At 41.1% G+C, this 576,716-nt stretch overlaps 1 protein-coding gene and 1 long non-coding RNA gene across 18 annotated transcripts; both read right to left on the bottom strand.

Moving 5' to 3' along the window:
- Positions 1–204,340: 204,340 nt before the first annotated feature.
- On the bottom strand, positions 204,341–215,595 carry LOC308040440. Its single transcript, XR_013922126.1, has 3 exons — positions 215,366–215,595; positions 207,179–207,361; positions 204,341–204,496 (listed from the first exon to the last, which is right to left on the bottom strand). It is a non-coding gene; the product is annotated as an uncharacterized lncRNA (long non-coding RNA).
- Positions 215,596–315,323: 99,728 nt separating this feature from the next.
- On the bottom strand, positions 315,324–541,468 carry ADGRL3 (adhesion G protein-coupled receptor L3; the record flags this gene model as incomplete). 17 transcript variants are annotated; one of them, XM_080343264.1, is made up of 24 exons in its annotated part: positions 540,884–541,468; positions 504,289–504,502; positions 459,067–459,176; positions 432,532–432,546; positions 430,107–430,907; positions 411,763–411,843; positions 388,592–388,897; positions 386,181–386,284; positions 379,057–379,242; positions 375,498–375,536; positions 366,067–366,250; positions 365,169–365,291; positions 363,613–363,821; positions 362,745–362,921; positions 355,838–356,047; positions 355,105–355,325; positions 349,699–349,765; positions 348,287–348,378; positions 338,757–338,783; positions 336,575–336,743; positions 334,805–334,930; positions 332,990–333,086; positions 317,833–317,850; positions 315,324–316,135 (listed from the first exon to the last, which is right to left on the bottom strand). In XM_080343264.1, the coding sequence occupies exons 1-24, from the start codon at positions 540,936–540,938 to the stop codon at positions 315,324–315,326; spliced, it is 4,443 nt and encodes a 1,480-aa protein (XP_080199390.1). In that variant the 5' UTR covers positions 540,939–541,468. The 17 variants fall into 17 exon arrangements, with proteins under 17 accessions (XP_080199390.1, XP_080199380.1, XP_080199389.1 ...); XM_080343254.1 differs by lacking the exon at positions 317,833–317,850 and adding an exon at positions 320,843–320,971 and having other exon boundaries at positions 388,592–388,882; XM_080343263.1 differs by lacking the exon at positions 338,757–338,783 and adding an exon at positions 320,843–320,971 and having other exon boundaries at positions 388,592–388,882.
- Between the last annotated feature and the right edge of the window lie 35,248 nt (positions 541,469–576,716).

Here is a 576,716-nt window from a genome sequence, read left to right as displayed (position 1 = left end):
CGACACTGTGGTAATGCCCATGCCACATCATTTGCTCTCTCACAAGGATCTGCCAACACGGCTCCAGCAGCGCTGGCTCCGATCAGCTGACCTCATGGACTGAATGCTTTTATTTATGATAATTTAAAAAAGGTTACAGTGTTGGCTGCTGAAGAACCATAAATAGTGGTACACTGATAGAGAAAATAAGACTGGGTAAGTGAAGAGAAACAAGGATTCTAAACAGCCTGGATATAACCTTCTTTATTCCAAATGGCACTTTTGCCCATTAAGCATGATTTTAAATCATGCCTGCTTGCCACCCTAATATACAACATCTGAACTACTAAAATGATGCTTTCAGTACAGAGTTTATTGAGCAAGGGCCTGATCCAAAGCTGCTTAATGTAAGGGAATTTTCTTCATGACTGGAAAAAATGAAGCCATGAAACATGGACAACTACTAAAAGCAGACAGAAGACTAAGGGGAGATATAACAACAGTAATCAAGTACATAAAAGGTTGCAGAAAAAAAGAAAGGGAGTAATCTGTTCTCCACTTCCAGGGTGGTGAGGATAAAAATCACAGGTTTAAGTCACAACAAGAAACACTCTTACTTCACAAGAAAAAAAAAAAATGTTTCATGCCCATTTTTCTAAAGTGCAGCAACTAGCTACAAGATGAGAAACCCACAAATCCTCCCACCAAAGCCTAAGGAAAGGTAAAAGGGATGAGAAAATATCTACTGTATTTTCTTAGCCCTACACCTTTCACTCTGACTTTGATCTTGGCAGTTATTAGCATTAGTGCCCAGGTAGCCAAAAAGGCCACCAGCATACTGGCTTGTATCAGGAATAGTGTGGCCAGCAGGACTAGGGCAGTAGCCATTCCCCTGTACTGGGCACTGGTGAGACCAAACCTCAGATCCTGGGGTCAAGTTTTGGGCACCTCACCTTGGGGCTTAAAATGGCAGGAAGACTGTTGGCAGGATCACCCCACTGATATCTGTATTTCTAATTATTAGACTGTATTTTAAGGAATTATAGAACTCATAATTCATATTAACAGAGCAACCATTAAAGATCAACCAACCTTGTAAGCATATAATCTCTGCATAAGCAGACCTTGTAACCATAGAATCTTTGTACTTAGTAATCATACCCTATTCTTAAAATTGATGTAGATTTACGACATATTATTTTAAAACACATAACTGAGAAATATGCGAATGGTAACTGAGAAGTAACTGAGAATCATGTGAATGTTGCTTAGCATTGCTTAAAAGATAGCTTGTGTTAGAATAGATGTGGAATATGCTAATGGTTGTCAAGAACTGTAAGGAATATGTAATTTTTTCTGTCAAAGCCATGTATAACCAACTGGTTGGCAGTGGACCTATGGAGGGACACCCCCAGTCCAGCCCCAGTGCTGCATAAGAAATGTTTTCTTTAAAACCTTAAAATGTGGTCTTAAGAGTCCATTTCTTTGCCAATTTTATGGTATCATCACTACAAGAAAGACCTTGAGATGCTGGAGCGAGTTAAGAGAAGGGAACGGAGCTGGTGAGGGGTCTGGAGCACAATCATGGTGGGGAGCAGATGAGGGACCTGCGGGGTTCAGCTGAAGAAAAGGAGGCTGAGGGGAGACCTTACTGTTCTCTGCAACTGCCTGAAAGGAGGTTGGAGCATGGAAGATGTTGGCCTCTTCTGCCAAGTAGCAAGTGATAGGACAAGAGGAAATGCCTCAAGTTGCACCAGAAGAGGTTTAGATTGAATATTAGCAACAATTTATTCCTCGAAAGCATTGTCAGGCATTGGAACAGGCTGCTCAGGGCATTGGTAGAGTCACCATCCTGGAGGGGTTTCAAAGATGCGGAGATGAAGTTCTTGGGGACATGGATCAAAAGTTGTGAGGAATAAACTACTCCTAACAAAAACCACAATAATTTGCCCTGGCCAATTCAACAAAGCTTTGGTATAACTGAGTATGGGGATTACTCTCACCTCTCAAGAAGAACAAAATGTGGTTGCAAAAATACAGCATTAGCTCCTTGCAGTGGGAGCTCCATGGCCTCTCCAGACTTTCAAGCAATTCCCTTCCACAATTGCCAAGGTCTCCACAGTCTAGTCATGTTCTCCTCCCCAAGACAAGCAGGATTCTTGCTCTCCCACTGTGTTCCTTGCTGCTTCCTAGACACCTTCTGTGGCTCAGATTCTTGGCTAGTACATTAGATATCTCCTTGGAAAAGCCATGAGCTTCAAACGGACACTGTCTAATGACACATTAAAAATCACAGTAACATATTCCAAGAGATTAAGGAGCTTAATCCTGACTGGAAATGAGACAAACACCACACAATGCCACTTCTGAAAACAGTACTTAAATCTTACACAGTACAGGCACCCTTGCAAATCATATTTGAGATTTAAAGAAAGAGACAAAGTGCCATTCTCTAGGAAATTTCATGTCTCCTTTTACAGATGCACTTCCTATTTGAGTACCATTCATATGTATTTCAGGAAGAGTTGATAAAGAGTTAATCTGCATGTTAACACATAGTTAATCAGTTATTATGCAGTTCAGTCATTCTGAAGGTTGCTTGTAAGTTTGGCTTGCAGCTCTTCTACCACCTTCAACTGATGAGCTAATAACCTCTGTAATATAGCCCCCCACTGCTGCAGCCACCTATGCCTTCAATCTATCATTTTTTGCCTTTTCTAAACTCTAGACCCTTAATATAAAGAATGACCATTTTATGTTTGCTTGCCTGAATAGATATGAGCACTCAGCCACATCATTAAAATAATTTCACTGCTAAGCCATACTTAATATTCCAAACAGGTAGAGCAGAATTTAAATTAGGGGGAAAAGAGATGGTGATTCCTTATTAAAAAGCCTTGAGATGTGACAGGAAAAAAGAAAATGGATTTGTACAAAATAAGCCCATAAAAATATGAACTTTTTGAGCTTTGACTAAATTTCAGTTCTCTTTAATTTTAATTATAATTTTGCATTATCCTTGCAATTTTTGTGTTCTGCTGGCCACAGAGGCAGAAATACTGAAATACCCTCACTGACATTCTGGGTATTTTGAAGCCAATGCCAAAGTTTAAACGAAGTCAAGTTTCTACTCCTCAAGAAAGGACATGCTTGCTACAATCCTAAATTGGCTTAGATCAACGAGAACAGGAAATTAAGGCAACTGAGAGCAAAAGGTGAAGAAGGTGGTTATATTAACAACCCTAAACAAATATATGCATATATACCTTTTTATGGTGAGTGCTCAGGTCCTGGAGTCATTGTATGGGAGAGGGGAAAAATCCCTTCTGGTGGGAAACTCTGTTCTGGCTATAGTCGCTTCTCCCCTTCTGTGACCCACCCCTTACAGCTGGAGAAGTGCCGAGCCTGGGGGGAAAAAAAAAAAAAATAAAGACAAAAGATCCAATTCTGAGAAGGTGTGAGACACAGGAGCTCTGGCTGGGGAATCCTTGAACTCTAAGCATTCCAGTCTCCAAAAGGAGATTTGACAAACCTTTCTAGAGCATCTCCGCTTTACCTTTCAGTTTACCATGGGCTCTTCTCTGATGGCAAGATTTGATTCTTTTGCAAAACACAAAGCTGTGAAATTGCAGAAATTAACTCTATGCAACATGATCTTCTTGCCTCCTTTTCCACACAGCTGTGAAAATAATGGTGTATTCATGGTATTTTACTTGATGTGTGAAATTTCCAGCACGTAGATACTAATCAAAGCATTCTGTGCTATTTACCCTCTCAAAAGAATTTTGAGCCTCTTGCTTTTAATACATAGAAACTATAATTTTAGAAGGTGAGGAGTGAAACTTCTCTTCACACTTGAGTGGACAACTGAAGGTGATTAAGTGTTGGGAAGCACAGCAATGCAGAAGTGTTTTATGCCCAGGTCTAGCATGGCCATTCTGTGCCTCAGCTGATTTAAGGAAAGATAATTTGAAGCAGAAGTGTAAATATTTTTGGAAACATGCAATTCTTGCCAACAATTTATTTTGCTAGTCCAGAAAATTCTGTTAACACAGCTGCAGAAGATGCAATGCCATTTCTCTAGATTTCAAACCTCCTGAGCAACCAATTATGTTGATTGAAAATTGGTGATTTCCTTCACCAATCTCCTGTCAATCAGAATAACATCGCAGCACAGAGTCCTAATGAGGATTCATCAGGGTGGATGCACGAGTATTATGAGGTCTTCTTTTGGATTACTTTCCACTATTCTGTAGGGTAAGAGGCTTGACTGTTTTGTTTAAATAAAAGCCTAGATCGTAAGAGCAAATTATATTTGGGTGATGTACAGGAATTGCACCTACAGGAACAGTTACTTGAGGATAGGATCTTCTCCAAAGGGTGTATCTCTTAGATGTAATCCTTTTTACAGAACAGTCCTGTAAAACTGAAAACAAAATAATTTCATAGGACTTCTGAATCGCATGATGGTCTTTAATAGAATTAAATGCTACCACTAGAATTTCAAAGGCAATAGAAACACCTCAGCACAGAAACACGTGAGATTGTTTGGTTTGTGTTATTTTAAAGAGTACCGTAACAAATGTAATTAAAATCTTGTGTATTTCCTCTCTGTCTTCAGGGACCCAGGTTTAATAAAAAAAAACTAAGCCACATTTAACTTCGGATAAAATGGAAACTACCAAAATGTCTGTTCAGTTTCTACCTGAATTCATCACTGCTCTTTGAAATACCATTGCTGACAGCTATTTCTTTTTCTCAAAAGATGGGGCAAATAACTTGACGTGTTGCTGGAACTGGGCAGCAGTTCCCAGGCATCCTTATGGCAGCAGCTCAAGTTAATTCTGTGCTTGTCACTGGACCTTGCAAAATTGGATGTCAGATGAAGCAAGTTACAGGCATTTTACTGCTGGAGATGGTGTCTTGCAGCAATGTGAGAGGAGACACACTGGGGATCACCCCGCATCTGCTTTCTGTCTCCTAAGTAGCCTGCTGCACTTTCTTTTTATTTTGCTTCTCATCCTTAATTAACTTTGCAATCTCTTTTTTATTAAATGTATCTGTTTCCTGTGGAAGCTGCTTAACAAAATACAACTTCTGAAGTCAAAGGCATAATCTAAGCAGCAGATGACAGGTATGAAAAGTACCCAGATGAGTATGCACACGCTGACAGCAAATTAAAAAAATATTAAAGAAGATATTTACTATCCCTTGGATGGCAGGCATTGCAAATACCAGTACTGGTAGCAGTACTAACCTCTGATTGAGAAGGCAGCTCATTTGCCTCATTTTCAAAATGCATCCATCAATTTTTTAATCAATACTAGAAGTTAAGGTGAAGGTATGGATGTATATCAGTGCAGGTATTAATATATCAACATTAAATAATTTTCAGCATGATAGAAATAATATTGCCATAGAGCCAGCCCCTCCTTTGGTTAGCATGGCAAATTTTGAAAGGAAGAATTTCAAGCCTTAGTAAGAAAAGAGAATCTATGAGACAGCGGAGGAAGAAAACTGAAGGTGGGGGGGGAGGTGGAAGAAAATAGAACCAAAAAAAAAGAAAAAAATTAAAATCTCTCTCTGGGTAGAAAGAGTACCATAATCATGCATTTCCTAACTATATGAACACCTCCCCAGGATCAAAGAGTACATATGCTTCCCCCCTCCCCGAGCTGGATCAGTTTGAGTACATGACCTTAAAATGGTGAGACTCCTTCCACCCAACAGTCCCAAAGCTCCATGGATTCACAGAGGCTCTCACTGCAATATTACACTGTTAATTAATAGTGAAAATTTAGGCTGAAGATCTCACTTCATTGCATTCAGTAAGAATCAAGTCATAGATGTCTCTTCATCTGCTTTTCATCTCTAGGAATCACAGAATCACAGAATGTTAGGAATTGGAAGGGACCTCAAAAGATCATCTAGTCCAATTTTTACCACATTCAGTGACTTAATGGATGATCTGGCTTCTAACTGCATTTGACAACAGCAGAGCACCCTGGAGATACACTTGCTTGTCATAATATATAAAGCTTCTTCCAAAAACCATTGTTCGTGGCTTTACACCGTTCACTGCAGACCTTGAAGGAAGACTCTTTTCTTGTCTCATTGCTCCCAGGATGACACTTGAAAGCCAGCAAATGAAATATTGGAAAGCAGTTGCAGAGTTCTGTTATGTATTTGTTTTTCTCTAAGAAACAGCATGGAAAATGGCTTCACAGAAAGTTGCTTCAGAGCAGGATTATGAATGCTATTTGCAGAATACCTTAGGCATTAATATTTGACTTGTACAGGTACACTTACTAGAAAAAATATACACATCTCTTGTACAATATTAATCAATGCAGTATCCCAAGATACAAAGCTGCAGAGTCAGACACCTCTGTGAAATACTGGTTCCAGCGAAATGAAGCTCAGCTAGTAACTTCAACTGATATCAGAAATGTATCCTGAACGGCTCCAGTGCCTAGGCGTCAGGCACCCGAGCCAGCTCAAACCATTCACAAGCAGGTCTGCCAATAAAAAGCATTCGCAGTTTCCTTTTAGGGAAATGAAGGCTTTTCTCTTTGGCCACTTGGGTTTTCATCAGGCTTGAGTTTCTGATCACATGATTAGAAAACGCAAAAAGAAAACTTCTAAGGAGGTAATTTTTTGGAAGTGAAATAAAAGCAACAGCCCTTTCTCCAGTATTTGCACACACATTAAATACTTGCAAAATGGGAGGTGTTGGCTCTTTCTGTGATTTCACTACTGTAAATATGCAGAAATTAAGACACCCTATTCAGCAGCACCATAAAGCTTTTGACTGCTCTTAAGGACACAAGAAACTTCCTTCCAAAGGGTCTATGAGTGAATGATATATATAGATTTAACTTTTATATATGGTAGCAGGAAAGCTGAATGGCCTTTTCATTTCATACCTGTGGAAATACGAGATGAGGTCAAGCTAGTTTATGTATTTTCTAAATGTACTTAACTCAGGCATCTCAAGGATGCAGAATTCCACTCTTCTTTAGGATTTGTAAGAGCATCTCCTGTTAATCCCCAGTATTACAGCACACTCCTCCTTCTGTGACTGCAACCATTAATAGTGCATGAAAGTACTGGTTAGAAATGGTCAGGGGAACTGATGTTACTTGGTGATCTTATCTCCTGAACGTTGCTTTACTTTCAATGCCCAACTTACCATCTCTGCTTTTTCATGTTTTCACTTCTATTCATATATGGTGTATACAGATGCACATTTATATACATAAAAGTTCTGATACTTTTAAAATATAAACTGAACTCTCCTCGCAACCCCAAACACCGTTACCTGGGACCACACTGATGTTGATGTTGGACCAGCCAAACCTGCAGGTGACACTCAAGAATTTCAGATGTGTCATGTCCCTGTCCAGTGACAGGCAGTGTCACAGTCCTCCTCGTCTTCTGCTGGTTAATTAAAACCCCAAGATATGGAAGGAAGGACACAAGCAGGAAACCAACATCTATCAATGCACTCCTTTTGTATTTGTGAAAGCTTTCTCACTTAGTTGTAAACTTGTAATTTTAAAAAATGTTGTTATAAACGATGCAACATACATAAGCACAGTCATTTAGAAAACAAATCTGTAATTCACAGAATGTCCTGAGTTGGAAGGGACCCATAATGATCACCGAGTCCAGCTCCTCTCCCTAGATATGACAACCCCACAGTTCACACCATGTGTCTGAGTGTGTTGTCCAGTCTCTTCTTGAACACTGTCAGGCTTGGGGCTGTGACACCTCCCTGGGGAGCCTGTTCCAGAGCTCCACCACCCTCTGGGTGAAGAACCTGTTCCTAATGTCCAACCTAAATCTTCCCTGGCACATCTTCCTGCCATTCCCTCAGGTTCTGTCATTGGTCGCTAAAGAGAAGAGATCAGCACCTGCTCTTCCTCCTCCCCTTGTGAGGAAGCTGTAGCCGCCATGAGGTCTCTCCTCAGTCTCCTCCAGGCTGAACAAACCAAGTGACTTTAGCCACTCCTCATACAGCTTCCTCTCCAAACCCTTCACCAACTTTGTAGCCCTCTTCTGGACACCCTCCAGTAGCTTAATATCCTTTTCATCCTGTGACACCCAGAACTGCACACAGTGCTCCAGGTGAGGCCGTACCAGTGCCGAGCAGAGCAGGACAATCACCTCCCTGTCTGGCTGGCAATGTTGTGCTTGATGCACCCCAGGACACGGTTGGGCCTCTTGGCTGCCAGGGACACTACTGGCTCATGTTCAACTTGCCATCGACCAGAACCCCCAGATCCCTCTCTGCAGAGCTGCTTTCCAGCATCTCATCCACAAGTCTGTATGTACAGCCAGGGTTGCCATGTCCCCATGTGCAAAATCTGGCAGTTATTTCTACTCTTGGTATTTATCCTTCATGTTTTACTTAGATTTGCTTAGAAGTTGTAAGAAAACTGCGAAGCAAACCTTTTAAAAAGTTTGATAAATACCTTTCCAAGGAAAAAAAAATAAAAATGCCTGTACAGAAAACTTCAAGCCAGTAAACAAGCCAGAGGGCCATAGGAACGCTCCATCTCCAGCACACTGTTCCTACCTCTGCCACAATTCCATGGTTTCCATACGCAGAAACACATACCTGAGGTAAACATTGATGTATACAACACACAAACGGCATAAACACCTATCAACCAAAACAGAGATGTTCCGCCTCTCTCATATTTGCTTTCTCTTGTGCATACATTTAGAGTGAGCACTGGTGTATGTGTACAGTATGTACAACAGGGTGACATTTGCTGTTAATAGCATGAGCCTCTTGTTCTCATTTTGCTTACCTGTCACCACTTCTTAATCACACAACTGATGCGATTATAGCCTGAGAAAACTGCCAAATGCTTAATAATTTGCAGACTTCTCCTCCTTTGCTGCAGCTTTGGAATGAAAGTGGCACAGAAGCAGCTTCAACCCTCCTGATGTGGCCAACTTCTTGAATAATGGCTCAAAAATCAACACCAACTAAAAAAGTGTTTAATTCAAACTTTTGGCATGTGTCCTTCTTTGTTCCTTTGCCCATCTCAAGTAGCATCTTAAGAAAATGAGTAAACAAATTAGACGGAAATTTAAGGCACAAACTCACTTCTTTCATACAATGAATTCACAGATGATAAAAAGACTTATTTCATGTTAAAATAGTTTGAGAATCTGAGTAATGTTCAAATAGGAAGGAACACAGGTCAGAGTGGTTACTGCATTGTATTCACCTCTGGAGCTTCAAGATATTGCCCAGTATAACTGAGATCAGTGATGCCAACAACAGCATAAATACAGGATAAATAAATATAGGGAAGATTTATCAGACAGTCGGCCAGTGCTAAACCTATATTTGGCCTTTTGGACATACTTTGCTTCTTATGCTGGTAGTGTTTTGGGGAATCTGAGTAAAAGCCAACAAGCAACTATACAGTTTCCTCCTTATTAATAAACCTGACTCTGATATGTATATTATTTTTTTCCCTTTCCTATTCTGATGACACCTGAATGCAGGCATGGGTATAAATCAAAGGGAAATGTGCCATTCATCAAGGAGCAAGGATGAATAGGCATTCCCAGGTAAAACAGTTCAGTTTTATTTGGAGCTGCTTCAGCAAAACAGTTATAGTTTCTCATGTCAGCAAATACTGGTGCTTATGGAAGGCTTATGAACTGACCAGAATATTTTCAGGTTTGTTATTCAGAAGTATTAGAAACTATAACATTACTATTATTTTTATTTCAAGGAATTATTTCCACAATATCCATTGTTTTGTTGAGATGTGTGTCAAACAACTGGAAGTTACACATTTTTTTTATTTCTTGATTGAATGAGCATTTCATACTCAGTTCAAATATATATATATATATATATATATATATATATATGCATACATATAATGTTATTTTTCAAATTAATCTTTGCAACTGCATCTGAAATACACTTTTTGTCTCCTCTCCAACAGAGACGCCAGACTATGGTTACAATATAATTTTTCCTGGCACTTCACATTTAAAGCTTTCCAAACAAACTTCAATAAAGCCATTTTTTATGAGGTAGTTTATTTTGCAAGAAATTTCATATCTAGTTGTATATCTTTCTGAGACAGGCCAAAATATCTGAAGCCTCAAACAGATCTTTTAAAATAAACTCAGTGATAAAGTCTGTAATTCAATAAATATTTTGGCCTGTAGACATTTTCTTCACAGATTCTCTCTGTCATTGGAAGATTATATTCAGAAAACTTAAAAGATGCGTGGCATTTCAAAGAATCTTTAAAAATATATTTATTTTAACTGCATTAAGGCAAGAAATGAGCTCATGGCAACCAGCAAATTCACCATCCCCTACAACAAACAACTATAGGAGTGTGGGGTACGGACAGAAAAATCACATACCCTACAGGTAAGCAGGATATTAGATTTGCTGGGTTATAAGTAAGCCATCAACCAGCTTATGGCTACACTATTTATGAGTTGTGCTGTCTTTCAAGATACAACTCACGTTTTGTTTAATGCCACATGACATGTTCAATTTAAATCAAGATCTGGCAGATAAAAATGCTCTCCCTAATAACTGACTCAAGCATTTAATATTTTTTGGGCTTCTTATTTTGAGTACAGGGAATTCAAAGGCAGTTCAGAATATTGTTCATTTTGTACACCTAAGATTTCTATACCTACAGTAGAAAAAAATCATATTGTAAATCCCTCAAGATGACCTATCAGCTCTGCAAGCAGCCACAGGGAGGATTTATTTTTAAAACAGGGATGGTTATTGGTGACATCCATGTTCTTTCTATGGAAAAACACTGAGGGATGTGTTTACTTGTACTGGGAAAGACGGATATGAAACTATTATTTGCTGCTTTACTGTTGGTGAGATGGGGCAACCAGGGAAATGACTATGCAACAGAAACGAGGTACTCCTCCTTCCGTACAGCACAATGGGATATTACAACAAGCTGAAGAACAAGTGGATTAAAAAAGGGATTTCACCAAATTCCTGGAGTTCAGGTCTCTCAAGTGCTACTAAATGCAGCAACCCGGTTGCGACCCCTGATCTAGGCCACCTCCGAGCCAGCAACTGCCAGAAACCCGGAAGCCATCTAAGTCACGGGGCATCCAAAACATGTTATTTTTGCTACAAACTCTCTCCTCGAGCATCTACAAGGGGCCCTTGCTGTGGAGACAGTTCTAGATGAGACAGGTTTTTGGACTGATCTGACACAGCTGCTGCATATCCCTGTGTTACATCCTCAGCCGCCGGCCAAAACTCCGCTCCAGAGCTGGTTCCCACCAATGTTTGCAGGAGGCATGATTTTGGGTCTGCCAAACGTTGCAAAAATGCCAATTCTATACTTTAAACTAGGTCATAAAAATCAATCTTCAGACAGAATTAGCAGGACACTTGAACCCAGTGCACCACAGAGGAGATTTTGGTGGGATCCTGTGGTACTGAGAACCAGAGATGAGAAGGTCCCACTTTCCATTTAAACTACTTACACCTGCCTTAAACACTTTCCATAATAAAAATGGAAATGGCCTTAGTCCCTCGCAAACCATCTTTATACTGGTTGCTTTAGTTACTAATGGCAAGAAGCCCCTGAAATACATGGCCTATATGTGCTCAAGCATCAAGAAACTGTCCAGGTGGCTTGCAGCAAAACTCAGTGATGCCACATCAAACCTGAAACATGCAGCAAGACATGAATCTCTGGATAAAATTCTGTGGCCTTCAAGTCATCTGTTGAAATTACCATAACACTCCCAACTGGCTTCAGCCAGTTACACTTTGAATTCAAAGTTGACAATACCCAGAAATCTTTTGCTTTCTTTTTTTAAATAATCATACAAATCTCAAAGTTTTACACACCACGTGTCTATCAGCCCTCTGCTAGTGTTGGACAGGATAGGTAAGAAATATTTTAGCGTGAATTCAATTACTGACTCTTTTTACCCAGGCAAAATAAAAATCTTTTTATAACGCTATGAAATGCAGCCACATGCAATGGGTAATGAGCAAGCTCTTGCACTTAAGGGAGTGTGGTTCAAAAAAAGAAAAAAGCAAAAACAATGAAAACAACCCCCACACCATCCCCCAAAAAAGGAAGAATAAAATTAAATTAAAACTAGGGAAAGCAAGAGTGCTAAACTGTTACCAGCCCTAGAGCTGACAGCTTGCCTTAGACATGAAAGGAGATTGCAAGCACTTCCTTGAAGGAATAAGACATTATTACAAACACATCAAAAACACAATCTGCCAGAAAAGTGAAAACAAAGGTAATCAAAAATAGTCTAAGAAATGCATCCTTTTCTAAAAGCAGCCATGAAGTAAGTTCATTGGTAACCTGTTCCAATATATCTAGCCGACAGTTAGTGGAATACATTCACAAGAGAATCACATCCACAAAAGAATATGGGCAAGAAGAGGTGAAACTGTAAATCAGTGCCAGTACATTGACTTTGGGGGAACACCACTATTTATCATGACAAGGTCTGACCCCAAAAGGTCCATAACAGTCTCCCCTGTAATCCTGTCTCCATAATAATGAAAAAGATCAAGTATTGTCTATAGAAAACGTGTGTCCTTCAGCCCTTTCTGTTATTCTTCCATGCAGGTCAGAAAGGCTCAGCCACTAACAATTCCATGTAAGCTGGTAGTTACCATATATTTTTGTGACACGAAAACTAAAAAGATGACAAGATATCCATAACTGAGAGGTGCTCTCACATGAAAGGCACTCCTAGTTCCTGGTGAAACAGCAATCGAGCCAATCTTGTGACCAAATTTGTCAGTGTCACTTCTCCAATAAAAAACCAGCAGTGGCACAGTTCATTTTACAGCACAACTGATCATTCCATAGGAACGCTTCCTACAGAGCTGATAGCACCAGAGACAACTTCTCCAAACTTTTCCAAGAGAAAGGGTAGCATCAGCAATATCTCTTGAGAAGGGGACCAAACAAGTTTGCCAATAAATTGTACAAGCTGAAGGAAAAATCCAGATACTCAACAAGTTTTGGCCAAGTCAGTCATTATGTTGGAGTTGGTCAGCATCTGCATCCAATTCCTACGTCTGCTGTGAACATCCTTTGTGACTTTGGCTAATCTCTCTCTATGTCTGTGTATGACAATATGCCACTTGCAAAAACAGGGAAGAAAGAGAAAATTGTTTTCTGTCTGGAATATCCAACTGTACCTTCTCTGCCGCAAACTATCCCTGACCCAGCAACATTCAACACAGAGCGCACGGCAGGGCTTTGATGCTGGTAATGGTCCACAGATGGCATTTTAATACCAAAAAAAATGAATAAAATAACATTTTACAAAGTGTCTTTTTGTGGCTGAGTATAAAACTTACAAATGCAGTAGACAAACTCTCGGTGTTCTTTAAATACATCTGTAGAATTACTTTGAAGTAGGATAGAATGGTTTATTATTTCAAAGTGGTGCAGCCTTAAACACTGGCAAAGTATTCCCTATACTTCCCTCCATTCTCTAACAATGGCAATGAATGTCATAAATCTCATTTTAAATCTAGTGGTATGCACACATAAAAAGTGTTGCATTTATTCTGAGCCCACAAAAGGTTACTCAGATTAAATCTCAGGCTAAATATATTTATATGCAGTGACAGAGCCTTATTCTACATTAAAATCACTCTGACAGTTTATGAATTCAAGGCTTCACCAATGTAAATAAAAGAAAGTCTTGTTATTATAAAAAATTGAATTACAAAGTTGAGCAACGATGGAAGAAAGCTCTGAGATAAATTAAAGACTTGATAAAATTTTCTCTCATCCTGAATGAACAGTACAGTGACAGTAGTGAGACTGCAAGTCACTTCATGCGGCTACATTTTCTAAGATTTTTTTTTAAATGAATTATCCTTTGAGAGTCACAGTCAAGCACACACACAGAAGAAAAGATGATATGAAAGAAGGTGGTGACGGGGGGTTGCTTTTCAGTACTGCTGCTCTTCGTTTTGTCCCTGTGATTCCCATCAAACAAAGGAACCCCACAGTTCAGATCTCTGGGCTCTGACAGGCGCCAGCATGAGCCCAACAAGCCCATCTAACAACAGCAGCAGTCGAGGCAGCTCCATTTCTCTCTGCCCTATTCAGTCTCACAATCCGGGCTTCTGTTCTAACCACAGAATCATCTTGGTTGGAGGTCAAGTCCAACTGTTAACCCAACCCTGGCACTAACCCACATCCCATGAAAAACCTGATCTCTGTGTCTGTTCAGCCCCTCCAGCGTTAGTGACTCCACTGCCCTGCGAAACCTGTTCCAATGCCTGAAAAGCCTTTCAGGAAGAAATTTTTCCTAATATCCAACCTAAACCCATCCAGCACCTTCTTCAAGTGAGACTGATGCAAGGTTTTCAGCCTCCGGCTCTGCTTTACTCCACTCTCAGTAGGAATCTCCCTCCTATTCCCACTGGAAAAGCATTAGACTCATGTAGGACAAAGCAAAGATCATTGTGTTCCCCAGAGCTTGGGCTAATCTGTATCTGGTCCTTCCCAAAAAACTCACACCTCTACCCAGGTGAACAGAACTCTCCAGTCCAGAACAGAGTATTTATCTCTCCTGCACTTTGGGAAGAGAAGAAAAGGTGCAACAGAAAACAGATTTCAAAAAGGTTTGGGTTGGAAGGGGCCTCAAAACTCAGCCAGTCCAAAACTCTGCCATGAGCAGAGACACCTTCCACTAGACCGGGTTGCTCAAAGACCCATCCAGTCTGGCCTTGAACACCCCCAGGGATGGGGCAGCTACAACTTCTCCAAATTTCATTTAGAAAATAAATCAGCAAAAGACTATATAGTAGCAGGTAGCCCAGTGGCTAATTCATTCTTGCCCCTATGATCGCCTTGTTCCAGGTGAATGCCTAACCTACAATTTTTTTGGCTTCAACTAATCTTTAATTATTTATACAAAATTAACCTCTAATGAGAAATAATGACTAGGGCATAAGTCCAGTCAGGTAATTGGAAGGCAACAGCTTGAACCAGGATCTCTTAAACCACAACCGAACCAATCAAACCAATTTTTCACTGAAAAAAAAAACCCAAACAAATTCCTACTGAAAAAGCCAATAAAACCAACATGCTTCTGGAAAAGAAACCCAGAGTTGGCATGAGGGAGTTGGACTTCCTTCTTTTCAGTCTATATAGTGCATCAACTCCAGGTTGAGGGATTCAGGCAAGTAGGTAGGCTGAACAGCAGAATTGTCTGTGAAAGGCAACTGAAGGGATATGTGAAGAACAGAGGAGAAAGTAGAGAAAAAGTAGACAGGAAAAGCATGGGGGGAGAAATAAGACAAAAAGAAAGACAAAGCACAGCAAGAACAAGGCAAAAAGGGGCAGATAAAGGGAGAGACGAGCACAACAGAAAATCCATCTTGCCAGCAACAAACGTTTCTTATCAGTGAGAGGCAAGTGGTACCTCTGCAAAATCCAATTTCAAATGTCAGGAAAGAAGTGACAGGGAAGGAATGAATCACCTACAGAACGGTACAAGGTCCTTAATGTTTGAAAACCAACACTCAAAGGTGCAGAGAAGTCTGAAGGACATAGGGATTTGAAAGGAAGGTGGTCATTAGGAATAGGAAAGTTTTCATCACTCAAGGCAAGATTCCACTAAGGTATAATCTTAAGTAGATTAAGCAGCCTTGTAGCTCCATTCTACCTCTCCAGGTCATCCAGCTGCAATCTAAGTGACATTTGCTGAGATTTCTGCATGCCAGAGACAACCAGTGACATCAGGCTACATGAAGACAAGTCTCAGCTTGCTGGTCTGGAACAAGCCAACATGTATTTGTCCTGTTTGGTCAATATTGACAGGTACATCTACTTGGGTAGTGTGATATTCCAGGGGTTCTGGAGACTCTCTGGGGCATTTGGACCTCCTGGTCCCCAGTGCTACAGGAATTGTACACTAGCAAGGAACTTCTTGGAATCCCTACCAAGGCTCCTCTCACAGTGCATTAGTAACATATTCCCATTTTGAGTTCATAATCTGTACATGACCTCTGAAAGGAGAAAAATCTCATAGTTAAGTTCTAAATAAGACCTTAAAAACGTTATTTAAGTGCTTCCCTAAGGCTAGAATTCCCCAATGATTAAGAGCAACCATTTCAATATTTCCTCTTATTGTGATTTCTTGCGCACAATGAATTGTTGCTACCTGAAAAGGGCTGAGCATTATTATGGAGAAGAGAGAGAGACAGTCTAACAACAGTCACTTTGTTACAGTTATCCAAGGCAGGTCTGCTTTAGAGAACTCTTTACACTAAAAAAATAATGAAAAGAAAATCAGAAAATATCAGCAAACACAAGAATCAGTGGCATACAGCAACCGTATATAGATCCACCAAATAATGAAGAGGACCTCAAGACAATACTTACCCAACAGAGAGTTTTCTTTTCAGGAAATAACTTATACAAGACTGCAATTTTCCATCTCATATTTGACTCTTGCTGAGAAGAAGGTGGCATGTGGAATGGAAGGTTTTATAATCACTGCCTACACATCTCAAATTATAATAGCAATGGTGTTTGCTTTAATTTTCCTCAACTGTTTTGCTTTGGAAATACAGTGAAACACCAGAGAAATGTGTGTGTGGCAAAAATCCATGTCCCTGCAGTACAGCTCGCCAAATGGCAGCAACCGGCCATCAGCCTTTCAGAATGAACACACGTACCATGTGCAAGAGGCTCAGCTCTGCTGCCCTCATTTTTGGAAGATGCCTTAAAAAAGGGACAGCATGACTTGGAACACGCTCTTTGTCCTGTCTATGGTATGGAATAGAAGACGGGATTTTGACTGTGGGCAAATTCTGTGCAACATGAAAAAACTCCTGGCAGCTAGAGAGACACCAGCAAGGCAGTTTTACAAAGATTACAGCCCTTTAATTGCCAGGCCATCATATAACATGATTTCTCTATGTTATTTAAAGCATACACAAAAAATGACTAACAGTTTTTCAAGATCCTAATTAAATAGTATTTGTTCCTTTCAAAGCTTCCTTGAAAAGACAGGAATACTTTATGTGGGGATGGCTGTAACTATGGGATTGTGTTATTTGTGTTTGGTTTTTTGTTGTGGTTTTCTTTTCTTTTCTTTTTCTCTTTTATTTTCTTCTTTTCTCAGGAACCAAGTTGTCATACTTGCCTTACTGAATCCAAACTAGGATTTCAAATAATTATGCTTTCACTAAAGACCCAAGGCTCTAACCTTTGTGAGTCTTGATGAAGAAAGAATATGCTTTTCTGCTAAACTGATATGCGTTAATTATTTTCTGGAGTTTTAATTGGAAATAAATAAAAACACTAAAATGAAAAAAATTATTTGAGTTGCCCAAAGATTTGAAATGTTAGAATTAGTTTTAAAGAGTTGGTAGTAGCACCCTGAGTGAGACTGGAACTACGAGTGACTTTAGTCTGTGAGTCATCACCTATTTTGATTGAATCTCTCCTACTCAAAGCGACCATATTGTTTGCAACTTATGTGCAATGGGACTAAAGCTCTTCAGTTGCACTGGAACAATTTACACCAGTGAGAACAGTCACTATTTACTGTGTATATAAGATATAGCAGCAAAAGTGCCCACATTTGAAATGAGACAGAAGACTGGGGATGCTCTCAGGAAACACAGACCCAGCTAACAGATTTGCTGTCCTGTTTTTCAATCTCCAAGCCTGCAAAGAGGTGACAGAAACCATAAAAATGTGTGACAGATTACCAAGAAAACAAAGCGTCTGCTTTGCTGTGTGCCATAACATAATATACAGGTTATTTTCAAAGGTGTAATTTTTATATAGACCGAATAAACTTATTTAAAACCACTTCCCATCACTAGCAATGACTTAAATCTTCAGTCTCCATATCCATACTGATGCCTTCTATAGTCCAAATCCAAGGCATCATTTCTCTAAATGTGTCCTGGCCCACTTACGAAGTCAAAGAAACTTGGCCCAGGAACTGCTGCTGCTTTGCCAACAGCAGTAACTACTTTTTAGCACGACCACAGTCCCGTGGCTGTAAGTTTCAGATTTCCCCAGCTGGAGAGTCGCTAAACATTACTCTAATCCCCAGAGAGTGCCTGCAAGAACTGATATTTGAACACTTTGAAACAGACTGTTTCTCTTTATCCACTTCTAAAGCTTTTGGAATATACACACAAAAAAATCTAGGTCTGGCAATCAGTGACTGATGAAAGCATTTTGCCTCTGGCTAACCCAGTTTATAAAAAAGATAGTTACTCTGTGATCCCAACTACTTCCATGGATTGTTACACCAGCATTTTATTTTCTTCCACACTTCTAGAATTATACTCCAGGCTACTGATAAAGATAACTTCTCCCCCTCCTTATTGACCAATCACTGGAGCAAATGGCTCTCTAATAATTTTGAAGACTCCTCCTGTCATGGCAAATGGTGTCATAAAGAGCTGTCTCATGACTTCTGTTTTTTTTTCCTAGTGGGATGTGAAAATATAATCTAGAAGGGTGATTAAATCTTCTCTCTTCCTAGATAGCTTAGAGCACCACTGTAAAGAGAGATAACTCTAAAATGGGTATCTGTCTACCCTTACAGAGTAACAAAAGCAGTACTACTTTGCATAAGGCTTCCCATTTCAGTCGTCAGTTTTTAAGAATCTTGCTTTTAAGAAGCGAAACTCTAAATGTTCCTATTTCTACATTTGGAGCAACTTTAAAATAGAATAAGCATTCTGCAAATAGTATTTTACAGGCAAAATTCAATGTGAATGTCAGGGACACTTTGAATGTAAAGGAGCAAAAATATAATAGTTGTCTTTACATGGAGAGAGGGGAGCAGAGAGACGTAATCAAAATCTGAGGCAGCTGGAATGATGCATAAATTGTTCAGATAATTTCAGCTTTTTTGCTTGGAATATATTAAAGACGTAGATTTTTTCTACTCAGGGGTAAGGGGGTCGGTGCTTTTAAGGAGAGGAGTTGGCTTTGCTTTCCTCAAATTAGGGATTTTCTTCATTTTGCATTACACAAAAACTGGAAGAGTTTGCAGGTTTTGAGAACTGGAAGACCAAAAAACTTGTGAGAAAAACACTTCCATAGCTCAATAGCGTTTCATTACAATTTTTGTTTGCAGGGGGGAGCCACTAAAACTCCACTGTCAGAAATATGTTGACTTCATGGAGTGAATGCTCGAGGAAAAGTAATCAAACATTTATAACATATGGGAAACATAAAAACTTGAAAGAAAAAATAATGAGACAGACCTTGGGTGGACAATAGCAAGAGTCTAGACTTAATATATAGAGAACAGAAATACTACCCATAAAACCTCCATGCTCTAAATTAGAGACAAAGTTTTCAGTTTTCTGAAGAAAAATAGAATGCTTTTTTGTGTTTGTTTTTTTAAAGAATTCCAATGCTTTCTGCAATGTGCTTTCTCAAAACACAATTATTTCAACAGGAAATTTCCTACCAGCTGAAGTGTGATTAAAGAAAAGCACTGTTTCACATCAACAAACCATTAGGAAAGACTACGAAACCAGCAGTTACGAACACTTTGCTTTAAAACTAGTGGGTCCTACCACACCCTTGAACCCAGTAAGAACTGCAAGACCCCCAGTAAACCATTGGATGACCTGTCACGAGGCACATGTAACACTGCACAGAAAAAGAAATTGAGTAGAACAATCCTGCCCTGGAGGGGAGATGGACAAGGCCGCCTATAAATCCTTTTTCTCTGTAACTTCTGTAATTAAGCAGAACACATTGTTCATTCTTATGATTCAAACATAATCCTGCCATTGTCTTGACTGTACAGAATTTTCAGACTCTAACTGTTTTAATGACAATGCACCAAAGAAAGCTTTTGCTTTGCTTTCACAGGCAAATCCAGAATCCACATCAGGAGGGAAATAATCCAGTGGAATATGAGGGATTTTGGCCTTACATTTATATTTCCAATTCTAGCATATTCCTTTCTTTGAATTTTAACAGCTTTAGAGCTGGAGCTAAGATGGGGTGAGAAATAAAGAAAAACAAAACAAACAAACAAACAAACCCCAACAACAACAAACCACAAAACCAAACCCACACCACATTTTGCATTGCAAAGAGATGCAGCAACCCTTATGATACAACACAGCCTCACTAGCCCAAATGTATAGGGATGCTTGTCTGCAACTATAAAGTAAGCACACAAAAAAAAAGACAACACCACCGTGCCTTCTGCTAATGCGTATAGCACCATAATCTGTGGTCAGAAGAGCAACTCCTTTTCTATTAAAACAAAACAAAACAAACAAAACAACAACATGCTTTTCTATACTCTAGTGGAAGTATCAAAAAAAGGATTTTGCTTTACATTTTTACTTCTTGCTACACCAGAGACAGTAATTTTTTTCCTTACTGAGAACCAAGAGTTCTAACCTTTGGGCAATCACATTTTATTGCCTCTAATATTTTTTAACCTGCTTAAGTGTAGAAAACTAAACCATTACAGGCCACATGAAAGTGGTTTGCAGGCCACACTTGGGCCATGGACCAGGAATTCTCCATCCTCACTGGCTTCCAATGCAGATGAGGACTTGCCCTGATGGAAAACAATGTCTTGTTTCTAAAGTTCTTCAGCAGAAAGTGAAAGATGTGACATTTTGAGAACACAGCCAAGGAGTCTGCTCACTGCCATGCAGTAGCTGCACAAGCAGCGTAAATAAAATGCATGGGGCTATCTTCTGCTGTGAAAGTTGGCTTATTCTGATCAATAAACTATCACAGATACAATGCACAGAAAAATTTTCTCCTAAGGCAATATCACAAAGCAATAGGCTCTTTTAAGATCTCATCCCAGATTCTCCACGTGAATGCAGTCTGAAAGCAAACACTGACACCACTAGAAATGCTCCAGACACTTAGTGATCTTGCCACTTGAAAGATAAATGCAAAGAATTCCTGTTCAGAGAGTCCTAAGGTGCTTAAGTGTTATCAGGGAACCTCCAGCTTTAGGCATTTGGCTTGAGAAAGCTGCAAGTCATTTTTGGAAGCCCAGAGGAAGCAACAAACTTTGGGAGGAGATGCGCTCCTGTTGTGATTGCTCTGCAGCAAAAATAATTATTACACCAACCAAGGTTTCTCTTGGGATTGTCCATGCACAGCAGCAGAATCATAGAACCATAGAATCACTTAGGCTGGAAAAAACTTTTAAGATCATCAAGTCCAACCATTAACCTTACACAATTAAACCATGCCCCCAAGCACCACAACTATGCGTCTTTTAAATACTTCCAGGGATGGTGACTCCACTACTGCTCTGGGCAGCCTGCTCCAATGCCTGACAATCCTTTCAGCAAAGAAATTTTTCCTCATATCCAATCTAAACCTCATCTGGCACAACTTGAGGTCATTTCCTCCTGACAAAATTAAAAGCAGGGTTCCCGCTGCATTTGCGAGGCTTCAGGAAAGTACACAAAATTTAGCATCACCTGTCACTTGAGAAGTGACAGTAATTCACATAATACACAACCACTGTGCAAAATTATGTGCTGAGTTGCTTCCATTGCTCTTTCACTAATCTGCAATATGCAGAAACTATGAATTTAATGAGCTTTATAATTATTTTGTTCTCTAAAATCCTTACTTTTCAGTAATGACATTATTTCAAAGGATAATTTTTATGCCGTGTCCCTAGACAATCATATCAATTCTCTGAAAGATATACCTGAAGTAAAATAGTAGAATCAAGCAAGAGAAGGAGAGGTTGATTTATCTCAAGGACTTTGCACCTCAAAGAGTCACTAAAATATTAAACATCCCTATCAATAACAGGTGGACCATGTTATAAGCTTCCTCACAACTGGAGTTCTTAGGAATGAAATGACATCTTCTTGAAAGGGTGTCAAGAATTTAATTTAGTTCTTTTTATAGAGGGGACCATCAATCTAGCTTAACATTTATTGGGGAGAAAATAATTGTCTGTTCTTTTTGGCAATGGTACTTCATTATGCAGTAGGATAAATAACTACAGTTCAAAGCAAAATAAGATGAAAATGTCCCTGTACTTTTTCCTGGGGTTTCATTTCTTCTTGTTTAATTCCATGATGGAAAAAAAATTTGAATTAAATTAAGCTTGATTAAATGCACATCTTAAAGGGAAAGCAGAGAAACTATTTTCCTTCTCAAAGTTGTTATATCCCTATTGATCTTCCACACATTGACATTATTATCTGATTGTGAAGATATACGCATTTATCAAAAGCTCGAGCCATCTGTCTCAATTCTATCTAATTTCATTACATATTCATAATTTATCTAGTCTGAATATGTTACATGGGACCCTATCGATGAGCAATTCTACACTTATTATCACTTCACACTGTGTTTGGATGGACACAAGGCTGTCAACTTCCATTAATCTACTTTCGATGCAAAAATCATCATCTTGGGATAACTCTTAGAGCTCCTGAATCATCAAGCAGAATTGCTATAATTATTTATCTACTTCAAATGAATTTACTTTGACTGTATTCAATTCCAGGTTGCAAACTCTCTATGTGAATGCTGTAGTGAGCAAAATACCAAGCAAGAGAATGTGCTCAAACCAATGGCTACTGCACAATACTTAAAATATAAATTAGTTTTGCGAACATGAATATTCACACTAGAAATTTCATTTTAAGAATCAGGCTCATCCTCTCTGGCAACACAAAGGTTATCATTTGTCCATCAAAAGGATATATATCAAAACATGTCTTAAACTGCACATTATGCACACTTGAAATTTCTGAAGCATCCGTCGGGATGGTAAGAGACAGGATTTTATTTTCAATGGCTAACTATCAGCTCAGCTGCTTTTCAGAAATTGCATTTCATTGCTATTTACCCATCAGTTAAATGAGGATAAGAGCACTCACCTTCATCTGCAGATCACTCTGATCTCTACAGACAAAAAGTTCTATATTACAATTCAACCCCAGTAACAACCAGCTCAGTTAAACAAGTGACAGTAACTGATTAACTCACAAGGGGGGAAAAAGGGGCTGCAGGTAACAAATGCACCTCGTCGCTAAGCTCAGTTTAGCGCACTGAGACGGAGCCTAAATTCCCCAGGACAGTGGCCACACTTATTCAGCATATTCTAGCCAAGTATTTAACCTAAAGATCTGGTTCAAGTTTACCACACCTGGGCCTGTGCAGAAGCACACGCTGTTTTTAAAGTGTTCTTCCCCTACCGAAGTCACAGATTTCGGCAATGGACCCTCCTGTAAATATAACCTTTATCAGTCAGAATTAGGATGGGAACATGTACCTCTTTGCCAAGCCTTCCTGTTAATTCTGATAATTACAGTGAATACTTCCTAAAAGTAAGCCACATACACAAATCTGTCCCCAAAATAAGGGCTGGAAACAAATTAGAACATCTCCCTGTCATTTCATGGGTATCCATATTGTCACTCGATTTATGTGCTAATGCTACACTATTACCTATTACCATAGTTGTTAAAACCTTACTTTTCATGCTAATGAAAATGATGAAAGACATTGTCTTGACATTAATACTGTAATAAGAACCATATTAATGTGACAGACAATTGCTCCTCTGTGACAGACTATGAAATCCTGCGCAAGAGTTGGGGAAGGATCATTTACATTTCTGCTCATCCCTCTCTCCCCACAGGGACGCAAGGGAATGATGCTCAATATTGGAGGAGCCTAGGTGACAGGCCACAAGAGAGCTCAGTGTCCTGGTTTTGTTACAAGTTTCTCTTTTTAGTGAATTTGCGTGTCAGCTAAAGCCTTCATATTAGCTGCATTTTCCTGTAGAACCAGACACATGTTTTGGTAAACCTAGCAATGGAATGAAAACTTACTGATAAGCACAGATGGACATCTCACGAGAGGGGCAACGAGAAACAAGTGACCAAGAAACTGACCAACTGTGTATAACATTCCATTCACATGAATACTTCATATAAAAGTGGGAGGTCACGAGGATCTCGTCCCTTGTCCCTTTTCCTTATGGGCGACATTAGGAGAGGATCTTGCTAGTCGTCCCTGCAAACCGAGGCCTAGTGAGAGGCTGAATCCAGCTCCGGTTGGCTGCAGAGTCCAATCCAGGACTTCGGGCACCGGCTCTGCAGTTGCTGAGACTTTCAAGATTGGTTTTGTATATTTTGTATTTTTTCTCTATTCTTATTGGTAGCATTAGTAAAACATCTTTAATTTTTCCAACTCTCTTCTCTCTGTCCTTCTTTCCTTCCCGATCACCTGTTCTTAGTGGGAAGTGGGGAGACAGAAGGGCAAAAAGGGGAAGGGGGGGGGGGGGGGGGGGGGCGTGGAGAGGAGGTTAACAATACATCTGCAAGGGTTTTATTGTCACCCCACAATCTAAATCCTCAACACTCAGCTGCTCCTATGTCCCCTCCCTTCCCAGAAAAAAAAAAAAAACCCAAACCCACCCACAGATATCCAACACCTCACAAAACTAAAGAAACTAATACATCCAGGCTTGATTGTGTTTAATTTCCACTAGCAAAACACCTTCCTTACAGCAATATTTCTTTTCTTTTTACGGCTGTTCTCCTTGCAAAGAGAAAGAAAATAACAATCATATAGATAATTTATTATCAAAATTCTCATTTTCTGATAACATGCGGATGAAGATTGGTTTCCCCATTTTTACCAATGTAAGCACTGTATCTGGTAGAAGGACTCTCCGGAGGTTGCTTGTCTTTTCACTTCTTTGCGGCCTCTCTTATTATCCTCCTCTTGCTTTATTACCTTTGTACATAAATTAGTGTACTTTTTCTACACTTTTAATGTCCATGTATCTGTTCTTCAGCCTTCCTTGGCCCAATCAGTAGCTAGAACTCATCTGTAATTTGTCTTGAAAGGTAGATTTACTATTTTTTTCAGTGAGCAAAGTAACTTCAGGGGGGAAGGGGGGTTCTCTTGGCTGTTTCTGATCCTTGAAAAACTAAATCAAGTGAAATTTCCAAGGCTGCTTGTGGCATCACCTTTCACTCTACAGTTTACCACATTTTGCTTCACTAGCAGTTCAAAAGTTCACTATCCTACATCTGATGCCTTCTGCTGCCTACAAATGCCTTCAGTACAGCAAGAAGTTAAAAACTTTCCATGATTACAGCACACAGGAACTCACAGACCCCATAAAAATCAGCACTTGCATGCTTAAGCTGAAACAGCATCACAAAAAATTCCCAAATGCTCATATGCTTTTCTAGCATATGATTAAAGTTGAGGCTTTGCTGGTTTTAGCCTACCCTTACAAAACAGGTTTGTATTTTTGAGCTTTGCAAAAAAGTTGCATTGCCTGTGTTAAATATTGTATATTTGTACGGCACCTTTGTTTCTCGTCTTTTCTTAGGTACAGAAGATATTGTCTTTTATGCCATCTGTTTGCCTTCCCTATGGGATGCTGTGAAGTCAGTGAGCTTTGATAAAGCGATGAAGAAAGGACCTTCGCATGACTGCGGGGTTAGTTTTGGATTCGTGACTTCTGCACTGGGGAAACAGAGCCCTGACAATGATTTATTTGTCAGTGCACTACAATGACAGCTGAATCAGCCAAGGATCAAGTAAGAAATAAAAAGGGCAGATGGAAAATACTTGAGTTTGAAATTGTTCTGAAAATTTCTAATAAAAAAATCAATTACAAAACAAAAAAACGCCAGATAGTGTCTAAGGCTATGTATACCGGCCTGCAGAAAGGAGCAAAGTCATTTATCTTCAAGGTAGTGATCACAGACAAAAATAAGAGTGCCTTCCCCCCTCCTCCCCTTGAAAATCCCAGGTAAACTGGGTTGCTAATTTGATTTCAGCATTTTCAAGTAAACCCTTCACTTCTTGCTCCAACAGGTTTGCAAAACCAATTTTCAAACAGCTTCCAAGGCTCCCTTTCTCAGAAAAGTCCCGTGTCACGGGTTGAAAAATCACAGCCAACAGCAGACTGCTTCAGCATCTCCTTTCTCTTATCCTTCAGGAGCAGGGCTGAATGCTGATAAAGAAATTTTGGTCTGGTGCCAGTAAGTCAGCTGAATTTAGCATAAATGAGGACAAAATAACTAACCTGTCCTGGTATCTAATGAGTAAGCTATGATAGTGCCACTGGAGTACCTTCCTGATGCTTAAGAACGTATGACAATCCCTAGTTCCAATACAAAGTATGCCGATGCTCATGGCATATTAGGAAAAAACTGGAATTGGAAAGCTATTCTAAATGCATCCAAACAAAAGTTTTATTAAAAAGGCACATAGATCACTGATGCCATGTCTTATTTTATATTTTAAAGTCAAGAACTTACTAGGTGCTTGACACTAACTTAAATCATTGTCGTCTTTACTTTCAATCAAAAGACACATATAATGTGTAACAATGTAGCATTTGCTCTTCTGCTGACAAGGAGAAAAAAGGCTTCATTTCTCATTATCAGTGGTTCTTAAACTACAAATCAAAACATCAACAGGCACGAGTCATTGCTTATTCTTGCGAAGCACAGGAGTTAAAGGCAGAAATGCAAAAGTATTTAAGGAGTATTTGCCTTGAAAAATGGTTGCATAAAAATCAGGATCTTCTGATTCAGAGGAGTTCACTTTGTGTATTCAGACACACCTGCTCATTTTCTTATGGACTTTTCAACAGTATTCTCTGAACTATTGGCACAGCTCCCCTGGAACGAACTAGAGTCTGTTCTTTCCTGGAATCACATGAACACCTTTTTTTTTTTTTTTTTCTATCCATCCCTCTGCTGCTAAATATAACTATTTCAAAATTACAAGTCAGGCTGCAAAATTAAGTGACTGTTCACACACACAAAATTGTAAAGGAATAGGACCATGATAAATTTGCAGGAGATGGGAACGCTGCTCTCAGAGCAGTGTAGATCCAAAGAGGTTCTGATCTGCTGATCCTGAAAACCGTATTCATGTACGTGGCACCAAGCAAGTACCTTTCAATGTAAAGCAAACCTGCTCCTGTGATATGGCCTGTAAAAAGAGAAGCATAGAATCGTAGAAAGTTACTCATTTGAGCTAGGAAAACTTTCCAAAGCAAAGGATTTGGTCTGGTATTTCTCACCTACAACATTTTCAACCCTAAATGATGCTGCAGAGACAATCAGGTCCGAGCTCAGTCTCCTGCTGAAATATAATCATATATATCCTATATATAAAGATGTCAAGGCAATAATGATTTTATAAGCCACTAAAATCAACACAGCCAGGAGCCTACCTTTAATAAAAGTTTTTTCCTGCGAATATAAATACTGCAAATGAAACCTTTTTTTAATGTCAAAACTGTTTATATAAAAGGTAAAATTACTGTGTTTATATTCAAGTCATGCCAGAATAATGTATTTGACTAAAATAGTTAAGAGTAAATTTTTACATCACAAAATGTGTCACATGACAGACAGAACCATGAGCTTTCTTCCCTTTCATATGTATGAACTTCAGAAGGGGAGCTAAAAAGAAAGCAATCTGAACAGATGTGATGTTGATGGGACTCTGCTCTTCCTAGAATTTCATGTTGTGCTATCATAAACCAGCTGTGAGACTAAAGAAACAGCCTTCATGAAATTCCTTCAGCATGTTTGTGTTTAGCATGTGGTATGTACAGTTCTTGTGTTGCATTTTTTTTTCCTCCTTTAAATAGCAAACTCTTTATAGCACACAAAACCCCTAAGAGACACAAAGATTTGAAGAACAGTCAGAAATAGCTTCTGCCCAAACATTCCATGAGAAAGCCACAATTTCAGTCACCTTCACATAAAAATGGGAAAATAACAATGATTTCATTGTGGAGACCTGTCTTGTTTGCTTCAAATGAGTTAGGTGGAGAGAAACAGAAACAGACTTTGCAAAAACTCAGAATATTAAAACCTCTGTTAAATTATTTGCTCTATCAAACAAGATGATGTCCCAGAAGAAATTCTGTGAGAACTATAAGGAACTACATGGAATTCTCCGTCTTAACATATAATTAAACTTAATGGGAAATGTTTAATTAAATTAAGAAAGGTGAGAAAATTCCCTCAGGCTACAAGAACTCTGATTGCAGTGCTGCAATAAGCCTAAACAAGGCTTAACATACTGTAGGGCACACCGGGCCAAAGCCTCTGGACTATTTTCTACACGTTGCAGAATACTGGTAATTAGAAAAAGGAAGTGTTACATCCACTCATGCCAGGTTCATATGGGGAGTCTCATCAAGTAATCACTGAAGGGCACAAGTTTCAGGAAAAGACCAACTTACATCATTAATATCTGGATTTGGACTTTGGGAGCCTCGATTTTCTGGGTAATCTTATTTACAGGGAGCAAGCTTATAATTACTATGAACAACATGGGTCCAAAAGAACAGTTACTTCATAACACTCAGGCTCATCTCTAAGATTGGGCTATATTTAAACTTTATGACCTCCTGTAATTTCTGGAGAAACCCATGGAGACCGTATGTACATTAGAGGTAAAAATGCCCAATAACCACATGATGGAAATGGAATTGTGAAATATTTATACAAGATAGAAAATCAAAAGGAATTATTAAAATACCCATAAAACAAAGCAAGCAGATTATAAACAGGGGGATATATAACAAAATCAATAGTAAACAGAAAATATATGGATAAAAAGATCTGACCAAAAATTCCTCTAAGGCAACAGATCCACTTGGATCAAAGGAAAAGTGTCCTCTGATTTAAGCTTATGTAGCTCCATTAACACTACATCTTTTTGTAGGAAAGCTCTGCTCATCTTCCTCCTGCAATCTCTTGAGGGTTTGGTTTTTTGGCTGTTACCCCTAAAGAGTCTGCTAGAAGTGCATCACAATTCTGGGAACTACTTTTTTTTCTCTACAGGAACCTATTTAGCTTCAGTGCCTCAATACTCAACACCTAACTCAAATGGACAAACCTCCAAAATTATGAGTTCCCATCAATCCCTGTTGTATGGATAAACAGGGGCTAAGCATGTGGAATATCTGAAGGCAGAAAAAAAGAAATTAAATACTTTTAAATAATCTAATGCTTCCTCCTTTTACCACCTCCTTTGCTGTCTTCCTACCTACTTGTTTATTTTCTTTAGCACAGTATGTAAAAGAAAGAGATGTTAAGGCATTCAGGTTTCAAAATGACTTCATTTTAAAGATGGTGTTTGCAAGGGGAAAAGATACCTGTCATATTTTAACAAGACTTTGCAACACATATTCCTAGCTAAATCCTTACACTGAAGGGTGATTTGACTGCAGAATAAGCAGGTACAATTATTTTGTAACAATAAAAAGGGGGAAAATCAGATTTAAGGCCTGCCTCCAGCAAAAAGATCCTGAAGTAGCACAATTTTCTACCAAATTACAGTTGGAGTGCAAGCTGTGCAACTCAGAACAGGTTCACTTTCTAGTTTTTAAATAAAAACGTAATTATTTGCATTCTTCACACAGACAGAGGCTCTACCCTTCAATCTTTTGTCCTCAATCCTATGCCACAAACAGGAGGAGAAATTAGTACATCCCTTGAACTTAGGAATATACACTATCAAGAGCCAGAAGGGACATCTAGGACAACTGTAGCTTGTTATGAATAATTCCTGCACCAATACTTGGGTGACAAACCCTGTTCACCTCCAGAAGCTCCCTTCTAATTAGAAACCTCCAGGAGAGGAAAAGAAATAAAATAACAAAAAAATATTAACAAGCACATTGGGTGCCATAATAATTCTCGAGACCTCTGGGGCATTGCAGTGGCTGGAGAACCTCATTTAAGATCATCTGCCCTGCCTTAGTGAGCTTAGAATATAGAATATAATGATTTTTATTTGTAAGAGACCCTCAAGATTGAGTTCAACTGTTAACCAACACTGGTACTAACTCATGTCCCTAAGAATTTCATCTACACTTAAAACATACTCACTGTTCCAACTATAGCCAAGGAGGGGAACTGGTGTTGCCTTTCGTCAAATAAATATGGAAACCCATAAGTCAGGGTAAAGTCAAGTCTAAACCTCTCCTCATTAAAATGCTCTTTTATTACCATTAATAGGGATCATATTTATGTGTGTGAGGATCTTGCTTGAGGGCAGCATGACTCCTGAGAGCTACTGAAAAGACGGGAGAAAGAAGCAGCAGCATCTTTGTAAGAAGAGAGCTTTGCGTCTTGCCTCATAAAACCTTGGGCTTTACTTGACAGTATTTCTCGTTTGTACAGCTTTAAGCCTAACTGTCTGTCAGAAAATCATATAAATCTGATTTCCCCTGTCAGAGCTATTTAAGACAGAACAGCCAGTGCCACCAGCATCTCATTATAGACCCTAAGACAGCTAATGCTGGTTTTGCACAGCATGTGAGAAAATGGTGACAAGCAGACGGGGCAGGAACAGCCACACTCAGCACAGAGGGGAGTGGACCTCTGACTGCTTCACCTGGAACCACGAAGGGCAAGGGTGAGCACGGCTGAAAGTTTTGATTCAACCAAACAGCTGGCTGTTCATTTCTTTCCATATCCTCTCACCCAAAAGAATGTACAGGGCTCCAGATTCACCCGTTTGTCCCAGGATGGTCTGGTTAACTCTCCCATCTCATCTCCCAGGAGGTTTGAAGAATCATTGTAGTCTCTAGCAGGAAACAGCCCCATTCATTTCTCTCCTCAAGAGAGGAAAAGAAAACCAAGACAAGATCTAGAGATGGGCCAGTGGGGAATTTTCCATTTGTCTCACCAAAACAAACAACACTTGTTTTCATTCAGGTTTAAGTGATTTTTTTTTCCCCATGACATCTTAGTTAGGTCCCATTGCACATATGCATTTTGACAGCCTTTAATTAAAGAACCATATGTTACATTTCTACAAACTATTCGCTTACACAAGCCCCACAAATTGAAACGTCTTGATATAAAGCTGATTGAGGGACCTACATAAGCAGAATTATTAGCTTTGACTGAAAGATTTTTGACTGATGGATCTGTTTGGGTTTTTTTTGTGATTTGCCTTGTCAGAGGGACCATTACTTTTGAGAAGAGTCCTTTAAACAAATCAGTAAGTAATGAGAATTGCAACACTAGTAACAATACAATTAAAGTTTCTTCCTAGGAATAAAAACAACATTCTTTTTTATCACATGCTGTGTTTTTCTCACATAGTTTTCCATCTTTGAGTAATGACTTGGGTAGAAAATAAAACTGCTAATTTGCTACGCTTGAGTTTTCACTCTCTCAACTGCTGTGCTTTAAGCTGTGTCTGATGAAACCTGTATTTTGCATATGCCACAGAAGTACCACAAGGTATTACTGCATTGACTTCTGAGAGCTTTAAAGTGCTCAAAAATTGCTCAGGTTGACCAATGACAAGCCATACTGCATGAATTCTCCACATGCTGGCAGAGCAGCTACTAAAACCAATTAGGTCATTATTCAATTTCTCAATTTTTCTTTAAAATGAAAGAAAAATACAAATCTTGGAAGTTTCCCATATGATCCCAATAAAACCAGTCCTTTCAGCATACAGATGCAGTGAAATTATTAATGAAACAAGGCCTATCAACGAGATCTTTGCATTAAAACAAGGATCAATAATATCAAGATAGCATGTAGTTGGGAAAACATCCTGGGCATTTCATCTCAAGACTGCTCTAACTCATTCTGAACAGGTTCTTGGACTCATTTTAGGCTGTATTTAATCCTGTAATTCCTAGTGCATTCTCATACAATAGCAAAAACTTGATTGTTATCTGTGTCTTATTTCCCCATCTTAATTTACGTCTAAAAATAACAACTTCAGAGCCGTAGCAGCTCAAATATTTCCCTATTAGCAAAAAGCTAATTCCTGAGCTCATTCCAGGGGCAATTAAGACAGAAAAGCAATTAAGGTTTCAGAAATCCCTGACAGTAGGAAAGGTTCAACCTAATATCCACAAGGAAACAAAAACAAAAATATATTTTAGGGTTTCAAGTAAGAATAGGAGGGCTTGGGAAGAAGAGCATGAGAGAAACGAGTGGGTTTTATGTGAGAAATTTCAGCCGGATTCTAGCAAGACTCTGAGCAGAGGTGGGGAGCAGAAAGCAGGAAAGTCCTTGGGCAAAAGAAGTAATTTTTTTCTGAATGTCCAGATTGCATGGTAATCAAGCTTCAACCTTGTGTAAACTTCCTCACCAGTCAGCCTGAAGTAAGTTTGAAGGCTGGATTTACCTAAACCTTCTTTTTCTTGCCTTCTGCAGTAGGTCCCAGTGAGATGGAGAACTCTTCATAATGAACACTTGACCCTCCACAAATACACAGGGAAAAAATGTCTCTTGACCCAAATTAATCAGCAGTTCAGGAAAAACAAGAGTTTGGGTGGGAAGAGAAGAATACATGCAAGAGAATTGTTGTTGGCGGTTTTTTGTTTAAAATAAGAAATCCACAAAAAGTTACCCCAAATCCTCTCCTAAGTCTTCCTCTCAGGGAAACTGTGGTTTTCCACACCTACCATCGTCCATAACACATTTAGCAGTGAAGTACCTCATGTGAATGAGGATATTTGAACGCCTCCTGGACACACACGGGTGACCGAGAAGTAGGGCTCATGTTGTCACTTCTTGCTCAAGTCAAGTTGCATAGAAATTACCTGAATGAAGATACCAGCCTGCCTGGTAAGGATAATGAAGCTGATGAATAATGATACATCTTCTGTGATAGTAATTTCCTTCACTGAACAGATATGACAGTACAGCGAGGTTATTATGCATTATTTTTAGTACTAGAAATCAATAGCACTATTGTCCTTTTCAGTTCAATTGATTTAGATAAAGCTCGATGTGCAGGGAGAATAACGAGGAGCCCTGCCTCACATTAAATGGAAACAAAAATCATGTTTTTAGCACGGTGTGTTTTATGATAAGGCGATTGTTCTGTGAACAGCTTCTTATTTCAGTGTTTTGGATCTTCAAATAAAGTGTGTGCTCAAGACAGATGGAGGTTTTTCAGGAAATATACTTCCCCAGCAGAAAAATGCCAAATTCTTTTCTGAGGAGAGCTGCTGCCAACATGATTCTCAAGGGCCTGCAGTGAGTGGATGGGCACTGAACTCATGAGGGAGGAAGACCCCACTGAAAAATAACTGTGTGATCTGGGAATCTGTCTAAGCCTGAGTTCCATGTCCCTTGTTCTAACAGGGGCTTGAGCCCATCAGTCGAACAAGTCCCTCAGTCTGTCCTAGTACTGGTTACTCTTGGTGAAAAACTCTGTAAAGCCCTTGTTTTATTTTACTCTATAATGGAGTTTTTGATACAGCCTTTTAAACGTCAAACATTTTTGCAAAGCAGAAATACTACTTTCTCCTAATCAAAGGAAGCAGCAAGACAAATTTTCCTTACAGAGCTTGGTCAGAGGACTTTGGTTTTTATCTGCTGATGCAATCAGCTAAAAAGCTCACCAGTTCCAGACACCACAAAAATAAATGCAAGTTACCTCCTTTTCTGAATAAAACTTTTTACTGTAACTCTGGATGACAAATTGTCTGATCACACCCTGCCTTTCCCAACTGCTAGAAGATCTACCTGCCTCCTGCTCAGGCTCTGCCCCTACCGTCCTTTCAAACTGCACCAGTGTTGCACAGAAATCTGCTGCTCTGCACAGAAAATAAACCTTAGCAGCATGAAACAAACTTCATATATTAAAAAAACCAAACAAACAAACAACACAAAAAGAAAAAAAGGGGGAACCTTCTAGTGATGATTACATTATATGGCTCCTGTTTCACTAAATATATTTGCTAAATTAATACCAAAAAAATATACCTTCTGTTTGATATTCCATTAGAGCTGCGGCCAATTTCCCAGCTTCTCCACCTGAGTATTTGAAGAGCCAGGGGAGGTGACCTGACACCCAAGGACACGTAGAAGGGTGGTAACACATGCAGAACCTCTGTTAGAAGCCAGCCAGATGTGTTCACCCTTAGTGAGACCCCACATCACTTAAACAGGATCTCCCAGCAGCATCCATGGACCTGTTTTGTCCAGGCAATTCCGTGATCCATTGGGGTAGCAGGAGATGGCTCTGGTCCATAAGCCTTGGAGACACACAGAAGGTTGGGCTCAAGGAAGAACTTGCACAACTGATGTTCCAGGGAGATAGTGGCAACTTGCAAAATAAGCCTCTCCTACGCACAAAACACATCCGAATAAACTCATGCTTCTAAAAACAAAGGGGAGCACTGTAAGCTTTGAATTACATGTGTTCATCAGCCAACTGCAGCACACCCTGGTGACCTCCAGCTCTCCTCAGCAGGAAGCCAGGCGCTACACTACAGCCACACAACATCTTGGCAAGGTGCTTTCAGTTTTCAGGTCAAGAAGCTTTGAGTTTTGTTGCACAGATTCAGAAAATAGGTAACTGATGCTTTTGAAAGCACAACACAAAACCCAAGTTCTTCAGTAAAAGAAAAGCTGCTTTGCAGTAGTCATTCTCTTCAACACCATCAGTTCTACTAAAGCTTTTCTCAGACACCTAACACACCACTGAAGGGCAATTTCATAGCAATTTTAAGTCACAGAGACACTGTATCTGAAACACTGCTATATTCTTTCTGGCATCATCCTAATTAAGACCACTTCTTCCCTCCCAAGAGGCAGCCTTGACTATGGGTACCACTAGATGCTTTGAAACAAGGGAAAAAAAAAAGCAGCAGCATTCCCGTGGCACTGAATAGCAGACATCATACTCCTTTCCTTCCAACACCTTTCTCCTTTTGCTTAGAAAGCAGCAAATAATCCTCCTTTGCTAAACTATTATGCTTTAAACAACTTTCATACTAAGTACGTAGGACAGGCAAAATAAAAAAGGGGGAATGGAAAAAAGAAGAAAGATGAGACCATTTATTGATCTATTGTTTGGAAACACCAGCCTTAAACCAGAAAGTCTGTTTTTCTCCATTGGAGCCTGAAAACACACACTTCTGGTAGCTATAAAGCTTTCAAGTAATGAGGCTTCAGGCTGCACTACTAATAAAAATTCATTAAATGGTCTATTTAATATCGCAGAAAAAATGCATAAGCATTGAAATGAAGTTTAACAAAAAAATCTAAGCCACTTAGTTACTTAAAGTCTGCTAAGGCTTTAATAGAGCTTGAGCTTATTCACTCCAAGTTGTGGAAAAGCTACAAACTATGCTGTTAAGAGCAGGAATTAAAAACTTCTTCCATTAGACAGCAGGTACCTATTCGAATTTTCCAATCCTGTGAACATATGATTTATTGTTGGAGTGATGGATTCAAAATCTGGACTGGAGAGTGACTGCTGTACAAAAAATCCACTTCAGATAAATAACTTCAAATTCTAAATATTGGAAAAGGTTCTAATAGGTACAGATTAGCTCACAAGCTGAGCACATCAATGGCAAAATGCTATTGTAAACAGGCAAATGTCTAAGACGGAAAACATAGACATTTCTATACGGTATCAAACATTATCCTTCCGCCTTGCTCCACATTCGCATCTACTTTTAGGTACCATACTTCAAAAGAAAGCTACTTACCAATATCAAGGAACTGAGAATAAGTTATGAAAATTATCATATGGAAAACTTGTGTTGAAAAATACAACACGTCCCTGTCAGTGAGATCATCTGCACAGGTATTTTGGTACAAACCTGAAAGTTATGTTGGCACATGCATTTTCCATAACTATAAAAAGCAATCATTCAAAATTTCAATGTTTTTACATATACGCGCTCATTTAAAAAAAAAAAAAAAAAAAAAAAAAGGCACTAAATGCAAAGTCCATGCTGCAAAAACCTGTTCCATTGACTTGTTAAAATGAATTTTCTTTAAGAGGATGAGTAAGCAAAGAGGCATTTAAATTAACACATCACTGAGCTAAGACACTACAATTTTACCAAGTGAATTAAAGATGGGACAATGTGATGATCACATTAAGGTCATGATTCAGGTCAAACAGGTAAATCAAGAACTTCAAGTCTTGAAATCAACAATAGATCAGGATGTAACATCAAACATCACAATCTACAGTAAAAATAAACCTTTTTTTTCAAACCTTCCTTTGGAAGAGGACACGAAAAAACCAATTTATTTGTAGTTTGAAGCCTCAGCCCCACTTTCAAGCAGTAAGTCCACTGATGTGATGGAGCAAAGGTACACATGGGCGACAGTAGCTTTCTACGATCAGATCTGCAAGTTCTGGTCATGGTTGAATCTCCTGTTTCCAATCAGTTCACAACCAGCTATGGCTGTGTAGTTACCAGACAAATCAAATGCTATACACCCCCTGGGAGGAAGGACCAGAATCAGTGGTGTGGGCTATTCCCCTCTGAGATCTGTAATAAATTTCTTACATTATAATCTGTTGTGAAAAATATTCTGGTTGTCAAGCTCCATACACTGGAGGCATTCAAAGTGGCTTGCAACTGAGTCCCCATCGGATGATAACACTGTCCAAATTTCTCATAGTTTCACACTTTTGCTCTATAGCTGTGTGCCTGTTACAGCTCCCTGCTACAAAAATTATTTTTAATGGAAAAGATCTGACAAACTTCATGCCTCCTTGACAAAATTTTTATTGGACTGAATACTGGAATATTACTGACATAGCTATGAGCTGAGGAATTGCTTTGGGAGGAGGGAGATTTTATTACTATCCTTATATCTCTGAAACGAAATGCCCCCAGAGTAGGGGGAGGATCTTGGATGCTGCTATCAGAGAACGAACAGTATGATCCCTTGGGGCTTACCACCACACTCCTACTATCAAGAAGAAGAAAAATCACAATTTTTCTCCAAAAGTTTAACACGCACCCAAATCTCATACCCCTTTATCACTATAAACCAGAATATTGTATGTTTTATTCACAGACTTATTAACAAACCTGAAGTAACAAACAAAACCACATTAGTAGTATAAGTCTGACCTTCAGAAGTTCTGACTTGCTCCTGCTGACTTCCAAGAAGCAGGACCTTTACTTTGTTTCACCACAAAAATTTTAATGCTGAAATCTAACATTCAGAAGCAGGCTGAAGGTGTTAGGATTTATAGAAGTATTTAATGGCTTAAAAATGCAGACAGTAGCAGAATTTAAAAAAATGTTTAAGTACGTAATATTATGAAAATCCTCTGAAAATCTGACTAGCTGGATATCTGTATCTTGAAGTGCTTAATGCTGAATTGACCAAAGCTCATAGTCCCCCAATACTCCTTTACAAATACTGCTGAAAATCTAGCCTTAAGTCATTGGCCTTAAGCCAATGACTTTTTAAAAGACTGAGTGAGTTTGGCTCACTGAGAAGGATTTATATGCCTATAAGACATGTAGATACTCTCCTGTCTTAAATCTGGTCGTTGATGTACACATTTCTGTCTCCCTGCTTTTTTATGGTGGTACTTTTCATCAAGTCATACAGTATGGTATGAAAATTCCAATGCCACTTTGTGCGGGGGGGCAGATAAACTTTTAGAATAGCTTTTTGATAAAGCCAGATTGACAATAATTGAAATTATGTACTTAATCAAAATATTGCATAAGGCAACATACTGTATAGAGGCCTCTTACTGTTTCCTAAATATATGTTGACCTAGTAGAAATCAACATCTATGGAAGTAAAGGTCGATTAGAATTTATAAGCAGAATGTACAACTGTGAGCTGTCCCTCAAGGGGCTTCTCAGTTGTATGAAGTAATTGGAGGAAGATTTTCTATTCTCAACATGGACTGGAACCATTAAGAAATGTCACTGGATAGACCAAAAGGATCTTTCGAGGTCCCTTCCAATCCCTAACTTTCTGTGATTCTCTGGTCAGGAAGAAAAACCAAGGCTAGCAAAAAACTCAGCAGCAATATAAAAAAGCAAGGGAAGAACAGCAATTCAATGGAATTTATGTTTTCATTTATTATCGTAGTACCTTTCTCTACTCAGAGGGAGACTGAAAATAAATGACACGCTCAAATGAAATACTGAATGGATCAGATTTTTGTGTTGTGAATATAAAATCATGTCTGCTTTCAAGTACTCTGGGAGACCGAAAGCTTTAGATGATATTCCGTATTTTCATTTTCACATGAAGAGCCTGCTGCAACAGCAACAGGATGTACACATTGGAAATCAGAGAAGACAGTTCTAGGACAATTTATTTTAGATCACTTGTCCCACTCCTCACCCATAAGCCTACAGCTAGTCTACTGGCAGAGAAGTTAACCCCATTAGAGAGTTCTGTACTGATAGCTTTAACCTACAAAACCCATGTCTTAATTCACAGATGGATCAAAAACTGCTTAAAAGCAGGGAAGTAACTATATAGATTCCAACCAAGCATTCCACCCAGGATCCCATCTCTGACAACAGCCTGCAATGCTGCTTAGGAACGCAGACTGTGTTTAAGTGAGTTGTTTCTCCTAAAAATGGCCACACACAGTTTAAAACTCTCTTCAGCAGAAGGTTATGTAACAACCTCAATGTTTACTGGTCACAGATTGACATAGCCCCTATAAATTTATCCTGTAATCCCCTTGCTGTCATTTCTCTCCCCAGCTAGGGAGTCCTAATCAAATTAGTCCCTTTTCAGTGAATTCAGCACAGTATAGAGTCTTTCACCACATGGTCAGCTGGGTTAATACATTAATAGCAGTTATTTGCAAGTGTTTCACAGGCTAAAGCCCACCTCACCAAAATCACAGTCTGACTGCTGAAGAATTAATGGGTTGACTGGTGTGGAGAGGTGACTTCTGCAGATCCCTGACAAAGGGCTATCTCCCTTGTGACTGAGGGAGGAATTTTGGTGACAGCAGGGCACCCTGTGAAGCGGGAAAGGTCTCCCACTCATTTCACATGGCTTTATTAATATTTTGTGACCCACATCACAGAAACCATGGTTTCCCTCCTCCTCTACTGCTTGGCTGACCTGAGCCACTTATGGCTCTCTTTCTGCCGCAGAGTAACAACCCTTGCCCTTTTCACAGTTCAAGTCCTGCTGTTGACCTAACCAGGGTCAGTTACAAAAGCTGTCTCAAGCAGGCTGGATTACAGCCCTCCAAGCCCTCTGCAAAAGCCATTTGCTGGGCAACTTGATAGGTTTCCAGAGATAAATAGCAATTATTGTGATAATTTGTGTGTGCGTAGCTAAGTTGCTGGCTGTGACCAGCTTCATTTGCTGCTGCTGAACAATCACTTTTGAAGCTGTGCAGAGTATTGATGCTGCTGGAAGGTCAACTACATGCCATCGTGCCACCAACTCCTGGGTCAGCATTGTGCTGCAATACCAAAGGGACTGTCACAGCACCAACAATTGACATGGGCTTTCAAATTCAGTCTCCCAGTATAAATTAGCTTTGGACTGCTATTTTATGACTGCTGCTGAGACAATCTGGAGGATCTGTCCCCTTCTGTCATGAACTGCTCTGTGTGAAAAGCACAGGAAACATTAACAATCCCTGAAACATCACCTGTTAGCGAACAAGAACTATGGACTTCTTGGTTAATGTCTCATAACCCTGTCAGTCGTGCTTACAGATGAACAGGTTCAGAAGTCACTATGCTCCTTAAACACCTACTGTTTTCAGGGAAAAAAGTCTTGTTTCACTACCTGTGAAGCCCCACATCGACTTCCAGGTAACTTTAAAACCCTTCTCTGCAACCCTTTCCACCACCCCCTACCGCCCCCTCCAAAAAAAAAAAGCTTCTTAAAGATTTCTTAATACACATGCCTATTCCTTAAATGTATAATCATTTATCACACCCAGCTGCACTTAAAGGTCTAAATAAATGCAGAGGGGAACTAGGCAGAGAAGTAACACTTGTGAACCATTCTTGAGGTATACAGACTTCACTGACTTGGAAGTAAACATCTGGTTGCTCTGTCCTGATGTATAGACAGCTGTGACCATTGTCTAGATGTGGGAATACAGACTGTGGGCAAAACAGTCACAAAAAAATAAATTTACCTATCCTTGGGTCTGAAAACTGTTATTCAGAACTACTTTGTTAATAAATGCAGAACCCAGGGAGAGTTGAAGGCCTTTTTATTGTTACTTATGATGTGGGTCGTATTTCACAGAAGGAACATGCAGAAAATGGTGAGTGATGGTGCAGATTAACTCTTACCTACCCCACACCACAGCGGAAAGGTGCTTTCCGAGATTCTCATTTCAGAAGGCACCCGCAGGGACCAACTGAGTTTACTGTCTCATTGTGACCCTAAGATGCTGTGACTGATTCAACCAAATTAAAGAGAAAATGCTATGCCCACTGTCTCCCAGCCCTTTCCTAGCAACAAACCATCGGCACTCAGCTTTTCTTCCTTTTCTTCCTTTTCTTCCCATCCTTGCAGCCAACAACCTGTAAAGTCCTCCTAGCGTTTCACATTAATCTGTATTTAGCTATCTTTGAAAGTAACAGCTATTTGTGTACCCAACCACTACACTTTTCACTGAAGTAGGCATGCCTGAAGTTTTCGTAACATGATAACTCAAAATCCACCCTTGTATTTCTATCAGATAACACTGACCAGAAAGCAAACCTACTATTTGGATATACTTCATGTGTTTGTGCTTATAAAGGCTACACAGACCTACCTGTTAAATTATTTTTCCATTCTTTCTGTCAAGTACGCAAGATTTCCCTTTTACTTAGTAAACAAGCTGCATTACAATCAGCATGGAACATGCATACACTGGTTTTATAGCTTTGGTGATTTACCTTCAAATCTTTTGTTACTGTATTAAAGTATCACTGAAGATAAAATGATTAATATTTGTGTTTGGTATGGTTGCTTTGTCTAAATTAAGGAACAGCTTGTTGATTACAATTTCTAACTCTGCAAGTGAAACTTCACACTCTTGCAAATACATCACCTTTTATGAAAATACATATCATTCTCATACTGTACACACATTAACCAGACATTTGAGAACAAAAATTCACTGTCCAGTGGTAACTGAGAAAACCATCCAAACTAAGACTATATTTCTAATACACTAACACATGGTATCAGTTATATTAAAGCTCACTGAAACCATGTATATGTGCAATTATTGAAATTAAAGTTTTTTTAGAAATATTCCAAATTGTCAGTGGTATGGACTACATGCCCTAGATTACATGACAAAGCCAGAAAGCATGGAAGGGAGATGGCTTTATCTGTAAATATGTGTATGTACATTTGATTCAATCCCACCAGTTTGTAAAATCTCTTGTACTGATAGCAAGGAGAAGAATCCAGGACTGTATACATCTGTTTGGCTTGTATGACTATTTGCAGAAAAGAAAAAAAAAGAAAAAACAACCACCACCACCACACAGAAGAGTGGTCAAATTCATTTCGTATTTGGGTGGCTAGATAATGTACATTTAAAAGTCTTTATTCTAAATCCTTTAGTTCTATGGATGAAATACATTGTTTAGACTGTAATTAGATTGGAATTGCACACCCTATTCCCCTGACTATTCACTCAAAGCCAGCATTTGCTGTGGTTACATTCCCATTCTTTTTCTGCTCTGTCTGTACAGATACTCCTGGCAAGTGAATTTCCTGGCAGAGATGTTAATGGAAGCAGTAAGTTGCAATTTAACATTGGAGAACACAAACAGAAAGCAGATTTTAAAACTCACCAACACAACTATGCAGATCAGAAACTGGCTTTTAAGAATTACTTTCACTATAGTCTGGCCTTAAAGTTCTGAGGAGCATCCTTTCCTTTAAGGATCTTCTGAAGTCCTTTTGAAATCTCTGTTTTAATATTTTCATAAACTGGAACCTCCATCTGGAGAGAGAAACAATACCTTGTTGTAAGTGATGTGTCTAACAGAAATGAATCAGCACAGCTTGCATTTTGATTGCCAATTACTTGCAATCAACTGCTCAGAAAAACTCACTGATCAAGAAAATACTCTGAGAAATATTCATTAAAAATACTTGTGAACAGCTTCAAATGTATACAGGAAAAAGTATGTATGAACAAGTTCAATTTAATATAAGAAAGAAAACAAATGTTGCCATATAGGGCATGAGGTAAAATGTCAGGTACTTTATTCATTTCTTTTCTATCAATTATTTACTTAGCTCTTATACAAACTATACAACCTAAAAATTCAGTTTGCTGTTCTGAATTGCTAATGGTACAATTAATACCACTGGTTAGTTTTGGAACATGATACGATGTTTTATTTTAATCCATCTATACTCACCACCAAAAAACTGCATTAAGTCTACTACAACTACTACTCAGAACTGAACGTATCGTAAATACTGAAGGAAAAATTAAGCCCATAAAAAGAGCAGCAAGTAATAGAAGGAAGCAAGATAAATATTCAAATCCATTCCCATTTTGTGCACAGTTCTGAATAACTACGAGTGCAGAAAGAACCAAAAATGCTAAAATGACCATAAAAAAAAAATAACTCTGACCCTAAAAATCTGGCTCTCAATCGAGCTGAAAGAATACACTGACTCAGCATGTTTGTTATGCGAGGATATTTAAAGGGTTCAAAGACAGAAGCATTCCAAGTTCCAGGGAAAGCTGAGAGGCTTTGCAAACCTAATTCTCATTTGGGTCCTAAAATCTTTCCCTGCTTCTTGAGAAGCTAGGTAAAATATTAAATACAAATTAAAAGTTAAAGTGTCCCGTTGTTCCAGATACCTGTTTTTTGAAAAGCATTTTTAAAGAAATTAGAAGTTTTTAAGGGAAATTTCCTATTTTAAAATAATTGTTTCTAGTATTGAAGGATAATCAAGTGGAAAATACTGCTGATTCCAAATGTTGCCATCATTTGCTAAATGCAGCAGGTCATGGCATATTTCAGTCTCTCATCATGCTGAAACCACAGACAAATACAAGGGACATTTTACCGCAAAAGACCTGCACTGCTGCTCCTAGTGACTTTCTGCTGTTGTCTTACAGTTTGGTGCCATTTATCCTCCCACTGTTTCCTTCCTAAGAGGAAAATTTCAGTTGTATTAAGTAGCTGACAAAGCTTTAACTTCTTTTAAGGAGGAAAATGAAATCAGGAAGAAGGAGAATTGGATAATGGCTGTATTATTCATTAGAATGCATACCTAATTTATAAAGTGCTGCTAGTATGCCATTTAAAAATGCTATAACTCCAATTAAGCCCATTTAAGTAAAAGAATTACTCTACTGTGTCTGAATATTAATTTCATTATCTGTTTTACATATCAGAAAGTAAAAACATTCCTAACTCATACAGTCATTTTACCATAATTACTCACAAAACTTTCCAAGGTGTAAGGGTCCTTCCAAACAGTATTATTCTTAAATCCCGCAACCCGATTTCTTAAATACTGAGCAGCACCTTGAGATAAAAATATCACAAGAGATTAAATCTCCATCAAGATGTCTGTCTGGAGAGGTTGGAATTTTTAGCCACGTGTATTAGCTCCCCAAGACCCAGAATTCTCTGCAAAAATCAACCCCTACATTGGAAATCCATAAAATCAGGTAATAGGTTTTAAGAACTACAGCATTTAAAACCCTTTAAAAAATGAAACAGAGAATAGTAAATAAATAAAAACTTGATTCCAGTCAGGTTAGGCAATCTCAGTTCAAGACAAAAAATAGCATTCACACTGGGAACCAAGTTTGGACAAAGGGTAACCTGTGTGGTTTTGAACTCAGTTTAAGGAAAGTGGAACCTAAGCGGTCCATTAAACTAAGATTTATTTCTGCCTTTAACCAGAATACACAGAATATCATCCCATTACTCCTCATCAGAGGGTGCATCAACCTGTGCAGGATGAAGCCAAGTATCAAGGACACAGAAGAACTAAAGGAGAATTACAGAAGGAGTGATAAGTAATACAGCAAGTAGCTCTTTGTTTAGTTAATGACTTCAACTGCCGTACATCACATTCAACTCAAGTAGGAACTCAAGCAGCTGCTCTTTGTGTCACTACTAGTATTTACACACTTGAAGCATTTCCACCTCTTTTTCCAATCCATTAATTCCTTTCTAAGTCACATGCAAGTAATTATCTTTTACTTTTTCCATTTCTTAGCCCTAATGCAGGCCATTTCTCCTTCTTAGCTAGCAATAGATTAAAAAAGCTATCAAGTACAATTACGATGACATTTTGGAAAGCTCGGAGCTTACTCTACCGAATATATCACAACAGCGAAGTGTGACATCCAGCAAGCAAGAGCAAAAAGAAGCTAAAGAGAAGATTGATGCAGGAGGATTTAGTTGTGCAAAGAGTTTGTGATCCCATCACCTGCATCTTTCGTTTAACAGAGAAGATGTGTATTTGAGTCTGCTTTGCTTTTCGTGATGAATAAAGGAACAAGGATGTGCAACATTCTTTGAATTTTGGTGCCTTGAAAGATGCCCTTGGTGCTTCACACTCTGCTATGGAAAAGAGACAGACAAAGGAAGGGAGAAGGGCAAAGACTTACCCCTGCCCCCCCCACCAGACCATAAAGACAGACTCTATACAAGCCCAGCTCTAAATGGGAAGAAATTAAGGAGCAAAGAGAGAAGAACTGAACACATGCCACATTTTTCTAGATCTTCTAGTACATACGACGGCTCAGCTGTCAGGTCAGCTTTGTATTAACATCTTCCCCTCCGAATCACTTGCCCCTGCACAAGGCCCTGATACGTGCCTGGATTTCTGCGATTAAGATTTTTTTCTCGCAGTTCTAACCTTCCCTTGTCATAAATCCTTTTGCTTAATTTTCTTTCTTGTCCCCTTCAATCACAGCAATTCTTTTATTACTTAGGTAGGCAATGATGACAAAGGAAATTTTCAAAATTGGAGGCACTGTTAACTATATCGCAGCAGCACAGACCAGAATACAAGCTGAAAAATGTGAGACTCCAGCGTTTAAGACAGTAGTCAGATGTCTATTAATATATGCACCTACGTACCTGTCACCGAGGCATCCCGAAATTACTTTAAGAGACAACAGTGTAATAAACAATTCTAAGAGTCAGAGATGTTTGTTCATTTACACTTCTTAAAAGGAAATGCTCAGGGGTTATTGTGCAACATGGGAAGCCCCTGCCCTTTGTTTTGCAATTGCCTTAAATGTTCAATCCTCTAAAGGTGGGAGGGAGGCAGGGGTAGGTGAGAAGATAGGAGATTAACCGCCTGACAACAGAGGACACATGCGCAAAGAACGAGTGACGTGGCCCTCTGAGCAAGGAGCCCAGGACCCTATAAAAGGCCGGAAGAAGGTTTTTCCCGTGCGCGCCACTGGAGAAGTGAATCTCACGGTCGCCCAGCGCTGTTTTTGCTTATTGTGCTGAAATCCATCGGGAATAAATTTCTGTTATTCAAGTTAATTTTGAGTCAAAATTTATTACAATTTGGTGCCGTGACTCAGATGAAGGATATTCGGTGGCAACCCCTCTAAAGGAGGCACCCCGCTTCCTTTTTTTTTTTTCAGCGGCCCTTGTGGGCCTCTTGTCACCGGATCCTTCACCGATGAACATTCTAAATTGCAATAAGCAAAATAAATGCCGGTAGCCCCTTAAACTTTGTGCACGAAGACCCGAGCGAAGACGCAGGACGCGTGAGTATAGGCCGGTTATCCACTCAGTGGGGGCTGGGATTCCTGAGATACAGCGGAGGGTATCTCAGAAGATGGGACAGAAGAAAAGTAGGCATTCTATTCCCATGGGAGGGCAATCGCAGGAAAATCTTCCCCCAATTCCTCCAGATAGTCTGTTAGGATTAATGATTAGGTATTGGGATAATTACCCCTCTAGGCGGGGTAAAAGCAAAACGAAAATGATACATTATTGTATGGAAGTTTGGGGTGGTAAAGAGATCCGTAGAGACCACCTATATTGGCCAGTTTTCGGAACATTTATGTTAATTCAAAGGAGCCTTTTAGTTCAGAAGAAAGCGAATATGTGATATTATGGATAAGATCAGAGACTAGGGTTAATCTATACCCGTTAAAAGAAAAGGGGGTGATAAACATGGCCGTCAGAGAAATAAGCGGCATGAGGAAGAGATCCCGATGACACCCCCACCTTATGTACCACCACCGCCACCCCCGGTACCAGTTCCTAGCCCAGTCCCTAGTGCACCCCCTTCGGCACCAAACCCAGAGGGTTTGGATGATAACCAGTCCACGGGGCCTGTCAGAGTAGCAAGACTAGACAACAGCAACAGCAAACACCAGTGCAACTATATCCGCTGCAAGAGATCGCAATGGGAGGGCCTCAGGCAGGAATGGGATAGGTGGCGGTACCTCTTAATTCCGGGGATGTTAGAGATTTTAAAAAGGAAATGGGGAGTTTGCTAGAAGACCCGTTGGGGGTAGCAGATCGGGTTGACCAGTTTTTAGGGCCCAACATATACACATGGGACAAGCTGCAATCGATAATAGGAATACTGTTCACTGCAGAAGAGAGGGGAATGATCCGTAGGGCTGGTATGCGGATTTGGGATGAACAGCATCAGCAAGGTCCTGCAGCCGAAACAAAATGGCCGCTGCATAGACCTGACTGGAACAATCAGGATCCATTACATAGGGGTCATATGCAAGACCTACGGACTATATTAGTCCAAGGCATTAGAGAGTCTGTTCCAAAGGGTCAGAACATTGGCAAGGTATTTAGTGAACACCAAAAGAAAGATGAAACACCTACAGAGTGGTTGGAACGGCTCAGGAAAAACTTACAATTGTATTCGGGGTTAGACCCTAGTACCCCTGTGGGAGAGGCGCTGTTAAAAAAACAATTTGTAGCTAGATCTTGGATAGATATTAGGAAAAGCTAGAAAAATTAGGAGATTGGCAAAATCGTGGGTTAGATGAACTATTGAGGGAAGCTCAGAAAGTGTATGTTAGGAGAGAGGATGAGAAAGAGCGGAGGACTGTACGAATGATGGTTGCAGCAGTCAGAGAAGGTACAGCCCAACAGCAATAGAAATCCAGAGACCGAAGAGCACAGCATAAGGTGCCTAGTCCTAAGGCGAGACCCCTTAATGACGAGACTGCAATAGAACGGGGTGAGCCGATGGAATGCTTTTACTGTGGAAAGAAAGGGCACATGAAGCGGAACTGTAGGAAGAAAATGGTGGATGAGAAAATGTTCAAAGCGGAATAGGGGTGTCAGGGGCTCTTTTTGCTGGGGATCCAAAAAGGAATGGAGCCCTTGATAAAACTAAAAGTGGGTCCTCAGCAACAAGAAATTGAATTTCTTGTAGATGCTGGAGCAGAACGATCTACCATACAAACTTTACCCAAGGGATGCGAGATATCTTCCGACACTATGCAAGTAATTGGCGCAAAGGGAGAGCCATTTCAGGTCCCTGTTATAAAAGGAGTAGTTATTGAAACAGATTTAAAAATAGGAGTGGGAAATTTACTTTTAGTTCCTGAAGCTGAATATAATCTCTTGGGACAGGATTTAATAATTGAATTGGGTGTTAATTTAGAAGTAACGGGGAAAGAAATTCGGATAAGATTATGTCCTCTCAGGGTGGAAGATGAAAATAAAATTAATCCTGATGTATGGTATACAGAAGACTCAGTAGGGAAGCTGGACATAACACACTTTAAAGTTAAAATTTCTAGTCCAGAAATACCCATTTGTGTAAAACAATATCCAGTATCCGAAGAGGGCCGAAGGGGATTAAAACCAGAAATAGAAAGATTACTAGGGTCCAAAACAACTTTAATTAAACTGGTGAGAAACAGAGTTTTAGCACTCCAAAAGTGACTTGAATACAGGTTCGGATATCAGTTGAGGAAAATTATTAAGGGGCAGCAACTAATACAACAGGAGGTCCACAGTGTGCATGCACATGGCTTCACCAAAAACAATACTGGAGCCGTCCCTGAGTCCGGGAAGAGCACACACTTGCCTGAACACGGTGTGGGATTATTTTAAAGGGATACACATACTCGTATTGAGTACGGAAAGTGTAGGCTCGTGATTCTACGAGGGTAAATTTATAATACACTTGCAATCCTGCGAGGAGAAATACACATGCAAATGTGCACGGAATATTACACGTGCTTATGTGGAACCACGGAAGGAAAATACACTCGCGATTCTGCAATGGTTAGTTTATACATGTGCTCATATTGAACACAGAAAGTACACATGCAAATGTGCACAGAAAGTAGATACACTCGCAATCCTGCGAGAGTTAATTTTACACGTGCTTGTATTAAGCACAGAAAGTACACGTGCAAATGTGCACGGAAAGTTACATGTGCTTATGTGGACACACGGGAGGAAAATAAACCCGCGATTATGCAAGGATTAATTTTACACATGCTCATATTGAGCACGAAAAGTACGTGTGCAAATGCGCATGAAAAGTAAATACACTCGCAATCCTGCGAGGAGAGATTTTACTCACACCCGTGGTGGAAAGGCAGGAGCAGTCTCCATCCCAGGCGGGGCGGGTCTCGGCGGCAGCATCTGACTCATGCTCCAAGAGATCCACGACAAAAAAGGCCGAGTCTCAACGAGAGTCACGTTTTTTATTGGCTGATCAGATCTGACTGTAGGCATTCCAGAAGCTTCTCTGCACCCCCACACTGGCTGTGAGGTGCCCCTGAAACTTCCAAACATCCCCCACACTGGCACCCCTTCTCCTTTCTCTTAAGGGCCCTGGCCAGGGGGCTCTTAAGGCCAAGCGAAAGAAGCTGTTAGCCTCAAGTAGCAGAGAGAGAGGGAGATGTGTCTACTCCTTCCATGAGGAAGGAGAGAGGGGAAGAGAGGTGGGGGTTGCATTCTGCCACAGTACCAAAAACCACAGTGGGTACCTTGAATAATGAATTAGAAAGATTCTGCCCATACTGCAAAACTTCTGAGGATTTCTATTCATTCCCCAGATATTGCAGGCCAAGACACGTGAAAGGTAGGGATGGCTAAAACATGCAGGGAGGGCGGGGGGGAAACCTTAACAAGAAATATTAAAGTCATTATAACTCATGTTTTAGAAGCGCAGGATGAACAGTTAAGGTCACTCAAGCTGTTAAGAAACGTGATTGTTTCACATTTGTGCCAAGAAAAGTTTAAACTAAGCAACACTGCTTTGTACATTATTAAAGAGAGGTTGAGAATCAGATACCCACATTCATCTTGTGATGAATGGATTATAAATAGACTTTTAAGACAGCAATAAAATCATTCATTACACTTTTTAAATGAAAAGTTAGAGTGAAAAAAAGCAGCCAATGTAATAATTGCTATGAATAGCCACAGCTGGCAAGCAGCTGGATTTTAAATGGGCTTTCTTTCCCAAATGCCAAAAGCACTAACTCATTGCTGTGACTCCACCGGCGTGAATTACAACTTTTGCAAACACTGTCTATCAGCATGATATACACAGACCCTATGTGTTCTGTGCAGAGCACGCTGTATTAATCTGTGGGATGACAAAAGTATGATGTGCATCAGCAGAGCTATCCTTACAAGCACAGTATTGACAAAACTTTGTAGCCAAAAGAAGTCCATTTCTGAAATGGCCCAGTGGGAAACAGAAGTTTCTGAAAGAGGGGGTGACCTCTAGTAAAATTAAAACCCTGCATCTGCACTCTGGGAAAAATACCTTATTTGTGAAGACTGATTCTCCAGAAACATATTCAGTAGTCGTGCATACAAGGCCAGATTTCCAGACAACCCAAGAGAATGCAATCAACAAAAAACAGCAAAGCTACTGTGATTTATGCTGAGGTTTTCTCCCCTTGCGTTAAACTTCTTCCTATATTTACCACTATTTATCTGTGCCTGTAAAAGTGAGTGGTACTCAAAATGTATCACTTTACTGTCTTAATTGCAGAAAAGAAGCTGTGAGTGTCGCTGGCAACACTCAAGGTTGTAAGAGCAGTTATGGTGTCTCCAAGAGCTGAGTTCTGCAACAGAATTGATTGTTTTTAGCACCTCCTGACCTAGGGGGTCTTCAGGGTCATCGGCCATTACAAACATCACAATAATGTTGCTGTAGTGGGCTAAGGGTACAAGAATATGGTAAATTTTACAGTTACAGATAAAAATATCTATGTCTATAGTTTCCAAAAAGCTCCCCTGTTCTTTTCAGCTACAAAGGACAAGAGATTCAGCTGGCCCTGCATCACATCAGTGTAAAGACCAGAGGAAAACTTGCAGCTCCTTGCAGTCCTGGTTTCTGTGAATCTTTGAGATCCCAACATGGAATACAGCTTTATCATTCAACATGAAAAAGGATTAATAAAGAATATGATTACATCAACCAGAGCAGAGCCTGGGCATCTGTGTTCCACAGCAAACACCAGCAAGAGACTGCCTTAAAAAGCTCTATTTAACAAACAGAGCATGCAGACACATTCATACTGTGGCAGCACAGCATTTTCAGGAAGGCTGCCAAATATAAAGCTATCTTGGAGGAAAAACATCCCCCAAGCAAAAAGGAATAAAATGGGCACTCAGACTTATAATTGGCATCTTCTGAAATTATAGTCTGAGTTCACACTTTGGCCAAAACCCTGGAAAAATCCTTCTGATTGCTACAGGCTGTCCTAAAAACATTCCTTTTGGTTTTGTCAGTGAAACCTGCTAACTAGAATAGGGTAATGGTCCATCTTGCTAAAATGTCATTCATTTATCACAATTAAACTCAACTGGTAAACTTTGCCCCAAACCTACTGATCAAAATTACTGTGAGTTCAATAAAGAATACTATCCCTACAGGTATTAACCACACAGGGAAGCAGACAGTGTACTCTGCGTGCTGGGAACAAAAGGAGGCTTTCATTCCCAATGCATCTTTCTAGAAGCTTCTGGAAGCATCATTTTCCTTCAAGATTAACTCCAACGTGGCTCATGCTCTTCCCTGGCCACGTTCCCCAGAAAACACTCTTCTGGGATCTTCTATTCCATCTTCCTGAGTCACAGGTGCTTATATTAGCCCCATAAATTTCTCTAGTTGTTTCAAAAGTCATGTAAAGATTCAAGAATTCATGTGGAGGTAAGAGTTCCATGGGAACCCAGGCAAGATAATCCATATGATACACAAGAATCATGGCAGGGGAAGGAGTGTTATTTTTATGCAACTGTATTTGTAGCCCCCCAGTTCCAAAGAAAATCTTGGAAGTGTTACCGTAGAGGCTATTCCACTAACTTTAAAAGAACTCATACATCCTCTATAGCAAAATATTACCCTTCGCTGATTTTTTTAATTATTTGGACTCTCGGACCTCAATTATTCCAGTTTTTCAGTTCCTGCAGTTTCTAGCATGGTCCACTGAATATATACCAAGCAAAGAGAGCCTTTATTCCTAATATTGCTTCTTAATTCTACTCATCCAGGTTTATACCCTATGGTATACGTTAGTAAGAACAGAGAAACCAATTCAAAGCTGAAATTACATCAAAAGCCATATACAGTCACAGGATAGACAGAAATAAGAGACCCCAATGAATTTTATTTCTCCTGTCAAAATTTTTTCAAACTTAACTTGCTTTAGAGATTTAAACATTAATCACGATCTGCAATTCTGTAAGACAGAGTTCGGGCAAAAGATCTAATGTGTGTTTCAGGATAAGATTTTTTTCCTGTTAATCACTGAATACCTTATAATCTCCATATATCTTACAGCAGGGAGATCAACAAGGAACACAGGAAAAGGTATTTTCTCAGTTATGAGAAGAAATGCTACATCCAGAGCATTGGCAGTGTAGTTATGTCAGTTAAGGAGATAGATGGTGCAGTGAAGCTTTCGATAGGCTGGCAGTTTTAATTTCTTACTTTGCTGCAGATTCCTACCCCAAAAGAACTCTCTGCAGGGCCTGAGCTCTTCAAAACTCCGCTTGGACCACTGGGTCATTGGGGCCAAGTAACTATGACGGGACTCCGGCTGGCTGGAGACTCAGCATGGTCCTCCTACAAACCCTCATCCTTTTTAAAAGTATGAAAGTATCCTAAATAAAGCCCCTGTACGCAAAATTATGTTCAAGGAAAGGATGATCCATAAGTGAGCAATATTAGATACGTTACTTAATACAGTACATAACTGTTTGGGACAACAACCCTTGAGCACAAAATTAAGGGTATTTCAGCATTACATAGATTGCAGAGCCTTTCTTCACCTAGAGCCTCGAAATAACAGATTATTCTATACTAGGAGGAGGGGACAAACAATACAAATGCTGCCAAGCATCCAACACCTCAAACAGCAGGTTTAGGAAGTCAGACTCCCTGGGCTTCCTACATGGTCAGTAAAGAAAGATTTCTGCAGAAAGTAATACAGTGCATGTTTCCCAAGGCTCCCTTTACAGTCAATGGAAAAAGATTAGCCTAATTTGTGTGCAAGAAAACTAAATTAGGTGTGCTAGATTGGGATGCAAGAATCTCCTTCTGCAGCACAACACACAAGTAAGCATTTTGGCACACACTTATGGGAAGACAAATAATGTTCAAATATTTCCAGAAATATGGAACAAGGTCCAAGTGAGAGGTATCAAAAATAAAGAGGAACTGTGACTTTCAAGATTTGGTTTATTTGCTTGCCTTTCCCTGGGTAATACTCCCCAGTCTACCTTTTTAGATAGCTAAACAGAGTGCAATTATCTGCCTGTCCTTTAAGCTTTATGAGGATTACCTCTAATACCTCATACTAAGATAAAGGTAGAGATGACCATGGAGAAAACATTTGTCTTTTCTGTTGCAAGCTTGTTCACTCTGAATATAAAATCATTAAAGCATGCACAGTTGAGCCCAGCTTTCAACAGCCAACCTGTAAGACAACTGCCCAGTAGTTTTTAGTGTATTCGGCCTTCCTTAATACTGTAGATTTGGAAAGGCAAACCATGTTATCACTGTGCTCACCTACATCTGCTATCTGTGAGAATCAAGATTCAATCACCTGCAATGCACAGTTGCTCCACTTGGCTGTATCAGTTACATTTCATCACCTCACAATTTCAACTATTTTTAGGCAGAGATTTCACCCCAAAATGAGGACATGGATGTACCCAAATGGGACAGTCAGCTCCTCATTTTAAAGGGAATTAATAGACCAAATGAGAACAGAATCTATTTCCAAACTCAAAAGACAGCCTATAATTTGTTGGGGCATTGCTCCTACAGGCTCATGAACAAATTAAAAATGTTTGTTTTCAAGAAGACAGGTTAAATTTGAATGCAGAGTCCCCACAGGACTCCTGAAAGGAGACAGGCAATAAATACCATTTAGCATGTCCCACCAGAGTGGCGTCACTATGTGAGATGCAGTGCAGACCAGACAACGGTTAGACTCAATGATCTTATGGTTGGACTCCATCTTAATGGTCTCTTCCAACCCAAATGATTCTATGATCTAGCTCTGGACCACGTCAGTCAGCTGTGGCACACAACCTGAACAAAACATGCAACAAAATCACCCAAGTAAAATTAGGGAGAAGAAATAAAACTTAGGATGCAAAAATCCCAAATGCCAATTAAAGTCTTTACTCAGTTCTAACTTAAAGCCTGTTGATCAATCTGGGGATTGAGATTACAAAGAAATGGTAGGTAGAACTTTGGTTTAATAAACAAACAAACAAAGGGGAAGCCTGGCCTGGAAAAGAAGCACTGCACCAAGGAGACCTCAGCTATGATCAGAACTTCACTAATGGCAGGAACATGACCTCTCTCCCATCCAATTCTCTGCCTGGTTTTTTGTTGTCTTCATTTGATCTCCGAGGCTGCTCTTTTTCTAGATAAATACAGCAATTGGCACTGAGGAGCCCTGTTTCATTGCAGACTGCAGATCCTACCATAATAATAAACTGATTATGTTCATATTAATGAGAAACTGGCTGTTTTATTGCGTGTAATCAGTGCACTAAGGGCCATGGCCCATTCCTGCTGTGATCTACTTTGAATTAACAAAGCAGATATACTCAGCTTCCAATGCAAGAGCTCCAAACGTGACAAAGTAAAAGTATTATTTTGTTAATGTAATCAAGAAACTGCATGGGAAACAAGGGAAACATCAATTATGCAAATTAGTGACTATTTATGCTACATTGCTAAATGAGATGCTGCATATAGCGGAGATTTCTGGAATTGGGTAGACTGAATACATGTGAGAGAGTAAAGCCCCAGCAGCTTCTGCCAACAGCAATGGCACTTTAGAAACCAAAACAAAAGTTCAGAATCAAAGCAGAGGAAAATCATTCCTGCAGTTAGTTTAACACCTTCCTTTAAAAAAAAAAAAACAAACAAAAAACAAACAAACCCTCCCCCATACCACAACACACAAAAAACACCACAAACTTCACAAATAGCACAAAGAGAAGATGTAATGCTTATATATTTTCTTATTCTTTTAGAGTGGTTCATGGCTTTAGGCATAGCAAGAAGTTACCTGCACTTTTTCAGATCAAAGATCTAAAGACACCATGTTGGAGGATACAATTTATATGCAAGTGGCTTAAGAGGAGTCCACAACATGGGCAGGTTCTATTATTCTGTCCTTTCTCTCGACATCTGCAAACTTTCCAAATGCATTCAGAAAACAGAGGTAGCTACATTGCACACAAAAATCCATTACAGTCTTCTCCTGCCTTTGAGAGCGTGATGAGCTTTGCAGAATTCAATTAAAGTTTATAGATCACTTTACCAGGAGGGCAATTTTGATGTAATCATAGACAAAAATCAGATAGGAAGGTTGTCATAATGGCATCAAAGTCTGCAGAGACAACACAGCTAAAGCAGGGCTCTTTACTGTGTGTTCCAGGTCTAAAATACATTTCAAGCTACCCCTGAAGGCCTCTGCTTTAACCTACAAGCCAGATAAAGCCAACCTCAAAGGCAGGAAGAAGCATTCTACCCGGATCCCACTGTTTTAGATGCTTTGTCATAAACAAAAGGCAAGCAGAGACAGAATTCCACTGCAGTTTCTCCCATGGGGTTCTTTGAATGAGCATCAGGATTCTGAGGTTAAAGATTTTACTTAAAAGAGTACAAATTAAAACCTAACAATTCACTGCGACTTGTGTTAAATCTCATTAAAAATATGAGGTTGCCCTTTGTCCCCACTACCTTCCTTCTGAGTCACTGCCAGAAGAAATAACCCTCAACATTTTTTTCCTCTACATGAAGGTGTAAAAACATCTACAGAGCTCTGTTCAGGGACTCCTGCAGACCCAAGGATTGCAGCCACATGCAAATAATATATACAATTAAACACTCCACAGTGTTCCAAGAGAGGCTAAAACACCATGGTGGTTTCCTGACTGCTTTCAAAAGCAAAGGCTCAGAGTTCTTTCAATAAAAGAGACTCTACTTCATATCACATAATGCATGGTTGTTTCCCTCTGTGCATCACTTAACATAACTGCATCTGCTCATCTTTGCCCAGCCACTGAGTCTCAGAAGGTCCTTCCATAATTCCCAGCCAGCCTTCATCTTTACTCTTGTGAATACTGTTTACTGATGGCACTAATTCACACCCTTAATACTAATTTGCCTTTTTCCAGCTCATTTATTAATATATTGGAGAATGACTAGATTAATGAGTGTCAGCGTGAATCCCAACACAATCCCTCTGGAACTCAAAACATCTTCCCTTTTCATTGCCTTTCACCATAAAGTCAAAAAGAAATAAAAAATAAGTTTCAAAAGATATGTTTGAGATGGATATGTGAAACTGCAATTTCATAATTGAAATCTGGAAAAAAAAAAAAGCTGATTCATAAATTCTGCTGCACTTGCTTACTCTAAGGAAATTGAGTTCAATTGTCCTCTTACTGACACTACTCCGAAGTGTCAAGTAGCTCTATTAAAGCCAATGGAGCTATACTGAAATATATCCTCTGGGAACAAATTAGATCTGCAATTTTCATAGCATGCAAATTTCCAATCTATTTTTACATGATTAATGGTATTTTCAGCATCTGCATCTTCTAAAACTACTATCTTCACACTGGCTATAATTACTCTTTCACAAACATCTTTTAGGCAGGTTTTTCACTGACAGCTCATGAGTGTGAGAGGCTATGTATCACAGGCTCCATGGAATGTAAATTCCTGAATGTTTAAACTCTGAAAATCATATACTGGGGGGAAAAAACCAACCAACCAACCAAACAAACATGCCTTAAATTAATGAAAAAGCAGCAGCAGTTCTCTTAAGATTCTTTTCCAGCCCATCAGTGTCAGTTTTTTAATATTTTAAAAGGAAAACCAGAATATCTCAAGTTAAACCTCAAAACTGTATTTAACAGAAAATGCTCTGGATATTTATAGCTGGCTATTCCCATTTAATTTAGCAGCCTATATTAATTTGCTTTCTCTTACATCAAATTTTTTTGTTGTTGGGAAGGAAAAGAGAAAGTTAATCTTGGCATTACTGCTAGCAGATACTGGCGAGGGGAACAGTCATCATAACTGTATCTCTGAAGATGGAAATAATATTCAACACAGCCATGCAAATCCAAACAGCAAATTAAAGTTTACTGGCCACCTACTGCACAGCCAGGGCCTACACTTAGTTGTCATTACATGCTTATGTTGTACAATTTGCAATCTTAGTAAAGCACCGCGGAAAGGAATTTGGCGTTTGTTTGTTTTAATTAGAAAAACACTCTTTAAACAGGCTGCATAATCTTGACTATAGATTGCACCACTCCCTTGAAAAAGATCCAAGAGTAAATGACAAAGAACCATTAAATATTTTTGTTTTTCTTTTTCCTCTAAAAGAAATACGTTCACAGTAATTCCTCCCCCATCATTTATATTCTTTATCCCATCAGACAGCTAATATCCACACTAATCCTTTAGGCAAAAAAAAAAAAAACCAAAAAAAAGGGGCAGAAGGGTCTGTGTCTAACAGTATCTTCACACATCTTTCCCGTTATTTCTTCCCCTCTCCAAAGACAGCAGAAGAAAAATAACTATGCCTGAGATTAATTCTTATCACCAGCCCCGCAGGGCTCTCATGTTAGAGGCTTCTGAAGCTGTTTCTTCTGGCTCTTCCACCTGCAGACACTGAAGGTGTCAACAAGGAAAAAAATAACCTAAAGCTTTATTCACCCAACAGCAATTAAATATGAAATGACAACACCTGCCTTTACATGTAGCACCTGGCAGCAGGGGCTGCGACTAAAGCAGGATAGACCTTTGCTTTCCAGATCCTAATTGCTCTCTGCAAGCCCTTCAAAGCCTGAGCAATAACTTGTATAATATCTTAGCCCTTTCTTTCTAGCAGTATTTCTCTGCCTCTGGGGTTCCCACAACAAACACGGGTGAAAAAGATGTTCTCTCTTACAGGTAGGCAAAAACAGCGAAATATCTGCAACCATTCAAGACCAAGAGAGACGTAGTCATGCTTCACATATTAGACTAAAATGATAATTAAAAAAAAAAAAAAGGCAGAAAGCATCTAAGAGAGTTAACAATTCGAGGTAAGAGCTAAAAAAGGTAAAAATCACATGCATACATAGTCAATTCACTATAATAAGCCATTACAGCCAAGCATTTCCTAATCAGATAATTAGGCTCTAATGCTACTAAGTTACACAGCCAGCTAGCATAATTAAAAGATACCACTGAAACAGAACCATTATCACAGGATAAGGGTCTTTTATCTGATTTTTACTTTACTATAGAAAGCCTGAGCCAAAACTGTATGTCTGAGGGAAACATGCAGGTTCCATTTAAACACTAGGTACATTTCCACAGAAGATCAGAGGTTATTCTCAAAGCGCAAGATGAAAACAATCTATCCAAGCAATACAGGAACAGTTTAAAACATTATTATAATTGTGCTACTCTGCTGCTGGCTGAATTTAACATCTAACTCTGCTCTCCCAAGAGCTGGTGCCTACACTTGGGCTCACAGTGCTGGGCTGGGGCTCAGGATGACTTAAAATTATATTTCCTTTTTCTGAACAGGGAAAGTATAGGTATTTTCAGGTTTCACTACAAATGTCCCTCTCAGAGGTTGTTTCCTGGTGCATCAGGACAACCCACTTATGTCTGACTGAAGAAATGAGAAGAAAAACCCCTGAAAAACCAAACATGACAGCCTGTATGTTTTACAGAAAGATTTTTTTGAAAGCCAAATCCTGCAGGTGCCTCAGGCAAACTGAATGCAAGTCTATAATTACAAGTCATGTAGGAGTCCCAGTATCTTTCCCTCAGTAGAATTATATTGAGGTATATTTACATTGCCCTAGAACTGAATCACGTCCAGTTGTCACCTGTGATTGTGCAATTGAAAGCTGTGGTACTTTGTGCAAAAGGAAAGAAAAGGGACTTCAATAAATATGTAGTGCTCAAAAGGAACCACAAAAGCTATGAAGCCTCACTGAAGAGAGGGGAACCTGAGAAAAATCATCACCCTTTAGTACTTTCAAGAGACTCAGCAGTGACAACTAGGTTTAGAAAACCAAAGGAGGTAGAGCTGAGCTGGACTATTTTGTCACCTGTGTGGCCAAAACAATAAAAAGCAAAGATTTCCATCAAAGAAACATTTGCATGGGAACCACAGCAAGAGATGGGATCAAAGTTGAAGCAACTTAAAAACTGCAAACATTTAAACTTAGACCAAAATAAAACAAATAAATTAAGCCACACAAGATGGTACTCAATAACCTTCACATTAGCTTTTGATGTAGGGTCTTTAAAGATGAAGGATTCAAAGAGCAAGATAGGTCACACAAACCCTGACACATACAAAGAGCTTCTTCAGAAGGCTGTCTGGATGGAGGAGCTCTCAGAAGTCACTAAACTTGGCTGTCTTACCTTCCTGATAAAAGTCTAGTTAAACCTGGAAACCACAAGGGCACCAGGGCAATCTGATTTTTCACTGTGTGAGGAAAAAATATAAGCAGTACTTACCTTTCTTGCATAACACAGAGGCCTTAGGAATGGTGGGAATGAGCATGAGGATGTAAGACAAGTGCCCAATCCCTTGTCCAGATCATGTTTCCTCTGACTAATACAAAAGTGACTGCAAACAGCATCACTTACTAGCAACACAGGACAGCATATGCGCTCCCATCAGCTTCATTGTCACTTATTACACATTCTGGTGTTGAATGCAGGGAAAGCAGTGCCTCACCTTGCAAAAGCTGACATTTTTCTTGCTAGAAATGGCTAGTTTAGGGAGCTGGAGCTGAACACAAGCCTCAGAGGCCTGGTGGCTTTTTGGCCAGGTGAGTAATGCAGATGCACATCTTCCAGAAAATATCCAACCACAGCTCAAAGATTAAATGCAGAGATTCCAGGGAAAAGGAAGCAACTAAGCAGAAGAAGAATGTAGAGATGTGCTCTGCTTTCCTCCTACAGCCTCCCACCTGCAAAGGGGTTTTTAACCACTTCCCCCCTTTCACCTTTCTCATCACTGACCTCAGGAAAAAAAAAAAAAAGAAAAAGCAGCAGCAGCAATGAGAGGGTGGAGCAGCCCTCCCTTCCATTATCCCTTAACACAGCGATTTTCTGAACCTTTATTTCCTGTACAGGTTCCCTCATTTTGCAGCCTGCCGCACGCAGCGATGGTTTTTACATTTTTCCATACTGCCAGAGTGGTGGCATTTACTTCAGCTTTCTAATTACCTCTTTCTGCTAAGCAGTGCTCTCTAAGCCTTAAATGGTATAACCTTCACTGAATAAAAAGCTCTTTGAAGTCCAGCTCCTAACTTCTCCTAAAGGGTTTTGCAAAACGATGTTATGAGTAGCCAGAGCACAAAGCTACCACTGCTAGCAGAGTTCTGATACTGATCTTCTCTGTCTAGTTAAATTTGTGAATAAGAGACTGTAAACTTAAGACTTCAGTGGGTGGAAATCAGTCCCCTGCATATTGCACCTTGCTCTCAGTAAACCTGGGCTGAGGCACTCAATGCAAATCATCTCTCTAGCTGCTGAACTAACTTTAATATATTGACTACAGTGCAGGCTTCCTCAGATTTGTAAATACAGATTTGTTATGCTTTGTTTTACTGTATGCTTCGGCAAGAGCGTGTCCACACACCTGCCAAATAATTACCACCACTCCCTCTCGGAGAAACACAGAGATTAATTTTCTTGCATCCAAAAGGATCAGAAGAGCCTGCATGACTGATTACCCTCTGTGCATTCAAATCTCTATTTCTCTTGCTCTGTATTTACATATAAATAAACAGCCGTAAAACCTCAAGGCAGCAGGATCTTTTATCTACAGGGAGATTTTGCTGCCCCATGTCATCCGAGCCTAAAGTTCCTAGTAAAATGAGCTGTTTTGTTCTCACAAATCCAACTGCATTATTCATAGGGGGGTACATGACCCATACAACTCATAGGAAACGATTTTCAGGTCAGAGACCAGGAAAAGCCGTAAGAGTGATTCTGTGTTTTGTTTTGAGCTTTGACTGGCTCTAGCAAAGAGTTAAACCTGATTTCTAAGCCCCGTCCAGACTTCCTTTGCAGCAGAGCGGGAGAATGTGCTGCATGACAAACAAACTTTCTCTGCAGGCTGCCCTGTTAGTAACACGCAGACTGTGAACTCCGCAGCGTGCTCTCCTGCGGAACTCCCATACTGATTCTCCAGTGCCTAATTAAAGTAGCCAGGCTCCTGCTGTCCTCTCCTTGGCCATGGAGGCATCAATTTGCATGTAATTCTCCTGCACCTCCATTACAAGTTCTCAGGTATGTTTTAGGCACATTTTATTTTACAATCCCTGCCCTTCAGCTAACTTTGGTTCTAAGCGTGAAGCAAATTTAAATGCTTGTTGAGGGAGCAGAGAAGCAAACAGCCTGTCCAGCCTCATACCCTTGGGAAATTGCTTTTAATTATGGCTGAAGGACCTGCCACCCTTCGGTAGGCATAGCTGCTCTCCCTTCAAACCTGCTGTCTTCTGCTTGGGCAGCAGTCTAGGGCTCTGCTGTACCTTCGACTTTCATAGAATTGTTCTGTTTGGAAAAGACTCTCAAGATCATCGAGTCCAACCATTCTACAGGCAGCTGAGAGCAGCCTCACAATCACAGGCCCTGGTTGTGGTGGGGGATTTTAACTTCCCTGATGTCTGCTGGAAGGGATACTCAGCCAGCCAGCCAGCCACAGCCCAGGAGGTTCCTCCAGTGCATTGACAATAACTTTCTTATGCAAATGGTGGAGGTGCCAACCAGGAGAGGTGCACTGCTGGACCTCATCCTCACTAACAAGGAGGGTCTCATTGAAGCAGTAAAGGTTGAGGGCTGCCTTGGTTGCAGCAACCATGAAATGGTGGAGTTCAGGATCTTGTGCGACAGGAACAGAGTAGCAAGCAGAACTGCAACCCTGGACTTCAGCATGGCAAACTTTGGCCTTTGCAGGCAATTGCTAGGGGAAATCTCATGGGCAAGGCTGCTTGAAGGTAAAGGGACCGAAGATAGTTGGTTAGTGTTTAGGGACTCTTTCTACCGGGCACAAGATCAGAGCATCCCGACACGTAAAAGTCAAGGAAGGGAGCCAGGAGACCTGCGTGGTTAAACAGGGAACTGCTGGGTAAGCTCAAGTGGAAGAGGAGAGTTTATAGATCATGGAAGGAGGGGCTGGCCACTTGGGAAGAATGTAAGGCTGTTGTCAGGGGATGTAGGGAGGCAACTAGGAAAGCTAAGGCCTTGTTAGAATTAAAGCTGGCACGAGGGGTCAAGGACAACAGAAAGAGCTTTTTCAAATACATGGCAGATAAAACTAACACCAAAGGCAATGTAGGCCCACTGATGAAGAAGGTGGGTGCCCTGGTGACAGAAGATACAGAGAAGGCAGAGTTACTGAATGCCTTCTTTGTCTCTGTCTACTCTGCTGGAGGCTGTCCTGAGGAGCCCTGTACCCCTGAGGGCCCAGAGGAAGTTAGGATGGTGCAAGAATTTGCCTTGGTTAACAAGGACTGGGTTAAGGAACAATTAGGCAATCTGAACATCCACAAATCCATGGGCCCAGATGGGATGCACCCGCGGGTGCTGAGGGAGCTGGCTGAAGTCATTGCTGGACCACTCTCCATCATCTTTGCCAAGTCTTGGGAGACAGGAGAGGTCCCTAAGGACTGGAGGAAAACTAACGTCACCCCAGTCTTCAAAAAAAGCAAGAAGGAAGACCCGGGTAATTATAGACCGGTCAGCCTCACCTCTATCCCTGGGAAAGTAATGGAACGACTTATCCTTGGTGCCATCTCAAGGCATATCAAGGATAAGAGGGCCATTAGGGGCAGTCAACATGGCTTCACCAAGGGGAAGTCATGCTTGACCAACCTCATAGCCTTTTATGAAGATATAACGAGGTGGATAGATGATGGCAGGGTGGTGGATGTGGACTACCTTGACTTCAGTAAAGCATTTGACACAGTCTCCCACAGCATTCTCACAGCTAAACTGAGGGAGTGCGGTCTGGACGATCGGGTAGTGAGATGGACTACGAACTGGCTGAAGGAAAGAAGCCAGAGAGTCATGGTCAATGGGGCAGAGTCCGGTTGGAGGCCTGTATCTAGTGGAGTGCTTCAAGGGTGGGTGCTGGGGCCAGTGCTGTTCAATATACTCATCAATGACTTGGATGAGGCACTAGAGTGTACTATCAGCAAGTTTGCTGATGACACCAGGCTGGGAGGAGTGGCTGACACGCCAGAAGGCTGTGCTGCCATCCAGCGGGACCTGGACAGGCTGGAGAGCTGGGCAGGGGAAAATTTAATGAAATATAACAAGGGCAAATGTAGAGTATTGCATCTGGGCAGGAAAAACCCCAGGTTCCAGTATAAGTTGGGGAATGATCCATTAGAGAGCAGTGTAGGGGAGAGGGACCTGGGGATCCTGGTGGTTGGCAGGATGACCATGAGCCAGCACTGTGCCCTTGTGGCCAAGAGGGCCAATGGCATCCTGGGGTGTATTAGAAGGGGGGTGGTTAGTAGGTAGAGAGAGGTTCTCCTTCCCCTCTACTCTGCCCTGGTGAGACCACACCTGGAATATTGTGTCCAGTTCTGGGCTCCTCAGTTCAAGAAGGACAGGGAACTGCTGTAGGGGGTCCAGCATAGGGCAACAAAGATGATGAAGGGAGTGGAGCACCTCCATTACGAGGAAAGACTGAGGGAGCTGGGTCTCTTTAGTTTGGAGAAGAGGAGAATGAGGGGTGACCTTATTAATGTTTATAAATATATGAAGGGTGAGTGTCACGAGGATGGAGCCAGGCTCTTCTTGGTGACAAACAATGGTAGGACAAGGGATAATGGGTTTAAACTGGAACATAAGAGGTTCCACTTAAACTTGAGAAGAAACTTCTTCTCAGTGAGGGTAACAGAACACTGGAACAGGCTGCCCAGGGAGGTTGTAGAGTCTCCTACTCTAGAGACATTCAAAACCCGCCTGGACATGTTCCTGTGTAACCTCATCTAGGTGTTCCTGCTCCGGCAGGGGGATTGGACTAGATGATCTTTTGAGGTCCCTTCCAGTCCCTAGCATTCTATGATTCTATGAACCATTAACCCAACTCCGGCACTAACCTGTGTCCCTAAGAACCTCAATCCCAAACCTGTTCAACCTCTCCACGGATGGTGACTCCACCACTGCCCTGGGCAGCCTGTTCCAATCCCTGACAACCCTTTCCAAGAAGAAACTGGTCCCAGTATCCAATCTAAACCTCCCCTGGCACAACTTGAGGCCATTTGTTCTTGTCCTATCACTTGTTACTTGGGAGAAAAAAACCAACACTCTCTATATCTATAATACTGGGTGACAGCACAACCAAGCATTCATTGAAGGCTGGATCAGATGGTGACAGCAAAATGCTGCCAGTGCTTTTTGGGAAACAGTGCGGCTCATGCTTTTTAAAAGGATACAAGCCCACATCTGATTTGTCTCCTACAGCTTCAGGCATGAAACTGCATGTATAGAATCACAGAATTGTTTGGAAAAGACCTTTAAGATTGTTGAGTTCATCCATTAACCTAGCAGAAGTCAACTTAAGGCATTTTCAAACAGAAGAGCTCATAGTTATAGCAACCTGTTTTTCACTGAAATGCTGTTTCTGTGCCCACGAGTTAAGATTGGCAATTGCCAAGAAAGGATTGCTCAAAAAGCTTTTTAAAAGCCCCTATTTTTCAAGTTTTCCCCTATCATGCAAGTCCTTACCTTCCCATCCCCATTAACTATGAAAAGTTCACCAGTGGGTATCTGAATAATCACTTCCAAAGCAAACAAACCAGAGTACCAAGGGGTTTAATGGAGTTACCTGAGATTGGAAGGATGTGCCTCTGACTCTAAGGCTCAGTGCTGCCCAGCTGCTTTAATTGCAGCCTCTGGAAAAATTCCCTTTGATTTTAATGGGAACTAGCACAACACTGATGCTGGGCAAATCTCATCCTAGATGTTGTACTACAGCAATTACAAATCTGAGATCTGCAAATCTAATATGAGAGAGACTGCTCTACAAAATACAGGCTGACACGTGTTTATAATACTAAATACGAAGTATTAGTATTATACTTACAATCCAGGAATTTCTAAGTTATATGACACAAAATCATTATTTAGAAGTCACACAGCAATTTGACACAGGTAGAAGGGAGGCCAGTGTCCACCTAATGATCTCAAACAGCATGAACAAGACTTGATGAATAGGAATCATTAGGTTATTATTTACACAACAGTTCTGAAAGCACCAAGGGACTCTACCAAGTCAATGAAGAGTGCAGACTGTAACACATGGAAAGGGGAAGTAAGGAGTTTTAAGAATAAATTTAAATTATCCGTGGAAATCTCCATCCTGCTGCATGCAGAGAGCACCAATTACTACTATTTTACATGCACGCAACACATGCATTCCTGTCCTGAAAACAAACATGACACCCTAAAACTTTCCCATCTTCCTCACTTAATACCTTACTCTAACACCTCAAAATTGTGGGCACACTCACTTGAGTTGCTGCATGAGAATTCAGCCTTCAAAAGAGAGATTTAGCCTCTAAGATTATCTCAGACTCTCTAATAAGCAATTTAGGAAATGGAACAGCAAAGGACAGACAGACTCCCAATCCCTTCACCCATGCTACTTGCACTAATGACATCAGTAATGCAGCAATAACAGCAAGAGAGGTATAACCTGGCCAGTACAGGGGTGAATTTTAATTCCAGGTGAAGTCTGAATCTTTGCAGCCTTAACACAACTGCCATTCTGATTTCTCATAAATAGTCAAGCACTTTCTTTCTGAGAAATGTATCAAAGACACTAAAACAAGGTGCTGGAACAGTTAACTGCCAGCGCCCAAGAAAACAGTATTTTTACAGTGTATATAAAAGTCTTCTGGGGAATAGGTTGGGCATAAAAAAAAAAATCAGCTGGATCATTAGGAGCCAATGATTTAACTGAGAAAGCAATATAAGTCTTCAAGTTGGCAACAGAAAGACATAAACTGAGTTGGAGGAATTATTTAATGACTCACAGACCAATAAGGAAGGTATTTCATTGCACTGAAAGATACTTTGCATCATAGGCAAACTGCAATTTATAAAATACGAGTTGTTAGGGTACTTCTACACCTGCAGCTAATTCCTGTCACATCAGTGCCATTGGTTCTTTAAAAATCTCAAGAAAAATCAGCAATGAACAAGTCAGAAGAGACATGAAGGACATGCAGGCTCTACCTAGTGCATCAAACTCAGTATGTTTAATTGAGACAAAACAACAAAAGCTAGGCTTTCTTAAGCAGCTGCAGAAATTAGACTCTTGGCCAGCTCCCATGGTCTTTCAAGGAGAAACTTAAGCCCAAATGTCACTATGAGCCTTGGAGAACACCACCCCTGAAAGGATTAGGATTGTTGGAAAAATAATAAAATGCTCCTAAAAAACTTAAGGGGAAAAAGCAAACTATTCTGTCTGCAAAACATGTTTGAGTCATACTCTTTCAGCCATGTAAACATTTAATGAGTTCTGTGAAATCTTCGTTTGTCATCTCAGAGCTAACAGAAAGGTATAGTCTTGGTAACTGAATTATGGTTTAGATTCTCTCAAATCTGTGTTAAAATGGGAAACACATGAGCATCAGAAAGACCAATAAGATGCATAAGTATCTAGGGCGCAAAAATCATTATCAAAATATCATTAGCAATAAGCATGTGACAAATACCAGATCTTGGAAGATCTGATAGGAGCATCCCTGTTGTTCATGAAAGGTGCTGACAAGTCTCAACAGAAAGGCTAATTTCTGACATGGTCCCTCATGTTAAATGATTTCAGTTTCGTGTTTAGTTAGTACTTGCTCTTCCTAGAACTAAGCCTTCTGATTTTTTCCTGAAGCTGAAATATCTTACACTTCACAACAATTACTTACTAATGTTTGAAAAAAATAATTTTCTTGCTTAAAAATCTCAAAACAATTAAAATATTTTGAAGTTAACCTATACAACGACAGTAAAACTCCATCTTCTGCTGGAAAACGTATTTAAGAAATGAAACGCACTGCTTCTGTTACCCAGTGTTATTTGATTTCTATTTGGAAAATTAATACATCACTGCTGCCTCAGTAAGGCATGTGTTACTAGTATCATATATTAGGATTCAGTTTACGGTTCCAAAATTCCTTATCAAGAGCAGGCCATACTGTAGTAGATTGTGCTAAAATACAGAATTGTACATAATTCAAGTTAAGATTTTATTATCTGTTTGCCACAGGTTATCTTTTTTGTTCATTTGTTTCGGCTGGGGAAGGACTAGTATTCTTTTGCTTTAGAAAAACAGTGCAGAAAAATCAAAACACCATTACTTTAGTCAATTCCTTCGGTGTAGCTATTACAGCTATCAAATATTTGCAATCCTGCAAAGAAAGATCAAGCCTTGCAGGAGCAAGATTGTTGTTGCTGCTACATATTGATGCAGCTCTACTAGTGATTCTTAGTAACGAGGTGGCAAAACGGGCTTGGAGCTTTCCAAGTGACTAGGCTGAAAGAAGCACATACCGAAACATTTTTTATATAATAGTACCTAGAGATCCCAGTACAAACCCTCCCCGCCCCCGCCAACCAACCAGCCAAACAAAAAAACAAACCCACCAAAACAAAACAGAAAACCACACACACAGACAAACCCGAACAAGTACCCAATATAGCCACAAAACAAAAAATAAAGCCATATCCCCAGCTTCCCAAGGCAGCTCTTATTCAAGCTGTTTCAGGACTAAACAAAAGATTGCATAAATTAATAACCTTTTAGAGACTTAATGGAAAAACAGAATAGTGCCCCATGAGGGAAGATTTATTAGGTTATGTCTAGATTATATTACTGATTGCTGGGGAGAAATTAATTGTGATGGGAACCTTCCTTCTGTCCTTCCTTCTGCAACCATATACTGACAACAACTATTTCTGCAGCTTTCTCCAGAGTTGGATCTCCAGGTCTGAGAATAAGGTGAGTTCCAGAAAAGAGTTGCTGAAAACAGAAAGAAAATGTAATAATTCAACATAATGAAATTCTGTTCTGGAGCAGATCATAAAATAGAAACAAGAAGGGTATGGCCCTTGAGAGAACACAAGTAGGAGACATGGGACCTCAACTGGAACTACATTTGCTGGACTCTTTTTATCTCTAGGTATCTTTAAAAATCCCACTCTCAGTGTCTACCATAAAGTTCACTACTGATCAAAACCAAAGACTTCCAGGTAACTTGAGAGAAGAGCATACAGGAAGAAAAATGGAATATAAACAGTGACAGGACATGAAAAGCACATAGGACACGCAAATCTAAGAAAGGATGTTTTTTTCCAAATATATTCTTTTCTACATAAAAACTGAAAAAGAAATTGAGTATTTGTGCTAAGCAACTGAGCAAGTGTGAAAGTGTGAAATTGTTACCATCCTAACAAAAAGGGTAGCTACAGGGCAGAAATTTATGCTGCCTACAGCAGAATATATTGCATTTGTGGTGTTTTAGAAGGAGGAATGAGCTTTCAGATTGGTTGAAAGCTGATTCTGCTGGAGCCTGAGAAAGTATATATAGCAAATTATCTTCCAAAATGCAGTATTTACAAGTTCATATATTAGCTTGACTAGAAAGAGTAAATGATAGAAAATTGCAAACAAGAGCTAGGGGAGAAAAGGCTTGTTTTGATTCATCAATTCCGAGCACCCTCAAACTTGCAACCCAAAATTGATGCAGACATACCAGTCATGTAAGCAGCAAACAAAAACAATCCATGGAGATTCCACAAGGAAATCTGAATACACAAGTGAACATTTTGCAGTTTTCTTAAGCCTTCAGGTTAGTGACAAAATTTAATCCCTTAATTAAATTTGATTAGGTGTTACAGTTAATTTGGAAAAAAAATAATTTCAGTATCCTCCTGGAAGCATAAAATTTAACAACAACAACAACAACAAGTAAGCAGAAGCTCCCTAAGATCTTTTAAATGATCGGCAAAATAGATTTTCCTGTTCACACTAATTCGAATCATAAAACAAACGCCAGGACTTTCCACTGAGAAGCTGCAAAAAATTTTAATAGGGAGAAGAGTGGCCACATATTCTTCCTTCTTCCCTTGGTTTTATTGTCCAGGTAAGGATTCCTTGCCAAAAGTCCAAAATCCTGAATTAATTGCTTGTGATTCAACAGAGTTTCAGGGACTGATGAACATTTCAAATCACAGAGATTTCTGGGAGAAAATTCTGTTAAATAGCTCTTCAATGTTGATAAATAAAATTTGTGGATATCTCTTACCAATAATATCAAAATCCATTTCAATAGTTTTGGCTGCAGCAAAGACCAAGAGCTGAACCGCTAGCCCACACATTTCCCCATCTTTCTTTTGCTATTGCATTGTCCTCACAACTAATGCAAAAATTAATGGCATAATAGCCCAAGTTGTCCCTTTTAAGCACCATCTCAAAATAGCACAGTGACATGCCTCAGAGATTTAGCGATTAGATTATGACTAGAGAATATGGTATAAGTTTGGGGAGTTTTGCAGACATTATTATTTCTTTTATGACAGCAGTTAAAGAGCCAAAATCATGCACTGTGAGACGTGAGATGGTGATTATACAGAGAGAAGGAAAAAGAAAAATCCCCACCCAGAGAGTTTACATTCTAAATGACAGGCAGGTATACTAATTATTAGGTTGCCTGACATTTAATCAACTGCTGAACAATTTACATGCTTGACAGAAATATCTCTCTATTTACGTATGAGCAGGTTTCTAGCAGCAAAAACGTAAAGCCCTATAAACCAATTATTATTCCCATTACCTCATCCTGAGTGACTCTCTGGGATGATAAAACCCATCTTATTTGGACTTATTGCTGAGAAATAGACTTCTAAGGCATAAAGTTCTCCAGATGGATGCTTTCTGGGAATCAGTTGCATAAGAGATTTAATCCACCCAAAAGTCTGTATACTTAAATACACGATGAACATAAACTCATTGCTAATCCAAAGTGACAGGTACTAATAGGGTACTTACTGGATTAATAGCTAGCATGCTATGTTGCTAGGACCATGCTGTTTATTTCAATAGTGTGCCAAAACCGCTGCTGAAAAAATCAATCCCTTAGGCACATTTAATTCAAGTGGACAAAAATGCATGATTGTACATCTGAGCAGGTAATTGAACCTGTAAGTTTATCTTTGAGATGCCATATTCCTCCACATTCTTGAGAAAAGAGCCATAAACCAATTTTGGAAGAACTTTCAAAGGGCTACACATGGGAGTTTTGCTAGTGTTCATTGCACTACCTTTTGGCAAAGTGAACTTTTCAGCTTTATAGCACTGTCTCCCCAGGTCTTAATTAATACCACACACAGGTGGCATGCAGGATAACCACAGTAAATCACACCAAGGGTTATGGGTCTGTGAAGAACTGTTATTAAAGATCGTTACATCATAAAACAATAGGCTAGAAGGATGAAACTATCACATGCTACCCATTTCAGTGACGGGTTTTCATGTCTGCAATCTTTCCTTCTACAAAAGGAATCAAACGTATTTAGACAGAGGCCCAACCAACTGAAAAAAATGGAAAGTCAGACAAAAAAATGCATGAAAATACTATTTCTTGATAATGCTTTCTGTGACTGGAGGTGCTGCAAACAGCATACCTGAGGAACAGATGATTCCCCCCTCATACTCTTAGAATATTTTTACAGGAATAAATGAGCTTTCCCATATTCTCAAAGCAGCATGCTCTTGGGAAGATGCAAGGATTAGACTCTGTAGGCTGCCCTGTGCCCTGGCAGGCTGCTCTAATCAGGTCTGCAAGTCCTTGGAAAAATGGGGAAGAAGGGGGGTGGGGAAGAAGGGGGGTGGGGAAGAAGGGGGGTGGGGAAGAAGGGGGGTGGGGAAGAAGGGGGGTGGGGAAGAAGGGGGGTGGGGAAGAAGGGGGGTGGGGAAGAAGGGGGGTGGGGAAGAAGGGGGGTGGGGAAGAAGGGGGGTGGGGAAGAAGGGGGGTGGGGAAGAAGGGGGGTGGGGAAGAAGGGAAAAGATTTGTCCTTGAAACCAAACTCAGACTTCCCACACAGTGGTAATTCCTATTCCTGCACACTCTGAGCAGTACTGAGGCAGTAACACCAAAGGATGCATAGAAGACTGAAACAAAGAAATGCTGATGATAGTAACAACAGCCAAACTCCAACCTCAAAAGCTATCCTTGTAAGTAGATGCAATATTCATAGCAACATACCAAAGATTAATCAACCTCAGTTTTCTGTATGTGGCAGTGACGGGCAGAAGATACACAAGAGGACACTAGCACGAGCACAAGATTTTTGGTGGTCCTTCCTACCATTTACCTTCCCACTTTCCAGCTATCAGCCACCCATGAACTTCCCAAGCCAGAGGTTGTACCTATGTCTAAAAGTACTCAATGGATTTTTCTACTGTTAATTTGTTTAATCATTCATAACATTTTAATTTGCATTGAAGAAACTGAAATGAAAGAAGGAAAAGCCACATCTACACTGAGATTGCCTCTACTTCTGGTGACAACTTGTACAACCATTGTATTCCAATGTCAATGGTACCTTTCTAAATTAATATACTTAGAGCTCACACAGTCTTCTGGAGTGACACAAATTGATATAGCTAAACAAGGCACATCCTAAATATAGACAAGATATATTTGATTTGCCAAGAGTCACACTGGAGATTTACAGTAGATTAAGGAATTAAACATTTTTTGCTTAATTACCAGTATGCTGCATTAAACTGTCAAATCATGTCTCCTTTTTACACGTAATTGAGAAGTGAGGTGCATGATCATACTGTAACAAAAATGAGCATGAAGATGAAAACCTCTTGACTTTGGGCTTGAATTCCTCTGGACAGTTTTTTGTTTTCATTTTAAACTAGACACTGCATACACTAGGAAAAAACTTGGTGAATATCTGCCAACTTCATAATATGGAAGCAAACAATTTTCTGATAAAACAGAGATGGTAACTAAATAGGCAGAAAGGTTTTAAGACCGTCTCATTGGAGTTCAGGTATGAGGCAAGAGGAAAGCAAGCTCACATCCTCAACCAGAAAAAAAAGCAATTCCTCATTATACAGGGGCATACTGATGTAAAGGTATTATAAAACACAGTTGAGGTTTCTGTCAGCAGACGTTAGCGTACCAAAAAGCAAAAGCAGAGATGTTCATGAAAGCTTTTATATCAGCTGGCCATACAGCTGATCAAAAGTAGCAAAAGTGCTAGTAAAAAGGAAAAATACACTTTCAAAAACCTCAAAGACATAAAACCTCTTTGACTGTGAGGGGAAAACTGTCTATGAGTTCAGATTTTTAGCAGGCACTATATTTTGCTCATCATCCCGGAAGAAAACCATTCAGCAATTTGTATGCTAAGACTTTGGAGCAGAAAGAAACACACCCACATACTGTGAAGCAGGTTTTAGGAGAACTGCACCCAGGTATTTACAATCAAAGGATGTCCAAGTCTGGAAGCAAACTCCAGCAGCTTCAAGTACTAGATGTGAAATCCCATTTCTGCTATAAATTTCAGTCTTGAGTGTCTCTCTACAATGAAGACAGTGATCATCTAAACCAGCGCTCCGTCTCCAGAAGCTGAGGTGTTGAAAGGCACATTTCCTTGATCTGAAAGCTAAATACGGCTGTTTTTTCAAGAAATTTTGCATTTTCATGTGTAAAACAAGAGTCCCCCAAACCAATATGTCATTGGTTTTCAGAATGTATATTATTTCAAGGTAAAATGATAACAAATTGCAACCAAAGACTTGAAAATTTTTAATTTTCTGCTGCCCCAGGTTCTGGTGCATGGACAGACCTACTTGACTGCCAATCCACCTACGGACATTCATCACAAAAACTTTGAAAGGAAAAAATAATCTGCAGTTTGAATAGGCATCTATTTTTGCAAATCCAATCTTGCTGCAGCTGTTTTGCAAGACTCTTTCTATTTTCTACCCTTGCTCCCTAAATGAGCGCATAAAATATATTCCTTTGCCTGTCTCACTGATATGCCATCTTGTATTTAAATAAACACATAAGAAACACATACATCTTCTTTGTACAAATCCAAACTCATCCCCTCTCTCCCAAAAAGCTATTATCAATGATCATCTACTCATACAAAGATTACACTCTAATTAGGAAGAGCTGAATAGGTTTCTAAAAAAACTTTGTCCAAACTGCCAATTAAACACAGCCTGAGTTTATTATGATTTTCACAAAACCAGGGCAAATTGGTTTCATCAGCATTGTTCACTCTCACAATCCTTTTTCTGGTTTGAGTTTTGGCCAAGGATGAGAAACAAAAGCAGCAAAAACACTGTAAAGGGGCAAAATGCTGCTCTTGCTGAATTTATAACACAGAAGTGTTCATTATCTTAGTTACTCTCATACTACCAGGTCATACTGACCTCCTCTCTAATTCTAATTTTGGGAAAGCTCTGGGTTAAAGCAAGCACCAGCTGATAGCTCCTCCCCTCAGGCTGTGTCTAGAAAAAACTGGTAATGGACCAGAAACTGGACTGATGCAAAACACATTGAACTCTGGCATACTGAAAGAGCAAACATTAATTAGATCACAACAGCTTAAATATTTCCAGACTGTACATTTGTTTATAATTGGATTTATTGCAGGCAGTTTGTTAAGGAAAAATTCAATTGCTGAGTGTTCAGGGATCCTTGGATGGTAAATGGTGATTATCTATTTCCCTTCATTGTTGTCTCTTACACTATGTTTGTATTGTCTTCAAAATTAAATACCTCTAATAAAATACCTGTTTCTGGGGAAAAAAACAAAACAAAACAAAAAACCCAAACTCAGGTTATTATAAGTGTCTGTAAAACAGCCTGGAAATCACAGCTGCATGATTCCTATACACATGTTTAGGGGTCCAGCTTCCCATCAGAACATATACCTGAAAGCATCCAAGAAACTCGTTAACAGTCATTCTGGTGTCTGTTTCACCCCTTTGGCTGAAAACTGGAAGGAATCATAGAATCTCCAGATGTTTTCTTTAATAGGAAAGTTTATTTGTTTGCAGGGAAATCCAAGAGCACTTGTCCCACTTGCTAAAAAACAGGTGGTTTTTTTGTTTGTGTGTCTCATGAAACATCTTTCCTACCACCAACCTTATATAGACTCTCTGCAAGTCCACCAGCAACAATGAATTTAGATAGTCCTTGAAGTAATTGTTACGTTTTTTTAAATTGCCATGCCACCGTTGGAAATCTTACCAAGGTCATCTTCGTTAAATTATCTATGCGACTGACAAGAAAAACAGAAACAGCTAAGTATGATAACTCAAACTGTGTAAACAGCTCAATGCACTTAAAACGCTTAAAGCCATGGGCTTCAGGATCTCAGAAGGCAGAAAAACTACAGTCTGCAGAGAGAGACCCAGAACAATAGAAAATGGCAGGTGACACCAATGTCATTATAAAAACTGTTAGGTTGGATGCAACAGTTTCATTAGCATAACTCTTACTGACACTGTCCTCCAAAACAGTCAGTCACTCCAGTAAGGTTTGTATACAATTTTCTAAGCTGGCTTAATTGTTTGCAGTTTGATTCATTCCCAAGTTCTACATCATTTTGACTGTCTTTCTAACAGTTCCCTTCTGTAACAGTACACCATACTGAGACAAAAGCAGAAAAAAAAATACAATGCAGAGATTAACTGATTTTTTTTTTTTTTTCTCCCCAGTACTGTGCCTGCATTTCCTTGGAGTACAAGCAACAAGATGCTTGCAAGCACTAAAGAGATGCCAATGTACTACAGAACACTAACATGTTATACCTGTACAGAATTTTGTTTTCTGATATTGTAAACTATGTACAAACTAGCACTGTTAATTAAATTAATCTTATTTTCTGCTGATTTGACCCTTACTGCTCAGTGGGGACACCCAATGTACTTTTAAGAGAAAAAGTTTCCACTAGTAGGTTTCTAGGTCCTTGACAAGGAATTTAAGCCTACCTGAATCAGATGTCCAGTGAATTTTTTAACCGAGGCTAACTGCTCATGTTCACTCCTGCTGAGATATGGATCCCATTTAAGATGGGGATCAGCCCGATCATTGAGTCACCAGGGTTGCTTGGAAGAAGCCTCCCTTGCGCTTCTCACTGCCCATCAAGGTTTGATTTCCCTCCCTCTCCCCACTTTTTTTTTTTTTTTTGCCTCCCTCTTAAGGCTACTTACAATCAAAAAATAACCAAGCAAAATTCCATTACTATGGTCTAACTAAAAAAAATGAGGGGGGGGGGGGGGGGAAGGGGGGCAGGGAATAAAGGGAATGGGAAGCCTAAGCCCTTGGCAAGACTGAAAACATTTCCAACCCAAATTTCTGAACAGTAACTGGCAGCAAAGACAACATATTCAGTGACATTCAGAAAACAACAAGGATTCAACTTCACAAACCAACCAGCTTTGCACTCTACTATCTAAAATCTGTTGAAGCCAGTGGGATCTAGGTGGATTACTGGAAGATGGTCAAACAGAACATGAGATTAGAGTTTGTTTTTTTTATAGATCCATAAACACACAGAGACTTCTCCATGGAGCAGGCATGGCCTACAAAGGAGGGACAAGAGATTTAGCCAGGCCAGTTAGCGCTGTCCCAAATAGTATTAAGACACAACTAGGAGATTATCAGGACCTGTTCCCATTTCATAGATTGGATTAGGCCTTCAAATCTGCAGAGAGAAGGATTTAGAAAAATAGATGTGATCTGAGCCATGCCACTCTGCTTTACCCTTATGGCTAGGGAATATAACACAGCCTGGTTTATTTAACAGCAGGGACATCAAATCAGGCCCAGAAACCATGCTGGGACATTTTGCTGCCTCTGCCCATGTCCCCTAACCCCACAATCTCAGCTCTGCAGCCAGCCCTAACTCATCTCTTCACCTCACACTTACAATGAATGGTCTCACCAGCACACACTGGAACTGTAGGGCCCAGGATGACTTCTGACCCATGTGCATTTTTCTTCAGGGAGATACTGGAGCATAAGCATCATTCGACAAGAGCAGCCTTTCATTTCCACAAAGAGGCATTTAGCTGGGCTTGGCAGAAGGAGCTAAGCCTCCAGGAAGACATTAGCCTGACAACAAACACTGGTGACTGGCTTTGTGTGTATGAATGTGTGTGTTTGGCAGGCTCTGGATGCTAAATAAATATGGGTTATTAATAAAGCACTAGCTGGAGATAGAAAATAAGACTGAACGCTTCATCTTCCCAGAGCTGTTTCAGGATCTTAGGGGAGAAATAAAAACAAAGACAATGGAAAATGGAGAGCCATAGGGGAAGGCCTGGGCAGGAAGGGAATCCAATAAAGAAGAAAACAGCAACAAGGAGGAGGTAGTAAATTTGGTTGGCTGTAAAAGAGGCTCAAGCAAACAAAGGCTACAAAATAGCACTGTTATAAACGACATGCCAACCATGTCTTGCCCCCCTGAGATTCAAACCAGGATGTGAAAAACCTTGGACAAGAGCACATGCAAGAGACACAGAAGGAAGAGACGAGCAAATAATCTGAAAGTGAAAAAAGGCAAGAAAGTCAGACATAACCTTTTCCAAGCCACATACTAAACATTCCTTGGAACTACATTTTTGTATCCTTCCTCTAAAAATGAATGCCACGCATCACTTCTGTGGCAGTACTGCAGTGTCATATAGTGACATCATAACCCAATTTTGCAAATGCCTTAGGAAAGCAGCAATCTTTAAAACTCAGACTACATGTACTTTAGCTTAACAAGTCTTTATATTTTTTTTATTTCCCAGTTAACAGAGGGGCTACTTTTCTGGATCAAATGGCAAACTGCTACATCTAAAATACATACATGTAATTAATTTATTTTTGCCAAGCAACAAAGCGCCTCAATTAGGTCTCCTGGGCCTAGTTCTCTTCTATTTGTGCCACAATATTCCTAAAGCTGTCATAACACTAATAAAAGCTACAGCTTAGAGTTACTGTCACATTTTTGACCATGGCTATAGAGTGCTTCCAATTTAGATGCCTGGACGTCATGGTCCAATTCTCTAAGCCGATATCCCAGGAAGCAGTTTAATTTTCAGACAGTCCATCCACAGTTCCACTGTTTTTAATCACATGCTTGCTCACACCAGAGATTCAGAATTTGGATAATTCACATTAAGTAGGAAAAAGCAAGCAGATTTTACAGAAGTATGTGACTTTGTATGTCTTTTGATAAATACACCAACTCAAAAATATACTGATACAGCCAGCACTCATGACCTATGGCCAGCTAATTAACTGGAGGTCATTTGTATCTCCAACTAGTTGTGTATATTATGAATCGCTCAGAAATGAGTCTTATGCAACAGCACTGTTTTGAAGGTGACATTAAAAGCCTGAAATCAAGGCATTGCTGCACACAGTGTGAAGACAACAATGACAATTCTGCTTTGTTTTATTATTCAAAAAAAGAATTTCCAAGAAAATCACAATTAGAGACTAAAATACTATTAGAGATGTCTAGCATACACAAAGCTCAAACCAGCAAACACTAAACGAGGGGCTCTGCAAAAAGAACTGTTTAGCTGCAAAGCTGGTTTCAGTCTTTCAGGAAAAACATTTGATTTATCTTTTCCAAAAAACCCAAAACTCTTGTTGATTAAACTTTACACTCACTTTATTCCTTTGTCCCACAAAAAGACAATTTCTCTCTTCAGTGGAGAAGGGAAGAGTAGCTCAAAGCCCACAGAGCTGCACCAAATCTTCCTCTTTTCTCAATTAACCATCACTGTATTTCAACACCAGTATATATAGTCCCTTTCAAGCCCCTCTAGAATTTCAGCTGGTGTTTGCGTAACAGCTTTGAGTTTCTCCCTAAGGTCATCTGCATTTCCTAAAGGAAGAAACAAGTGATTGCAGCAGCTCCCAGCACCACACCAGCAGAAAAGTGATTATTCATATGAGTTTAGACTGCTCCAGTAATGAAGAATTTGCAAGATAAAGGTTCCAAAGGGAAGAACTGTGCAGGCCACAAGTCACATGCAGCCATTCTCAATTACTCTCACACCTGAGGACATGTCACCAAAATCTGTTTTCACTTCAGGCATTGAATGTTACTTACATTCTGTGCTTGACAAATGTTTCCTGCAGCTCAGAGATGGGAGAAGTACTTCATTTTTTTAAAAAGTTTTTTTTTTGAAAGTTCATCTGATTACCAGCAGAGGCATGCAGAGTGCCACAGAGTGACATGCAAGGAAAAAATTAAGATTGTTGATGGATCCACTGAGATACCCTTCTTCCAGGTATTCCATCCCAAATTTCAGAAACCTTGGAGCAGATGCTGCCTGCAGTTCAGAACAAATCTTCAGATGATTCATAGCTGAGGATTTCAAGTTGCCACTGCTTGTGACCATATTGCTCAGAGGGGCTTGTCAGCTTGCTGAAGGCAATAAATAGCTGCCTAAACCCAGCTCACTCATATAGTTTATACTTTGATTTCATGAAACATGAGACTCTATACCAAACAGAACCCAAATAGAAAAAAATTTTGACTGCACTTTAACAAAAGTCTTTTTCCCGCTGGAATTGAAAGTGTATACACACAGGTGATAAAACTTGACAGTTGCCCAAAAGGGTTCCCTGACATGACAGGGTTGATTCATTTCTCAAATCCATGCTAACTATCATGCTGTGGCCTAACAGTCTTCTTGACCAGCAGTATAGCTTCCTCATAACACCTCCTGACATTAAAAATATCTGTTTATTTCTCACCACTCTTGCAGAGATAGTGAAGTCTCTCCAAGCATCTGGTTCCTCTCTATTGATGGGAATATTCATCTTATGAAATGTATCTTAAAGAACCAGGGTTGGACATGAGAGGCAGAGGAACAGCAGCATCTCAAAAATGTAACTCCTGGAAAGAGGAGCATAGGCTGTATATAGGCTCTGCATGAAGCTATCTCTCGGAGCAAAGAACATCTTCGAAACACAAAGACCATCTGTTGAAACTCAGGCATAAGGTAATGCAGACACAAAGGCCAGGATTTCCTACCAGCACTGGAAAAAGTCACCTTCTCTGTATTAAAATTATGACTGTGGCTTGTCGAGGTTCTTCTCCCAAACTCCCAAACATACCAATACGGCTCAATTAAGTCTATATCTGGGTGCCACCTACTCTTCTGCTCTGACATGAGGAAAGTGCTGCTTTAAACATCTGTTTGAGCTTGGGACAGCAAAAGACTCTCAAAAACAGTCCACTGGATCCCTGCCATAGCAGTTTACCCATGGGAATGGTCACCGAAATGGCAGGACGCAAAAGTACCCTTCAAGAGACCTTTCAGACACTGCGCCTGCACACTATTATCAGAAGGATGATACCAGTAAGCACTGGGCCAACAAACACACACCATGGAACAAAGGCTCAGCAGAGAGACTGCCAGGCATACCCACTCTCAAATCAATACTCTTTCTTTATACAAGAGATTATCTAATCTGAAAAAAGTGCATTTGCCGTGTGGCCTTCCTATCTCAGTCTCCGGGCTTATATCTGCATTATCTGATGAAGTGACTGTTAAATAACCCAAGCTGACAGTACAGGCTTAGGAAAATTCTTTATCTTCATCTGGAAGTGTTGAAGTAATCTCCAAACATGAATTCCAATAATGAAGGGCACATGCACAATATAAATCCACTGTTCAAGGCACAAGATCCCTGCACTACATCAGGCCGACTTACATCTGATAAATACCATGGGAAAATGCTTCAGAGGAAGATGCAGCAAACTCACTCTTATGTATTGCCTCTTCTTAGTGCTTCTTAAAGCAGCAACAAAATTCATTTCAGTCTATGCTACCAATGAGGGAAAGCAAAGGGCATTTGCATCACAGGATTTTTTATTTTTCCTGCGGTTTGCAAGCAGGAAAATAAGTTATATCTTCTGAACCACCCATTATCAACTGCTTTCTCCACCTACGGAGAGTGTGTCTCTAAACATGTCTTCTTCCAGCACAATCAGGGAGAGCAAAAATCCCCAAACCCTCTCCAAGAATATGAAAAATATCTTCAGAACACAAATCAAAATAGTCCTATTACCCATACAAATGCAAAGTCTTTTGAAAGAGCATGAAGTAATATGACAGTATTAAAATATTAATGGAGCACTAATCTGGTAAACAGTTTCCTAAGATGAAAAGAGCATTCATGGAAATAAAAGAAAATAAAGAAAATATTCTCCTTATTGCTATGTAACAAAAGGAACTTGAAGCACAAATCAAACAACTGCTTTTGGAAAATTTGTTTCACATCTAGCCCTAAGTCCCTGCCCACAAAGACATAGGGAAGCATTTGTTCTGTTTGTAAAATCAGAGTGAGGTTTTTATCTGCACATTTTGGCAATGGGCTCTTATTGTATAGCGATTTCCATGTGTTTATCACATCTAAACAAAAGCAAAGCCGTATGGTACCAACTGGTTCTGTTTACATTATGATTTAGCCGTGACATTTATTTTTTTTGAGAGGATGTTTGTCAGGGGCAACCAAATGCTTTTCAAAATATCTTTCATTCTTTGACACTGAAATCAAAAGCTCTGCCAGTACAAAAGGTAACAATCTGGATTCATTAGAAAGGAACAAGGTCAGAACAGCATGAAAAGAATGCTGGATAATATAGATGGAACTGGCAGTAATACCAACATTTAAACTTGTCTGACATGTCTCATTATATGACCTTGCTTTCAGTTACTTACAGCTTTGCCAAATTAACTAGTTTACCAGCAATTGCATTTGATAGGTGTGTACCTCAGGCTGGGGTTTGTTCTGGTTTGTTTTTTCAGGGGGAGTGGAGCTTCAGAAAACAAAAAGTTCCATTGTTTTTGAAAACTGGAAACAGATTACAGAAAACAAATTTGTTTCTCCCTTTTAAAAATAAATAAGCAAATCAGATTCAAACAACTTTTTCACAGAGTAGCAATAATGTTGTGGAACTGGACCTCACAATTTTGCAGGGGTCATTTTGAAGAGATGAATTTTTCATTTCACAGGAAAAAGAGTCCTGTGATGCAATGTGCTTGGTTAAGTCTTCTAGGAAATCAGCAGCTGAGTAGCAGCATACTGTGAAACAGATGAACTGGCAGTGGGATTAACTCATGAGAAGTACAGGAGGTTGTTTGAGGGCAGAGCTGGAACCAGGACAGGCTATAGCAAGGGACTGGGACCTGAAGAGAGGAAGAGAAGACATTTGCAGGGACTAAAGCAAGATGAGAATCTCCAGGAAATCTGGTGTGCAATCAGCTGTTTAGACTCAACAGAGCAGAAAAATGGGTGAACTGAACAACACTCTCAGGGTAATAAGGAGAAATCAAGGGACAGGAGTAAAGACTGCTGTGAAAAAAATGCACTAGTTTGCAAGGATTGCTTGGAAGAATTCCCAACTTCTCCAGAACCCGGAATTTGGTCTGCTTTTCCAGAGTCTCCCCGTTCCTCAGCTCTGACAGGTCTGTGCTGCTCATCCAGCATGCAATGTCTGTGTGACACTGCACTGTAGAATTTCAGCTATTTTATAGTGCTACAAAAAAATCATAATAAACAAATCTGAGGAAATGACACACAAGCACGCTTTCGAGCTTTCCCCAGCGAATATACTTATTTCTGAAATCATATTTCTCAGCAAGACACTGATTCTCAGAACTAACAAGCATGTAACTATGATTGTCCAGTCCTTGAAGAGCCAAGTCTTAAAGTAAAAGCAGACAAGCATTTCTGCACTCTGCAGCTTGTATCTGGGCAGTGACAACAGGGGGTATGCTTGGGAAACGTGGCTGTGTCAAAGCTAGAATTACTGCCAAGCAAGAAAAAGAACAATAAAAATCAGGCATAAGACAAGGAGGATTGCCTCAGTTACTGCAGACAACGTTGGCACGGATGCTTCACCCCAGAGAGTCCTCAAAACATATTCCTTGTATAAATCCACGTGACACAGGCTAGAGAACATACCACCCACTACCCTACAATAAACTCGAGATACCCATCAAAACAGATCACAGAAACTATAAAACACTTTTTGCAGAAAGCCAGCAAAACTAAATATATCACCTATTTCCTAGGGCCAGACAACATGAAAATACCCAGGTGATCCTTTAATCATCTCAGGCTGACAAGGGATCCAAGGAGCAGTTGAGAGGCTGAATCAGGTGCCATGTGCGGAGAAGTGCAAAGTGCTGCCGAGCTTTCTTCCAGCTCTCACCCAGCTGGGATGGCTGCAGCATCAAGAGGTACTTGCCCCAAGCTGAGCACACCCAGATGTGGAAACAAGTAGTGTCAATCAGACACAGCTGCAAATGAACTCCCTAGCTCTGCTCTGCCCACATCCCTAGCAAAAATTTCTGGAAAGAAGTGTTTGCAATTTTTTTTTTTTTTTAACACCTATTGGCATGGTTGTCCTTGCAGCAGCCATTGAACTACACGAGGAAATAAACTCAACCAAACCTCGGTTCATCAGGTCTCACAGCTTCTCTGAGAAAGCATTTTCCAGTTTGAAAGGGGGAGATCCTGTCACTGGAAACAAAATACAAATTTTTTGTCTTTTGAAGGGCAGCACACACTAAGACAGTTCTCAGCACCACACATGAAAGCTGAATTCATCATTGCCGGTGCTGGGAACTATGCAAACATTTAGGGTTCTTCATTTCTACCAAGCAAAAATACTTAATTATGGCAGCAGAGGTAATGAAGAAAAGAAAGCCCATTATCAGAAGGCTGAAATTTACTCAACTGGGGTCCACACCTGCACTGGAAATCTTCCAGAGATCTGCAAACTGAGATGGCTAAAAAATCAAGTCTAGAAAAAACACCAGTGTAGAAAAAAAAAACTGAGACAAATATCTCCTAAAGTTATTCATAAAGCCCTGTTCTAGTAGGCTGAGCAGCCAAACTGATCTGGGTGATACAGAAGTATTTTGCATCTAAAACAGGCTTTATGTAACAAGAAAATAACATACCTGTAAGAGCAGCTGATGGAGAAACCAACTTGGGTTCCTCCTTGTTGCTGCTCCAAAGAAAAAGAGCCCACCAAGATCATGTTGTTTTGCCTGGTTCCAACTTCAGGGAGCTTTCTCAGGAGGTTATTACATCCACAACAGTGCCAGATGCAAAACATGCTTCATGTCTGGGAGCTTGGAGACAACGAGAAGGTCCTGAAAGGCAAAAGTGCCAGCCTGTGAGCTGGACTACAAATCTCTGCTGTATCATTGAGTAAAACCCAGAAAGCCAGCTCAAATGTCAATCAAGATTTTTTTTCCCTTAACTTTTCAATTTATGGTCAACTAATGAGTTGAACACTTTCCCATAGAATTCTTGCAGTTTGCAGAAATAGTAATATTCAACATCACATTAAATAAGAACAGTCTCCAGAAAACAGCAGAACAAACTTAATCATTAACATTTGTTTACTCATTTATTTTCCTTTAAAAATCACCTTCCAAGGAGAATATTTGCAATAGCTTTATGCAGGATGAATTATTTCTACCTTCTAAGACAAAATCAAGCACTACATAGCTCAGATTCCTGTTTGGCTGAGGAGGTTCCATTTGAACATCAGGAAACACTTTTTCACTGAGAGGGTGACTGAGCATTGGCACCGGTTGTCCAGAGAAGTTATGGTGTCTCCATCCTTGGAGATACTCAAAAGCCATCTGGACAGTGTTTTGGGAAACCAGGGGTCCCTTCCAACCTCAACCACTCCATGATACCATTAGAATACTTATTTTCATGTTTATTTTCCACAAAAGATAGAATTTAGCTTAGTAATTTCACTCACAACATAGGAAAATACAAGAAGGGGATCTGTGGAACTGAACCTCTACTTGATTATGGTCTTCTCTACAAAGTTAACCAGAAATTCCATTTTGGGTTTCATTATATCTGATATTTTTACACCCTGATTTTTAGACTATTTAACTCTGTATTTCAGGCTACTTAACACTGAGGTGCTATTATTCCCAGGCCTAAGAGTAAAAAAAAATGGGAAAAAAATGAGTAAGATATGAATAGGCAAAGCCTGAGAACAATCATGGTCATGGGGATCCCATGTTTAAATAAGAACCAAAACAGCTCAACCAAGGCAGCATCAGTAAATATGGATGTCCTGTTTGACAGTGCATTCCTACACAAATCAATACACATGATGAAAAATTTCATTTTGGAACAAATCTGATGCAGAGATGGGGGGGGAAAAAAAATCTCAGTTAAGTATAGCTTAGGAAGATTACATTTTCTAGGCTAAAAGTAATGTCATTTTAAGCTAAATATCACCTAACTAGCTTCTGTAGGCTCTACTACCACCCCTCCTTTCATATTTGAGGTTATAAATAGCTTGATTTGTAGAAGAAAATGCAGCATTCTATAAAGACATACAATTAAGCACCTGGTAATATAGTTTAAATCCAATGGAAAAAGTAAAAAAAAAAAAAGGCAATAAAGGCTTTCAACTTAAAAAAGAAATTAACAAAATGGACTGGTGAAGTCAACGGGATTGATGAGCACAAGGACTGAAATCTGTAGGACTAGGGTGCAGCATTGAGCAGATTAAAGCACATGAAAAGTAAGTAGTGAGCCTACAAAATAAGAAAAGGGTTTGATAAAGTGTGGGGCTTATGTGAATATTGCCAAGACTCAAGACACTCTGGATCTTGAAAAGGTATTGAAGAATTAGCAGAAGTATATCAAGCTGTAGAATTCCTAAATTTCTTTATCAAATGTGTTCCTTAGTCAGATGCATAAATGTTTATCTAACTAATGCAGAATGGTCAACTTAAAGAATAAATTTTCTCTTGGCCTTTTTCTCCTCTGTATAGGGTGCAGAAACATCTTCCCATAAGACAAACACTGTGTATTGCTTGGGACGTCAAAATCACTAACGTGGCAAAAAGATGGGAGATATACTGCAGATGAGAATTATTAGTAGAGCGGGGCCAAAAAAATCACAGTACAGATGTATAAGGTTGCCTCCTACACTTCCAAATTATCTGACTCAAATATGCCAGGCTCTAAAATTAAGCCCTTTAAGGAGATTATGAAGATGGGAACTCCACTCAAACCCTTGCCCTCCTTCAGAAACTTAATTAAATGGATAAAACTTCCTTTCCTCTCAACTGCAAGAGCAATATTTGGGAATTTTTGACTGTTAGTTCAACATTTAAAAAACCTTTAAAACATTTTTAAAGTAGATAAGTATTTATTATCATAAAATCATTGATAACTGTATAACATGGCTGCATTTTTCTACCATGGTTGAAGAGAGGCAATTTTTAATTAAAATGGACATGTAAGAAACCTCCCTGTTTTTATATTCAGAAAACTTGACATTAAGAAAAGAAAGCTGAAGAAGTCTCGTATACATGAAAGTCAAGCCAGCAAGCAAAACTTTCTGATCCAATTTGGATTATATTCTATGAACGTCATAATTTTCTTTTGTGAAAACAGGTTACTTTTCTCCCTGGTGTTTGGAAGACTCACAGAGGACACATTTTTACTTTTTCTTTTTTTAATGAACAGCGTTCAGCATAGCTTTAGGGCTTCTGGTAAGGAATAGACCATGACTTAACATTCCATAGAGGCTCCTCTACTTTGAAACTCTCCATGGTTTTTAACTTTCATATAATTAATGTTCCTTCATTTCAAGCCAGTCACTAATGTGAAAGATGATATGTGAAATTAGGTAGCCCGTTGAAAGGACTGTTTTTTTCTTATCTCTCCTAGGATATCAAGACTAAATTCACAGTCAAATGTTCTGTCCTTCATAATTTGGTAAAGACTATTTAGACTTACAATTCTGGTAGAATTATGTAGTACAGCTAAGCTTGATGCTACGTTTTGTGCTTATGTTCTGCTTTCCAAAACAAACGTACAAATACAGAAACACACATTGAAAAAAATTTTCAGCAAAGCACAAAAGATCACTTCAGTTTTACACAATTATACAAAAATAAGGTTTTTCAGTTCAGTGAAAAATAAGTATTTTCCATCAAGCACCCCTTTTGTTACTTGTTGTTCTCATCAGCGTGGCGTACCTGAGTGACAGGGAAAATATATCTTTCCTGGAGACTTAAGCACACTGATGGTTGAGTCCATTAATTGCAATGATGCATATTACAGGAATTTCAACAAAAATTAGTGAATTAGTTTGTATCAAATATTTATCTCCTTTGTTGTTTTGAAAGATTGCATATTGGATCTGCCTTGGTATTAATGATTAAACTACCTTTATAAAAAGTGACAAGACACACAAATTATTTAGGAAAATAAATTTCACTTTCAGGAATGACTTCAAACTACCTTCCAAGGGTAAATTTAAGGATGGAAATGTGAGTAAACTTCTTATAACTTTTTTTTTTTTTTTTCCCCCCCAAAGATGCAAAGAGAGTCAAAATACAAAAAAGTTTGCGAGTTGAAGACCAATTTTTAGACATCCATGAAAGGCTCAAAAACTGTTGTTTGGCTTCTTCATTTCTCTACAGGCAAACACTACAGGTAAGCAAAGGCTGGAAGAAACTGTAAAGCACCAAAGGTTGTTAAATACACACAAAATGTTCCTGCAAAGGGAACAATCTTTTCACCCCATCCATCACAAACTGAGTAATTCTGGGGAAACACAAATAGTCGGCTAGAAAGAAGCTGTCTCAGAATGCCCACTCTGGTTTGCTGGGCCTTATTTGAATGGCTGGCTAATTAGAACAAGATTATATATGGTATTTTCTAGTTTTAGTACTGTTTTCTGTCATATGCAACATTTCAGTACTAATCACTCCATTACGACAACTTTCCTGATTGCACATGTTATTGCAGTTCCACTGTTCTTCTGTTGATCAGTAATTTTTCTGAACTCCTGTACCGCAAATAAAGCAGGAAAGTGTCCATGAAACATGACCAACATTATTATCCATCTTTTCTTTGACAAATGTTCATTTTTCTGCTAACACAATCTGTCTAAGGTTAGGAAATGAAGGCATGAGTTTCAACCTACAGTCCCCACTTGATTAAGCTTGATTTGTGATGGCGAGCTCTTAGTTTGGAATAAACACAGGGCTTATTCCAGGATTACTGCTTCCTTCTGCATCTGTTCTTTGCATTAGCCAGGGACCAAATGCCTACATCTGAGCATGCGGCGATTCTATTTGCCAGTTCAGACAACACTTGCTTCGTTAACCTCATCTCCTTCACACTTCATTTTACTAATGAGCACCCAGCCCTTCCCAAGGACTGCAGAGTTTTGAAATATTAGTACACAAATGAGTAGTACTGGCATACATATAACATTTTGCAGAACACAGGGCATAAATTCTGGCATGCTAATAAACATATAGCATAATTTTAGCTAGATGGCATATGGGCACTTCAAACTCTACTTTTCAGCAATGGTAGTGCTATACACAATTATATGATTGAGGTAATATTTTTCTAGACACTGAAAAATCCAGAAGACCAAGGAGTAATTCAAGCAATGCTCTGAATCACAAGACAGACATAGGGGTCATTCTTTCACACATTACATTTACTTTCACTATGTAAAAGATTTTCACACACAAAAAAAATTCTTTTTAAATGTTCAAAGTCTCTAAAAAATAAGGTTTGCTTATTTAGAAAGTATGAGTAAGGCATCAGGATCCAAACTGGAACCCTGAGGGATTTACTCAGATTGTACATAATTTTCTAGAAAGGTTGCTGTAGGCCAGCTCCAAGCTCCTTTTTGCTCACTACCTTATTTATATCCTAAGAATCCTTCTTTTGAAGCCCAGAAGGGCAGTGAGCTTCCTCTGCTGACCATGCAAAGGTAATAATGCTACCTAAATATGACCCCCAGCTTCCAGACCTCGGTCTTCTTTCTCACTTGGTTACGAGAAAAAGGGATATAGTGAAAAATCAGGAGTTCCACATAACATCCAATGCAGTATCTAAAGGTAATTCTTCATTGCTTTGCTAGCTCTTAAAATGTTTTTTCAGTGAATGAACTGCTACAGTTACAATTCAGATATAATCTGTTCAGTAGCATCAAGTTTTTACTCCACTAGAGAGATATTAAAACCACTGTTTTTTACTTCCAGCTTTTATTTTTTCCTTACACAAAAGCATGCCTGGAGAAACAATCCAGATCACTGCATCCTCTTTTAAGGGTGCAGACTTCTCAGAAGTCTGGTAGCATTTGTTGTTTAAGGGTCATTCCTTTACATACAACAGGTATTAATCACCTACTTCATCATGCTCAGAAAAATCACAGCTGGGTAAGCCCTCAGCTGCTAAAGCTCTTCTATAACAAGATGTTAATTACTTCACTGAGGGGCAAAAGCTGAATTATTACAGATTTGTAACCATGTTTGACACTTCAGAACAGAATTTGTAGAATTCCTTTCAATCATCTAGGAGCCATGCTGCATCATTCACAAGGGGGTACCATAGTACAAAGGCATAATCCTAGTTACATCATGTTGTAAAGCATGCAGAAGAAAAGCAACACAGAAACATTCGGGACAGTCTTCAAGGTTCCTTTCCTCCCTCTCCAAAAAAAAAAAAAAAAACCCAACATATAAAATCTAGATACACGTTTCAGATTATACTCTCCACAGATGTAAATCAGCTTGTTTTCACTGACTTTTGAGGACATTTTGCCAGTTTACATCCACTCCACATCTCAGGCAAATACACGTATAAAATGCTGTTTGTATTTGCTATTGTACAATGTTCTCCCTTCACCTATATAAACATCCTATAAGCAAACAGCCCAGGAAATTACCTCATTCCAAAAATGTAATTATTTCTGCTGCTTTTGCAGTAATCTCGTAACAGTTCTACTAGAGGTCAAGCAGCAGTAACCTGTTATTAGCCAGTGGGCCTCATCGGAGGATGGTTCTGTGCACTTATTCCATATATAAATCCCAACAAATGAGCTCTGGATAGAGCTGTAGCAACTTCCTTACTTCATTTACTAAAACCTCAACATTGTCTTCTTCAAACTCGCTTGTCAACATAAGGAGATTAGAGTTATAAGGCCAAAAACAGGAAAAAAAAAAAAAAAAAAAAGGCACAGCAGGTAAGATTAAGTTGCTCTTTGGATTCCAAGTGAAGAATTTCCATGCAAAGCATGCATCTCAAGATCGGGGGAAAAAAATAAAAAAAAAATAACATATGTCCTTACTGGCCATACTACCTGTATTTTTGCACCAGTGTTCTGCTGCACACACTGAAGATCCTCAGGTTGGTTCCTCAACCAACCACAAAACTTAAGGCATGGCCAACATGGTAAACAGTGCACGTTCCAAGTGCTGTGGAAAACGCAAAGAATACAGCTGTGCTATATCCAGGCAGCTTAGCAGTGCCAGAAATACATACTTTTACATTGCATGCTTGCTAATCGCATTTGCAGAACCTGTAATGATTTTTGTCATCTTCAATGTTAAACTGCCTATGTGTAATCTTATTTTAATTTGCTGTTTTGCCACCTCTAAAGGCTTCTGTTCTTCCATATGGGAAACTTATACTTTAAAATGATGACTGGAGACAAAATACAGATATCACTCCACACGGACAGGGTTGCATTATTTCCTGTTCTCTGCGGCCAGAGCTGCGCAAGTTCAGCCCTTTAAAGGAGTCCTTAGTATGAAAAGAAGGCAGGTTTTCTCTTTGCATACTGAATTAAGTCCAGCGAATGGGGCCAAATAATACTGAAAGCCTAGAAAGCAGCACTGACCAAATGCTTTGTCTTCTAGTCTAAAGGAGGGTTTCTGTCATTCCTTGGAGAGACTAATGAACCTCATTGTTCGGAAACCTTACTTGACATTTTCTTTAATTCTCTTTCAGCCTATTTCTCTGAGTTACTTTGCCTCAGCACAGCCCCAAAACAAATTCTTGACCTTTCCTCCACATTGAACTCTTGAATTTCATTTTAGAAACACTTTTTTCCCAGAGTAAAGTTGACCTCTGGCAAAGATACACTCATACACACAAAATCAACCCTAAAACCGAAACACAAGTCATTTCAGGCGAAAGCACAGCATAAGTCTGACTGCAGCTTGAGATTGCCAAACCTCCGTCCTCACCACCAGCTCAGAATCCGCAAGGAACCATGTTCCTTCCTTGCCTGAGGTCCTGGTAGCACACTGGGGTGTCTCACTGTGCAGGGCGATTTGCACGTGAAAACAAGTGTAATTCACCTGCACAGCAACTTCCATTGCAAGAGACAGCTGAATAACCTGTGTGAGACTGCAATAAGATACACATACACATCCTCTGAAAACAACAGTATTTAACCATACAAAATATTTTGTTTGAGAAAATAGTTAGACGGAAAAAGCTACCATGAACAGAAGAGCCTGTAGCTCTTCCAGGTTATTTATTTAGCAAAAAGGGGATCATGACATCTGAATGGACAGTACTGGATTGGAATAGCTGTGTCATCCCAGTTAGCATGGGAAGAACAAACATCTACAAAATTAGTCAGTCCCTTCCATTTTACAGGTTCCTTTTCCTCAAGTCTTTTGTCCTTTCTTTGTAAAGCACAATTTATCAGGTTTGTTTCACACCAAATAGAGCATTATAAGCTATAACATGAGACAGCAAGTGTAGCACGACTTCCGAACATGATCTTTCTCATACAAGTTCAATTTATAATGCATATACAATTCACAAAGTTTTATGGAACTTATTCTTCACAAAGCAAAGGTGACAAGCATTACTGTTCTTAGCAACTCTGTTATTTTTAAAGGATGTATTTCCTATGATAGATATATTCCACCTTAACAGAACACTGTACAAGTTCCACTTTTGCCAAGATATACATGTGTTCATCACTTACAAAAAAAAAGTTCTTTAAAAAAATACTTCATGCCCTAATACTCTCAACTTTAATTATCATTTTACAATAGATGGACACTGTCTTTTTATCATGTATTTAACAGCAGTGCCTACTAAAAGGCATCCTTGTCACAAGTCTCCTAAAAAGTACTGATAATACAAACAGCAAAAAACTTCATACTTCACATCTGGTGCTATTCCTTGGTCCCACACCCAGACACAGCACCTTTGAGACAGTCTCTGAAAGTTCCCTCCTAATGAGCTCTCTCATTTCTGTTTAAAAGCTAAACACTAGACTGGTGGATTTTTTGGATTAGTTTGTGTGGGATTTTTTTTCCAAGAACAAATGGCCACTGCAAGATGATGCCTTCAAGTGTGCATTATTGAGCATTACTGCAAGATAAAGCTCTGGCTGATCATCATCTGAAGAAGATTCTGTGCTTTACATGGGCTATATCAAGTCTTCTCCACATCCAGCAGAATAGTTGCTTCAGATAGTTATTAACTGAGTCTAAAAATGCTGTCATGCTACTATTCCCCCCTGTATCCCACAGAGGTTCTCTTTACCATGGTATTTCTTCTCTCACAGACGCTTTGATGTATGAATCTCACAGCTACTCTGACTAGACAAACTGAGCAGCTGATACAATGCCTTTACAAGGATTTCTCCCTACTCTCAAAGACTATTTTAAATCAGAAATACACATATTGATAGCTAGCTTCCTGCACTGCATGCTTTCCTTAGCACATCACTTCACTTCCAAATAATTACCATCTCTCTAATTTCTATAGACCTCATACCTAAAGACAGACAGTGTCCCATTTTTAAAATGTTTCACCAGGTTTCTAAAATAGCTGTTAGATCAGCACCTTCAATTATAACAGATACTCCTATCTGTCCTGGCTACTTCCTTGTCTTCTCGGGAAGGCCACATATATTTGCACTCAGTCTGGTAGTGTTTCCACATCCTGATAAATGGAGACTTCAACTTTTTGAACTCTTTTTCTGCTATTCCCTCTCAGTCTTACCAACTTGTGTCCTAGTTTTGTCTAGAATAATAGTTTCTTAACTTCTGCCTGAAAGGATGTTTCTCCCATCAACATCTCCCCTCAACACATCTATGTTTCTTAGCTTACCCCCACATTTGGTTTTAAAACTCCTTTAGACTTGTTTTTTTCCCCTCAATTTCAAGCACTGCCTGGCTGGTTTCAAATCTGCTTTCTCCCCATACAACCTCCACCCATTCCAATTTTTATCCGGTTTTTGAATGGATATTATGTCGTTCCCCTATACTGTTCTCTTTTCAGCCATGACCTGAGATTCCCCAACTCCATCCCTGCATGTGACACTGGTGACATGTCAGAGAATGCTATCACAGACTCTCGTCTCAAATCTACTATCTCAGACCATACACACATGAGGAGAGTGCAGCATGGCAGAGTGGAGAGCCTGCCCTGCCTGCGCTGAGAGCCAGGCCTGGCAGCAGGCCTACCCTGCTCTGCATCAGACTTGGGCCTAGCTAAGCCTGAGTGTGCTGCCCAGTGGTTTGGCAAAGCCAGGAAGTCTGGTATGGCTTCCTCAGGAGGGGGAGTGCTTCTTGACAGCCGGTCACCCCCCAGTCTCCATGCTGCTGTGTGTCCAAATGCCAGGCAGGGCAGGGACACCTGGGTTGTCCCCATGCTGACAGCCGAGGCCTATCCACAGCTAGTGCTCCTCAGTGTCAGGGCTGAGAAACAGAGCTCCAGGTTGATAGTGTTGGTCCTGAAAGTACTGTGTTACCTTAAACAAACCCCACAAAACAGTAATCATCAAATGCTGTGCTGGTGTAGAAGCTTAGCCATGGGTTCTGTTCACTGACGGTAGATCAGCTCTTGATTTGGAGCTGTAGGCTGGATTTCAGTTTTCTCCCCTAAATGGGAGTTTCCAGTGCTTTGGCTCCTGTGTTTTTTGGTTCACACTGTCTGGTTGCACCAGAGGAGGTTTAGATTGGATACCAGGAACAATTTCTTCCTGGAAAGGGCTGTCAAGCATTGGAACAGGCTGCCCAGGGCAGTGGTGGAGTCACCATCCCTGGAGATGTTGAACAGACACTGAGATGATAGTCTCAGGGACATGGGTTAGTGCCAAGGTTGGGTTAATGGTTGGACTCAATGATCTTGAAGGTCTCTTCCAACTAAAATGATTCTATGATTCTACAAGTAGCAGCTCCACTACAATATGACATAAAGGCCATGTCTGTCATGCTCACACATGTACCAGGTTAGTCCTTGCACAGCTCACACTGGCATCAAACACCCTGATTACTGCAGCCCTTATAGATAAATTCCCAGTTCAATAACCTATTTCCTTCCAAGAGCTGAGACCTGTATGTCCCTGGGCATGTGTGCATATTACTTGGGGATATCAGGCCATCATCCCCAGCACTCAGTAGCTTCACTGGAACTGGGTAGATAGAAAAACCACAGTTTATCCCTGTCATCTTTAATGAGATGTCTCTGTCAGGTCCTGCTACTTCTCCACATGCCACCAGGCCTGATTCCTCCCTCTACAGGGTTCTTTTCCTGCACTGGTGCTGCCCTTGCTAAGACCTTCACTTTGAAGGGATGTCACATGGCCTTGAAAATAGAACTGAAGTGAAAATTTCACATACATTTGTGGTCTCCATAGCAACAGAGTAATCAAATCTGTGCTCCCTGCTGCATTTCAAAAGGACATAAATATTGCTTGAATAATACAGGGTTGTAGAGGCAACAACCACACATCTGTTTACTTTGAAATCAATAGCCCCTTTACCTTCTTTATTCAAAATAGTCTTGCCAATGGTGATACCAAAAACTAGACCCCCTTCAGCTTTGCTGCTTTGGTTTAACAACGGCTCTATTCAGTCTCTCAGGCATGACTGCAATTCCCCTGCAAAGTGTAACATGCCCAAGTAATACCAGCCACTTTTAAATCTGCAGGGTCTCTCCAAAGAATAGAGATCTTTTGAAGTCTAGCACATCTCCACTAATATTTTCATTTTATAAAAACTATAAAAATAATAAATTAAATTTGGAATCACATAATGGATCAGTTAATGTAAGATCAACTTCAGAGGGGGGTGTGGGGTTGGGTTCTTAGGACAGATAAACATTTTTTTCACCAGAGAGGTGTTCAATGAAATTTTAACCTGATCTTCTTTATCCACTAAAAGAGTAGAATTAACTGGTCTGCAGTAAGATGGTGCATAACAAAAAAATACACACTATTATGGAGCCTGGGATACCAGCTAACATGGTGGATGGAATCAGATCATACAGGGCCTAAAGAAAAGGAACTATTTTGGTCATATTTGAATAGGCCTCAGATGGTAAATGCACTTGATCTAATTTTCCCAAAGGGGGCACTCAGTTTTCAAAAATTTGGGATCATTGTCTTTATGGTTTCTCAGGCTGGCCAATCAAAAAAATACATTAATCCAAAATCAGTAGTCCCTCCAGCAATGAAGATTTTAAACACCAAAGCCATGTCAACAGTAACAGAGCAGGCATAGCATACAAATAAACTGGTGATTTAAACATTAACAGACACAAAAAGTCTTTGCATATAAGCAGGAACACTTCTAAAATTACCCCTTTCAGACTTCAGTAGCAACACTGCAGCATCCTGATAATCTCTCCTTCCCAAAATCACAGTCGCCTACTTCACATCACTGCAATTAGCACCAGCACTAGATGTTCATTTATACCTTCAGAGGTACAGGTTTGTAAACTGAACACTACTGTGTTGCTACTCATGTAATTTTAACACCCTCAAAGAGTTTCTAGTTTCCTCCTCCCTATCTTGAAATCTACTGATAGTTTTAATCCAAGAATATTGCACCCAGAGCACTAGAAGAAATGTAAGTCTTAGTGTCATTTAGTGGAGTGACCCAAGTTGCTTAAGGTGGGTGTTTGTCACCTTAACACAACCTAGGTGCCAAGGACACCTACACACAATTGACAAACATAACACCAAACCTATGGGGAACCTGCACCTTTCTGGGTAATAAAGCCTGTTCATATAACATAAACTATCTTTGTTACATACCTCAAACGCTCCTCTAGAATCTTTGGTAATCATAAAAGTGAGTCATATTAATTTTTCCAGTGACAAATAAGAAACTAAAACCTTAGTATAAAGCCAGGAACACATTTTGCAGCAGAACACATTAGGATTTCCAAGTTTCTCACCAGCTGTGTCGTAGTGTGCTCCAGCACTTCTGAATGTTTTAGGTTAACCTACTCCTTTCTGTTCTACTCTATTAAAAGTGTAGGAACTTGACCAATGTCCATATGTTTACATTCCAAAATCCATTCAAAACTAGGATTTTTGTCCTTTCCCATTAAGTAATTCCTGGAAAGGTATTGCCAGTATGCCTTGAAGACCATCAAATTCCAGTGATGAGATAGTTCTAGAGTCGAATACACTTCTCCAAAAAAACACAAGCTCTTCTATCAGCAAGAGGTCTCTAGAACAAGCACTTCAGATTAGCTTTACTGGAAACACATGACATACATTTCTCAAACCAACATGTAAAACGACAAACATTTTAACAACAGCTTTAGGAGAATAGAGCAAATCTTCCTGACCTTACAAAATCAGCAACTGCAGCTTTACAACAATGCCAAGTACATCATATATCAAAGAGAAGTTTCTAGAACTCTTTGCAAACAGACATGACAAGACTCCCCTGTGCTTTGCTTTCAGAGATGTGACTGAGGCAGACATTCAGGTGACCCTTAGGACATCTCTGTATGCACAGCATTCACCTCCACTGCCTCAAACTGAAAGAGTTCTCAGAAGAGTCCCAAGAAAGTCACAGATAAGACGATGTTCATAGAAATGACCATTTCCAACTTAAAAGGAAAGACAAAATTACATGACATGATAAACCACAGCACTCTTTGAAAGGTAGGAATGCCAGACAGCTACAGGAAAGATTTAGTGTAACAGTCTTTCAGTGCAAATAACAGATGATATTATGGAAGTGAAAATGTAAGCTGAATATTACAGTTGAAAACTAATGCCATGCAACGATTTCACAAAGGAAACAAGTTTCCCAGCAGGCATGCCTAAAATTAGACCAGATCAAACTTTACAAAGGATCAGCTCTTCAAACAAGCTCAGCTCCCAGCTGATCTCCTGGAAAGCCAGAAAAGTGAAATCTGAAAGTTCTGTCACTTTATTTACTCAGGATTCTCAGTAGAAACTGCAGTGTAGAGACCTGTCCTAAAAACACACATTATCCAGCCCACATAGAACTTCTCCACCCACTAATACACCCAAACACTATCAAAAATGAAACAGTCTGTGAGTTGTGTGAAGGCCTTTTTTTTTTTTTCCCCTGTCAAGGTGTTGACTAAAGTTGGTTAAGAAGAATTGAAATGAGTGTGATAGAGAAAAAATAGCTGCTATTGTTTTAGATTTGCTTTACAAAAAGCTGTTCAGCCTGAACATGATAAAGAATAATTAAAAAATTCAATTGCACTCTACCAAAAGCCTCCTTTGTTTAATATTTTCTCTTGCCAGTCCACAACCTAGTTACCCCTATAATAACTCTGTTTATCATTAATTCTGTTAAGATTTTTTGCCCAACAACTTTGTGAGGAAATGAGTTTCACATACCATCCTCCTGGGGCAATGACAAGCCCATGAAAAGACAAAAATCCAGCTGTGATAGTCATTTAGGTGGCCTTTTGACCTTGGAAGAAGCTGAGACTGAGCAATTTCAGAATTCACCAGGCCTGAAGGAGGCTTTTTACAAAGATGCTTTCATGCATAATCAACCCTGTGATGCTGGACCATGGAAAGGTTGTAACAGCTTGCTACTTTGCATTTATTAGGAGCACCTTTATCATACGCGTACCAAACAACAAACAAACAAAAAAAGCAGCCAGATAGGCCAGACTTTCTGCACAAAAATAAGTTAGCCATTTCAAATAACAAACAAAAGAAACAATTAAAAGGCTTTGGCAATAAAAGCTTAACAGATGATTCACTGACAAACCACTACAATTACAAAACATATTTTCAGCATAATATGGTTAGCATAATGTACTCTGGCTGCATTAATGTATTATCAAGGTGGCTGTAAATCACTTCATCAATTATTGAACCGCAATAAAATATTTATAAATGGGCCCTTAATATCAAATGTAACTGTTATATTTTTAAACCATGGCAAATATAAGGGAATGTACTTATCTTTTTATTAACAGAAACTTGTGGAGTGTTAAAAAATGGCTTTGCCTTACCTCATGCTTTGCTTGCTTTGTATCTTCAGTAGTTCTGGCTTAATGGAACAATACAGCTGAACAGTAACAGTTTTGCCATAGTCTGTGCAATAAAATGACGCATTTATGAGAGCATTTGGTTATTGTCATGAATTAGAGCCACCATGGATGAAGAGTCTACCTAGTTTAAGAGGTTTCTTCTGCAAAAACTACTGTGCCTAAGTACATGGGCTGCAATTGTCAGGTGATCTTCTATGAGCTAGTTACAGTAAGAATTGGTTTGAAACCATTGCAACTTTCATTTAATTTTGGGGTAAGCAGCAGAACAAAAAATTTTCAATGAAACGTGTACAGAAATATTAGATTCCAACTTAATCAGAAGTATCCAAGGAAGTAAGAAGTTAGGCAAATATCACCCTGAAAAGACCGAGGAAATTCAGGGTTCAGCATAATGTACATTAAGGTTCAGCTTACCTAATCAGTACCTGGGGTGAAATCCGGACTTCAATTCCAAAACATTTGGCCAAAACTCTGTCTCTCAAAAAGCCTTTTCAAAGGTTCTGCTCAAATTCCGGTGAAAATGGAAATCATATTCGAAGTCTCAAGAGTCAGCACCACTGTCTAGCTACAGTAAAAACTATTATCAAGTGAAAATGATAGTAGTAACAGTTAATCAGGCGTCTCCTGAGTACCTGAATGGAAACCACATACCTGCTTTTTAATTTCATGAGGTTAAAATTTTGAGGCCATTCTTTCATACCAAAATTGGAAGTAGTCAGGCTATTATATCCCCATTGATGCTGCTGATAACAGGACAAAAAAATGAACTAGATTACTGAATAGTATTCACTCAAGAAAGAACCAACTGCATTTTTTTAGTAGGAATCTGCTGGTGTTTTCAGCATGGGGGCTGTGACAGGGCATTACTCATCTTGCTCTCAGACCAAGAAATATATCTGAGTTGATCAAGAGGGTATGGAAGAAAATAGGACTCATCCACCAAGTGATACAGTAGGTCCCAAGAACTGTTATACATATACAGGTCTGACAAACCCCCACAGTAACTGATGAACAAGTTTTTCCTTCAACGCCTCTGGCCAAATTGATACTTGTTATAATATTAGAAAAGCAGTTTAAGGGAGATAAGCAAAGGAAGAATAGCGCATACATTTATGGCCACTTAATTTGGTGCCTTGAGTACTTGGGCTGACCCAATTTTTTTTTTTTTTTTTTTTTCCAGTGGACGACAGCATCTTTTTCAGAATACCCTCCTCATCCTGATCAAAAGATGTGGGTGATAGGAACTGTGTTCCTAGGTAAGTTATTCCTTTGCACATACCATTTCTAACTCTATATAGCTTTGGCATCCAGCCACTGAACTCTTAACATATTTAGACAGCATTTACAAAACATGCAGTAATGAATTTGCTCCCACTGAAATTAATCCTGAGCTGGTATTATGGTTCCTCACATACCTGTGGTGCAGGTACACATAATAAATTACATACTCCCCAACATTTTTGTTTATTTTATTTTTTTATAGCCCTCTAGTCTGAGATAGACTTACTTTTCTGATAGAGTATTATTGTATCACCAGCATCACAGAAGTAACTGCCTGCAATTTCCTAAGTGGGACAAAGGGTTGTTTTATTTTCCTTTAGCCACTTCTGCAACCTTTGTTAAAGAACTCATTGCAGAAACACTTCTGAATGAATGACAGCACCTAATGGTATTCTTCTTATAGCAGCGATACACAAGTGAGACTATTTTACTTAATTTTTCTGCAATGGTAGAACACCCTTGCCACAAAGTTATGCTAACTCAGACTGCTCTTGTCTTCCCTAGTTATTACAATGACACTTAAAATGCAGATCTTAAATAGACCCAGCAACTATCTGGGGTTTACCTAAAAATGGCTACATGATACTTACGCTACACAGCAAAGATTCTGCATCCTTTACATTGCAGAACAGTCTCTACCATACTAGACAATAATTAAGTTGGGAAATGGGCCTTATGTACTTAATGGAAGTACAGGAAGAAAACAATGATCAAGCTTGGTATTAAAATGATCCCAGCCTAATAGCTTTTCAGATTTTTCTGGTTTTACCTTTTTCTTACCAGCTAAAACAAACAAACAAACAAAAAATGTACCAAAAATTGTTTTGAAAATTAAAAGTTACTGCCTTGCCTGACATTTAGAGAAAAACACCAACAAAATGCATAAGTTTAAAAATAAGTCCTCTGGAAACTGCTGGTATTCTAAACCAGCTTTAATTCAAAAGCAGGGGGTAGTGCCAAGGTCACCCTACATTCTCTGTAAGACTTGTGCAAAGTCATTTGGAAATAGACAACAACCAATGAGGAAAGTGTGTGGCAGTGCAACCAAGTACAAATGCTCTGCTGTACCCAAAATGATCCTGCCACAGTGAAGCTTAAATCCAATATTTCAGCCAAAATTAAAAAAAAAATAAAAAAAATATATATATATAAAAAGATGCTGTTAAAAACAAAGCATTCCAGTTCCTTAACAACGCATTTTCAAGAGACAAAACATATATCATACTTCTCATACTTTAAATATCTCAGTATTTTTTTACGTTTGTAAACACAAAGCATTTTAGAGTTCTAATATCAAAGGCACACTCTTCTTACTCAGTGCAATCCCATTTATTGTACACAAGTCTTGTCCCAAGTCTAGACTAACTGCCCAAAAGTTAGGAACTCCCTGTGCCATCTTTAGAAGCCTTGGGTTAGAAAGACTCTATGAGCCTTTAAAAAGGAAATTCAATCATATTTACAAGTTACTACATAATGTGAAAGAAGCTTTAAATTTCTCACCCTTCTTTTTCAACCTCTCAGAATATCAGCATTTCCCCATTAACAAGTTTTTATCCAGTTCATCTCACCTCCTGCTATTGACACATTCCTCCTGCTTCATTACATACCTCTGCTGCTTTCATATTTTATAAGATAAGGACCCAAAACAACATCTTACAGAGGGACAAAAGTTGTATTTCCATGAATAAAGAAAAAAAAAAAAGTATCTATACCGTGCCAATGGCCCATACAAACAAGAGGCTGTCCACTTTATGTGTTAACCAACCTAAATCTCTCTCCCCAAGTAGCATTTTTGGGTTTTTACTATTGTTTATGTACATGTACAATATGACATTCATTAAAAATACAGTATGACTTGTTCAGCAACTGATAGCAATGCCATGGGATAGATCAAATGCTCAGATATTCAGAGCTTGAGATGGAATGCAAATAGACCTGAGCTCGTAATGTTGTTGCCTGTCGCCTATCTTCTACCTGCTGCTGAAGACTTCATAGGCATAATGTTGCATGTACCTCAATCTGTAGAAATTAAGCACTTACCTAAATTCAATGAAGCTGATTAAAAGCATACATTAAAAAAGCACATTCAAAATATTCACTGTTTCTTGTGGGTTACACTCATAGAATTTATTTCCTGCTGTCCCTAAGCTGACTGATCCCTGCACCAAGTCTTACTGAATGTCTGAAAAGCCGAATAAAGTGCTTTTATAAACTTGGCTTTATGCCTTGAACTATCACCAGCATTTGGAAATCAGAGAAGCCATAATATAAGTAAATGCACACTAGAAGTCCTGTCATATTCAAATACTTCATTATGAAGCTTCCCAGTACATTTCAAAAGCTTCAGATTTCAAGAAAAGACTGCTCCGAATTCCTCCAGCCACCCGTCAGCAATGCCACTACTCTAACGGGTTAGATGTGTTCCAAATACACAATGTGCAGCTGCCAACAATGAAAATAGTTAAATTGGCTTATGAAGAAAGGAGCTTAGAGAACATGCAGCTTTGGTTTAGTGTTAAAAACAGGTCTGGACGAATACAGAATTCTTCACATAAAACAGCACACTACTGGAAAGGAAGCAAACAGCCAACACACCATGAGGAATCATACTCCATTTTCCTTGCTTGGATTGTGTCTTGCAGTTGGAGAGAAGCCTTGTGCAATAAAGATAATTGTCCACCAGCAAAGAAATAAAACATATTACAGGCAGCCTCCACTAACACTAAACAAATAACTGTTGACTTCCCTTTCTCTCACCACACAAAACCAGAATGTAATTTGGCTACTCATTTGTGAATTCAAAGAAGGTGGGACTGAATAGAAAGTCACGGACATATTAATGTATCAAGCTTTGAAATCTCAAGCTGCTTTTGGTTTTAAAAAGCTGTGAACTCTGAGTACAGGTTATTAGAAGCAGTGACAGCTCAAGTGGATGCAAATTTAACCCATTGTCATTGCAGAGTCATTTTCTCACACTCTGTCTCCATGCTCAACTTTTACACCACAATCTGCCCCAGATTAAGGCACAGTGTCACTTGTATTAATAAGCATACCATCCTGAACACATGCAGGTCAGCTTGAGACAGCACAAACAGAAGAATCTGTGCATCTTAGGGATGGGATGTTATCAGAGGTCACAAAAGGCCAGTCCAAGGAAACCCCTTCCAGAAGAGAATGCAGGAAAACATGATATTCAACGCACAGGGGTGGTGGGGTGGGGCGGGGGGGGGTGCGCACAGAAATCCTCTTGTAAAAGCCTTGTAGACTATTTTTAAGTATTTCAGTAAATGCTCACTGTAATACAGTCATTGGCATTATCAACATTTGTTCTTATCAGGCAAAGGACATAAATAGAAAGAGAAAGAAAATAAAATCTGGCCTCCCCTTAGAACATTTTTACTAAACTATTGTTTTAAGATATTTGAAAAAGTTTTATTGGAACTTTTTTTGTAATAACACTGAAATTCCAGAGACAAGTACTTTAAAAAAAAGCTGACAAACTTTGATAGGAGGCGAGTTTGGACATTAAGAAGGAAGGCTACTTAGAAGCAACCAAAATGAAACCAGCAGCTTTCCACGGCAACATGAGAATAAAAGAAGAGGCTACAGGCAACTAGGTGTTGCTAATGCATAAAGAAAATTTCTTGCCACACCTTAAAGCTACACTCCCAAGGGGAGGAAAAAAAAAAAAAAAAAAATCATCAATGCTGAGAGAAATCATCTTTAAATTCTTTCAAAGTGTATATAACAAAGCAAAAGAAAGCTTAATCAAGGAAGGAAAAATACCAGGGATGATTCTGGTAGGACTAGACCCCAAGCACTCATCCTCTTTTAAGTATATTATTTCTTTCTTAAGTAAAATTGGAATCTAATTAAAAAAAAAAAAAAAAGCTCCAGAGATTTTTGCTTCACTTGCAAAACTCTTTAAACTGTTCCATGATCTCAGAGCAAATTTATTTTAACACATATTCGAAATGCAGAAGTTATGATTATGCAAAGGGTATTTATTTCTGAATACTTTCCGGAACTGTGTTGCTGTGAAAACAAATAGCAAACAAGAAACTATCCTATTGTTCTGCTACAAACCATGAGCTAGATTCTTATTTAAGATAAACAGACACATTTACAAAGGCAATGGAGCTGAATCAATTTACGCTGCCTCATACTCTGTTTCTTATATACACTTTAATCATGTGTAATTTAAACAGCATGCTTTGAAGTGGCACTTTGGAGGAAAACATGTTTCTGTGGTAAAGCCAGATTTGCCAAGGCAGTCATATTCCTGACTAACACTCTTTTGAAAGAGGTGCTGAGGTCTCCCAGATGATGTCAAGGATGTAAACTGACATTTATCAATCAGGCCAAACCTTTTCCCAAAACATTGCAGAGACCCAAGGAACTCAGTGTGTTAGGGACTTGGTTTTACAAATTTTTCAGCAGCAAGGGTTGCAGATGCTATAAATCGGAAATACGTGCAACAAAGGACTTATACAGGGAAAAACCAGAAAACTCAGCAATCAGATGGACAAAATTAACTTGTACAAGCTGAACAAACACAACAGGACTTTTCACAGCTACTTTAGCTTCACCAGATAAGTGGTGAAAATGTAGATATTCACTGTGTTTTAATGCACAGGGTTTCAAGAACACAACTATAAACACAGCACAGCGTTCCTTCATTTTGGGGTACCCTAAACAAACAACATTTCCTTTTGGGGAATCTTTTCACTGGGAGAAGAAAGTTACAATATACCAGCAGAACGTGTGAAGTTGAAAAATAAATATTATTTGTTTACTGCAGTAAGAAACAGCATTAATCTCTTCTAACTCATAGTATCAAAAGACAAAATTCATAATTCATAAATTCTCATAAAAAATTATCATCCCATGATAGCTGTTAGCTTATAGATGCCAAGCCTTATTGCTCAAAACCCTCCTGAAATGACATTAAGTTGGTATTTAGATTCAAATCTGTTCTGTTTCGCATGCAGTGTTTTATACATTAAATAACCAGACTTGCTGACAGTCTTCTCCCAAGGGTGGTCTTTACTCTTCACAGAATATCGCACCTTTCTTTTTTATATAAATACTATGTAATTTTTACTTCTGCTGTCAATGGACATTCTGTTCTTAGTTGGAGCTGGTATGTGATATATACCCAAATCATTCCTGTTAGATCAATCAGTATTTTATTTACAAAGAAAATATGCCTTATTTACATTGTAGTGAAAGTATTGGGACCCTCTTGAATTGAGGTATTTTCTATCCTGTATCTGGACAGCAAGGATATTTCTGAAAGGGTGCTTTTGTTTTGGGAAAACCTGTTTTGCAAAAAAGGTATTGAGAGAGAAGGAGGGGGGAAGTAAAAGGGAAAAAGAAGGGGGGGGAAAAAGAGCTATTTCCCAGAGTAGCAGGTAGCCCAGCTGATGACACACTCCCTTCTGTAAGGCAGTAGGAAAACTCCTATGAATCATGTTCTCTGACAGCATAACTTCGCTTTCCACACCCCACACAATTACCTTACTTCTTCCCAAAGACTCAGTAGTTTTGGCTTCAAACACTATTCAAAGTTTGAGAAACCTTTCCCATCATTTTCAAAACTGGTACTTTTTGGTTTCAATTCAAAACCATATCATTAGGAAATTCCCTGTCAGTTGCAATCCTACCACTTAGTGGTCTGAGGAAGGCATGATGTAGATATTATTGAGATCAGTTCTGTGAGATTAGAGAGTCCTCTTACTCCCTGGTTTCTTCTTCCCATAAAGGTCCTTTGACTCCAACCTGGTCACTTCCAGTCTTTTCTTATAAGATGGAGTTCTTTGCATCTCTCACTACCATGCATTTTCTCCAGCCCTCAGTCCATTTTTTATGGTTGTTTCCTGCATCTTCTCCAATTTTGCACCAATTTTCATATTATATATTTAAGCACCTAAATAAGAACTTAAAAGCCTACCATCTAGGCATCTTTCACTAGAGAAAATGAACAAGGTCTATCTTCAGGTGATTATAATTAATATAGAACCTCAAATTAAGCGTTCCAACACATAGAGCAGTCCGTTTCTCACCCTAAAAATACATCCTGCTACATTTTCCAACATTCACTCACTGCTTTCATTGTATTACTAGCTTGCACAGGAGCTTTTGACAACCTCTTTTAGACACAGCTTTGAGTAATGTGAATGATGATCCAGTTCTTCCACATTTTAACTTGGTTGGATTTTAAGTGCTTTTCTGTTTTTCTCAAAGGTACATTGACACAGAGGCACCCAAAAAGTCAGTTTAGGCAGAAGAACAAACTATACTTGCCTTCCTCAACTCATGCCTGCCTGTTCCACAGCCCTAGTTAAATTCTGTAGCCTGGTCTCCAAGAACTGACCTATCAGTAAATAATGAATGACAAGGAATGGGTGGAGGATGTTTTTGTTGCTGATATTCTACAGTAAACCAAGCAGGCAGCATCTTACAGTAGCCAACTGTCAATCCCACTGGCTCTGCTCCCAGATCCCAGCCAGAACAGCAAGAGGAGCTTGTGGGGGGAGGCAACATCATTTCACTTGCAAAAATCCTGGCCAAAATTTTTCTTTGCTTTAAGTTCCTACTTCTGCTTCTCCACTACACACAATATGTTTTCCTTCTCAGTACTTTGATAAAAGACTCTTATCCTGATGGGAGTTTCAGATTTGCCAGTAGAAGGGAATATTAATCCAGGCAGTTCTGTTATTCCAGTTGGCTGCCCTGACTTCGCTATGTTCTGTGAAGACTGTGCAAGATCTTGGGAAGTGATCTAACAGCAGCTTGTCTGTGGAAGCAGTAATCTCTTTACAAATTTTGATCATCAGGGTGCCAAATATTTTTAGGCAATTCTGAACAATCCTTGTACCAACAGGTAAAAGAAGCACTGTTCAGTAGAAAATATAATTTGCAAGGCATATAAGCCTGAGAGCAGAGATTAAGGCTTGGGAGGGAAGGGCACAAGCCTCTGCAAGATGTTGCATGGAAGGCACCAGAATTGCAAGGACTGTTTGTGTAAGCAGTCTGTGCAAAGGTCCCATGAAAAGGGAGGACACTCAGACCTGTGCTTGTCACATCAAACTTCAGCTGCTTAATTAAAAACACTTAAATGAGACTCAATGCAGAGAAAGAGAGGAAAAGGTGTGCTGAATCACTCTCTGGAGAGGCCAGAGATTTGAATTGCTTTCCATGTCCTGTTTCTCTGTTAATAATAGATGAGAGGAGTGATGCGGAAGCATTCCCACTGCTATAATAGCTAAAGCACTCCCAGTTAAGTGTGCAGCAATGGATGGGATAAGGCTCAGCTCACTGCCCAATCCTCCACAGGCACCCCAGTAAGGGATAATGCACTGCTACACTCTGCTTACCTCAAAGCACCTACGTCAAATTTATCACATTGGCGCAAAGGACTTAAGCAGCAGGGTCTACATAGCTCAAAAGTATCAATCTTAGAGCTCAGGGGAAAAATAAAGGATCAAGATATTCATGGAAAGACTTACATTCTCAGACTAACCACAGTATATGATAGCGGCTCAACATATTTTTCTTTTCCACAACTCAAGAGCTGAGACGCAGGGAAGTATTCCATTAAGTCAATCCCTTCTCATTTTCTCCACTGCTGCAGTAAATAACTGTGAAAAATTAAGTACAAATGATAAAAATTCCTCTTTGGGGTTAATTCTAGGGAAGGCCATATCTCCTTATGAAAAGGGAGCTTCTCTGACATCTGCAGCCAGCAGTCTTAGCATCCGTTTCTCTCATCCACAAGGTAAAGAACCCTGTAAACTTCAGTTGCAAATAAGCTTCACTGTTTATGCCCTATCTTTAAGCCTAGAGCAAAATGCAGGCCACAGCATCATGGTGAAGCGACCTTAAAATTCATCTTACACTGCAGCAGAATAGGCATGATATCTCAGGGCAAAGCCAAGATTCCTCTGCCCTCAACTTCTAAAAAGTTCACTGTGGTAAATGGAATAGAAGGGAAAAAGGAATGCAGAAATTTGTGGGGAAGCTGGGAGAAAGAATTGGTCTGTCAGTAGGTTTGAGGTGGACTCCCCCAAAATACCACAAAAAAAATGGGGGAAATATTTTGAGTGGGCTGGGCTTGGATTGAGAGTATTTCAAACTTCCTTCACAGAAGATAAAGTCTTCAGACAATTGTTTATTCATCAAGCATTTTCCTGAATGGCAAAACCAGGGATTTTTAAATCCCCCTCAAGCTGAGGAAGAATTGACTAGCTCCCCAATCACATATCAAGTGCTCTGTACATGAAACCCTAAGGGAAGTCAAAAAGATTCTATGAGAAAAGTGTGAAGCAATGGCAGTTATTGAAGTAGGTCAGTCCTGGACATTAGTCCCAGCTCTACTTCCCTGAAGGCTTTAAGGGAAAAAAACCGAACAAAAACCTGCCACTAGAAGAGGCAACACCTTTGGTGCTTGCATATAGCAGGAAGCTTTTCCTAATGACATTTTAGAGGCTCTGATCCCTAAATTGCCATGAAGTTTTGCTTTCAGCACCTGAACATATTAGGAGACTATTTCTGTGACATAAAGCACCTCAAGTCTCTGTGAAGGACATCAGGACTCCAGAGTACCTGGTGTCAAAATCACTTTTCCAAATAGAGCACAGGCTTCTAAATCACCCTAGGCAAAGTTTTAGCCACTATATATGTTCTCTGTACCAAGTCCTTAGCAAAGGTTTCAATCAGCAGAAACCAAAGTTCAATGAAGGGCTGAACCAAAGGCCTTTAAATAGTCAATTCAGTGCCACAAAAAATGACATTTATTGAACTCCTATTTCCATCCAAGCAATCCCATGGTGCTTGAATCTTAATCCATTCCTCAACAGCTGATTGGAGCAAACAAAATATCTTAATAAAACAGAAATATCAGTTATCAAATTTGCTGTCAAACTTGCTGGCAGACAGTGCAGCCACAATAAAGGAGAGGGCTATGTGCAAGTACACTAGAAATTTGCTTCAGCCAAGCCAGTTGTAAGCAGGTTTCTCTAATGAGACTTCATCAGAGATACATACACAGGGGTTTTTTTCACCTTCACAGAAGACAATTTCAGAGCAGTAAGGTAGTCTTTGATCCCCTTTTTTCTCACTGTAAAACCCCATTTTTAACAGGCAAGCTTACAGACTCCTAGATCATTTTCTAGTGAGAACTGCCCAGTGCTTTCAGTTTCCTACCAAGATGTAAGCAAAACAATGGACACCGTCTATAGCATCTATTTCTCCAGATGACTCTGAAATTACTCAAAAAAATGTAATACATACCAGCCATGGCACAAAAAGATAAATCACAGTAATGTAGGGGGTTCTGCTGCAGCATTCAGCTGCCTCTCAACTGCAGCACACCTGCATTATCCATTGTACAGAGGCACTGCACATCCATCATGTATGTTCTTTATCCTGTACTTGCCAGTCAGCTTCAGGGTCAATTCACAGGTTACTCATGCAGCCCCATCAGAAGCACAGACCCATAAAAGTGTCAGACTGGGAGAGACTTCTAGAGATGTCTTTCTGTCTCTTTCACTGAGGTATAACAAGCTAAATTCATATAAATTTCAGTTCCTCTTTACCTATCACACTCTCAAAAACTTCCAGGGATGGTGTACTCCCATTCAGCACCACCAACGCTGTTAACAAGACAACGGCACCCAGAAACTCAGCTCTAGAAAAGTAACATACTCTACTAGCTTTGAAAGAAATACAGGCCAAAACACAGTCTCTGCATCGCTGCTGCTTGAGGCACACACCATATACAGAATATGATTATATACAGTAAATCTGTGGATTATCATCTAAAATGAGTAAGGCAGGATTTAGTTGTGCACCAGCAGCACCAGCTAACCCTGTAACAGACGTGGTCCTTCCTCTTCAGCATGTGCTCCCAAATCACAGTGTACCAAAGGAAGCATTCCTTGCATGTAAATAATCAAATGTCCCTGCCCAGATTAATCATTTCATATAAAGACAGCCTTCTGAGATAACCCCTCCCACTGAAGGCCAAAACTTTGTCTCTTTGGGGCTGCCTATGCAAATTAGTTTTTTGAAACTTTGTTCTTCTGAATGATCTAGCAAAGCCTCATCTTCTCTTGTGCTGCTCAATGCCCACAAAAGAATCCTCAAGAGAGCAACAACCTGGACAGGAGACTGTACTCAGGTATCAAAAGGATGCCGTAAGACCTTCCCCTGCTTCCTGATACAACATGTATTATTCCAGAACCAGAGAGGAACCAACCCCAGAAGCAACTACCAGTTTAGACAAAGTCAACAGAAGTAACTGCTTGACCAACATGCAAAATGGCAAATACCCATCTTTCTCAGTTGTGCAGCAAGAGCAGAAGGTAATGATCCCATCTCAGGAATGCAAACGGCAGTTATCCATTTAACACTAGTGACAGAGCCGACTCTCAAATTTTAAAGGCAGTATGGGATGCACAGCCCTTTTGTGTATCATTAACAACCTGGAAGCTATTCATCTACTTAACTGCAACAGTAGTTTTGTGTCTGAGGACAGGATGACAATCATCAATATTTGACAAGCACAAACCTCTAACTCTTCTGTTTTGGAGTTAAATGGAAGTGTTAAATATTGACAGGCAACTTTTGAGCTATCTCCTTCTTCAACTAAGAGAACTCTTCTTCCACCATCCAACCTCCTGCCTCCTGTTTCTTATAATGAAAGAACACCCCTGTACTAATCTAGCGTGAGATCAATATCTCAGCAATCATTCTCAGAAATATTCTTGCTTGCCAAAAAACAAACAAGAACCACAAAAAAACCCACACAAAACAAAAAACACCACCACAAAACCCACAAAAACAACTAAAAGCAAAGACACCAGGAAAACCATGAAAATTCTGCATAGCTATGAACTAAGATTAAAATAAGTAAGCAGTTCTAACAGGGGAAGAACAAGTTAGGATTTGATTTTCTGAGAAACATGCAGTTTTCATATGAGATTGAGAAAGTTTTCATATCAAACATAAGAGAAGAAACAAAATGGAGATCTGAAGCTATATTGCAAAAGTCAGCAGTAGAACCGGGATCCAGATCTTAATGCAACACTAACAAAAGTCCTCCCTTTGCCAATACCCATCACAGAACCACAAGAGGTGATACAACTGTGATTTTTATCTTTTTTTCTTTTAAAGTAATGAACATCTGACTTCTAACTTGCTTGAAAGAATCATTACTTCTGCATTTATTATCCTATTATTATTTTACTGCATCACACGGCTGCACACATAATTAAGAATTTGAATAATGAATAGATATTAGCATTATGTAAATCATCATAATTTTCCATTAATGGGAACTGGCGGTAACTGCCTGTGAATCACAAGCACTAGAAGTCAGACAGTCTTATACATTTTTAAACTTGAAACTATATGCCTGTTAGAAATTACAACCAAAGCCACTCTTCTGACTACTCTTAGATTGTTCCCAACTCAATCTGTTGCACATCTGTTAGCAAAACTTCATGTCCAAGGCCTCTAAGAGAATATGGAATATATTAGTATCTTGAATTAAGACAGCATGGAATGCTCAAATCATGATTATCCCAACCGAAATTAAATTCTCCAAGTTAATGTTATGTCTATTCAAATTACATATAGCTAAGGTCAGCTCTGAAAAACAATTGCCATCTCACTACTTACTGCTCTCATCCATCTTTTTTTAATAAACTCATTACTGAGCTATAACTGGGGAGGATCACTTAGGCACGGACTGGAAAGCACTGCTTTTCTTAATTCTTCTTGCACTTCTTGCTTTATTTCCAGTGAGGTTTGGGCCTTGGTCCACTGACACCACAAAGTAGTTCAACAAACAGGCAAGACAATAAAGTCAGTTCTGAACACTACATTCTACATAAACACATTTTAACACTGATTTAATGACAGATACTGAATCAGCAGCAGAAATTAATGGGGCACCCTTCTACATCACTGCTACATTTGCAGCTGCCCATATGCTGGCTATATTAATGATAAATGAGGTCTTTAATCTACATTTCTCATAACACAGCCTCTCTTCACATGTTATGCAAAGAGACCTGAGAAATCGAGAGCTAACAAAATTAGATCACCGAAGAGGATTTAGAGAACTGGGTCTAGAACTGAGATCTAGGCACTTAATCTACTCTGTTTCTTCAGATTTTCTCATCACAACAAAAAATAGGAGCTCTCCTACTGTGTTGGGACTTCTCTGGCTATGGAGAAATCTGTTGGAAGAAGTTCCATGTGCCATCTACATGTGCACGTAGACCCTGCAGTGGCCACTCTGAGTTCCTCCATGTCCCTTGGAACATTTTGTCCTTGCCAAATCTCCTTTAACAAACATTCTCCCCAGTATTCAGCCTAGTTTTCCAGATCAAAAAAGAGAAGCTAGATCTTTCCCAAGATGTACATTTCTTGTATGTGAAATTATGAAATTAATTTACTAAGAAACAAACAAACAAACCTGCGAGGGTGAAAACTCATGGACTCCACACAATCCAATATGAATTCAAGCAAAGCCATTTATTACAGAAACAAGCCTCCTTATATATGCAGTTATTTCCTGATCACGCATCCACGCTCCAAGCATGCATTAGCTGATTGGATATTGTCCATGTTCACGAGCTGTCCACGCACCCAAGTCTCACTGCTAATAGGTCTGTTGATTTACGTCTTGTTGAGGCCCTGTTATTGTAGAACTGCCTCACTCCCAGAGCAGGTCCTGTTTTCAGCTTTCGACCTGGCCTTGAAATTCCTTTGAGCCTGAATAGTTTAGAAATAAATCTCCATCTAACAGAAACCCACTCACACAACAGCCTCAAAAAAATCCCTCAAATCTCCCACAATTCCCCCTTTTTGTTTTTGAACCAGCCAGGCCTTGTTTACAATGCGCTGAATCACCTTTGAAATACACTGCAGCATACAACATATGATTAACAATTATTACAGTTACATATAATATAGCTAAGCCTTACATAATAAGATCAAACAACTACCCACCTATTTCCAAGCTTTTAAACCATTTGTCAAACCTTAATTCTACTACGACAATCTTATTTACATGCTAGTTAAGTTTGTCTAAAGTACTATGAATAGATTCAGAAGGATCAGACAAGTTAATACATCTTTCTCTTAAATTCCTCACAACCATGTCCTTACGATAACAACAAAAATCTATAGCAACATGATTTTGAAGTGTAACATGCCTAATACCATCAACATCTACTATTAATTGAGTTAGTATCTCAGAAGTTAGATTAGCCTGTTTAAAAGACCAATAGCTTAACTTTGATATGTCTCCTAAAGCTTTACCAGCTGCTAGACTAGGGAGAAAGAGTGCAGTAGATACTATGGTAGGAATGTCTCCTAATTTTACCTCATTTTTGCATTGACTAAGTGTAATATCACCCTTTTGACTTTCCTGCTGTTTGTTCAAATTGCCATTCTCCACAGAAGGTACACCACCTGCTTGCTAATAGGCTTCTAGACCACCAGGTCTGTGAGCATCTATAACACTGAATTAGGATCCATGGTTTACATCTGAAACAATCCTCACAACTTATCTCCATCCTGTCCGTCTACATCTGTTCAGTCTTTGTTGTCTTTATTCAGTCATGGCTTAACCCATTTCGCAGGAATCCACTTCGATCCTTGGCCTGTAATGACACAAATGTAACATTTTTCCCCAGGTTATCAATTGATGTGGCCTTTTCCATTGACCATTAACTAGTGATTTGACCATAACTAACATAGGTTCTTTCTGATTTAGCATGGTTTTGGGTCATACTTGCAAAGCATTTCATCACAGGGCAAATTTAGGCTGCACCACATAGATATAAGTGATTCATCACATACAATGCTTTTGACAATTGGTTTTGTGGTGTTTTCCCTACTTCTCCCCCCTTTTTGTTTAAAAAGACGAAAACAAACCAGTTCAGAATCAGATACGTGCGTTGGACCTTGACTACATACTCAGAATCACAAACCAAATTTAGAGGTTCCTCCTTAAAAAGCTTTAAGTAATGTAAAGCTGCCCCAAGTTCTGCTAATTGGGTTGAACCTTCAATAATTTTTACAGAATAATGCCAATTGTTATCTTCATGCCAGACCACTACAGCTTTATGAGACTTCCCAGAACCATCAACAAGAACTGTGCAAGTATGTAGGATCAGACCAGAAACAAGTATGGTCTGTGACCTGATATTAAAGACTTGCAGGTTCTGCATCAATTTACATTTAGGCATGTCAAAACCTGTGCTGTTAAGAAAATCAGCTAGTGCGATTTACAAGGATGTAGATTGCAAATAAAAAAATCAAAATTAAATTTCACAATATGATCATAGCCTATTAAGAATTAAATTAGTTCCCTGCATTTCTTGATAAGAGTAACAATCGGTATATCAGTCTGTTAGCATTCTCATCATACTGTACCACAACAGCCACAGGTTGTTTCTATGTTGTAGCTATGAACAGACAAATCTGCAAGTCCAATCGAATGCAGTCAGCCTGTAAGGTTGTCATAAATTTATTCCTCAAAGTTTCTAACTCCATTTTGGCTGACATATTTATTGGATATTGTTTTCCCTTACTGGATCAAAGTCCTGTTTCAGATGAGTGTAGTATTTGCTTTATCGAAACATTGGCTGTTAACACTAGTGGAAATACAGCATTCAAAATTACCTTGGAGATTTTTCACCTGCAGCAAGCAGATCTGCACCATCCAAGCAGATTCTTGTAGGACATGCAGCTAAACAGAATTCTCAGAAAACGTTATTTGAGCTTACAATTTACTTAACAAATCTTGATCCAAGAGAGGTATAGGACTCTGTGGCAAGTACAAGAATTCATGTATTTAAACTTTGTTCCAAATTTGGCATTCCATTGGTCTCAAAAAACAGCCTTTCTTTTGTTCTCTCCTGTCGAGGGTTAAGATTGTGGGGTGACAATAAAACCCTGGCAGATGTATTGTTAACCCCCTCTCCCCCCCCCACTTCTCTCTTTTTGCCCCTCCCTCTCCTCCCTTCCCACTCAGGACAGATGATCAGGAGGGAAAGAAGGACAGAGAGAAGAGAGTTGGAAGAATTAACAATGTTTTACTAATGCTACTAATAAGAATAGAGAAAATAATACAAAATATACAAAACCAATCTTGAAAGTCTCAGCAACTGCAGAGCTGGCAACCAAAGTCCTGGATTAGACTCTGCAGCCAACTGGAGCTGGATTCAGTCTCTCACTAGGCCTTAGTTCACAGGGACGACTAGCAAGGTCCTCTCCTAATGTCGGCCATAAGCAGAAGGGAAAAAGCAAAGGCAAAAGAGACGAGATCCTCATGATCTCCCACTTTTATATGAAGTATTCACGCGAATGGAATGTTATACACAGTTGGTCAGTTTCTTGGTCACTTGTTTCTCGTCGCCCCTCTCACGAGATGTCCATCCATGTTTATCAATAAGTTTGCATTCCATTGCTAGGTTTACCAAAACATGTGTCTGGTTCTCCAGGAAAATGCAGTTAATATGAAGGCTTTAGCTGACAGGCAAATTCACTAAAAGAGAAACTTGTTTTTAACAAAACCAGGACATCTCCCATGACCTCAAAAACTAGCATGGTGAATTTACTGAGAAGTCTCTTACAACCAGTTACCACAGAATAAGTCTATTAAAATAAAAAAAAATTTGGTTTAATTTCCCAGCTTCATTAGAACTATGGATCCACTGGCAATGCCTTTACATTTCAACCTTCAGACTCCTTCATGCAGTATTACAGTTTTCTAGTAGTAACATTGCTGGGGGGGAATAAAATCTCCCTCTTGTCCCCATCTGAGATGGCAGGATCTCCAGCCCAGCATGAAAACAAATCAGTTCAAACTCCACATCAAACCAACCTGGCTCTTCTCCACACCCAAATTAGTACCACTCTGACCCAGAGAAGCACTGAGCACTCTGACCCCCAAAAGCTGACCAGTGTGAAAAGACTGACTTCAGCAAGGAGGTAAAATGATGAACTCTCTCCCCAGATGTGCCAAAACCTAGGAGACAAGACTGAAGCAAAAAGAAACAGCACCAACAACCCCTGATTCAAAGCCAAGAAGCAACACAGTGCCACAACAAGGATGGATGACAATGCTCCAGGAAAGAAAAAAAAAAAAAAAAAAAAGAAAAAAAAAGAGAGAGAGAGTGGGGGGAGTAAAGCCCCCCGTTTCTCTGCTTAGCAGCAGGCAAACAGGTTTTCCTTTTTTTTTTTTTTTTTTTTCATTTCTTTTTTTCTTTATTTCTCTTCTTGCTGGAGTTCAGATATAGCCAAGGCCATGCAGCTGGTGTAATCGCTGGTACGAAGTGGAAGGCTCTGGCAAACTCCTCAGTTACAATGAGCTGAGTTTATCTTGCAGCTTGACACAGGCCCAAAATCCATGTTCAGGCACGGGCCTGGGATATTTTCCTTTTTGTTCTCCCATCTCATTCCAACCATAATACACTTTATATGCAATTCCAATTAGCTCAACAGTCATTACATTCCTCAGCCCCATATATCTTTTACAATTTACAGATGTCAAAACCCACTACATTAAACATCAATCCATTATTCCATTTTCCTCAATCCAAATCAGTTCAAATCAGTTCATATTCTAGCAACTTTTAAATACAACCTCATACAATACCAAATTCACAAAGTTCACATCCATCATAGCATTTAGGTGTTTGCCTGTTTTTTGGGGGTTTTTTGTTTGTTTGTTTTCTAATTCAAAGCAGAGTTTAACAATTCAAATTCTTTCCTGGCCTCAAAATTACTAGATAACAATATAGGCAATTACTCTAATGTGTAAGGATGCACCCCAAGGGGGAGAAAGGTGGAATTTTAGCAGTGGAACCGGTTCCCATTTTGTAATTATCTCCCCAAACAAAATTATTTTGGTACCAAATATAAATATGCAAATTAAAATACTGAGCTCAGATATTAAAACCAAACACCAAGTTCAAATATGCAGATAGATCAGAGTTACATTTATTCAAGACAATATCTCGATTTTTGCATTGCACCTTTGAACTGCTTACTGCTCAGCCAGGCAGAGGTGCCGCTGGGTCTCCCTGACAAAACAGGTCAGTGCGCGCTGGAGCCCAATTGGCACCCACTCCCCCGCCGCCACAGCAAGCTGGACTGGGCAAGGCTTTTATTAGTGTCTCATCTGATGCTCTACAACTGTTATTCCAAAACAGGGATTCTTTACTTGATGTGCATACAACAAAGCCAAATCCAGCACATCGAGATGACACAGCCTGTCACAGAGTTGCACAAGTCTGGATGTTGGAATAAATCTAGTATTCTAGAAAGAAAAGTAACAGCTATTACACACAAAATTTTACCATCACAGTCATGCAGTAAAGAACTAAATTACTCATGATCTTCTGTAGTATCACAAAACGCACATTTTGAGTCCATGGATTCTCATTATTTAACAGTCTGTGAACTCACTGTACCATATAACAGACAAAGACCTATTAAACTGTAATATTCTTAAACAGATACCTACAAAGAAAACAGGATAATAAGGAAAACATCTTGCAGACTTCAGGAAGTTTACTGTGACCTGTGTGTTATCAGTTAACTCTCTCTCCGCTTGTCGAAGTTTAAACCGTTCTGCCTGTAAAACTGTCTGAAATGTTTTGTCCTGGTCTTCTCGCCTTAAAGACAACATTAACTGCAACAAAGTGTTATACTTCGAGATTCTATTCTCCAGACACTTTTCCCAATCATTTAACTTATACAGTAGTCACCATTAATTACAATATTTCACAAGATCTTCCTTTCTCATATTTCCAAGTGCTTTCCTATGTTTTAGAACACTTCCCAATACTGATTTCTTATGAACACAACTGAAAATAGTCATTCCTGACCCCATCTCATAAGTAAAACCATGAGAAGAGGAAGGGGGGAAAGCACAGGGTTTCTTGCAGCGCGAGTGGGAAAAGTGGGGAGAAAGTTTTACGGTGTACTTATACCACAAAGAAACAATTCTAACAACCAGTAAAACAATTAACTCACATTCCTGACAAGCTGCTTGATTTTCAGAGAGGCAATACACAGAAGCATGTAATATGTACTGTAAAACTCGCAGATAACACATTGATAGCAAACATTAGCATTCTCTACTGCTAATTTCAACACCAGTGCTTCCAAAACTTCTAAGTTTTCAACCTGCTTATTGATAGACTCTTGAAGATGGTCAATAAATTGCATGTAATTCTCATTGGGACCCTGATCAATAGTTGTAAATTATTTGGCTGCTCTGTTGGTTTCAGGCACCTTTATCATAGCTTAATATGCAAGATCTGTTGACTGCCTTGGGATTTCAGAAACCAACAGCGCCTGTAATTGTAGCGTGCCAATTAGTGTCTCTTCCAAGAGTTGTGGGATACCTGCCCCTTTCAACGATTCCCCATCGTTCAGTCCTAAATGATCTATAGTGTTACATTGCATAGGTCTAATTTTGCTTGAGTCTTTCATGGTTTTTATCTGATCTCGGGGCAACACGTACACATACTCTTTTTCCCTTTAACTTTTCCAAAAAAAAAAAAAAAATGCTGCAGACCCTCATCCTCATCCGAGTCATCAGATGTAGAATGAGATAAGGACTAAGCAAAACAAGTTGATTCAATGTGAATCATGCTAAGCCATTTATTACAGAAACAAGTCTCCTTATATACGTAACTATATTCTAATCACGTGTCCACACTCCAAGCATGGATTCGTTAAATGAGTATCGTGGGCTGTCTGTGCGCTGGAGTCTCACTGATGATACGTCTGATGATTCATGCCACGCCAGGACCCCAGTGATTGAGGAACGCCCCTCTTTCTCACAGCAGACTCTGTTCTTGAAGCGGCCTTGAAATACCTTTGAGCCTGACTAATTCAGCAACAGATCTTTATCTATCAAGACCCATCCACACTTCCCCCTTTCTTTTCCTCAATTAGTCAGGCCCCTTAAATCGCACGGTGCATCGTTTTTGAAATATACTGCAACATAGAACACGTGATTAACAACATAATTACAATTACATATAATGCAGTTAAACCTTACTTAACAAGATCAAACAACTACCTGCGTATTCTTAAAACCTTAATTCTATCATAACAACGTTATTATCACACTATTGTAATAGATTCAAAATAACCAGACCAGTTAATACAATATATTCTCTTAAATTCCTAAAAGATTTATAACTGCGCAGTTTATAGGGTAACATACTTAATAGCATCAATATATACTAATAATTGAATTAATATCTTAAAAGTTATCTCAACCTATTTAAAAGATCAATAGCTTAATCTTAATATCCCTTCTAAAACTTTATCAGTTGCTAAACTTAGATTACTATGGTAGAGATATCTCATAATTTTACCTTATCTATGCATTAACTATCTAATCATAATATCACCCTTTTGGATCTCCTGCTGATTGTTCAAATTGCCATTCTCCACAGAAGGTACACCACCTGCTTGCTAATAGGCTTCTAGACCACCAGGTCTGCGAGCATCTATAACACTGAATTAGGATCCATGGTTTACATCTAAAACAGTCCTCACAACTTATCTCCCTCCTGTCCATCTGCATCCGTTGAATCTTTGTTGAATCCACTTCAATCCTCGGCCTGTAATGACACAAACATAACCTTTTCCCCAGGTTATCAATTGATGTGGCCTTTTTAATTGACTAGTGATTTGACCATAACTAATGTAGGTTCTTTCTGATTTAGCATGGTTTTGGGTCATACTTGCATTTCATCACATACAATGCTTTTGACAATTGGTTTTGTGGTGTTTCCCCCACCCTCCCACCATTTTTTTTTTTTTTTTTGTAACACAAACAAACAAACAAAAAAAGTTCAGAACCAGATATGTGCGTTGGATCTTGACTATGTACTCAAAACCACAAATCAAATTTAGAGGTTCCTCCTTAAAAAGCTCTAAGTAATTTAAAGCTGTGCCAAGTTCTGCTAATTGAGTTGAACCTTCAATAATTTTTACAGAATGACACCAATTGTTATCTTCACACCAAACCACTACAGCTTTATGAGACTTCTCAGAAACATCAACAAAAACTTTGCAAGTATGTAGGATCAGACCAAATACAAGTATGGCCTATGACGTGATGTTAAAGGCTTGCAGGTTCTGCTGCAATTTACATTTAGGCATGCCAAAAGCTGTGCTGTTAAGAAAACCAGCTAGTGCAATTTATAAAGACATAGATTACAAATAAAAAAAAAAATCAGAATTAAATTTCACAAATGGTACATATATGACAAAAGGATCATGGCCTATTAAGACTTAAATTCATTCCCTGCATTTTCTTGATCAGAGTGACAATTGGTATATAACAGTCGGTATATCAGTTTGCTAGCAATCTCATCATACTGTCCCACTGTTGAGGGTTAAGATTGCGAGGTGACAATAAAACCCTGGCAGATGTATTGTTAACCCCCTCTCCCTCCCCCACTTCCCCCTTTTTGCCTCTCCCTCTCCTCCCTTTCCACTAAGGACAGGCGATCGGGAGGAAAAGAAGGACAGAGAGAAGAGAGTTGGAAAAAATTAAAGATGTTTTACTAATGCTACTAATAAGAATAGAGAAAATAATACAAAATATACAAAACCAATCTTGAAAGTCTCAGCAACTGCAGAGCCGACACCCAAAGTCCTGGATTAGACTCCACAGCTAGCCGGAGCTGGATTCAGTCTCTCACTAAGCCTCAGTTCGCAGGGACCACTAGCAAGGTCCTCTCCTAATGTCGGCCATAAGCAAAAGGGAAAAAGGGAAAAGGGGGCGAGATCCTCGCGATCTCCCACTTTTATATGAAGTATTCACGTGAATGGAATGTTATACACAGTTCGTCAGTTTCTTGGTCACTTGTTTCTCGTCACCCCTCTCGCGAGATGTCCATCTGTGCTTATCAATAAGTTTGCATTCCATTGCTAGGTTTACCAAAACATGTGTCTGGGTCTCCAGGAAAATGCAGTTAATATGAAGGCTTTAGCTGACAGGCAAAATTCACTGAAAGAGAAACTTGTTTTTAACAAAACCAGGACACCCACAATAGCCACAGGTTGTTTCTATGTTGTAGCTATAAACAGACAAATCTGCAAGTCCAATCGAATGCAGTCAGCCTGTAAGGTTGTCATAAATTTATTCCTCAAAGTTTCTAACTCCATTTTGGCTGACATATTTATTGGATATTGTTTTCCCTTACCGGATCGAAGTCCTGTTTCAGATCTATCAGTGTAGTGTTTGCTTTATCGTAACATTGGCTGTTAAACTAGTGGAAATACAGCATTTGAAATTTCCTTGGAGATTTCTCACTTGCAGCAAGCAGATCTGCACCATCCCAGCAGCTTCTTGTAGGCCATGCAACTAAACAGAATTCTCAAAAAACGTTATTTGAACTTACTATTTACTTAACAAATCCTAACCTAAGAGAGGTATAGGACTTTCTGGCAAGTATAAGAATTCATGTATTAAAACTTTGTTCCAAATTTGGCATTCCACTGGTCTCAAAAAATGGCCTTTCTTTCGTTCTCTCCCATGACCTCAAAAACTAGCACGGTGAATTTAAGAAGTCTCTTACAACTAATTACCACAGAATAAGTCTATCAACAAATTTTTGGTTTAATTTTCCAGTTTCATTAGAACTATGAATCTGCTAAGGATGCCTTTAAACTTCACCCTCAGACTGCTCCATTCAGTATTACAGCGCTGCAGTGGTAGGGAGAGAGAACCCCTCCTTTCACTGCTTTAAAAGCAGGCAGCCAGGTTTTTCCTTTTTTTTTTTTTTTTTTGTTTTGTTTTTTTTGTTTGTTTGTTTGTGGGGTTTTGGGTTTTTGTTGTTGTTTTGTTTTTTTTTTCCTCTTCTTACTGCAGTTCAGATATAACCAAGGTCACGCAGCTGGCATATCTCTGTTATAATGAGCTGCACACAGGCCTGGGATGTTTTTGTCTTTTTTTTTCCCATTTCATTCCAGCCATAATACACTTTATATGCAATTTCAAGTAGCTCAGCAATAGTTACATTCCTTAGCTCCATTTACCTTTTACAATTTAGAGATGTCAAAAAACAGTATAAACCAGTATAATAAACATAAATCCATTATTCTATTTTCCTAAATCTAAATCAGTTAATATTCTAGCAACTTTTAAATACAACCTCTTCTAAATTCACATCTATCATAGCATTTTAACAATTTAAATGCTTTTCTATCAATATAAGCAATTACTATAATGTGTAAGGATGCATCCTAAGGGGGAGAAAGGTGGAATTTTAGCAATGGAACCAGTTCCCATTTTGTAATTATCTCCCCAAACAAGATTCTTTTGGTACCAAATACGAATATGCAAACTAAAATACTGAGCTCAGATATGAAAACCAAATACCCAGTTCAAATATGTAGATGGATCACAGTCACACTAATTTAAGACAATATCTCAATTTTTGCATTGCACCTTTGAACCACTTACTGCTCGGCCAGGTAGCGGTGCCGCTGGGTCTCCCTGACAAAATGGGTCAGTGCGCGCTGGACCCCCAGATCGGCACCGAGCTGGACTGGGCAAGGCCTTTTTTTGTTTTGTTTTGTTTTTAGTGTCTCACCTGGTGCGCTACAGCTGTTATTCCAAAACCAGGATTCTTTACATGATGTGCATACGGAAAAATCAAATCCAGCATACCGAGAAGCGACACAGCCTGTCACGGAGTTGCGCAAGTCTGAACGCTAGAATAAAGCTAGCATGTTAGAGAGAAAAACAACAGCCACTACACGCAAAATCCCACGATCACATTCACGCAGTAAAGAACTAAATTACTCATGATCTTCTGAATTATCACAAAATGCACATTTTGAGTCAACGGATTCTCATGATTTAACAGACTGTGAACTTATTGTACCATATAGCACAAACCTACTAAAATTGCAACATACTTAAACAGATACCCATAAAGAAAACAGGTTAATAAGGAAAGCATCTTGCAGACTTTAAGAAGTTTTCTGTGACCTGTGTGTTATCAGTTAACTCTCTCTCAGCTTGTTGAAGTTCAAAGCACCCTGCCTGTAAAACTGTCTGAAGTGATTATTGATCTCTTGTAGGGATTTATTTTGTCCTGATCTTCTGGCCTCAAAAACAACATTAATTGCAACAAGATTCTATTTTCCGGACACTTTTCCCAATCATTTAACTTATACTGCAGCCACCATTAATTACAACATTTTACAAGATCTTCCTTCCTTATAATTCTGAGTGCTTTCCTAAGTTTTAAAACACCTCCCAATACTGATTTTTTAGGAACACAACTGAAAACAATTATTCCTGACCCCATCTTGCAAGTAAAAACCTTGAGAAGCGGGGGGGAGGGGGAGGAAGGCACAGGGCTGCTTGCAGCGAGAATGGGAAAAGTGGGAGAAGGTTTTACAGTGCACTTAAAAACAACTAGTAAAACAATTAACTCACATTCCTGACAAGCTGCTTGATTTTCAGAGAGGCAATACACAGGAGCACATAATAGGTACTGGAAAACTTGCAAATAACACATTGATAGCAAACATTAGCATTCTCTACTGCTAATCTTAACACTAGTGCTTCCTTAGCTTCTAAATTTTCGGCCTGCTTACTGATGGCGTCTTGAAGATGGTCAATAAATTGCATGTAATTCTCATTGGGACCCTGATTAATAGTTGCAAATGATTTGGCTGCTTTGTTGGATTCAGGCACCTCTCTCATAGTTTGATATGCAAGATCTGTTGACTGTCTCAGGATTTCAGATTTACGACTTTAGCATTCTCAGCTTCCAACAGTTCTTTTCACAAATTATCTGACTCCAGTTCCTTGGACTGCTTGGTCTCCTTAGGGTTGTGTGATGGTATGGGAGGCCATCCACTCGGTAATTTTCCTCCCCCCGCCCCAGACCGCTGCACCAGTGCCACCGGCACAACAGGGGATGGAGTGGGGAGGGGGTCAAAAGACACGACCCGGGTAAACTTCACAGTCATTTTTAGGTTTGTTATCAGGCTGCAACACTGGAAAAACTCTGGCAACGGTAGCCCGCTCAGCCTTAAAGTCTTTTAAGGTGGAAATTTTAAGCTTCCATTTAGTCGCTAGTGATTTAGTTTCTTTATCATCTCCATTGCTGACCTTATTCCATAATTTCTGCCCTTTATCGTCCCAAAGTTAACGTTTAAAAGCCTTCTCGTTTTCTCCCGGGTAGCCATTAATTCTATATCGAATTAATAGTCCACATATGTTACTTTCTTCTTATTTAAGTCCTCTCATAGAGAGAATAGGCAGGAGGAGTTTAACTATGGCTTCTTCCTCAGAGGATATATTTTGCCCCATAACTTCACTCTTCCCTCCTCTCGCTCCCAGCCGCTCACCATTTACGGTGACTTCTTCAACAAAATGCGGAACGTCCGTACGCCTCCACCCGGTTTTCAGTCCAGCTGATCCACCTCCGGCTGGGCCGCTCTAGGCTTTTCCCCATCTTCCGTGGTACGCCGTTCAGAGTATCACGTCGGGGTCACCATTTGTAGAACGAGATAAGGACTAAGCAAAACAAGTTGATTCAATGTGAATCATGCTAAGCCATTTATTATAGAAACAAGTCTCCTTATATACGTAACTATATTCTAATCACGTGTCCACGCTCCAAGCATGGATTCGTTAAATGAGTATCGTGGGCTGTCTGTGCGCTGGAGTCTCACTGATGATACGTCTGATGATTCATGCCACGCCAGGACCCCAGTGATTGAGGAACGCCCCTCTTTCTCACAGCAGACTGTTCTTGAAGTGGCCTTGAAATACCTTTGAGCCTGACTAATTCAGCAACAGATCTTTATCTATCAAGACCCATCCACAATCAGATAACACGGACTTGAATGGTGCTGAAGAATCATTAGTAACAGGGGCATTCAGAACAGTGCACATTCTCACCAATACTTTCTAGCATCATAATTATTCATATAACCTGAGTCCCCAGGAGCACCTCCTTTCCTGTCACGATCAGCATGATTGCATTGCCGACTGCTGGATTCACTCACTATTAGCTGATCTAATCTGTCACACAGTTCTGTTGTCCAGTTCTTATCCAGTGACTCCTTCTGCTCCCTCATGGAAGTTGGAGGGTTAAAAGACGGTAAAGGCAGATACAAATTGGTAAAAGGACAGATAGTGCACTTGTTTATGACCTCAGCATCCTCAGCTTTCAAAGGTTCTTTGGGCAAATTGTCTGACTCCAGTCCTCTGGACTTGCTGTTCTCACCAGGGTTGGGCAATGGTACAGGAGGCCACCCGTTCGGCATTTTTTCTCCCCCTGCCCTGGACCGCTGAAACATCAGGGGTGCCGAAGGCACAGCAGGGGATGGAATAGGGAGGGTATCAAAGACACAAACCGGATAAACTTCACAGCAACTTTCAGGATACTTATCAGGCTGCAACACTGCAAAAATTCTGACAGCAGCAGACCTTTCAGCCTTAAGATCTTTTAAGGTGGTAATTATAAGCTTCCATATAGTTGCTAATGATTTGGCTTCTTTATGTCCATTGCTGACTTTATCCCATAATTTCTGCCCTGTGTTGTCCCAAAGTTCAAGTTTAAGTTTTGCATCACTAATGCTCATAACAGTCTTTTCAGGTTTTAATTGCTTCACTGTAGTAATTATCAGTTTCCAGGCGGTTACGAGGCCGAGAATATATTTTTCACTGTGACTGATTGCCTTCCACAACACTGTTCCCACTTTTTCCCAAGTCTCTATTTGAAAAACTCCTAACAGGTCAGCAGGAAACCCATTGCCTCTGCACCAAATTAATAGTCTTTTGAGGTTACTCTCCTCATACTTCACCCTTGTCTTAGAGAGAATATGCGAGAGGATACACAGTATTTCTTCTTCTTTAAAAATATTCTGCCCCATCTCCTCTCGCCCCCAGCTGCTCACCTCTTTGGGTGTCCGTTGCAACACTATCGGATCCTTTATCTCTCCTCTGTCGCTTCTGTAGCGATCAATCAGGAGTCGCGCAGCCCACAGACTGCGTCCCGGTCACAGTCCAGCCAAGCTGTTCCAGCTGGGGCTCACTCCCCACAGCAATTGTCCACCTTCCATAAACTCTCCTTATGGATCACGTCGGGGTCACCACTTGCAAGGGTGAAAATTCATGGAATCCACACAATTCAATATGAATTCAAGCAAAGCCATTTATTACAGAAACAAGCCTCCTTATATAGGCAGTTATTTCCTGATCACGTGTCCACGCTCCAAGCATGCATTAGCTGATTGGATATTGTCCATGTTCATGAGCTGTCCACGCACCCGAGTCTCACTGCTAATAGGTCTGTTGATTTACGTCTTGTTGAGGCCCTGTTATTGTAGAACTGCCTCACTCCCAGAGCAGGTCCTGTTTTCAGCTTTTGAGCTGGCCTTGAAATTCCTTTGAGCCTGGATAGTTCAGAAATAAATCTCCATCTAACAGAAACCCATCCACACAACAGCCTCAAGAAAATCCCTCAAATCTCCCAAACAAACAAATCACACGATCAAGAGGTAGACTAGTAGGATTTAGAAAACAGTGAAAGATACATTCCCCCAAATAGTTCCTCAGCCACCAGCTGATTTTGGTTTGGTGTTCTTCCTGACGTGGAGTCATTTCCTCAACTCAGTGAAAATCAAAGGATGTCTTTTTCAAATGCTCATCCAGTCTTCCCAACCCTTGCAAACTTCTTGCATCCACAACATCCTTTGGCACTGCATAAAGCCACTTCTCTTATTTGAATCTAGTGCCACTACCAGCTCCACTTGACAGACCACTTCTTTCAGTTAAAGAAACAATGAGGAGCATCTGTATCCACCCTTAAACTGATCAGGATTACACATCTCTCCTATATATTCCACAAAATTTTCCAGAAATACTTTGTAAGCCATTCCTTATTCAGAATTCCATCCATCTCTCATTTCTGCTGTCTTTCTCTGTAACTTTCCTAGCTCTCCAAAATTGTTTCTGAGATTAGGGGACAAAACCAGCGTGTGTTTCTCAAGGTGTAGCACAATCCTGTGTTGTTCTCAACTTCTTTCCTCATAATACCCAACTTCTCCTGCCACTTGTCAGCTGAGTTGATGTTTTCAAACAGTTATCTTTCATACCTACAAGACTGTTGCTTGATAGCAATGGTTCACTCAGAGGCCATCATTGCATATATGGCATTGATTTTTCACAGTGTGTCATTTTGGTCTTGTCAACACTGAATTTTATCTGTCATTTTAATGCTCATTCACTCAGTTTTATAAGATCATTCTGTAGACCTACAGTCAAGCCTTTGTCCTTGCAAACCCAAATAACTGCATATATCAACCAGCTTCATCACTTTAAGGCTCTACCATTTTTTCAAAGTTGTTTCTGAACACACTGAGCATCACAAGATCTAGCAAAATGTCCAAAAATTGCTAACCTTTCCCCAAAAGAACAGAGACTTTTCTGATTTACCTTGCTTACACATACATGCACACAGAGTACATGTCAAGGATTAACACCAAATTGACTGCGATGACACTGCCAACTTTCCATATGTTAGGCCCACAAGGTTTTTTTCTCAGATCTGGGATAGAATGTTTAAAAAAAAAAAAAAAAGGCAGGGCAAAATTTTGAATTAAGCCCATGAGCACTGATAAAACAGTACTGAATGCTGTCTGTATTACTTGCTTATACAGAAACTGTGCCCATCAGCCCAGTAACCAGTGCTTCTACTGGCAGTATTACAAGTTGGCTTTACACCTCTGTTGGATGGACTTGACTAAATGACATCAGAAAAAAAAAACAAAAAAACAAAAAAAAAAAACCCAAAACAAAACAAAAAAAACCCACAACACACTCAGAGAAATTATCAGGTTGAGCTAATGAAAGGCAGACGTTAGACATTGGCTCTCAATTCAGACCGCTGGTTTTCCTGGCAGATCTCCCATACATGATACACAACAAAACACCAAAGGGAAGTTATTTGATCACGCTCCAAATGTTACTGAGGGCTGACTGCCAATAATATGCTAATACTAATCAGGAATACCAAAACAAACATTTGCAAAATGTCATTCAATGAGCCAGTACTCCATAAGCCCCTGCTGATAGTTGGGAGCTTAAGAGTTAAAAACAGGCCTTTCCAAAGCACAGTTTAGCTTGTCATGCTTCAGGTGTTACTGCCATGTGAGTTTCAGCAGGCAAGAGAAGCAGACAAGTCATGATCAATAACTTTAGATGCTTTCTAAAACAACCACAAGAATCTACTGATGCTTTCCAAACATAAAAAAACCACTTGAATTATTGAAACAAGGACAGTATGGTTGAAGGACAATCTGTAGGCTGTCATGTTTCCCAGATTCCACCCTGACAGGCTTATTATCCCTTTTGTAAAACGCTTCTAGCTTTTGCCCTTAAAGGCAGTGGGAGTGAACACTGCCTGTTTAACCCATAATTTCCCTTTCCCAGCTCATAAATACCCACTAGTGATGGGAGAACCTATCTGCCCTGTATTGATCACTCCAGAAAGAAAATCAAAACTAGTCTCTGCTGGTCCAGAAGAACAAGTGCCCTCCAGGGATGGGGCAGCTCTGCCCGTTTCATTTCAGAAACAGACTTTTCCTGACTGATTTTTTCTGAACAGGATTTCTACTAAGGTATTGCAGTCCTTACCCGTCTGCAAACTTAGGAAGTGAGAAAAAAAAATGCGCCTTGAGTTTCCACGAAACACAAGTGGCTGAAATGTCACTGAATCCTTGCCAGAATACAGCTCCGCAGTGGCCAGTCGTTTGCAAACAGTCCCCTTGGGATCAGCCAGTGCCCTTGGCATGGAAGAGAGGATCAGCCCTCTCCAAAGCAAATTTGAAGGCCTCTTCAGCTCCAGAGAAGAACTAAAAGCTCATTTTCAGAATGGTCAGACACACACAGGCAGTTTGGAAAATTCCACTTCTCCTGCAAAGAGCTACAGGATCTTCCCAAGGGTCTTCTGAGGGAAGAGCTCTCAGAAGCACCAGTAACATCACTTAAAGGGTTCCAGAACTTCTGCTTTTGGACATGGGAGGAACCCGGGATAACAGAAATGGCAAAAGCAATGGTAGGAAAACTGTCATCAGCCCCACAAGATGCATTACTGAGTCTAGGGAGGCTCACACTTCCAACATGTGACCTTTTCACACATACAAGCAAGGCCTCAAAAACAACAGCACTCAGCAGAGAGCGAGTGAAAGAGGTCAAAACTCCACAAATGTTGAGGTCTCTGAAGCAGCAGGAGAGTTGTTAAATGTAAATGCTCCAGCAATATCAACAAGCAAGCTCAGATACTATTTTTTTTATATAAATAAAGAAAGCTTGCAAGCTTGCACTGGCATTCAGCTGACACATTAGCAATATTGAATGGGACTAATAATTTTCAGTATGAATTTTTATTATTCCCTCTGAGTCATGGGGAGAATAAATACGAGGTTTCTTCTCACTTAATGATTTTCAAAATGAGGCTCTGAAGGTAAAGTCAGAAAATAAAATCTGTTTAGATATCTCATTTAGTTTGCACTAGCATACTGCTTTTAATCCTCACTCCTGGATAAGGATTTCTGTGAGCTAAGAAGTCATCAGCTTGGGGATGGAAATGGCCTGTCCCACATGTCATCTATTTGGTAGGAAATGGGCAGGCAACAAAACACAAGGAAACAAACTTGTCAGCAACATTTGCTAGATTAAGCACACCAAGAGGAACACTTACACTACTTTAAAGTGCTTAGTTAAAAGCCCTGAATAAGTACAGTGAGAAAGGTAACAGTATTTAAGTGGTTCAGAGCAATGAAATTGGATGTAACTAGACCAGAAATTAACTGATGCAGAGAATTTTCCTTCTACTGACCAGGTTCTACAAAACTACTAAAAAGAGCTTATGTCCCGTTTGTAACAGAAATTGTATTAACTTCCTAGTTTTAAAGGTATGTACCATGACTTTAGGTGAGGTCTACACCTAGGTAAGAAAATTCTTAGTGAAGTTGCAATACATGTACAGAGGGTTTGGTTTTTTTTTTTTCTAACTGGGCTGACAGAAGCAAATGAACAGGTCATGTATTCAATCTCTTAGACAACACAGGATCATGTCATTTAGTATAAAGGTTGGAAACAGTGACCTGGTTAAGGGCTCAGTGTCTTTCTAAAGGTGATGAAAGCAAAACACCATTTATTTTTAATTACTATTAGAATGGTATTTGATTCTTCTCCAAGCACAGCATTTTCCCTGCACCTGCTTAGCTCTAGCAAAAAGATATCACTGCCTTTGAGCAGAAGTCTAGTGATCTGGAAACTCTTCTGCAGAAAACAGGCTGAGAAACTTCACAGAGCTGCCACCAAAGAAGAGCCTATCATCACCTTCTTGAAGGTCTGAATTCTGCTGGGTGATCCATGCACACGAAATGCAGCCAAAAGGTGTTCCAGTCATTTAAACCAGAGTTTTCCCAGCTCTGACCTATGGCAGCTGTACATGAGAGGGGGGCAAGTGGCTAAGGGGCCACTGCCAGGTTCCCACATCCCAGTTGGGTGCTCTACCATAGAAAAACAAATCCAGGCCTCCTAACGCAGGGACTTGCAGTCATCCAAGGCAGATGAACTCTGACAAGAAATACCAACAAAACACTCTTATTTAAGAGAGCCAGCTGCTTCAAGGACTCACACAGGTTGGGTATGTCCCAGGCTCAGTTCCCTGTTATGCTCGATTCAGAATTTGCATCTCCCTAATCCCAGGCCAGCCTATCAGGGTGTCTGATATTCTGCAGGTGCCTGAAGTTTGACAGCCCTCAACTTCAGAAAACTTTGTCCCTCAAAAACATCAACAAAGTACTGAAACAAAGTATCATTTGTAGTAAAGCAATAATTTTCTATTTCACTAAAAAAACAACCCAGGCTGCTCAATCTGTGAGATTATCTTCAACTGTTGCTTACATTGCCTGGAGAAAGATCCCTTTCTGTATTCTTCTCATGGGACACCAGATTGTGACTTTGACCTCAAAACTTTGCAGTAAAACACAGGGATTTAATCTGGATGCACAGATGTAAGCAATATGTACAGAGCTCTGCCTGAAACAAGATCAGGTGATGCTTAAAATTACTTTCTCTAAGTTTATGCATTGACAAAGAGGCAATTAACTGCATTATACTGAATTTGAGCCACAATGCTGATAAAAACCACATCGCCTTTTGAAAAGGGCCATTTTCTCTTTGCTCTCAGCATTCTCAAGAAGAAAACCTTATATGCAGATTCTAGTCCAGATTCCACCTAAAACCAGTTGTCACTTGCTACACTTTTTACTTAATATTTTGTTTAAGCCTGGCATTCTTAAGGCAGCCTGTAATTTTTTGAGAAGTGCAATGTTTGAAATCTCACAGAACCTTTCCATCCATGAGCTTGAAGCAGGGGACATTTCACGTCCCATGACACATGGAAGCACAACCTTATCTGGATAGCTACTGCCTCTGTGACTATTTGCTTATGTTCAGACAAGATTATTTCCCTGATCTTGTCACGTAAATACATGAAATAAGCAGAGACAACAGCTCACATAAAAATTGCAGTCAAGCTGCAGGATTTTCTTCACTTCCGCTCTCACTCTTCACTCTCTTCTAGGTCCTTTTATTCCCCCTGCATTTCTTCTCTTTCTTACCACTCTCCTTTTTCCTTTGTGCATTAAGGGTATGGCCTGTCCAAACAAGGTGGAAGCTTTTGCAGCATTGCTATGAACAAACAGCTAAAAACAGTGAAAAGCAAAGCCCTAAACATCCCAGAACAAGATACTACATGCTCACTGGATCTTTGTTTGAATGATTGACGATGAGCTTTGCCCATTTCTATAGTACCAAGGTTACCGGCAACAGTCAACATCAGATGCAGAAACACAGTCTGTTTACTTTGCTGTTGTTATCTTAGTGCTTCAAGAGGCATTTATTTCTAATTCCTTTCAAGGAAACATGATCATACTTCAAGAACAAGAACTCTCATGGCTTTAGTCTATTTCACCTATTTTGTGCTCTTTTTCAATCTTTCAATTCTAACAAAGGCTTCAAAAGGATTCTTCCCCTCAACCATTCCTAAGTAAAAAAAAAAAAAAAGTGAGCAAGCAATATTGGCTGAATATGCCTTATTTAACCCTTTACATTTCAAACACTGTAATCATTTTTTTCAGCTTTTGCTGTTGTATTTATGAATTAAAGGTAGCAACTATTTTTAATGGGTGTTGCTGCCCATGCACTGAGTTTAGCTATCTGCACAACACCTGTATGTCTGACTCACTGATTCCATGGAAACAAATTTACTAGCAAACCACAGGCTGGCATTGCTGTGTTCATGGATATTGATGGAAAGTGAGGAAGATGAGACCTGTCACGAGGTGCCAAGAGCCTAGTGAAAAGCCTCTCAGGAGACTGTAGAGTTTGTCTGGAAAAGCAGGAGGCAAGTGAAACCTACTGCAACCAGTTTTCCACTGGAACTGCAAAACACAACTGCTAGTTCCAGGTACCCCAGTTCTAGATATTGTTTCTTGCTAGAAGTTTCCCTCAGTCCCACATGGTTTGAGTCAGAGATGCACAGCTCCTGGGGCCTTTATAGCAAAAAAGTTTTTTCCCATACTATGCACAGTCTCTTCCCAACCCCAAAAGACAGAGCTTGGTATATTTTACAGGCAGCAGAGCATTTGCTTTACTTTTAAAGTACATGAAGATATGCAGCTCCTGCCAGTTTTACATAATAAGTTTAGCATCTATTCTAATATAAGATAAATATCATTCATGCTGTACTAACATGCTGCAGTGATGTAGAACTGTCCAACCTGAAGCAACTCATGCTACTACTTCAAAACTCTCCAAGGCAGCTCAAGTATACTTGGTAAGTGCACAGCAGTTTGTTAAGCATGGGCAATCTTTGCTGAAGTAGCTCTCGCCCTGCATTTTATTAAGATATACTTGTCAGTTAAGAAAGAAGAAAGGGGTGCTATGCCTTTTTTAAAGCTCATAAGGAAAAGATGCTAAATAACAACAGCTCAGAAAGTTCTGTATCTCTACTAGCCAAGTCTGTGATCAATTTATTGGCAAAAAGTTTTCTCACTGATGGTGTGAGGAAGGCTCTCATGTGACTCAGTCAATGGACTCTACACCAGCAGCACTTACAAATTTTGAGTTAGCTCCTCCCTCAAATTCTCCCCATTCCCACCTAAGAGCTATCATAGGGACTGGTCACATTCAGAAGCCATGAGTAAGCCTCACATAACAATAAATGTTACATAAAATGAAGTTGTTTATTTACTTCCATGGGAATCACAGGTTTAGAGTAGGGCAAAATTTAACACACATCTTTACAAGTGGGAGAGAGCAGGCAAACACGTTCTTAATGGTTCCGTTATGTGTGTACCAGGCCAGGCAGCAGCAGATCACACTTCCAGAGAAAAGGAAACACGCAGTAATAGAGAAGGGAGGAAGAAGTCAAAAGTCTGTGCTGAGAAAGGATCAATAATCTGCAAGAGAAGATGAGCAATTGAACAAATGCCTACTTTAGAGCAGATATTCAAAGAAACACCTTCTGGGTGAGATGTATTAGCCAGGAAAGTGCTATGAGAGAGAGTGGGGCAGCAGGTAGAGAACCTGAAAACTGAGAGTCCTGGAGGAGCAAGTAAGACCCTAAAACCATGAACATGTTTTTAGCCTAAAGGGCAAAAGCCATACTATCACTATAAAAACAAACAAAAAAACCCTCAAAATAACCCCCCGCTCAAAAAAATAAAACCAAAAACCCCCACACCCAAACACACACACCCTACCCGCCCCTCACAAACCAAGGTCTTCTAAACTCCAGACAGATACCCAATATGTAAAAGGCAAAGCAATTCACAATTTTCACAAGTGTTAGCTGTGAAGGTAAACTTATTCATTCATTTTTAACTCACCCTTCTAATCCATGAGAAGATTAAAAACTGTTCAGGCATGACCAACATTTTAACTGATGTCCATTAGCTTGAATTAACAACATCCTTTCTTTGCCACAGCACCAGCCTGTCAAGGCTGCTAATCCCAACAATTCACAGGACAGGAAAGCAAGTCCAAGGCCAACATCTGAAAATCTTACCTGATCCAAATACATACAAAATCGTTCATTGTGATTAAGGTAATCCAGCACCTTTCATACTGCACTCAACTCTTATGATGCCCCCTGCTACTCATTTTTAGTACAACCTGGGAATGTTCCCTCCTTAGTTCACATAAACCGCGGACTACATCTTGAGCTAGCATAATTAAAATGAATTAAGTTAATATGTTAAAATATTGACAAAATGCTTAGAAATGTGTTTGAGCAAAAGATGAACGGAAAATAATTTTGATGAATTTGAGAGACAAACTTAAGAAAAACTAAATAAAATAAAGAAATAACTTAAGAATTCCAAGTCTTTTCATTTCAAACACGCTTTCATTTTTTTATATCTCTTTAAACAATTTAATTTTAGGTCATCTTAAGACAAAACGCCATTTTTTCTGAAAACAATACCCCTCTCCCCTTTCATCCAATTCACAGCTTATTTTTTGATGGGTACAGATGTAACAATAAAAGAAACTGTCTGGGTTTTTTTTTACCCCACTATCAGTAGGAAGAGAAGGGCACTTGAGCTTTCTTTAGTTAAACAGCAGCTATGTAAAAAATATTCACAACATAAAATATATTTATTTGCAACACATGATGAAGTATTAATCAGACTTCAAGAGGAAAATGCAGAGCTGAGCCCAGGTCAAAAGCACAGATACCACTAGAAAGTATATCCTAGAAGAATGATTGCTTTCTCCCTTCAAACTACTGATTTTTGATCACCTTTGACCAGGTAGCCTTCAGGTGATTATCACTGGATTCACAGCAAATGAACCCATCATGTTCTCTTCAATTTCCAATCCTATTTTCTACCTATGGGCCTTCCCAAAGTGATTGCTGGCTCTAAATACTACAGCGCTTGAGTTTAATGGCACTCTAGGTTAACAAAACTCTTCATGGTCATTAAGAGAAAATGATTGAATCAATTCAGGAACTCAACAGTATTCAGTTCAACTGATATTAACCCTCAAAAATACATGAGCCAAAGTCCATTTAGGAAAAAGGAAGGTAAAAAAAGGATAATAAGAAATAGGCACAATTAAGTTTTAATTGAACTAAGCATCTTAAGAAGAAAACACTCTAATGAAGCACTTAATGACTACTTAAAAATATTTTAACAAGTGGTGACTTCAGAGAGAATTTAAAAGATAATTTCCCATCAAAAAGCCTTATGCAAAGTCATACTTCTACCCATTAAGTCTAAGAGTTCACATTGAGGAACTCTGCATAGCCACATCATAGAGGAAGGACACACATGCTTTCTAAGCAGAAATGTCATTCTGCATTTAATAGGTTTATACACAAACAGGATTACTTTCAGAGGAGCATAAAATTGTCAGACCTAACACATCAAGCCCAGTTCTTTATAAGCATCCACATAATACAACCTAACGGACCCACAATCAAAAAATCGGTGCCCTCCTTCCTGTCCAAACCTCACAAGCCAGAAAAAGCTCTCTTTAACATGATACATAAAAATTTTAAGCCCTTCAGTATGAAACACACCAAGACCTCAAAATTTAGAATGTGGCACAGACAGAAGAAAGCCTGGGAATCCCTAAAATCCTTTTCATACCATGGACTTTGTCAGACAGAAATAATAAACTAATTGAAGAAATGAACCAGGCTCCATGTTACAGAGAAACCTTCCATCTGATTTAAATGTGAGCTTACAGCACCCTACAGCTTTATAAGCTTGCATAAGAGCACTAGGGTGGATGGGTGTTCCCTCTTTTCCAGGTGGTATCAATATGTAATTATTCCCAGGAAGGTGGGGGAAGGGAAACAAAAACTACAGGGCTTTAGTAATACTTCATATAGGAAGCTGCAGCACACTCAAAATAATCAGTCCATTTGTGCAAATCAACTTTTCATTTTCACCGGAGTCCTGGGTAGCAATATGCTATTTATTACCTCTTCCAATACATCTTTTGTTTTCTCCCATTCCTGCAGTAGCTTAAAAAGGTAAAATGAACCAAGGTCAAAGGTCTACCCACACCTACTTGGTCCACTGGTTTAAAAAACATAATATCTGTTTCCATAGCAACGGCACAAACAGGAGAAATCTGCCCAAGCCTGGCCTTTTTGCCGCATTGCAAGCTATTCTTTTTTGTGCTCCTCCTTCAAATCAGACAATCCCACTGATCCTCAAGTATAAAAGGTTCCCCTCCTTTGGACTTTTTTAGGAAGAGTCCAAGTCTTCTTAATAACCACAAGGCTTGGAGTTTTGTCATGTGTGTGGTAAGCTCAGCTCTGCTTAGGCAAGCATCCAAGAATCAGGACTGCAGGAATCATAAAGTTGGCCCTCAGCTCATGTGTTTGCATTAGAATTATATTACTTCACAGTATGAGAAATGCTGCTCAGCAATTCAGCTTTTCATCTAAGCTAGTCATGTACTAAAATGGCAATTCTTATACCTAATTCTCAGCAAGATAATTCCTTTACAGATGTTTTCATCGCAAACTGATTTCCCTTGTGTTTCACTGTAGTTACAGTCAGCACTGTTAATTTATTTTTCCTTCTACAAGGCAATAAACTGTTGCACATTTTCCCTGAAAGGGAGAGGTATTACTGATTTATGTCGCATTACAGGAGCGGCTGATACCAACCATTGTTACAGATAAGCAAAGTCTACTGCAGAATCTTGATGGAATCAACATGATGAGCTGCAAAGTATCACTAGCTTAGCAGGTGACAATAACATCCTCTGCCTTAACATTTCTCTTCACTATCTTCAGAGCAATTTACTTGCACTATATAACTACTTAGGCTGTATCTTTAGAGAAATCATGATGCTTAATGTTTCACAATTGCCAGCTATCTGGAATTCAAATGGAAATTATCCAGGTTAAAGCACCTATTTCACAGCAGGGCTCCACGAGAAGCAGGATTTGGCATGGTCACAGCATGTGCATGCCAAGAAGGACACATACAGCATTGGCACAGAGGAAGCACCCAAGAAGGAAATACAACAGCTCCAGGTAAAATATCCTCCAATAAGCATGGCAGAAGGCTAGTAAAGAATGCTGCAAACAGAGAGTGGAAGAGACTACTTTCCTATGTCACACTGCTCTTAGGCCAAGTTTAAGAAAGAACAGAACAAATGGACCCGACTTATGGGGACAGGGACCTCACCTGCATTAAGGAGGGAGTTTGAAATAGTTCAGCAGATTCCTGGTTAGGACTGAGACAACATTTTCCTTAGTTTCCAGGAGACAGCAAGCCTTAGAACAGATGAAAATATCTGCACAGGCTGTTTTTTGCAGTTCCTTCTCTGTCAGGCTTTGCTCTTTCCCTTATTGTGGAGATTTCACAGCACTGGTTCAGCAATGTTGCAGTTGCAGCTCTCTTGGGCAAGCCTGCACATTGCCTGCTGAGCAGCAACACAGAAGCAGCTTGCTGTGCCTTGCTTTGCAGATACTAAAACCACATAGGGTGGGGAAGATGTGAGTTAGATTCCATTATTAGACCAGTTACTAATGTTTAAAAGTATTTATTTGAAAATAAGTCAGAAAGACGATATAAGAGGGTGATCACAAGGGTACTGGGGTATGACAATTACGGGATGCAATACACAGCTGATCCTCAGTTGGTCAGTTCTAGTCACCTGTTCCATCCACCCCTCCTCAAACACACCCCTCTCACAACAGAATGTGGGAAAACTTATCAGTCTTTCTTGGCTACCATAGTAATAAATATAAACATGAGCTTCCTCATCATTCCGTTGGTGGTCTTATCATCGCCAAGTACAGCATCCTAGGAAAAATATTCAGGCTAAAACTCAGAAAAGTACAGCCACCTAGAAGAACTTAGCTGAAAGAAAAATCACTAAAAGAGAACTGGTCTTGTTTTTAACAAAACCAGGACAGGAGTATACAATCACAGTATATGTTGCTACTACCACAAATAACTTTGCAGCCCATAGGACGTATTAAACAAGATCTGAGAGAGGTTGCAGAGAGAAACAGATTTTCAAGGTCTGTGATGAAAGGCGTGCCTGAAAAAAAAAAAAAAAAACAACAAAACAAAACAGGACTAAGCTCCCAGCTTCCACTTAAGAAATGTGACAAGTGACATTCCTTGAAGTTGTACTCCACCCCAGACCAAGGGCACTATGAACAGAAAAATCTGGCTCCTCAGTGAGGATTTTGTGTTACCAGCCATGTCACAAAACAGTATTGAAGGAAAGAGGGAAGCAATGTCTATAAATGTCTCTGGTTAAAAAGGAAAGTGAAAATAGAAAAGAATAAGGTAAGTGAGCAAGCTTGGAGATTTAGTGGTAGAAAAGGGCAGAAGTTCTGTATTCTCTACCAAGACCATACTGGGATATCTCCAAACTCTTTGCTATGGAAGTTGGGACACGAAGAGAATGTACTATGTATGTACCACATCCATCACTGCATGTTATCATTTCTATGTAAACTCTTATGGGAATGGCTTGTCCACCGAATACGTTAGAGAGGTAAAATTTTGTGCAAAAGAAGTAAACAAGTTCTTCTAAATGCCCATGAATTGCATTTACACTGACTTTTCATTGCAATTAAACATTTGCCCAAATAATTTATTTTCTCTAGAACTCAGAGCTCATTAAATTTTTATGACCCCACAGCTGAGTCAAGTGAGGAAGTTTTACAGAGCAGTATTAAATAGGAACACAGTTACTAGTAGTCTGGGAGAAAATTTGATCAATAAGAAGTTCAGAGACTGGGAAGATTCCCTCTGTTCCTTTCCACTGTTCATTATTCACCTGATACACCACCAGTTTTTACTGCTACTTCCCCAGCAGTGTTATTTCTACCTGTTCAACGTACCATTTAAGCCTCTCTCAGTACTTTCACAGCTCTGACTGCTGTACATATTTTCTAAGAGTATCCAGTAAAAATAAACAAAAACCAAGTCTACACTCCTTCTGCTACTGTAGGTGCTGGTGAAACCAGGTATGGAAGTCAACTATCAGCCTCAATAATTCATAACCAGGTAAAGGAAAAATTACATTTTCCACTAAGTAATACAGTTTCTCTTCGAACGATAGTATTTTTTCCTACAAAAAAAAGCTTGCGGGACGATCTGGGAGGATACGTTCTCTGCACAAAACCTCATGATCCTCCCACTTTGGAGACTGGGGTGTTACACAGTCTATCTGGAGCATTCTAGAAGAACAAATTTTTCCACTTCCATTTGAAACATCCTTTGACTTCCTCAAAAGGTGCAGCTCTTTCTTCTTCCTCTCAAAAGTTTTTTCTCACATGTACAGCCTTATTGGCTCATATGAAAGTTAAAAGCATTAATTTCACGTTTCTCATAAAGCTCTCCCCAAAAATTCAACGCATCTTAGGTCTTATCGTGGCTTGAACATACTAGCCTGTTCTGATGAACAAAACAAGATCCATAGCAAGCTCTGAAGCTAAAAACAGTGAAAAGACTCTTCCTAGTGCTTTACTAACCATAGCACACTTAAAAAAAACCCAATCAAACTAAAACTCCAATAACAACACAACCCAAAAAAGCTACAAAACATCCTCCTACACCACTGAACTCTCATCTTGCACACACACATTTGCTCAACACAGTCCCTGAGGAGATGCTAGCTCCATACTGCCTTGATAGCATGGCATGAAGCCAAAGAAAATAAAAGCTGCCTCTTGGCCAAGCTAATTACACCAGGTTTAGTGCTATGCTGAGGTGGTTATGCTGACTTGGTGATAGGTTTGTCAAATCTAACTCCTTATTTCTGCTTCACAACTTGTGCACAGAGAAGACATGTCCAGTACCTGCCAACACACACTCGGTCATACCAGTTTGATTTCACTGCTGATGAAATACCTCATTGTTCATTCAAGTGGGTGCAAAAAATAAGTGGATGTCCAGGCACAGTTCACAGAACAGCTCCAAGTATGTCTTCTAAGCTGGAACTAGCCACTTTTGACCAAAATACACTGGCAGACATACTCCTGTGCTGACTTCAGTGAAATGACTACATAAAGGAGATGTATAGATCCCAGGACTCCTGCATCTCAGCTCTCTCCCCGCTTCCTCTTGCTCTAGTGAGATTATTATTTCCTGATGGTTTATAACAGAAACAAATTTCCCCACTGCATAACTAGGAGAGTACAGTCACATGCAGAGACACAATCTAACCTGCAGCATTACACATCTCCACATACAGCTGGGGAAATTTCAGTAATAGCTCAAGGCACAGCTTGGAAAAAACACTGTGCACAATGGAGGAGAATCTTATGATCTTTAGTATTTGTGCTGAAGACCAAGCTCCTGGAATTCAGTTACATGGGAACCTGAGCTTTTCCCAAAAAGGAAATAATGAGTCTGCCCTAACTGCAGGGAAATGCTTGAAGACACTTTCTAAAACTTGAATGTCAGCAGGGAGATAAATAAATAAAGTGGTTTGGTGGGGGATGAGTTTGCAGCTGGTTAGTGCTTTAGGTCAGAGCACCTCACCAATGCACAGGAGTTTGTCTAGCAGCATCGTCCTGGTGACAGAAAATACAGAGAAGGCAGAGTTACTGAATGCCTTCTTTGTCTCTGTCTACACTGCCAGAGGCTGTCCTGAGGAGCCCCATACCCCTGAGGCCACAGAGGAAGTCAGGACAATGGAGGAACTTGCCTCGGTTGATGAGGACTGGGTTAGGGAGCAGTTAGGCAATCTAGACATCCATACATCCATGGGTCCAGATGGGATGCACCAGCGGGTGCTGAGGGAGCTGGCTGAGGTCATTGCTAGGCTACTCTCCATCATCTTTGACAAGTCTTGGGAAACGGGAGAGGTGCCTGAGGACGGGAGGAAAGCAAATGTCACTCCAGTCTTCAAAAAGGGCAAGAAGAAAGACCCAGGTAACTATAGACCAGTCAGCCTCACCTCCATCCCTGAGAAAGTGATGGAACAACTTATCCTTGGTGCCATGTCAAGGCATATCAAGGATAAGAGGGTTATTAGGGGCAGTCAACATGGTTTCTCCAAGGGGAAGTCATGCTTGACCAAACTCACAGCCTTTTATGAGGATGTAACCAGGTGGAGAGATGATGTCAAAGCAGTGGATGGGGTCTGTCTTGACCTCAGTAAAGCATTTGACAAAGTCTCCCACAGCATCCTCACAGCTAAACTGAGGAAGTATGGACTGGATGACCGGGTAGTGAGGTGGACTGTGAACTGGATGAAAGAAAGAAGCCAGAGAGTCGTGGTCAATGGGACAGAGTCTAGTTGGAGGCCTGTATCTAGTGGAGTGCCTCAAAGGTCAGTACTGGGACCGGTACTATTCAATGTATTCATCAACGATTTGGACGAGGGAATAGACTGTACTATCAGCAAGTTTGCTGATGACACCAAGCTGGAAGGAGTGGCTGACATGCCAGAAAGCTGTGCTGCCATCCAGCGAGACCTGGACAGGCTGCAGAGTTGGGCAGGGAAAAATTTAATGAAATAGAACAAGGGCAAGTGTAGAGTCTTGCAACTGGGCAGGAACAACCCCAGGTTCCAGTATAAGTTGGGGAATGACCTATTAGAGAGCAGTGTGGGGGAAAGGGACCTTGGGGTCCTGGTGGACAGCAGTCTGACCATGAGCCAGCACTGTGCCCTTGTGGCCAGAAAGGCCAATGGCATCCTGGGGATTATTAGAAGGGGAGTGGTTAGTAGGTTGAGAGGTTCTCCTCCCCCTCTACTCTGCCCTGGTGAGACCACACCTGGAATATTGTGTCCGGTTCTGGGCCTCTCAGTTCAAGAAGGACAGGGAACTGCTGGAGAGAGTGCAGTGCCGAGCCACAAAGATGATTAAGGGCGTGGAGCATCTCCCTTATGAGGAAAGGCTGAGGGAGCTGGGTCTCCTTAGCTTGGAGGAGATAGAGGTGTGATGCCATTAATGTCTATAAATATGTAAAGGGTGAGTGTCATGAGGATGGAGCCAAGCTCTTCTCAGTGACAACCAATGATAAGACAAGGGGCAATGGGTACAAACTGGAACACAGGAGGTGCCACTTAAATATGAGAAGAAACTTCTTCTCAATGAGGGTGACAGAGCACTGGAACAGGCTGCCCAGGGAGGTTGTGGAGTCTCCTACTCTGAGGACATTCAAAACCTGCCTGGACACATTTCTGTGCAACCTCATCTGGGTGTTCCTGCTCCGGCAGCGGGATTGGACTAGATGTACTTTTGAGGTCACTTCTAATCCCGAACATTTTCTGATTACTTGATCATCTCATAGGGGCTTTTTTAGAGAGCTGGTAAGTTATAGTCTAAAAGCAATTACAGATGTGCAACATGCTGCCTGTAATTTTACTACCCTCTCTTTTTCAGTCCTCCTTTAACTGTGAAAAAACTCTTGGCTACTCAGTGGGCTGGAGTTCATGATTTACTGCCCATGTTTGGCACTTACTGGATCCTTCCTCGGTTCAAGCACTTTAGAACATTTATAGAGACAGCAGGTGCCAGCAGCTGGAATTTCAGAACCATTTTAGTCAAGACAGCCCAGCTGCATTTAGTCTGGCAGTTAACAGAGGTCCATTCTTCTGACTTCATTCACCAAACTGATAAAAAATGGCATGAATTTTCAGAAATATCTAGTTAACCAATTTCACTGAAGCATGGATTTAAGCTACTAAAGAAATTATTTCATTTGCCAATGTAAAATAAGGTGTTTTTTTCTCTTATTAGGAATGTAAAAAACTATTACAACTTAAATAACTGTTGCCCCAAGATCATGCTTTTTTAAAGCACAGAAAATAAAGAAAAACAGAAATTAATTCTGTCTCAATCAGCTTTGCTTCAGAAGAATCCCTAGTTTTGATACAGAACTAAGTTTTAACCTAAAAGCTCCTCAACACTACACAGTGCTACCTCATATCCATTATTGTGCATCAAAGAGACTGAGAATTATACTTGGAATTGACAAGGAAGAGTTAAAAATATGCACCATTTTCTGAGAAAAAGTACAGACTTTCTTTGGAGAATAAAGTATAATTGCCAGAGATTGAAAAATTGTGTAAGAACCACTGTTGATGATTCATACCAGTAGAACGTGCTGCTAAATAAACTCTGACCTTGATACTCAAGAGACCCACTTAGAACATCCTGCAAGACAATGATATATTTCTCTGCTCTAACCTTTGTGAGTAGTCTGCCTCTTCAGCTCCTTGAAACAAGCTAGTTCCAATTAAAGAGGAGAAGTGGAACTGTTTTGTACATTTGTTTTAGTGACAGGATACACAAGGTTATGATGTCATAATGCCCAGAATGTCAGGCAGGAAAAGCTAGGTATGGGCTTTCTTCAAATTTCCAATATGTATTATTGCAACACTGCAGAAAATATTTCCTTCTTTATGAAAATAAGCAGAGCTGTTAGACAGAGGGAGAGAAAACACAATAGAAGCTAAAACTTAGAGCTGAAAAGAGGCAGTTGTGTCTACTTCCCTGGTCAGTGCTCATTGTGCAGAGACAGGCACGTTATTTCACATCCTGAAGTTGAGCTGCAATGTGGAGAGAATAATACAAACTTTCTCAAAGTCCTAGTTTGTTAGGTGTTACATTCTGTATGTGGCATTCACATATAACACAGTTTGGGTTTATCCTGCCACAGGGGTAACTGCCAGGAAAGGAGCAGACAACAGAGAAGACCACCACGAGATGGCAGAGTCTTCAAGGACAACTATTTCAATGAGAAAACTGAAGTTCCTCCTGGAAAAGGCAATTCTTACCTGGGAATATAGAGACTGCAATTTAGGGAACAATTTAGTTGAATCATTTATGTCTTTTTCTTTTAAAGACTGTCCACCATGGAACACACAGCCAGGAGGAGCCTGAAGACCCCACTCAACATGGCACCTGACAAGCCAACAACCTTCCCAGCATTTTTTGTACAGACCTTCAGTACAAAATACCAAAAGCCACAACACAGACAACATTCCTGAAGAAATGAGCAGGAACAGTGCAGGGTGGCACCTATGCCCTGCAATTGGTAAGCAAGTCTATAAAAGTCTTATTAGATATATTTAAGGTCTTCTGTGCCTTGTATGTATCTGGGAGAATCACATAAGAGAGATGAGCCTTTGCAATGGGAGAAAAAGTGAAGAGTTTTAGAGTCATTTCTTAATCTCTGGATCTGTGTAGGAGGGAGAAAGGTGAGGGTATTAACTTGGCACTCTCATATGTAAACTCCATCTCTGCTCAACAGAAACTCCATCCTCTTAGTAAGAAGCTGTGACACATGGCCTTTATCGCAGAGCTTCAGGCAGTCTGGGCTCAGGACTTGCTCAGTGTTGAGCAGGACGCCCACACAGTAAGTAGAGAATAAATGCAACATACTCATGGAAATGAACAGCTAAAAGTGTGCCATGGCACATGTGCTTGAGGAGATGAAACACCAAGGGAGGCAGGAACAAGAGAAGAAGCGACAGTGATGGAAGCAGATGGGATGTGTGGGATGTTTCATAAGGTAACATGAGAGACATTAACATGTTTGAAAGCAAAGGGAAAAGACAGTGAGTGAAGTAGAGAAGCAGTGAGGGGAGGTAGAAAACAGCAGGGCTGGTGAGGAGGGGGAACAAGTAGAGCCATGGGATTTGCTTTCATCCTAATGTATGCTGAAAGGAAGTCTCAAAACATTTAGTTTTCCCTGGGAGGGAAACTCTATTCTCCAATCACATCCAAAAGGAAAAGTAAGCCTGATGAGCAGTCAGTTCTGAACCCTCCTGGTGTGCAAGGCAATTTGCTTCAGGCTCACTTCCCTTTGTTTTTAAAGCCTGAGTGGCGTCCAGCTACAACTATCAAATAATGATGACAGAAATCAAACCATAAATGAAAGAAAGAAAGAAAAATCCCTTGCATCATGGCATTTCCTGTATGAGTCATTGCTGCCTGCAAATGAGGACTTCTTGCCATATTCCCAATGTGCAGCAAGTCATCAGCATTTCTTGTTCTTGCCTCAGTTGCAATCAAACTCAAACAGGAAAAAACTCAGCTCTGAGAAGAAGTGATTAACTTAAAACTTCTCTTTGGTTACCACGCTATTTATTTCTAAAATCAGTACTTGCTATTTTAAAAGAAACAACAATTTCAGGTATTTGTGATGGATTCCACAGCTACTCTATTTGTTCAAGTGAATTAAGTTATACTCCTTTTCCTGCAAGCATTCAGTGATGACAAAGACTATTCAGAAAACTTCGACTGCTTGTTTTACATACCAAAATGCAGTATACATAGACAATAATGAGCAGTAAATAAAAAAATTCTTCCTGGCTCCAACTTTAATTCCATAGAAAAAGTAATTTTAGATGGTTGAATGCTCAATTTCTCTCCTCCATGCTACAAGTTTTGTGCTTGTTAAAGACACTGCAGGAAGTTTCATTATTACCTGAAGTTGGTAAATGCAACTTCAACTACTTCGTTTCCGTAGAAGAGAACGGTCACACTGACGTCTTAGAACCCAAAGGCTGTTACTACAAACGCTAATTGTTGCAGGCTGTTCTCTCCTGTTTGCCAGGTATGCTGCTGCCATTCTCAGAAGATTCGAATTAAATCACCTGATTTGTCACTTGCCCTCCTCAAAACAGACTTATATACACTTCTGATGGTTTAAAAGCTCTTGTAGCAAGTTTGCACAGTGACTTTTATATCTTTAAAAAGAAACTTGCACTTGAGGAGGAATATATATAATGTGAAGGAACCTATTATTAAGTTCAGGCTTTTGGGTAATCTACACACTTAAAGGGGTCATACATTTTCCATTTTGCTTTTGCAGAAGCTTCAAATCTTACAAGCTCAAAGGTTTTTCACTCACCTGGATAAAAGGGAAAAGACTGCCTTATGCTTCAAATCAGAACCAAGTCAACAACCAAAGACTTGTCTAGCTCTTAGGAAGCCATGTCCTGTTGAAACTCCATGTTCAGTTTAAGATGCAATGTTTCAAGGTGCCCTTTTTTCAACAGAATATACATAATGTTTCTGTTTTCATAAAACCTTGCCACTTCAGTATACATAATCTTACATAATTTGGGCCTGATCCAGCAAAATTAATAGTTCTTCCCACTTTGGAAAAGATGCAGTAAAATCTAAAAGAGAAAATTACCTACTTTCAAACCAAAAATGCAATGGCAAATGTTTTAGGTGTAGCCCAAATGGTTTAATGGGGAAATGAGAATAATATAATAACAGGAAAATGAGAATAATAAAAAATAATCTCCTGGGAAAACAGTGAGTACACCTAAGGAGCATGGGGAAAAGGTTGAAGATGCATGTCCTCTAGAAGAATTTCAACTACATTGCCGGTGGGCCTTCAAAACCACAGATCTGACCAATCTAAACCAAAGGACCTCATCAATTGCATCACCTTGGTACAATGATGATAACATACACCACCACACACAAATCTATTTCACATTAAATAAATGCAACAAAGTAGTACAGTTTGTTCCAAACTTCAGCCTTAACTCCACTTCCAAATTAAAGAGCTCTGTAGGCCAGAATCTTTGAAGGATGGACTCTATTTGTATTTTCAAGAAGGTGCCACAGAATATCATTAGCTACATCCAGACCAGCTGGTTCCAAAGCTTCCCAAGGATAGAATCATAGAACCTGTCTTATATTGCCACTGCAGAATTAAAAATATACTCAGTGCATCTGGCTAAGGTGCAAACATCCCAGCAGCAACTTTAACATATACTCACAATAAACACCTCACCTGCCTAGTATAAGAAATGAGTTGGAAATAAAGGCTAAATGCACTAATACATATACAGCAGGTTAAAAAAAAAATAAATCATCCAGTATTAAAAAGTGGAGCCAAAACTGTATTTCAGGTCGTATCTGTATATCTATGAAAAGCAAGCAAGTTTGCTAACACAAACCCATCAGGCTGCAAAAGTAGAAAGGACTTCAGATAATTGGTAAGATACAAACTCACTCCTACTTGGACGAAAACACAATTACAGTGTCCTACCCAAAAGCAGCAGATCTGAGAGCCATTGTGACACCATGGACATATTTTAAAGGCAAGACTTTTCTCATATCCTTCCACTGATATAACAAAAAGCATTCCAATAGATAATCTATCACTTCACAATAAAAATGTAACATCTTTGAAGCAGTGCATATCTTAGTATCTTCTGTTTTGGGGGAATATAACAGAGTGCTGGACCTCTTAGTTAATTTAATACAACATAAAAACTATTACACTCACAACAAGAATCTACAGAGATGAAATAATGAGGCACAATGCAGTGAATTACAGGCATTATATTAACAGTGTTGACATTATTGGTGGTAATACCATAACATGCAATTTGAAACATCGTCCCCTAGTTTATCTCAACAGAGAAATGAGTCTAATAAAAGCAAATCAGCTCTCGCTGGACCTGAAAGTATTTTTCATTTCCCAAAGGAGCACTTCAATCCTTCAAATCTTTTCTTCAAGGATGGATTAAAATTATTGTTAGGAAAGCTGGCCAAAACAGCATTGGCAGTCTAGGAAATGTGAAGGGCCTGGGGTTGGGAGGCAGAGATAGTGGGTTTCTGTTTCTTTTTAAATTTGGTTTCAGTCCAAATCGAACTCAAACTTCTCCTTTTGTTTGTTTTTTGTTCATTTGAGGGCGTTGTGTTTTCTCTTGGTTTTGTTTGGTTTTGGAGGGGGTGTTTGTTTTTGTTTGGAGTTTGTTTTATTGTTTGGGGTTTTTTTGTTTGAAATAAGGAAAAAGGTACATTTGGAAAAGGAAGAGAAAGTTAGAAGCTGATGCAGCATGGTCTGGTGGATTTCCTTTGTCAGGCACATTCTCATTTTTCCTGACTAAAAACATTTTTACTCATTACAGAAAGAACAGAGAAGACTTCATAATTATTCATTAGATACAAACACAGAATAAATTGATCTTTGCACATCATATCACTTCAGACTTTAAATACACAGAGATGTGATTAAATCAATATTCTCAAAGCAGACAACAATCTCTAATAGCTGGCTTTAATAATAATAATTTTCAAACCCACTGTGCTTTGAACACAGAAATGAATTAGCCACAGCAAAGCCAAGTTCTCACAGGAAGAAGGTGAGCATTAGTGTATCACAGTCTTTTTTCAGCTGTGGAAATGGAGGCCAAGGCATTACTGGTACCATTTACAAAAGGAAGAGGCACTTAAACAGCACGATCCCCCTGGCTTTTGGTCTACCCCTAACAAGACTAAATGTCTAGTTCACTTCTGAAACAGCATTTTAGAAAACTAAATCATTTTACAGTCCGATTTCTGTAAGGATGTTTGAAATTCCTCAAGATACAGGTAGTCATCTGGAAGGTAAATTACAGTTTCCTTAGGTGCCCTGGCCCACAGCATTTAGATATCTCCTGGAAAATGCTGTTGCTCCTCGTGGTCAGGCTCTCTCTTGCCAATGCAAAGAGATACATAGAGCATAAGAGCTGAATTCCTTTCTCCCCCAGAAGTTCCCTTCCTCTTGACTCTAAAGGCATCTTTGGTGAGAAAACAGCTAAAAGCATCACATCCACTCCACACCTAGCAACATAAACAAATCCAAGCGGTGTGCAGTATTCAAGGTTTGAAAAAGGAGACGACAAGGAAAATGTCTTGCCCGAGGTTGCACAGCAATTCAGTTTAACAGTTAAGAATACAAGAGGGGACTATAATTCTCAGGTGATGTCTACGCCAGCACACCATACCTCTCAAATATCTGTAGAGCCAAATAACAATTCCAGGACGGAAACAGCATTACCAGAAAATTTATTTGAAACTTTCTTCAAAATCAACAAAAGGAAGAATGATAAATGTCACAAAAGGCTGAGAAGATTCCAAAACTGAGCATCTTTACTATAGACCACAGCGTAAAAAAACCCTGCACCCAACAGAACATAACCCAAGAAACACATCTAAAAAGGTTTTTACTGTAACACAGAAAATCAAGCATTTGTTTTCTTGCTCTGTCAGACAAGAGAGGTGCACTTTTGCAGCACAGTTTCCTCAGAAGAATACTGGGTTAGAATACACAGGACCCGAGCTCTCTTCCCAGCTTTGGTCTCAGAATAACGATTGTCTTGGGGTGACACATTTTCTTTGTCTCCCTTTCCTCTAGTATAGGCCTCTGTATTATTACAATTATTAATATTTAAGCAGGGGATTTCCAGGGGGCTTATGATCAAGTACAGCATCAGTTTACCAGCATCATGGAGCCATAACACCAGAAAACCACAACATCAGAAAAACAAGAGGAAGGGTTTGCTCCTGTGCTCAACCAGTTGCATCCAGTCAGGCAGCAGCGGGACACACAAATGTCTGCACTAAACTCCTTTTTTTAAAGTGCCAGCAACACTCCCAAGGTTTTAAGGGCAACTTCCTGTGTTAATGGTGACATTGGTATGATCCTGCCGAGACTCAGCATGTACTGAAATTACAATACAGAGCATTGCCAGCCAGTTCAGAATTCAGGCAGAAATACCAGTGGCATTACTATGAGCTAATAGTTTAATTGTTTTGCTCAATAATTAACCCCAGCTTTCTGAGTTCACAGGTTCTTGGACAGGATTGTCTTGGATTGTCTTTCTCCCCAGAGATGAGCATTTGGAGAATTAGATGTGAGGCAGGGTTCAGCTGTGCCAAAAGGGGAGCAGGCGGGGGGAAATGAGGAGTATCTATGGGGAATACTTGCCCTGTGGAACTGAAGCCAAACAATTCAGCTGCATGAGGAGAGGCTGGGGTTTGCAGCAAGCAGTGGCAGACAAGAATAAGCAGTAGCATCACACTTTCAAGAAGTCTGAATTATCAGTCATAAAACATATTCTCTAAAATATCCACCTTGTAAGTCCAGTTTGATTCTGCATATATTTGATTTTGTGATTCTTAATGGTGCAGATAAAGTTTCCAATGCATCCTAAAACTATAAATGCATTCCCTGGCTTTACAGCTGAAATTGAGATGTTCTGCTGCCTGGTAGTAAATGAAAGCAGCAAATGTTCTGTAATCTCTGCAGCAGTAAAAGATCTCACTGAAGGAACCTGCTGCTATGTCAGGGACTTTTGCAATAATCACATTTAGGAAGGGAATGTGACACCACTTGTTCGATGTGATTGAGCTATTGCAAAGACTCGTGCTAGCTAATTAATCACCAGGATTGCTGAAGGGGAAGAATCCTTTCCAGATAGATTTATAGGCATAGCTGGAACAAGCCTTTCCTTGTGTGTGAAAGGAGTCAGTTGTGAGGCTGGCACTGGTGATCAGCCATGGACTAACAGTGAAACATTATTCTTCCTGAGCTGGAAAGACCACCCTAACCTTTAATAATCAGTTAAACTGCTGTGAATTTCCTCTGCAAAAGCTGAAAGACTGAAAATCATTAACAAGTACCAGGCTCTGACCTATAGTGACAGCTGGAATAATCTATTCAATATTTAAAATACTTTAAAATTCACTGGTAGTTTTAGAGATCCTGATTTTTTTGTCCTTAAGCAACATGAACAGAAATATGCAGATTGTCAGCTCCCTATTATTAATGTAAATGAGATCTGTTGTTACCAAGAACAATTAGCTGTGATGAAAACCTTCCAAAGCACTCTTCAAGTCCTGAGGCTCTGATCCTATAAAGCTGGATTCACACACATAATGGTAAGCTTACAAACAGTGCTTCTGCATGCCGTAGGACACTGATAATCCAATTTCCCTTGCATTCCTATAGGGCAAATATACCCCTCTTTTCCTCAGACCCCTGGAATCCCAGTAGGTACAAGGATTTACACTGCAAAAGTGGAGTGTACTTCCATCAATGCAGCACCAACAATGCAGGGAAAATACTATATCAAAGGAAAAGAGAAATACAGAAATTAGAAGCAACCAAGCAATGGGACAGGAGTCTGAAAAGATCTTATGTATGCTCAGCAAACCGTACAGACACAGCCTTTAAGAATCCTTGGCTGGCTAGAACATATTCCAGCATCTTACAAAGTCAGAAGGAAGTCTTCCTATTGAATTTAGTGGACAGCAGATTCAACTTTGAATTTCGTTGACTAATTATTCCATACTCAGGGAGATGTCTAATACAGCTGAGTCACTGGATCAAAACAGCCTGCCACAATGAGTAAGTGTTGATAAAGATGCAAATGCCAAAGCTTTCCGATAAGGGCTCTGACAGAAATGTCTATATCATGATCCTAGGGAGACAGTTTTGATTAGTCCAGCTACACACACAGATTCTCAGCACCTCAGCCATCCTCCTCCTTGGCTGCTGTTGCATTCACAGAATTCCTCTGCACCTCCCTTCTGGCAGTTCTACTTTCAGACCACAGGATTTGGATTTATTTTGTACAGCTAAATTTCCCATAACAGCCCAAACTGGAACATTTCTCTTTCCAGATGCCCATTACTACTTTAAAACAGTCTGTTCAGGTTTTGATTAAGGTAATAAGATGGCTGATTTTCAAGAAACACAACAGCATTTTCTCAAAGAGGCTGACCTTGCCTTGAGGCACAGCAATTGTAATTTCTTGATTAAACAGCAGCACAAATATGTCAGGGTTTATAGTCTTTTGTTGAATTTTAAATGAACTTTCACATTGGATATGGGGAGAAGGAAGGTACCTATTCTATTGCTTCTTCCTCTTTCTTCTTATATCCAGGTACACTCACACACTGAGATGGCCACTCAAGTGGAAAGATGTTATTCAGGTTATTGATCTCACTCAGATGAAGCAGGATCTCCTGATCCCACATAAATCAATCACTTCATCAGCTCCTAGCAACGGGAGGGAGAGGGGATGGTGAGGGCTGTGCTCCTCAATTTCAATCACAGTATCTCTCTGGGTACAAGGGGATTATTTTGCAGAGTTAGCTGCAATGGAAGATACCACACAGGATCAAATCCTTGAACCACTTATATGCAAGAGATGAATAGATGGGAAGAGTTTGTGTTCTACCTCCTTAATCCTACTCCAGCAAAAGGCAACTGTTTTAAAGATGATCCACTTTTTTGGGGAGAGAGGGGGAATATCTGTGTTGCAACACACCAAAAAGGAGACTGATTTAATGGAGCATTCCATTCAGTTTCCATCTAAAAAAATGTCATGTAAGAAAGTGCATCTCCCCAAGAATAAACTGTGAAATACATTTAAAATGCATTTGAGAATGGTTACAATCACATTTCTGAGACTCCTATCGGTGGCAGCTATCAGGATGAAATAGCATCAGTGACATGAACAGCATGACAGCATTATGTAAGAGATTATGAAGTAGTTTCAAACCTGCTTTGATACAGCATTAACAATCAGTGGGAAAAAAACTTTGTTTAGTATTTCAACAGCATGTTTAAAAGTTAAACATTTTTTCCTCTGATGGTGCAAAAGCCTGAGTAGTACAGAGACAGAAAAAGAAGAGAGACACATGTCCAGTTTTTGCCTACCATGTAGCACTGTCACAGCAACCTTGTCCAAAAATATCCTTGCATTCTGACAAGATGACCAGCATCAGCAGGAGACCTGACTTGAACTCAAGGCATGCTTCCCATTCTCAATTCTTCTGTTTTTCAAGTGCTCCACATTTTCAAAGTGAAAGCACAGAAGTACTCCGAAAATGCAGACAGACTTACAGAGGAATAATGATGCTCAAATAAAAAGGCTTCACACAGTTTCCTACAAACCCTACGTGTGATGACAACATTCATTCTGGCCTTACTGTTGATGGCCTCATCCAATGTATGACTGATTAAGAGTATCCCCAAGGCATCTTTCAATGAACAGAACTTTTTTCCTCACCACTTCTTTGGACTCATTAACCTCATTCTAGAGGTTAAGTACATATTTTTCCAGTATTTTAGCCATTGGAATTGCGACAACTAAAACTGAGAACTACCTGCTGTAGAAAAGGTCATAGGTCTAGATCCTGGGCAGGAAGGGAATTAAGGAACAGCACTGCAAAAATTTCACTGTCATTTGCTCAGGGAAACCCAGTCCCATCTTTTCAAGAATCTTTGTCATACTTTATTCTTGCATTCTATTAATCAAAATAATCAGTCACAAAATCATCATTGTATCGTTGTGCAATTAGCTAAGTTTAGATAATTGGGGTAATGACTACTATATTATCTAGGTATTCTTAACTACAAGGAGATATGTGAACAGTCAATTTCCTTCTGAAAGTTTTATACATTTCTAACAGGTAGTTTATGCAGTTTTTGATGGCACACTAAATCATCCAGTATTTAACTGTGGCAATAAGATTGATTCAGCTTTGCAGTGGGAGTAGAACAACTGAATACACACAAGACTGTCACCAAAAGCTGAAAAATGCATAAGTTAAGATAAAATGCTGCTGTGCTAGACCTTAAAAGATTATGGATTCTTCTCCTATAAAACTGAACTCTAGTAGGGAAAAGCAACTCCCTAAATCAAGCTATCTAGGCATGCCCGGGGTTCTGAAGTGCTCCTGGTTTTGGTTTTGTTTTTGCCTTTTGGTCCCTCTTGTCCCTCCACCAGCTGTCCATTTTGAGATAATTTCTATTTTCTGCAAACTGAGCTTCTTTTAACCACATCCCAGGCAATGCACATGTAAGTATAAGATATGGCACTTTCCAAAAAAAAACCCACAAACCACAACACACCACCAAACACCCTCTTCCCCCCACAAACTACCAGGGCATAGATATTAAGCTACATAGCTAGCACTCCTACTCACTCCTACTGATTTCACTAGGAGCTCTGTACTGTAAAGCCTGCCCTCCTCCACTAGCACATTATGAATTTCTCTCCTAGGGAGCACAATTGAAAACGTTAGTCAACCCCCACTAGATAAAACTTTCACATTCTAGGTTTAGAGAATGCACAGAGAGAATCTCTAATTATTTATGAATTTATGTTTCTTTTATTTCTAATCCTTTGATTTCTGAGAATCATCAGCTAGATTTCCTGGCACAATACTTATAAATACTTCATGATAGTATATGGATGTAAAAATTCTATTTGAAGTTTTGATGAGAGTCTGTGATGAAATGTTGACGCTTTGTTTTTCCTCATCTGGGGACATTGATGCCACAGTAATTTTCAGAGGATAAAACTTCTGCATTTACAGATTGCTTACCTGTTTCCTCATTATTTCTCATTCACTTTCTCAGCTGCCATCTCCCAGAAGAAAAGCTTAAGCTAAATCAGAAAGAGAGGGGACTTCCCTATGAACCAGCACATCCTCTTACTGAGTTGCATACATAGAAAATGGGCTTCTCAAGTAGTAATATCAAAAGCATTGGCAGCAATGAACTGTAGTAAAAGGAAATGTCATCTCAAATCAAGCAGAGTGATGACAGGGATTTCAGGCAAAAACCCCCCTCCATTTTATTTCAGCTTCTCAAACATCACCACAACAATTTCGAGGCAGAGACTAAAGTGTATCTATAACTATCTTTCATCCCACAGCTGGAGCTTTTATTACCATTGTCACTAAACTTAGAAGTTCATATTTACATTCTAGTGAGAGCTTGTGATTTCTTTACAATGTTGGCATTTTCCATATTTCCAATCCAAATTCCATAAAACATGAAGACAGAAAGAGATAGTGTACAACCAGCTACAGAAACTTCCAAGCAGTCCACATGAGGTCCACAAAAAGGAGACTGAAGTTGCCAGAGTTCAAATGCTCACGGAAAAAATGATGACAAGAAACAGCCTTGCTCATCTTGTGAATCATTATCTCCTTCTGCTACTTCTCTGAAATGATCCACCTCAAATGTGTTTTTTAGGTTAACTCAAGAAAACATACCTGTCATTTTTAAACTAAAATAATAAAAACAGTTCCTCCTTCGAAGACTTCATTAGCATGCATTATATCAATTTCCAGCACAGTAGTGGTGCTGACATTTTTAGGTTTTCATGATTATGAATGTCAAGCTCAGAAAGAAGTAAAAACTACAATGAGATTATTCCTTTCGAAAACATTCTTTAAAAATAAAAGAGAGATAAATTCTAATGAGAATGGTGATACAGCAGCCAAATCTTCATCAGACTAAGAAGCATTACACAGAATGGAAAAGGGAAAGCCATATAAAAAGACCTTTAAAACCATACAGCCAGTTGCAATCCATGCTGTGGCTGGTGAATTTATGTGATGATTGCTTTCTGTCTGAGTCAGGAAAACTACACATTCAATCCCATATGCCTAAAGGATGGAAAAATCAGATGCACTTCTCCTTATAAAATACTTGATTCATTGGACCTTTACATAATTTCACTGCCCTGAAAGTGCAGAGGATATCCAGGGAAGTGTCATTCAAGGTATTTTCCATTACCCCATTTTTAAAAGGACCTTAAATGGGATTATGCAAATTATGTGAATATGTGCACGCATCAATGTATGGACACAAATCTCTGCCACTTCCGAAGGCACACACAGTTTCACATTTATTTCACAAAGAACACACAAACACTACTGTCAAAGTCATCACCACTGTAAATGAGCTTTTTTCCATTTGATTATTAACAAAAAAAAAAAAAGAAATGGTAATGGAGCACATGCTACTTTCATCCCTTTTAGAAATACCTTTTACTTGATGCATTATGTTTTGATATATCCTAGTCAAAGTAAGCAGAGGCTGGCAAGTACATACGGCAATTTGATTAATGACAAAATATGATTTATATGCTTCATTTTAGTACATTGGGTCATTCTGATTTTTTTTAATATATTCCTACAGACGTGAATGAGCACCACATTAAATCCTGCCTTGGACAAAGATCTCCCATTGAGATTCAAACGACTGGACATTTTCATTTAATGAGGATTGCTTAAGGGATTCGGGTGAGATTTTTTTTTTTTTTTCTTTTTTGAAGGCAGCCCAAGAGCCATCTAAATTCCATCAAAGCCATGGAGGCAGAACCATAGTGTCTCTGCATTTCTTTCTCCTTATAGGAGGTACTAATAGCAGAAAAATAAATACATGATCGATCCATCACCCCTCTTCATGCCTCAACCACTTTCAGCAACTGCTTATACTACACTCATGTAGGAACCTGTCTGGATTGCATCAAATGCTTCTTTCTTCCATTGACTGTCTGTAATGCTGGGGATCAACCGAATACAAGCCATGATTTAGAGTAATGTAACTTTTTCGCCATGAGATCCTATCTAGAATATTTTAATTATTTCATTTTTAACAAGTCTGAAAAACTAAATGACAAGAAAGTTGTTTTCCAGTCCTTAAAACAGTAATATAGAAATAAATCCTTTGAGCCTTCTGTTGGCCCTAATACTGCTGCTTCTCATGTCAAACAATGAACAGTATTAGCCAATTACTGAGAACTTTGAAAATGCAGCTCAGTAATGACTACTTGATTCATCCAGTTTCTTTCCCATTATGAGTGTTTCAGAAATAATGTGAGAAAGTGAGCTGAAGAGAGTATAAAAACACCATCAAAATATTTGTTGGAATTCTGAAAGTTTTTTAACAAGCCTTTATAAACAGGGAGCAGAGGGAGACAACAGGCCAAAACTGCAACTGCACCATTTCATTTATATATTTCCTTCAATAAATATGTGTTTCGGTCAATTGCAGATATGTCTATTTAAAAAATATATGATGTCACAATATCCTTGGATTATCCCTGCAAAAGCTTTTTGTTTTAGATTTTAGGCAATGTTTAGGCCTATCTGACACTAAAGACAACTTAGTTCATTAAGCATAATTATAAGGGATTGGAATCAGAGATTAGTTTATTGCTTAAGTGTACACAGTAATTATTGCCAATGTTAAGAAGGATATTTAATCACTAAGAGGTATTACTGCTGGTGGCACTGGCACCAGCACCAGTTTACCATACTGCTGGTGGCACTGGCACCGGCACCAGTTTACCAAAATTGTGTCTTTAGGGTTCATCAGCACCACACAGACATACAGGGTTTTTTTCATGCTATTTCTTTCTACATTTTTTTACTTTCCACTGCTTTGTGGACGAGCAGAAGAAAGAAAGGAGCAGCACTGGTTTTCTCATTTTGCTGGGGAATATTAGTAAACTCCACTAAGATGCATGCAAGTCTCAAAACACAGCAGTTTGGTTTTTTTTTTTCAATACTTCCCTCCCCAAAATGCTAGGTAGTCAAAGAAATACAGTCTTCTTTCCAATTCATGTTTTTTGGGGATGTTGGGCAAACAAGTGGCTACTGTGTTATTTTGCAGTGGGTATCACCTCTCAGGACTCCAAATTTCACCTTCATTCAAAACAAACAAACAGACAAACAAACAGACAGACATCTTCTCGCCTTTCCTCTGTCATAATAGAAAGTAGAAATTCAAAATAAGTCCTTCCAGACCCTAGAACTTCCTAAGTGTTTACAGTTTTAAGAAAACCATTATGACTATGCTTTCTCTCTCAAAAAAGAAAAACCTACCAATCCTGAAAGCCATTATGTATGCTAATATTCTAATACAAAACAGAAAGTGCATCATTATTATATAATCACAAGGGAACAGAAATGCAGAATTAAAGGTGTGGCTATTTGTGAGGTGTGTTTTCATGGCAGATAATGCCGCAGCTCACTATTCCTGTAATATATTGCAGGAGTAGTTCAAAAACAAGAACAATACTTGAACTGAACAGTTCATCATAAACTCATTTGGCTGGTAACAAACTGTTTGTCTGGAATGGGTTATACCAAATGATGGCAAGCCACTTTACAGGCAAAGGTATTATAGAGCTCTTACAGATAGCTTTCTGTATGAATAACTGAGAGGTGGCGTAGTTGCTTAATAATAATAATAAAAAAATCCAAATGTGGAAAAGGAAAATAATTTGCAACTGAGTAGTATTTAATATTTATGAAATATTAAAAATAATATTTTTCATTTGGATGTACATAAAGAGTTTAATGCTAAACTAAATTGTATTTTCCTTAAGACTCTTACACTGCTTCTGAAAGCTTTGCTCTGTCTCAATACTTTTTTAAATTACAAAAAAAACCCAAACCAAAACAACAAGGATATTTATTTTCTGAATTTTTTCCTACATTTTACCTTACCAGATTAGCTCTCTAGTCACCTCAGAAAATATCCCTTTCCCTCTATGGAAAAATAAATACTCCATCTTTGCTCTGGCAGGGACCATTAGCATGGTTTTCCCAAAAATCTAGAATAAGCTTGGAAGATAATGCAAAGCCTTTGGCAATTCTTTTACGTACTCTGTCTCCAGCCAGCACCGGCCCTCCTTCCTTGCACTTTTGCTAAACTTGAACCAATATCAAACCTAAGTTCCTGACTATACAAATGATATGTCTTTGGCAAACATGTTTTTTTTATTTAGTCTGTAAATTTTTAATTAGAGTTTTCTGCTGTTGCCTAGTTTTCTCACCTTCTGTAGGTGGATGAATTAACTAGTCAAACTGCTTCTATCAGGAAGCAAAATCAGTCAATACTGTGACCTGTCATTCCAGTGTTGAGCTGGACACCTCAGCTGAGGACAATGCTCAAGTCAAGGCTTGGGAAGGCAAAATTATTCATAAAGGGGGAGGAAATTTCAAGATATTTGATAACCATTTGCACATGAAGTTTTGCACAGGTCCTGGCAACTTAGAAATGTGCTTGACTAATTATCTTCACTTGCCAACGTTTAAAGAGAAAGTGTAGAAGTATGCACATAAAGTGTGTAGATTTTCTATAAATGCACATACTTGGCTATAAAAATGCTCTCTTTGTCTCCCTCCTTAAGAATAAAGGTGATAGCATCATCCAATCAAAGGAAGAAGCAAGAGCAGTTCAAGGGGAGAATTATTTTTATTATAATTTTCCAGAGGGAATTAAGCAATTTTCTGTATTATGATAGAATCAGTGTATTGTAGATTGAACCTGCAGATAATGTCAAAGCAGAAGAGGTGCTTTCAGATTTGTGTGCCTGCTGAATCTCAAACACAAAAGGCTGCCGAACTGCTGTTCACTCTGCAGTTTTCTCATCCATGTGCACATTATTGGACTTTACCGTGGCTGCAATGAGCACTTAGGCTCAGCTGCTAAGTGAAAATACCCTGTGGACCTCACATGATTCAGGACTTGGCAACGACTACCCCTCCCATCGTTGCACGTGTGATGGCAAAAGAACAGGAAGGAAATGAGATACCAGCCATAGTAAAAGAATTTGTTGAGCATGGGTACATGCTCTGCTGTTTAAAATATAAAAAGTTCTTTTTTATTATTGCTGTCCTATAACCTAATCCTGAATATGATTACTTCATACAGAAAAGAAGTTGTCGGGGAAGTGACATGAAAATAAGGGCAACACAGAATAGCTAGGAAAAGCAAGAGAGCTCATAACCTTCAAATCCTGCTTTCCTGCATTCAATTAGCATATACATTTTAACATGTCTCCTGCAACGTTCAGGAAAATGACACGGTGCCCTTCTAGATATATTTTATTGAAAGCAGTGGATTCAGTGCTAGATTTAATAAAATAAGTATTAAAGATGACATTTTACTTTTCAAGTTTGAATGAATTTTTAGAACAGCAGATGTGAGTAAGAAAGAGGATGGTTCTGAGCTACTCAAGCAGCAAGCTATTGCCTAAATCTAATATACAAGTAAATTGGGTAACACTGCAGAAATACTTTGCCTCCTAGTTCCCTGCCAGAGCTCCCGTATTTCCTACTGGTCTCCCAGTGTTTTTAGGGAGCAAATGCAGCAGGCCTTTAAAGTTTCTAGTCTCGAGGGCACTAACTAGGACACAATCAGTTTTGTAGAGCTGGAAACAACATTGCATCTTACACCCAGGAGGCTTAAAATAAATAAAATAAAAATCAAGTAGTCCCAGCCTTGGAGTTAAGTACTGCCCCAAGACTCAGATGATAAAGTCACAACTGTGGATCCACAATGACACTTCAAAATTCCAGTCATTAATTATCCTGATCATTCAAAATGAAGCTGCACTTTCAAACTTTTCGTCACTGTATGTTGCTGTGCCTTTGCTTGATAGCTGGACACCTGTAACTAGACATTGAAGATGCATTCCAGTAGCAGCCATAACAGCAGCGAAGCACAACATAACCACTGTAAGATTGTACATTGCTCCTGAAGTATTCGGGATTCACGGAAGCTAAGCTGCATACAGACTGCAAGAATTTCAACTTCTTCTGTATTATTTGCTACTTCTTTAGCCTTAATGTGATCTATGGATTTTATCAGTAATGATTTTAGGTTGGTTTGATGAAAATGTCATACAGGCAGAGCCAAGGACCTACCCCTCCAGGTTCCTACTACGCACACATGTACAGCTACAATGATTCTAGATTTACTATTAGTTTGTTTAATATGGGTGATACTGATTTTGCTTATTTCTGCTTCTTAAGTAAAATGTCATCCAATACGAGCTTTGTACTGCTACATCTCTTCTGCAAAATGGATATAAAAGTACTTTCCTGCTTCGTAGAGATATGGGAATCTGTACTGAAGCACTTTGATACTGTGACATTAACAGGCAACAAAGAAATGCAGATATCTGTTTTTAAACCACATCCATCAGCTTTCTCACAGGAAAGTAAGCATTGAAAAACACTTTCTGCTTTAGCACAAGACTTTACTGGAGGTAAAGCAGAGTGAAGAGATGGGTATTTCAGAAAAAGTTGGCCCCAAAGGCTTCTGTGAAGAAAGAGAGACCAAGGAAAACTGAAGGTAGGTTCACTGTCACAAAAGTGGGCAAAGACCTTGTCTTCTCAGAGGGAAGTGAGTACAAACACTGAGGGAGAAATACTAAACACGTGGAGGGCTGAGGCTTAAAACCACGTGTGAATGCAGCAGTCCTGTACTAAGCATCAGTGGAAATTTTTCAGGCTGGAAACACAACTGTTCTTCTGAGCCTGGACTCTTGGAATCGTATTTTCCGGTATGCCCTGGCTTGCCCAACTGAGGAAAAATAATTACCAACGCAAATCCCTCAGTGCTGCTGCCTCCTGAAATCAAGTATTTATATTGGAACCTTCAGAGAATATCCTTAAGCAAATGCATAGTCCAAAGCTGTATGGATGAAGTTTTAAACATGCTCAGCACCTCGCAGCTCCCTTTGTTTTCCATGGGGAACCTCTTCTCTATTGTTCTCAGTGAGGGCAGTTATAAGGCTTTCAAAAGCCTAGCCTATAATCTCAAAACTCCTTCAACTTGCAGGATCAAAAATAACTTTCACAATGCATAGCTTTACAACCAAAAGAAGTGTAATTTACACGAATGCTGGGTAAATATTCATTTATTTATTTTAAGTCTTATTGACTCGTAAGCAAATAAGGATCTCGCTACCCATGTTAATGTGCAGCTTTAGTGCCCAGAAATAAACTACAATAAAAGGAAGACAGTACACACTCTAATTAAAAAGAAAAGTTTAACAAAATAAACTTTTTTTCTGCAATGCAGTACATAGGCTGCAGAAGTCCTTTTAAGCACTGCAATTGTTCACCAAAAGCAGTGCTCACCATGAAAAGCCAGGTGCATTTCTAACATTGGAAGGAACTGTGCAGCATCCTGTCCCTGTAATAAAGTCACACCAAAAGGTTCTTGCAGTCTCTCAGAGGGGCAAGGTTATGAAGTTATGCAGCAGGTTAGCAGTAAAACTGGGAAGAAAATACAAGCTGCCCTTTTGTGCTTCTGTTAGTGCTCTGTCCACAAACAATAAACAAATAAATAATGAGCAATAATAATGAAATGACATTTTAATTCTCTGAAACAATCTTGTCCTTGAAGACTCAAGAAAGGCAGAGACGCAGGACTGAGAAGCACCTTAAAAGATTGCCTAAGCCACACCCCATCCTCTGTGAAAGCATGTCCAGACTTTTCTTACCACTGCTTGACACTCTGCAAAATATGCAGACAGCCCAAACTCTTACTAGTCTTGTTGTTAAAAAGCTTCAGCTTATTACATAAATATTGGCTCTGTCTGAATTTTTTGTTTCTACTTGGTTCCCCCTCCAAATTCCAATATATTTAGTTTGAAAGCAATTTTATATCTAAAACTTTCAAGCTAGAAAACATTATAAAACAATAAAATCGAGATTGGAAGAGGAGACAATTATTTCAAAAATCCAGTGCATAATATGCAAGGTCTGTGAATAAGCATGCTAATCCTTTCCTGCATTTATTTTGCAAGAACTCAGCACCAGCCTATGCAAATGGACTATAACTATTCTTGTACTCTACCAAGAGCTCAGGTGTCAATATCTTTTGGAAAATCCACAGAGCAAGTAGCTGTGATTTTTCTAACTTGACATGTTCCTGTTTGCTAAGGATTTTTTTTTTAATTGGAAATTTTGCTGGTGTGGGAGAAATGCTTTAATCAGGCATCAGTCTACAACTTAAAGATGTAAAGTAGGAAAAAATGAATTGTGAAACTAAAACACTTCTACACGATAAATTCCCAACTAGGTCCATTCAGGAAGAATTATAAGGAAAGATTTATATGTTTAACTACCTTTTTTAAAATTAAGTAATATGTCTTATGAACATCTTGCTTTTCATTATCACCTAGTAAAATAATCTACAGCATATTGTCTGCACATTGTCTCTTATCTTGTTAGGTGAACAAGGAGCACTATGATTTTAAAGACAGTTTTTAGGTGAGTTTCCAAAAAAAATATATATTCATTGCCCTTGTAACTAGGTCTGTAAAAGACAGGTACATATTGTACCATATTGCATAAGACCATCTTGCTTTGGGCTAGAAATCAGTACTTGACATGCAGAGTTCCTCTTCTATAACCAGACTAGTTTTTTAAACCACATTGCAACAGAAGCCTTGCAGAGTGACATACGGCAAGAAGGGCACAGTCAATCCTAGATGCTTTGAAAAATTCCACCAGCAACTCCCATATCTTCATCAATCATAAGGCAACATTCAGGATCTGCTGCTTTCCTTAGTTGTTTTGAAGTGTCTCTGCCATCACTAACAAAAAGTTAAGATTTTTCTGTGACTGGTGAGACATAACTTCACCTTTCCCTGCAGTGTTTCGGCTCAAGAAAACCCCTTCACCAACCTGCCAGGCAACGTAAAAACAGGAAAATGCATTTTATTTTGTTTTCCAGCTTAGACACAGCCTGAATGCTTGTTTGACACATGGAGGGGCTAGAATATTCAATATGCTCCAACAGCATTTCGGATTTTGGGATGAAATAATCTGATTACCATAAAAACAAAAGAGCTGTAGAGCTCCTCAGGCTGTGATCCTGATAAGAGAGCTGCTCCTCTAAGGAAGCCAGACTGATGTCATAAATTGGATTTCTCCAATTCAGATTTCTTGAGAAACAAATTTGATTTTTCCTTCTCATGCAAGATGAGATCATGGGAGTGACCTGAAGCTGAAAAACAATAAAATAGTCATTTGTTGACAGAAACCCAGCATAGCTGAAGAAAATGTAGAAGTGCCAGGTACTAGGGCTATTATGACCTTTTCATGCTCTTTTAGGGCCATTACACATAATACGAGGAAATAACAGAATATAGAAAACATGGCAGAAGGGAATACACATCAGGTGAAGACTTCCACTGGATTTACAGCCATTACAGTTCATCAGAACAGCACAGAGATTACACACAGCTCAGAACTAATATATGGAATACCCAGTGATGTTTAGAAGGAAATTTTCAATCTAGCACACAGCGCAACATTCTTTAGCTAGCAAATCTATGGATTTAAACAAATATTAAGGTACAATACCAAAGCATTTGTATGTGACTTCGGACTCTACTTTGAAGTTTTACAGCCAGTTTTCAAAGATATTGTCATCATTTAATTGCAGGGCAACAATATACCGTGGCAGATGCTTGTTAAACCCGTCCCCTTGCCCCACTTCAGCACCCCCTCCCCACTAGGGAAAGGCAATAAGAGGGCAAAGAGAGGCAAAGAGAGACAGGACTTGCAAGTTGGAAAAAGCTTAAAATGTTTTACTAATGCTACTAATAAAATAGAAAAAATAATACAAAATATACAAAACCAATCTTGAATTTCCCGGCTCTGCACTGCCCCAGCAGTTGTAGGGCAGGCAGCCGGAAGTCCTGGGTTGGACCGTACAGCAAACCAGAACTGGATTCAAGGATGCAGGGTCCATCACTAGGCCCCAGGTCACAGGGACAGCAGACAGAGTCCTCTCCAGATATTGGCCATGGCTGAAGAGAGAGCGAGACCCTTTGATATGGTGTCATGACATGGAAGGGATGGAATACTTGGCCAGTTTTAGTCACCTGTTCAGTTCACTCCTCCTTGCCCCTCTCACTTACGGGACATGCATTCTTATCACCAACCTTGCATTCCGTTGCTATGTCCACCAAAACATGTATCCAACTTCAGAAAAGTGTAGTTACTTAGAAGAACTTAGCTGAAAGGAGAACTCACTAAAAGAGAAACTGGTCTTGTTTTTAACAAAATCAGGACAGATATATAAATACACAACCCCCATCCCTACTTCAGTAATTTTTCAAAAGTTTACCTTGAGCGAATTAAGTGAAGTCTAGGTCTTGTGATTCTCTGATGCCCCAATCTTTCCAAAGCATTTGAGTCATTGAGGAACCTGGGTAATTTAAGATACATGTACTTTGGCAGAACTAGCAGGCTTACAGAACTTAAATTCCATTTGAATATCCCACCATCTCTACACTGTAATCTGTTTTGATCACTATCAACAGTTTTCTATGGTTAAATTGCCGTGTTAAAAAGCAGCAAACAAACTAGCTTTGTGGACAAGGCACTGCACGTATCAGTCATTCAAACTGCTGTGCTAATGTTTCTGCCAAATCTGTGTAACTCATCTCAGCATAAAAGTCTCTCTGTTGGTATGGCCTAGGTGACCAGCACCAGGAAATCATAAATATTTGGGAAGATATACATACAGACACCCAGAGGCTGAAGTTAATCCTGATGAGGTTTGACACATTGACACAGCAGCTAGCTGAGAATATTTTTCCTGCCATTTGTCTATTTGTTCATAAGAAATACAGCAGCAGCTCTGTTTGCAGATGTGCTTAATTTATTTAGATTTCTTCACTTGCAATAGACTTACAGAAAGTTCTTATTTGGAATTATGAGCAGATGAAATAATTCAGCATGGAATAAGCAGTAAATAGTGCTCAATTCTCAGGTGACATATAAAAGCAAAAGGAGAGAGCAAACAAGTTCTCAGGAAACTAAGCAAATGCATTATTCAGTTACCTGTTATTTAATTCACCCACTATTATTCTTCACCTCTCCCCAGTAACTGCTGTGACAAACAGTTCTCTTTGATATACTAACACATGCTTCAGACAGGGAACCACATGACTGCACTTTATTACCCAAATACCTCCTGCTACATATAGAAGAGGTAAACTTTTCAGAAGTTCATAAACTGCTAAGAAACCCCAGTTTCCAGCTGAACATTATTAGGAGTTAAGGACTCAAATGTATGGTAAGATTTGGGTTGTTAACGCCACTCTCTACCTCTCACTCAGATGAACTGTGGGCTCACACATTCAAAAGCCTTTGAAAATGGGATTAAGTGTCAACTCCCACTGACACTTAAAAATAGGTCCAGGCTCAGAGAATCCAAGATTGAGCAGGGCAATAATTCTTCAATATTATCTTTCTCAGTTCTCCTAGGTTGGGTACTGAAGTAAGAATCCATTCCTTAGTTATAGCTTTCCAAATTGTGTGTTGCCAGTAGGCAGATCTTGCAAAAGAATCACAGCATGAAGTATCTTCTGTTATTCTCTGCGATCGGCATATCTCCTAAAATAATCTGAAAAGTGTATGAGCAGAGTGCTACTTGCCAGCTTTATTTGGTGCGAAATTTAATTGACAAATTGCTTGATTCCAATTACCTCATTTAATTCAGATATTATGGGAGATGAGAAAGCTTCTCTCAAATACCACATCTTCAGTAACTTTTTCCCGCTTTTGGACAATAAAATACTCCGTTTGATACAGTGAATAAAACAAAACAGCACAACAAACAGGTCTTCCCTTGCTTTTCTCTGCCTTCCATTATCTACTCCTCCATTCTCATTTCAGCACAGAGGCTACAGGGGTTGTGGTCTCACTGAGCGAGAAAAGCATCAATCAGATGCCAGAACATACTACCTGTTTGTATGATCAGAAAGGTTCAGCCAGTTCACCAGGATGTCAAGCTTCGGCCAAACTGAGTCTTTCCTAAAACTGCTCTCAGGAAATAAACTGTAATTTGGCAGGGATTATCTAACTTCAGCCAATTGGAAGTCAGCTACCCAGTCTAGACCAGTCAAACAAGCCTCCCATTAGGGACCAAGAAAGGCATTGCCAAAAGGCAATAAATTTCACCCACTTTAGATGTATCTTGCACATCTAAATGATATGCCTAATACTGGGAGAGCTCAGTTTCACTCTTGGCCACTGAAAATGCTCTTGAAGGTTCCCACAGTATCAACTGGGACAATCTGGATTATTCTGCTGTCACCACAGCAGAAAATTGATGGGCCTCTTCCGAGGGCAAAGAAGAAAGAAGCATCTCTTCACATGCACTGCATCCTTCTGCAAGCTGTTCTTCAAGACACCTTGCTGTGACTCTGGGACATAGACTGGGAGGAAATGCCCTCTGCATTGCTCCACTTATCCTGAAAGTTGTTAAAATACCCCACTACTTTAACTGTGCCTAAAATCAGTGGTACCGCTTGCATTAATCATGTTTTTTCATGTGCTTTCACATTTGCAGAGTCAGCTCACATCAGGAATGCCATGGGAGTTCGCTAAGTCTTGTTCCAGTCTCATTGCCAAGTTCCCAGTGCATCACAATATCAAACCTAATGACTTAATCTTATTTGAATCTTAACTCTAAAATGTGCTGCATTTCATTCAGAAAACTCAGCTCTTCCATAGTAGCTTTCCCCTGTGCCACAAGCATGGGATGCAGCTCTGCAACACCTCCAACCACTCCATCCACCTTTCTCTTCCCCACACCCATTAATCAAACCAGAGAAAGAGAATCTTGGAAAAAGATCTCCCAAAAATGAAGACACATGTCAGTAAGCATGCCTGTGCTGAAGGAGGCCTTGAGGAACTCTGTGTCCAATTAAAACTTCTGTTGTAATCACTTGCCTATAAAATACACAGTGGGAGAGACCATCACATGCTACCAAAATCTGCTCTGCTATGTTTCATAGAGAAAAATGTAGTTTCACAAAAAAGCATCACGGATTCCAGACTTGGCAGGTTCATTTTACAACAAGCATAGGCAACTGTCCACATCAAAGATGCAGGTCCACATGAAAGGCAAAACAGATGGCACTAAGAGACACAAAAATATTCTCCTTAAATCCTAATCAGAAACTTTCCCAGACCAAATCAGTTCTCTTCATACTTTGATTGTGACAGTAGAATCAAAGTCTGGGTTTGGTCTCATTATTTTAATGCAAGTAATCATAACAGTAAAGCATTAACTACTGTACACACGTATACACTGACAGTCTGGACACCACTGAAAGGCAGGAAAAGCTGGCTTCAGGGGAGAAGATGAGTATTTGCATCAGCTTCAGCTGGGCCAAGGTTGCAATCAAATATTGAACAGGTTGCATCTCAGAATACAAGCCTTGTCATAAACACATTCGGCTTGGATTTGGGTACTTCAGAAGCACTTCCCTGTACTCAGAATATCTAAAATGAGTAGGAATAAATACAGGATGGCTATAAAGCTACTATATAATGCAGCAATATAAAGCAGGTCTGGCCCAGTAACATTTACACAAAACTTAGTAATTTTTTTAAAGGACAGGCAGCCAAGAAATTCACATAGCATAATCTTGTACACTGATTTTGAAGAGGGACAAGAAAGAAGGATAAAAACCTAGCTCTGGCTCTGAACCATGTAAACTGGAGCCCTAAACCCAGCCTCACACAGTGCCAAGAAGCATCCCAACTCCTAAGCTATTTGATGTTCAGGCATCAAAGAGAACAGATTTTCCACCACAATCTGGGGAATGGTGCCAAACCAATGATGATATTTCTACCATTTCCAAAAAATCAAAATTTTGGATTGAACAAACTTTGTCTGAGCCACCTCAGAAATAAACAAAATTAAAAAGGAATCTTTAAGAGCAGTTTACAATTCTGCATTAAGAAGTCTGATCTCTTCTGAGCAGTTCCACTACTTCTGAAATGGGTCAATTCTCTTGCCAGAGCAAGATGCTATTGTTTTAATTCTTTTTGAGCAACTGTCTAATCAGGTCACAAATAAACACCAAACACACACAAAAAAGAATTTTAGACACCTCTGTATCTCTCAGTTTTTAAGGTAAACTATAGAGAAAACTCATTCTTTTCTATGCACCTAGAGATCCATGCCTTGCCAGTGGACCTGCCCAAAAGCAAGCAATGATGCTTTTGTATGTGCTTCAAAAAGCATTATGAAGGGATTGGATTTCAAACACATGGGGGAAAACCACCAGAAACGCTGAACCAATTAAACATTAAGTATCTGATGTTGAAATGGCCCTCCTGAGACTGGTAGCAGGGCTTTGGGCTCAATTGTCAGCCATGAATCCACAGCTTCATTAGAAGTAAACCTGAAAGAAAAATTAATCTTTTCACCTCCTCCACTGACATAATAAAAGCTTTTCAGCTCCTAGTTTCCATCTAAGTATGTACAGTTAGAGGTGGTTTTCTTTCCTAATTATCCTTGTAAAACACTTTTGCAGGATGATTTCTTTGCTATTGTCTGGCATTTGAATAGCACTTTTCCATTCCTTTTCATCTGTTCAGTCTATATTATTAGATTAGATGAATATCTTTATGGACTATTGTCTGAAGCTATTTCTTCATCTCTAGCTTTTCTCAGCACTTTCAGGCATAATCCATAACAAAGTATAGGGTAAGGGAGCTATTGATTATAGCATTATGACCACCAATGCCATCTCCATAAAGAAGAGATGTTAACACAACAAACTGACCAAAGGTCAAAATTGACAGTACTGGCTCTGTGGTGCCTAAGAGTACACCTCTATGAAAGGGCTGTTGAGCAAATGGCATTCACCTGCAGATTTAACAGTTGCACTGCTTTGGAAATTAATAGAAAAATCTTAAGAAGCAGCTTAAAAAAAACCCCAAAACAAACAAATGAACAAAAGGTTCAAATGAAGACATCATGAAGAATATGAAACATCCAAAGAAGGGGTATAAGGTACCCACCTCACTTTGGCCTTTTGTTCTTGGATCCTATTGCAGGAAGCTGAATGTGTACTGTCATTATCCACCCAAAAATATTCCTCTAAAATCTGAAGGAGTATGGATATCTTGGGAAAAGAAGGAAGTTCTGCAAGGACTTGCTCCTTGATTTTACTCCTCAGAGCGGATAAGATTATGCAACCTTTTATATACCCAAAGCACAACTACTTTCACATCAGCTTTCACAACTACTGACCACTTAGCATTATAATCCAGGCTACTAGGCACATTGAATTAACAAAAATCTGCTGGAAAATATTACATTTCAGCTTTTTATTTATTGTGCTAAATCCAAATGCATGCAAACCTTTGTAGCAACAGCTCTCAACCTAGCAGCGGTGCATCAACGAGCTTCTGGTTTCAACAAGGCTCACTGTATTTTCAACAAATAAATGTGGAGTCCACATCCATAAATAAATGTCAAGTTACGCTATCCACTGATAGTAGCTGAGGTCAATGCTCACCCAGAGGGCAGCTAATGGGCCAGAAGGCTCTTTCTGGTTTAGGGGTATGCTTACCTTGCTCCCCATGCAAATTAACTCTACAGCTACGTCAGTGTGTGAACTTACCAAGAGGTGGCACTGGAATGACACGCTTTGGAAAGATCCAAGCAAACTTCTGCCCCAGGGAAAGGTGGTGAAAATCGATTTGCATATGGAAAACCTCGGGAAGTGCCAGCCCATGGTTCACCTGCTTCCATATATGACTGAAGGCAGCATATCTACGCACACAAAACATGTATATCAAATAACAAAGAGTCCTTTTGGGTTTGATTGTAAACATGAGGAAACACTACGAAGCACCAAGTTAGCTTAGACCACATCATTTTCACACAATTAATCATCAGAAGGCCCACTTTGCTATTTTTTTAAACACTGCTGATAATGAACTGAAAAGAAAAAAGCAACTAGCAATACATTCAAACTTAGTTTAAAGCTGTTGTTAACCTTATGACTCTATATAAATCTGTGACAATTTCTAAAATCACCACGACAAGAAAGCTTGCTTTTAGTGAACTTAAATCTAATACACAGGGATCCACATTTCCCATGGAGAAATTTTAGCAATCTACAAAGAGTAGAGGAAAGAAGAAAAATTGCAAAAGACAGTATAAGACGAATACTTACATTACTACATATGGCAGGGCATCGTACTTGTATTGTGCAGCAATATGTGTGTATTTACACACATAACAATGCACAAAATTATCAATACGTTATTTAAATTAACTCTTAGACACTTCCCAATAAAACATTCCAATAGCATCTGTAACAATATGGATCAGCAGTCACGAGTTAACTTATTGGAAATTTGTACTGTGTGGGAAGCTTCAGAGCCAAGTTTGTCTTCTGGTTGGTAAAACAGTTCTCATTTTACTCTTCCGCCATCCATCCTTCCACAGCTTCTCCAAAGTAACAAAAACAGTTTCTGGTTACCCTGGTTTTGTTTGTTTCTACCCACTCTAACAAAACAATTTATCGCTACTTATTTAAGCTGAGAGAATTTATACACACACTTTAGTTCACTGTAAATGAACAAGCTGCCACAGTTAATGAATCTAGTCATAAGTAAATCTACATGTGTACATCTGCATGACTGGAGTCTAAAATAAGGTCACTCAGACAAAAAAAAAAGGCTATATACAATCTAATCACATGTAATAGCTTCTACATATACAATATCTGATGTATTTGAATAGTTTATTTCTGAATAAGGTTTTTGAGTGCTGACTTCTGTGCAGTGGCCCAGTCAGTTTTTCCACAGATGTATAGCAAGAAAGAAGTAAAAATTTCTCATTAGGTGGGTCATTCAGTTTCCTCACAAAGAAAAAACTGTAGCAGCATTCACACATGTTTACCTAATAAAGGGCAACTATGGAGTCTTTAAGTGGCTGCATAGTTTTTGCACTTCATCATAAACAAGTAGTAATTCAATTACTAGATAACGTAATTGTGAATACTAATATATGATAATTGCAATGGCAGATTTTTGAGTTGACACAAGTTCATTATAATCTACAACAAAATCGCAATTTTCTGTGTGCCAAAGTACACTTAAGTCTGTTCTACCATCATTGGGCAGTGATAGCTTTGTTGCTACATTTATTGGCCTGGGGAGGGAGGTTTCTTTGGATTTTTTCTTCCAATGGACATCACAACGGAAAGAAAAATTAAGGTCCAGTGCAAAAAGATTAAATGCTTCATAAGTATCTGTATGGCAAGCAAATGAAAACACATTTCTTTTGCCATTATTAAGGCCAAAAAAATCTGAGGAACAGGCTGAACTCAACAATTTGTTCCAACAAAATGTCTGTCACATTTCAATTACCTGTGTAATCAAATCATAAATGAAAATCACACAGCATTCCAAATACCTCTAATGTTCTAAGTCAAAATATATTTTTTATAGAGAGAAGTAACTCACATTGTTATGCTTCAAACTGATTACCACAAACTGTACCTATAATTAGATGTAACTAATGCAATTTAAGGAAGAGAAAACTAATATTTGAAACTAAATACTGTGAGTAATCTTGTTGCCTTCCAGAAAGTTACCAAGCAGAAAATGTACTGTCTTGCTAATTTATTATTATTAGAAACTTCAGACTCTTAATCTATTCCGAGGACACAGCTACATTTTTAAAGTAATATTTCTCAGTTGTATTTCAAAGCAACAGACTTTGTGGATTTTTGCTGAAGTAAGAAGCACAGAACTCCTCTGCTGTTACTATAAAAGGATAAAGCACAAGACAGAGAGTAGGAGCCAGGTGCAGAACGCTGCATTATAGCTAACCAACATTACCTCACTTTTATGGTACTCAAATGCTTGATTGGTAATGGAAACCAAAAAAAACACCCCAACAAAGCAACACATCACACTCCCATATAAAACCTTTGTGGAGGTTCCAGTGAGAGATTATATATATCCAAAGCAGCATCCCTTTCTTAGGATCCCCAACTAATTGTTGTAATATGCAGATGACAGGATACACAAATGTGCAGGCAATAATCTGCAACAACTCCCTCTGCCAAGCCTTTGGGATTCTTCTGTCGCATTCTCAGACGATCACTTACAGAATTAGGCCTTTACCGTCACAGCTTTTCTTTTCTACGGTGGGTACAATGGGTTCCACTACCTTCACACTCACTTCATGGTATGGTCTCATTCACTGAATAGGTTAAGATCAGCAATAGTACTTAGATTCAGAAGACTCAAAAAGCACAGTAATATGCTATCATCGCACAACAAGAAACCCTTATAATGAAGGCACAGAAAGAGATCTGTCCTCTGGAACTAAGCTTCTCCAGCTCAGGAACTTTGCAAGCCACCAGTACAAGCATCAGGACAACTTGCTGTGTTGTTATGCTCCCTGCGAGGTGGTGGGTCTAAGGTACTGTGGTTTCCAAGGCGATCTGTGAGCTGAAGGCCTCAAACGAACAAGCAGGCATCATCAAAATTTACCCTATGCATCTCAGTTTTCAAGGCCTGACATACAAGCCCACTATACAACACTTCATATTGAGTGTGACTCACCCATCTATAAGCAACCCACTTCTATAAAAGCCACTGAACGGCACCTTCTGGCAAATATGGTACCAGCATGACTAACTGAAACTCTTGACATCACACTGAAGTACCCTGATGCCTGTTTTCATCACTGCTTCTAACAGCAGCAGCATTCTGAGCAGTACATTCACAATCTTCATTTCACAATCAGTACCGCACGCAGCTCTCTTCCCACACAATGAGAAATGGAAGAGGAAATCCTGTTACAAAGATGACCATCACACAAACAGCACTCAGCTCTTGTAAAGGCACAGAACTCACGTTAAGAGCCAGTTCTACAATATCAAGAGAAAAAACTGGTTTTCCACACAGAGGTCCGCACTGAGAACCATAGGTGAGACATACAGATTCACCCCGCATGCTGTAAATTTAACCTTAGCACTGGGCAAAACACTCCAAAAAGATGCTTGCTCCTACTTTGTGTGCGCACAGGAACCAAGAGTTTCAACAATTTAACCTCGGTTAACACGTCCTCATTTGGGGGAGGTGGTGTCCTCCCCCAAAATCTCTCTTGTCCTACCACGAGAGTAACCTGGCATCACACATTGATATATGGAATATAATCAGAACACTGTGCAATAAGAAAACATAATTTCCTTATTATGTAAGTGAGGTACAGAGGGAGAGCAGTGGAAGTGTCCTCTGGGAGAAAGTAAGTAAACCGGTATCAGAGAAGGAAAAACTACTGAGGATTGTTATTGCTTCAATATTTCATCTGGTGATGTTATCATTGAAGTTCTTAGGAACGATGACTTCTCAGACTTTAATGTACTTTGCTCATCAGGTGAACAAATTGACCTTGACCTAACTGAAGGTCACCACTCAGAAAATCCCACCCAAAACCAGAGATTGCAATTAGGGATTATATGCAAAGAAGAAAAGACAGATGTAGATAAATTAGCATTATGCTTTCATAGCTCCCATGTTGATATTCTACAACTGATGTTGAGTTTTAGTAGATACATCCTTGGTTTGTTAATAGCAGCAGTCATAAAAGTCCTAATGAAGCCCCATGTGTGCCCTGACAACACAAACTAAGATCTGGTATTCTTGTTTCAGCACCCTGGAAAAATCACGGCTTTCCTGTATGCTCCAATTTTTAATTGTCATTTTGCTGGGGGAGAGGGGTTAGATTCCTAGTTTGCTTCCCCTTGTCACTACCCTTCACTTCCAGTATTCTGACATCACGAACTGTCAAGAGTTAACATGTAAAAGCTCTCAAACCTGATTGTCAAAATACTGAAACAATTTCCTTGTGTTTATCTTCTTTGCTCTCTGAGCAATTGCAATAAAACTGCTTCCAAATTCAGTGTTTGTGTTTAAGAACCTGTAGTATTAGCTACAGAGGCTCAGACTGCAATCCCAGTGATATCGCATACCATGAAGCAAGCATAAAAGAAATCCAGAGCTTTCAATATCCAACTTTTTACTATTTAACTCAGGAACAAACACTTTTTGGTCTCACTCCCTCTTGGAGATAGTTCATTAAAAAAGCATCAGAAATTGCTTGTTCTCTTTGTGATGGATTTTGTGCTCATGAGAAGTGACAGATAATGCTGGTAGTTGCTGTTTAGTCTCCGAGATGTTAAGTCTGCTTATGAAGCCATCCCAATTCCCAGTTCACCCATCAAGTTCATAAATTGGGCAGCAGCAAATCACGTTAAACATTGCCACAAAACACGATCTCTGACCTCTTGACACTGGAAAGTTCTTCTCCATCCTGTTGCCACAGGGTTTTACATAGGCCTCCCTTACGGACCATTATCAGAAGATACGCAGGGCACTAAATTGCCTGTGACATAAAAACATACTGACATACAACAGTGGCCTGCCAACACACACGGCTGCTGAGGAAAATGCGATGCCTTTATCTCGTTCCACCGGAAGTGCTGACAATTCTGTACAACTACCTCCAGTGGAAATATCAGCTTCAGAAAGTAGAAATGATGGCTGAATTTCACAAGACTTTTAATGGAATTAGATACTGCAGTGGCATTAATCATCATCACAGGCTCACAGTGTAGTAACCGACAGCAGAGTACGACCATATCCTCATGCCTAGCATCTTCCTTCTAACCTACTGCAGACCTGAAATCCCACATCTTCCTTCTCTGACAAGTCTAGCTGGTTTCAGAATATGTAATGTGGCTGTGTGAATTCCAAAGAGATACCTGTACACAGTCAACCTCAAAGTCACCTTGCTGAAGCCTGAACTAATTCTTATCCATGATGAAAAAGCAAAGATTTGAATATTTTATATGCACAGACACCCATTTCCATGGAAAAAAAAATGAGGTGGAAAACAGTACCTCATTTTAGTTTCATAAATCAATATGGCAGACCAGTTCACAGCCATGATAGCCTCAAGTATTCTTATAATAAACAACATCCATTGAAGGTCAGATAAGTAGAAGACAGAAGGGGAAAGGAAATGCTTCTGGTTTTGACTAACCAAAATATGTGTGCATTTGGTTTAGATCAACTAGCTCACCCATCCTCTGGAAGCAGTGACAGCTGAAATAAAGTACTTCTTAACTACTTGTTAAGATGAGGAAAAAGAAAATGCCCAGCCAGGTGCTGCAAAGAACCCACCTGCCTCTCAATCCCACTGCAAGTGAGTGTTTAATCAGTCATATAGAGCAGACATTATCTTGAGGACCAGAAACCTTTCTCACCAGGCCCTGAAAAACTATACCTTGCAACTAGTAGGTCAGCACTTGGACAGGAGCACACCTTGCAATGAAATGGAGTACACTGGACAAACCTAGCCATCTACAGCTAGGTATGTGACACAGCTTGTTACTCAGCCTGCCCGTGACATAGACTCCCAGCACTAGGATAAAAAAGTAGCTTAAGAACTGTCCAAATCACCTGAACAAACAGAAGTTTAGAGATGCATTAGGAATGACAACTCAACCAGGTAACATTCACATACTGTATGATTTATGTTCAATTGCAGCAGGGCTTCAATAGTAGCAGGCCCTAAGCCACAGCATCAGGTGCGAACCTTGCAAAATGCACTTAGATGTTACTGCCTCCTGAAGAGATGTAAGAATTAAATCAGTTAATGTTTCTATGGTAGTTTGGAGGTGGAACAGTTTCTGCACGCACCTCCTCTCCTAACTCATCAAATCCAGTCTTCTAACCCTGTAAACACAGTGGGATACAATCATAACTATTAAGTGATTTAGCTGAATCTCAAAGCAATTAAGCAATGCCATTGCCCCCATCATACACACACATACTCACTGGGAAGCTGTTCCAGAATGACTGCCCTCCCTCTCCTATACCAAAATCTCTATCAGTTTCTGGTCTAAACTAAATTTGCAGTCAGTCATGGCCTTTCCTCCCCTCCCCCCATCAGGGGCTGTCATAGGACTTGAGTAGTTAACTTATTTTCCTAACATGTTTAGACACAAGCCTATTTTGTCTCCAGTTCACAATATTGTTGATTAGTAAGCCACCTTTCCTAGTTCCCTTCAACATTTTGCCCCAGTTCTGGAGTCCACCTTCCTTGATCAAGAAACCAGAATTGTGCACAGCCACACATCTGCCACATCACTCCCTTTTCCCACAGTACTTCTAGTAACCATGCCATTTATTAAAGAACAAAATGGTACACTGGGAAAAAAAGAAAGAGTCTTCAATTGTGGAGCACACTGTACAATTCCTAGGGATCTCTGATGATCCTTCTCTCCATCAGCCTTTCCCATATACACTTCCACTAGCACAAAGTACCTAGTGAATACAATACGACCTTGGGTGTATTACTTCGGGACAAAACTATTTTGATAGGCTTGGTTAAGGCTTTGGGATTGGAAGCAGGGGAAATGGCTGGGAGTCACCTCCTGAAAAGGGACAAAACTTTTCTACACAATCATTTTGAAAAGTTTCCTCTGAAAGCCCTTGTATGTGGAAGCTCCCACTGAACTACACAGTGTACACATGAGCTCAGACCTACACAAGAGGACAACTACTGTGCTTTTTTTTTTTTTTTTGCATAGTAAGTCAAGAAATGGGTAAGTACATGTAGGATGGGTTAGCACCAGAAACATAAATCAGAGCACAGATAGATACAAGTTACCTAACTACGCAGAGGAGCAGTTTATTACCTTCCTATTAGAAAACTATTGTCATCTGCAATCACAGAATGTTTGGGATTGGAAGTGACCTCAAAAGATCATCTAGTCCAATCCTCCTGCCGGAGCAGGAACACCTTGATGAGGCTACACAGGAATGTGTCCAGGCAGGTTTTGAATGCCTCCAGAGAAGGAGACTCCACAACCTTCCTGAGCAGCCTGTTCCAGTGTTCTGTCACCCTCACTGAGAAGAAGTTTCTTCTCAAATTTAAGTGGAACCTCCTGTGTTCCAGTTTGTACCCTTGTCCTATCATTGGTTGTCACAGAGAAGAGCCTGGCTCCACCCTCGTGACACTCACCCTTTACATATTTATAGACATTAATGAGGTCACCCCTCAGTCTCCTCTTCTCCAAGCTAAAGAGACCCAGCTCCCTCAGCCTTTCTTCATAAGGGAGATGCTCCACTCCCTTCATCATCTTCGTGGCTCTGCACTGGACCCTCTCCAGCAGTTCCCTGTCCTTCTTGAACTGAGGGGCCCAGAACTGGACACAATATTCCAGATGGGGTCTCACCAGGGCAGAGTAGAGGGGAAGGAGAACCTCTCTCGACCTACTAACCACCCCCTTCTAATTCACCCCAGTATGCCATTGGCCTTTCTGGCCACAAGGGCACGGTGCTGGCTCACGGATAACCTAAGTTCCCATGACAGCATATAAATCTTCACTACTCCCTTCCATCTGTACCTGAGAAAAACTCATAAGAAGGCTTGACTGGTTTTGTTGGGTTTTTTCAATTTGTTTGCTGTATTTTTCATCTGTCAAAATTAAAAAGGAAGTGTGAAATGCTATTTTTTATCCTTTGCAGCTCTTTAACGCTAGAGAACACCCACAAGGTAGTTCTCATCCACTGACAGCACAGCAATTTTTTTATCCAGTGTCTCACAGAGACTACAAGCTGCATCCTATTTACTCTGTACAGGCACAGGTTCATGGGCCCTGCACTTTGTCTTTAAAGCATGCACTACATTTGTCCAGAACTACGGAGTGTGCAACCTCACACATCTAACAGCCCATCTATAAGCTACACGCTGCGGTGTACTGCTGTGTTTTCTCAGCCAGGATCGTTTTGATGAATACAGTAAAAGTGACTAGCAAGATTGCTACATGTCCAAACAGGATGCATAACATTCCAACTCATACCTCATCCATAAGGGGAATCACAGAGCTGGATGGGAAGTAGGCAAGTCACCACTCTCACCTCCTATGTGGCAAACAGCATTTAATTTGCTTGTTCATATTTTATTGTGTAGTTCAATCTAATAAACACGTTTTGCCTTTTTTTTTTTCCAGAAATGTCCCGTGCATCTAATTTTACTTTTTATAAAAGGAGGGTCTGTGCCTTCCCTAAGGGTGCCTGAGAACACTGCAGAGTGAGGGTGATGAGAGACTGGAAGATCAAGGGGAGAGAAGGCTTGACTGTGGCATGCAGTACAATTTAATTTAAGCCCTGGATATGATGAAAAGCAAAATGATTTTGTAAGAAATATAGAAGGGACTGCTTGGATTATGTGCAGTGCAGAGCAACTGAAACCTGCTAAATTAAGTGGGACAGAAAGAAACTCACTGAGCAGTATGGAAGTTTGTTTTTAAGATTCCCACTTAAAGGCTGTTTTACTCAGCAGATGTGAGCATTCCTTCTTTAAAGGCTTACCTTGTCTCAGTGCACTGTTCTGTCCTTCTAGCAAAACAAAGTCACAATGACCAGCAGTCTTTGCAAAGTATTTTAATATGCTCTTTGTTTAAAAACAAAACCACCACACACCACCAAACAGAGAAGGCCAAATGACATCATAATACATGGCAGGCTCTGTCTCTGCTTGTTTGTAGCATACTCAACTCCTCTAGCAGAGTTCCACTGCCATGTGGCCAATGTACTTTCAGTGTTTAAAGTTAAGAAGCTTTTCCTAGTATCAAACTAAGATCTCTCTTGCTTCCAATTAGATTAATTACTTCTTGGCTTAATCTCAAAGAGAGGTGAAAAGACAATTGTTCATTGCCCTTCTCTTGTGAGTACTTTATACACTGGAAGAGATCTCATTTTTAGATTGAACAAGCAGTTCCTTTTCTTAAAGGTAACATTCAGTAACATTTACAGCTTATCAGTCTTGGCAAAAATGATAAGAAGTCACCATGGGACTCTAAGACAAATCTACACCTTTCTGCAGTGCTCACAGGAATTCCTAAACCGATAATCCAACAAAGCTCTCATTTTTGTCAAGCAGAGTAGACTAACAACTACCTCTCCTGCCTAAGATAATTCACTCCTGTTAACACACCCCAGACAGGATCCAGAGCTACCAGACAAGTTACCTAACCACTTCTTCCATCTGCCATATGTCCATCCAATGCATGGAAGCAGATGGAAATGTGTTCACTAATCTGTTCTCTACACACAGTTCACTTAGCTGTCTGAGACAAAACCAGGGCTTCACAGCCCTCATGTTTGCAATTTAATTAGCCCCCTACACATTCAGCCCCTTCTTCCTCATTGCAACAATTTCTCCACAGGCTCCATTTAAAGAACAGTCAAGGTAGCTGTGTGAAATAGCTGACAGTCATGCTGGAGACAGGCTAGCTCCATTTATTCTGCTGAGGGCAAGGAAACTGGCTAGGAAGCTGTCAAGTGTTGAAAAACCATCCACAACTGTTTCTCCTTAGCCTGAAGAACGCATTCGTCATTTCATCTAGGTTTTTAAAACCAATGAGATTTTTCAATATATCAACAACACACATACACATTCTTTATTTAAAGATAAAACATATAATTTGACCTTTTGAACAAAATGTTACCAGCTTCCAGTGACAAACTAGATTCAGTAATCCAGAAGTCTCTGCCCTGTCACCCTTCGGAGCTAGATGAGCTGCAGGAAAACAGCTCTGCCCCAAGTCCAGTCCAATCTTACATTACTCCACTCAGAATTTAGCAATTGGAGCCTTGTCAGAGCGTGAACCACCATGCTCCCAGTTTCACCACAGCCTAAAGGAAGGATGCTCTAGAAGCAGGGGCTGTTACAGACCAAAGTATTACTTTTTCCCAGCCACAACCTTCTCAAGCTTCCACCTCACAGAAGAAACATTACAGAGAGCTGGAACCTAACTCTACAGCAAACCTTGGCCCAGGATCCTGCAAGGCTGAACAACTTTATCTGTCCAAATTCACTCACATCTTTCTGTACCAGCTATGACTCCCACCAGCAACAGCCTTTCACGCATCTGCCCTTGTGACAGTCCCGTGAAGCAACTGAGTGCTATTAGCCCTTTCTTATTCTGCGGTAATAAGACAAAAGATAAAGGACGCATTCACATGAAAAACTGTTAGGATAAAGCAGGAACGGAAAATTAACCTTTAAATCCAATGTGGAATGGGAGGTGACATAGAAACCAAATGTTGTCATAGGCTGTACCTTCTCTGAAGCAGATTTAACACAGAGTCATTCACTCCTCAGCTCCTCACACATCACTATTTGACAGTTTCCCATGCAGGCCCAAGCAATGTGCCTACACAGTCATAAGAAATCCATGGGAAAGCAAGGGCAAATGCCAGTATCCCAAGGAAAGGCTATAACCACTAGGCCACTTAGGCGCGGAATGACCTTACAACCCTTGAGTTTATAAAGAAGGTATGTATTTATTTACGATGCCGAACACACGGGGAATCATTTCACCTAATACGTGTGTAAAATTACAGTAGCTGTGAACTTGGTTAAATGCAGTAAAGTGTTACATATTCATGAAAGTTTTAGGAAAGCTTATACATATTCATAACCTGTCCCAGAGAAGGCGGTTCTTACTACAATGAGTTCCGGGAGACCATTTCCATAGTCTCCACCTCTGGCTCCTCCTGGTTGCAGCTGTGCAGTGATCGTGAACCTGGGTCCTCTTTCTCTGTACACCGACACCTTTGGTCCAGTGTGATGAGTTGGTTAGGTCTCAGAGTGCTGAGTTGGTTAAAACTGGCGTTTCTTGTCAGCTGACAAGCATATGGCTGGTGCTCTGACAGAAATGGCATCTTCTGGGCTGCGACGGGAGCTTACATTCTTTGGTGTGGTGACCCCGCTCACTGCAGTTGTAGCATTTGTCTTCCCTTTTGGGTTTCTTCTTGCTGAGGTAGTAAGTGCCGCCCGGGCCAGTCACCCAGAAGGACCAAAAGGACCAAAGGGACCAAAAGGTTACCCAGAATGTCCAGAAGGACCAAAACATGTCAAGGTGGACATAACCTAATTTATTTGATAGAATTTCAGAAAGGTTTTGGTTAATTACTACAAATTTAAAGCTCTCTACAGCAGAAGTGGGCAATGTAATATATATATTCTGACTGTCTTGATTCCAAAGCACCAATTTAAAGCGTCCCCCCATGTTTTTATTCAGATCTTGCTCATGCCAGTTTTCATGCCACCCGTGTGCTAAGGTTATGACTGTAAGAAACACCATTTTCCAGGTTGTGCCTGGGTTACACTCTATGGTGCTTTGCAGACTTTCTTCACTCTAGAATGATGGATCCAGGTGTTCCATTCTTTAATCTTGATAGCAGTGAAGGATGTCAGGAGGACTTGAAATGGACCTTGCTATTGTGGTTCCGAAGTCCTTTTCTGCAAGAGACTTCACATAACATAACCTCCCAATTGGATGTTATGTACTGGCCCATCCAGACCCCTACTCCAAGTTCCAAACACGTTTCCCAATTTTGTTAAGTTGTTTACCCAATACTACCACATAACAAGTCATAATTTCACCCCCTTCTTGTGCAGACATCCCCTTCTGTGCACTACAGGGTCTCCCATACAGGATTTCAAAAGGATTTAGCCCTCCCTTTGCTCTTGGCCTTGTTCATATGCAAGAGGGCCAAAGGCGAAGATTGAGACCGGGCCAAATTCACCTCCTGCCCCAATTTTACAATTTGTTGCTTAATTAGATGGTTCATTTCATTTTTTTATTTCTTTCTACCTGACCACTGGATTAAGAATGATAAGGGGTATGTAGCTGCCAGTCTATTCCCAAGTACTGACTGATTTGCTGTACAATCTTTGAAATAAAATGTGGCCCTTTATCAGAGAATATATCAGCTGGAACTCTAAACCTTGGTATTATTTCTTGTACTAAAGTTTTAGTTACCTCCCAAACTTTTGCTGTTCTGCTAGGGAGTGCTTCTGGCCAACCTGAAAAGGTATCTGTTATTACCAACCAATATCAGCACCCTCCTTTTCTTGGGAGTTCCGAAAAATCAATTTGCCATTATTGCCCAGGTCCATTTCCTTTCCCAACTTCACAGTATCACAGTATGTTTGGAATTGGAAGGGACCTCAGAAGATCATCTAGTCCAATCCCCCTGCTGGAGCAGGAACACCTAGGTGAGGTTGCATAGGAACATGTCCAGCCGGGTTTTGAATGTCTCAGGGGAAGGAGACACAACCCCCCTGGGCAGCCCGTTCCAGTGCTCTGTCACCCTCACTGAGAAGAAGTTTTTTCTCAAATTTAAGTGGAACCTCTTGTATTCCAGCTTGATCCCATTACCCCTTGTCCTAGCATTGTTTGCCACCGAGAAGAGCCTGGCTCCATCCTCATGGCACTCACCTTTTATATACTTATAGACATTAATAAGGTCCCCCCTTAGCCTCCTCTTCTTCAAACTAAAGAGACCCAGCTCCCTCAGCCTTTCTTCATAACGGAGATACTCCACTCCCTTCATCATCTTTGTTGCCCTATGCTGAACTCTCTCCAGCAGTTCCCTGTCCTTCTCGAACTGAGCAGCCCAGAACTGGACACAATACTCCAGATGGGGTCGCACCAGGGCAGAGTAGAGGGGAAGGAGAACCTCTCTTGATCTACTAACCACCCACCTTCTAATCCACCCCAGGATGCCATTGGCCTTCCTGGCCACAAGGGCACAGTGCTGGCTCATGGTCATCCTCATGTCCACCAGGACCCCAAGGTCCCTTTCCCCTACACTGCTTTCTAATAGGTCATTCCCCAGCCTATACTGGAACCTGGGGTTGTTCCTGCCCAAATGCAGGACTCTACACTTTCCCTTGTTAAATTTCATCAGGTTATTCCCCACCCAACTCTCCAGCCTGTCCAGATCCCGCTGGATGGCAGCACAGCCTTCTGGCGTGTCAGCCACTTCTCCCAGCTTAGTGTCATCAGCGAACTTGCTGATAGTACACTCAATTCCCTCGTCTAAATCGTTAATGAATATATTGAATAATATTGGCCCCAGTACTGACCCCTGAGGCACTCCACTAGATACTGGCCTCCAACTAGACTCCGCACCATTGACTACCACTCTCTGGCTTCTCTCCTTAAGCCAGTTTGCAACGCACCTCACCTCCTCAACTTAGCAACTAGGATGCTATGGGAGACTGTGTCAAATGCTTTGCTGAAGTCAAGGTAGACTACATCCACTGCTCTGCCATCATCCATCCACCTTGTTACATTCTCATAAAAGGCTATGAGATTGGTCAAGCATGACTTACCCTTAGTAAAGCCACGCTGACTGCCCCTAATAATCCTCTTATCCTTGATATGCCTTGAGATGGCACCAAGGACAAGCTGTTCCATTACTTTCCCAGGGACAGAGGTGAGGCTGACCAGTCTATAATTATCCGGGTCCTCCTTCTTACCCTTTTTAAACAATGGAGTGACATTTGCTTTCCTTCAGTCCTCGGGCACCTCTCTCGTTTCCCAAGACTTGGCAAGGATGATGGAGAGCAGTCTAGAAATGACTTCAGCCAGCTCCCTCAGCACCCGCGGGTGCATCTCATCTGAATCCATGGATTTATGGATGTCCAGACTACTTAATTGCTCCCTAACCCAGTCCTCTTCGACTAAAGCAAACTCCTCCATTGACCTGGCTTCATGTGGGGTCTCAAGGGTACAGGGCTCCCCAGAACAGCCTCCAGCAGAGTAGACAGAGACAAAGAAGGCATTCAGTAATTCTGCCTCCTCTGTATCTTCTGCCACCAGGGCACCCACCCCATTCATCAGTGGGCCTACATTGCTTCTGGTGTTAGTTTTATCTGCTATGTATTTGAAAAAGCTCTTTTTGCTGTCCTTGACCCCTTTCACCAGGTTTAATTCTAAGGAGGCCTTGGCTATCCTAGCTGCCTTCCTACATCCTCTAACAGCAGCCTTATATTCCTCCCAAGTGGCCAGCCCCTGCTTCCATGACCTGTAAACTCACCTCTTCTGCTTGAGCATACCCAACAGATCCCTATTCAACCACGCAGGCCTCCTGGCTCCCTTCCTTGACTTCCTGTGTGTGGGGATGCTCCGATCCTGAGCTTGGAAGAAGCAATCCCTGAAGGCCACCCAGCTATCTTGGGCCCCTTTACCTTCAAGCAGTCATGCCCATGGGATTTCCCCCAGCAATTGCTTGAAAAGGCCAAAGTTAGCCCTGCTAAAGTCCAGGGTTGCAATTCTACTTATTGCCCTGGTCCTACCACATAAGATGCTGAACTCCACCATCTCATGGTCACTGCAACCCAAGCAGCCCTCAGCCTTTACCGCTTCAACCAGACCCTCCTTGTTAGTGAGGATGAGGTTGAGCAGTGCTCCTCTCCTGGTCGGCTCCTCCACCATTTGCATGATAAAGTTATCGTCAATGCACTGGAGGAACCTCCTGGACTGTGGCTGCCTGGCTGAATGGTCCTTCCAGCAAACATCAGGGAAGTTAAAATCACCCACAACAACCAGGGCCTGAGAGTGTGAGGCCACTCTCAGCTCCCCATAGAAGGCCTCACACAGTATCACAGTATGTTTGGGATTGGAAGGGACCTCAGAAGATCATCTAGTCCAATCCCCCTGCTGGAGCAGGAACACCTAGGTGAGGGTGCACAGGAACATGTCCAGGTGGGTTTTGAATGTCTCCAGAGGAAACTCCACAACCTCCCTGGGCAGCCTGTTCCAGTGTTCTATCACCCTCACTGAGAAGACGTTTCTCAAATTTAAGTGTAATCTCTTGTGTTCCAGCTTGATCCCATTACCCCTTGTCCTAGCATTGTTTGCCATTGAGAAGAACCTGGCTCCAACCTCGTGGCACTCACCCTTTATATATTTATAAACATTAATCAGGTCACCCCTCAGTCTCCTCTTCTCCAAGCTAAAGAGACCCAGCTCCCTCAGCCTTTCTTCATAAGGGAGGTGCTCCACTCCCTTAATCATCTTTGTTGCCAAACTTCCTCACCCTGATCTGGTGGCCTGTAATAGACACCTCCAACAGTATCACCCCTGCCAGCCTGCCCCTTGATCCTGACCCATACTCGCTCCTCATCTGCTCCTGGACAGAATTTAGTACATCGTAGCTGCTCTCTCACAGAGAGAGCAACTCCACCACCACGCCTAGCTGGCCTGTCTTTCCTGAAAAGGACATAGCCATCCATGACCACATTCCAGTCATGTGAACTGTCCCACCATGTCTCTGTAATTGCTACTAGATCGTAACCTTCTGATCGAACACAGGATTCTAACTCCTCCTGCTTATTCCCCATGCTGCGTGCATTGGTGTACAGGCATTTCAGGGAGCATGCCGAGCACACCGATTTCTCCCTAGAGGTACAGGAGGCCACCTGGTCCTCATCGGTTCTAGAATGCTGCCCCACTGCAACAAGCCCAGCTACAATCCCATCCCCCTTCAAACCTAGTTTAAAGCTCTCCAAATGAGCCCAGCTAATTCCTGTCCCAGTCTCCTTTTGCCCCTGCGAGATAAGCCTTTCCCACGTATCACTGTCTGGACTGGAGTCTTATAAAACCAATCATTATCAAAAAATCCAAAGCCCTGCCTGTAGCACCAGCCTTGGAGCCTATCATTTACAGTCTGAATTTTTCTGTTCCATCCCACATCGTCATTCAAAGATGGAAGGACTGAAGAGAAGATCACTTGAGCCCCAGAGTCCTTCACCATCCTTCCCAAGGCCTTGAAATCTTTCTTCATTCCCCTCAGACTACAGGAAGCAGCTTCCTCCCCATCTGTCTGGAAGACCAGCAGCGGGTAGTAGTCTGTTGGGTGCACCAGTCTGGGGAGCTCTCTAGCGATATCCTTGATCCGGGCACCAGGTAGACTGCAAACTTCCTGATGATGAGGGACAACCCTGCATATTGGGCCCTATGTTCCTCTCAGGAGGGAATTTCCTATTACAATTACCCTTCTTTCCTTCTTATTGGAGGCAGTCTTGAGTAGTGGAGTCAACTGCCTCTTCCTAAGTGACCTTGTAGGCAGGTCTGGCACCACCTCCTCACCTACCTCTTCTTCAAGATCCAGGGCCTCAAACCTATTATGTAGGGGCACCTGGGGAAGCAAAGTAGGCAGGGAGGGGGGCTGCCCGTGACGCCGAACTGGAATACGCTTCCATCCCTCATCATCTTTTTGGTCCCCTACCTCTGCCTGACAGTGATGGGGTAGGAGCTGTTTCAGCACTTCCCCCTCTGCCCAAGGGGGCAGGGGGTCCGTCTCCTTTTGCGGGGTACCTCCCTGGGGCCTTACCGACTGGCACGTCAGGGTGTTACTCCACCAGTCGATCTCCCTTTCGCACTCCCTAATGGTCCTCAATCTCTCGACCTCCTCCTTAAGTTTCACCACCATGCTGAGCAGATCTTGCACCTGCTCACACCTCACGCAGGTGGAATGCTGCCCTCCCTCCCCGGGTAGCAGCAGGCACTGGCACTCCCTGCAGCCAGAGACCTGAACAGCCACCATTCAGGGCAAAACCTCAGTCTGCGTTGCCACAGTCTTTTTGAGATAAGCTCTCCTTCTGGAGGCGACCATGGTCGTCAGCAGTGTGGGACGCCGGCAAAGGTAAGAGTGTTCCAGCTGAGGATTAGTCTGGAGGCAAAGATCAAATTGCTGTGTCACCTATCTTACAGTAGTGTACAAATTTGTAGTTACTAATTTTTATCAAATGTTTATATAATGCTTCTGCTACTAAAGGCCAAACTAAATAGGAGGTAACAATAAGTTTTCTCTTGTGGGGTGTGAGCCCACCCTTCCTCATTATATGATTCCTCTAAATCTATAATAAGTTTCTGGTCTTCCTTAGTATATTCTGGCTTACCTTCTAAAATCACCTGCCCATCGGGGACTAGGGCACTTTCCACTTTTACCTTTTGCTTAGGCACCAGTTTCGCCTCTCTGTCCACCAGCTCATTTTCTTTTTCCAATTCCAAGCTCACTTTCTAGTGCGCCTTGATATGCATGATTGCCACCTTCTTAGGAAGTTGAGCTGCCAATATTTCTTCTGCATGTTTGATATGTTTGCCTTGAGAGTTCAAGAGTCCTTCTTCTTTCCAAATTGTTCTGTGCGCATGCAGGACCTTGAAAGCATACTTAGAGTCCATATAAATGTTCACAGTTTTACCTTCAGCTAGTTCCAGAGCACAAGTAAGGGCGATCATTTCTGCCTTTTGTGCTGAAGTACTTTTAGACAGAGGTCCAGATTCCATCACTTCATGGCTAGTAGTTATAGCATAACCAGCATGCCTTTTACCGTTCAGGATATTGCTGCTTTCGTCCGTAAAACAGTTCTCAGTGTTCTCCATTGTCCTTTAGATCTGGTCAGCTGGAGTATGTTGCTTCGATAGTTTCCAGCCAATTATGATGAACTGTTTTTCCAATGTTATCACTGAGGAAAGAAGCTGGATTGACAATGTTAGTGACGATGATTTAGCTTGATATTTGAGAAATCTTTGTGGGGAAAGCCCATGTCTCCCTTTTTCTTTTAGAACTGTAGACACCGTGTAGGATACTAGCACAGTTATTTTCTGACCCATGGTAAATTTCCAGGCTTCCTGTATGTTCAGTACCACTGTTGCAACTGCCCGCAGGCATCCAGGCCACCCTTTTGCAGTTGCATCTAATTGTTTGGAGAAATAGGCCACTGCTCATCGGTACCGGCCAAGATCCTGTGCCAGTATACCCAAAGCTATTCCCTGCTTCTCATGAGAGAATAGAAAAAATGGTTTACTCACATCTGGGAGTCCTAAAGCAGGCGCTGTCATTAAAGCCTCACCAAGTTCTTCAAAGGCTTGTGTAGTTCCTTTATTCCATTGCAGGTGTTCATCTGTGACTGCTAGTACATACAATGGCTTGACAAACAATCCATAATTATAAATCCACAACCAGCACCACCTTGTCATGCCCAAAAAGGGTCCATAATTCTCTTACAGTTTGAGGCTTTGGAGTTTGGCATACAGCCTCCTTTCGAGCCTGTCCCAGGGTCCTCTGCCCTACACTAATTTCATAGCCCAAATAAGTTACTTGTTGCTGTATCATCTGGGCTTTCTTCTGTGATACCCATACCCTTGGAGCCCTCAAAAGTTCAATAAACTTACAGTTCAGGTTATGCGTGTCTTCTGTGTCCTGGTAGTGATGATCCACATATTGTTGCATCTGTCCTTCATCAGATTGGGCTTCCCAAGATTCAAGATCTTTAGCGAGCTGATTTCCAAATACTGTCAGGCTGTTTTTAAATTCTTGTGGCAACACTGTCCATGTGAGCTGGGTTTTACATAAATATTGTGTGGCTGGCTTCACAGAGAGAGAGGCAAAAAGGCATCTTTTAAATCTAAAACAGTAAACCAAATCAAATTAGAGTTAATACAGTCAGAAAGGTGTTTGCTACCACTGGGCAGAGGTCCTTTGTTATTCTGTTTATAACCTGATTTGTATTAATTTCTCTGTTACTGGCCGAATTCCTTCCCTGTCCTCCCTTTTCTAAGGGCATTGTTTTATCCTTACCGGCTTTTCTCCTTCTTTGATTTTTACCTTGATGGGTACAGCATTTTTGCCCTTCTAGGTACATCAGTAGTCTAGATCCTGGGATACACTTGGTTCACTACTTCTTCATTAATCTTGCCTTCTGTGGGAACAGTTGCTAAAAGCAAGCCCATTATTTTCATATATTGCTGATCACTTACCTCCAGAGTAATTTCTCCTTTTTTGAATCCGATTACTGCATCCATTTGTTCCAACAAATTTCTCCCAAAAAGGTTTCAAGGAATTGGACATATATAGAAATTTATCAATACCTACTTGTCTACCCAATTTGTATTTCAAAGGTTCACAAAAATAAGCCCTTTCACTTTGGCCAGTGACTCCCTTTACCGCAAGTTTCTATAACTTCTCTAGGGGAGCTCGCACCATTTCAGGTGTCAGGCTACCCCGAGAGGCATATGGCTTGTCCTCCCCCAACTCCTTCCCCCCTCTGCTGCTTCTAGCAGCGTTTTTTTTCTCTATATTTTTTCTTTCTCTCCTTGCTGCAGTTTAGACACGGGCAAGGCCACACGGACGGGGGAGGTTGACTTTATCTTACAGCTTAGAACAGGCTTATGATTTATGCTACAACACAGGCCTGGGATATTTTGCTTTCTTGTTTTTCCATTTAATTCCAGTCATAATACACTTCATATGCAATTCCAATTAGCTCAGCGATAGTTACCTTCCCCAGTCCCATTTACCTTTTGCAGATGTCAGAAAAACAACATATTAAACATAAGTCCATTATTTCTATTTTCCAATTCAGTTCATATTCTAGCCACTTACAAACCACTTTTAAATACAATCACATAACATTTAGTTTGTTCTTTTTCCATATCTCCGACTAGCACATAAATTCAATACGGATCAGAGTTTAACAACTTTAATCCTTTCCTGGTCTCAAAATTATTAGATAACAATAAAAGCAAATTACCTTAAAGTACTGTATCTCATCCTATTTTCCAAGTTCTGCAGAACAACATTTAATTGCCACTAATTGATATAGCCCCACATTCAAACCACAAGTGAATACAATATTGTTTCAAACTTTCTTTTATCAGTTTTCCCCACTAAGTTACTCTAATGTGTAAGGATGCATCCTAAGAACAGCAAGATGGTATTTTAGTATTTTAACAGAAGTGGTTCCCATTTTGTTATTATGTCCCTGATTTTGGAGGGTGAAAAACATATCTGCATATACTTTCTTACATCGTGCGCACTGTAATTTTAACTCATATGTCACGTGACTTAAATCAAGGTGTTTTAAGCTCATCTTCTGCTTTATACAGATCACATGCTAAAGCATACCACCATAAACAGCAATTACTGTAAGTAGCACACACATAGCTCACACAAACACAGCTGGTTGGTCTTACGATTTACGAGTTAATTTACGATTTAGAATGGAACGCACGGAATGCCCGGGCACTTATAAAAAATAACACGCAGTTATAGAACAATTATTCCCTTTTCACTATTACCTTTTTCAGCAGCTGAAAAAAAAGATTTCTGCATTACCCTTCACTCTTGCTAAATTAGTCCTTAGCAAAAGTCCATCCTGGCTCTCGGAATTGAGACACAGAAATCGCGGAGTTGGTCAATCTACCCCCAAGATCGCTAGCAGCTGTACCCACAAACAGACAGCAATTTCCCCCATTTCCCAGGTACCTCTTCCCACTGTGGAACTCTGGCCACGCATGAGACGTCTCTCCATGCCTTACTCACTCGCCACCAAATGCAGTTAAATGCATTTAAATTAAATTTATTACAACATACCTTATCCACTATTGTGACCAGAGGTCTTTCGTCTGCTCCTGCAATGAACAACAGGGACTGGAGATATTTCCGAAAAAAATCTTCGGGGCGCGCCTAAGACATCCCTTCCCAATTGTTCAAAAAGGCAAGCAGAATACCCTCCTTGCCTGGCTTACCAAAATGAGGCGCGGAATGACCTTACAACCTTTGGGGTTATAAAGAAGGTATGTATTTATTTCTGATGCCGGACACACGGGGAATCATTTCACCTAATACGTGTGTAAAATTACAGTAGCTGTGAACTTGGTTAAATGCAGTAAAGTGTTACATATTCATGAAAGTTTTAGGAAAGTCTATACATATTCATAACTTGTCTGTCCCCGAGAAGCCGGTTCTTATTACAATGAGTTCTGGGAGACTATTTCCATAGTCTCCACCTCTGGCTCCTCCTGGTTGCAGCTGTGCAGTGATCGTGAACCTGGGTCCTCTTTCTCTGTACACCATCACCTTTGGTCCAGTGTGATGAGTTGGTAATGTCTCAGAGTGCTGAGTTGGTTAAAACTGGCGTTTCTCCTGTCCTGTGCCCAAGTTTCGCTAATCTAGTTCACCCAAGGATGCACCAAGGATGCACCCAAGGATTATTATTTTTGCAAGGCATCAGTGAAGTCCTGGTTTTCATACAATAAGTTACACAGAGTTAAGAAAGGCTAGGCAATAGTGATGTGGGGTAGGGTTAGTTCTTTAAGTGTTAATTAGTTAATTGTCAGTTCCCTGTATCACCACCTTACAGTGCAGCTCAAGGTTATGCCAATTTACTCAACATGCAGAAGGTTCACACCCTGGAAGTTTATTTGTAAGTCAATTCCAAGAGCAAGGCTGCCTCTTGACCAGGATACTCTCTGTGTGCTGCTCTAGGCAGCTGAATATGGCTCAAGTGACAGCAGTTTCACCTCCTGAAGCCTCTTATTTCCACTGTAAATAAAATTCACAGATAGAAGGCTTGTAGTTATAGATACATTTACGAGGCTTAATTTATATGGATGGGAGTAGAAAGATCAGACATCATGTGCTGTGCAAACTCCTTAAGAGGGAAAGGTAAATCAAGGCTTAAATTTGATAGACTGTACTTAAGGGAAGCTAACTGTGGACATGGGCCTGCTCCTACTACATAAAGTAGATGGAATGCTATTTCTGTGTGGACTAGTCCAGAGGAATGAACAAATTATGATCAAGTTCAACATAGGATCTCCAAGTATCATAGCCTATAACTTGCTAATTACTAGTACTGGTAGCAAAGCTTAGAGAACTGGATTTGAAGGACTGTACACAAAAGTCCTAAGTACTCATGGGTGTGTTTCTGTTGCTAATCCATTTATGTACTTGTGCTTTGTGTCAGGTTGTGCCTAAATACACAAGAAAGCCTGCTGCAGGAGCTCTTGGTATCAGATGGACTGGAATCAGATCCACCTCCACATAGAACAGATCTCATTGCCACTGTGGGATCTAAAAGGAGGCAAGTTAGTATTTTCAACACTTGCTCAAGTCAACAGACAATGGAACAAGAGTCCTGTTCATTTTACAGCCTTTAGACCCCTGAATATCACCTCACTAAGAATGATTTTTTTGCATCACTTCAGCAGTGCTTTGGTTTTAACTAAATTGAGAATGAATGGAAGATATTTCATATACAGAAATTCACTGACCAACACAACTGCCATGCAGAAATCTGTCCAGGGAAAGCATAATTATCACCACAACAAATCCTACACAAGGTTTCCAAAGGCATTACTGTAATAATAAGGTTATAATAATGAACAATGATAATTACATCTAACAGAGTACACCAACATAGAATCATGCCTTGATCTACCCAGTGCCACCAGTCTCAGGGCATTGTTACCAACAGGACATGACCACATGGACAAACGCTGGTCCATCGTAAAGCACTTGAATTCTTTAGTTCACAGCAGACGCAGAATATCAATCATTATTTCATCCATAATTCTTCTAACATAAGAGGTTTTATTATTGCTTGTCAATATATGTGGTTGTCTCGCAGGTAGGAGTGTAGAACAGGTAGGTTGGATATCTAATCTGACCTATTTCAGCAGTGATTAGACTGTTTTCTTCACGCTCTGAGTTTCTGGAAGTACGATAACAGAAAGAACCAGTGCCTTCTAGTTCTCATAGATAAAGGATGATGAAGTATGTGTAGGGGTGCAGAGAGGAAACAGCAAGAGAAAAAGGAAAAAAAAATCCTGCCTGTGCAAAGGCAAACTTAAACATCAGCAAGTCATCAAGCAGAGTCCTTCATAACCTATCATTTCTGATCGCCGATTGCTCTTAAGTTACATGGCACATAGTACACTTGATAACAAATTATCTCCCTTCATCTCCTTGCCAGGAGAAGAAAGATGTCACTAAATCAGTGTGTAGTAAAATAAAAAGCACACACTGCAATAACAAATCAGTAAAATTATATGTTGAAAAACTTACAGGACTATTGAAAACACATTATTAGATTTGAATAACTCTGTGCCTGATGCATGGATGGAGCAGTATGCATTCCCAAAGGGTATGTGCATACCGTATCAAAAAACAGAGGAAGAGCTGGGAATGAAGAAAGAAAACAAACCTGTCATTCCCACACCTGGTATGGGAGTGTCCAGCATTCAATCTCACTGTCACTCTATGGTCAAGCAGACAGGACTACTGGGGTTATTTGCTGCTTGTAGCTGCAACCAGTACCAGCTCTTAAGCTCTTCTCTGTCAACCCAGTCAGGGCATTTTTAGCTACTGTTTTCAATAAAAGCTAAAGATCTTAAGGGCCATCTGCTGCCTGGCCTGACTGTTCAGAAAGTTTACAATAGAGTAATTCTCCACTGTAATTTCAACATAGGCATTTTTAAGTCTCCCCATAAATGAACCCATGTTCATCAGAGACATTGTAGAGTGCTGAGCCAAGTTCTTCTTGTCATTCCCATTAAAAGCTGCAGCTCTGGGAGTTAAAAACAGTGACCTGGGTTATTAGCCATTCTGCATCACAGCATAAACTGAACTCCTTTAAATGAACATGATTTGCCAAATGCTTAGGAAGCTGGGTTTCTTTTTCACTTAAAGAGCATCCGTCACTATCAAAGACAGGTTAATAGTACAGGTAGCTGGTGGAAAAATGGAGGAAGAAGGTCAGAAAGCCCAGGGCTTCCCACTCGCCACAGTGTAAGATTCCCTGCTGCTGCTTCAGCACTTTTTCTCTGGTTGTTCAGAACATCAGTGCCCAAGCAGACCTGAGTAGGGAGTTCAGACAGCATAACACCCAGCAATGCAGATGGCCAGCACATAATGCCAAATACAAAACTGTGACTCAAATTAGCTGGGCTAGTATCACAAATTGTCAATGCCAAGCTCAATGCATAGCCTATCAGAACACTCATTTTCAACACAGCAATTATTTTTCTCTTAAAGATATGTTGCTGGTTTCAATTTGCATTTTAAATGCAAATGGAGTGCACTTTATATTCACTATTGAACTGTTTCGTAAAATAAAACATGTCAACTCCCAAGGCAGACCCATGTGTCCTGTGAGGGATTCCAAAAAGGGATCTCTCTGCCCTTCTCTTTTAGGGCTAGAGTTGATGATATCACACAGATAACATTAGCTATCCATTATGTGCTCGATACCTGCATGTAATCAAGGTGCCTGTTCTTTAAAAACATCAACTTTAATTTCAATTATACTACTGTTTTCATTGAAGAGGTATCATGGGAAGCAGAAGCAAATGAGGATCCTACTGTTGTAAAAACACACTCCGGGAAAAGTTCTTTTCACCCAGGAGTTCTCAAAGGAAACATCAAACCAATTTTAAGTGGAAAAAGATCAACAGAACTGGCAGAAGTAGGAAGATAATTAAACAGCATCAACTAGCACCAGATCCACCTTCCTCCAACTACAAAGGCTCCGCAGCTCCATGTCACACTGTCACATAATGAGCAGCCAGCCATTGCTGGAAGGCTGAGCATTTGGGATTGACACCAAAACATCTCATACATTTGAAATATAAGAATTTCTAGGGCAATGTAATGAACTGCAGCCCTGGCAAATGCATCATGGAAAACTGTTTTAGAGATCTATATTGAGACGCCGCTCAAGTTGCTATTGATAAAATCTGACAGAACACTTGATAAAGCAGTTTGTCAAGTTTTATCAATACTCACATGTAATTGTAAATTTAAGCTTTCAAAAGCCTGAAAAAAAGATAAGCGCTGCGTTTCTTAAAACTTGCACTACCAGCTCAGCCCAAGTACAAGAGCAAGAGAAGGACTGTTGCTTATTTTTGTTTGGTGGGCCATCTTGGATTTTAGGAGGGTACTAGACAGCAGCTAATAGCTTGAGGTTTTGTTAAGGTTTTGTTTTGGTTTTGAAAAAAAAAATCTCATAAATCAAGGCATTACCTCCGACTGTTTTTATACGAAGCTGTTATACACACTTAACAGTTACCAGAAAACTTTGACTTATCTTGAAAAATACAGACACACTCTCATATCCTTTCAAAATGTCCTGTAATTCCTGAATCACTTTCCTCCCACCTATTTCAGGGTTGATTATGCCATAGGTTTATGCCAAGGTCATCTGTTTACATACAATGTAGATTTTAGGGCATTTTAGTGGAGTTTAGGCATGGAAACCATCTCTTGCCTTTCAATTTGCAAACTAAATTTTACTCTTGAAAAAAAGTCTACATTTTTTTCACAGCTGAGAAGCTGAGACAACATGGTTGCTACATAAATACTTTATGCTGTCAGGTACATAGAACTGTTATTATGGGAGAATTGTGCTTCAGTAGTTTTCAATCTGGACTTCATTCAGCACAAAGCATCTTGTCATTATGTCTATTTTGTGTTTGACATACCCAGAAACTGTTTACTTAAGTGCCCCCAGAAATGTAAACAAAACCATGAAATACATCAATAATTACTGTGCCTCACTTGTGGCAAATGATTCTCCTGAATTAAAACCTATCTGAATGAGGAAATCTTGTATAATAGAAAAACATCCAGTAGGGATTAAAAGATGTCCGGCATCAGAGATTCATGAAAGCATTTGATAAGTCATGCTGTGTCTCATTACTCCTGTAGTAGGGTTCTCACTCCATTTCTCTCACACAATCCTGTAAAAAGCGTCAGTGCTCGGCACTTTCATTCCAGTCTGCCATAGTGAGACAGTACAGCTGGAGATGTGATGGCGTGCTGACTAAGCACTGAACACATCATGCCAAACTTTAAATGCTCAATTATTTCCACACAGCCACTGCTACATCGATTAATGGAAACTAGGGGTCTGCTCAGGACACCTTGGATGGAAAGCATAAAAGTAATCTTTTAGCTGAGACCATAACAGATTCCTATGCGAAATCAATCAGGGAATATCTGTAATTCATTCTTACTAACAGGTTACATAGGAATTTGAAGAGCTGTGGAAGCAATAGTCTGCTGGACAGGGCATTATACTTTATCTAAAACATGTTGGTTCATTGAACTTAGGAAGAACCTCTTGATTTTCACACATCGAACAATACCTTTGAGCATATGCACTTTTGCTTCCTAGAGCTCTCTGACAGAGGAATTGTACTGTATACAGATGCACAGGAGCATCCTACAGTTGCTTCCTGAGAGCTTAAGAGCTACTAATTATTATAAACGATGGTCTTGCAATCACATGACTCCAAGAGTCCAAGAGATACAACCTCTATTCAGCCATGCAAATCTATATATCTATTTCATGCAGGTGGAGTAGTTTCCCTCACAAGCATGTTTGAGTTTATGGTAGACATATTAGGTGTGATAGCTCTCCACATGAACCTCAGAGCAACTGAATGTTCAGCTCTTATAACTGGCCAAGACCAAAGAATGCCAGGACACATCTAAAAAGGTGCATGTTCACCCAGACAGACAGAACCTTATGTAGAACATGCCACTTCCCAAATGTAGCTGGCAGTCCTGGTTGTAGACTACTGATCCAGTAGAACAGCCTCATTTACCACCTTCCTTTCCTGAGAAAACATCTCTCTCATCTTTTCCTGCACTCAAGCCCTCCTTTCCCCTTTTCCTTACTTCCTTGAAATTAACCCACTCAGTCCATAAGCTGACTTGTTTGCACAAGCAGTTGCTGGTCCACAACTTAATTTTCCTTTGTGAAATCTGCTACAAAGTAGCTAAAGCTGAGGACAAGGAGAACAAAAAAAAAAAAAAAAAAAAGCGCTCTGGGGAAAAAATCTTTATCTCCATGAAAGCAGCATTAAGAACAACTTCCATTCTAGTCCAGAAGTCTCCCCTACAGAGCTGAAAGGATATGTATTGCATTATGCTGTACATATGAATAAATGAATGAATGAATGAAAACACAGATGACTGCAATACCACCTTTAACACTAATACTTGGATCAAAGTTTAAAAGCAATTCTTCTGAGAGAACAAGAAAATCCAAGGATCCCTGTGTGAATACATGATTCTCTATGACATTCACAGAAGTAAACTGAGCAACTCACCAGGTCTAGCTTCAAGGAACAGTTTAGCTGAACAACCTTTCCGAACAGAAAAGCATCAGTTAACTCTCAGATTCAGCTGTGAAGCACCTGTCTGTATCTATATACTGTTAAAGGCAGCAAACTTTTCAGTCACAGGCAACATTTTAATATTTTCATTGCTGCCACCAGTTAACCAGGTTGCCCAGAGAGGTGGTGGATGCCCCATCCCTTGAGACATGCCAGGCCAGGCTGGACGGGGCTCTGAGCAACCTGATCTGGGTGAAGATGTCCCTGCTCATGGCAGGGGGTTGGGCTGGATGAGCTTGAAAGGTCCCTTCCCACCCAAACCAACCTAAGATTCTATGAATTTAAACCAGCATGGTAAACAGCAAGCTGCTATGCAGCAAGAAAGGAAAAGTATACCTCAAAACAGTCAGCAAACTGCACAGCACTTACACTGAAGTCTCATTACACTGAATATTCTTACAGCTTAGGATGGACGACCATTGCTCTGTGGAAGAGGAATGGATTTAAGCATATGTATTAAAAAATTTGTTAAAATTCAGCCTGACCCGCTGAGATGTATAAACAGCTTCTGCCGCATTTAATCCATTTAAAACATGTCTGACACCATCGCTGCTGTTAACTCTGATCTTCAGTTCTATCCCTTAGCTGAAGTGGCTGAGGAAAAAATTGTGGTCCTACACATCTATTAAATATATATATATATATATACATATAATATAAACCTGACTCTAGTAAGAAAGAGTAAGTATGGGAAAGACCTGCTGACCTACAGAGTGGAACAGGGGGGAGGCCTGGGAGGTTAGAAACCAGCCTTGATGCTCCTGCTATGTGCACGCGACTCCAGCACCACTCAGCTGATTATTACACAAAATCCTTCTATAATGGGATTACTTTATATCCTTCTCTTTTCCCAAGTACTCTCATTAAGGAATCTCAATACCCTTGTAAAACCAGAGCAGAACCTGTTTTCTGTCACAGAGGCCACAGTCCAGAGAAGGATTTGATTTCTGTTGTGTCTATGTTACCTCTTAGACTTTGCTTTGTATTACTTCAGATATTTTAATTGAGCTTGTAATTAGCCCCCACCTCTCTACCTTTATGTACCTTTTCCCAGTTTCCTTTTCAATGTGCTACATTCTAACAACATTAACATTCTCCTCTGAAACCTCTTGAGATCCTAGCAGTAATTTCACGCACTAGTAATGTTTTACTGAAAATAAACAGACCTAAAACATTGGTAGCCTGGGAATAATCCAAAGTCACATATGTCCTGATATACCGCCAAAGTGCTAAGTGACTTTCGTAATTACGTCACTCATTAACATATCCCCAGACTGCCCAGTTTCCCTCTGGGTGATGGAAAACATACCTGTTCAACTAAGCAGACTGAAAAGGTGTGACGGACAAAAGCAATGAAACCTAATGGGATAGAACACAGGTGCCATAAAGGCTTAGGTTCAGTGGAGTGTTTTTGTTGCAAGGGCTGATGATCAAATTCCAGGTCTGCAGCAGAAAGCTGCTATATATTCTGGCACAGCTCTAATATTGTAAGTTTTAAAGCATTCAAGGCACCTCTTGCATTCCTACTAATTACACGCCAACCCCTGCCAAACCATTATGGACAGAGGCACACAAGACTCCACTGCTGCCCAAAATTAGGGAACTACTGCCCTCAAAAGCACTATGCCTCCACATCCACTTCCCTCCTCCACAGGCAGCATGGAAACCTTGGCCACATGTCAGGAAATGGCCAAATGTCAGAATAATATATTTTTAAAAAAAACAAAACAAACAACCCACCCACACAACACACTAGAGCTTTAATTCCCCAAGCACTGAGATATATTCAGAAGAATGAGACCATCTACTTCCTTGTTACATACAGCAAATCTTTTTGAGCCAGCAAATCACTTCCAGTAATCCCTTACAGCATACATGCCCAGTGGTTCCTCTCCAAATAGTAAAACTTGGCACGTCTGCACAAAAAGGGAAAGTTAACTTTTTAGCATCAAGACTATCCTCCTTATTGCAACAGGAACTTCAAGGTGTCAGTCTACTGAAATAGTGAAACAGATTGCTCCCGGGATGTGGAATCTCAGTTACTAGTGGGTTTTTAGGAACTTTCCAAACAAATGGGCATGAGACAAAAAACAAAACAAACAAACGTCAAAAAATCACAAATACATCTTTCTCAGGTCAGAGGAGTGAAGTACCTGGGCACTGAGATTCATTTTTACAAAATTTAAAAAATACGGACAATAGGAAACGGACAATATATATTTCCCCCAAAATTCTACTTTGCTTTCCTAAAACTCAAATATAAGACATCTCAGTCTGAAGGGTTCATATCCTGAGGATTAACTTTCTAGTTTAATGGAGAAAAAGAAGCTACTCCAAAGTTCAGTTCATTCGCTGCCTTCTAAAACACACACATTGAACCAGCCACTGGCACTTATCTCTGCCCAAAGACTTCTAGCAAATCTGGTTCACTGGTTTAGACCAAAATGTAATTCTAAGCATGATGAATCCTTCTAAAAAACTGGCTGAGTCAACAGGCAACTGGAAACCACTTATAACGCTAATAGGCATATCTTCAACAAAATCACCATTTTCTTAAAATATTTTAATTCAATTCTATTTCTTTGGTCTTAAACACAACTGAATTAGCTTGTCTACATTTTAGTGAGTGGCTGTTTTTCTGTATTTGTTACTGAACTAAAATGGGGAGAGAGAGTTTGTGGTTTTCATCTAGGTTTTATTTTTCCTTTGTTTTTAATGGCATGTTGAAATCCACAGAAGAACAATCACTTGCTTTCATTATATTTCAGTCTTTGATTGCACCACTACAGAGGAGCAATCTTATTTTGAAATTACTTTTTAAATGGGAATAAGTCAATCTCATAATTTATTGAATTCTCAAACTCCAGCTACAATGGCAAAAACTGTACATAAGCTACATCAAGATAACAAATTACAGTAAGTAATATAAAACCACAAAAATGTCATTATACTGTTTCAACAGCTGTTCTTGTCAGGGCAACGGAAAGTGCCCAGACAAATCTGAAAACTACACTGAGTTTTGTCACATTCAGCCTAAGAACCACCTTGAATGACAGAGCCAGAGATCTCTGGTCCAGGCTTTGGGCTCAAGATGTGACAGAGGATAAGTGCTTCACGAAAAGCTGTTAAAATAATCCTCACTTCCTAGCCTTTGCAGATTAATACTCATGCTCATTCCTTTGTCAGAAACTGTATTTTCTTTCTCCTTCTAGACTTCTCAGTATCATTAAGTACTACCATTTTGGGTATTAAGGTCCCATCATTTCAGCACTAAAGACTGGGGCACATGTGAGCTCCCTGTCCTTGCTGGACTATGGGTGTAGATGAAGCAGAAGCAAAGATACACAATAGTTTATATCATGTACTTGAAGAGAATGAGAGATAACACCACCACAGACAGATAAATTACGGCACAACAGAGAATGGGTTGGGGTAGGACTCCAAAAAGATGGCAACTCATCTCTCTCACAGAATTCGCTATGACCCTGAGCAAACCACTTATCTTCTTTCTCCTCTCTTTATCACAGCAACTTAAAATGCACCTTCTTTAGGAAAGAACCACAACTATTTACTCTGCATATTGAGTAAGAGATCCTCATCTTAATTTGATCCTCAAGGCACTACTGCAATTATAAACAACAATAGGCAGGGGAAATGATCAAATAATTAATGTGAAAAAACACTGAGATGCATCTTATAAATTATGCAAGTCGTTGCAATTATTAATAACTTATAACTTCCTGGATTATTGAAACTAAGCCAATAATAAAATTCTGGGGGTTTTTTTTGTTGTTGTTTTTGTTTTTGTTTTTTTTTTTTTTTACTTCTTCCTTCCTTTACCATCACCCAGTAAGACAGAAGACTACATTGGCACATTTAACCTGCATGAGGACACCACCACTGCTAAGTGTTGCCTTTGGACATAAAGCCTTGCAAGGGAATTTTTCCATTACAATGATTTGCAAAGTCATAATAATATTTCTATGTCCATATTAAATTTTATAGAGGGGTTTCTTTTATTACCAAATATAAATTTGAGGCCTCTATTACCTGCCACACTATCTTAAAATAATTCCAAGGTTATGCTGTCATCGCATAACTCTGGAAATTTGTAACCCTAATTCAAGCACTGGAAATATAACACATAATGTACAGCAAAAGAAACAATGTAATGCCAAGAACCATTTTCTACTACAATAAGCTGGGTAGTGGCTGAGCAGAAAATTCATTTTTCATATTGAACACATCAGTAGTCCATAAGTGAAGATCATACCTCTGTCAAGTGCTTGAATGATAATGTGTCTTGTGAAGCCATTTCTGAAGTGTCAGAAGACAACAACAACAGTTTTCTGAAGGCCTGAAGTCAATTGTTTGGCTATCTGGAAACAGATGTACCAGAGAAGCCTGGTTTTGCTCACGTTCACTTTGTACTCAGTGTAACCCACCTTGGCTCCGGGTCCTCCACTCTCTGCTTTATTTACGAGAACAAAGACAATGTGTTCCTAAAAGATGCCACTTTCACATCGATATAGAATAATAGAAGAAAGCAGTAATCAATCTCCTTAGTTGCCAGATATTAAGAACAGCAGGGAACTTATTTGCACTGTGTATAACCAAGACTGTTAAAAGGCCAAGAAATTCATGCAAAATATTCCAGAGACATTGTCTGGCAAGCTGTTTGTTAAAGTAGTAAGTATTTCACAGCCTGGTGCTTCATCTTTCCATACAACAGAGAGAAACAAGGGCTCAGACTTCTCTTGTAAAGCAGTCTGGCACACGCTGATGAAAAACACCATATGTGAAATATTATCATTGCTGTATCATACAGAAACATAATTTCACTTAGTAGGAAGATAGCATGGCATGCAGACACAAGAGAGAATCTGTTAGCAAGCACCAGGTTCTGTCAGTAACATACATGCATAATAGCAATAGACTACAAAGGTCTAAATAGACTCCAATAAAGCAGGAGCTTTATTGAATGCACCGATCTACGAATGCGACACACTTTGCACTATGGAACAGTACTATGTGCATCATGGTAAGAGCTGTGTGTGCAAATGTAAAGGAGATGGCTCTTATATATAGGTTTTTCCAAGACAGAAACAATTAAAAATATACATACAGGTCAAAATCTGTGGTAACTCACAGTTTTACAGGAATTGCCCAGTTAAAATTGTTAGTTGCTACACTGGGGATGGTTCCACTGTTCTTAGCAGCCCAGGTTCCACTGTTCTTAGCAGCCCAGGTTTCACAGTGGTACATAAAACATGTTCAAAAGAGACCTCAGAGAACAGTGTCTCTGCCTCTGTCCCAAGGCAGAAAAAAATGCGATTAGGTAGCTTTTCATCATCATGCAGGAACTCAAACTGCAGGAGCAGGAGCACCAAGCTCTCACCACCCATGAAAACACAAAGAGATTGCAACAAACAGAACACAGGAAACTAAGCACAGATCAACAGCTTGTGGAAAAAAGTTCTGCTAAAGGAGATAGGTGAGCAGAACCTAGTCCTAGCAGTAAGAGAAGCTGCAGTCTCACATCAGAAAGAGCACTCTTTCACGAATTACACAGGACAAGGCTCTACACTCATACCACTGTTTCCTGTAGAGTCAAACACCTAACAGAGGGTAGCTAACAACAACAAAACCCACAGCAAACACTGGGGAGAGACTTGTCAGCAAGTGTAATGCTAGTTGTATTGAAAACTAGTAACACCAGGAAAAATTTCAAATTTATTCCCCAAGCTTTGCTTCAGAATCTGTGACTTTGCTGTACTGATGTGGGTGGGCTATAAATATCCACCCAAGACATCGTACACAGCAATACTACCCTTTCCCAGCATGAAGTCACTGACTCAGGACACTAAATTTGCACATTTATCATACTGGGCAACCAGCAAGTTTTGTGTGATCTTTAAGAGTGTGTCTCTCATTTCCTGAGAATCCAGGCTGAACCACCCTGTCAAAGAGCAGCAAGTACTTGAAACTGCTGCTTATGTCTAGAAACTGCAGTTTGACACCACAGAAGAAACCAAGAATTTACACAGCCAACTAACTGAATCGAGACAATAAATGGACATTTATACTGATTCTAGCTTGTCCCCCTCTGTGACTACATCTCACCTACAGGATGAAGCTGAAAACAGTGAGGTACACAGTGATGATTTCATTAACAGAATATTCCGTATTACTGTAGGAAGCAACACTTGAAATATCGACTGGAAAATCCTTACTCCTTACCTTCAGATCAAGATACACTGTGCAGCAGAAAACGTACAGGGACTGATTCTGAGTGTGAAGAATAACCAACAGTAAACAGCTACCAATTCTGCAAGGACTTCCACCCTCTGCTTGGGCTGAGACGGATTCTATATGGAAAAATACACAAAACATGATTGTGTAGCTAAATCCCTATCAGAAGATATATGCAGAAAGGGACAAATGATGAACATAAACCTGTCCACAATCAGAAAGCTTTATAATTATTCAGTATTTTATTTAGGAAGTTGGGTTTTTTTGTTTTTTTCTCTTCCTTAAATGGGTCCTCAGTTTATAAAACACACAGCTCATTCTTTGTATAGGCAGACAAAAATCACATGTATCCAATAAGACAGATCAACTGGTAGGAAGAAATGTACTCAGTATACGTAAGTACCACATACCCACAGGGATGAAAGGGACTTCAAGTAGTTACAAGGCCAACTCCCACCTCAAGGCAAGCTCAGTTTTGCCTGTGTCATTCCTGATCTTTGTTTGGCTGACCTCAGGTTAGAGATCAGCCATGGAGGCTTCAAGTCCTGAACAGAAAGTCTAATCCACTGTCCTTTTCTGTTGAAAAGCTTTTCTTTAACTTTTTCTTCCAGAAATTTAAGCCTACAAATTTCTGTGCCATCCTCTACAAACATGGATTATAGTTGGAGGTTTTCCTCCTCTTTTTAAACAGAAGCTGTCATGAAGACACCCTGTTATAAATGAAGACAAGTCTTTGAGGCAATTAATTAATTTTATTGAGCAAGCGAATTTAAAGCAAGCAGTAATTAGGCAAAACAGCGCTGGGTGACCGGGGGAAGCTCAGTTCCACCAACGGCACAAAACTCAACTTTTCGTATGTGCTTATATATGTTATACACTTGTTCACGTGCTAGGACACCCTGACGAGTTAGCTCCTGGTTGGCTAGTCGACAGTGAAAGATGTTGCTGGGTGTCGCTTGGTGTTTCTGCCTCTGGAGTTCTGTTATCTGTTACACCATCTGGGAGCTCTGTTATCTGTTGCACCATCCGGCCATTGGCTTGGTTGGGGCCCGGCATCCGGCCATTGGCTTAACTACTATTTTTTACAAAATATAATGAAACTTGCACAAATGCAATTACTTCTTACAACGATATGCATAATGCATATTATATGATTGAACCCTACTCGATTTGTTCAACAACCTTGACCATTATTTATTACAATTCCTCCCTTTCCTTTGACCATCTATTTGTTGATCAAATCGAGTTACCGCTTCTTGGGCTAGTAAGATCATTTCAGCTTCTTCATCAGTATCATATCTTTGTAGCAGCATAAGGTGTACCTGCTCTACACGGCTTTTAACTAGTCCAATAAGTCGATTTAGGATACATCACATCTTCTTGATGATATAATATCCTTGGAATAACGGTAACTGACATGCAATACTCTCGGGAACTGTTAAACACTTTTAAAGACATACATGGAGTAAGTCCCGTCCTGGAACATATCCATTTTGTTCCATTCGGGGGAATAATATATCTTGTGGTTTCATTAAGGCTCGGTATGATCTTACCACAAAGTGACCTCTTGGAATTTGGTACTTTACCTATACAAGTCCCTATCCCAGTTACATGTTGCATAGTTATCCCTCTTTTCTGCTTTTCCCAAAGACACTGAATAGACGCAGACTCCTTGCTTGTGGTATACAGACGATTATCCCCTATAGCTTCATAAAAGGGTGGATTAACGTTATAACACAACCAGCAACCAGTGGTTAGGTTGAGTTGAGTATAGTTTAGGGTTTGATAAGTAGCCCGGATAATTTCCCATAGAAGATTCAAAGATTCTGAGGCTTCAGTATTCAGAGATTTCAAGGCTTCAGTGACAGTTTCCTCTCTTACTATTATATTCTCATTTTCTACTGTCTTTGTTTCCCTACCTAGAGGGGGAGGGGATTTTGCTACTGGATTGGGACCTATTGCTCGAAAGGTCGGTTTAACTTCTTCCTTCTTTATGATAAACATGCCTCCTCTGTCATCACCCGGCTGATAATACCGCATTCCCCAGGTTTTTCCAACAAGCCATCCATTATGTTCAGGATTTGTTATGTTCATGACTATGTATTTACAGTTGCCATCGGGTTCTAGTTTCCCATGGCAAGCCAATTGCATCCCGCCCCCGAGTCACTTAGAGGAAATGCATCCTGGAGGTCCCCATTCAACCTTTAAAAACTTATCCACATTGGCCTGAGGAATCTGCCAATTTGAGGCAATTGTTTCACACCCCCAGTAAGCGCAATAATAGTGTCCTGGGGTATTACAAAATGAGGGCCCTGTGCTAGGGCACATATAAAACCCCATTTCGTTAAGGCATGGCTTAACCTGAACTAATTGGCATAAGGTTGGAGTAAAAGAGGGTGACCCTGATGTGGTTTGTTGTTGTATTATCGTTTGGTCCTCCCATTGATAGAGGGTCCATTTAAAAGGTTGATGGGAACTCCCTTGGTTTATTGCTATTATTACCAGTAAGGTAAGGAGGATTAGGGAGAGTGACCCAGCCCTTAGTTGGCTGAAAATCAGCCAGTGGAGGTTCATTTTGTTGAGGGTTGTTCTGCTTAATGGAGCTGCTTTATTTTAGAAGTTTTCGGAGGCACTTGCCAATCCCCACAAGGATACCCCTCTGCCTTGCCCTGGGCCTACTCTGTTGCTTCAGAGTAGCCGGGTAAGTTATCTTCTCGGCAGCAGTTGTAGTCTTCAGGGAATTGCCTCCTGAATTCTCTTCTTGTTCTGTCACAACCCACTTTCTAATACTCAACCCAATAGGGCTATTTTCGAATACAAGGTTTTGGCCACTGTCCCGAATCCTCACAGGGTTTGGAACACTTCCTGTATCTTTTCTTACCAAAACGCTTCTTACAATTCCTCTTGGTTATTTCCCAAATGTCTGGACTTACAGTCCAAACAGAGGGTACCTGAATAGTTTTATTACACCCTATATCCCTAAGTTCTTCCTCTAATTGTGCAACAGTTTTGTACCAATCTCTTCTACAGTATTCGTAACTAGGATCCGTGCTATGTTCTCGTCCAGTGATTATTAATATCCTAATGGTATCTAAGGTTTTTCCCCATCACTCATTACACCATCGTTCAACATAAGGAAACTTTTTCCACTGCTGTATCCCGCACCCGTTACACGTGCGACATACCCACGGATTGCATTGCTTACATACAGGACATGCGATGTGCGACTTCTATAATTCCTTACAATTGTCCATAAAAAGCCTGGTATCCAGGGCTATGCGTCACGTGTCTGTTTCCTCTTGAAGGTCAGCTTCAACTCATCCGGTTTCCCGGCGACTTCCCAGTCTGTGTGCAGAATAGGACCCTTTACTCGACTAGCGTGTGTCCAACCTCTTTCCGCGGTGCAGACTGCAGTATCTGTGGTGAGTAAAACAAGGAAAGGTCCCTCCCAGCGAGGGGTTAACGATGATTCCTTCCATGTTTTTATGAGTACTTGATTTCCTGGTTTAATACTATGTATTGCTATATCTAAAGGTGGTCTTTGAACCACCAGGCCTCGCTTTAACAGTTCTTGCCTCCTTTTCATGAGCTCTATAAGGTATTCTTGTAACATCTTTTCTTCCACTTTAGGGTGTTCTATTGGTTTCTCCAAATCATAGGGCACTCCATATAACATTTCAAAGGAGGAAAGTCCTTTATCAGCCCTCGGTTGTGTCCTTATATTCAAGAGGGCTAAGGGGAGGCACTTCACCCAGCTCATTTTGGTCTCTATCATTAATTTGGTTAGGTGCTTTTTAATTTCTCCGTTCATTCTTTCAACTTTCCCTGAACTCTGGGGGTGCCAAGGAGTGTGATACTCCCATTTGGTTCCTAGAGCTTCTAACGTTTCTCTAATTATTTTGGAAGTAAAATGGGGCCCTCTGTCCGAATCGATAACTGACATGATCCCATATCTAGGTATGATATGCTCTAATAATATTTTTACTACCGTCCTTGCAGTGGCCTGAGCTACCGGAAAGGCTTCGACAAAGTGAGTTAGGTGATCAACCAAAACTAGGAGATACTAATATCTGCCTACCTTTGGTAACTCCGTAAAGTCTACCTGAATCCTTTCGATTGGCTTCTTGGCTAGTTGCCTCCTCCCAGGGACTCTTTCCCTAAGGCGCTGTTTATTTATCTTTTGACATGTTAAACATTCTCCAAGGATTCTTTTTGCTAGATCATACACTCCCAGGGCCATATATTTATTAGCGAATTGATCTACCAGAGCCTGTACTCCCCAAAGGGTTTGTCTATGAAACTCTCTCAAGACTCGCCAAGCTACTCCTTTCGGGAGAATTTCCCTCTCGTCAGGTAGCCACCACTTTCCTTCTTGTTCAACTACTCCCATTTGCTCCAATTTTTCCTTTTTCTGATTTGTAAATATCATAGCATACTTAGTTTGTACAGGATCCTGTTCGATTGCTTTTATTACCAGTAACGCAGCTTTCTTAGCTTCCTCGTCTGCTAAATTGTTCCCTCTTATTTGCGTGGAGGTTCCCTTTCGATGGCCCTTTACATAAACTACCGCAATTTGTTTGGGCCCTCTTAATGCCTCCAAAGTTTGCTTTATTAAGGTCTCATGTATTAATCCTTTACCTTGACAATTCATTAGGCCCCTCTCTTCCCAAATTTTTCCGAACGTATGAACTACCCCAAATGCATATTTAGAATCCGTAAATATTGTTCCTCTCTTATCTTTTAACAACTGTAATGCCCTCAATACTGCGAATAGTTCGCAGGCTTGTGCTGACCAACTTATGTTAAGGGGACCCGATTCTTTAATTGTCCAACTGTTCCCGTCTATTATAGCGTATCCTGACTTCCTTTTCCTGTACACTACCCGCGATGATCCATCTACGAACAATTTTTCTCCACATAACAACTCCTCTTCCTCTAAATACTCCCTTATCTTGGTTTGATATTCTATTACCCTGATACAATCATGGGAAGGAGATTCACTCGGTTCCCCATAGAAAAATTGGGCTGGATTCTGTAAATTAGTGGTTTCAAGCTCTAACTTAGTAGAGTGCAATAGGATTCCTTCATATTTCAGTAACCTAGCATTCGTAATCCATTTGTCAGCTTTCTGCTGTAATACCCCTCGTATATTATGAGGTGTGTATACCTTTAATTCTCCTCCCATAGTTATTTTCCCGACTTCTTCGACTAAGAGAGCAGTAGCAACTATGGCCTGTAAACAGGTAGGCCAGCCGCGACTAACTGGATCTAATAATTTGGAATAATATCCTACAGGTTTCTTTTTACTTGCCAATCTTCCAATTTTTCTAACTTCTTTCTAATATCCGGCCATGACTTCGCCACAAACTGAGTTTTTTAAAAGAGCTTGCCCAACCGGTGTCGTAGGGTCTATCCCGGAGTAAAGCTGCAAGCTCTTTCTTAATCTTTCTAACCATTCTGTGGGAGTCTCATCTTTCTTTTGTTGTTCATTAAAGGCTTTATTTATGTTCTGCCCTCGAGGGACCGATTCCTTAATCCCTTGTACGATTATAGTGCGGAGATCTCCCATATGGCCCCTGTGTTCCGGGTTTTGATTATCCCAATTAGGGCGCTGCTGGTTTCCCCAGACATACATACAATAATATACCATTTTCTCTTTACTCTTGTTTCTCGTGCAAAATGCACCTTCCCAATTTTTGAGCATAAGGCCCAATGGGGAATCTCGGGGAATATCCGGTGACCTCTCCTTGGGTCCCTTCCCCATGAGATCAGAGGGCTTGCTCTTCCTCTGTCCCATCTTCTGGAGTGCCTTCTTTCACACACACACACACGCACCCCTCGGTCGTGGCTCACGCCCTGGCGGGCAATGAGAACCGCACTACTAGAGAATCCCGCCCTGCCTTACGGCAGGGTCCACACTCGCTTCGCTTCCTCCCCAGAAAGGGGGGGGGGGGAGGGGGGCGCGTCTCGTTCAAGCACACTCCAGGAAACCCACCCCAACCGAATGGAATTGCTTTCTATACTTACCCTCCCTGGGGTCTTCATCCGGTTCTTCGTGCACAAAGTTTTACGGGGCTTGATTCTTTTGCCTAATTACCTGAATTTAGGGTTCGGAGGTTAAGGTTTCGGGGCGATCCTTCGTCCACTCCAGGGCCGTCTGAAACTGGGACGAGGCGCCTCCCTGAAGTTTAGAAGTTCCTCCGAGAAATCCTTAATCCGAGTCACGGCACCAAAATTTGTTATAAATGAAGACAAGTCTTTGAGCCAATTAATTAATTTTATTGAGCAAGCGAATTTAAAGCAAGCAGTAATTAGGCAAAACAGCGCTGGGTGACCGGGGGAAGCTCAGTTCCACCAACAGCACAAAACTCAACTTTTCGTATGTGCTTATATATGTTATACACTTGTTCACGTGCTGGGACACCCTGATGAGTTAGCTCCTGGTTGGCTAGTCGACAGTGAAAGATGTTGCTGGGTGTCGCTTGGTGTTTCTGCCTCTGGGCGCTCTGTTATCTGTTGCACCATTCCGGCCCTCTGTTATCTGTTGCACCATCCGGCCATTGGCTTGGTTGGGGCCCGGCATCCGGCCATTGGCTTAACTACTATTTTTTACAAAATATAATGAAACTTGCACAAACGCAATTACTTCTTACAACGATATGCATAATATGATTGAACCCTACTCGATTTGTTCAACAACCTTGACCATTATTTATTACACACCCCGAAGTTAGTTTTAGGAGGACAACAAGGTCCAAAACAAACTTTTATTCTGGTCCAAAAGGTGCAGCAAATGAACCGGTAAGAAACAGGGTTTATGCAATCAGTAACATAAATACAGGTCCAAATATCAGTTGAGGAAATTATTGGGGTGCAGCAAATAATAACAATGGAGATCCACAGTGTGCGTACATGTGGCTCACAAAAAAACAATGCCAGAGCCGTCCCTGACTCCAGGAAAATACACTCACTTTGTCTAGTGAGGAAAACACCTGCAAGTCCTGCGAGGAAAACGCTTGCTTATATTAAAGCAAGGAATTATTTAATACATTCGCTTATCTGGCTAGGAAATACACTTGCTTATTTTAGCAAGGAATTATTAAGTTATCACTCACTCACACGGTGTGGTGAGGCACTGCCAATCCAAGGAGGTTACCTTAGGTGGTGTTCCGGCCTAAAGGGGAGGGTCACTTGGCTGCATTTGGCCTGCTGCTCCGAGAGGACACACACAAAGAGATGCCTCGGCAGGATCCCCGTTTTTTGTAGTCTTGTCAGATCTGGCTGTCAGATCTGCAGAAGCTTCTCTGCACCTCCACTCTGGCTATGGGGTGCCTCGAAACTTCTTGGCACCCCCTCCTAACTCTGGCTGTGGGCACCCAGAAACTTCCCAGCACCTGGGTGCCTCTGCACCCTCCTCCTCTCTCTTAACAACCCTGGCCAATGGGCTCTGCGGTCAAACAAAAGAAGCTATTAACTGCCCCATTGTAGGAGAGTGAGGAGGTGCTGGGGAAGAGGGGGATGTGCCTGCACCTCCGACACTGAAGGAAAGGCGGGGGGGGGGGGGGGGGGGGGGGGGGGGGGAGGGAAGAGAGGGGTGTGCAACTGCCACAGCAGCTTATTTCAAATATGTTGATATACTTTCTGCTGATCATCACTAACCTTAAAATGGAGAAATATGAACAGATATGGCAATACATCTTCCTAGAATCCCAGTGCAAGATTAAGAGGTCATTGAAATAATAGTGTTGGTTTGGGGAGAGAAAAAAAAAAAAAACAAAACCAACATCCCCCACGCTAATTATTTACAACTACAATATTTTTGTTATTGTTAACAGAGACATTTGTCCATCAGGGTTTTGTTTCTTACAGTTACTGATACTTACTTTCTGGTCAGCAGAAACTCAATCATGAAATTAATTTACTTAAGACAAAGATAAATTTATTCTAGGAATAAAACAGAGTCATTCTATGTTAAAAACATACCACAACTAAAAGTTTTTGTTCTGATTTCAGCAACAAACACACCAAAAAAGACAAAACATCTTTAGATATTTGAAGAGATCTTTAAATCTCAAAAGCCAAATTTTCATCAGAAATAAGCAGAGCCAGTCAACTTCCTCATTTGAAGGAATAAAAAGCCTTCAAAAAATCTGAAGAGAAACAGAAGATCATAATCCCACTGCCTGCTTTGACTTCACTACATTTTGTCCACGCAGAGTTTCAGCCACACCTCCAGGGCTTTCGGCAAATGACCTGTGACCCTGTGGTCCCTAGGGTGTGTCCACCTGTCATAGCAGAGGCCAAATTGTGCATTCCCTCCCTGCGCTCTCCAGAGCCCGATAGTGACCCTCCACCTTCCCAGCAGCCTGAAGCCTTCTAGCCTTCTCTTAAAGTAAGACAAGTGTCAACTCCTTTTTAAGGGACTAAGTCATGCATGCAAGAAAAAGTAAATCTATGTACACATTTGTATAAGCAAGCTCTGACTCAAGGTTAAGGGAAATGAAGAGTGTGATTTGCTGGGAAGTTTACTGCAGATCTGAACAGAAAGAGAGTTAAGCCAGTGCTCTCTACATCACAAAATTCAGCAGTGATAATTGCAAAACAGAGCATCGCTAAAGCCAAAAAAGCTCAGTGAAGATTAAGGAAACAATTTTTAAAGGAAAATCTATCTGCACTGTCAATTCTCCAAAGGATCTAATAAACCTGAAGGCAAACAAGCAGTCAAAATCCTGTCCCACTGGAAGAGTTAGGGCAGCAGATTCTGAGAATCTGTCACATATGGTGTTGTAAAACAGCTAGCAGTATGTCTCAGAGTTGACTTACGTCTACACAGAAATGGCAGCAGGGCTTGCTCAGCAAAGTTTTTGCTCTTGAATTATCATAAAAATTCTCCTGTTCCAACTCAGTAGTCTGGAGCATTCCTTGTTCAGATGAGTTACTTTCTCCAAAAAGTACATGCCTGGCCTGTTTAGCACAATCCCACTCCTCTTGGTGCCAAAACAATAATATCCTCATACTAAAGGGAGAAAGATCCCGAAAGACAAGCATTTCAGTTTCCAAGTAACTGCTTGGAAATGCATTTGCATATGTAGCATAAGCTTTAACACACATATACTTATCCTCAATAAGTAAAGAAAGTTTGCTTTTACAAAATAAACAGTGGAAAAGCACAATCTTGCATCAAGGGGCAGCTCTATTACTGCTGGCTCAGGATCACAAGGAGCAGACCATGAGACCCAGCTCTCCAGAATCTTTACTGTCCTGATGGCCCAAGGCTATACCACACTGTGTATGTTACATGTATACATGTAAACCTCTTTGGGACAAGAGCCCTTATTACTACAGCCATACAGGTGCTCAACTGAATAACGATATTTCAGCATCTCAAACAATAGAATAACATGCGTCCAACATGAGAACTGTGAGCTCTTGTGAAAATCTGCACTCAAACTTTTAAGAATGGCCAGCATCAGCTGGTCCCAAATAGCCAGGTCCAGTCAGTCACTAACAGAGGAAGCATTCATACCAAAAAGCACACTACCTGCTGAATAGAAGGGCTCTAGCAATTTACTGCCACAGGAAATGCAGTACTTAAGTCAAGGGTACTTATTTATAGCCTACTTGATTTTAAAAAATTAAACAACAGAACTTCTGTTTCTTTCCTAACATGACTTTTGACCTATCTTGCACCTGTCTTTTAAATTGATAGAGACCTTTCGATACGACACCAAAATGAGGCTGGGGGAACTGAAGATTAGCTTACAGTAAGTGGAAATTCAAGATTAGCTCTCAGTTGAAAATACTGTGGGATTGCAGTTCACAGTTCTACATTTGGCTCGCAAACATACTCTGGAAATATAAGACCTTAAATAACAGACGATAGTACAAACTTAGTAGATGCCACATGGTGAGATACAAAGCTGTCAAGGAAAGAAGACGTTGTACAAAGTAAATAAAAATGTAGTACCAAAAATTGACGATATTTATTTCATACCCCGATAGGCTTTGGTTTCATTCCCAAATGTTGCTACACCAATAAATTCTCCTTCCCTAGGAAGTCACAGCAACACAAAGGATAGAGGAAATGACGCATAAACAATCTGTGTGTTGACAAGAAGGCAATTTTGTAATATGTTGTTATTTATGGCCAACACTTAAGCAGATGGAAGATGCATCAAAATAGGAGTTTCATTCAGAACATGCAAGCCAGGGAGAAAGTCTCTGCAGGAGCAGTGCACCATGGGAAAATACAAGGCAATTAACAGCTAGAACTGCATCACAATATTGCTTTTAACTTAAAAAGAAACACATGGTAACACACCAGAAATGAGGAAAAGGTGCAGCACAGATGGCAAAAACAAAGTTGGGCCCTTGCTCTGTGCACTGAGTAAACTGGCATTTGTTAGTCCACCACCTCCATTAGACATCCCAGGGGCTGCCTCCCTGTGCTGCTTTGACTGAAAATGGGTTCGTTTCCTTTGTGCAGTTTGAAACTTTTTCATAGCTAGCATGCTCATTATTTGAACTTAATTTGAGAACAAGCAGGTAACACCCCAGGACAGAGCTAATGTTTTTAATTGCTCTGGTCTGAGAGCCAAGGACATTCTGAGCACCCTGCTTAGAGGTGTCGAGGAAGGGGGGCAGAGATGGGACAGAGCTTGACTGACATACAGACTGATCAATGAGAGTGTTCCATCCCATTAGCTTCATGCTAATTATTTAAGAGTGGGGCCTTCTGATTTGGGTTCTTCCACTACCTGTGTGGCTTCTCGGGCACTTGCTCTTGTGCACGTTGTTTTCCTTCTTGCTTGCTTGCTCTTGCTATTGAAGCCAGGGGAGTCCTGAGTACTTGATGTTTAGTCAGGGTTTTGCCATTTGGCAGAGGCCTCTGGGCTTTTATGCTCCTTCCCTCTCCTCTCCTCCCCTCCCCTTTCCCCTCCCTTTTCCCCTCCCTTTTCCCTTTTCCCTTTTCCCTTTTCCCTTTTCCCTTTTCCCCTTTCCCCTTTCCCCTTTCCCCTTTCCCTTTTCCCTTTCCCTTCCCTGTGATTGGCTTTAGGACCAGGTGTGGCTTGCTGGGACTGACTGCTCAGTTGTGGACAGAGCTCATGAGGAATTGCCTTGAGTATCTTTTACTTCTATTGTTTTATATATATATATATTTACTAGTAGTGTATTAGTATTTTGTTATTTTATTAAACTATGTTTATCTTAATCTAAGTTTCTCCCTTCCCTTCTGATTCTCTCCCCTGTTGGAGGCGGTGGGGGACGGTTGAGCGAGTGGCTATCGTGGTTGTATTGCTAGCTTGGGTTAAACCATGACATTCCCTCATCATACAGAGGGAAGAACAGGCTGGCCTAACAGTCCAGTGCACAATTTCCACCTATAACTCCGCATGGCACAGCACATGGCTCCCAACAAACACACTCATTTTAGCTGCATTGCTTTCCATCGTATCAGTTCATACATGAAAGGGGAAAATACATTAGCAAGGGAAAAATATTTATGCCTCCTTCTCTCCTTCCCACTATTTCATTTGATTCTAAATCAATTTGGAAGCCCTGCTGGCATCAGGGCCCTGAAGTGCTGACAGCTTCAGGGAGCTTCTAATATCAGAAAATTCAACTCTGTATTTTTCTCTCAATCGGTGGGGACCCTTACACATACTATGGGACACAAGAAGGAGCAAAGCAGTTTTACAATAGCAATCTTTCTCTAATAACTGATTTAACTTTCCAATCAAAATGGAATTGTGAGAATTTCCCACCCACTCGTGAGGTATCCACATGCAACGCTAGAATTACAACCTTCTCAGCCTCCCCACACACCCGCTGGCATCCAGCTCCTTGTGTCACACAACTGCATTTACCAAGCATTAGGTTTGTAACTTGGTTTCAGAACCAGTTATATGCTCTGTATGTGCCTTTCTGTCTTCTTTGGCTAACTCTGATAGCAGCAGAAATGGTCAAACAAGCCACTTAAAAATTGAGTATTTTGAGATTTCTTCTCGAAATTTTTCTCTCTCTGAAAAGTATTTGCTTTTTGGTTTCGGTGAAATGCATTATTTCCCCTCTCCCTCCACTGTTTTACCTAACAATACTTTCTCCAGTTTTTGATAGACTTTGAAAAGGTGAAGTTTCTACTTTGAAAAAAAAAAAAAAGCTGGAACTAAAATTTCTGCATTCAGATCAATGAGATTTTCTTTGGAGAAGGATCAATGTTTCCTTTTCTTTCCCTACAGCTCTTCACAACTCTGCATAGCTAAACTGCAGATTAGGCTTGAAAGAGTTATGACTTTTCCTTTTTAAAAATGCAAGTAGGCCATTTTTAGGTCTGAAGCCTGCACAGATACAGACGTATCTCATGGTTAAATGCACAAGTTATAATGACCGAGTTAAATGAACAAATTACAGTGTTATGGTAACAACAAGAGTAGAAATTACAGATAAAACAGCTTGTTAGACTGGGTCAGTTAGAAGGTTTGCCAGATTTGATTTGGCAGTGAACACACTGATAACCACCCAAAGGCGATTTATAGCCACACAGTAGCCACACAGTCACAGCAGTACTGGTGATGTCAGAGAAATATTTTGCACAAAAGCCTCATTAAAGAAAGCTGCCCAATGGTGTAGCAGGGCACATCACCAATTATTGTTTATGAAAAAAGAAGTTATGTAAAAGAAGTTAGCATAGAATATATAAAGAAACAAGATTAAGGTTGGTGGGTTTTTTTTCAAAAATCCCTTTTCTCTGGGATGAACATCATTAAAAGCCTTGATTTGCTCAGCATAAAGGTTAACCTGTTTTTAAAACCATGAAAATGGTTCCGCCCCCGCCTTTTGTCAACAGCAGCCCCTCAGGGCAATGATCAGCAGCTGCCGCAGAGAAGCTTCTGGCAGCCACCTGAAGCAGTCTCCCTCTCCCGCTGCCCCCCCTCCTCCCCCCCCCGCCAAGTAAAAAGTAAATCATAAAAATACTTAATTAATAAATCATTAAATCCTCACACACATCCCTCCCAGAAACAATGTTTTTACACAACAACTCACTCTCCTTGGAGTACCACATGCGTGATTTTTTTTTGTTCTTGCACTTCACATCAAGATGCGAGCAGGCAAAAACAACAACAAAAAAGTCTCCCTGGCTACCCAAATTTCAGCCAGTTTGTAAAGGCACATGGGAAATATTAAATATGGGCTGCCCTGTAGTCATTTGTAAAGCATTTCTGGCTAAAGCCAACAGGTTAGTGGCTTTGCTTTGAACCCCCACACATTGAAACAACTGCCATTTCTGTAGAGCGGAACAAGAAGATACTTAGGCCACATCTTGCAACAGTGGAGATGTAAAAAACAATTTAAAAAAAAAAAAAAAAAGAAGAAAAAAAGAGACTTCTGCCCACTCTATTGAGCCTCTCCTTCAAATAAAAGACATGAAATACCTAGTCCTGAAGCTGGCAGAGAAGAAAAACTACCTTATTTTGATGCAAACAAGTTGTTTTCACCACGAACCTTTTAAAACATTCCCACCTCCTTCTCACAATGTAAGAATTGGTCAGAACACTATCAAAATATTTACCAAAGCTTTTCAGATGCCAAAGGAGAAAAAGACAGGAGATGATCTCTTTGCTCTGCCCATGCACCCAGCAACTCTTCTTGCATCAGGCCTGGTTTCTCCCCTCCCGTCCTCTCTGTATTGCTCATCACACCTACTGTCCTGATTTTTCACGTTTAAAATGCATATGTCAATCTTCCGAGGCCAAAGCCAAGGGCCATGACATAGCAGAAGCAACTGGCATCAATCCCACAGTGTCACAGCACTGCAGTGATTTACACGAGTCGTGCCACTGGCATGCTCTGCCTTCTCCCAAGCGCAGCACAACTTATATGACCATAAAACAATAAATAACAATAATAAAAGTGCTCTGTGCACATTCTAACTTGAATAATTGCTTTCTGTCTCTCTTCATTCCCCTCAGACTCTCAGCAGGACACAGCTACTCCCAGTACTTGCTTTGCCAACCCAAAGAAAACCAGGCCCTATAAAGTGATACATCCCCAGAGACAACAGGAATGTATTTACACAGTGTTATAAATGAAGACAAGTCTTTGAGCCAATTAATTAATTTTATTGAGCAAGCGAATTTAAAGCAAGCAGTAATTAGGCAAAACAGCGCTGGGTGACCGGGGGAAGCTCAGTTCCGCCACGGCACAAAACTCAACTTTTCGTATGTGCTTATATATGTTATACACTTGTTCACGCGCTGGGACACCCTGACGAGTTAGCTCCTGGTTGGCTAGTCGACAGTGAAAGATGTTGCTGGGTGTCGCTTGGTGTTTCTGCCTCTGGAGTTCTGTTATCTGTTACACCATCTGGGAGCTCTGTTATCTGTTGCACCATCCGGCCACTCTGTTATCTGTTGCACCATCCGGCCATTGGCTTGGTTGGGGTCCGGCATCTGGCCGTTGGCTTGGTTGGGGCCCGGCATCCGGCCATTGGCTTAACTACTATTTTTTACAAAATATAATGAAACTTGCACAAACGCAATTACTTCTTACAACGATATGCATAATATGATTGAACCCTGCTCGATTTGTTCAACAACCCTGACCATTATTTATTACAATTCCCCCCTTTCCTTTCGAGCATCTATTTGTTGATCAAATCGAGTTACCGCTTCTTGGGCTAGTAAGATCATTTCAGCTTCTTCATCAGTACCATATCTTTGTAGCAGTATAAGGTGTACCTGCTCTACACGGCTTTTAACTAGTCCTATAAGTCGATTTAGGATACATCACATCTTCTTGATGATATAATATCCTTGGAATAATGGTAACTGACATGCAATACTCTCAGGAACTGTTAAACACCTTTAAAGACATACATGGAGTAAGTCCCGTCCTGGAACATATCCATTTTGTTCCATTCGGGGGAATAATATATCTTGTGGTTTCATTAAGGCTCGGTATGATCTTATCACAAAGTGACCTCTTGGAATTTGGTACTTTACCTATACAAGTCCCTATCCCAGTCACATGTTGCATAGTTATCCCTCTTTTCTGCTTTTCCCAAAGACACTGAATAGACGCAGACTCCTTGCTTGTGGTATACAGACGATTATCCCCTATAGCTTCATAAAAAGGTGGATTAACGTTATAACACAACCAGCAACCAGTGGTTAGGTTGGGTTGAGTATAGTTTAGGGTTTGATAAGTAGCCCGGATAATTTCCCACAGAGGATTCAAAGATTCTGAGGCTTCAGTATTCAGAGATTTCAAGGCTTCAGTGACAGTTTCCTCTCTTACTATTATATTCTCATTTTCTACTGTAAGCGCAATAATAGTGTCCTGGGGTATTACAAAATGAGGGCCCTGTGCTAGGGCACATATAAAACCCCATTTCGTTAAGGCATGGCTTAACCTGAACTAATTGGCATAAGGTTGGAGTAAAAGAGGGTGACCCTGATGTGGTTTGTTGTTGTATTATCGTTTGGTCCTCCCATCGATAGAGGGTCCATTTAAAAGGTTGATGGGAACTCCCTTGGTTTATTGCTATTATTACCAGTAAGGTAAGGAGGATTAGGGAGAGTGACCCAGCCCTTAGTTGGCTGAAAATCAGCCAGTGGAGGTTCATTTTGTTGAGGGTTGTTCTGCTTAATGGAGCTGCTTTATTTTAGAAGTTTTCGGAGGCACTTGCCAATCCCCACAAGGATACCCCTCTGCCTTGCCCTGGGCCTACTCTGTTGCTTCAGAGTAGCCGGGTAAGTTATCTTCTCGGCAGCAGTTGTAGTCTTCAGGGAACTGCCTCCTGAATTCCCTTCTTGTTCTGTCACAACCCACTTTCTAATACTCAACCCAATAGGGCTATTTTCGAATACAAGGTTTTGGCCACTGTCCCGAATCCTCACAGGGTTTGGAACACTTCCTGTATCTTTTCTTACCAAAACGCTTCTTACAATTCCTCTTGGTTATTTCCCAAATGTCTGGACTTACAGTCCAAACAGAGGGTACCTGAATAGTTTTATTACACCCTATATCCCTAAGTTCTTCCTCTAATTGTGCAACAGTTTTGTACCAATCTCTTCTACAGTATTCGTAACTAGGATCCGTGCTATGTTCTCGTCCAGTGATTATTAATATCCTAATGGTATCTAAGGTTTTTCCCCATCACTCATTACACCATCATTCAACATAAGGAAACTTTTTCCACTGCTGTATCCCGCACCCGTTACACACACGACATACCCATGGATTGCATTGCTTACATACAGGACATGCGATGTGCGACTTCTATAATTCTTTACAATTGTCCATAAAAAGCCTGGTATCCAGGGCTATGCGTCACGTGTCTGTTTCCTCTTGAAGGTCAGCTTTAACTCATCCGATTTCCCGGCGACTTCCCAGTCTGTGTGCAGAATAGGACCCTTTACTCGACTAGGTGTGTCCAACCTCTTTCCGCGGTGCAGACTGCAGTATCTGTGGTGAGTAAAACAAGGAAAGGTCCCTCCCAGCAAGGGGTTAATGATGATTCCTTCCATGTTTTTATGAGTACTTGATCTCCTGGTTTAATACTATGTATTGCTATATCTAAAGGTGGTCTTTGAACCACTAGGCCTCGCTTTAACAGTTCTTGCCTCCATTTCATGAGCTCTATAAGGTATTCTTGTAACATCTTTTCTTCCACTTTAGGGTGTTCTATTGGTTTCTTCAAATCATAGGGCACTCCATATAACATTTCAAAGGAGGAAAGTCCTTTATCAGCCCTCGGTTGTGTCCTTATGTTCAAGAGGGCTAAGGGGAGGCACTTCACCCAGCTCATTTTGGACACCCTGACGAGTTAGCTCCTGGTTGGCTAGTCGACAGTGAAAGATGTTGCTGGGTGTCGCTTGGTGTTTCTGCCTCTGGAGTTCTGTTATCTGTTACACCATCTGGGAGCTCTGTTATCTGTTGCACCATCCAGCCACTCTGTTATCTGTTGCACCATCCAGCCATTGGCTTGGTTGGGGTCCGGCATCCGGCCGTTGGCTTGGTTGGGGCCCGGCATCCGGCCATTGGCTTAACTACTATTTTTTACAAAATATAATGAAACTTGCACAAACGCAATTACTTCTTACAACGATATGCATAATATGATTGAACCCTACTCGATTTGTTCAACAACCTTGACCATTATTTATTACACACAGCAAAAAAAGCAGCACCTTGGCAGCAAACCTCCCTGTCCTGCCTGGAGAGATACAGCAGGAAAACAATAGCAGCGAGGTGGGCTTTGGCACATTAGCCAGGTGCAGATTTACGAGGGAAACTGGGAAGGTTTTCAATGCTTGCTCTAAATCACAGAATCGCAGAACATTAGGGATTGGAAAGGACCTCGAAAGATCACCTAGTCCAATCCCCCTGCCAAAGCAGGAACACCTAAATGAGGTTACACAGGAATCTCTTGCTCCTTCACTGCAGTGTCATAAGCTCATATGCCCACAGAGCAGAACCAGTTTGTTGTCTCTTACACCAGGAAGTGCCTTGCTGGCAAGCTGCACCATGGCAGCTGTCTTAGGCAACCAAAATACACATTTGTACCCTGGCTGATGGTATCCTTGCTGGTGTCCTCACACCTGTCAGTGCAGGATAACACATTTGCTCGGTCCTGCTTAGTCACACCCATTTTGTTAAAGAGAATTAAAACATAACCACCAAAAGAGTCTGTGGAGAGTTTTGGGCCGTATGCTGTGAACAAGCCAGGGCTTGTTGTGGCTGTGGTGCACTAGGACCATGCGGAGATATACAGAAGCTGGTCTGCCCTCGACCCAGGCTGCAGGAGGGCACCGTCGTCATCGTCGCTGCGCATGTGGACAGTGCCCTGCAGCTAATCACCATCGTGGGATGGGAAGAATGACTGCATGTGTAACCAATCGTAGCCTGTGCTTGCCGCATGGCCTTTTGGGTATAGAGTATATAAGGGTTGGAAAAACGTGGTCTCGGGGACATTGATATTCAGTGTTGTTAAGAGTTCATTAAAGGGTATTGATGGTAAATTCATATTGAATTAGATTCTTTACTCTCGCGGCCCGCCCGTCGTGCTCAAAGAGGTCCTGCCGGCAGTTTTGCATTCTCCACGTCGTCTCACGACAAGAGTCCAGTCAGAGAAAGCACTGCCAGCCCTGTTCTGCACCAAGTGCCTCACCGCACAGTTTCATCCCTGTTATAGATGGTGATGGAGGAGCCTGCTAGTTTACTGCCCCTTGGGTGTTTGGTCAAGACCATCTAGGATCATGAGGACAGAAGTGGTATCTGTAGCTCTAGAGGTTTAGGGTCAGCCTAGGACCCTCACAGTTCCTCAGTCGTCCTCTAATCCTTCCCCTTCTTGTTCGGAACTAGCCTATGCTGCCCGACCCAATCTCCCGCATAAAAGTGTACAGGGACATAATGAAACGAAAGAATAAGTAAAGAGCCCTGGCCTACAGAAGAGAAACAAGAAAGTCTAAAGATTCAAGAAGATAAATATTGCAGAAGAAAAGGAAATGGGTAAGAAATGGCACAAGGACAGAAATTGGGAAAGCCATGTACAGATTTATACTTACATGGAGTGGGGAGATGCAAGGTGGATTGTCAAAAATCTCTCTGCACTGGTCTGGCTCTTCTGTTTCTCTTAGTGACAATACTTTTACTGATATCAACAAGTAGGTCAATGATAAATAGTTCAGGAACTCCTCACAGTGAATGTGCAACACAGATTAAAATCAGAGTGCAGAACTGGAGGAAAGGGGGCTGGGGAAGAGAAAAGAGGAAGAACAGGTCCCCATTGTGTTAGCAGGCACATATCCCTGTGTGATTATACCAGCTCAGTGATGTGCTGTTAACTTTCTCTCAGAATGGAAAGTTTCTATCTATGCAACCATGACAACAGCACACAAATACAAATTATCTGCACAGTAAAATACGCACTTTAAGAGATGAATTAAGGCAAAAAAAAATCTCCTATAAGGTTCACAGCATGGATCTCTTCAGTCACTGGATCACCAGTATGAACTTGACCACAACTATGGGTTTGATTTTCATTTGTGGAGAACATGTAACCATTTTTGGCATGTCTAAAACAAGCAAACAAACATAAAAAGCTATGCAACAATACTAAGCTGTTGTTTCTATCTGAAGTTGGAAAACTATTGATGGTTTTAGTATTGCCATTATAGCTTCAGACTGGTATAGGCCTTAACATCTGGAATTACTGCATTTTTCTATTCACCATCATCTGCTGCCAAAAAAAAAGACAAAAAACGACTAATGCTGTTCAGCTTCACTGGAACCCTGTCGGAGAAAACAAAAGCCACCTTTGGCAGGGTAGCCACACCACCAGCAACTGGGACAGTGCAGTTTTCCCCTCAGGCTACGGAAAGACATCTGTGAAGTCTCAGCACAGCCTGGCAGCCTTCAAGGGCCCTAAACAAATCACTGATGTATTCACCTCAGAGAGGGTTTCTTCTAGCACTCTCTGTATGAACAGCTTTGCTACTCTGTCTGTAGTGAGTTATTATTACTGATCTTTATAGTGCTTTAGCATCTAGGAGCTCCAGGCAAGATCAGTGTCTGTCATGGAGGTACCCCAAAGGCAGGCGGCAACAAGTTCTGAAGAGATTTCATCCTAACCAGAGCTGTTTAACAGAAACCAACTACAAATGGGGATTATCCAAAATTATTCATGACTCTGATAACATTACACAACACATGTTCAGATACTGGTTAATTCAATTACTAAACAATCGACTCAAACTCAAGGGGATCTGTGGGAAACTGCAGCGGGTCTGTGGAATCCTTGACAGAAAATATGAGAGTAGAGATCAGCCTTGAGATATTAAGATTTACCCTTGTGAAGGATGGGAGTAAAGGAGTATCCGGAGAGAGGAGAGATATACCCATGAGAGAGAAGGGGATAGAAGAATAACACGGATGATAGCAAGTTCAACCAATGAGATGTTAGTGCTGTAACTTGTAACCAATAGTGAAAAGACACATGAACTGGCAGAATTGTATAAAAATGCACTTGTAGCAATAAATGGTATCTATTACTTTCATCTTGAAAGAATTTGGTCCATGTCGCTTGTCTGTCTCAACCGTGACAGGGATCAGATCCCTAAACTCTGGAGTAATGATTTCAAATGCGCAGATTGCTTACCAGGTCAGTAAAGTGTCTCAGTCCCTGGAGAATGCTCCTTAGATGGCCAGTCTAAGGAGGAGAGTCTTCAACTCTTGACCCGCTGCCCTGAGGAGACCAAATCAAAGGGTGTCTCTGGTGGCTCCATTCATACCCTAGTTGAATCTGAGCTGTGGTCACTTTTGGTAGTTGGCCAGAAACTTCTCTAACCCAAGGCATCTCACTGGTCAAAAGCCCTGTCTGTTGACCAAGGAGCATATGCATGACCACAGCGGTCCATCAGCCTAGAAGTTTCTGTTGCTCTCAGGGTGGCAAGGGGGAGAGTGCATCTGCACAGTGTCCCAATTAATTTTTGCACAGCACTCTGAGACAGAATTCCAGCTGAAAACCTCGCTGGCTGAAAGCTGACCCATTTTAGTGGAGCTAGGATACAATTATGACCCAAGCAGAGACACAAAGCCAACCAGCACCATAAGCCTCTAGGAGAGCTTGGCATAGAGCAACAGGATTTGCACTCTGATGCATAGCCTGGCACATCACCTTTCTCCATAAGATGTAGCTGGCATGTCAATAGACTGACCCCTGCGATAGCAGCTTTGCAGAAGGGCAGCATTGGGCAACACAGGTAATTCTCATGTGCACAGAAACACAGTCAGGTAGCTGATACCATCTGCCCCTGACAGCCTTTCACACTGCGAGTGCTTCCCAGCAGGGCAGCTCCAATATCACCACACATCCTCTCTATTATCTCCGTTTCTCTGAAAGCTGACAGAGCTGACATCTCATTTGAAAGCCCAGGGATAGGAGCAGTCTATGGCCGCCTTAGAGGCATAAAATATTGCTCCCATTCTAAGCAGAGCCTGCCTGTACTAGGCAACATGTAGAGGCTCATGCATCTGCTTGTTTAACAGAACACTTATTTTAGCCACCGAGCCTGTAACTTTTATAGCCAAAGGCTGTAGATTTGAGACCTGCTGTCTTTCAGCCACCACGGGGTGCTTTACATTCTAGTATCTCTGTAAAGTAAATTACCATGGCTTCCAGGATCCTATATTGCTGCTTTTAAATATCACCATGTCAACTAAAACCTCTATAAGGAGCTATTGTGCTTCTCAGGGATTGGAAGTCCATGTTTTATGGCACTAATTACATGTTGTTTTTCCTGCCACTGGTACACAGTGCAGTGCAAACCAGAAATGGCGCAAAATTATGCTTGTGCTTTGTCAAGTCACTGTGAGTATTTCTCATGCCTTGTCATTCTTCCAGAGAAACAACGGGACATCCTTCTCTGTATAGTATAGCTGGCACATAGTGATTGTTTCTGACTACGTGAAGGGTAGGTTGTTGTTACTATGACAATACAGTGAAAAAAGGGTGAGTCCTGAGCCCGTGTAAGCCCTCCTCACTCATCCCCCAATCATTTCATGTTTGAGGCACAAGTTTACTCAAAAAGGATCACTTCTTATAAAGCAAGAGAGGGGCTGAAGGGATGTATGGGGCATTACTTGCAAGAGCAGAAGATTAAAGTTTGGGAGCTCAAGGAGGGATTTTTCAAAACAGCTCAGCTTCAGTGTAACTCTGCTTTTAACACAGCAGTGATAAGGCTCCCATTGTCTACAAAGTGGGAAAGTGCTTTTTCACTTGGTAAAAGAGGATCAGGAGCACATGATTTAAAAATGCCCTGCAGTTTTGAAGTCGTTTGGTACCAGGAAAATGTGTTTTACTACTTCTTACACAGCCAGCAGGTCAGGAAATACAGAGTTAAGAGGGGTGTCTTGTTTTAATCATGAAAGCTCAGAGCCTCGCTGGAACAAGACAAGACACTGAGCTGACCTCGACTACTGAAACATCATAAATCCTGTGAGCCAGCGACCCTAATGGATGACTGTGGCAGTTTACAGCAGCTTGTCTTCTTTTTTGTCTAAGCTTTTTCCAGGCTAACGCCTGTTGGTGTGCTCCAGAAAAAAACACTCGGTATGGGAACAGGGTGTGACATTTTGTGCTTTGCCATCCACTTGGGTAAAGACAGACAAAATGAAAAGCTTGGCAAGAAATATCCCTACCCTCTATGTCCTCATGGAGTCTATTTCTACAGCCCAACAACTTCCTGGGCAGAACAAAATTGACTCATGGTTGAGTCTCTAGGGAAAAAAAAAAAAAAAAAAAGGTAGAACTACTTGGAAAGAACAGGAGAGGACTGTGAGCAACAAGGAGCTACAAGTGACTTTATACTGTAGCCAGCTGCAGGGATTGTGAAAGACTTTTAATGGCAGTGAAGACCAAACAGAAATTGGTAGGAACGATCTTCTTCTATTGCCAGCTCTGCATCCTACTACACAAAGATTGGAAACCTTGATCATCATGAAAAGAGGTAGTAACTGGAGGAGCTTCTGCTCCTGGAAAAGCTCCAAGTAGCTGACTTGGGTGAAAAAAAAAGGAAGTCCATTAGTTTTGAGATGTTAATTAATCTAGCCAGTTTCTATTGAAGATCAAAGACAAAATTCTGGTCCAGAAAGGCTTGTGGACAAGAAGGCTCACCAGAGCAAAGGAACTACAAAATAGAGGTGATCCTTTTTAAGCCACAAACTTGAGGAGTGTGGTGGGGAGAAACCCAAACCATAAGCCCAGTTAGCACCTGGAGAAGGTACACTTTTTGCTCACTATACTTTCTGCATTTGCTTTCCTGGTGGCAAGCAAGCAAGAAAGCACAAAGCTGTACTTCAAGTATTACATCCCTTCAACAACGTTGGGTCTTGGCAGCTCTGCTGGATCTCTAGCACACAGAGACGACAGATTCACCGCGTCACGTATTTTCAAAGGAATTTTTCCCTCCTATACTGACAATTATGCAGGAAGCTCAAGCACAACCTTCATATATTCTGCAGAGACCTTTACTTACAGGTTTCTAGGATTACTTACAAGTTTCTAGGATATATCCAGCTACTATATTGTAGCATCCAAACATAATTAAGACAATTAAGTGCTCCTTTGCCCTCTCACTTATACAATATCACTTTAAGTACTTAAAATAACATTGTACCCAAGCTCTTAAAGCGATGCTCCATCCTTAACCAGGAGGTGTCCATATTCCTAGTCTCATCTATGCAAACCTCTCATTCTTACCCTAAACACAGCTCTGCTTGGCTTTTCCCACTGAATTAATTTGGCCTTGTACACATGTGAAACTGTTTCTGTTTGGAAACAAAACCAAAACACACAAACCCGCCCAAATAAACACCTTTATGAACAGCCAGAACAGCTGTGCTCCCCACAGACAATGGAGGTTCCCATGAAGAAAGCAATTTAACCATGGCACTTATATTGAAATGCTGTGGTCTTTCAAAAAAGTCTACAGGTCAGGCTTGAGCCTGAAAAGTAAGTGTGGTAGACAGATAAATGAAATTGAAATAGTGAAGAGCTCAACAATAACAGATGGGCTGAGCTCTCTGGAGGCAATTTGAGAGAAATAATCTGGTTGAACTAATGAAGACATCCTGGAGATGCAGACAAAACTAGAGTCAATCAATACTTCTCTTTCTTTTTCTAAAATGAAGAAATTCAATTAAGATTCTCATACATTTAAAAAAAAAAAAAAGCACAAAAAAAAGCTGTTCTGGTGGTTGTGAGGGTTTTTTTGTTTGTTTGTTTGTTTTTAATAAAATATCTTCATCTCAATGCAACATTGTAGCTACTGTAATTCTGAAAAGTGTTTGAGGAAATGTTTGTAAGGTCTCAACAGACTGGAGGCAAAATTGATTTGAGAAAATGACAAATGGCCATTAATCCAGGAAATTTTGGCCCTTTAATGAAATGAGTGAAAGGGCAGCTCAGGAAAAGATGATCAAAGGCAGATCCTTTCTTAGCAACTACAAATGTGGAGAAAAGAAGAGCAAACAAGTGTCTGATTGCCTTTTACAATGAGATTATTATTCTGTGTGACAGTGACATATGACTGAGGTCTTTTAATCACTGCCTGGTCATTGCCCATCACGGGAATTCTAACCAAGGTGTTAGTGTAATTTAATATTAATCTAGATATGCCCTCCTACTTGCTGTCTGTTTTGACTCTCAGTCTCAGCAGAGCAATGGGAGGATGATATTTGTCAGCTTTTGGCCATTTCCCGGGGCTAGTGAGTGAATGCTGACCCCTCGCCGCCTTGAAATTTCTGGTAGAGCAGCAATTTACACTTTCCTCATTGAGCAACCGATGTGCAAAGCTCATCCTTCACCCCTTGCTTTTTTTAATTGTGTATTTGCCATAAGCTGGTTTGTGAAAATGTGAATCCTGAGCCATGCCTACACCCCAAGGTTCAGGCCTAAATTTGATGTATATAGTCCCAGCTTCTGGAGTCATAGGATTATACTGCTGTTTCTGTTGGACTTTGAGGAGATACAGTAAGTTCCCAGCTCTCATGTCTATGCTGGAAACCTTAAAATAAAATAGCATGCATGTAAGTTAATTATTTCTTCCCAAGATTGCAGACAGCCTGAAACCATAACTCTGACAGTAGAGTTCCCTCTATTTTTAATGACATCTCAAAACAATAACGGGGATGTGATGAAGACAGAGAAGGAGGAGACAAGGCAGTTTCTTATCTTTAGTAGCTGAGATGGAAATAATAATCTAGGCAAGTAAGAGATCACACCTAAGCCAGTGGAAGTAAAGCTGGATACCAGGCATGCTGTGAGCTGATGCCAAAGTGGCAGGTGGATTTCCAAGCCACCAACAGTGTGGTCCAAAATAAAATGCAAATACTCAGACTTCATGTGTTTCTTGATCCACCTCTGTCCTGTAGTGGAAGTGAGAGAGAAACATAATGGACGCTGTCCCCTGTTACTGGCATTTGACATTTTGTGATAAAAGCTCCCTCTATCAGCTGCTTGAAGGCGCTGAATACTAGAAAAAAGAGCCCTCCCCTCTGAAAACCTGCAAAATGATCCTCATAAAATCAGTAATGAGATCTAGTAGTAAAATAACACACACTCATCTCCTACATACACATAAAACACAGCCCTCCATTGACACAATGGATGCTGAATTCATTCCCTACTCTGGCTTGAAGACTGAACTTAAAGCATTACCTGTCCCACTTCTTGGGATAGTGCTCCTCATGTATTAATGCTTTCAAAGCATCAACCCAGAATGTAAAAAAACTGTGCAAGAAACACAGTACAGATGATTCAAGGTGCAGAACACAGAAATTATGAGATTGTGGATACTGCTTAATTAGGATTACTGTCAGCAGTGGTTCCCAAGGAGGAATTTCCTATCTTAATTGAAAAATATCAAATGTACTAGTGGAAAGCAGTGTTTTTCTACCATGAAAACTGACAGCAGCTCCCTTGTTTTACCTGACGGTTCACCTTTGCCTCCTAGGATAATTTTGCTATTTTGCATGTGTAGTGATAGTTTAACTGCTGAGCACAAAGTTGCCATATAGGTTTGCTAAGTACTCACAACATAAAATAGTATATGTATGTAATATATATATAATAGTACAAAAAAAATATGCTAGAACCCTATTGATAATGTACCATAAACAAATTACTTTTCCCTAGAGAGTGGAAAGTAATTATTCTGGGAAGGGCCACTGTTAACTCAGAGATCACAGTCACATTGCAGCATTTAGAACCAGATTTTCTGTTGTCTTATTTTTCTCACTGAAATCAAGATCATGTTATCTTAATTCAGAATTAATAATTTTTTCCCCACTGATGATGTTTTAACATACCAGCTGCATGCACTGAAGTAGAACTCGCAAATGTAATTGTTACATGCCTCTACAATGTTAAAAGCTACAATCAAACAAACAAAAAATGGCTTTAACTTGTTGCCCTCACATAAAGTAGAATGCATTAGAATTGGACTTCAGTATCTCTGGATAGCTGTTATTGAAGCCACCCAGGGAAGTGAGAGATCAAAATCCAGCAGTTTTGGAAGCCAAAATGAATTTTAGAAGCATGAGGCTGAGTTTAGACCCAGCTCAGGGTTTTATGAGGGTCACCCACTTGTGGAGAAACTCAATTTTAGACGCAGTGAGATGGCTCTTTTCCATATTGACACCAGGGCATGTGTTTCTAATCTTGACTTTCTGCTGGAGCCATTTTTGTGCCTGTTATTCCCATGTGCATGGGACAGCTTGATGGAAAATAGTGGTATGTGAACATCACCTGCTACTGGGATGCTGGTTTTATCCTCCCTCTGGTCTTACAGTAATTTTCCCTTTGTTTTTAGGTCTAGCTCAGGTAACAAATATAACTGAAGTTCTACTTTTTAATCAAGAGTTCTACTTTTTAATCATGTCCAGCTCTCAGCAACTGCTATTATTTCTAGTTGCATTTATTGTTCTAACTAGATTTATTCATATTTTCTAATAAACTGGAAATAAAGGTTTCTTATGTTTCCTTGTAAAACTCCTAAGAGGTTCAGCTTGAGTCTCTGTAAAATGCATAAAATGATAAAATAGTTAATCTCTGGGTGCAGCAGCCAACATGGTGTGAAATTCAACTCCATAATGGCAATGAGGTAATTCCATAACATTCCTGCTCTTTACGTAGATAAGCTTTTTAGCCATAGTTCTGTTCTAGTGATGCCAAAATAATGTTGTTCTAATTCTGTTAATGGAATAGCTAACTTTTCTCATTGAGTTTTATTATTGTTAACAGAAATACCACCGCTGGGTTTTGAGCAGTATGATCTGGGAACCACTGCAAGAGCCATTAAAATTTCCCCTTCCTGATGAAACACTGTTAATGCTTTACTTTTGGAAGAAATTCACCCAATGAGGGGTGGCAGGAATGAAATAAATAAACCACATGTAACAAAACAAGTTGACTAAAATTAATGAATTAAAAGTAGAAGGTGGAAGGAAAAAGAAAAACCAACCACTTGATGTGATTTTGAGCAAGTCTGAAGTTTCGTGGCAGAGCTGTGAGCAAAGGCAGGCAGGGACAAGCATGGAGGCTGAGAACGCTGCTGCGTTTTCAGTTGTGTTCTGTTCCCAAAGACTACAGCTCATCTTTTTGGTGTGCCTGGAAGATCCAGAGTCTCATCCCCAAACCAGCACAATTTCCTCTTGGAATACAAAATAAGTATTTTCAATAATGTGAAAATGAAACTAATTTCAGGTAATTTCAACTCAAAATCAAACAAACAGAGTCCTTAAGGAAATGGGTACCTCTAGCAGAGCTCTTTGCCTAGAGTTGTCCAAATAACAAGGCTCATCAGGCCTCCCACTGAAATTCTTGTTTGTGGATGTACAACTTGGAATAAACAGTTTTGCAAGCAGCAGAACTGATGAAACTGTGTTTCCTATTATTTTCTTCCCTCCTCTCAGGCTGCCCTGCAATATAAATATGTTAAGCTCCCTTCCACACCCCTGTTATAATGCCAAGTTATTTGGAAAAGGTGATGATTCAGCTAGAGCATTGCCCCTACTGAAGGCTTCACCTGATCTTACTGGTCATCAGCAGGTGTCATGTGAATCAGCTGTGTGTTCCTCTCCTTTACTTTAGAGAATGAACCAGGCAGCTGTGAGCTTTATTGAAAGCTGGGAGTGCTGGACTCAAAACTTCTTTCCCTTTCCCATGCAGGAAATTCAGCAATAGTATTGGATGAGATGGACAGGATGACTTCAGAAGTGTAACTAGATTACAAGCCTCAAAGACATTTGTACTTATCCCAGTGTCAGGAGAAAATACTGAATGGCCCTTACTCTGCTGTATAACACAGTAAAAGATCTGCACTAATCCTGAGACCAATGTTCACATAAGCAAAAAGCTCCTCAGTCTGTAAAACATGCAACTCTGCTGCCTAACCAGCTCTGTGCCTGCTGTGGAATTTCAGATGATGGGGCTGTCAGGGTTTGCTCAGGGCCACACCACCACATTCTGGTCAACCACAACTTGTAAATGTAATTGCATTGCTTTATTTATTCTTTTTTTAATAGCAACTCACCTAAGTGACTCCCATCCAACTGGCAGGTGCATACATCTCATGCTTCATTCAGTTCAGGGTGGTTCAGTTCAATCAGCATTCTTGAAGGTTGCACTCTTACATGCAACCTTCCAGAAGCAGGCTGGCCAGAACCTAAGAGATGAAACCGTGATAATAAATGCCAGTCTTTTTGAAAGAGCTCCAAAAAGTCTGACCAGCAAGACAGAAGGCAGCAAAGAACTGAGGAATCAAACCTCATAAAAGATATTAAATCCACAGTGATGTAGCTAGCAATCATCTTACTGAAACAAATACTATTTTACACAGACCTCAACAACCAAGGGACCCAAGGAAAGGTTCCTCCTAGCTGAGTGGGCATTTCCTAGGACTTGTTGGTTTCATTACCTCATCAGTATCCTTAGCTTTTGGCAAAGTAGTGCTAAAAGCTCCCCATTTAAAGCAGGCCACAGTAAACACAGATCTACCATATATCCAAAGCTTGTATAAATTTACTGTGGGCAAAAGTTCAACAAAAGCTTATTAAAGACGTACCCGTGGCTTCCAAATTAAGCCCATTTTCTCTAATTAGGCTCCTTTTTTCTCAGTTTTCCTTTTCCTCCACTCTTAAAAAAATACAGTAAAATAAAATAAAAAAACAACAGCAGTACTATGAAGGCCATAAAATCCATGTGCTTTTACTGAGAAGGGATTTGACACATCAAAATGTTGCTGGAAGAGAAGCAGAAACCTCTACTGCAACTGCAAAGTGGACAAGGGAAACCAAGCATTTCGGTTGACTTGGATGTGGTTGTGAGAAGCCTTACGTAATCTCTGTCTGGTTATACTCTGAAAGAGTCTGTCCTCTCCTTGGGAGTTAATTCCCAGCATAATTGTTCATTGTTTACAGGACTGTTTCTGTTACCCCTTCCCACTGACAGAGCAAACACTAATTTCATCTTTTCATCTGTTACAAGTCTTACTGAAAGCAACCAGCTCAGAACAAGTTTGTAGCAAATGCTGTCCTTGTCATTAGATTATTAGCGCAAAGACCAGGGACAGGCAATTTGTTCGTTAATGTTAAGCAACTAGTTTGTAACAGAGTCTAGTCTGTAACACAGGAGGTCTATGCTAATTATTTTAATAAGTAGCTTAGAAGGAGTGAATAGCTCTGGTAATTAGCAGCGGGCTACAGAGCAAAGAACATGGTGCTCATGCATCCTATGCTGGACTCAGCCTGAAATCTTGGCTCTCCCAAAGCCCAGTTCATCTAGCCTGGCTTTAAGCTCTCTCTACAGCATCAGGAGAGCTCTGTAGAGAGCTGAAGGTGAAAATCCTCAGTTAATTTTGCATGCATCTGGTCTCAAGAGCACCTTGGCTCTTTCACATCTCAATCACAGAGACATGGGCTATCTGCTGTGACTTCCTTTGGGAGCAAGAAGCATAAATCGGACAGAAACCCACAGCCTCGGCCAAGCAGCGGAACTAATCCTGACCTTATTTTCAACCACTTATCCTAGAAGGCAGCGAGATCCAGGGATCAGAGAGCTGGTGAGTGAGGGGAAGCAATTCTTTCTTTCTCGTAAAAGGTGGACATTCAAAGTCAAAGAGTCTGCAGTTCCTAAATGGGCAGCCCCATTTTCATATCCAGATTAAAAGGCCTGATAATAAATGCTTCAGACCTAAACAGTTGCCTGAGTTCTTAGGGACATGGTTTAGAGGCAGAGTTAGGTTATGGATGGACTCTATCCTGAGGGTCTCTTCCAATCAAAATGATTCTAAGATCTGCTGAGTGAGCCACTCATCTCACAGGAGTACTCCCTAGCCTGTCCCAGCTAAACTCAGAACTGTAATCAAGCCTGATTTCAGTAAGCCACCCTTTCTCAATCATATTTCTTTTGCTTGAGGCAGGTCAGAGGATACAGTGATCTCCAAATGGGCAAAGACATTCAACTGCGTAGACTGTGCTCCCTGTACAGCATCTGCAGTCTGAGGAGGCTCCCCAAGACATCCTCATTCAGCTTACAACACAGAGAAAACAGTCCTGAACCCAGGCTTAATTGCAAGAGGGGAAACATAAAGCCAACCACAAGCACAGGTTAACTGAATCACAACTTACAGCCTGCAGGGTTGAGGCTGGAGAACCAGGGAGACCCCCTCTGCTCCTAACACACGTTGATCTATTCCATGCATGCTGAAAATCTTCAGGTTTTTATTCAGTACCAAACAGTGCTGTCATTTAGGTAGTACTACATATCTACCCCCTCCCCATCTCTTCTCAAAGACATGAATGCAAAGAAAATAGCTTTGAAAAACAAAATCAGTCAAACCCAAACTGAACTTAATTGAGCAAGCCTGGAAAATCTTCAGTAACCAGCTCTCCATAAAGGTCTCATGCAGAGGCAACATGCATGTAATACAATGTTTTGAGTTGGCTTGTTTGTTTAGCAGAGCTATTATCAAATTACTTTTAAACATTTATGCTGAAAATGAGTCTTTTCTCTATTTGTTGTCTGCAAAATATGGTAACTGTTTCATGCAGATATCGTGATTTGTACCTGCATCCAAAGCTAACAATGCTGACCCAAAAATAATTCAGTGACTCAAAAATAATTAATAGGACAGTAACAATCAATTATTTCAAAATAGCTGGAGAAATTAAGGACTAACAAATCACAGAAATGATGGCTCAAGTAGGGTTTAAGTGATCACCTAGTAGTTACTAAGCCTAATTTGAATACAGGAAGAATATCATGTTTCATCAGCTTCCATCTTCAGATTTAAGAGCTTCCCAAGTCCTCATTTATACCTAAAGTGTCACTGGCACATACATTAAAGCTGACAAAATCCATTTACTGCAGCAAAGTATTCATCTGCTTATTTTTCCCAATCACATTAATTTTCCTCAATGTTCTTTATCAAAAAGAAACAAACAAGCAGTTTGTGTTAATTAGTCTGAAGTTCTTCCACAATCATTTGTGTACATTTGGAGACTGCACTTGTTAACATTGCTGGCATTCAGTCCAACTGTTCTTTAAAATCCCCAGCATGTTTCATCCTCTGGACACTGCTCTTCCATATCTCACTTAAAAAAAAAAAAAAACAAAAAAAACCAAACAAACAAAACACAACAAAACTAAACCTGTAAACCAACCTGTCCTCCACAGATGCATTTCCTAAAAGGATGCTCTATATTTTCTGAAACATGCAGCTATCCAAAGTTTAAATAGTAATTAAAATTAAAAATAAATGAGAGCTTTGTCTGAAACAGGCCAGTTTGTACAGACTTCCTTGGGGAAAGACAGGAGGGAGTGGGAGTCAGACAGAAAAAGCAATCGCGTACCAGCCTCATAACCTTAACACACAGGCTTTACAAAGTCTTTTTCAGAATCCATCTCTCCAGGGAAAGATTATTTTCCTGCCATACCCCTACACAGCCATTTACTCTTCAGTGAGTCTGTCAGCCCAGCCCATCCCAGCAGACATCCTAAGGAAAGCAAAGAAACCTTAAAAGAGTGTTGATTCATCACCAAGTCTCAATCCCCTCAACTAGAACAACCCCAGCACCTTACAACAGCTGAAATACTGGACCACATCCCTCACTGGCGTTAATTAGTTGCCTTCAGTTGATTTATGCTTGCTGTCATCTGCTCCACTGTAGTTGTATTTTCAGTGCTGTGGAGAACACACTTCTGGTAAAAACCTTTGGAAATTCCCTGCAGTAATGCAACCCATTTTTCTTTTGCCCATTATAGCTGCAGGTATAAACCCCAAAGAGCAACCCGATAGGCTTGAAAATGGGTAATTGTTGGAGTTTTTCACCCTTAAAGACCTGTAAAGTAGGTTAAATTAACTTTTTTTTTTTGTTTGTTTTTACCACCAAGTGGTTATCCTTCTGTGTGGGTAAAAAGCCTACAAGGGATTTAAACAGTGGGCATCTGTACCACCTGTACCTCATACCATGCATTGCTTTGAGCACCAACCTTGGATCACATGACATGCTGTCATATTAACTGTGCCCATCAATCCTGATGGCTCAAGGCAGTGGTGGTGCGTTCCCATTGTTTCTATCATCTCTGTGTCTCCTCCGTCATCACAGATCCTGGTTCTCAAAAATAGTACAGACCAGTATATTACATTCACAATGGGGAAGAAAAAAAAAGCCAAAACCCAACAAAGAACCCCAACAAACCAAAACGATCTTAGATCTTTCATTCTCTCTTAAAATACATGTTGGGCTTTTTTCCCCCTCTGCCTTTATGCAAAGTTATTTTCTTCCTGCTGTCTCAGGAACTGACAAACATTATGTTCAGTGGATCTATCTCCAGGTCTGAAGATAAGCACCAGTAGAACTGCTCATAAAATCAGCACCCTGAAGAAATGAGATCATTTCACAGGTGCTATTTGTTTCCTGTTATACTCAGGAATTTACAGTGGCTGCTGGCCACTATAAATACTGAACTGTCAAGAGGTGTTTCTCATATATTTTACCGCAATATTCACTGCCATGTTTTTGTCTTAAGAGTAATTTGAATTGTTGTAATTGATTTGGGGAGGCTTCATTCCCAATTAACTGTTGTTATCATAAAATGATGCCATCCTTGTTTGCAAACCAGAGAGCTGAGAAATGAAATTCAGAACAAGGTAATAGCAGGAGGGTGGAGAAGAGCTTTACTTATCAGGAAGGCTGGGAAGACAATTAGCCATGGCATTGATTAGCACTGCCCACATTAGAGGTGTGATCAGATATGCCCTATCTTCCCACGCTTGTGGTCAGCATCCTGCAATAAGGATTTTAAGATTTTTTTTTTAAAAGGGCATTGAATAATAGAATCATAGAATAGTTTAGGTTGGAAGGGACCTTCAAAGCTCATCCAGTCCAACCCCCTGCCATGAGCAGGGACATCTTCACCCAGATCAGGTTGCTCAGAGCCCCGTCCAGCCTGGCCAGGGGTGTCTCAAGGGATGGGGCACCCACCTCCTCTCTGGGCAACTCGGGCCAGTGTTTTACTACCCTAAAATTAGCACATTCCGGCTGCCCCTAACAAGTCACGATTTTTGGAGGCTGAAGGCCAGGAGCAGACACTGAAATGCGAGCTGGAAGCGAGAGCATCTCTCACCATTACTCTGTCAGGCCAACGCATTTACCTTTGTTGATTGGAATACATACCGTTTTATCTCTGCTTGCTTATTTTCACCAGACCACTAAGTGCTTCACATTTCTTAGCTGGAATCCTTTTCAGTTGTTAACCTTGATTTTGGGAGGGGTCTGAAACCAGGAGCTACATGAATTCTTCAAGAAAACATGAATTCCAAGTCTTATTTTGGAGATGCCTTTTGAGAAAATTGCTGTACAAGTCAGAAGGTCTCCAGCAGCCGAGGCTTGAGATGAAAAGACCGTATTGACGGTGCTCTCAAACACTCCCATGCTTTTACAATACTGTTGCAGCCACTACAAAGCATGTTTTATTAGTCTTGCCTTGGTATATCTACCTTGATCAGATAATAAAAAATGCAAGAGCACCTATGTGTATCACTTGAATAACTGAAGTAAGTGTTATTCCTGATCGGAGCCAGCCCAGCGAGAGCCGGAGCCGGCGGGGTTCAGCCGACCACGAGGTTCAGCCGAGATTAGGAAGCTCAGAGGGAAACGTACAGGGACAGCGTGATTCCCGGCGCGTCCCCATCCCCAAAGCGCCAGCAGCCATTGCGAGAGAGCGGCTGACGTGGCGGGGGGCGTTCCCACGGTGACGGTGACCACACCCCCTCCCCTTACCCTGAAAAGTCTTTTGGGAGGCACTAGGCGCAGGGAGGAGCATACAGCTTGTGTAGCGGGTGAGGCTCCCCCATACTGTGCTGCTGCAGCAGCGGGTGTGGCAGCTTGTGCAACAGGGTGCAGAGAGCACTTGTTGGTTGTCAGCCCCTCTAACTTATTGCCAGCATCCCAGACTACTGACGACCATGGTCGCCTCTAGGAGGAGAGCTTGTCCCAAACAGACGGTGGCAACGCAGACTGAGGTTCTGTCCCGAACGGTGGCTGTTCAGGTCTCTGGCTGCAGGGAGTGCCAGAGCCTGCTGCTGCCGGGGGAGGGAGGCCAGCACTCCACCTGTGTGAGGTGTGAGCAGGTGCAAGATCTGCTCGACATGGTTGTGAAGCTTAAGGAGAAGGTTGAGACGCTGAGGACCATCAGGGAGTGCGAAAGGGGGATCGACTGGTGGAGTAACACCCTGACGTGCCAGTCGGAAAGGTCCCAGGGAGGTACCCCCCAAAAGGAAATGGACCTCCTGTCCTCTCGGACAGAGGCGGAAGTCCTGACACGGCCCCACCCTTGTTGCTGTCGGGCAGAGGTAGGGGACCTAAAAGACGATGAGGGATGGAAGTGTATTCCGGTTCGGCGTCATGGGCAGCCCCCCTCCCTACCTGCTTTGCCTCCCCAGGTGCCCCTCCGTAATAGGTTTGAGGCCCTGGATCTTGAAGAAGAGGTAGGTGAGGAGCCGGTGCCAAGCCTGCCTACAAGAACACATAGGAAGAGGCGGTTGACTCCACAACTTAAGACTGCCTCTGACAAGAAAGAAAGAAGGGTGATAGTAATAGGAAATTCCCTTCTGAAAGGAACAGAGGGCCCAATATGCAGAGTTGACCCTCATCTTAGGGAAGTTTGCAGTCTACCTGGAGCCTGGATCAAGGTTATTGCTAGAGAGCTCCCAAGACTGGTGCACCCAACAGACTACTACCCGCTGCTGGTCTTCCAGACAGATGGGGAGGAAGGTGCTTCCCGTAGTCTGAGGGGAATGAAGAATGATTTCAAGGTCTTGGGAAGGATGGTGAAAGACTCAGGGGCTCAAGTGATCTTCTCTTCACTCCTTCCATCTTCAAGAGACAATGTGGGATGGAATAGGAAAATTCAGTCTCTAAATGGTTGGCTCCAAGAGTGGTGCTACAGGCAGGGCTTTGGATTTTTTGATAATGGTTGGTTCTATAAGACACCAGTCCGGACAGTGTCACGCGGGAAAGGTTTATCTCGTAGGGGCAAAAGAATGCTGGGGCAGGAATTAGCTGGGCTCATTTGGAGAGCTTTAAACTAGGCTCGAAGGGGGATGGGGTTGTAGCTGGGCTTGTCCCAGTGGGGCAGCATTCTAAAACTGATGAGGACCAGGTGGCCTCCTATGCCCCTAGGGAGAAATTGGTGTGCTCTGCTCGCTCCCTGAAATGCCTCTACACCAATGCGCGCAGCATGGGGAATAAGCAGGAGGAGTTAGAATCCTGTGTTCGGTCAGGAGATTATGATCTGGTGGCAATTACAGAAACATGGTGGGACAGTTCACATGACTGGAATGTGGTCATGGATGGCTATGACCTTTTCAGAAAAGACAGGCCAGCCAGGCGTGGTGGTGGAGTTGCTCTCTATGTGAGAGAGCAACTACAATGTACTAAATTCTGCCCAGGAGTGGATGATGAGCAAATTGAGAGTGTATGGGTCAGGATCAAGGGGCAGGCTGGCAGGGGTGACACTGTTGTGGGCGTCTGTTACAGGCCACCAGATCAGGCTGAGGAAGTTGATGAGGCCTTCTATGGGCAGCTGGGAGTGGCCTCACAGTCATAGGTCCTGGTTGTTGTGGGTGATTTTAACTTCCCTGATGTTTGCTGGAAGGACCATTCAGCCAGGCAGCCACAGTCCAGGAGGTTCCTCCAGTGCATTGATGATAACTTCCTCATGCAGATGGTGGAGGAGCCGACCAGGAGAGGTGCACTGCTGGATCTCATCCTCACTAACAAGGAGGGTCTGGTTGAAGCAGTAAAGGTTGAGGGTTGCCTGGGTTGCAGTGACCACGAGATGGTGGAGTTCAGGATCTTGTGTGGCAGGAACAGAATAGCAAGTAGAATTGCAACCCTGGACTTTAGCAGGGCTAACTTTGGCCTTTTCAAGCAACTGCTGGATTGCATTCAGAGATTGCTTCTTCCATGCTCAGGATCAGAGCATCCCCACACGTAGGAAGTCAAGGAAGGGAGCCAGGAGGCCTGCGTGGTTGAATAGGGATCTGTTGGGTATGCTCAAGCAGAAGAGGAGAGTTTACAGGTCATGGAAGCAGGGGCTGGCCACTTGGGAAGAATATAAGGCTGCTGTTAGAGGATGTAGGAAGGCAGCTAGGATAGCCAAGGCCTCCTTAGAATTACAGCTGGCAAGAGGGGTCAAGGACAGCAAAAAGAACTTTTTCAAATACATAGCGGATAAAACTAATACCAGAGGCAATGTAGGCCCACTGAGGAATGGGATGGGTGCCCTGGTGGCAGAAGATACAGAGGAGGCAGAATTACTGAATGCCTTCTTTGTCTCTGTCTCTGTCTACTCTGCCGGAGGCTGTCCTGGGAAGCCCTGTACCCCTGAGACCCCGGATGAAGCCAGGTCAATGGAGGAGTTTGCTTTAGTTGATGAATACTGGGTTAAGGACCAATTAAATAGTCTGGACATCCATAAATCCATGGGTCCAGACGGGATGCACCCGCGAGTGCTGAGGGAGCTGGCTGAAGTCATTGCTGGACCGCTCTCCATCATCTTTGCCAAGTCTTGGGAAATGGGAGAGGTGCCCGAGGATTGGAGGAAAGCAAATGTCACTCCAGTCTTCAAAAAGGGCAAGAAGGAGGACCCAGGTAATTATAGACCGGTCAGCCTCACCTTTGTCCCTGGGAAAGTAATGGAACAACTTATCCTTGGTGCCATCTCAAGGCATATCAAGGATAAGAGGGTTATTAGGGGCAGTCAGCATGGCTTTACCAAGGGTAGGTCATGCTTGACCAACCTTATAGCCTTTTATGAGAATGTAACAGGGTGGATGGATGATGGCAGAGCTGTAGATGTGGTCTACCTTGACTTCAGTAAAGCCTTTGACACAGTCTCCCACAGCCTCCTAGTTGCTAAGTTGAGGAGGTGTGGTCTAGACAATAGAGTAGTGAGGTGGGTTACAAACTGGCTTAAGGAGAGAAGCCAGAGAGTGGTAGTCAATGGTGCGGAGTCTAGTTGGAGGCCAGTATCTAGTGGAGTGCCTCAGGGGTCAGTACTGGGGCCAGTATTATTCAATATATTCATTAACGATTTAGACGAGGGAATAGAATGTACTATCAGCAAGTTTGCTGATGACACTAAGCTGGGAGGAGTGGCTGACACGCCAGAAGGCTGTGCTGCCATCCAGCGAGACCTCCACAGGCTGGAGTGTTGGGTGGTGTATAACCTAATGAAATTTAACAAGGAAAAGTGTAGAGTCCTGCATCTGGGCAGGAACAACCCCAGGTTCCAGTATAGGTTGGGAAATTACATATTAAAGAGCAGTGTAGGGGAAAGGGACCTGGGGGTCCTGGTGGACAACAGGATGACCATGAGCCAGCAGTGTGCCCTTGTGGCCAGGAAGGCCAATGGCATCCTGGGGTGTATTAGAAGGGGGGTGGTTAGTAGATCGAGAGAGGTCCTCCTTCCCCTCTAGTCTGCCCTGGTGAGACCACATCTGGAATATTGTGTCCAGTTCTGGGCCTCTCAGCTCAAGAAGGACAGGGAACTGCTGGAGAGGGTCCAGTGTAGGGCAACAAAGATGATTAAGGGAGTGGAGCACCTCCCTTATGAGGAAAGGCTGAGGGAGCTGGGTCTCTTTAGTTTGGAGAAGAGGAGGCTGAGGGGTGATCTTATTAATGTTTATAAATATATAAAGGGTGAGTGCCATGAGGATGGAGCCAGGCTCTTCTCGGTGGCAAACAATGATAGGACAAGGGGTAATGGGATCAAGCTGGAACACAAGAGGTTCCACTTAAATTTGAGAAAAAACTTCTTCTCAGTAAGGGTGACAGAGCACTGGAACAGGCTGCCCAGGGAGGTTGTGGAGTCTCCTTCTCTGGAGACATTCAAGACCCACCTGGACATGTTCCTATGCGACCTCACCTAGGCGTTCCTGCTCCAGCAGGGGGATTGGACTAGATGATCTTTTGAGGTCCCTTCCAATCCCAAACATACTGTGATACTGTGATAAACAGCAGCTGGTTTGCCCTGATATTTTTTTTTTTTTTTTTTTTTTTTTTAAATAGAGAAAGCAGGCAGTGAAAACTAATGAAACCATAAAATGTGTGTATTCAGCCATGACTTTGGTACGGTTTTTGGCACCCCATGGTTTGGATGCTGCAGGTTGTGATCCTCTTCTGCAGAAAAGGTTCTAAGCCACTTTTTATGATGCACCGAGGTCAGGAGTCCCAACACCACTTCCACCCCCACCCCAGAGTCATTAAAGGTGGCATAACTGGACTGAGCCCTAAATAAATTAGCCAAAAATGCAATTTCCAGAAGGGAAAATAGAAGTATTTTGAAAATAAAGTTTTTCTATATATAAGCTGAAATATTTCTGTTTTCCACTAGAATATTCTAACAGATTTCCTCAGGGGGAAAAAAAATCTCTGCTTTAAAAAAAAAACTAAAAACAACAACAACAAAAAAAACACCCCAAAAAACATACACTTTTTCAATCAGTCCTAGTAAGTAGCTCTGGGCACAACCATCCCTTACCTAGAATGAATGATGTTGTTGAACATGTTTTTCCTTTAGTTTTAAACAGGTAAGTTGAGATAATGGTAAGCTTTCCCCAAATCACAGCCTCCATGTCATTATCTGTTTTTTTCCTTTTATGGAGATGTCCATGCAAGGAAAAGATGGTTGTTGTTATCTGAAATACAAAGGGACTTACAAGGAAGACATAGTAACATTAAGAAACTATTTGAGCAATGTTTAGTAAGGAGCATAAATGATGCTTTTCTGTTCCTGGGTTTCAAAAACCAGCACACTTGTGAAGTAAGTAAGTGTGGACACACTTGTTCTGTTCCAGACCTGAAAAAATCCTGCTTAATTAAATAAGAGGAAACCATTTTGTCTTCAGCAAGAGGTTGATCCTTCCTCTCTGTTACTCTTTCTTATTTCCTTTTACCTCTCCAGTTCCTTAATGAGAGATGGGCAGGCTGGTGTCCAATGGCAATGCTGAGGAGATCTATATGCTGCTATTAACACTAATTGGCAGCATGCCTCTGATGGACAAGCTATTATCTTCCTAAGCTTTCCTTGTCTCACTTTGAATACTTTATCCAGCTGTTAAAGTCAAGGTCCCAGTCTATTGTTTTCTCCCACAGAGGGTGATTTATTTGATAATACGGTTTCAAATACAATTTCTTCCTAAATTATCCTATCCATTCCATTATTCCTTTTCCATTATCTTGAATCTCCAAAAGACTAGGTAAAAAAAAAAAATTAGGTGCCGAATTCACTGTAAGTTTAGAAACTCAGACTGACATCTCTAAATCCCTTTGATGAGATTCTGTGATGTCTGTCTTTCCAATTAACTTGGAGTGCTGCAGTAGTGATAGAAAGATCTGGTCAGTATTTGTCTTCCAGATGTCCTGTAAATACAAGTATCTGTATTTCATCTACGCTTACTCGTTGTTGCAGTAGCAATGCATTTATCTGATAAAGGTCATGCTTACTTCCTTTCCATGCCACAAAGACATGCTCTGTATGTGCAGAGAGTGTCATGATGAAACACATATTAAACCAGACTGGAACAGGTACTAGTCAAAATCCTCTTGGGAAGAGCAGTTATGTTTATATTATCAGGACAGCCAAGATTCGAATGCTGTGATACTGTCATAGCAATTCAAAGCTAAGCCACTTCATAAATATTAAATTCCTAAGGAAATGGAAATTCATGGTGTACTGTTTTCAGAACATTACTTCCACCTGTCACTTAGATCCTGAACAGTCTCTGAATGGCAAAGGACTTTTCCAACATGAAGATGTGGGTGTCAGGATTTTCCTTGTAGCTCTGCATAAGAAGATCAATTTTTGTTGCTCTTGTTTTCTCCTGGAAGAGATGTGAACTGCTGTCCTCTCAGCACCATCTTCTGTTCACAAGATGACATCTGGGTTGCTGTTCTATTCTTGCGTATCTTAATTAACATCTAGCACCCAGGTACTAGGAAAAGTAGGCAAGAAACATCTCCCTAGTGTCCAAGAAACATAAATTTGAGGCCAACACTGCCTGTTGACCAAAACTATTATTTGACAACAAGGCCAAAAAGCAAATAAATTTTGTCTGGCTGACATAATAGCAAGGAACCCCTGGGTGTAGCTAGTTTGTTCCTTCCCATATACTCACCCTGAAGGACTGAGGCTGTTCAGCTATGTAGTTCTGAGTGAAACTGTTTCTTTGTTACTGCCTCAAAAGTTGTGAAATAATGCTTTACTATATCTTCTGTAGGGTGAAAGCCCTTCTCAACTTCCAGGTGACATCTTGCAGATAGCTAAGAAGAGATTCATGTGTTCAACATCTCGTAATAACTTGAAATCTTTGCTTTGTTTCAAACTCGCCACTTTCTCAAGAGCAAGGTCATTGTACTGAAACAGAAGAGAGCAAAGCTCCAAGCAATCAAGCGGAGTACAAGCAGATTCAGAAGAAATGAAATTAATCAATACAGTGCCCTCTTGGTCAAAGGTTTACGAAGAGAGAAGGGAGCTGCACGATGCACCCACCTCCTTTTAATTGGCTTGGAGCTAGTTCCTACCACGCTTAAGCAGATGTGGTGTCAATAGAAGTCATGCAAAGGCAGAAACTTTTAATTATTTTATAATAGCCTGCTTCGTCTTGGGAAGTTGTGGTTAGGATTTGAAGGGGGAGATTTAAAAAAAAAAAAAATAAAAGAAAAGAAGAGACAGAGAGGCAGAGAGAACAGGCTAATACTTGCTAGAATCAATCTCTGAATTTGTTTCCAAAACTTTTGTGCCCAGGACTTATTAACGGAAGAGATAAGTTCTTCTGCAGCACATCAGAAGTAGTAAAAAATTCTGCAAATATTTTGCAACTGCAAGTATTTGTGACAGATGCATTGTGTGATCACATATTTAAAACCTTTTCTGAACTCAAAAAATGGCATCTCTCTAGAGAGAGAAGAAAAGGTGCACCATACAACCTACCACAAAGCACAAAACAAAAAAAAAACAACAAAAAGACCAAAAAAAAAAAAAAAAACAACCACACAAAAACCACCAAACACACACAATAACAATAAAAACAAGAAAGCAACAACAAGAAGTTGCGAGTCAGAAAGGAAACCCTCTGCAAGGGGGGTCCTTCGATACAAAGCAGAAATATTTTTGTAAACCACATCTATTGAATTTTCTCCTTTAAAATGTCACAGTTGTAGCTCCATATCTAACAAAGTTGAAACGGAATAAAAAAAAATAAAAGCCCCAAGGTGTGTCTGGGGTCTGATCCTTTAAAGCCGTGCTGCAGGAAAACCCATCTGATGGATATGTCCGTTATGGGACTGATCACAAGCTCGTGATATGGTTGCGCGGCAAGTATGGAATGTTGAAACAGCTGCTTCATCCAACAATTAACATCCCTAGCCCTTTGCATGGACCAAAATGTGCCACGAATGCATAATTAAATATTGTGAAAAGCTGGAAAGATCTTTCACTCTGCCATCATGTTAAAAGTGCTTCCTAAAGCTGATTCAGCATTTCTCAAATATTTTATCAACCCAGCTTCCCTGGCACTGTGAAATTAAGCCACAACTGATACCCTCTGGTAAAACCTAGCTTGGAGTCCTATGTTGTGCTAGCACCTACAACCAATAGACTTTAAAATACACTTACTGTTGGCATAACTCGCCTCCCACTGATGTTGCAGGGTACTTTATCATCAAGTCAAAAAAAAAATTAATGAGTCTAGTGCACTGAGCTTGGACAAATCCCATCCTACCTTTGTTTTCAGGCTTATGAAGCAAGAGAGAGATCAGAGGAAATATTTGTCGCTAATCAAATATTGATTTACCGCAATAAAAAGTCTTGCTAATTATGACTATCTGCCTGACATGGCTTTGCAGGGCTCTTCTTGGTACCTGCGCCTGTTGGGATTTAGTTTAGCATATCAAAGTGTCTGTCAGCATCGTTATTTCTTCAGAGCACTAAAATTATTAGTTGTACAGTAACTCCCCTTCAGCACAAGTGTGTAGAGCTGCTGAAAATCATTCTAGCAAAACATTTCTCAACAAAAAAAAGAGATGAATTTGTATTGGAAGGGAGAATAACAGAGGGGAAAACAAAAAAAAAAAACACAACAGGAAAAGAAAACCTGGTGGCTAGAACTTAACTAATCTGGTAGAATTAATGAGCACTTGCTATAAAAAGCCTGTGTGAATTTTTTCTTAGGCCCAGATGGTTCTCAGATGGTCCAGAGGTACATCCAGCCATGGTTGAGCCCAGGCTCATAACTCACACATATATTCTGAGCACAAGTATCTTTTCAAAGGTGACCTTGGCCTGAAACCAAGAATTAGGGTGCTGCTTGCTACAAAACATACTTACAACCATCCTGAAAGCTTAACTGCTTCATACTATAAATAACTGGTTCCTTTTTCCCTCTGTGGCTATCTGTGCATTTCTTTAAGCTCAGTTTAAAATAAATACAGATTAAAACAATGCTTTGGAAGGTGCCAAACTGTACATAAGGGAAAGGCATGCGCAAGGGAGCAAGCTAATCCTGAAAGTCTGACAGGCTCACAGAATGTTTTTCTTAGCTTAATCATAACTTTCAAAGCACACTGATTGCAACAACAAGCAGAGGATGACACAGAAAAATGCTCAGGTTTTTGGCTGCTGGGACTCAGTTAGACAAATATGACAGTTAGAAGGAAGAGGGGAATGCATCTTTGTCTATCATATGGACTTTCTAACCCAGAGAGAAGTCAGTATGTTGACCAAGGAGTCTGAGCAAGAAGGATGGCCCAAAAGGTAGGCTGATGGTCAGGAATATTCAAATGCTGACAGGCAAGGAGCAAGGCAAACATACACTCAGAAGCAAGTCTAGGTGGAAAGAAACCATGGAGGATAAAATATAATTGAGTCCAAACTAAGAGACAGGTAAGCCAGTCACAGAGAGAACAAGCCTTCAGCAGCAGAAGGCAAGAATGATGAGGGATCTACAGAAATGCAGCTCAAACCAAGAGACATTGCTCCCAGCTCTTGACTTGCCTCACACTTCTAATGGACATAGAAGATTACATTTTCAGCTCCCAGGTTCCTTGCTTTCTCAAGCCTTAGGGTTTCGTAGATCAGGGCACAAGCAGGTGGCTTCTCGCAGCCTTTGGACAGAACATCTGTTGTCCATGACAGCAAAGGAATTGACCCATCCAGGCCAGGCTGCATTGCTGTGGTTGAATTTCAATCCACAGAATGATGTTGCTGTTCTTCTCGGGTTTGCCTGCAGGCAAACACACCACGAGGCACTCTTCCCATAGCCTTTCTGGTCTGGAAGAGCTGAGCAGCATCCAGCAGCTGTTGCTCCCTACTCACCTCCCTTGCCTTCTTCCATTGGCTTTTCTTCCAGCTCTAGAAATCAGTGAGGCTATTTTCTTGTGCTCCACACATGTGGCTTTGCATTTTGTTGGGCAGCGAACCATGCTGGCACTCATATTTAGTTTCTTTTATTCAAAAACAAAAGCTGTTTTTATCTCTCACCTCTCATTTCCATGTTAGGTACATCTCCGTTTTTCTGAGTTGTGCTTACTTTATGGCCTGCTGCTCTGTCAGGAAGTTGGCAGGTGTTTGCTGTGTTTGTATGAGGAATATTTATTTTATCTTTCATATGGTTTTATCTATCATTGGGGTTTAGCCAGGAAACTCAGATTATAGTAACGGTGCACACTACGTAACTCTAATTAAAAGTCATACAGGTGTGTGGGATACCTGCAAAGGTGTCTTGTCCCCATGAACGCAAAGGGAAGATTTTCACAAGTGCTAGGTCTGGATTTCTCAGCAAGTTTGAGGAGCAAATAGGCAATGAAGGTACTTGCTTCAAACAACAGAGCCCATCAGGGTGGAGGAGAAGGCTTTGGAGAGGAAGCAAGGGAAGCAGGAATATTTATGTCTTCAGAAAAAAAAACCACTCAGAGTGATATCACACAGAGATGGCCACAGCTGGAAAACATTCTGTTGCTTTCTAAAATCTGAAAATCATCGTAGAGTTATATTTCATAATCATGCACACCTTACCTTTTTAACATTGCTGGGAAGACTGTTTAAATATCTTAGCGCAGAGGGAGCGTTTGCAATAATCCCATCTTCTGAAGAGACACAGCTCACAGAGCTCAGGATGGGTTTTGCTGCCAACTCTCCTTTTAGCAAATGAATTTCCATCTGTGAGGGAGCAGGGGCTGTGATGGAGAGATTTCAGAGAGTGATAATAAGACACTTCTCCATCAGAATGACAACTAAATAAAATTTTGTATAAACCTGAGCTGTCTAACTTAACAAATACCAGCTCCTCAGTTTTGTTAACTAGTTTGTCACACTTACGCACACACATGGTGCTTTGTGTATATATATATGTATAAGTATATATATTTACATTTTAAATTACTGAGAACAAAAATAGTACCTTAAATTCCAGAGTCTGCAATCAGTACCTTGTACAGTAATGTTTCCCACCAGTTACCTCTACTGATTTAATACTCAGTTGTACCATCTATGTGTTTATGGAAGAATGTATGTGAAGTATTGTACACTAGATTTAGATAAGACTATGAATATAAAGCTGACCAGACAATAAGTCTCTTTCTGTTTCATTGCAGCTCTGGCAGCTTTGAACCACAGTGTGGAACATAACCGAACTCCACTCGATACTTTTGCAAAAACTGAATTCCATAGGTTTTTGGGTTTGATTTTTTTTCCTCTTGCCTGAAATAAAATTTAAGTTTTTCCTGCATGCAGCCTTATGGCCACAGCATTAATCTCAGCTGCACAAAGTCTTCTTTCTGTTCCTTAGTCTGAATACAGGCAATTTTTTACCCTGGATGACTGCGACTCAGAGGGCAAGAGTCTGGATCTGCATTTTTAAAACATTTTTTGTTTTAGATCCAAGACTAGCATGCTAAATCCCAGGAGTTTAAGAAAACAGAAAGCTGTGGAAACTTCACTAAAAGCAATACATAGCCCCCAAAAGTTATGGTGTGACATGACATCATATTCTGGCTGACACTGACTCAATTATAAATATTCCTACTGGTCCCCATATGGTTTAGCTGAAGGCACCTCCTATAAGCATCAATATTCAGTCAAAAGCAACAATGGTCTAAAAGCTGCCAAAGTTTATTGGGGAAAAGGCACCATGTTCTGCCTTAAAATAAGTTATGCAGAAGGAAAAATACAGCTCAGGGCTTTTATCATTTACAGAGGGGAGTTCTTAGTGTGCTGGAACAGGGAGCAGAGCTTGGAGGAACATGGTTTTACAAAGTCAGAGTAAATTAGAAGGGAAACAGATAAAATCCCCTTATAATTCACTGTTAAAGAATAATCATACAGCATCTGCCTTCCTGTCTATAGCTGCATTGTAATGACACTCAGTTGCTCAAACATACATGGCCTATCTTCTCCAACCTCTCAAGCTGACCCTTCTGCTTCAGTTAAGTAGTTTTCCATTGACTTTTTCTGTTCTTCTTCAATGCTGCAGCAGTTTTTGATGATATTGGCTGTTATGGGACTTGCAAAACACGCATCTTGTTTAATATGAAGACAACCTGATTTTTCTGGTATCCTTCCTTTTGCACTAATCCTTAAATTGTGGAGCATTTTTGAAAGGACTCAGATGCTCCCTTAATGGAGATGGATTTCTCTGGAGTTCAATTCTGCACCTGTAAAAATTAGAAGCACGGGCACAGGAGAAAAGACACTAATGAACCTGTACCATTTTTTAAATTTGCCCTCTCATTTACGTACAAAGAGATGAGGCAATATTGTTGAAACATTTTTAAACTTTCACCTATTCAAAACTTCATACTTTAATCTCATTTTTCATGTCTGGGAAGCACCAGTAACCCTTCCTCTTAATTAAACCCTCATTTTACCTCATGTGTTTATTTATTTTATGTATCTGGTTTCTTTTCAATATCACCTGTTATGAGGAAGGTTGTTACAACAGCTTATTAGGAAGCCTCTGTGCTGCATCTGTGATTTAAGGCTGCTGCCTAGTTCTTTGCTAATCACTAGCGCTTGGCATTTATCTTTGGTTTTGTGTAGCATCACCAGCATCTGATTGGATGGCATTCCACAATAGGGTGAAGCAGGGTAAATAAATCTTCAAAGGACTTTTTATATTAGCTAACACAAAAATATTTAAAGTGTTGACAAGCAGGAACCCAAAGATTTTGATTCAAAAATGTGAGGGGACCATTAAGGAGATGCTTAAACATACGTACCTGTTTAAATGCCCTTCTGAACCTGGGCCTAAATATTTGCAGATTGAATCTGACCTGATTAGTATCAATAACCATGTTAAATATCTACTGAGCCCATAATAAGCTCCTCCTTAACAGTGTGGCAAGGGAGTGGCATACACTCACTCCTTATTCAAACACTTATGAAATTATTTTGATTCCAGAACGAATTAGCTGGACTGTATCTTAATCATTGGTACTAGTATCATACAGATATAAGCAAGCTATCATATCATTCCCTACCAGCCTGATATATTTCAATTTAAAAGCAACTTAATAATTGCAGCATCAATTAGTTAAAATGTAAGTAGGAAAAAACATTGGATGGAGACACCTTAATTTAAATATAATCCATTAAGTAAAAACTGCTATTCTAATTAGTGATAATGTAGCACAATTAGGAAATAAAATTTCATTAGTATGTTGGAATTTAAACTTAATTAGTAACTGCATTCTAATTAGTAAATGTAATGCGTTTGGTGTGGTGTTTTGTCAGGGAGAAGTACATGTACAGTAGAGAGGAGCAGGAGAGGTTCAGTCTCACCAGGAAAACTTGATGTGAAGCACAATTCTCCATCACCTTTGGGCAATCTCTTCCTGTGGTTCATTATTTCTAGGGCCCAGATGGAGCATTTGCTCTTAACTTCTCCAGTTTTCTCTTTCCAGGTCTGGATCAGCAGGGCAAATTTTGATAAACTGGGGAAAAATAATTGTGGAAGCCAGGGGGATTAGAGAGCTCAGGGGTTTGAATTAGGGAAGCATCTTTGCATCAAAGGCACTAAATCTGCCAGAGGTCAGCACGTTTATGAAGGGGAGGAAATTGGAGGAAAGAGCTCGAGCCCTGGCTAGATCAATAGCTTTCTCAAGAAAGATATCACAATATTTCTTCTAAGAGGAAAAGGGAAGGAAAGAAAGGCATTAGCTGTTTTATTCATAGAACTAACCACAATAATTTCAGCATCTCTTTACTGGAAAATAGTTCATTTAAACCTCTTGTTATGTACAAATACTTAGCACCATTCTCCACTGTATTACTCTGCATTTATTGACACTGAATTTTGTCTGCTATTTTATCAGCCACTCACTCAGCATCCTCAACACTTCACTGACAATTTTAGTTTTATGTTTCTAGAACAGGCATATAACTACCAGAGAATTTTGTTGCTTCCCTATCAACCCTTTTGCAATCACCTGTGGCTATGCAGACCATACCAGGTCATAGTACTAATCACTACTGGATGTCCACTTACTCTTCCCTTCAGTACTTGTCTTTTAACAGAGGAAAAAACCCTTGTATTAGCAATAAATTAATTACAAGTGATTAATAGATAGGAATAGTATATTTATTATAATTAACCTTTTCACTTTTTCCATGATAGCTTTAGAAAACTTTGGTGAAAGACTCTGTCAAAAGATTTTTGAAATCCAGTGCTCCATATTGATTGGATTATCCTTGTTAATATATATATATATTGCTATAGATATATTTATCCAAATGTCTACTCATTCAATTCTTAATTCCAGTTTACACCAGATGTTCTCAGACTTCACATCAAAAATATACATTACATTTGCCATCTTCCATTCTCCTGGTACCAAGGGCTATTTAAGGAGTACAAGCAAGATACTTTCATATTTGAATTCCTTTACACTTCTTGTGTGCATATTAGTTAGCTTTTCCAACTGGTTACTATTCATTTTGTCTATTTACTTGGAAACCTCTTCTATCAGTAATTGAATTTGAGATAAATTGTCAGAAAAGCACCCCAGAAAGAGATGTTACAATGTGGGAAAGCTCCCTCAGTTCCATCAGAATGAATTTTTTAATGGCTTTTTATTATGAAGCCTGTTCTTGTCTGAGTGTCCCCAACTGTGCTGCAATCATTTATTATACCAATGGGGCAGATGGCAACATCCCCATTTCTGATACATTTGGGGGGCAGAAAGTATTCTTTAAATATTCTTTTGCATTTAGCAAATGCAGATTTTTTGTTTTCCTCCTGCTCCTCTTATTAGGGTTTAGCATTTAATTTTTCAGAATTTGGGGCTAGGGTGTATGTGTGGTAAGGGGGATGTACCTGGGTTTTCTGAAACAGAATTTCTGTCTTTTCTTAGTGGCTTCCTTTACTACACTGTTTGATTGTAATTTTTTTCTGATAGGTAATACACATTTACTCTGAGCTTCTAGTGTATTATTCTTAAAGGATTCAAGCTATAATCCAAGAATTTGACTCTTTTGAATGCTCCTTTTGTGTATTTATAGAATCACAGTGTGTCCTGAGTTGGGACCCAAAAGGATCATTGAGTCCAACTCCTTACTCCTGTTTGGCTTGCCTAGACAGCTAGAGAATAAACTTTTTCATTCTTCTTTATTCTTCTTTAATTCCCCCTTTTGCAGTTAAAAATTAAACCGTTTTCCCATTCCTGGATGCAAAGGTGGAGAAGCAAAACAGTGTGTATGCTCCCACTGCTCGATGCCTTTGCAACCAGGTTACACAAATATCAATCAGGTTTTTTATTAGGATGACTGGGCTGGCTTTGAAGCGAGGATAGGGACTACTTAACCATAAATGGTTCCCTGCAATGCTGTTTTTCTGCAATTTTACAAAATATATATGAGCGTAATAAACACCAGGGAGAAAGAAAAACCCCTTAAGCTCAGGATTAAGGCTGATACAAGAACAAATGTATTTAAGTCATGACTCAATTAAGACTGGCATTTAGAAGATGGGCCCTGTCTGTCAATGACAGATTTCCAGCCAGAACAGTAGGCGAGGAAAATATTCACTTCTTTTGATAGGGAGATCTCTAAATCTATGGGAAAGATAACAAGACTTGCTTTCTGTGATAGCAAATTTAGTCCTTGCGAACTGAAAAAGATCATCTTAGGAAGTTTTTGTGCTGAATCTGCCACTCAATTTCGTTTGGTGTTCCTGGCTCACCAGTTAGAAGAACAATTGACTTCCTCCTCTCCACCAAACTCGTATTTCTATAGATTTCTCTCGTACATCCCTCCAGACACCTTTTTTTACCACACCAAAGAGCCTTAGGCCATCTAAGCAGCCCTTATGGAAAGCAATGCAGTACTGCTTATAATCCTTATTGCCTCACTTTGGACCTTGCCCAGCTCTGCTCGATCATTTTTGAGTTCAACAAACTGGAATTGCACGCTGCGCTCAAGATGTAAAAACACCACACATTTAAACAGCAACCTGGGGGTATTTTCTCTTTCCCTAACAATTTTTAGCATAACCGCTAATGAGGACTGAGCAGATGCTGAAGCTCCAAGACCTCTTTCCTAACTTGCAGCAGTCACTTTAGAGCCCATAACTACACGTGCAAACATTTACCCCTAGCAGGGCTGTTGTTTCCAGTGTGTATTTTACACTCTGGGTGAAAAAAATTTTTTAAAAAAATAAATAAATAAATTAAAAGGCTTTGAGTCACCCCAACTGGCAAAAAGTCATGTGCAGCACATACTTCACTGCGCAATATGTACCAGAAGCCACTCGCAAACAGACAGATGCATCCACCCGGCGCTCCAAACATCTTATCAACCTGGATTCTGGATATTCCCTATTGCAAAGCCCTCTCAGGTTTCTATTCAAGAAAGTCAAGCAAGCATCTGCTTAGTACCACTCTTGTTAGCTAAATATTTAAGCACATTGCTACCATTACACACCTTAAAAATCCTTTTATCTTCAGCAGGATTTCAGCATTTGCTTGAATTTCAATATAAATGTCAATATTTTGCCGAGTGGAAATGCCTTCTCAAACAAAGCTTTTATTGAGCGAATTAATCAAACAAACCCAGATTTCCTAATCTGAGGCTTTCACCTACTGGAAATGGGTTGAGCATACTCATGGCTTAAATGAACAAGACACTGCAATTGCCCCTCAGAATTATTTTATGCCAGCAAGTGCAAATGCTGTTTTATTTTGTCCTACACCTTCTCAGCCTCATCCGAGTGAAACTTGACTAAACAAGAGACACAGGTTGGCGGGGGGGGGAGAGTCTCTCAAAAATAAAGGCAGTAGCGGCAAACCACAGGTACACCCAATGCGAAATGTGAATCAAGATAAAACATCAGTCTCTCTTCAGAAAAGGTGCTCTGACCTTGGCTTAATACCACGGGAGCCCCTTGAGGTGTGTGCACATCAGTTTAACTGCATTTATTGTTTTGAAAAAAAGTAATTATTGAGTTTCCGATTGTCTCTGCTAAGTCAGTTTAAAGCCTGAATGCTGCCCTGCCTTTTGTTGGGAGAAGCAAGAGTCATTTGCTCTGACAGCTTGTGTTTTACCAGGGAACTATTTCTTCTGGGTCTTCTTACGGTGCCCAAAACATGAAAACCTTTTACAAGCTTTGAGTCACTGACTAAAAAAAGGTAAAAATTGCCATCCAAAGACCTAATAGATAATATGCAGGTCCCTGCCAAGCTGCTAAAGCTTATTCTGTAAACTGCCTTGGAAAGCAGGGGCACAGGTACACGGACTTGCTTAGAGTCACCTTGTAAATCAGTGTTGGAAGAACATTACCAGCTTCTTCTGGGGTATATAAATTGCATTTCTCCTCTATCTGCATGAGCTAAAATGACAGTTTGTTTTAGACAAGAGACCCAAAATTAGCACAGTATTCACAGGAAAGGGCTCATATCATTAGGGCCTAGTGGATAAGTACCATTTGTTCCTAGAAAATGATGGTCATGTCCTCTAAACACCCTTCGCTGTGATATATTTTCATTAAGCATCCTGAAGAGCCCACGATGAAGAGTCAGCCTGCATTCCTGCTGCACAAAACACTGTGAGAACACCTCACCTCATTTCAGCTGTCAAAAAAATAACTACCTAGTCCCAGCATGCTGGGTACGCTGAGCTGGGAGGAGATTTGGAGCTCAGGCAAGGTTTTACTGCCCCTGGAGCTACCTGCCTCTGTGCAGGAGGCCATTCATCCTATCCTAATATAGGCACACAAACCAGGGATTTGCATCATGCTCCAGTAACACTCCTCCCTCCTCCTCAGCTCTTGATGATTCTCAAGGGAGCCCAGATACCCAGCACTGATCAACCCCCGGGGCCAGGTGGCTAAAATGATTCCAGATAAATCCCACACAATGAGCTTTTTTCTGCCTCAAGCAGTCAACTGTCTAAACCAGGCAGATCAGAAGAAAGCTTTGCGGCTGTCAGGTCTGCTCCTCTGTGCAAGACATATGCCATCCTTACTTACAGACAGGGATTGCAGTAATTGCATTTCAGACAAGGTTTTCTATCCTTGTCCCTGCCAAGCCACACAGGGATGTTATGATGGAGCGTGGCTTTGGCATGTTCTGGGCAGAGTATATTTGACATTTTAATTGATGCCCTTTGTTAATTAAGAAGGATAAATGATGACAGAAAGAGGGGAGGACATCTTATAAAGAATGAATAACAACCTTATTCAAAAGCAGGTAATGAGGTACTGAGTTAAAACTATGTAAGAGCTTGCAAAAATGTCTTAATGTTTTTCAGAAATTAGGTGCTGCCTGTCTTGTATTTTCCTTATCACAGAAACGTCAGGGAACAAAATTCATCAGTGACTTAGAACACGTGCTCTTTACTCAAGGATTTTCTAGCTGAAAAGGGCACACAGCCCCAGGTTCAGCCAACAGCTGGTCTCCTGCTGCAGCGTGAATTAGCGCTCACTGTTCCCTTTCTCCCTGCTTGCTGCCAGCATAGGTACCACCAAGGCAGAGGATGCAGCTGTGCCATCTCCCCTGCCCAGGATGGATGCCAGCTTTGCACGGAGAAACACTGGGCAGCGGCAAGGAAAAAGAAAGCAGAGTTGGTAGCATGCTGCTCAACGCTGATCCCTCTTTCAGACACACCAGCAGCTGTGTTTGGGGTTTGTTTTCCCTAAATGGTGTCTGTGTGCTACGCAAAGCCCCTTTACAGAGAAGAACAGAGCAGCATCTGGTAGCCAGGAGGGTGGGTCTGCAGAAATGAAGACCTGAAAAAGCCTCGCATCGAGCTCCTCTCTGTGCAGATGCACATTTGAGCACAGACCAGATGGAAGAACAACGAGAGGATGGAAAAAGCAATTTGCACCAGCTGATGTGGGGAGAAATGTTGTCCCATGCCAAATCCACCACCCCTCTGGGCAACCTGGGTCAGTAGTGTACCACCCTCAGTGTAAAAACTTTCCTCCTCATGTCAATCCTGAATCACCCTGAAGCTCAGCAGTAAAGCTGCATTTTTTTAAGGAATCAATAGAGCATCCAAAAGATGCTAAATCCCTGTTCTGGCTCTTCTGGGGACTCTGCATCACAACTTCAGCCCACCTGCCATCCACATGCAGGTATACTGCAAAACTGCAAAGAAAAGTTCATTTACAACTACCATTTATTAAGAAAAAAAAGCAAAAAACTTTGAGGAGCTGATTAATCCCAGCTCCAGACTGGTGCAGGCTGGCTGTTTGTGTGTATTGGTTGCTTTCTGTTGTTTTTGTGGGGTTTTTGTTTTGTTTTTTTGTTTTGTTTTTTTTTGTTTGTTTGTTTGGTTTGGTTTGGTTTGTTTTTTCCTATTTGTTTTAGGTTGTTTACTCAAAGTATTCATTTTCTTTTACCTTGTTGTTTTCCACTCCTGGCATCTGTTCATTTGTTTAAGTATGAGCCTCCTCATTTTCCATTTCTGTTTCCTCTCACTACAGTGGAGCATCTGCGTTGCACTTTAAAAAAATAAAAAATAATCTTATACCATGGAGCAGAAAGTTTTCATACAGCATGAGCAAAGAACAACTACTGTCTGCATAATCCCTTTCATTATTACCTTTTTTTTAGGTTCCAGTTTGACAACAATTTTGGATGCCCTTGACAAACATTCTTGGGCAAAAAAAGTGGGACAACAACTTTACACCAAACTATCAGCCCTCCCTGAAAAATCAAGGAAACAAGATTCCTCGCATCCCTGTGCCTCCTCTCCTGTGCAGCAATCTCAGCTCTTGACGCTGAGAAAACTCATCTGACCAAGTGACATTTAGAGGTGTCTGGTTGGTTAAAGGAAACACATTGGATCTGGGGAAAATATATCAAGACTGCAGAAAGGGGTGACATCAGGCCAAGTGTCTTCTTGCTGGCAAACGACCGCGGTCAAGAGCAATTTATGAATGTAAATGAGTCACATAAAATTTCACAATAACATTGGGGAGTTTTGCACGAGTGATTAAACGGAGCAGTGGGTAGATGCACCTCTGTGTCCTGGTTTTGTTAAAAACAAGTTTTCTCTTTTAGTGAACTTCTCTGTCAGCTAAAGTCTTCTTATAACTGCATTTTCCTCAAAAGCTAGATACATGTTTTGGTAGACATAGCAATGGAATGCAAGGTCACTGATAAGGATGGATGTACATCCCATGAGAGGGGCAAGGAGAAGTAGTGAACTGAAACTGACCAACTAAGTGTTCCATCCCATTCATGTGATACTTCATATAAAAGTGGGAGATCACGAGGATCTCATCCCTTTTCCTTATGGCCAACATAGGAGAGCACCTTGTGAGTCATCCCTCTCACTGAGGGCTAGTGACAGACTGAATCCAGTTCCGGTTGGCTGTAGACTCCAGTCCAGGACTTCTGGGTGCCAGCCCTACATCTGCTGGAGCTGTTGCCGGGACTTTCAAGATTGGTTTTGTATATTTTGTATTATTTTCTCTATTTTATTAGTAGCATTAGTAAAACATTTTTAATTTTTCCAGCTCTCTTCTCTCAGTCCTTCTTTCCCTCCCAATTGCCTGTCCTTAGTGGGAAGGGGGGAGAGGGAGGAGTTAAAGGGGGTCAACAATACATCTGTCATGGTTTTATTGCCACCCTGCAATCAAAACCTCAACACTCTGTCAGCTTTTCAAACAACTGCCTGACTTGCCTCTGGGTCCAGTTTACATCTAAGACCTGACCCTGACCTAACTCCATCACAAGTGGCTCAGTATTGCACATGCCATGTCCCCAGCTCTGCCTGACCCTCCCAGCTTATCTATTTTGTTCTGTATCTGCTGCTTTCAAGGAGTTTTGAACAGCAACTCATTTGAGATTTCCCCCACACAGAAGCCCGTTTTGGCCCTTCAGTTTGCAGCAGCCTGAAAAAGCATGAGCTCAAGCATGAGCTTTTTCACCCTTTCTCCCTATGTTATCACCATCTCAGAAGTCTTAAAACAAAAACAAAACAAACAAAAACCCCACCCCACACACCACCATTGCTTGGACATCACGTCACTGGGAAACTCTAGTGCCTATGTATGAGCATTCAGAGACAGCATCTGGGTTTAGTTGTAGGATGGGGTGATGCTTTTTGAATAAAAATAAACAGCAGCAGATCCTCTGTGTCTGTTCCTGCCATTTCTTCCCCATCTCGCCAGACAGGGAAGACTTCCTACAACACAAGATAATACTTGCTACATAAAAGTACTGTTCCTCTAATTAGTAGAGATATTTAAAGCAGTGAGTAAAGCTTTTCCCCCCCTGTCCTATTCTGCTGTAAAGATAGGATATCATTTAGATCATCACTTAATTAAATACTAGAAACGAGGACACTTCGGAATTGAATAGTTCTTTTCTCCAACAGTTCTTTCTAGTGTTCAAATATTGGTCAGAAAAAAAATAAAATCCAGCCTTGTCAGTGTCATCTGGTACTTAATTTGTTTTTATTTAGTTCAGTATGAACTTTGAAGGAAAAATTAATTCATTGCCCCCCAGTGTGGATAGCTTGCAATGAGTAATTGTGCAGAAAGAGAAAACAACCCAAAGTCTTTGTAAAGCCCAACATCTGATCTCGGTGTCATCTATCATCCTTCACAAAACTCTAGCTGATACAGGAAGTACATCTTTTTTATGTTAGCATTGAAAAGCAAACTGAAAGTAGGATTTTCAAAGGCACTTTTTGCTGCTCTCTCCTGAAACCACCAGTAAAAATCTTCAATCCCTTCCCAGAGACCGGGGCATGCCAAGCATATCTGAGCCTCCCACATACATAAAAAAATCAGTAAGTGCTTAGTTGTATCGTCTTGATTGTGTCAGGTCAACACTGTGAAGATCCAAAGGTAATTTTGAGCAACCCAGTCCACTGGGGTTGCTCCTCCCTCTTTAGCACACAGCTCTTCTCATGGGGCCATCCTTGTGCTTTTTTAGACAGCAGGCACAGGCATGAGCCAGATCTGTTTAAAAGTGATAACAAATAACAAGACTTGTTTTTACACCAGGAACAGAGGGCTTGATACATGCCTGGTGCATCAGGAAAAGACATGAGGCAGGGCAGAAAAGACAAGGACTATCTCAGACATGATAGTGCCCAGCAATAGGATGAGAGGCAATGGGCACAGACAAACATAGGAAGTTCCATTTGAACATGAGGAGAAACTTCTTTCCTTTAAGGGTGCCAGAGCACTGAACAGGCTGCCTAGGGATGGTGTGGAGTCTCCTTCTCTGGAGACATTCAAAACCCACCTGGGTTCCTGTGCAATTTGCTCTGGTGAACCTTCTTTAGCAGGTGGGTTGGACTAGATGATCTCCAGAGGTCCTTTCCATATCCAACCAGCCTGTGATCCTAGCAAGCTGAAAATTTGGTTTTAGAAAGTGGCTGCTGTTCAAGTGCTAAAGCCATGTTAGTGAAAACAAGGCAGGTCAAGACTTCTGCACAACAGCAGATAGTGTCTGTACAATATCTTGTTTTACTTGTCTGTTTATCATACAGCAGCTAGCATGCTCTGGGGATAGCACTTTTCCTAGTGAGGGGAAGGACGGGGAAAAGTAGGGCACAAAAGGACGCTGCAGAATCAGCAAAGAGTTAACACACAAGGAGATAGCAGTCTCTTCATTAGCACCAAATAAGAGCAGTTTTGAAGCATGTGAAACACTTTGAGCCTTTTTTGCTGCACTACCTGTTTTGTCCAGCTAAATCCTCATATTAATCATCTTTACTCCTTATGAGTAATTCCCTTAGGGAAAAAAATCTACTGAGCATGTTAAATTTATTAAAACTATCATAGTTTATTAGGAGCCTGTACCCAATGTCTTCTGCCTTATGCACCTGATGGTGGGGAAAGAAAAATCAGTGGTAATTGCAAAATGGCTTATCTTATATCTTTATCTCCCAGTGTTTTTTGTGGGTACTAGTGCACCAGTGATGCCTCATGTACAGCAGCTGCAGTGTGCCAACACATCCTATTTCCCCAGAGAAGGTTAAAAAGAGTCGCAGATGTGGTTACAGCTGGTTTAAGGAGGACAAGGATGTGAGAGAAGAATTATTACATGAAATCTCTGAACCACTTTCCCATTATCTAACTTACATAAGCCTGTTCCTAATTTTTAATACAGATTTACCAGGTAGCCTAGGCAGGCATCGGCACTTGGTCAACTCTGTACTACATCTCCCAAGAGAGCAGACAATATTTTCTTCCTTCATTACCCTGTGTAAATAACCAGAGGGAAGCAGAGAACAAGGCTGGCACCACAGGGAGACAAGGAGCACCTGATACACCACATGGCAGAAGGATTTTTTACTCCAGGAGTTTTCAAGATGCTAATCTCAGACAACAGCACAAGGAAATACTGGAATAGTTTTGACCAAGTTTGTGTTGTGTTCTGAAGCTGCACCAAAAAATAAGATTTTTAAGGATAGGAGAATTCATTTGTCTGGTCTGAATTATCAGTCTCTGTGAATTCTTATAGTTGCCAGAAAGTCCTATACCTCTCTTAGGTTAAGATTTGTTAAGTAAATTGTAAGCTCAAATAATGTTTTCTGAGAATTCTGTTTAGTTGCATGGCCTACAAGAAGCTGCTTGGATGGTGCAGATCTGCTTGCTGCAAGCGAGAAATCGCCAAGAAAATTTTGAATGCTGTATTTCCAGTAGTATTAACAGCCAATGTTTCGATAAAGCAAATACTACACTGATAGATCTGAAACAGGACTTCGATCCAGTAAGGGAAACAACATCCAAAAAATATGACAGCCAGAATGCAGTTAGAAACTTTGAGGAATAAATTTATGAAAACCTTACAGGCTGACTGCATTCGATTGGACTTGCAGATTTGTCTATGAAACAACCTGTGGCTATTGTGGGACAGTATGATGAGATTGCTAGCAAACTGATATACCGACTGTTATATACCAATTGTCGCTCTAATCAAGAAAACGCGGGGAATGAATTTAAGTCTTAATAGGCCATGATCCTTTTGTCATATCTGTACCATTTGTGAAATTTAATTCTGATTTTTTTTATTTGTAATCTATGTCTTTGTAAATTCCACTAGCTGTTTTTCTTAACAGCACAGCTTTTGGCATGCATAAATGTAAATTGCTGCAGAACCTGCAAGTCTTTAACATCAGGTCATAGGCCATACTTGTATTTGGTCTGATCCTACATACTTGCAAAGTTTTTGTTGATGGTTCTGGGAAGTCTCATAAAGCTGTAGTGGGTGTGAAGATAACAATTGGCATCATTCTGTAAAAATTATTGAAGGTTCAACCCAATTAGCAGAACTTGGCACAGCTTTAAATTACTTAGAGCTTTTTAAGGAGGAACCTCTAAATTTGATTTGTGATTTTGAGTACATAGTCAAGATCCAATGCATGTATCTGGTTCTAAACTTTTTTTGTTTGGTTGGTTGTTGGGGGGGGAAGTAGGGGAAACACCACAAAACCAATTGTCAAAAGCATTGTATGTGATGAAATACTTTGCAAGTATGACCCAAAAACCATGCTAAATCAGAAAGAACCTACATTAGTTATGGTCAAATCACTAGTCAATTAAAAAGGCCACATCAATTGATAACCTGGGGAAAAGGTTATGTTTGTGTCATTACAGGCTGAGGATTGAAGTGGATTCAACAAAGATTCAACGGATGCAGACGGACAGGAGAGAGATAAGTTGTGAGGACTGTTTCAGATATAAACCGTGGATCCTAATTCAGTGTTATAGATGCTCACAGACCTGGTGGTGTACCTTCTGTGAAGAATGGCAATTTGAACAATCAGCAGAAGATCCAAAAGGGTGATATTATGATTAGATAGTTAATGCATAGATAAGGTAAAATTATGAGATATCCCTACCATAGTAATCTAAGTTTAGCAACTGATAAAGTTTTAGAAGGGATATTAAGGTTAAGCTATTGATCTTTTAAATAGGTTAAGATAACTTTTAAGATATTAATAGTATATGCTGATGGTATTAAGTATGTTACCCTATAAACTGCACAGTTATAAATCTTTTAGGAATTTAAGAGAAAATACTGTATTAACTTGTCTGGTTATTTTGAATCTATTAAAATAGTGTGTTAATAAAGTTGTCATAGTAAGCAGGTAGTTGTTTGATCTTATTAAGTAAGGTTTAACTGCATTATATGTAATTGTAATTATGTTGTTAATCACATGTTCTATGTTGCAGTATATTTAAAAAATTATTCACTGTGCAGTTAAAGAGGCCTGACTAATTCAAGAACAGAAAGGGGGAACTGTGAAGGGGTTTTGATAGATAAAGATTTGTTGCTGAGTTAGTCTGGGTCAAAGGAATCTCAAGGCTGCTTAGAGAAGCTGAGAACAGAATCTGCTGTGAGAAAGAGGGGCATTCCACAATCAGCAGGGTCCTGGTGTGGCGTGAATCATCGGACGTATCATCAGTGAGACTCCAGCGCATGGACAGCCCATGATACTCACTTAGCGAATCCATGCTTGGAGCGTGGATGCGTGATTAGAATATAGTTGCGTATATAAGGAGGCTTGTTTCTGTAATAAATGGCTTTGCGTGATTCACATTGAATCAGAATGCTGAGTCCTTTATCGTTCCAACAAGTTTCTGCCTCAGCTTCCTCATTTACATAAGGAATACCAAAATATTTTTTTTTTTTCCCCGATGTCAGTAATGGAGATTATTCATGTGTATAAATGGCTGTCAAGTCATGGACAGAGACTGAATAAGATTACAAATTCCAAGTCAGGGTTGAAGCCTAGAAAACCCACCTGAGATGTCAGTAGAGGAGCTGTGCTAATCCATCAGTAACACAAATCCACTTTGCAAGGATGTCAGCTGCTGCACCAGCCCCTGGGTTGAAGCAAGTTCTGCCTACTTTGCCCAAAGGACAGTAACTTCTACAGGCTGCAACGTCCCAAAGCCACCAGGTTTTGTCTACCACCTCATGCAGGCACTATTAGGGCTCTCTCAGGCTTGGTTCGCATGTGACAGAGGTGCAGGAAAGTTGAGCACAGCCAAGTTTTCCACCCTAAACCAGAGATGATTACCCCTGCAAAACTCCTTTGCAAGCTTCATGTGCTCTATCCAGGCAAACACTTTGATCGGCACTGGCTAGTGAGTCCCCGCTGAATAAGCTTATTTCTCCTTGAAGGGTTTCCCAGCCTAACTCAACTCCTGTGGCTAAACTGGCAAAACCCACTGAAGTGTAAACAGGCCATCTAGGTGTTCAGAACCCTGTTCCTGGGTAATTGGTTCCCGTAATGATGCACATACAATCATAAAATACAAGAAAGCTTCCCCCTTGGATTTGCTCAGAGTACATACAGCTTTTCACCTGTGATGAATAATAGAAACCTCTTCCTTTTATTTTTCCGCCTCCCCTGAATTAACCACACAGGTAAAAAGAGGGAATCTGTCTGAGTGTCACGGCTAAAGGATAGAAATCACATGGAGACAGAGAGAGAGCAGGGCCATGCAGAAATGCCATATAGATAAAGTTCTGGCACTATCAAATATTCAGGGAAAGCAGGCTCGTGGGGATACAAAACTAATAATAATGAACCCACCAACATCCCAGCAGCTCCAGCGTCTTGGCATGCTTCAGTTAGCTGTCAGCCCAGCATGTTAGACCCAAACAAGCTGCCTGGGGGGCTTCAGCTTGGAGCTACAGCAAAGAAGGAGAAAGTAAAGTTTTAAGGGATTTCCTTCCATCCAGATGTTTTTAAATAGAAGAGCAGACAATGTCAGACCTTCAGGGAGACCTGGCAACCTGCAGATTCTGCTAAATTAAAAGGTAAGAGACCAGAATCTTGCAACACCAGCATCAATTTTTACTCTTGTACCTTGAACACAAACCTTGGGTTTTTTCCAGCCTCCAAGGAGCATGTTCATGGGGTACTTTTTGCCATGTGTTAACAAATTACTGACTTCAGACATGAAAGGAGACATCTTCTTAGAAGCCAGCTATTCAGCCATAGCAAATCACATTTCTTGACGGGTTTTAGCCTTGAATTTTCATTCCGTGATTTAAAAAAAAAAGGACCAGCACTACAGATCGCTGGAAGAATGAACTATGCAAGATGGGATGATTTTTCCCGAAGAACTATGATCTATTTAGAAATCACAGGTATGTTGAGTTGAAATGATTCAAATTATGTCAATGTGACTACTTGGGAAAGCTAAATGAACACAAGACTTTGCATCATCTGTGCTTTATTTTTAAGAGGTTAAAGCTGAAAGGGGAAAAAATGGCAACGTTGTCTATCTTGAAAAACAGTGGCAGTATCCTGATTTTCATATTTTTTGCTTCTCTTTGAACTGCTTTTCTTTCTCCAACATACTTCAAATCTCACAAAAGATGTAACTGCCCAAAGGTGAGATGGTAAAGGAAGAGGCAAAAGAAGAGTCATATAAAGACTGAGGGCACAAAGAGCTGGACAATATCTTTATAAACCACCTGGTCCTCACTAAAACCAGGGTTGGAAGCTTTAAGAAAGGGCTTAAATGCTGCAGAAAGCAACTTAGGTCACTGCTTTTCTCCTATACTTTTAACCACCTCCCCTGTGCTTAGCCCATTAATGCTATGTCTAATCTAATATTCCAGACATTTGAACAGGTTCAGCTGCTAATAAAAAAACAAACCAAAAATCTCCCCACAAAACCAGAAACTGAACACAATATCAAAATAAAGCAACAGAGATAAAAGCAGAAAAGTTTTGTTTTGTTTTTTTTCCTCTGGTACATCCTCACTGAAGAACAGCATCCACCACCTTATCGGAAGCAGTCTCTATCTTTGGGCCAGCACATCAGCCATCATGTTATAATAACATCACATTAGAAATTCTTATTTTGTGCAAGCCAACTTGCCTTTTACCCCCTGCACTGACGTCTCCCAGCACACCGCATGGCCTCTGGAAACATGACACACTTGAGTTCTAATTCAATCCACCCTTCTGCTCACTTTGGTGTTCTTTGCTCAATGTCACAGCAAGAATGACCTTGCTGATGTGACCTCCCTGATGACCTTGCTACATGTTTAGAATTAATTTCTCTCAGGAGGATTACAGCCAATATTATTACCAAATGCATTTCCTAAGTATTGAATAAGCACTGGTTCAAAAAAAATCTGTGATTTATTTTCTCCCTAGAGAGCAGGTATTTGTAAGTAGCAGATTACTCACACGCTGCAACTGGAAAGCAAAACATATTAGCCATTAATACAGTGTCTTGCATGACTCAACACCATCAGGGTCACAAAAGTTGCCGCAGGACTCAATATACCAAGCAAAATTAAGACTAGGAGTGTGGGATTTAAACACCACTTGAACGCCTTTGAACAAGCACTTCGCAGACAGAGGTCCTGCCCTACAATAGGTGCTCCAGCACCAACACTGAAGATGAAGGGTAACGTGCACCTATGAGGAAAGCTTTGTGGACATTTCAGAGGAATGGAAGCCTTTTGATGGGATAACTTTCAGAATAAATTTCAATTTTTCTTTTTTAAACCTCCATTATTTCAGAGGAAAAAAGGAGACTTTTTTTCCCCAGACAAAATCATCGTGTTGTTCTTCTCCCTACACTTTCTATATTATTATCCTTCAAATTGCCTCAAATCTGTCAGATAGTAGCTACTGTTCAGATTGTCCTTATGAAAAAGCAACTTTTCCCAGGAAAACCCGCTTCTGGAGAAGATATCTTTGACCAGCTCTGAAGCAATAAAGCAAATGCCCACGGTCTGACCCAATATAACTTATAAATCACACTTCCTATTACAAAGTGGAGAAAAGAGTCTCACAGGCCTCATTCAGTTCATCAGCAGTTTGGCTTTACCCTCCCTCACCAAGCCATCCTGTGGAAGGAGTAAAGGGATATTCCTTAATTAAAAAAATACTGGCTTGTCAACCCAAGCCACGAGTGCTTGCAAGTGGCATCTTTGCAAGCACAGATTGAGCCATAAGATGACTGCAAAACTTTGTCTCGCCTTGCTTGTCAACAGGAAGGTCTCCTTCAGGTGCAGCATCTATGTAAAGAGGCCTGTGACCCTTCAACCATCGCATGGCTCTCTTCAAAACCAGTTGTTGTGCTCAGTTTTTAGGGTTTTTTGGGGTTTTCTCTCCCCTACCATGCTCCCTTTAATGCAACATTAGGTCACATCTGAGGCTCTTTCGTAGAGGCCTTCAAGGAACCATTCTGTGCACAGCACATCTTCTTCCACAGGGTGCCTTTATGCAAAGGTAACGCTGGAAGAAAAGTGCATTTTAAGGTGCCTGCCAGCCAGTTTGGTGGCACAAGTCGAGCCTCCATCCCTCATTAGCTCCAGAGATGATGCAGGTGGATGGTTTCAGAGCATAGGGACAAACAGGCCACCCGGAAACCAAGGAGCTCAGCAGAGCTGGGAATGGCCATGCTAACAAGGCTTGGCAAGGCCCTACTCACAGATGATTTGAAGATCAATTCCTAATTGCCAGTGCAAGTGTGACCTCAATTGCTTCTCAGACAAAAAACTTGAGATATTGTGCAAGAAAAAGTGCTTTCACTGAGAAACTACCAGTGAAGTTTTTCATCTCTTCAGGGACAGAGCCCTCTTTTCAGGGGTAAAGCAAATCTGCAAGCGTTCTGCCACTGCTCTTTATTCACCCAAACCCAGCACTTACACATTTACTAGACGAACAATGTAATCTACAAATGTTGATAAAACATTTCACAAGCGACAGAAAGGAGAGTGATACAGATAAAAAATAAAAAGTGGTTTTCCTTACCCCATTGTAGCTTTTAGAATTGTGTTAAAGGGGGTGCGTGCAGGGCTGGTGGTAACTGGGGGGTATGAGAGGAAGCCTGAATATTGGTGAGATCTCCCCATGGATATCCCAGTTGTTCCAGCAGCCAAACTTTCACTCAAGGAAAGCGTTTCTGACTACCAAAATACTTCAGTATAAAATACCAACTTTCTCTGTCTGTTGTGAGGCTGAAATAAAGATGCTAAGAGACATAGGAACTTTCTGCCCTCCTCCAGCATAACAGCCTGCAAAGTTTCTAAAATCTAACTAGTAACAGTGAAGTGTCAACAGCCTTAACCGTTTTCAGTACCATTTGCTGAGGCAGAACATTCCACTCTCTCGCTTACAGCTTGCAGTTGCTGCAGTTTCCTTTGGTGCACTGTGCGTTCAAAAGAATGTCACATTACAATTAACTGTGGGGTTCTGGACTACGAAAAAAAGTGCTTGGATGGCAGGGATAAGCAAGCTATTCACCTTCAAATCATACTGGTGAAGCCGATTATAGTAACACAAACTGAAAAAAACCCAAAAAACAACACAAAGCTTGTTCTTCCCCTTTCCTGACCCAAAAAGCCCACACTGCTTGATGCTGTCTTTCTTTTGATAGCGATGAACTCTGATTCTGGCTCACAGCTACATTTGTGAGGTTTTTCTACATTCATTTTAGAAAACTTTGTGTGGCAATGAAAGCAGCTCCTCAAAGGGTTATTTTTCCCTTTGCTTTAACTAACTGAGTATATTTGCTAGTTCACAATGTCTTGGATTATCACACTAAATGGCTGCAGCTTATCAGAAGCTCACAAGTTTAAGTGTTCCTCCTAGTGTAACTTGCAAAGTAAGGGGAATTTGGGATCCTTAAGCACAAAAACAGTTTACAGAATCACAGAATGTTAGGGATTGGAAGTGACCTCAAAAGATCATCTAGTCCAATCCCCCTGCCAGAGCAGGAACACCTAGATGAGGTTACACAAGAAGGCGTTCAGGCGGGTTTTTTAATTTCTCCAGAGTAGGAGACTCCAGAATCAACCTGGGCAACCTGTTCCAGTGTTCCATCACCCTCATAGTGAAGAAGTTTCTTCTCAAATTTAAGTGGAACCTCCTCTGTTCCAGTTTATACCCATTGCCCCTTGTCTAATCATTGGTTGTATCGCAGAATCACAAAATGTCAGGGATTGGAAGGGACCTCGAAAGATCATCTAGTCCAATCCACCTGCTGGAGCAGGAACACCTAGATGAGGTTACACAGGAAGGTGTCCAGGCAGGTCTTGAGTGCCTCCAGAGTAGGACATTCTACAACCTCCCTGGGCAGCCTGTTCCAGTGTTCTGTCAGCCTCACTGAGAAGAAGTTTCTTCTCAAATTTAAGTGGAACCTCTTGAGTTCCAGTTTGAAGCCATTACCCCTTGTCATATCATTGGCTGTCACCAAGAAGAGCCTGGTTCCATCCGCCTGACACACACCTTTTATATATTTGTAAACATTAATGAGGTCACCCCTCAGTCTCCTCTTCTCCGAGCTAAAGAGACCCAGCTCCCTCAGCCTTTCCTCATAAGGGAGATGCTCCACGCCTGTAATCATCTTTGTGGCTCGGCACTGCACTCTCTCCATCAGTTCCCTGTCCTTCTGGAACTGAGGGGCCCAGAACTGGACACAATATTCAAGATGTGGTCTCACCAGGGCAGAGTAGAGGGGCAGGAGAACCTCTCTCGACCTACTAACAACCCCCCTTCTAATCCACCCCAGGATACCATTGGCCTTCCTGGCCACAAGGGCACAGTGCTGGCTCATGGTCTTCCTGCTGTTCACCAGAACCCCCAGGTCCCTTTCCCCTACACTGCTCTCTAATAGGTCATTCCCCAACTTATACTGGAACCTGGCGTTGTTCCTACCCAGATGCAAGACTCTACACTTGCCCTTGTTCTATTTGATTAAATTTTTCCCTGCCCAGCTCTCCAGCCTGTCCAGGTCTCGCTGGATGGCAGCACAGCCTTCTGGCATGTCAGCCACTCCTCCCAGCTTGGTGTCATCAGCAAACTTGCTGATAGTACACTCTATTCCCTCATCCAAATAATTGATGAATATATTGAATAATACAGGCCCCAGTACTGACCCTTGAGACACTCCACTAGATATAGGCCTCAACTAGACTCCACCCCATTCACAACTCTCTGGCTTCTTCCCTTCAGCCAATTCACAGTCCACCTCACTACCCATTCATTCAGACCGCACTCCCTCAATTTAGCTGTGAGGATGCTGTGGGACACTGTGTCAAATGCCTTACTCAAGTCAAGGTAGACCACGTCCACTGCTCTGCCATCATCCGTCCATCTTGTTATGTCCTCATAAAAGTCAATGAGGTTGGTTAAGCACAACTTCCCCTTTGGAGAAGCCATGTTGACTGCCCCTAATGACCCTCTTATCCCCAATATGCCTTGAGATGGTGTATGGGGATATAGCGGAAGATTTGGCGAGGAGATTAGTTAAATGTAAATACGCTCAAGTGACTTGCACCTGTCTGTAGAAAAAGCACATACATCACACTAACTGTTTTACTAGCCTTGTGTGCTTGATGAGTAGAACCTCTGTTTTAGATAACATAGGCCTGTGAGAAACTCTAGGCACCTTATCACTATGTCTGAGATTCCTGCTCTGCTGTGAGAAAGAGCGGGAGGCTGTGCCTGTCTGAAGCCTTGAAATACAGGCGAGCTCAGCAGGCCCAGTGATCTTTCAGCAGGGCTGAACTGACCAGCGCCTGCGTCCCCGCTTGTGTCACCTCTGCCTGGGAGCTCAGGTGTGGCTTCGGAGATCCCCCAGTAGAGAGGTAACTAAAATAAAATTTGCTCTTTGCAATGTATTCATGGCCTCTGGCTCTTCTTGCAACGTGCCTGCATATGTGTACACATTTGGCGTTAGTCGGCAGTTGCTAGAACCAGCCATGCTGTGGTTTGCAAAAAAAAACAGGGACAGGGGAGGCCTCACGGGTGACTCCCCAAATTCCAGGATGGCCCCGTACAGAGCGCTGGGCTCCCGTGAGGCCTCCCCTGCCTGAATTCGCTCCGCCGGAGGCATGGCCTCAGCTTGATGATGGGGCGGTGATAACCCCCCAAGTAATTGAAGCAGCTATGCTAAAGTTTCCATGGAGAGCAGCATCAACTTCTTCTCACAAATTAGCAGGGAGATTGGGATGGTTATTTGTTACCGGTCTTAAAGGTTTTGATCGTGACTTTGTTGCATTGAAGAGTAAAATAAGAGAATTGGAAAAGGAGGTTGAGATTTTACAGGATGCAAAGGCGATCGCACAAGAAGTAATTACTGTTCAAGCAGAGCGGTGCTATGAGCTGCAAGATAATGTAGACTGGTTGCTAGCATGTATTGCTAAGGAACAAAAGGAAAAATATGCCAAAAGTGAGTTTTTGTGTTCTCAGGTTTGTGCTTTTACCACAAAACACTCTTGGAATCCCAAGGAATGGGATGGCAATACTTGTAGTGAATCCTAAGACTCCAATATTGAGTCTGAATTTAATCCTGACTTAAATGGCAGGGAAGTGGCGGGAGCACAACCCCCCATACAAATGATGCTGCATCAGGAACAAGCAGATGAGGGGGGGCAGATCGCACATACTCACTCTCCAAAGGAGTTAACGGCATTTTCAGAGATCTCTCAGCAGACAAGCGGGGAAGGAATTTCGGCACAGATTTTGCCAGCTTGAGATAGTGGAGCTCTGTCTATCCATTTATTAGCAGATGAAAAAGATTTCTTAAGCCGTATAGCCTATGACGATCAGATACAACAACAATATGCTCAGCTGCAAACTGTCAGAGGTCCAGACAGGCAAGATATTATTGCACCTATGCTGTATCAATGTTTGTGTGCAGCAGTTTTAACAGCATATGCTGAACCTGTTGAATTTGTGTTGTCCCGTGGAAATTGGTGCACAATGGAGGAAAGTATTGATTTAGCGCAGCAGATGGGGGTGGTGTATGCATTGATTATGGGATCCGATTCAGACAGGGTAGCAGTGATAAGTGCTACAGGTAATGCAGGCACTCTAGCAAATGCCTTGAGGGGAACTGGGGCTGTAATTTCAGGACCCTCTGTTTAGGTGGTGGATAATGGAAATCTGGCAAAACTGAAAAGAGTTACAGCACAGGTGATGAGAACACTAATGTGGAATGATTTAGTACAAGCTGGTATCCCACAATCAGAAATAAGCGGGATCATACCATCACAAATTTTTTGCTGCTTGCAAAAGTTAATGCTTATGCAGAAAAGCCAACCAGCCCTAGGCCCCCCGCCAACACTGCACTCACCCTCCACCCCACCTGCCACCTCAGTGCAAGACCAGTTTGCCTTTGCCTGGCAACAAAAGCAATAAACATGCCAAGTATTGTCTCAGAGATACAAACACAGTCCCTCCGTTTGCCACCAAATGATAGTAGCTGATATAGCACTATGGTCGGGTACTATTACTGATTGCCATGATACTGATAATCTGTTAATTATGGCACTGTTGCAATAAGAAACTGAAGCAGCTGCTGAATTTTTGAAGGTGCATTTGCAGGACCAAGGCTGGGCAATTACTCTGATGAAAACACAGGGCCCTTGTGTTACTGTACTATTTTTAGAAATAGTTTGGCATAGGCAGCTTAGAGAAACACCAGATGAAGTACAGCACACAGTCCAGCAGTTTTCTGTACTAGCTGCAATAAAACAATTACATGTGTTTTTAGGATTTTCAGGGCATTGGAGAATTTTCATCCCTACATCTTCTGTGGAGGAGGATTCCCCTTGTGAAGGGTTAATAGCAGAGCACAATAAAGTTGATTCATTTGAGTCTCAAAACAGTAAGAAAGCAGATAATGTGACCTCTGCTGAGCTGCATGCTCAAGCTCTAAATGTGCATATAGCTTGTGGACATGGCTCAGCTTATGCTGCACACACATGGCACATTGGTCTCAATCAAACCCCTTTGCTGTTATATACTTGTAAAACATGCTTGCATCATTGTGCTGCTTGTACACAGCTACATTTAAGAGCATGGGGAAAGGTAAAACAGAGTCAGTGGGCCTTGAATACCTGTCAGGTTGATTATATTGGCCTCGTATCCCCATCTAGGGGGTGGCAATATGTATACACTTCTGTGGATACAGTGTCAGCACTAACTACAGAGGAAATGAAATTATTCACACCAATGGATTGTGAAGTGGGACTGCAGCCTATTGATCTACATGTAAAAATTCATATGACTCCAGAAAATGCTGTATGTTTTTGTACCCTGATTTCTCCTCTTATGTTACATCCTTTACTAATATCAGATTCTCGAGTTCTTGTATTTCAGGTAGCTTCAGTGAACACCTGTGTTTTATCTAGAGGAGACACCACTGGAACAATGTTATTGGTGTCACAGACTCAACATCCAACAATCTGAAAAAGTGCAGGCCACGACTTTCCAGTCTGTGTAGGCAATTAGCCCACAACAGGTTGTTAAACCCAGGGTGATACCAGCTGAAGGAGCTGGAGCAGCAGCATATGTATAACTGGAAGGTGACAACCCCCATAGCTGTGTTACAGAATTGTGCTATGCTAAGAGATTTTAACATTAATGTTTCTTATTGTTATTTCTCTGACTAGGTAGTAGCTGCAAATGCTGCTTTGATTTTGAAGTCATGTGTTGCTTCAACACAGATGATGAACTAGCCAGCGTGGAAGACAACATCTTGCATCTTTGGAACTAATGCCTGGCTGAATGACTTATTTAATTCCTTGACAAGATTAATGGGACACCTGATTATTGTAGAAATATGTTTTTTCCTTTTTCTGTATGTGTTTATTGTGTGCCCCTGTAAATTGCTCTGTGCTACACCTCACAAGCCCAAATGAACAATTCTGGCTTTGTTGGCCCCAGCAGAAGCAAGTCACATGAGCAAGGGGATGGAATATATGGGCATATAGCAAAAGATTTGGTGAGGAGGTTAGTTGAATGTAAATACGCTCAAGTGACTTGCACCTGTCTGTAGAAAAAGCACATACATCACACTAATTGTTTTACTGGCCTTGTGTGCTTGATGAGTAGAACCTCTGCGTTCGATAACATAGGCCTGTGAGAAACTCTAGGCACCTTATCACTATGTCTGAAATTCCTGCTCTGCTGTGAGAAAGAGCGGGAGGCTGCGCCTGTCTGAAGCCTTGAAATACAGGCGAGCTCAGCAGGCCCAGTGATCTTTCAGCAGGGCTGAACTGACCAGCGCCTGCATCTCCGCTTGTGTCACCTCGCCTGAGAGGTCAGGTGTGGCTTCGGAGATCCCCCAGTAGAGAGGTAACTAAAATAAAACTTGCTCTTTGCAATGTATTCGTGGCCTCTGGCTCTTCTTGCAACGTGCCTGCGTATGTGTACACAGATGGCACCAAGGATAAGTCGTTCCATCAGTTTCCCAGGGATGGAGGTGAGGCTGGCCAGTCTATTGTTACCCGGGTCCTCCTTCTTGCCATTTTTGAAGACTGGAGTAACATTTCTTTCCTCTAGTCCTCAGGCACCTCTCCCATTTCCCAAGACTTGGCAAAGATGATGGAAAGCAGTCCAGCAATGACCTCAGCCAGCTCCCTCTGCACTCGCGGTTGCATCCCATCTGGACCCATGGATATATGGATGTCCAGATTGCCTAACTGCTCCCTAACCCAGTCCTCATCAACTGAGGCAAACTCCTCCATTGTCCTGCCTTCCTCTGGGGCCTCAGCAGTACGGGGCTCCTAAGGACAGCAGAAGAGCTTGGCTCCATCCTCATGACATTCACCCTTTACGTATTTATAAACATTCACGAGGTCACCCCTCAGTCTCCCCCAAGCTGAAGAAGCCAGCTCCCTCAGCCTTTCCTCATAAGGGAGATGCTCCACGCCCTTAATGATCTTCATTGCCCTGTGCTAGACTCTCTCCAGCAGTTCCCTGTCCTTCTTGAACTGAGGGGCCCAGAACTGGACACAATATTCCAGGTGTGGTCTCACCAGGGCAGAGTAGAGGGGCAGGAGAACATCTCTCAACCTGCTAACCAACCCCCTTCTAATTGACCCCAGGATGCCATTGGCCTTTCCGGCCACAAGGCCACAGTGCTGGCTCATGGTCAGACTGCTGTCCACCAGGATCCCCAGGTCCCTTTCCCCTACACTATTCTCTAATAGGTCATTCCCCAACTTATACTGGAACCTGGGGTTGTTCCTGCCCAGTTGCAAGACTCTACACTTGCCCTTGTTCTGTTTCAGTAAATTTTTCCCTGCCCAACTTTCCACCCTGTCCAGGTCTCGCTGGATGGCAGCACAGCTTTCTGGCGTGTGAGCCACTCCTCCCAGCTTTGTGTTATCAGCAAACTTGATGACAGTGCACTCTATTCTCTCATCTAAGTTGCTGATGAATGTATTGAATAGTACTGGTCCCAGTATCGACCCTTGAGGCACTCCACTAGATACAGGCCTCCAACTAGATTCTGTCCCATTGACCATGACTCTCTGGCTTCTTTCCTTCATCCACTTCACAGTCCACCTCACTACCCGGTCATCCGGTCCACACCTCCTCAGTTTAGCTGTGAGGATGCTGTGGGAGACTGTGTCAAATGCTTTACTGAAGTCAAGGTAGACCCCATCCACTGCTTTACCATCATCTCTCCACCTGCTCATGTCCTCAAAAAAGTCTATGAGGTTGTTCAAGCACAACTTCCCCTTGGTGAAGCCATGTTAACTGCCTCTAATGACCCTCTTATCCTTGATATGCCTTGAGATGGCACCAAGGATAAGTTGTTCCATCACTTTCCCAGGGATGGATGTGAGGCTGACCAGTCTATAGTTACCCAGGTCCTCCTCCTTGCCCTTTTTGAAGACTGGAGTGACATTTGCTTTCCTCAAGTCCTCAGGCACCTCTCCTGTTTCCCAAGACTTGGCAAAAATGATAGAGTGGCCTAGCAGTGACCTCAGCCAGCTCTCTCAACACCCACAGGTGCATCCCACCAGACCCATGGATTTATGGATGTCCAGATTGCCTAATTGCTCCCTCACCCAGTCCTCATCAACTGAGGCAAACTCATTGTCCTGCCTTCCTCTGGGGCCTCAGGGGTACGGGGCTTCTCAGGACAGGCAGAGTAGACAGAGACAAAGAAGGCATTCAGTAACTCTGCCTCGTCTGTATCTTCTGTCATCAGGGCACCCACTCCATTCATCAGTGGGCCTATATTGCCTCTAGTGTTAGTTTTATCTGCCATGTATTTGAAAAAGCTCTTTCCGTTGTCCTTGACCCCTCTCACCTGGTTTAATTCTAAGGATGCCTTAGCTTTCCTAGTTGCCTCCCTACATCCTCTGACAGCAGCCTTATATTCTTCCCAAATGGCCAGCCCCTCCTTCCACGTTTAATAAACAGTTCAAGTGTTTGCTTGAAAGTTTAGCAAGATGAATTTCCTCGCTGACTGTTAATGCAGAGCAAGCAGGTTTTGCTTGCTGATTACTCATTCCTTCCCACCCCCTCCCTTTTTTTTTTTTTTTTTCTTTTTTTGACACCCCACCAGTAGATAGTTATGAGGACAGGAGAGCGAAGCACACTTCGCAGGTATCTCAGAGAGATACCTGAATTCTTGTCACAATACTGTCTGACCTCATTAACATCCATCTTTAACACCCAATTTATTCCCTCATTCAGAAGTCATGTAAGGGAAGGCACATTTCTCCATGCATTCACTGGGAGCTACATATTATTGCAAGAATTTCTAGTCAGTTGTAAGTACCACTGCCTAAAACGTAGTCCAGTTTTAATAAGGAAACAAGTAAAAACTCAGCATATTAAAGACAAAAGGAACATGGATCAGACACAATCTGTGTCAAGCATGTAAGATGGCTCATGTAGCCCCATCTCATAATCATAACTGTATAATCTGATTGCCCGAGTCCAATTATTTTAAATACTCCTAGCAATCAATAGTGATTCATCCCTCTAAACCTATTTGACCCCTTTCCTCGGTGAGGCACTATTACACACATAACAGTCCTCCATTAACCTTTCACACAGGTAGGAGTTAGCAAGGAAATCTGACATACAAATGATAGAAAGTTCACAAGTGGCATCCTGGAGGGTGAAAAAAAAAAAAAAAAGAAAAATTCCATCTCTAGAATGAACCCAACACTGCAGCCCTTTTAGGGAACAGAAATTCGCCTGACAAGGTGGATATTAAAAGATGAGAGAGGCTTTATTGATCTTTCATTTCTCCCTACTGCGCCATTGTTAATTGCAAATGTTAAGAGGAGAAGTATTCAAAGCAAGCAAAGCTTTTCAATATTAACCTCAATAAATGAATTAAGCAGCAATACTTTGCATAAAATTGGAGATCACTAATGGGTCAAAAAATGCAATTTGTACTTGCTCTGGGCAATCAAGACTCTCAAATGACAGACCTCTGCAACTTACTGCAAGCCTGGTAATTGCTACCCATTACTGCAATAATCAGAGTCTGACCCCAGGGATGAGTAATACCAAAATTCTCTTGAATTTCGGGGGCACCGGAACAGCAGCCTCCACCACCTTCGAAAAACTCAGCCAAAAACTCAGCCTACGCATTTGAACGAGGCGAAGTAATTTAAACCACTTCCAGAAGAGCAGGGGGTTAAATTCATCCCAAGGCTATTCAGCTGAAATAATGATAAATCTATAGCTGTGTTAATTAACTGCAAGAGATTCTTTTCCTATTAGCAGTTAAGAAACCATGACCATTCACAGGCAGCTGTATCTCAGGAGTAAAGGTACTGAAAGTTCCCAGCCTAGTCTCTGAATTGCTCCTTAGCATCTCAAAACTCAAATGAGAGAGAAAAAGAGAAATTCTGTTCTCGCAGGGGCAGGCATCAAGAGCAGCTGCACAAAGGTCAAGAAAATGAAACTGGGGGAGAAAGAAATGCAAAGCCTGGAATAGAAAATACAATCTTATTCCCCTACCTCAGTGCAAGTTGCTTTTGCAGCATCCAGAATTTATCATACCTGATCCAAAGGTGCCAAGAGCCTGCCTTTAAAAAAATTCAGCTTCTGAAGGCAGAAATACCCAGAACTTGTGAAAATACTTAAAAAAAAAAAAAAAAAAGAAAAAAAAAAAGTAATTCCTGGGAAAAAGAGGAAGAGCAAACCTACAAAAGCATATTGCAAGGTCAAGGAAAATAGAAAGTTTTTTCTGATAAGTTTAGTGGTAACACCTGGAAAATCACAGAATCATTTGGGTTGGAAAAGACCTTTGAGTTCAGCCATTAACCCAACCCTAGCACTAACCCATATCCCTAAGAACCTCATCTCCGTATCTGTTAAACCCCTCCGGGGATGGTGACTCCACCGCTGTCCTGGGCAGCCTGTTCTAATGCCCAACAACCCTTTCCAGGAAGAAATTATTCCCAATATTCAATCTAAACCTCCTCCAGTGCAACTTGAGGCCATTTCCTCTTGTCCTGCCGCTTGTTACTTGGGAGAAGACACCTGGGTATTGGTGCACCCAGGGTTAGAAAGACTCAGCAACACGGTTCATTCAAGGTTATTTCCAGAACAAAAATCCCTCACCAAAGAGCAGACAAGGGCTCTCAGTCCCAGGAAGTCTCCTCAGAAGGTACTTGGTCTCAGGGGATGGCTTTGCCCACAGACCCACTGCATTAAGGAGGCCACTGCAGCATGGCTGCCTTTTTGTAGCCAGGGACATCTGCCTGCAGCCATTATGAGCTGCTCCGGAAGCATCCCTGGGCCTGGGCATCTCATTGGCTGAGGCCTCTGTCTGTTACCGGGGGTCCTGCCCCTCCTGTCCCCCATCCGGGGAGGTGACCGTGAGGAGTCGCCGTGCCCGGGAGGACAGGGACAGTGGGGACAACAGGTGCTGAAGAAATATCCGCGGCCCCATTGACAGCTCCAGATCTATTCAGGGGGGCCTATAACTGGCCCACCACATATGCTGTTTAGATTTGGTCAAGGATAAGAAGTGAAATAAATGAAGACTGGATTTTTTTTCCTGGGCGTCGCTATAAAGGAAAGCTTTGGAAAAGCAATAAAAATGTTTTCATAGCACCTACAGCTCATGTGTCCCAAGTATTAAAAGGTCACAACAGGACAAAGGCATATTATAGCACAGAGTCAGTAGGGTCAGGTCTATGAAGATAAACCCTATGAGAAATGCTAACCTCTAAATCAAGAAAAAATTAGCAGCAGCTACCGTGTATTGGAGCGTATCCCTCAAATTCTGATTTGATCTAACATGTGTTGCAACTTGATCCAAGTCACTTTCCTCACCTTACACATGGGTTAGATCCTTCCATTTCTGCCCTAAAACCAGCTCGACAGGTCAGATGCCTGTGTATGTGCAATGAGTTTGCTCTGTCCTTTCCTCAGCATAAAATATGTTTATCCCTGCATCACCTCAGTAAAAATGAAAGCTATTAGTCCCTCTTTGCACAGGCGAGAAATCAATGCCAAAAAAAAAAAAAAAAAAAAGATAAAAGGGCAGCCTCTCAAATATTTTTAAACTAATGTGAGTTAGGTATCTAAATAACTGGGTGAATTTATACATTAGAGAGTCATCTGTTGTCACACACTGATTCCTACTGCTGTGCTTCATTTCTAATATACAGATTTAAAGGTCTGCCTCCCCCCTTGCTTTACTCTCTTGGGTTTCTTTTTTTTTGTTTGGTTGGGGTTTTGTTTTTGTTTGTTTTTTTTGTTGTTTTGGTTTTGGTTTTTTTTTGAATCTTGCAGTCTTGGAGTTGCTTTGCACCTTGTGTCCTAGGAGCCATCTCACAGATCCTTTAGCCCAGAGACAACATCTCCATTTCCACCTGCTGCTTGTAGCAATGAGTCTACAAAGAGCATGATTCTGCCTTTTAGCTGATGCTGTTCAATTCCTGGAGCGACTGGCTGATACCACAGGAGGTTTGGGACCTCCTGGAATAGCTCGTAGCATCTCCAAGAGGTCCAGGAGAAGGAACACAATAAACCTCTGGCAGATCAGGGCTAGGCTAGACTTTTTACTCTGTGCCAACACAAGTGATTCAGAGGTTCTCTATCTCACCTTATAATACCACAGGTTTTTTTCTTCCTTGAAGCTGTTGTTTAAAACATGCAATGCTGCACTTAAAATATGCACTAGTACGTTGTGCTTGCAGCCACAGCAATAAAACCAATAGTGCCCTCAAATCTAAAAGTTTCTTGCCGGCAGTATTTTAAAAACACAAGAGCAGGGTACCAATACTGGAATTGTCCTGTGAAATAATTACATATTTTGTAACTTTTGTCTTCCTCTGATACTGATCTTGTGGGCTTCAATATACTGGAGTTCTCTACAATTCAGTGACAGGAATTTATGAGCATCATTTCTATCCAGCTCCAACCTGCAAGCCAGGGGCAACCTACATTTGAGATGGTCATTGGTAAGCTTTGGCCAAGGAGATAGTCTTGCTGATGTTCAGAAAAGGTGTTATTCACTGCAGTAAGCTATGTGCGAAAACAAAGAGCTGTTTTACAGCTGCCTTTCTCAGAGCTGTTTTGTGTATATGAATAACTCCCCCACTATTTTTTAATCTCCAGTTTCATCTTCTGCTATTGAATTCTGTCCCTGTCAGTCAGTTATGAGTTAAGGAAAAAAAAAAGCCTTTCAAAATTGTGTTTTGTCTTTCAAGATTAACCCTTTTACAATGGGACAAGGATGACGGGAAGTCTCAGGGGAAGAAGAACTGAAAGTTAAAAAAAAAAAAATTAGCTTGTGCTAAATTGAGACCTGACAGCTTCTCTTCCATGCCAAAGATGGGAAAAGTTCTCATTAAGTCTCACAGCTCTTTGGAAACCTGTGTGGCACAGATGATTCACGAAGGGCTGCAAGGGAATGCAATTGCCTTGGCACAAGAGAATGCTCAGCATGTGGAGAAATCATGACAAAAGCACACTGAAACCTTCCTAGAATCGTCTGGTAAGTGTAATAAATCCCTTCTGCAAGATCTGTGTTCCTCCCTCCCCACCTCTCTGTAACGGTCTTTCGTGCTCCCTTTTCAACACAGCTTCTCTTGGAAAGGACAGTGATTCATTGTGCACAGGCAAGAACAAAGTTGCCTTAGGAAACTGTTCTTTCACACACATTTCTGGTATTTTATTTCTCCCAGTTCTGCATGTTTGTTTGCATTTTGCGGCTTCCAAGGTTTTCAGAGGGCTGCATTCATAGTTTATTTTTATCTTGTTTCCATGGCTCATAAAGAAAGGCAAACTACCTAATCCTGCCAGGTAATGCGGAAACTTTTTTTTTTTTTTTAGGCATTTTGCTTCAAAACTGTTTTGTTCTTGTCTTGTGCTGTGCCCTTCATCCCACAACCAAACTGGTTTCCAGCTCATAGGCAGTCAGACTCAAGGATGGGGCAGCAATGCACTAGGAAGTCCCAGGGTTTACACTCCTTATTCCTTGCTTTTTGCAGCCTGCAATGCTGTGCAACAGCAACAGGGCAAAGCTATCTAGGGCATTTCACCTCCAGTTTGTTTCCATCTCTAACAACTTACTGCGGCGATGAGGAACGATGCACACCAGGATGCAGACAAAGATGTACACAGAGGCAGAGATCGTGTTCAGGAAGGAGCACAGAGCCAGCCAGAGCAGCGAGCTGAGCCAGGCTGAGGCCCTCTTTATTAGCCATTGACAGTTTATAGGTTTTACAGATAGGGGCCTAGACTAAGAAGTTAAACAAGATGTTTTTTCAATAATGCAAACACACCACACTTGTGTCTGTTTCAATCACATTCCCACTCATTAACAGACCAGGCCAAACAACATTCACACATCACATGTACTTGGGGTTGGTTATTCCGCCGGAGATACCATTCTCATGAGTCTGGGCTATCACTCTTTACAATTATGAAAAACTTACTTCAGCACAACCAGCCCAAGGCCTTATATATTTTGACTGGTTGCTGTGATGTAATTATGTTAGTATTATTTCTTCTTGGACCATCCAGATAGTCATGTTAGCATTGATCTTCCTTTATCATCCAGGTGGCTGGAACCACACATCTTGCTTTCCCACAACTTACCCCCTCCTAACCTTCATACGTGTGGCTCTACATGGGCACCAGCTGATGGGAACCATTCCTTATTTGCATCAGAGTGAAGGAAAAGAGGATCAAGCTCAAAATCCAAAAGGTGCTTTTGAGGTCTTCCACAATTTATTAAGTGCATAGCAATTTTATTAGTAAGTCAGTCACACCAGCTTCTGATTAAGTGGTTGTTTTAGTCTGTTTTGGCCCGCCTAAATATGTCATATAATTAGGAAAATGATAAACTGAAGTGCAGACACAGGTGTCTCTGCTTGTTATTTATCTGTGCTTCATGACATTTAGATGGGAAACAGCAAATATGTGAGTAATGCAGCCTCTGACAGCCCCAGCCTTGCCACAGAAGAAAATATTCTCAAAAACAACACACAGTAATCAGTCTCACCTGCTGCAGAGGCTTTTCTTCTGTTCTAGAGATCTGATGCCCCAAGGAAGGCACCTCCACTTCTTTCATTGTGTCTCATGATGGAGATAAACCTGATGATACAAGTCTTTTCCTCATAACGAAACACAGTTTCTTGGGTCCTTACCAGCATCTGCCCATGGGGTGGCAATGCTACACTTGGGCAACAGAGCTGTGGAGCCAAAAATCAAACTAGTTTTAATTGAACTGTACTAACTACAACAGAGAGCTGCCTGGAAGAGATCATTTCTGGACCGCACAGCCCCACCAGTCCCTTTCTGTTTTCTTCTCAGACTCTTACATCACCGAAAAAAAAGCTTAATTCCTTTGAAAAAGGGGACAGAATTGCCCTCTATGCTGCATTTTAAAGGGCAAATGAAGGTGCAAGAAGCACCAGCAGACACTCTAGAGTGCCCCTGACATGGCCAGTGCAACCTCTCCCAGATCAAGGATACTCTACTCACTTCAGGATGAGACCAGCTCTCCCTAGTAGCCCTGGCTCCTGGGAGAAGACATTCAGCCTTTGCTTTTGTCTACTTAACACGTTCCTTGCTGGCATCTGCGTATCCATTGGTCTCTCCTTTCACTCCATCTTCTACTTAGTGCTTTGAAAAAGAAAACAGTCATTCAGATGCACAAGCTCATATATTGCAACTCCCCTACATGGTTGTTGTCGTAGGGCTACAAAGGGTGACACAGTGAAGCTGAGGATCTCAGAGATTCATATTCAGCCAGCTTGAACTATACAAACTGCCTTTGAGGTCCCACAAACACTCTCCCCAGGGGCATCTTTCTTCTCTAGAGCAGCACCAAGATTCTTCCCGAGCTTCTCTACAGCCTGTGAAGCTGAACCTCTTTGGGGAACTGCTCTCCATCAACATCTCTCCCTTCCCTTGCTCATTCCTCTTTAGAAGCTGGTTGAGAGGACAGTAAGACTCAATTTGGGAACAGGAAGACCTAGTTTCTTGGTCGCAAGTCTTGCAGTGTCTGGGAAGGGACAACTCTTCTGTCTGGGCAGCTTTGTCCTCCTCAGCACTGGCAGCTCCCGTACCCTCTTCTCTGACCCCTTGCCTCGCCATTGCTGACACCAGCCTTGGCTTCTCTGTGATTTCTTTCCACATCTGTCTCCATATCGGTGGAGCCACTTCACAATGAACAATTCGATAGCTTATACCCACAAAAATTTCCAATTTTGTTTTAGAGAAAAACATTAAAGAAAACTTCAATCCAATTGTAAAGGTAATTTTATTTGTATAAATGGAGAAAACATTCAAAATAGCACCTGGGACCTCCAGTAACTGTATAACACTTCGAGTGAGAATTGCTTGGTTTCCACACTGTGCCATAGCATGAAATAGTTCAAACCACATCTGTGAAAAAGATCAGAGCCTCAGAAACAGCTGTTGAGTGGACTGCAGGGAGAACATTTGTTCAGCAAAGAACAGACCAAACCTTTGAAAACCAAGCCTTGATGTTTTTGATCGGCATTGCAAATATGACTGTAATCGGAAGCTGTCAGCTCTCAGGTAACAGTGGCAAATTGAGGTGATGAACCAAGGTAAGAAAGGAGGGTGATAAATGGAGACACATGTTGCTGCCTGCAGGCAGACACAGTCACTGTGAAGGCTGTAATCCAGAGCGCTATTTATAACAACACTCATTTGGAAAAATGCCTAAAACTATGACAGGTAGCTTTAGGTTCAAATAAATAAATAAATAAGTAAATAGAGGGTATAGATTTTCTCATTGAGTTTTCTTGAAGCTGCTTTCCTTCTCCTCCACCCTCCACTCCCACTGCATTTTCCCTGCGATGCCTTGCTCCAGGGCATAACACAGGCCCTACATTTTCTCTTTGCAATATTAACAGTAACTGCAAACAGAATTATGTCTCATTTTATTCTAAATTGGTTTTAAATACATGGTCGCACATGTGTAGAAGCACATGTCCCGGGCTAGTGTATATCTTATCAAGATCCTGGTCTTCTGAACAAAGATATGAGGGTTTTGCAGAAATAAAAAAATGTGAGGAATGAAGCAATAGAGTTGGACTTTATTAAGGAAACTGATTGCCTGGGCAGGAATGCTCTCCTCCTTTTAGGCTGTGACCCAATGTGATGTACAGCCTCCTTTTTTATGGCTGGAAAAGCCTCTCAACAGTGCGAGGCCATAATATTTACAGAGGAAAGCTAGGCAAAAGAAATTTATAACACAATAAAGCACTGATTTCAGGGTTTATTTTATTGGCAACAATAACTACTAATCACTTAATTTGCTATTTTGTATTACAAGACCTACATTCACCAGCCACTGTCATCTCCTCCTTAAGGTCAGGGATGCAACTCTCATTTTATATGCTGGTGCTCTGACACACTTCTCCCCATTTACACCAATTATGACTAATTAAGAGTTTATATCATAGAAAGACCCGATAAAATGCACTTTAAAGTCATCCCAGAGCTTATGCCAGCAGTAAAATAAAAGCCTTTCTTCCAGGCCATGTTTTAAATTCAGACTGAAGAGTTTTTCCTGCAATATATTACTATACTGGGCATATTCTTGGGCTCCTCCAGCTCTTTCAGCCTTAAAAAATCATGAGAAACTCTCCTTGTGCTTATATCCTCCCCTTCCCTGAAGAAAAAGCCACATAGGTCTCAAATCCAGAATGTTCTTCCTTCTCCTAATTTGAGGAAGCAAATTGCCTCCTTGCTAATTTTACTATTTCTTATCTTTTGACCTCTGGGCTAGATGTACCACACAGAAGTTTCAACAAGATATTTTGCTTGTGTGTTGTAGGTACATAATGCTGAAGGCAGCTCATCATAAACACCCTCCGTTACTGCTTTTTATCACTATATGCCAATTTCCTGTTTAATTTAAAATATATCTTCCTTAGCATGTTTTGCTTTAAAGAGGAAATAAACTTCCCATTATAGAGCATACTGGCAGCAAAATAAATCCATAAATAAATTAAAATAAAGGCAAACCATCCTCTCGAATGCATAAAACTGCAATAACTTCTACCATTACTGTTTTAAACATCAAAAGTTACACCAGTTTCTGACAGCTTTCCTTGATTTACTGACAATATTTAAGTAGTGCATATTTTATAGCAATTGCTGCTACCAAGCTGAGTTTCAATGTGTTCAGCCTGCTTGAACATGATGTGCGAGGATAGTACAGCCTATGTAAGCTCGGTTTGACAATCCTAGGCACATTTTCCACCACTGGTCTCATCACGTTCACTGCCCATGATACAGCCAAGGCCAAGCACAGGTTAAAAACAAAGTAAGTAAGTTGACCCATCTCTGACCAGATCCACAGCAAGTTATCCCATTTTTTCCTTGCTGGACTGACACACAAAGCAAGAGGTCATATTCCCAATGAAGAAAACAATGTATGGGATCCATAATAGCAGTAAAATCCTCTCTGACTTACTTGAGATGGGATGTCCAACCTGTAGGCACTTTGGAGGCTGCTGACGTGTTCCACATCTCACTGAAGTCACTATGAAGATTTTCATAATCTTCAGTGATGTCTCCATCAAGCTACAATACAGAAGAGAGGCGCTGATGAAGGAAAATATAGCAAAACCAGTGACTCAAGAGGTATAATCTCTACAGCTCCCACCCCATGAACCTGCTGCACCGAGGGCAGCTGATATACAGGTTTTGTGGATGGGTATAAGCCATGTCATTTTTTTTTCTTTTGAATTTTTGTTGTTTGTTTTTATTTATTTCAGTCCTGAAGGATATTTAATTAGCAGTCTCCAATTACTAATTAGAATTACTAGTTGTCATGGAATTACAGAATGGTTTGGGTTGGAAGGGACCTTCCAAGCTCATCCAGTCCAACCACCTGCCATGAGCAGGGTCATCTTCACCCAAATCAGGTTGCTCAGAGACCCGTCCAGCCTGGCCTGGGATGTCTCCAGGGATGGGGCATCCACCACTTCTCTGGGCAACCACCCTCAGTGTGAAAAAATTTCTTCCTCTTATAAAAAATCCTCATAGAGAAGGTGCTCAGAAACCAGGGATGGCAGCATTAAAAAACAAACCAACAAACAACACACACCAAAAACCCCCAAACCAAACACCCAAGCCAGAAAAACAAAGCCTCAGATTCCTCCCATGTTTCAGTATTTTATTGGAGCAGAACTCACACACATCCTTTCCCCAGTGCCTTGCAAAGCAATTCATTCTCCTTTGGAAGAGTTCCTTTGTCCTGCAGAACATGAAGCAAGGATCTATCCCTCTGTCTATTCCTAATGAAACAGCCAGAAACAGCTTTTCAAGTGCCTTTAAATGCTATTTTATAAGCATCATTACAACACGTGCAGAAAGTTGCCCATCTCGACATGGGTAAATGTACCTTTGCAAGAGCAGCCAGGAGCCTCGCCAGCTCTCTGGTGCTTCTCGCAGCTTCTCCAGCCCTCCTCTGCCACCTCCCGTGGAGCACCTGCTGGGAAATACCATTAATGGAGCAGCCCCACAGCAACTCACTGCACAAGAGCAGTGCCTCAGCACCAGGCACATCTATGATCAGCTGCAAACATCCCCTTCCAGTCTGACTTTTTTCTCTGGAAGGGAGAGTTATCTGATCTTGCTGTGCATACCCTTCCCTTTCCACCCAATGAGTGCTTTTTAACCTCTCCAGCAATTTTTATCTAAACACAACAGATGGATCTCTCACGGGCACTTAGATCCTCCATGTGCATGACAGAATTGTAGGTAGGGAAAAAATTTCTTTTTATCTCCCTCCTTCATCCCTGGGGAAGCATCTAATGAGCTTTATTAAGCATCAGCATATCTGCACACGAAAAAGTTGGTGGAAACCAGGCTTCTTTACTTCCACCATGCATGAAAAAGTCTGGTTTGAAATACGTATTGCAGTGGTCTGGCTTGGCCAGCTTCCTCTTGGAGAGACTATAAAACTCAGCAGATGAAGTGTGTGTCACAGGTCCTATGGATTATAAAGATGTTCTTCCTCCATGGATGGAGACCCATGGTTTTGTACACAGACTTCGTCTTGATTTTCTCCATGAGGAACTGAGAGGTTGGGAATTGTGGTGTGATGACAACCAAGATGCTTCTAAGAAATCCCTGATGTAATGCATGACTTTATTTTTCTTGAGCCAACAAAGGGCTTCACCTGGATAAAACGCTGATTTGGCCTGATGGACTGTCTATGTACACTTAAATATAAGTGGGATCCAAGGTGGTTGTTCTGTACACAAGAAGTTTCTGTGCACATTAGAAGCTCCCATGTTGCCTGCATCAGTAATGTGTCTGTGATGATGGAAAATAAGTTAGCTAGTCATACACGAGATATCCAAATACTGGAATCTGGAGATGACTGGAGTGCAAAGTTGGTTTTATCTAAAGCCTGTTGTAGGCAGATGCTCTGCAGATTTCAATGAATAGTTTGCATTTTGGTTCTTTTCAAATGCAGCTCTGTAAACAGTGAATAGTCCCATTGTAAATTACTAGCTTGCTGTATTTATAGACAGCCAGATGTTATTTAGCCATGGTAGGATTTAACAAGCAGTCTAAGAACTGTGGGCTTGCTTTTTTTTCATTTGTTTTCAAATTTCTCAGCAGTAAAGTCTTCCTATGGTCATTTATTGGCTTTTGCAAAGCTCTTTATAGCAGGTTGGGGTCTCTTGTTTGTTGGTTTTTCTTTTGCCCCCTCTAAGAGGTCCTGCACAAATATGTTTGTGGCATTTTGTCCCTGCCCTGAACCTTATGTACTTTAAAAAAACCTGCTGCTTTTTCTCAGTCAGCATCTGGCTGGGTACACGCAGAAATACAGCCCCCTCTTTCCACAACCTAACACTGATTTCTTCCCTTCGCCCAAGTAATGTTCCAGCAGATATTAGTGAGATGCTGACAAGGCTGCCTTTCTTTTTGGTATTGGATTGAGTACGGCAGCAATCCATACTTTGATTCTGTGATGTACGTAGCTCACACTATTGGCATGTCAGCCTGAATTTAAAGAAAATACATGATCACATCTCCTAGGAGATCTTGAAGCACAAGCTACAGACTGCAAGCCATCTGTCCCCAGATCAGGAAGAAAACCGATGACAGGAGCCGTGTTTGCCCTGCTGCCTTCAGCATCTCATTTTGCAGCCTATATTTTATCATAGAATCATAGTTTGGGTTGAAGGGACCTTCCAAGCTCATCCAGTCCAACCCCCTGGCATGAGCAGGGACATCTTCACCCAGATCAGGTTGCTCAGAGCCTCGTCCAGCCTGGCCGGGGGTGTCTCCAGGGATGAGGCATCTACCACCTTTCTGGGCAACCTGGGCCAGTGTCTCACCACCCTCAGTGTAAAAAACAAAACAAACAAATAAATAAAAACCTCAAACCAACCAACCAACAACAACAACAAAAAAAAACCAAAAAACCCAACCAAACAAACAAAAAAACCCACACCAAAACCCAAACCAACAAACAAAAATTCTTACCTTTTTCCTCTCTTCCTTCAAACCGTGGCATTTGGGCCTTTTGTTCACTCCTTCTTCAGTAGGTAGAGTACATGGCTGCCTCCTCTACCCTATGGGAGAAGAAGGGTGTCCAACAGTGGCCAGACACTTTGGTTCAAAAGGTGCCCAAATCTGTTTAACAATGTGCTTGCCATACCAGTGAGGGCACTGGAAAATAGTTCTGAAAGTAAAGGGGAGCAAAGCAAGGAAATGTTGTGAATTTGGAGCTGAGGAGCTTGCTGTCCAGTTCAGCAGAACAGTATTTTCCTTGCCAGGCAGCAAGTCACCATCTGACAGCTTCATAATGGCATCTATTAGCTGGTTCGTGTTCCTTATTCCTCCCCTCCTCCCTGTTTATGCTCAGCGGATTTTGCCGTGCAGAGGAGTGGCAGGCAGATGAACCTGTTGTTGTTAAGAGACCAGTTTCCAATCTCAAAACCCACCCTTCATGCACCTACATCTGTACTTAGATGTAAAAATGGCCCTTGACACCCACTAAAAAAGTTAAGTGCCAACAGACTTTCTGAATCACTGATCAGCATGCAGGTGTTTAATTGCTGAATTAAGAACCTGATCTTGAAAACTGAGCTCTGAGTGTCTGTATTTCTATAACCAACTTTAATGCTGCCTTCAAAGTTTCTCCATGGGGAAACAGTCTGGCTACAAAGGGCAACTCCCACAGTTTCTAAACACTCAGCCCTATTGCTGTGTCTCTTACCCAGCACCAAATACCCATCCCATTTTTCCCAGGTTAATTGAAAGCGATAGCAGCTCCAAGTTCTCCTAACACATGCAATATATAGAAAGTCTTCCTCCACCAGACCACTACTATGATAGTGTCCATATTTGGCTCTATTTGATATTCTTTTCAGACATTCTCCTTCATTTTCAATTTTTTTTTTTTTTTTTTTTTTTTTTTTTTATAAATGTCCTTTCAGTGCCACTGTATCACACTTTACTGTTTTGTACAATTGTCTTTGTAAGGAACAGTCAATAAATCCATGCTGCTATTACAGATAATTCTTCCCATCCTCTACGGCTCCTAGTCAAGGTACCAAAGGATTTCCTTACCTCCAAAACTTGGCTTATCCTTTCAGCAAGCCACAGCTCCCTCTTTTTGCTCTTTTCTTCTCAGCTGAAGTCTGCACTCCATTTCTGAAATGACTCCCTGAGATGTCCTGAATGGAAAAATGATGAGCTGGCTGACCAGGAGGTGGCAGTTGTATTGACTCTGTTGCTACTTTTTTTCTAGCAACTTTTCTACTAAGTATACAACACCTCTTTATGTAACTCATTTTTTTTCTGCACAGTGCTCCTTGTTCAAGTTGAGCTCAGTCTTACCTTGTACCCATTTAACTTTTCAGAAAGTTTCAGAGCAAGGATATAATCTATTCCCTTTATTCCTTACACAGATACATCCATCTCAGCCACTGTCTGAGTCTTCACCAAGCTGCTCTAATTCAACCTTCTGGGTTCTCTGGACCTTTGATGTGCTGTCAGAGCAATGGGGAAACCACAGCTAATCTGAATTTGGGAAGGGATTTCATATCAAATTCAGCTGAAATAAATCAAATGGAAAAAAAGATGGCATCAAATGCACCTGGTAGAGAGATCATGGGAGGTTAATTGGCAACTTTTCCCTTTGATCATGAGCCAAGCATCACTGAACCTAAAAGCCAGATGTTTGGTTTGCTGCCTCAGAATGAGGCAAGGGGTACACATAGTCATTAAAAAATAAATAAGTCATGATTTTTTAAATGCTACCTGTAATGCAAGAACTTTTAAAACTTTCTTTGTAAAAGTCTACTCAAAGGCTTTTGAAATCAAGCAGGCCACAGACGAGGTGAATTTAATAGGTGACTGGGGTTGTACTTGACTTTTCTACATCAAAGTTCTCTTTAGATAATAAAACATTGACTACTTTCATTCTCTTTGGTTCATTTTTTTTTTTTTTAAACTTAACTATTCTTGTCAGTAAGAAACTTTTTAAAGCACATGTGGTAGCACACACCTAATCATATTCTGAGGACAGACTCGCAGAAAGAACAATCTGCATTGTGGCCCACCAGTAACATTTCTTTCCTTTAAATGACTCTCATGATGCTCAGCTGTGGTTTGCAGCTCTTTTTACACTTGACAGACAGTTCAGTCATTAGCACAGTGACTTGCATTCCTCTGTAGAAAAAAGAAAATATGTTTATTAGTGTAGGATATGACCTAAAATACTGCTGCATGTATAATCAGATAAAGTCCAATGAAGCAACCTGACAGTTTGTGAAATCAAGGCAGGCCAGACTTGCAACCAGAAAAAACAAAAAACCAAACCAAATAAAAAACAAAAAAACCCCACAACACAACAACAAAACCAACCAAACAAACAAAACAACACCTTGTGATTTTGATAACCGATTGTAAATAAACCTGTGCAGTGCATCTCTGAAATAGAAAATTATAAGTCTTTCAATCAGATACTTACAAAGCAGCTCATATTAGACTGCTCATTCTCCATAAAATGTCTCCTAGAGCTTTTTAGGGGTCTGAAAACATGTAACTTTGGGCCTTTTCATGATTTCCAGCACCAAAAAGCTCAGACAACTCCTGGACAAGTCTGAATTGCAAGCTGAGCTTCTGGTGCTCATCTGAACTGCAGCACCTGAACACTTTTTGTATTTTTGACATCAAGGAAGGCTTAGAAGCTGAGGCACAATACCTTTATATAGGCACTTACTGCAGGGACCAGTTTGTAAAAATTGATACGAACTGGAGAAAAAATAATAATATTTGGATGTAAAAGTAAAAAAAAAACTTACTGATATAAAGAAAGAACAATAGGGTTCTTCCCTCACTCTAAAGAAAGTGCATCATTAACATGTGAATCATACCAAATTGCAACTATTTTGCTGGATCAGGTGCTCTATATCCTCATAAAACCAGCATAACTGTGGCTTCACATTCCCCAGCTGATTCAAGGGAAATACAATTCTATATATGGCCAGGAGAACCTGCAGCACACAGATTTTGGCCCAGATCAGTGAAGTTACCACCACACTGACCTGCCAAGGCTCACTATATTCAGAGATGGATGGATGATTCGGATTTCCAGCAGCATGAACCTGCTTTGATTAAATATCTTACATTTTACATGTCTGAAGTTTGTGTGCTGTTATTCTCACCTTTTGGGAGATACAGTCCCTCGCAAGTAGGAATTGTCTGGGGAAAAAAAAAAAAAGAAAAAAAATTGAAATGCTAAAGGTAAGTGGAGAGGGTGGCACAGAAAGGTAAAATGCCTTCTCCAAGGCATCCAAGAAATGGGTAATTCTGCCAAGTTTTTGCCCATCTTCTCTACTGCCTCATGCTGCCTTTCAGCATGAACCAGCCATCTGGCTTTCCCTTGGCTTGTGCTTCATTGTGCCAGTGGAGCTCAGCTCCACGGCGTGCACGGAGCTATATTTAGGCGGAAATTACTTCATCCCCATCTGGCTGAATGGGCAGGGAAAGGGTTTTTTCCTCACCCTCAAATGCTCTTGGACCCTCGTCCCTCTCCAGCTTCTTCCTGATCTATGCAGGATGAGCACACAAGGCTCTGCCCACTCTCACACCTCACTCCTAACAGGGCTTGGAGTGTTGCTTCCAGGGGGAGAGGATAACAAAGCAGTCTCCTACCAAGCCAAGCACAATGCAAACAAAAGAAACCCTGTAGAAGGCAAGAGTGCATTAGCAAGCCTGAGAGACTTCACAATGCAATGCCTTTTCTTTTGTCTTGTCCTCTTCTTCTTACAGGAAAATAGCAATCGGAGAGGATTCTCCTGCAAGTTTTGTGCTGTCTTTGCTGACAGCTGTGTGATGTCTCAATTTTGAAACCCAGAGACTGCATCAATCAACATCTGAAAGGCTTTTTATCCCCTTATATGTAGCGATCTCTTTACTTTGAAAAAGATACGCAATCAGAAAGGCAGCTGTCAGCAGGCAGCTCATGTGCTGAATTAGGGTCAGTGGCCCATGTCCTTGCCCTTCCTGCTGGTGGAAGGGACATGCAGGGCCTGACCATGATGCACCCTTGGCACCCTACCAGGGCCCAGAGACAGGGTCTTACCCTGTAGAGAGTGAATGGCTGTATTTATAGGCGCTAGACGTGAAATAAGAGGTATTTCATGATCAGGGAAAGAGCAATGTGATAGTAAAGGTGAGGATCATCCTTGCTTGGGATTCCAGAGGTTACCTCACTTGAGTATGGGGCCAGAAAGGACTGAGACTATTCCCCACCCTCTGCCTCTGCTTTCCTCCTCACTCAGAGGTGGTTTTCCCCTATTTACTTGGACTAAAATGCTCTGGGACAGGTAAATGTCTGCATGCCCTTTGCTCAGAGATGCAGACAGATGACCAGCACCCTAGTGCGAGCAGCACCCAACCCCTTCCTTGCCTTGTGGGAAGCAGGGAAGGCCATGCTTCAACACAAATAACAAGAAAATAAGAAAAATTCTCCCTGGTTCTCCCTATTTTTTGTGCAGACTCTGGCCATCAAAACCTATTAACATGAAGTATGTTAGCATCCAAAGTCACAGCATCCCAGACTACACAGATGGCCAGTGGTCTCACTGCTCTGATTTGACCTTGTACAATATCTGCCAAAGAATAGTCAAGTTCCTTTTCCCTTCATGCTTACATAGCAAAACAATGAGTACAAAGGGGTATTGTCCTTTTTTTTTTTTTTTTTAAAAGCAAGCTGATTGTCCTTTTCTCTCTCCTGTAAATTTCTCAAACTCATCTCACTGCAAAATTAAGGTATAGTGACGACCAGTCAGGACTGAAAATGTACTTTTTTTTGAGAGAGAGGCAAGCAGTGTATAAACACATTTCTCTTGGAAATCCAGCCAGAGATGAGTTTAATGAGAATGCACTCCAGGAATGCACTGCTGAAGGGTGAACCAGCACTAGAACCACTTCACCACCCTTAGACTTTCTGCTGGGGGGGTGATGCTAACACACAGCTCCTCACATGTGTTGTCTGCTCTCAAATGACAATATGAGGATCACCTCCTAATTGTAATATTAGCTAGATGCTCAAAGCACCAGAGAAGATGAGTAGCAAACTCTGAGTAACCAATAGTCAAGGGTGACTGTCATGGAAAACCACATCTGAAGATGCTTGGGAGTGAAAGCTGACGGTCTAAAGCACTAATTTAATTATTTAATCAAGTTGAAAGCAGCTTACAGCATTTTTTTTCTCTACAATTATGCAAGCAAATTTATATATATATGTGTGTATATATATATAAAAGATATTTAGGTTACTAGTGGATTATTATTTTTATGTGTATATATATATATATATATATACTTTCAGTCATACCCACCTGTTATCACAGAATACCATTACAGAAAGCATATGGGGGTTAAACGGCATTTGAAAGCTAACTAGTAAAACCCCACTTTGACAGTGATTTTCATCAAGCTCCAAATTGATTGACAAGTTGTTCATTGCACACTCAGACATATCTGTCTTTCAGAAAAGAGAAGCAAGTGCAAGGCAGTCTCTGCTGATTTTTATCTCCAGACCCTTTTCTTCCCCAAAACTGTATTGCACTCAAAGAATCCAACATGAAGAAAAGTAATAAAATACTACTCCTGATGGCTTGTATAAAGAAAAAACCTTTTAAAAGGTTCAAATCGTGATTATAGAACTGAAATATTGCTAGCCCACAAGTGGTTAGGAAAAAAATATATAAATTACAGTTTTATGTTTTACAACAATTATATTTTAGCTCTTATACCAGCTTGCAATCCTGACAGATTTACTGCAGATTCAAATTAACATACCATAGCTGAATCTTACTGTTGTCATAACTTTTATTCAGACAGTCATATTTCCAAAGGCAGTGACTATACTTTTTACTGTTGGATAATTTTTGCTAAGTAAAATAAATAACCAGTTAGGTTCAGGCTTTTGTCCATAATTTGGCTGAGAATGTTACCACTCAGCAGCAAAAATTAAATTGCTCTTGCAACAAGGAAATCGTACTGTCATGTATTTTTGCTCTTTGGGGGCACGCAGGTGCACTTGACTCCAAAGGTAAAGGCAAAATGCAGAGTGACCACTATTATATGCTATGGAGTTTTCATATTTAAACACATGTCTGTTTAGTTTCCTCTGAGCTTTTTAGGGTCTCATGTAGCTGAAATAAGCTCTGTTCCTTATTTGCTTTTTGCTGTTTTGCCTTTCCTGACAAGCGACTTTGGCTTAAGGATTTAGGTGCTCTTAATCTACAGACTAATACTCAGAGTTCGAGATAATTCCCATAATAAAGATTCACTTTAATAGGTACCAAGATGTGGTTGGGTGACAAAGCCCATTTACTCTTAAAAAGGAAACAAAACCAAAAATTCCAGCTTTGAATTAGCAAATCTGAAGACAGCAAATTCCAGGTGACTTTCAAGTCTCACCATTCAGGCACTCAGAAACCAAAATACTCAAAATTATCGGTTGTTCAGCACGATTGATTTGTTATGGATGGAGAGAGATGGCTTTGGGTTTTTGGGTCAGGTTCAAATGCATTCAGCTTCTTCATAAAAATAAAATAGTGCTATCATCATTTGACAGATAGTAATTCCAAGACTGCAATTAAAATGGGCACTTCCTCAGCTCTGAAGTCTTGCACTGTCTTCACCGCTAAGAAGCTTCATGTCATTACCTTGGACCAATGCTGACAAAGGGAAATTTATTATTAAATCCAAAAGATGAGTTCATTACATCCTTGTTGCTTTGTTGATAGTTTATACACTAGTTACTGTCCACATACATCAGCCAATCTTTACCATTTGTCAATTTGTCAATTTGGATGTCCCATATATCAGTACAGATGGGAGGAAAAAGTTGTTTTGCCCAATGTCCCTTGCTTACATAAAAAGTTCATAGTGAATTTGACGTTTCAAATCACACACTTGACAATTTTAGTGCCGTCAGTGATAAGGGAAAAAGCTCAAATGAAACCATCGTCCTTTGTTGTCAAAGACAAGGGTATCTCGTGCCTCGAATGCCATCACAGGCAGGAAATTGCCTGCCCTGGTTTCAAAAAGAGATTTCTGGAAGGAGGAGGGAATGACTTTGTGACAGACTGCACTCTTTTTGAAAATTGTCTGTCAATCAAGGAAACCAAATCTGCGATTAGATGTTAACTCTTTCAAGTTGACCTAATGCTGTCTGCACAGCATATTTAGGTGCTTTCTTTAGGATAAAGTTATTTGGCAGAGAGTAGCTTAGTCTGGTTACCAAAGTTTTTTTTGGCCAGTGCCACCAATTTGCCAAAAAACTCCTGGACTGCTTTAATTCCACCCACTTATCTCTCACTCCACATGTGTTCATTCCCCTCAATGCTCAAATATCCCTTTGATTGGATTCAGAAGCCTGGAAAGAGGCAACAAGGGTGTTCATGGCTTGCAGCAGATGTACAGAAGTGTGGGGTGCAGAAACCAACTGGTGAGGGCAAAGCACAACAGCATGAGCCTGGACAACAGAAATAGCTGAGTACTCATATCTTCTATTAAAAATGCAAAAAGGATCCCAGCACAGGGGACAAGTAAAGAATAAATTTAAGCACTAAAGCTGGAAGCTTTGGAGTTCCAGAAAAGGGAATAGGGAAGTTCACAGCAGCCCTTCCATCTCCCCCACAGGAGATCATTCATGACTGACCAAACTTTGTACCAGGAAAGTTAGAAATTAGATTTTACTTTTTCCTCCTAAATTGCACAGGTTAAGGTTAGGAAACACTAAAATAAAAGGCAGCATAAGAAAGCAGCATTTCATGTAATGCAAAGAGTTAAGATTTTGGCTACCATAAGACACTAACAAAGTAAAAGCAAAATCAGTGGCTCCTGGGATCAGACACTTGTGTGGCCCTCCAGAGATGCAACAGTAAATACCAGAGGCCTGTATAATCTCCTGCTTCAGGATTTAAAGTAATCTCTGTGATAAAATTAATATAAAGATGACATTATCCAGTTTCTGCCCACTTCTCTTCTTCCCAGGGCAGCTGGGTAAACCATTCAGGAGACTTTGAAACCTCTGGGAGATAGCTCACTAAATCTTTTCACAGCATGGTCTGGGGCTGATTGGAAGTTTGATTTCAGCCCCTGCATCATTTAGCTGCTTTCACAGTTTTTATCTCAGTTGGTCTCCACTCTGAGGCCACATCTGGCAATATCAACAACTGTTCTCTACTCATGGAAATGCAATGAATACCAGGGATTGCCAAGAAGGTTCATATTAAATCTAACAGCTTCATAGTAGTCAATAACTTCCCTGCCAGCTCAGGGTATTTTATTAAAGACCATACTAAAGAATTTTCTTTAATATTACATTATTGAATACCATAGGTGGGCCACCCTTTGGAAGAAGAGACCATCACCTCTTCTGTCTTCATAGTTAAATGAATACAGATATATGCAGGAGAAATATCCAATCTGAACCTTCCCTGGTGCAACAAGTGACCCCAGCTCTTTACTCCCTTACTGGGGGAACTATCCGAGATGTTTCCCTCCAAGGGGTTTTGAGGAACACAGACAAACTATGGGGCCAGGAAATTATTTTCCCCAAGGGTCTCAGCTTTCCCTCCAACAAGCATACAGGAGCAAACACCTGCAAATTATTTTATGGGTCACACAAACACCATGATACATCACAGCATGTCCACAAACAAAACAACTGCTCACTGCAAACCCAGGACAAAGAAGCCACAACTTAAATCTCTGCATGTTTTGCGAGAAGCAGACCAAGAGTTCAGGCTCTGACCCCACCACAAGCAGGAGCAGATGCTGCCGCTCCTTAACCTCACTCACCAACATCAAAGCTCAACCAACATATAAAATATCCAGGGGAGACAAGCACTTACCCCCATAGACAAGGGGACAACTGGTGCTATAAGCCACTTCCCAGCATCACTGGGCAGGGGCAGGGTTGCGTTTTAAATGGGTGCTGTGGGTGGGGGCCCAGGTGAGGCTGGAATAGGCAATGAATGCCATGGGGTCCCATTTTCTACACATGGTGCAGCTTGGTACAGCTTGGTCATTTCAGTTTGAAGCCAAAGTACAACAGGAGAAGCTGCAGAAGCCAAAGTTTCAGGACAGAGCAGCAGAATTGCTGATGAGGTCTAGGGCATCACCTTTGCTCTGCCCATGTCTCAAAGCAGACACCTTGCTGCAGGCTGGCACCAATGTGTGTGGTTCCTCCTGTCAACAATGAGATTATTTCCATTTATAAAATCATTGCTTCTGATTTTTGCTGATGGCCAGAGATGACAAGTCCATTTCCTTCAGCCTGACATGGAAAGCACATAGGAATAGGCAGCAGCAAATACACCCATGGAAATTAGAGTCAGACACAGGATACAAATGATAAAGAGACAAAAAACAAAACAAAACAAAACAAAAAACAACGATTCAACAAGATGTTTTTCTTGTGTGTTGTATGTACATAACCCCATAGGCTGAAGGCAGCTCATCATAAACACCCTCAGTTACTGCTTTTTATCACTATATTCCAATTTTCTGTTTAATTTAAAATATATCTTCCTTAGCATGCTTTCCTTTAAAGATGAAATTAATTTCACATAATAGAGCACACTGGCAGCAAAATATCCCTGGAGGGATTCAAAAGACGCATAGATGAGGTTCTTAGGGACATAGTTTAGTGCCAGAGTTAGGTTATGGTTGGACTCTATGATCTTGAGGGTCTTTTCCAACCAAAATGATTCTATGAAAGGCAAATGTTTGCTCTAACCAGCTGGGGTCATTCATTTGAAATGGCTGCAGAGCCCATGGGAGTGAGCAGAGCAAAACCAGAGCAAACCAGCAAATTACCCTAATGAGTAGACTTTCCAAAGCACCTGACAAGCCCAGCTGCTGTGGTGGGTCTGCCCTGCTTTTGGTGGAGTAGGACACCTGGTTCATCTCGCGCTAGTTTTGCTGTCTTTGGATCACTGCTTCTCCCTACTCGACCAGTTATGAACACTGTAAGAAAAACAATCATCCATCTAGAGGCAGTTGCCTGCATTTATTTATCAAGATCAGGAATGCTGCAGATAACGGGTCATTAAAAATTACACTTTTCAAGCCACAGATACCATGAGCCTGACTGGCAAAGAATGAGCTTTCAGACAAGTAAGAAGGTTTAGGAGGGTCAATGATGTTATAATTGGCTTAGATCCTCACCCTCTCATACACCAGCTTTATTAAAACCCTATACCTGGAGACAACAGCTTCAGCACAATCATTTTTAAAACAGGGCTGCACAATTTGGGGATTGCCAACACACGATAATCCTTACCAACAAACTTGAGATTATCAAGCCCTTGAGCCAATCAGATTATAAGGCAAAAGGTCATCTTGGAGAGAAGATAGAGGGGACAAAAGCATTCCTCTTCTGCCAAACTCAGCTCAAGCCTTTGCAAAGCGTGATTGACTTGCAAAATAAAACACCGCTGGTCTGGAAGGAGCCAGTCTACCCATAGTTACATGAGGTCCAGGGTTGAAACATTCCTGTTGGTACTTGGATGGGGTTTCCCTTGCTGGGAAATGTCTTTGCAGCTCCAGCAATATCACAAAGCAACTCCCTGTTACGAGCAGTTGCTCTGGGGAAGGAGAGAGAAACCCCTCTTAAATCTTTCTCAAAGCGATTTTCTGTGATATAATTTGTGCTTTCTCCACATCTGTTTTCAAGCTAGTGAAAGGGAAAACCATGTCTATAATGAAACCATCCAGTGACCCCAAAGCCCAGGAGCTGTTCCCCAGCACAGACCCAAAGCCCTTTCTTTGACAAGACCTCCAGGACTAGTGTTCCTCCTTGTTTTCCTATCGCCTATCACCTGGTTTTGCTGGGGGATATCTTTTTCCCTCGGGGTACTGAACCAAGCATCCTTGCTCAGTGGGATCTTGCAAGAAAGCATTGCTATTGATTTGCTCTGCAACTCAGTTTGCATATGTCAAGGTCAACCTTTAGGTATTTCAGATAAGAGGGTAGCCAGCTTGCTTGAAGGACAGCATCCAGAATAGCAACAGAACGAGCGTGCAGCACCTGGTGATCATCAGCAGCATTTTTTGCCTCTCACCATTGCTCTCACACCTCATCTTTGTGTGACAGGACTACATGTGAAAGAATCATAGACTCATTTTGGTTGGAAGAGACCCTTAAGATCACCGAGTTAAACCATGGAGCTCTTAAATCCCAGCCTTGTTGCTGCTCCTTGCTTGCCATTTGGCTCCGAGTGAGATATTAATAACTTAAGATATTCAGTTTTGAAGGTACTGTGAGGACTAATCAGATGCATGTTTTATCAACAATGACTTCTGCACACAGTATTATGTGTTTCAGCATAACACCGAGCTTGGAGAGCAAGAGCAACACAGCCCTTATGATACATCCAAGGACCCCTGAGGACCCTGTGGTGGTGGCTTCTGAGACAGCTGAGGATCATGCCACCTCCCAGATGAATCTTCTGCTTGGAAACAAACTCTAGGATGGATCTGGAGAGTTTGCCACATTGTTTTTAGTCATAAGATTGCCCACACCTGCCTCATTTCTTGCAGGTTGTTTTAATATCGGGAGGAAAAAAAAAAAAAAAAAAAAAGTAGAAATTTACCAGCTTTTTGTCCCTAGAAAGTGTGAAAATTTATTCAGATCTTGTCCCTATTTCATTCAGCCTGAATACACACACACGCCTTAAAAATCAGCACAGTGAGGATAAAACCCTCCATTATGGGGCAAGCAGTGCATTTTGATTAAGCATGCATTTGTAAAATAAATTTTCCATAATAAACACTGGCCTTTTTACCATATATTTTATAATCTGTCAGTTACATCTTACATGTATGTGCAATAGCCACATATTCAAAAAGAGAAAAATGCATTTTTTACCCACATTTAGCCTGAAGCAGCCTCATAATTTATTCCCTTGGTTTGATGCTGCTGCGATTGAGCACTGGAGGAAGGGAAGCCTCCAAGCAGGGATCATGGGAACATCAAAGGAATTGGCACTCACAAGGAGCTCAGAAAGTCTTGGGCTTGTGGTCTCATTTTGACTCCTATCAATGCCAAGTGTAAAATAATAGTCTGATTCAGAGCTAAATGCCATCTAGATTTCCCACCAAGTTCATTAATTCTCTTATTTTATTGTGGTGGGAAGTGTTAAATACCTCACGCTAGAATCATGGTTTCACGTGGATCTGTATTCCAATTATGCAGCATCCTTTTCCAATTCAAGATGTTGTACTGATTTGTCTGAGGGCAAGGAGGATTAACTTTCCCCCACCCCCAAGTTAAAAAGAGCAATTTATTCTTTCTTTACCCAGTCGTTCCAATTGCAGTTGTTTTTGTCAAGCTGCTTCTTATCAGAGCGGGTGCATTAGCAAAGAGACTGGTTCCTCACCAAGGAATATGTGAATATTTGACTTACTTTTTCCACTCAGATCCACTCTCTGCAATATTTGAGGACTATCAGCAATGATGAATTCCAAAGTGACACCTGCTAGAGACAGTTAAGCTCATTATTTGCAAGTTTTTCTGGTTCTGCTGAAGTTTTGGCAACCAGCCCATAAAGAACGACTCCGAGCTGTGTTTCCACAATAAAACGTTTCTAGGAATGACACAAACTGCTTTTTCTAGCCAATGCAAAAAGACATTTGCCTCCCTGTCACCACAAAAAAAAAAAAAAAAGAAAAAAAAAAATTTAAGCAGCTGCTCAGCACTGCTTTCTGAAGGCACTTGTCTCACCGACCAGCGGAATTTAATAATGTCCAGATTTAATCCCATGGACCAGAACAGGCATGGAGGAACTGAAGATATTCTGGGTTGAAACATTTAAAAAGGACATAATGAGCAGATTTGAAAGGACTGTGGCAAATTATGCTTTGAAGTTTGATGCTGGAATCACTTTTGTAAGAAGTCCAGAAAAGAGTTGAGTTCTTTCATCAGTCCTTTTATAATTATTATTTTAAGCTTATTCTATAGGAGATATGTTCTCCCTGTTCCCTGTCTTACTGTTTTGTCCTGTCACTTTGGGGGAAAAAACTAAATTAAAATGATAAAATCTGCATGGGAAGGGAGTAGTAAACAGGTTCCAGATGTCAGACTGGAGAGCTGTGTGTAGAAAAATCAGCTGAGTAACAAATTATTATGAGTGAAGTAGTGATCAGGGTAACACTTTATTTTAGCAATATGAGATTAAAATGAGGGATTTTTTGATTGCTTCTTCTCTTCCTCCTTTTGATCTCAGCCATATATAGGTGGGGAGATTGACTTTGCAATAACTTATTTTTCCTATGAGCTTGTGTTCCACCTGCAGATAATGGGTCTCTGAACATTTTCCCCCAAGGAAATAATGAATTCCGCTTTCAAAGTTATCACAGCAGTAGGTGGCACTGCTGGGACTGAAACCTGAAGGGGAAAAAACAAAATGCAAATTTTGCTCTCAGAAACAACAGTCAGGATTCTATTTGCTGTAAGATATCCTCCACATACAGGCTATTCTAATAACTGTGTATTAATTAGAAAGTGTTTCCATAATTGCCCTTTTAATGAATGGAGTTTCTAAAAGCTTTGCACATACTCTGACATGGAAGAGACTGCAAGGAAACAGGCAGGCTGCTAGCAATAAAATTTTGATTTGTTTATTATTTATCATAACATAAACCTTATAGTTAAGCTTTTCCAGAGCATTTATCTGGCTTATAAGGTAACGAAGGACCTTTCTGTTGTGGTGAACCCTTGATTTATAGGCTGCAAAATAGCCTTGCTCTTATGTAACAGGATTACAGCGAGTTCTTTTCTAGGTCTAATCTCTATTAGATATTGTTATAAAATGCTGTTACGTGTTCTTTAAGGCATGAACATGTGTAATACTCAGCTGGACTGGAACTGTTAATTGAATGTGCTGGAATTATTTGAGAATACATAGGTTCCCATGATCAACACCAGCAGAAATTGAGGTGGCTTTTTGTTATTGCTCATCCCCACCATTTGATTTTGTATCTAAATATTTTAAGCCTGATCCTTAAAACAAGTCCCTTCTAGTTGCTTGACTGCAAACCTGCAAGGTCTATTTTCATCTTTTTTGAGGCTTATAGCTAAGGAAGCTTTGAAACTGCAGCTGCCATCAAGGAAATTGCTCTAGCACATCTTGCTTCAAGGACACTCTTCCGTTCTTTTGATTTTTTTTTTAGTGGGATTTTAGGCTTTGGGGCAGTCAACCAAGACCTCTATTTGCACATAAAACCTCAAGGGCATACACCTGCTTTGCAAAACCATACCTCAAAGCAGAAGAAAGTACAATTGTATTTGTGGCACAATTGTCTAGCTAAGCATCTGGATGTGCTAGTTCTTGGTAAGCGTAGAAGAAAAGGGGAAAAAGATTAAAAATCTGGGAAGATGCATTTCCTCAAATATTAAACAAAAAAAATAAAAAATTGTGCAGAATATTTCTTCCACAGCACAACCCTGCCCGCCTTCACAGCTGCAACATGTGTGAAAACAAAAAAACTCCACTATTTAGGGCAAAATACTCCAAAATAAGATAATGTCGAGGGTTAAGATTGCGGGGTGACAATAAAACTCTGGCAGATGTATTGTTAACCCCCTCTCCCCCTCACTTCCCCCTTTTGCCCCTCCCTCTCCCCCCTTCCACTCAGGACAGGCGATCGGGAGGGAAAGAAGGACAGAGAGAAGAGAGTTGGAAAAATTAAAGATGTTTTACTAATGCTACTAATAAGAATAGAGAAAATAATACAAAATATACAAAACCAATCTTGAAAGTCTCAGCAACTGCAGAGCCGGCACCCAAAGTCCTGGACTGGACTCTGCAGCCAACCAGAGCTGCATTCAGTCTCTCACTAGGCCTCAGTTTGTGGGGACGACTAGCAAGGTCCTCTCCTAATGTCGGCCATAGGGAAAAGGAAAAGGAACAAGATCCTCGTGATCTCCCACTTTTATATGAAGTATTCACGTGAATGGAATGTTATACACAGTTCGTCAGTTTCTTGGTCACTTGTTTCTCGTCGCCCCTCTCGCGAGATGTCCATCCATGCTTATCAATAAGTTTGCATTCCATTGCTAGGTTTACCAAAACATGTTTCTGGTTCTCCAGGAAAATGCAGTTAATATGAAGGCTTTAGCCACAGGCAAAATTCACTGAAAGAGAAACTTGTTTTTAACAAAACCAGGACAGATAAGCTTGTAGAATATGCACTAGAACAAAAGTCAATAAAACCAGTGTGCTTGCATTTGACTTTTTTAGGAGCTGCTTGCAAAACTCACTGGATAAGAAACGGGAAAATGCTGTTGGAGGGACGAATCTGGGACTAATCAGGGTTTTTGCTGGGTAGCCCACATGCACTTCCATCTTGCTCAAACAACGACAACCACCAAATAAATAAATAAAAACAAACAAAAAAGTCACACACACAAAATCACTAAATATAATTCTGAGCACACACTGGTAATTTTGTCATCGTGCCAGCACATGATTAAAAACAACACCACCACAACAACAAACCCACCACCAGAAATTACCTTTGGAAATAACTTCGCATTTCCTCTTCACTCCTTCAGTCCTTCCTCTTTTCATCTCCTTTCACTTTGTTTTGGTTCAAAAGCAACAACAGAAACTCAGAGGTGAGAGAAAAGACATTTTTGTGACAGGATTCTGGAATATGCAGCGGCCTGGGGAAAAGCACTTCTTGCCAGTCTCATTTGTATTCAATAACTCCATAGGTTTTTCCTTTTTTTATGTACACATTTACATGTACAAACACACGGGTGGTGCCAGAATATTTTTTTTCCTGCATTTACAGTGCATTTCTCACTTTGCCTTTGTCACCCTTGTTGTTTTTTAAATAATAATAATAATTATCCTGGCTTTTCATTTGATAAGCAGATCATGCCAGGCATGCAAAGATGAAGGCAGCTTGTTTCCTGTGATCTTAAAAATCAAAATTTCTGTGTTCTGCCCTTGAATTGTGTTGCATATAGGAAAAAAAAAAAAAAAAAAAAGAGTAGTGTTTTTGCCTTGTTTGGGTTTTGGTTTCTCCCCCCACCTCTCTCCAAAGGAATAAAGGGACCAAAGCATTAAAGGCAGTTGAGTATTGTGGAGAGGTATGATTGTGGTTCTCCAAGAACAAAGCCTTTCTTGTAAAAGATTTTCACATGTTTTACCTACTTCCATCCACCTCCTGCTCTTCTGGCTAACCTGTAATTTCAGAGCAATATCTTAGGCAGCAAGAGCTTCACTAAATGTCATTGCTTTTGTTCAGAAGGGATAAACTGAACTGAGACATGGAGCAATGCACAGGGTTGCTGGCTGTGGAGACACAATCGCATTTTTATACCTTGTCGGTATAAAGGCTGTAGGCCTTTCAGCACCAGGACCCTGGACAACCTTTGACAAGCAAATGGGCATTTCAGGAGACTCCAGCAGCACCTGATTTTCTCCTGTGAATGATTAGGTGTTGTTCAGGGGTTAACTTTTGTTATCTCATTTCATTAAGAAGTAAAAATACACTCAAATGCTGCAGGCTCATGCCCTTTCCTTCTTAAGAGGCTGTGGTGGGGACAGCAGGAAAGCATCTTCCACCACCTGAATCATCTAGGAAAGGAAATAAAAAACAATAATTTTTCTCAGTTCCTCATGTGACACCTTCACTTCTCATTTCTTTGTCTCCAGTGGCTGAGTCCTGTGCTCATTTGCCAAAAGGGATCTTTAGAAGATCCTCACAACTCCTACAACTAGTGTCTCCTCAGTTCCCAGGGCAATTTCTTCAGCTGATGGATTCAGGGCACATTGCGATGGTTGTTAACTCTGCACAGACCCCCCTCAGAGATGTTGAGGAGTTTGAGGGGTCTCTCCTCATCTCTTCCACTACTAAAAAGGAGGCTGTATGACATTTGTGTGAGAGCAGAGGGCAAGAGACCAGCAGGTTAGCACCTGCAGCTTGCATTCATCAAACTAGCTTTACAATAAGAAATTAACCCAGTGAAAGCAGAGAACTGAAAATACTCTTTGAGAGCTAAATCCCTCTCAGCTCAAAACTTCAGATATCAGATTTTCCCTTCTACCCTTTGCCCCTACACCCATCATGGGTCTAATTGAGAAGTTACTTCATGTCCCCAGCTGAGTCCAGGTCCCATTGCACAGGCTCTAGTGCTGGTGAGAGCCACCTCAGTGCAATAAAATTCACACTGTCACACGCAAAAGTCTATATATAATACAAATGCTGAAGTAAGCCTAAGGATGAGCTATATGGCCCCTTTTCAAGGGCAATTGAGATCAGCTAATTTTGAACCCAGCTCAGGACAGCATTGAGCAGGTGGGGAACCTCTCACCACTGGGTATTGGGGTGGTAGTCCCCTCACAACATGCTCCTAACTGGGATAGGAGCTGCAGCCCTCGCAAGGTCTTGCCACTCCATCCACCTGCTGGTGCAGGCACCCCGACAGCCTTGTTCTTCGGGGTAAATCAGAAAATAACGAAAGTAAAACTGACAGCGATAGTAACTTTGTTGGAACGGTGCATTACTAGCAGTGTTATTGCACTCGCTTACTTTATTAGAGCGTATACACAGCATGCAATAATGCAATTAGATTTCACAACGTGCAATAATGATTTTTACACAATGCGCCAACTGCACATTAGGGAACGGAATTGGGTCCTGTTACGGAGTCAGCACAAATATTGGGCTCATACTTCACACCTGACAGTGTGTACGCTGGGCTTCAAGCCTCGGCTTTAATCCAGAGCCAGAGAATAGTCTAGGGAAGGCATTTTTATCTCCTGTGGCATCACAGGCACAAGATCAAGGAGGGAAGATGAGCCACTGTGGAGCTGGGGACTAAATAGGGCCCAGTACTAAGGAGGCAAAAGGAAGAGTGATCTTAAAAACCCTTTTTGACCAATAAATATCCTTTCCCTGGAGCAATTGCACTCCTGATCCAGACACATTCACTGTGCCCAAGCACAGCCGCTAATGTGCAAATTTGGTGATGCAGAATCCAGCACAATTTACCCCTTAGCATGGAAAAGGGCAAAGCATCCACCAACTCGTGCATCCAGCCATGCAGCAAAGAGCTGCGGCAGAAACACAGCCCTTGGCTCAAGCACCTCCAAAGCTTGGCTTAATCCTGCCCAGCCTGCAGCACCACCACTCACTCTGGAAAAGCTGATTGTGACAACAAACATTTCACAACTTCAGAATAAATTTTTATTTTGCTTTCCATCCAAGCAGGCTTGTTTTAAATGCCACTTGCTCCATCTCCACTGTTAATGAGCATGAGTTGACCCATTTATTCTCTGCTGCACTTTACGCAGCAAACTGTGGCTTCACTGCAATGGTACAGAATATTAAAGCCACCATTTCATCAGCAAGATTTTCTGCTTGTGATCCTGTTAATATTTTCCCTGAGCAATTTTTCCTCCCTCATCTTGCTGGAATAGAGAATTGCTCTTCTGCAGGTCTATTCTCTCTGCTGTTCCCTCAGCTTGAGTGAAATATGTAAGAGATTACTCAGATTTTGAACTCTCAGTGTATGTTTCTAATACAAAGTCTCTGGATGTCTGGGGACCTAAGATAGATATTTAATTTTAGATGAGAAATACTGGTGACATCATGCTGTTTGATTTCTTTGCAGGATGGCTGTACCACCAGCACACGGGGAAGCTGTTCAGCCATAACAGCCTCATCGCATTTAAGCGGCCGCTTTAATATTCAGCGGTGGTGCAGAGCAGCGGGCAGCACCAGTCCTCCCACACGGTGCTTAGCAGGAGCTTTTAACCCTGGTGAACCCATACGATAACATGTATATAAGGGTAAAGGAACTTGCAAGGTAAAATCAGGTCTTCTAAGACTTTTTTTTTTTTTTTTTTTTTTTTAGCAGCTGCTGCACCCTGAACAGCAAAACTCTAAGCAGAGGATGTCAGAGTGAGGGTCAGCTACCCTTATGTTTGTTGTACATTTTGATTTATTCTCCACCCAAAACCACCCCCTGGAGAGGTTGAATTTGTTCTCGCCATCAGTGACTTCAGCCTCCCACAGCAGCAGATGCCAGCAAACGCATCCAAGCAGAAGGAAGCATGCACACAACAGCTCCATTTTGGCTTTACAAGCTAAAAAAACCCAGATGTGCCTTCATTTTATTTTGAAACATGACAACTAAAAGCTCACATGCATGAAGGGAAGCCTGAGAAAACAAAGCAGACTCCTGCAGCAACACCTTTTATTTGAGACTGTTTTGGTGACATTACGGTGACAGATTTTCAGCCTGTCCTACAATTATATACCTTCCTACACAGCAGGCGTTATCCAAAAAGATCTAGGAGAGATAGTAGCATGGATAAGCAGGGCATAAGGCAGGAAATAAAACCTAATTGCTGAGACATGATGCAAACTGCAGCACATCAGCAGAAGCAGTTGGCACATGGGGTGACTTACCAAGGGGGCCAACAGCTTCTTCATTCCTCAAACACCAACCTTGAAACACCTTCCTAAAGGCAAGTCTCCAGTTCAGTTAAGAGTTACAAATTTTCTGCAGGCACCATCAGTTTCACTGCTTTGGTCTGCCTGGAGAAAACCATCCTCATCACTCTCCTGAGCTTGCTAAAGGGTCTCTAAGCAACACCACAACATTAGGGACCAGAGTTAACACCCAGTTAAGCACAGAGCTGATTAAAGCAGCTCCTAACCTTCCCCTACACCCCTACCTTTAAGCAAATGTTACCCTTTGGCAAAAGCCGTCTTTATACATGCTTGTGTTGTTGGTTTGTGTGTGTTTTTGTGTGTGTGTGTGTTTGTGTGTGTTTTTGTGTGTGTGTGTTTTTGTTTGTTTGTGTGTGTGTGTGTGTTTTTGTGTGTGTGTTTTTGTGTGTGTGTGTGTTTTTGTTTGTTTGTGTGTGTTTTTGTTTGTTTGTGTGTGTGTGTGTGTGTGTGTGTGTGTGTGTGTGTGTGTGTGTGTGTGTGTGTGTGTGTGTGTGTGTGTGTGTGTGTGTGTGTGTGTGTGTGTGTGTGTGTGTGTGTGTGTGTGTGTGTCTTGTGTTTTGTTTTTAAGCCCTTGTCAGGTGCATCTTGTAATTGCCCTAAATTAACAACAAACACACCCCCAGGTGATGGAAATCACAATTAAAAGAGACGGGAGCTAGATGAGGAGATGGTTTGGTACATCAGATCAAAATCAGCTCATGGTGTTTAACATCTGTCCTAAAACCTGAAAGCCACAAAGTGGGTTCTTATACAAACTGCCTCTCAGATAAATAGCTCATAAAGCATCTCTGACTTCTTAGCTTGTACTGATGTTTTTTATTATTTTTGTATCACTCTTGGTAAAAAAAAAAAAAAAAACCAAAACCCAACGTAAGGCCTCTTGCAGTCACAGGCTGTCCAAGAAAATTGACTGTGCCCCAAGAAACGGTATTAGTCCTGGGTGAGATGAGTTTGCTAGGACTCAGCCACACTGACCATGACAGCATCACTTGACCCCACACCTCAACCTAAGAAGGTTCATATTTTTAAAAAATAAACTGTAACCCATAAATCCCCTCACTCTTGAATGTGTGAATTTGCAATATGGGAGATGGGTGCGATGGTCACCAGATGTATGTCCCCCAGGCATCCCCCATGTTCTTGCAGCTGTAGCCCACGGTGCTGACATGCACTGCTATTTCCCAGGCATATCTATGACTATTATAATTTTTTTACTTAAAAAAAAAAAAAAACAATCACAATTACGTGAAGTATGGCTGAAGACTCAGGAGGGGTGTTTCTTCTGTTCCTCAGGGAGCTGACAATTACTTCTGGCCCTGCAACACGAACCTGTAGATGCCAGGCTTTTTTTTTAAACTTTTATTGAAGCCCATTGTAGGTCATCTTACGGGAGTCCATGGGTTAATCACGTGCTGGGTAATGAAGTATTGCCTTTAATGACATTTAAGATTTCACTTCTTCATCTCACTGTATCACCTATGGTGAACTCCAGCCCTCAATTCATCTTCTCTGGTCACTACTTATTATTTTATATGCCTCTAACTTGTCACTGCTTATGTACCTCCGCACTAAAAATATTTCTAAATGGCTCCTAACGGGCAAGTCTTCTCTTTCATGCAGTAAATCCTGTTGGTTGGAGGGTAAAGTGGCCCAAAGCAAACCTGTTGCTGGGATTAAGCCTCCTTGGAGTGTTATTCCCTTAAAACCCGCCTTGTAGCCCAGCAACTTCCCAGGGTCAAACTTGCAGTGATGCCTCTAAGTATTTATGGCGAATATGACACACTACCACTCAAATCTCCTCTATTAGGGTTGTATTTTTTTTTTTAATGTGAAGTATTGCAGCAAATAATTGCAGTTACCAGAAAGCACATACAAGAGAGCTTCTTGATTGCCAGGAGACGAAGACACTTTGGAAATTTTGGATTTTGCTATAGATGAAAGCCTATAAATTTTAAAATAGAACTCATGTTAGTGTTTACAATTTCCATTTGCTAACAAATTCTGCTAAACAAAATTGGTGGCTGATTAAGTAAACATTTATACATAAATAAAACAGTGAAGATCTCTTCAGTTACTGAGATGCAGCCAGTTCAGTCTCTTGTAAATAATACAGTGATGAATTCTGGCATTACAGTGCATGATAAAGCTACCTGGCCTCAAAGTCTTAAGCAAACTAATCCATAAGCATGAAGCCATCAGTTCATTTTAGTCACACCGGCGTGATAGAAATGTCACTAAAATCAATGCCTGAAAGACATAACAGAGAAACAAGTCCTCGTGCGGTACATCTAACAGGGATGCAAACCTACAGCACAGAACTTCATGCCCAATACAGTTATAAAAGTTGCTTGAGTAAGCCATTTTTCATAGAAAAGGGTAGGCCTGCAATGGGCAGGCACGGATGAAGAAAAATCTGGTGCGTTATTAATTTCAGACGATGATGGGTTATTTTTTTTTCATTATGTACACTTTATTAATGCTCTTCATGATAACTTTTCATACCGCTTTATCACCAGGAGTACAGTAATTCCAAGGTATTCAGTTTCATTCCATGTAAGGAAGTCCAGTTAAGATATGGAAAGGAGGTGAAACGTCAATCACTAGTGACTTGGGGCCAGATTAAATCAAAATTAAATGTCCTGGGGGGTTCGGTGAGTATCTGCCTCACCCTCCTTGCTGGCTCATGTTGGTGAGCTGTGTGCTATCAGTACGGCGGGATTCATCATTTTTATTAGGATTTGGGGTCAGTTTGCTTCATCTTTATAACCACGACCATTAGTTACCAGGTATCAGCATCTTCAGCTTTGCAGGGAGAGCGAGAGAGAGAGACAGACAGGGAAAGAGAGAGAGAGAGAGAGAGAGTGAAGGTTGTCATAAATGCCTCCAAGAATAACTCTTCTAGACATAACAGCAAAGGTTTAGAGTGCGGGATGGTGGGGTTATCTGGAGAATGAAACTAATATTGAGGGCTCTAATGAAAAAAACCCAAACCCAGGCGATTTCTGTTTTCCTGTTACCTAGTGAAAAAACAGGGGATTTCTGCTTTCCTGCAATTGCAGCTTTTGCAGCCACTGGCATTTCTTTGCAAGAGTTTTGAGGCTTTGCTCCCAGAATTATGCTAAATTTGTGCAATAAGTGGTTTATGCTATGTGGCTTTTTAATGGGGAGGAGACACTTCCACCGTGGCCCTTCTTCCTTGCAAAAAATTGGATATAAGGAAAAATTTCTTCATGGAAAAGGTTGTAAAGCACTGGAACAGGCAGCCCAGGGCAGTAGTGGAGTCACCATCCTTGGGAGTGTTTAAAAGATGGATAGATGAGGCTCTTAGGGACATGGTTTAGTGCCACATTTAGGTTATGGTTGGACTCGATGATCCTGAGATTCTCTTCCAACCAAAATGATTCTAAAATGCCAGGCTGAAAGGAGACTTCTATGTCTAGAGAAAGCTATTCTGGGTCATTTTCAGAAATAGCTTTTTCTTCCCAAGACTTTTTTCGTAATTCCTTTTTTCCCCCCCCCCCCCCCAAATTTCCCTCCAGTGATTAGGTGTATACAGGTAAGCACAACACAGATGTATATCCTCTCTTCACCTCTCATGGACACAGCTACATGGATACGGTCTTCCATGTGTTTGCACACTGAATCCCTTCATCAAACAGTTGGCCCAACACCACTAAGAAGTCTTCAGTTTATTTTTTTTCTTTTAATTAATGTTAAAAGCCTCAGGGGAACTGCACTTATATGGGGTTTGTGTCCCGCATTGGTGATTTCTGGCCATTCCATCCCACCGCCCCCCCCACCCCCACCTGCACTGAACAGCCCAAGTTCGTAGCTGAGTTATTTACACCAGTGGAGACCATGGGCCGAGTGAGTCCACCCCATTTACAGGAACGAAGGAGACAACATCTGCTGAGTCCTCTGCCAGATGTGTCCGTCATCTTTCGGCTACGAGACCCCACGCCAGCCTCCGGTGGGCAGACATCATGGTTTCCCATATCCCCAGCTGAGCTGATTGAGAAACGCTATCTTCAAGTTAATAAGGCTCTTTTTTTTTCTCCAAAAAATATCTCTATTTACACAATAAAATCTGGGCAGCTTTCCCCTGGACACTTTTGCCGAGTGGAGCTGCTGCTGGTCTCTGCTCAGAAGCTTCGCTCGACAGTACTCTGATGGCAAGTTCAGCTGCTTCTGGCATAAGGATGGTTTATTTCTCCGTGTTTTCATTCCCTTGTCATCAGTCTGCACAGCCACGTCTGTATTTACAATATGGACCTGGACGCAGTGGTTTTGCCTTTACACAGCCCAGCTTGCAAGCATGGAAAGGTGGGGTTGAGCACACTCAGCCATCTTTAAAGTATTTTCAAGCTGCATAGCCAACATTTGGAGCAGACAATACTTCTTTGTCATTAAAAAAGACTCTTTTTTTCACCCGTTCTGCTTGTCTTGGCAAACAAAAAAGCGACTGACCAGGAGGCGAGGGCACTTCCCCAGGCGCTGCCAGGCAGTGGGAAGATCAGTAAGGCTGTTTTCTCCTTGGGTTTGCTGATGATTTCGGCTAAGGCTGAGTTTCTCTGGCCTCTCCCATTGCACGATGCTGGGGAGGAATGGGTAAACTGAGACACAGTGGAGCTGAGGTGGGCTCACCCTGTGGCCGGCTTGCCAGCACTAGATGACACTGTCTTCCATGGTGACTCTCCTGAAGACCGGCTCCTGCTTGGGCGTCCTGCTGCTTTCTGTGGAAAACAAGGGGAGAGCAGGTAAAGCCCCAAAGCAGGACCCAGCAGCAGAAATCAGATTTTTCAAGAACATTTTCAAACAGAACATGGGATGCCAGGGCTTGCCTTGAAGGGGAAGGCTCATTCTGAGCAGGTGAACATATTTATGGTCCAGCATCCCATCAAGAACCTCCTCCCACCCTTTTTGCTGGAGCCACTGGTACAGATTTGTCTTTTTTAGGTCCCCACAAGTCAATTATTTCTTAAATGGCATCAGGACCTGCTGCCCACCGCTTTCCAGATGAAGTTGATGCCAAGTTGCCTCTTTGCTCAAGCTCAGCTCAAGCAAGGAGAGCCCAGCGCTGAGCTGCAACCACCAGCTTGTACCAGCCCAAGAGGGCTCATTTGAACAAATTGCGTTTTTGTTTTTGTTTTTTTTTTCTGGGTCCCCCTCTTCCCTTAATAAATAGTCAGGAGAAATGACTGCAGAATAAACTGATTTTGTTTTGCTAGCAGACATTATCTGAAGGGCCCTTCACAGCCTGAGTGCATTACAGCTGCCTCAATAATCATTGCAGCACCAGGGAGGAAAAATCCTCCCTTTACACATGCAGGTTGGGACGAGCTATTTGGAGTGAACACGTACAGATTTATTCAAAACTAATAGCCAGGGAGAGGTTAAGATATGCTAGACACACTGAAGAAGAATTGAAGAGTTGTCCCAGGGCCATCTTCTAAGCATAAATCATTCTAGCCCATCTCTCACCCACCCAAGGGCCAGCAAATCCCCAGCAGCTAAAAATGCCTAGGTGCACAGTGTGTCTTGGGGTTAAAAAAAAACCAAAAACAATTCAAAATTCCACCTATTTAATTGGAAGCGCTCTTCCTGGCTGTTAACAACAGCAGCTTAAGCACTGAGAAGCACTGAGGCCTTTTTTATCTGTATGGGTGAATGGCAGTGATGGCAAGGCACTTACACCGAAAGCAGCTCATCCATTTTCATCAGGGAGGGACCTCTTAAAAAATGGGGCTGCTGAGGTCCTTGGTGGCAAATGATAAAACTTCTATCCTGTTTTTTAAGGCGAAGTAAGCAGTACCCAGCCGGAGCTGCAGCAAAACCTCAAACTGGTCTCAAATCGGGGGCTTGTCCTGTACGAGTTTGGCAGCTGAGAAACAACTTTTGGCACACTGCAGCCGAAGGATGAAGGCCTGCCAGGTTTTTTTCCCACCCTCGTGCAGCTTTTGTGCAACCAAGGGCCAAGGTGCTGCAGCTGCCCAGAAATCATCCACCTGCCTCACAAGTTGCTTTTCAATGCTTATCCCCAAAAACCACCTGAATTAAACCTCACAAGAGATGCCTCACAGAACAGTGGGAGAAAGACTTGAAAATGGTTTTATGATAGCCATAATTTATCCCTTCAAGCATCCTGCTGCTGGAAATAACCTTTCCAAAGCTGTAATGCAAGATGTACTCGATTATAAGCAGCAGTTGGAGAGTCGTCTGTACAAGTACTTCCATGTGCAGAAGCCAAGGAAGTTGTGCAGGAGCCGGGCTTGTGACTTTTAAAGTTGTTGTTTGGGGTTTTTTATGCAACGCCATCAAAATATGAAGCATTTGCTTCCAGCACATAGTAACTGCTCTGTATACTGACTTGTTTTTTTTTTTTTTTTTTTAATTTATTGTGATTTTTCCTCGGATTTTGACATGGGTACAGCATGTTTAAGGAGCAGAAATATAAGGAAATACATGGAGGATGAAGAAATAAAAAAGACAGCAAGTCGTCAGGATGGTTTTATTTGTTGCTGCTGGCATTTTGATGAAGACTATCATCATCTGTCTGGTGTACCAAATACAATAGACAGTAAGCACCTGTAAAAAGCTGTGGAAAAGGAAGATTTCTCTGCTATCCTGGCTAGTTTCAATATCACAGCATTGAACAGACCATCACTCCTTCACAAAGCCCTTGGAAGAGCAAAACCGTCCCTACAATGCCCATAACGTGGCAGCTGCCGCCTTCCCTGAGAGCATTAATCACCGATTTTATCTGGTTTCAGCTTTGCACCACAGGACGTTCTCAGCACCATTACCAGAGCACCTGTGATGACATGGCATTTATATAATGTTCCTGAGTGCAGACTATTTAAACCCAAAAATATCCATTAAATAAAATTTGCATAGAATCTGGCTGAATGCAGCAGGTAGCTAAAAATAAAGGACTTTTCTTTCTCAGTGTAAGGAGATCAGAGTGTGAGAGATGACCAAGCCAGTGCTCTTATGTTCTCCTGAGACAGCTTTTTAATAACACGAGCAACGCCTTAGAAGTTTTGTCACTCTCCCTCCTATCCCAGGAGCATTTTAGGCACCGAGGACTTAACGCTGACTTGGGTTTCACGTGATGCAGTCCGCACCGAAGTCACCACTATGTTGTCGCATTGACTTCTATCTACCGAGCTACTTATCAACAAGCAGAACCCTTTGCCATGCCCACAATCACAGTAAGAACCTGTTTCCAAGGGGGAAAAAAGCACAATTAAACCCCACCCTGCTCCCCAATTCCAACTAAATGACAGTCTTAACCATTTTTGGCTTAATTAATAATATCTATTTCTCCTGTTTTGTGAGTTGGCTGTTTCCAAAGCTATAAGAAGCACCAACAGCGAATCCTGCGGTGCCAGAACAGCCTGGGGACGGAAATAATCAGCTTGGAAACAAACTGTTTTTTGCAATCAAAGTGCTAATAGGAAGGGTAGGCTTGAGCACGAAGGGTTGGAGAAGGGGAGAAAAAAACCCCCTGTCCACTGATAAAGCCAAAATACACAGAAGAGCTGGAGGAGAATGACCATTTGGAGTAAAAGTCAAGCATATTTTAGTAGGACACGATTATCCCATAGCAAATCCGGCACTGGTTTGCTCTTGCCAACCTGGTAAATGTCGTGCTGATCATCTGCCTCCCATTCTACTGGGACTATATTTGCTATGGTGTATCTCACCCTCTGCATGAATTTAATCCCACCGTATACCTGGAAAACTATGTTTTTCTAGTCTAATACAACAAAAGAGTTTTTACTTTAAGTATTTTAAGCCTCGGCAGCCTCCGTTGGGCTGCTACATGGATCACTGTGACCACAGGGTCTGAAATGCTCACCCTACCTGCATGCACAGGTTGCACTGCAAAAAATTGTTATTGAGTGTGGTATTGAGAGTTTTGCTGTCAACTATTCTATTCTATTCTATTCTATTCTATTCTATTCTATTCTATTCTATTCTATTCTATTCTAATTTTATTCTATTCTATTCATTTCTATATCCTGTTGATGAATACCAACTGCTACCAAGGCATTTGAATCACAGAATCATAGAATAATTTGGGTTGGAAGGGCCCTTCCAAGCTCATCCGGTCCAACCCCCTGCCATGAGCAGGGACATCTTCACCCAGATCAGGTTGCTCAGAGCCCCGTCCAGCCTGGCCTGGGATGACTCCAGGGATGGGGGCATGCACCACCTCTCTGGGTAACATGAGCCAGTGTTTTATCAATTTTTTACAAATTATCATGGACTGGCCACCGTTGATGGGAAGGGCGAGGTAGCTGAGGGTGGTGATGGTGCTTTGGATACGCCTGGAGAAAGAAAATAAAGAGACAGCAAACAACGACTGAAGACGCCTAACGGGGACTTGTTTTTACTCTTTGACATGCTACCAGCAGTTTTTAATCTCAGAAGAACCAAAATAATAATAATAAAAATTTTTTAAAAATCATTACAATGATTAAAATGTACGGCACATGAAATACTCAAATCATCCGCATGTCATCAGCTCGTTCGTACAGCAGGCACGAAACAGACCTAGAATCACCTGCAAAAGCCATTGGCTGTTGTTGTTCTTACCCCTAAACAAGTATCCACGAGTGACTGACAGCTCTAGTCAGCCACAGCTGATTAAACCCGTGCTTAAACTGCTCAGCCCAGGCCTTTGACATCACTCACCCATGCCCTAATGGAGGGGGGACTCGGACTGAAGAGAGGAACAACGAAATAAAAAGCGAGATTAATTGTACAGTACATACATACAGTTACCTTCTAAATTGTGATCAGTTTGTTTATTGGTTGGCAAACAAGCTTCACTTTTACAACAAATATTAGTAATGAGGTCATTTGACTTGAGACCATACAAAGAGGATCATAAATTAAAAAAATTAAAAAAAAGGCAAAAAAAAAAGAAATTATACTCCGTGCTGCTAATTTACCTCTGGAAAGCCTATGTTACTTAAAAATCCTGTCAAATAAATAAATTTCCTGTTAAGAAAAATGACAAACAGAAGACTTTTTTTCGTTTTGTTTTGTTTTAAAATCACTGCAAAGTACTTTTTAGCTCGCTATGCATCAATTGATTTTCTTCTGAACTGCTGCAGTACAAGTGCCTAAACCAGGGACCAGACAGAGCCGTGAAGGCTCTTCATTCCTCCAGGGAAATGGTTGTCTCCTGCTGAAGACCCAATATTAAAAAAACAAAAACCAAACCTCTCGGCTTCTGGATGCAACCCTGTGGCCCGGCTCAGCAAAGATGCCAGCTGAAGAGGGATATTCAGTGAGGAAATAAAAAGACTCCCTTGGTTGAAAGGAAAACGGTGATGGTGTTTCTAAAAATAGTCTGTAGAAAGCGATATTTTTTTTTCCTTTTTCTTTTTGCCCAGTGAGACTTTTTTACTGGGATGGGGGAGGATGGATGGGGAGGGGCAGGGGAAGAGGCAAGAGAAAGTTTCAGAAAAAAAAAAAAAAGAGTTGGAGTTCTGAAAAACCTTGTTCCTACTGGTAGACAAACTTACAAGACCAGCACAACAGAAAAAAGTTCGATTTTTTTTTTTTTTTTCCCCACTACATTAACAGGGACGCAAGTTCTGGAGGAACAGAAAGCAGACCATATGTGCAATGCTAGTATCTGTACATTACATAGAAATTGTTTGCTTTTCTTTTTCTGCCACTAGTTTTTCTCATCCGTTAATACAGCAAAATGTAAAATATGCCTTTAGCACAGAATTCTAGGATTCCCTTCCACCTCATTAAATTTTGTGTGCTCCCGCAGCCAAGGGGAGGCATGAGTGATCGAAACCCATGATGTGATCCGGATTGCTAAGAAAAGAGTTTTGCTACCTTGGTTTTTGTGCAGCGCTCCCACCTAGATGCGTCATTGCTACTAGTTTCAAATGCACATTTTTGGCCTTTTATTATATCTTCTTTTGCCTTTTGTGTGTGTGTGTGTGTGTGTGTGTTTGTTTATTTTCCCTCTTAAATCAGGTCCTTGGCATTAAGAGCAACATAGCATCAAGGATTGTTTTAAAACAACGCGGCATAACTTGAAAAGGCCACAAAGTGTGCCGTTATCTATCTCTTTCATTAACATAATGAAGTCTGTCTGAAGGGAGGGAGGATGGGGGACAAAAGAGATGGGGGCTGCAGTTACTGTCCTCTCCGGGCCAGCCTAAAAATTCCAGTAAAAAAAGTCCGAGAGTTTCCTTTCAAACAGTGTGAAGATTTAGGAGTACACACAATATTACCACTGCTTGGATTAACTCAGACCAGTAAACTGAGCATTACGGAGGGGCTTTTCGCTGTCTCTTTGCTGAATTTTTGCTGCATCTTCTATAGACTAGTGACCAAGTGAGCGGGTCCTTTCACGTTGGTGTCTGGGGGGGTTCCCTCTTTGTTTGGTGGGACTATGAAACCGTCGCTGCTGCCTCGACCCAGCTGGTAGTAAGTGTGTAGCTGATGGACGTGGTTCCTGGATCCGAGGTTGGGCATGCTTTTGTAGTACACGTCATCGGCGTCACCACCCCCGCTTTTGGTCAGTGGGGGGTCAGTCTGGGTGCTGGCAGTGACACATTCGGTCACAGGCATGCCGGCCAGTGCAGGCATACTGGTGTAGAGAGAATCCCTGTTGGGCGACTGGAGGTCGTCTGTGTGCTCGTTGGTCAGCAAAGGGAAAAAGCTCTCGCTGTTGTCTTGCGGGATGCGCCGCCGGCCATAGAGGTGCGGCTGATGGTTGTCTGCCGAGTACACCCGGGGGGGCAGGAGCGGGGCGTCTGACTCCTCGTGGATGAGCTCCAGGCCTAGGCTCTCCTCATGGGTGAAGGAGGTGGCGTCGTCCAGGACGATGGCATCGTCCTCACTCCTGCTGCCACCACCCACGCTGTTGACGAGTTTGTTCATCAGGTTGTGGCTCTGCTCGCTGGAGCACTCGTGGTTGTTCAGGTAGGAAGGGATGTAGTTGGAGGTGAGTTCCTTCAGGATCTTTTTCTCCAGGGCGTTCTCGGTGTGGTTGTACCCGCGGTCAAGGATTTGCACGCAGTTGCTGAGGTACTCGCCGCTGGCGATGCTGTAGCTGTTGCCGTGATTACCATTCAGTGGTAGAGTATCCGTGACACTTGTATCCCTGGCATTGTTCAGAAGCCCCTCTGAAAAACATCACACAAGAGAGGGTGACTTGTACAAACGGGACACTCACGCAGGACCTTGCACACTCAAACCCCCTTCCTATGCTGGGGCTTGGCAGGCAGGAGAGCGGTCGTGGCCAAAAGAGAAGGGTGCAGCTCCAGCTCACCGCTTTAGGGTCTTCCCACCGAAAAAAAAAAAAAGGAAAACGCTGTCAAGTACATGACTTGATGCGACAATAGCAGGTGGGAAGGAGTAACGTCTCCTGGCTGGTACCTCCTAAGGCTCTATGTATTCCTGAGGGAACTGAGTAATAGGTGAGCCTGGGCTGGTCCAAATATCCCTGGCTTCAGGTGCTCTGGAAGAAAAGAGCAATTCCTTGGAACTGAGGGCAAAATATTTGCAGCCTGGGTTGACCATTTGCCCAAACTTCACTTGGGAGTGTACCCTTCCTAGGAGAAAAAAAATAAATCTGCTCTCCCCTTGTGCTGGGCAGGCTGTAAGGAAAGGCGTAAGGCCTGAAGGATGAGATGTAGAGATTAGCAAGGCTGAGGTACAAAGTGCTTCCTGGCCCAGGGATTTTTGGGACAAGGCTAAACACCCTACCTCTCTCCGCATGAGGGCATGGCCAAAATTAGTTACTTGATACTGGCCAGGTGGGGATGAGGAAGTGCTTTGAGAGCAAGGGAGAAGAAAAACCAGGCAGATTAAGCTGCCATACTTTTTTGGGGTGTGCAAATGTGAGGATGTAGGAAATAATGTATCTACTTTTCATCTAAGGGCTTCAGGTGTTGCCGAAAACCAGCAAGCACCTCCCGGCAAGGCACGGCGGGTGAGAGGAGCCATTAGCCAACAACTGGTGATGAAGTGTTGCTCATACCATGCTTGGTACATGGCACGTGTACCTTCTGAAAATACATGATTTGGTCTATATCTGCATGGAATAGTTGCTGCATGGCAATGGTTGGCAAGAGCTACCACAGCATTTCTTCTTGCTTTTTGACGAAATAACCCAAATGTGTTGGTCACCTTTTAGGTTTCTGAAGCTAGGGTGCTGCCATATCCTGGGTTTCCCAACAAATGAGAGAAATGTGCCAAAACCACCCAACCAGCCATTGCAGACATAGAACAAAGCCATCGATTTTCATGTTGGAAGCCTTCCAACCGAGCCACAATGCTTGGGGGAGAAATGAAAAGGGAGTGTTTTAAGGCGGGGGGACCATATGTAATGGGTAACAGCGACAAGAGCATCTGTCTGATGGTGACATCAAGGGACCTATGCATTAGGGCACCGAGCGCCCCTCCTGCCGCCAATGCATAGAGCTGAGGGAAATCAAATGGAGGCATCGCAGGTGGAAAACAGAGTGGGGTTTGCAATGAAACACACCACATAAAAATGCCATGACCTCGCAAATAAAAATGTGAAAAAAAAAAAATCTTACACACAGTTATATGAGAAACTATGCTGGGTAAATAACACCACAAAAACGGGAAATAAACAAAGAAAGCATCATCTAATCTCATCTATATATATATGTACACACATATATATATACACACACGCATACACATATATACACATATGTATATTCATACTCTTTCAATTTCAAAATTGTGAGATGGATTTCCTTTATTAACTATGTCATCTATATGTGACGCAATAAAAGTGAACTAAAAAAAAATTACATTTGATATGCAATGTTTAGCTTTACTCCCATACTTGTCTCTCTGTAGGGCTCTAAACGACAGCATGAAGAAAAGGAAAGAAAAAACAACAAGTAAGCATACAGCGACAGTAGGAGAAACATGAGTAAAAAGCAAATTGATGATATGCAGAAAAGAGAGTTAACCGAAATAATTTCCACTTCCCAGAATACATGAATTTGTTACATGGTTTATTTCAGGTTAAAAATATTGACATTTTAGACAGAAAAAACATTTTACACGCAATATCCAATAGACTACAGTTTCATAAAAAAAAAAAATTATCACATTTAAAATGTTTTCCAATGCCATTATAAAATGTTCATTGTGCAACACAAATCCAGAAATAACGCCTGGAAATTTCAGAAAAGTCTAAATCTGGTAATGGTCATGCTTGAAAGGACAGGCACTGTCAACGTCACTTCCAAAGGCTTAAAATGAATTGCTTTACTTAAGTTATAATAACCCCTGGCAGTTGAAACCAAAATCCGTTTCCTTCCTAAAAATGTTTTGCCATCCGTCCTTTGCGACAGTGCTTTGTAAGAGTGCGACTTCGCACATCACGAGGCTGCCTGAGTTTCACAAACTTTGGTAAAGAAGCTTTGCTTTTCTGCTCTTTTTTTTTTTTTTTTTTTTAACCAAACACTACATGGGCTTTGTGACAAAAACGTAGGAGGAATAGGAGGAATGGTATGTCAAGTAATGGCACTGCTAGATGAAGCTATTGATTGAGAAGGAAGGGTTAAAAAAAAGGTTTAACAAATGCAAAGATGAGATTCTTAGGGACATGTTTTAGTGCCAGTGTTGGATTAACACTTGGACTCGATGATCTTGAAGGTCTCTTCCAACCAAAACGGTTCTCTGATTTGGCTTGAGCCAAGAGGGTATTTTAAAATACAAAAGTGGGGAGAGGGAAAGGAACAGGTAGACCAGCTCAGGCCCCAGGCTTCTTAGAGCATTCTGTCCCTGTCAATGGCCAGTGCCAGAACTGGTAGATGAAGGTACAAAAAAAATTAATGGGGAAGGAGTGAGCTGGATGACATTGGCTAGCGATGCCCTCACCGCATGTTTACCCCAGCCGAGGCGCTCCCGGTGATGGCGACACCATTGACTTTTACAATGCACTATTCTGGCTCAGCATCCCAACGTCCCAAAGAGCCACCAAGGCCATCAGGCTGGGTTGGCTTTGCTAACCTTCCTTTCTGCTGCAGGATCTCCTAATATTCTCATTTTTTTAATCGTCTAGGGATGATTTCCAGTTTGTAAAGCAATAGCTATACCACTTTGACAGTCAGTAACTAACTTGCAGCATCCTGAAAAGAACTGGGTGGGTTCTGCTCCCCTGAAGTCAATGGCAAAACCCCAGTGGCTTAAATGGATCAATACTGGTCCCACTGGTCTCCGGCATCTCCCACAGATGAAGCCAGTGTAGGATTCTCCATTTTCCATCTGGCTATAGCGCTTGCAAATCAATCAAAACCACTATTTTTGTGGAATAGAATGCTGTTAAGCTCAGGTCACTGTATCAGAATCTAGCCTTAAGAAGCAGAAGGACGCAAGACTATTAAAATGCTTGTAAAACCTTTTTCTGTCACATTTCCACCCAAATCACTTTGGTTTGGTTGAGGCACCCATACCTGAACATGTTCTCTTAAACCAGATGCTGACCCAGAAGTACCCGCTGCCACCTGATTTAAAAGCTCTCCAAATCTCAATATTATCATGCAAGAAACCATACTGGGTGTCAAAGCTCATTTTGACATTTGTGATATGCTAAAGTTCTTAAAATTCTAAGAGTTTCATATTTAACAGTAGCCCCTTTTGAAAAAGCGTTAGTGGAAACAAATCGCACGAAGTTTAGGAAATTAATGAAGAGCAAAAAGGTCAAACATGCGTGCTTTGAATGAAAATGCCCTAGTGATACAGTGCAATATCTATTGTAAAAATACACTGCCATATAGCACGATGGGGGTTTCACTGCTTGCATTATAGCCATGATTATATCCCCTCCCTGACAGATCCTTTACTGGGAGGGATGCCCCCACTGGGAGCTTGTGCTTGAATGCAGCATCACTCTGCAATGGTTCAGCCACCTTTCAAGCAAGCAAAAAAAAAAAGTTTTTAAATCCCATCTGCACCCCTCAGCTCCTCCTAGGGACCAGCTTAAACATCAGCTGACAAACAGGGTCCTGTCCCCTCACCCAGATAAACATGTTGGTGACAACAGACTGATTCCTACAATGAAAATCTCCCTTAGGTACAACTGACTTTACCTCTTTATTTTCCATTGCCAAAAGGAGAATATGAAAGAGCTTCTCTACACCTTGTTCTTTTTTTTTTTTTTTTGCACATAGAAAATGCATTAATGCAAACGGCAAAATATTTCTTACAATATCTAAGCTCTGCTCTTTGAAGCTGACCTATGCTCCTCACTTCAGCATTCATTTTTCTTAGGGATCAAAGGCAGTTTTGCTTTATTTTGCACCCCCCTTTTTTTCCCCCCTGCTGACCACATTTTTCTATGCCATTTAAAACGAGAGCAGCTTCAGTGGCCAAGGCCATTTCAGCTTCACTTACCTTCAAGGGTGTTCCTGCTTCTGAAATAAATGGTTTAACAAGGAAATGTGCTGACAACAAAGACAGGGATGGATACATCTGACAAAATATACGCATGAGACAAAAACAATACAAAAGCAAAGAGATTGAAAAAAAAATCCAAATCAAACCCACTATGAACGCTATGAGTGGAACTGATGAGGGTCTGTCAAAGCAAACTTGATTGTTCATGGAAAAAAAGCCTTCAGAAAATGGAAAGATGCACTGAAATAAAAGGAAGGAGAGGGGATCTTTTTTTTTTTTGTGCCCAGTTCAGAAAAATCCCAAAGTGTGTGTGCATGGGGAGGGGAACAAAACAAAAATTAAAAAAAAAAAAAAAAAAAAAAAGGAAGAAAAAAAATAAATGGGCCAAAATAAGCCACAGAAAATGGAATTCTCACTAGCAAAAATAGAGAGAAACTCCAGCACACCTTGTGCGTTGTACATGCTGACGGAAGGGTTGTTATAGACCGCTGATTCCCCGAGTAATGTATTATAAGGGTTGTTAGTGCCATGAGGACGAAGCAGAGCATTGGTTATAAGATGATTAGCCATGGCTCCTGGAGCAGCCCAATAGAAAGACAGAGAAAAACAAACAAACAAACAAACAAACAAAAAAGGTCAATCAGGCAAATGTGGTATTAAAAAAAAGGGAAAAAAGAACATTCAGAATGACAACAGTTGAAATAGTCCTGATTACGAGCAGCCAGCTAATTAGACTCAGAAAACTGTATGCCACTAAAGCAGCACAGATGTTACTGACAACGCACAAACCCAAACCGATGCAAAAGAAAATGGATCAGTAAGCAGGTAAGCTACATTTACGGTGGTTCCTCAGTCGCTTGGGGTGTAAGCAAGGCTCTGCCCACATGCTTGCTACAAGGAAAGAAAAGAAGATGGCAGCCTACACAATGCAGGGGAAGGAAAACTCTCTGGAAAGTGCCAAATGAATTAAATTAAAAAATAAATATATATATATATATATATATAAAATGACTAACAGAAAAGAAACCAGCACATTCAAGTCCCACTATGGGCTAGGATCTCTTCTACTAGTGCTTTGCAACACGTCTAAAATGCAGAATTCAAAAGAATGGATGGAAAAGGCAGCCTCTCTGAAGGCTCTCGGCACTGTCTCACATCTAAGAGGGTGAGTTCTGCTTTGGTTACGGCTCTTTTGTATTGCCTGGTGCCACCGCCAAGCACATCCACACCCACCCAAACCCACTCTTGAAGGTTACAGCACTGCAGTTCCAACCGGTGTTTACATCGGAAGTGAGAGTGGCTTCAGAAACACATGTTTCCAGATTCTCCATTTGCCCCACAAATACTTTTTCCCCCATTCCCAGTCCTCTTTGCTGTCGTTTCCCAGCACCCAGACAGTGGTTGTCCTCTCCCTTGGGTTTGTTCCTTAGAGTCTTAGACTTCTGCTTTACATGACTATCACGGCTCGGCAGGTGGCCGCCAAGACCTACACCTTGTCTTCCTATCGCAGGCATCAACCCATGAAGCTTACCTGACTGTCACCAACATCTCCTGGCTCGAACCCAAACCAGCATCCAAAAAGCCAAGCCCAATTCCAGCCAACCTTGCTGGGATGTTGAAGATATATATGCCTCAAGTGCAACTGGCTAGTACAAATCCCCTCAGCGGTGAGCTCTCTGAAAGCTCACATCCACTAATTATTTTTAAAAAAGCAAATATTGGCCAAAGCCAAGGCTAGGTGGAGGTCTCTGGAGCTGCCTTCTGTGGCGCTAGGCCTGGCTCCATTTCCCAGGATGGTGTTTCTCTGTGTCTCTGCAGGGAAAGGAAGGAGCAGCCTGGTTTCCTTCGTCCTTGTCACCTCCCTCATCCCCCTTATCCTTCCCAGCCCCAAGTGGACGGCATTAGCATGTCACTTCATGGGCCTTTGGAGCGCAGGGACAAAGTGGAAGGTGGCACTTATAAGAGGGCTGCATGCCAGGGAGGCTCCTGAACACATGCAGCGGGGAAAAAAAACAACTTGTCTTCTCTCACCTGATATCTTTGGCTATGCTGATGGCAAGCAACATGAGCTGCTGTATTTGGAAATAAGGAAATAAAGCTGCCTCCTGTAAGAACATTATAAGGAACATTATATGAATGCTTAACTAAACAACCTTGAATGTAACTAATAGGTAAATCCTTGCTTTCTGGTAATGTATTTTCCATCAATCTGGCATGAGACAGTAGGAAACACTTCTCATGCTAGTTTTATACCAGTGTGAATACTAAGCTCATTAGAATGGTTTCTGCTTTCGTAGAATCATTTAGGTTGGAAAAGACCTTTAAGATCAACCAGTCCAAACTGTTAATCCAACACTGCTAAGTCCACCACTATGCCATGTCTCTAAGTGCCACATCTCTGCGTCTGTTCAATCCCTCCAGGGATGGTGACTCCACCACTGCCCCGGGCAGCCTGTTCAAGCGCGTGACAACCCTTTCCAGGAGGAAATTGTTCCCAATATCCAATCTAAACCTCCCTTGGCAGAACTTGAGGCTGTTTCCTTTCATCGTGTCACTTCTTAAGTGGGAAAAGACACCAACACTCTCCTCACTATATCTTTTAGTCATGCTGGGTCATAAAGGATTCAAAAAGGGACTCACTTTTATACAGGTAACAGGAATAGGCAGAGTTAATACGATATAATCCTCCCATTTCAGATTTAACCCAATCTCCAAGTCAGTGCCTATGAGATTTGATATGGAGGAGAAGAATATACCTGCTGCACAGTTCTGAATGCTTTTGCTTGAGGCACTTTAAAATGGTAACTGCTAGAAAGAGCATCTTACTCAAGATATCCCCACTCTCATCTTGTCTAGCAATGCCTGGCATGCAGGAACAAGCTGATCCTGCCACAGCCGGGCAGGTCAAGCTTTTCTGCATGGAGGGATGCTCTCGCTGTGTGAGAAGGGACAGATCTGTGCCAGCATATAACGCTTCATTTGCCTGCATTCAGCAGGGCGATGGGCTCTGAAGCGAGCTGAATTCACACAAACCTGGCTCTTCCTGGGTCCACAAACCAACTTCTAAATGCATGACTCTGGCTAGAAACTTCGCAAAAGCTGAAAATACAGAGTAAGTCATTTTTGGTCTCGGGGGTATATAGAAGAGGATGCTTGGTATAAAAAAACCGCCACCCATTCCTGTATGCAAAAATACAGCATCCTCTGCTCTCCTCTCCCTTGATTTCTGTGAGTGTTAGGATTTTTTCAATTTGCTGATCAAAATGCCACTTTTGATGGCATTGCTGAGTAATTCTCCTGATGCAAATCTGAAAAAAAAAAAAAAGCTATCACTTTCAGATACTTTTCAACACTTTCACAAACCCAGCCGTGCTCAAGTGCTCTGCAGCAGGTACCCAACATGGCAGGCTGGCCGTGACAAACTTCACCCTCTCTGCAGGTCACAGTAAATATAACCTTTGTCATCTTAAAACCAAAATGATATACACCTTGTATTTGCTAATTTAGGGTCTTGTTTCTCCCGGGCTGCTTTAGTGCTCCTCAAAGGATGCTGAGAGAAAAGGATGGCATTCAGGCTCCAGATAAAATAATAATACACCAAACAAATTCCCATTATTGGGTTTCTCCTTCCCAGGAGGGAGAGATAAAAAGGTAGCACCAGCCATACATTTAAGTATCATCCTGCCTTTTTCATAACATTTTATCATTGCTATAGCAACCAATCGGGTTGTTATGAAGAGTGGATTAGGTCTGCAGATGAGGGACGAGCAGAAGGAGCAGGTGGACTACCAAACTATGAACCTGTTTTGCATGAAAATGGCCTTGGTAATAAACAGCCAGCAGAAACTTAACAAAGCAAGCATGGGATGGAAGTGGCACGCACTCAGAAAATATCATGATGGAAAGCAAAGAGGTTTATTCTGCAGCCCCGTGTGCTTTCATCATCTGTGGCATGACAGCGATTTCTCCCAACAAGTCACACTGTCCTGTATCATTCTCGCTTCCCTACATTTCGGTGATAATGCTCCCTATGCAAATCCTTCCTCTGACATCTTCTGAAGCACCTGAGCCCAGCACACAGCCACTACTCGTTATTTGCTTTATTTTGGGTGATAGCCTTCAACTCAGCTGTGCTGAAATGCCTTCAGTTCTGCTAGTTGAAGATGCCCTACCGAAAGCAAATGCAACCTGCTTCCAAAACCTTATCTTGCTGTGTCCATGTGGGATCATGAATGTGGGGTTGGGAAAAAAGACGGGGCTTCAAACCCACATGTTCAGCTGAGCATCTCCTTGTTCAATGAGATAAGATGATCAAAACCAGCAAATATATTTAACAGCAGGATAGTCATCTTTGAAAAAATATCCCCTACGATTACACAGGTACAACTACAGCCCCAAGTCTCCTTGTTTCCCCTGATATTTGACCAAAGTCCAGTACAAAACAAAGCTGTCAGGCCAGCTCTGATATCCAAAATGACATTCAAATTAAGGTTTTGGGCAATGCCAGTGCTTGTTTTGAGTTTTCTTGATGCTGGAAACTGCTGGGTAACTTGCAGATGTTTGTGTCCCTCTCATAGCATCGGGGACCATTGTGATCCAAGGACTGAAGATCCAGCCTTTGTTAAAGGATATGAAAGTGTTTAACAGTCTAAGAGGAGGCACAGCCTGTGCTCAGAGAGTAGGGAAAGATTTGGAGGGTTGTGCATTTGGCTTGCAAACTGAGAAAACCTGCTAAGGGAAGCCAACCAGGACAAGGAAGAGGAAAATCACACAGTTTTTACCGTCACTGCAACAACACACAGAGGATTCAGATCACTGTGTTTATCTCCATTGTGTGCCTGTGAAAGCAGGTATCATTTTAATGACCACACAACTAAACGGTACATTTTTCTTCCCTAAGACAGAAATTGATGTCCTTGATGCAGAATAACACTGAATGTAGAAATAATGTTTTGGAAGAGCTTGGTGTTATGATTGTAGAGGAAAACTGCACCATGTTAAACGCAAGTATGATTTACGCACTTGCTGAAAGCAAAGGTTGAAAATGCTGATAACAAGCACGTGTGGCCAGACTCCAGATTGTATCATTCAGGAACAAAGATTCAATTAAGTTTTTGCGGGCAGCTGGCTGACAAAGCCCCACAAAGGCATTTAAGCTGACGTGAATCATCTATATCGTCTACTCAACAACAGTTTTGCTAAGGAGAACAGATCAGTTGACAAATTTCATCAGATGAACTAGTGAATCAACAAAATGCTTCAAAAATGTCCATACAAAAATCAGTTTTCAACTTTTGTTCAAAAAAAGTGGTTTCTCTGAAAGCTGGCTGGGACTTTTCCTTATGATGTCACTATTTCATAAGAGTAGAAACAGAAATAAATAGCTTAGAAAAAGCACATCTTGAGTCATAACAAAATGTTTCATTTCCTCTGACCCAGCGGTTCCAAAATGTAGTTTTTCTTGGGCTTTTTTTGGGGTTTGTTTTCAGAAGACAGAAACAAAAGCATGTACCACTATGTCTGTACATCACTTAGCATTAACTTACTTATTCCGCTTTACTCCTGGGGAAAGCAAATAGATTCCAAGTAGGTTTGCACAAGTCAAAGCTCTCGTCTTCATTGTGACTTTCCCTACTGGCATTCAGTAGCGTCCTTTTCTGCGTTACAGGCAACGTTTTTGAGTATTTAAAGAATCCTGGTCTTCCACGTGCTCCCTTGCAATTTATTCCAACAGCTGATGCAATTATGAAAAGTGAAATAATACATATTTGCTGGAGGACAACAGGTATTTTCAATATTTTTCCTGGTTCCCTCCAACAAACGCTCTGCTGTTTAGATTTATTGAGCTGTGTTCTTATAATAGCCAACAGGATTCAGCTAATAAACTTCAATAAACCTCCCTATTAAATTTCTCTCAAATAGGTTTGTTGTCACTTGCAGCATCTAATCTATTCATTGAGATGCTATTAATACTGACTGCAGCGAAATGGAGTTTCAGCAAATGAGGTTGTTAAGCTCTGGGCCATCTTCTGCCAAATGAAACATTCGGTGTTCTTATGCTGAGAAAGGGGTGGGGATAGTATTTCTTTGTCCCTTTTTTACACTCATTTTCTTCCGCAATATTTTTCAGATGACAAACTGGATTATAATCTGGAGGTCACATTCAATACACACAGCTCGTGTGTTTATAAATATATACTATTTATAAATAACTCCCTGCTCATCGATGCCTTCTCAACTACCTGGAACAGAAATGCTGTCCCAGGACAGGACATTTTTTACCCCTTTGACCCCTTCCAAGGGTTTATACCTCTCTGTACCTTGACTATACAAATGTGCATTATCCCCTGTTGCTCCTGTTTAAGCTTATTTCTTCCTAGCCCTGAGCTGTTACCAAAGACAGGTGAAAATGGGACCACACTTATCGAAATCTGTACAAGCAGCCACACTTTTTTCTTCCATCTTCCCAGTCACCATATTAAGATTGCTCTGCAGCAATACTCAGCTGGATCTAATACTCCCCAAAGCCTGCTCTGATTTCAGAAATTGCCTTGCCCTTACTTTTCTTCGTTAAATCTGATCCACCTAATGACTGAACTTCCAATTATATGGCTGCCAATCCAAAAATCAAAGCCAGCTCATAATATCTCCCAAAGGAAGAATGCCACGTCAGTCACTGAAATCACCGCAACAAATCTCAGCTCGCTCAGTCTCAGGCAGCACAGAGGCAAAATAAATGAGAAGGCAATCGACAGTGGCGTTGATTTTGCACTTAGGCGGAAATAGGAGTTCAATTCCCAAAGTTTTAATCCTCAATAAAGAAAATCATAATTTTCCTGGCATAAAATGTATGGCTGATTGAAAAAAGAAAAAAGAGGGGAGTGAAAAAAGGGAGAGCAGAGGCAATTCGCTAGTCCAAAAGGACGATGAGTTTCCTTTACAAACAAAAAATATCTGGAATTTCTCCCTACTTCATATGTAATTATCAGGATTGTTCATTTTGAGGTCAGATGCTGACATTTAGCCAAACCACCAGGCGCTTAAGAAGGCCATGGAGATTTCTATCTTGCAAACAGCAATCCCTCCTAGCTGACTCGCTGCAACTGCATGTGGACTTCTCCATCCAAATAATCCAAATACATCACAAGGGGACCCACCTAGGGTATCCATGGGGTTGGGGGCTCTCAGGGGACAACATGTGTGGTCTGTAAGGGTTACAAGAGGGAAGAGAAGCAGCAGAGGGGCACAGGGGATGAAACCAGAGAGCTTCATGGCAAAAACGCCAGTGGTGGCGAGATGGAGAGGTAAAGGAACAGCCGGGACCAAAAAGGAATAGAAACTGAAATTGCTGGGACCAAAAAGGAATAGAAACTGAAATTTTAATTAAGCACACACACCTCTCAGCACTTTGCAAAAAAATGGAAAAGTGGGAAACTCTGGGGAAAAGTGTTGTGCCTTATATTTAAAGCAAGGACAATGAAGAAATGAGATATACACATCCGCAGATGATGGTCCCTGAATGGTCAGAGGGACCGCTGCCCCTACCAGGGCCACACCAGAATCAACCTTGAGAAGTTCCCTGCATTTATCTCCAAGAAACCCTGATTATGACTGGAAACAGAGCACAAAACATCTAAAGCATCTCCTAGGAGACCTCTGATTGAGCCAGACTCACCTCTTGCTCTACATATCATGCAGTGATGGTACTCATAGAGTAAAGTGTCTGTGGGAGATAGATGCTTTTCTTTAGCCAAATCATTTTTGCTCACCCCACCCCCCCACCACACCAACAAAACAAAATAAATTCTTTTATATTCAAGAATACTCTGATGAGTTTCTTCTACCTGTAGGTGCATTTGTGAACCAGGAAAACAACTGCAGGCACCTTGGATACCCTGGGATTCTGTGGCACTGAACCTGCCTATCCCAGTGCCACAATAGGAATAAAAAGAAAAAAAAAGAAGCAATCTGGCAAACTTGAAAATGCGTTTAGAAATTACACAGGTCCACCACTAACTCTGCCTGCTGACATGTACATTCATACAGCCACAACTGGAAAAGAAAAAAAAACCCAGACTGTAAAACCATTGCTCTGAAAGATGTGAGATGGAAACTTCGCAGGAGAAACGGGGGCACTGTTTCCTGCCAACTGCAAACAGAAAACAAACAGGAAGAAATCAGAGAAAAGTGTTTATGCTCTAGTATCTCTGAGCCACAAGAAGAACCACAGGTACTACTCAGAGTGGGTTTGAAGCATTTAGGCAGATGGTGAGGGATCAGTTGATGGTGCCCTCTGAATATCCTACCGAGATGAGCCGAGGTGTTCCCACCTCTCCCAGAGCTTGCCTGCATGGTATTTGCTTTACAGGCAACGTAAATTCAGCAGGAATCCAGTGGTCACACTGGTCACATCAATCCATCAAGGAGTGAACGAGCATCTTGAGAAAGATTGACACACAATAGGAGCATTTCCACAGTCCAAATTTCCCCCTGCTTTCTGCTGTCTCTGGGCACAGACAACAAAGGGTCAGCATTGCAAATGGGTTGTAATAAGCCCAGGGTAATCTTGATTTTCCTTTTTCAATTTTACTCTTTTTTTTCTTTCTTTCTTCTTTTTCTCCCTGCCCCACCATCTTCTGCCTGTCTCTCTTTTCCCACAGCTCTCATCTTCTGGAGTGATGGTTTCCTATCAAAGGCAGAATTCCCCTTCTATTTTGTTTTCTACATAACTGCTTCTTAAAAATGCAAGCTAATATGGCCACCTGAAGATAATTTAAAACTTCACCCACCCTCCCCGCAACACAAACAGTCATCCCCGCTGAGTTAACAGTGTGGAGATGATTTCAGCCTGGAAATCACAGCTTAATTGTATTTTTGGGTGGGTGGGAGGAATTTGATGGGAGATTTCATTTAGGAAACAATCAGGTCTCAGTTGGGTTAGAAATCAGGATATTAATGTTCTTCATTTTAATTTTCCTCTTTGACTCAGATTCCCACTGTTTGAATTTGAGCTCAATTTGTTCAGTTCATTATGAAGAAATCCACATGAATTTGACATTAAACTGATTATCTCTGAAAACAGTAGCAATAAGTTCCCTTTTTCCTGTGCATGTTTCAGATTAAGTCTTTGTGGTGGATAGAAAAACACAGGAGAAAAATAATAAAGCAAAAGGAAATCAAGTATTTATTCTGGAGTGCTACTCAGAAGCTGAGATATTGAATGACACTTAAGCATCTGGGGAGAAAAAGCAAAGGACAGGGATAAAAAATACTCTAACTTCCATTTCCCATTTCAGCATGGGAAGAAACAGGGAGGGAACAAAGTTTTTCTAGCCAGGAGTAATACCTGGGGATTGGACTAGATGATTTCCAGACGTCCCTTCCAAATCCATCCATCCTGTAATTCCTTTCTAAACCAAGAAAATCTCAGGGCTTCTCGATGACTATATGATGGGGTGAGCACATGCTCCCTACTGAACAGACCCTTGGGGTCATGGGGATGAATTCAGATTTAAGAGTCACTATAAAGCTGTCAGAGGTCCTGGGCTCCAATCCTGCACCAGACTGCAGGGTCCTGACAGCATCAACAGGTCATAGTGGCTGTGATGATACCCCTGCCCAGCCCTGGACACGTCAGTGCATTTTCCTATAACAAGCACTGGCTCATACCAGCAACAAACTCGTCTTTGTCTCTGCCGCTCTTGAGCCTAACCAAAATAAGGAACTCTCTTTAATAGAGCCCTTCCATTTTTACTCTGGAAAAAGGAAATATATCTATATCAACTCCCTAACCTGAAAACCTGAAGGGTAACAAAGCATCATAGAGTTCACCAAGGTTTTTTTTTCTCTCCCAGTTGTCTCAGATCCAAAGAGAGACAGTAATTCCCATACCAAACAGACCATCCTGCATGCGTCCTTTTTGGACCAGTTTTTCAGCACTTCATCCATTCTCCTTCTGGAGGTATCTGAAATGGTTGTGTATATGTTAGGACTCAAGAGTGAGTATTTGTTTTCATTACTCAACATACTATGCCAGGCAAGTTTGGGGTTATGCTTGAAATTCCTGGTATGATAACCGAGATTAAAAAAATGTTACGGCAAATAACTTTGTGGAGAGGGGGGCTAAATAAAAGATAATCTGGAGCTGAAAAAAGCCACGATCAATGCTATGTCTGCTAATTCTGAATACAGTTACATGTCTAAAAGAGGGATGCACTAACACAGACACCATATTACAGAGTGATGCGCAGGAGCTTCATGGAGGAAGAAGACGGGATGGTAGAGAAGGATGGGGAGATTCTGGGGAAAAGGATCATTTTCTCTCTGGTTTAGAAAGGGGGCTGCTGCCTGAATACTCTGGGAAAAATACCAACATGCAATGAATGTTTAATGTGGAATAATACAAATACTTTAATATAAAAGATATCTAGGCTGGGAAGGCTGGAGAGAAACGGGTACACAAGCCTGTTGTATCAATGTTGGGCAGGAAGGCTACTAACCATCCAACTCAAGGGTTGCACTTGACTCCTCTGAGCTTCTGTTGCATACTTATAAATAAAATATTAACGAAACGGCCCTTCTAAAGTTTGATTTATGTATTAAAATACTAAGAGGCTGACAAGAAGTGTGAAAACCACATTGGCTTGCCAGTCTGTTCAGGCTGCAACTCTCTCTGGAGAAACTGAAAAAGACAACTCAGGCTCTAGGCAAAGCCTAACTCTTTCTTTTCATCTGGAATAAACGGGATAATGTGTGAAATATTTGGGGCCCCATGCAGTTGGGATTTCTGTTGATGTCAGGGGTATTTTCCTAGCAGAACTGACCACCTGCTGCTTTGAAGATGCTAACTCCCAAAGAAATATTTCCTCCTCTATGTTGCAGATCCTTCTGTCTACTGGAAAATAAAATAATAAAAGACCCAAACATGCCTCCTTGTGTGAAAAAGAGGGAAGAAGCACAACTTATTCAAGTCACTTAAGTGTCCCACCTTCCTTTCCAAAACAGTTATCAGGCTGTTTCTGTAGTCAGAGGAGAGATCCAGGCCCTTCGGGTGATTCACCTCCTCTGATGTTACACAAGGCAAAAAAGCTGGATGAGATCCACTTTGAAGATGCCTCCCCTGGTAGTTCATTTCCCAACTGACCTTTAAGTAACAGGCATATCTAGTGACAGGCTCTCATCACGCTGGGATGAAGACTGCCCACTTGAAACCTCTTCACAGCTTTCCCAATTTACAGTCATACTCTTTTCATTTGCACACACCAAAAAAAAAAAAAAAGCCTAAACCGATAAAGGAGAGATGTCTGTCTTCTGCACCAGCTGCAACAGGGGAGTAAATCAACTTACTAACTAAAGGAGAGAATGTTTCAGGCATACCACATTTTGGTTTGCAGCTGAGATGGAGTGACGGACGGCTGAGGGAAACAGTGGTTCTTGCCATAACCTTTGTGCAACAACTGACCTCCCTCTAAATTAGCCCTGGAGCAGCCTGGGTGCAGCTCTCCAGTCTTCAATGTGAAGACAGAGAGAGGTGCAAGGGCAGCGCATGTGGATAGATTAGGTATTTGCGGTAATGGCGATCAACAAATCTGCAGTGCAAAGGGGAAAATATTCTGGCACAAAAACCATCAGAGCGCAGCAAGAGAGAAAAGAATATCTCCATGTTAACCGCACTGCCTTCCCTTCTGTGCTGATTTGGGTGACATATTACAGATAACGTTCAGAGAACCGAATCGTATGCCCCTCGCTTGCCAGCACTCAGTAGCTGATATTATTAACAGGGCAGCACAAATCCTTCAAGCCTATCCTCAGGCAAAAGTTGCTCTAAAATGAGTAGGAATTGTAGGTGAATAAAGACTGAATAAGAACCAAAGTTCTAACTCCATTCTTGGTTGAGTTTTGCAGTCCAGCTGTCGGGACTGGAAGTTCTTCAGATTTTCACCATCAAGAGAAACCGCTGGGCCCAGTAATCCCAGTTCTACCCTGTCTTAATTCCAGCATCAACTATGCACATACACAAACCGGATTTTGGCATCCAGTTGCTCAGGGCCAAGCCATAAAATAATTATCTTGAAAGAGAAAGAAACCAATCTCCGAGGCTCTTTTTCTGGTATTCCATTACCGTCATTTTCCCGTAACTCCCTGAAAAAAAGACTTTTTTAAAAAAAGCTGTTCAGCTTTCCTCCCATGCCAGGCACCACGTTTTGTTTGGCACAGATGTTTCTGATAGCCTTTCCTCCGCAGACGTCTCTAAAGTTCACATCAGTCAGTTCTTCAAACTAGGTATATGAGCATCAACACAGCCGGTTTTGTTCCAAGCACACAGTTTTTCTTAATGTCTATGTTCTGCTGTTCATTTTTGCTAACTTTTTTTGCTTTTCCTAACTCCCTTCCAGAAATGACAATTCTTGAATATGTGTGTATAAAAATTTAAAAAAAAAAAAAAAAGTAACAATCAGTGCAAAACCTCCTCCCAGTTACTCTTGTGGGAAAATAGGGTCCAGTGCCATTTGGGCTGAAAAGGGGCAACCCATTTCCAACTTCTTAATACCATTGCAAGAGTTAGAGATATGAAAAAATAAGTTTATAATTACCTCTGTTGAGTGAAGCTGAACTGTTTATATCTCCGGTAATAAAGGAAGACTCGGACTGCTTTCGAACTGTGTCATTCCACATCCTACGAATCCGGCTCTGAAGAGGGATGGAACCACAGCAGGTAATGAATTTTCAGCCGCTGAAGATATTTTTCTTTCTGCCTCACTAAAGATGCCGACTAGCATGTCTGGTGCAGGACAAGACTTGTTTCCAAGCCAGCTGTAAGCAAGTGCTTGCTGTTTCACTACCTTGTGCGTACCAGACCCTGCCCGCCGAATCTCAGAACACAAACACCTATCTCAAATAAGAAAGGCATAATACAATTGCTGATATCTTAATTAAAAACAGCAATAGAAATCATATACGAGAAAAACCCAGACATGTGCAAGCTATGGCTTTACCAATATAGCACCAAACAATGAAAAAATAAATGCCCCCAAATGAATGATAAATGGAAGCACAATGTGACATGAGGCCCATGCACTTTTACGGCAATTGTTTTTTCACCTGGACATTTAATATATTGTATTTCTCTGACACAGTCCACTATAAAGTAATTATTCTGTTTCCTAAGTCAGAAAAAAAAAAGGATCTTCTGAGTGTTCCACCTTACCTATTCAAAAGTCAGGGATCAGATGGAACTTCATCCACTCTCCAAAACCTGTGTGAGGTTTCTCCTGACATTTCCATCCTTCCAAGGACAAACGTATGCACGCAAAATAATTTGCCTTGGTACCTCAAACCTGAGTTCTGTATTAATAAAACCAAAGGCTTTCAAATCAGCTACCTACATTACTGGATATAGTGAGTTTTGGACATTATTGATTACTGTGGGATTTGATGGCTCCCTAATCTATTGCTGTTATTCGCCCTGGGTAACGTCCAGACCTGCATAAATGCCAAAGCAGAGCTTTTGGGTGACATCTTGGAATCTGTTGGAAATAAATAATAATTGGCTCCAAGACATACATCGCAAATTACATTTTCCTGGGAGGTTATAAGCTGTTACTCACTGCATGTCTTTCATAATTTAATAGTGGAACTGTCATGTGTAATTACTTCCATTAGTAATACTGAATAAATTCATGTTTGGTTTCTATTGATGAAGTAAGCTTCTCCATTTTATATGAACTGGCTGTCCATAAATCTGTATGCACAAGTCTGCTTTGAAACTGCTATGTGCACAAACTGCACCAACCTGAATTTTTAGGTGACCACAGCAAAACAAATCCAGTAATTGAGTAAGATAATATGACCCTAATGGATTCTCCTAAGAGATCTATAAAATGAGGCAAATCGAATGAGGCGAGGGATTGATCAAACCACTGAAGGCCAGAAATCAAGCCCTTTCACTGGGAAGTCTATTGGAAGATTCTTGCAGTCTTTTTTTAGCAAGAAAAATATTTGGTTGTCATAGCATCATTCCTGTTCATTGCAATAGCGGTGACAACCACCTTCAACTTGTGATTAAAGGATGTACAGGGATGTAGCACAGCTGAGAAAATGCTCCCAGCTCCTGATGCCCATGGAAAGCAGGCAGGATAGCTCAGGTCGTGAGCACACTCTGCCTCTAGAAGGCAGATTTGGACTTTTTATTTTCACTGCATTTATTTAGAAGATTCTTGGAGGGGTGGCAATTGCCATCGCATCCTGAGGGAAGCTGTCATGTTGATTTGGGTCTGGGAGGGATGGAAATCTCTGAGGGCACACCAGGGAGAGCTCTAAGGCAGCTCTTCAGGCTCTGAGAGGGGTTTCACTCCTGACATTGTTGTGGCAGTGCAAAGCCTTGGCCATGGACAAGAAGTGTGGGTTACCTGTGAGCCTGTGGAATATCTTCCAGGAGTCCGTGACCCCGAGGTTTTTCCTGAGCCAATAGAGCTCTCTGTACTTTTCCCACTACAGCAATGCGTGCGCAGGCATTTTCCGTACTCTTTACGTACCTGGCCAAAGAAAGAGCAAGGGTGGTTAGTGGGCAGTTCCTCCTCCTCCACTCCCTTCCCACACTCAAAACAGCCCGCAATTTTTCCTAGGTGGACAACTCAGAAATGGCTGTCGGGCACTGGAACAGGCTGCCCGAGGCAGTGGTGGAGTCACCATCCCTGGAGGGGTTTAAAAGGCACATAGATGAGGTTCTCGGGGAAATGGCTTAGTGCCAGGCTAATGGCTGGACTCTATGATCTAGAGGGACTCTCTTGCAACCAAAATGATTCTGATTCTGCTGTTGCAGCATGTGGAGAAGAAGCATGTTCCACCTTGATCTCAACACAACCTCACCATTTACCATAAGGGACTTGCTTTTTTATGCAGCAAAGCTCCCTGTTGTTGACACTGGTGGGCTGTAGCTTCCTCTGAGGCACATCAAAGGAGCATGGGAGAAACTATAGATACAGTATTTATGACTGAAAATTAATACCCTCATCGATTTGATATAAACTAGCATCATGGCACATCAAGGTACTAAAAGAACCTCTCCTGGCATGGCACTAATTAAAAAAATTCTGAAAGAAACATATAAGACCTATTGATTTTTTTTTTTTTCCCAATTATTTATTGCAATCAAATTTGAATTTCGGGGAACCGGAATGCCACTAGCCCTAGATATTATATTCCCAGGGGTGGCACGATCCTGATTTTCCACAGCACAAGCTGGTTGTGTTTTAAATGGGCATCACAGTCCAACCAGGCTGACTCCTCACCTGCAGTAAAGCCATGCCACCTCCTTCACTTCAGTTGCAATTTTTTAATGGGCAACGATAACCCAGAAACCAGATGGGACAAGACTGAAAACGAGCAGACTGTCCTGAAAAGCCAAAAGCAGGTCATGCTGTCCATTGACAAAAAAAATCCCCACAAAACCCCAGGCATGTCCAAACCACCAGCTGAGATTCCTTGGAAACATGCAGTTAGCTGTGAAATTTTGCCAGACTGTCTAGAAGCATTTCAAAACTCTGTGAAACAAGCGTTTAAATAGGAAATTACAGCTTTTTTATTAGGCTCTTCCTTCAGTGCTTGAGATGAACGCAATACCACAAGTGCCCAATATGCTCAAGTGCCTAATCAATCCTTTGCTGAGAGAAAATAATTGAATTGCTTTAATTAGCCACCCACTGCTTGCCTCTCTGCAACTTTTTGCTGATTTTCTAGTCCATGAGAGATAGGAAAAGAAAGGATTTTTTTTTTTCCCTCCTCTCAAATAATTCCACCCCACAGCAAGGTACCAGCTCCATAAATCTCCATAAATCAGGAGCGACCAGAGGCATTGCATGCACAGCTCACTTGCAACAATAAATTTTGCTTGTTTTCATAGGCCAGATCTCCCTTCCCTTCCCTGTATAGGAAAATGTGGGAAACACCAAGAAACTGGGACCCAGATGTATCCATGTATAAATTCTTCCCAATATTTATACTGGATAAAAAGGCTGCCCTTTAAAACCAAGATGTGCATCAAAAATTATCAACTGACACACGCAGACTTGGAGAGCTTTGAATTTCAGTGAAGAATAAAATTGTTCTTAACAATATTTATTACTGATTGTCAGAGGCTTTTTGTCACCAATTTTGCTGCTAGGAACAGAATGTCTTACCTTTTTCTGGAGGACACAATGGAAAATGAATATAAACATTCCCTGCAGAGAATTAAATATGGTGAAGAGATAGGCCATGATGACTGTGCTTTCATTAATATACATGAGTCCGAATGCCCAGGTCAGTCCTAATAGGCAGAGTAGGGCTATTGCACCTATAACCCAGGACCTGTTAGGGGAAACAAAAAGAAATAAAAGAAATAAAAGGATTGGTTTTTCATCTACAAAAGGTGGCACACGTCTACAAGAAGGGAAAGCTTTGCCTGTGGTTTTGGCAAAAAGAGAGTATCAAAATGGGATTTTTGTCTTCAGGTTGGATGCAGTTTGCAAATCTTCAAGCTTGAGGAAATACATGGAAATGGAAATGTTATGAGCATGGGAATTTATCATCACCAAAGTGTATTTGCAATCACAAAGTTTCTTTTTTTTTTTTTATGTAAAAGCAGCGTGTATGTAAATGACAAGTACATGCGATTTCTACAAATGGCAGGAAAAGAAAACAACCAAAACGACGACTCTAAATGTCACTTTTTTAGTGCGTGCTGGTTTCACTGGGGCCAGCTGGATTAGCTGCTTTATGCCTAAAGCAAAGACACATCTATTGCTGTATTTTAGCTCATCTCCTATACACCTGTAAGTCAGACTAACAACTACTAATACAAGCAGATGGGCAAGTTTGCCAGATTGGCTGTGCAGAAGGATGCTCGTGTGATGAGGGGAAACACATATATACTTATAGGTGCTCACAAACCACCTTTTTATTTTTATTTTTTTTTTTTTTAGGCATTAAAAAGAAAACACAGCATTACATCTTCCACTGAAGTTTATAAAATACATATTATTTAACCACACAACCAGAAGAGCTCCCTAAGGCAACCTTTTAGTTAGGCAGTTCTTTAAAAATCACTGTTACATATGTAGCAGACCAAAACAGCTCCTCTGAAGCATTTCCAGTCAATCTTGCTAATAAATATTTAGTGTGATGCAAATTGGAAATGCACTCTCAAAATCCTTTGGAAAAGTAGCCGCTAGATAAAGTTTATAGCTTTAGCTGCTTGGTATATTTTTCTCCCTAAGATTCCACCATCAGTGAAAGCACATTATCATCTTAATTGCATAACAATAAAACAAACAAACAAACAAACACCCACCTTTTTTTTTTTCCCCCTTAAAAAAAAGAACAACACATTAAGTGGAAAACACTTTTTGCCCTTCTCCTCCTCTTCTTCTCCATAATTAAGTTTCCCATGTTTACAGAGACTTTTAAAAGTGATTTGGAGGGTATCAGAAAAATATTCCACTCCAAAGCACAGCTGATTCTTGAAACCAATTAAAGAGCCTTTGGCTGCAAAGGTGTGCAGGACCAAAATTAAAAAAAAAAAAAAGGAACCAAGCAATGAAAGAGAACATGGGAATGATGCTGCAAAAATGAACACCAAGGACTCTTCACCAGAAGAACAAACTGAAAATTGACTGGAAAGTTCATTTGCTTCTGTTTTGTGCTACTGCACTTTGCTTTTTGGTTGCTGAAGAAGAGGCATGGATGCCCTAAGGCATGTGATTTCTAGGCATTTTGGGCTTTCTTCACAGTTGTGGGTTTTATTTTGCTCTCTGTACAGACTTGCTGTTGGTTTTCACTTTTATTTTTTTTTAAATATAGTGCAATTTTATAGTAATCAAGAACTCAAGCCATCGTGTTTCAGTGCAACTGGAAATCAGAGATTTAAAATTATGGACAATTAGGTACCAACTAAGGAGCCAGTCTCCAGTGCACTGAATGCAGATTTGCTCCAATTAACCAGAATGGGAATCACAAGGATTTTACCACCATTCTGAAATTTTGCTTTTGTATTTGCGTTGCCACAAAGCACTTGCAGCGAGGGCTGGTACTGGTGTAACAAGTCTGCACCATTAAACTGGGAATGTTCACTTTGAATTCAAATAATGTCTAATCAAATATAAAGCCAATAGGGTGACAATCGACTGGCGATACATCTGCAGTATGTTTACTCTGCATGTTAGCTGTATGCCCGACCATTTTCCTGCACAGTTTGCTCTTCTGCCTCAAATGTGAATGACAGAAGCTTTAATGATTTTTTTTTTTCCCAATATTGATCTGACGGCTGGTTCACGGGACCAACACTGATAAATGAAATTTATCAGCCATTCAGGTCATTCTTACTTGATGAAGGGTCTGTTATCCTCATAGCTAAAGAATGCATAGGCATAAAGACAAGAATGCCAACATTAGAAATAGAATGACAGTGAGAAAATTGCTTTTTGCTTGTCCCCCTCCCATCTCCAACCCATCCCAGCATGATGTTGGCCAAAGCCCCCCCCACCAAAAGAGAATTAGGGATGTTTTTTACTCTGTTTGCTGCTATTCAGACCCTTGCAAAGCATTCCAGCAATCTGCAACAGCCTGTCTTCAAGGCAGCTGAAGGCTCTTGTTTCGTCTTTGCACAGACAAAACATGAAGTCAACACATTTGAATTACCTTTGTGCTTGAGGGTAATACTTCAGGAGCACGTCAGGAGAGAACCGACAAAAAGACCTGAGCAATTTGTACCCTATTTCCAATCCCATTTGGACATGGATGCACCCAGGACCCACTGCCCAAAACAAGCAAGTGCCTTGAGAAGTGAGATTTTTCAAAGAACATTTAACTCCCCAACACACCAAGTCTCATAAAACCTGTAGGATTTATGTCTCTTATACCCATCATGAAATACAAATAATTCCTTTTCATTTACCAGCTCAAGCGTTGTAAGAAGCTTAACGTTTGTGTTAGCAACAATTTGTACCTCACAAAAATTACTCCGTATTTTTTTTCTTTTTTTTCCCAGTAAAGTCTGTGAAACCTATCAGTGTTGCAGTAATATTGTGTCATTATCTGCAATACTTAGACAAGAAAAAAGCCTTGGAACAGCTTTAGCTCCTAGGAAAACAGAGCTTCTAACTGGAAAACTGAGATTATATTCACTAGTGGTACAGGCAAATAATAGTCAAAGCAGAAATCACGGGAAGACGAGCCTGAGCTGCTTAGATGTGAAATGCTTTCTCTGTCACTGATTTGGGTAAATTCTTCCAATTCCTGGCAGCAAGGAATTACCTACAAGAACAGTTAAGTTGAGGCAGGTGAGGCTTCATCCACCCCTGAAGAAATACCTTTCTCTACTGACTGCAGAGATGCCTTAGGGGGGCTTCATCTTTAAAAACTAAAGTTTAAAAGTTGATCTTTAGTGGCTTAACCTGCAAAATCTTACCTCCCTTGCATTTCTTCACAAACCCAATGATGGATAGTGGATGGTTGACCAATTTGTATAAATATCTAATTAATTTTCTAATCTTAAAAAAAGCCCTGACTTTACCTTGGGGCAAAGACTTCCTAAGGTTAATTACACATCATGTAAAACTCCTTCAAAATCTTATTTAAGTTACGTGTCTTTCCATTTCTCAAAGTACTTTCTCCTTCAGTGATGAAAAACGATTGTTCATATTACCTTCTATACTCCTGTGGCACTTCCAGACCAACACTTTTTTTAAAAAGTTGCTAAAATTAGGTACTTATATGCTTGTTTAGACACTGATAACCAAACACAGGGGCACAGACAATCTGCACCTTAATATTTCATGGTGCAAACCACTTCTGTGTATGCAGATTTGCAACAACTGGATTGCTATAGGCTTCATTTTTTTTTTTTTTTCAGAAGGAAAAGGCAAGAATTTACCTTCATGCATAGATTGGTCCTTAAAATGCTGCTAAACAGAGAAAGCCTGTTATCAAAAAGCAGTTATTCAGCTCTCATTTAAAAATAATAACGTTCAATCTTCTTACATTTGGAAAAGTTGGTGGTTTTTTTTTTATATTTAACAGAGTGTAGTTTTTTGAGCCACATTTAGAGTAAAATTGGGCCTTTAATAAATCCCTACATAACTAATCGACTTCAGGTGTTATCATACTATTCAATCCTTCATGGTCTTAACTTTACCTAACTGTAATTTATCACTATTTTGACAACCCAAAGTATTCTGCCATATCTCTGGTATCAGGAAAAGGCCTGGGCTCAGTAAGCACATGAACTCAGGCCCCAAAATATCATGGTTTGGCTAGTGAGCAAAAAAGGCCAAGTGAGTACACAGGACCATTAGTAGCTGTTACGGGTGATGAAACTCAAATAAAAATAGATGGATGATGTGCTCCCTCTAAAGCATTTGGAAAGATGCATGGAATTTATTTTAACAGGGAACAAATAAAGCAGGGAGACAGACGCTTCCTGCAGGTGAGCACGAGAGACACAAAATAGAGTGTGTTATTGTGTTGCCAATATGAGGCAATAGGGATATTTGTTTTATTTTCTGCCTCCCCCCCTCCCCCACCCTTTTTTTTTTTTAATTTCAGGGATTAGAAAAAATTGATTTATCGAACTGCTCCAAATCTCCAGGAAGGAGTTGGGAAGTCCAGCACTCCTGTGGTAAAGCAAACGGTTTCATTGCTAATCAGGGCAAGAGTGTCTTCGTGGCAAGAAAAATCGATGACGAGCAATAAAAGAGTGCTTAAAGGATTTTTGCTTTGGCGTTTCATGATGGAGTTATGGTGTCATTGGCACAAAGCCAGAAGTCTTCCCGATGGTCTTACTTAGTCTGCTGGTGTTCATCCCATGGCTTTCCAAGGCATCATCTCTAAGTCTTGGCTTTTTGGGCTCCTGTGGCCTCTTGGAGAGGAGGTGAACAGTCCCCTGAAGACCTTTGTGACCATCTTGAGGCTCAGGTGGCCTCTCAGCAAGCAAGCCCTGGCTTTCCATCCCTTGATGATCTGGAAAGGTCAGGGGATCCTGCCTCCTCCCGTAAGGGAGATTTTCTACAGATTCTAAGTTGCACCAGGAGCTCTGAAAATGTTACCCAGACAAATGAGGTCAAAACTCCCTTGATGATGCCCAAGCCCAGGATTCGGGGCGACCTACATCTGATTTTTTTCTGTCAAAGGCAAAGCATCATCCCTTTCCCCCTCAACTTGGCCGGGGAAGTCACGGCCCGCTTTCTGAGATTTGTTCTTAATTACTGCAATTGGAAAGAGCAATTCTGTTAAGCTCATCTCATTTTCTGTAAGTCATTAATTAACCTCAGAATTGCCTACCGTGTTCATTTCCTTCCTCCTCACTTCACAGAGGCACGCCATGATTATTCCAACCACACTAATGTGTAACCACATATCTGATTGTTTCCATACCGTGTGGATTCAGTGAAGCCTTTAGACACATTTGTATTATACAAATAGCAGCAGCATGGCTTGCTGACAAAAGACTTAAAATGTATGGCCTTTTAAAACAATAATCATGATTTATGGGTTCACAGAAAGATTTGAGGTATTTAATATCTTCCAGAACACTCTCTCAAATCAATAAACATTGATTGATTTTTTTTTTCTTTTTAAATATATTCAGGTTTTCTGCCTCCAAGGCACTCACAAGCTCCACACCTAGGCAAAACACAAGTGTGCTGTATCTTTTCTTAGTTAAAGCTTGCAAATACTTCATTTTGTGCCCCCTCTGAGTGATTCAGTTCCAGACCCTTTGGCATCACAAACTATTTCCAAGTTGCAGTGTTTTATGATTAAACAAAAATATCTCGAAACTGATGGATGAGTTGAATAAATCCCAATAAAAAAATAAAAAATTTTCCTACTACCTCCCTAATTTCACTTGTTTTTAAAATGGCTAGAAAAAAAGGATGAATTAATTTGCCTTAGTAAAATGACACCCACTAAAATTATTGTTCTGCATCGGTAAAGTCAGTTCTTCCTACCAAAGGGGAAGAAATATTGCCTTTTCAAAAATCTAACTCAATCTTCACTGCACCAAACTCAGGATGTTTACTTTTTCTGCATTTCCATCAGCTGAGTAAATAAAAGGAGACTGGCAAACCTCTGTTCCTGCCAGCAAACTACTGCTGTGTTAAATCAAGGATTTCACTTAAACATTTCTGTGGATGATTTCTGGAAGTTCTGTTTAACCTTTGTTTTCAATTTTCTACCTAAATCTGAGGAGTTTTTTACGACTTAAGAAAACCCACAGGACTGAAACAAGAAGCTAATCTGGGGGCTGGCATTAGTCATGTCTCTTTAAATAAAATACATATGGTGAAGCAAGAAAATGAGCAGATAATCACTTACACACATACAACATATGGGGAGAGCTTGATATGGCAACGATTTGTACGGGAGGCACATTTTCAAAATGGGCTTCTTAGTTTTGTGCCCCTAGCCTGGGCCAGCCCCCCTAAAAGAGACTGGATTTGGCTTTGCGAGGTTTTATACAGTAATAATGAACGTTGAGGCTTTGCTTTTGGCTCCTAATTTTAGCTTTTGGGTTGCACATTCTCAGATTTATCTCCATAAACCTGTGACCAAGAGACTTGTATGGAGGAGGAAAAAAAAACAACCAGTAGGGTGTGAGTTTTGTTTAATCTGAGGAAAAAAAAAGAGGCAAAAAAAAAAGGTCTATCGATGTAAGGCTTGCTGTAAAATTCAAGTGGCATCAACAGAACTCTGTGCTTCCAGAAATCCTGCAATGTCCCGCAAAAGTGTGCCCTGCCAGCCACCAAACACCCACTTCAGACACACAGCATAAGTGCCATTCTCTCTGAATAACCAGCATTTTCAGGTCAAACAGTGGGTGAGGTTAACCTGCTTTTCCCTGCGCTCCTGGACGCACAGAAATGGGTACTTCCCCACACCCCAGCTTGTTTTCCTGTCTGTAAGCCTATGTCCAGCTGTAATTTCTTCTGAGGACAATTATCAGATGAGAAATGGGGCTTTTTACTGCATGACAAATTCAGGAGAGAGAAAATAATCACCCAAGCCAGATGAGACAAATCAGCTTTCTGCAAGTCAGAAACTGAATAGAAAATTCATTTTTAAAAATTTGTCCATTAAATCTGGGCTGTGTGCCTTTAGCCCTAGACCATTTAGAGCTTCCACAGTGGGCAGCAAGGCTGAGGGGGCTTGTTTTGGTCACTTGGGGATTGATTTCTGAGGGCTGCAATGCAGGACACTTCTGCATAGTCCCCCTTAATAGGATTTCAGTGTGTGTTCTTGTGAATCTGGCCACAATACCTAAAAAACATTATCTCCTGCATGTTTAGAGTAAATGTAATACTTTTTTGTCCAGGGAATTTCAGGTTTTGGAAACACTGCTTATCCTATTGTTGCAGAAGAAGGGATGGGAACAGGTTTTCAAAAGAAGGAAGAAAGCTGCAACAAAACCACACTGATTAATGCCAGGATTAAACTATCATAAGGCCTCTAATTAACAGTGCCTCTTTAGCAACAAAAGAAGCTCCCAGCTAAGTTTCTGTCTGCAAGAAAGAAAATTAAATTTCTAGGATGACTTTCAGGTGGGTTTCTATTCCACTGGCTGAGCCTTTCCAGCAAATCCAGGACTACAGCCTGACAGGCTCTGCTTGGAAAAGGTCTCCACGAGTTGTACTTTCTAAAGAGCATCCAAGTGGCCAAGATATGCACTGGCTAAAACTGTAAGGTGATAAAATGTGACAAAAAGAGATGCAAACCAACAAAGTCCTCCACCTCCTGACTTCTTGCTGCTGGGTCTGCAACCGCGTTTGGCAGCTATGGCAAAGACCCTGATGTCAGTACATATGGTTAAGAGTGTACCTGGATTTACCATCACAGAACGGTCTGGGTTGGAAGGGACCTTTAGAGTTTATCCCTGGCCATGAGCAGGGACATCTTCACCCAGATCAAGTTGCTCAGAGCCCTGTCCAGCCTGGCCTTGGATGTCTCCAGGGATGGGGCATCCACCTCCTCTCTGGGCAACCCGGGCCAGGTCTCACCACCCTCAGGGTCAAAAATTTCTTCCTCTTGTCCGGCCTAAACCCATCACCCCTTGCTGTATCACAACAGGCCCTGCTAAAAAGTCTGTTCTCATCTTTTTTTCCTTTATTAACACCCCAACGACTCGAATGAGCAGCATCTAAACAGCTGCAGAACAAGCACTGCACAACTACACAACAACAAGTTGTTGGGGGACAGGGTTCATCCAAAATCCTGTGTTTTTTCTCAGGGAACGGCCGTTAAAGCCTTTGTAAATGTGCAGAAGGCTCATCGTGCTGCAGCATCTGGCACAGGGCAGATGAAAACCTGGTGTGTGAGGACTGTGAGCAGCCAAGGGACGTGCCCAACCACCCTGAAAGGACGTGATGGATGGCAAACTGGAGAACCACGCTGGGCTAATTCACACATAGATCAATTTTCCTTTGTCACATAAGGCTTTCTGCAGGAATGTGAATATAAAAAAAGTCAGCGCGCTCCTGTCTCTGACAGTCTGAGACATTTCACACATCCAACGTCTACTCGGCACAACGGAAAAGCGCGAAGGAGAGAGACTTTGATCTGCTTGACTCCAGAAATCACCCCACATGGCAGCAACCTCTGGTAAAACGGTCTCGCAGCTGCTCTGAAGTATTCCAGCTGGTAACAAATTCTCATGAGGAGACATCTGCTACCCAGAGCACATCAATACCAGCACCAAGATGCTTGTCACCCGCATCCCACAGGCTAAAGATGCAAGCAGCACAGCACCAAAAAGCTGGTGAAGTCTCTGTCTTGAAAGATCACAGAATCACAGAATAGTCTGGGTTGAAGGGACCTGCAAAGCTCATCCAGTCCAACCCCCTGCCATGAGTAGGTACATCTTCACCCAGATCAGGTTGCTCAGATCCCTGTCCCCACCTGGGTGAACGCTTAAAATATCTGTTTACATGTGTTAAAGAGATAAATCGAACTGATTATTTTCAAAAGGTTGTAGGTAAAAGCATGCTGCTCCTGGTGATGGTATCTGTTGTGAAATGAGAGCTGTTCTGCCCTCCTGGCACAGAAACTCTTGCAGCTCTGAACAACATATTCCATGTACATGAGCCTTAAAAATCGGGACTAGAGCATGAACCTCTCTGCCTTGGCAGGCACAACCCACTAAATTCAGCTCAAGACCAACCTGCCAAAAGGGAGGATGCTCTTGGCACAGGGGGAACACCCTACAGATGTGGTCACGGAACAACAGCCACAGATTTATCCCTCTCCGAAGTGCTGGACTGAGCCAGCAAAGTTAACGTAGGTAAAGAGTAAACCAGCTCTCTGCTCATCAAATCTCTTCTGGGTAACCCCTGAGTACCCAGCACTCCACCATGGGAATGTCAGACTCCCCACGCTGGCACAATAATACAGGGACTGTTCCTGAAGGTTCAGGAAGTTTACTTTTACAACTTTGTGCAGTGCCTACAAATCTTGCAGCCGCACAGCATCTGGTTCAGGCAATGCCGTTTGAATGGCTTTACTGTTGGTGCCGTAATTAAAGGTATCCCAGGTGACACGTGATCCCTTATCAAGTTCATTAATTTAAGTGGAGTTATTTGGCTCTCTTTTCTGTACTTCATAATGTATTTCTAACCTTGAAAGTGACATAGGCAAGCACCAGATTGCAGGGGCACTTATTAACAGCCTATTAAAATATTTTATGGCCTTTATTTTTATGTTGCCAGAGGGAATTGAGTATTTTGCTGTTGTTGAACAGGCTCAGGATTTATGTTGCGAGAGCTTCACCACAGCCTAACACAGAGCAGTGCTAGCAAATGAACTGGGAGAACAAACTCTCATTCAGCTCCATAAAGCTGTCACATGCAGATGGCAGCAATGGGCCCTTGCCCCTTGGGTCGGTTTATCGAGCCAATAAGATGAGATGCAAGGCCCTGGGACCATGCTGAGAGCCAGCTCAGCAAGGATCTTCTTGGTCAACTCTGGAATAACATGGCCCGTGGCATTTTATCCCAGAGTTGCTTGTGCCACATCCACATTTTGTAACTGAGTTAGAGCTGAGGACTTTGGAAGAAGACCATGATCTCACCTAGAAGAAGACTACAATCTTACCTAAAAGATTATGATCTTACCTAAAAGATTTCCAGAGATTGCAAGTCCCTAGCATCCCTGGGAAAGCTCTTTCCAAGGTGACTTCCCTTCTCTGTTAAAAATCTGCGCCTTCTCCTAACTCAAGCAGATCCATTATTGAGACAACACATGCCCTTGATTTAGAGACTTAACTTCATCCTGCTCAGGTATTCTTAAATTACATTTAAGTCCCTTCTTAAATTGTTTTGACAAACTTCAGAGAGTGAGTCTGGGGTCTTCTCGAGTTTATATTATGCTTATTTTATCAAGCATAAGAAAACAATTCATAATGAAGCCATGTGTTTGGAATGATATCAGCAACATACTTAAAAAGTATTTGAATTGCTTGTGTTTTCAAAACATTTTAATGAAGTCAAATCAGGAATAGGCACTCATCTGCCAAAGAACCTATAAAATATTTTACAACAACATTATAATTGACATAACTGGTTGTATAAATTGCTGGCATGTTAAACAAAGATATTAGAGATTAGCACAAGCAAGATTATTCAGTAGACAATTATTATCTCCGATTTAATTATAAGGGCTTCGGTGTTTTTTTTTTCCCCCGCTTTTTAATTTAAATGTCGTACTGCAAGGCTTTCTAGACAGAGTTGTGTGGGTAACCTTAAAAAGACTGTTCTCAGCAAGTAATCTCATAGGACGAATGCATGATGAGTAGTCATCTTAATAAGTGTTATTAAATGTACCATTCCTTTAACTCCTCATCCAAGAATCCACCAAATGAAAGACTATCATGTTGGGATTGGTCCTGGACATCCAGGAGAGACTGCTCCTCCGATTTCATCTTACACCAACCTGGGCAGGGATGGACACAGCCAATGAGCATCCTGTAGGTCCCTGACCCCACTGAGGTCCCCTGTGTTTGTCCGGGCACCAGTCCCGGTACAAGCTCCCCTTGCACCATGGAACAGAAAGGACAAGCAACTTCCAGTAAACTGCTGACTCCCAACAATTTCCTCCTCCTGAAGTTCATGAGATGGTTTTATTAATTAGCAGGCTCTCCATCTTACCACGTGCTGCACCTGAAATCCCACTTGTATTTTTGAAGTGAGCAATTAAAGCCAGAGGTACTCAAATAAACAGACACTGATGAAGAGTAATACTCTATCAATATAACGAGGCAGCTTGCTAGATGGCAATATGCATGGGCTTCGATGTTAAGCAAGCACAAGAGTTAAATGTGCCTTGTCTGGCAAGAGCATCCTCTGATGTGGGCACTCCCGAGTAAATTCCCAGTAACTTTGCTGCAATTAATCAGATTCTGGGGAAAATTTGGGTCATTAAATCTGTCAGGGGCCAAAATAAACAGCAAAGAAGGAAAGCTGCCGCCCTCTGAGCACAGAGAAATAGTAATGATCAACGATTTCAGCACTTTCCCTGTAGAGACTGTGATAATTAGCCAGTAATTATTGGGCATAATTTCCTTTTATGTAGGGGGACTAGGAGGTTACTTGCTTCCAGGACAGCAAATGCCAACTTTGCTTTCTTCATGTAAAATTGAACGGAAAATGCCACCATGGGTATTGACTGAACTCTAGTGACAGCGGAGTCCCTCCTTGATCATCAGCCACATGCTGGTACCCATTAGAAACCAGTTTGTGGTGCCACAGCCCAGCGTATTGTCCTTGGTTATCACTGCTGCTGGCATAGTCGGTTCCCCTGTACGCTCTTCAAAGAGGAACAGGACCATTAACAGCAAAGGATAGAAAGACGAAAAGACAACCACTTACTTGATATTGTCAAGACATCCAGATTCAGGTTTCAGTATGGCAGTATGATGGAACATTTTATAGAGTGCGATCCCCAGAAAGATGACATTCAGCTGCAATGGGGAGGGGGAAAAAAAGGTTACGTGACATGTCAAAACACAACGGGCAGAGTCAGCTTCTTCTCCGTAACAGATGAGTTGCTGTAGGAAATCAGCTCTTGCTATGGTTTCATAGCAGTCAAATTGCAGAAAGTTGCCAAGCGTTTTAAAACGTGAGCTAGCTGGTAGACGGTGGGAGCGGCAGTGCCACAGCGTCACTGAAGTCATGGCCCCACGTATGTTAGTGACACAGGCCTGGTTCCAAGAGCGACTGCAGCGCTACAAATGACATTACGGAAAATTAAAAACATTTGCTGTAATGGCTTTTCTGTGTCTGACAGTACCATCATAACAAGTAATGCCAAACATCTTGCTCAGCTGTCCCCATTGTAATGAAGCAAAAAAAGCATCTTTTTCTGCAAATATATCTTTTTAAATACAGTGTCATGGGAGAGCTGGGCAGGGAAATCATGACTGCTGAAGATGCTTACCACAATGCGAAGCTGAAAAATAAAAAGGAAACAGGAGTTTGATTTGTTCTGTAAAAGAGAAGATGGTATTTCAACACCTTAGTCTTAACAAGGCTGGCGGTTCCTGGAAAGCAGTTCTCCAAAAGCCCAGGCCAGGCTTTGAGACATAATCAAAAATGGAAGATATATTTTTATGAATGCATTGATTAAAGGGAAAAAACAAAACAAAACAAAACATAGTTGTAGCTGGTGGCAGGGCCCTCTCTCCAACGTGGACGGTTGCAGGAGAAACCGGGACAATGTCTGCATTGAAGCGGAGGTGCCTGGTTTGCTGCCTTAGCCAAACTGTAGCCTATTCCAAACAAAGAATGGTTTATTTAAGCCATATTGGAGCGATTAAAGCATAAGAAAACCCCAGCTGCTTTGAAGTCGGGTTCTCTACCTTGTTGCTGTGTGAGCTGATCCACTGGCAATGTGCTAACGCATGAGCTGCCGGAGAGCAAAAACCCCCATCAAATCTCTCATCCAGTTTATTTTATTCCCCCCAGCCCAGATTTCTCTTTTTTTGCACCATGGATGCAAAGCTTTGCTCTGAAGTTAAAAAGTGAGTGGCATTGCAATCAGTTTGACACTTCTCAGTGTCCAACAGCACAAACCAAACTCTGCAAGCGCACATTCTCATCAAGCATTTCGCAATGCCAGGAGCCACTGATAACGAGGGTCTAATTACTTGTGCCAGGTGGGGTCAAAGAAGAACATGCCTTTCTCAAATTAATCTGTGTAAATCCAAGACAAAGAGGAAAGAAACAGCAAAAAGTTTTATTTCTTGACCCAAGAGATGAAGTAGTTAATTAGGAGTTCTTACCATAATTATCAAGGTTGCGGGTCCTATAAAGCTCCAAATGAAGTAGGTGTCAAGTCGGAGCCAACATCTGTAATGAAACAGAGGAGAGGAGGCAATTCAAGGACTGTGCCCAGTACATACATCAATAGTTAAGCGAGTGGCAAAGAAGATTGTGAGCTGCAAAACACGCTGGTGGGAGACAGGAAATATTACATTGCTTGTTCATTTAAATGGTGAATTATGTGCCCAATTTCTGCCAGCACTCTTGATAGAGGAAGATAATTGCTTCTGGAGGGAGTAGAGGGAAAACGACACATGCCCTAGTTGCTAAAGTTTGCTGCATCCATTGGAAAAAAAAAAAAAACAACTTAAAACTGTATTTAGTTTTGGTTTTTTTTAAGGAAGGGGTCTGATGGGCATCCATGGAGCCACTTTTTTGCTTTAAGCTCCTCTTTCCAGCTCTGACACAATGCAAGCTGTCTGTCTAATGTCAAGCAAAATGACATTTTTCCAGTAAGCAGATCGGAGCAAATTTGGTGCAAATAGGAAGCAGGATCTTGATATCAGAAGGCGAAGGGTTTAATTAGGTTTAGCAACTTCCCCTTTCAAGTGTTTTATTTCCCTGAACCTCCAGAGTGTTTTGTTTCCACTAACGTTTTGAGGGTTGCATGCGGTCTGCGCTATCGCATCAAGTTGATTCATGGCCTATAACTAAATTATTAATCGCTTAATTTTGACCGCATTTAATACTCCCCACATTTTTTAAGGCCCCTGGGAAATTACATCTCAATTCCTAGTTCATTCCAGGCGACAGGAAGATAAAATGGGAAGTGACTGGTTACAAGACACACAAATATAAATTCTAAGAAAGTTTCACACAATGTTTAAAATAATAATAATATCTTCTTGTGTTTGCAATGCTTGCAAATCACAGCTCTGTTTACATGCAGAGGACTGAGAAAGCATAAAACCACTCTTACATTAAACATCTGATGGAATTGCATAATTAGGTAAGTGACTGGAACTGCATACATGCATTTATCATGGTGGAAGAGATACAAATTCTCATCAATTATGGCTCTAGCACACATGCTGAATGTTTTTACAGGTCTCGGCAGTCTGGAAGCTGTAACGATATTTACGGTTGTACCTCTATTTGTCACTGATCAAAAGGCGATTGCTTCCATGACCATTACTCCTGAACTGCCTCTGCCACTCTGCATCCCAAATATTCACGTGACAGCATCAAAATCTTCATGCGAATGGCAAACTGAGAGGTTTTCGGGGAGATTGTGGGGAATTCTGGTCCCCTCTGTAGCTGCTAAAGATGCAGTGATTTAGATGCAGATGGCAATGGACCAACACAAGTGACTAGAAACTAGCAGAGCCTGATTTCCTACAGAAAATGTTTTATGTGACCATGACGTCTGTGTTTCATCCATAATAACATCTGAATTGCCACCAGATTTGACAAAGGAATAGAGGTTTCAAGGATAATGAAGTTCCTGGAAAAAGTTCTCCCCGCATCCCTAAAGAAAGATGCCCAGACGGCAGCAGCTCACACATTACATGGTATTTCAGACTTTATACCTACTCCATCCCCTAGGAAAAAAAATATAACTGGTACTTGTGCTTCAGCTGTCAGGGAATAATAAATCAGGGAATAAGCAGCTGCACAACTTTTTTCTACTGATAATAAAAAGTGCTAGTGTGTGGGAAATGACTCAGGTTTTTTTATTTTGTGTTTTGTTTTTTTCTTAAATGAAAACACTTTGAACTTTTTTTTATTTTGGCCAGTTTAACATCCAACAAATCCCCCAGCCCCTGTCGCACAGTGTATTTTAATTGCCAAGCAACTTGGGTTTCCTTCATCAAGACGACCAAGCCAGCTCTTGGAAAGTGCAGGGAAGGGGAAAGACATAAGCCCTCTCTTTTTTTTTCCACCTCTCTGCATGCCTTAAAAAAAGGTGAATGTCATTTTTTTGTTTGTTTGTTTGAATACAAAAATCACCCTTCTATGAAACTCTGTATGACACTTGTTCTTGGGCAACTGTACGTGAAGCTGTGGGAATGACTCTAGATTTTTAAAAGCCTTCTTTTTTTTCTGGTCATCAGGAAAAGATGCAACTTTGAGCCCGTTCAAGTCATATCTCATTAAAAATGCAAACAAGCACCAAAAACATCAAATCATGGGCACCCTGCCAATTCCATTGCAGTGCTGTAAATTGCTAATCAGACAAGTCCCACACTGAGCTTTTTTTCTCCTTAAAAGACAAAAAAAGAAAACCCACATGTGCAACGAGCTGCATAAATGAGCTCCTGGAAACAAGGAAGCAATCAAGCAACTTGTTTCCCAAAGTTGCTAATCTTGGGCTGCATTACGAGTCGAGACTTCGCTGCCATTTATCAAACAAGTCGAGTGGATAATACCTAAGCCCATGGATGTGAGCCACGTTGCTCCAAACCTCATGCCTTCTTCCAAAAGAATGCAGTGCTCCTACCAGTGCTTTCCTTTCCTTTTTAATTTCCTCCTTTGCCACAGTGACAAGCCCCTATATTCATATAAAGCTTTTCCCAAGTCGTAAAGACTACAAAGAGTTTGCTCTATTTTCTGCATGAAGAGAAATCAAATACTAAACTATCACTTGGTGTGCATGAAGTATAAACAATAAACAATAATAAGCTGTCATTGGACCATAAAATTTGAAGAACCCTAAACATATCGTTGTGTTCAGGAGAGCTTAGTGTTTTTTTTGTTTTGGTTCTTTTGATTGGTTGGTTTTTGTTTTGTTTGGGGTTTTGTTTGTTTGCTTACACACACACACACACAAACACACCCTCCTAGTTTGGGTGCCATAAATATGTATGCACAAGACCCGTAACACAAGTTCTAGTGTCTGCATCGCTCACGTCTTCCTCCAAAGACTGAAAATAAAACAAGTTCAACAGAGCCACCCAAGACAGACCACATCGTTAGAGAAGCTATTTTTTGAGCAAGATTAACATGCATAAAATGTTGGCGGCTGGTGGATGGACTCAAGGGCTCTGTACGCACAGCGAGCTTGCATTTTGCTTTCTGACAGCTAGATTGCTCACCGTTGATATTCTGCTTTAAAGCATAGCAAAAAGGGGAAAGGGTTGGGGGGGGGGGAGGAATAGATTCCTGGCACGATGAATTGGATCACCAGTGGAAGAATATACCTACGAGTACATCCTATAGAATACCCTGAGCCATTCGAAGTGTAGCTGCTTTTGAGCTGTGGCCATTTAAGACTCAGCAGACCTACCCCTTAAGAAATGGTCACTTGGAAGTTCACGTGAGCCTCACCAGAATCACTTCAGCAATGTTGGAGGACCCCACTGTCTGCCATTGGGCTTCCTGGTTTGCATCTATACTTTAGGAATTACGAGGTGAGACACAACATTTCTGATTTATTGGGGGGAAAGGGCCAAACACGGCTCAGCTCGCTCACGTGAATAGTTCCAGCTGGCCTGAATGGGATGATGCTGCTCGGTTATAAAGGCAAATTATTTAGCCTAAATCTCCTAATATGGGTGGTTTGAACTGCTCTTAAACAACAAAAAAACAACATTAAAAGGACCAGTGCCAAACCTTGGAATAATTAAGGATAAGAGAGTATATTTACTGAGCATCTACTCCAAAATGCCAATATTAATACAAGAACATGGGATGCTTCAGAAAATCACAAACACCAAGTGACAAGAAAAAACAAACAAACAACAAAAATCAAAACAACCCAATGAAAACAAACCAAAAAACTAAACAAAACCACAAACAAATAGAAATGAACAACCACTGTGTGATCTGGGCATGTGCTACAGGAGGGCTAGATTTCGAAAGCAGAAAGAAATCTAGAAACCCTCCACTGGGTGTCAAAGCAAATCATCCTGAGATGTATGAATGGTGGCAGCAAATGCCAGGCAAAAAACAAATAACACTAACAGCCCCATAAGTCCTGCTTAAACAAATGCAATAAATAATGGAGGGAGGCAAGTAATATATTCCAGAGGATGTTTTACAAAAGCCAGCAAAACTGAGCAACTTCTTGCAATCAAATTATGTATGCCTGGCATATAGTTCACTACAAATTCTAATCAGTTCTACTCTTCTAATAATATTACACAGAAAAATACATCATCATCCATCAACCAGATGGAGCATGATAGTTCTATAAAACATATTGTGTGTTTTTTATTTTCCACTATGAGAACGTGATAAAACTGTGCACTCTGGAATTGGAGATTATAAATGTTTTCAGCTCTGCAAATCTTTGTAAATATTTATTTGCAAAATATTGTATACACATGTTAAATCACTAAAAATACTACTTTATCCTGTGAGGAAGGAAAGTTTACTGGCACAGAATCAGGGGCATATAAGCCAATAAGTTTTGGAGGCAAAAATTTCGCATTTGGATTTAACAGAATACCAACTGCTGCCACAGCCTGACCTGACTTATGTTAAAAAAAGAGCTTTAAAAACACCACCAGTTCATAGCTACGTATGTGTTCAGATTGAGCCCTTCACCCAGTTAAAATGACAAGGAGAAGGCAGCCTGACAAGGGAAAGGAAAAAAAAGTCAATAAAAACGTATTGTTAGTCCTATTGTAACAAATCCCGCAAAGAAAATCAAAGGCTTGATTTTCTCTTTGTTTTCCATTAGACACTGTTGCACAATCATCTGAATTATGCTTTGATACCAACTTCAGCTATGTTGAAACCAGTTCAGAATATTTGTAATGATAAATGGTGTAGCTGTTCTTATTTGCAGAGAGTCAAATGCACTCCACAATCACTGCCTATTTTGCTTGCAGGATCTGTTAGCATCATAGAACACTTAAAGAGGAAGAAGAAAGCAGTGGTTCATCATCCAAATGAGAAATACTCTTTGGGCAGAGAAGAAGATTGACCTTGCTGATACAGAACCAAATTGAGATTTGGGACAGTTGATGGCAAGAAATGATGTGATAAAATTTTCCTTGAGGGATTTCCCCAAGAAAATACCTTTGCAAATTGTTTCATAGAGGGGAATTCGTCCTGTACCATCACAGATGGTGTTGGATATGAAGAGATAAGGCAAGGTTTGCCTCCTGGCTAAGCTCTGACTACACAAGCCTTGCTTGGTGTCTAAGCTCTTAGAATCATGAAAGAGTTTGTGTTGGAAAGGGCCTTCTAAACTCATCCAGTCCAATCCCCTGCCATGAGCATCTTCACCCAGATCAAGTTGCTCAGAGCCCTGTCCAGCCTGCCCTGGGATGTCTCCAGGGATGGGGCATCCACCACTGCTCTGGGCAACCTGGGCCAGGGTTTTACCATCCTCAGTGTCAAAAATTTCTTCTCTTCCCTTCCTCCTCCCCTCTCCCATCGCTCCTGCCTGGGTCTGAGCCATGCCAAGATCCACTCACACTTTGTCCGTGCCGTAGCTCCGGTAATCCACTGCCGCCGACACAGCCACGATCAGCGCTGGCATGCCGTAGCCGACCAAATAGAAATATTTCCTCCGGGAGTGTTCACTCTCGAAAACTTCCACCAGCATGATGTAGAGCTGCACGCCCTCCAGGAACATCCAGGTGAAAGCCGCCAGGAAGAAGAAGTGCAGGAGGGCAGCAAAGACAGCACAGGCAATCTGCAGGTGGATGTAGAAGAGTGAGGGAAGGTGTTTGTATTGTGCTGAGTTAATGCAACAGTCAGGATTACCCTTAGTGGGAGGTTTAATGAGAATGAGGGAGTTCTTGTCTTCCCTTCTCAGAGAAAGAACTTTTTTTGTGCTTGGAAAATGTGTGTGAACTATTCTAAAATGGACACATCTCTGCGTATGTAAATTACGTTCAAAGACACAAAGGCAGGTATTTACACAATCTGGCCAATAAACATACAAAAATGTATAAACACATTTTTACAACTTGCTTACAACTTGCTCACTAAACATACACATGTTATTTACAAACCGTGCACACACAGCCTCTGAAATCACAGCAGGCGCCAGCATTTGACTCCCAGTTTACAATCTGGGGCCAAATCCTGTGAGGACTCAGGTGTGGAACTACGGCAGCGCTGGAATCCATCTCACTGCATGGGCAAACATGCCACCGAGGTGAGAGCCTGTGGTGGAAGTAGGAAGTGTTTTTTGCCTCTTACCGGCTGGTCGGTCCTGTTGATGCCGATGAGGAAGAGGAGTTCGGCTACGAAGAGGCTGATGCACAAGTTCTTGTGGATGGTGTTGCGGTCGCTCTGCAGCCCCCGGAAGAAGCAGAAGGTGAAGATGCAGATCAGGAGGCAGACCAGGGAGAGCAGGATGCCAACCCACGTGATAAAGTCCAGGAGTAGGTCATGGACTGCATCGCTGTGCTGGAGATAAAACCAAAATAAAACAAATCAGTGACGTGCTGCATGATTTCTAATCCATCTCAGACACAGTGAGGTTGTCTAAGACCCTTCCTCAAATTGCACTTACCAAGCTGTGGCACAAGAGAATGGTAGCAAATAAAAAAAGAGTAGATGGACGTAGATTTGAAGCTGGAATCATGGAAGCTACAATCTGAAGCAGATTCCAAAGCATCTGAAAAGCTGCACATGCCCTGAACAGACTCAGACCCCAAAATGTCCTACAAACAATGATGGTGTTGTTGAAAACACTGAGTTGTCATAGCAAGTCTTTTGCAAACACAGCGACAGAGCTGACATGCAGTATAAAGAACCATTGAACACCATGATACATGTGTAAAAATGTTCCATGCTAACAACCTCTTGGAGGTGACAACCACAGGTCCATTACAACAGTGAAAAAAAAACCTCTTTAAATGTTCACAGAGTTGTATGGGCTTGGAGGTTTTGGACAGAAAGAGATTGCTTAAATGTCTTGTCTTTTTTATTTTTCACCAGGGAAGATAAAATAGAAATTTGATTTTTCTTTTTCAAACACTAGAGCTTTATAATAAAACTCTTGCAAAGTCAGACTGATCCCTGGAATGCTACCCGGAAACAACAACAACAAAAAGACAGACTTATTAATGTGAATTTCCTTTTAAATTCACTCACTGGAAAGCAAGTGAGCCCCTGTGATGAACTCGTAACGAAGTTTTGTCCCGAAAGCCATGCAAACATGGCTGCTGCAGTGGCAAAGTTAGGCAACTCAGTGACAAATTTTTGACCACCTTCTTCAGGCCATCAAACTTGCCTATAACTCCACAGGTTTCCACCAGATGCAGGGAAATCAGAGATATCATGACTGAGTAAAATGTAAATAAGAAATGAGAAATATAGAATGAGTCACGAAATGGAAAGATTGGCTGGAAATCTCTGGGCACCTTTCAAAGAGACCAGAGAGGCCTGAAAACCAGGTTTGTGGCTGTGTTATATATAGTATTGCCATTTCCCTCCACCCTTGGCATTTTGATGACTTAGGCATTCCAGAGGCTGGCAAATGCAAGAATGTCACACTTCGAAAAGCCAAGACAAACTGGAAACCTTTTCCTCCCCAGAAGGCAAAAAGCCTATGACAGACGGAGGGAAAAGGTGATTAATTTATCCATTTTCTTTGCCTGCCTGTCAATGATAAAGCCACATCAAATGTCAGGTCTTTTCCTGATATACACTCTGCTGTGTCAGCACCCATGAGAAACAAGTCAAACCTTTCAGCTCTTTGGCTTTATCGGGATGAGGGATAGGCATCAAACAATAATGAAAGACGGGGAGCGACCTTTCGCTCCACCTCTTCCACGCTGGAAGTTGTGTCTCCAGGGAGAAGTGAGGGCTCCTTTCCTCAAACACTCATGTAGCTCTTCCTGAGTATTTCCAATATTTAAGGCATGAGCAGTTGCAAGTCCAACCCCTCCAGATACATCCATCCCACCCAGGTGCATCCAGCTCACCCAGAAGCAGACAATGGCTGAGATGCCTCTACCCCAAGACAAAGTCACCCTGGGACAGGGAAGGCTCTCCGAGGGTTTCTTCGCCTACGTGAGATGAAGCCTGCAGGTCTCAGCTCCCACATCTCTATCATGAAACCATCGCTCTGCTGAATTTAAGATGCAACGTAGGAATTTGGACTGGTTTTGCTCCTGAAGAGGTTCACGGTCCAGCACATGAAGCTCACGATGCTTAGCAAGCAACACAAACTTCATTGCTGTATTATTATTATCATCACTCTTACTGCTCTTCTTTTTAATATTAATTGTAATTATAATGCTGATTTTATGTACATAACATCCATCCCTGGAGTGCTGAGAAACAACCATAAAAACAGCCTCTCCATCATTACAACCTCTTTCTGCAAACTCTACAAGCTCACAAAAGAACAAACAAAAAGGAATAATAGCAATAAAGTGAGAACAAGAGCAATTTAAAAACACCTCAGGGGACAAAAAATATGAATTTGTAGCTTTTCTAGTAAAGTCGAAGAGAAGTGAGCTGGATTTTTAATGCTGGGTATGTTTGATCCTGTTCAGGATGCCTGTTTTCAGGTGCCAGGCACAGCCAGACCTTTTACACCAGCAAGATCAACAAAACAGAATTTTTGCCTTTTGCTGGAGACTGAAACTTGTGCTGCCAAACAGAATAATATGGGAAAAGGAGGAATTGTGCTCATGACTCCTTGGTTAGGACCAGTGTTGGGTTAGCAGTTGGACTCAATGACCTTGAGGGTCTTTTCCAACCTAAATGATTCCATGATTCTAAGACCAGTGCTACATGGCCCAGCAAGCAAAACACTGAGTTTTGTTACTGCTAAAGCTAGGCTGGCTAGCTTTATAGTTAAGTTGACCTTCAGATTATTTTCAGCACAGGAACAACTTATTGAGTAATTGCAAGAAATAAAATAATCCACGTCAATGAAAAGGTTTCTAAAGAAAGTACATTTACTATTGGGACCCAAAAGCTCAGTGAAAGAATTCCCTGGCTTCGGAATAAAGCTCTGCTTTTGCTCTGGTGGGGCTGAGGAGAAGAAAACTGTGCAGGATGAGATGGAGGAGCTCTGGTAGCAACCACGGCAGGGTGAGCAGGCAGCCAAGATACTCTCTGGGCTGGGAAATCAGTGAGCAGCTCTGGCAGCACCGGCACGCCAGTGCTGAGCTAATAAAAACAAATCCCAGTGAATGGCAGCTTATGACAGAACGGCTCTCCCTGAGATGAACAGCCATTTCCTCTGTTATTAAAAACATCAGTAGAAGAAAACAGCAGCCAAAGAGAGCTGCCAGTGGCTAAGGACACATTCCTGTGCCTAATCTGTCCCTCCAGGAACAGAAAGAGTAATATGTTTGGGGGTGGAAGAATAAGCACGCAGTAAATAAAACTATGGTGTCATGGACTTGCTCAGATTCGACTGCTCAGTGGCCAGTGAGAGCTGGCAGCGTGCACAGGGCTGGGCAGGGACCCAAGTGGGACAGGTCTGAACTCCTGCATGTTGCTGATGCTGCTCAGTGGATTCGTAGCTGTCTCTGCCCTTTTTCCCTAGTGTGGAGAGAGGATTACTGCGATGACCTGGCTGTGAGGCTTCGTGGCTACGTGCAAAGGGAGACTTGAGAAGCAAATGCGCACCATCAGGACCTAACCCAGCAATAACGAGAACTTGATTCCCACTTAAAGCCCTGCGTGGGCCATACAGCTCATCTCCTCCTCCTCTGCTGTCCCCAGCAAGATGAAGGCGTCCTAGCAGAACCTTTTCCCATAAACTTCCACAAACAGCTGAACATGAGCCCGAGCATGCTCAGGTAGCCAAAAAGTCACCAGCATCCTGGCTTGGTGTGGCCAGCAGGCCCAGGGCAATTACCATCCCCCTGGACTGGACCCTGGTGAGGCCCAACCTCGAATCCTGGTGTCAGTTTTCGATCCCTCACGAAACAAAAGAAATTGAGAATTATTTTTTGATTTTTTTTTATTTTTTATTTTTTTTTTTGGTCAAATTAACCCCCTTGATGCTACAAAATGATTCGTCTTGCAAAATCCATCCTGTAGTGCTTTTAGTGATTTAATTCTGCAGTGTGTTTTTGCAATCCTGCAGCCACTTCTGCTTCTATTTGCTGCTGCTGTATCTCACAAGTGCTAATATATGGCTAAACCAGCACTGTGGTAACTTCAGTTTGCTCTTTATATCCCAAATGACCGTATTGCTTTTGGCAATGCACCACTGCATTCCATTTAGACTTAATACATTTTTATTCCTTTCTCTCCTCAGCTTGCCTTACGCTTCTCTTCCCCAAATAATTAGCATGGTGTTACATGCATGTGATCTAGAATAACACCTGAACGCTTCTGATTAACTGCTACAGTTAAAACACCTTTCCTTTCCCCCTGCCCTTTCTCTCTTGTTTTATTTATTTATCTGTTTTTAAAAGAAGAATAAGTTCTGGCATCCACTACACACTGATAAGCAGTATTTATCTGCCCCGACGTACCTTTGATCGGTCTGTTTTGGGTGAGTTTTTTTAACTGCATTTTCTCACCAGCACTGAACTTCTTTTCTGGCTGCATATTTTTCCCATGGTACATTTACAATGTATCTGCTATAATTATTACGATGCAAAGTGGAAGTTTATATGAAAAACAGCTTGCAAATTTTGAATAATTTTGCAGCTATTACATAGGTAGAATGGTTGATTTAACAACGAGCTTTGTCCCATAGCATGTTTTTATAGCATTAAAGGGTCATAGTGCATATCTTACCAACACAAACAACAGATAGATACTTAACATAGATTTCACCTATATTAAACATATCTCATAATTTAACAAAGTGTCTATAAAAGTGCAATAATCTTCTCATAACACAGGCCAAATGCATTTCTTAGCTGATGAAAATGGCCATTTGTTTTCAGGTCTTAAAATCTCTCTCCAAAGGAAGGTTTTAATTTTCCATGTTAAATTGTCTGAAACGGCAACGAACGCTGTGGGTCTGTAAGGTCAACTCTGGCCAGGAGGATGCATCAGCTCCCAGGTCTCTATGTTCCTGCTGTCCTCTATTTACCCCGCTGAAATACATGGGTGAATAAAAAACTCTGGCCCAGCTAATTTCAAGAGGTAGAAAGCATCTTCAGATTGATTAAAATCTCTTCCTCTTCATCAGATACCGTCCTATTAAGACTGGAAATTGATCCCGGCAACTTCTGCTCTTGAAGCACACAAATAAATGCCTGCTGCCGTGGTCATCCAATGTCATTTTCTGCCCCTTAGGACAAAGACATATTGCCATTTCACGCTAGAGAGCCAGAGGGCCATCAATCACCTCTTCAACGGCACTACCTTCCAGCTCCGCCTTGCCGCATACGCGCTACTAATAATTAAATCCCAGACTGTAGCTTGCCGAGCAGCCACCAAGGTCTCCTCCTGAGAACATGCTCTCTTGCCATGCAACCAGGGAAGGAGATTGTTTGGAGCCAGAAGTGGCACTTGTCAAATTGGGGCTGGCTTCTGATGGAGGAGCACGACTCCAACATCTGCTCCCCGTGACACGTAGTGTTCAGTCTCATTAGGCAGGGTGCTGCAGATACTCATTACGGCAAAGGACGCTCGCTACGGATTCCAAAATCCAACAAACCAAAGTCAGTCAGCTACAAATCTCAATTACAGGAAAAAATTGTTACTGTTGCCAAAACTGTCAACCCAACACTGCCAAGTCCACCACTAAACCATCTCCATCAGAACCTCATTTCCACATCTATTCAACCCCTCCAGGGATGGTGATTCCACCACTGCCCTGGGCAGCCTGTTCCAATGCCCAACAACCCTTTCCAGGAAGAAATTGCTTCCAATATCCAATCTAAACCTCCCCTGGTCCAACTTCAGGCTGTTTCCTCTCATCCTATCACTTGCTACTTGGGAGAAGAGACAAACAGATAAGTCATCCTGCAGTAGCAGCACATCTCTCCTGCTGGACCCAGCTGTTGTTGCAAACGAGCTGCCAGACTCCCATTTCTTTGTTTGCAGAGCTTTGGTCATGCATGACAGTGCTTGAACATATATTTTCATTGTGGCTCTTCACATTCCTCTTCAGATTATCAAGTGAAACAAAAATACACAAAAGAGCGATATTGGAAAACTATTTAAGAAAAGGTCATTTGATGCCATAACAGCTTTTGTGGTTATGCAGCCATGGAAGTAGCTCTGCAATGTTCTGCCTGCACAGAGGAGACCAGATCTGTAGTTCAGAGCCAGGGGTTCTGCTCCAGTGTCAGGCACATGAAATGGATACACTGCAATGCAGAAAATCACAAGCCCGAAGTCTTCTGGCCATCAGAAGACTCTTCTTTCTACAGCAGCTGAGGCTGTTCTCACCCAAAGGTAGCTCAGGAAAAGGAGGACCATCCAGCCATTCTCCAAATCTTGATTTAAAAATCCCAAATGTGCACTTCACTCCCCAGGCTACCATGAGGAATGTCTACTTTCAGAAGTTAACTTCTTTTGCTCCAGTGGGGATATGCACGGGGGAAACCAGAATGTAGGCAAGGGAACTGGTTGGTCATGTAGTGGCCATGGGCAGATGTCCAGTTGCTTCTTGAACACTGTCAGGTTTGGGGTTGTGACACTGCCCTGAGGAGCCTGTTCCAGTGCTTCACCACCCTCTGGGTGAAGAACCTTTTCCTAATGTCCAACGTGAACCTCCCCTGGCACATCTTCCCGCCATTCCCTTGGGTTTTGTCATTGCTGACCAAAGAGAAGAGCCTGTCCATCCTCCCCTTCTAAGGAAGCTGTAGTCGCCACGAGGTCCCCCCTCAGTCTCCTCTTCTCCAGGCTGAACAAACCCAGTGACTTTAGCGGTTCCTCATAAAGCTTCCCCTCCAAACCCTTCACCAACTTTGTGGCCCTATGTTTTGCACTGGTAAGCAAAAGATGTGGTAACAGCTAATTTTGCTCACTCATCGTCCTCAACTCAGAGCTCCTGATGCCAGAAGCTCAACCTAAGTTTTGCATTGGTGTGACTATCTCCTGGTTCACCACAAAGTAGAAGGAACCTTGACACCAGATGGCTTCCATCATTACAAAGTTACTGTCACACAGCAATTTCCCTCCTCGGTTCTCATTTGCAGTAACAAACCAGTGTTGCAACGCCTACCTTAACTTCCACATGTGCCATCAGGACAGCAAAGTTTGTGAGGTGATTGCAGGAGCATGTGGTGTGTGTCTGGTTTGTTGTCAGGAGGCGGCAGCCCTGGGTGGACCAATACCCCGTCATCGTACGCTTTGTATAGCTCCAGAATGAACAGTTGGGATTGAAATTTTCTTCTGACTGCTGCAGAGAATAAATGAATAAATGCAATAAAAATGATAGGGTTTCAGCAATTCCTAAACGTGCTGGTTTTTTTTTTTCCAGAGGCACTTGGTAACTCTCAACCTTTAATTTTAGATAAACAATCAGCAGTAGTTTACACATGAAGTATTACTTGCCAACACCAGGGTAAGTTAGATTGTCATTGCTCTCTTCGCTAATGCAAACTTACTTCTTTGTTCTTGATTAATTTCAGCCGTAGACTAAATCCAGCTCTTCAAACCCAGATTGCTTCATTTGCATTGCAGAGCAGATAAACTAATTGCTTTAAGCAATCACCTTTTGCAATGACTGTGCTTGGCTAACAGGACTAGCTGTCCTCTTTCACTGTAATTCCACTTTCCTCTAATATCCCCTGCCACCATGATAAAATAATATTATGGTCCATTTTAATACATTGGTAGGTTTTTTTAATTACAGAATGACGTGTGTCAGCAACTGAGAGATGGGCATCAGCTCAATGGAGATTCTCTCTTTACTTTTATTAATGCAACGCAAAAAAGACGCTCTCCATAAATAATACCAAGTGCAAAGGAACACATTTATAATTTAAAATCTAATCAAGGACTGCTGAGGGCCTCACACCAGCCAACTTTTGCATCACTTTGTTTTAAAAACTGGAAAAAAAAAAAAAGAGCTTTTCAAACTCACTCACCTTGATGTGCTTGACCGTAAAGACCACAGGATCAGCCAGGTAAACCTTATTGCTGAATTCTTTGTTTATTGCTGCCGTGATGACTGGAGAGTTGACAATGACAGAGTGATTAGTTGACATTGCTTCTGTTCCCAACTTCATGCTGGCATTCTCCGTGGAGAGATAGGTGCCCAGGTTGTTGTACAACACGAATGCCACCCTGATTTCACCTACAAGAGCCGTAAGAGGTCAGATATCCAGGTGAACACATCGGTTTTTGTTCTAGATGAGAAATCTCTGAACCATCTTTAAAACTTCTCTGAGAAAGTGTGAAAGGATCCAGATGTGGCATACAAAAACACATCTTCTCCTGCCAATCCAGTGCAAGCTCCATTAATAAATTAAGAGCACCTCAGAAAAAGAGTGGGGGCAAATCTGGGGGAAAGAATCCCAAACTTTGCAACACAATTCCAGTCTCAAAAGAAGAGCAAAACAGAAATTATGTTAAAAATATGCACTTATTTTCTTAATTTGCCAGTCAGATATCCCCTCTTCCTCAAAAATCCCCACCATTAGTAAGCCTGCAGAAAATACAGGCTACCAGCCAACTGTTTTTTAACTGAAACCATCCAGTTCGCCTTCTGTTTTGCACATTATTTCACAGGCTATAAATAAGAATTGAACATAATTAGTTTGCCTTTATATATGTATTAGCTGTGGGGAGGTTTTATTTTTGTTTGTTTCCATAGGAATCACTCTCTTCAAATCCTACATGCAAAGGTACCAAATGCCATCGAGGAAGCCAAGGGCAAAACTCTCTTTCTGAACCACCGGACCAAACTTTTCTCTTTACAGCTGTCAGAAATTTGAGCAGTTTTAATGCAACTGTAACCCTGTTCTATTACTTTCTGTTTTGCCAGGTTAAATTTTAAAGGAACTCAGAAATAGGAACATGTCAGGCCTGTTAGGAGAAAGCCCGTCAGTTTGAAGTTGGGGCTATAGCGGAGCTGTAGACATCAACAACTGCATCTGCTCAAATTCCTGGGCTGGAAATAAATAGCTTGGCAGCACGAAGTCTGTTGACATAGAATATCATCTTTATGCTGTATCAGGAGGTTCATAAGCTTCAGAGAGAAAGGCACTGAAGATGTAAACTCATAACAGTTAATCAACCTTTTTCTGCTCTGTTGACGCATTACTAATATTTCCTCCTTTTGTTTCTTCCCCCTTTACATTTCAGATATTTGTATGGTGCCTCACTGTGAAGCAGTTTACTCAATCAAGCCTCTTACCCCATCTAAGATTCCTACTGCAGACAACAGCAGTTAAACGCTGGGCTCAGAAGCCACACCACTTCGGAATCTGATGCATTTTTACCAGCATGTAATACTTTTGAAGTCTTTGAGTCACTTCGCAATACAATATATTCCCCTTCGGCCAATTTAGCTTGCAGTCAAGGGCATGAGCAACTGAGCGACTGTTTAAACATGAACACTAATACTGTTCTTACAAATGGTTAAACACAAAATAATGCCTAAAAGACAACTGATTCATGAGGCTGGAGGTGCTGGACCTACCATTTCGACCATTTTGTTTCAGGGTGTTTGCTGACAGCTGAATGGAGCTCCCGTGGCCCATATTCTGGGGAAACTTCAGATCCTCCAGGTTCCCATCTGTGCTCAGTCTCGCAACTTCCAGCTCTGTTTGCAAGAGAGACTGACGCTAAGAAAAATCTCTGCTGAAATAATCTTCAACACGATACTTCAAAGCTACAAAATGGTGTTCCAGATCATTTGAGAGCAGAGGAATCAACTTAATGTTTCATGCTAGACTTGGTTTGGGCTCTTATTTCTTTTTAAATCTTTGCCCTGAAGAAGTTATAAATTTAATAATTAAAAAAAAGGCAAATAAATTCTACTTTCTGTGGATGACAGAGAGTAAACAAGAACCTCAGGATATTAAGGACTATGCTTAAAATGAAAATCTGAAAACTCTAGTCCTTTGCTACTGGCGATTGGTACTTTCTGTAAATGTTATCAGTGCTCGGGATCTGTATTCATAGAAATAGAAAGTTTTTCTCATCTTACATATGCACAATGGGAGTGCTGGTGCTTTCCATCATGCTTGTTTTTTAATTAAAATCAACAATCAGCCAAATTAAGACATAAATTTGCATGAAATGAAACACACTCGCATTGCAACAATCTCCCTGCGAAGCGGTGCTCTCATTGCTCTAGCACAGGTTTTGCCTTCAAAGCTAAGACTAATCAAGGCAGGTTAGGTGCTTGTTTTCTGTATGATTCCAAGGGTAGAGAGCTGCCTTATTCCTTCAGGCTCTTTCTGAGAGACTTCTAAGCCTTTTGGACAAAAGATCAAGACATCTAACAAATTGCTTTTCTAGGGGCCAAGGTTAAATCCAGGTTTCCCAGCCTTTCCCTCTGGCTGCTCTGGGGAGTTATGGGATCTGATCCTTACGGATGTTGTCAGTATTTTCCCGGACAATGTCAGTCTTCAGCAGGTTATCAGCCAGCACGAAGGCACTGTCCTCCACCGTGTCCAGTAATTTGGTGGCTGCACGTTGCTGTTCGCTTGCGTTCAGGTCCCGCCAGGCATTCAGAGCCTGTGGCTGCAGGAGATTGTTCACTGTCTCCACCATGGCCTGCAAGGGAGAAGGACAGAGTGAGAAAGGGCTCTTGGAGAACCTTAAGCACCATTGAGACCTGTGACACATGCTTGGTTTCCTCCGCCACACACATCAGTTACACGGACAGGACAGCATCTCGTTTCCCCACCCATCAGGGCAGCCTGCAATGGAGCTAAGCATCATTTATCCTCTCAGATATTGGAAATATTGAGTTTATTCTAAAGGCAGGCTGGGAATAGCATTTTTCTGCTTCTGTGATCAGCGGCTCTGGGCTTGGAGTAAGTAGGAACTAAGGGTAGGTGTGGGGAGATGAGAAATTGTTGAGGAACCATGCAGGAAAACAAATTTCAACACTCATCAGTGAAGCAGGTTGCAGCTACCTGCAGCACTAGAATTCAGGAGTTAGGGCTGGGGCACCCGATTTAGCATCTACAAGGGCTAAATGTTTCCCACCACATAACCTCTGGCCATGAATACACAGAGTTGGTTCATCTGGAGAAGCAGCAGGTAGCCATCGAGATGTACAGAAAACACTCCATTTCAAACAGCTCCATTCAGGAAGGAGTCAGCTCTGCAGTAACAACTCTGATTCCTCCTGCCAGGCACCTACTGCCCCAGGCTGCAGTGCACAAAGGGCTCTCCCGTGGAGAACTTCCCATGGGTTCATCTGGACGAGCAGCCAGGATCATCTGGAACACGTTCTGGCCTCAAAATTGCTAAATTACAGCAGTAGGGCCTACCTAAACCTGAAGGCTTCCCTCAACCTAAAACTCCCGCCTAGTTACCAACCAGAGATGACTCAACTACCTTCTGCTAACACATTTTTAATGAGACTCTCCACACCCGTTGGTAGAACTAACTGTACAGAGGAGATGAGGAACAAAAAAAACCCCACTCCTGAGAGTGTTTCTAAACCCATTTGTACAATGTGATGTGTAAAAAGAAGATACGCTACAAAAGGACAAGGGATGATAGGTTTAAACTGAAAGAGGGGACATTCAGGCTGGACATGAGGAAGAAATTTTTGACCCTGAGGGTGGTGAGACACTGGCCCTGGTTGCCCAGAGAGGTGGTGGATGCCCCATCCCTGGAGACATCCCAGGCCAGGCTGGACAGGGCTCTGAGCAACCTGATCTGGGTGAAGATGTCCCAGCTCATGGCAGGGAGTTGGACTGGATGAGCTTAGAAGGGCCCTTCAACCCAAACCATTGATTTCCCCTCCCCAGTAGCTACTGTCCCGGTCCATTGATTAACACACAACATTTCTCTTGAGCCTCACAGTTTGGTTTCTCAAATTCTGCAGTAACCCACACTTCAACTAACAAAGCAAACTGAAATGACTGAAAATCTCCTCCTCTGCAAAAGTCTTTTTGCTGTCAAGTCTTTATGATCCAGGACTGGAATTGCTTTCTCATTTGCTGCTAAGTGGAAATTATTACCCATAAATAAATTTCTTCAACTGATTATTAAACTGATTTTCCTAAATAGTCTAAAATTCACTGTTAACAAACTGAGCATGTGCACACGAAAAGCTGGTTAACCTCAACAGTCAAGAAGAAATACTCAAAATGCATAGCATTTAAGTGTGTTGTGTTTTAAAGTCTGGAAGCCTGATCCCTGTAGCTCCTTAATAAAATTCTTCAGTTTACTTTTGTAGTTTTTCTCTTCACAGGCAAAAAGGTGTTATTCTTTCCCAGTGACCAAAAAGCTTGACTATTTTGCTGTGCAGGTTCTACTCCACGTGGTGTTTTCTTGCAAAGAAAATGGAGATTTTTCTCCCCATTTAATTCTATCAGTCAGACTACAATTTTGCCTTACTTGTATTTAGCTCAGCTACTACTGGTGTCTTTAAATTTCAGCTAAAACACCACCCCGAATACTTTTATCAATATCTGAACAGTGGAAAGAGACTCTGTGGCGGATCCAGCTTCTGGCTCTGGATATAAAGGTAACATGTGTTTGCCAAAACATGAAACAGATGCTGAAATATTTGTGTTACAGTGAAACATCTGCTGCAAAGATTTTTCCCCAGATTTTTTTTTTTTAAATATTTGGACATGCAAGATTTGATGGGGCACACCAAATAGTCCTAATGTGCTGCCTCCAGCACAATGTGTGCTCCCCACCCCTTGGTGAGCATCCTCTGGATACTCACCTAAAACCAGCCGCTTGATGTCACTCTGGATGCGGGGCTTGATGCAAAGCCTCCAGAAACACTTCCAAGGACTTTGGGTCAGGTGTCTAGCACAGACAGAGGCAAAGCCGGTAGACTATCTTTGTTGGTATGACATCCGAGATGAATTTAGCCCATAGCTTTTCCCAGAGGGTCACTTCTCTCACCTGCCTCAGTGCATTAATCAAGTGCTCCCGCATTATATTTCGGAGCATGGCACTTCATTACAGCTGAGTGCCGTGGGTTGAAGCCAAGGAGATGAGGTGCTAATGAAATGTTTGTGTTTTGGACAGGAGCTGAGGTAGGTGTTTAAATGAAACAAAACAGCTGTTAAAGCAACTACATCTCTCGAGACCGAGAGGTCAACTGGGAAAAGCTGTGCAGGGAACTGCAGGAAGGCAGGAACACGGGACAAGGATCAGACTATGTCTTTGCATTTAAGCCAAGCTGTTGTGGTTTAGGTGGGTTTGGCACCCGCTCTGGTTGCTTCGTGGTCTGCTGAAGCTCCACAGAAGAAGCAGCACTGCCAATCTCCCAGTAAAGCATCTCCATGACCAGCAGAAGGAAGGTTAAGAGGACTTTTGAAATGAAGAAGGCATGAGATCAGTGAGCTGATGGTGGGCTTGGTTTTACCTGAGACCCCTGGTGATCCTGCTAAAGCTAGGGACTCTCAGAATGAGCTAGGGAAGGTCTGACCTAGTTTGATCCCACCTAATGCAGGCAAGGCAGGCACCCAGACACTCTCTAGTTTTTCTCCCCACTAAAAACAGAAGTAGCTGCAGCAAGTATCATCCCCATCTAGGTGCCTAAATTAATTAATCCTGTCCCTGAAGGACACAACACACATGAAAAGGTCAGATGAAAGGTCCACTGAGTTGAATATACTCTTTCCAGCAGTGGCTACACCTGGACATCGAAAGAAGAGCAAGAATGCACTGAGCACCCAAGACAAATCCCATGATAGTGATCCCCTTCGTTATGCAGTTATACAGCACCACAGTTTGTGCATTCAATGTAAATAAATGTTGATAAATTGCAGAGGGAGATTTTTTTCCCAAATACAGGCATATGCTCATGGCTTCTTGATTTCGTCTAAAGGTTATGAAACAGAAACGAAATGTAAACCTTCCTTCTCAGACATAAATCGGTAGTAAAAGACGCACTGTCAAAAGGTAACTAATTAGCAGCCTTATGGTAATTATATATTACCAAAAGACTGATTGTATATATCCCACTGATTTCCATAAAACTGAATTTTACTTGTTCATTTATTTTTCTCTTCTCTGCCTCTAGAAATGTCTGGTGAGAATATCTGGCTATGTGAGACACAGTTTAAACCTAGAAGGGAGTCTATATCCAGTGATACCACACCCATTTATTTACCTCTCACAGTACCAACAGCCAAAGCGCTGCTCCCTGGCAAAAGCAGATGCTGTGATGTAAAATCTGTCTTTAATTGGGAACTAACACTGGAAATGGCTAAGATGTTTGACCTACTCATCTCATTGCCAAACTGGGGACCAGTCCACATTGTGCCATGGCATTTAAGCACAGCCACCCTAACCTTGGAAAACGAGCAGCTCTCCTGGAGTTAGGACATCTCTCAAACTTTATTGTTCATTTTGAACTCTTGCTGAGCAGCTGATAGAAGGGTAACTTTCAAATATGTAGTTTGGTCTTGCTTACAAGTAAACAGAACACATTGTATACATTATTTGCATGGAAACTAAGTCCATGTCCTACCTCCTATAGCAGTGGCACACGGCATTAAAGCACTGCTTCTGCAATGACATCTCTCCTTAAAATATCTGCATTTTATAACTTTTAAAGCCCCATCTTATACTGCTAACACTTGTCTTCCTTGATCTCATGGGAATATTTGATGCAAGGTGCTTTCCAAAATTAGGATAGGAGAAGCGACAGTAGCAAAGCTGTGGTTTGCATCCTTAGACTAAAACCATGGCTGGTGTGTGAAAGAAACATCGCTTGTGATCTGAGGTTCTGGGTATTGCTATCCCACTTTTTAAGGTTTGAGATTTTATAGCAAATGAGTGGAGGAAAAAAAAGCACAAGAAGCCTTTCAGGTCCCCAGTGTGCAGTGAAAATTAAAAACCTGTCAGAGGGTAGATGCACTGAAATGTGGATATGGTTCAATCATCACAATGTTACCCTCCTTTTTCTTTTTTTCCTATTGGAGAGCAGCAGTACTTTAGAAAAGCTTACCTACTTCCTTGCTTGAGAACAGCTGTTTTTATTCTGTATTCACACAGAATGCTAAAACAAACCCTCTTCTTACACTATCAATATTTGCAAGCCTCCAAACTAATTGAGTTAAAGGCACAATCGATGCCATTGACGGCAGATTCTGCTGGAAGTTGTACGATTCTTGCCTCTGGCCAGAAGCAACAGTGCAAGAGAAACTGTCATCGACTGTGAGTGTACCTGGTGCAGCCAGAACAGGCTTTTTGAAGAAGAGGATGGGGATGAAATCATGGATGTGGTCATGCAAGGAGCTGCTCTGGCAAGGTTATTACATCAAAAAGGAAATAACATGTCTTTTTATCGTGGACAATGAATGGCACCTCAAACCCCTTACACAGGGGTCACCAATCAAACGGTCACCTGCTCTGTGAGACTTGGAGCAAAAACAGATTATTTCTTCAGCTTCCTAAACAAGGAAAACACCATTTTGGCTAAATGATGGCATTAAATCCTGTTTCTTAGATGAGAAGTGCCTTCCAATCTGTCTGACAAGGTTCTTCACTCTTGGATAGTTTTTCACCTTGTAATTTATTCTTTTAATTCCAAATTAAAATCTGCCTCTTGTCAAAGTGTAAGTAAGCACACTGGAGACAATTTCTTACAGGGAGGCCTAGTCTAAGGCTTTTTACAAAACAATAAGATCATCACAAAACAATTCTAATATTCGCTAAAATGAACAAAGACATATTTAGATTGAAACTAGCTAACTGCAATGAGTGGTTAAAAAAAATCATTAGAATATCTATTGCTCATCTCATTTCTGCCTTTAAAACCAACCCAGAAGCACCAACTTATGTCTAGTACCAGATTTCAGCTGGGGCTACAGGAACTGCACTGACTCAGAAACGATCTGAATTTCAGGGATGCTGAGAACCCACTGCAGTGAGAATAAAGCCACTGACCTTTATTAAAATTAGGCCATCTCCAAAATGCTTAACTGTGGAATTAATGTTCTTGCACTAGGTATGCAAGGTTTGCAACCCTGGCCTTGAAGTACCAATAATCTCCTAATGGGAGCACACAAAAAAATACAAGATCTGAGAAATAAAAGAAGGTTACAAATTACAGGTTATGGCTTTGCTTTGCTTAGTATCCAATGAAGAATATTTTAAGGTCAGAAGGCATCTGTAGGACTGAAATAAAAGGAATTGATTGGGAAGAAGGAAATAACATATGATCTGTTTCACCTAATGAGATCTTCCCTGCAGAATAAGCTGAGAACCACGTTTATGAATCATCTGTATTTCCTGCCCTGCTGTTCGGGATTTGAGACTATATGAGCAACTGTTAGAATAATTACACGTAGGAAGTGAGTAAAGCTGTTGCTAGAAAGAAAAAGGGCTTGCAAACGAGAAATGCTTTTTACAGAGCATTCAACGCCTTCAAGGGAAATTCATGAGATATCCTTTCCCCCGTCGGCCCAAGACTAAGCACATAGCAACACAGAAAATGTGATTTTTTTTTTCAGTATTGCTATATTACATGTGGATGCATTACCATAGGTGTAGCTCAGTTGTAGGTAGAGAAATATTTCTATGAAGAATTTGGAGTCTGGTGACAAAGCCAAGGCTGCCACTTTGATCCTCCTCTCCCCTAACAACGGGCTCACCGCCGCAGAAGCAAGCCGGGTAGTGATTTCTGGTTTTGCTTTTGCTGACACAAACCAAGTGTGGGCTTCTCAAGCTGTGAAGTATATTAAATTCAATGAGTTTTAACAGAGGGGTTACCGAACCCCAGAACCGCACTGCAAATCATGCTTCTTTCAGCTGTCCTTTTAATTATATTAAAGGAAAGTTTGGGGAGCTTTGATGCTGATGGGCAAACATCTTGATCTCTTGAAAAAGCTGCTAAAAGTGCTCCCTGAAGCTATGGTTAATATACGACAATGGATGCACACTGGTAGCCAATTTCCTCCTCACAGGCCATGCAGAATAGCATCAGAAATCGAGCGAATTATTAGATGACCCTGAAAGTTGTTTGACATGCATCACAGAGTTCTTTGTCATGCAGCCAATTAAGTGACCAAACACAGAACTCAAAAATCCTCTTTAATTTGCCACTTTCTATATAGCTGGGAGTGAGAGCCTTTCTTGTTGCAGGCACAACAAGGACACAAGTAAACAGCAGCATAATTCAATTTACGCTCCCCCTCAGAGCCGCAAGTTTCTTTCGTTTAGTCCTCAAGGGTGTTGGGACCAGCCATGCAAGCAAGAAAGAAGTGGGACAAACAGAATTAATCCACTTTAAATATTACTGGTGAAGTCTCTGACTCTCTGCTGACAGCTACTAGGTTGGCAAAAAAATCCCACAACATGTCTCATTCTACTCAGCTCTAAACTTAATGCCTTGAATCCTCTGAGGAAAGCCTTTCATTTTCCGCTTAGTACAGCAATTCTAACAGCCCACATTCCAAGTGTGAAGCGTTCAGAAAACTTTCAGAACCAGAAAGACAATATCAACTGCAACCACCCCCTACTGTCTGCTACCTGGAACCAGCTTCATTGGTGGCTCCGAGGACATCTGTACGCAGAAACTCTGGTGATCTTCACACACCTCCATAATCCTCACCATTTATTGTTCAGATAAACCCAGAATTACAAAACAGAGCATACTGATTTACAGAGGAGCCTGAAGGATCACAGAATCATTTTGGTTGTAAGAGACCCTCAGGATTATTGAGTCCAACCATCAACCCAGCCCTGGCACTAACCCATGTCCCTAAGAACCTCATCTCCACATCTGTTCAACCCCTCCAGGGATGGTGACTCCACCACTGCCCTGGGCAGCCTGTTCCAATGCCTGACAACCCTTTCTGGGGATAAATTTTTCCCAAGATCCCATCTAAACCTCTCCTTAGCCAATGGAGCATCTTTCCCAAGCCACTCACTCCATCCATCTCAGACATCCACCTTGCTCAGCTCAGTCTAGTTGACTCTTAGCATCAAGAATTGAAGCCTGTGTGGCAGGCTTGTGAGTGAAAAATACCCCAACGATTGTCTGGTTTTTATACTAACGGGTATTTAGATTACCACCTGTTGGGTTAGTTCTTGTTGGATTTTTGAGACAAAAAGGATCATTTACCACATCTCCAACTGAAGGAGCACCATTTGTAAAATCTGTCTCTGGCAAATAGAATCCCTGAGCTTTTAACTCAACAAATATTGTGACATTGCACAAACTAAATCAATATTTGCTTTATTTATAGAGTTACTCAGAGAGATGAAATGATAATCTGATATGGAATTCCCACAGTCTCATCTTTGAATAACTCACAAAATTGCCAGATCTGTTTAAATATTTATTTGTATTATTCATTCATTTTGGGCTAGGGAATGCAGGGCTGAAGGTACATTTCCAGCCCTGTGTGCCAAATTCAGCCACAGATGCTCTTCATGACAATGGGATCATGTCAGCAAGGTTGAAAACTATTTTCTCTACCATCAGTGGTGTACTTTTCAGTGACTTCCCATCTTCCATTGATTTCACAAGGTCCAGGACTTCCCCATTTAAGATTTCCTGAAAAATCTCTGTTAAATTGCCTTAGCCAGCCCAGATGTTTCGCTGCCTGGTAAAGGATATATCTGTAGTGACATTTAATTGCTATTACAGACAAACTCTCCCTCATAAGATTTTTTTTTTTTTTACTTCAGCTACATGATTTTCCAAATGGAAACATACTGTACAAAAATATGTCTAGCTACATTATTTTACTTCCGTATAATACACAGAGCAGAGCTGGAAGAGTTCAATTAGGTCATCTCATTCATTCTTCAAGCCCTCCATTATGGGAGTGTCCTCTTCAATTTATTTACCAGCTTTGTCCATGTTTATACTAAACAGCTCAGGCAATGAGCTTTCATCATTTTTTGTCTACTAAAGAGGTCAGCGCATGATTAATGTTTCGATACCCCAGCCGCCTTTCCAAGTGAAAGGGAAGGAGCCCTTGAAATTAAGGATAAACTGAATGCCCTACAAATCTAAACTGTCTAATCCCACACATGAAACAAAATACCCGTTCACAAAATAAAGCAAATACCCACTATAGGCAGTTGGATTCTGCAGGAAAATTCAGGTATAGACAGCTGCCCATTTTTACACCCCTGTATATTATACATACACGTATAAAAAACAACCAACCACCCATAAGTACAACATCAAAGTCAATAAGCATGAGATAGAAATTAGCAGGTAAAACTTTCATATTTCTTAAAGCAGCATTAACTCACCCATCGCAGACAAACAGCTTTATATCCAAGTCACTGGAGCAAATGCTCTAAGGCAAGGTGACAGGATAAATAACATAACCTGAGGCCTCATGCTTGAAAAGCCTACAAACAGGTCTTCCTGAAGCACTGGGGCTCGACTTTGTTCACGTAAAACACAATATAAGCCTATTTCCTCGTGAAATTTGTTTCTAAATTTGCAAGTGTAAGAGGTGAAGACGTAAAAAAAAGGCAGGCAGGAATTATATGAGTGACATGCCGTAAGTGAAACCCGGCTGGTTTGGAGACACCTTCACGAGCAGGAGGTTTGCGTTCTTGTTTTGCATGTGTCCAGACTGTCCTGCTGAGCCCGACGGGTCTTGTCAGATCTTTCCTGTAGTTTTTGCCATTTTCTGGTTTAGAGATTTTACCTGAAATTTTTGTCAAGTCCACAAGCAATCAGGCAGGTGGGAGGAGATGAAGAATGAAACTATTATCCTGTAACCTTAACCTTAGAACCTGCTGCCACAAAGATGGGAATAATCAGATTATTCATGAGACAAGACCCACTTCACAATCATTCAGTCAAACAACTGGACATGTTTATTAAAAACACAAGAAATACCTGGACATAGGCCCTGCAAGAGCGCTCCCTTTTCTGAAGCTGAGTCCATAAAGACAGCAGATTAAAGACGGAATAGAAAAAACAAGTTAGTGACAGAACAAGGAAAAAAAAAAAAAGAATTGAAGAAAAACCGCCTTATGCTAAAAACCTCATTTCTCTTTTAACCAGCTGCTGCAAACCAAACAAAGCAAAGGCAGCATGCGAGTTAGGCTGTGGCAGAAGGCTCCAGAAAGATGGGTTAGACCTTTTTCAGTGAAATAAAGCACAGGCTGGCAACTTTGCAAGAGCAGCTGTTAGATGGGAGCAGGCGCAGAAGTGGAGATGCTCACAAGACAGCATTTTCCTTATGGCTTGGAGATAACACATGGTATTCCACCTCAAACAAGGCTTGAAAGGACAGGGCTGATGCTTATTTACCTAAGAGAAATGTGAACTCTGCAGTCAGACAGCACGGTGTGCCAGAACCAAGCTTTGGATGAACGGGATTAATTCCAGGGAGCAAGGAGCAGGACGGCATTGTGATACCGGATGAAGTCGCAGGGACCTGTCCCAATACACCCGCTGGGGTCTTTGGCTCAAGGCAAAACCTACAGCGCTTCAGCTTCACTGCTGTGAGCTTGCTTAAAGCCAGGCTTAGCACATGGCGAGAGCGATAACACATCGCACCGCAGGGGAGAGCATTGCCCGGGGCTCCTGATAGCGTAAAGGGCTGCTGAGGAGGACATAACCATGAATTTATCTCCCCTATGGATTAAACTGCTTCTTCAGGAATGAATTTTCCAGGCCTCTCTGATACCGAGTTGTGTTTTCCTTTGTGATTCCTGGGCCTAAATGCTTTATATGCTGAATAATTTTTCCACAAAGGATCTCACCTTTTCCGTAGGAGCCATATTTTTCACCGTGCTTGGATATGCACTTGTGTGCCTCCTGCCTGATATTCATGTGATGAAATTTAAGCAGGCACCAATTTACCTCCCTAGGATTTTGTAGGCTGTCTGCATCGCTGCAAACTAAACCCTGCAAAAACCTGGCTGCTGGCTTTGCTGGGTTTGTTTTTGCTGATGTGCCTGGGTTGGAAATGGCACATCAGTGAAAATTCAGGGTAACTTATGCTCCCAACTCACAGCACTGCAATCCCATCAGTACAGCTAATTTTGTGCCTGAGAGTTTTGAGGCTCCGAAATAAACAAAATACACCCAGGTATTGCAGAATGCCTAATTTCAATATCTAATTTATCAATTTGTAACAGTAGAAATCTTCCTCTGGGTAAACTTGTCCAGTGCGAAGACTTAAGAGAAACAAACGGAGATCAAAGAAAGGCTTGCTGAAAATTACAGAGCTATCCACTCAAGGGTCTCGTCAGTCTGCAATACAACAATTATTACCTTAATTAAGCCTCATCCAATGGAAAGCATAACGCTTTTGTGACAGGGAAGTAGTACCTGACAGATGATGGCTTTTAAAAATTCCGATCATGCCAGTTTATTTCAATTCATTGTGCATCAGCTTGTTAAAAAAAAAGTACAAAACAGCACAGGTGATTACTGTCAGATCCCCAGATTGCTTTAATGATTAAAAGAATATTTAATGGCTAGTGCTTACTTTATTCTATTCTTTCTGACTAAACAAAACTCTGCAAATGATTTTTTTTTTTTTTTTAAACTCTTGATCGGTGAAGGGGAAAATGCTTTTTCTTTGTGCAATACTACTTCCAAGCTGAATTCACGCCTTCTTCAACAAACACAGAGCGGTCGCTCTTCTAAAGAATTAAGTAGGGAATGAGAGCACGCAAATTACCGAGCCTGTCATCTGGATCACTGACTCACATCGCTGTTTTGCAGGACTCCACGCAGTCCCGAATTTTAATGTGGAGTGGAACTGATTTGTAGGAGGACCTGCTTGTGCAAAGCTGGTGGCACGGGGGGAGGAAAAACCTACCTGTGATACAGCCTTATTTCACATCATTAAGACAAATATCAGGACATAGGATATAAAAAAGATGAAAAATATGTGCTGGCAAAGCTGAAGTGACAAAATATTGGGTGTGACTAGGGCATGTTCAGAAAAGCAAGCGTGAAACCCATTAGTAGGTGACATTAATTGCTGGTTTTACCTGACATCATCAGGCATCACCATCATTTCAAACAAAGAACTGTGGCATGATTATAACAAATAATGTTATGCTGATGTAACAGTTAATACCATTATTATCTATGTTGTTATAAAATAGCTGGAAGCAGTGCTAATTAAAAGCATCGAGATAAACCCAATTCACGGCACATGCAAAGCACATGAGATGCAGGACTTCAGTTCCCTCTAATCTTAAACAATCCAGAAGCCCTTTGCATTTAAAACAGAGTTAAGTCTACAATAATAACTTACAAGAAAAACACAGCTTCATGTATTTCTCTTCAGAAGACAAACAAGAAATTTCAGGCTTAGCTGGGATCATTTATTCCCTCTACAACCTTGGGACCAAGTTCTGTTCTCACTTACAGGGCTGTCAGAACAGCTGAGAATAAAATTTGGGGTTTTATTTGAACTGGATGGCCAACAGAACCATGTGCTTGTAGCCACAGAATTCATCTGCTCCTTGATCTGGTGACCAGACCTGCACAATTCACCATCTGAATCCTATACAAGTCCTAGCCCCTACGTTAAGGTGAAATTCAGTGATGAAAGGGGCCTTGGACTAAGGAAAACCTCAACTTGAACTGGATTCTTACAGACTCCACAGCCAGGATTTCCTCCCATGACTGGCAACTTCTTGCACCTTTAGTATGTAGCAATTTCACTTAGTTCTGGAAATGACAAAAGGAACTAATAATTCAAACGGGGGGCACAGAAACCACAGTGTCATCATGCAGAAAGGTGCTTCTGGGCTAAGTCAGAGATCATCACTAAAAACACCCTCTAATACTAAACCATACCGAACACCTTAAGCATTAAGTATGCTGGCACATTATGTGCCTTTGATAATATACCTCCAGTGTAAATAAATGGCTCTGTCTGCTTTTTTTTTTATATTCATGCATATAAGCTGCCATTTGACCTTCACATCCAGTATCTTGCAATGTTACAAGATTTTAAAAAAATAAAAATAAAAAAAATTAAAAAAATCAATATTCAGACTCTCTCTGTCTCTTGCTGCTTTAAATATTCACATTTTCTGGATCATATTACATGGCATTTCACAGACAGATTCAGCACTGGAAACACTGGGCAAAATTCTGGTCTCAGTCACGCTGGCACAAATCCAAAATAATTGCCGCGAAGTCACTGGAGTTATTCCCATATTGAGCTGTGAGAGCTGAGACCACAATGAGGTACCTGGAGTTCATATCTCAACACATCTACAGGTATACATTTCCCAGAACCAATAGTACAGTTGGCATTTACAACTGTTTATTTTCTCAGCAAAATAAAACACACTGCAAACGAAAAACTGCCAGGTACTCTTGTCTACTAAGAAAGAATCACTGCTCTCAAATGGTAACCATTCAGAAAGACATTTTTAACAGCTCTCCAGGGAGAGCCAAACCCTTCCCAGGTTTTTACCTTATTTAAGCTGCGGGCAGCGCTGTCCTTCCCACCTGGCGTAAGGTTTCGGAGCTGCACATCGAGTAAGTTGACCAGCTGGACCATGGCGGACACCGAGTATGTGATATCTCCAGCGTACATGTGGTTTTTCGTGTGCTCTGCAAGCTCCCGGGCAATGTTGGCAGCCATCTCTCCTGACCTCATCTGCAATTGAGAAAACAGGGGAAAAAGTTGTCCCTGGCTGTTAGTGTGACATTATTCCAGTCTCTTCCACCCCCACAGCGTTAAATAAGTCAACTGCCCACAAGGAGAGAAGGAGAAGGAGAAGGAGAAGGAGAAGGAGAAGGAGAAGGAGAAGGAGAAGGAGAAGGAGAAGGAGAAGGAGAAGGAGAAGGAGAAGGAGAAGGAGAAGGAGAAGGAGAAGGAGAAGGAGAAGGAGAAGGAGAAGGAGAAAGGCAAAGAGAAAGGGAAAGGGAAAGGGAAAGGGAAAGGGAAAGGCAGGGAGAAAGGGAAAGGCAAGGAGAAGGGGAAAGGCAAGGAGAAGGGGAAGGGAAGACAATGAGGAAGAAGACAAAGAAGAAGACGACAAAGACGATGAAGAAGACAAAAACGAGAAGACCAAGATGAGAAGACGAAGATGAGAAGATGAAAAGATGAAGAAGATAAAGAAGAAGACAAGAAGGAGAAGACAAAGAAGATGAAGAAGACCACAAAGATGAAGACGATAGAGAAGGAGAAGACAACAACAAAGATTATGAAGAAAAAGGAGGAGAAAAAGACCAAGAAGGAGGAAAAGGAGAAGAGGAGGAAGAAGAAAAAGGAGAAAAAGAAGAAGAAAAGTTCCCAAGAAGGAAACTTTGACAAGGGCTTTCATAATTTGATCATGTACAGTGTTTGGATAGGGTTTGCCACCTAGGGTCACCATAGTAGCTTCAACACAACCACTTCTGATCCTCTCCTCGTAGGGCACTGCTGGTATTCAGGGGCAGCTGCTTCTCTGGCCATGCTAGGGAGGGCTTCAGCTAGCTTGTCCTGCTTCCTTATCTATGCCACTTGGAAAAAAAGCCCATGTAAATAGTCTCTCTTGTCAAGAAAGAGCAGTTTCTGATTCCAGAAGACTATTTCATAGTTGAAGAGATTATTTTTGTTCCCACTCCTGCGCAAAAAAAAAGTTCCTTGTGAAAGGAACAAAACCAGATGACATAACCCAGATGAACAAGAGAAAAACGTTCACCATTCCCATCATGTGGGTTTAATAATCAGGTGCTAATTTAACACAGCATTTGCACACATGAGATGTGCTCCTTACCACACCACTTCTGTAATGAGGCTGGTGATTCTCAGTACAATAAAGCACATTAACTTCAGAGCAAAAGGCTTAAGGTTTCAAGCAGAGGTCTGCTGGAAGGGAAAACCAAGCAGGCTGTTTGGCTGAACCTCCTATTAGAAGACTTTTATTGTTGAGTTGAGTCATAAGTCTCATGAATCACCTGTAGTGAAATTCACTGTGTGATTATTTGTATTATTTGAGAAATTCTCTCTCCCCTGTGTTTTTTCCCCCTTTCTTGCTCTCCTTTGCTCTCTCCACCTGGTGCTCCCTTCCTCTCCTGAGCCACAGGGACTGGGGACAGGGCAGCTGGTCCCACCTCCTTTTTTTTTTTTTTCGTTATATACTGCTCTGTGACCTGGAACACAGATCTATGGGGAATTTACCAGGGATAAGAAGAAGTTACATAGGACGACATTTAAATGAAGCTCCCACTTCTCTGGAAGGCTCAATGACCAACTCTGCAGGGCTTCTCATATGAAACTTACAATTGTTTTATCTACCAACAGTTAGAAATCAGATATTTCTCTTGTTGTCTCAATTTCTGGTGCTTATTATAAAAGCGAGATCCCAGGGACAGATTGCAGGCCGAGCTTCTACCTCTCTGTAAATCAATTAGCTGAGTTATAAATGAATAACTAACTTCCATCAATTTGACAGCAACAGCCCATCTGATTTAATGAAATCTAACTCAAGATGCTCATGTGCTCATCTTCAGAGAATTAAAGCATATGATGATGTAGATAAGATAAATAAAGCAGATAATGTGTTGTTCTTCCCATTAGAGCAACGATAATATATATGCAAAGATGGAATTATTTTTTCCTTGTTATACTCGAGGCTAATGCCACAGAAACCAGATCCTGCTCGCCTGAGCAGATGAAGAAAATCACATGTCAGCACGGAGTCTGAACTTTCACCTCTTCCCTTGGCCCCTAGACCTTTACAGAATGACTGCATCAAATCCCTTTACATTAAAAACAAACAAACAAACAAATATATATATATATATATATTTTCCAAATTTTCCTGCAGTTCGTTGCTAGAGCTCAACATGTACCATGATATATGGTGTTTCTGTCAGCCTTCCAGGAAAACTGCAGGGATGCAAGAGGTTTTTTAGAAAGATGTTAGAAAACAAAAAAATGTTGCCCAACATCTGATGGGCAGATGTCCTCTTGGCCCACACACCAATGCAAGCTGACATACTTGTAAATCTGAGCAATTCTAGTGCAACCAAACACACACTCCAAAATAGACAATGATTGAAGAAACACCCAGGAAAAGGCACATTAAAGCTCAAAACCTATGAACTCTCGGGACATAAAAAGATTCACCCAAATTCATCTCACACACCCAGATTTCCTGAAAACGCAGGGATGTGCTATTTCCTTGGGATGCCATGTCTGGTCAATGAAGCTACTTTCTAAACCCCTTCACCCAGAAAATGCACCTCCAAGTCACTACAACAGCGTTGATATGCATTTTCCATCCTGCCTGTGTGCATAATGCCAGGGGATTCCAAAATGATGGCCATACGACATGCTAATGCTTATTTTACCAATTCTTTTGAGCATTTTCTGCTGGAATTGAAGTGTCTCCTATGCTGTCCCACCAAATCCAGCTTCCGCTATTGGTCCCAAATGCTGGCTGAATATTCCAGACCTCAGATATATGTCTGGACTCTTAGAAAAACAGGACTGAACTATTTTTTGTTTTTAAATGCTACATAATTCTGCTCACCACTGCCCAAGAAGACGCATTACTAACTTATTCCCTTTTAAAAAGCACCTCTCTATGGCTTCCTCTTATTATTGCTGTGGGGAAGACGAGCTCCTCATGAGGTGTTTCTTCCAAAATAGATAATATTCTTGAACTCAAATACTGACATAGTCACAAAGGAACAATCCTTGGAAGTTCCTCAAGGGTCAGGCAGTCGAGAGGCAAGGAAGAAGTCACGGAAAAAATGTGCAAGTAATGGAGCTTGTAGCTGGAAGGCTCAAGAAAGAATAAAGGAAATTAAAAATAATACATGTCTTTTTGACTTGAGACTAAATTTTTTTCATTTTCCATCTTGATTATGGAAAAAACTAATTTAAAATTCAAAAAGCGTTCTGGGATAGAAGAATACATTCTGTTCAAACTAAATCTGATTTCTGGTGGTTTCAGGTGATTTTTGCTAAAATGATGACAGTCCTGCAGCATCGCTTGCTGTTCCAGCCCTACCTTCCTGCGAGGGAACCGACTGTGGAAGAGGGCAGTGGAATAAAAATGAGAGAAATGGTAGAAAAGAAGGATTTATGGAAGAAAATTAAAAAGAAACAAGAAAGAGGCTGGGAAGGGGACACACATGTGGAAACACCAGCGGCTGTAAAGGTGTCAGGGATTGGCTCAAGGAGCATGGACATGAGTCCATGAGTCCACTGTACGAGCAGAGCCCATTCTAGCTGACATAAGTAGGCCTTAGTTAGCTTGACTATTAGGCTGTGGGAAAGGGGGAAATGGAAAACTACTGACTAAGGCAGGGTCTGCATGTCTTGAAGAGATAAGAACCAGAAGATTGGGGAATGATTGGGGAATGTCTTTGAAGAGCCAGAAGACTGGGGAATGTCTTTGAGAAGAGGTAAGAGTCAGAAGAAGGAATGCAGAATGCGCATAGTTAGCTAAACCCAAGTAAGTAAGTAAAGTAAAGAGTAAGTAAATGTAACCTTTTAGTGCTAATCCTATTAGATAGAGACAAGTATGCATAATTATGGTGTTTGGTATAAATACGCGCTATCCCGGGCAATAAAGTTGAATCATGCTTTATCACTCACATTGAGTCGGCCTGCATGTTTTCCTCAGCCGCGAACTCGCATAAAGGCAAAAATATTTTCCTGCAGCCTGAGGTTTAATGATATAAAAAAGATGGTATGAAAGACTGAAGCAGCATTTTTAAAACCAGTGACATATAGATGGACAAGTCAGCTGGAAAGGCCATGGAGGTGATGTCATTTTTTGAAATCATGATATCTAAACAATGTAAACTGCATTTAAGGTCTGTTTAACAATTCACCGACCATAGCACCTGCTGCATCCAGTACATGATGGTGTCATCGGGACAAGATGATGTGCTGAGGTCCTTCACAAATTCCACCTCTCTGCCATACACATCCTAGCAGATTTACGAGAACTGGAGAAGGTACTTTGAACTCCAAGGTTTGTCTTGTCTTTGTGACTATGTCATCTTGGGGAGGACAATATGGATGGGACAGACTTTTTAGCGTGGCCTGTTGCAATAGGACAAAGGGTGATGGTTTTAAACTAAAGGAGGGGAGATTCTGGCTGGACAGGAAGAAATTTTTGACTCAGAGTGGTGAGACTCTGGCCCAGGTTGCCCAGAGAAGTGGTGGTTGCCCCATCCCTGAAGACATCCCAGGCCAGGCTGGACAGGGCTCTTAGCAACCTAATCTGGGTGAAGATGTCCCGGCTCATGGCAGGGGGTTGGACTGGATGAGCTTAGAAGGGCCCTTCAACCCAAACTATTCTGTGATTCTGTAATAGGAACATGGGTGGCTTTCGATTTACAGGTTTGAGGCTTCTCATGCATTCGGGAGGGACACAATGCTTTCTGTTCTGCTGCAAAAAAAAGTGCTCTTCTCCATCAGTTGTGAGAAGCTGAGCGTAGCGGTGCCTTCTCCTCCCAGGAAGGACTCACAACTGAAAAGCTATTTTCAGGTAAGTCACACACTGTGCAAAGCCTGGTAACGATGAAAGAAAGAGGTAAAACAAACAGGCTGAGGGGGAATGTACAACCTCATGATCTGGATTATGTGATGTATCCAAAGCTGACCTTTTTGCTTCCTTTTACTGCTTGACTCCAGAAATAACTCAGGTAGCAGTGCATAATTCAATCACGCTGGCAAGTTTATTCTCCTGCTACGTTATGAGGGAATGGCAGGCACCAACAATAAAGTTAAAGTAAATGTCAAGAGGCCAACGAATTGCTGAAGCGGACATTTGTTCTCATCTTCCATCAAGCACAATAACTCTAAGGGAAGCTAATAGAGGGTTGTAAAACCCGCATCCCATGATGCAAGCAGGCAAACACCCCATGTGTGGTCTGAGCACAGCAGGAGAAAGAAAGGAAGTGAGCAAATAATCCCTACTTCACTCTAGAGACATGAATAAAAGCACAGCATTTCCCTACCATCCTCATTGGCTTGACGAAATCCCTGTAGGGTACCCATCACCCTTCTTCCAACCCAGGAATCAAAAGCTGAAATCACAAGACATTTAGCAGATCCCCCTAGTCTCTCCACTGACTGGCAGAAGGTTCCCAAAGCTGAACACAACTAAATTCCTCCAGAAAAATAATAATAATTTAAAAAAATCCAGTCCCAATTGTGATCTCCTGGGCATTTGTGAAAACCTGGCTCTTCAATTTTAGCCTGCTTTGAAAGTACCTAACAAATTAAATAGGGCTCATTTGTTACGCAAATGCTAGCTGGCGCTTCAAACAAAATAAATCTAACCTTGATGGAGATTTCATCAGCGCAGGCTATTATTTCCTTGGCTAATGGCTAATGGCCTAGCCATCTTCACCAAGCAGTGAGAGGTCTCCCAGCTGCCTGGGTGAATTATGGCTGGAGTAAGTAATATTAACCCCTCCAGCATAAGTACGTCGGTCATAAAACAAGAGCTACACAGCTGCTAATGGCAGCAAAGGCAGATTTTATTAATCAGCTAGCCGCAGCAGATGGCAGGAGAGCTGCGCACCTTCCTGTGTGGGACAGAGGGACTGTGGGCTTTGTTGTGTCACAGCAGCCCCACGTTAATTATATTTTCCTCTGCCTTTGGAGAGGGATGGTGATAAATAAAGATGGAGTGTGATAGGGGTGATCAGCGATGTACATACGAGCAATTTGCAGATTGTTGAGCCTTGGTTAAGACAGGGAGGAGAAGGACAAAGAGTCTCAGCTGTAGGGTCACCCCATCCTGTTTACTGATGAGCAGAAGGACAGTCGGCCCACAACACTGGGACTCAAATCCAGCTAAAGTGGTGGATAAATCCCCACAAATTGCTGTAATAAGGATTCAGCCCACAGGCTCTGTAGTGTAAACATGCATCTGGTCTATGTAATGAAATCAGCTGAAAGCATCACTGGGTATTAATAACAAAAACATTCAACATATTGCTACTAAATAAGCTCCGCTTGTCTTGAACTTCTGTTGTCACATGTTAACGCACTTTTAACACTGATAAATGATGAAGTCCTACAAAACATTCATCAAGATATTTGAGGGTCAAAAGATATGCATTACTGCAGCGTTGTTTGCTATTCCATCAGTCCTTTTATGATCTGGGCAGAAGTTAAGAACAGAAAGCCAGAAACGCAATGTAAACATTCCATACTGAGCCTGTCTTTCTTTTAGTAAAGATTCTCAGCTTAGCGGTTTATCCTCTGCTTGCCTGGCCTGAGAAAATCCTTGGGGATACATGAAAGGGAAACTTTCATTTTGCTATGAATCACTATTTTCCATATGTCCATGCACCTCTTCCTCCTTTTCTTGCTAAAAACAAGACCTGTTGTTCACTCTAGTTTAATTCCACTTTTCAGTCCTTCTCCTTTGCCTTTCCCTCACTCTCTTTGCCTTAATTTCCATCAGATTTTTACAGTCTCACCTTCTCCTTGTAATTCCTGGCTCTTATGCACAGCTCACGCTTTATGTGTGATTGTGGGCCACTTTGGGTCCCCTGATGTGAAAACCACAGGGGAGTGGAGGAAGGTCAGTGCACAGACTTGGCATGGTCAATATGTAGGAAAGGTTTTACCTTCTGAGTGATGTGGTTGATCCAGGGAGAAGAGCAATTGCTGAGATCAGGTCCTTGGGGCTCCCAGATCCCATCTGGCGCAAGACACCGGAAAGTTGCCACACCTGGAAGAGGAAAGTCACTGCATTCAGTGTTATTGGATGCATTTTGCCCCTGGGACTCCATCTCACAGGCTAAATTTCACAATGACAGACACCTCACACAAAGCCTGGAAACTTATTAGTGCTCAGAACCTCAGCAAGACACTTCCACGTCATCCCAGTGTTCCAACTTCCCGTCACCTTCCTGTTTAGGAGCTGTAAGACATAGAAGACCTGTGAGGTGCAGACCCTGCAGCTCAACTTCCTAGCTGCTTTATGAAGATTTTACTGCTCCAAGTAATCATTAATTGACCATTTAGTTGGAAACATGAAGAGGTTTCAACACGACAAACGCCAAGACGTAAATTCTCGACCATCAACGGTTTTGTTGGGCAAGGCCAGCCCAGGTCCCAGCTACAAAAGACAGCAAAGTGCCTCAGGCTTTTACAAAGAGAAATGCATCTGAAATGGTGCAGCTAAAGATCTTTAAAAAAGCAAGAAAGTAGTGTAGATTAAAGACTCGGCATTCTGTAAAGTGCTCTGCCCTGCAGAGTCAGACTTTTCAGCAGAGAAGTGAGTTATAGGCCAGGCCTGACGGCAGTGCCGATTAAACTCAGGGAGTTTGCTTGTTCCTTCAAAAGTAGCCGGAAGAGTCCCACTGCTAATATACCACAGCTTTTAACAAATCACATGAACCACTCACATTAGAGATGGGAAAGGCTTATTGCCATCCCCTGTCCACAACATTTTTTTTCTTTCCTTAGCTATTTTCATCCAGTCCTTAGCTCTTGTGCTTCGAAAAGGGCTCCCTGCCTCCAGCCTTCATTTCCCCTTTTTATCTTTTCTTTCCTTTTTCACAGCTTCAGTTCAGACCATCCTTTCCCCTCTCTGGAACCACATGATACTTTTTGCACTCATTTTACCAAGCAGGGTTTGGAAAGACAGCAAAAATGCTCCCTACCTATTTTCACCACTGATGTCTTTCCACGACCCTTGTATTTTAATGTATATTTTATCAGTCTGACCTCACCAAATTCAAGAGAGTCATTCACATACACGAGTGCGAATGGCTCTCCAGGGCAATGTAGTGGAGAATTAATCGAGTCCCCTCTGCAAGCCAGATCCCTCCAGCCCTTATTTTCAGGCAATTTCTTCTCCCTTCTGATTTCTTCTTGGCAGGTTGCTTCTCAGGGCTGGACAACAAGACTAGCTTGAAAAATAAATAATTGTGGAAAACTGTGTTTGTTAAAATACAGCAAACTAAACCACATGCCAAACTCCATTATTTGTTCTATTGTGTTTTAATTTGGACAGTAAATTTCCAAAAGCAACCTTTTGGAAGATAACTACTAGTGGAGGAAGAGGAGAAGGAGCAAAATCCAATAAATAATAAACCACTTTGAAAGATTTGGCTTTGTTTCCCCCTGTCCCCAACCTCCCCCACTTTCCCTGCTGATTGCACTGTCTGCAGTTTGAAAAAATCACTCAGGCTGGTTCAGGAGTGCGATCTGGGAATATCTGTGCTGGGAAATGCTGGCCATGGCCTTTGAAATGCAAACGGTACTGCACGGAGCTTCATCAACATCTAACTTCTGTTGCTTTTCTTTTTTCTCCAAACAAGCAAAGCCTCAGTCATCAACACATCAGACCATGAGCCCAGAGGCTACAAAACCAGGGATAATGGGTACATTGTACATCACTTAGGGAGGCAGAAGCTCTTACAACGTGTCAACCTCAACCCCACAAGTTAATTAAGCTTGTGCCCTCCTTTGGCCAGAGCTCAGGATGTCAAAAATCCTGCACGACTTGCTCAGTATATTGAAGCTCTGGCCCTGGCCAACTCCACCGATGGATGCCCTGAAGCCACAGGGGCCCGTGTGCAACCTGGCTGCATGCTTGCAATGTGGCCCATGGGCAAACAGAGATACCTCACAGTGGCTGAGGGACCTGGGGCTGTTTAGCCTGGAGAAAAGGAAGTTGAGGGGAGACTTCCTCCCTCTCTACAACTACCTGAAAGGAGACTGTAGCATGGAGGGTGCAGGTCTCTTCTCCCAATTAACAAGTGATAGGATGAAAGGAAACGGTGTCAAGTTGTGCCAGGGAAGTTTAGATTGGATATTGGGAACAATTTCTTCCTCAAAAGGGTTGTCAGGCATTGGAACAGGCTGCCCAGGGCAGTGGTGGAGTCACCATCCCTGGAGGGGTTGAACAGACGTGAAGATGAGGTTGTTAGGGACATGGTTTAGTGCCAAGCTTGTGTTAATGGTTGGACTCGATGACCTTGAGGGTCTCTTCGGACCAAAATGATTCTATGATCCTTCCCCAGCTCACCTATGGAGCCCATGGGACATGGCTGCTTCGCCACTTGGCCCTGCCGGGTCCGAGACCACAGAATCTCCCGTGCTTCCACGGAGTTGCAGCTCTCCGCACCGGACGGCGGCAGCTGGGACGAGGCGGGCAGGAGGTGCGTGGTCACTTCCTCAGGGATGTCAGCCATGGGGGATGGTGTGCTGGTGCTCCTGTTCCTCCTGCCCGAAGCTGAGGTGGTGGTGGGATGGCCGGTGCTGCTGGTGGTCGCCCGTGGCATGGTGCTGCTGGGGGTGCTCCCCGGGGCCAACGCCCCTGATGTCAATACTCCTGAAATAAAGGCACAAAGAGCTGGTTAGAAAGAAGAAGGGGAAAAAGGATTCAAGTGTAAGAGGGTGAGGATGGAGTTACGGCCGATGCAAGGCTGGTTGCACAGCCACCTCACTGGGAGAAGCTGGAGCAGGCAGTGAGAGAAGCACCCAAGGGGGTCATGGTCGCTGGAGCACAAAGGCTTTTCCAAAAGCACTAGCATCTGATGAAAATAAAGCAGCACTTTATGCCCTCCCCATTTTTCTTCCTGGCATTTTAGTGTAGAAAAATCTTATTTTCCATCTTTTAGGGAACACCCAGAACAAAAGTGCTTTTTATTTTTCAGTCTTGCTGAAGACCAGCTGATTTGAAGAGAAAAACTTTTCCCATAGTGTAATTAAAAAAAACACACCACAAACCCATCCCCAAAACAGAGGGATGAACCCAGGGCTATTCTCCAGAGCAAGCCCCACCAGCCCGGCTGAATCCTCCAGAGCTTCAACCTCAACAGGCTCTTTCATTTAAAACCTGTGATGGGCAGCTAAGCAGCAAGAGGTGGGGAACCCGGTTTAGAAACGTATTGTCCCATCCTACATCCTGCAATAGCTGTGTGAAGTACCGCATCGGGTGAATATTGAGGGAAGTTCACCTTCTTTTGGCTTGTATTTATTACAGAGCAAGGTATCCGCTTAGATCAGAACTTCATGCAGATTTCTTTATGGCTTGACCTGAAATCTCAGGTGGGGAAACTGAGGCAGGCTGCCCCCAATTGCTCCTCCATCACCCTGACATGTACTGGTCTTGAAGAAACCTGAGGTTTTTTTGTGATTTAAGTAATTTAAGCAATTCTCCTGCCCCAGTGTAATAAATAAAGTGACAGCTGAAGCATCTGCTTGCTCTGGTTTTGGGTAATTTTACCCCAAGTCTGAGACATTCTCTCCTCAAACTTTAAAGCCCCCAGCATCATAAACATAATTTTCTGAAGGATCAGTATTTTAGTTCAAGAAAACGTTCCATTTAAAAATCCCAGCTCTACTGTCCATCAAAAAAACAGATTATCTTCTCCTGCAGCCTCCATAAAGATGAGCAACAGTGCAAAAGGCACTAAACCACCTGAGCACCAGGACACTGATCTAAAATAATCTGAAAATATTCAATGAGTCAATCCAGTAAAGAGCTCCAGCATACGTGACCACATGCCACCAGCACCCAGTTTCACAAGCCCTGCTGGTCCATTTCGCTCGCACAACTATGTGCTTGAAACCAAAATTAATTGGTAAGAAGGGAAAGAACAAGACATCAGGATCATTTACATATAAATGATTCTCAAATCCAAGCAAAAATCACGAAGAGACTGCAACTTGTGCAAAATTACCTCAATCCTACAGCCCAGGACAGAGATCAAACCTCCAGATTAACTCAGGCTGCCAATAAACTGTGAAATTTTAACTTGGGGAAAAGCAGCATTGAGGCATTGCTTTAACAGAAGGATTTAATTTAACTAATTAATTTAATTTAATAACAAAATCTTTGCTCGCAGTAACCTTTGAAAACCATCAACACTATTGCAACTAGAAATGCAGAATATAATCTTGATTATTTTACTTTTACTGCTTATTTTCACCAGGTGTTGCCATATCCAGAGTTTACAGAGCTTTGGGGTAAGACTCAGTTTTTACGTCTAGGTTTGTTTCTTCTTTCTTTTATTTCCCAACCTTTACCAAGAGCTCATTCCCTTGGAGGGGAATTTTCCTTGGTGGAAGAAAAATCATAGGAAGGATTTGCTCATAGGACAAATAAATAAGTGGGGTTTTTTTGTTAAAGCAGCTTTGATTGCAAGTGAGACTACTTGTGATTGCTACCAAGCTACCTTTTCTCTTTTTTTTTTTCCTTTTGGCACCTAAGTATTCGTAGAATAATAGAATATTTTGGGTTGGAAGGGACCTTCAAAGCTCATCTAGTCCAAACCTCTGCCATGAGCAGGGATATCTTCAATTAGATTCAGAATATATATTCAGAATATGACCCACTGTACTCAGTAATTAGTTTTGCCCTTTTCATATCTGGCAACTGCATCCTTGGCTTACAGCATTCCTTTTTATCATTTCTTCTTATTCTACTGAAAGATGGTGCAAGCTGTATTTACATAGCAAATAAGAAGGTTTATGCACATCCTGAAAGCAGCAGCACAAAAAACCCCCAAACCTAATACAGTTAGAGGATTATATCACAGCTGTTTTTCAATTCCCTGTCAATTAAACGCATGTCATGGGAATTAGTTTCCTACAGGCATTTTCAAAGGCATTTCAGAATATTTTCTGAAATAGAAAGAAATAATTATTACTTGAAAATAAGTATTTTCCCATTTTCTCTGGCTTTTTTTGGGGGGGTGGCTTTTCACCAATTCTCTGTAAAGTGGCAGAAAAGGACGACTGATGTCAAGGAGCTCCCAGGTCAAGCCCTGCAAACCTGGTGCTATCCCAAAGAGCAGCAAGAGCAGGGATCCATCAACACAGTTGGCCACACGTGGCCTGGAAAATCACTTAACATGCTTTTTTCACCTCTGAATCTCAGTTTGAACATTTAACATCAACCTAAATGACAAAGAATGAGAGCTGAAAGGTGCAAAACCATCACGACAGGCTCAAGTCCAGGGAACTTGCTCCAACTCTTCCTTTCTCAATGCACCACAACTCCTGGGAAGACAATTAATACATTCAAAACAGCCACCATACAGGACAAAAAATATGTCCAACGGGCAAAAGAGATGTCTATCAAAGCCCTTTTTGAATAAAAACTTGACACTTCTGACAACAATCAACTGTTCATTAGGCATTCCGGATTGCTACGGAAAGGTCGTTTTGTTAAAAATGTTCAAGCTATTATCACAAACTTCTATGCTTTGCCTGAAAAAATAAGAACCCAAACAGCAGCCTGGGTGTTTTTTTGTGAAATATCAACTTTTATGCTTTTGTAGGGTTTTTATGTATGCATGTGTGTGAGTGCTTAATGCCTTCTCTGTCTCCCAACAGCTCTTAGTGTCAGGTCCCCATTTCAGTTGTCATTTGAGTAAAAGAAGCTATTTTTTTTCTTTTTCCTTTTCTAAGAATTACTGGATCCTGCTTAAAACGTGTAACTTCAGAGGCATCTCACAACATTTTAACTGGTATTGGCACAGGGTTACAGCCCATCGGCCTGGTAAACAGGAAAAGATTATACAAGAGCTGATCTAATAGACAGTAGATCCAGATTTATTATAAACGGACTAATTTAACAGGCTTGAGAGTTCAGTTCAAGAGCTATTTTTAGGCAATCTAGATTTGAATCTCTCCAGTTCTCCAAAACACTGTCAGATGTGGCTGCAGAAGTCGTAAAAAGACTATTTATGCCCCAGTGTTTTCTGACCTACCCAATCAAGTCCTTCCAAGAGCCAAAGGCAGTTGGCTTATACCGCTCTCCGAAGTGTTCCTTTGATTGCAAGCTGCAAACACAACTTTAATAGGAGAAAACTATCACCTTCGAATAGTCTCCATTCATCTGCGTGTGTAATATCTCCAATATAGATGTTAGTCAGCAAGATGGCCAATTGCATTCAGATAAATACCTTGGCCTCTTTTAAACATATCATAATCTGCTCGTGAAATGGCTGGACAGTTGCTTTCCAATTTGTGAAATGGTTCAAACACCATAAATAAAAAAAAGAAATTGGACGGCTTTCAAAAGGACAGATTAGACTTTTTGATTCTCAGTCATTCGTGACTTCCAAGCTACACCCCTGTGAGCTCTGTATTAATATCTGCAACATGATTGTGCGATGCTGTTATCTCAAGGAAGAGAGCACAAAACTGCCAAACCCAAGGAGAAAACGCACTGGAACCGCCGGATGGCAGAAAGTACCAACTTTCATCTGGTCAGCTGAAATAAAAGAGAGGAAAGGGAATAAACCATAAAAATATTAAAGGTGGAGTTAGGGCTACTTATATTCCTTTGTCTCTAACCCATTTTAGCTTGGACTTCATTACCACCAGTGGTTTGCTTTCTGCCCCTGAAGTGATAGGTGGAAGGGAGGGAACAAGCCCATGCTAAACAGAAAAAAAAAAAAAAAAAATCTTTCTCCAAAGCCAATCCTAAGCAGCTGACGAAACTCCATTGTGACAATATCAATATTCAGCTACTTTAAGAAATAAAGCAGTTTATCTGACAAACCATAAACTGCTGTTTAGCTCCTTTCCAAAACTCTTTATTACTTCTGTAGAAACGTCAATATTTTGTAAAGCTCAATTCTAATAGCTGTATTCATGTCGGTGCTGGGATCTTCCTAAATAATGCTTAACTACAGGACCAGCATTTAAATGTGTTTTATAGATATCTGATGTTCTGTGGAGAGCTTTAACAATGAGAAAGCCATTAATACTATGAAAAACACATTTGCTTCAGCGAAGGGGATTTATGGCAAATAAACAAACTGTGCAATATAGAGGGTGTTTTAGTGGGTAACACTTTCAAGGATCACTCATTTTCATACCAGCCTCCAATACTTTGGGACACAGGTAACTTGGTACCACTTCACATCTAGTGTAAGCATCCCACATCTGCATCCCAGGAAGTTATTTTTTTGTTGCGGGAGGACACTGGGTTGATGATAAAATGACCATACATAAGCCTAAGGTGGAAAAATCTTAGGGATTTTCCATAATGTACTCTTGGTCTGGAAGCCTAAAGTGTACCTGATGCATTTGGGCTACCAACAAAGGCATTGTGGATCCCCACCAGCATCAGTAAAATCCAAAGAAATTGGAAAATGGTAAAGAAAAGCAGATGGGATGACATAGAAATGAAAAAAGGAAATAATATCCTTTAGAGATTTTTAAGGTGTGCAGTCTCCTATATAATATAATAGATACATCTATAAAATTAAGTACCTGATGTCACTGCAAAGCATAAATGTATTACTTTGAACAAAAGAACCTGCCTCTCATATGGAAAAAGAAATTATACTCAACATGTGAAAAAAAATTGAGAGGAGAGATGAAAGTCTGACCTGGTACAATGCACATTATCTTAAAAATATAGCTACTGTCTAGCTGAATGTGAATGTATCTTCACATGACTGCAAGACGCAAAAGCATAGCGAAAAAATAGCGGAAAAAATCCTCAAGCCATTTGTATCAGGTTCTGAAACACAGCAGAGTGCCTTATATATCAACAGATATTATTGTAAGTACAGGATAAAACTGCTGGCACAATGCAGGGCTAAAGAGCTTGCATGCAACCTAAACCTCATTTTACAGCTCTCCCAGGTAACATAGAATAAATACCCCAGTCTACAGCAAATATTATTTTTCCCCTCTCTTCAGCATCAAATATGTTGAAATATTTTTGTTTTTTAAATATTTTCCACGGGGCCATTTAGTGCATGTATTGGGACCTGGAATGTGATTAGCCTGGAGGCTTCCACATCACATGCATGCAGCAAGAAGTCTCATCAATTTACAAAGAAGCAGCATATTAGTTTTTCCAGTCATTGCAGTGCTTTACAGGTAGCAAAAACCTTGAAATCCCTACATATTTTACATTATCCAGCCAGAACTCTCACTTTATAATAATGCTAACCCAAAATCTAGCTCGCTTGCATCATCAAAAGCAACTCTTCTTCCATTATCTTAAATGTAAATGAGAAAAAGCATGCGACTGAAGCAGACAGAGTAATTTATAATGAGCGGAAATCTGTCAGGCCAGGAATACTAAAAAAAACCCAGAGTGTAACACTGAACTCATTTGGAAATGAATGAAATAACAGACTTTCAAGTATCAGGTCAGGCTCGAAATGGGAGGAGAGGACAAAGGTCACCTGTGATGGATCCTCATGGTCAGCACAAAGCAAATCAATACATGTTTAAATCTTCAAATAAAATTCAGACTTTTTTTTTTTTTTTTCCCTAAAGGCAGGAGCCTGACTCTCTGAGGCACAAAATTAACTGCAAGAATCTCAACTGTTTGTTTACCTCTCCTTGAGGTGTTCAGCAGGTGCTGGGAAAGGCTTAAGCTTTTCCACAGATAACTAGGAAATCCAGTAAAACAAGAGGAGGATGGGTAAGACTTTGATCCTCTTGCATTATTGTGTGAGTAAATGACTGGTTAATGCAAAAGAGTAAAGCCTTCTCTCGATCCACAGTATTCCTCAAGGAATTTCCTCATCTGAAGCTATCAGGCCAAAGGGACCACTTTTGTCCATGCCAAGCTTGGCACATCCATAGAACATTTCTGAGCATAACTCCCTAATCCTCTTGGCAGCAGTTGCTCCTACAAGGTCAGTCTCCCCAGCCTATAAGGTGCCTTTCCAAATTAAGCTGTTATTTTCCCTTATTAAACTTCATATTTGAGCTAAAGCAGTGACACTGATTCAGTTAAACCATCGCTGTCTCCAACTCTTTGTCCACAGCAGAGTGACCAGAAACCTTCTGGAGACCCAGACGTCTGGTCAGTCCGGCTCCAACAAGGCAACGTGTTGGAACTAAGGGAGACACTACTTTATTTCAGCAACATTTCCAGCTCTGGGGATGGCAATGTGAGTGATTCTTCCCAGTTGAGATTTCATCTGCAGTAATAACAACGTGTGTCCCATACTGAAGAAACTCAGGAGCATCTCCAAGAGCAGCATGTTCTGCTCACTATGAGCCACCTCTTGGGTGCATGCTGACCCAAAAAAGGACTTTCAGCCTGTTCTGTTGGGGATGGGGATGTTTGTACCCAAGATGAGCTATTATTCACCAACCCTGATGGAAATCGGTGGAGATAAGGAGAAAAATCAGCTCTCCATCTATATGAGCAAGCACTCACTGGGTAAGAAATCTGCCGGAGCAACTTCAGCTGAGTATGGTTTAATTGAAAGGAAATCTTAAGTGTTGTGCAAAGAAAACGGAACAAAACACATACGGAAGGAGCTGAATCTAAAAGCAGATAGTAGATTTCTTTCCTCTCTTACACTCTGAGCAAACAGTGTTCAAGGAGGTTGGACAATCTGTTTGCCAGCTAAAGCATGCAGGGCTCCAAGAGCAATGTAACAGAAAATTATGTGCCCCTTTTTGTCAAGCCCAGGCCCAAGTCCACAATGGGGTGCTCGTCTAAATGAAAAACCACAGCAGCACCAATCGAGGCCAGCCCGAGAATGCCTTGCATGAGATGGGACAGTGCCGGGGAGCAAAGAAAGAGGATGCAGATGGTGTAAAATGAGCATGAAGCCAAGGACAAGGACGAACATGGCTTCACAATTCCTTCCTCTTCCAATTAATATTCAAGGATACTCCCAACACCAACAATTTTGGATACCTCTGTGGCCATCTGACCACCTCCCCAGCCACAAAGCTTCAGTGGCCACAACATAGTGTGGGGTGGTGCCTTCAACTCTCATTTGTAATTGATTTTAAGGATTAGCTTGGGATGCAGGATGTCATTGTACCACTTAGGGTCATCCTATCAGGCAGAAGAAAATGCCAAGGGGGTTTATAAATTGCTTTTCTGAGGCACATCCGTGCTTTTCTGAGGCACATCTTCCCTCCTGCAGAACCCAATGTGGCAGGGTATAGGAAGGGAAGGAGAAAAAGCCGCTTTTCTGGTTGATGTGCTATATCCCAGTGGCAGTATTTGCTGAATTACCACTTTTCTCCACCTCTGGAGAGGCATAACCAGTGGGGTAGAGCTAAAGTCTGATTGCAGGGTGGAAACAACATACATTCCCCCAGCCCCAGAGCTGCCAGATGAACTAGCTGTGTTTGTGTGCATTTATTTGTATATATTCTTCTTCTTCCATAAAACAAATTACAATTAGACTTAACTGCATCTGATCAAACAGTAGATGAAAAAGGACATGATAGAAGATATGCACTCAAAACACCTGTCTCAATATGACTGGTATCCTAGAAAAGTGATTCTTTTGAAGACAAATGAAAACCAAAATTGATACTCATAAAAATGTTTGAGATTTGAGCTTCTTGAAATTAGATATGCTCTATCAGAACTGTAGGTAAAGACCTGTTTTTGCCAACAATAACTGAGCATACTAGCAGAAAAGTAAATTATGAGACACTCAGTCCTCTATTAACCCATCTTCAAGCCAAGAGCAACCTTCTTAGGCCAGAATTCATGTCATCAAACACAACTTTCCAGTTGATTCCTGACGATATATCAGCCATGTCAGCACAATTACCCATGTCGTCCATCCCTCCCTGCCATGCAGCACGACGTGAGCACAACAAAGCCTTTTTTAAACCTTTCTTGTTGCAGGGCATCCTCAGGTTTCTCTTTGAAATATTAATTCCACACCTCCCTTGGTGGCCCAGGTTAGGTGAGCAGCAGCAGATGCAATGTGGGGACAGGCTACCCTTTCCCTTAATTTTTGCAGTTTGTACGTTTCCCCATAGGAAAAAATAAAAAAGCAAACACAACATTCAGGTCAAGATTTTCATAAGTCCCAGTGTTAAGTCTCCGAACAGGTGGCCTGATTTGCAAAAGTACTAAGAAAGCAGTATTTCCCCTTGCCCTAAAAAAGCAGGGCCTTATGCTCAGCCCTTTGGAGAATCAGGTTATTCAGGGGTCTCAGTCTTATTTTGCCTTCGAGTTTCATCCTCCTCTAGTGCAGGCTCAGTGCTGACTCCTGAGTCCAACCTCATCAAGCTGCATGTGTCAGGCCAGGTCTAACAAAACCCTAAAAGAGTATCACAGTATCACAGTATGTTTGGGATTGGAAGGGACCTCAAAAGATCATCTAGTCCAATCCCCCTGCTGGAGCAGGAACGCCTAGGTGAGGTTGCACAGGAACATGTCCAGGTGGGTTTTGAATGTCTCCAGAGAAGGAGACTCCACAATCTTCCTGGGCAGCCTGTTCCAGTGTTCTGTCACCCTTACTGAGAAGAAGTTTTTTCTCAAATTTAAGTGGAACCTCTTGTGTTCCAGCTTGATCCCATTACCCCTTGTCCTATCATTGTTTGCCACCGAGAAGAGCCTGGCTCCATCCTCATGGCACTCACCCTTTATATATTTATGAACATTAGTAAGGCCCCAGTTAACTCCAAAATCCTGACTGCATCTTGATGAGCATCAACTGCTATAATTAATTGCATCTTTGGTGCTCAAAAAAAAAACCCACAACAAAAACAAACTCCTTTCTTATCAGCTTTTGAAGGAGTTTCACTGCTGGAAACAGTATTACTATGTATTTCCGAATTGCTTTGCACAAGATACTCTATAAATCTTCATGAAATACTATGGGAAATGGAGCGCTGATGGCTTTTGTAACTGAAACTACAAAGATCAATATTTTTTGAAGTATTTTAATTTGTCTTTTTTCTATAAAAACTGCATAATTGTGAGTAACAATATGAGATGTTACATAAAGAAAAAACTACCACATCCTAAACTGAGCAACCTCATAGTGCAGAGCATGGCAGCATATAGTCCCCAATTCAGTACAGCTTTTAAACCTAGGCTTAAGGTTATTTAAGCCAATGCTTAAGAGCCTAGCAGGGACCGAACTCATTTCCCAGCCACAGACCCAAACTTTTAAATCCTCACTGGCTCCCAGACTCCCCAGGAGATGAAGAAAAGCCAGCTCAGACCCAAAAGATGAGTCAGGATTAACACAGGGATTCAGTGTCTCTCCCAAGCAACAGAGATCTTCCACACCCAGGTGGGATTACAGAGGACAAGAGCACATGAAACTCATTTGGCTATATACTGAAGAACAAATCATATATAAAGGATCAAATTCTGCAACAGCACAAGGCAGGTCCTGCTTTATGTCCCTGCCCATCAGCTCAGTCCCAACATGGGGTGAATCAGACTTAATGTTTTGTGCAAACTCCTCCAACACTGTTTCAATTGAAAAAGGCTTAAGGTGAGATTTACGTTTTGCCAGACAAGCTCCTGCTACAACCACTGGCAAGATACTTGCATGCATTAAAACATCACAGACACTAAATCATGAAGCGTGGCACATTTCTTTTTACAGACAACTAAGCATTTATTTGAAAAGGACTTGTGCCATCCTAAGATTTTAATTCAGCTCCTGTTTGACTGAGAAGAGCCTCACCTCACTTCTGTGCTGCCATAATACCACGCACTGACACGTCGATATAAGTCACATTTACCAAAAAAAATATTTCATAATACTTATTAAAAAATGGACGGAGCTTTCTCCCACCTTGCTAGCTACTCGTGCTTGTCCTCTCTTTGCACCAGGAGCAGCTCCTGGTGACAGAAGAAGTGCTGAAGATGACAACGCCACAGGCAACGAATATGTAACAGAAATAAATTACAAGGACCCTGTTTCTGAATGAATGTGCTCAAGAAAAGAGAAAATCTGTGACGAAAGCCTAAGTTTTATAAAACATAGCTAATTTGCTAAATTGTCTCAGAACAGACTGTTGTTTGTTTTGGTTTTTTTTTTTTTTAAGATTTCCATAGAGATACCAATGTTCCTCACATAAAGCACTCTAAAAGCCAATAATATAAAATCTGCTGCTTTCACCCCTCACCAAGACACCCAACACTCTTGATCTATGCTGGTCTTCCAGACATTGGAGATGAAAATCCAACCTTTTGGCTGTCTAGTTGCAAAAGACTGGTGTCCAGTTCTTGCTATTCTTGCTATTTCCAGGTTTGCATGTGACTTTTTTTTTTTTTTTTCCTTTCAGCTGCCAACAAATTTTCAACCATATGATATGCCACAGATCTTGTGGTTTGGATTTCCTCCAGCACTTCACTAACATCTGCCAAATTCCTGTTAAATCCGACACTGGTTGATGAGCGCTTTTTGATGGTGTGAAACTTAATGTGAGTAACTAGTGGAAGATTGGGAGCAATTAAATTTTAATCAGAGATAAGTTCCGTTTTCAGCTGTGTGAGCTATCTCTAGTGCCTAAATAGCTAATATCTGTAATAATACAAGGAGAACCCCTTGTAATCAGCAGCACTGAGCAGCAGAAAGGGAGAAAAGGAATAGCTTAAGAAGTCCCTTTCCCAGGAAAGCTGTCCACTGTATAAATATAATAACCCGTGCAGCCTTGCTCTCTGTATCCCAAATCATTACACAGTTGCAGTGGGCTCAAGGCTTTCCCACTGCTCTTCTGAGTTCAAAAGTCTCCTGTTGTTAACCTAGAGACTTATTTTTGCATGTGCTCTGTTAGCAAGCAGAGCTCAGCGCAGGTCCAATCGGAAAAATTACCCCCTAAACACAAGAAGTTGGCAGCTGAAGCTCCAGGAAGCATTTGGAGAAGAAGCAGAAGGATCCCTGCAAAAGGCACTTTTTGGTAGAAAATCTTGGTTGGAAGGCAGCCACGTGATCCGGCCCGGGCTTTGGGCAAGCAAAAAATCTAGCAGTGGGCCCCCCGGCCTCAGGAGACTACAACAGGAAGGGAAGAGATAACAGAAACTTTATTTTTTAAATTTCTTTACAAGTGAAAATATCCTCAGCAGCCTCAGCATGTGCAGCTTGGGGAAGCTGGCAAAACAGCTGGGTAGATCTGAGCGCTAATTCATCCATTTTCCTCTCTGTTAATGACTATGGACAATGGGAAATCAGGAGATGCAGAAAACGCGCGTTTTTTACAGATGTACAGACAGATTTTCTGCACCTCATCTAGTAATTTTTTTATGCCTCTGCACAGTTAGTGTGAAGCACCACCAAATTATCATCAAGATACTTTTACCCTCCCTTTCTGCTGGGGTGGCAAATGGTTAGAGGTGTCAAAGGCAAAAGTAAATGTGTCTTTTAGCAGAGAAAAGGAAGATTCAGCAAAACTAAAATCAAAATGAATTAGTTATCCCTATTGCTGTCTCCAGAGGCTGTTCTGACTTGCACAGTCTCTCCTGGATTCCAGTTATCTATTTTCCCCCCCAAAAACACTTTGTAGGGTAAGAGAAAAAATCTTCATAAAATGTGCGTGCAGGTACAAAACAGTTGTCTTTTTTTAGTTAATGGCAGATTTTAAGGCCCCGAAACTGTGGGCTGAGAACAAAGAGACAACATCTTCACTTAATAAAGAAAATAAAATCCCAACACTTCTTCCAGGTGAAATTAGCTATGTCTGTATTCAATCTCTAGCACGCAGTGAATATCATAGTCCCCAAAAACCATGGCAACCAGAAAATTTGAGCAACGTTGTTTTATTTTGTTTGTTTGTTTGGTTTTTTAAATACTTCTTTACAAGGCGGAGACTCCTGCTTTGGTTTTTAAGATGAAAGTGTGGCAGTGAGGAGGCTCCAAGCCAGAATGTGGTCAACTAGATGAGTCGCACATGAGGTGTCTGGATAGGCCCTCTTCTTTATTTTTTTTTTTCCACAGTGCTACATAACTGTCTTTTCCCTGTAATTTTTTACCTTTTTCCACTTAAAGACAAGGTGAAATACCATCAAAGCAAAGCAGAGCAACAACCTACAGCAGGGCAAGAGCCGAGAGAGAGCAGCATTTACAGCTCTTTCCCTGCAGCAAGGTTAGAGATTATTGCCATTTAAATCCACTTCCACCTTGCAATTTCTACCATTTCCTACTATTTTTCAGCCCAGCATATTAAAAACCAAGATGCCAGAGACCAGGTTTGACTTGAAGCCCATCTCTTTCTGCTTGGGAATTACATCATTTTTCAAGGCAATGAATATCTTCCTGTGGACAAAATTAAGTCCAATACAACCAACTTCTGCTCTGACATTATTGAAACGTGGTCACAATCAGAGTAGAAAGTCAAATGAGAAACCCAAGCACTAAAGTGATTTCATACATGAAGGTTGAAAAGCTCTACAGATCTGAACCCATCCTTCTAAGGATGGATGCCCTGCAATATATTACGGTCTGTGCACTCTCAAATCTGCAAATTTTAGCTATACTCATAATTTTAAATGGATCATGTACCATGCTTCCTTCTGCTGCAGCTTAAATCTCACTATGTGATTAGCTCATCCTGTAATACCATGCTTTGCATAACAGCGGCGTTGTGAACAAATCCCGAGAAAAGAAATAAAAGGACAAAAGCAGTGTTGAGGGATGCAGCCTCAATAACAACGCTGTGGTTCTCCTGTGCTTGGGGCTGTGGCTGTAACCGAATGAATTACCTTTCCTTTGGAAAAGTGTCTACAGAAAACTCAGAGCTATTTCATCAATATTAGCTTATTTAAAGATTTAAGCAGCAAATTCTATGTATGCTGTACTTTGCCAGGCACTACTACCCTCAGGACACTGAGAGCAGAGCCCAGGCTGCAACCTAGCCCTGCCTGCAAAATTGCAAATCATTTCCAAGTCTCATTAAAAAAAAAAATAGATTTCCCCCTTTTTTTCCAGTGTGTAAACAAACAATAACTCTCTGAAAATCAGAGATCAAAGGGAAGATCAAAGAGTGTAGGCAGCTAGATCATTATGTATCCCAGCTGGGGCAAGAGTTTAAGCCTCCAGAGCTTACTTGCCAAGTTATTTTAGAGTGACGCCAAGAGAGCTGTGCCCTCCGAAGTTTCCTGGCACAGGAAGTGTTGAGAGGCAAAGCAAGGAGGCTTCCAGGGCTGCGGGAGGGATGTCGAGGCTGCAGGAGCCACCAGATACACAGGCAGTTAGTTAATTCAAGTGCAATTATGGTCAATAAAAGCTGCTTGTAACTTACAACTCTTTGGTGTAGGAGTCCAAGAGATGCTGGTTTATATACTGGAGTCCTGTGAGAAGTGAGGATTTTGGGGCACAGGCTGTTTTTGTGACACATCCAAATAATAACTCGGAAGCTGAGGTGTGAGGAGTGGCTGACACGCCAGAAGGCTGTGCTGCCATCCAGCAAGACCTGAACAGGCTGGAGAGTTGGGCAGGGAAAAAATTAATGAAATATAACAAGGGCAAGTGTAGAGTCTTGCATCTGGGTAGGAACAACCCCAGGTTCCAGTATAAGTTGGGGAATGACCTATTAGAGAGCAGCATAGGGGAAAGGGACCTGGGGGTCCTGGTGGACAGCAGGATGACCATGAGCCAGCACTGTGCCCTTGTGGCCAGGAAGGCCAATGGCATCCTGGGGTGGATTAGAAGGGGGGTGGTTATTAGGTCGAGAGAGGTTCTCCTTCCCCTCTACTCTGCCCTGGTGAGACCACATGTGGAATATTGTGTCCAGTTCTGGGCCCCTCAGTTCAAGAAGGACAGGGAACTGCTGGAGAGAGTGCAGCGCAGGTCAACAAAGATGACTAAGGGAGTGGAGCATCTCCCTTGTGAGGAAAGGCTGGGGGAGCTGGGGCTCTTTAGCTTGGAGGAGAGGAGACTGACGGGTGACCTCATTAATGTTTACAGATTTAGAAAGGGTGAGTGTCACAAGGATGGAGCCAGGCTCTTCTCAGTGACAACCAATGATAAGACAAGGGGCAATGGGTACAAACTGGAACACAAAAGGTCCCACTTAAATTTGAGAAGAAACTTCTTCTCAGTGAAGGTAACAGAGCACTGGAACAGGCTGCCCAGGGAGGTTGTGGAGTCTTCTACTCTAGAGACATTCAAAACCTGACTGGACACATTCCTGTGTAACCTCATCTAGGTGTTTCTGCTCCAGCAGGGGGACTGGACTAGATGATCTTTCGAGGTCTCTTCCAATCCCTAATGTTCTGTGATTCTGTGATTCTGTGTTTGCAGAACACTAGAGAATCATAGAATGTTTTGGGTGGGAAGGGACATGAAAGCTCATCTAATTCAAACCCCTGCCATAAGCAGGGACATCTTCACTCAGATTAGGTCGCTCAAAGCTCTGTCCAGTCTGGCCTGGGATGTCTCCAGGGATGGGGCAACCACCACTGCTCTGGGCAGCCTGTTCATAACCACCCTCATAGGAAGAATTTGAATTTCTTCCTTATTAATGCTTGGTCTTGCCCCATCCTACCATCCTCGAAATCAGGAGATACTTCAAACGCTGCCAGAAATTACAGCTTAGCCCCTTCACAAGTACCACTGGCCAAGCACCCAGAGTAAAATCCCATTTTCTGAAACTTGTGGCTACAACCTTTCCTCATCCTGCATCGACCTCTGGGCCCCAGGACTGAGAAACCATTTTGGAAAGGAAAATCACCTCAAAAAAAACCAACCTTCATGTTTGGAAATATTCAAAGATACAGTTTGGGTGGGTGGGAGAACCTTCCTTGCTCAATTCCTCTGTCCCTGCTACTCACTAACACTCGCGCTGCCGAGTGCGATCTGTACTAATGAGCTGTTCGCACAGCTCTTTGTTTTCTCCTGTGTTGCCTTTCCTCCCAAGTTTTTTCTTCTTTTCCACTTCTACTCGATTTTTGCAAGACTTGTAGCTTCGAGCCAGCACCACAGACTGCAAATGGAGCTAAAATGCTTTGCACTAACATGCTTTCCACATTCCCATGCCGGCATTTTCTTAAAACCCAAACCACACCTCTGGGAGTGTGTTTTCTGGATCTAATTTGTAATTGTCTGTGCAAACAAAACAGAAGGAATGTACTAATTTCACTAGCAATGGATTGCAAAATTCAATGTAGGTCATTTCAGTCATCGTAATTTCCATTCTGTATTTGGGCAAGTTTGTTACTGAGGCACTGCCCATTACCACAACGGTTTTTGTTGCTTTCTGTTAATTTGTACCTTTTTTAATGCTTTGCATTTCCAGCTCTTCATCAAAAGAGAAAAAAAGGCAGAACAGATTTAACTTAGACTTTGGGAGTATGCCATTTCATAAACTTCTCCCCAAAGAGCTCCAGCTAATTAAACAAATAATGGCAAAATACAGTGTCAACCCTGTCAGCTCATATACGAAATATCTACACCAAGCTGCAGTTATTTAACCAAACACAATGCGGAGAAGCAGTGCGCTTTAAAGATGAGCAAAAACTTCAGGCAATGGTGGGGCACATACATTTTAAAGTGGATTATGGAGGGGCCAAGGACTGTAAAGATCCCTGCCCGTGGCTTAGGGAGCCAGTAACACAGCTATGCCAATCAGAAAGGGCCAGGAGCTGAAGATTTCGGTAACAGCTCTGACAAGGAGACTTCAACAGATTTAACAAATGGAAAAGGATGCCATGCTGCTCTAGACATTGGGCTTGAGCTCCATGTTAATGCCAAGAGGGGATGTCAGGAGTGGTTAACAATGCTGAAGGAAATATCTGGATTTTTGCTGTTAAACCACAGCAACTCGGTGCAAAAGCTGGGGAAAAGCAAGCAGGTAGGAACACGTGCCTGGGGATATATGGAATATAAATGGAATATAAATGTGATTAGTCCACACATACTTTCTGGAGGGGGTTAAAGCCTCACCTGTCCAAAGCTAAAGGACTGTAAACCTCTCTATATGTTATAATAAAAGCATTCTTTAAAACCCCATTTTTTTCCTTGCCATCTTGCTTTCTTCCCCTCTAAATCCCATAGCCTGCATCCTCTCTCTGCCCAAACCATGCTCCTGCCTTTACCCTCAGGTACCTCTCCCACTGACCCCATCCTGGGAGCTCATCACTCTTTCCTCTTCCTCTTTATAACACATTCCTCCAGTGTAAAACACCCTTCCATCTCGTCTCACACCGTATTTAATTTGCTGGAGTGAGTGACACTTTCCAGGCCAGGCGCCTGTGCTTCTCGATGGATTTTACTATCAGGTGCAGTTCAATGAGGTAGAACATGAATTATGACAGCCTTTCCCAGGAAATGTAATATTAACTTTCCCAAAAATGAAGGGTCAAAGAATCCATCATGCAAGGTTTGAGCAAAAAGGGAGAAAAAGTGGCTGTGCTGATCACAGCAGAACTGTGCTGAGCTCCCAGCCACCTCATCCTCCCTTTCCCCGGCTGCTTCGTGCCTTGGCAGCTGTATTAACAGGAAAACACTTTGGAAAGGAGAAGCTCGGTTCAGAACATTCCTTTGGGAGGGATGCCAAGAGCCTTCCTTGTTTATTTTGCTTGTTTGGTAAACATTTTTATAATCCTCATCAATACAGTCTGCATAGAGCGTATTTTTAAAGAAATAATCAGCATGGACATCAGTGTCTTGCTTGTGACTCCAGCCTTTTCTTTGATTCCATATGCTAAATTTGCTATTTGTTGCCATTTTACTTCACTACTTGTGTTGGGTTCTACTTGATCGTAGGCTCTTAGTGAATCAACCTAATGTTAATCGAACCAGAAGGTATCTAAATCACACCATAGACACCAGAACTGGAAATGGCCAAGGAAATAGGAATTAGGGGTGAATGCTCTGTTTACAGAATCAAAACACATTAAGGTACGAGAAGGCTGAGAAATTCTTCACTGAATGTGCCTGCTAAAAGCATTCCGTTTGCTTCTGCCAGATTCCAGTGCTGGGTCCATATCCCTACTGCTGAGTAATTTTAAAGTTCATTAAACAAATTCTTTCAATTGTTTGGTTTTCCCACATTTTCTGTACGAATCCTTCCTAAATTCAAGCTTTGCCTCAAAATGTGAGCTATGACCTGTGGAAGCTCTAATCAAAATGGTGCATTAACTTCACTCCCCCTGCCCCTTAAATTCTTCAATGTACAGAACCCAGTTTGCATAGTTATGATCACAAAATATTAACATAGTGTACCTTTTCCTTAGCAACAGCTATAGCATCGGGGGAATGCCGCCCATAATAATGCAGCTTGATCTAGAAACACAATGAAATATGAATAAGGTTGCAACACTTCAGGGGCACAGAGGATTCCATGGCATGAATTTAGGAACCTCATCTTCTTTTTACTCTCCAACACAGGTATTTTTAAAAGAAGATTTATGGGCACATATTCCTTTTTATTCCAGAAAATGAAACATAATTGTTTACTCAGTAACACTATTATTTTTGCTGCATGTTTACTACTCAATTTGTGGGTATAATACATCCATGCATGCACACACATCTGCACAAAGCAAAATTCTTCATCAAATAAAAGACAAAACCTGGACTTGGAGAAAATCTAAAGGAGAGACTGCCATGACCACATCCATCATTGTCACAATTTTTTAACGAAGCAAGCGCCAACAACTTTCTCCAAAACTACATCTGCAAAAAGGGCAGCATCCTCAGCTAGGTGAGGGCAAAGTTTTCTCCTTGCCCCAAGTTTAGCTGGTTCTCTCCATCCCTGAAAGCTCCTTGGCCAACAGCCCCATGGTCTGGCTTGCACCCTCATGCATGCTGGCCCTCTAACCCTTAAAATTATATTTAATTGACCTTAATACCTCTTCCCAAAGGCAATTGAGATCTTTTAAATACTGCTTCTTGCAAGTTTTCAAGGAGAATGAACAACACTGAGCCAATGTGAAGGCAATAACAAACCATTTGGAGCTAGAGGATAGCAGTCCTTTTCTTCTGAGCAAATATTGCACATATCAAGCCAAATTTACCTGGCTGAAAGACTTAAATTATGAGGCCTCTTACGAGGGAGCCAAATTACAATCTTAGCAACGGGACTCCATAATGTTTATCTGTTAATCAGCATTTAGACTGCATTTATTAAGGCTGGGATTTCCAAAAGTGCCTTTCAAGAGCAGGGTACCCAATTCATGGGGATATATCTCCCTCTGAATGGATAATATCCCACAACCAGAATAACTCTTTAAAAAACAACAAACAAAGGGGAGCATCAAAATTCAACAATCTGGTTTAAGGAAATTCAAGGGCCAAAGTGGGCTCTAAACCAAATGTTTTAGAAGGCATCAGACCACTGACTTTGGGGTGGAAATCTCACATTTGCAACAATTTCTGATTCAACCCAAGATGATTCCAAGAGTTGAGTGCTGTGACATTCAGAGTTGTAAAATAAAAACCACAGAAAATGAAAAAAAATTACAAAAAATATTTTCCAGGAGAAGATGCGATAGAGGTAATATGATATTCTACCACTGTTAATATTTTAGCATACATACCACTCAGAAAACCAAGTCACAAGTCTAGGAAACATTAATATTCTGTTAGGTAAACATAACCATCCACTGGCTAGTCTTAAAACAATTATGTATTAGCAATGGGAAACTCTATCATCAGACACTAAGAAGTCATGTACTATTATAAATGGTGTTAAATGGATAATTTTTCATCTGTCCTTTCAGGTAATGATGACATACTTCATCACATACGTCGAGGAGCACTTCTACAGATAGGCACCGTACAATGTAACACCAGAGAATTATAGAATCACAGAATCATAGAATCATTTTGGTTGGTAGAGACCCTCAAGATCGAGTCCAACCATGGAAGATGCCACATACGGCAAAGGACGCAAGCGGCGGCGGGCATACGTCTTAGGAAAGCAGCAGACCTGAAATGTGATTTATTTGCCTTCTTCTCCTGTTACAAAAATATAAATATACCAGGCATTTTTTGTGCATCCCCGAAATGATATGGAATTAATACCAGATGACGAAATGGATCGTGTACCAAGAGGGGAAAAGTTACAGTAAAAACTCCTTCCCATTAATGGGACCATTCATTCAGATGGCCACTATTCCACAGGGAAGCTGGACATAAATTATGGATTTGAAATCTAGTTATAGACAATTATATCTGACATAATGAAGTTATAATGGAAGGAGTTTGCACGTTGTTTGGTTATTAAGTGGCCATTTCTTGTCCCTGCACCAGGTGCAATGGTGATAGGCCATACAAATCATCCAGAAGAAATGCCAAAATCAGCTCCCTTACTGATAAAGCACAACACATGTTTATTAATTTAACAGCTTGTCTTACGTCTCCCCCATCTGTTCATTTAAAACAGTTATTTGCCCTATAAATATTTCAGAAAGAGAAGTGTAGCCAAAAATTAGTCTGGCAGAAAAGGGGAAGGAATAAGGAAAAAAACCAAACCAAAACAAAGAAGTTTGAGCAGGGTTTCATGCTGGATGCAGCACCATGCTCTTTCTTCCTCACATTGAACTGGTTCTACAGCTTTTTTTTTTCAGCCCCATTTAGTGTGGATTAGTGGTGCTTGAGGGTGCTGGCCCTGCTTTCCAGCTGTTGCTGCTGTCAGGAAGGTGAAATCTTCAACTACTGATGATGAATGGCAAAACTCGGTACAGTGGAAAATGAAACCCGTTGTCAAAACAACCTCCTGGGTGGACGTCTATGTCCGTTCTGAGCTTATCAGGTCCTATGGTAGCTTCAAACAGTCTACAAAAATCACATTTCAAGGCATCTTTAAATCAAAGTTCATGCTGATTTCCAAAGAAAACCTCTCACACCATCCTTTCATTGCTATTTATTTCTAGAACTGGGGACCAATAACTCATTTTGCTTACTAATCTACATTTTGAAAATGCACTGACTTCAAGGGTAATGATCTCCAAGAGAACTTCAACTTTGTAGGAAACCTTTGCAAAACATCCAAAACTTGCACCAGGAGTGCAGAGCTTGGGCTGTTCAGCTTTAAATGCCAGGCATATATTTCATGTTTAATGTAATTCCACATATAGACACTAAAATCTACTCCTATAAAGCTTCATAAATAGTTTTAGTATGTGGATCCAATGAGTTCAATTTGCTGTGGTTTAGTACCTGGCAGAATTTGACTCCAAACTCTATATTGCTATATATGATAATTCCATAAAATCTCTTTTCTAAACCAGAGTATAATTATCATCCTCATCTGTGGAACTCCTTGTTATAGTCAGTAACCAGCCATTCATTTTTAGAACATAGGTTTGATCCTCAGTCTATGAGATCAGCCCTTGAGGTCTCAGCTACCTCTGGAATTATTCTGCATACGGAAGGAGTAAATGGTTCTGTAAAAATCACGTCATTGCATCTGGGTCGTTAGACTGAGTGGAGGTGTAAAAACAATAGCTGATTGCTTCATATGTGGAACGAATTTTCAAGCACCCTCAAATTAAAAAAGGGGTAGGGAATAAAAAGTGTCGTGATAAAAAATGCCGATTCATGGCCTGATTTCTATTAAGTGACTCACAGTGTCATTACTGTGTTACTATCCAGAGCAGTGGCTCATAGTAATTACCCTGTAATGTATGATGACACTAATGTACCAGTAAACTACTAGAGTTTATGCTCTATTCACTACTAGTATCAGGACTCTGAAAGGCAGGTAAAAATGCCCTGCAATGCATAAAAAATGTGTGTAAATGTCACCAGCAATACAATTTTTAAAAAGGAGAAGGAAAAGACAGTTACAAATAAATCCACCAGCACAGAACTGCATAGAGCCACAGCAGCACTAAATCTGTATTGTTTTTTTAATATTGTTTTTAAAATTGTTTTTTTAATATAGGAAGGCAAGATGTTTTTATATCACTACCCTGGTCCCATTTCCATTAAAATTGTAAAGTGTCATCTTCTTTTTGCCACTCTAAGCGCAACATTGACCAGCACCAGCTCAGTGCAAGGGGGAATATGGAAGGGAAACCAAGAGCATCAAGGCAACAGCAGTAGTGGTTTACGTTGACCGTGGCAATACTGATCTAGGTGGCAAATTTTACTGCAAAACTGGAGGTTTTCAACTGACTTAGAAGCAGCTAACAATCCCAAAAGTGCTGAATTGCACGGTAATTCACCCAAAGCTGAATGGAGGTTGTGGACTACCAGGAGTCTGCACGTGATCGGCGCAACTCCTATGGCCAGATTTGGAGAGAGGATTGTGAATTGGGCCCAAGCTCAGTCACCCAGCACAAGGCTCCACCTTGGAGAGATGCAAGAGGAACAACCAAGGAATAACTGTGCTGAGGCTGCTACTGTGCAGCAAGAATCAACCCCTCAATTTTTGTTACGGCATCAGCTAAGAAAATGCACATTACACTTACAGGAGAAAAAACCCAGCAAATATTTACTTGATCAAGTTACAGATCCAGCCACCTGGACGCTGATGGAAAAGCTCACTCAAAATTATGGAGCCTTTCAAGCCAAGAGCTTTAACAGTACATTTTCCTTTAGCCCACAAAGTCCTTGGGCGATTTGGAGGAGCAGGGATATGCTTGCCGTTGCAGCTGCAATGCACCAACACAAAGGTTCTTCTGCCTCCCGGAATATGAGAGATGGATAACAACATGAAATTTAGAAGACAGTTTTCTCCATATGACATAATGATGGTGTGCCTATCCAGATTAATTGTTCATTAACATGTATTTTTCAGCTGTGAGCACTTAGAGATAACACAGGCGCACACAAATGTACTCACAGCTGGGGCAGAATGGTGACAATCACTGTCGAAGTCAACCCTGAACTCTTCCTGCAGCTGTAGCACCCTTTGGAGGAGATGAGAAAGGAAAAACACCAAACCTAAGCTATGGTGCATCTCCCTGCTACCACGATTCAGCTGTCCTCTTTCTATAGATTCATAAAATGGGGTTGGAAGTGACCTTCCAAGCTCATCTAGTCCAAGCCCCTGCCATGAGCAGAGACATCTTCCCCCAGATCAGGTTGCTCAGAGGCCAATCTGGCCTGGAATGTCTCCAGGGATGGGGCATCTACCACTTTTCCTCCCATTCTCTTCTTCCACAACATTCCTTGTTTGGTATTTGTACACATTTCTGGAGCTGAACAAGAAATCCCTCCAGATCTCTGTTTGCTTTTAACTTAAAGACATTGCTATTATCCATTCCAAGAAGGTAATTTTGAAATCTGATCTGAATAGTGACAACCTAATTAGAAGGACCAAAGAGAGGTGTAGAAGTCTGCACCAGTACGGATGCTTGCTCTGGTCCCAGGGGGCACAAACTGGGGGTTCATTCAACACAACCAGGGGAGGGATCCTCCAAACAGGGCTGAGAAATCAAGGGCCCATGTTTCTATCACTTCACTTGCACCATTTGACAGAGGCACCTATCTCAGGCAACTTTGCTGCAGAAGCTCTATGAGCAAACAAACGATCAACGCTCCTGCTTATGGCTGGTCTGCAACGCATATGCAAGGAGCCTTCATCACTCACCCTTGGATGGCGGTCTCTCCAGGTCTGAATCGAGGTGGATTGGTGGGGCCATGTAGGAAACCTGTCCGTGGTGAGCCTGCCCTGTGGACAAACAAGTGGTTTAGTGTTTCCTACAGAGATGTCTCAGGGCTATCATTAAACATACAGCATTTTTACAGCACCAGATTCAAAACAGGTTGGCAAGTATTTTGTTTCATTGTGCACTTTTTATAGTGAACTTCCATTTTGTGGATATACCTGAAGAGAAGTTGAACTATCTCTTTTGCTTTTTCCATGCAGACATAGGTACTACGCTGAACTTTAGTCATACCAGATACTGTTTTGTGGAACTCAGTGTTGCTTTCACCCGAGTGGAAGCTATTTGTTTCCCAACAGCACTGTACAGTTTTCCCACTTACTAAAGACCCAGTTCTTCTCCAGTAATTTGGAATAACTCTATCGAGAAACTTTTATTTATAATAAAAACATGTTGTTGTAATTCATCTATTTACTGTAACAATTTACAGGGTTGTTAATCTCTTTTTCTAAGCCCAGAAAGTTAATGACACATAGATTATGGTAACAGCTAGAGTAACCTTCCTGTTTCAAGTAATATTTGTGCTGCAGTAAAAGACGTTGATTCCTCTTATGAGGCACATTACAAATAATTAATATGGCTCCCTGTTGACACTTGCTGTTGTTGCTCCAAGCAATTCCCAAGTGAGCATCACAGGCAGTGGTATAGTCTTTGGGCTTCTCTGTAACGACATCCAGAAATACCATGAGCACGGTATGCTGGTGCACATAATATGTTCAGAACATCTCTTCAGGGGGATAAAATATTAATGGGAAAGGGGGGGCAGGGAAGAAAGAAGTGTGTCTGAATGGGCAGGATATATTTACCACTCTATGCTGAGGCTGACTCAGGTAATTTGCATTATTAGCCGTTACAACAACTGGACATTATTCAGGTTTAAAATCTACTGACACATCATAAATTCTGCATTTGTTTTTAAGTGCTTTAACATGGGAAATCTGCTTCAGGCAAACCCATAGCTAATGACAAGCTATCCTGCTTTCCTTTTCTCGTTCACATGTTATAAATCCATTTGATGTCATTAGTGAGCACAAGTCATCATTTAATAGCTGCTCTGTTCTGCAGCAGAAACAGGCAGACACTCATTGCTAACACGCCTTTTTCTTTTTTTAAAAAAAGCTTATTTTATCACTTCATCTTCTTGGGACCAGGTGATCCCAAATACAAAAAAAGAATGATTCTGCAGGTTTAAAGGGCTAGGCTGGAGTAAAGATCCAGACACAATATATTAAAGACCACAAAACATCTGTGAGTTTGTTTAGACATTTATTACAAGTCAGTAATAACTACAGAAGTTTATGAATGTTTTATAAAAGCTTTTACCTAATATGGAGGAAGCAGCAGCATCAAATGCTCTCCTGTGATAAATGAAACAATTCACTGAAAGCTTTTATCTACTTGCTGCTGATGCAAAATACACTATTTCCAAAAAACAGCCAACTAGATTCCTGTATGCTTCTCATGATGCTGATAAATCAAATTTGGGGTTTTAATATTCTCTCTATAAAAAAGCAGTGCAAACAATTGTTGTGCTTCATTTTCTGGCCTTACAGCATTGCAAGTTTTGCCACTGACTGCATTAAAAACCCCAATTTTACCCAATGGATCTATGCAAGATTTTGAGGCTGATATAACTGGTACAGCTCAAAAGTCAAGTCACAAAGACTGACAGGACAAGTTTTGCCAAGCAACGCCAACTCCCAGTCCCTTTTGTGTAGATTTTGCCATTTTGGGTGCTTGTTTCAAGCCCTAGCTTTAAGGACTGAGACTTGCTTCTAGGATTGAGACATTCTCCCAAGTTCCATCTACTGCAGAAAAAATACTTAAAAAAGGAAATGTGAAAGCCTTAAAGTAAAAAAGAGACAGCAGAAACGCTCAACATCTTCTCCAAATCGCCCGGACCTTCAGCTGTTTTTATTAGCCTTTTTAGTTATTTTACAAAGATTAAAAAAAAAAAAAAAAAAAGGCAAATACCCTCCTTCTGACAAAATACCAAAGGTCTAGATGTCTCTGTTGCTGATGGAAAGTTGGGCAGGCCTCGTATCAGAACAGATTGCATGGCCTTCTCCAAATCCCATCCCGATCACAACCATCTGGTGTTTCCGTAGCCGGCTCTCAGGTAGAAAAGCAAACAGCAATCAAATGTAATCATCAAAGCAACCTACAATGAAGTTGTCAATTTTTTTATCTAATCACTACAGCTCTGTTTCCCTTATTTCTCTTGCTGGCGAGGTCCAGTGGCCAGCTGGTTGATGCTGTAGGACAACCCTGGGTCAGTCCTTGTCTGCTTTGCACATGAGCCAGCATGTGACCAGGTGGCCAAAAAGGCCACCAGCATCCCGGCTTGTACCAGCACTGGTGTGGCCAGCCGGCCCAGGGTAGCGACCATACTCTGGACTGGGCCCTGGTGAGGCCAAACCTCAAATCCTGGGTCAGTTTTGGGTCCCTCACGACAAGAAAGACCTTGAGGTGCTGGAGCAGGTTCAGAGAAGGGTAAAAGAGACATGTTTGGTAGCAGCAATTTTGCAAGCAAAATACACATATGACCTTGAAACTCTACCTGGTGATGTGGCCTTTCTTGGGCAGAGGAAACACAGGGGACACTTGAGGGTTAGAAAGCATGCGTGGCTCGCCATGATTTTGAGGTCTGACACATAAAAGATGCAACACATCTGAAAAAGCCAATAACTTAACAGAGCAAAGACTATGTTTTCCAAGGACTGCAGGAAACATAATAGCTTGGCCTAAGGGATTTTTTATTTTTTATTTTAAGGAATCTGGATGCTTACAGAAGGAAAATAAACATCTGCCTGTCTTAAAAAATCTGCTCTAAGTTATGTAGTTATCTATAGATGCCACTATAAAATTACAGAAAAAAATCTGCAACTGCATGGACTAACCAAGGAACGTAGCAACAAAGCAGTCTCATCATATATTAAAATCATTTTCCCTTGATCCTTTTTGGAAACATATCCACCTCTTGTAGCATCTAACAGTGCAGCCCTCCTTATTTTCTCCCTGAAATTTTACCATGAACAGTCACAGAGAAAACCTGAGCAGAAAACATAAACCTAGAAGATTCAAACCCCTGAAAGCAAAGCGAACAAACACCAAAAATGACCACATTTAAAAAACACTTGGTAAGAGACCTCCTAAACATCTTTTGACTTGCCTCCTAAAGCTCTGGCAATGCTGGGGACTGGCTCCCTCCTTCTGTTTACCCACTTGCTTGCACCACTAACAAGTTTAGTTAATAACTGTGAAACCGCACATCAGTTCCTGAGACTTAATTTCAGTGCTTCAACTATTTTTTTTTTTTAAATAACAATGGGATGGGCAAACACACCAGGTATGCTGGAGCACGTCCTTCAGCATTCTAACGAAAACTCTCAGAAAACATACTGACAGTTTTACTAATATCATTACAGAAGAATTATACTTTGCATGCTGTGGCCCTTTTTTCTGTGCAACTGAAAAAATAAATTTTTAAAAGCAATCCAGTTTATCTGGAATGATCCTATCTGTAAAAAACATTATATTTTGGCTACATTTCTGTAAACTCCTGACTGTTAACAGGATTTAAAAAAAAATCTAATTTATTACCTAACTGAAAACTACATTCCATTTTGTTGGGTCACAATTTCCAGGATCATCACTCTTATCCTCTTTAATTTCCAAAATTAGTACATTTTTCCTTGTCATTTTTTCTCCACTCATGAGTCTTTTTGTACTCTGTAATACATAGGCATATTTAAAAACATATGGAAAAAGAAATTAAAAAGCTGGAAACAAACTCTTCTGCCATGCCATTAAACAAATTTCCTTCAGACCTATTACTCGGCATATATTCAGACTTCTCTCAGCAGCCTTTTTCCTGCCTTTCATCAATGACTATCTTTAAAAAACATCATTTCCTCACTGCCTATCCTTTTCCATTTTGCATTAAAAGCTTTTTTTTTAAATCAAGCTTTTTATAAAGCCATTCCCTGCCTCAAACATGTCAGAGTTAGCACCGATTCTGTCCACGGCTTCATTTATTCATGGACTTTTATGGAGTCTCTCTCTTTAATCTGCACATCTCCCTTTCATCTTTCAGTGCCCTTTTAACTCCTCAGGGTACCAGGAACTGAGCTGCTCTCTCTTTTTCTCTGCCTCCCAGGGCTATTTCCCTCTCCCCTTCCCTCCAAGCCGTGTACAAATACAAGAAAATCCTCTTTTCCAAAGTCCACTCTCCAACTACATTATCTCTGCTCTCTTGCTGCAAATGGATGGAAGTTACCAAAGCCATCGATGCAAAGCCAGTGTCACAAGCAAGTGGTTTTTCTCCTACACGGCTCTTGACAGGAGGAAAGTTATGACATTGTCACTCTATATGTTGTCTGGCTACACGTTGCTTTTCAAGCTGTCAGAGGGCCACCAAGATAATCAGAGGGGTGGAACACCTTTGAGGACGGGCTGAAAGAGTTGGGGATGTTCAGCCTGGAGAAGAGAAGCTCTGGGGAGACCTTATTGTATCTTTCCATACTTAAAAGGTGCTGATAAGAAAGATGCCATGTTGAGCTTAAACTTCAGTGGCAAAGCGTCCAGGAGGGCTGTTGGAGAAGGCAGCTAAGATGCCAGGTCACATGGTAGGAGACATGGGCAAAGCAGACAGGTAGATCTGTAAGTCACCAGCCTGGAGATGGTAATTGAAGTGTCTTGTAGTTTCAAATATTGTGAGATGTGGTCCAAGAATTTGTCACTCTCACTTTCCTCCATTCCTGACAGCTTATAGAAGACGTCTGCTCCAATTCTGCCTTTATTTCCCAGCCTGTATTTCTCTGCACAGTCTCCATCCCCACATCATACCTCCCTGGTCCTGCTCTTCTGCCACCTCCTGAGCAGATGAGACGTCACCTCCACTCACCATCTACATCAGGAAAGTCTCTCTAAAGGAATTAGTGATTGCAAGCCTCCAATAAGGTCTGCTTCTCCGGCTCCAGACATGCATCCTGAGTTCCATCTTCCAGGGGTGGAGCCATAAATGGGATTGACCCTGCATTATTTGGTGAAGGAACTAAATGAGGGTAGGTATTTTCTCCATGAAGTAAAAGAATGGTCTAAGCCACCTTATATTTTTTCTTTTGTTCTTTCTTTCTTTTTGAGATAATAGAAGGTTTGTCTAAGCATGAAGAACATGGCTGCCTGTAGAGAGATCTGGACAACTACTCCGAGTGCTAAAATGATGTCAGATGAAAAACTGAACTGTTTGGGCAAATCGATCCAACTCTGATAGTCTTCCTTGTTGTTTGCATGTTTTCTCTCACAATCAAAAGCCTCCTAAGGAATCCACGTTTTCAGCTTCGTCTCAGAGAAGGGGGACAAGAGAGAAAATCCACCTCTGGATTATTCTTACCTCAGTTCTCACAATGTTACTACAGGTCTTTGCATGATAGTTTTGATTGAAAATTAAAAAAAAAAAATATTGTCCTTAGTCATATATCCCATCACCTCTGAAACACAGTTACCCAACACCTTAGTCCAGGAGAATTGGTTTTTTTTTTTTCCCTTTAGATCTCCAACCCCTTAGTTACTTAAATGAACATAGAGATTTACATATCCATACAATAACCCTGATTACCACCTAAACTTCCTGTAACAAGCTAACCCTTAATCTTGCATTTGGGTTTCTTAAATGATCTTTTGATCAAGGAACTGACAAATTCCAGATTTGATTCTCTGGCCTCCCTCAGTGACACAAAGCTCTCCCTTCATTTTCTTGTGACCCAAGCAAGGAAGAAGAAATGCCAGTATTTCTGATTAGGTGTGTGAACGATGTTAGATTCACAAATTTAAAAAAAATAGAATCACGGAATCATAGGATATGACTTCCTAAAATTTTTTTTAAAGTGTCAAAAAATTTCTGATGTGGAAGCAGTTGTGACCCCACGGTGGCAGTGACACCTTTCAAGCAGCATACTCAGCTTTCTAAAGTCAGCCATCAGTCTCTTAAGCAAACCAGCCGAACTCCAGGCAAGTCTCAGCCTAAAGTCCACCTCCTTTCTGCAGCACCGAGAAAGGTGGCTGGGTTGCTCTTGGTGTCAGTCAACCATTTCAGAGGGAGTTTAAGGTCCTTTTTTACAGGTGACTCCTTTGTGCTGAAGTTCAAGCTTTCATTATGCTTCCCTCTGGTGACGACTTAATTAGAGACAGGGCTTCCATTCTCAAGTTACTGGATTTGAGGAATCATGCTGCTGTTATTTCCAGGCAAATCAAACAGAAGCAAAGAGGGACAGTAAATAAGAAGGGAAAAGTCCCTAAATAAAAAGAAAAAAAAAAAAATATATATATATAAACCCTGATGCATCTACAAAAAGAACAAGACTTGCTCACCTTCCCAGCAGGTTGGAGACCCTGGCATCCCATCCCGTACTGCTGTGTTCAGGGAGTAAGCCCTCTGAAAGTTTTTCCTTTGCTAGGAGCCAGTGCAAAATCTCCAATTAGTTTCCTACAGATGCAAGGCCAGATTGCAAAACTCCCTGTTACTTGACACAAAGGCGGCTTTCTGCTCAAGATAAGCAGAGGTTTAAAACCACTAGGAGATTTTATGAATGGCTGAGACCAAAAGAAGGGAGCAATTGCAAGAAAAAAGGGGAGGGCAACAAAAATCTGTGCTGCGGATTAAGGGCAGATCCCTCCACTTTCTGCAAAGGTTACAAATGACTGGAACAAGTTGAGAGTTCCCAGGACAAGCAGAAGGCAAAAAATACAAACCAGCCTCAGTTTGTCAGGTGTTTGAAATGACATTGCTCGAAAGCTGTTGCTGGGAAGACCTTTCACTGTCACCCCCAAAATTCTGAAGGAGTTTTAACCCAAAAAGCAACAAGAAATAATAAATATTATGGATTTAGGCTTTTCCTTGCTGTGCCTCAGATCTTCAGGAGCTGTGTTTTAAAGCTTCTCTTCCCATGCAAGAACACATGAAAATCCTGCGACCACAGAGGCTGAGGCTCTGTAAGAAAACATCCCTGAGCTCAACAACATCATTAATCCTGAAGTTTAACTTCAGAGACCAAAATGTAGAGTTTCCACGAAGACAAGCAATTTTTGAAGGGTATTGAGAAAACAAAGCAAGCAGAGTGTGGTCCCAAACGCCCAATCCACCAGTGCTCAGGCTGATGGACTTCGGAGTGGATAAGCATTGATGGGCTCTGTCCCAGCACTAACAACAAGTTGGGACCAGGAACATCATTAAAGCTCAGGTTTACTGGGATTCACAGCACCAGGAATTAGAGCCATACATTTCTGTATGCTCTTCCTGGTGTACCCATGGCGCAGAAACGCCGTGACAGCTTGAGTTGTTCAGCTGGAGAAATCGTATTTGAAACAGCATGTCGGGTTTTGATTAAACTGGCAATTGAAACAAGTGAGGAGCAGCATGCCTCAGGGTTGCAGAGACAATAAGTTTCAAGACAAAGAGCCAAATTTTTAGGTGCTGCAAATGGTTGCAAGTTCATGGTCTTTGGCTGGGCAAAAAGGGAGAGATGAGAAGACAAGCAGATACCTGGCGTTACCCTCTGATGGAAGCTGGTGAGGGTCTTCAATCCTCTTTATAAAATTTGGCCCATTCAGATGCTTTTCTAAACTAAAATAACATGATTCAGTGAGCTGATGCATCTTACATTTTCAGTGGTCACAGGGACAAAGAAGAACTTAATGATTATCTACCAAAATTTCATCGACATCATCTATAATGACCACCTATTGAGGAGGTCTCCAAGATGAAGGCATTAAAGTCCTCTGTGGTCAGCAGTCCTACCACTCAAATTTTAGCTATAAAAATTGTCACAGACAAATGGAAGCATTGAGAACACCAGGACTGATGGGTACATACAGCCAAAGAACAGTCAGGTAGCAATTGCGCAGACACACTTGGATGTCAGCAAATCCTCTTGGATCTGGTCCACATCTCCCAGTTTCAGAACAAAGGTCCAGAATTCAATTTAAAATACTATCAAAACAGCATTAACACACACAGAAAAGAGCAGGCAATAAGCTTATTATGGAGTGCAATGAAATGAGAAAATATCACAACTGGCTGAGGATGCAAAATACGGACATAGCTAGAACGCAAGGAGCATCCAAGCATTCAGGAGACACAGCGGTTGGAGGAGGAGGACCCCATGACATCAAGCAGAAAAGCCAGCCTGTGTTCCTAGGAAAGCAGGAAATTCCGAACAAAATTCAGCCTGGCTCAGGAAGATAAAAGGCCTGGATCCGTCCCTGCCTCTCATGCAGAGAGATGGCCTGGGAAGGCACCAAAGGTAACTTTTAACCAAATTCATCTATGCTTAGCTCTGCAGGAAACTAAAAAAGGTCCTATTCGCTGCGAGCTCTGCTGGCCACTTTTCCGTCACACCTCTGCTCCTGGCATTTGACGTTTTCAACCACCTCATGCACATCTCTGCTGGGCTGTTGTTAGCGTGATGCACCCAACCATCACAAAATCTGGCACCTGACCGGTTCCCTGCTAAATGCCAAGCCTGGAGCTGAATCCAGGCCCCTGCAATTAGCAATGCAGATAAAATACACAGCTTCGTCTTGGTATGTAATTAAACACTGAACAATCTTAGTTAAATTTTTGTTATCAAATGCAGCTAGGGCAAAATACAAAGGTTTGCTCCCTGTGCACAGTTAAGGCATTGATTTTTATACAAATATATCACCACCAGGCATAGCAACAATAGCTATCCTAACATGAGATTTATGAAGATAAAACATTCCATCCCAGAATCGCAAATAAATAAATCACCCGCTAATTCACTTGGCGTGCTTGCTCCTTTTCCCCCAAAGCAAAAGGCAGGGCAGGTGATTGATGTTCCCACACAGCCATCAGAAAACTTAATATTCTTCCTGGTCAGTCCAGCAAGGAATGCTGAGATTTTCCAACTTCTGTTAGTTATGAGCTATGGAGGAGGGCAGAGAATGAATGACACAGCCACAAAATAGCTATAGGATCAGCTGCAAAAACAGGGAATAATCCTTGTTAGACCCACTCTAAGTAGCTAAAACCACAGTTTGTCTGCTTGGTCTAAAAATGCCACAAGCCCAGGGCATGGGACTCAAATCAACACTAGGTTTTTACCCTGCTCTGGGGGCTGCGGGTCCAGACCTGTGTCAGGCAGAACAACCTGCCCTCCCAAAGGAACTGTGACGTATGAGGAGCTATTTTGATTATGACCTGGAACAAAAACCAGAAAAGATGGTGACTTTCAAACAACGCTGACTCTAAAGGGACCGAACCTCTCAGTTTCACGGAACTGTTGTTTTTCCCCACCCCCCCCCCCTTAGGTAATACTACAACGTTTCATGTTAACATTTCATGTAACATTCAAACAATAATATAACAGCATTTACTAATGACAATGGCAGCATTCAAAAGGCTTGTTTTGGTACTTTCCTGCCAAAAAAAGCCAAGTTCCCCCAAAATATTTTGATTTTATTACAATGGGACATTATACAACAACAACGACAATCATTTTATTGAGTTTTTGCTTCACTGCAAACTGTAGGAAAATGGCCTAATGCAGGAAACCTGCCCATTCTTGCTGTACTGTTTTGTTTTGGCTTAGGCCTTTTTCCTTTTGCTTTAAGCTTAGTATTGGCAGTCTGATGTTGTCCAACAGAGCCAAAGCCTTAGTCTTGCTTAGAGTATCCTGTGGGAGGGGAAAATGCTTTGAAATTGCCCGAAAAAATTTATTTTCTAGTAACTAGATTCAGTTTTCAGGCATTCAGTGCAACTATCTTTATGTTGTTAATCAATACATTTATCTAATGAGTATCTCTTGGTAATCTTGCCTGTATTACAGGAAACCCAAGCACAGCTGAGATAAAAATACACACATACTTAAAGCTCAAATTAAAGGGAAAAAAAATCAATTAAAAGTTAAATTACCCATCTTAAATTTCAGTATAAAGGCTACTAGAAATACTGAGTTCTTGAACTTCAATTAATCTGTAGCTATTAAGCCAGAAGGGAAAAAGATTCTTCAGAATATCAAATGGGAAGCTGCAAAGAGCTCAGACCAGCTTGCGGGTGGATGTCACTAGTGCTTAAGCTCCTACTCCTGGCTTTGTTAGGCTGGTTTAACTCCTGCTTGCCTTAAGACTCCTTTGGGTTTCTTGTTTCCAGGCATTTGAGTGCGAGTGCTTGCATGCGTGTGGCATACATTTTCCAGCTTCACTTCTCAGGGATTAATTGGCAGAAGTGCTTGTCATGGTTAAATAATTTTATTTAATTTGCATGGTGTGAAGATATTTGGGCAAAAGGGAAAAATAATTAAAATTTAATTACTTCCCCCCCCCCCCATAATGAGAAACAGTTGCACTCCTTTGAGATTCAGTTGGCAATAGAACATCACTCAGTTTTATTGTTAAATATGCAATAATAAAAATAGAAGAGGAGGCTTAGAAGTGACCTCATCACTCTCTATAACTACCTGAAGGGAAGTTATAGCCAGGTGGGGATTGGTCTCTTCTCCCAGGCAGTCAGCAATAGGACAAGGGGGCATGGGCTTAAACTCTGCCAGGGGAAATTTAGGCTGGATATTAGAAATAAATTCTTTATAGAGAGAGTGGTCAGGCATTGGAATGGCCTGCCCAGGGAGGTGGTGGACTCGCCGTCCCTGGAGGTTTTTAAAGTGAGGTTGGACATGGCACTTAGTGCCATGATCTAGTAAACAGACTAGAGTTGGACCAAGGGTTGGACTCGATGATCTCTGAGGTCTTTTCCAACCCAGTTGATTCTGTGATCTGTGATTCTGTGATTAAAGCAATGATCAATGTCTTGGAGTAGAAGAGTGACATACAGCCAGGTCCAGCACAGATCTCTTGAATCAATGATAGCTGAAGTTTATAAAGACACTGAGGGGATAAGGTAACATCAGCATCTGGTATGGAAACATCCAAAGGACTTTCTTACAGGTTTCTAAATAATAATAATAATAATAATAATAATAATAATAATAATAATAATAATAATAATATGTCACAAAACACAGTTTCAGAAGGAAAAAAATACATTCTGACAGCATAGTATTTCAATTTGAATTAAGACACTTTTAAGTGCGGCCAATTTCTATTTGCATATTAAGAGAATGACAATCTCTTTCTACCAGAATTTGCCACTACGCTTTGACAAGAAAAATCTGCTGTAATAACATTCTTAATACAATTAATGTTTATTTACCAAAGTGTTTCTTCAATCCTCTACAGTTCACTTCCTTTCATCAACTTTCACTTGGTGTAAATACAGACTCACTTAAAAAGAAGCAGAGAAACAAAACAAAACGAAACAACCCAACAATCACAAAATCCATTATGGAAAAACTGCTGGAACAAGTTTTTGCCCTTTCCCATGGCCAGATGTTCTCATCCACGAGACAATTAGAACTTGATGACAAACTCCAAGCTTTAAATGTCACTCACTCCCTAACACTCTGGTTCAAATAAAAATGGAAATGGCATTAAGAAAGCAATATGCAAGCTCTGCAGACTGGTAATTTCTTCTAATTAAAAACCAAAGTTTACAGATGCATTTAGTGACACTCATTATAAAGTACACACCTGACAGTAGAAGGCTTTCTTGGTTTTAGTGCCTAGAAAGAATCTTTTCTTATTGCTAGTGAATTATTTGCTTTCACCGTCCATTCAGGAATTTCCCACTCCATGTAATAAATTTCTAACATCTTTAAAAAATAAATATCTATTAGAAATTCCCACAGTAGGCAACCTCCTGAGCACCATTTGAGCAAGGTGCAACGTGTGCAATTCAAGAAGCTTGTTTTTGACTTTCTACAAAAACAATTTTAAAAAGACACAAAAAGGACTTGCTGGCTGGGCAGTACAACAGAAATATTTATAATGCAAATATTATTTTACATCTTTGACACTGCGAGAGAATATCCACCCACAAAAAGCAGCCCAGGGAGCGAGGCAGGGATTGCCTGGGTGCCTTTCTGGAAGCTACACTTGGTAAAGTCAAGTCATTAGGCTCCATACAAGAGGAAGTGGATGAAATCTGATCGAATGCATTACAGAGGTCAGACTAAATGAGCTAATGGTCCCTTCTGGTCTTTAAAAAAATCTATTAATCTAATTTAATTCTCTGTTCTACTCTTCATACCAGAGTCAATTTAAACTCATTTATATGAAAAGAGCACATCCCAGCAGCTTCACACAACACACCACGTTCTGACTATGCAGTTTTAGGCTACCCAAAAGCTTCATTTAGCTCCTGCTGAGCTCAGGAGGCGGCTTTTGTTGCTCATCTGCAAAGATAAAGCTTATATTTACAAGCAAGGTACCAGGCAGAGGCTCCTCTTCCATCTCAATGTTGGATTAATCTGCACCTTAAACTATACAAATCGACCAGAAACTTCCCAGAGCACTTTGCACCTTGGCTTGGTTTTTGGATGCTGGCATTCCTCGCTCCTCCTGATACTTCAGGATAGAATCATAGAACAGAATCATTTTGTTTGGAACAGACCCTCAGATCATTGAATCCAACCATTAACCCATTCCTGGCACTAACCCACGTCCCTAAGAACCTCATCTCTGCGTATGTTCAGCCCCTCTTGGGATGGTGACTTCACCACTGTCCTGGGCAGCCTGTTCCAATGCCCAACATTTCTGGGAAGAATCTCTTGTTTCAGTGAAATCTGCCTGAAGTCCCATTTCATCTCAGCACATTTTAATCAAGCAAAAATCCTGTTACAGTGAAGAAATCGTACTACAGTGAACAATTCCTACGTTGTTTTAATGGGCACATCTCTTTCACCTAAGTCTTCATCATCTGCTTTGCCCTCCCAGTCATGAGCATACCCTTACAAAAAAAATCTTTTCAACTTAAGAATGTAGGGTAGATATTGTGACTCAAATTCATATGGATATTCACTATTTGTTCCAGCTTTCAATAGAAATTTATATATCCTTTTTGGATGCTTTACACGCAAATCAGGAGGCTGAAAAGCCTCTTGCTGGCAAAGTACAATTCCTTCCAGGGCCAACAAAAAAAATCACTGTGGATTCACTCCTGAAGCCACTAGTCCAGAGTCCCACCAGCTTCAGAGGATTTGTCTGAATAGTGGCTGAGCTGAAATTCTCCAAGAACTTTGGGTTTTTGACCCAGTAACTTTGTGATTATATGAACCTTTACCCATCTATATGTGGCAAACTTACCTAAAGGAAATGGACACTTTTATTCATGTTTTCTTCAAAACCCAAGTCTCTTGATTTAAAATCGCTGTTGACACCAAAACACATTTCAAGCAGTACTTCAAAGTGCCTGTCATCTCTTTTTTTCTCAGATTTACCAATCTTCCCCTGTCAGGCTGCCGACAGCATTCCCACCCAGCATTTCACAGCCCTTCACAGTTGGTCTCATTTCTCCCAAAACATGGAGATCTACAAATGCTGTAAAGCTTCCTGTACAGGTTTGAGAATTTTGTAGCTTATTCCTAAAGAGTTTTTACTCCTCTTTACCCTGACTATCAAGTAGGAAAAACATTCAATGCGTCTTCTGCTTGCTTTGACTCTAAAGGGCATGGCAGGGCATCCACATGTGCCTTCTTGCCTTTCTTGGTTTAAAAAATGAAAAAAAAGCTGGCACAGAAGAACTGCAGAGTGCTGACAGTATTGAAGAAGTTAATTAGCAACACTGAACTAGACTTCAGGAGACAAGTCTTAATAAATGCTGCTAAAAATATTACAGTATTCATTTCCAGAACAAACACAATCAGCAGCAGACAAGCGATGAGAGCGACCCAGACCCATGAACTGCCACACGATGCGGGTATTTTCAGTGGGGAGTAGGAATAAAAGCTGCTCATTTTCAAAATCTTAAAAGCCTCCATTGGCCCCATGGATACTGGCTGGAGCTTTAGGGCACACAGGTTTTATGGCAGGTTTCCCTTTGGTTTGCAATGGTGACAACACATCTCCAAAGAGAATACACTCAGCTCCACCATCCTACCGAGAGAAGCACATTTCTGTTTAGGAGGAGGGAGCAACTGTATATTTATTTGTACTGGAGAGGCACTAAAGATACTCCTGCTCTACTAACCAAACAGTATTAATATTTATTAAGTGCTCCATAAAGGAAGCTCTTAAAAGCTGAGGAATCTTGCTCTTTTTAAGGATTTTTTTTTTTTTTTTTTTTTTGGTCATAAGGTAGAGAAGGTAGAGAAAAGAGCTCAAACACCAGCTTTCCTGACAAAAAAAGCAGAAATCCCTAATTTCAGAATGGTGTCCAGTGGTATGATGCCCTAATTTTTTAATAAGACATTACTTTATAAAGATGGTAAATTGAAAACAGGATAAAAATGAAGAGACAGATCAGGCCCTAAAATGGGGAACAAATGCAATTCTGGATCCCAGGTAGGTGAAATATCGTCCTGTCCTGCTGAGCTCAAGGTACCAGCTGGCCAACAAATGTAGGTTGAGATGCCAGCTTTGCTATAAAAGATGAGGAGTCTCTGTGCTTTCTTCACCTCCAAACTTAGACATGTCTTTCTGTCTTAAAGAGCAAAAATGGACCAAAATGTCTACAGAATAAATGGGACAAGCATATATGGGCAAATATTAGAGGATAAAAGCCATGATGTGCAGGGCTTATCAGAGGCTCAGCCCTAGCAGAGGCTGCCGGAAGCAAGTGGTGATCTCTCCAAAAACCTTCAGCAACACTGTGTGACTAGCAGCTGTCACTGCAAGCAACCAAGAAGAATGGGAGCAAGAGTCAGGGATGCTCCTGGATGGGATGCAAGCAACTGGAAAAAACAAACAAACAAACAAAAAACCCCTGAAAAACAACAACGTAGGAGAAGCCACACTTAAACACTCAGCAGCTCCCTAAAAACGGCACTGGACACCCCTTCCAGTTCCCTATTAGCAACTTTGAAACGTTCAAGATCCTCTGCCCACTATCCACATCACTCAGCTGTCAAAGGCATGGCCTCAGATTTATGATGCGAAAATTACATTTTAACGAGGTGTCATATGTGTTTAAAGTTCTTATTCATCACCATACTGCCACATCTTTTACCCAAGACACAAATGCACTTAATTAGCATATTATAAGGATAGAGAGTTCACCTTATCTGCATTGTAAAACTGCTTTAGGAATAAAAAAATCAACTACCCTTACTGAATAAAATGGTTGCAATCTCATGTCAGGAGACCACCCTGCAATACTTAACACCGATGCGGAGGATAAAAGTTTGACATGTACCCTCTGAGGTTTCTAAAACATTATGGATAAGGACGGAAGCTTCATATCACATTTCATTACCCACCTGGCAGTTCACGGTGTTAATATGCAGTATCTGGAAGCCACTGCAGCACAATTAGAAGTCCCTGTGTCATATAACTGTCCTCCTTAGGTATCGGGCATATTTATTTATTAATTTCATACACCTATTAAACAGGAGCTGTGACTGCCCGGGGGGAGGCCGAGAAGCAAAGCCAGGCAATGTGTTTGTATGTGACACAGCCCTGGGAAGCAGGATGGGAACACTTTGACTTTTTGGAGAAGAGGATTTGTTGATATTCGCTTGAATTTGTTTACACAGACTGTATCACAAGTGGGTGATGATTAAAATGGCACACTCTGGTGAATATTAAACATTGATTAGGTTGCAGAAAATTGTGCAGCCTTTGGTTTACCTCTCTGCACATGCCTGGTGAGGCACATATGAAAAACAACAACCTGAACGCTACTCTGCTTTTGATGGATGGAAAAACACTGCTAGAGTTGCAGACCTATCACTTCAAATTAGCAAACTCAAAAGCAGCTACAAAGAAAATAACCCCAAAACACAGGAGCGCTTATGAGTAGCATCCTCCAGAAAACTCATTCAGAGGCCAAACAGCTCAAAGAAAAAAAAATGCTTCAAAGGCTTTTGGTGTCTTCAAGTTCAATGCTTGAAGGCAGAAATTAATGACTGGCTTCCTGGGATTTGCAGGCACTGAGGAGCGTTTGCTTTCAAAACTGCTGTTGGGACAACCAAAAACAACCCCAGACAAAAGGAAAAAAATCACTGAGTGGGGCAAATCCTTAAAAACACAGCTTTTCCCATTTTTGAGAAAAATGAACAACTGCTTTTAATTCAATTGCTTCTGGATCAGTGGAACGGAGCTTTGTGCCTCACTTCAGTGTATTTTGCCTTCCCTGGTACCTCCAGTTGAGCACAGAAACTCCAGGATTTATTTGCCACTCATTTACACCGAGAAGTAAAAGCCCATTTTTTCAAACAGTGGGTGAGAGAAGCTCTGGGACAGTGGGGATCTCAAATATGTACCAAACTTATGTGTACAAACAGACCTTTAATTAAAACTCCAGAAAATGTTTAATCGCTGTGAAGAACAAGATTATATGATCCTTGCCTTTCCTATAAGCGAAGAGACTCCTGCCTCCTCCTGTTTTCCCTGCGTGGTTTGGGAAAAGACTGAAAATGTTTAAATGTTTGACTAAGTGAACTGGAGCCTCCAGCACGTGGTGTGTGGTTTTTTGTTTTGTTTTGTTTTGTTTTTTTGGTGGTTGTTGTTTGTGTTTTTTGTCGTTGTTTTGTTTCCTAATTTTAAATAGCCTTAGAATGTAGCATACCAGAGATTTCAAATATGTCACTGGCTATTTAGGTACCCAAATATATAACTTCCTTGTTAAGAGCAATTTTTGGTTTTAACAGCTCTGCTCCTTAAACTCCAACCTTAATTGTTTTATAACAACCAATTTGTTCGAACCATCAATTTTACTATCTTTTATTTTCTAATTAAGCACATATTATTTATGTATTTTGCTACTCAAACTGTAACCCTAAGGTAACGTCTCCTTGCTCTACACTGAAAACCACTGGTGATTTTGGAAGAGGGGAAAAATACATCTACGATCCACTCTTTGTAAATATTAAATAACTAAACAACCAAATAAAAATATTCTGTGTCTTCACTGCTTCCTGTGTTGTAATGGAGTCCTCTGCAAGGTTCTCACCTGCTCTGCCAGTCTCACCAGCTTGAACTGGTTTTTTTATTTTTAATACAAAAGTACTACATTTGTTTTTTTCACGGATTACGGCTTTTTTAATTAAAGATGCCAACGGTCACTATGTGAAAAAGCGGAAGCAGAGAATGCACTGTGATACCTGGAAATGATTCACTGAAAAGCAGAGAAAAACCCTGTGCAATAGAAGGGATACAATTGATTCTCACTCCTTGGGCATAACCAATAACTTATAAATTGCTCTGCTTCCCTCCACCGCTCCAAAAGTACACATTCATCATTAAGTCGGGGGAATGAAAAGTCTTAATTCATATTTTTGCTCATCTGAGATCTTGCAGAGGTCAACATCACTGAAAATGTCCTCTGCCTCTTCAAGATTTCCTTCTCCTTTTCCTTACATTTTTGTATTAAAGTGAGAAATTGACTGCCATTGTACTACTTTTATTCCAGCCCTCCCCAGATTTTCATATCCTCAGATTCTTTCGGGACTTTTTTTAGATGGATAACAGGCTGCACACAGGAAGAGAAATTAAAGAAAAGAAAAAAGCTCAGCAACAAAAATCTCTTTATTTTTCTTTTGCAATCTGAAGCCCTGAACCCGCTTATCCCTTACAAGTCTGTCTTATTAACAAAAAACAATGTTTTGGAAACAACAATGTTACTAATCAAATATCTTACTATACAGTTTATATTAATTCTGCCTTTCCTCTTACTTTTGCAGCCTTTCTGAAGCACACCATCCACCACAGGAAACACCCGATAACTATGACTACATCATGTACAGCAGTAATAATTTGAAAATGGTTGAGCAAATGCTATTTGGAAACCCCTGCACCATCAAATGAGTTTGACCACAATCCAGGCTCAGCCATGTTGCTAATCAAATGGCAACTGTGAACATCATACTTGCAAAACAATGAAGAAGTGGGTAAACTTGCGCACATTGCCAAAAATCCTGTAGAAGGGAAGATGATCAGAAGTATAGAGGAAAATTAAATTAAGAATAAAAGAATGTTGCTGTCCCTGTAAAGGGAACAAGAACATGGACATTTGGAGACTGTTCCAGGTTAGTTATAGGTAGCACAGTCCTCTCTCTACTTTATTTCAAACTAAGATATGAAAAGTATTCCAAAGTATGCCAAAGGCACTTCAGTAAGACAGGAACAGACTTCAATTTTACACCCTATTTGCAAGAAAAGCCCAACTCAGATTTTGGCTCGGTATTAAACCCCTTACCTGCTCTGCTGTCCAGTGGTCCAAAGTCCAAGGAATACTTCACAACGTGATAGTTGTTCCATACGTACAGGAGGTTGTCCCGAGGATTATAATCCACAGCAGCAATGTACTGGTAGGAGTTTGGAAAGGGCACATCCACCATGCTATCTTTGCTTTGGTCAGTATTATAGATATAGTCTATTTTATTCCCTGTGGCTTCATTGTCATCATCTTCATATACAGACTTCACCACATATAAAATCCCACAGATCATGAAGGCGTTCGAAGCCGACCTCTTGTCATAGGCGGTATCCCATGTCCCTTCAATCCTTAATGTGTAAGGGTTTAATTGGCTAATGACTATTTTGCCATTATTTTGTTCTGTTGCATAGATTACCCACAGCCCATTCTCATCCACGGCCAGGTCAATATCAGATTTGCCTCCCCAGCGGTAGGGAGAAGTGTCGTGATAGTTTGCATTCGCAATGATGGCCTCCCCGCTCTTTATCCTGGTCCGCAAGTCAAACTTGACTATGTTCCTAGTGCGCTCCTTGTTGAAGAACAATGCCCCATCGTACACCACAAAGCCTGTGCCGTCCACCCGATGCGGGAGTTTGTAGGTGGTGGTTGGCCTCCCAGCGATGAAGTCATCCTTGGAGGAGTATTCTGTCAACGTGTCTGTCCGGTACGGTGTCCAGGGCATGTAGTAGATCTTGTCAGACGCCTGCAGAGGGTCCTTGCACCAGGCACCCGACTGGTGGTCTGATTCGAATAAATGTTCGCTCTGGTATACTCCTTTCAGCAATCCAGGACAAAGAAAAACTGTCAGAGGGGAAAAGAATTTAAAACAGAAAGCACAAAGTTAACGGCAGTCTGCGAGTGGTTGGCCCAAAGATCTCAACAGTTTCTAGTTCTGCAGCAGAAGACATTAGAGACCAGAGGAAACCCATGAGCAACGCCTTGTTGTGGAGACCAGCCTTCCCCCGGCCTCATCTCTAGAACAAGATCTGCTCCACCAAATCGATGTATTTTTTTTCCTGCCTTTTTTCTATCAACTGCGACTCATTTTCTTATTGTTTTTGAAATCTATTTTTACAGGTGTACTTACTTGGACCACTCGCCTTTAGAAACTTTGCAATGAATATGTGCCCCCAAAGGATTTCTGGGTTTGTATTTCCAGATTATATTTTGCCATGTATCTATACCTACTAGGTGAAGGGGTAAACTCCTGGGGAACTGATCCACATATTTATTTGAACAGCCCACAGAAGAGTGGCCTAGAAATGGAAATAAGAGAAAGAAATTCCCAACCTTACAGCCTCAGTGATATTAAATATTTAAAAGGTACCAATAGCAAAGCAGAGGCGAATCCCTCAGCAACTCCGAAGAGTGTTTAAAGCAAAGGGAGCCGGGGATGGGGGGGAACATCCACGTACACACTCGTAGTATAACTAGAAATGAGGCTTTCGAAGCTGCTACAGGACACACAGAACATGCAGTCCACACAATTAACAACAAATGACGTATGGATGCTGAAAGGAAAAGGAAGGAAGAAAGGAAAGAAGGAAAATAATCAAGTTCACTGGAGAGGAACCCAAGGTATAGATTTTAATCAGTTAAAAAAATGTCCTGTTAAATATAGTAGTAAATTCAAACTTAAAAACATACACCTTTGATTGTTACATGAGAGCAGCACAGAGGAGTGGTGAGACTAACCAGGGAGCTTTGCTGCTCAGACTTCGAGGTGACTGAGAGGGGCTGGGACATGCCTGGGAACACCAGTGCCAAGGGCCTGGACAGCTGGATGGGGAGGCAAATGGAGGGATGCTGCGGAGTAAAACCTGCTCGCTTGGCCCTCCTGAGCTGGGAATAGTGTGATTTATTTGCCAGGTTGGTCTCGGTGGGGAGCACAATGACCATGAGGGTGGGACGGGCAGCGGTGAAGAGGATTCCCAGCACCTGCTGCTGATCCCAGGGCTCACACTCTGATTATTTGTGAAAATGCAGGAGTTGGAAATATCCTCTGGAGAGCGAGACAGGAGGAAAACCAGATTTAGCAGCTGGTGTAAAAGTCTATTGCTTACTGGACTCTGAGCAACCACCCCGAGATGCTGATAAAGGGGTGTAGTTTCCAAGAGGCTTTCACGGCATAATTAGATACACTTATGCACGTACATATGTGTGTACACTTGCCAAATTCTTTGGGACACAAGAAGAGTGAGTTATCTAAACCTTTGAATAGAAATGTCATATAAAAAGTGGCATTGGTAAAAACTTCAGAAAAAATGAGTTATCTGGTGAAGTTGAGCAGCAGAGATACTAAATAAACTTTAACAAAAAAGTAGTGAGAATTAATGACAAAGTATTTCAACTAAAACGTTAAACTGTTAAATAACTTAGCCTATACATAAGTTATATATATATAATTTGAAAGGTATTTAATTACCTTTTTGTTCCACTTCTATTGTAGAGAGAGAGAGGTAAAGAGAGAAAGGAGAAAAGAGAACAGATTAATGGTACTGTATCGGCCAGGTACTTTTCTTTACCTCTTTCATACGAAAAAGAAGCTTTATTAATTTACTTCAGTTACTACTATAGTATGTGAACATTTTATATATATATATATAAAATCCTTCCTCTGATATACACTGGAGACAAGCTGAACAAAATACAGATAAATTTTAACTTTACAAAAATCTTTGAGGAGAAAGAAATAAACACCAACGAAACCAACACTTCAGATATTTCTCAGCAGCAGCAGCCTTGGACTAGTTTCATAGAGTAAAATGAAATACCCATACACTGAAATATGACTGATCCAGGTTTATGTATGGAATATAAGCTCCTATAAAACAAATATCTTCACATATTTCACCCAAATCCTGTTAGACAGAGATTCCTGCTTTAAGCAGAAGAATAGTCCCTTGTGACACGAACAGAGAACTTAGGAGTGTCAAATGAAGCACATCAGTGGACGTTTGCAAAGTCCTGTCCTATGTCTCAAAGAAACAAGTAGGACTTGGAAAAAAAAAAAACACGTTTTAAATATTGTAATAGTTGCATGATTTATAAGAGCCTGAAGACTTTCAGTGTTAACGAGTTAAAAATATCTAAGTGCTATTTTAAAAGCCCAACCCCACAACTCAATGGATATTTTTCTGTGAATTATTCACCAAGCATAATAATGCTGTGTCCCTGCGGACAAAGCCCCTTGCAGCGAGAAATCAACGCAATGCACTTATTAATTGGCAATCACTCAGGACCTGTTTTTGTAGCTAGTCACCTCCTGCCATTGGCTTTGGGGACCCTCATCCCAACACACTCCGTGGTCAAGGCACTGACCCCTTCTCCTTCCAGCACCCCAAACACCTTCGGCACACCCAGCCTGTGGCTTTGGTGGTTCCGCGGGGCCTCTTGCCCGAAGCTGTAGGAGAAGACAGGTCTCATAATATATCACCAAGAGAGAAACAAGGACTTGCCAGCAAAACGGTTATGGTTTTAACAGCTGAGAGGTCTCTTTTCAGAGAAGCCAGACAGGAATGCAAAGGTAAGCACGCATGCTTTGGTTTTGCTTGCCTGTAGTTCACTGCAGCCCCTTCCAGCCCCAGACACTTGCCAAACGACCGTCCCTCAGCGCTGGGACTGCAAGCCCCTTCGTGTTCAAAAGTCTCATTAATTTGGATGGGCAAGTGCATGTTTAACAGAAGAACGATTGCAGGGTAAAACTGCAAATGCATTGGCCAGACACGTGGATCTGTGCTTTCTGCAGCTCCCATAGTGAATGTTTTACAATTTTTTTTAATTTTTTTTATTTTTTTTTTTTACCTGGGCTTTGATTCAGGTTCCTTTCTACCTTCTAACAGGTTGAGGTTAAAGACAAATGTTTTCACTAGAACAGAGACGACACATTTCAGCACAAGGACCTGGTTTTGCCTGCAAGATGAAAAGGCACCGGATCCAGCATCTGGAGAGATCCACGCAGCAACAGCTCTCCCCATCCCAGGCTGTGGCTGGCCACAGTTAAGTAAGGTGTTCAGAAAAAGATTAAATATCCCTGGCAAATGCAAGAGGACAGATCCCCAGATGTGTGGCTTCACACTGATTCTTCTGGCTGAGGGTATACTGGCAATGTAGAAGGTAGTAATTCGCATATGTAAATGAGCAAAAGCTTTTGTAATGTACTCAAACTGTGCAATACTGTAAAGCAGGAATAGAGAAGCTTCTGCTGGAGCCAGCAGAAGGTCGGATGACATTCTGCCTCTAGGCAAAGGAAGAATAATAGCAATATGGTGGCCTTTGGGCTCAGGCCCTTCATTGCAACTGTCCTCGTTACAGAACACACAGGGATCCATTTCTGTCCCCAACATCTGCATCAAGCTGTCCAAGCCAGAGTGTAGCTCCAGTGCCATTAGCCCCAGCCAATCACTTGTTTTACAAGTTTTTAATGTGAGAAGTTTTAACACACAACAGGGGAGGCCCCTTTGGGTCTTGGCTCAGGAGCAAGCAGAGAAAATTGAAGAATTAGGTGTTCCAATATTATTTTGCAAATTCAATACATTTTGTTGCTGCCTTCCCATTTTTGCCACCTCATACCATTTTACCATGATTTTAAATTTATTTTTTTTTTATTTTGCCCTCTACATAACAGGTTTTCTAGAAATCATTCCCCCTTCTTTTCAGAGCTAGAACAGTATCAGCTTCCTTTGGAAAGGTACAATAAATAAATTGAGCTTTATGCCCTTCCACTGCTTTACCAGGGACATTGTCACAGGTACCAGCAAGAAGCACATACACACATTTATTATAAATGGGGAACAGACCCCATTAACCTCACCTGGCTTTGCAGTCTAAGAGCAACTTGAATATAGAGGGTTCAGACTTTCATTCTCCAGCCAGAGGAATGAAGAAATTATTCTTAGCAATTAGCTCCCTCACAGCTACTGATTTCTGTCATGAAAGAATCACACACAACTTTGAGCCTCTTCTTTGCCAGTTCTCCTCCAGACCGAAATTACACTGCAAGCTAAGTTTTAAAGCTTGTTTAGGTTTAACTGATTGCAATGGTGGGGCCCACTTAGCTTGTACCATTATTTATATTTCCGAGAAAATTTAAGGTTTCAGTAAACAGAGCACTCTTCTTGAATGTAGGTACCTGTGCGCACACATTATTCTCCTCTCCATAATGCTGTGGAAAAAAAAAAATCTTAATTTATTGCACAGGAGAAATGCTTGCCTTTTACAGCAAATGAAGTGCTAATCCTTTATTTAGTAACAAGGAGGAGTAATCTCACTTGCTCTGTTTCCAAATTACATTTTTCATATAATACCCAGGCTTCAGCAAACGAAGGTGCTCTACAAGTAACCTGCATCACAATGGCTTCATGTAACACATTCCCAAAATTATCCCCTCCTAATTAACTTCTCTGTGAAGTACGGAGATTAGAAATGTTAATCCATAAACGCTTTCACAAACCACAACCTAAATTAGATCCTTAAATATGGTATCTATAGATTTGCAGAAATCAAAGCTGTAGTTTTTCCTAAGTGGATTTTTTTTCCTTAGATTTCTATTCATCTGATAAATTGGTGAAACCTTTCAAACTGTTAATTTGAGCTTCCATAAATGTCAGTGCTTTCAATCTGCTTTTTAATACATAATAACTAAATTTTATAGATGTTTGCTAAAATAATACTAAGGATTACTAATGTTAAAACACCCGTCAGTGTAACTTACAGCCATCGGGACCCACGAAACCATTAATATACATTAACTCTTGTCCACTAGAGGTTTTCCACGAGATGAGAAAAAGTGACTGTTTCCTACAAAATTGCCTTGTGTGTTATAGATAAAATTTCAGGCTTTTTTTTGGGAGAAAGTCATCTTTTTGTTAGCCTTTTGTAAAATGAGTGACAGGCACCAGAGCTCCAAGCCCCCACATGGACTCTCCCTCAAACCCAAAAAATAACAAATTATTTTCCATGGCACTGGCCCCTTGAGGCCCATTTTCTGGGAGCTTAAGTATTATGATTTCATTTCCTTGTTTTAGGTACCAAAGAACAGGGGAAAAAAAAACCCTTTAAATATTTTGTTAAAGGGAGAATAAAAAACAAAACAAAACAACCTTGCTACATGCCTGGCCCTGCAAGAGATGATGCTGTTGTGCAGAGCACAGATATTTTGCAAACATTTGGATTTCCCTAAATTCCCTGAATAATTTCTATTATTTCTTTGCCCCTTTTGCTATTATTTCAGGTGGCAGTCACAGCAACTGGCTGCCTTGAAGTCACAGATGCTTCAGCAGATACCAAATGTGATGGTGGTGCTCTTCTAAATGTATTATCCAAGAGGTAAATATTTTTTTTCTTGAGTAAAGGTTATTCACTTAAGGTTTAATGAGTCCTGAAATATACAGCATTGGAAAAGAAAAATAAATTAAAAGAAGCAGCAGGTATTGTTATATGATACATATAGATGACTGTCACCCTATGGCCAGTCACATATCTCCCTGTTGTCACTCCTTTATAAAAAACCCAGAAAAAACTTTGCTGCAGCTTTCTTGTTGTGCACCACGATTTTCCTTTTAAATTTGGCAATTAAGAAGAAGCAGCAAGATGAAGTAGTGCAAGGGGGGAGGAGGCGGAGAGAAGATCATAAAAGCGCTGTGTGAAATTCAGTTATGGCTACAAGTTATTCAGTCAAACTTTCGTTGCCAAGTGGCCTCTTATTGTTTCTAGCACAACAGCAGACGAGTGAGCTGCCATTAAATTACAGCAGAATCAGTCACCTGGACATCATTCTCTTATAGTAAAAAAAAAGAAAAAAAAGAAATTTTTGACCCTGAGGGTGGTGAGACACTGGCCCAGGTTGCCCAGAGAGGAGGTGGATGCCCCATCCCTGGAGACATCCCAGGCCAGGCTGGACGGGGCTCTGAGCGACCTGATCTGGGTGAAGATGTCCCTGCTCATGGCAGGGGGTTGGACTGATGAGCTTGGAAGGTCCCTTCCAACCCAAACCATTGTGTGATCAAACAGATCCAGATAGCCACCCCACTTCTTCCTCCTCCTGGGATGTCGAACGCACAGGAAGATCACTTGGCAACAAGGCAAACGTAGCTAATTAAGAATAATTATGATTTACATATAGATTCTTAGATCTTCCTTGCCAGATGAATCGTAAACCCTTCTTGCCTGACTCAAAAAGGAACAAAAGCCTGAAGTTCATTAAAGATTTGTCCTCATCCAGGCGTGAGATAAATTTGAGATGTCAAGAGCCTGACAGAGCCGCCAAGGCCAACATGAGGTGTCTTTGCCTTGAGCAACAAAGGGGAAGGGGAAACGGCTTAGGTTGGGGAACGCTGAATTAAAGCTCTGTGTCTTTCAGTCAGATTTCTCTCCAAAGAGGCATAAACTGTTTGTCATCTTGCCAGCTAGGAGACAAGCTATAAAATAATGGATTCCACAGGCCCAAGTGAGGCTAATTGTGATTGCCAAGGCATGTCTGTGCTGTGAGAAGTGAGTGAAATCTGACGCTCTTCAGAGAAAACATTTTTTCGCAAAGCTCTTTGCTCTGCAATAAGCCTTGGCAGTTATCTCATAGCTTGGAGTATCCACCATATTTCTCATTGGGTTGCAAGGCACATCACTGACACTGGCTGCCGTGGTTGGGTTTCCTTTAATAACACTTTGGTAGGTAAAACACCGCTTCTTGTTAGCTACTGAGAAACCCAGAAGGAAAGGTTTTGTATCAACTGCCTCTTGTTCTTAAGTGTCTCCAACTGGATGCTGGAGAAAATGCCTGTTAAAATCACATTTCCACAAAACCAAACAATAAACTGGCACACTTGTTTTCTCTGCTCCGAGTTGGGGGACACCTGAAAATAGCTGGAGAGGTGGGATTTGACCACAAGCCCTTTGGAGAGCAAGCAAAGAGCAGGGGAAAGAGTTGTCAGACTTCTCAAGGAACCCATACTTTGGAACAAGACTTTACACCCTGGTGCAAATTTTAACATCTGCTATTTAAAAAAAGAAAAAGAAGAAAAGGAAAAAAAAAATAGAACCAAGCCGTGACTTTTAGCATTTTTACGTTTAAGTAATTAGCCCAAGAGCGCTGTGTGTGTGTGTATGTATGTGCACTCATATGTTGAGGAGTGACTTCCAACCTCTTAAGATTTAAACAATTATCTCAAGTGTGTGTCACACACACGTACACTCACATGTGCAACACAAAGGCACTGGTAGAGATTGCGCTTTGAAGCATGCTCCCCAAAAGCTCCAAAGAAGTGAATTGAGCCCAAATATTAATAGAAAACACTTTACAGGTTTTAGGATGTGGCTCCTTGCTGTTCAAACCTGGGACTAAGAAGGATGACATTACATTTCATACTTATTTTTTAATGAATAAGTATTGATATTAAGCAAGAACCTAGCTGGAATGAACTGTCATTTTAAAGGAATACATGTGAGACCTTTAACTTGCACAGGTATATTCAGCGGAGTAAAAATATTATTCTGCTTGGGAGAGCCACAAGTTACAGCAATAAAATATATGTGGTGAATACGCAGAAATTTGGTACTATTTGCAGTGAATATTAGAAACGACTATGACCTACCATTTTTGCCATTAATAAAATGGACTATTTTATTTCTAATTTAAAGCATATGAATTTATGAAGGCTCAAAAAAATCTTTTGTGTGCTTTTGCTACAGCTTAACTTCTAATAACTTATAGTAAAAAATTAGGATCCTTGAGCACAGTATTTACTGGTGCATATAACTGGAGTGGTCAGTGTGTGGTGCCCTCTGTCTATTTCACGGCCAAGGCAGCATTTTCAACATGGCATCAATAATTAAAAACAACAACAAAAAATCTTGCTAGGGTAAAAAAAAATTATGTTACAATGAAACACACTCCTTTTTGCTATGAGGTAATTCAATAAATCTGTCTGCTTAGCCTTTATGTATACCAACACTTATTTATCTTGCTACCTTCAAAATGGACAAAGAAATAAGGGCGAGTTCAGTTTTCAGTCCAGTTTTTAGTAATCTGAAAACAAGAAGTAGGGCTAAGAGGAATCCTGAGAGGTCCATAGGGGGTTGGTGGGAAGTGTAGGAGCTGGGCTTTTGAAAAGAGTTAGACCAAAAATAAGCACAATTAGGTGACCTAAGGCTGCCTAGAAGGAGCTTGTGCGGCATGATATTTTACAATAAAAATTTAAACAACTTTTAGTGCATTACCATGCTCCCAACGAGCTAATGCGCATAATAGGAGAATCAAGAAGAAAGTCCCCATGATGGCTCTGCCTGGATTGACTGAGGTGGAAAGCCTGATCTTGGGCTCTTAAAGACATTAGAATCACAGAATCATAGAATAGTTTGGGTTGGAAGGGCCCTTCCAAGCTCATCTAGTCCAACCCCCTGCCATGAGCAGGGACATCTTTGCCCAGATCAGGTTGCTCAGAGCCCCGTCCAGCCTGGCCTGGGATGTCTCCAGGGATGGGGCATCCACCACCTCTCTAGGCAGCCTGGGCCAGTGTCTCACCACCATCAGGGTCAAAAATTTCTTCCTCATCTCCACTCTGAATCTATCCTCCTTTAGTTTAAAACCATCACCCCTTGTTGTATCTGTCGCGGTTGAGACGGACAAGCGACATGGACCAAATTCTTTCAAGATTAAAGTAACAGATACCATTTATTGCTACAAGTGCATTTTTATACAATTCTGCCAGTTCATGTGTCTTTTCACTATTGGTTACAAGTTACAGCCCTAACATCTCATTGGTTAAACTTGCTATCATCCATGTTATTCTTCTATCCCCTTCTCTCTCACGGGTACATCTCTCCTCTCTCCAGATACTCCTTTACTCCCATCCTCCTCAAGGGTAAATCTTAATATCTCAAGGCTGATCTCTACTCTCATATTTTCTGTCAAGGATTCCACAGACCCGCTGCAGTTTCCCACATGTATCACAACATGCCACGCTAAAAAGTCCGTCCCCATCTTTTTTACAGGCCTATTTTAAGCATAGAAAGGCCACAATAAGGTCTCCTCGAAGTTTTCTCTTCTCTAGGCTGAACACGCCCAACTCTCTCAGTCTATTCTCACAGCAGAATTGTTCCAGCCCTTGAATCATTAGTGGAAATTAGTATAAAACCAACCTATTTTTAAAACACTTCCTTAAAGTGCTCTGACTTCGAGAGGGCAGGTACTCAGCAGTTTCAGAAAGACAAGGCCCATAACTTGGTCCAACAGAAATGTTCTTAATAACAGCAGATTATGTGTGTGACCCAAGACACAGAGAAAGGATGGAAGGAAGCGTTGTGTAACTTTGGCTGAGAGCCTGCCCTTCTCTGAAAGCAAAAGGAGGGGGTTCTCAGGGCTCCTGGCAGCTGCCGTTGCCTGTTCTGGTTGTCACACAAAAATGGGGACAGGCAAAAAGGCCGATGGCTGGAGATACAGTTGACATGGGAGAAGGAGGAGGAAGCAGAAGCCAGGCCATCCTAACCTTCAGCATGCACATGGGTTTTGATGACCCCAAGATCTCAGCAAAGGATCCCACTGTTGGCTCCAGCATCCAGACCTTTTTTGTGAGTCATGATTTCAACACATGTCCTTGAGATGCACCACAGGAAAGGAACCAGCACAGAAATGCCACTTCATGTAGCATTTCAGAACACATTGCAATGAGGAAAAGCCATCCCTATCCCTGCAAAAATACCCACATCCTTCTGGCATGAAAGCCCATTCAGAAGAGCCCAAACCAACCCATGCTTTCTCATGCCCTCCTTACATGATCCAGCCAATGTTTCTGCTGCCACCACAGCTGTGCAGCAAAGACAGCATTCCATGTGACAGCTGCAAAATCTATAGGTAAAGACAGATTTGATTTACAGGAATCCCTGCTGCTGAGCCAAGCCTCACAGCAGTTCGTAACCCTAGCAGATGCCCAGGAACCTTTTGGGCAAAACCACGGCGCTGTTCTTGTCCCGGCCAACAGGCAAGAAATGCAAGCTGGAAGCAGCCTGCTTTCTGGCCTCCAGCTCTTGTAGTGGATCTCTCTGCCAATCTGCAAAATATACCTTTGCCTGACGGCTTCTGGACTCCCTGCTCAATGTCAGGAGTAGGTACTACACAGCTATTCCCTCCAAACTGCACCTGAGCAAGTAATATCTTCATTTTACAGCAAAGACAAATGCCAACATCTTGAAGCCCCAGCAGAATAAGGATCGGTGACCTGGCACAGCTGGCCAGGTGTTTAATTCTCTGTCCATTAGTTTACAGCAATTCTCAGCTCACAAGCTCTCCAGGAATATCATTAATCTAGTTTTCAGGTTGGCAAAAGGGAAGAAAAAAAGAAAAAAAAAACCACAGAGATTTTACAGTTTGCTCCAAGTAACACAACAAAGTCAGAGGATAACTGGACCAGGTGCTTGCGGCACAATCTGTAGTGAATTAAGCGAAATGAAACTGTGTTTGACATATGCACAGCAGTGCATGAACACAGGGACAGGAGAAATATGTTCCATGAGAAAACGAGATGACAAGTCCAGTATGTCAGAGCTCTTCAGGCATCTGGATGTCCCACAATAAACCTCCATTTGCTAAGCATGGATCATTCCTTCCTGAAACATGATGGGAGCCAGAAGAAAGCATCCAAACAGCAAGAGCATGTTAAAATCTCCTTTTATCCTCTCTAGGCATTTTTTGGGGGGAGTGGAGGCTGTGTAATTATGTGTAAAAGTTATAAAAACCCCAACCACCTAAATAGGAATTTTGAAGTTATCCTACAGAAAAGAGATGAAGCAATCACTTCACGACTCTCATGCAGGGGAAAAAATGCTAATTTAAAAACTAGGTATATATATATTCCCAACTTATCATGCTGATTCTCTTAAGTAAAGACCTTCAGAAATAAGAAGCGTTTTATTTATACTTGCTCAAAGTCAGAAAAATAATATAAACAATTAGATGAAATGTAAAAATACTGAAAACATTGGGTTTTGCCATAAAGAAAGCTGGCTTCTTCATGGACATACCCGGTCTTGTTCCTCTTAATCCTATTTTAAACGCTAGCCTCACAGATGCTGTGAAGGCGCTTTTTCAAATGAGACTGTTCTGCATGCTGGGATATAAAACTTGGTCAAAACTGCAGATTTACAAGCCAATGACAGCAACTCCACTGTGGATGTGATTGCACAATGGCAAAGACATCATGTAAGGAAATGTCCTGTTAATTTTGATGGTCCTTATCCTACAGCAACACCCCAGGGCCAGAGCAGAAACAGCCAGTGGTCCACTGCTAATGTGAGAAAAGACTGTTCTCCCAAAGCTAAACAAACAAATTAAGGTTAATTAAAGATTGATGAGATTCTTATCTTGGAACAGGGGCAGGAAAATATTACCTGCTTCACCCGAGGTTGCCTGAGGAAGCTGTGGCAGAGCTGGGAAACGGTGCCAAACCTGGATTCCAGCGCTTCAACCATAGTTCAAAATCAATTATGAAAACCTGCAAGAGTGAGGAGCGAAGACGGACAATTTCCTCCAGGGATGACGAAAGTGAATGCACCTGTTGGCACTCTTCCACAGACTAGCAAGGACACCTTGCACGGGTCTTTGTAAGGCTGTTTGGAGGATCACAGCATGGTGGTCTCCCTTTTGAGGGACACCCAGCAGATCTAAGAGACAATTTTTCTGTTCCTCTAGTCCCCCAGCTTCCATGTTGTGAACTCCGGTAGATCACGTTTGCTTGGGGAGAGGATTTGGCCACTGTCATTCAGGACATTATGCACTCAGAGGTCTTTTCTCTCAGTCTCGCTGCCTGGATGCCTGTCAGCCACTGTCACCAAAGTCTGGGCAAGCATGGGGGGTGCCTGGTCACAGGGAGATCTGCTCTGAGGAGCAAAGCTTTGTTACCTCACAACACTGACCTCAGGTGCTGGCCTGTTGCTTCCTGGTGACGGTTTCCCCACAGATCTGACTCTATGATTGGATCCTTCAAACAGCAGGAGGAAGAAAAATTGGTGAGAAATGCTCCTCTACCCTCCTCAGCTTGCCAAACCCTTGTTTCTCTTCCTCTGAGAGCTGGGCTCAGCCATCACCAGGTTAAAATCTCAGAATAGGCTCCACTTCAGAAAACTACCAAGAGATTAACGCTGCTGCATGACACAGCTGCTCCCCTTTCACACAAGTCACTTCCCAAGAGGAAACACCACGGCTTATGCTCTGCACAAAGTGCCAATTGCCTTCCGGACATGCTCCAAGCCACCATGATGCTGGCAAAGGGTCTGAATAGTCTCCCCGCAGCACCCCACTGTCAGGACAGCTGTCTCTGGATGAACCTGCTCGCAGTACCCACCCCAGAAGCAGGGATGGCCAAGGAGGTGACAGCCTTCACCTCCACCATCATGGTCACCACTGGTGAACCACTGTGAGGGAGGTCTGTGGCAGCTGGGGATGGGAACAGCAACACTGTTCCCAAACAAAGGGAAACTATTTGGGATCGATTGCAACAACAGAGCCTTTGGTAAGTGGTCTGAAGGTGCCACTGTCCTTTAGATCTCCAGTAACAGAACACAATGGCATATGGTGCTTTCACAGATGCTCCTTCTCTGTCATTCCTGATGTCTACACAGCAGAAGGCTCTTAGGCTGTAAGGCTAAACATAAGGAAGAATTTTTTTTTTATTTCTTATTTCAGCAAAATAATGGCCCAGGTTGCCTAGAGAGGTGGTGGATGCCCCATCCCTGGAGACATCCCAGGCCAGGCTGGACGGGGCTCTGAGCAACCTGACCTGAGTGAAGATGTCCCTGCTCATGGCAGGGGGTTGGACTGGATGAGCTTGGAAGGTCTCTTCCAAGCCAAACTATTCTATGATTTAATGTATGCATGCTATGAGGACCAAGGGAAAAGGAAATGCCAAATCTTCTTGAGATATAGTTCCTTCGAGGCAAGGGTTAAGTAGCTCTGGAAAGCACATCATGCTGCTGAGGATAAATGGAGAGCAGAGAGGGCTTCAGCTCTGAGCAGCGCAGTCCTCGGGGAACAGCCCTTGGAGTGGCTCAGCATGCTATTTTTTTGTTGCTTCCTTTGTTAATAAATCTGAAGGGGACTTTGGGCTTTGCATGCGATGTGGACTTTTATTTATAGAGCAGGTCAGGGAAGGCTCCTGCTCACCGAATCGATATCGGGAAATGGCAGGGCTGTACACAACAGCATCACGCCAGGGACCTGAGCGTGCAGAATGCTGAGCTTGTTGACTGCAATCAGAATTCTGCTGTTGTCTTCAACCTTTTGCCACATAATGAGTATGTTTTGCAAGAGGAAAACTGGAAAGGGAGAATAGCAGCCAACAGGTTAGGGTATAACTGGATTTCCTTCTGGATCATCAGGATTCATCCCAGTCACACCCACTCAACACAGCATTTGCAATCATGACCTTCTGTAGCAATTACAATGTTACTTCCCTGTTAAAATGCTTTATCCAGCCATGACTTTGCAGCTCCACAAAGCATTCCTGATTAGATTTTCAACACCGTTACACATGAGGTTTCTTGTACAGAATAGTTTACACACAGAGAATGTGAGAATTGTTATTCAACAGTTTTCAGTGCATGTTTTGATGGAAAAGAGAAAAATCTTATTTTATAAAGAAAATAATTTAAAGCACTTCAAAGTTTTTGTTTGTTCTGTGGTTTTATTGTTGTTGGTTGTTTTTTTAAAAGGCTTTTCCCCCACCCCCACATGAGCATTGCTTGAAGTGGGATCATCAGTATCTGCAAGCTCAATGTTTTGCAGGGAACCCAAAAAGAAGTGAAAGAAATGCTGGGACACAGACAAATGGCAATCAGATCCTATCTGGTTACTCCATTTCACTGTCTTTCAGCTGATGTAATTCCAACTCTTTAAATTCCAACTCTTTAAAAGCAATCTACTGTGAGAAATGTGGAACAGCTTACATCTTCTATGCTTACCATCAGAGATGCACACACCTGCAATCAATATGCTTTTTATTACTTTATCTGCTCAATTTGCGTAAAGACAATGAAATCCTAACATCAATACATTTGGTAAAATTCCACCTCAAGTAAGTAGACACAAGCGTGTCCAAAAATTCTAAATAACAATGACTTCACATGAAATGGAAGAACCACCAAACCAGGCTGCATTAATAATCTCCTGCAGACCCAACCTTATAGAGACACCACTGGGTTTTTAAAAACACTTAACTGCTTTTCTGTGCACCCAGTCCAAACCATTTGGACCTCCTAGTTGTGCAGGTACACACAATGGAGTATTTATATTGCCAGCAATTCCTTGGTGTCCCATTTTTTTAAGTCCACATCAATTAGGTTTGAGGCCTGGCACACCATGAAGCTGGAAAAGCTTTTCTAGTAGGTCCTGGACTACTAAGGAAGCTTTGCCTCTGCACAAGCATGATAGATTAGGCATCTCCCCAAGAAAAAAAAAAATAATTTTGTCTGGATTTAAGCTAAGAAGATGGCTTCAAGGTTTAAACAGTGGTGCTGAAATTGTCTTCTGCTCCATCCTCATTTCAAGGCAGGCAAAAACGTGCCCAAACGGCCTGATGAGAACATTTACCACTCTAAAATTGAGGCCCACGTATCCCAGTTCTTTCCTAACTTGACAGGCAAGTGAGTAAAGTCGGAGTTTTCTTTACATGTTGTCCAAAGCATCCCCCAGTTTGCCATGCTTTTTTACAAAGCTGTCGTGTATCACCACTGAAATGTCTCTGCTGTGGCATCGGGTGAAGAGAGACATCAGGATGCCGCTTCATTTTAATTAACTTGTCAAACAATTTATGGGTTTTGTTTTGTTTTGTTTTCCAAATAAAATTTGTTTTAGAGCAAGAGGTATTTGCATATTCTTTTTTTTTTTTTTTAATTGAACTAACAAGCCACACACATAACTAAAACCCTAAATCAAAGGAAAAACCTTGAAACAGTTTTTTTTCTCTCAGGTACCTCCAATTCAACATTTTCTGCAGCATATTGTTCTTTAGAGCTTTAACGCCTATGCTTTTATAGACCCCCAAAAATCATTGCTATTTTGCTAAAAGAAAGTGTGCAGGCTGTGAAAAGAAATCTGTGATTGACTTATTTTGTTTTATGAAAATCCATGTGCTCAAATTCTTTATGCAATAAACTGTATTTTCAAACTGATGTTTATCACATATGCAACTGTTTCCAGAAATGAATGTTTAAAAATGCGATACTGGACAAACCAGTCAGATAAGAACTCACCTGATGTTTTTAAAATTAATGGTTGCACTAAAAATGTCAGTCAGAAGAGGAAGTAACAATTTTGGTTCCTATTGCTAATTCCATAGGTTTCAAAATTGGGCTAGTACATTCATTTATGGCCAGCGTTAACCTGAAGCCTTAAAGCTGTAGGTCAGGGCAATTATGTGCATTTTAGAAGCAAGTACATCATTTCTGCATATTTTACTTTGTAGGTTAAGTATAGTTTTATGCTGAATATATGCCGTTTGTCTCCAATAAAAGTGTATTTCCCCATATTTTTAGATCTGTTACACAATTAATTGTGGGAACTCCTCAAATTCAGCACAGCGGGCTGTATTTAGAACAGAAGTTGGTCTCAGTTTGGGGCTTTCGCATTGCTCATTAACTACCATGCAGCTGGCAAGGAAATCAACCCCCCAATTATCCTTTAAAGGCCACAACACAAAACTGGGTCAACTTTATTGCTATGAATCATCTTTAGCCACTTATACGTTATGTAATCTAATAGCCATTTGTACAAGAGCTGACATTACCACTCAATTTATGTTTGATATTGGAAAATTTAATTGGCTACCTCTTGGATGTCAGGCAAACAGAAACCAGACACACTCTCACCTCTTGACCTTACTGACTGACCAAAGGAAAACCCACTGTTGGTACCACCAAAGCATTAAGATAATTCTAAATCCCTGGGGGCAAGCAGTCTTTTGGGACTCTCTGCTGGCATGATGAGATAAACTTCTTAAAAAAAGTCCAAGCTGACCAATTAATAGTAAATCTGATGCTCTACAAGCTGATATTCTCCCAGGATCTGCTCCCAAAGTACAAACTCAACAGCAAGGAACAGTATTTGGATACAAGAGGATGTAGGTATATTTAGGACAGAGTAAGCGATAATCTGAGAAATGAAGGGGAAAGAGACTGTAAGCGGGAAAAGGTGAATTTTCAATAAAACCGAGAACATTGTGAGGAGGATGGTCGCAGGTGGAGAGAAGGAGGATGAAGATGTATCTCTCATGCATCTTCAAACAGCAAGATCTGGGTGGCAGAAGGTCCAAATCTAAGTCTGCCTCTACTCACCCCCAAATCTGGAGAAACTGAGTCCTTTAGGCCGTTCATGACTCCTGCAGAGGATCAGGAAGGACCCACAGAAAATCAAATACCCCCCAAAAAAGACTAAAAAGGCTTTTACTTTGGAAACCCTCCACATCCAGATCTGACCATGATAGAAGAGTTTGTTAGTAAACAGCAGCACAGCATTGCTGTCATTTTGTCTGACAAAAGGGAAATAAAATGCATTTTTTTTCTCCCCATTAAAATAAATACCAAAAGCAGTACCTTAGAAACTTCTTGGTTAACTTCAGAGCTTTGTTTTGATTTATTTATTTTTGGGATAAATGCTGCACTGTTAAGAGAAGGAAGCTGAAACTTTACAGAAGGGCTTTTTGCCCAGTGTCTCTTGGCGTGCTTCCTTGGGTTTTAGATTGCTTTGTATGGTGAAGCATTACAGAATAAGATAACACTTTGTTATCTAGGCACTAAGGAAGGGCTTTGCACTAAAGAAATTGAGCCAGAATTTCTTTTCAAGGAGAGCAGAGAGTGTATTTGAATAAGCACTAAATTCAGCAGGGGAATAACTAATATGATTGGTTTTAAAGACACAGAAATGAATATTTTACTATGTTCTGAATTTTAAGTGTGAATTTTAAAAGGCCAGGAGAAGAACATACATGTTTTCTACTCCCAGCTTCAGCCCAGATGCTGTAACAATTTTACAACTCAGAAAGTAGGCAAATGATTGTGATGTTACTTTTGAATGACTACTATCACAAAATACCTTTGGCTCATTTGTTCTGGCAATATGTGCCTTAATGATATATTTTGCACCATAGCCAGCGAACGTTTTTGCAGCGTATTTTGTAAAAGCGACGAAGATTTTTAACAGACTCTTCTCCACCAAATTAAGCACCCATCATGCAGATGCTTACACAGTTTGCTTCCAGATAAGGCATGTGCATAGAATTCTGTGTCTGTAGGGAAAACAGGCAGACGCTCAGAGAATATAGTTTCTGAGATGGCCAGCCCAGTTTCTGAGGACTGCTGGGCTGCAAACCTAAATGCAAATTAATTACAACAATGCTGTTGGCTGGACTGATCTGCAAGAAACATCAAATCGCAGAACAATGTGCACTGGAAGGGACATTCCAAGTTCATCTAGTCCAACCCTCTGCCACAAGCAGGGACATCTTCACCCAGATCAGATCAATGACAGCTGGGCTTTTATTCTGAGACTACCTTTTGCCTGCTGTATTTAGAGAAATGCTTTGATTTTTCAAAGAAAGCAGGGCAACGGCTGTAGATTGCAAGGGAAATTGGCTTACTGAAGGAATAGGTGGTATTTTCTGCAAAGCCAGGTACCCACCAAAGTGCCCATCAATATCACCACAATACATCTTGGTCTTAGGTTACCAGCCAGCCCCTTACACCAACTTCTTGAAACTTCAGGTAAGAAGTTCTGCAGAACTTCCCTGGCTCAAGGCACCTTGAGAAAGGTTGCCTGATACTTGTGCTGCAAACCCCAATTTCACCCTTGCCCAGACAGGTGCAGCTCCCACCAAGCTGAGAAAGAGCAGGATCCCGTTACTCCAGAATTGATGGTTGCTCACAGTTTTCCATCATGTCATATTTCACGGTCTCCATTTTTGGGTTATTAAAATAGGACATTATCCAACAAGTGGAGGGGAAGAAGGGGTCAGGGAGTTGGTTCCTGTCTCAGAAGTGGCAGCTAAAGCTGCTGAGCAACATGTGTTTCTCATTCAAAATTCTCATTTCTCATTCTTTAAAACGATACATACCATCTGTTGCAGCCATTCATAATTGATAAGATTTGGGCTGAGTTTGACTGTGAAAACCCATTTCGATGTGAGTATCAACGTGTGGATGAAGAAGTGTTGCAAAGCAATTAGTCGGAGCTTTCCTTGCCATATGTTATAGCCAACAATGGGCAACTGTCCCCAGGCACACAAATAGTGCTCAGGAAGCCCCATTTATCGAGTCACTGCAAAGCATCAGCATAACCATTGCAAAAAATAATTTAAGACTTTGGCACTGTTTCCCTCAAACAGTTAATAAACAAATTGCTGCATCAACAGAGCTATTAAAATGCAGGTATACACAGAGCATATTTTTTCCTGTATCAAAGAAAAATATGAATGCCTTGTGTACTCTAGAACTTGCTTAAGACTTTGACAGCCATTTCGTCTCTGAGATGGAAGGACAGAGCAGTCCTCTGTGAGAAAGAAATGCTTTTCCTTCGCACTGGAAATATCTCTCCCTATTACCATCTCTGCACCGTGAATTTCACCACTCACAAATCTGAAGTCCCAGACTCACCCTGTTTAATAACTGAGGCTACTCTGATTTTAAGGCTGCCCAGTTTCTCTCTGTGCATTCAAATTCCCTCAACAAGATAACTCCCAGGTATTTCATGTGCTCTCATCAAAAGCATGTACTCAAAGGCAACTGTTACAAACCACACAAGAAAAAACACTCCAAAACTTCAAAGATTAATTTAACTTAAACATGACAATTGAACCAGGATATATTTTTAATGTATTCTGTCTGAAACACTGACTTTTAGTTTTCAAAGCACCAGTGACAGCATGTAGATTTGTCACTTGATAACCAATATTATCCCCCCCTGCCTGCCCCAAGTCATCTGGAACATATTTAATTATTGACTTGGTTGCAAATGTACATGGCACACGCTTGCTCTTCTGTGTGAGTCTTTAAATGGACAAAGGCCGACTTGTTAATCTGTTGAATGTGTCAAATCTATGGAGTACTCAGATACCACCTTATTCTCTCCACTCCATTTCAACAGATGATGTCTCTGTTTTTTTTTTTCCAGCTCTATACTGAGTACAGACTAACAGTCCATCCTTTTCCAGGTGCTGCCAATGTAAGTAGAATTACCCAAAGCAGCGACAAGATCCAAATGCACACCTACTTGAAGCAGGATTCATTTCAGCCTATGACAAGGACAAGACCACCACAAGTGATCTGGTGTAATTTTACACCTCAGAGAACCACTAGCCTTTCCTTTCGAGGCTAGAAAATCAAAGTAATTTATCTTATAATTTCAATGTTTCGTGCCAAATCTTATCCATAAAAAATACCTCCAACATCTCCTATGCATCGTTTCCGGAATTTTTATTTTCCTTAGGGTGAAATTTTGAAACCCAAGTCTGCATTTGCTACGTGGACTTTACATCCCCCGCAACCCTTCAGTTTTGCTGCAGAAACATAGAACCATCTTTTAAGGTCGTGTTCAGAATAGCACTTAAATGCACAGTTTGTTGCTTTAAGTAGTAACATAGGTGGAATAACTCCAGAGTGTTTCATATACACACATTAAAGGCAGATTTCCAAGGGAGCTCAACTTTCATTAGGGCACCTAAATATAACAGGCTCATTTTCAAAACCTCACTGAGGGCAACAGCACCCGTTCTGTTCCACAGAACCATTATTTTGCAGGTCTGAACATCTGAGGTTTCTGAAGCTTTCAAGTACATCTGTGTGGTATTGAAACCTTTGCAAAAGCTTAAACTGAACAATGTGTGAATATTAATTTTTAAACCAAAAGGACAAAGCTTGGACTCAGCTGGATTGCACCAGGATGTGCAGCCCCAACCTCTGCTGAACTATACTGTGCTTTCCAGCAAAGGAAAAACAACAGACAACATTCAACACACCCAGGAGAGAAAAAAACCCTACAGTTAATGATGTGCTGCTGAATTATACCTTCAGAGAAGCAGAGAGAGAAACCAGGTAGATGTCATCTGCAAGGTAAATTAAAATTACACATCTCATAGGATTATCAGTGAAAACGAAGATCTAGAAGGGAATTTGCTTTTGATATTGGAAGGGATAAATAGTCCATGCAAATCCTTTTATGTGGGCCTGTAGAGTGGAACAGAGAAATTAAAGGTAAATGATATTAAGGTGTTTTTTAAAAAACAAAGTTAGACATATTTAAGTTACCCATGAAAAGAAAAAGATTTTGCAGAAGGAGATTAGTTTATACCCTCAACACTCCATTCACCTAACTGGAACAAATCTTTCCTAGTCCGAATTGGTTGTCCCTACCCCAATAATAGCCAGACATACCCCGGAAAACCTCAAATAACATAGCCTAGCTGTCAACTACCATGCTAGCTGTCAACTACCATGTCTTGTCTTTTTTTTTTTTTTTTTTTTTTTTTTTTGGGTGAGGTTTGGGAAAGGAAACCTGTACATACAGGTTTGTTGTTTGTTGTTTTTTCCTTGCAAAATGATGCCGTGGGGGAGGCCTCTTTTGCCTTAGCCTCCCACAAATCTTCCTCCTATTTAATTATTTCCTCTTGGAAGCAGAGTCTGAAGCTAACCAAAATCAAATGCTGCTCAGCCTGTGTTTCTGTCTCCTTTGCCAGAGTTTGAGGTATATACAACTACTCTGGTTTCATGCCAGCCTATATCGTTTTTAAAAGTCAACTGGAAATGTTGTTAGCAAGGAAACTGGAGGAAATGAGTAAAAAATAATACATTCAGATCAATTTGGCTCTCTTCTTGGAAGCTCTTTTAATATAAAGAAACTTAACCAAGTTGTATTTTTAGATCTGGAAAGATATGTTTTCATATTTCACGCACTAAAGGGATTTGCCTCAATACACTTGAATTTCCCCCTCCCCCCACTTCCTTTGTGTGCTAGAAGAAATGATCTTCAATCCTCAACTTAACCACTGGATACAGCTATTCTGTTCTCCCCATTGGCCAGAATAAAAACCAATAAATGTATTTCATTTCTTTTGTGGATTTATAATAGCACCTGGCAAGGATGGTCTTAATCTCCTTACACTGCTTGCACCTATGAAATAAACCTTTGCAGTACTTATGGAGAGGGATGAAAGGATAATAAGAATAAAATCTGAAAATATAAATATTATCTCCATGAAGATCTGTTATAAAATATATGAAATCCATATCCATGTCTCCAGAGGGTGCTTGGCATAATAGGGCAATTTTGACAATAGGTTATCAAAGATGGAAAGAAAATATATTCCCCTTAATGACGACAAAACTGTTCGGAGACAACTGGGTCACGTTTAGACAGCAAATTGGTGGCAAATATCTACTGGTAGACCTGTTGGAAATAGATGAAAAAAAACTACTTGGTACGAATGACCTAAAACCAGCAGTTTCTTCCTGTTGGTGCTCCAGACAGGCGCATTTGCAGTGTCCTGGTTGCTACATGTTGTCAAGATCTTTGTAAATCAAACATAAATCTATTTCACACATTAGAAAGATGTTCCACTGTTTGGATGATTAGTAGTATTGAAATTCACCAGAATTTCATTATTTCTGCTCAGCTTCGGTTCCAGTTTCCATCTGAGTTGAGACAGTATCATTTATTTACTATGCTAGAAACAGGTATAAAAAAGATGAATTTCTGGAAAAAAGGTAATGACTTGAGATAGCCTCAGGTTACCAGGAACCTGACCCAAAGTTTGCTGACAGTGAAACAAAGCTTCCCTGTGATTTAATGACCATTGTTTCAGACTCAAAGGCTGAAGGCATTCAGACAACAGTTTAAGATTTTAAGCAAATGCTAGTTTAATTGGCTAAACCCAAAGCAATATATACTTTCTCACTAAAAAATCAGCTGCTGTGGAGCAAGACTGGAAAGGAATAAATGGTGCCACAAAGTCACACAAGGAATTGAGTTAGGCCCTTATATTCACCATCTTCATAAAATAAGTTACACTACTCAGAGTTTTCCACCTTCAGCTTCCCCAACAATAAATGAGTTACAGAGAACTGACAGGCTCCACATTGAGAAAAACATCACACATGAGGAACATATAACCTATATATGGTAAAGTCTAATTTATTTAAAGTCTGGGTCTCTACAAGGCAAGCTTTGCAAGCATGAGGTGATGGTGGGGATAGAGATGTGATCTTTGCCTCTTGCTCTACCACAGAAACCTTTTTATACTCTCTACAGAAAGAAACCTTCTCCTGGCTGTACTTGCGTAAAACTCCAATAATTAACAATAAACTACTGTCATGCTTTCCATGCTCCCCCACATCCCCTTCAGTCTGTTCGTGAATTTTACTCTTGCAAACTTGTCACCGGCACCCATTTAACTTTCCACCTACTTAAGTTCTAACTGGAAGGAAAAAAGCTCCGTAGTTACATCTATCACCACCATACCCAAACTTTCACACCAGAAGAGTCGCACCATTCCTGCTGTTTCTCTCACCTACATCTCCAAACGATGCTCAGTGTTTCCCAGACTAATGGAAAAGGAAGGTCTGAATTTGCCTGCAAAAAAAATCAGTCAATAAAAAGACACTTTGCTCATCCAAAGACCTGGCGTTCAGACAGTGGGTGTTTAATTTGTCCTGTGTGTTGCTCGACACGCTGTGCTGATCAGATGCCTGTCAGCAGAGCCCACTACTCCACTCCTACTCCATCACCAAATGGGTTCGTTCACTTAAAAAAAGCCATTTGGTCATGTTGCAAAAAACCCCATATTTTTCTTTGGTCTGAAAAATAAAAAGTCTGGAGGTAATTAAATTCTTATAGTAGGACGAAGAAAAGGAAGTATACAGGGGTGCTGGGCATGCACTTGGATTTTCGCTGTGCTGGAGTGCAAGATCTTCAACAGCTATGTAGCCTGGAGATGTCCAGCTCAAATGTCAGACCTCATTTGAAGGCTTTCCTCACTGATTAATTAGCAGTGCAATTTTAAAATCCGATGGGCAGAGGATTGACAAACATCCACATGACTGAAGTTACACTGACTCATTGCAATGACTCTTCCATAACAACCTGTTCAGCTGGTATGCTACCAAGTTATTTTTCTAAGTGGTATTAATACATGTCCATCAAATTATGTTCTTCTCAACTTTGACAGCAAACGTGCCATAGAACACCCCGTGATCAGCCGACAAGTTCCAAGGTGCCCAGGCAACAACAGATTCCAGCCCCCCCAGCATTTCGCATCTAATTCAGCCTCCAGGTTTGCAAAGACCTACAATACCAGGTTATTTTAATTATGGGTGCTTTTCAAGTGGCTACTGTAGACACGCACTCTCCCCACAAATAAAAACTGAAAGGAACCCGATATGGGCAGCAACACATCTTTTGTTTCTGCCTCCACAGACAAAGAACTGCCAAGCAAAGCTGGGAATTCCAGCAAATACTAAAAAGGGTTTTTTTGGCCACCAAGTCCATGAAATTGTACACTTTGGAAGAAAGGCAATTTGTCAGCAGGATACAAAGTAATGATTCTTTGCTCAGAAATAATCATAGCCGGTAGTTAGGTTTGAGGGTTTTTTTGGTTTATTTTTTAATTACTGTTCCTAGCTCCACCCCCTCCCCCGCCCCCCCCCATGCATTTAACTAAATAAAACAAAGGATGCCTGGCTTCAGAGGGAAATTCACTCATTGCTGACCAACAGCCAGGTTTAAAGAAAACTAGAGAAGCCTTAAGTCCATTTAATTAAGAAAACAGGGCCTTGTTTTCGATGGACAAACACTGCTTCTCTCCTGAGAGGAAAGGCGGCAAGAAAATGCACACAGAAAGCCTGGAGGCCACATAAAGGTCTTACAGCACTATAGAAATAATTAAGAACTGTATTCTTGGGCAAAAGTGGTCTCATTAAATTGTTTTCAGATTTCAGTTTTCTCCCAGATTCTCCTTGCTCTTTCCCTTTCCACCAGCAGTCTTGGAGAAATGAAAATATCAGTTTGCTTTCTAGTGCTTGTATTCTCTTAAAAATGTCATTACTCAATTATCTGTCTATTCAGTGGCCCTAAGGTCCAGCAGAGCAGATATCGTGAGCCTTCATTTAATGTTTTTAAATGCACTTCAGTCCACTTGTGATACAATAAAACTTTATTGAATTCTGTCCCCACATCACACTTACCATCCCTCACTTTTATTGATATGTGAGCCCATCTACTCCTCTGTCAGCAATAAAAGGAATATGACCTTTCCTTCCATCAATACAGCAATTGGGAAATGTGATTTCAGCTTCCATGTTAAAAAGACAAAAAGTCTTAAGAAAATAAAAGATGACCCATGCTTGAGCATTGTTTTCCTTTCCTTTCCTTTATCAAAAAACAGACTGGTTTTGTAGGCCATCATCACACAAGCTTTTCTGGGGACTCCAAAGCTGAGAATGTAAGGGAACAGAGAGCTCAGGAAAAACTGAAGGCAAATTTGACTCAGGGTAGCTAAATTCCCTTTCCAACAACATGCTGGATCCTCAGGAGCCTGAATTGTTGTCTCCAGGGGTAAGTGAACAGAAAAAGCCCTCCAAAACACCAGCTCACACCTTGTTCCAAACGGAAATAAAATCCAGATTTGGATAAGATCCAAAATCTTGTCTAATAGGACTCTCTTGCTTGTCACCAGTCTCATGTATGGTGTTTGATAAACCGCTCATCTGCTTTCTGCAAAAAATGGAAGTCTCTTAGCACATAACAAAGATGAAATAAGAAAAATTATACTCCTAAATGTATTGGTGCCATGACAACAGGTCTGCACAAGCACCAGAAGATACCAGAGTGTTTCTGCAATGAGAGTGTTAGATCCAGCTACCTAAAACTACCTCCACAACTCTGTTCCCATTACCCATTTATCCCTGCCCTGCCAGGAGAGAGGGGAATATCAAAAACAGAGTTGGGGACCAGAGGGACCCACACTAAGCGTGGTTCCTCCTACTCATACACAGCGTAACGCAGCCTAAAATGCAGTTTCTGACATCTCTCCACAGCATGACGTGCGTCTACAAACTCTAGAAGTGGCAAACTGGAGGTCTGCAGCGGTACATGGAAAAGCTCTCTTAGTCACAATGAAAAGGAAATGCAACTTGAAGAAGCTGGAGTAATAAATTCTGTGGAGGAATAATTTCCAAAGAAAAGGGGTGGTATTTAAAACAGGCCTGAGAGAAATGAATACTACACACCAAGCCCTGGTTTAAGAATGACAAAATTAATTGGGTGATGCCAGAAAAATAGGACAACTGATGCCACTGAAGCCTGTCAAATTAGGCCTGGTATCTTTGAAATCACCTGCTTTTTATTGTCAGAGGGCAACAAAAAAAAAGAGCAGAAGTCCTTGTAATGACTGTCAATTTTTGTAGACAGCGTCTGCCACCAGATAAACTGATGGCAGGATCAGGAAAACAAGGAGAGGATCGGGCTATTTAGTTATCTGTTGGCTTCCCCATATGTCGAGTGTAACTGCAGCCTCACCAAACTGTCCTTGTTGGGGTATCCCTAGTGAGCACAGAGGAATGTAGTGGGAAGGAGAATATTAAGGACTTTTTAAAATATGTGAGCTATTGGAGTTAGAAGAGGTTTGTTTTTTGCCCTCCTCCTCTTTCCTCTTGAACATGATACAAGTTAGTAGTGGAAGAGTTAAAAAATAAATAAATCAATAAATCACACAATGAGCAGGCTATGCAATGGAGTTTTAAATTTTCCATAATTTTTCTATGAGGGACAGGATACATTAACACTATACTAAGCATAAGTGCCTAAGGCCAGGCCTAAGAACATCTGCTAGAGATGACTCCTAAACACTGCTCTCTTGAGACACACACACGCATGTGTCCCTCTCCATAATTCGAAGCCGTAAGGAGTACCCCATCCAAACAGACAGAGCAAGCTGGAAATACCAGTGAAAATAGGAATTTCTGTGCTATGCAATCACTGTGTTTCTTGAGGAGATGGCTGTATGGCAGATGGCAACGTTAGGCTGCAGCACAAGCCCGGGAGAGTGGATCCTCCTTCACCATGTGCTGCCCTTTTGTTCCCCCTGCAAATTCTGCTTACAGAGGCACTACATTCGATTCATAAACAAATGGAGCAAACAGTCATTAAAGCCATTAACTTAATTGCAAAGGCAGCGCGGTTTCTTGTTGTTGTTTTCTTCCCTGCATTCGGGTCATTAAAACATATTCAATCCCTACTGTGTGTTTGGTGCTCGGCAACCTTTCACAAGAGTTACTGTACATCTTGTATGCAGGGCCAATTAACACCTTAGGGTAGAACATTCACATATTACCTTGCTCAAAAGGTACCACTATTCCTCTTTGTTTTTGATACAACAAAGGCTACTGAGGGATACCAGGTAATGACTGTTGCTTTACCAGCCCAGTCTCAGGAGGGAATATCAAACCTCACACAAATCGGCAATCACAAGGAAATAAAACCTGCTACGATAAGTAGAATCCAATCCCCTGCCTTGCCCTCCCCACCCACAGCATCATTTGTAAAATGAAAGACTTAATTTAGAGTGAAATAACTCCAAACTGGTAATTTGGTATGAGCTTGCCAGGGCAGACCTCAAGCCCCTGATGTCACTTGTTCCATGGGTTTAATGGCTGACTCCATTAAAAAAAAACCAAAAAATAAAAACAAAACAAAAAAAAAAAAAAACCCAAACAAACAAAACAAAACAACAACAAAAAAAATCAAAAAAAACCAAACAAAAAAAAAAAACAACCAAAAAACCACCAACCAACCAAAACAAACAAACAAACAAAAAAAACCACACACACAAAAAACCCCAAATTCCATCAACAGGTTTAGAAGTTTCATGTTTTTGTTTAGAAAAATCAAATCTGGAGATGCCGAGCCCTTCTCATCCCTCATCGGAGAAGCTGTGAGTTGTCACATCCCTGTCACTTCTCGGCCACCTTTGCTCTCTTGCCACCCATGTTCAAGGTGAGGAAGAAGATACTATGAGCCCTTGGGCCAAATCCCAGGGTTTCAGCAAATTTAAGCCTCCTGCTGCTCTCTCAATACAACTCCGTGGTTTGAATGTGGTGCCTTGCTGTACCTGCTTTATTATTTTGAGAGGTGTGCTGTGAGCTTTGGAAATAGTGCTGTTATTCACAGCTCAGCTCCTTATGACTGTGAATAAAAAGCGCACTCCTAACAGAAGTGTTGTTATTTCTTTTGAGGTAAGACGTTTTTGACTGTAGGACTGTAACTGTGTCTAGCAGATTCAACTTCTATAGAAAGCAAATTCTGAGATACACTTAAATTTTTGTAACGCCAACATTTTCCATTCGGCACATACTGCTGCAATCCCAGATGACTGTCTTCCTAGCCCCAAAATTCAGGGTAAATGGTTTGCCTCTATTTTGTCTTCTTATCTTTGGAAGCGTATAAATTAGTATTTTCCAGCATCAAACATCAAATTTCCCAAAACGTTAGCTTTCTACCTCCTCGGCGATGCAATACTGTATTTAAGGCGCTTATCCAATGTCACCAATTACACAGATGTAGGTTAGTCCCAGGTGCACTGCTATACCATTACAAGCATAAAAACTGTGAAAAGAGAAATTATAAGCTAGCAATAATGCTTCATTCTTCTGGGCTGCTGGCACTTATGGGGCTTCCCAAGTGTTTTCCAAAAGGTGATATGTCACTGTCCCACTGTACAACAAGGAAAATGGGAGGCACTACTAGGATATATTTAAGATAAGCAGAAACTTTGAATAGAGGACAATTTTTCATATTTTATCAGCTCAGCCTCAGAGGATGCACATGGTTTGTCCTGAGCATTTACTTGCCCTCGGGCAACAAGCTCAAGGCTGGCCTGGTCTCCACAATAAAAGTTCTCTATTAAAGACAAAAATTAAAATATATCAAGATACATACTGTAAGGGACACATTCATACTGCACTTCCAGGTACTTGTACGTCCCAGGGCAAGGGTCTGGAAACACATCGGGGCCAGCAACAACTGCACACTGGGTCCGATTACTGCATCTGCAAAGCAAGAAAAGAAAAAAAAAAGAAGGGTCAGAAAGGAATCTGGGCAGGAGGACAGCTTATTGCCAAATGAGAAGAGGCACTGTGCCACAACCTTCCCCTCCAGACACTTCGTACAGCACCAGGAGATAGTTTTTAAAAAAAACCCCAGGGGCGTATTTGGGAAAAAAAAAAAAATTACAGCTGTGTGATGCTCTAGTTCTTGAAATAAATTCCACCACAGTGATCCTTAAATACCAGCATCGCCACCAAACAAAATGCCAAAGACTAAACCAACACCACTCACAGCAAAAATAATCATATATTTTATAGGAGGCATATCAAATGCATTTTATAAAATATTTATAAAGTGTTCCCACAAAAATAGTCATCTTGAATAATGCTGTTTAATGCAAAGACTAGAAACAGCAACATTTGAGTAGGGGAAAAAAAAAATAAATCACCAAATAAGCTGTCTAAAAACCAAAATAATAGTTTTTCATAGACGGCCAACACACTTGTTATCAACAGCTCTGTTTTATTCGATCATTCTGCCCAGAATGGATTCATCTCCTAAGACAAAGTGTTGTGGGTTTTTTTGCAAAAGCCTTGATTTTTATGCTTTGGCATGCCAGAAAGAGACCGCCTGAGGGTGAGACCACTCCATTTGCTCTCCCTGAGACCCTTGACCCTCCTGGCTTCTCTGCCAGAAGCCAGGACGTCCAGTGCAGAACTCATTTAGCTCTGTACTGGAAATGTTTTGTGTTTACCTAAGGCTACAGTTTGTCAGCCTTAACGAGGATTTTATTTGAGCCCGTAAATTAAAATTGATTCATTAGCAACTGCCTTAAGCACCATGATTTCTTTAATTTTATGGAAAGATTAATAAGAGCTGATACGTTTGCTCATCAGGCTGTTTTGCCAGATAACAGATAATCCAGAGGGCTGGGACATTCTCGTGTTTTCTAATTGAAAAATGACAGTTATCACAGCAAGTGACTAGTTTTATCATATACAATGAAAAAGAATTTTATTACCAAAAAGGATAACTTTCTTGTCCTCACCTTTGGGCTTCTCTCCTCAACTCTAGCAAGTCCTGAAACCCCCCTGGACCCCTTTTCAAGGGGAAAACAACAAAACAAAACTAAAAACTCCCACATGAAAACTCAAATACTATGTGGTGTCAGTGTCTCATACAAAAAAAACCCACAACCACCACACAACCAAAAAAAGCCCAAGCCCTGCTTGTTCCCACATATCTGGGGAACAAAACTGCGTCTGGCACTTGGCATTTCGCATTTCCTTTTATCACCGCAGGGTGAAAAAACGCAGGTTCCTGTTCCAGCACACTAAAAGAACGAAGGCAATTTGCACTAAAAACCTCAGACAAAAACCCCCTAATACCTGTTCAACCAACTATTACTGTCAGACATCAACCTAGGAAAATTTTAAGGGGAGGAAGAGGTAAAAACCACTCATCATTAAATCTCTGGTTGCTGTGCTTTTGCTCATACTTTTTCCCACTTTTGCAAGGGCATCTCGGTCTATTTGGTTTTGTCATTTTGCTTTCCAGACAGATTAAAGGCCGAGGTGACACTCAGTGACACACAAGGAGTGACACAGAAAGGGAGATGAGTAAAAGAGAACTGTGGGAGGAATCTGTGAATTTGGGAGACCGGATGGACAACTTTATTCCTATTAAAAAAAGCAGCTTCCATTTTATTAGTTCGTACAACATTTTAAAGCAAACGTTCTGGAGACACTGAAGAAATAAAGGAAGCCCCTAAGTGGTTTTAGTTGCCCTTAATGTCATTTATCATGAAATCTGACAAGGAATTCACAGTCATCTTGTTGGCTTGGGTTGGTTTATTTTTAAGTCTTCATTTGCCAGTGCCTGGGCTCCTCTGGAAATGCTTGCCTTGGTGCAAAGCGTGCTCCAGGAAAATACCAGAGTTCCACATTCACCTTGCAGATGCCTCCCTAGAGCAACCAAGAGATGAGAAACCAAAGCATAAGCCCAAATCCGCATTTTACCCCAACTTGAGACTGATGGCAACATGCATTCCTGTATGTTCAGGAAAAGAGAATACACAAAACCATCCTAAAAATCAGTCCGAGGAATGCATCCATGAAAAGTTCATATTATTCACATGTATGTTTTGGAGACAAAAATCCCTCCTGGGAAAAAATGCAAATTGTCCCAGTCACAGGGAAAAAGAAAAGAAAACAAAAAGGTTCTTTATGTCTTCTTTCCAGATACATTTATTCCCACTTATCAAGGTGCCTGTTTTGTCTTTCAGATGCGTAAAAATATTTATTCTAGAAGAGAGGTGTCAATCCAGTGTTACACAGACACTGTAACAGAAAATAGGGGTTACTTTTGCAGAACTTCTCCCAGTTCCAGTGGAAAATGACTTTCAAGAATTTTAATGAGACGACAATAATAACAATAACAATAATAATAATAATAATAATAAATTATATATATATAATATATTATATATTATATTATTTTATATATTTTATTATTATTGTTATTGTTATTATTATTATTATTATTATTATTGTTATTGTTATTGTTATTGTTATTGTTATTGTTATTATTATTATTAATGTGGTATTTGTTTTGCATTTATACAAGTGGGACTGAAGGAAGCCTTTGAGTTCAGAATCAGCTGCAGGGCTCAACTCTGCTTGTGACTCTCAGTTAAGACTTTAAAAAAAAACAAAAACAAAACGAAACCAACCAAACAAAACCAAAAAAACCACCCCACAGAAACTTCATTTCCCTTCAGCAAACTTCCATTCCTTCTTCCTGGAAACATTTTTGTGATTTTTAAGTGACAAGGTCGTCTTGTGATAGCAAGGCAGAAACACTTTAAGAAATAAACAGCTGCTTATTTCTGCTCTGACACCTTTGATTTTTTTACCAATGCTGACATTGTTGATATATTTACCAAAAGAGAAAGAAAGAAAGGAAAAAAAAAGTTTAGCAGGTGATGTCTACTTCAGGCATTTCCAGAAATTTTAATAGCACAGATATGTCAAGAGCATCAGGCTAGAAATGTTTGGGGCGATATACAACCAAAGAGCAACCAAAAAACCATGTGCCTCAACACGCAAATATAGGCCAGACATCAACGCCCAAGCCTCTATCCCAAGGTCTATTATACTTTTCTACTGGTTTTACAGTAAGAGACAGGACTTAATTCATTATCCTTCATGGCAATGCTGCAAGAAATCCTTTCCCTTCTTGGGAACACAAGAAATCTCCTCTCTGGATGAGTGCTTTAAGAAAGGCGCTGTCACAGCAAATAAGTCAGGCAGGAGTGTGTTCTCCCCTGTCAATATGTGATATTTCCAAATCAAGCCTTTAGGAAGGGCCAAGCGAAAATAATAAAATAAAATAAAATAAAATAAAATAAAATAAAATAAAATAAAGTAAAATAAAGTAAAATAAAATAAATAAAATAAAATAAAATAAAATAAAATAAAATAAAATAAAATAATGCCCTGGAGAAAGCAAACAGGAAGCAAAGAGAAATTTCACTCCTAAGTGGAGTTAACATGATGGCTTGCAAACAAGGGGGGAAGAGGAAAAAAAAAAAATAAGAGGCAGTGGAGAGGGGAGAACAGAACCGCGAGCTCTGAGAAAAGCTTTTGGTTCACCACATTTGCTTCCAATAATGCACTGCACTAAAGCAATGCTAAATCCTCTGCCTGTTTAGCTTGCAGAAACAAAGAATTCCTCAACAGAATCCACAAAACCTTAAAAGAAAAGGATCTAATGACAGGGAGACGAAAATCCAGTTTCTCTAACATTTTCTTCATTATGAATGGGCCTTTTTATTGATCTTTCTGAGCACAGAGAAGCTGGCTTTTCAGCCTCTGCTGTGATATAATTATCTGTGTGATTCTGTTTAATGCTAGCACAGAAGAGTCCCACTACACACTGCGTTTTGTTGTTTTATTGATGGGTTTTAATTATCTATCCAGCTGCCAGGAGCTGTCAGACCGGGCACTTCCTATGTGATCAAACCAATATACAATGAGGCACGGAACATCCTAATTGCAGCCTCACCAAGCACCTTTGAGGAGATAAACCAATGAGATACATTTAAAACTGCCATAGTTACTGTAAAATCTTATGATGTTTGACAGGAAAAAAAAAAAAAAAAAAAGAGTCCTCTTTCTTTAACCTCAACTCATTTCATTCCACTGATTATTATTTTATATTGAGCAAAGCAAAACTGAAGAAAAACAAACCACTGAAACCACACTAAAACCCAAGGCAGCTGTACAGCAGAAAAACCCTGCTGAGCCAAACCAAATCCGAGCTGTGAAGGTCACTGAGGGGACTCCCTCGATATATTGTGGAGCAAGATGGAAAACAGGTCCTGGAAATAATTTAAATAGCAGGTTTTACATAAGGGAAAAAAAGGGAAAAAAAGGAAAAATAATTATGCTGTTTCAACTCACTGATAAGGCCCTTAAACTTTAACAAGAAATGTTTAATGGCAAGTTCATGAGATTTAACAAATTTAATGGCAATTTGGGACACATGGTGGATCTACTTGAAGCCAAGATCTGGACCCAGCAGTGAGGACACAGTGGCTCATCATCATCCTCCAAAGAATGGTCCTCTCAAGCCACTAAAGCTTTTTCCACCCCATGCCCATGCTGTGCACTATCCTTCAGCTCTTAAATTTTACCATTTCCTTGGATTTGTTTCTGTCCCATCCCTTTGTGATTAAACACAGTGAGGAGGAGAGCCAAAATGTCAGTGGAAGATACACTCATAGTTGGTATAAAAATAACAAAACAACAATTTGTCCAAGCCATCAGGAGTACTTGGACCAAAGGTGTGGGTCAGCATGGAAAACCACACAAGTGTAAAGCAGTCGCAGTGTCGCTCTGGCCACGAGGAGCTGGGGACACCAGCAAGGCCAATGTAGGGTGATGTTTTTTGCCGGATATCCGTCTGTAGGGCTGAAAACCAAACCAAGTGTTAAGGCTGTAAAACTCACCTTTTAAAGAACTACATCTGCCCTTTTACAGGTACTTTCCTTCATCCAACTCCATAAACTTCTGGAGCACCTTAATAAAGATCCATTTTACAAAACACTGACAGGATATCTGGAGAGGAGAGTAAACACCTAAACCAAACCAAACTATAAAACGCTGGGTAGTTTAGCCAGAGTTAACACTAGTTAAAATAACTGTGAACAGAAAACAATCTTGCTTTTAATTTGGGTTAGGAGGTCAAATGAAAGGCTAGAGGAGGTCTGGCCTGAATTTCAGCTGGCACTCCACATCACTTGGTCTTCATTGCCGTTTTAACGCAAAGTCAATGCAAGTTAAAACCCATTTTTCCTTCTTCAGTGCAGCTTCCCGGAGCTGAGATAAGCCAGAGCAAGTGACCAAAGTTTTTTTTTTTTTTTCTTCAACAGCTCTGAAGCACCTTCAGAGCCCAAGTCCACCGTTCCCTACCCATCCCACGGCACTGCAGCCCTGTAGCACTGGGAGGTACAAACCTGCTGATGAGCTAAAAAGCAAGTCTGAACATGAAATGTAGAAACTTTTAAAATTATAAAGTAATAACCACAATGCCATCACTTACTATCACCACCTAATGTCTCCATCCCAGCCAGTGACTAATTCCTGCAAAAGGAAAAAACTGAAATTAGAGAGTACTGCCTCTAAAGGGGATAAAATAATCTGTATTCATGGACTGGTAGGTTTAATGTCTCAGCCTTTCAACCTCTGCAAATAGGGTTAAAGAAAAGTTTTGGGCCCAAATAATTTGTACTGTGCTCCATCTCCAATTTGACATGGCAAGATATCGAGGTGATTTTTAACTAAAGGTCTATAGATTTGAGTTAAAGAAGCAAAGACCCCTCAGCCTCTTGGGGGGAAGCTTCCTGAGCAAGCCATAGGATCAACATGTGACAGGTTACACCTTCAGCATCATGGTTGAATCATTTCAGACAAAAAAATATAATACTAGAGTAAAACAGCCAGCAAGGGTAATATGCTATTAATACAGCACCAGTTAAAGACACCAGAATTTGTACAGCACACCTTGCACAAAGGAGCCTTGGACCCTGTCTGTGGCTGAGGCATTAAAGCAATATGAATAATAACCACCAACAAACCCAAATTTCTCAAAAAATAGTCCTTAAATGAACTAAGTATGCTTTTGGTATTCAAAGAGGATTGTTTTTTTCTTTTTTTAATTCCAACATAGCCAACTCTGCCTCTTTGATCTTCAGCCCAAAGCTTGACTAAAAGCAGACTGCACTTTGATTCTAAGCTCAAGAGAACAGCATCACAAAACTGTCATGTGCTTCCCAGCCCAGCCTTGTCCAGCCAAAGTACACACAGAAGCAAATGGCAAAGGGGGAGGGGGGAGCCAAAAAAAAAAAAAACAACAAAGCCTAATCTTAGCTATATTACTGGTCGACATCCTGAAAGAGATACTGCTTGCTTGTTATGTTATCTGCCCTTTAAATATATGGTTAAAATACACACAGATTTGGCTAAAAGAGCTCTATCCTGAGACAAAAATCTGATAGGAAAGCAGCCTCTGAGTATCTGTGGGACAACAAGCAGTAGGAACGGAATAACAGGGTTTCTGCAAAACCTCAAGTCTTCTTTTTGAAGGTGTGGAAAATAATTTTATTAATGGAGTATTGGCTATTTCATACTACAGAGACTGCATAACTGTACTGAGAGAATTAAACTCACTGTACATAAGAAAACTTCCTAGGAGGAAGCTAAAACCAAAGCCCAATTTTTCCAGAAGAAGAAATTGAGCTCCACCAGAGCTGAATTTTTCCAAAGAGCTCAGTTCTTCTTGGCAGAGCTACAAACAAGCCCAGCTGTTTGACCAGCATGGGACTCCTCAGTTCTCAGGGAAAGCAGCAAAGTCGCTGGCTATTAAGCATTTTTCAAACAGAAGGCTGTGTCACAGAGTACCTTACCGCTTAGGTAATTTAACCCAGAGAGCTCTGTGGAAAAAAACCCACCTGCCCAGGATTGCACAGGAACCTCAGGTGGGGCAGAAACCAGAAAAATCCACATTCCAACGCAGGGAGCATGTCGCCATCAAGTCAACTTTAAAATAAGGTGACTGATGCTGCTCAGACGTCCTAGCCGAAGTCAGGGAGATGGATAAAAGGGTAAAGATGCAGGATAAATTAACCAGATGTCTCCATAAATCATTTCTATAGTTCACGTTTGTTCTCTGCCTTTCATTACTTACATTTCTAGAGCCACTGGGTGCCTCAGTGCAGTGGATCTAATAAAAAGGAAGATAAATTTTCACATCCCTTTTTGAAACGTTAAAGTGATCTAGATTTCTTCTGAATGTTAATGGCAAGCATTACAAGAAACACACTATCACGAAACAGTTCATCGGGGCTGGAAGCAAAAGTTGAGTCGTGTTACAGTCTGGAAATTCAGAACTCTGGTTTCCCCCCACCTCAATTGGTATAAAAGATGTTATTTCTGGCCCAAATGCTTTGGCAGCCTTAACTTTGTCACCGAATTCTGTCATTGCATCTCACAGACCCTCTGACTGAGGGGTGAAATTCCATCCTCGAAAAGAGGAGGAAATATGTTTGGAGTTTGGAAAAGAATCTGAGCTGCCTGACAGCTGTTGGGAGACGCGGGATGCCAGAGGGGTCCCAGAGGAGCATATGCTATTATACACACGCACCAAAAAATCATTAAAGTTTCTGTCTCTAAAGTTTCACATTTAATGAAAGAAAATGAGTGAGATATCTGAAGAATTCTTGGGTTATATTAACAGCTAATGATATTCCCTTTGCCAAGCATGCAGCCCTGGGAAGCACACCGATAATTATGAGGGGACCCAGAAAAATGCAAAAATGGGGAGAGTTGTTCTTCCCTTTCCTCCCTGCCACATTCCTGGGGGATCAGGAACAGACAGGAGCCCAGGCCTGCATGGCTGGAGTTGTTCTGCGACAGAATCAAGGACCCTTACAACACGAGTCTAATCCATCGCAGGACAAAACAAATGACTGCACAAGTGAGCAATTAAAGAGCATTCCACAGCTAGCACTGGTTGATTAATTAGGTTCAAAAGAGGCAAGGTTAACCTCATGGTCCCCTGAGAAAGAGACCACTTAGCCCCCTTACAAAAAAATTAAAAAATTGGTGGCATTCTTATTTAACACTTGAGCATCAGTTAAACAGCTGCTAAAGTGGTAAAACAATGATATGGGACTGACCTACATTCAGCTGTATTGCTTTTATTACGTTTAGGAGAAACTTAATTAAGCTTCTGCTACTTAATAAAAGCAAATAAAATCCTCCATTTTATGAGAAGGAGCTGCACTGCTGCAGCTACGTGAAGCTTTCAAATTTGGCAGGGGGGTTTCCCCGAGAGAGAGTGGCTCCCACTGTCACATTCTTCCCTGTTGCATTTTAGGGAAAAGAAGATAACAGGATATTTTTATGTATTACTGTTCCTCGAGGGGATTGAGTTTGCTCTGTAGCTGCCACCGAGGTGCAGAGGGCTGTAACCTCTGATACCTGGTGTTATCTTCTGAGACCTACTGGACCTGGGCAATATTGTCTGCTCCCAACATCACTGGCTGGGTCATGAATATTTCAGCCCTGCCAGGAAGAAGGCATCAACTAGTCACTTCATCACAAGAAGCAAAAGAGTTACCTGTTCCTAGGACGGAAAAAACAAAAAAAACAAACCACACATCAAAAAAACTACCAAAAAACCCCACCTGTACCGTAATTAAAGCAAAAGGGGGAATTATGGACAGCTCAACTAAAAGTGGGGCACCAGAGCAAATCATAGCTGTACCCCTTCAGAAAAAGCACTTGTTCCCGAACATGAGGCAAGGTTAAAGACATGGACCTGTTCTCAAACACCTTCTTGATTGACACAGTCAATCCCTGCTCAGCTTACCATATATCTATATGCTTATCTATGAAGCGCATTATTTTCAGGCAAATCATCTCCTATTGACTTCCCTCAAATAGAATTTCCATCCAAGTCTGAAAAACATGGAAGCAAGATGATGCTACAAGTAATGACACTTGATGATCATGAATAAACTCCCTTGGGCAACATCTTCATGTGCTATCCAAACCTGCTGAGATCTACAGAGTCTCCTCTGGACACAAAGCACTGTTAGGCTAAAGTTTTTACCAGCACTAAGAGCATGAGGACAAAATCTCTCCAGCTCCAGCATGATGCTCCTGGTAACTCCTGGGTGCTTCAGATAAATCAGTTGCTTCAGAATCTCATCAGTTCTCATATTTTTGAAGGAATAGGGTAAAGGAAAAGGTGAGAGAAACAGCTGTAGACTGATTTTACGCACTTTGATATCAAATATCTCCTTCCTCCGTTTTCTATTTGAATTTTAAGGAGGGGCTGTGGGAGGTGGGATTCATGAAGAACTCTGTAAACAGACACCAGACTCATGTTTATTGCCTAAGCAATAAAAGATTAGAATTGACAAATGGAGAGGTTTTTGGAGACACAGATGCTACAATCATTTTAATATAATCTGGATTTCCAAATCAGTAATTACTCTATCACATATTTATAATTTTGTAGATGCTACTAGAAATGCTGATGTCTTTTTCTATGCATAGTAATGAGCAACAACAAGGGTTGTTAATATAAAGCCTGTAATGTTTGTATTCATATGTAAATAGGTTATGTAAACGCTTTAGACATTTCTCACTAAAACGCTGAGTTCTAATCTAAGTGGCTCCGTTCCTAAACTAGAAAAAAATTGCTCCCTGCATAGAAATTGTTTACGGGTCTGTCAGCAGAGCCACCCAAGCAGCAAGTTGAATTTATAGGGAGATTTACAACTCTCCATTAGACATGATATTGGAGTAATTGGCAACTGGTAAATGCCCAGCCAGAGCTGGAGGTTGGTATTTAGGAGGTTGTTTCCTTGCACATGGTGGCATATCTTTGTGTACGCATCCACACGAGCACAGGTGCCTTTTGGGGAGACTGTTCCAGGAATGTAGTAGTGTTTGATTTAATTAAACTAATGTAGTTAACCTGATAGAAACCCCCCCAGTTAGGAGTGACAGAATCACTTTAGCTTCTACCTGCTCCTAATTGACTTGTAAAACAGAATAAAACACGTTAGAACACCAACACAAGTCTCCAAGCAGAAGTAAATGACACCAATTTAAACACACAACTTTAGTTTACTCCGAACGATGCTAGAGATGGAGGAGATAAAAAAAAGTGGGCTAAAATGCCCTTGGACCACCCTTTTCACCCCAAGATGTTACCATTTTTCTTTCCCTTCCACCTAAGCACCCATAACTGTGGCCTCCACGTGTCACTTGGGGCTTACACAGACCATTTCGAACTAGAGCATGGACATGCCACCCACACACTGTCCTTTACACGGTGCAATGTGCTCACCAAAGCAAAGCCCTGGGTCTCTCTACATCATACGACTAACTCTCATTAACCTCAGTGAGATCTGTTCACTCTGGGATGCAGAAAACCATACCTTGAGACCTTGAATCACATCCAGCCTCATTCCTTTCCCTTTTTCTGGAATGTAGATATTTGCATAGATGATTTAGTGCCAGCGGAGGCTTTGGGAAGACAGCTCAGAGACCCCCACGGCTCCACTACAGCAAAGTAGTAATTCCCATTTGTAGAGGAGGCAATAGATGTCATCTCTTCATCAGCAAAAATGAAATGGAAACGGCAAGGAAGCAAACATCAGGCTGCCACTCCAGCAACTTGCAGCATCTTCTACCATATAGGGACACCCAGAGAGTATCTGCAAGATCTGTTTCAGTCTTTTCACTTCTGAAGAGGCTGCCAAAAGCTGCCAGAGGCATTTTGACCTTCCTCTCTCCTGCCTTCCCCACGCCTCCTTCTTCCCTACTCTCCCTTTGCTCCACGTTGAAGCATTCCCACGCTGCTCCTCCAAAGGTATTAACACATGAAAAGCCAGCATATATTCCCATCTCCTGCAATGGCAACTCTGCTCATCCTGCCCTCTTAACCACTACCACCTCCAAAACAGCCAAATAACATCAGTCGTGCCACAAAACAACAGGGAGAGAAGAGAGCCCAGACCGAAGCAGTTGAGTTATTGCCATTTTTCTGGTGAGCTGCAGCAATGGGGGATGACCTGGGACAAACACAAGGCAGTTTCCACTGGAAAACAGTGGATAGCTCTGCAAAAAATATGTAATAAATTTCTCCAGGCCATGAGTGTAGACTCTATTACACCCCTGCCAAGAACAGTTGCTCACATAAGTAACATTAAGAGGGCTACCAACCAGGTGAGTAAATCCATACTTGCTTCATTTCCAAGGAAAGAAATTCATCCCGGCAAGTCCCTGTTTGTACACTGGAATAGTGGTATCGGTTTTGGCAGTTATCCCAGTCCCTCAGCACAGGGATGCCGCAGGGAATTCAACCTACCCTGGTTTTGCCCCGGCAATTACCTTTGTGTTAAGGTGTACTAGGATGCCCAGTGCTGAGAAATTGGGTCCTAAACTGCTTTAAGTATATATTCTTTTTTAAAGGTGACATTCCTGAATGGGATAAATGGTCAGCACTTTTCTCCTGATGATGTAAGTGTTAAAACCTGGTTCTATCTAAAAAAAAGTGGGAGTTAAAGTCATTCTGCCTGTTCACTTGGAATTTTTTTACATCAAGTGAAATCACAGACAAGCACTCAGAGCAAAATGAAAACTCTTTACTCCTACTTGGTGAGCCTTCACCTATAAATTTGAGGAGGAAAAAGTAAATAACAGGCCATATGGCACACTTGTTCAGTAGCACGGGTGGTCTGACATCACTACATTACTTTATTATAGCTGTACACTCACAAATCAAAGCAAATTTCTCATTATCTAACCACTTCCAACAAGGATGTCCCTATCGATTCATTCTAAATCCACCTGCTGTGGGTGGGAAAGAAAGTAGGAATGAAAGGTGAATCAGGAAAAGGTTTGTTTTGTACCTGCTTCAGAGGGCTGCAATGAACATTTGTCTTGTTAACTCATCTGTTTAATCAAATAAGTTTAATCCAAGTGCAGTTCTAGTTCATGTTAGCACAAGCTAACATGGACAAATGATAAGGCTAATTAAACCACTCAAATAATCTGTAGCTTGTCTGTCACTGGCTCCAAAGTACGCTGGAGGTTTGAGATAGTTTTATCTTGTATATTTAGTGAGCTGGATCCTTACCACTTCTCTGTCAACAAAGATCCCCAGGAGCTACCCTGATCCCCGATGAATGCAGAGCTATTGCCTGTTGGTTTTATTCTGTGTTGTTTCTTATCAACCTAGCTGCATCCAAATAACTGTCATGGTGAAATATTTTTGATGGACTGTTTTCCCTTGGAAAATGCTGAACTATCAGATCAAAAAACCATGTGGGAACAGGTCAATTCATATTGCCATTTAGGAAATAAGTTTTACAGTTTAATATATATTTTATGTGTTCTCATTGAAATTGATTTGAAAAGCAAATATTTTCAACAGAAAAAAAAAAAAATATCTTTCAACAAAAAGACAGTTTTCTGGACAATTTCCGAAAGTTTAATCTTGCCTTTTGGTTTCTTACCTAAAGGTATGGCCCAACGTTGTCAAAGAAGCTTTGAAAAAAGGCCAAGTGGCCACAGAAAAGGTTATGAGATGCCCAAAGCCGTTTTTCCTCCACTGTTAAAAGCAACAGCTGGCACTGGCAGAAGATTAAGGTCAACATCTTCCAGTAACTCAGGAGATCCAGAGGAAAAAAGCAACAAGTCGCTGCCCATGTGATGGGAGAAGGCTGCAGCAGTCTTGAGAGGACAAGGAAATATTATTATTTTGTCCAGAACTCAGGAGGATGGACATTTTAGACTATTCCCCCAAAATCAGACTATGAATCAGCGTGGAAACCACAAGCAAACTGGGATCTTTTTAAAAGCAAGTGCTGCAACTGTTTACAACAGTAGCTGGTTTTGAATTTTTGTCTCCAGTTTATCCTTCAGTCATCCTTGTGAATTGGAAATGTGCTGCCAAGGCTAATTTATTAATATGTTGCAACAGCTACTGCTGGTGATGATGAGAAGCTACAGCAATGTTTACTCAAACACCCAAGCAATTTCACTGCCCACCTTATATTGTTTGTTTGGGTACACACCGATATTGATGCTTCCCAGCATGAAGAAAAATAAGCTTCCACCTGTTTTGCTGTTATGTTCTATCACTGAGGATCAGATAAATAAAAGCAGTGATTTTTTTTTCCTTTCATCTGCTTTTAAGGATATTCTACTGTATGTTATTTTTCCTTGGGTCAGGAGATGGCTATATAATACATTAGACATTTGCTTCTGCAGACTTGGACAGGGATTTAATCAGTACATGAATGAGGCTTAAAGAAACAGAAAGCTTCCTAATGCAAATGCAGCTGTGACTGATAAGAAGGACAATGGACAGAAATCCTTGACTTGATTAACTTAGTGACCTAGAAAGAGGGATGTGTCTCGTTCCAGCAGCGCAGAACAGAGGAACACTCATTAACTGTTCCTTCAGGCTGGAAGGGGCCGGAGCGCTCACTTCCGCACCCAAAGGAGCCTTTCACCAAAACTTGGACACGCTGGGGAAGCTTTTCTTCCAGTTTCTGGCTGTACAAAGTCCAACAGAGGGACAGGCTCCACATAAATAAGCATCTTTCTCCCTCCTCCTCTCCCTGCCTTGGCTTTTCAGAGGGTTCAGCTGGTCCTAAAGCGCATACAGTAAGAAAGATTATTTCAAAAGGGCTTAATTCACTTTGATGTGTTGTGTTGTTTTGTTTTAATGGGACGTCTTTTCTACAGACACACAAGAACTCTTAACTATTTCATATCTGTACGTGGACTGCATATGCCTGCACAGTAATTATTGTATGGGAAAGAGAGCAAAACTCAGCAAAGCCAACCTTAACAACGCCTTTAAAAAGATTTCAGACACACCTTATACCTTCAAAGCCCTGTGGACAGCAGCAAATTAAATCTCTCAACACTCTTCTGATACAGATGGGTTAAGAGCAGTTATCTCTTGCTTTGCAGGTGGAAGGAGAGAAACAACACAACATATTCTGGTATATACAGAAGCTTCAGGCATTTTCTTCTTTGCACAACACAAAACCCCAGAAAGCAGCCCGGCTGCATGGGCAGAGAGGTCACAGTCTGCCCAGGGGAAATTTGGACACTGGGAGAGGGGATGTGAGCCCAGAGTTGGTCTCCTGACCCCAAGGACTTGCTGCCAAACAGCACTGACATGTTTTACATGTGAAGAAATGGGGCACAAAGGCCTCATAAAGAATCAATTAGATTTCACAAGAGAATGCAAAACAAATGCAGGAGACACACGCACACAGAATATCAAATGTTGGGGAGGAAGGTGGCAGGATTTTATCCCAGGGCTGGGTCATGTCCCCATCCCAGCTATCGTAGGGCTGATGTGCACAGCCAGGAGGACAGGAATACAGAAGTGTATCAGAGCTGGAAAAGAAGCCAGATCTTCCTTATCTTGGTCCTATTGTTTCACATAACAGAGGTCTGGAAAATTAATTAACATTCTGAAAGGAAAACCTGACTGTAAGAGGAGATTTCCAATTAGCTACAGATAGGCTGATGACACCGACTGTGTGCAGGGTGTGGGCCCTCACCGACCTAAAAGCAAGCAAATCGTTTTTGCTTACTGCAGGGATTTGTGGATAAGGAGGCAAAAAGAGCACATTAACATTGACGTATGAGATGCTGGGCTTGCAGTACATCTCCAAAGATCCAAACTGCAGCTCCTAAGAATTAAGACATGTCTCTCAATGAGCCTGAACCATTTTTCCTTTTCTCCTCTCAAAACAACCAGCACACAATATCACAAGAGCTTAACTAAGCCTCAGCCCCATCAGGGTAACATCGCTAAGCAGAGCTCGGGCTTGGCTAAGGACTGCAGAAGAGGTGGGATAAAGGTGTGGGAAGGCAGTGGCAATGCCAAAGCTCTTCAATGGATGGAGCTCTTCCACAATCCTAGAGTAAAAGATTTTTGATGATTAAAATGGCAACAGAGATCTTCAGGAGGGGGGGACAGTGGTGACAATCTTGGACAACTGGCTGAGATTTCCAAAGTCGTTTTAACCTACTTGCTCCCACCAGCACGACCACCTTCTCATAATGGAAATCCTCTCTTTTGAGGGGCTTTGAATTTACTCTGAAGACTAAATGCATTTTCCCCCAACCACATCTGAATCAGAATAACATTTCTAAAAATATTTAATATAGAACTAGAGCAGGAAATGCGTGATGGGCAATAATACATGAAAAAGCAGAGAGGCTGAAGACCACCTAAGCGTGGCTCAATGGAGTTAGCTGGGGAGGACCACGTCGGTGGCCGGGCAAGATGATGCGCCGAGGGCAGAGTGAGGTGTGCGGGGGATGGGGCTAGCTCCACGGAGCACAAATGGCACAAAAAGAGGTGTCAAGTCCTTCCGGAAGGAATAAAGGAATGGTCCCAAAGTGAGATCCCTGAGAGGAGCAGGGGGGAAGCGGGAGGTGCCAACTTCTCCTGCCAGCCTGGCACAAAGTGATTGATGGGGGAACATGCAAGATGTATAAAGGAAAGGAACTGCAAGGAGAAGGAAGAATCAGCTAATTTACTCACAAGCAATTAACAGAGCAAAAATCGTGCTATGGTCAGCAGCCAGGCAAAAATCAGGAGCTTTGACTTGACAGGAAGATGCTGGGCAAAGGAAACAAAGACAACCCAGTTTCGTTGCAAAGAGGCTGTGGAAATGGGTGCTGCTAGGAGGAACAAAAGGAGTGGTTTAAGAAATCAAATCAAACCCACAAATGAAAAAAAACCCGCAAGGTGTGAGAAAAAAGGAAGGAAACCTGATCCAGTAAGGGAGGAGGGATTAGAGAGCCCAAGATGAAGCTGAAAGGATGAGCTCGTCACTGGCTTAGGAAAGAGGGAGGAGATATTTATGAGTTTGCAACAAATCACTTAATTACAAATTGAATGAATAAAAGCTTTCGCTTAAAACATACTTCTTAATGCAACTCCCAGATAGCCTGGTGTGTGCCGGCTGATACAGAGATAGTGCAAAATGAAAGAAAATTAAAATAAAAAATAAAATAAAAATAATAAAATAAAATGGCAAATCTTTGAGTGCGTAAAAAACTCCTAGTATCTGGGTCTTCATCCTACTGGTAGGACTGGTGTGAGTTGAGTCAGGCAGATCCAAGACTTGGGCAATCAAGCAGGAAGGTCAGGCCCTGGGGGCAGGAGGGCTGAATTTGAGGAAAAGCAGCTGATGAGGGCACATGGAGGCAAACACTCCAACACGCTGCTAGAAATAGAAACTACAGAAAGTGGCCTCTACATAGTCTAAATTAAGTGCACAAGGCCAGGCCTGATTGGGGTGGGGGGAAGACTCCCACTCCTCCCACTATAGCCTGAAACTAAGGGGGCAGGGAAAGTAATAGTGCTCCAAAAGAAAGCTCAAGTGGTGTTTAATTCAAAGCAAATGCCTGAAAAATTGCAGGAACCTCTCTAATTCCATCACCAACATCTTATTTTTCAGCCATCTTATCTAATCTTGATTTTTTCAGCAGGAAGTGAGAAACGATTTTATTAATTGAATTAATAAAATCCCTTGTTGACTCCAGCTCATTCTGGGTGATAACAAATCCTTTCAGATGGATTGTAGTTTCCATTTGATCTTTTATTCCTCTGTCGATCATCAATGCACATGGCATGACAACTCATTTCTGGCCATCACTGGCTTGATGTTAAGATGGTCAGAGGTAACCCTAAGAGCCCTTTAAAAGACTTGAATTAATCCATTTTGAGACCACTTCCAATCAGTTCCCTTCAGCATCCCAAAACAGATGGGGTGAATTGGAACCCAGTTGTATCTAAACTTCTCCAAAGCTGAGCAGAGTTTGCTAAAATAAATCTGATTCGAAGCCTGGAGGCTGTTTAGATTTAAAAATGTGCTGTGCATTCAGGTTCATCCCCAAGCTCTTTACTATTACAAACCACACTTGTGGCATTGCCCAATATTTTCACAAGCGCGCGTCTGTGTTGCTAAATTACTGACTGCAGTTGCTTTCACACATACTTTTAGTGTGATGGAACCTTGCAGGAAGTGGGAGAAAAATGCCATCCTTCTTTTAATTAAGAAAAAAAAAAAGACTGTGGACAATCAGGAAATTTCATCAAGAAATTGTTCGCAGTATCCAACTGAAACTTCCCCTGGCGCAACTTGAGGCCGTTTCCTCTTGTCCTGTCACTTTTAAGTCTTATTCAGGAGACCAACACCCTCTGTGAAGGCATAATGTAGACCCCCATGCCCAAAGACAGAGTGAAGGCCCACCCAAGCCCACCATGGATAAGGAAAGGTGGAAACAGCAATACAGCAGCTTTTTCTCAGTCATTTTTAAACAATATATCCCTTTTATCCTCACTAAAGCTTCCCCTGCAATAACTTGAAAGAACAGGCTCCTTCCCTGTTTGAGGGTAGTTAAGGGATTAAAACAGAATTGCCTTGCACACAACCCAAATTCCTGAACTTCAAGTAAACCTAAAGAAAACATTTATTTTTTAAACTAAGGAGGAGTGGAGGAGGAGATACTGAAAATGGAGCAAAATGGAAGGGAAAAGTCAGAAACATGAGTGTGTGTTAAAATGTACTTTGTTAGACCAGGGTCTACGTTTTAATCCAAAAGAGACAAAATGCTGTTCAAGTAAGTCAAAAAAACCCACCCACCCAACCAACCAACCAACAAAAAGAACAAACAAAAAATCCCCTCTCTCTTTCCTCTTTGGGCATAATAATTTCAAAATAACTCCAGTCCTGTTAATTTACCTGTTTAATTTAATTTAATTTAACAGTTGTGTTTACATAAAAACAAGGAACAGCAGCACTCAAGGTGGTGATGAACTAGTATGATAAATGAGTTCTGACTCCTCTCTTCAGTGGTCACTTAATTCTGAAGTGAGCCCATAAAAATAATCTTTATTTTAAGGACTAATAAAAAATAGTCTTGATAAAATACATCAGGTTTATTTTCCCTAATTATTTTTCCTGTTGCCTCAATGACTTACTAAAACCACCACCACCTATTGGTTTAGACAGTTAATGTTTCTAATAGGGACAAGGTTTCAACCACTATGTTCAGATCTTAATCACATCTGTATAAAATCACATTCCTAGTAACAGAATTCTGTACATAACCATACAGAACAATATGTAAAGGGATATGCTAATACTACATTTCTCTTCATTTTTGTTCAATCTAAAAACTACTACTTTGGTTAAAAAATGAAAATCAAAGCTAATGCACCACCCATTAGCAAAAATATAAATAATTTTTAAAAGGAAATCAGATTTACAGTTCAATTGGAAGAAAACACAATTTCTGATGGAAAGCATCTGAAAGAACTGTACCACAGTATCACAGTACCACAGTATGTTTGGGATTGGAAGGGACCTCAGAAGATCATCTAGTCCAATCCCCCTGCCAGAGCAGGAGTGCCTAGATGAGGTCACACAGAGACATGTCCAGGTGGGTTTTGAATGTCTCCAGGGAAGGAGACTCCACAACCCCCCTGGGCAGCCTGTTTCAGTGCTCTGTCACCCTCACTGAGAAGAAGTTTCTTCTCAAATTTAAGTGGAACCTCTTGTGTTCCAGCTTGATCCCATTACCCCTCGTCCTATCATTGTTTGCCACCGAGAAGAGCCTGACTCCATCCTCATGGCACTCACCTTTTATATACTTATGGACATTAATAAGGTCCCCCCTTGGTCTCCTCTTCTCCAAACTAGAGACCCAGCTCCCTCAGCTTTTCTTCATAAGGGAGATGCTCCACTCCCTTAATCATCTTTGTTGCCCTATGCTGAACTCTCTCCAGCAGTTCCCTGTCCTTCTTGAACTGAGGGGCCCAGAACTGGACACAATACTCCAGATGCGGTCTCACCAGGGCAGAGTAGAGGGGAAGGAGAACCTCTCTTGATCTACTAACCACCCCCCTTCTAATCCACCCCAGGATGCCATTGGCCTTCCTGGCCACAAGGGCACAGTGCTGGCTCATGGTCAGACTGCTGTCCACCAGGACCCCCAGGTCCCTTTCCCCTACACTGCTTTCTAATAGGTCATTCCCCAGCCTATACTAGAACCTGGGGTTGTTCCTGCCCAGATGCAGGACTCTACACTTTCCCTTGTTAAATTTCATCAGGTTATTCCCCGCCCAACTCTACAGCCTGTCCAGGTCCCACTGGATGGCAGCACAGCCTTCTGATGTGTCAGCCACTCCTCCCAGCTTAGTGTCATCAGCAAACTTGCTGATAGTACACTCAATTCCCTCATCTAAATCGTTAATGAATATATTGAATAATATTGGCCCCAGTACTGACCCCTGAGGCACTCCACTAGATACTGGCCTCCAACTAGCCTCTGCACCATTGACTACCACTCTGTGGCTTCTCTCCTTCAGCCAGTTTGCAACCCACCTCACTACTCTATTGTCTAGACCACACCTCCTCAACTTAGCAACTAGGATGCTATGGGAGACTGTGTCAAATGCTTTACTGAAGTCAAGGTAGACCACATCCACCGCTCTGCCATCATCCATCCACCTTGTTACCTTCTCATAAAAGGCTATGAGGTTGGTCAAGCCTTAGTAAAGCCATGCTGACTGCCCCTAATAATCCTCTTATCCTTGATATGCCTTGAGATGGCACCAAGGACAAGCTGTTCCATTACTTTCCCAGAGATGGAGGTGAGGCTGACCGGTCTATAGTTACCCAGGTTCTCCTTCTTACCCTTTTTAAACACTGGAGTGCCATTTGCTTTCCTCCAATCCTCGGGCACCTCTCCCGTTTCCCAAGACTTGGCAAGGATGATGGAGAGCGGTTTACCAATGACTTCAGCCAGCTCCCTCAGCATCTGCAGGTGCATCTCATCTGGACCCATGGATTTATGGATGTCCAGACTACTTAACTGCTCCCTAACCCAGTCCTCATCGACTAAAGCAAACTCCTCCATTGACCTGGCTTCATCCGGGGTCTCAAGGGGTACAGGGCTCCCCAGGACAGCTTCCGGCAGAGTAGACAGAGACAAAGAAGGCATTCAGTAATTCTGCCTTCTCTGTATCTTCTGTCACCAGGGCACCCACCTTGTTCATCAGTGGGCCTAAATTGCCTCTGGTGTTAGTTTTATCTGCTATGTATTTGAAAAAGCTCTTTTTGCTGTCCTTGACCCCTTTCACCAGGTTTAATTCTAAGGAGGCCTTGGCTATCCTAGCTGCCTTCCTACATCCTCTAACCGCAGCCTTATATTCCTCCCAAGTGGCCAGCCCCTGCTTCCATGACCTGTAAACTCGCCTCTTCTGCTTGAGCATACCCAATAGATCCCTATTCAACCACACAGGTCTCCTGGCTTCTTTCCTGGACTTCCTGCGTGTGGGGATGCTCTGATCCTGAGCTTGGAAGAAGCAATCCCTGAATGCCACCCAGCTGTCTTGGGCCCCTTTAGCTTCAAGCAGCTTTGCCCATGGGATTTCCCCCAGCAATTGCTTGAAAAGGCCAAGGTCAGCCCTGCTAAAGTCCAGGGTTGCAATTCTACTTATTGCCCTAGTCCTACTACACAAGATGCTGAACTCCATCACCAAAACCTATCATACATTTCTTAACTGCAGAAAAAGTCACCTAAGAAAACTTTGTCATATTCCTTCTATCAGATGCTCTGTCCAAAATAGTTCTCATTTCCCTCTCCTTTGGCTGTCAAAATGAAAAACTGGGAAGCATTTACCCAAAGACTGGTAGAGTCTGTCAAAGTTTGAGCAGTGTAATTGATGGGAAATCTCGTGTGTTTAGACAGCACTGACTGCAACCAGCCTCTACAACACCACATGCCAAAAATTTTATGCTGTTGCAAAACACATCCAACAAAATTGGTCCAAATTCTGGCAGTCTGTAAAGGCAGCTTGCTTGGAAACAACCAAAAGTGACTTCATCCAAAGGCATCTGCATGCTGCTCTCCTACACCGTATTAATAATTAAAGTTACTCTAGGTGGGATTAGCAATGCCATCGACAAGTCCACACCGATATTCCTTAGTGCTCAGCAGCTCTAACTAACAAATAGAAATACCATGATCAATCAGTAGGAAAGTTTCAAAATAATGACAATATTCACGGCCGCAAAGAGGCTACTGGAATGGACAATATATCAAATGTAGTATCAACGAATGCTTGTGATTTAACTGTCTAAAATTTTTCACATTAAATTTGCCCATAAGACATGTTTTCTGCGATATATGCAGGTTTAAGGTGAACACACAGCATTTGCATGCTACGCTACGCTATATTTTTTCTTTGTTACGTTTCTTTTGAAGGAAGGCTTACAATGCCAAGATCCCCAGAAGACAGCCAAAAAGATCTACTGGGAAACAAACTTTCAAAGACGAAAGAAAGAAATGCCTTTCCCTAAAACCCAAAAATAATCATGGACACCTGTGGGGTTTTTTTTGTTTGTCTGTCTTCTGGCATACTTTAAAAATGCAGTTGTAACCAAATTCCTCCCTCCGTCAACTTGTCATCTTGAAGCAAAGCTGTGTAATGGCAGTGCAAGTTTATAGTAGCAATGATATAATCAACTGTAATGGTATCAAGGATATAAAGTAAGGTCTTTTATTATATCTCTTGACCTATATTAGGCCAACTGCTCAGATGCATAATGTCAAAAAAGAAAAATATTTGTGTCCTTAAAGGAATTTAATAAACACAAAAGGAAACTGCAAACATATTTGAGGGATTGGTCTCAAACACACAAAAGCATATACTTGCTAAGATTAGTACTATGATGTAATAAACTCAGATTAATTATCAGTGAAAATTAATATTTTTTCAACATCTGTCATACCTTGAAGGTGGGTTTCATAAAGAAACAAACTCTACATTAAAGTCCAAGCTTCATAATTTTTATGTTTAAAAGAGGAAGACAGATTTACATAAATGTCTTTTCTGCTACTCGGTTCTGCATATTTTTTGTGGGTAGAAAACCATACTAATTGACCCAATATATGCAATTTTTTAGTGGGAAAAGAGGCATGCCCTAATTCCAAATTAACAGTGAGGTGGTGATGTTTGTTTATCATGCTATTTTTGCTGGGATATTTCCTCATCACAATAATAATTCTTCAGTTCTTCATCATTTTACATATTTTATCTAAGAAATACAGGGAAAGGGAAGAAGTGTCTGGGATTATAGAGAGCACAGATAGTGACTCATTATTTCAGTATTGTGACGTAAGTTTGTGGGGTTATTTTATGAAATGGCTGAAAAGGAAACAAGATTCACTCAAATCATGTTTTCCTTGTGAAGAACCTATGCCAGTTACTGAGTAGTAACCACCAAATGCAGATCCTTAAACATTCAGGAGGTAATGCCCTTATGACACTGATTTAAGAAAAAAAAACAAATTATGTAAAAAGGAGGGACTGATATTTTTGAGCATAAATCTCTTTTTAAAAAAGGGCACTTTTAAATAACTGAAGTGTAAAGATATTGTTTTAAAAATCAAAATGGAAAAATACTGTGTATGCCTTCATCAGCTAGAAATTAAGAAGAGAACATATAGTTTGCTAAAAGTGAAACCAAAACCACTAATACTGGAAACTTCAGAAAGCTGCTCCTGGGTTTCTCTCCTCCCTGCAAAACTGGGATATATTGAATGCGGCCATATTCCAGGAACAAACGGTGGGTCTGATCCTGCAAAGACCTTGCAAGTGCTTCCAGGGTTAGAGTGGATTAATTGAAATAATTTCCTTTTTCTGTCCTGAGATAGCAGGTTCATCTGTATTTCGCACAGAACACAATCTATTGCAGGTAGGCAAATAAATAAGATATTCTTGGGGTATGCAAGCTGAGCCTGCTATTTATCATTAACAACCGCAGTAATTATGCTGCCCACCTGTTTAAATTACCCAGGTACTTGCGTTCCAGGCAGACTATTGGGAAATCCAGGCATATGAGGGTTTAAGGAAGGAAGTCCATAGTTTGATAATTGAGTCAGATCTTGTTAAAACCAGAGGAATCTTTGGGGGAAAAAAAAAACAAAACACAACAAAACAACAACCTAAACACATGCAGATTGGGGAGCACCCATGCATACAAAGTGCTACCACACATGCATTTGCAGAAAACAGCCATGACCAACCTACTCCTCTGCGGGCAACACCTCGATAAAGTGATTTAACTCCTGATTTTCTTCCATTTCCATCCCCCGCTACTCTCCTCCAGGCCCAGCACATCTGCCAGGGCTCTTAGCTGTTCCTTGATGTGCTCTGGCTTCTTGGCCTAAATTTAAATGACCCCATTTTGTTCTGCATTTCCCTGTCACAACATATTTGGGATTTTGCCGTCACCTCACTGCTCTCAAAAAGATGCTGTCAGGTTTTGTACACAAGCAATCTGCACACGAGTTCTTTAGACCATGCGTTTAGACCATGCTGCCTGGAGAGCTGGGTTCTGGACAGGGATTTGAACATCCAACCCTGGCAGAAGACTTCAAGGAAGCAATTCAAAAGGTTTTCCATGCACGCTTGTTAAATGGCTATTGCAGAAACTTCAAGAAAAACCACTGCATAGATGATTTAAGTGATTATAGGGCACATTTAGCATCTCAGCAAGGCACACATTGCTCCAAAGTGTATTCCCAACTCACTGATAGGTGATGGACAGAAACACTTCAGGTTTTTTTTTTTAGTTGGTGGTGTGTGGTGGTTTTTTATACTTTGTGTATTATCATCGAAGACTGCAAAGCTTGTGAAGTCTTACTGCACTGGTTTATTTGACAGTGGCAATAGTCTGCAATATTTTGCTTGTTAAATGAACCACATTACATTTAGTATGCAGCTCAGGGAAGGGAATTAGGAAACCAAACCCACTAACAAAACTAGAGGCACAGGGAGTTTTTTGGCACAAACGACAGCCTGAGAGGCTACTAATAGGAAATGCAGCCGTAAATTAATATCTAAGAATACCAAATAAGATGTGAAGAGCTTCTTATCATTGTATTAACTTTCATCTTCTTAAGATAACGCTGTGGTATCCCCAAAGAAGTTCTTGGATACAGAACAGAAACATTAAGCCTCTGTTCTTGCTATTCCTAGCAAGTTTTCTTAGACAAAAGCTTTAGGGCAAACTACTTTCCACTGCTGGAAAATACCCATACTTTACTCAAAGGGCGTGCGATTTTATAGCATGTATTTGTAGCCAGTTCTCTGTCAATTTACTTTCCAAATAATTTAACACATCTTGACTCTGAAGTGTTTTTGATTTTCTGCCCTGCTGGTATCACAATGTCAGAGATCAAAGGCTCGTTTCCATCTTCCAGCTCATGCTACATTCAAGGACATTACCATATATGTTACAGAAAATTTGCAGCTCACACCCAAACATGGCCATGAGCAACCAGAGCAAACTCTGAAGACGTTGCGGAACTGGGGAGACTGACAATTCAGGTCTTTGGAAAGGCAAAACTAATGAACTACAAAAACATGTCTCTTGCACCAAGCAGAGTTTTACACACTTGCTGGTTGGAAAGAAAATCCCCAAATCATATGAGGGTGGGAGGGTATAATGAAAAAAAAAAAAAAAAAAAAGGAAAAAGGTAGTTAAAAAAAAAAAGTGACAGGGGGGTCTTTTGGCTTAGTTTAATAAAGCTGGTAAAGAGATCTGTAAAGCTTTGGCAGGTCTACATGGTTTTTAACCTGTTCTTGCCCATGTGTGTGAAAAAGGACTTGAATGCTCAAAAGGAAATAATGAGCAAATACCTAGTAAAGACCAGGTCAAGCATTTCAGGCTTACCTCTTTCCCCCTTTCAGCACAAGCTAATCCTCCTTTGGCACCGAAATAAAGAAATACAAACAGAAATCCCTTCGTTGTTGGTTGGTGGCCCAAACCATCATGGCTGTAAACTCGCATTGAAAGCCACCTTGTAGCGAAAACTAATTCAGCAAGGACAATTCACTGCTACAATAAGTGGTTCTTTCATAACAAAACATACCTGACAGTTTGGCTTTCTGACTTCCATGGGAGGAAAAGACCTATGTATATACAACACATGGAAAACACAGAAAATGGGGAATAGTTGTGTTCTGACTTAGAGTTTGCAAGAAGCCTTTGAAGTAAGAGACCCGTGCCAGTGGCCGTATTGCACGTGGACAATGAAAGACGGGAGAATTTTCCTCACTTGCATGTTAAGCACTCTCTAGCTCATACCCAAACCAACTTCCTCCCTAGCATTCACAGTAATTAGCTCTGATATCCTGAAAACAGTAAATAAAAGATAAATGAGCTATGTGGAAGAATTAAATCGAGCCAGTGCCATAGGCTGGATAAGAGCCTGGATCCTGCGATATTCTGCAGAGAGCTCCACGGCAACTTCACCAGCATTTAGCGAGAAATATCTGAAAGCCCTAAAAACAACAAATCAAACTTAATGGAGAAAGTATATGCTACCTGTTATGACTATCGGAAAAAAAAACCAGAGTGATAGTACTAAGTGAAAAAGCTTCAACATCCATTTATTTTCATTTTAAACATTACAGAAATGAAAAGGTAAACGCTAGTTAAAGATCACTGTCATAGTAAGCGCATCAGGAAGACCATTTGGGATCTTCTATGTTGTTTTTTTCCCCCAACTTGAACACAATTAGTGTCTCAAAGCAATTTCAGTAACACTTTTGCATAAGCCAAAACTGGCTAATGAGAAGGAAAGCAAATGTTCTAAAAATCACCCTGGCAAACCCAAACAGACCGCACTAAAAAATCCTGGCTGGCAAACCACCAAATGCAATTTTTGACCACTTCCCAATAGTCAAGCTATTTGACTGTATTACCTATCAGATGGAACACGTAGATGGATGGGAGGCGATTAGTGTCAGACAAATTCCTGGTTAGGGCCTGAACTATTCAGAGGGAAAAAAAAAGGGGGAAAAAAAAAGGAGCAGGACAAAACCTGAGTGAAGCATACAGGATGACTGGTAATACATTACAAAGGGCTTCTCTTGCTTCTCTGTGAGAGAAACAACTCAAGAGACAATTTCGACTGTTCCTGGGGTTACAAAGACAACAGCTTCCATGGAGTAAAAGCTGTCAGGTTACAGCAACCAAGCAAAGGATAAATGAAAATATTTAAATTAGAAAGGAAAGTAGTAATATATTTTTTCCTTCTTATTTATTTTTTCCCGTCTCTTACAAGTGTAATTTTGTTAGCATCACTAGCCATCTTAGCCCTTGAACAGCAGATAGATGTTTTCCATTAAGTTTATACAATTTTTTTCTCAGCCCCCTTTCCTATAAATGGCAACTGTGTGCATCTTGTTCATGTAAAACTGAAATATCCAGCACCAGGGTATATAAATGACTGTCATGTTTCCTGAAGCAGATGCTCCGAAGTGCTCAGCTCTTGTTGGGTGAACCAGCCCATCTCCAAAGGGTTTGGCAGACAGCAAAATTATCAGTCTCGCTGCTTTGCCCACCAAAACTGCTTTCCAAAATAATAAGCTTTACTGCTTTCACTTGTCAAAACAGAGCACTGTGCTTTGCCTGGAGCGGAGGCTGGACAAAGTGCCAAATCCCCCCAAACACCTGAGAATCGCATGTATCATTCCCTAGAAGGACATAGCAAAAGGGGAAAAAAAAAAAAAAAAAAATCAGTTTTGGTTAGATTATTCACATATTCACTCTCATTTAAAAAACATCTAACAAGCCTGTCTTCAGGACACCTCTTGAACACACAATTTTAAAGTGAGGGTCCATCCCAGAGCTAACTGCATCCTGCATCACATTAGGGGCAGTAACGTAAAATTGTAGTAACGCAAGAGAAGAGTCAGAATTAATCCCTAATGGTGAGAGGTGCCTGTTCACACAGAGCCAGTGGCTCCAGGTATCAAAAATCCCCACCTGAAACCTGCCCTCCATGAAGCAGCAGGTTATTTGAGCTCAGGTTCATGCAGTCTGACCAGTTTTAGTTGCTTTTTTTCCTTTCATCTATTGGCTCCTTTGATATTACTTATTCTTTTAAATCCACAGTACTTCTACAGTTTCAAAGTCAGGCATTCCATAGCGTCTTCCTCGAGCAGTTTACCACATGCCAGAGCTGACTCTCTGCATTTTGGTATTGAACACTGATGCAACGAGAAAGGTTACTTTACCCATGGTTCCTTGAGTTTGTTTGTTTGCTTTACCCCGAACCTTCTGTTGTCATCTTGGCTGCAATCCACTCTAAATATGACCTGGGAGATGGCGCTAAGCTACAGCCCCTGCTTCTTTAGCTTCTCTGCAAAGAATTAGGAGCTTCGCATCTCCAGAAAATGACACAGAATATCTTCCTCAAGAATGAAAGTGATTTTCTAGCTTTTTATTGCCAAAAGCATGCTTGATAAATTGAATGGAAAGGCATTAAAAAAAAAAAAAAAAAAAAAGGTGGAGGTGACTGAGAACAAGAGATGTTAACAATGAAGGTCTTACGTGAGGGGGATTCAGGTCATCAATTCTTCTTCAGTATGAATCAAATACTGTTAACAACATGGAAGTGGCTCCACGATAAAACACAGAGGCACTCGATAAATTAATGCGTTGCCCCTCATCACAGAATTTACAGCGTTTAATCGACCAAATGGAAAAGCAGAGGCTTTTATCAAGCGGAAAGTGGGAGGCATGACAGGAGTGCGGGCCGGGATAACGAATGCGTGGTGAAGTCATGGGGATGCTCCTGCAGCCGCCCCAGTGTCTCAGCAGTGCTGAGGTTCTCAGAGATAATTAAATTACATCTCCCCCATGGGCACAATCCAATTTGGGATGTGATAGAAGGAAGAGATGGCCTCAGTTTTCTTCTGTGCCCCAGAAGACAGAGAGTATTGCCAAATTAGATGCCTGATGATCCACACCAACGTTCGCATCAGTATCAGTGAGCCTTCACGCCATAGTTTTCCCCCTCTTATTCCTCAGATAATCTCTCCAGGCTCCTTTACAAAATATTTTCATAAAAATCTCTCTCAGTCATCATGCAGACTTCCATACCTGCCCATTACTCCATTGAATACTGATGAAATTTGCCTGCCTTGCTCTCTCACCATTCTCTAAATTCCATTTACTACTTACTAAACAGCACAGGTAGCACGTAACATGAGAAAAAAATATCCCTACAACCAACTCCACTAGCCCACTCAAAAAAATCCCCAAACCAACAAAACTAAATCATCCAGCTCTGTACAAGATCATCCAGTCCTTCACCAGGCACATTTCATCTCCCCCAAAGGTGCTTTCAATATCTCAGAGGCTTTTATCAAATGAAGATTTATTTAAGAGGCAAAAGTACTTGTCAAGCAAAAGAGCCACCTGATGCACAGAAAGCTAGTCATTAAACAATATAAAGGCTGCAACACTCAAAATTAGAAATCTGCTAATAGAGACACTGCCATTCTTCCCCATTACCTTTTTAATGGTAATGGAAAAGATACTAAGTAAGCTTTACAGATCATCCAATGTGCTTTTCGGCATCTATTGACATTACCATGTATTTTAATACACAAAAATGTCACAAACACCAAGTTTTCTAATATATCTCGGAAACAGAATTTTACTTACTGTTCACAAGTAACCTGTCCCATATAAATTAATGCTAAAACTAATATGTAGCACCCATTTCCACATCAAACAACCTGTAAGTAGAAAATTGACCAGAAATGGAAGATTGTTGGCAGTAATAGTTGCAAACAACCATCCAGGGAAGCTCTCCCTGCTCACAACACTCATCTAAACATTGATTCAGCACACAAAAGGCATTTTCAGGAATCTGAATGGGATTTTTTTTTAAATCGTGTTAGTTGAATCACACCACCTTTTGGTTTCTGGAGAGCCAAGAGACAAATACATTCCTCTAGTATCTACAGCATCAGTCTCCCCAACACATAATTCCCAGAATTTCCGTGTTGGCAAGCATTTCATTCTTTCTGCTGATCCAAAGCACACATTAAAGTCACTTGCAAAGGAGGAAATGCTCTGTCCTTACTTTATTCAATCCTTGCCATTCCATAGGGTCAAAACCCCAATGCAAACAAGGACTAAAGAATAATCCCCATGCTGTAGTCACAATTCAATCCATTCTCTATATCTAGATCTAGAACCACAAACAGGTAATTAACTTTTTAGTCACAGGGAAGACTGGCTTGAATGGCTTCTCTGCTTGTTTCAGAAAAAAGAATCCACTGCACTGAGGGTCATCTCCTCTCTTAAGGTTCTTTCCGAGAAAGCAAACGAGAGACAGAATTGTATGAACACTAGAAACGCCAGAGGCTTTCACCATACAACTCGGCTGAAATTCTCATTTCTCTGTCACCTATACAGGCAAGAGAGGTACATAGCAACAAAACATCATTATTACAGCTTAATTCTTGACCCGAGTAGGTACATGCTTTCCACTTTAGGACAATATAGAATGGGAATTATCCCACTGATGAACACATTGCCTGTTTCTGGGTGGAATGGGGATGGGCACACCAGCTCCATTTTACTGTAGAAGAACAACTTTGGAGGCAGCTTTGGGACTATATACAAAAAACAGGAAAGAAGGAGGCTCAGTTTTGAGTTCTCCATAAGTGCCACAAAATACCTGTGAACAAACTTCACATTTTATGAGTTTGAGGACTCTAATGACAAATTCCTGAGCATATTACTGTTGGTGTCACAGAGGTAATTAACTAATCACCCAGAGATGCAGACACAATCCTGCTGTCAGAAGCAAAGGCATCAAATACATCTGCAACAACAAGGATCAGGGCCAGCAGTTCATTCCCAACAACTTATAGGAAAGTAAATGCCAGGGACAGGCAGAAAAAGAAGAACAATATATAAGCCTTAAAAATCCCAGAAGGTGTTCACTCTGAGAAAAATAGACCCATAAAATACTTTGTAATGACTATTTATGTGTCTATAACAACTCATTATTTCAATTCTCCGCATCAGGGATTTCTTGTTTCTTTCCTCTGCCTGTTAAATAAATCTAAATAAATTATACATTTAAAAACAGTCTATGCATCTATAACAACATGAAACAAATTTCATTTAACATCCAGCTGTCAAAGCCAGCCCTTCTGTCACTCTTTATTCAAGTCTGTTGTACATAATTCATGTCATCTTAATTATTTCCATCTCTCTCTGGGTAAGATAGCACTTGGGGACAAGCCACTTACAGCACAGTCGTTTCCAGTGGAGACGATCTGACTGCGTGACATGATCGGTCCCCAAAAATACTCTGATGTTTTCAGGTCTCCAGGTGGGGAATTATGTATATGCAGAGCCTACCACGATGGGACAGCAGCTGATCTGCATACTACAGTAATAAAAATAGCAGTACATATGCATAATACTGTGCTTTAATGCAGATGGACTGTGCTATTAATAGCCTCTCTTTTTGCTCCTCTAATTCCTTTACAAACAGATGCTGATAGAGTTTATGGGAAGCACATGAAGAGAGCACTAGCTCAAATCAGACTGATTTTTTTGTTTTTTCAAAGTCCCCAAAATAAAAAATTCTTAAGCCCCAGCCAAGGTCCTTCTCATCTTCCACCACTCCATGCCGTTAGGCAATTAGTAAGGAATCATAAACAAAGCTTAAATCACATGTGTACTAAAATATGTCTGAAGCAATACACTTATCACTCTAGAAATATCCTATCCCATTTGCGCAGGATAAATAATTAAATTGTTTTAAGCGCTCTAATCTGTTAATGCCTGGAGAGGCCTTAATTTTGGCCACTAAATTTCAAGAAGCTACCTTCATCAATTCAATATCGTTAACAGTCATGAATCAACCTCCTCCCTGTACATGACTAATGAATTTACTACACAATGAAAAAAGTCAATGAAAAAAGTGACTGTGCAATCTCAAGAAAATACACCCTCCTTCTCCAGTTATGTGACATACCCACCAAGATACAGCTTGCCTGTTCAGTGCCAAACCTGGATGTGAAGATGTCCTACCTATTCGCTTCTTTTACCAAGCCACAGAAAACAGAAACTGCCCTTTCCCTGCAGAAAGCATTTGCTGTTGCAGCCACAAAAGCTGGATTGAGCACAGCAGATCCTCTGCTCTTGCAAATCAGGGCTGCAGTTGGCAAAGTGCTGCTCAATGGGAGCAGATCAGGACCTAAACTTCCACAGAGTCTAATAAAAGTCCCTGCAACCATGTCAAAAAAAAAAATAGAAGCATTACTTAGAATGACAAAACAACAGAACAGAGAAAATACAGTGATCACCTGGGAGAAAAAAGGACACTGAGAAGCTCCTAAGAAAAAAAATCCAGCAGGGCTAAAGCCAGGAGAAAACAGAAAGTATCAAGAAAGAGTTACAGCTTTCTCCACCACCGAATAACAAGACTGTAATAAGATCATAATGAAGAGCTTGCATAAGATGGGAAAATTTGCACAGTTGGAAGTCAAAGGTTAAATTATTGGGCAGATTGTGGAGCCAGCTCCCTCGGACCTGTTTGTGCACCATGGTCTTGCGCGCCACAGACAAGAATAGGATATATGGTCACGGTGTCAGATCGTTTATGAGGAGCCATAAAAGTCTGGAGGTGCCAAGCTGACAGTCATGACACCTGTGTGGGATATTAAGACAGCAATTTTTCAGCATTACACATGGTGGAGCAGCATGGGCTTAGACAACATCCAGATCAGAGTAACTTTCTGGCTTGCTTTGAAGTTGGGAAGAAAAACAAATGACCGACAAATCACTGGAAGATGTGTAATGTAAAACAACGTGGATTTGCTAGTATGCTTGCAACACCTTTGGGGTTTTCTGGATATTGATACTGGTTCTAATTCTCCTCTGAAGCAGCAGCGAGTTGCTTTTGCTTTCCTTCCTTCCTAAATCAGTTCTACCCCTTGTGTATGCAAAAGGCATGAACTGTGAAATTTCCTCTATAGAAAAGGCTGTCATTTGCTATTTTTTGTGCACATGTTGCTGTATTTTCTCATATGTACATCTCTCTTTACATATATGCAGTCATCCTAGACGTATATACAAACATGCCAAATAAAATAAATGCACATTAAATAAAACATGCACATTAAATAAATACATATATTTAAAATATCATACTGTAGAGATGGTCTATTTTGGCAATAGCCATCTGGAAGGCAAAAAAAGCATAGAAGGAATACTTAATGTAACCAAACTAAATTTTGTACACTTCTGCCAACCTATAGAAAGCAAATTAACTATTACCGCAAGAGCTTTATTCATACAGAGATACCCAGGCTACAACATACGGCAACCAACTTCAGCAGGGGACCAGCTTGCCCTTTTTCACCACTTCCAAAATAGTTGAATAAAATTATGCATGGAAACTCTGCAGAGAATTTTCTTCTTCATAGAAGAAGGAAAAAAAAAAAAAAAAACAACGCCCGACATGCTCAGAATTCAAATCAGAAGGGCCTTAATTTCACATACATGTTATCAATATGGTAAACATTGGAAAAATTGCACAGTATTTGCCAAACTTGAGGGTATCTCCCTGGGAGGAAGTGGATTAAGATGTCACCTTGAGTCACAAGAGGTTACACAATCAGCATTTCCCATACCAACGCAGACGAAATTAAATTCATCATGGAGATTTTCAGCTGCTGAAATGAGACACTGGAAAAAACTAACACGATTAAAAAACATGAATTAATTCTTTAACACAGAAGAGCCCCCAAAACACAGTTTTGGCAGAAATACTCCTCAAATTCACTCATTTATTCATTTATTTAAGCGGCCATGCTCTACTTTGTGAATTATTTCTGATAATTCAAGCAGACAAGTAAGAAAGTACCCAGTTCCCGCATATTTTAATACATATCCTAGAGTCTCAAAAATTAAAGCTTTTGAACTATCAGTTTCTACATGTGCATATCTGTGCACACCTCCAAAGATGACAGCTGAAAAAGGGGATATTTGTTTTTCATCTCTTAATTATGCTTTTTTTTTTCCCTTTAGTGCATTAATTTGGCAGCTAAAGGTTTCTGCTCTTACTGAAGGGTGAGACGACAGAGCCTCTCTGAGCCTCGATTTTTGGCATCACCTCATTCCTATGTTATGCTTGAGGCTACTTCTCTGAGTCTTAATTTGAATGAGCTTTCACTGAAGACTATCAGAACTTCAGCAAGCTAATCTTATTAAACCAATCAAATTTAAAAACACAGAGCTTGATGTCAGGCAAGTTGTTTCCAAAATTGCTATATTTAAGATACAAATTAAATCATAAGCGAAGTTTAAAAGGTGCTAGAAGCCACTTAATAGTGAGCTTCCATTTTCCAAAGAAATTTCTGGACACCTGCAACCCAGGACTCATGACAGTGGGAGTCAGGCTCCCAGCCACAAAAGGTGCTTTTAAGTGTTTTAAATCCTTCAAATTTCAGCTGTTAAGGCATAAAGAAATTGACTTCGGGTCCTCCTGAAGGATACTTCAGTAATAAGAGGTTTCTACTCTCACTCAAAACCTCCTGATGAAAAATCGCTGTTGCACGAGCACTGACACGACAGGCGTCAACTCTCTACATCCAGCTACAAGTACAACTCATCAACTGAAATGGATTTTTCAGAGCTCAGTCTAATCCACTACACTGAAGGTGACCTATATTCTGTGTGTCTATATATAGTCAGGGGTTTGGGTTTGTTGTTATTACGGGATTTTTTTGTTTGTCTGTTTTGTTTGGTTTTTTAAGGTGCCTCAGATACCAGATGCCTGTTCAGCTGTCTGCAACCTTGCCAGTAGTTTAAAAGGGTGCCAAGAAGTGCCTCTGCCACAGGCAGATTTTAGACGGATCCTGAAGATTTTTCCCCTACTTCCACCAAAATATCAAGATTGAAGACTACTCATCTGCTTTTGTACAGGTAATTCTCCATTATCCATGGGAAAAATCATTCCAGGTACCAATTTGAGCACCAACATCCCCGACAAGGCCACAATGCTCTGATGGGTGTGATTCAGACCCCAGACACCTGCAACAAACACTCTTTTTTCCAAAATTAACCTAATAATAGTTGATTTTATATTTTACTCCACATATTTGCTAGTATCAGCATCGAGGACTAAACTTTGCTTTCCATCAGCGCTAGCGGGGTGCTGCTGTAATAATTTAAGTGGAACTATCTGTTCCAAGTGACCAAGAGATCTAATAATTTAATTTATCAGGAACAGAACAGGCATTTTGGGGAAGGATGTAATTATATTTGTGTGGTTTGTAAAACTCTTGAGTCAAATGGGACATTCTGCATAATTCAACACAAAGAAGAAAGAAATAGGATTTCCAAAAAAAAAAACAAAACAAAACAAAACAAAACAAAAGGAGGTTTCAAACTCTCAAATTTGTCACAATTTTCTTTTCCCTCCTCTGTCCTTTTGGTTCCCTTAAAATAAACCTTCCGCTTTTGATTAGGCTTCACTGAGGAGGTGGTGGTGGGAAGATAAAGAAAAGAGTGCAAATATTAAATTTAAAAAATAATAATAAAAAAAATCTTGCCTTTCTACAGGTAGATGATGCAGCCTGAACTTGAACACTGTGTATGGTACAGTTCATCTTGTCTCAAATTAATTAAAGGGCATTCAAAGACAAAAAAACAAGGACAACTTTCACATACTCATTAAAAAAACCAAAACAAAACAACTTCCATAAGAAGAAATATTTGAAAGATCATAACTTTCTCCTTTCGAGAGCAGATAAATTAGAAGCAACATGATAAATGCATACAAGCTAATGAACGGAAATGGAAAAGGTGACTTGGATGCCTCTGTCTTCACAGGCTGAAGAATGGCAATGAAATTAAAACCTGACAAAAAGTAATCCTTTTTCACACAATAAGCTATTATCCTACTAGACTGAGGGCTCCTGGAAGGCATCAAGACCAGTGACTTCATGAGATTCAGAAAGAATTTGGCCATTTATATGGACAGCAATAATACGCAGCAATAGCAATTAATGCTAACAAAGGAAATCTAGAAAGAATATTAAATATCTTGGGAATTAGGGTGAAAAAACCCAGCTCTGACTATGAAAGACCAGGATGAAAAAAGATATGGGGGTGGCAAAGAATGTCCTTGTACCACCCACCAAGGGATGCCAGGTCCAGGTCTAAATCCCTTCATTAATTTTATGGCTTTTCCACTTCACTTGCCCATAACTCAATCTCCCATTCTTCACATCTCTGCAATAAAGTTTTCCCTTCTTTGTCACTGGTCCTACTCTGGGTAAAAGCACATAAAATACTGCTTACTATGAACTGCAACTCTAGGTAACAGACCGAATGCCGCAGCCGTAATTCAGTCCAAAGGCTCTACTACTGCCCATAAACTACTCACTGTCTCCCAGTTTACAATATCAGCAGGACTCCAGCTGGATTAAGCCTTCTACTGTATATAACTGACACCAATGTATTATCTTATGCATAATGCATAGAAGATGGCTCTAAGCATAAATCCCAGATCCTGCCCTTCCTTTACATCACAGACGCAGCCCAGCATCTCTCACACACGCTGCTTACCAATACATAAAATCCCACTCCTGAATCATAATGGCAGCAAAACCTTTACTTGGGTCACTGCTTCTGATGAAAGCCATTCATTCACTCTTTTACCCAAAGAGCTTGAAACAAACTTCAGTTCATCCCACTAACCAAACTGCCACTTAAATTTAAGGACCACATTGAACTGACGATTCAGGAACATCACCTGCATTGGTCCCTATTTTTGAAGCTGCGGAGTGAATGATTCATGCCTAAGACCCTGTTTGGGTCTCCCCATCATGAGGCAGCACCTGCAACACGCTGCAGCTCCACAGGCATTTGGTATCAGCAGAGCAATCACACAAAACGCAAAGCCCTGCAGAGAAGCACAGGCTTTCCAGGCACACACAGAAGCCAGCACTGGTTTTACACATTTTGGAAGAGAATACAGAGTTCAAGCTCCAAAGACTCCACAAATGATGTAGTCAAAAATGTGCTGAATGAAAGCTTTGAAATATCCTGGAGGACAGACAATTCCCCATGTATAAACCCAGTTTTGACCTCAGGCATAGACTAACTGAGCTCTTTTGTACAAGAAGAAAGGAAAAAGCAAAAGAAACTGATATAGATGCATTACTTCAAAGTCATCGTACCTCACAGCCCTTTGGCCATTATTTCTAGTCAGAAGACTAAACACAGAAGCAGCTTGCATGTTATCTTCCCGTTCAAACCAAATAATTTCTTTCCGATTCAGGCGACAGACAGGAGGCGCTATGAGCAGTACACGCAGATGCTTTAAACTTTGCTCCTTAGCCTGCTCAGATAATGCTTTTCACAGTACAAAACCTGTTTCAGCAACAGCAGAGGGCCTCAAGCGGCATCTTCCCTCATTGCCCTCCTTGCAGTTGCAGGAAGAATTTCCAGGCATTTGCATACACCTCCCGCAGCATGGTAATAAATGCAGAACATGTTTCCACCAGCGGACATCACTGTCAGCAACATCTCCATCTCTGCTCAACATTTCCTCCTCGGGTACAAATTAGTCGTTACTGTTCTCAACGAGCCTCAAACATTCAGGAAAAGAAAAAAATATACAAAAGATGACAGGAGCATGTATCATGTAGGACTTCACCCACTGGCAGAAGCTCTAGGTAGCAAGATGCCGAGGGTGGCCGGTCCCTGCCCTCTGCCAGGCCACTTCTCACTAGCAGAGTATTAGATGCAGTGATAAACCTGCATTTTTCCCTGCATGGTTTTCAGTACATGATGTGTTCAGCACTTTCTGAGGCCATGATTTATCCAAGAGATTATCCCATGTCTTTTCTTTGTCAGCTAAGGACAGTGGGGGGGGGGGGGGGGGGGGGTGAGAAGGGGGAACCCAAAAGACCCCCAACCAAAATGAAACAAAATGGGTGACAAACCGAAACAGTCTTAGAAAACAGCAACGATGAATTCCTCCAGCTTTCACACCTCAAGCAGGCCTCTCCCTTTGGCCATGGCAGCTGCACCTTGCTTTCTCAGCTTCAGTCTGGATTTTCTCCAATAACTGCTCACTAACAGCAACCCTGGCATAATGCAATTGTCTATTTATTTCTTTATTTTCAAGCTGGGTGTTTTATAGCTGGCCAAGGCTACCAATTGGTACACGGGGAAGCCTAGAGCATGATTTTTTTTTTTTATCTACAGAGCCTTCAGAGGTTTGGAACCTAATTACCTTCAGAAACTACAGCCTCCTCCTCATCTGTTACCATGGCAGCTGCAATCAGCTGAGATGCTGGGGCTGACAAGCCCTGATTTACTGGGGTACCAGGGCAATTCCAGGGGGCTGTCGCCTTCAGAATTTACTCCTGTGCTTGGCTCTGACAGCATTTGCAGGAAAGGCAGACGTAAGATAAATTAAGACTGTACAAGTTGGGAAGTACCGACCTTTTTTTTGAGTGATTCAACAGCCCAGTGCACACTGCTTCTCTAGCACTTGCTGCATTTTTATTTCTTTTTTTTTTAAACTCTTACTAAGGGTGTATGTGCCCTTGTCCCAGGGTCAAGGTGCAGATGAGATTAGTATACTTCACTTCATTTTAAAATGTCTTTCTGCACGGTGAGATAATAGATTGCTTAACCAAGTGGCAAGCTTTGTTTTCTAGCCTTTAAAATCAGAATCCAGAGAATGTGAGCTTCAGTATTTCCAGTTCATTTCTACTGGTTACTGAAACTACTGTTTAACTGAAACATGAAGAATTTTCCATACCGATGCTTTTCACACAGCGATCTCAAAGCACCAGACTCATGCTTCCCAGAAAAATCTAGCTTCCCATTGCAACATCTTGGTTCTTCAGAAGCACATTTCCCACACCATCTGCGTGATAACAAATTTAGAAAAAATAAGTCGTATCTTGGCAATCTTCACAAAATGTACTCAGGATGCAGGGAAAGGCGGAGGGGGTTCCTATCAAATGGGGCAGTCAGTATTATATCTGAGTCAGGGGTGATGACAACATCAAAGCAGGGGGCTTTTTTCTGAGAAATATGCCATTAATTCTGTACAGCCTGATGCACCCGGGCTGCAATTCAGCTTAAGTCGTGCTCATTCAAGTCATACCAACATCCTTGTCACCACAGAGCCTCCGGGTCTGCAGCTCTGTGTATCCTCCTCACACTCACCAGAACTAACTACTTAACATAATAGACTCTATGAGAAAAATCCCCAAATTGGTATGATCAAAACCAGTGGTCGCATTATGAATGATTAAGGTGCCTTATCCTATCTGTAAAATACAGATAACCCTGTCTCTTTATTTCCCAAAGTGACAGATCACTGGCCTTTGGGAAGTGTCTCGAAAATCACAGGTGTTGATAGTATCAGTAACAGCGTACCACGAGATGCAATATTATTACAATAATAACAGCCCTTGTTTTGAGCTCTTGCATTTTTCAGGTCATCACCGACAACATTAACAAAACGCAGCCTTTCAGGAGATGAAAAATTTTTGCAGTGTAAGGCAAGCTGGTTCAGAGCATTTCTATCTACTCTGGGGAATTGTGCCTGCCCCCCCTGCCAGGCTCTCTTAGGAAAATAAATGGAAATCTAAGAGACATAAGAGAGTTTCCCCCAGCAAGAACTTGCCATATTTTTTTACTTTTGCAAAATCCAAACATGCAGAATGGATTTTGCTTGGATTTTGGGAACAGCTGCTGAGACCTGTGAACATTTCTTCTGTTTTGCCTGCTGGTTTTATCTCTTTATTCCTTAAGAGCAGCAGTAGTTGGGGTAGAGAAGGTTCCCTTGACTCCTGATATACCTAGAAAGCCAAAGCAAAGACTTAATCTTGCCTTGAAGGCAAAAACCACAATTTTTTTGTGGATGCATATCTACATGGCAGCTTGGCTGGTTTGACTTCCCCCCTCCTTTCAACATTCGTGGTTAAAGGATCAAGAGCTCAGTAAAACAGGCCACTTTGAATTACTAAGTTAAACACAAACGTGGTATCAACAGCACAAAGTTCTGGAAACTTAAGTGTAAAACTTCCTTCCTTCCATTGGCTTCAACCCAGGAAATTACACAGGGCAGGTCTTCATGCTGCAAAACATTTATGCATGTGCCTAAAACGCATCATGCGTTGGCTTGCTTGTCTGGATAAAGGAGGAGGCAACTCAATGTTTAATTCTCTTGCCTGGGTCACAGTTTTAAATTTGTGAGGCACTTTTAGCAAGTGATGAGGTCTGCTGACTTGTGGTGAACCTACCAGCACACAAAAAGTATTAATAACACACAGATTTTTGTCTTTCTGGGCTGTTTCCTTGGTGGAAAGCATCCATAAGAAATTCAAGAGAGCACACTGAAAGTGGTGTTTTTTTTCTTTAGGGTGTTTTTTTAATAGACTAAATGGCAGTTTTAAGACTATAAAAACAAAAGCAACTCTCATGGGAATAGGAGGCTGCCTTTCCCAATTGTTCACAGAGAACCCCAGCTGTTTGAGCAGAAGATATGGTAATTTTGTGGTACATTGCTCAAGGGAGGACATCGCAAAGCCTCCCATGGTACAACACACACAGTTTACAATGGGCATGGTTAGAATTTAATTGTTACAGCCCTCGAAAAGACACTTCTCCAAAGCAAACATGCTATGCAAATACATTTTTCTTTGACCATATCAGAAATACTTCAGTCTGTAAAGCAATCTTTCTGAGCTTTTATGGGCAGCTGCTGCTCCTGGAAGAGTTGGCAAGTTAAAAAACAAAATAGGCCACAGAACTTTAATTTCCTATAAAATAGCTCCATACAAGCCATACAACCTGTTTAAACTTTCTTAGAGCAATACTCTGAATATTTGAGAGATTTTCCAGGGCAACACTTGCAGTAAGAACTCCTTGCCTTGCCTCTGCTCAAGGGGTTCCATAAACACACCATCAGATTTATGCCTTTCCCTTTCAAAATAACCCCACATATTCGTCTGCAAAATTCATTTAAATAAACATACGGAAGAAAAGAATGTGCTAGCTCTTCTTTTTTTTTTATTTCTTTTCTTTTGAGAGGGAGCAATCACTAATATCTACCATAAATATACTCACTCATGCCTGGGCTCACATACTAACATCTCTGTCTCCCTCACACACACTTTTTTCCTGCCCATAACATGTTTAAGTCTGCTGCTGATTAAAAACTTGTTAGAAAACTCATTAGAAAACCTACAAGGGGACTGTGCATTTATGACGGCAATAATTAATCAATGTATAATAAGAGTATTGTTTTTCTTTTCCTTATGCAGACGGCTTCGATTATCACGCGGGTGGTGCTGCCACGAGGGTTTTTAGTTCCCAGTAGTTTCTTTCCCATCCCGCAGCACTTACAGACGAGCTCATTGTATTAAAACCTGCCTTCATCTGCAAATCCACCCAAATCCTGCTGAATTGATTAATTCTGCAGGTAGAGGCTTTCGGGTGAAAAAAAAAAAAAAACATAGGTAGTGGCACAACTGTCAGGATTTTCCTTTTAAACTGCTTTTTTCAGAGCCTCAGCTCTAAGGTGTTCTCTCAGTTGTGAGCTGGCAGGCTGGTTTGCATCTCAAGAGCATATTTCCTTTTAATGGGTTTATTTTGAAATTGTTTCAACTCTTTGAATTAATGGAAGTGAAAAAAAGAAATGAGAATGACATGAAAATGCAAAGTAGAGCATTTTCCCCCTTTTTAAGCAGCCTTTTAAACTCAAACCAAGTTATATTTATTTTCAAGAACCTCTGAAGTAGCCAATTAATAACATGATTGCATGCTTCTTCAAAACAATGGACCATCAAATGGCTTAAACAGAAAGAGCCACCACCCTTCACTGATAAACAGCATCAGGCAAGTCTCCACAGATATTAATATTCAGTCATCAAGAATTTGCTTTTCCCACGTGGGATGATGATGATTCCATGCCCTCCCTAACCCAAGGGACCAAACATTTATTGCTGGCTTGCAGACCAAGCAGAAGATTGCAGAGCTTGGCGTTTGGCAAGGAAGCTGGTGCCTGGAGAATGCTACAACATGTATATCTAAAAATACTAATACTTTGTAAAGGCCCACAAAGGGGATGACATTGTTTTGTTCTGTCAATATGCAGAGCATTAAGGGTTTCTCCTCAAAGCCACTAACAACCTGAACAGGAGTATCAGAGTAATTCCACTAAAACCATGCCAAAAATCCAAGGGACTTGCTGATGGCATGTTGTTACTCTTGCCGCTTGTCTTGAAAACTTACTTGCCATTATTCTGCAAATGGGACTTCAACCAGCTATGCAAGGAGGATCAACTTAAATGGCCTTATGGGACCCATAGACAGCAATAAGGGCATTCCAAAGAGAGCTTAAAAATAGCCATTAGCACATCGAATTATAGATGAAACCCACACTTGCTTTCCTTTTGCTCATGCAACCCCATTTTTAGTGCAAAATGTCAATATTGGTATTAATATCCCAAAATACTGATTTCTGTTACTGTTCAGTTAACAGTCAAATGTACTGAATAATTATTCAACATGTAGTTATTAGGAAAAACATACTGAATATGATTATATGTCAAGAGCTGTAACTTCCAAATCCCTCCCACAACACAGAAAACACTCTGACAAATTCAGCAACAGTTAAAGGATTTCTATAGCCAGAATATCTCTAGGTTAGAATAAACTATTAGGCCCTGGCTCTGCGATACAGTAGTCTGTCTACATCATGACATGTACCTCAGTTACCATTTCCAGATACAGCAGTCACACTGAAGAGCAATGGGTATTATACAGACGTTCAGCAAGTATTCTACAAAACCAATGTGCATGGGAGTCCTTGACTGGAAATTCAGATGGGAAGATGGGATTGTAGCTGGGCTTGCATCAGTGGGGCAGCACTCTAGAGTTGATGAAGACTGGGAGGCTTCCCATACCCTTAGGGTAGAATCGGTGTGCTCAGCTTGCTCCCCGAAATGCCTGTACACCAGTGCACGCAGCATGGGGAATAAGCAGGAGGAGTTAGAAACCTGTGTTCAGGCAGGAGATTATGACCTGGTGACAATTACAGAGACATGGTGGGACAGATCACAGGACTGGAATGTGGTCATGGATGGCTATGTCCTTTTCAGGCCAGCCAGGCATGGTGGTGGAGTTGTTCTTTACATGAGAGAGCAACTACTATGTATTGAGTACTGTTCAGGCACGGATGAGGAGCAAATTAAGAGTCTATGGGTGAGAATTAAGGGGCAGGTTGGCAGGGGTGATACTGTTGTGGGTGTCTATTACAGACCACCAGACCAGGGTGAAGAAGTTGATGAAGCCTTATATAGACAGCTGAGAGCAGCCTCACAGTCACAGGCCCTGGTTGCTATGGGGGATTTTAACTTCCCTGATGTTTGCTGGAAGGACTACTCTACCAGTCAGCCACAATCCAAGAGGTTCCTCCAGTGCACTGACGATAACTTTCTTACGCAAATGGTGGAGGAGCCGACTAGGAGAGGTGCACTGCTGGATCTCATCCTCACTAACAAGGAGGGTCTTGCTGAAGTCTGGTTGAGGGCTGCCTTGGTTGCAGCGACCATGGAATGGTGGAGTTCAGGATCTCATGTGGCAGGAACAGAATACCAAGCAGAATCACAACCCTGGACTTCAGCAGGGCAAACTTTGGCCTTTTCAAACAATTGCTAGGGGAAATCCCATGGGACAGGATACTTGAAGGTGAAGGGGCCCAAGACAGTTGGTTAGTGTTCAGGGACTGCTTCTACCAGACTCAAGATCAGAGCATCCCGACACATAGGAAGTCAAGGAAGGGAGCCAGGAGACCTGCATGGTTAAACAGGGAACTGCTGGGTAAGCTCAAGTGGAAGAGGAAAGTTTATAGATCATGGAAGGAGGAGCTGGCCATTTGGGAAGAATATAAGGCGGTTGTCAGAGGATGTAGGGAGGCAATTAGGAAAGCCAAGGCATCCTTAGAATTAAACCTCGCCAGAGGGGTCAAAGACAACAGGAAGAGCTTCTTCAAGTACATTGCAGATAAAACTAACACCAGAGGCAATGTAGACCCACTGATGAACAAAGTGGGTGCCCTGATGACAGAAGATATAGAGGAAGCAGAGTTACTGAATGCCTTCTTTGTCTCTGTCTACTCTGCCGGATGCTGTCCTGAGGAGCCCTGTACCCCTGAAGCCCCAGAGGAGGGCAGGACAATGGAGGAGTTTGCCTCAGTTGATGAGGACTGGGTTAGGGAGCAGTTCAGCAATCTGGATATCCATAAATCCATGGGTCCGGATGGAATGCACCCACAGGTGCTGAGGGAGCTGGCTGAGGTGATTGCTAGACCACTCTCCATCATCTTCACCAAGTCTTGGGAAACGGGAGAGGTGCCTGAGGACTGGAGGAAAGGAAATGTCACTCCAGTGTTTAAAAAGGGCAAGAAGGAGGACCCAGGTAACTATAGACCAGTCAGCCTCACCTCCATCTTTGGGAAAGTGATGGAACAACTTATCCTTGGTGCCATCTAATTAGGGGCAATCAGCATGGCTTCACCAAGGGGAAGTCATGTTTGACCAACCTCATAGACTTTTATGAGGACATAACGAGGTGGCGAGATGATGGCAGAGCAGTGGATGTGGTCTACCTTGACTTCAGTAAAGCATTTGACACAGTCTCCCACAGCATCCTCACAGCTAAACTGAGGGAGTGCGGTCTGGACAATTGGGTAGTGAGGTGGACTGTGAACTGGCTGAAGGAAAGAAGCCAGAGAGTCGTGGTCAATGGGGCAGAGTCTAGTTGGAGGCCTGTATCTAGTAGAGTGCCTCAGGGGTCAGTAGTGGGGTCTGTATTATTCAATATATTCATCAACAACTTGGATGAGGGAATAGAGTGTACTATCAGCAAGTTTGCTGATGACACCAAGCTGGGAGGAGTGGCTGACACACCAGAAGGCTGTGCCGCCATCCAGCGAGACCTGGACAGGCTGGAGAGTTGGGCAGGGAAAAAATTTAATGAAATAGAACAAGGGCAAGTGTAGAGTCTTGCATCTGGGCAGGAACAACCCCAGGTTCCAGTATAAGTTGGGGAATAACCTATTAGAGAGCAGTGTAGGGGAAAGAGACCTGAGGGTCCTGGTGGACAGCAGGATGACCAAGAGCCAGCACTGTACCCTTGTGGTCAGGAAGTCCAATGGCATCCTGGGGCGGATTAGAAGGGGGGTGGTTAGTAGGTCAAGAGATGTCCCCCTCCCCCTCTACTCTGCCCTGGTGAGACTGCATCTGGAATATTGTGTCCAGTTCTGGGCCCCTCAGTTCAAGAAGGACAGGGAACTGCTGGAGAGCGTCCAGCACAGGGCAATGAAGATGATTAAGGGAGTGAAGCATCTCCCTTATGAGGAAAGGCTGAGGGAGCTGGGTCTCTTGAGTTTGGAGAAGAGGAGACTTAGGGGTGACCTCATTAATATTTATAAATATATAAAGGGTGAGTGTCAGGAGAATGGAGTCAGGCTCTTCTTGGTGACAACCAACTGTAGGACAAGGGCTAATGGGACCAAACTGTAACACAGGAGGTCCCACTTAAATTTGAGAAGAAACTTCTTCACAGTGAGGGTAACAGAACACTGGAACAGGCTGCCCAGGGGGGTTGTGGATTTTTCTTTGTAGTTTGAAAAATGAAAAAAAATTCACGCACACACAAAAAAGGGCACAAAGAATTCATTGTTTAAAGGATATTACTGGGCACCTGTATGAACACAGTGCAAAAGAGAGGAAAGGTGCATTTAATAAAGACTTTGCTTATATGTTCATTAAGAGCCTTGATATTTAGGTACTTCAGAGATAAAACTCAGACACAGCAGGTATCAAGATGGCTGACTAGTAGTACTTACAGCAAATGGTATTTGTATTGTGTGATGCTAACCCAGCTCTGTTAAACCCACGGTTTAGCTATGATAGCTGTAATTCTGTGCACATACACGCAGACTAAGTACCTGCATTTTCTCATGCAAACATACACACAAACTGGTGTGTACGCACCGGATTAAAACAAAACAGCAGCCAGCAAACAAAGAATATTAAACACTGTACCTTTGAGTCATAATCTTATAGGCATCTGGCAGATAACAGCGGATATTCTCCATCTGAGCAGGATCAGAGTCACAGATTTTGTCATCGGTCCTCCCGTAGTTGGCACTTTCGATCATGATCACATCTGTTCCCGGGCAGCGCAGCTCGATGGGGTAACTCTCACAGGACAGCTCCCGTCGGACCACAGCCATGGGCACCGGGGCACGGCTGAAAGCTGCAAAGATTAACACAGAAACACAGCAAACATTTACCTTCTGCACTCAGGCTGGGATTAAAAGCAGAATGACACTTAGCAGCAGGTTTTAGCCATATGCTCTAGATAGTTTCAGTATCAAGAGGCGGTTTCCAGAAGTAGGGTTCGATCCTCAACTTGCTGGCTGCCGGGGGAAGTCACTTCTCAGTGACTTGATTTTCTCATCTCAAAACTAAGCCAACGATCCCTTTTATCTAGGGCTTTAGAAATCCCCTATTGAAAGGGGTAAATAGCAACTACGCTGTTATGATTTCTGCTTACTAGGTAAAAAGCTACTTGGCTTTGATACATAAAATTATAGCACTGTGTTGTACCCTAGCAACTGGGGGAAATTTTCTGATGACAAGCAATCCATCTGCTCACTGAGATTGCATTTGTCCTGCTGCAGATGTAAAAACATCTGCATAGCTCCTGGCCCTTAGAAAACATGTGCCTCATGGCTTTTGCTGTAGCCCACAGCATGCCAGAGGCTGGCCTGGGGATTCTGGCAATCATCCTGAATTTTGGGCCCTTCCATGCTATTATTTTCCATGGAAAGGCCAATATATGTGAAACTGGGTGATTCAAATTCAGTCTCAGCTTTGCATCACATCTGCCTGGATGTTCAATACTGGCACGTACCCAGGAAACTAATTTAAAGAAGAACCCTCATATATCTTACCTGTTTTAAAAGAAATCCAGGCTACAGTTTGCAAAAGAAAAAAAGAAACACGCTTTGAGATGCTTTGAAAACAAAGCCCTAAAGTACTAGTAAACAAACTTGCATGACAACAAGCAATAATATTTTCCGTCTCTACAACCTCTTTGATCGAAAGATCTACAACAGCTTGACAAACAGGAATGAATTAATCCCCCAAATACCCATGAGAAGTAGCTATGCATTGTCATTCTCCTTTCAGCCACAGAAGGGTTCTGCAGCTTCCAGAAGATTCTATGGGGAATCCATGGTGAAACTACGAATCAAATACTTGTTTTCCAACTGAGCGCACCAGCCATGAGCTGAAATAAAAGCCAAACCCTTCCCTTCCTTATTCCATGAGAAGGAAAACTCACCCATACCACAGACTTAATTTTATTTGAGTTCCAGCCATAAAACTCAACATAGAAAAGCTAATTTTATATCTATGTGATGGTCACAAAAGATTTAACCTTCTAAGAGATCCAGGGCCCATCCAATACCACACACCTTCAAACCACTCACTTTCCTCACTGACTCCATTACAAAAACACCAAAATGCCCTTCCAAAAACCAAAAATCCCTTTCAAGGTGCTGTTGTCTTGTCTTGGACAGAGAAACATTCCCATTTCTGTAAATTTACAGGGCGTACTCTAATATCAGATTCTTACTGATGTGCCAGAGTTATGGTTTAATTGCCAAACTCCCAAGACAGACACACGTTTATTCTTGAATAATAGGTTCTCCAATTAGCGTAGCTTCAGGGTTTGGATCACGTATGATGCACCGCATCCCTGTGATGGGAGAAACAGTTTCCCCTGAGCTCCTATTGTACTGTATATTTGAGTAATGCCAAACTCTTCCTCCTGGTACAGAAGAACAAGCGCAAACCCTCAAGACACAAAACCTTGTTCACGTCACTAATGAATGACAAGGTGAGCAGAGGAAAGATGGGATGAGAAGGCAGAGACATTTAGTTGAAGGTTTCTAGAAGCTTTTGGCAGAACACCGAGGCAAAGTGCTCTCCTCCCTCCTCCTACCCCATACCTGGAGAACTCTGATTAAATGCCAAGAAAATGGTAAAATGAGGTATACAGTCAAAAGGAGCTTTTTAGGGCTACAGTTTGGCCTCATTCTTGGGCAATTTGGATCCTTTTCTCCAAGAGGCTACTGCTGACTAACTGCAAAGACACTTGCCAATGCTACTTTACATCTTACAGTTCCCACTAGAGAAAACAAAACTCAAATCTCTGACCCACATACTTCAGAAATTATATTTTTGCTGTTAATTTCATGCAGGTTTTGCAGCAACTACTTATATTGTCAAAGAAAGCAGATATTAAACATGATGGCTGAGGAAAACCCTGCTTTAAAATCACATAACTAGGAATTCACTCATACAAACCTGGTATATTTGTCAAATGGCAATCCTCAAATATGCAGCTGATCTTAACTATCATGTTTTGCTAGAAGTAAGAGAACAGGAGCTGCTACCAGCAATATGGTTTCATTAAAAGAGAAGTTTATCTGACAGCAAAGATAGCATCCTAATCTATCACCAGTGATGATGCAGTACTTCAGGTTTCTGGGGAAGGATTTCACAGTTAATATGGAAATACAGAGATTAAGAAAAAGCTGTTAAACATGTTTCTGTACCAGGTATGAAAGCACATTTCTTGTATCTTGGGCATCTCTCCTGCACATGAGACTTTACAGCATCGATCTACTAAAATTGCACGTATGTCAGTCTCTGGTACCTCAAAAAAAACTCAAAACAAACAACTCTTCCCCCAAAATATCTCTCCATTAAAGAACATCTGGACAGGAGCAAATATTTCTATATGTGGTTTTCTGTTTACTAAAATTCACCTTTTGAAGAGCAGCTTCCACCTACAGACATGTCACTGTGATATCGCAGAGCCAGTAATTATTTTCTGGATATATGGTTTAAGAGAAATGCAACACCCGGGACAAACTGTGTTTGGATCAGAAACGACGAATAAATGAATATTGTAATACAATACAATAGGAGAACATAACGGTGCATGTTTTCCACCCTACCATGCTCCAACTGCATGTTTTTTTTCTGCCCTGATATCTGCAATAGATACTCCAAAGGGACATTAGAGGTCGGCTGTTTATCTCCTTATAAGTGCATTTCTTGATGTTGCAACCCTGTATGATAATATTTCTTAAACGTTTTTACCGGTTTTCCTGTGAGGAGCAAAGCATCTTTTTGCTGTGAAATAAGATATGCCAAAGCCCATCTGTGAAATACACAGCACGATTGTGTTAATTCGTTAATACACTTCTCTCTCCTTTGAGCAGCTCCCTATCTTCATGGTCTCTCACTGAGCTCCTTATTTAATCTCCAAAATAAGTGACCTCATGGTTGGCTTGAAGTCAAGAGAAGCTGGTGGCTGCTCACAACTCTGGAAAACAGGTGCCTTTTTCCAGGATCCAACGTGCAGCCATCAATCTAAATACAGACAGCAGAACTTAAAAAGATTTTGAAAAATGCTCTTTTTAACATTTCAACCTGTGCCAGCTGGAGTTCTTCTAACAGAGCCATTTGGTGGAAAACCCATCCTCCTAAGCCTATGCAGGGCAAAGCTGCAGCGTGAAACAGTTATTTAGAACTTCTTTGTCTCTGCTAATTTCAGGAGCTGGAAAATTAAGTAAATCATCAAAATCTGGTGCTTTTTCTCCCCCTCGCTTTTGACCTCCAAACATAATAGCCTCTTGTCATGCCTGCAGGGCATGGGCTTGTAGCTACCACTGTGTTCTTAATCAAATCTTGAAAGAGCCTTGAAATTATGTGTCCTCTTGGCTGCTGGAGCCTTGTTAGGCTCTCTTACATTTAGAGGCATGATGGTAGTAGACTTTTATAGTGTGGGATGATGTTTTAAATTAGGTTTTATAAGCAAGTTTCCCAGCAAAATGATGGTCTGGCTCAGAATTTTCAGAGTGAACTCTCAGTGTACATTTAAGGGCAGCAAAACAAAAGCTGCAAGGGTAGAGATAATTATTTTCACAGACTCTGCACAGGATTTGGTCTGCCCAGCTAGATACCTGACTTACTGTTCCCCAAAGGTAAACCAAACATGCTAGTAGAAGACGTTTCCTACTAATATGGAGCAACGCTTCTGCATTTATGATTTCACAGTACTTAATATTCCCACAGTTCACCTTGGTGCTGCAGAAAGGAAAAAAAAAAAACAAATCAGAAAATAGTAAAAGCCCCCTCTTAATCCAAAGCCTAAGCAGGAATGGGTACAGGGCTGAGATGCTTTTCAAGTCGATAGGCCTTATGAGTCCCTCACTTCCTGAAGACAAGCACACGGTTAAGTGCATTTCTAAATCAAGGCCTCACTTTTCCTATTAAGATATAAAGTTTCATTACTGCATTCATTTGCAGTGTGCAAACACAGCTCAGGGCTTCTTCCCTATCTCCCTTTTCCTTAATCCACTTTACACCTGGCCTCTGATCTCAAGAACACTCCTAGTAGCAAACAAAAACTCAGGATAAAGATAGTGACAGCAAATATTTCTCCAATTTACAATTCCCCAATATTTTCATTGTTCACAAATATTAATCTAGTTCTGACAAGCTTTAAAAATCCTCCATTGGCAGCGTGAGGCTGGAGCTGGATAGTGCTGGTTGTCCCCTCTGTGCCTCAGTTGACTGCTGACTTATCTAGAAAAATTATTAAGCACTCCAAAATCTGCTAAGGAAAGGAAAAGAAGACCTAGATGTAATCCTCAGAAAGTGAAGAATGTGGCTTCAGCCTAGGTTTCCCAATGTGAACCCCATCCCCAAGCTATCTTGGGCTTTCTTTTTTTATACAAGATATCAAGAACAATTTGCCACTTTCCTTTGGGCACCTACACCAGAAGCAGCAGTCCCTATTATGCAGCAAACGGCCAACCACAAACCCCTGAATAAAAGAGAATGACTTAGTAGCCCACTAAGAAACGAAACCAGTTGCAGGGGGGGCGGGACGGGGCAGGGGGAGAACACACAGAAGAGAGGTTTCTGCTGGGCTGTGGAGTTGAATCAGCTCACAAAATGTTAGCTAAGGTCACAGAGAGGGAGCAAAAGATTTTTTTGAAGGAAGGCTGAATTTAACATGCTTTTCCACAATACATGACAACCTACCTTCAAATTGGAAGTCAGAAGCACAGTCGCAGCCTGAGCTAAATGTCACATGAATTTAATTAAAGCAGAAGCAACAAGTTGAGAACAACAGACAAATGAAACACTGTCTCCAAGGGGAAGTTTGAATGGAAGTACATTAATATTTAGGCCCCATCACGAGAAAAAGCTATTCCCAAGTATCTTTTCCCTTGCAGTGGTTCATCTCATTTGTAAGAAAAGGCATGCACAAGAAGATATTTGGATATGTTTAAATTAATAAGCTTCCTTCACGTGAATTCAGTTGCAAGCACTCAGCGCATACGATGTATATCCAACCCTTACGCTAAACTTGCTGTCCAGCCTAACAGATCAGAGGTTCAGATCCCGATCTGTAACATCAAGATGTTTCTGTTCTCAGCGAAATGTTAGGCCCTGTGCCACAAGGACTGATCCTTTTAACAAGTCCACATTCCACAAATCGCTCCGGGGCCTTCAGAAAGGAAAAACACATCATTTCTTACTTACCCAACTCAAAAGTCACTGTTGTTAGATGAGACACTGAACTGTCTCCAAAAAATCCCAGGGAAGCTTTGACTTTGACATTGCTGAACAAACTTGAAGTCTCAAATTTAATGCGGCAAAAAATTAATGTGAAGTGAGTTGAATTTGAGTAATAACAAAATTCACCCCACTTTAAATTACTCTGCTGTAGCTTTTTATGTTAGCCATTAGTAAGGTTAATTTTTTCATCTCAGATGAAAACTTTTATAAACCACCATAGCTGGTATGCTCACAGAGACAGATTAAGTAAGTATTGAGGCTTCAGCCTAAGAACTTTAAGGAAAAAGAATCTGTTTACCATTTTTGGATTTCATATTAAATCATAGCTTAATTTAGTATTACAATTTATTATTGTTTCAATTAAAAACATCAGCTTACATGCTTACTCTTGCTCAAATAATGCAAATCTGGAATAACTTTCCTTGTTACCAGCAGAGCTTTTTAAGGTATGTCTTAACTGTGCTAAAGAGCAGAGTGACTACAAGTAATAGATTCCTACCCAATAACACTTCCTCGAAGTTTAATTTTGATTTACAGTTCCCTGAATAACCTCTGAAGGGGAACATTAAAGCTTTTGTAGAAATATCTGCATTATTAAAGAAATGATGAACAGCAGAGTGAGGATTACTTTGTGCCATTTATGAACTTATTTACCAGAGCAGAAAATCTCTTTTTAAGTTTAGATTGCATGGAAAGGAGAACTGTGTTGAAATTTGAACAACTGTCCAGAGAAAAAGGCAGGTAGGCAAAAGAGAAGATTTTGTGCCTTCAGTATTAGAGCCTGTCATCCAAATACCTGTATAAAAAATTGAGGCCTCATATTTATCATTTAAATCAATTGCTTTACATCACCAAAGGCCAAGAATGACTCCTTCAGACTTAATCTTACACGAAATTACCCAGGCCTTGAAGACTAGCCTTCTTCAGGAAGTAATATTTATTTAACAATCTGCAGTTTACCCATAACTGTGTTTTTCCTTGGTGTTTTAGACATCACAGCTCCTTTGAGTCTCTGCCATAAATAACAGAGAATTTGTTCTTTACACTCACTATAACTCTCTGAAAGTTTTATAAAGAAGCCTGAGACTGCTTTAAGATCTCGGCTCCTCCCAGAATTGCAGTCTATGATATTTTTTGATATGCACCAATATGTGTCTACAAAATGCATGATATATATGTAACGGGCAAAACAGAAAGCATATTTTTCCAAAAGGTAAAATGAAATTTGGGGTCCCTTACTCGGCATACTCCAAAGGCCACTGATTTTTTTTTTTTTAGAAACCAGTGGGTGCTTATCAGCAAGGTCTGGACAGTGATCTGAACAGTGCCTGACTTTATTTACTTCCCCCCAAAATAAAGCACAACAGGCATATTAAATGTAGGAAATGTACTGAAATGCGCATGCTTGTGCCAGGTGGAAATATATTTCATGTAAAAACAGATTTTCAGGGAAATCACATATTTTTTTTGCCTGCAGATACCCCTTTCTTGGTGGAAAACAGCAAAATGTTAGAACTAAGGAATTACATTAACTCCAGACGATGCTTCACCTTACAGCATTTTTATTGGCAATAAATACCTCAAATCCTGCCCTTCGCACCCCACAAGTTCAGTTTAAAGTAACCAGAGGACACCAGGGTACAAGTTACTGTTTAAGTCTTCAAATGTGGTTAGCGATACTCCAAAAAAACATTTTAAAAGGCAGTAATAACAAGTATAAATAACCACAGGGATTATGTACTCGGTAAAAAAAAAAAAAAAGAACCTGGTACTAGTTAAACAGGGAAAAAACTCTGCAAATAGCCATGATGGATGGAACAGGGTTTCCTATCTCCCTATTCCCCCCCCAATAGAAACAGACTTTTATCTACCAAAGGATCCATTTTAAGCACTTTTTCCTGTACTTATTTCCTTCTGCGCCTCTTTCAAGCATTGTTCTTCCAGTTACTTAGTTACTTATACTTTGCATCAAGAACTCTCTGCCTTTTCTAAGAACAAAATTATTGCATATTTCCATCCCCTTGTGTTTGCTGTATAAACAGCAAAGTATAAATGAAAAAACTGAGGACCATAAGAGAAAAAAAAAAACCCAATGCTTGCAAAAGTTTTAAAGCAGCAACGGTGTGTTTTTAAGAAGTGGGGTGTATGGGTCAAAGATGACCGGTTTATACTGGAGGAAAACCTTCTATTGCTGCTTTTGGAGCACGACAGAAAATCTTTATAAAAGATACCAGATTTTTCTTGTTACAGTTCTTCTATGATACTGTAATAAAGCACCTTGTACACTTTCCAGGGTTAAAAAACTGTTTTTTGCAGGGGCTGGGGAAATTACCTGGACGAAATACCAAAGTTGACTGAACAAGTCTGTTGTTGAACCTGTCCTCTCTAAAAAAATAAAGTAATTTTTGATGTACTGCAGTATTTGCCCTTATTGATTTTGGGTGGTGGTCTTACCACACAGGCAAACTCAAAGTATTGACATCAAAACAAGACCCACAAAAAACCCCAAACAACCCATACCAAAACAAACAACTCACACACAAAACCAAACAGATGCCTATGAGCAACTTAACTCGGAAAGTAAAATAAGATTCCAGTCCTGACTGGTAACATACATACCAGGGACTTTTAACCAGGATAGCTCCTCACAGATGAAAATATTTCACACAAAATTAAACAGAAATAAAGATTGAAACTTAAAAATGTGGACAGTAAACTGAGAAATCCACTTCCAGATGACAAAATCCGCAACTCTGCAATTGTGAGAAAAAGCTGCTTTTGTTACACAGTCTACACCCACTTAGAAAAAAAAAAAAAAAAGAAGACAAAGGCAGAAATGTAGTTAACAAGTACAAATTACAGTTTGGAAACACAAGCATGCAGTAAGAAAATCTCAAAGTATAAATGAAAAAACTGTGGACCATAAGAGAAAAAAAAACCCCAATGCTTGCAAAAGTTTTAAAGCAGCAGCAGTGTGTTTTTAAGAAGTGGGGTGTATGGGTCAAAGATGACCAGTTATCAAACACAAAATCACCCCCCTACAGATATCCAGTAACTAACTCCAATATGCATTTGGGAAGAAGCAAACTGATGTATTCATAATTCACAAGGAGAAAAAGGTGCTTATTGTTCTATCAGATATTAGAAAAGATGTAACAGCCAACAGTCCAATGGTTTTCATTCTGCAGAATTAGATAATGTCTACCTAGGAGTTTGGGAAAACCCACAACTCTCCTGGGAACCCCTTGCGGGTTTTTAGTTAAATCTGGGGCACTGGCACATTGCTGCTGGGAAAACAAACAAACAAACACAACTAACCAATCAACCAACCAACCAAACCCCATCAACAAAATAAAGGGTATAAAACCAGAACATAACTACAATTGCACACAGAAAAAAAATGCATTAGTTTCTCAAAAAGTGAATATAAAAGTAGAATTGTCATCCCAGCAGAAGCACTTATGGAAGTTCAGCAAGAACCTCATCAGTGCAGTATTATTCAACACACTTCTTGATGATCTGAAATAAACTCCAAGCTTGCTAAATTCGCAGTTGGCATAAAAAATGATGAAATGTTAAGTAATGACAGGGACCTTGTCGGTTTTGCAGATTGATCTATCCGCCATCTAAGCAGCCCCTGCTTGAGCACAAACAAATCCAAGCCCAGGAGGAATACAAAAAGCGCTCAGTATGCGAGACCACATCCTCCAAAATGAGCCTGTTCTTATAACTGATAAGGATTTCAACACTACTTGCTGCCTCAAAGGGCAAACATGAGCTCTGCGACTGTTAGGAGGTGAATAGCAAGCACAAGTGGGAAGATGAAATAGCCCTGCATACAGTATTAATGAGTCCATTACTAGAACACACATGTTGTGGTGTCTGTACTTCAAAAAGATTGTCAGAAAGTTTGAAGGGGATTGCAAAAGAGGTTAAGAAGATTTTTAAAATAAAAATCAAGCAGAGTCTGGAAAAACGGTTTTACAAGTTAGACAACAAAGTTGCTTTAAAAGACCACTGTAGTCTGCAGGTATCTACGGAAAGAAGATATTTCTTACAACAGGAAGCTCTTCAATCTAGCAGAAAAAGGCAAGTGAGATGCAAGAACTGGAAGCTGAAGCTAGACAAATTCAGGCTAAAAATAAGGTACCTATTTTTAACAGTGTGAGTAATTTACTGTGGAACAGTTTACTTAGGTATATGATGTATTCCTTATCAGCTGAAGTCCCTAAATCCTGATCGAGTATTTTTCTGGAAGATACGTGACAGCTCAGACGATACGAGAGTGTAATTCACAAATTACTGGGTGAGATCTCCATTGTGCCAACAGTCTGGCTTGTTGATCATAGGAGTCTCTTTGTATTTTAAAGATCTATGAAGAACTGGGAGAAAGAAAACAGGAAGAGAGAGGGACATTTGGCAGCATGGAACCTATTGAATTTATTATCGTAGCAAGAAAAAATTGTCAGCTTTTATGCAGAAGTTACCTGCTGTGCTCATCCATGCAAAGATGGTTTGTATTTTGCCTTTATCTAATGGCCATGAATGGACAAAAATGTTCCAGGACAGATTCTTTTAATTCCTAGGAATAAAAGACAGCAAGGAGGAGGAAGGAAATTGCTTAATGCAAACAAACAGATGGCATTTCAGTCAGAGGCTTGCTTTGTTTTCATAATGAACTATAATCTGTGTAATCTAAAACAGTTTTTATTTGCTGCAGTGAGACATAAAGCCTGTAGCAATGGCATGCAAATTGTTTTCTCAACCATCCATCGTTATGGAAGGTGCTTCTGCATCACTGAAGACAAACTAGGCCCTGGACCAGTAAAGCCAGATTAAGTTCAGGAAGATGGATATGTTTAGGTATGGCACTATCTTTTTAGTAGTTTTGTCTGCTTTGGGTTTTTTTTTTTTTTTAATCCAGCCTTTCAATATGGTTATCTAATAAATTATTATAATGGTGCAATGCCTATTAGCTGGTGTCTTGGTGTAAAGCCCTTGAGGTGCACACCCTACAGTAGCAAATCAAAGCCAAGAAAAACTTAAGCTACCTTGAAGGGTGGAGCTGCAAAGAGCAACTGCCATGTATATTGCTTATTCTTTTGTTCAGGTCCCACATTTAAGTTTCAGCAATGTCAGACATCTACTTGTGGCTTCTTCGCATACTTACATTCCCATAGTGTTTTACAATATAAAATACTGACTTCTATTAAAACACAGTTCTCCATCTTATTTAAATTAATCTTCATATTAAAAATAAATGGATTTTAAATGTAGGCAGCTACATATATAAGCACTGTGCTTGTAAGACATACTTCATCTTTAAACAGCATCAATCAATACACATGGTATATAACCTAAACAAATTTATAATATGAATCCTTGACGGATGCATGCTTTGGTCATTTTTATTACTAATATAATATTGATTTACAGAGTACATTACCACCTGCAGCACTGGGATTTGCTGGAGTGCTTACACCCTATATGGAGTTTTAGTCAAAATAGGAGCTGAAAGTCAATAACCTATTTACCACCAGCGTAGCCCCTCTACACAGCCAGATATTTTAATGACAGTCTGACTCTACAGTGGTGTCACTTTTCTTGCAGTGGCATTTATAAGTCACCATTATTAATGTAAAATTATCCAGCAGGCCTGCCTGCTTATCTTTCACTCTTCATTATTGCCAAAACACTTAGGCTGCCGGCATTCCTCCAAATCACGACTCCCAAACCTTGCAGATCTCTCTCTGGGCAGGGTTTCTCTCATATCAAAGCACCCTCTTGGGCTCTTTTTCAGGGAATCAAGGAACAATTTCTCTGCCCTCATTACCATTCACATCAAGGAGTGGTGATTGACTCCTGCAGTTGCCCAGGAGAAAGAGAACTAAACTGCTCACTTGGATCTGAATACTAATAGCACCAGGCAGGGAGAAGACAACTGCCAATTGGCTGCAGAGAACATGTCAAGGAGATGGGCACATCATAATATTGTCACACAAATCAAACCTAAAATGCTTGTTTACTGCTAAAGACAGAATAGAGGGGTTGTGTAAAAGAGTCTCAACTTGTTACTTTGGTGAAAAATCCTGCATTATTAACTTACAGATTGACACGCAATAGCACTTGTGTGTCTCACCAGGATAGTGAGACGCTGTCCTTAGGCAAGTCCGGCTTTATGCCAAAAGCCGAGCACAGAAGTGGCAGAGATGCAGTCCTGCAAGCATCAACCAGTTCTTCAGCTGCTCAGTGAGATGACTCTCCTGTAATCACAAAACCAGCTACTTCCACAGTAAATTCAAAGTAATATATTGCTTTTCTGCTTCTAATGCATGTTAAGAAATGGATGAGAACTCTGCCTTGGAGAGAAAATTCTGTGATGGGGGAACCTCTGCTTCTCTCTCAGCTTCTTCTGTGGGTTTTTGTTTGTTGTTGGTTTTTGGTTTGGTTTGATTGTTCGAGGTTTGTTGTTGTTATTGTTGGGTTTTTTGTTTTCTTTTGTTTTTGTTAAATGATGTATATGAGGACAAATTAATACATATATAGGAGCTTCCTGACCCCTTTTTGGAGAAGAACAAATAACTGCAACAGAGACAACAGTAATCAAAACCACGCCTGAGAAAACAACAGTGGCAAAAAGCAAAAGTCATATCAATTGCTTAGGCCTTTCTGCACATAGAGTTAAGTGAGGTGAAGCGAAAAAGTTTAATTCACTGAACTGACTAGAATTAAATAATCCATCTAAAAGTGGGAGATAATATCTTAAAAACCTGGCTGTAACGCACAACATTGCGCCAACTTGAAGCGGATTTTCTTCATTCATTGTCCCATTTCTAAGTGAAGGACCCCAAGTCGAACAGCAATTCCTAGTTTTGTGAATATGTTTACACTGTCCCTGTTGAACACATGTACGCTAAGCACACTGCATCTAGTAAACACATTGTTTCTATGTATCTTGTGCCACACAAGGACACAATAAAACTAAAATAACACTCTTTATTAGTAGAATTAAATAATGAGGTGCCACAACTTCACTTAACTTGAAAGCCATGGGCAGAAGTTTGCAGCAGTTGTTTTAATCAAATGTGATATTCACCCAGATTTACAATGAACAAAGCAATTTGTAAAGCACACCAGAACTGGAAAGTTACAGTCAAACAATATTTCTCTCTCTCCCCTTTTAAAACACCAGCCAACACTTCTTCATTGAAATATCTTCCAAACAAAACAAACACCTTGCAAAGATATTTCTCTATTTCTCTAAATGCAATTTAAAGCAGCTATGCAAAATAAATAAACAGAACCTCCAGGAAACATTTCCTTTCAGCCCAAGCAAAAACCTTAGCTGGCCAGGACAGTTTGAAGGGATGCACAATGATTCCTGCAGCAGCATTAGTGGTGCCTTGTGCTTCAGAAACCACAAAGGAATTGTGGATGGAAGGAGTAGGAGACAAGGCCAAGAGAAGAGGCTTCTTTTTATTTTTATCCTCGCCTCGCCCTGTAGACATTCATCTCTTTCAATTGCTTCCCTGAATTACGTTCAAATGCCAGACAAGGCCCAGATATGTGCTCCGTCCTTCTGCTCCAGGGTACTCTCCAGTGTTGTCCCAGAATTACACCAGAGCGCCACCACAAGTGGTACTGCTGTATATCAGCTGCACGGACCTCCGGGCAGAAACCTTTCCTCTTGCATGGGCTTGTTATCCCAACACGCTTGCATCTGCCTGCAAGCCACAGAGCGATCGCGCTGTTTCTCACCGAGGCTTGGTCATATTGTATGTTCCACTGATCAGCATGGCTGGGATTACACAGCAGCTGGCTTGGCAACCCAGAGCAAAACCAACGGGCTGTTGATTCGCAGTGTAGCTGCAAGTACGGCAGCCAAATGTTTGGCAACCTTCTTGAGCACTGCACAGACACAAATAGGTCTGTCCACTGCAGCCCATGGTTGCTTCTCCATTAGATTTTCAGCTCTTCACAGGGTTTTCATCCTCCTCTGTGTGCACCAGGTGGATTCACTGCTAAGAACTCTTTACTGTTGCCAGAAATTACATGCTGGAGCCAGAGTTGTCAGCTATTTAATAGAGTTACCTCTGCTTTCTACCACAACTTGGCTGTGGGCAAAAGCAGTGGCTATTGATCTGCCCAATGTAAGGACACCAACAAACCCTGGGCAGCCTTGGGCAGCATTCCCAGCAACAGCTTCTCAGTCACACCTCGGAGTCACTTGTTCTCACATCAGTTGGGAAGCAAATTTTATGGTTGCTTTCTTATCTTTGTCCTCCAGGTAGGTCTGCACACAGACTTATGTCTATCGCCCATCTCCTCCAAGCAATTTCTGTTCAGAATGAAAGTTTTGTCATGTGTTTTGAGATCCTGCACACAGCTCTTTCATTTAGTTCAATGGTGACAGCGGTTTTCTCTTCTCCTTTTAATCACACTCTCGTGTTGATGTACAGTTGGCAACAGTCCTGCTACGAGTGGGAAAGCTGGACTACAGATCTCCTGAGGTCCCTTCCAACCACTACTGCTGTAATTCTTGCCTACTGCAGATCTCATTGGCATCACTGTACTTCCAGATAATACCACAAACCCAACAGTTACTTCAGGAACAGAATTCACAAAGGTAGAGCTGCAACTAAGCACACACCCTGGCCACGTTCACAGGCTGCCTCTCCCTGTAACAGGGAGGTTGCTATGGAGATTTCTTCTGAAACAAAGGGATAAAGGGATATGAGAAATACAAAGCACTGAGAAGGGCATGCAAGAGGAAACAAACATAATGGTATAATAGTCTTTGCGTTAGTTAAGTCTGGTTTACCCAAATCTTCACCTTAAAAGCCACTAATGAAGACACCAGACCTTCAGACACTCCTGTTCTGCAGGCACCTTCCCCACCATGCTGGTAGCCCCGCAAACGGTACCCCAGCAACACACCATGCAAAAATAGTTGGTGTTTATACCTGTGTGCACAGGTGCAAAGACAATCAATAGATGACTTGGTGGTCACAATAACTAGACAGAAAAACTCCCAAGACCTTTTTTCCACCCCTTAAGAGTTGCTGAGAATGCCTTAAGTGATCAGTACTGGCTTTCACCACTTTCTCTGAGATGCTCATGCAGCTCTCAAACCAAAAGAAGCTGGTAGGCAAGACAGAGAGAAGCAGGCAAAGAGAAGGAATAATAAAGAAAAAAGTCCAACAAGTCAGAAAATACAGTGGCAAATTACAAAAGCAGCTACATTTGCAGCAGCACTTGGGGTTGTTCAATGATCCTGCAGTCATCTATCATCAACACACTAGCAGGACAGAGAGAAGCAACGTCTAAAAGAAATTAGCTACTTGTAACTACACTTACTGCTCCAGTTTCCTAGGTTATGCCTTATTTTACCTGCTCAAAATAAATGCCAGCACCTGGGCACTGTTCAGTGTTTTCATTTTCTCTGGATATTGACCTTGTTATCTTCACTTATTCCCAGCATATTTGTTAACAGAGCAAGACCTTAACTAGAGGCTTAAGACAAACACAGTCCCCAGTCAAGGCTATTTTACACACTTAGTTGGGTTCAGCTCCCACACCAAGTGCATTTTGCATTCTTCTGCCTGCCATGGATTAAGGGACAAAGCACTACTCGTGTCTCACTGTCTACACCAAGCACTTTGTTCCTACTCATCAGCCATCTCAGGGGGCTTCTTGACACATGGAAATGAGCACAAGCATCTCAGCAGCGGTTACATCAAATGCCTGTGCAAAAGCAGGATCTTCAGCGTAGGTATCAAGGCAGCTGGAAATGTTAGGGGAAGAAAAGTCACTGCTCTTGCCCCTTAACAAAAAAGAGTCTGATTGTGAGGAAGAGGGGGAAACCACAGTTAACTAACATTAAATCAGCTTCCACCCAGCTCTTGCACAGAGAAAACCTCATGAACTGTATGGGTTATCCTCTTCTCTCCTGCACCTGATTGCTCTATTAAATATCACTACATCAGTGTAAAAAGTTACTTCCTGAAGAATAGATTTGCAAAGCTTCCACTGGCTTAACATCACTTTCCCTGAACTCTGTGTTCAAACTCCTGTTGAGTTCTGTGACAGCACTGAAGGGAGGCAGCAAGGGCAGCAAGGTACAACACATCTCACATGCTAATCCTCCAACTAAAGCTAAAAGTCATTAAGGGAAACATTCAGCAGGAACCCAACACACTTTACTTGCCTCTAGCACTAAAAGCCACCACAACAGAAGAACCAGTCCATGCAAGAGTAGGACCATGCTCTGCTTTCCTGTCACCAATAAAACAAAAAGAAAAACAAAACAAAATCCCACCACATTTTCCAGGCCACCCCCTGCTTCCGACTCTGCAGGAACCAACCTCTAAGTCCCTTCTTCCTGGGCCAGCATCTTAGGTGTTAATTATAAAATAAATACTGATCAAATCCAGCCTGTCCTACACCCAGGTAGATGGTGCAGCTGTCAAAAAGCTCTGGCGGTGGGTAAGAAGAATTAATTGTGCTACTGGTCCTACTGTAAGCTCATGGCAAAATTACATTTTAACAGTAAAATTTCAAGACTTCACTTTCTTCTTGCCATTTTAAATCACTATGAAAAAAAGATACAATATTTCTGGAATATAATAAAACACTTTCCTGTGATCCCTAGTAGGGTTTTATTAATACACATCATTCAGCTTTTACAGCTTCTCCCAGCAAAGCTCACGTGAGATTCACGTGATGATTCATGAAAGGTTTGTCCTCGCTCCTTCATATATACCAAAGGCACTTTTCTGCCACATTTTAATCAAACCTATAGGGTGCATAAAACTAACAAGGTATTACTTTACACAGTACACTGCCATTTAAGAGTCACCTACTAAAAGAGGAAAAAAGCTTACCAAGTGGCATGCATTTATAATGCTGTTTTATAAGCGTTTTAAATATTTATGTTAAAATATATATAATACAGTGAAAATTAAGAGCTGTAGTGAAATACAGACAGATGCAAGCACTGGGCTATTTCTGGAAGGAGCTGACAAGGTCCTCAAGTAACACAGCCAACCAAGAACCACAAGAGAAAGAAAATTGCTGAAATAATTATTGGACTAAAAAGGCTTCACTGCAGTAAAGAAATAAAGCCAAAGAAACCTTAGAAGAGTCACTTTGCTTAGCAGAAGTTGTCAAAATTATGTGATGTACAGCAACACGCAACTGAATATCTAGACCCAAATAATAAAAAAAGGTTTCTCTTTTCTTCTTTCTATTACTGTCTGCTCACTACTTTACAACAGGGTTTAAAAGATGCAGGAGCGATGATCAAAAACTGCCATGTTTCCACTAAAGTGAGAAGTGGAGCACCTGTATTGCTGCCTCCCGTGCCTGTCATCCTATTTCTGAATTAAAAAAAAAAATGCATCATTTAAAGACAGCTTTTAAAATCTTCTTTCTAAATAAGAGTCAGTTTGTTTTTACTCTGCTGCAAGAGCTGACTTTAAAACAAGCAGGGAAAGTTCAGGCTGTGCCAGTTTTGAGGACAGCAGTTTTTTGGAAAGAAATAGAGCATGCATCCTCCAAAGCCTGCCACATATCCTTCCCACAAGATAATAATTTGCACATTACCCAATATAGTACAAGTATGTTCTATGACAGACAATACAACATTCTAACAGAAGTTTGCTACTATTTCAGCTTGCTACCACTTCACCCTACTTCATAATTTTTCTTACCACAAAAAAGAAACTTGAGAGAATAACATTCCAGTCAGGATGGGAAAAATCTTCCTTTCTTTTCTTCTCAAAATCTTGGCCATTTCAGCACCATCAAAAAAGTCTTTTTTCCTCTGGCACTTGTCAGCTGACAAGGAGTCTGCACCATCACAGCAACACTCCACTGAGTTCCTTGAGGGTAAGGATTTTATGGAACAAACCTTCTCTAACAAATGTTTAATATGAGTGATACAAGACAGTATAAGAAAAACAATTATTATAATTGCAGTTGCTTAGATAACACCACAAATAAAATCTCTGATTTTGTTTGTTTCTGGTGAAAGTAACAACTGCAACACAACACAAATCCAGACTCAGGCAAAGCAGTTATAGCAACAAAACCATCAAAACCCTTTTACTCTGAGCTAAAATTACCACTGCCATCTTCATCCCTTGCTTCTGACATTCAAGACATTGGGGGGAAAAAAAAAAAAAAAAATAAAAAAAATCTTCCTTTCCAGCTCCTGTCAAGCTCTGACTCAACTGGGAAAATCTGAAATGTGGGCATCTACCTGGTTGTTCTCCATCAGGGCCATATGGAGAAAAGACAGAGCTCCCAGGAGGTTCTTGAAGATTTTATTCCCTTACCTGAAGAATTTTTTCACCTCAAATAGTTCAATAATTTCTTCCTTCACCAGGATGTCACCTAATTGCTAAGTTGTAACGGTGTAACACAAAGTTGTACCAGGCAACTCCAGCAGGTCTCAGCTGCTGAGCACCCACATATTGCAGAACAACCCAAAACTCCCATGTTTATTAACAGCGACCTGTTAACTCATCAACACCAGAAAATTAAAAAAAAAGATTACAAACTGTATTTAAGACCTACTTGGCACATAAAATCATCTGAAGCACAAATGTTAGTTAAAATGAGTCTATCCTGGCTGCCACTTCTGGAAAATCAGATAGGCCATAAATGTCCCTTTGATGTCATTTATCTCCAAAAACCCGCATGTCTCCAGAGCCAGCTGCAATCAGTTCCTTACTGATTTGCAGAAGCCTGCAAGCGTGATTCAACTCTGACAAGCAGCTTGGATAACAAAACCAAAACAAAACAAAAGGCACAGCAGGGCTGTCTCTGATTTTCTTGTCTCTGTAACCCCCATATTTAATGTGTGCAGCATATACACACAAAGACTGCAGGTTTTCCAGGTTCTTTCACAAAAATGAAAATAGAGAACAACAATGCCTCCCTTGCTGCCAATCCCAAAATAGCAAGCCTGAAATGTGAAAATAAGCCCAGGATATGTCTTTTTTTTGGCACATAATGATAAGTAATAGAAGTTCCTTGAGCAAATTAAACCACAATTGTTGTTGTGCAATTTGATGGCATTTTTGGAGCTGCATGAGTGTAAATAATTATCCACGCAGAAAAAAAATTTAGTAAGCTGTGTTTTCTCCAACACAGCAGAGGAAGAATAACCACCTTTCTTCGCTCTAATTTGCTAGCAGGTGTTTCTAAAATATAAATATAACACTATTGTTGTCACTAGGAAGGTGACACTACATTACAATAACTTAGTCAAAGTAGATGTATTCTTTGCCATCAAAAAGAGCATTTCCGTTCAACAGATTCCTGAGCACCCAAATGCCACGGTTTCTTCAAGAAACAGTCAATGCAAAGCATGTGTGTTGCTCTCCAAGGCAGAGCCCTCCATCCCTGTCACTGGCTCAGCTGGGACAAGACATCTGCATCATCACCTCTGCTGCATCAGCAGCCTTCCAGAAAAACCCAAACCCATGCACAGTTCAAAGCTGGGAACTTGTGAAGTTTTTGCTCTGTTCAATGCCAAACCCAGATATCCACAAAAGTACTAATAGTTCTGACATCTTATTTATTTCCTAACTTCCCACCAGTTTCAAGGAGATCTGAAATGCTTAAATACTACCCTGGATCTGGCTGTAGCTCTCTCAAACCTCCCAAAAAATCCGCACCTGAGCAGGAGGTGCATGCCTGATCAGCAGCAGCTCGTACTGTGCGGGTACAGTTGAAAAAACCTGATATCTGCAGAAAGTCCATCTCCTTCCAGGCTATGTGTGCAGCATCCCCAACCTCCCTCTTCCACAATTCAAGCCATACAGACAGAGCAATCCTGTGGTCACATTAACGTACCTTGCAGCTGATACCAGAGCCCAGTAACTTTTCAACACATTCCCTGAGGTTGCCCCAAGCACACCTATAAAAATGTTATGTTCTCAAGCCGAGCCCCAGTGCCTACCCAATTAACGTAGCTATCATTTACCTCAAAACTCTTGACATTAATATCCACTCCCAGCATCCTGCTAGTGAGATAACAGGAGCAAATCTCACTAGGCAGGGATGCAAGGAACAGAATTTCATTAATTTTCCCTCCATCAAAACTAAAAAAGGACCAAGTTTCAGCAAAGGCAGTGTTCAGCCACTCCACTGTTCTCTTTCCCCATTAACATCACTATACCCACAGTGCCGTAAACATCTGTGGCACCTTCCTAAGAAAATAAAGATGACACAGATGACACACTCCATGCCCAAGATAACTTAATTTTTGACACATCTTGAGACAAAGAATAACCGTTCAAGTATGAGAGGGCAGGAGGTCACCCTGGAGACAACAGAAGAGACTGACAGCAGAGCAAAAAGAGAGAGAAAATACTTTTTTTTGGCACGAGAGGCAGCTGGAAAGAAGAGGGGAGTAAGAAAGGAAGAAGAAAGAAATTATTCAGTGACATAAGAAGCAGGAGGAAATAAGAATCTCGACCAAAATGCAGGAGGAACAAGAAAACCAGGGAAGAGATTGATGAGAAGACATAGGTATGAACTTGTAGAGCATCCTCGTACGTCTCATTCCAAATGTCAAGGCAGTCCCAGAGCATCCATGGCACATTTAACTCCTGGCACAAAGAGTTTATGGTGACCTTGAGTCTGTGGATCTGTTTTAAGGACCATGAGCTTTTAACATTTACAAGACAAAAAAAAAGTCTTTGGGCAAAAGAGTACAACTAAAATCCAGTGCATTCCCCTTTTGGTTGTTAACTCCAAGCCTCGCTCCTCCTGCAGCTCTTTCTCTAACCAATTATTTATTAAGTGCATTAACATAAATGCAAACAGAAGATTTATTTTTAATTTAAAAAAAGAGATAAAGAGACCTAAGCACACTGTTAATATTGCCAATGCCTTTCATGACTTCATTAAAAAATACATTTTAAGATTCACCTACAGTAGCTATTGTAATAGAGCTATTTTTCACTGACTCGGTGAAATTCCTTTCACATTTCTTTTTTATTCTCATAATAGAGAATAAAATGTGAAAACCAGAACTTGGTTTTCTAAAGCAGAGAGTTCCTCCAATAAAGAAGTCAAACAACTAAATTATTTGTCATGTGTAAGAACATGGAAAGGAAAATTAAATCATTAGCCTTCTTCAAAACAGGAAAAGCAAGCAACCTATCATCAGGTCCTCGCTTCTTCAGCTAGGAACGTTCCGCTGCCAACACAAAATGAGCTCTAAACCATGATGCCAGAATAAACTCCCCATTTCAGAAGCTGTTTCCCAGTAATCCAGGATTCCCAACACTTCCCAAACATAAACTGCTGGTTACACCTGCTCAAACAGTGTCGCTATGTGCGAAAATGCCAAACAATGAAGTCGAAGAGACTTGAGCTAATCCAGCACTTGCTCTACAAACAAGTGCCAAACTCTACGGAAATGCAAAAATCTAAGCAGAATTAATATCTGCTTTCCCCCTAAGGAAGAATGAGTAGCAGAAACAAAAGGCTATTACACTTTAGATAAACGTATAAGGGATTACAATTTCCTTTTAGATATAAATGAGACTGAAAACGTAATTTGTTTCAAGGACAATAACTCAAGTAAGTAACATTAGAGAGTTTGTTTCATTTGATACCCACATCTACATTTCACTGCAACCTATTAAGCATAGAGGGCTAAAACCTTTTATTTTTTGAGAATGTGAAGCGTGAAAACACCGAGGTTACATTTCTACAAAAAATCTTCTCACATCAGTGTTTTCATTCTTTTGATGTTACAACCTGCTCTGTCCTCCTCCCCAGCCACATCGCAGAACAGTGTCAGCTATTAAAATATGACCTGAAATTTTCTAAAAAACCCATTAGCAAATTCACCTGCACATCTAAACCCAGCTGTGCCATCGTGGAAGACAGTGAGAAGTGCGCCATGGGGACAGTTTTTCTGGCAAACCCGAAGGGTGACAGAGCCCTTTGGAGGAACGCCAGCTGAGCCCGGAGGCATTTGTAGGAGATACGACCCAGGAGAGCAGTTGCTCTCCAGATCATCTTTCCTGGTTTCCTTTGGGGGATTTTGGTTTGGTGCCACTTGATGTAGCTTAGAATAGGCCAAGGGCGATATTCTGTAAATCAACTGAATCCAGTCACCCTGTTTTGGAGTGCTATCTTCGTAAGTACAGCCTGGTCACAGCATGCATACCAGAGCTACAGAAAATACTGGTTGCACACAGTTCCCAGCCCCGCAGACAGACAAGCTAAAGCAGCCTCAGGATTATACCAGCCATGCACTTACAGTGTTTATATAAGAGAATAATTTTCAGCAGGTCTCATTATTTAAAATCCTTCAAACACCTCCACATAACGCAGCAAGAAAGGTTAAGGTTTCATTCCCCTGTGAATTCTTGACATAATTTGACAACACTAAAGCACCATTCTTGTTAATCAGGTTAAATACAGACCCTGCCATATCCGTGGAGAAGCTGGGGACACTGGGCTGACAGTCCACCACACAGATTTTGTCATTGCCTCTCTGTGCACACTTAGGTCTTGCAAGAGACCATTTGCACTAGCTTTTGTAAAATGGTAGCAGAGTTAATGTTTGTCTCTGCTTCCCCAAGCACAAACTATACCCACTTCCCCCATCACAAGCAGATAATGTGACCCAGAGCAATGCCTTGAAAATTTGGAATAATGGCTACAATCCTCAGAGTTTGATCTTGGGAGGCTCGAGCTGCCCAGACTTCCCGTATAAGCCATCCAGCAATGAGATTACTCTGCTTCTGGCAAAGGCAGCTTTATAGCACCTTGCAAGACTGAGCTCTGCTGGTCTCTTGAATCCAGAAACCATGTAATGTAACTTGTCTAAATCACTGACCAAAATCAAACTACACACTGTAAGTGCAACAGCCTAACAGAGCCCTTCACCTCAAATAATACAACAGCACATAAAAAACAAGAGTGCTTGTGCGGCATTTTAAGACACTCCCTGCCACACAACACATTGATCTCGTGGATGCTACGCATGGGGAGAACCCCCTGTGTAGCCCCCAAAAGTAATAAAAGTAATGCAACCAAGGAGCAGGGTAATCAGCACATGCTCAGACTTCTTTATCCCAATATTTAACCTGCTTATGCCTAAGGCTGAGCTTTTCCAAACAGTCATTCATACATGATGATTTCAGTAACTGCGTATAATCTTCCACAATAAAACCCACAATCAGTTGTGGTGTTGATGTTAATTACTTAAGTTTAAATACAAAACATAATGAGATGCTGTAATTCCATTTTCAGACAGTTTTGCCCTGAACATTAAACATTATTCAGCTTACAAAAAAAAAAAAAAATCCTTACTTTAGCAGAGTCATCTTAAGGGACTTGCATGTTTTAATCATCAACTTTAATTAGGCTAAAAAGTAGAGTATAAATCAAGGCCTTTTTTGAGGCACTCAAAAAGCACAAAAAAGGTTCCATTCTTCAACTGAAGTGTTAATGAGAGCAAACAAGAGTAACTAAAATCAGTCTCCTGCTAACTTTAATAATTTGTAGGGGAACATTTTCTAATTAATAATAGACTTCTAGACACATCTATGTTGACAAATACACCCATGCTGCACTCCTTTACTTTTCTAGCATCTCTCCTCAGTGCTCATGTACAGGTGCTTTCATATATTTTTTCTTACAAGCTGGTTGGCATCAAAAGCTTGAATTTTTCCCTAAGTTTTCTGAATGCACCACACTGTACCACTGTTTGGGAATCTACTTTAGAGGATATTGATACTTTTTAAGACTGAGGAAGCCAGGAAGAGCAACAGAGTTTTGCATTCAGGTATACATTGAAACAAACCTGCTTTTCAGCCAGGTTGTATAGTAGAATCTGTAGGAAATAATACATTAATAAAAAGATAATCTGCAACAGAGTTGTTTTTAAAGAGCAACTGAGTGCCTAAGGTAATAACTTTCTTAAAAGATCTACTGTGTAGAAATAAAACACTAAATATCACAAAGTATGCTGCAAAATATCTCAAGATACAAGAAAACAGTGATGCAGGAGATGAGGTTTTTTTCTGCCAGACACAGTATATATGTGTGTATATATATATATATATATATATATATATTTTAATTTGAATAGTGTAATCACCAAAAAATAGTTCTAAAAGTCACCAAACACCTTCTGGAGGTTTATTTTGAAATAATCTAGGAGAATGTTAGACTAAAACACTATTTAAAAAAAATCTAAAGGGGAACAATAAAACATTTCATTTGGACTTATGATGAAATATAGTTTAGGCCAAGCTCGTTTGAGTCAAGAGATTTTTCTCCTGGTTAGAAGTTTTCCCTTAGCTAGAAAATTGACAACCTCACCTCCAAATGATTTTAAATACAACTCAACCAAACCCATTTTTCTTCTTATATCACTTCAATTTCTGGCCTAGCCAGCAAATATAAAAATCACATTTTTCATGTGAGTCTATTTTTCTGCATCCAGTGAGGGCAAATGAAGCATAAGAGCTTTCCAGGAGCCCTCACAATGATTCAGACAAGCACATATCGAATATGTCTCCACTGAAATAAATAACTTATGCTTCTTCTATGGATAAACAATGTTTAATCCAATTCCTTGTATTCCTTAAACACGTGTTCATTAGAGCATAAGCAAAACAGCGCTAGGTGTGCGGGGGATTTGCTCCGCCCAACACGCACACCTTTAAACAACAATAAGTATGCTTAAATACAGAAAGGTATTACATATTCATAATGACCCCAGGAACGCCTATACATATTCATAACCTTTCCCCGCTTCTTATTAAACTGAGTCCCAGGTAATCATTTCCATAGTCTCCGCCTTGACCCCACCCTGTTGTGCCTGCGCAGTGCCACTTGGTGAATTTGAGGAGGGGTCTTTGGGGGTCTTTGGATGAAGGCTCCTTCAGCTTCGTCACAGTGAACTTTTTACCTTTGGCCCATTATGTTGAATTGACTGGGACCCAAGCTGCCAAGTCAAATGAAACCAGACTGTTGCCCCCTTTTGCTGTAAATCTTCGTTATCTTGTCTCCTCAAGTTTACAGCTAGGTGCAGTAAAACTTCTTATCTTGGCATTCAATGGGGTTCTGTTCTTCTTAACATAAAGCTCTAAACTAAGCATTTATTGTGTGGCTAAGCCTTAAAGTGTTAGTTCGTTAGTAGGCACCCATTATATGTTTAGTTAACTCTTAAAATGTTAGTTCCCTCTGTCAATATAACTTCATAAACAAGTTTCATAATTTTTTACATGGAACTTAACCACCTTCTTCCTTTTTCCAGGTTCAGAGCCCGTGCCTCATTTGGTTATATCTGTAAACATTAAACATCTTACCACAAATCACAACTGCATTTTTCACACCACCAAAACTCAGCCAACAGCTGGCTCTGATGTGAAAAAAACCATGCTGCAATAGGAAAAATGTCAAACCTCAAAATAGGAAGTCTTTTTAAAATAAAAAAAGTCAAGTGAATTATTGGATTATTCCTATTCCCTCTGTGAAAGTTTCCAGCATTTTTATAGAATGTCTTTAATGTCAAGAGTTTCATCTTGCGTCTTTGCAAGGTTTCCAGTGCGTACACTGTTTCTGCTGATGACCCTGCTTGTTATTAAACTAGCTGGTCCAAAATCAGGCAAATAATTAACTAGAGCCAGTAATGCCAGAATTTGCTTAAAATAATTTTTTCCTAGACAATTTTCTTGGACATACTCAAAGATTGTTCCCCACAGAGGTTGAAAATTTGAGAATAAATGAATTAATCAACAAACAAATAAGCCCCTTGAGCCAGGAAAAAAGGGGGAAAGGTTGCCGGGGCATGGAAGTTTTACACTTGTTTTTCTTTGCCTTCTCCCCTACCTGGGGATCACCCGAGGAGAAGGTACTCAGTGACCAAGAAGGGTCCCACATGAAGGACCCCATGACATTTCCCAACTTTTCATCATTGCCTGTGCAGATCTAAGCTTAGATTGGCAGCAGAATTAAAATAAAAACAGCACAGGATACAAACAGTATAATAATACTACCAAGCATATCCATAACACACACAGCATGTTGGGTGTCTGCATTGCAAACCCATGTTGCTACCTTCTACACACATGAAATTTAAAGCATTCACGTTATGATCCAAAAAGAATACAAAAGCAGTCTCAAATAACATTATTCTATTTTACAAGATTTTTTTGTTATTGTTGCCAATTAGTCTGTGAAAATTTCCATATGATCTCCTGAACATAAAATTGGATTTGTGTGGAGAAAAAAAAACAACAACAACAACAAAACACCACACCAACAAACTGGGAGGAATTATTTTTTGAAAAACACAAGGGCTAAAGTATCAGTTTACTGCGAATTGACTGTGCTGCAAAGTCCCACCCAAATGTAAAGAAAATCTGCTTCCTTTAGGTAATATGGAGATGAAAAGCACTTGAAAGTTAAATATGAAACCCCAGACTGAAACAACACTATGCTTTAATTCAAACACATTACGCTGCATGGTTATTATTAAATTACACTGTGAGTGAAGAGCTTAAGTGCCATTTTGATATTCTGTTTGAACAAAGAGGTGTCAAGTTAAGAAAACTGGTGTCAGGTTCAGAAACTTTGTGAAAATGAGGCCCTGACTGCAATAGCATCCTATAGGGTTTCATTTCAGCAGCATGATCACAGATCACGTGCAATCAGCAGCTAATTCCATAAAACAACTTGTTGGTGGTTTTGTGGTGTTGGTGTTTTGTTTCGTTTTTTTTCTCCTTTTCTTAGTCTTCTTGCTTTGGCTCATTCTCTAAGGACACTGAGCTCACAGACCACTTCTGCTTGGCACTATCTCTACTAACCACTTTTAGCCTGTTGTGTATTTGGAAGCCAGTCTAGCAAAAAGGACAGAGAAAAAATAATTTGATTTCCGCAAAAGTTGAGCGGGTTGGCAGTGCAGACAGACCCCACCACCTTCTCCAGCGGAGGAAAGAATCCAAAATGAGAACTCAGTCTTTATTATTGCCCTTGCCCATGAAACAAGCTATTATATATTTTTGGAACAATGAGGCTTATTTAACTGGTGTCTCCCCCAAAGACCATCACAGAAATCTCTTCAGCCTATTTCCTAGAGGTGCAAGTTTTCTGCCTTCTTGGGTCTCATTTTGCATTGCACACAGGTACGTGAGGAAAAGTTTCCTGGTATCAATGTACTATCTGCACTGAAATTGCAGGAGAAAAGTTAAGTAAAACGTTTTCTTATGTTTCCTTCTTCCTGCTAAAGAGACAGATTGCATGTGCCACATCAATAATCTCAGCCGTCACATAACCTCATAGTAAAGTAATAAATTATTTACTACAGCTCTCTACTTGAATGGGAGTCAATCAGTTAAATGGCCCTCAATTAATACTCAGGAGGAACAATAGGAAGACAGGAATTGTTCCAAACAGTGCAGCTCTTGAAACAAAAAGCATGCTTTTAAACAAGATACCTCTGCATTCAAGCGAATTCTTGGTTCACCGAATGTCTATTTTAATCCCTAAGCGGACACACTTGCTAGGAAGACATCCTGTTGACACCTATTTCATCCTGCTCTGCTTTGGCATGATGGTCTTGTGCATTCTGTAGGGTTCCACTGACCACTCGGACGTCTTCAAAGTGTTATAATGAAACATGCTTGAGAGCATAAAGCAAAAAAGCAGCTTTGTTTCCCAGAACCAAGTCTGAAGAACAGCATCCCCTTGAGGACTTTGCAAACAAAGTTACCCTGGAGACAGTCTCTGAGGAACAGTCGCAATTTACTGCTGACACAATGATCTGCGAAGTTTGGTATTTAAGGGGGGTGTGGGGTGTCTCTGGCTCCTTGTTTGGGAAACAGGTAGAGAATGAAGGTAAGGGAGTGAAAAAGTGTTTGTAAGGTATTTAAGGATCTTTATAAGGAGAAAAGCCCTTCACTTTACTATACTATAGTATCATTTTACCGGCATGAAGTACATTGCTTCCACTCTTCATTTGCTTTCTTTGCATGATTTTCTTCTAAACTTTGCACTGAACTCTATAATCTAATAAAAGCAAAACCTGATCAACCTCTCCCCTCAAGAGTGGAGAAACTTGTAGTGTCTGCATACGTAGTCTTAATTTTGCACAGCTTGATTTAAACAGTCAGGTCTGGCATCGCCTCTTCTGGCCCACAGACAGAAAGGTGGATCACCCCAGAAAATGCATTTTGGACAAGGAGTTTGATCAGGAGAGAATACAACACACTTAAAGCTGTAGAATTTGCATGACGTGACAGCAAACTCTGAGTCAAAATATATATACATATATATATATATATATTTTTTTTTTTTTTTTCCAAATTGTCAAAGCCATCCAACTTTATAAACAAACATTCTTGGCTTTGCCAAAAAGAACAACTACTTTTTCTGTAACACTGCCTCACAGCTCTAACCAGTATTACTATTACTTTCCAGCTCTAACTAGCTCTTTCCCCACAGGTTTAACGAGCATTTCTATTACTTTCCTGGCAATATATCTGGCTACCATACATCTTACACATGCATTTGGCTTCACACATAATGCTGTAGCAGTTTAAGCATTATTACGGTATAACTGAAGGCATTTATAAAAACTAAGTAACATTTGGCAGCTCCGTAAGATATTCAGATTGCCATATCCCAGTGTAAACCATCAATAATCACAAGCTGCAGTGAAGTGTATTACAATGGTCTTGGCACCTAAACTAGTTGTGAGTCTTAATTCACTCTCAGAGGTCTGTACCTTGCAGCTCCCATTACTTCAGAGTTTCTTCTTTTTAATGCACTGCATTTTCCTAAGTTCCAGACTGACTCCACCTTTTTGTATCAACTTTTCTGTGTCCTCAGCTTGTCCTTCTTCAAGCTTCTCACCACAAAAGTGTTCCAGAGTGATATTAGATACACCAGCCCTCCTCAAAAGTTATTCCTGATTGCATTTTGCCAACTCTGGCCCATAAGGGATTATGAAATTCAACATGTGAGTGCATCCCCCCCAGAGCTGGAGAATGTCACATCTGTCATATATTTACAACCCAAAAGAAAGAGGCTGTATTTGTGCAAGGGCCCCAAGAAACAGGGGTGGCACCAGATGTTCCACAGCTGAGCATCCACACAGCCTCAAGATGTAAAGCTAATCAGCACAGACCCTAAATAATTAAGTTATTATGCTTTGCAAGAACTGCTGGCTGGCTAGCGGAGACAGACCACAATTCCATGCCCTTAGGGAGAGAACTGCAGAAAGAACTCAGATATTCTACAGGTGACTGGGGAACAGCCAGCACACAGGACAAAATGTGAATCCGCATCAAGCCAAGCATCAAAATAGAATGATTTTGCCTTTCCTGAGAAGTTTATGTCTGAACCTGTTTGTCAGACACATGCATAAAGGTAAGCAAGTACTTTATTTTATTTTTTATGGCTGTCTGATGCTGTAACACATGACTTCCAAACACTTTTGTCAGCAGAGCTCGGAGACTCTAAAGTGTCTGCTGGTGACAGAAATTAATTATGTATTTGGCATCTGATCAACAGGCCTAATTATTTATTTTTCCCCCCAATTAAATTAAACAACTAAACATTATTAAATTTCTTAGCCCTCAGAATTCCCCCAGAGTAATATCTAATAGTAAGATTTTTAACTGCATATGTCTATAAGATTACAAATTGCAACGACAGGCCAGATTTCAAGTCACGTCAGTGACATGAAGGCATATTAAAAGTTCTCTGCATTATGCCAAGCTTTGATAGACCAGCTCTCTATAGGTTTATGTATACATACAGTGCAAAAATTACATATAAAGCACACACACACATATCCATATATATATATATATATATATGTAAACATACACATATAAGAAATTCAGTGACCTGGATTTTCCTACAACTATTACGAATGGCATGTTTTAAGGAGGAATGCCTATAAATCACATATGCATGCAAGTGAGCAGTAATACTGGCGAAATATTGGTTTACGTGATAAACAGCACTTGGCCATGAATCTGTCTTGCAAAGTGGAGGAATAAGGGGGAATGCTAAATGCTCTCCTCTGTCAGAAGAGCAGAGGCTCCTCAGTGGAAAGATTTGGAGATGTGGTTATTGCCACCAGCACCAGCCTGGTTTTCACTGCCTTGTGGGTTCCTTCATCTGTACCTTGAACTCCAAAGGAGCCAAGCCCCCCTCCAACACCCACTTAGAGAGAGGAGTATCACACAAGATTGACATACCAAAGCTATTTTTCCTTTTTTTTTTGTCATCTGCTCTCTTGATGCTACATCAACCCTTACCACAGCCTCCAGCATCTCAGTTAACAGAAACAAAACATTGCAAATTAAAAATTGGAAACAGATCTTCAGCGACAAAAGCTGCATAGAAAAAAAACCCTTATCAAATCAGCAGCACTGATGACTGCTAGTTCTTCCTAAAAGAGCTTGAAAGGAACCTGTCTCAAGAGAATATGGACCAAGCACAATGCTTGGGGAACAGCCTCACTGCAAGCACCAAGATTGGAGAGAAAATTCTGCAAACACAAGCCCAGGGTACCACATCTCCCACATTAAACTCCAGCTTTCCCCAAAATAACCCCTCTAGGCTGAGCAAACCAGATTCAAAGTACATTTGCATGTAATCACCAACTTTCATGGGATTTCAATCAGACCCTAAAAGCTCAGTATTAAAATACCATTTATTTATGGCTCTGTGTTCTAGAGATTTAAGAACAACCAGTTGGACTGAGCTTCTAAAGGCCCTCAGGCACCACAGTGTCTACAGATTACAGGACGGCAGAGAATGACGATACCCAAATTACATATCTCTAGCTCTCACCTCTTCCTCTGTCCAACCACCCTAATCCACAGACTAACTTAGGAGGATTCTTAACATCGTGAATCTTGCATCAAATAAAGTCACACCTCAGGATCTGTAGCAAGACACCAACACTAGGAGCCACTGCAGAAAGCAGCCCAGCACGGCAAAGCACAAGGAAATATATAACAGTAGATGTTGCTCTGACTTCAATTCCTTGAGTTTAAGGTATGCATTCAATACCACACTGTAATTAAAACCCAGCAGTCCAATCCTATGCCCTCTGCAACAGGCAGACTGTACAATCTGTGGGGCAGTGGCTGAAAACCCATTGAGCATCCCCTAGCTTGAAACAATAAGGGAACAGACATGGTCCTGCCAGGCACCAGGACAGATATTTGGAGGGTTCTACACAGCACCAAACAATTTCCTGGGAATCAGGAAAATTCCAAGTGGGGAAAAGCTTCTGGACTCTCCCACATGCTTTTCATTTCTTCCCAGAGCATCTTTCCAAGATGAGTTGCTCATTCAGCAGTACGAAATATCTCCAAATGCAAATAAAACCACATTAATGAAAAACATAACCAATTCAAGAAATCACAATCACTGAAGGAACCAACTGAAAAAGAGCAAATGTACCATGGGGTAATAAACATCAGATGGCTCTAGGATTAATTTAACATGACTGGAGTTGATACAATGGATATTAGAGATTTATTCTAGAGAATCGGCAGTTTCATTTGCAATGAAATGCTCGCTGTTTGAGCTGGGCCAAGGGTATTCTTCCTGACACAGGAAAGCAGCAGATTTGCCCAGATCTTGCGGGAGCAAGTTAGCAGCAACTGACGACATGGTGAGAATATGAAGATAACCATAATTCATTCCCTCATGCTCACTCTGCTCATTTTAAAATACTTGAACATGCTCTGCTTATATGGATGAGAGAACTAGGGTCAAACAACCCTTAAAATTAACTTTTATTTATTTTTTGTTTTTTAATATATTTACATATAAATCCAAACCATAGTAATGATATCACAGACACTACTTATGTGGTTCATTAAGTTTTTTCATTGGGCTGCTAAAACCCAACTATCCACCAAAAGTGAAACAGCCCTGGCCCCATCAATGTCCTGATCAGCTAGAAGTTGCTGAGAGTATGAGTAAAACTGATTCAGAGAGTAGGTTCCTCAGAAAGAGCCCACTTTAAATATCTATTGCTTATTTATCCTGCACTCAGCTATGACAAGGACTAGCTGGGGACAAGGCTAGCTTGCTAGCCAGGAACATCTGCAGGATGTTACTTACCCCTCCTTTTGACAAGATCTTGTACTTTTCAATTTTTTTTTTTTTCCCAAAAGTAACTTTTCTTAAACAAGTTCTTAAACAAGTTATAATCACAGCAAAACATAACTGGAATTAAATTATGGTTCAGTAATTCACATTTAGCTGCACAGAGGCCATTTGGCCTTCATCTTTGTGCCGGAATGTGCTGGGCGTGAATTACTACACTGTAATTCACATGCGGTCATGTCTTAGGGCTTAATTAACACCATCAAAAAAACCCTCAGAGCACCCAGAGCTGGTCACTAGAGATCAGTCAAGAAACAGTTACAAATGAAACCAGCATCAGAGGTTACAGGCCTGCAGGATAACACAGCTCCCCCTTCCTATCACGAGAGCAAGCACATTTTCTACTGCTAGAGTCCGGAAAGAAACCCTGCCCCTCTATGCCATAGCAGAAGCCTATAGGGAAGGATAACTTCTACATGTTAATTCAGGCCCTAGTCACCAGCCTGCTTCTACAGTTAAATCCATCACGACTCGAGCTGCGCTGATGGCAAAGGGTTGCACATCCAATGGAAAACATGCCTTGGTGCAAACAGCAAGTGAAAATAGTGCAGGATGCTATGAGCAGAGACATTGCCAAACACTGAAGAAAAATAAAATATCAGAAAATCCCTCAAAAATCTCCTTCTTTAGTGTGAAATTTAGACATGAGCAAATAGGTCTGCACACAGACCTCTGCACTGCTTAATGGCTTAAGGAAGAATTAAATGGCATATAGAGCCTTTGCAAGGTTGAATTTCACCCTCTATCAGCTTATAGACTGGTCAGTTATCAGACAAGGAACTTAATACTCCCCATTTCAGTACAGTGCTGCTAAACAAAGCACTGTAGTATATACACAAAACAGCCACCCCCTTTTATCAGGAAAAGCCTTTCTCAATCACTTGTTCCACTATTGAAAAGGTGGCTGCAGGTAATAAGAATTGCCAAGAACAGTAAATATTACACATATTTCAAGGATGATTAATCTTTTAAAACAATGAAGTTAGGCAGAAGCCTGCAAGTCAACTTGGCTATTTCACAACTAATAAAACACGTCTCTTGTATTTCATTTTGACTATATAAAGAGTATCATAGTAAAAGGCTATTATCCACTATTCACCAGCTAACATAACACTTGTACAAGTAGAAAAGAAACACAGTATGTATTTTAAGCAGTGACAGTATTTCCACTGTATTAAAATAGCAGCAAGGCAAGTTCAGCTCACATTAAACAGCACTCTGTCACCAAGGGCCAGCTTGCTAGCTTCATATATTCCCCCAAGAAAGATAATGCGGCTTGCTTTAACAGAGTAATTGTCACCAGGCAACTACACATGCTGTTCGGCAATAAATATTTCTGCTGTTCCCAGAGAAACTGGCTCGGCATCTGGACCTGCTAACGCCTGGAGAGATCAGCCTGACCTTTGCCATCCCCTCACGAAGACGCTGTCCTCCCTTGCCACGGCTCTCGCCCAGAAACATCGGAAGAAGGCAGAGAAGCAAGGAGGGTCAGAGCAGGAGAGCAGACACAGTTTCTCTTCCTTGCAGCTGCAATGACTTCAGAGGACTTCAAATTTCATTTGCTCCTCTACAAATGATAAATTAGTTCAGCCCCATTGTACAGAGAGACGACATGGCATCTGTTCCTAAATGCAGAAAGGTCACTTTACAGCTATGCTGCAAATCTACATCAAAGAATTCTTAGAGTCAACTCAGTTTTTTTGGAAATGCAGAGTTTGGCCAGCAGCCACTTCAGCCCTGCCAGTTTGGTGTTGACAAGTGTCAGCATTAAGACTTAAGCTTCCAAACAATACCAGGCTCCAGAACTTGTCAGGCTATGTCTGAACTAGAACTTACTTGAGCTTTAACCTAGCTCTGTCCCCAAATTTATTTAATAAACCTTTGCTGCAGCTGCAACTTGCTCTAGGATCTTGCCTGTCCTAACTGTAATAGTAAAAGCTACTCTAATGTCAGATACCTACTGTTTGTTCTGTAATTTCAGCCTGGATTTGGTTACATTCTTAGCTTTGAACAAGTGTGTGGTACTACCCCAAAAATCACATTGCATATGGAGAAAAAGATGAAGAAAATTAAGTCATCACAGCAATGACTAACCTCGTGGATCATCAGGAGGGAACAATCTGCAGCCTGTTAACAAATATAGGGTTAAAACATATAAAAAAATTACCCTAAGCAGCTGGAAGATCCAGGAAGAAGCAACCCCCACCACTGACACCACGCTTTGCCCAAGTGGAAACACAGAAGCTGATGGCTCATTATGATGACACAACTGCACGGCAAGAGCGTAGCATCAGAGGCAACAGGCAGATCGCCCTGCCTGTTGATTTTATTGCATTGGTTATGACCTCCAACAGAAACTGGGCAATTTGCATTATTGCTTTAATCTGAGTAATAACAACTGGTTGTCCTGTTAAAGCATTAGAACAACAAAATAGAATAAAATTTTAAAATATTCTTGGCTGCACATCAGGAAATTCTATGCACAATACAATCCTTAAAAATATAAATTTGAATAAATAAGAATAAAACCATCTGATAGGATGATAAAGATCTTTGCATACAACAGGCCTCCAGCACTCCTCCAAAACCTAAAATAACTTACTTATTTGGAGACACGCAAGATTTCACCCCACAGTGATCACACTTCAATATCCTTCCTATCCTGCTCTTAACAGCATACATTTCTGATTCCTTTTATTTATTTTTTTTTCTTATTTTTGTCCACGATATCACTTACTTTTTACTGCAGCGAATTCTCTAATTTGGTAAAACAGGTTTAGTTGTATCCAACAGATTGATTTGCTGGAGCTCAGAAGAGGGGAAAGCTTTCTGGGGGTTCCACACTGCTCCGAGTTGTGTCATCTGGAAAATCACTTTCAGCTTGCACATTCAAATGAAGAGCAATAGCATAGGAATCATCCACCACCCAAATCTGCTATGATCAAGTATTTCACATGGTTTCATTTTTTTGCGAGCTGTGTTTCAGGGCAGTTTGAGCAAAACTAGCCAACACAGTGCCTATGCGTTTCGCATACAGCAGATTAACATCACCACCAGGAACCTCCAAAGATTCATGACTTTTTCCCCTTTTCATTATTTCTACAGCTTATCGACAAGACGACGTTGTGCCAGGGCAGTATCCTGGAAGATTACTTTTCACCTTGCAGCTCATCAAAGTCATACACTCTTTTATATCACAACTCAAAACACACAATATATTCTCAGGAATGAGATAACTAAAAAAGAGCACCGTAAAAAAAAAAATAAATTCCCCAACACATTTATGAAATCACTGGATTAGAAATCCATCTCTAACTACCACTACAGATGAAGGGACAATGTCAGGAAACTCCAAAAGGTAACGAGACATAGCAAAGTCAGTTTTTAAAAGTAGTTTGTAGCAACTCTGCCTATCACTTGCAGGCCAGGAGCCATTCCAGCCCATGACACACGGACTCTTCTTGAGCCTTGTTAAACATACAAAAACCACAGCAGCCACTCTGTACACTTGATTTGTAGAAAAACACAGAGGGTAGAAGCATCTCTGATGTTTGCCCATATGTAGTATAATACAACTCCCAGGACATTTGTGACATTTTCATTTACTGTGACTATCAAGTAGGATTTTCTAGCTATAGTGGCATTGTGAGTTAAAACCAGAACTGCCAGATGCGTATTTAAATTGTTAATTGCTTTAACTGTTAAGGTTGTTGAAGTATAAAGATTTTAAAAACATTTACCATTTAACTTTCCTGGAGAAGAACTGAGAGCACCTTTCCTAACAGCTCTTTCAATTCCACCCCACTTGGTTGGCTCAGTTTAAATATTAATTCTAATTTTCAAGTCATCAAGGAGTTTTGCATGAAGAATGATAATACAGATAACCTTTGTGCCCAAAGGTGTTATCAGTGATACGAGCAGACAGGTTGTGCTATAAATAGATATGTTCAGCCAATTAGACATATTTCATTTTTTTAGCCTCCTTCTTCGCTATAAAATTCTGCTCTAATGTTTTCACACATACAGAGCAAACATGAAGCACAAAAAGTCTGATGAAGATTTTAAAAGCAGGGACCCACAGCCTACACAACAAGGAATCATGTTATTTACCAGCATGTTCCCACTGACCTGTAATTTAAAATGAGATCCTTGGTGGAGCTTGACTTCCATTTAGGCACCAGGAAAATCAGGCAGTCAGATTTTCTCAGCCTCTGCTCTGAGCATTTATCAACCATCACTGCAAACAGGAGTTCCTGAACCCTTCAGCACTTAGGAAGTTTTGCAAGTTATTTCCAGAGCCTACATTTGCGTTTCATATTAAAAAACAAACAAAAAAAAACACCAAAAAACAACCAAACACAAAACCAGGCCTTAAAAATCTTACTCTCAAGAATTAACTGTGTCAGATTTCACTTAATGATTTCCTGGCTAATGAAAAGACCAAATATTTCTGCTTAGGGGGACACGCAGCCCCTTACTGAACAGTACTCACAAAAGGAAAATTCATTTCCATGCAGAAGCTGGGAGAGACAACCCCAGTGACGCACAGACAAAAGAATATGTTTGGGCATAAGGAAAAAAGTCTGCCTTAATATAGCAGCTAAACTTGATAACAAATCTATATGTGACCAGAATTCTTTGTTTTAGGAGTGAGCAAGTTATAATATAGTCTGGGAATTCAAAGACCTGGGGTGGAAGTGTGGAGAGACTACCAATATCCTGGAAAAAAAAACAGCATTAGGTAAAAAATGTAGGCAAAATTTTTGCCATATTTTCAACTCACCATGGGCTACTGGTGTTAAGAGCATTGTGAAGAACAGCAGCTGTGATGACCACATGACTGTGAAGGAAGCCTTGAAAATATCCCAGCAAATAAGGCTTCCAACAAAACAAGGCGAGCGTCCTCCTGCACTTGGTTCTGACACTTTAACTGTTGGCCTTCGATTCACATCCAAAAAGAGGGGGGGAAAGCCAATCAAAAATAATAATAAAAATAATAAAAAAAATCCCACAGCCAGTATCCAGAATCTGAGACCTACAAACAAGAAAGGAAAAAAAATGCAGTTAGTAAAACAGTAAGAGAGGTGTTTTCAATCAAGTCTTGCTGTGTTTCTTTGCTGCCAACAGCTGTAAAGGCAAACATGTCTTCCCCGCAGCCCTTCAGATGTACGTACATTACTACACACAACAGGAATTAAAACCCGTTCTTTTGCAGAAAGCCAGTTTGTGCATCACTAATGCTCCACTTCCTCTCTCAAAACAGAGCTTAAGTTGTGAACAATGATGCCCACAGGTCCAGGGAGTCCACAGGCTTGAGGCTGACTAGAAAAAAACAAGTCCATATGTGTTGGATTGCATCCTAGGTACATGGGACTTCTAAACCAGGCTCCCGAAAACATTTGAGTGTCTATACATCACAAGCCAAGAGAAATTTCAGAGCTGCAGTAGGTTTAAGTGGCGCTTAGGCTCCATGCTGAACCCATATGTGTATCCTGTATGGCTTTTAATTGCTGAATCTGGAGCAGCTTTTGAACCCAACTAGGGACCCCAAGTCCCCCTTACCCTATTAGCTACTTTCTCTGGTAACTGCCCAGGACTCAAGTCACTTGTTCCTAGAAAAGCTCCACAGTTATTCATTGCAGGATTTAAAATAACAGTGGTCTTCTCCATCCCACAGGTTTACAAGAAAGCACAGCGAAATCAGTATCCATGCTTCAACAGAAACCTTCACTTGCTTAATTGGAGAAAGGATTCCAGCTTCCCATCACTTTAATCTCTCAAGAAGGGTCTAAATTACCACAGTGACTCAAACTTGGCAGGAAAAACCACAACTATACAGAGTTAAACCACGGCATCAGTTTGAGACTGAGCTCCCCGTTGACTTTGAAATGATGATAAAATATGAGGAACTGAAAAGTACTCTGCATATCTGTTTTGAACTTTCTAGACTCTGCAGCCTTCACAGCACTGCTCTAATTAAACATCTCTCAAAAAATCTCTGATCAACAGACGTTATTCTTCTCTGAGCAAAGCAGCTGTTTTTGCCAACTTTTGTTCTTACTCAAACCCCAGTTTGAGCCAAAGAGCTATATGAAAAACTGCACCACATGCCATTGTGATGCGGGTAAATTGCTGAAACTCCAGCATGACAAAGTGGCCATTGTTTTGCCTGCTATCTTTGCTGATCAGCAAAATCAAACCCTGCATTGTTCAGACCCGAAGTCTATAAGGAAGCTGCATTTTTTCTGATAAATATATCTGCTTGCACTGCCAAGATATTATTTTCCCAGTCTTCTCTCCTCAACAGTCTATCTCTGTGATTTGTTCGTTCAAATATAGCATTTAGTTTCCAAAGCTTTTTCTCAGTTCCATAGCTGGGGTGACTAAAATGCCCAAGGTCAATATTCAGTCAAGTGGTTTCTTTATAGACATCCTAAAACTTAAAACTTTGCTCGAGTTGCAACGAAACAGAATGGTCACTGATAATATTTAAAGCTTGGTTTCCTAATAGGGACAAGACTCATGAATATTTTAAATCATACATTCTAAATAGCAATCAAGTTTGCCATTTATATTTTAGGAGGCTATGAGTGCACATCAGGCTACACTGCTGGCCATTATTTATGCATGCTTTTTTCTACAGCTTTCTCTTGTATCAAGTTTTAAAACTGAGAGGCTTTTTGTACTACAAAATTTGAAAAGGTATGCAGAGAGACGGGGAAAGTTATCCAAGCTCAGGAAAACTTCCCTGAAGCAAAGGCTCAGCCAGGCAGCAAAGGATTGGAGGTTTGTTTTCTGATTTTTTTTTTGTTGTTTAAGCTGAATCAGGTTCTGGACAATCTAAAGCTGTTAGGAAGAAACAACATTATGGTGGAATAAAAGGTTTTTGAGTGTAAACTCACGAAGTCACACATTAATTATGCTACCTATCCCAGAGAAGGGTTGTTGATAAAATATTTTTATAGTGGCCTTTAAAATTTTTTTAATCCATCTATATATTCCTGCACAATGGCATTCAAGGATTTTTCTGTCATCTCATGGACTGGGGCTGAAGGAGCAAAAGGATTCAACTGTTCGTTGCCAAATCCAAACACTAATTTTAGGAACTAATGTCTTGCAACTACCCTAACCACAAACCAGCATTTTATCCTATTGGAAGAGCATTATCCAGTCAAAAATGCCAACGAATCCACAATGCGTCTGGAGAAATGCTGAAGTTGTTTAACAACATGAGGCACCACTATATTAACCAAACACATTGTAACCCAGGTGGTTTTGTCATGCAATCAAATAATCACAGTGTGTTTGTGCACTGGATATCTGCAGGGGAACAGCCAGATAGGAAAGGCGTGGAACGACCCTTTCTCTTAATGGTTACACAACCCTCTCAAGCACCATTAAGAGATGCAAAAAAAAGAGGCCTGCAAAACAAAATTTGCTTCATCTTTGGATTATCTCCAGGTAAAACATAGCCAAAAAGAGAGAAACTAGAGCATGCATCTGTGAACTGTCCAGTGCCGAGCACTAACATTTATTTACACAAGAAGGGGATACACCATCACAGTGAAAAATTTAAGGGCTACACTTGAGCTTAAGGGGTTTGGACTTGAAGCATGAAGATGATGCATCCTGCATCAATTTACAAGAACATTCTTCTGCTCACTGACCTTTCTTTGCCCATAGGGCTACCCATGACACCCTCACGCTCTAATCTGCTACTAAGCATCACCCAAACCTGATTTGCAAGCTGGCAGTTCCCAAAATCCAACTCAAAGTGGTACAGACATAACAGGAGAAGGCCAAAGGCAACTAAAAAAAAAAGTTTGGAAGTAATGAACTCCTTGAAGCTGATGGGTGTAGCTGGAACCACAGATACAATTGCCCATTCTCAGCATCTGCTACTTGAGACAATTTATTCCAAACAACATTCAGAATTTCACTAAGAGAGTGATGAGGAATAACAATAGCAAGAAAGAGGAAAAAAAATGTAGTCTCTGCAAAAACAAATCAATTAACTGCAAGCTAAAGTTAGAAAATAAGTAAAAGAATTACCTGTATTGCCACTCCCATTATGAAGAACTAAACAACAGTATCGCTGTAACCCTTCTGGTCAAAAGTTGTCTGTGCAACATTTATTTACTTATTTTTTCCACTGCTACAAAAGTAAAGTTTTGTCTCTCCCAGCCCTTTCCACCTTTACCCTATTTCAAGCCCTTTTCCCTGTCAGGTACTCAGGATATGGCTCCATGGTCACTTTGCAGTGGCACAAAGATAACCTGCCATGCAAAAGGTCACACAGACCTTACCGAGGGTATAAAGACCAGGGAAGAGGGCAGCAGAAGGCTGCACTTGTGGCATTTCAACAGAACCACACGTACTTTCACTCCTAGACACTCACTGAAGTTACCACGACAAGGCTGTGGTTGTTTATTAGATTTTTCCATAAACACTGTTTGAAAAGTCAGGAGAAACTTTCTGATACCCATAAGCTTTGAATTGTCTGTAAACTTTTATCTGTGTCTGCATGTAGCCCAAGAAAAAGTTCATTCTGTACTGCAAAATGTTAATAAAGTCAGAGTTCAGGAAAACAGGCTTTTGTTGCTCAAAATACCAAATGGCAGCCATGGCTTTTGGCTCTTCATTTCAGGGTTTAACTTTGCTCGATGTGATGCACTGTCAGAGACCAAGGGGAGCCTTCCTAGGGTGAGTAGACTCACCAGCATGTTCTTCTATCTGCTCCTGTCTGTGTCTCCCCTTCTCTCATATCTCTGCCGGGGCTGTCAACTCAAAGGAAGCTTCTCAGTCCCAAGCACAAAAAACTCCAAGACATTTTCAAGCTAAATTTAAAACAAGCACTTGCACCTCGGCCCCTAGTTGCACAATCCTGTACTAAAATTCATCTTACCCATATTGTTTGAAAACTTAAGACCATTCTGCCCTTTACACCTCCTTTCTCTCTCATGTAGCACTCTGAGAAGTCATTTTAAAAACCTGAAAAGCAAGCAACAATGGCAACGCTGTCTAGATTCTCAAATATCACTGCAGTGTGAGTTACACAGCAAGGAACTGCAGTCGACTCAAACCAAGCCTCAAGCACCACCTGTTTTGGCTATAACTCGAAGTGACAAAATAACTCTTTAGATACATTACAGGATTCACTGCAAAATAACTCACAAGTGTTAACTGAGTTAATTAATCTCAGATTAATCAAGCCTTTGATAAGAACACACCCAAGCACAAAGCGGTTGAATCTGGTAGGTGGATGCTATTGGCTACCTCGTGGTTTTCCCATTCAATCCAGGATCAAAGTTTCAGCAGACAATGATAACCAAACTAAAACTAAAGCTATTCACACATCTTGTGACTTCACATGGCAGGATGAGAAAGAACGAAGAGGAAAAGAAAGTATTGGAAACATAGTCCAGAGGCTTATAAAGATTATTCCGAATTGTACACATGAATATCACAGCTGCACAATGGCCCAGCCTTTTCTTTAAGCACCTGTCAGTTCTCCTTGGCAACATACTTCATTACAGATTTAAAAGAGGAAGGTACATCATTCACAAGGTCCCTGCATGTATGCAAATAATGAGAACACATGCAAAAACTTTCCAAAGGTGCAAGGTATCATCTGAGGATGTGGTAAAATATGCAAATATTTGTATTGCATTCCTGCCCCAAATCAGGCTTTCCAAAAAACGATTAGCAAAAACTTGAGACTCTTGCTAGTGAAGCACTGCCTGCTTACAAGAAGCAAGTCAGCCCTTCTACCACCCCAATACCTTCTATACATCTCTGTACATCTTGGGAAAAAGCTATGGAGCTCTTTGCACAAGCTGCATAGCATCATAAACTTCTGACCACCTGAAAAAAATTCTGTATGAGGGTTGTATACAGCAATTATTACAACCATGTTCTGCAAACTTTGGTGGAGGTGTTAATAAATTTTCGAGAAGGATCCTATACCTACATAACATCATCTTTCTCAAATACCTTAGTTTGTAGCACATCTTCTTTACAGAGGGGAAACAATACCCACGCAAGCACTCCTCACAGTATTGCCAACAGTTGTGATTTCATTGCAAAACTCGAAGTATGTGGCAGCTCCTTGCAATAATGAGGATTTCAGCTTTCCTTTCAAGTAAATTTCTCTTCACAGAGAAAAGCTGAAATATAGGACCCCAAAGCAGCTCAGAGGTTCAGTAAACTGGTAATAAATAAATACAGCCTAACATATTTATGCAATTTAAAATTTGCATGACTTTTAATTAAATATCGTAATTTTTTCTGTGAATGATTCATGATGCTGAAAGCCTGAGTTTGACAATACTCTTGTAACGCTTATTTGCATATCACGGAGACTTTAGCAATTCTTCTATGACAAATAATACATGCACAGTGTGTGCACTGCAAATGGAGATAAGCTTGTCTCCAGGGTCAGCAGAATTTTAACTTCCCTTTGCTGCACTGGCAGATCTCGTATTTTGAGGCATCCTCTCTGTCACACATACCAGCCCCATTTATTCAAGTATCTTACCAATACTCTAATTGTGATGGCATGCATTCTGCATCATGTCTTGCTTTAACCTGAGGAAGGGACAGCCTCTGAGAAGAAAAGTAGCCAAAGGGAATTACAGAAAATTCAAGGAGTGTTCAAAAGTAGGAATACTCCTAAACGCCTCTGAATGAGCCTTTAAAATACTTTCAATACTCGTTTATTCACTCTGTCTCTCCCTTCCACTTCTGTGTCTCCTTCAAGCCACCTCTAATTTTTTTCCTTTCCTCTTCCTGGCGGGAAAGGGCCTCTTTAACTTTTTCTTACTATTCCCTTCTCAAGTGGATAGTAACAGATATTATTTGTTTTGCACTGAGAAAATGTAATTTCCTTCACTTTTTGTGCAGATTAGGAAATTAACAGGCAGTACAACGAAGGTTAATTGCTTTTCCCACTTAAAATGCACTGCTCTTGAAAGACATGGAGGAACAATGACAGATCACCTATACACACAACTTTGTGAGCACATGCACACTGTCAAATAAAACCAAAATCACTGGCAAATAAGATTAATGGCAAGAGCCAGGTGAATAACACATTTTTATAAGAAAGTTATCCAAGAAAAAGTTAAGCTTAATTGTCTTTCAGATCTGTTATGATGTATTAAATGTCTATTAATGTTTAGCAGCAAATTGGGTTTTAATGATCATTGCTATTTTTGGCTGGTGGGTGATGTTGTTGAAATGTAAAATAGATTTATGTTATACATCAGGATGACTTTCTCAGACAACTCTCCTTGACTTAACCTCTTCACACCCCACAAGACATTTAATATAATTGTATTTCTAATAGACGGAGAGCCAATAGAATATTTGCTACTACTGATGATTTCAATGAGAAATAAAAATCAATGAGGTTTATGCTGAAGATAAGTGTAAGTGATTAGTTGAGTCTAAGTGGCTTGGAAAGTATTAGGAGGGTTACATTATTCAACCAAACAATGCAAATTAAGAAAAAGACTGGATAGAAGTAAAATTTATTAGAAACTCCTGACCTCGCTGCTTTGGAGAAATCTTAGCTATAATTTGTATTTTGTGAGTACTTGCAAAAATATTAATTAATATTAATATTAAAAAAGTTATTTGTCAACACAGGTGATCAACCTTAAGCATTTATAGAAGAATGAAAATAAATCATCTTCTTACAGCTCTGAATCCAAGTGTTCTTGCAACATGTACTTTTAGAAGCAACATATTTGCTTTTTCCAAAAGAAAAGCTACTAACTCCAGTAAGCATGTGTGCTTTTTAAAGGGTACTATAAAGTTTCCACCAAACAATAAAACATTTGGGTGGGTGAAAGGCTAAAATTAATTACTTCCTTGACTGCTTTCTTGCAGAAATTAAGTGCGAGGACAATCAGGACAAACATGCTTTTGAAGAGGGGAATTATCTTGGGCAGGTGAGTAAGGAATGCAAGCCGCTTACCCTATTTTCATGCCTCAATAACTGAGGTTCAGTAGTAACCAGCCAAAAGAGAAAAATACACCCGGTTTGAAATATGTCAATTTAAAGATGTGCCTGGCTCAGTAACCCTCATATTAAACACATTTCTTAATAGCCTAGGACACAGCATCAGCCACTAAGAGAGCCACAGGAAAAAAATGAAGGCAGTTCTTTCCATAGAAGGTTATTTACAGTCTCAGAAAATGTCATGTAAGGAAGAGAGGGGAAAAAAATAAAAAAGATAATAAATAAAAAAATAAAACCACACACATAAACCCACACTGAAACTTTCTCAGAGTTTCCCCAAATAAACCTACTCTGACTTGACTCCCTCTGAAATTAAGGGATTGAAATTAATTTTTAGACAAATTATTGCAGGACTGGAGCAACTGTATTCGGCAACAATGCTCTCATTTGTAGTTTGCCAAACTGAGGCAATGAACTTCTGTAACATTTTATATTTTTGAGTACACACTGAACTTGAAATAAGCAAGAGAACAACGTAACCATGTAACTCAGTCACAGGCATCTGGCAAAATCAGATACTGTCAGACTGAAATGCGATGGCTGTACCACTGAGACTCTGCAATGAACCTAATTACTCAGCTTTTATTATTTGTAAGGAAAAAGTAAACAGTCTCCATATACCTTAAGTATAATAGTTGCAAAATTTGCAGTAAGACCTTTGTTTGTGGTGATTTATATAGAACTATGCAAGTCTACTTTTGATTTTACTTCTCATGCAGTGCTTCCACCTAGAAAAAGATGTCTTAACAGTCGAGGAGAAACATTTACTTGCAGAAATCACATTCAATTCCTAAGAAGAAATTAAGCACCTCTGGCTACTAGAAGGCAAGATAATTAATCTGATGTAGGGCCCTGTCTCTTGTGATATTTTGCAAGGGACTCTATAAATACCAAAATATAGCTACGTTTGATATGCAAGAAGAATGCAGGGGAAGGATTTTGGTACCTCCCAAAATGTTTCTGTGAAAGGAAGCCCACAGTTCCCATTCTCTGCAGGAGAGGGTTTCGAAAGCACTGCTCTACTTAGAGGTTACCAGCAAAATCCCACAAATTTCTGAAGGATGGAGCACAACCAAAATGTTAAAAACGTCACCCTAAGCCTAGCAAGCAGCAAGGAAAACCTTTGTTACTTAAGGACATACCTGGAAGTGGATTTGCAATCTAGGATTTCATTCCATTATCTGAAAAGCCATCCTCAGTAAACAACAAACGGCGACTTTTTACTACAGCTTTACTTGGACTTATTTTACTGTAAGAGGAGTAAGCACTCTAGTTCATAAAACAAGGGAGTAAATGACAAAGAGAAATCAGCCCTAAACATTTTGCTAATCACTACTTTGTTCTTTTTGTTCTTCCTATAAGGAAGATTCACAAAGGCAAAGAAGGAAGAAAAGGCTTCAAAAGTAATCAAAATTGGCAAATTGTACAGAAAGACATACAGTGCCATTGTTTAGCACTTGGCATCAGTGTGGATCTGAGCAAGCAAGAACATCTATCGTCTGTGATGGGAAATCTATCAGATGTAACAGAGCCAATTGATGGCTAAAAATATAACATTAAGATCCTTTCATCCACTGCTTACCTTACATTTACAGAAGTTTCACTTCTGAAGCAAAAAAAACCCCAAAAGGCCAGGTCTGGATGGAAAGAAAACTCTATTTCAGCTAAAAGGAAGGCTAAGACCCCCCCCGTTGATCCGAAATGATCATCAATTAAAAAAAGCAATTTTAAAAAAAGCAATTTAACATAGTCCTTACCCAAAGCATTTCACAGAATGTTAGGGATTGGAAGGGACCTTGAAAGATCATCTAGTCCAATCCCGCTGCCGGAGCAGGAACACCTAGATGAGGTTGCACAGCAAAGCGTCCAGGCGGGTTTTGAATGTCTCCAGATAAGGAGACTCCACAACCTCCCTGGGCAGCTCGTTCAAGTGTTCTGTCACCCTCACCACGAAGAAGTTTCTTCTCAAATTTAAGTGGAACATTCTGTTTTCCAGTTTGAAACCACTGCCCCTTGTCTTACCACTGGTTGCAACTGAGAAGAGCCTGGCTCCATCCTCATGACACGCACCCTTTACATATTTATAAACATTAATGAGGCCCCCCTCAGTCTCCTCTTCTCCAAGCTCAAGAGATCCAGCTCCCTCAGCGTTTCCTCTTAAGGGAGATGCTCCACTCCCTTCATCATCTTTGTTGCCCTGTGCTGGACTCTCTCCAGCAGTTCCCTGTCCTTCTTGAACTGAGGGGCCCAGAACTGGACACAATATTCCAGATGCAGTCTCACCAGGGCAGAGTAGAGGGAGAGGAGAACCTCTCTTGACCTACTAACCACCCTCCTTCTAATCCACCCCAAGATGCCATTGGCCTTCCTGGCCACAAGGGCAAAGTGCTGGCTCATGGTCATCCTGCTGTCCACCAGGACCCTCAGGTCCCCTTTCCCTATACTGCTTTCTAATAGGTCATTCCCCAACTTATACTGGAACCTGGGGTTGCTCCTGCCCAGATGCAAGACTCTACACTTGCCCTTGTTCTATTTCATTAAATTTTTCCCTGCCCGGCTCTCCAGCCTGTCCAGGTCTTGCTGGATGGCAGCACAGCCTTCTGGCATGTCAGCCACTCCTCCCATCTTGGTGCCATCAGCAAACATGCTGACACTGCACTCTAGTCCCTCATCCAAGTCGTTGATGAATATATTGAATCATACTGGTCCCAATATTGACCCTTGAGGCACTCCACCAGATATAGGCCTCCAACTTGACTCTTGTCCACCTCACTACCTGATTGTCCAGACTGTACTACCTCAGTTTACCTGCAAGAGTGCTGTGGGAGACTGTGTCGAGTGCTTTACTGAAATCAAGGTAGACCACATCCACTGCTTTGCCATCATCTATCCACCTCTTTATGTCCTCATAAAAGGCTATGAGGTTGGTCAAGCATGACTTCCCCTTGGTGAAGCCATGTTGACTGCCCCTAATGACCCTCTTATCCTTCATATGCCTTGAGATGGCACCAAGGATAAGTTGTTCCATCACCTTCCCAGGGATGGAGGTGAGGCTGACCAGTCTATAGTTACCCGGGTCCTCCTTCTTGCCCTTTTTAAACACTGGAGTGACATTTCCTCTCCTCCAGTCCTCAGGCACCACTCCCGTTTCCCAAGACTTGGCGAAGATGATGGAGAGTGGTCTAGCAATCACCTCAGCCAGCTCCCTCAGCACCTGTGGGTGCATTCCATCCAGAACCATGGATTTATGGATGTCCAGATTGCCTAATTGCTCCCTAACCCAGTCCTCATCAACTGAGGCAAACTCCTCCATTGTCCTGTCCTCCTCTGGGGCCTCAGGGGTACGGAGCTCCTCAGGACAGCTTCTGGCAGAGTAGACAGAAACAAAGGCGGCGTTCAGTAACTCTGCCTCCTCTGTATCTTCTGTCACCAGGGCACTCACCTAGTTGATCAGTGGGTCTACATTGCCTCTGGTGTTAGTTTTATCTGCAATGTACTTGAAGAAGCTCTTCCTGTTGTCTTTGACCCCTCTCGCCAGGTTTAACTCTAAGGATACCTTAGCATTCCTAATTGCCTCCCTACATTCTCTGACAACAGCCTTACATTCTTCCCAAGGGGCCAGCCTCTCCTTCCATGATCTATAAACTGTCCTCTTCCACTTGAGCTTACCCAGCAGTTCCCTGTTTAACCACGCAGGTCTCCTGGCTCCCTTCCTTGACTTCCTATGTGTCGGGATGCTCTGATCTTGAGTCTGGTAGAAGCAGTCCCTGAACACTAACCAACTATCTTGGGCTCCTTTACCTTCAAGTACCCTGTCCCATGGGATTTCCCCTAGCAGTTGCTTGAAAAGGCCAAAGTTTGCCCTGCTGAAGTCCAGGGTTGTGATTCTGCTTGGTATTCTGTTCCTGCCACATGAGATCCTGAACTCCATCATTCCATGGTCGCTGCAACCAAGGCAGCCCTCAACCAGACTTCAGCAAGACCCTCCTTGTTAGTGAGGATGAGATCTAGCAGTGCACTGGAGGAACCTCCTGGACTGGCTGGCTGGCTGAGTAGTCCTTCCAGTAAACATCAGGGAAGTTAAAATCCCCCAGAGCAACCAGGGCCTGTGACTGTGAGGCTGCTCCCAGCTGCCTGTAGAAGGCCTCATCAACTTCCTCACCCTGATCTGGTGGTCTGTAATAGACACCCACAACAGTATCACTCGTGCCAGCCTGCCCCTTAATTCTCACCCATAGACTCTCAACTCGCTCCTCATCCACCCCTGGACGTTACTCAATACATTGTAGTCGCTCCCTCACATAAAGAGCAACTCCACCACCACGGCTGGCTGGCCTGTTTTTCCTGAAAAGGACATAGCCATCCATGACCACATTCCAGTCCTGTGATCTGTCCCACCATGTCTCTGTAATTGCCACCAGGTCATAATCTCCTGCCCGAACACAGGTTTCTAACTCCTGCTGTTTATTCCCCATGCTGCATGCACCAGTGTACAGGCATTTCAGGGAGTGAGCTGAGCACACAGATTTCACCTTAGGGGGTGGGAGGCCTCCTGGTCTTCATCAATTCTAGAGTGCTGCCCCACTGGTGCAATCCCAGCTACAACCCCATCCCCCTTCAAATCTAGTTTAAGGCTCTCTAAATGAGCCCTGCTAATTGCCGTCCCAGCATCCTTTTGCCCCTGAGAGACAAACCTTTCCCACGTATCACTGTCTGGACTGGTGTCTTACAAAACCAGCCATTATCAAAGAATCCAAAGCCCTGTCTGTAGCACCAGTTTTGTAGCCAAGTACTTATGGACTGGATTCTTTATTCCATCTCAAGTAATCACTTGAAAATGGAAGGAGGGAAGAGAAAATAACTTGCGCCCCAGACTCTTTCACCAACCATCCCTAGGCCTTGAAATCTTTCTTCTTTCCCCTCAGACTACGGAATGCAGCTTCCTCCTCACCTGTCTGGAAGGTCAGTAGTGGGTAGCAGTTTCAGTGTAAATGCAGCCAGTGTAATTCAGGGGTGTATCATACATAAGTCCCAGAGCAAGATCCTAGCTAGGGCTGTCTCACTATAGAGAGAAAACAGAAATAGCTTTTGTCAAACTGGATGTGATCACCAGGAAGAGTTCAGCATCAAGCATTAGGAATCAAAACCACTGATATGAGCCTCAGATCAGTAAAGCAAAGGACTTTTTATCCTAAATTTTACGTTTTCCTGAAAATAATCAAAACATCTGTTTGAATATTTTTGAACTTAGCATTTCCTGTTATTCAGTTTAATGTTTCATTTCACAGCATTTCATCCTCAGAAACTAAGGTGCTCTTAACAGAAAATATTTCAGTTGCATTGAAACATTCTGGCTGATACATGATTTTGAGAAAAGAAAGTCAATTTGCTGGAGAAAGTAGGACTCCCCAGATCCATCTCCCACCCCCAGCTGACAATAATTTAAAGTAATTTTCTATTTACTCAATGGAGAATGCGTGTACAATGTGACAAATCAGATTATTGTTGCATAAAACTGTCAGACCACTGAGCAGCCTCCTATGAGCCGAGAGGAGAACCAGGAGGAAACACCATCCTTCTGTAGATGAAGGCTGGTGCTGGCAGGCTCTCCATGACCCTGATCCCCATCATATTTCTGTTACACTTCCTTCAGCAAAAGCATAAGTCTCTTCTACACCATATTCCTTCATTGCAAAATCCACATACATTTTTCTGTCCTAATTTGAGTCTTGCCATTCTCATTTACAAATGACTGGTAGCAGAGAGGCAGCATCAGAGCCTTCCCTACCATGCATGGCAGTATTGTCCGAGCAAACACTATAGACCTAAAAAGCTCATGTCAGAAATAATCAGAATTATAGCTTCTACCTTGGGGTGGGCTGCTTTAAAAAAAAAAAAAAAAAAAAAAAAAAAAAGAAGAAGGGTGAATTAGTTGACATAGTACTTTTGATCCACAGGAATTCCTTGTGCCTTCCTCTTGGCGCCATTACACTATTTTTCCTTGCAAAAACAGCCAGCACCTTTTATTCCATTCTGAATGCTGATCTCCCAGCCATCAGCAGGATTTTACCCAGTTTAGGTGAAACTATCAGTCAGATTGGTTCACCCTATCTAATGAAGCTACTGTCACACACAGTTTCATGGAATACATCTGCAGTCCATGGTCACAAGACTATAATGCATTTCTGTATCTCACTGCTGTTATTTAAATTCATAAAGTTCCTGGGAAGTACATCAAGACCCAGACCCTAAAACATGTTCCTATGTCTTCTTAACTAAACAGCACCTGGAAAGGTTTTCACACATTAAGCAAAAAAGGCAAGAGGAATAATCAGGAACACCACAGTGTGGTTATCAGAGGCAGAACAGAAATGATTGCACGGATAACCAGCTAAGTCGGAGATCATCTTCATAACATTGGCAATTCCAAAGGCAGACTGCATGAAAATCACTGCAAACAGAAAACAAGCAACTTTTATCTCTGTGGTGCAAAGCAAAGCTATCCTGTAGAAGCAGTGCAAAAATGAGATCAATACTGTTCAGGGCTAATACTGGTAAGCTGCTAACCAAAGGAACAACAACGCGAACCTATTGATTCTGTACAGCCATACTTCCACACTGTTTTCTTCACGTCCTGAAACACTCCTGTCACCTTGCAAAATACAAAAATGGAGACTGAAACTCCTAATTAATACTTCCTAAAAACCCAAAGCCACATTTAAATAGTTAGAAAGGTTCTCGGTAGCATGTTCTGTGTTACACATTTGTCAAAATACTATGTTGTTTGTTTGTCTTCTTTTTTAATTATTTTGCTGCAGATTTATCAGGCTGAACACTCAGTTATGACAACCTCAGGCAAGGCAGCAAGGATACCTGGATGGATTCATGACAGGCTCTACCTGACTGACAACTGCTCCTGCTAGGAGCAGGGGAGCGCAGACAAACCACATCACTCTGCGGAGACAAAGTACAAGTAACATTAATTCACGGGATTATTTTGTCATGCATCTAGAGATAGAAAAGCCTGTCAACCATTGGAGACTTCCACGTCCCCCCTCTTCCTTCCCAGCCAGGTGAAAGGCTTCTGGGGATGCACTTATGCTCCCTTCCCTCCCCCAGTCTCAGGGTGAAAAACAGGGCAGGATTAGAAAAGAGCTGGGGGATTAACACATCGGTAAAACAATAAATACCAGCCAGACAGCTATGAAGGTCAAGAGATGTTTAGGGAGATTACAAGTTCAAAGACCACAGTGGCAGCAAGTACTGACAGATAAAGTGTACTTCTCCTTCCGAAAAGTACACGCAAGTTGCAAACATATATATTGTACATATACACAATTTTGCATACAAGATTGTATCATTTTTACTTTTATTTGTAATTATTTTTTAAAAAGGTCTGAGACATGAATGGCTACATTACTTGTGGTTTGCTACAGCAGAACACACCCTCACTGGGGGCTGCCGCCAGGAGGACACCTCCAACATCGCCTCAGCCGCCTCTAAAGGAATTTCTTTAGCAAGTCAGAAATTTGGGGCTTTTCACAGAAGTGACAGGGGCGGGAAGGGCCCTGCTGAGGTGCCTAACAGGGAGGCCCTGTCCAGCCACTGCAGATGCCGACCCGAAGGCCTCACCTCCATGGCCCCCCAAGCAGCCATTCCTCCTGCTCCCAGCTCAGACCCAACAACCCTTTCTGGGAAGAAATTCTCCCTAAAATCCAATCTAAACCTACCTTGGTACAACTGGAGGGCACTTCCTCTCATCCCATCACTTGTTCCTTAGGAGAAGAGACCAACTCCCCCTCACTCCAAACTCCTTTCAGGCAGTTGCAGAGAGCGATAAGGTCTCCCCTCAGCCTCCTTTTCTCTAGCTGAACCCCACCCAGGTCCTTCAGACACTCCCCATCACACTTGTGCTCCAGCCCCCTCACCAGCTGTGTTCCCTTCTCTGAACTCGCTCCAGCACCTCAAGGTCTTTCTAGTTGTAAGGGGCCCAAAACTGAACCCAGGATTCAAGGTGATGAAGGCTCCTTATCTAACAAGTACCTCAAAAGCCATTGGGGAGCCCAGAAGTGCCCCAGTGTGACACAAAGCACAGTGAGAAAATGGCTGCCGTCCTTCACCAGGAGAAGTCAGGCTGCATGTAAGTCAATCAATACCTACAGAAATACTCTAAAAACAACATACCCTTTGCAAAAAGTAGCCCAAGGTCTACAACATTTCTCTCTCCTCCAAAATAATCAGATTTTAAACACAACCTCCACAGAAATGCCTTAGCCATTAACAGTAATCGTTTCTTATGTGCATCAGTAAAAGCTGTAGCACTACAAAGACTAAATAGGACTTACAGAAAAGAAGCCATAAATTTTTGTCAGCTTCTCAGAAATGAAGACTTAATACAACTGGCCTGGAGGACTTCACTTCTCACTCAGGCACAGTACCAATTCTGGTACCACTATGATAAATTTTAATTGTTATTGTTAATGGCTCCCCCAATTTATTTTATCCCCTCTCCACACTAATGAGCTGTACTCCAAGTCTCATGATTCAAATACTCCCCCCTTCTAGCTGAATAAAGCAATCTTCTGGATTTTGACCTATAACACTGCTGACCTATTCAATGTCATATTGGAAGGACTCCAGACATTTGGACATACAGAAAGTTTGGTCAGAAAGTACAGTTACAACACAGCCAGAAATCATTTATTTCCCTTTCCTTGCCCCTATTTCTACTCCTGTGCTCCCCTGCTTCTGCCCCCTCAGTGCTTTAATTTTCTTATGAAAAGAAAGTATTCACCTGCTGATACTGTAAAAGTCAGTATAAAACCGACACATTGTTTAGGGCCACAAACTCAGGGTTGCCTACTAAATCTCCCACCACCCCTTTAGCTACTAGTTGGCACTAATTTAACAAGCAATTTTATGATGTCAAAAGGAGGAACACATTGCATGCTAGTGAGAAGCCTCTTCACTTCTACAGAACTCAACACAAGTTCAATCTTCTTATCTCAGTGGTGCAAAAGAAACCAATAATTCAGGCTTGCCTATGCAGGACCAACTACAGATACCTCGTGTCTGCACATCCCACATACGTCACCTCCAAATCAATGGTGAATGGGCTCAGTCACAACAAACAAAGATATTGAGGTCACCTGGGTACTGATGTTCACCCAGATGAGATCAGGAGTCATGTAGCCATGCTAAAAAGTAATGAATCAAAACATCTCGAAAAAATTCCCCCTGTCCCACTTAAGCCAAGGAACTGGCTGCCACAAGAGGGTGATGAAGCCAATTCACAAAGCAGCAGATGTTTATATCCCAGCCCCTAGTCCTCAAGAGCTCACAAAATCCTTGCGATCACGTTATCTAGGAACCATTTATCAAAAGATTTGGCAATCTCTTTGCTGCCCAGCATCTAAGAAAATGAGAGAGGAAAGTCACAGTCAGAAGAGCTCTCATATTTGTTGCAACAGCAAGTGGTAACATGGATGGAAACATGTTCTGACTAGTTTTTGCCATCACCCCAAGAAACTTTTGTCATCAGCCATCCAAGCAACAGAACACAGACAAGTTCTCTTCTATGGTAATGGTTAAAAAAAAACAAAAAAAACCCAAAAAACAAGCAAGCTTTTATTTATTCATTAATTTATTCATTCATTCTCTTCCCCTTCTCTCTCCTACCTATCAACTACCTATATTATTTTCTGGCTGGTTTTAGATTGTTTTTAAACTTCCTGCTGTGTACCAAGAATAAAGGAATTTACAGCAAAAGCTACTTCAAAAACTGGTGGGGTTTTGGGTTTGTTTGTTTTTGTGGGTTGGTTGGTTGGTTGGTTGTAGGGTTTTTGCAGGGGGATTTTTTGTTTGGTTTTGATTTGGCTTTGGTTTTTTTGGTTTTTGTTTGTCTTTCCCCTGAAGATGCAGTGGGTTTGGGGCACAGTGTATTTTCTATCAGTCTTTAGACTATCTAGCTGCCTGAGCTCTGAATTACAGGGAAAATACATCAATAAATATGCCTAGTGCCCTCTCTGACTATCTCCATACCCCAAAGACCCTAACTGTCCTCCAAAATGCACAAATCCCCCTCCACAGCTAATAAAAATCTTCCTTATGACAAAGTTGTGCTCACAAGTGGTTTTATGTTTTGCAGAACACTGGATTGGGCTGTGACAACAGGTACCTTCTGGGCTCTGAAGATGTTGTGAAGAAGCATCACCCTATTCTGGGTACACGGGTGACAATTCCAGTTTTTGTTCATGGTGGCGTCTGGGTGGGGAATGGTCCCGGGAAAGAAAGCAACACATTTCACAGGGGATTTCCTTCTTGCTCTCAGCCTACAAACTCTGTGCCGTATGGGGAGCTGGCAAAAGGGAGAGGACAGATGTCTGCAGGCATTATAGTTACTATGTTAACTGCCTGGAGTTGATTCATCAAAAGGTGATCACCCTTTGTTCTGTTAAGAATTTATTTTTACTTTCTTTGCAGCTTTGAGAGGCTGACAGCAAATCACTATTACATAGTTCTCAAAAAGTATCGAGTAATTTGCAGCTTGATTAAAAGGCACTGTTCTTGGCCTGAAATACCAAACATTAAGCAAAACCTACAAACGCAGAGCACAACCAAAGGGTGACAGCAGCAGGAGATTAATGGAAACCCTCTGCATGGCCAGGCAGGCTCTGCACAGGTTTGCACACCCGTGTACAACACTGAACCAGGCTGGATGTCACAGTGACGCACAGCAAAAAAGCTGTGCTAGAGCAGAGAGAAGCTTTTTTCTCTGCATTCAGAGAAAGGGGAAGTTTGGAGCACTTGAATAAGCAAAACAAAAATGTTCCCTCTTCCAAAAAGAGGGACCTTGGATGTGCACGCTATAATAAGAAAACAAAACTCACTGCAGAAGCTATTCACTTTCCACACAGAGCTCCAATGAGACATCCTTTGCTTCAACCTGGAGTTCATTTCCTGTGGACCAGGGAGAGCATTAAATGCCCACATGGTTTTTAGAAATCAAAACCAAAATTGGAATACTCAATCATTTTGCGATTTTTTCAAACAGTAAACTTGCTTTTGGAGTTTGCATCCTGTAAGCAACGCTTCCCGGAGAAGAGCAGCCATCAGCCATGTTAATCTGCAGTCTCGTGAGCTGAAAATGAAGGTTCAAGTAAGAATTCAGCTCACGGACAGGCACAAATCCCAAAACTTGTCACAGCGTTTGGAGGAGCATCAGAGACACAAAATGAAGTCAGCTTCATCCAGCCACAACCACTGTAAAGCTGAGGGGAGGCCCACCTCACCATCACCTCAGCACTGGCTTGACTGTAATGGTGAAATCTCAGACATCCATTCAGAAACATCGGAGAAGTGAGAACTATCCATTACATTTACATCACTTACAGCAGAGGGAGAAAACAACTGGAAACCATGCTAGCACTCAGGGAAAGAATAGCTGTGAGGTTCTCAAGACAAAACATCATTTGCCACTGTATCATCTATTTCTTCTAGCACACGGTGAAACTGCCTGATTTTTCCACCAAAATTCAGGTCAGTCGCCATCCCTCATCCACAGTGTCACAGGCACTCTGAAAATACACATCAAAGGACTGGCTGAAAGTGAACTGCCAGGCACCACATGATTTTTTTTTTTTTTTTTTCCCCACTGTGCAAAAGGCCATGTTTATCCCCCCCAGGACACAAACCCAAGCTGCCAGCAAAGAGGCAAATACAGTGGCCAAGTGAAAGCTACCACCCCCTTGCGCAGCACAGTGATGCTCTTGCTTTGCACGGGGGTAGGAAATAACGTTATCACCTCCCTTGGACAGGCAGAGGGGACAGTTAGTGCTGGAGCACCAGCACAAGAGACCCTTCTCTCCCTTCCCAACTGCCAGCCAGCACAGCCACAAACACACTGGGATCCTTCCAAGGTCATCAACACAAAAGGTTTGTGAAATAGGTGCTCCGCTGAAGGAAAGAAGTACTTAAGAGCAAAACAGAGACTTTGATAATGAACTATTCACAAGGGCTTTATCTCCACAGGGGAGGGATTTGGTGGTTTTAAACTCTCAACCAGCCGATGATGAAACTCCTCTCCCCGGGGTTTACTGACCAACAGTAAAGAGTGTGCATGTACTCACACATTATTATTATTTTTTTAAGCTTCTATTACTTTAACACAGGATTAAAGGAACTCAACATATATTGCACCTAAGCAGTAACAACTGAGTAACAAATACGAGACCAATTTAATCCCTTATCTTTTTTCACATGCTGCAAGACCTCCACTCACCTGCTTGTAACATACAGCAGCACAGAGAAGCATAAACACAGGACAGGAACAAAAAGCATTTGCAATACTAAAGTTTCAGGAACTGGCATCTCCATGCCTGATCCTGGGCCAAAATAAAAAAGAAATACAGGGACAAATGCAGCCTATGTTACCTTCACTCTTGATTCTTTCTCCACAGTGCTATTCTCTAACGCACCTGAGTTGCTTCTATTTTTCAGAGTGTTTCTCTTAAATATTAACTGTTCTTTGCCTCAAAAATTTGGAATTAGTTTTTAAATGATAAAAATAAATATATATATACACATTGGATTGTTCTTTACCTTTCAGTTTTTTTCAGGTGTGGAGGAGAAATGGAGATGTTCCCCCTTACCAGAGAGCTGACTGATCTTTTTCTTGGTTCAGAGACCAAGCCTGAACCTGCCATTCTCACACTGTAATGGAACAGATGGATCTGAGATTTCAAGAAAGATACCAAATACTGATAATTTGCCACGGAAACTGCTGGATGGGGCAATTCTGAAGATTTGTTTTCACTGGTGAGCAGACACTGGTTCCTGTGTATAAAGGCAAAACCCCTTTCCCCCAGCCACAGTCTCCTCCATGTTCTGAAACATTTTATCTTGAATTGCATTCCCTAGAAAAATCTATGCATGTGTTTAATTCCATGGCAAGCAGGACATAGTTCTCCCGGTGAAATAAGCTATTTCAAATTATTCCATATTCACTGCAGGACAACAGCAAATGTGTGCCTGCAGACCATGATGTACCAGCACAGAGCACCTTACAGTAATTTGCCCACGAATCAAGTATCTAGCTGCGGGTACAACCTTCACGAGAAAGCACATCTTAAATTTCTGAATCAGGAACTGCACTCAGAGTGGTGCAAAATCCTAAATCAGTCCCTTTCCTTGCTCTGCAACTCTGCTTCCTCCCACAGCTTAAGTTTACTTTGGTTCCCTGGATAAGAAGCAGAAAGCTCTTATCTATCTGGCCATCAGTCGGCTGCAGCCTCTGTGTATTGCTACTAATAAAAGTGCTTTATAAAAATGTCATAGATTCACTATATACAAAAAAGTTCTAAATAACAATGATGTACCTTAAAAGAAATTTTAAAAAAAAAATCAAAATCAATACTTTAAAGTCCCTTGTGAGATAAAAGAATGCATACCCAGAGCAGGCACACAATGCTGCCCAACATCCTATGCGTCTAAAAAGTCGACATTTTGCTGCAAGTCCAGCTTGCTGCAACAGGACCAAAAGCAGCCCTGAGCAAGTTGTGGACAAAGCACCTCAATTATAGCACTGAAGAATCAACACCAAAGATGACAGGAGAAGAAAAAAACCAAACCAAAACAAAAAAAAACCCCACATACACACACACAAAAATAGCAAAACATCCGTGTGGAGATTATTTGTAAGAAGTTCAGGGATGACAGCCAGAGAAGCAAGACCCCAGCACTGCTGCTGCACTGCTGGAAGCTGTGCTAAGGGGGGAAGAAGAAAAAGAAGCCTGACATGGTTTTATCTAGAGATATCTAAGAGTTACAACAACATATTGAGTACAAGCAAGGGCAGGGATAACAGCAATACTTAAGACTACCTAAGACTTAAGCTATAGGGATCCAGAGAGAAGCACCTTGTGGGGGAAAAAAAAAAAAAAAAAGGTGACATGCTGGAGGTTAAAATGGATGATATAACAGTCTTTCCTAGCTTTTAAAATCCTGTAACAGCTAAATACAAAATGCAAGGCAAATAATTCTCCATCAGTTACGTAATAAAACAAGCCAGTAAGGCACACAATGGTTTTGAAGATGGAAACATAACAAAAGTTAAGGGACTTGTGACAAGCAACAGCGGAAATCACCAGCACTAAGTAACACACTTGACTACAGCTCCTTTTACTCCACAAGCACCTTCCTTTTATTTTATTCCTCATTCACATTACCTGCCAGAAGTTCAGCTCCATTTTTACATCCCTCACAAAACGCAGGTTTGCCAAGATCCAAGGGATTTCAATGAAACTGGAGTGGGATCTGTGGAGCAAGGTCGGCACCTGCTGAACCCTGGGCTTTGGGAACCTTCCAGGGGGAAGCATGACTACACGCAATTTCTCCCAACTTGTGCTGGTTGGTTTGTAAGAAGTGCTGCCTGTGTTTGTGCCGTGTTATAAGGCCCCTCTGAGAGGGGGAAAGACAGGTCAATGGGATTGTTTAATTTGGAGTCAATAGCCAGAGAAGAGAGCGGCCCTGCTGGAAAGGGTTCATTCTTGGGAGCCGAGTTACGGTCACCATTATTTCAGCCCCCTGGAGAGCTCAGCAGCCCAGAATACAAATTAAAAGATTATAAATAGCACTGAGCAAAGGCTTTTGTTGCCATCTCTGAGGCAGCACTGTGCTGACCCGCATTCAGGTTTCACCACAAATCTGAAATTCAGCTCAAGCCCCCCAAGAAAAGTTCAGAGAGGTGTCAGCACCACCCCAAAGCAGGCTGTGAATCAGAATAATCTCCTCACTTTTCTCTCATGGTGCCAGAGAACTATTTATGAGTTTAACTCAAAGCCAGATGGAAATAGATGATTTTGCACAGTTTGAACCCGAAAGCCAACATTCAGGCGAAGCATTCCAAGCAGCAATCCAGTGTGCTCAGGGGAAGAGACAGGGCACTCGATCCCAACCCTATGAGCACACACAAGCCTCACACTCTCCAAGAAAACTTTAGGCCAAATCAAGCTTCTTGTCACATCCTGATGGAGGTAAAACTTACCCTGCTTCATGACAAGTGTCACAGACAGTGGGACAGGGCAAGCAGCTTGGATTTGGGAACCCATGTTCTGCTTGCACCTCTGCAACTCATATGTGGTAAGGCCTTGCCCTGACACACTCGTGCTTCTCACCACTTAAGCCACTAAAACTTGTATGTTTCATTTAAGTTCACTTTTCTAATGGAGAGGTTTACTTATAAACGTCAAACACACTCCTCAATCTTTCAGAAAACGACTTGGAACCATCAAATGAGAACTGGCTTATCATGATTGAAAGTCTTTTTTATTGTTTGGGCCTTCCAGTTGCAAAGCAAAATGTTTTCCCTGGAATATTTTCAGACCAATTAAGACTTCAGCCCTGGCTCAGAGCCCCGCTGCCCTGGGTGGTGTAACTTCAAGTAGCCAGAATGACACTTGCTACATCACAGAGATCACAATTTCCATACAAAACAACTGACAGCAGGACACCAAATAAACTCAAGTGACTAACCCTGCCTTCCCATGAGAAGAGGTTATAAGAATACTGGATCATTCTGCAGGAATAGGCTCTTCACATCCCTGACCCATTTCAAGTATGGCAAGCTTTGAATTCATGGTCATGAACTCACCAGATTTTGGGAAGGAAGGGAAGGAAGGGAAGGAAGGGAAGGAAGGGAAGGAAGGGAAGGAAGGGAAGGAAGGGAAGGAAGGGAAGGAAGGGAAGGAAGGGAAGGAAATACAAGCAAAGCAGCTGAAACCTTATCAATTTTGAAGTAACAAAAATGCTAAACTGACCTCTTCATGCAGTGTTTCACAGATCAGAGGGAGGATTTCTTGCTCCTGATCTTCCCCCTCCAGAGGTTTTGCAGAAGAGCTGTGAAAAATGACTGGTCTGAAAAACAGGATCTTTTCACAATTATCGAGAAGCCTTTAGAAAAGGCTGATGTTAAATGTCATGTTTTATGCTGCTATCTCACAGGCCTCAAGGAAGAATGGAGCTTGTGTCAGACTCCGTATTTGTTTTTCCTTCTGTGGAGATGCACACTTCAGCACAAAGGCTTCTCTCAGAAAGTTACATTTTTTTAAGCAAGACAGTGCTATGAAAAGGAGAATGCTTTGAAGATCCCTCTCCTCCTTTTAATTACAGAATTTTAATATAACACTTGGGGTTATAAGACCAGACTACTGCACCAATATTCAAGCTGAGGAGGGTTTAGCACACAATCGCTCTCAGGGAAACCCACAGGATTGATAAAATCAAGTTGCTGAATGCAAGCAAAGACCGCAGGATCTGGCTCAAAGTGAATTTGCAGAAATAACAGCTTCTCATCCCTACAGAGATCATTTAATAACACTGCCACCGCACTGCTCAAAGGTGGCCAATCTCTGCTTAATAACACTGATGCTCTGGGAGGCATCTCTGCTGAGCCAGGACTCAAAAACTCACTATTTTCTGGCGCTTGCCATCTCTCCTCCCCCACTGCTTCCAAAGAGTCAGCGTCATCCTACACATGCACTCGGACCTGCCCTGTTCCCACTGCTGTCCCTCCACCCAGGCTGCCCATTTCCAACCCTGCAGACAGGACCAACATTTCAGGTACCAGTCTGCAAACACAACTAGGCTCGCAGCTCTTCCCACAGGCATTTACTAGTGTATTTTAGGAAATGGTTTGTACAGATGGCAGCAGGTTGCTGGAAAACCAGTTAATCTTCCTCCACGTGCTTTGGAGATGGCATTATTCTTAAAGCAGGCAGCACTGCCTTGATTTCTTGTACCAGACTACGGATTTATCAGCCTTGGTATTATTAGACATTGGCAGTTTGCTCCTGTTGATGCTCCTTCAAGCTACACTGAACCTTGTTCCTGGAGATTCAACCTTCACTGCATAAAATCTACAAAATGCCCCACAGCCAACCAAAAATCAAACCTCCTTCCAAAGGACCTTCACCTGCAAAACTTCCTCTAACATCCTGACTTCAGTGAGACAGAGTAAGTGTTGGAGATGTGTGAAGAAAGGGACAGGTTCAGAATACTTTTAAAAGTGAGTTAAATGAAGCTGAGATGAGTTCAACATAGCAAAACCCACACTTCTTTCAGAAGAATCATCAAGTCAGCCAGAGATGCTACACCTGGGCAGAGCCACCACCAAGCGGGCTGCCATGAAAAGATGAGAAGATCGGAAAATGGTGGCACGAGAAAGCAGTTACTATAGAACAAAATGCCATGGCATGAACCCTGGACATCTCTTAATGGCCATCTGGAAACAGCAAATTTAATTTAATTTTTTATTTAACAAAGCAGCCTTCCTGCCCTATAAAAGTCAGAAGGCCAAGCACAGACCAATCAGATGATTCAGCCCATCTTGCTGGAGGGGTACATGTAGATGAGGGCATCTGGTACAGCTTCCCTCCTACAGATTGCACCCAAAAAAACAGCTGCAAATTTTGATACAATTACAGAACAAAAATTTCTAACAACAAAGGAGAAAAAAGGAAATGTATCAAAGGCTAAATTGAAAACACTATTAGGAGAAAGCCATTTCCTCTCCCGAGTCACGCTGCCACTATCGGTAGCTGATGGAGCATCCACTGATGGCAGAGGATTTAGTAAAGGGCCCATATTTTGGGCTGATTTTGTCAGCTTGCAAAGGGGAAAAAAGATGCACACAACTTGTTTAGATTTCTAGGCTTTAAATAAGATAAGCCACATACTTGCAAAAATGCGGGAGCCTCAAGGCACATTCATATTTCTGTCAAAGGTGCAACTAGCACGTCGACATACCTGCAGTATGTTTAATCAACCCAATTCAAATGCCAGAAGGAGTGACAAGAGAGCCTTGTCCTGCCCCAGCTTCACTGCTCTTGCTGCCATGGCAGACCTGATCAGAAGTAGGTCTTATGCTACAATTATAATTACAAGTTGCAGTACTAGCACGTCTGTGCTTCACAGACTTCCAATATGATTTAAGCTACTACAGGAACAATTTTCTTAACTCTAAAGGTGCTCAAGTGAGAGAGAAGCGTAATCTTCAATCCTTTTTCATTGAGCTGCCAGACCCAACAGGCATGCAGCCACAAACTGAAGGTCTGAGGGACTTGGCTAACTCTGAAGACATCAGATCTCCTCCCAAATCATCTGTAGCCACTGAAGTTTTCTGCTCTGGGCTCACCTCCATGGGCTGGTCCCAGAGCTCTGCTGGTCCTGGGACCAGCTGCCACAGAACTGAAACAATAAACAAGCAAGCAAGCAAGCAAACAAACAAAAACCACCACACACCACACACAACCACCACAAACCCCGCACACCCCAAAACCACAAACAGGCTGGGCTCCTAGATAACCCAGGCAGCATCCAGAAAGCTGGCTCAGGTACCCTGGTGATATATCTTTGGTAACTAGTAATCTTCTGCAATTTCCTGCCTTCTTACATAGTAAGTCAAAAAAGCATTTTGCTTGGGGCTAACTACATGGCGAGGACATCTACAGGAAAATCTTGCTGCACAGCCAGCGGTGACAAATTTTAATGGTAGCACCCATTACCCCTGCTCACGTGTGGTATTTCAGACACATCTCTTCTGCTGCAACACCTATTCTATATTTTGTATTTTTCTGGTGGCAGTCTTTGAGACACAGCCAGGCCACAAAGATTAATCTGATCATTTGATTTTCACGATTAATTATCTCCCAATAAGCAGCTTTCACCCCCCTCCCTCCTTTTGCAAGAGTAGGTATTGCCCAGCACTGCCCTTAATTCATCACATCAACTTTGATCTCTCATGTCACGCACTGACAAGTTCAGGATAAAGTCACAAATGAGCACAGTGAAGCTTGGGGACAGCCGTCGAGATGGAGAAGTGACAACCTGGCTTGAGCACACTGCCACAGGAAGGCACTGTGTGCTACAAGGAGAGACACCCACATGGAATTATTTATCACACAAGCTGCTTCTCCTGACTAGTGAAAGGCTGAGAAGAAGAAAAAACATGGCCTCTTGTTCTCTAAAGAGACAAGGTCTTTTTCTTTCTCCTTCCACCGCCCTACTTTAGAGCCTGAAACAGTGCTGCTTCCAATGCCACCTTGCTGTGCTGTGCCTTCAAAATGCCACTGAACCCTCGCTCCAGCGACAAAAGAAGAAATTGTCACTGGGGATTATAATGCAGACAGCAGTGGCTACAAACAACCTAATTTTCCCCAGAGGCAGGCAGTGTATGTTTCTTGTTGTTCAGAGCCATCTGCAAGGAACTGGATATTTGCAAATAAAAGGAGATTAGGCCAAGGCATTAATCCAGCATCTGCTGCTCATTCATGTTATCCCCTGAAAGAGAGCCCAGATACAACATTTAAGTCACAATGCTCAATTCTGAGCTGCTGCTAAATTAAAAAAGAAGATGATAATTAACAGACATTCAAAGTTGGGATGTTCCTTTTTATCCCAGCTAAGCCCCAGCAGCACTGTAAGACATGAAGCTGTTGAGGAAACAAAATGAGATTCCTTTTGGGGAAGGGCAGCTCCCCCTCAGCTGTGCTGACAGGACATGACTGGGAACAGAGTGGGAGCAGAAATGCAAATATTAAAAGTTTGTCCAGAAACCCTCAGCTCTTCAGAAGGCCTGACTTCTTCAAGTCTACCAAAATAGCAGGATAGGACTATCATTCCTGCAGCCAGATGGCAAAGCCTTCTGCTGCCCTGGGAAATCATTCCTGCTGTCAGATGGAAGGCTGCAGCACAAAATGGTATCCAAGGCTTCTGCAAAAAGCTCTGCTTGTGCACTGCAAAACAAGAGAGGGAGAGCAGCAACCCAGCAAGCTCCCTTCTGTTTTTTATTTGGGTTTTCTTCATATCCACAGCAACTATGTGGCTGTCAGGGCTGCTTTTCAAAAATCTTGGGGAAAAACATCCAGTTAAGAAACACAGATGAAAAGCACTTAATGTCTGATGTCTGTGTATTGTCTTTCTATCGGCAGCCACTTTCACAGAGGATTTTGCCTGACAGAGCTGAAAGGCGCTCAGTGCTGCTCAGGATTGGGGTTTGACACCTTTTCAGATGTAGCTTGGCACGTTCAAAGGCATCACACATGTGGCACCACCGGCATCCTCTGCCATGGGAATCAGGAACACAGTTCATGTGACAAACCCCGACCACTGCCGTCTGACACTTTCTATTCAACTTTTTTTTTTTTAGCTTTATTTAGTTTACTTTAAGATGGAAAAAAAGATGGTTCATCAGAGGTGCTTTCCCACAGCTTAAAGCATTGATGAGCCAATGTAAATTTTCATCAGCCCAGGCCTCATCACTTTACCTGGAGTTGCAAGTCTTTAGCAGGTAGTAACACACCTGCAGTGCTTCAACCTCCTTTTACATAGTTGTAGAGGGCAAGAAGGTTTCCCCTCAGCCTCCTTTTCTCCGGGCTCGTAATGCCTTATGAGACAGAACAGCATCCTAAACATCAACATTCAAATAAAAAAATAAGAATCTACAGCAGAGCACATCTCTCACAAAGACTGCAAGGAGGCAGACTTACTCTAGCCTGCTACAGCCTCCTTCTCCAAGGCAACTACTAGGTGAACTGGCTACAACTCTTGGAGAAACTGTCCTCAGGACACAGAACCATTTCCCATCTCCCACTACAAGTATTTGTGAAACCAGCCCAAGCACCACTCAACCTAAGCAGCCTTTTGACATCCAAGTGGCATTAAACCCACTCTGGTGTTCTCATGCCATTAGTTTAAATCAGTTTTTACAGCCAGTTCTCTGATCAATAAAATGCAGAAACATGCCTGGAGAAAGGAATTAGCATCTGTAATCCCATGATTACATAAATCCCTTTGGTCAATCAGTTATTAATGGCTGTTAGATTTATTGGGGTTTATAGCAGGCCTACAAACTTGCGCCACCAGAAGTAGGCACCAAAGGAGACACCATAAAAAAAGCTATTTGATTACTGACTCCTCACAGCAAGTGCTGACAGAATACAAATTTGGCTCACTCTCCCTCCTGTTAGCGAGCCTGCTAATGAGCTTGCCAATTAAGAGCCAAACTCAAAACCTTGGAAGAAAAGCTGTCAAGAACATGAACTCCTGTACCCTGGAGGAGCAGCTGCAGGACTCAGGACTCGGGCCACCTCCAACACTTCTTGTTGATGCCACCCAATGACCTTTATCTCCCACAACTCATTCCTTTCACCCAGGAAATACAAACACTTGTCACACATGCACGTTATGGCTTCTAAGGTGCAGACACCAAAAATAAACACACACCAAAGAGTAATAAAACCTCCCTTGCTCCTCATCACTGTCAAATGCCAAAAGTACTGGGAAAGTGTGCAAACTTTAAAATAATAATGTTATTTAAAAAGTCACTACTTACACATAATTGTGTCTATCTCTTATTTTAGGTACAGTTTGTATTTTTGGATGTTTGTTTCTACGTAAGGAATAGAAGTCAAGTTGAGCAAGAAAATTTAGGCTCCTAACTCCCTTTGGATATTTCTGTGTGTGTTCCTCCTCTCATTAGCAATTAACTTACCACAGCTTATGATAGGAAGAGCAAAACTATAAATACTGCACCAGGTCAAGATCTATAATAACAAAGCTTCATGCCTTTCAGTGTGGCTGGCCCCAGACCTCCAACAGAGATCTGAGACCAACACCCTTCACCCCTCGAATCCCCATAGAGGGTAAATATTACTGCGATGCTCATGTCCCAAGGGACTGTCGGGAATAGAACAGGAGCTGGACTCCTGGTCTAGGTTTTCTTGCAGATTTACCAGTCCCCCATTTATTTCATCACACCACACGATGAGTAACCCTCTGGAAATAACCTTTAGCAGAAAGCTCTGTTACCGAAATAAAGAAATACCATAGTTTCTCTGAAACTGTATCCTGCTGAAAGTAATTATGAGAAAGCTGGTGCTTAATGAAAGTTTGCTTTAATATGACTTATGCTATTCATAAGTTTGTTTTGGACAGCATCCAGGTTTTTTAAATTAAATATTAGCAGTCTGTTAGCCTATCAAACAAACCAAAGCATGTCAGGTTAGTATTTTAACAGTGTTTTTTCTTCTCCCCCTCTCCTCCCAGCCTATGTTTGACTTCTTAATTGACTTGCTGCTTTAAAGTCAGTAATCTCAAAAGTCTGAAGAGAAGATGCCACACTTTAATGGTTCAGGAGCACACACTTTGTCAGGGTGATTGATGGATCAAATGCATGCTGAGGAATGCAGCATTTCTTTCATCCTTTCTGTGTCTCGTGAGGCTGAGAACCAGACTGCCTCTAAACCTCTTTGCTGCTAGCAACAATAATCAAATTATCTCATTCATTATGAATGTAAAAATCCATCTTGCTGTCCTGAAGGGATGTTATTGAACTGACATTACTGCGGGAGCACCAAAGGTATACGTGCGGATTTATAACCTAGGATGCTGCCAGATAGATACACCAGGCATGCTCGGCTCTCTCTAGCTCATTACACTCCTTCCTGGTTATTGCCAGCCCCAACCTATTTGGAATGAGATATTAAAGAGCTGCACAGATCCAGTGGTGACAGGTCCATCAAAAACGCAAGCAACAAGTAGGGTAACATTCACAGATGAATGTTAAAGAAAGGCTGATGTGTTAATCGAGGGTTGCACATCTGACAAAAGGCACAAATGTAGATGGAGAGCACTTATAAAAGCAATATTTAGTATTTACAGAGTGCTTTTCAGCTATCGTTATTTACTTTCAGTGCTGCCTAATCAAGTAAAGGGCTGCAGTGTTTCTGATCTTGAGATGAAGGCCAAAAGATAGAAAAGGTTTTAAAATAATATGCATGCTCTCCAAAGTGATTAACACATATATTCAAACACCTGTATCAAATCTGCTAGTGCAAGAACAGTATTTCTGACTGCAGGCCCTGCCAATGGGATGTGAAAGTCAGGTCGGTTCTCTAAAGCGCTGACATCACATTTATTAAAGGTTTTACATATAAAGCTTAGTTAACAAACCTGCTGACAACGCACAAGCTGGGATAAATAAAAGCCTTTTCCTTCTCTGGAGCACGAAGGCACTCCCAGATTAAAGAGGAGCTGAAAAGGTGTTAAAACTCACCAAGGTCAGGTAAGGAGGCTGGGACAAATATATGCACCATTAGGGCAAATCTGCCTGATGGCTCCCAGAAAAAGAAGGCTAGAAATCCCTTGGGACACAGAGTCCAAGGCAGCCAAGCATAAGCAATCAGAGGGAGAATGGAGCAGGAGGGATCAAGAGCGCTGCCAAAACTCTGGGGATCTAAAATAGTAGAGGATGTGTTAAATCCCAGGGAGTGCCCCTGCTCTGTTTGGCAAGAGGATAAAGCAAAGCCCCCAGTGGTGCTGGGAAGTCTGGAGGGGGCGGAAGCCCCCTTCTTCTCTCCAGATCTGGGGAGCACAACCCAAGCTGAAAAGCAGGGCTGGACAGATGGGTATCACAAACATCTTTGTGCTCTTTCAAGATGCTGCAGGCACCTGTCCACCACAGAGGCACAGGGCAGTGGGCGCGAGGGAGTCAGAAAGACCCCACTTGCCTTTTAGGCACTGCACAAAAAGGCTGTTACTGATGCTGGTTAGGTGTTCGGCTTCACTCCTCACCCCCACAGCTCCTTCTAAGTTCCCTATGAGCCTAAAGGGAAAATCTGGGTCCTTTATCTTAAAAAAAACCTTCCTGTATTGACTCAAACAAGTGTGGTGTCATCACAGCACTTGGCTATGCATCTTCGTCATTTTATTTTGCATATTACCCATAGCAATAAAAGAAGGAAAAGGTGCAAGATTCACTGTGGTATATCCAGTCTTGTGCTGGGTCTGACTGCATTACACACCAGCAGTGAGGTGGACTCACAAGCACCAGCTGTGACTTTTCCTCGGTTTCCCCCAACTTCAACCTTGTACCATTGCTCTTGTGTGTTTTTGCATTTTAGGAATACCTCCGAGACTGCTCATTTATCTAGAAATCATCCTCACCACAAAGACGAGCACTGACTCCCCTCACCTTGCTCTCTAGAGAGGTAGAGAAAACAGAGCACCAGTAACACAAGTTTTGCCTGCAAAGCTAAGCAGATGCTTTAACTTTTGCCTTAGTAAAGAAACACAGCCAGGGCCACAGAAAACACAATCTTCTCCCTCATTCTGGGGAATGGACATTAATCCCACCCATGTGCAGATAACACTTTCACAGCGTGACCTGTGGGTGCAGCAGGGATTTGGTCACATCCCTTGCCATAGCCAGGGCCATTTGCAGGACAGTTGTGCTCTTCCTTTGTTCCCTATCTCTTTTCCTCAAACCTTCCTGGTGTTGCTTCCCTTCCCCCTTCCCGTGCACTGGCAGGGACGCTGAATGCTGATGAGACAATACTTGATCCATCCTCTTATTTTCGGGCAATTAACTTGGCATCATAGAAGCACTTAAGAAACCTGGCTTTCCGGAGTGAGAGACAACTGACTAAAAAGCTAAACAAGGTAGTACATTATTGTCAAATGTCTAAAAAAGAACAGGAAGGGGAGGAGGAAGAAAAGAAAAAAAAAAAAAACACAACCAAAGAAAGAAACTAACACTTCAATAGAAGATATTTGCTGCTGTTGGACCAAATCTGAGATCTGACAAAAAAAGACAATCAGTTTGAGCAACCATTAGTGTGAGTCCAATACTTGCCACTATGAATTGTGTCTATAACAATTATGCTTTGCCATTCCAGGGTAGATGCTTATGCTTTCTTTTCTGACAGTGCCTGACTGTATGTCACTGATTCATCCTTGAATAATTCGTCAAGGCAAACCATCTATTTAGACAGTACACATTACTGTAATGTACTACTTCTTTCCTACTTCCAGTGGCATAATTTACACATTATCAACATTGTACTGGACATTCCAGCTACCTCCTCGCCTCACACATGTCCTGAAGACAAAGGAATTAGGGACAGACAGATAGGGAAGAAATTCCCCTACTCCCCATGTTTTCCAAAACTGTGAATTAAAAATGTTTCTTTTTGCTTCACTGAATTGACATTGGTTCTACATCATTATGTATGAAAGTCCACAAGTTGCAGATATATAAAAAAAATAAGAAAGAAGCTGCCATCTTCCTATCCACCAGCTCACACAGAGAAGCAGGGATCTCAAACACCCAGGAAGCTTGATGTTGTAATTTATTACTTATTCCCATTAACTATTCAGTGTTATAAATCAAGCCCTCCACATTCTAATACTTTATATAAATATATCATGTCTCTCACACAACAGCATCCTACTTGCATACATTTACATTATTCCCTCAAAATAAATGTCTGTTGAAAAATTTCCAATAATTTATTCCATGAAACACAATCTGTGCAGTCCTCTTCAAAAAGAGTTTAAAGGGAATAAAACCTAAAATAAAGGCAGGCAGTAAGAGGATCACTGAGTCCAACCATTAACCTAACCCTGGCTCTAACCCACATCCCTAAGACCCTCATCTCCACATCTATTTAACCCCTCCAGGGATGGTGACTCCACCACTGCCCTGGGCAGCCTGTTCCAATGCCTGACAACCCTTTTCAGGAAGAAATTGTTCCCAAGATCCAACCTAAACCTCCCCTGGTGCAATTTGAGGCCAATATGGACACTTCCATCACGGATGAATTACTGGTTGCACACTAAGCAGCTGAAGAGTGTTCAGAAGGAATTATTACACCCTTAACTTCAATCTTCCACCTCCATCCCCATAGCACACACCTGCGAGCACTGGGCTTCAAGGCCACCAAACTGTGACCTGGATCATGATAAGCTGACCAGGACCTCTAACACACCAGTTCTGCCACTGCAAAACTCTTGCTGATGACAGCAGGATGGGCAGGGTTTACCCTTCAGTTCTCAACCATGGAAAATAAAAATTACCTGCTTTCCTGGACTTCTCCCTCACTCTTGGGCATGTTCTCAGCCTTTAATTTCAGCCACAATAGCATCAAGGGAAACAAAAAGCTACTGTCAACCATTTATTATCTATTCATTCAAACAGCCATCTTAGGCTAGACCAGAGGTCTAGGTATGCTACTATCTTCAAACATCGCCTAGCCCAGAGTGCTAGGACCAGACAACCAAGCCATAGCCCTCCACATGCTCTCCCAGGCTTCAGCAATTCAGGGACCCAAAATTAAGCAACACTCAGTGCTGCATGCAGGTCCTTCCAAAACTAATGGTTCCATCAAGGCTAACTCAGCTGCAAAAATATTTGTCAATGCTTCATTAATGCCAAATTAGCCCTGGAAGCAATGCAGGGTTTTTTTAAGAGATCCTGCAATACTTGAAAAAGGAAGGGTTTTTTTTCTCTCTTTTGGTTTTCTTGGCCCTCCCTTTTAAGTTTAAAAGCTGGTAACAATTTACAATCATTTACAGATTAAGAGGTATGTATGCACATACATGCCTGTGTATGCACACACATGCCTGTGTATGCACACAAGCCAGAGAAGTCAGCAAGTCTCTTTTAGAAAAAGAATCCCACCGTGATGGTCTGGACTCAGTCCTCAATGGCCAAAATGAGGCATTTGCTGGCTAATTCTAATGAAAGCCTCAGGCAAGAGATTTCATCCAGGTAGATGTTTATTCAGAATGAACACAGCAACCATTATATCCCAAACAGGAATCAAGTTTGGAAATGCTTCAATTTCCTGGCCCTGGGTAGCACCTACCTTGGGGAAAGCACAGGTGCTCAGCAAGGGATTTTGGGATGTTTATGGACTTTAATACAAGCACTATTTGGAAAGCATCACAAGATAATTTATCTTGGGATATTTATGCCATTCAGGTATGTAATCACCCTTCAAACTGTACCACCTCCAAGTTCAAAAAAGGACAGACTTGTCATAGAATCTTTTCATGTAATCACACAATAGTTTGGGTTGGAAGAGACCTTTAAAGTTCATCTAGTCCAATCCCCTGCCACAAGCAGGGACATCTTCAAGGATGGAGATGCATTTTGCCAGATTGAAGGCCCTCGATCTCCAGGAAGGAAGTCTGACGAGAATAAATCAATCTTTGCTGAAGAAACCAAATGAGATGGAAGAGAAGATGGAAGTCACACATGGACATAAAACCACTGAACCTCAGAGCAGGATGAGAAACACCACTTGCCTTCGCCATGGGCTTTGTAGCCCTCCTGAGCCCAACAATGATGGATTTCAGCACATTCAGACCATAAGAGAATACCAAAAAAAAAAAAAAAAAAAAAAAAAAAAAAAAAAAATAAAAGAGGAAAAAAGAAAAAAGAAAAAAAAGAAAAGAAAAAAAAAAAAGGCATGCCATGTGTGGCTATATGATCTTCTGGGTTTTCAGAGGATTTTGCAAACTCCCCAAACTCTCTTTCATAGCAGACCCATGAAGATTATAATGGACGTCCACACTCTGTTAGGGATTTTCAAGTCACTTGACCTGAGAAGACAGACTTGGGCTTTACAAGCACTGATGACTGGCCAGCCTAGCTTTTAAATTTAATGAGCCCTGAAATGAACAACTAACTCATGGAGATTATAGAACATATCATTTTGCTACAGCAGTTTGTTGGCTCAATAAAACTCAAAACAAAGGACTCACAGACTTTTAATTTCCACCAGAGGTGTCGCCTGTGGAGTTTACAAGGTGCATCAACAAACTCTGACCCAGAGGCATCTTGTAGTCTCAGACTTACATGGGTTAGGAGGGGCCCACCATTACTAGCACAGGGCTTAACAGTCTGCAAAAACTGTAACATCAGCAGAGGAAAAAAAGGAAGGAAGAAAAGGTATTAAGTTCATCTATTCCTTTCGTAATGCCAAGAGATCTCACAAACTCACCAAAGTACATATTAAGATGACACACAGCCAAGAGACAAGGCTTTTGCCTTTTCCTTAGATGCTGATGCAAAAAGGGGAAAAAAAACCTGCAACCCAGCACTTTGCCAACCCCCAAAAGCAGCTTTCACGTACTCATGCTCAGTGATTAAAACAGCAGTGGACTGATGAACACTTAAACAGAACTGGGGCCTTAGTGAATATTAAGAGACCTTTTACATATCAAAGAACCTTCCTTGCAAATGCTTCAAAACCCTCCATCAGAGCAAGGCTTTCCTTTTCCCAAGCTACTTCCTCAGTTAAGAGACAAAAAGGTCATAATCCCAAAGGGAACAAGAGCCCTCTCTTCACCCCTTACTTCCTCCAGAATTAGACAGGCCAAAAAAAAAATTTTTTTTTTTTTTTTTAAATATTGTTTCAGGGTTTTCCCGCAAAAGCTTTAATAGTTTCCTCCAGGTTGTATTGAGAATTATCCTGATGAAATTCAGCAGGATTTCTAATTGCATCACTTAAAACCATTCTCTGTTGAGGGTACACAACAAAAGTTTCGGATGAAGGATATTTCAACAGGTGTTGGAATAGAGATAAGAAAAAGGCAAAGTGAGGAAGGACACAGCATTTTTATATACAGTGGCTAGCTAGCATCTTACAAAAAATCACCTGGGTGAAATATAGGGCTTCATTTTTAATATTCTCACTGTCACATTTCTCAGAAGCTTTCAAAATATTATATTTATTATACATCTTTGCAG

The sequence above is a fragment of the Nesoenas mayeri genome (genome assembly GCF_963082525.1).
Source record: "Nesoenas mayeri genome assembly, chromosome: 4".
Classification (NCBI taxonomy): Eukaryota; Metazoa; Chordata; class Aves; order Columbiformes; family Columbidae; genus Nesoenas; species Nesoenas mayeri.
This window is presented reverse-complemented; position numbering and strand designations above follow the sequence as displayed.